Here is a 552448-nt window from a genome sequence, read left to right on the forward strand (position 1 = left end):
TTTGGTTAAACTGAAACCAGGAATCCAGTCAGGTTTATGTCCTAAATGCTGTTGCTACTTCACGTAAGAGCCTTTTCCTCTGAGGAAGTGTGCTACTGGTGCTCCTTCCCAAGCATCCCACCTGTAATACCCACAGTCCCTAATTCCCTGAAGCTGGAGAAGGAAAAGCACAGGGCTGGAGATGTGTCTCCAGGTCCAGGACACCACATGAAAGCCCCATCTGCAGTTGGGGAACCCTTTTTGGGTGTCATGAGAAGTCCCTGGGGCTGGGGTCCTCTGCCAAACACTCCCTTGGTGGACTCCATAATGCTGCTCTGGTGTTGGGGCCAGGTGGGAAGCTGAGGAGCTCAGCCTTGGCACTCCGGGTGCCTTGGGCAAGGCTTGTCCTTTGTGATTGCACCCTTCTCGTCCTGGGATTGTCATTTTTCCTCCTCTCCTCTCCTTTTTCCTAAGGAGCGCAAAGAAATGGTAAATCATAGCATCAATTGTTGAACGCTTTCTTTTTTTATTGATGTGCCTTTAAAGCTTTGCAGTCACCAAAGATGCCTGAGGCTGGGCTGTTACCTTGACCGGGTGGTGGTCTGGATGCAGTTTGGGCCCACACTTGCTGTATGGATGTTAGATCCCCCCAGCTGGTCCTGGTGATGGGGTGGGAGCAGTACTGAAGGGCTGGGATCACTTTGGCTGCTGGGGTGTGGAGCGGTGATGGGCTGGAGAGAGCAAATTCCCATTGACAGCTTTATGATGGGAGCACAGTAAAGCTTGAAGGCACATTTAGGACTGGGCTCTAACCTGTAGCCCTTGAAACTGGTGCAATGTCCACTCCAACAATGCAGTAGCGTCTTTGAGGCCAAGGTGCTTTTGGGCTGTATGGAAGCTCATCTCGGTGCCAAACCTTTCTGCTCTCCTCAAAATAGTAGGTGTCCCTCCTGTTAATACACGCTGCTAAGAGGAGGTTATATCTTCATCCAACCTGATGGTGCCAGAGACAGGGATGGGACATGCAGGTTTCTTTTCTTAGCACTGTTGCCTCGTTGGCACAAGAAGCAATGGGGCAGTGGACCAGGAACGGCAGCAGGCATTCACACCCCCTGCCTGCACTTGGCTTGGCTTCCTGATAATATCCTAAAACTCCCTGTTGTGGCTGTGTCCTGACCAGCCATACCAGCTCCACCATGTGGTTCCTAATAAGCTGTTTGGGTTTTTTTCCCCTGGGCTTATTTAATAGGGCACCTAAAGAGTTTTGGTGTGCAAGTGTGCATTGGCCTCCAACGCGTTTAGTTCAATTCCTGTGCCTTTCTCATGAGAAACTTTTAAAACGGAGGATTTGGCAAGGCTGGAAACCCTTTTTCAGACTCCACAGGTTTTATAGCAACAAAGTGGGTAACCCCAATAGGTAGTGCCAGACACAGCACCTATCCCATGGGCTAATCCCCCCCCCAAATCCTGGTAGGAGCCGATGTGCCGCAGACAGTCGGTGGCAGTGGGTGACCTGCCAACGGCTTGGGTGTGCTGGAGCCGGTACCCTGCCTGGCTCTCTAGGAACAGGGTTGCTCTTTGTCTGCACCGTCTCCTGCCTGCCCCTGTGTGCTGTCTCTGTGGGAATTTCATTGGAACCTCCCGCCACTGCTCAGGGATCCTTCTCGGCATCCCTGGGAGCTGTTGCCTGGAAGCTGCAATGGGAAACCCGGGGTGATTATCTGGGTTTTATTTTTCCCAGATTCTTCATTTTTGTCCTTCCAAGTTGAAGTGTAATAACCCCAGCCCAGTCTCCATCAAAACCAGCAGCCTTCCTAGCATGCTTCCGGGTTTCTAGCACCAGGTCTGGATTGGCAGTGTTGATGGTCACAAACACCAAGGTAGCCTCCCCCAGGTCTGTGGTGCTGAGGTGACTGAGTGCCATGGGGAGGAGCAGGGCTCCAGTGCCAGGTGATCCAGCAGGCAAAAACCTGGACCAGCAACTTCCACAGCGCAAGGTTCAGCCCAGGTGCCGCTGGGAACTGTGTGAGGAGCATCTTCTCCCTGAGCACTGGTTCATGTGCAGTTGAAAGAGCCACCATATCCCTGGAGGATCCAGTCTGTGGAAATGCCTTGCTCTGTCCTAGCACTGGGGACTGGGGAAAGGCAGCTCTGTCCTTGGAGGATGCTCAGCAGAGTTGATTCCTGCAAACCCATACAGAAGGCACATGCAGCTGATGGAGCAAGTGCAGAGGAGGCCACAAAGATGCTCTAAGGGCTGGAGCACCTCTGCTACGGAAACAGGCTGAGAGAGATGGGCTTGTTCAGTCTGGAGAAGAGAAGGCTCCGGGGACACCTTAGAGCAGCTTCCTGTGCCTAAAAGGGCCAGCAAGAAAGCTGGAAAGGGGCTTTTGATAAGGGCAGGAAGGGACAGGACAAGGGGGAATGGCTTTAAATTGGCAGAGGGGAGATTGAGATGAGATCTGAGGAAGAAGTTCTTCCCTGTGAGGGTGGTGAGGCCCTGGCAGAAGTTGCGCAGAGAAGCTGTGGCTGCCCCATCCCTGGCAGTGTTCAAGGCCAGGCTGGACAGGGCTTGGAGCAACCTGGTCTGGTGGAAGGTGTCCCTGCCCGTGGCAGGGGATTGGAACTGCAGGAACTTTAAGTTCATCCAAACCATCAGACCCAGCAGTCTTTCTGGTTTTCCATTCCACATTAAAGTTCTCCCACCTTCTCTCTCTGCAGCTGTAGAGGAACAAGGCTTGAAAATGGCCGTTGCAGGGAGAGAATGTGCTGGGGGCTCTGCCCTTCCAGCTGTGGCTGCTTGGCTGATGTGGCTCTGCCTCTGTGACACGGAATCCCTTGAATCAAACATGCCAGCTCCCTGTGCAGGTCAAGGAGTTTGTCTTTCGATACCAGCTGCAGCACCGCAGGGCACACAGAGGTGGTGGATCCATGTGTGTCTTTGCCTGATGCTGCCAGCATCCTTCCCCGAGCTGCTCGTGCAATCCTAAACATAGCTCCTCTTCTGAGGACTCTGAATTAGAGCAATTTTCAGATCATCGCGGTGTCGGGAGCAGTTTGGGGTGTGACTGATGTGTGGTGGGTGAGTTTGTTCCCTGCTTCAGGCTGAAGGCAGCGGGGGAGCTGGGCCTGCAGGAGCACAGGGGATGCTGAAGGTTCAGTTTAAGTCTCACAGCTGCAGCAGCCAGCGGCTTCCTCCAGCTCTCGGTGTCGCATCAGCGCTCGTCACCTTGGAGCCGTGTCCTGGGAGGTGCCAGCCCCAATCAAGGGCAAAGCTGTCCCACTACAGCCCCGCCTGCCTGGGCTGAGATTGACCTTGGGCTCAGGCTCACCATGGGGGATGCTTTGAGAGGAAAGAGCTCGTGTGTCCAGGGTGAGCAGTGCCTGAGCTGGGGCAGGAGCCACCAGCCTCAGTCCTGTCTGTTCAGTTCAACATTTCCTGAAGTTGTGATTTCTTTGTGACTTTCCAATACTTGTTACTTTAAGGAAAATCCGGAAAAGGATGGTTTGAATGTCTCCCATACCTGGATGAGGATGAAGGATTTCAGGCAGCAGCCTGGGGAGAGATAATGGGGGAAAGAAAAGCTGGTGAAGAAGTGCTGGCCAAAGCCTATCCTGCCCCCACCATCGACCCCTGTTATCCTGCCTGGGTTCTGGTCGATGGGGACAATGACATATGGGACAAAGCTGATTCCCCCTGTTCAGCCGATGCAAAGGAGCTCAGTCTGTGCCTCCTCCAGCCTGCCTGTGTGTCCCCGTGGGGTCCCTGACCATAATCAGACCTGTCATCTGCACCCAGCTGGGTGCTGGAGCAGATCCCTTGACTGGAGGAATGTGCTGGTGTGTGGCTGGCCCATGGCTGCCAGTGCACTCTGGGAGCTGCCCATCAGGATGAGCCGGGATGCAGGGCTGAGCCGAGTGCTCCCCACGGTGCAGGCAGCATGAAGCAGAGCAGGGCTGGGGGGGGGGCAAAGCCCCTCCATGGGTTTTTGGGGACCACAATGTAGTGCAAGACTCCATGAGCAGCGCTTTGCTGGGCAGAGAAGGGATTTGGAGTGAGATCAGCTCCCAGGACAGACAGAGGGACAGAGCTCACACTGATTTGCTCTGGAAATGCCCCAGTCAGACCGTCCGTGTGGCTGCGTTTCATAATCTCTTAATTCTCCTTCAATGTTTTCAGTAACTCCCCCAGGAAAACATGCACTTGGCGGCAGCAGCCTGTGAGGAGGGAGCTGCTGCTCGGTTTCTCGTGTAAAACTGAAACAAACACAGTCACTGCCTGTCTCTGTCCTGCAGCCCCTCACCCAAGCCTCTGTTGCTGTTCCTGCCTCTGCCAAAGACAAATCTGAGACAAGTCTGTAGGAAACGTGGTGGAATCAGAATCACGAGATGGCTCTGGATCCCGTGCTGTGCTCTGCTGCCTTGTCTGCTCCTGAATTTAAGCACAGTGATGGAGCCTGACACATTAAGGCTGTGCCACACTTCACCCACTGCATGTCCTGGGGGTGCAGGAGGCTCCAAAATTCACCCCCCAGCTGGATGATACTGGCTGGCTGGCTCGTATCATCCAGCACGTCCCTGCCTGGAGCACAGCATCCACCCTGGTCCTCCCCTCTCTGTTGCTGCAGCTGAGCTCTGCCCACAAGAGGGGGGCAAGACCCTTGGTTCCCCCTTGCCCACCTTGGTTTACTGATGGGGCCTAATACAGAGCCATGGATGGGTGCGGAGCCTGCACCAGGGGGAGGCTCTTCCCATGTGAACATGGTCTGCATGGAAATGTGATGGGCTCCATCCTCCAGAACTGGGGGGAAACAGCCTCTAACAGAGGCTGGGGGTGCCAACACCCCCTTATCACCCATGGGATCCAGGGCAAGGTCCCTCCTCCCTGCGGCACTCAGCACACTGGGGTGATGGGACACCAGCATGGGCCGCCCCAAGGGCTGGTGCAGCCTCCAGTTATGGGGATGTCCAAGACCCAAACAGACGTGGTCCTGGGCAACCTGCTCCAGGCTTGAGCTGGGCTTGGCCCATATGGTCTCAGGGCTTCCGCCAACCCCACAAGCTTCCTGCCCCCAGGAATTACCATGGGCACTGGAACCTTCCGTGGGCTTGAGAAGCTCTTGAACATAAACACCTTGAGCCATCGCTGCTGCGTGCTGGCACTCTTCACAGGGAAGAGTTGGGTGCAGGATGGGTGCTGCTGCCCTTCCCAGCCTCCACCTCCCTGCCCCATGTGGCTTCCTCAGCACCATCCCATCCCCAGGATCCCACCCTTGGTCTCTTGCTGTGATGGCACAGACACAGTGGGGGGACCCCCATCCCTGGGCAGCACATGGGACCCCGATGCCTCTTCCTGACCCTTTTCCCCGGCTGTCAAGGCTGTGTCCCCCCATCCATCCCAGCGGCCCCTCGGCTGGTCCCCTTGGAAACGCATCCAGGGGCGGAAGCACGGGGAATATTAAGCAGGTGCAGCCCCTTCAATCCCCCTTTGAGAGGGGACAGAGCAGCGCTTGTTCCCAGCGCAGGGAGCTTGGCCAGGCACGGCTGCTGATGCTGGGGGGAAAAGGGGACCCCAGCCCCCCACAGCCCAGCACCCCCAGCCCCTGCAGCACCCCCCCCCCCCCATGGCTGCCCCTCTGTGGGGGCTGGGGTGGGATGGGGTGCACCGTGGATGGGGGGGGCGTGTGTCACAGCTTAGCTGATGTAGGTCTCACACAGAGACTGGGAAGTACTGAAATGGGGTCGCCCGGGAGTACCCCCTGCTCCCCAAAGCCTGCCCCGAGCATCCTTCTGTGCCGCGGGATGCAGGAGCCGCCATGGCTGGCACATTCCTGTGCTGTGGGTGGAGTAGGACATGGGTGACCTTGGAAAGCCTCTTCCAGCCGGGAGCTCACCCCAGCCCCGTGAGGATGAGGTGGGGACGGGTGAACGGTGCAGAGGACAGCAGTGGCACAGCCACTCTCCAGTGCATGGGTCCAGGCTGACACACCCCCCCCCCCTCACCGTGCAGCTCAGGGTGCCCCCCATGCGTGGGGGGTCCGGGAGGTCCCATGGGCGTACCCCCAGCTGTGCACATGCCTGGCTCTCCACTGTGTGCTTGTCCACCCTCCTCTGCCCGCTGCCTGCCCGCAGCCCCCCCTGGGCTCGCCCTGGCCCATTTTTAGGCTGGTCACGTCTGCGTGGCTTCTTTTCTGCCTGCTCCATCCGGCCGCTGTGTCGGCTCAGCCCTCCTGCACCACACCGGGCCGCGGCCCGGAGCAGCGCCCTGCCACAGCGGGTACAGCCCCCTGCCTGCACCCCGTGCCCTCACCCCTCCCTGCACCTTCAGCCCGTCATGGTGCCCACATGGAGGGAGTCATGGGTGATGGATGCACCAGTAGCATCTGGACCAGTTTGGCACTGGGAAGTGGCACCGTGGCTGTGGGGTGCCCACTTGGGGACAAGGGGGGCTTGACTTGATTTTGGGGTCTTTGCCTGGGGAGGGGACCCTGCCCAGCACCCAAATCTCATGCAGTGAAGCCTCACCATGGATTTTGGTGCTGTGCCCTCACCCTGCTGCTGCTGGGAGTCCCCAGCCCAACCTGCCAGGGCTGTGCATGAGGATGGGGTAGGGGTTGCAGGGTAGGGGTTCCCTTGCACCACTTGGGGATGCCGGAGGGGATGTGCTGGTGCAGAGGTGCCCCCCCCCCCCCATGCAGAAGCAGTTTGGGGGGGTCGGGGGGAGGCCTGTGCTGGCTGGGAGCAAGGAGAAGCGTTTGGGAAGGGGAATGTGTGTGTGCTAATGAGGAGCCCTGTTGCTGAGGGGGAATTCGGGGGGGGGAGCAGATGGTACAGTGCAGGTGTACCCCCATGCACGAGCAGTGAGAAGTGCTGGCGCTGATAGAGGTGTCCCGGTGCTGGTACAGGACTTCCCCCCCATGCAGCAGCAAATCGGGGGGGGGGGGTGTCAACACGGGATCCTGGTGCAGGTGGGGTTTGGGGGGAGCAGCTTGGGGTGCTCAATGGGCTGGCTGGGAGTGCTGGGGAGGTGTCCCAGTGCTGGGGCAGGGATGCCCCCCATACATCACATTTGGGGCGGTGGGGGTGTCAGTGAGGAATCCTGGTTCTTGCGGGTTGTATCCTGATGCAGGGGCAGTTTCTGGGGGGTCAGCGAGGGATCCCGGTGCAGCGGGGTCCCGGTGCAGGGATGCCCCCTCCGTGCAGGAGCAGTTGGGGGGGGGGGGGGTGCTCAGGGAAGGGCTCCTGTTGCGGGGGGTGCAGGGATGTTTCCCCCGGGACGCCGGGAAGGTTCCGTTGCCTCGTCCCAGTGCTGCCGGCGGCATCCCCGGTCCCGCGGGCGGAGCCGGCGGCTCCCGCCCGCCCTCTCCCGCCTCCCCCGGCCCCCCCGGCTCGGCGCGGCGCGGAGCGGCGGGAGGCGCGGAGCGGGGCGCGGGGCGCGGGCGGAGCCGCTGCCGGTGCCGGCCCCGGTGGCGGAGCCGCGGGTCCCTCCATGCCGCCATGGCCCCCGCCCGGCCCCGCACCGCCCGGGCCCTGGCCCTGCTGCTGGCGATCGGCGCCCTCGGTACGTACCGAGCATGGGGATGGGGATGGGAGGGGGCACGGGGGGGCTGCGCCCCGGCATGGGGCCGGATCTTGCCCCGGGGACCGGGGGGGTCGGGTCCGACGCCCAGGGGCTTGTCACCTGTAGGAGGGCGGGGGGGGGGGCGGGTCCCAGGCGGCAGCGGGGGTTCCGCGGTCCCGGGCGGGGGCTGCATTCCTCTGCAGGGAAGGGGGGGGTCCCCTTGCCGGGGCTCTGTCCCCTTGCAGGGGCTGGATCCCCTTGTCAGGGGTTGGATCCCCTTGTGTGTGTGTGGGGGGCTTGATCCTGCTGGAGGGGCTGGATCCCCTTGGATGTATGGGGTGCATCTGCAGGAGCCAGGGAAGGGCTGCATCCTCTTGCCGGGGGCTGGATACCTTTCGGGAGGGCTGGATCTCCCCGTAATGGGGCCGGGTACTCTTGTAGCGGTGGGCTTGATTCTGTTGGAGGGGCTGGATCCCCTTGTATGTATGGGGTGCATCCGCAGGAGCCAGAGGAGGGACTGGCTCCCCTTGCAGGGGTTGGATCCCCTTGTGATTTATGGAGTGCACTTGCAGGAACCAGAGAGGGCTGGATCCCCTTCTCAGGGGACTAGATTCCATTGCGGGGATAGGGGGGAGCTGGATCCCTCTCTAGGGAGGCTGGATCCCCTTGCAGTTGGATTGATCCTGCTGCAGGGGCCGGATCCCGTTGAAGGGGCTGGATCCGGTTGTGGGTACTTGCAGGAACCAGAGGAGGCATGGTTCCCTTTGCAGGAGGGGCTGGATCCTTTTGCAGGGGTTTGATCCCGTTAGGGGAAGAGGGGGGAGTTGGATCTTGCTGTATATATGGGATGCATGTGCAGGAACCAGAGAGGGCTGGATCCCTTGTGAGGAGGCTGGATTTCATTGCCGGGGGGGCTAGATCCTGTTGCAGGGTCTGGATCCCGTTTAGAGGTGGATAGATCCCATTGTGTGTAGTGGGTGCCTATGCAGGAACCAGAGGAAGGGTGGACCTATTTGGGAGGATCGGGGGATGGAGGGGTGGATCCCGTTGCAGGGAGCTGGATTCCCTTTTATATGTATGGGGTGCACTTACAGGAACCAAAGGACGGCTGGATCCCTTGTAGGGGGCTGGATTGCATTGCAGGGGGAGCGAGATCCTGTTGCAGGGGGCAGGATCCCATTGTGGGGGGGCTGGATCCCGCGATGTGCACGGGGTGTGCATGTGCACATGCAGGAAGTAGAGGAGGGGCTGGATCCCCTTGCAGGGCAGCTGGGGGGTCTGGACCGGGGGCAGCTTGGCTTGGAGGTGGGGCTGTGTCATGGTGGGGGATGTCACAGAGTTTGGGGATGATGAATGGGACTGTCATGGGTACGGGGGGACCCACAGCGCTGGGGGCTTCTGCAGGGTTTGTCCCTTTGGTCCCCAGGAGAGGCTGTAAAAGACTTGGGTGCAAACCCCCTCCCCAAAAGATGCCTTGTCGTGGTGCGGGGGGGTTGAGGTCGAGCAGGCGGGGACACAACGCGCCCCGCCAGGGGTGTGGGGGGCTCCTCTGACACCTCTTCCTCTCCTTGTCCCCCTCCAGCATCTGAGTGGCCCCCCCAAAACGCCAGCGAGGCCGAGGGGCGAGGCTCGCGGTGGGACCCGGTGAGCGGAGACCCCCTGGGGGGGCCCAGCAACAGCTCCAGCGCCGGGGGGGCCGCGGCGGGGCCCCAGCTGGAGCCCCCCGGGGTGGGCGCAGCAGCCACCACGGACGCGGCGGCGGTGCCGGAGGGGTGCGCGGGGTGCGCAGGCGAGGGTGACGCCAGCGCCTTGCCCCCCAGGACCGGCCCGGCGGAGGACGGCCAGGCCGCGGTCACCTGGCCCGGGGACGGGGCCGCGGTGGCGCTCGGCAGCCCCGAGGAGGCGGGGAGCGGCGAGAGGCCCACGCAGGCCTCCCTGCGCAGCCCCGCGGGGCTCGGGGGTCTCACGGCCGCCCCGCCGAGCCCCCCCGGCCCGCAGCTCGCCACCGACTCGGCCGAGTCCGACCTGCTGCTGGTGGCCGCGGGCTCGGCCGCGCCGCGGATCCCGGTGCCCGGTGAGCCCAGCCCCGTGCCGGCAGCCACGGGGGACTCGGGGCGTCCCCCGGAGATCCGGGAGGCCGCATCCAGCCCGGCCCCGGCGCAGGGGGCTCGCGGCTGGACGGATCTGACCTGGCTGCAGGAGCCCGGCGCCACCACCCCGCGCCCGGCCGAGCCGCCCGCCGACCGGACGGCCTCGGAGATCATCGACGTCGACTACTACGACCTGTTTGAAGGGGGCGAGGGACTGGGGGGCTTCCCCGGGGGTGGCCGTGGGGCGGCCGGCTCGGCACGGCAGCGGGAGCAGGATGGGGCAGCCACGCCATGGGCCCTCCATGAGCTCTATGACGACTTCACACCCTTCGACGAAGCTGATTTCTACCCAACCACCTCCTTCTATGCCGACGGGGATGAGGAGGATGAGCTGGAGGAGGATGAGGAGGAAGAGGATGAGGAGGAAGACGGGGGGCTGGAGGACGAGAATGGATACCGGCCACCCGCCTCAGCTGTACCCGGTGCCCAGCCGGTGCCACGGGACCCCCGACCCAACGGCCGCCACGACATGGCCCCACCACAGCCCTCCGGTGTCGTGGGGGGTAGCCCCACGGCGTGGCCACGGCCTGGGGAGCGGGGCCAGGCAGAGAACGGCACCGAGTGTCGGAGCGGTTACGTGCGGCACAACAGCTCCTGCCGCTCCGTTTGCGACCTTGTCCCCAGCTACTGCCACAATGGCGGCCAGTGCTACCTGGTGGAGAGCCACGGGGCCTTCTGCCGGTAAGGGACGGGGACCCTGAGGGTCTGTGTGTGTTCTCCGTTCCCATACATCCCCCATTCCTGGGTTCTCCAACTCCATGCGCTCCATCCCTGAGTTTTCTGTCCCTCATGCACCCCATCCTCAGTCTCTCTATCCCCCAATGCAACCCATTCCCGGGATCCCCATTCCCTGTATCCTACCCTTGGCTTTCCAGCCCCCTGCACCCTATATTTGGTTCTCCAACCCTTTGCATCTCATCCTTGGCTCTCCATTCCTGTATATCCCATCCCTGGGCTCTCCAACTCCAAGCATTCCATTCCTGTGCTCTCTGTCCCCCATGCACCCAATTCTCAGTCTCTCCATTCACCACTGTAGCCCATCCCTGGGCTCCCCATCCCCTGTACCTCATCCTTTGCTCTCCATCCTCACACATCCCATCCCTGGGCTTTCCACCACCCATACCCCATCCCTGGGCCCTTCAACTCCATGCACCCCATCCCTGAGCTCTCAATCCCCCATGCAACCGATTTGTAGGCTCTCCTTCTCCCTGCACCCCATGCTTGGCCTCTCCATCCCCATATATCCCATCCCCAGAGTCTCTATTTCCATGCACCCATTCCCACTCTCTCCATCACCCTGCACCCTGTTCCCAGGCTCTGTCCCTGTACACCCCCATCCAGGTCCCTCTGCCCCTGCAGCCCCATTCCCCCGGGACACAGAGGGGCTTTCCCTGCCTCCCGAGTGGCGACTGGGCAGGAATTAGGTCAGGGCCATGCAGGCTCCGGGGCTGCCGCGCTAATCGTCCCTGGCAGATTGCACCCGGGGAGGGCCGATGCCGGCTGTGCTGCACGGCTCAGCACGTGTCGTGTGGCTGGCACCGAGCCCGCCTGCATGGGGGGACACGGGTGTCCCTAACTGCCCCCACTGGGCAGTTGCTGGGGCTGAGCAGGGCTGGGAAACACGGGTGTGGGAGACGAGCATCACCCTGCACAGACCCCAAGGGGTCACACTCCTCAGGGACCTGTTAATCTCACCCCCCCATCAGATGCCCATAATCTCCCCCATTACAGATGCTGGTGTCCCCCACCATTTGGGACCCACATTTTGGGATGGGGGTCCCCTAATCGCCTCCCCTTGCAGGTGCAACACACAGGACTACACATGGCACAAGGGTATGCGCTGCGAGGCCATCGTCACCGATTTCCAAGTGATGTGCGTGGCCGTGGGCTCGGCCGCCCTCGTGGTGCTGCTGCTCTTCATGCTCACCGTCTTCTTTGCCAAGAAGCTCTACCTGCTCAAGACGGAGAACAGCAAACTGCGCAAGACCAAGTGAGTGCCACAGGGACAGCCTGGCACCCCTAAAACTGTCCCAAACCACTGGGGGTGGCACCCTGATAGCTGCAACAGTTTCTGTGGGCTCAGCATCCTGGCTGGATGCGGTCCCATCCCCGTGTCTGTGCTGACGGGGACAAGGTGACAGTGGGTGGCAAAGCTGGAAGCTGCCCTGCGGGGACATGGCTTGTGGCTATTGCTCCGTGTTTAATCCTTTAAAGCTGCTCCCGACTGGCACCAGTTAATCTGGTTCACTGGGAGCTGGGGCCACCGGCTGGGCTCACCACACTGCCCGGGAGCCACTGGAGATGGTCCCCACTGTGTCCCTGGGGCCAGGGCTGGGGGGTGGGTGACAGGGCTGGCATGGGTGGAGGTTTGGGTCATTTCCCACCCACCTCCCTGGAGCCAGGGAGGAGAAGGCCCTGCCCGCCTGGGTCCCTAATGAGCTGTTAATTAGTGTTTGGAAGAGCCAAGTGTAATTAGCAGCAAAGCTCCCTGCCAGCCCATGGGTCTCCTTCTCAGGCCCTGGGACCGTGTGGCTCCTGCCTGCCCTGGGCTGCCCTCACTGCTTCCCTGCCTAGGCCTGCCTGCACCTTCCCAGAGCTGAGGGCATTTAGCCCCAAACCTCTATTCCTGGGGACATTTAGCCCGCAGACTTCCAGTGCTGGGAGCATTTATCTCCCCCAACACCATGTTCACCCTGGAACACTGGGGCATGGGGGGTGCTTGTTGGCATCCCCAGTCTCACCATTGTGCTCTCCTCTCCCCACGTTAGATACCGCACCCCGTCCGAGCTGCACAACGACAACTTCTCCCTCTCCACCATCGCCGAGGGCTCCCACCCAAATGTAAGGAGGCTTCTTGGCACTGTCCCCTCCTACCCTTGTCCATCTGTCCAGTAATGTCTTGTCTGCCCCCTCCATCCATGGTCTTGGCACTTCCTGGGTGATGGCATCACCACCGGATCCCTCTGCACCCTCCTGTCCCCGTCCTGCCATGGCCACCACTCCATCCCTTCCCTTTCAGGTCCTGCAGTGCCACATCCTGTCCCAAATACCCAAACCGGCCCCAAGCCAGGCTGGGGGTCGCTGTCATCCCACTGTCCCCCTGCCCCATCCCCTTCCCTCCAAGTTCCTGGTGGCTTTGGCTCTGTGTGTGGGGTGGCTTGTGCTGGCGTTTTCAGGGAGGAGACAGCCAGTGCGATATGGCTCTGTCAGACCATGCTCCCTGGCTGTGCCATCGCTGGGGCAGGGCTGGCAGATGACAGCCAGCAGTGGTGGGTGACGCCAGAGGATGGAACACTCTGGGATGCTGCTGGCTTGGTCAGGATGCAGCTGCCGGCATCCCCCAGGGCTGCCCTTCCAACCTCCTGTCTTTCGAATTGGAACAGAGAGAAGCGAAGGGCTTTGCCGAGCGGGAGCCGGAGGAGGAGCATAGGTCCCTCTAGCCTTTGTCTTAGCCCACCCACCGCCAGTTCTCCCTGTCTTTCGACTGCCTTTAGCAGCCATAGCGTCTGCCACTGGCCATCCTGGCAGGAGGCTCCCGGAGCTGGCTCACTCCCTGCTGCAGAGAGGATGAACCTTGGGATGAATTCAGTACCACTCCACAGCATCTCACTGGGCTCTGACCCATCCCTTGTCCCCTCCAGGATGTGGAGGGCTTGGTCCTGCAGTGGCACACGCACCTGGGATGCAGCACACTGAGGATGTGGAGGGGACAGCGGGGTCAACACCCTGGCAAAGAGGTTTTTGGGGACATGAAGTGCAACCCCTCTGCTGGGCAATAGAGCTTAGTGCTCATCCCATGGGATTTGTCCTGGCACCAATGGCATAAGCCTCGGACTGACTGAGCACCTCTCATAGCGTCACTGCATAGAAGGTGGTGGTTTCCATCCTCATATGACCATGGCTGCATGACACTGGCCCTTGGGTATCTCCATCCGTCCGCCACTTGCAGGGCAACACTGGGAGCACCGTAACCACTACAATGCCAGTAGGTGCCTCACCACGATGGCTCATCCTGTCCTCACAGCCCACCATGCCATAGCTCATTCCACCCCACCAGCACCAACGGTGACGCCAGGACTGTCCAGGAACAGACATTGTCAAACACCACTGGAGTTTGGCCCCGGCACCAGCAGTGTGGCTCTCCCCATGGATGTGGGACAAGCTCTGGGCACAGCCCAGCCGTGGGGGAAGATGCTTCCAGCAGCTGTGTGGGGACATCGGGAAGAGGTGTCCATTGGGAAGAGGTGGATCTGGCCAGTGGCATGGTGGGGACACCTGTACATTAACTGCAATAAATCCAACCCCTTGGGCCTCCTGCCAAGCGCCGCTTCCTCAGGGAGTTACTGATTCTGGGGATGATGAGATGAGCTAGGCTTGAAATGGGAAGAGAAACTGGGTGGTGGGGGTGGCTTGGAAAGGTGATGGGTAGGATGGCTCTTGTGGCCAGCATGGCTCTTGAGTGGCTTTGGGTGCTGGAGGCACCCCATGGTGGGGAATCTGTGGTGGGGATTGGCAGCGAGTCACCAGTGTTCAAGGCCAGGTTGGATGGGGCTTGGAACAACCTGGTCTAGTGGAAGGTGTCCCTGCCCGTGGCAGGAGGTCGGAACTGGATGAGCTTTAAGGTCCCTTCCAACCCAAACCAGTCTGATTCTATCATTCTATGACCCTCTCCCCCCATGCTGTGAGCTCTATGCTCCTCATGTACTGAGATATGCATTGCATGGGGGGGACATTTTGAGTCACCTTTGGGCAACCCTGCCTGCTGCCAGGGGCTGCCTGCAAGGAAACAAAGCCCCAGCTGGGATGCCAGTGGGGACACCAGTGCCTTCACCCAGTTCTCATTGCCAGACACCCTCCATTGCAGCAGTGTCCCCCATGTCATGATCATCTCTTGACCCCCCTATCTCTCCTGGCAGGATGACCCCAGTGCTCCCCACAAGCTGCAGGACTCCCTGAAGTCCTGCCTGAAGGATGAGGAGCCATTTAACATCCACAACTCGATGTCGCCCAAGCACGACGGCAGCAGCAGCAAAGGGGAGCAGGACAGCAGCGAGCTCAACTGCCTGCAGAACAACCTGACGTGAGCAGGGCAGGAGAAGGAGAAGGCGAGAGCGGGAGCCAGCCCTCCCGTCCCCTGCTGTACACGTCTCCTGCCTCCTCCCTGTCTGGTATCTCCCGTCTGGTATCATTTTCCCGCTCCGTGGCATGCTTTGATGTGTTTTGTACAGAGGAAAACAGAAATTAATTAATAATAATAATAATAACAAAGCCAAAGGCTGCACATGGCCTTTGGCCGCGTCGTGGGGGTGTTTGGTTCGTGCTCCGTGTATCTCGCTTGGGTTAGTTCAGCGCTGTGATTTCTAAACCTTTGCTGTCCTGCAACTGACTTTTTTTGTACTTTGCCCCACTTTTTTTGAAATACAAGTAAAAACAACAACAAAAAAAAAAAGGGAAGGAAGATCTTGAAATAAACCATTTTTTTTTTAAAGTTAAGCCTCTCGCCAGTGATCTCCTGACACAGAGACCGCATCTCCTCACTCCCTGCTTCCCAAGGGTCCCATCTGAGCATCACCCAGGGAGAATGGCGTGTGCCTGGTCCCCCCTCCTTGACCTTCCCAGCTTTGCTGGGCTAGGTGCGCAATGCATCCCACCAGAGCGGGATCCCTGTGGGTTGTTGCCATCCCAGACAGCTTGGGGACCCCCTGGGACGTTTGACGGATGTGCCTGGGCTGCTCCCTGCTCACAGGGGCTGCTCCATCCCCATCCCAATCATGGGATGGGTGCACAGGGGGTGAAGCTGTCACTGACACCATCCTCACAGCCGCCTCCTTGCAATGGAGCAGCTCAGGATGTCAGTGGGATTTTGAGCTCTGCAGCCAAAACACCCCAAGGTTGTCACCTCCCCAGCTCCTTGTTCCCATCTGCTCAGAGAAGAAACTGGCGCTGCTGTCCCAGCAGCTTTGGCAATGTTGGCCTTGCTTCTGCTGGTGTAAATGAGAAGCAGCCCCGTGCCCCCATTGCCTTCACCCTGCCCTGGGACTGAGTGTGGAGGGGGGTCTCTGCCCAGGGCACCCCACCCTCCCACTGCCCTCCCCTCCGGCTGCGGCTCCGTCTCACTTTCCACAAGAGCCCAATTTCTTCCGGAGACGGATTCAACCACAAGCCAAAACCCACAGCTCCTCGGGAGAGAGGAAATGAAGCAATTAATCAACATACAATATTAAGCGTGGCACACGTTAGGGATGCAGCCAACGATCTCCCTGGGGCAGGTAGGAGCTAAAGCTGCAGCTCAGCATGTTTTAGTTGCCTTCTGTGGGCTGCTAAATGATTAATTTTCAGCACATTCAGGGACATTAAAAACTGAGGGGTGGTGGTGGGAGCCAGCGAATGATCCTGGGGGTCACGCAAAGTGGAGCAAGTGGCTAACCAGCACCACTGGGGCTATGCTTTTTGCCATTCTCCTTCCAGCATGGAACTGTATGACAGGTAAATCCATGGATAAAGCACCTGGGCAAGCACAGACACAGCAGCAAAAGATGGCTGGAGCCAAGCCTGAGCGGAGAGTGATGCACTGGGGAGCAGGAGCTCTGCTGAGTGGAGGGGAGACACTGATGCCCAAGGAAGCTTCATGGAAAAGAAGGCAGTCCTGGCACGGGCAGAGGCTGAGCTTCCTATGGGCCTGAGCGGGATGGGAAGGGGGCTGGAGTGGGATGAGGGTTGCTGTGACAGGAGGGAGAGGACCCATGCTTGTGTATCAAGAATGAGAGGAGTAGAAATGTTTATGGCTATATGTAAGGAAGGGGATGTTGGAAGGAATTGGGAAAGACATGGGGTTGTGGGTGAGAAATACCTGTGGGAAAGAGGAGGGAAGGGGCACTGTGGAGATAGGGGAGGCCACTTTGCTTCTCCAGCTGCCCTTGGAGGGAGTCGGTGGAACCAAATACAGGGAAACAGCAGCCAAAGAGTGAGACCAACCGGCAAACGTGTGGCTGCATGGTGGGCTCTGGAAACCATCTCCTCCTGGCTGGGATCCTTCCTCATGGTGGCTGTGGGTCCAGCAGGATGCTGTCTGGGGAGAGAAGAAATTCTTTTCAGGGAAGAAGCAGTCAGCATAATGCTGCTCCCTTGATCAGACAGAGAAACCTCATCCCTGTTTTGCTGTCCAGAAGTAGGCAGGTCTCCTGCCTGGAGATGGGATCACCCCTTTGGATAACTTGGAGGGACTGCTCTTTCTTCTGCTTGGAGGTGAGGTACAGCCCATCCATCCCAGCACAGCCCATCCATCTGGGATCTGCCCTGGCTCAACACAGAGGTGCCCACCTTGGGAGTGTCCCAGATAAGCAAAGTGGCAACTGGGGGTTCCTGTCCTTGGACACTGATTTTTCATCCTTCCAGATGAGCCCAGCACATGGCTGATGTGTAGTGGGCAGTAGGGGACAGCATCTCCACAAAGCTGCAGTGGTAACTCCTCGGGGATAACCCCCTGTTTAAGAGCAGGAACAGGTGGAACCAAGGAATCAAGGAGAGGGGTATTACCCCTCAGTAGTCTCATCTGCAGCTACTCACCCATACAGGCTGCAGGGACTGATGCGGATTGAGGGCAAAATCAGGTCACAAGGATTTAAGCAGGTCTAAGGATGCTCCTGGTCAAAACACACATTAAAAGAGCAGAGGGTGTTTATTCCCCCTGTCCCCCTGCTACAGGGTAGCAGTCTGACCCCCATAATTCCCCTCCTTCCTGTTCCCCGTTTTGGACCCTACTCACCTACCCGGTGCGCTCCTGCTTCCTGCATGAAGACACAGCTTCTGTCCCCCATGTCACTCCAGCTGCCCATGAACCCTGGAGCCCCTTCCTGCCCTGGGGCCAGCATTCCTCGCTGTGCCTCTGTTTCCCCCCATGGGTGACAGCATGTTCTCAGCCCTCAGGCTCTCCTCCTGCTCCAGCTTTGCCAGAGCACTGAGGGAAGGAGGAGCATGGTTTGCACACGCGGGTGCATTGGGGTTACCAGAGGGGCCAGGCTCCCTGTCAGCACATCGTCTGACCCAGAGAGAGCAGAAGGGACAGCAAAGTGCATCCGCTCTGTGCCATGTGCCAGTCACCAGAGCTGATTTCATGGGCCCTGTGGTGGAATTTGCTTCCCAGCCAGCAAAGCAACACATGGTATTTTAATCAAAGGCCTAATCACTGTGAAACGGTGGGGCTGCAGACTGCTATTAAATTTAAATGCTTGGTTAGTTTGCAGGGAGGGGAGGCGGCCTTTTGTGGATGGGCAAGGGCTGGCACAGGATGCGGGGTGCAAAGGGATGGGAATTGGCGGCGGCACCGGGTCTGTCCTCCTCGCTCGGTCATCCTCTTTTCTCTTGCAGACACATAACAGGATTAGAGCCACAACCCCAAGACAAGGCGCCTTTCTTCCTCTTGATGAGCTCCGGCTGCCTGGAACAAAATAGCCAGAGTCCCAGTGCACCGGTCGAGCCCTGGCCGGCAGAGAGAAGGAGGGAGAAGGGGTCAGAACGGCAGCTCCGTGGTCCTGGCAGGCTGTGTGCACCCCAAGTGGTCTCAACACCCCTGCTGCAGGATGCTGCTTCTCTGGGACCCGTCCTTCCCATTCCCAAACCTGTGGGTTTGGCTGTCCTTCCCCGAGCTGCTGGGAGCTTTCCCTGGGAGCAGGAGCTGGAGGTTTGTCTCATACCTGGAGCTAGTGAGGTGGGATCGCTGTGCCCATGTCCCCTCCAGCACCATCTCTTTGCTGGCTTGGGTTTACACACACCAAGCAGCTGGGCTGCCTCCTGGCTTGTAGGACCTTTTACCTGGTGTTTGCATAGCCAGAAAGCATCATGAGTATTCTGTGGTGGGAAACAGCAATTACTCCATTATTCTCATTGTAACAGGGAGCGAATCCAGTACTAAACTGCCCCTGTGCTGGATTTAAAGAGAGGAGAAAAGCAAAATCCTCTTAGCTTCATAAACTGTGAAATGCTCAGTGTGGGAAAGAACAGCTGGGCATGCGTTTGCTGACACTGGGGAAGCTCTGGGGACGGCTTTAGCCATGGCAGCCCCTGTTTGTCACTGCTTTGTGCCACGCTGGCCAGCAGAGACATTGGGTTAACTGGTTCTGCTGAGAGAGGAAGAGAGTAGGGCACAGCCACCGACTGAAGACTGAATTGAAACTTAAAGGCAGGAGGCAAATTGGCCAAGACCGAGTGTGGGGTGACCGAGCTCACAAGCCTCATGAAGGGACGTGGAAGAAAAGGGAAATAAAGAGAAAGGACCCTGAGGCACTTGGAGAATGGGTAAGTAAGATCTCATGGGAGGCACATTTAAAGGTGAAAGGAGCTGAGGAAACCGGCGGTCCTTCAAAGCAATGGTGCAAACAACACACATACAAGCCAACCCAGTAGGAAATGTAGTAGGAACCAGCTTGGCTCTGTCACAAGCTCTTCACTGACCTCAGGCTCAAGAGAAAAAAAATAACATTTATAGAAAGTGGGAACTAGGTCAAATTACTAAGGACAGTTGTAAGAGAAGCATAAGCATGTGGGGAAACATCAGAGAGGCCAAAGCACAAATTGAGATGGAAATAGTGAGCATCATTCTTCAAGTGGAAGAAGAAAAGACTACAGGATGAGAATGAGCAAGGGAGTGTTGGTGCAGACCCTGAGAAGAAGGATGGCTGCTGACAGAGGCTGAGAACTCAAGGGTTTCACTGTTTATTTTTTTTCTGAAGCCAGTCTTTAAAAATATCAACTGCAAGCAGCTGCCTACCACAATGAGCAAGATTTTGTGCTCTCCACGGGGAGAGTGTTAACTGCAATAAATAGCGTTCCCAGACTGGGTAGGTGTTTTCTGAACTTCATCCTATGGTACTTAGAAAACCAGTTAAAGCCACCTCAGGCCTATCAGGTAGCACAAGGGATGGATAAGGTTTTACAAGCCCAGCTCCAGTTTGGGGCATGCCACTTCAGGGAAGATGCAGCCCACAGGAGAAGGTGCAGGGGGGGCAAGACGAGAGATCCAGAAAAGACAGCCTCTGTGGGGTAAACAGTGTAGAGAACTGATGACTAAGGGAGCCATGAGAACAGTCTCAAAGGGTGTAAAGGGCTTCTTCAAAAAGGCTGGGAAGAACCAAGGTCTGTGGTGGAATGCCAGGAGATGCGCCAAAATAGGGTGAATGTCAAATGATGAACTTCATTTGCCAGAAAAGATAGTTTGGAGAGACATGAGGAAGTATTTCCTACCTGTGATGAGAAAGAGCCACAGGACAGACTGCAGGGGAGGATGGGCAGCTCTCCTTGTAGAGGTCACCAAGAGCAGATCAGATCCATCTCAGGCTGACAAGAACTGCTGATTCTGACATGGTGAGGCGCTGGGAGTGCTGATCCCCTGCGTCCCACTCAGCTCTGGTTTCTGCCATTCTGTGTCTTCCAGTGTACCACTTCTTTGCACGGACAGGGGTGGGGCAGAAGGGTAAGCCAAGTCTGGCTTCTCTCTCTGCTACACGCTTTACACTCCACTTTTTGCTTCTGCCATGCCCCAATATTGTTGATTCAGGAATATTGCTTAGATCTACATATACAATTTGCATATATTAAATGGATTAGAAGTCATTCTGCACAAGCACCTGGGAATCTTGGTCTTGAATGAAGCTCGCCCTTTGCTGGGTGCTACAAAAAGGAAGCATAAAAATATGGTTCTTGCTTTAGAGTACTCAGGATTTAACTGCAAGGCAAGAGACAGCAGATGGAGACAATCTGTTGGGTAGATGAGTACAAAGAAACAGTGAGACAATACTGGCTGGCATGGCAGACAGTGGGGCTTAGCACAAGATGAGCCAAACTTGCTGGGGTTTTGTGCAGATGCTGGAAAAGAGGAGATCTCAGGAAGGATTTGGGAGAAGATACGGAAATTCTTGCATAGCTTTAGGGCTCTATCTTCTGCATGGTGACTCAGGCCAAGGATACAGATGTGGGGAGAAGTGGATCTTTGAAGCTGTCTGTATCATCCTCAGGCTGTTGAGAGGATGTTGTATGTGAGATATAGGAGAGGGTAGGAAAAAAGGAGCTGCTGGAGAGTGCTGAGTGAGAGTTGGGTGGATGAGAAGGAAGAATTGCAAAGGGCTTATCAGAGAGGCAAGAAGAAAAAGAGGATGGGGCAAAATGAGGCACAGATAAGAAGTGTGAAGGATGAGGAGGTCATGGTGGATTGAAAGGGCAGAGGATCTGGCGGATAGCAGTGTCTTTAGTGAGCCCAACGACTTGCATCTGGGAGAGGAGGACAGCATTTTCTCTGCCTGCCTTCATCCCATTTTGCTTGCAACCATCCTCAGGATCCCAACAGTTCCCCACTGAGATGACTTTGCCGCCACATCCCTGCCGCTTTCAGCATGTTTCCCAGGGATTTTTCAGTCTCTGCTGGAAAAGGCCTGGAGACCCCTCACGGAGAGCCAGCAGGCATTTTGCTTCAAAATGGTGAAAGGAATTTTAAAGGTGACCTGAGAATCGAATCAAAAATCCTCTTCTTCTTCTTTTTTTTAACTTGCTTTATGAATGCAGTAAATTACTCTTCACAGCCACAGACAATCAGCAAACAAAGCATGGTTAAATGCAGCAAAGTATGCTTACATTTGACAATAGCAGCAAGTGTATAAAGTGGGGGTAATGAGGTGCCGGAAAGAAATGCCGGGAGAGGATGCAGAGTCATTGTCGCTGAGGGTTTCTAAGAACAGGTTGGACAAACAGCTGTCAAGAAAGGTTTCAGTCAAGCTGATTCTGCCTGGCGGCAGGTGTTGCTCTATCTACATGACCTCTCCAGGTCCCTCCAGTCTTATGCTCAGTGATCCTGCGATGCTTCTGCTCCTTTTCTCATCAAAAATGTCAGGCCTGCTCTTCCATCCCTCAGCCAGAGCTGCTGCCTCTGCCTCTATAGAACAGGTTTATGAGCTTTGTCTTCTGTTCACTGGGGCTGACAGAATGGTAATTCGTAATAGTGTTCTATGTTTTTAACAGTTGCTACACATACAAGGGGATATATATGTATATACAGATACAAACAGGCAAAACATAGCATTTTAAAAGGGAAAGAATAAAAGTCATTGCCCTTTCTATCTATTTTCTCTATTTAGCTTATATTTCTTCCTTCCCAGTTGTATCAATACCCCATAAAACCTTGCAGGACAATGAATACTCAGATGTGAGACTAACTCCACCCCGAACAGTGTATCTGACTTCCTGCAACCAGGGTAAGGAGAAGGCAAAACGCACTGATGCTGTTCTGCGTTTTTCTTCTGTAGGTGTGTTTTAAAGGCAACTCAGGTGTCCCAACTGTTTTACCATGTCCTCAGGCATCAAAATTCATATTTATTTTCCCTGTCTCCTCCCTGGTGCTTTGTCCCTACAGCCCAAGCGAAACTATTCTATGACTCTATGATCTGTGGCCTCAGGGAATCACAGAGTAGAGGCTTTGTAAGTACCTGTGGGATTCTGTTTCACCAGCAGCACTTTTCCCAATCGCTGCCAAACTAAAGGAGATGAGAACATGGAAGCCAGCATTCTTCTCTCCATGGCTGCTACTGGGCTATTTTACCTTCTGCTTTTCTGAGCTGGTCCCCAAGGAAGATGGTGAGGTGTGCTGGCTGGTTTAATACCTGACCCCCACATCCGGTATAATACTTGACCCTCAAGTCCAGCAGGCACAGGGGAGATCTGCTGGCTTCCAAAGGTGTGAGGAGTAGGGCCAAACACAAACACAAGAAGTGATGGCTGAATTTAGGAGCTCACCATAACCCACTTTGGTGTTTGCTGCTCATCTGCAAAGCATAGGCAAACAAAAATAAGTCAGATGTCTGCATTGCTAGCGCAACCAAAATAAACCAGTTTCCCCCTAGTTTTCCTATAGAAAAGTGCACTGCTAATGGCAGAGGGGTGAGGAGTGACATTATGGCAGGGTGACATGTCCAAGTAACAGGGTGATACATCCAAGCAACAGTGACAATAGCAGGAGCCATCTCCAGAGAACAGCTCTGCCACGCTCTGGGTTCCCTTTCCCACTGACTGTCACAGGGAGGGACCCAGTGGCTTAGAAATTCTTTTCAAAGCCTGTCTCATGCATTTCTTTACAGAACTCCAGCACCTGGTTGAGCTCATCCATTATTCCTTCCAGCTGCTTTTTGCTGTGTCAAGGCCACAGCATTGAGTGGGCTGAATTTATCCCCCGAACACAAGCTGAGTTAAAGGGACAACTTGCCTGTTTCTTTTCTTACCCAGCCATTGACTCGGCCCAACATCTGCTCTCCTATTAACCTTCTCTGGCCTCAAAGCACTAATGATCTTTTATGACTCAAAGCATTACTAAAGCAGTTAGCATTCTATCAGCAACAACGGCGTTATGGGAAGACAAGAAAACCCTCCCGCTTTGGTCTACTCCTTTTGCTGTGGTGTAATTTGATTTGTGCATTAAAATCCAAAGGGACGGGAATATCCTGGAAAGCTCAGCAACAAGTAACGCAGGCATCTCTGTCACCAGGAAGGGATAATCAAAGGAGGTAAATCAAAGTGCCTTCTTCTTAAAAATCATTTTCCCTGCACCCCCATCGAGAAGCCAAGTGCTTTTAGTTAACTTTCCCTGTGGTGCTTTTGGGAATTACCTCAAATACTGCAAGATTAATTGTTTTGATTGGTTCAGTTGGGTTTTTTTTCCTACTCCTGGTCATGAATTGCTTTTTACCCACTGGTATGACATAGCATTGGAGCTTAATTGTAAGTAGCATTGTTACCTATGGATGCCATATGGCTGCACTACGCAATACTTACAAGGTTTGCTGCATTGTAAATACTGCAAATAAGCATGAAGCAGATGGAAGGGGCAACTGTTCTAGGGGCGAAATTCTCACTGCCTTCTCGCAGTAACAAGTCATGAAATGTGAGAAGGAATGTATTAAGAAGGACAAGAGGTGTTTTGAGAGATGCAGCTGTACTTTGCATGTGGTTTTGGTCCCCTTCCCACTGCAAAGAGAAAAAGAGAGGATTTCACTTTTCATTTACAAGGCATTTAGGGCTCTGCTGCTCCTGAAGGAACTAGAAGAAAAGTGCTATAGAGGGAGAAATGTGACAGAGCAGACAAAAGGTGGCCTTAAAATGGCATATTTGCTAGCACACAGATGCAGCCTGATGGGGAGCTCCCAGGTAGGAACATCTCCAGGCTCTTCTCTGACTGTGAACTCCCTTTGCTGGCATCTGTGCTGCAGAACGGGGCTCTGCAGACAAACCATGGGAACTAGAAGGCCAGGAGCCAGACTATTTCAAAGGGTGGCAAAGGAATTAAGGCTCTGGCTGCACCAACACAGAGCGGGGACTCAGCTGGTTACTGGACTCCCTGAGACCAGACCCAGGTTCCCAGCTCTGTGAAAGGGTAGGAAAACAAAAGCAAAGTGATTTGGACTTTTAAAGAAGCTTTCAGCTGAAGCTTTTACAGAAATGAAGCCATCAAAGGGTAAGAGAGGAAGTCCTTTCACAGCTAAATAACTGGTTAAAAGACAGGAAGCAAAGGGCTTCTTGAGGAAGAGAATTTACAGATGGGATATCCCAGGGACTGCACTGGGACCTGGCTGAGATAGCATATTCCCAAATCTTCTGAAGAAGGGATGGAGGACAGGATAGTAGATTGTACAGATTGGATACTGTATGATTGGAAATAAAGAGGGAAGAACAGCTGCAATGGCTCAACCAAATATTCATACAGCCCACTGCCTTTTGTACAACAGTTATCCTAACCAGAGTGTGAGGGAAGAACAAGGCTAAGGCAAGCAGTTCTGTCCCCACAGCTCTTCTCCAAGGCCCCAATACTTTGTAACCCAGGGACTTCCCAAGTCAGTGGTTACTGATAGGAGGTTATCTCCTCCTCCCCTCAGGAGATCTCTCTGCCACGGACTTGTCACCTTTCCCCATTGATTCGCCCTCTTAAACCCACCTAAACCTTCAGCAGTGATAATTTGTGGTTCTGAAGAGCCTCAAGCTAAACTACAGGCATCTCCTCTCTCTTGCTCCATGCTCGCCATTTATTAGCATCGTTTGATGCCCCCTAATGCTTGCAGCGGACAAGACAGTGGCAGGCTGGTGCATCCCCCCTCCAGGCCCCCAGGGACAGCCAGCACACCAGCACATTTCCCCTCTGCCTGGCAATACTTGTCTACATTATGAGAATCAAAGGTTACAAATGCTTAGGTGGGGCAATGAAACGGAAAGTGACAAAAAATGCAAATTTGGTTATGAGGGACAAAAAGCAATGCTAAGTAATGTGGATTTTTGTGGTTAAATTTGCTGCTACAACTCAGCTGCTAGCTGGGAACTGCTGTGGCTTGTTCTTTGAGAGAGACAAATTAATGTCCAGTAGCACTCAAATGTGCTAATAATGTAATAGGAAATGTTAAGAGAGTAATGGACCCCTCTGAAGTATCCCATTGCCCCGTGGCATATTATATCTGCCATATAATATGTCTGAACCTCTGCTACGGAGACAGGCTGAGAGAGCTGGGCTTGGTCAGCCTGGAGAGGAGAAGGCTCCAGGGACACCTTAGAGCAGCTTCCAGTGCCTAAAGGGCCAACAAGAAAGCTGGAGAGGGGCTTTTGACAAGGGCAGGTAGGGACAGGACAAGGGGGAATGGCTTTAAACTGACAGAGGGGAGATTGAGATGGGGTCTGAGTAAGAAGTTCTTCCCTGCCAGGGTGGTGAGGCCCTGGCACAGGTTGCCCAGAGAAGCTGTGGCTGCCCCATCCCTGGCAGTGTTCAAGGCCAGGTTGGACACAACTTGGATGCGGCTTGGAGCAACCTGGTCTGGTGGAAGGTGTCCCTGCCCGTGGCAGGGGTTTGGAACTGGGTGAGCTTTAAGGTCCCTTCCAACCCAAACCATTCTGGGACTCTATGATATAAACCCAGTGTGAAGCTGGCAAAAGGGTAAAGGGGGACACCTCTGGGCCAGGGATCGGGGGTAGCAAGTCCAGCTAGAGTCCAGACACTGGTGGTTAGTGCTGGGACCCAGCCCCATTTAGCACCTCCATTAGCGCTTGGGATGGTGGGTCCTGCTGCAGCGCAGGCACCTTGGCCAGGCTGACAGGGTGCTCACAGAGCGCAACCATGGGGGAGGCCAAGCCCTGCAGCGGGATGAACCCAAAGCACCGGGAGGCGCTGGCGCTGCCCAGCCGGAGCCCCTCAGCAGAAGGAAACGCTCCGCTGCGCTCCCCAGGGGATCAGAAGCTGCCTCCGCCCGTCCAGCAGGGGGCGCCGTTCGCCTCCTCTCAGCGCATGCGCGGAGCCGCAAGACCTCCCCTAGTCCCCGTTGCCGGAAGATTCCGTGTTCCCCCCGTGGCGGCCCTCCTGCCATGTTTGCGGAGCTGAACGATCTGCTGGACGCCTCCCCGCAGCGACTTGAGACGGTGAGAGGGAGTGATATGTGGAGGCAAGGGAGGAAGGAAAGAGCGGGGCTGCCGTGGCGGCCGTGCGGGCCCTCACGGGGGCTGCTGGGAGCTCCAGTCCGGGAGCCGCGCGGTGCATGCCGGGAGAGGCGGGGCACCGTGAGGCGGTGGCGGGAGCGCGGTGTGGTGGTCGTGGCCTAGGCCTCCACCGCGTCGTTAACGGGCGCTGGGTCCTCCTCTTCGCTCTGCCTGGTTTCCCCGTTGCTCCTCAGGGGTGAATGTCAGGTATCCGCCGCTGTATAGGGGCCGGGGCTTGTACCCGCAGCCCCTTGGTGTGTGTGTCTGTGCGTGGTCGCTGCCGTGTGGGGGATAACAGCAGAAGCGGGGATGAAAATTGGTACCCAGCGCTCCTCCGGGCCCTGTGGTGTGCTCTAGAGGTTCCTCTGTCTTCAGCCCCCTCAGTTAATTCAGTTCACCCATGTAGGTGTTGTGGTAATGGAATCTGCGCTGTAACTAAATGCCTTTGCCCTGCATAAGGTCTGTGAGGCACTTCAGGTAAAAAGTTAATAAAATACAAGTGTGTTTTACATCACTCTCTTTCCTGATAGGAATTAGCACAGTGAAAGCAGGTTTGGGATGATAATTTATTTTCTATGTCCGAGTTTACCCCTGTATTTCCCTATAAAGTTTATGGTGGGAGTAGGGCAAGTGCTCCCCTCAGCTGGAAAACACTGGTGGGGTGTTTTTGGTGCTCAGAGGGCTGGAGCACTTCTATGGAGACAGGCTGAGAGAGCTAGGCTTGTTCAGCCTGGAGAAGAGAAGGCTCTAGGGAGACCTTAGAGCAGCTTCCAGTGCCTAAAGGGGCCCCAAAAGAAAGGTGGAAACGGGCTTTTGATGAAGGGCTGTAGGGATAGGACAAGGGGGAATGGCTTTAAACTGACAGGGGAGATTGAGATGGGATGTGAAGAAGTTCTTCCCTGTGAGAGTGGTGAGGCCCTGGCACAGGTTGCCCAGAGAAGCTGTGGCTGCCCCATCCCTGGCAGTGTTCAAGGCCAAGTTGGATGGAGCTTGGAACAGCCTGGTCTGGTGGAAGGTGTCCCTGCACATGGTAGGGGTGATAGAACTGGATGGGCTTTAATGTCCCTTCCAACCCAAACCATTCTGGGAGTCTATAATTCTATGATCTGGCCATGGGTTGCTGGAAATCAACATCCTGTTGTGCTTAAAAAACATCAGCCCTTTGTGAATCTCTTCTTCCCATCTCCACCATCCTGATTTCTGCATCTCCACAGTTGGCTTATGACATCTTCAAAGTGCTGACAAACGCCTTCACTGCAGGGCTGGCAGGTGGATGCCGCCTGTGTGGGCGTATCTGACATGTCACTGCTGAATGCTGGTGACACCCGCTACTGCCCTGCCAAGGACTTTGGCAGTTTCCAACAAGTAGCTGCAGCTTCTGCCGTGTAGCCTGCAGGTGGAAAGAGCCTGACAGCAAGAGGGAACGGGCTGGGGCAGGTGGATGAAGGGACTACAAGAAGGCTTTGCCTTTGCAAGTGCTTCATCCCCAGCAGCATCTTTCTGGGCTTGAGAAGGACATGAGGAAGGGGGAAGAGAATTGCACTGAGCATCCATGGTGGAAAATCGGGGGCTGTGGGTCTTCTCCCTGCCAACAAACTAGGTCCTGATGGGGGGCCAGGGCTTACCAGCTCCTCAGCAGCATTCCTTTTCCCTGGCAGCCAGGGAAGGCTTCCCACCACCCAGACCCCCATGGATCTGTTTGCTTCCAGCCAGCTGCTAAACAATTTGATCAGCCTGGTCTGTGGGGATGTGTGCAAGAGCTGCATGGACTTTGGAAAGCCTCGCAGATTCCTGCTGGCTTTGCATGCCTTCCTCCGTGTGTCAGCATGGGTGGTAGGTCCCCCATTCCTGTATTTGTGGCCTGTGTCTGGAGTTGGTAAAGGCTTTGGAGCAGGTCTGTAGCCAAAGGCTGTGGAGAAGTTAGTGGGTTTGGGTTGCTCGAAGAATGACTGTCAAAACTATCAGCAAGAGCAAATTTAATAAGATATATAAAGGCATGACTTAACAGAATTTGATTGCGAGGTTCACTCTATTACTTACTACGTGGATGAAGTGTATAAAGAAAAAATCAAGGCAAAATCCAACTAAAAATCTCTGATACAGAGACCAAAGGTACAAGAGGTAGGGAAGACTCTCATGTTGAGTCATAAGTTTTAAAACAGACCCCTTTGCTTTCTAAACTCCTGAAAGAGCAGAAGTGTATCTGGATCCAGTCTTAGTCTTAGACTTGGTCAGCAGTTTACGTGTAAAGGTTTAGAAGTTTCCCCACAGAGGGAATTCGTACACAGTTTCCGTTTAGCAATATTTTCCAGTTTTGAGGTGGATCTTACAAAGTTTGAAAACAGAATTTACTGCCATTGCTATAACAATCTGTACACACATACCTAACAACATAAGGCTAGCTGTTAAAAATTTCTCTTGAGAGTCAGTGAAATATGTCCAATGTCTCAGCATATCTCAGTGGTTGAGTCTCAGGGTTGAGTCTCAAGGAGTGGAGGAATGTCAGCCCAGGTCCTGTCTTTCACTGACAGGCCTCTGATTATAGCAAACTTGAGCTTTTGTGACTTCTGAGAGGCATCCTCAGAGGGAGATGCTGGTTGCTGCCCACTGTGAGCTGAGAGAGCTCATAGGGTCTCATTTAGGACTACTCTTTATAGGTTCACAACATAATTGGCTTTAGTCGTTAATCAGGTTTCTATCCTGGATGCAACCAAGTCGGTAGTTACTAGAAATAAATAATACTCTGGCGACAGTGGTACCATTCCATTTGGGCTATGATCAAGGGAAGGAGTATTCTGAGGCTGTCAGGGGACTCTCGTGAGAACCACCCTGAAGTCCTGCATCCAGCTCTGGGGCTTCCAACATAAGAAGGACGTGGAGCTGTTGAAGTGAGTCCAGAGGAGGCCATGGAAATGCTCTAAAGGCTGGAGCACCTCTGCTGCGGGGACAGTCTGAGAGAGCTGGGCTTGTTCAGCCTGGAGAAGAGAAGGCTCTAGGAAGACCTTAGAGCATCTTCCAGTGCCTAAAGGGGCCAACAAGTAAGGGGCTGCCCCATCCCTGGCAGTGTTCAAGGCCAGGTTGAATGGGGCTTGGAGCAGCCTGGTCTAGTGGAAGGTGTCCCTGCCCATGGCAGAGGTTTGGAACAGGATAAGCTTTAAGCTCCCTTTCAACCCAAACTATTGTGGGATTCTATGATTATCCCTGCTGTCAGCTCCCACCTTGGCCAGAGAACAGAAGTCCCTGGTATGGTCTGTACCTCCCTCCTTAGCTGTGACAGAATACCTGGTATGGTCAAGTGACACTTCACTGCCCAACTGATTACACAAAGGCCAAGGCTTGTGGGAATTCCTGAAATCATAGATCAGCCAAGAGGATTGGGATGGGTGGGAGAGAGATGTGCCATCACACAAGCAGGATGCAGGAGTTTCCTGGATCTGTTGCCTCCCTTCCTCGCTTTTCTCCTTCCCTCTCTTCTTTCTTCCCTCTTTCCTTCTACCAGCTGTACTTTGGTGCAGCTGCTGCCTTTGGAGATACTTGGTTTTGACACTTCCACTCCTGTTTAACTGGCATCTGAAGTGTCAGAAAGGGAGAGGTTTTGAGTGCTACCTGAGCACCTGCAGTGTGACAGCAAAGTGAGGGTTGACAGGATTTAAGGGTTTGTAACTGGAAGATTTGTAAAGCAAAATAATGTGTGCTCTGAATGATAACATCCTGCTGTGTTCTGCAGAGGAGAGAGCCTTTGGAGAGTTAGCAGGTGGGGGAGGGGACTCAGTGTCTGCTCTTGAAGGGGGCCATTGTGCGGAAGAGGGATGTTGAAGAGGATGGAGTTGTGCAGAAGATAAACCTCTGAACACTTGAGCTTGTGCTGTTTGAACCCAGAGACTCCTCCAGGCTTGGCCATGGAAGGTACATCTCAGTTTGCTGCTCACTGGGGTGGTGCCTCTAGTTACTGTAATGGCCACAGAACCTAACCCCTTTTTCTGGGTGGGAAAGACCTTTCTGGCTAAGGCAGAGCGCCACTTCTCTACCCTGGCTTCTGCTTTGCATTCTCTGCAGCCGTGTTCAATATTTGCTGTTCCATTAACACTGCTTTTGGTTTTGGGCAGTGGGGAGTTAACTCTGATAGATGGCTTGTGAATTGCCTATGGGTATATTGCTTGTTGCTGTAAAAGACTTTTCCTTCTAATAGATTGGAAAAAAAAGTGCATTGATAAGTTCTTTGTGATTAAAAGCAGCCCTTCTATGATTTGTATTGATTAAAGAAATATCTTGACTAAGGTTTTAATGGAAACAAATGCCTTGATGAGGCTGGTACTGATAACAAGCATGCACTGATGAACTGAATTAATTTCCTGTGTGATCAAAACAAGGTATATACTTTGGGCAGAGAGCTCTGCTCCAGTACACATATTCTGAGGATACTGTTTTCTGCTCTGAACATGGCATGTTTGAGGTAACCCTGGAACAGGGGACAGGGAGAGTGGTCTGGGGACAGGAGAAGCTGCAGCTGTAGCAGGGCTGCCATTTTAAATGCTCAGGTGATACTGCCCGTGGCAGTAGGAGAATGGACAGGGAACAGTGGGTGGCTGTTGTCCGCCTGCCATCTATGCCACTTGAAGCAGAAGGAGGTGGAAATGGCTCCCAGCCATTCATGATGATGGTGTCCAGCACCACGTGCATGAATACTTGGTGTACTCTGCACCAGCTGCGTGTTTTCGTGTGAGGAGGTGGTTCTTGGTGGGCACAGAGCACGGTGGTCTCAGCATAGCTCAAGGGCTTTCAGCTGGTGGCACGTCTTTTGGAAAGCATTGAACTCAACAGCTTCTGATGCTTTCCTGTGGGCTGTGTCTGGAGGAATCGCTGGCATCCCTCTTTAAACGGCTGGGTAGCTGTAGTTCTGCTTGTCCTCTTCTTTCTCTGACTAGTAACCTGCAGAGTGTTCCCATGCCTGAGCAGAAATCTTGTCTACCAAGATGGAACCATGAGCAGTTTGTGCCTGGTGTTCCTGTTAAGTTATTTTGCTGTTTCTTTTTCAGGGTAAGTTCACACTTCTGCGAGACACCAGAACAGATGGCAGCTTCCTGGTGCACCATTTCCTCTCCTTCTACCTCAGAGGTATGTCAGCAGCAGGACTCTCCAAGGCAAAGGTTTGCCTTTGCCATCTCCTTGGAGGTTCCTTCAGTGTGAAGTGTTTCTATGTGAGCAGAGGGTGGTTCTGCAGAGCGTGAGACATCCTCAGATTAGTGCAAAGCTTTGGGATCAGGATTTATGGATCCCAGTCCTGACTTGTTCTTGAGAATTGTTCTGTGTCTTTTGTTACATCCCATAATGTCTGTGTACCGTGTTTCATCATTAGTGCAGTGAATGTTGTAAGTCGCAGGGGCATTTGACAGTAGGAGCTGACGGCAATTCCTTCACTAGCTAGGTGTTTTATAATGTAATTACAGCTATCAGGAACAGCTAACAAATAGATAAGCTGGTAGTGAGTAGAGAAACAAAGAGCCTGGCAAGTTGCCTAATTGCTTTTCTGCTAACAGTTTCACCTGTGAGTAACCTACCAGCCCCTGCAGAGTGGGTGCTGGACTCACAGACTTTTCCAGCTTTCTTCTGGCAAAGCAGCAAGCCCAGCAAATCTGGTACCTATAAGACTTGAAACTTAGCTCAGAGTGCTACGCAGAGAGCATCCTGCCCCCCATAACTGCCACATCCTCAGCTATAGCTTTATCCCATTTCAAAAAAATTGTTTTACTTAATGGAACAGTGTGAACTGCAGGAAGACCTGTGGAGAGCAGGTTATTGACAGTGTGAACAGTTCAAAATCATCAAATTCTAGATTGGTTTGGGTTGGAAAGGACCTTAAAGCTCCCTGAGTTCCACCCCCTGCCACAGGCAGGGACACCTTCCACTAGACCAGGTTGTTCCAAGCTCCATCCAACCTGGCCTTGAACACTGCCAGGGATGGGGCAGCCACAGCTTCTCTGGGCAGCCTGTGCCAGTGCCTCACCAGCTTCACAGGGAAGAACTTCTTCCTCACATCCCAACTCAGTCTCCCCTCTGTCAGGTTAAATCCATTCCTGCTTGTCCTATCCCTATAGCCCCTTGTCAAAAGCCCGTTTCCAGCTTTCTTTTTTGGGCCCGCGTAGGCACTGGAAACTGCTCTAGGGTGTCCCCAGAGCCTTCTCTTCTCCAGGCTGAACAAGCCCAGCTCTATCAGCCTGTTTCTATAGCAGAAGTGCTCCAGCCCTCAGCATTTCTGTGGCCTCCTCTGGACTCTCTCCAACAGCTCCATGTCCTTCTTACATTGGGGCCTCAGAGATGGACAGAGGGCTGTGGGGTGGATTTCAGCAGAGTGGAGCAGAGGTGGAGAATCCCCTCCCTTGACCTGCTGGTCACGCTGCTGGTGATGCAGCCCAGGACATGGTTGGTTTCTGGGCTGTAAGTGCACACTGCTGGGGCATGGTGAGCTTCTTATCACCCAACACCACCAAGTCCTTCTCAGGGCTGCTCTCCTCAATCCAGTCTCCCCCAGCCTGCATTTGTGCTTGGGATTGCCCTGACCCATGTGCACAACCTTGCACTTGGCCATGTTGAACTTCATGATGTTGTCACTGTCCCACCTCTTGCTGTCCAGGTCCCTCTGGATCCCATCCCTTCCCTCTAGTGTGTCGACTGCACCACACAGCTTGGTGTCATTGGAAACTTGGTGATGGTGCTCAATCCCTCTGTTTGTGATGCTGGCAAAGATGTTAAACAGCAACAGTCCCCTAAGCAATGCCCCTCATCACTTGCCTGCACTTGGGCATTGAGCTGTTGACTGCAGCTCTTTGACTGCGACCACCCAGCCAATTCCTTATTCTCTGAGTGGTTCATCCATCAAATCCATGCCTCAAAGGGACAGCCCTGCCAAGGCACTGCCTCAGAGTCTCCCCACATCCCTTTGCTGCTCTGCTGCTTGTTCCACTTGAAATCTATGTCCTGCTTTCTGGCAGGGGGAAACAACTAATGGTTTTGTTCATACACAAACCATAACATCAGGTTGTCACATTCTAGGTTTTCCAAAATCATGTTTAAGTGTCAAATTTGCTTGTTCTGTGTGTTTTTCCAGTCAAGGTCACTTGCTCTCTGAGAGCCAAAATGGGGATTTTTGGCACATCACTGGTTTCAGTAGTTCATGTCACGGTCAGCCATTGGCCTCTTTGCAGTAATACCAGCAAACAGTGCCAGGAGATCCCTGGGCAAGGTGGCATGAGACAGAAAAGGGGCCTCCTACTTTTCTATGTAATTTTTTCTTGTTCTTTCCTTTTCCTTTTAAACTTAACATTTTCCCTAATGTAGAAATCCTATAGAAAGGTGAAAATTGAAAGCCCAGCCATGAGCAAGCGACCTGTCTCACTTCAAGGACTTTCCAGACAGATCGGTAGCCTGGCTGCTGTGTATTATGTTCTTTGATAATGGCAGCTTGCAAATTTGAAATGATAACGTGTCTTTTTGTCTTCCCTCCCAGCTGGCTGTAAGGTTTGCTTTGTGGCACTGCTGCAGTCCTTCAGTCACTATAACATCATAGCACAGAAGCTGGTAAGTCTGTTTGTGTAGGCTAATAATTACAGGTGCAGGGAGTTTCTGTTGGATGGAAAGAAATGAGAACAGGAATGGGAATTGCATGTGAGCAAATGTTTCCAGATCTTGATGGGGACATCAGGAGTGGTGCTCCTGCTGTAGGAGAGCACTTCTCACTGGAGAAGGGATGTGGCATAGGGCGAAAACTTAGCTGTAAGATTCACTGCAAGGGCCCCACTGGGCTCTGCCCTAGAGAGGGCAGAAAGCTGAACGGCTGCTTGCTTTCTTTGTGCTTAGAAATGTTTTCTGGAGATCAGTATTCCCCAGGCAGGCCCAGACTAGTAGATGTAGTTTCATTAGTGCTCTGGGGAGAACAGTGCCATGGTGTCTGTGTCCTATGGGCCTCTCTCTGCACCTGCAGGATGCACCAGCTGTACGGCATGGGAGCTCCTGAGGTGACTTTATGCTCTGTCCTGTGGTTAAGTTGTGATGAAGTGCATTCAGCTGAATCCACTGTAGATTCAGAAGAACACCTGTATGCCTCTTTGTGCCTGTGGGCCAAGCCATCAGTTTGAGCCATCTGAGGAGCCACAAATGCTGAGTGTGTTCGAATGGATTTCCTTCCCTTGGTGAGTCAGGCAAGGATTATGTGTATCCTGAAATGAGGAAACAGGGAAACAAAGTAGGCAGGGTTATTCCCAGTATCAGCAAGTCAGCCTGAGCTCTGGCTTTAAACTGCAGTTCTCGGTTTTTTCTGCAATGCCCAGATGTGGAATACTCTGGTTGGGAAGTCCAGGTGATCTTCCAGGTCTGAAGGGGTAGGTCTTGAATTAGTCCTCCCTCTGGTTCTGCTGGAAATCCCAGCAATGCTGCTGCTTATAAAGACTTACAGGTGCTGAAGGACCAGGTGTTGCAATAACAGTTTATTTCCCACTGTAAATGGGGGTTGAGTTTTGGTGCTTGCTAAGCAATTGCATTTTATCTACTACTCAGCTTTTACTCTGTAAAAGGAGATCAATGGTCTGAGAGCTCAGACCTAAGTTAAATAAAAGAACAGAATCATATAGAATCCTAGAATGGTTTGGGTTGGAAGGCACATTCAAAGCTCACCTAGTTCCAGCCTCCTGCCATGGGCAGGGACACCTTCCACTAGACCAGGTTGCTCTAAGCCCCATTCAACCTGGCCTTGAACACTGCCAGGGATGGGGCAGCCACAGCTTCTTGGGGCAACCTGTGCCAGGGCCTCACCACCCTTACAGGGAAGAACTTCTTCCTCAGATCTCATCTAAATCTCCCCTCTGTCAGGTTAAATCCATTCCCCCTTGTCCTTTCCCTACCTGCCCTTATCAAAAGCCCCTCTCCAGCTTTCTTGTGGGCTCTTTAAGTATTGGAAGGCTGAGCAAACAAAGCATTTCCACGTGGAGCTTTAACTCACAGCAGATACTCAACATGTGATTGCCCAGTGGAGCAGATTCCCTACTGCTGAGCAAACTAGCCTCTTCAAGCACTGAATAGTTCTCCCCTTTGTGTTGCAGAGAGGAAAAAATCTTGGGGGGAACTTAAGAGGGACAGGAAATGGGACAAAGCCACCAGTGTAGGCAGGAGATTCAGCTGTTAGGTATGGGATCCTTGCCTGCTCTAAAAGCAGAATCATGTTTGTTGGTGTGTTTCCTAATGTGATGAAATTTCCTGGTGCACAGCTTGTGTGTGTGCTTTTAATAGGTGCTGTTGTCATCTCCCTTGTGGAAGAGTCTGAGAAGGGAGAGAACATGAGGATTAGCTGCAGCACATGTGCAATGCAAATCAAAATCATTTGCTGGCTGATGCTTCAACAGAAATGTTACTGACATGAAGGGAGGTGGTAAGAAGAACAATACAGATTGCCCAGGGGAGTGCAGAGAGGTGATTAAATTTGCCACTGTGGTGAGCTGTCCCTGTCCTGTTGGTTTCAAGTCTGAGTCAGTCTTACATTAGAACTTCACAGGTGCCCGTGTGGTCTATTGTGAATTCTTCCTGAGCTCTGAGGATTTGGAGGTCGTAACATCAGTTATTTATATCTGTCTGAGTTTTCATAAGGTCTTTGCTTTAATCCTTTTTTTTTGCCTAAATGAACACATCAGGCTCAGTAAAGGTGGTTTTTAGCAAGGTCATGTCACTCTTAAACTTGCTTAAGAATTTGCTGCTGTAGATCTCTAGTGAAGACCAGCAGGGATGTCATCTACATGGCTGCAGTAAACCCCAATTCTGGGCAGCATGCTGAGCTGAGTCATGCTGCAGTTAGGTGAGCTGCATGCCCTGCCAGATTACCATCCGCTGTCTTCCCACTTCTTCCTTCATGACAAGCTGCTTGGCTCTCTGTGTTGGCCTGGAGAGTTGCACTGGACCAGGCTGTAGTTCCTCCAAAGAACCTGTCCAAGGGGAGCTTTGCGGAGACTTTAGAGCAGCTTCCAGTGCCTAAAGGGGCCAGCAGCAAAGGTGGAGAGCGGCTTTTGACAAGAGCAGGGAGGGACAGGACAAGCAGGAATGGATTTAAACTGCCAGAGGGGAGACTGAGATGAGATCTGAGGAAGCAGTTCGTCCCTGTGAGGGTGATGAGGCACTGGCACAGGTTGCTCAGAGAAGCTGTGGCTGCCCCATCCCTGGCAGTGTTCAAGGCCAGGTTGGATGGGGCTTAGAGCAACGTGGTCTAGTGGAAAGTGTCCCTGCCCATGGCAGGGGGTTGGAGCTAGGTGAGCTTTGAATGTCCCTTACAACCAAACTATGCTGTGATTCTGTGATTCCTAGGTTAAATCTCCCATGCATAATCATTCTTGGCAGGAGATTATGCACTTCCGAAAGACTGCAGTTGGAAGAACTTCATACCTTAGCAATGCTCTTGTTTCTGCTCGGAAATGGATGGTCCCGCACCTGAGAAGAAGGGTCCTGGAACTAGGGTCATATTCTGTGATCCTTACAGTGATGTTTGGTAGATCTGGTCCTTGTAGTACCTGGTGTATATATAAATATACTAAGTACTTACACACCGTTGAAGTAATGCTTGCCTTACATGCTCTTCCACACAGTGTTGCTGGGTCTTACCAGGCTAGAACCACCTCCTTATGTGTTAGCTAAGTGCAGTGGTGTATTTTTACTTGCAGGAAAAAGCTTCTCTGGATTTTTGTGCCTGTACTGCCTCTGTAATACTGGCTTCACAGTTTTCCTTTTTTTGCAAATCCTGCTCTTTTCATGAACATCTGCACTTATTTTTGAGGTACAGTTAATGTTATTTGCTATGTCCTTGTAGAGAATATGCTGGGCCACAGTGGTAGGAAGACTAATGGCACAAGGGCTGCTTGCCAGGTTGGTGTTCCCACCCTCATTTGTACAGTGTTTTGTTTTGAAGGAAAAACATACTTATCCCCATTTGGTCTCCCTCTTGCCTGTTGCCCTCTCTCCTGCCCCAGCACTGAGCTCACACATCACCTGGTCACCTCTGCTTGCCCCTGCATGTAGTTGTACTAGAGAAGGGACCTTGGTCAGTTGCCTGGTCACAGGTGGTCACACTTTGTACCCTGGCTGTGTTTGCTGTTGGAGCTAATGACCGTTGCCTCACATGCTCCATTACTAGTTCTCTTTTCCAGATATTTTGCTTTCCCTAATGAATTGGCTCATGGTGAGCAGTGGTTCTGTTTTGAAGGGATGTCACTGCTGGCAGGCCGGAGGGCCACTACGCTGCCTGGCTGGCAGCATCCCAGATGGATGAGAACAGTTGTGCTCCGTCATGGTGCTCGCAGCTCCAGTCATGCTGAGCTGCTGTTTCAGAAGCATTTCTGGGCTTGATGGGTACATGACAGATTGCCAGAGATAATGTTTGTGTGCTCCCAGCCATAATGGAGCGTGGTGCTGTGGGATAATGAAAGCTTTCAGGGCTGCTTAATGCATGCTGTTTGGATGTTCTGCAGCACCGTGGCTCTGCAGCAGGAATGTGTGTAGTGTCTATGGCAGTCAGGAAGGTGGCCGTTGGCCATTTTGAGTGCTTTTTCCAGTGTCTTCAAGCTGTCCTGATGCTTCCTGTGCTGCTTCCAGAGGTTACTAGCTGTGAGACAAGCAGAAGTTTGCTGTAGAAGATGACTGCAGTGGGGCGCATCCAGGTCTCCATCCAATGCTGTCTCTCTGGGACCTGGTTCCCCACTTGGAAAATGAGACTGGACTTGCTGGGTCCACCCAGGAACATTGTGACATGACACTGAAGAGATCAAATTCCTGGTCTTATGTATGAGCACACTGCCCTTGGCTGCCTTCCTCTCATGCTGCAGCCCTTCTCTCTGTCATCAACAGTTTTCTTGCTGATCTGAGGTATAGAGAATTTTTGTGTGCCAGAAGAAATGGCTGAAGCAAAGTTAAAATCAGTTTCTGAGTTATTGACATTAATAGTGAGTTTAGTCACTGCTGTAGCAAAGTATTTCAAGGGTGCGGACTCCAAAAATTCACAAGGGGATGAGGTTTGTGAGGCTGTGGTGCTGCCCAGCCCCACTTTATGGCATGTCAGGTATTTGCCAGCCGTTCCTTGCTCCTGGCCTGCTGCATAAAGATTCTTCTGTCTTTGGCTGGAAAGTTTTCCATCGTGTGTGTTTGCAGTTGCCCACGAGGCTTCCCTTAGCTCTCCATTCCTGCCCTGCTTTCTGGCATGCTTTTAGTGAGCAAATATCACCTGCAAAAGCTAAATCCCTCTGCCTGCAGCCCACATCTGCCTCTGCTGGGCTTGGGGCTGGTGGGAGGTATGGCAGGGAGAGCGAAGGGTCCTGCACTCCCCAAGAGTCTCATTCCTGGGAATTACTGCTCCTGGCTTGCCTGGGAGAAAAGAGAGGAGACAATTTGGATTAGATGAGGCAAGGGTTTGCTGCAACGCTTGCTGGTTAATGCTGTTCATTGAGAAGATGCTTGAAAACAAAAGGGATATGTCCAGAAGTGCTGGCTGGTGCCATGCCTGAGGCTCTCCTTCCCTGATTTGCATGGCAGGTGGGATCACTTTCCTCCCAGAAGCATGTGTGGAAGACCAGGAAAAAGAAGGGCAAGCTCCGGGCTGATTAAAAAACTGTATCTCAGGTGGGCACATGTCAGACAGCCTTTGCTAGTTGAGGATGCTTGTCAGAGTATCCCCTGGCCACAGTGGAAGATGTTGCCTCTGATCCATTGTTTCCTGATTGCTGTAGACAGTGTTTTCTGGCACCAGCTCTGATGAAAGGATCTCTCCTCCTTGAGTTTCAGCTGGGAAGGAAAGCAATGGAAATCTTTTCTTTCATGAGTGCTGAATGTGTGGCAGCTGATAAGCCTTGCAGGAGCTGTGGGTTAATCTTGCTGTAAAGGCTCTCTTCCTTATCCAACCAGACCCCCTCTCTGGAGGTCCTCGTGTGGAAATGCCCTGACAAAGCAGCTGAGCGCAGCCTTTTGTAGGGATTGTCTCACTGATCAGATGTTTAAAGTGTGGCTTTACAATAATTTTATATATATGTGTATATATATATATATAAAGAGAAGAAAAGAGCTTTAAAATGTTGGCACTTACATATTCATATTGGAATAACAGGAAGATTGAGCAGCTGAAATATGGAAGTAGAAAGCAGTAGGCAGAAGTGGACACATCGCTTTCCTGCCTTTCCCTCTTGTGTGGGAGCAGAGAGCCCAGTGGCTCTCAGGAGTGTCATGAGGACTCGGAAATGCTTGGGAAACTTCCAAGGTCTTTTCAAAAGAAGGTGTTGGGACAGTGCCAAGCACAGCTCTCTCTGTTCAATGCTTTAACATCATGGGGGAGTTGCTGCTTCGAACCTTCCTCTTGCTGGACGACTCAGACTCTGGGCTTAAATGTCCTGCAGCTCCCAGCACAATTGCTTAGAAAATAGGCAAATATCTGCATTTTCTGTGATGCTTAAGAAGTTCCTGCTGGTGTGTGCTCCTTCAGCATTCAGGCAGAAGCCAGTCCTAGCTTAAGGCAAGGGCTCCTGCCCTGAGACTTCTGTTCCTGGCCAGTCCCGCTCAGCTACCCTCTTCAGAGGTTTCAGAACCTCACAGCATCCTGGAGGGACATCTTCTCTCAGGGGATATAGGAATTACTTTCTCAGGATCCTTGTTTCCCTGTTCACCAGTTCTGCCTGTCAAGCAATACTGCATCGAGCTAAACCTTCCTGAACTGTCTTTAAACCATCTATCTCACCATCTTGTCCACCTACCTGCTGCATTGCGCAACAGCCCTATTTACAGGCTGCTGAGACACTGTGAATCTTGGCATTAATGCTCCTTGGTTCCATTTTAAGAAACAACAGTCCTGTTGTGAAATGTGGGAAGCAACCCACACCAGAAAGCCAAGCACATTTGCACTTCTTCCTGCTGGGAAATGCACAGTTTGGCTGAGGTTCTAAGATAGCGCTCATGAGATAACTTTGTATGATCTTGTCACTAATAGGTACTAAATTTTCCCCTGAAAGGTGGACTGACACCTGGTAAGCTGAGGATCTATACAATAGTTGGCAAAAGTAGCCTTTACTGATGAAGGAAAGAAGGATGAGAGAGGAGTTCATGACCTAGGTCTCTAGTTGGGGTCTTCAGCGTCTCTGCTGCAGCTCTGCCAGGGCTTTCTCTATTGGAGCTGGATGTGCCCAGCACATGGCTCTCGAGGTCAGTCTCATGATCAAGCAGGGCTGAAAGGAGGAAATCTCAGCTTGAGTTTGAGTCATGACCTGCTGTGGATGGAGCAACAGACTTCACTCATAAGAAAGAACTATCAATATATTTATTGATATAAAACAGCGATTTGACAAAGTTTAATAATAAATACTAAGCTCACAGAAATGAGATTTAGATATTAGAAAGAAGTTCTGCCCTGTGAGGGTGCTGAGGGCCTGGCACAGGTTGCCCAGAGAAGCTGTGGCTGCCCCATCCCTGGCAGTGTTCAAGGCCAGGCTGGATGGGGCTTGGAGCAACCTGGCCTAGTGGAAGATGTCCCTGCCTGTGGCAGGGGGTTGGAACTAGATGAGCTTTAAGGTCCCTTCCAACCCAAACCACTCTGATTCTATGAAATACAACAGTGATTTAACAAGATTGAATGGCAAGGAACGTTTGAGTGTTTACTACATGGAGACCCTCCCATTGAGTCATGAGGTTCAGAAGTGACCCTCTTGCTTTCTAAACTCCTTCTGAGAAAGGAGTGTAGGTGTTCAGACTTCATCTCAGTCTTGGTCAGTGGTTTATGTCTAGAGGATTATATATGCACAAACTTTTACATCACGTAAGATTTCAATGTGTAGTATGTTGTTAGTCACTTACCGATAATCTGTTGTGGCAAAGAATCTTTCAGCCTCAAGGAGTAACCTTTTCCAGGGGAGACCATGGCATGCAGCCAGGTGCTATGTAGTAGAGCTCCATGGGCCCTGGGCTGCCTACTAGTTACAGGGCAAGATAATTGATTCATAGTCATGTTTGCATCCCAGCTGCAGAAGTTAGTTGTTTGTTTTGCAAACTTGGCTCCAGTCAGCCCTTGACCAGTGGTTAGGGGGCCAAGTTGCACAGCACGTTGGCTATCATGCTGTTACCTGTCTCCCTGAATCCACTTTGAGTCAGGTGCAGCCATCACAAGCAGACCAGCACTGGTGGTTATCGCTTGAGCAGAGCTACAGGAAATAAAGATTGGGTTGTAGGGGTGGAAGAAGCACACCACCACATGGCCCCAGGCAGTTTGTCACAGTCTCTCCTCCTTCTCCCAGGTAGGGTTAGGAACCCCAGCCTACCCAGTAGGGTAGGAACCCCAGCCGTGCTGCTTTCTCCTGGGTTTTGTGCAAGTGTTGGGGTGCCTGGCCCACAGCATTCTCTAGATCTGAGCTGTGCCTTGCTCAGGTGCTTGTGTTGTGCCAGGGAGTGTTATTGCCACAGTAATGGAGACACTGAAAACCAAAGGCTTTCACCCCCCCAAGAAGGGAGGGCAAAGAAATTGCTCATAGCAGGGTCCTTGGGGCAGCTTGTAGCAGTTCCAGGATGCTTGAACTCCAAATCTCAGTGGTGATGTTTTGTTAATCTCCTGGTGAAATGCAGGAGGACAAATGTGTACACCACTGTGTATGTAAGTAACAGACCTGCCTGTGTCATCCCCTGCACAAGACTCACTGAAGCATTGACTTTATTAGCGCATTTAGATAAGGCTTGATAAAAATTGGCTGTTGATCGCTTGGTTCTGTTTGCACCATTTCTTCAAAGCTGTTTGCTCTGCAACATGATGTTTTCCTCTCTCGAGGGAGTCAGTCTGACAGCTGCCAAAGAACGGGGACAGCTTGTCTTCTTGGAAGGCCTCAAGTCCTGCCTTGACCTCTGGTTTGGAGAGCAGGGGGAGCAGTCGGGACAGCCCAGTCCTCTTCAGTTTATAAGGTAAACCTGACCAATTGGACCAGGCTCTTTTTGGGCTTCCATCTGAGGCCCAAGGACCTGTTAGCTGCACGCTCAAGTAAAGGGAAATGCCATCACCATGCACATTGCTGTGCTTGCCTGGCCCTGCCTCTCTCTGCTGCTCGAAGAGGGATTCTGTCCCCTTTCTCCAGCATTTTAGAGCGATTTTGATCCCTATCCCCATTGCCAAGCATGTTTTAGGTCTAGAGAAAATCTGTTTCAGCACTAAACAGGTTTGTGTCAAATAAAAGTCCAAGAAGCTTTATTCCTTTTTTAATTGTGTTGAGTTATATTCTCATCCAGAAGAACAGTGCTGCTTTAATCATGCTGGCTTTAATTTTTATTTCCACTTCACTTTCTCCACCCGCTTCACTTTTTCCATGTCCTTGATGATTTGATAGAAAACTATCCACTGAGGGCTGTTAAATTGGCAAATACCAGCTTCAGGGCAAGGACTGCCATGTACTTGGGGTGTCCATGGATGCTTCTGGCCCTCTGCTGTTTCAAACTCATGCTGGGGTGGATGGGCTTTTAGTGAGAGTGAGGGCAGGCACGGAAACCCTGTAGACCCCTGTACTGTGGGACCATGTGTAGCCCTTTGGGTCTGGGAGAGTGAGTGTGGCAGGATCAAGCTCAGGACAAGCTTGAGAAGTGGGCCCATGAGAACCTCTTGGTGTTCAACAAGGCTAAGTGCAAGGTCCTGCACCTGGGTCAGGGCAACCCCCGCTATCAGTAGAGGCTGGGTGATGAAGGGATCGAGAGTAGTCCTGGTGAGGACTTGGGGGTGTTGGCTGATGAGAAGCTCCCCATGACCCGGCAGTGTGCACTTGCAGGCCAAAAACCAACCGTGTCCTGGGCTGCATCACCAGCAGCATGACCAGCAGGTCGAGGGAGGGGATCTTCCCTCTCTGCTCTGCTCTGGTGAGACCCTCCCTGCAGTGCTGCATCCAGCTCTGGGGCCCTGACATAAGGATGTGGAGCTGTTGGAGCAAGTCCAGAGGAAGCCACAAAGATGCTCTAAGGGCTGGAGCACCTCTGCTATGGAGACAGGCTGAGAGCTGGGCCTGTTCAATCTGGAGAAGGCTCCTCTCTCTAGGGGAGACCTTAGAGCAGCTTCCAGTTCCTAAAGGGACCAACAAGAAAGCTGGAGAGGGGCTTTTGACAAGGGCAGGTAGGGACAGGACAAGGGGGAATGGCTTTAAACTGACATAGGGGAGATTGAGATGAGGTTTTAGGAAGAAGTTCTTCCCTGTGAGAGAAGATGTTGGTTCCAGTGGCTGAGGGGGACATGCAGGGCATGTGTGGGCCACACCCTTTGAAACCTCCTTCTTCTCTTCCAGCAAGAGCACTTCTGACCTCAAAGCCTTGTTTGACTTCGTCCAGGTGTCCCTGACTCCTGCCAGCAGTGACTCCTGGAAGGGCCCTGTGCTGCTGGTGGACGACCTCAGTGTCCTGCTCAGCCTGGGTGCCACGCCGGTGGCCGTGCTGGACTTCATCCACTACTGCAGAGTTGTGGTGTGCTCCCAGCTGAAGGTACTGCTCCCTCTGCATGCAGTGTCCTGTATGCTATGCGTACGGAAGAGCCTCTGGAGCACAGCTTGGCTTTTTTTCTTTCTCCACCTGTGCATGATGAGGTTTTGAAAGGCTTTGGCCATCCAAGAAATTCCAATTATTGCTCTAGGGCCACTCACCGGGAGTTGTTAGCCCCTGAAGTACCTGTGTAGGGTCCTTTACAACTGGTTTCCCAGGAGTTGCTGCCTAGAGAAGAGCTGTGCCTGATGTGTGAGCAGGGATTTGAGGTGCAAAATAGTGTTTATTATAGCTCCTGACTCTCTAGAGATCTCTGCTCACACCTGTGTTTGTGCGCATGTGGGAGAGCAGGGAAGGAAATGGGTTACAAAGGTAGCGAGAGGCTGATGAGTCTCCCAAGGGACAGAAACGAAGGTCCACTCAGAAGGCACCTGAGTATTTGCTTCCACCAGTCTTCACTGTTGCTGAGTGTTGCACTGGCTGGTTTCTAAGGGCATATGAACAATGCAGCACTTCTACAAAGCTCTCCTGAGCTATGTGCTAACTTCAGAGAGCATTGCAGCCAAAAATCTTTACAGTCACATCCATCCGTTGCTATTTACGTTGCAGCATCCCCCACCCTGGCCACTTCTCTCTCTGCTTGAGTGAGAAATAAAGTATATGGTGTCAGGTTTTGTTCTTCTGCACTTCATATGGTGCCAGGGTGTTTGTGCTGTAAATGCTGACAAGGGATGTTCTGCTTGCTGAGAATATTTACCTCCAAAACAGCTAAAAACGATGATAAATCACACTAGCACATTTCTGTTTCTGTCTAAGAAAGTTCTGAAGCTTCAAAGTACATTTTAATTGACTGGGAATTTCATGTTATTTTAAGTCTTTGGTGACCTGCATGGGCTGAGGCAGAGACTCTTGGGATGTATTTTTAATGAGTTGGTGGTTCTTTGGGGGGGCATTTTGCTTCTTGTGAGAGCTGTGAAGCTTTGAGCATTACAGCTCTGGCTGCATCCATTTAGCCATGTCTCTATGTAGCTGTTCTGAATTCATTCAGTTGCCATTAGTGTGGCCTGATGGACTGGTTTAACTAGACAGCTATCTCGTAACAAAGGCTTGATGTATTTTTAGGCTGCATGTTATATATATATATATATATATATATATATATATATATACACACAGTATAGGGATAGCAACCTGTTTCAGAGTTTTATATATGTATCTGCTGTTTATATTCTCTGTGGACTTAGCTCAGAACCAGCTGCTGTGCTGGGGATGTCTAAGTAGCTTAGCACGGCATTTCACAAGCTCTCATTGCTGTCTCCTCTTCCTTACCCTGATTAGGGATTAGGAATCAGCCAGGGGCTCATCTCTGCCTGGTGCTCTCATTCCAGGGCAACGTTGTGGTGCTGGTTCACAGCAATGAGGATTCTGAAGATGAGGAAAATGAACTGGTTGTGAACTCCCTGTGTCATCACAGTGACCTGATCCTGTGGGTAGAGGGGCTGGCGACCGGCTTCTGCAAGGATGTTCACGGGCAGGTAATGCATTGGAGAGCATGGAGAGGTGGCACATGGTAATGTCACATAAAACACTGCCTGCAGGCCCAAGGGTGGGTGAGACATGTTCTTTCTGCCTCACGGGAGACAGTCCATGCTGCAGCATGGTTAAGGACTAACAAGCAGCCTTGTTGCAGTGACTAGGATGTGCTGGAGCAGCTGGGCTCTTTTGGCTGGGACTGCTCCCACAGGGGTAGTCAGGGACATCCTGCCACCTGGGGACTCCCCCATCTGTGGAGGCTGGAAGGAGTTTATATGGCAGCTGCAGTGCAGGCTGTATCGCACCCCATGGTGATGGCAAAGAAGAATACCCATTCCCTGGGAAGCTGCCTCAAACTGTCATAGAATCACAGAATGGGTTGGGTTGGAAGGGACCTTAAAGCTCATCCAGTTCCGACTAGACACAAGGCTATTGTGTCAGTGGATCTCAGCCTGGCCTGTAGTGATTGCTTCTGGGCTGGGAGGGCAGCTGGGTCACTGGGGCCTTGTTACTCTATTTCTCTAGTCAGGGGCTGCCAGCAAAGGGACTGGTTACAGGCAGGTGTGACAGGTTTTTAATCAGTAATCCTTCTGATTTCCCTTCCCTGCAGGCCAGCAAGAGGCATTGAGGGGCGAGGGTGCTGTGACTGGGATAGTCAAAGGGATGATATACCTATTCCTTTCCCTTTGCAGATTAAAATAACTAGGAGAGTGTCCTTGGAGCTGACGGGGGAGCAGGATGTTGTCCAGATCTACCAGTACAAGATCCAGGACAAGAACGTCACTTTTTTTGCTAGAGGGCTGTCAGCTGCAGTCCTGTGATGCTGCGATACAGCACAGTGCTGCAAAAGCAATGCGGAGCAAGGCTGGGGAGGCCAGTACATGCCACCAAACCAGCCCGGCTGCTCCACCAGCACCTTCCAGGAGCAGTGCAGCAAACTGACCCAGGAGGGAAGCTTAAACGTGTGTTGAACTGCATGCCAACGAGGGGATTAGCCTGCCCAGAGCTTGCTGCAATCCCTTTGTCCTCCCACCCTGTTCCCAACATATGTAGGCCAAGAAAAGTGCACATACTTGCCAGAATGGCCCTTACAGCGTGTAAATACAAGCAGGAGGGATGCCCCTTGGGCTGGGCGTGCCTCACCTTTTCCGGTGTGTTATGGCATGGCAGTGCCAGGCACCGCTGCTTGGAGGGATCACCCCACCCTCCAGCTGGCGTTTAATGAGATGACACAGAGAGGGTGGAGACAGGGATGGTCTGGGAATGTGTTGCAATTCTTACCTTTCTCCCAGCTCTGGCACAGGAGAAAGATTTGCTCAACTTGCATCTTCCACAGCATTGACTGAAAAAATCAATAGCTGTGTGTACAGCCCCTCACCTTGCTGCGGTGAGACCCAGACCTTGCTTAGTTGATCCCTTGCTTTGTTAAGTTACTTCCCTCTTTTCACGTGAAACTCCCATGCCATGTTGTCCCATCCCTGGCAGTGTTCAAGGCCAGGTTGGACAGAGCTTGGAGCAACCTGGTCTAGTGGAAGGTGACCCTGCCTGTGGCAGGGGGTTGGAACTGGATGAGCTTTAAGGTCCTTTCCATCCCAAACCGTTCTATGAGTCTATGTGTGTCAGCTTATCATGCAGCTTCCCAAGCTCATCTTTGGCTTTAGGTGATGGATGGACACTTGTACATGAGCCTCGGTCTCAGCCACTGCTTCCATGGTACAAATCATGACTAGCAGTTCTATGACCTGCCTGTAGTGAAGCATTACTGGGGGCTAATAAACACTTATCGTAGATAAAGGGTACAGTCATCATGTAATTATAAATCACTGCATGGGAAATGCTACCCACAGGCTCCTTGGCAGGGGAGAGGAATGGGCATCTGAACACAGGTGAGGAGATAGATTTGGATCCCTGGAGCAGAGCTCAGACCTGGAGGTCTCCTTGTAGATGCTCTGGTTGTAGTGGAAAATAATATCCTGCACGCTGGTGATATATGAGGGTGACCTACCAGGTCCTTTGCAGCTGCAGAGCCTGGGTAACAACTCTGCATATGGGACATGTTCCTGCTGTTTTCAACCACCTGCCAATGGTGCCTGGCCTGGCCATGATACTGCTGCCAGTGGGTTCAAAGCCCTGTACCCTGCCCTGGCAGAAGCAAGCTGGTGGCTTGGCCTCCTCCCGAGTCACACCAACCCTCAGGCTGATGCCTGCTGTGCCTTGCTGGAGTAAAACGTGTTTCTTGGCTGCCTGTTGTGGGAGCGGCAGAGCCCAGCATTGACGTTGCCAGCTCAACATGGTGGCAGAGCCAGGGGGACAATGCATGGTCACCATCTGCAAAGGAAGGATGGGACAACTTTGGGGATGGGAGCTGCAGGCACTACAGCTGCTTAAAATGCACCTGTAATGGGCATATAATGGTGTGTAATTGAAGCAATACCTGTATGATTAGCTTCCCCTTGGAGAGATCCCAAACCATCCCTGCTCCAAGCTTTGCTGAGCCACCCGGTGAGGCCATGACCCAACCAAGACCTTGCTCTGGAGCTGAAGCTGTGGGAAGAGATGTGATTGATGGCAGAACAGGGTGGCCTTGGCAGGGTCAGCCAACATCTGTGTGCTTGGGGCCACAGCTCTTTGTTTGCCGTCCAGAGGTTGTGTAATGCTCCATTCCAACCGATAGAGCAGGTGGGACTTGGACCAAGCTCTCTGGTCTTCTTTCTCTCAGCCTTGGTGGGAGCAGCTGGGGCCTTGTCCAGGCAGCAAAGCTGGGAAAGGCCTACCAAGGCTGGGACTGGTGGGATGTGATGCAGGCCCTTGGGAGGGGGCTTGATGCTATGGTATCAGGCAGGGCTGCCAGCAGCAGAGACTGTTGAAAAGCACTGGAGCCTGACAGCTGCAAGACAGGCCTTGTAAAAGCTGGGATTGTGGAGGATGCTCACTCAGCCCCTGGAGACAAATACGCAGGGGCTGCCTTTCCCCTGTCCCATTTCTGCTCCTTTCCTGCTTCACTCATTTCCAGCTATGACCTGTCCTCTCAGGGCCACTCTCTTCTCTGGGACCACCTCTTTCCTCGCAGGGATTCCCCCAGGATTTCAGAAGTGATGTTTGGCAGCCAGGAGCTGTGCTGAGGGGTGATGGTAGTCCTGGCAGCACTGGCATGCGCCTGGCTGGCTGTTGGGCAGTGGCAGCTTGGCTGCCATCCTCTGTCCCTCTCTGGCTCTACCAGCACTGGAGCTGCCAGGTCCTTTGCTGCAGATCTCATCCTGCCCATGACTTCCTCCTCACGTGGGGAAAAGAAGCCAGTGACTGCTCTGGTGCTATGGGGAGAGCCCTATCCCTGTGGGCACCTGGTGCTGCACTGTGTGGTATCCACACCATGCCAGGACTGAGCTGGTAGGACCAGTGTGGACATTCATAGGGCAAAAAGAAAAGATTGCCTAGGCCTTTGGGTACCACCTTTCCCTTATCCTGCTGCTTTTGCTCTCCTTCGAGGGCAGCAGCCCTCTGACCCACCCCAAGGCATGTGTTCCCAGCGTCTGGCCCATTCCAATTCCACACAGCTCCAGGTGCTGGAGTCCCCTCCGTCCCCTGCACTGAGCCACAGGGCTGCCTGTACAACGTCCTCCCTCCATGTCCACTCTACCCGCGATGCCCCGGGTCTCCTGGGGCGCCCCAGCCCCGCCATTGCCCGGTGTGCGCGTCCACTCTCCGCTCTTAACTCCTTGTCAGCCGGGTCGCGGTCAGCTCCTCTCCCTGTGCACCAGGACGCCGTGACCCCAGCTCCCGCTCTGTCCCCTCTTCCCTCCGTCCCCGCTCCACGTGCTCCCGCTGCCACCTCGCCGCTTCTGCCCCCACACGTGACCGCTGGTGCGCCCGCCCCGCTGGGGGGCGTGGCCAGGGGTCAGAAGGGGCGTGTCCAAAGCGGTAGAGGAGAGGGCTGCCTGTCGGGGGCGTGGCTAGGGGAGGAGGCGTGGCTAGAGGAGGCGGGGGGGTTTGGCCTACGTTCCGCCCGTACGTTCGCGCGTAGGGCCCGGCGGCGGCACTGGGGGGAGGGCGGGAGGGGGTGGGAGAACCGGACCGGGAGCGATCGGCCGAGCGGAAAGGTTTAGGGTTAGGAAGAAGGGGGCCGGGCCCGGGCGCGCGCCTTCCCCTGGGGCGGCGCGCGCGTGGGTGAGGGGAGAGCGCGCGCCGCCGCGTCTTTCCCCTTCCCCCCCAATTCCCCATCCTTTTCCCCTTTTTAACGTCCGTTAACGATCGCCGGCACCCCCCCCCCCCCCCCCCCCCCTTTCTCCTTAGGTAACCGCGGCCTTCAGGCCTCTCCCCGGCGGGAAGCCCGAGGGGAGGCCCCTCAGGCGGGAATGGGGGCTCCCCTCCCCTCGTGGGTGTTTTCTGTGTGGAATTCGGGGTGCGCAGAGGGGGCTGGTGGGTGCGGAGGGGGCCGCTGGGTCCCTGTTTCCCCCCCCTAACCTGTGGTGCTTCAGGTGCCGGTTGGGTTTGGCTGTGGAGGGTGATGAGTGTTTTGGCTGCGGGGGGTGGTGAGTTTCTTCTTTGCGGTTGCGTTTTGTTCTATAAATGTGTTTTCTAACAGCGATAATCGAGTGAGGGTGCTGGCAGAAAAAGCAAATACCGATTTTTGTCTTCAGCAAAGATGAAGGTGCTGTCCCGAGATAAGCAGATGAAGTGATTCCCTTCCCCGCTTGGCGCCTGAGGAGGAAGAAGCAAGTGGAGGTGGTGGGAAGGGAAGGAGGGTTGGGGTTGGGTGCTTGTGCATGGGAGCTTCTAAGGGTCACGGCTGCTCTGCCTGCCGGGTGGTTCCCGAGGAATCGGGATCAAGGTAGAGTGTTTACTACTTAGGAAAGTGGGAGTCATTAGGCTGAGGTATTGGTGAGCTGGAGGAGAGCAGGGAAGAGGGGGAAAGTGGGAGGCAGTGTGCTTGAAAGGGATGTAGAAAGTTTTGGTGGGGCTGGTGGGATGGGACTGAACCAGTGAAGGAGGTGAATGAAGGAAAGAATGAATCACCTGGTGCAGAATCAGGAGAAAACGCTTCGTAGAAAAGAAGGGAGAAAAATGACTTGGGTATGTGAAACGGGTGACCGAAACGTGGAGGAAAATACTGTGCCAGGTTTGTGTGGAGCGCTGGTAGATTGTGACCAACCTCTTTAGAACCAGGACTGTTCTGCTGCTTTGGTTTTGCAGTGACTTCTCTGTGCAGTGACAGTGAGGTGCTGCAAGTACCTGTCGCTCTGCTGATCACCCTGCTCTATGGAGTTGAGTTGATATTTAGGTGTCAGCTTCCTTGCATGAGACCAAATGAGCATCTCAGGATTATTTTCTGATACATTGAGCAAAGAGCTGTTTGAATCCCGAAGTGGTGCAGTTGTAGGTTTGTTTGGGAGAATCCTGAGGGAAGAGCTGCTGCCTAGTGCCAAAATTTCCTCACTGCAATGTCCGCTTATTTTCCTAGGGTTGTTGAAAGGCAAATTAAGCTTCCTTTCGTGAAAAGGGCAAAGATGAGGCATGATCTCACTCTTTGTGAAGCCCAGAACTGTTATGACAATGTGCTAGTGTGATAAATTTAGGATTACATGAGCTGTTGTGTAATGCAGAAGGGAGATTACCTGGCTCCAATTCAGGAGGAAGGAAACCACCCTGGGATTTTCATTGAATGTGTGACACACTGAGAGCTGTGCTGTTGGCCCCCGAGTCCTTCCACGAGAACAGTTCCTCTTGGCATTTCCAGTTACAAAGCTTAACTCGCTGCAGTGCCACTTATTGGTCTGAATATGATTCCAGAGCAAAGAGGAATCAGGTTTTGTCTCAGGAGCATTAAAATAGTTTTTTAAGTGTCAAAATCTCAGAGATGTGTGAAATATCAAGTGCTCTCTGCATTCAGCTGTTGAGGTCCTCAGTGTTACTTCCATTCAGGAGGTTGCTAGGTCTGGCAGTTGTCAGAGTTCATATTCCTATGCACAGAAAAGTTCTGTTTTGTTTTGTTTTCCTCTCTCTGATGAGCAGAACTTAAAAAATAGAAAAAGTACAGTTTGACACGCATATAGTTTTACCTGTGTATAGTGGAACACAATAGGTAACAAGTGGAAGGGGAAGCAGTACAGCAGTTTCAGCAGATCTTTTATAAGAGCATGTAGGGACAGGACAAGGGGGAATGGTTTTATACTGGCAGAGGGGAGATTTAGATGAGATGTAAGGAAGCTCTTCCCTGTGAGGGTGGTGAGGCCCTGGCGCAGGATGCCCAGAGAAGCTGTGGCTGCCCCATATCTGGCAGTGTTCAAGGCCAGGTTGGACGGGGCTTGGAGCAGCCTGGTCTAGTGGAAGGTGTTCTTGCCTATGGCAAGGGGCTGGAACTGGACGAGCTTTAAGGCCCCTTCCAACCCAAACCATTCAAGGATTCTATGATCTTTTGACCTGGGCATCCTTTCTGTTCTCACTGTAAGTGACATTGTATGCTGTGCTCGTGGAACTGACAGACCTGGCTTTGGCTTTCCAGGAAGCTGCAGCCAGCTGTCTCCCATTTTACAAAAGGCTTTCTCCAGCGTGCTGTGGCAGCATGGAGCCCTGGCGATGAGCAGCAAAATCCTCTGGTGGTGTGGTGCTGCATGAGCAAGGAGGAGCTGGTGGCCCATGGTGTGAGGAACTTAGTCCTGAGTATAAAACGAGATTGGAGATAGAAGTAGACTGAGCTTTACAAGCATTCCTTAGTTGTGATTTCTTGTGTTATGATTCATTCAAAGCTTATATGGTGCATTAAAGGGTGAGAAGGAAAGGTCTGAAGGAACTTCTGCTGGGCAGTTCTGTGACAGTGCAGCCTTCTGTTTCAACGTCTGTAAGCTATTGCTGTTCACAACCAAAGTATCAAAAAGAAGGTGGAGGAATGAGGGCTTAAAGGTGGTTGTCTTCAAGTGAATCTTTTAATTTGTGTCCTTAGGCGAGGACACAGCCCTGGTGTTTCAAAATAGCTGGGGTCTTTTCTGCAGAACTGGGTTTCCTTGGGGGGTGAATAAATTTCTAAGGCTCCTGCCAGTAAAAGAGCGAGTTTCAGCTCAGTGAGAGCGTGGTGGTGAACAAGGAGGGGAGGAGGGTTGTATTGCTTTGGTAAAAAACTGAATTAATCTTGTATGGGCCATTGTGATAAAGATGCCCTGGAAATAATAGTTGGTTTGTTTTCAAAAGACAATGTCCGAGTCAGACTTTCAGACTCGTTGTCTAACAGGGTAGTTTTGGAATTGTTTCATTGGGAAGAAAGAGCTTAGTGATTTGCTGATCCTGAGTTTTTAACTGGTGAGTATTAGAAAGAAAAATATTTAGCTCTGTGTGATGCTAGAGATGACAAAAGCTTCCTTCTGGGATATGGGGAGTCCTGTGAGTTTGCTAATTCAGCCTTGCCGAATATTGCTTCTGTAACCTAGAACCTGCTGAAAATCAATCCCGGGCAAGCGAGTCACCTTACAGGTGGTTGTGTTCCCTTGTGCCTTTACAAGCCTGAAAGATCTCAAAACGCAGACTCTTTTATGATGGAAACTTTTCTGATTAAAGGTTTGGTGCTTTTATTTTTGAGGGGGTAGTGCATGGAAATACATGCTGAAATGTATGTCTCTAATTTTTGCTTTCTATTTCATGGACTAGGTGGTCAGAGCTGTGTTCCTCATCTCCTTATCTCTTGTCACTGCGAGCATCCTGCCTGTGAGAGTATCCCTGTTAAGTAGGTGACTAACACAGCCAAAACTTCTCAGCATCAAGGTTTCAAAGTGAAATCAGCACTAAAGCTTTAACGTCTAGGAGTTGTAGAAGGGGGTCTTTGTGGAAAAGGAAGTGTATTTTCCCAGAAAGCCACAGGTAGATTTCTCTTTATCTGCCAAAACCCAAAAGTTTCAAAACTCTTTGCTTGACAGCGGTCAGACTGTACCCAACTGGTACCACACCAAGAAAGTCCTTCAGAAATGGAAGACTTTTGGTTTATATGTTTCCACAACGTATTTTTCAGGAAAACAATAGGGCTTAACGCATAAACTTGGTTTGCTCAAACTCTAGTTGGTTAGGAAAGTCCTACCTGTCTTTGTTGCAGCAGAGTGTTTTTAATGTGACAGAGCAGCTTACTTGAAAGTGATTTTTGAGGCATTTTAAGGGGAAATTTTCTTCAAGGAGGCAAATTGACCCAGTGTAGGCTGTGATCTTGGTAAACCAAAAATACTACTGTGTCACCAACAGCAATGGCCAAACCAATGAAAATGGTGGTGAATTAGTAGTGATGCAAAAGATGCAATGAACATAGATGGTTCAAGCCCCTTCTGGCAATGTAGATTTCAACAGAAGGAGGGTACCTGTAAAAGTTTTTCTGCCCTTCCTCTGCTGAAATCGGAGCCACAACCGGTATCTCCACAGCGGAAGGACTGTGCCTTTGCATGGGGAGGTGGAGCAGTACGTGGAAACTGCAGGAGCTTGCTAGAAATGTTTACGTAGATGTAGTTTACCTGGGAAGGGTTTTAGAAACCTGCTGCAATGGTAGCACCCAGGGTTGCAGTGGCTACCTGACCATCAGCAGTGGTGGTGTGGCTGATAAATGAGCCACGTGTCTTTTTGAGGAGTACGTTTGCCTGTTCTAAGCATGTCTGAAAATGTTATTGCCTGCTTTAACTTTCCTGTTGCATGAAGTGTGGATGTTAAGCGTTTATAGTGGCACAATCTCTTCAAAAACAGTTGCAGTAGAAGGTGTTATTCAGATGAGACCATCTATTTGAGAAATAAAAGTGAAAAGCATACAGTCAGGATGTATGGGCCTAAATTAAATAGGCTTTTGTTTTAAATACAGATTATTAACCACTAATTCCTATTTCTGGACCAAAGGAGAGTTTCGAATCATGAAATGTATCCTTTGCAGGGAAAGGAGCCTTTGCTATAGATAAAGAATCAGGAAAGAAGTCATGCTCAGTTCAGATACTTGGTTGATGAGGTAAATGAGTAATTTCAGCTGCAGAACTGTTGAGGAGAAAAAAAAGAGTGAGTCCCACTTGCAGTGCTGCATCCAGCTCTGGAGCACCCAATGGAAGGATGTGGAGCTGTTGGAGTGAGTCCAGAGGAGGCCATGAAGATGTTCTGAAAGCTGGATCATCTCTGCTATGGAGACAGGCTGAGAGAGCTGGGCTTGTTCAGCCTGGAGAGGAGAAGGCTCTGGGGAGACTTTAGAGCAGCCTCCAGTGCCTAAAGGGGCCAACAAGAAAGCTGGAGAGGGACTTTTGACAAGGGCAAGTATGGACAGGACAAAGGGGAATGGCTTTAAACTGACAGAGGGGAGATTGAGATGAGATGTGAGGAAGAAGTTCTTCCCTGTGAGGGTGGTGAGGCCCTGGCACAGGTTTCCCAGAGAAGCTGTGGCTGCCCCATCTCTGGCAGTGTCCAAAGCCAGGTTGTTTGGGGCTTGGAGCAACCTGGTCTAGTGGAAGGTGTCCCTGCCTGTGGCAGGAGGTTGGAACTGGATGGGCTTGAAGGTCCCTTCCAACTCATATCATTCTCTGATTCTGTGTGTCACTGAAACTGAAGCGTTCAATACCTTTTGACCCTCACCGAAGGCCACAGTCAGCTCGTGAGCAACTAAATGCTAATGACAGACTAGAATAAATGAAGAGCAGGTTTGCAGAAATCATTTAAGTGAGATATTTTTGTCTGTGTACTTAAAGTACAGCCTAAAAGGCCCTTAAAAGCTTTAGTAGGCGTCTCTTTAGAGATGGAAAATAGGTGATATTTTGAAAGACTGGAGAGGAGTGAGTGGTTTCTGTAGGTGAAAGGGTGGGAAGAAGAGAACGGGGAGTAGTAGACACCTCAAAATCCTGCAGCAAGTAACCAGCTGATTTGTAAGCATCTGCAAGATTATAGGTAACGTGTACCAGCCAGCACCGGCTTGCCGCAGGTACTTCCTTGGCAAAGTAAGTTTCTTTCTAGGATAAGATGTCAGCTCTGTTCCTGTCTGTGAAGCGAAAGCTTCCATGGGTCTTAAAGTCAGTGAGGTTTTGATTTTTGTCCTAATGAGATTCTCAAGAAGGTGAGATTTAAAAAACTCCAAAAGAGCTGAGGAGGTGTCATGGCATGATGGATGCAGACATGGTTCAATGAGCATGTTCCAAGGACCACTAGAGCTTTTGTTAAAACAGCAGGCTGGACTGAAAGGGTTATGGTGGGGGTTCCAGCTTTTTGTTCCTGACTGAAGTGGTAGAATAGACATAAAGTGGTAAATGGTCCAAAGCAGGAAATGACTACCATATATGCTATATGACAGCCAATTTCTTATCCCCAAGTGGTCCATCTGTCAAATCCATGGCTCTCCAGTTCATAGACAAGGATATTGTGTGTTACAGTATCAAGTGCTTTGCACAAGTCCATGTAGATCATCCGCAAGCATTGTACATATTTTGTATCACAGACGAGAGGCATGGGCTCAGATGTTAAACTTGATCTTGCAGCGAGGTGTGGAAAAGGACATTAGTATAAACAGTAGCCATGGTAGAAAGAGGAACATGTTGCAGCTTTGTGCCAGGTGGGCTGTTTGTGTGCTCCTCTGGTAGATCTTGCAGGAATTGCTGCAGTGAGATGTTGTCTGCAGTTATGGTTACAGAAGGAGCCAGACAGTTGACATTGTGTTCAGGAGGAAGTACAAGTGTAGGCACAGCTACTTCATGTTACAGTGATGATGCTTGAGACGTACAAGAAGGTAAATAACCTATAATTAACACTTGGAGTTCATATTACTGTTATGGACATGGATTTTCTCCATGCTTAGGAAATTTTACATCATGGGTTTAAGGTGTCTGATCAGTGCACCACAGAGACAAGGTATATCCTAGAAAGAGGTCAGCGATGCTCTTTGCTGGTTACTGTTTGTATGCTGGAGTCAGGAACTTCCTGAACAGCTAGAGAGTGAAAAGTTGATGGAATTCTTCAGTGCTCATGGAAGTAAAAGGTGGATTTGCAGTAGCTGGATGTGATGGAAAAGCCCCGATACGTAATTGCTTGTGGGTGTTGCATCAGTCTTTTGGTATTTTTAGGAGAAAGTGATTCCCTGGCCATTTGTCATAAAGCAGCTACATGGATAAACAAAAAGAAACACATTCTTCCAAGAGGAATCACGTGAGATGCATTGCATAAGGACAGCTGCGGGTCAGCCTAGTGGCCTCTTTAAGTCAATATCTGGTTTCTGAGTGTGGACAGTATTCAGTGCAGGGGAAGAGTGTACAAACAAGACAAGTACGTTGGATCCTGGCAGCCAGTTCAGGAGAAGTGGCTTGTGGCTGAGGGGCTTCTCAAGCCAAAAGTTTGTCTGTTGCTTCTTTAACCTCTGTGACATGGACAGTGACCTGGGGTAGAGCTTTCCTCAGGTTAACTGAGTGTTCATTTTGAGCTGCTGCTTTATTGGTTTGTCTGATGCTGAATTATTCTTGTCTGAAAGAGGCAGCCCTTCCTTGTTCAGCTTCCTCCGATCTCCTCTGTTAGAGACATCTGTTATATCCATTTGCTGCTGAAATCTTTTCCAGAGTGAAAAGTCTTCCCCTGTTTTTTTATTTTGTGGAAGCTTCTCCATATCTTTGATCATCCTTGTTGAACTTCTCTGTGCATTTTCTAATTCTTTTGCCTGTCCTTTTTGAATGAGGAGGAAGAATGACCAGAACTATGTACAGCACTTGGACTGTGCATAGCACAGATATATGTACCAAAGTAATGATCTCTATTTGTTCCCCATTCCATTCTGAACAATTCCTAATATATAGTTTGCTTTTTTTGACTGCACTGAGTTCACGTTTTCAGAGAATTAATGAGGACCCCAAGATCTTGTTCATTGAACCAGTTGAGAATGCATTCCTGCGTACCTAACATTATTTTTCCCATATGCATCTCGTACCATTCATAGGCATTGAACTTGATCTGGCATTTTTCCTACCTGGTCACATGGTGAAGAATTATTTCTGCTAACTCTTCAGTCCACCTGGTCTTTGCCATTATGAAAGAGGCAACTGAAAGTGTTACTTCTATCAACATTGCACCTTTTTTCCAGGGAAGTTGTGAATATGTCAAACTGCACTGTTCCCCGTGGGACTGTCTGATTAAAAGAATCACACTTGTTACAAAAGTCCCCTTAAGAAGTTTTCTGGAACACATTTCTAGTAGTCTAGGTCGACCTCTTGGCTCAGATCTGATCTACGTGCTTATTTATTCTCCTGGGGAAGTCAAGCTAAGAGATTTGTGAAGCTGACACCTTCCTTCTCTTCTTCAATGGTTTTATGTTCTCCCTCTATTCAGATCTGTCCTGGTCATCTGCTGGCCCTACAACCTCTCTGCAGGACTTGCTGCTCATGATGTCTGAGTTTCCGTTTATTCGTTCTTAATGCCCCTACCCAGCAGCTCCTCAGACTCCTTTTAGACCTGCTGTGCAATGGTCTCATACACAGTGTGCAAGAACCTCTTATTTTCTTCATTTGGGCAGGTCTTCAACTCTTTGCGATTTTTATTTTTGTTACGTGACAGGCATTTGTTCTGAGCTTCCTCTCAGTAGCTTCTGTCACCTCGGACTTCTCCCTTTTCTTATTCCCCTTCTGGTTTGTTTAAACATGCTTATTAATGCAGGTTTCCCCCCCACACACACACTCCTTTTTCTTTTTTACCTTTGCTGTTATACAAAGCAGTGGGTTTTTATTTGAGGCTCTGTTATCTGTGGAAAGATACAACTTTAGCTGTCAAATGAGATCTTCTTGTAAAAGCAGAGCCGCTGTCCAAACCTGCTTCTCTGTGCTTTGCTCATTGGGAGTTCTAAATACAGAGTTAATTCCAGTACTGCTTAGGTCTGATCCCATTGAGGTGGTGCCACGCATGAAGGAAATTGGACCTAATGCTGTCTGAATGGATGAGAGGTCAAATCTTCGCTCTTTTTTATTCCTGTTGAACCTTGTAAGGAATCACACCGCAGCCTGGCCCTGCTGTGGGGATGAAGAAATGTACTAAAGCCACCACCCCTGCTCTGAGCTTGAGTGAGTGGTACCAGCTGCAGAACTAACCATAGCACAAAAAGAAAAAAACCCTTTAGTTGACTGAATAATAATGAATTTGTGTTGATCTTACTGATGGAGAAGCTCAGTGTAAGATGTGATGGATGCCAAGTCCTGAACTTGATTTTCTATTTTAATAAAATGAAGGAATTGCCATTTTAGAGCTTGGCACAGTTTTTGCCAGTAAATGGGGGAGAAGGCTTATGAGGCATTTAAAAAAGTCTTTCGCAAAAGACATTCTAACTACTGTTGTTTAAAGTTTGTGTATTGCAGTATTGCATGGTACTGGAGAGGTTACAAACTTTCCAAAACTCGTGGTAGAATCATAGAATCATGCAGTGGTTTAAGTTGGAAAGGACCTTAAGATCATCCAGTTCCAACCCTTGACCATGGACAAGAACACTTTACAATAGACTGTGTCGCTAAGGCTCTGTCTAACCTGGCCTTGAGCACTGCCAGGAATGGAGCATTTACCTTTTCTTTGGGCAACCCATTCCAGTGGGCAACCAGCAACTGGGCAACCAGCCTCAGTAAAAAACTTTTTCCTTATATCTAACCTGAACTTCCCCTGTTAAAGTTTAAACCCATTACCCCTTCTTCTATCACTACAGTCCCTGATGAAGAGTCCCTCTCTGACATCCTTATAGCCCCCCTTCAGATATCGGAAGGCTCCTATGAGGTCTCCACGCAGCCTTCTCTTCTCCAGGATGAACATCCCTAACTTTCTCAACCTGTCTTCATATGGGAGGTGCTCCAGGCCCCGATCATCCTTAAAGTAGTTTTAATTAAAGCGTTAGAACTGTGGACTATTTCTCTAAATAAATGTCTATTTTATATAGTAAAAACTTCAAGAATTACATTAAAAGCCAAACCCTACAGTATGATTTGTCTCTTTACATGCCTTATCTCATGAGGTTAGTACTCTGTTGCCAAAGGCCTGCCAAAAATATGACATTGTGGTTGGGCTTTTAAAAGTAAGTTACAGCTGAAACTGATAGATTGTTATTGTGGAAAACCATCCACCTTAGCTAGAAGTTCTCTGACTAGTTCGCTGGCACATAAAGCAGCTGCTTTCTGGAGGGCTTCGAGACTTGGCCTGGCTGAGAACTGACATGCTGCTTGGCGTGCTGCTCATTAGAAAAACACCTTCCAGTGAAACTGTGATGAAAGTGTTTGACGTGTATCTACCTCATATTTACAATAGCAGTGTTTGAATTGTGATTCTTAATTTTATATTTCACAGGTTTTTTTTTAATGGAATCAGTATAATTTACTTTCCTTTCACAGACTGGGGAGAAATGAGTCTAGAGAGAAAAAGTCTTTTGTCCAGAATCTGCTTGGAAGCTTAGTGCCAGCGCTGTGAATTTAATTTGGGCATTCTCTCTGTAGTGCATATCCCACATCTATAGATTAACCCTCATCCTAACTGCTTTTGCAGACTTTCTATTGTGTGTCTCCATGCTAGCCCTGTGTGAGTTATATACTAATAATATTTCTGAAATTGTGGTGTATTATGCTAGACCAGCCTAAACTTGTATTTTAAGGGAGAAATTGCCTCATATGAGCCTGTTTCTTGCTGTGTAGTAAATTGTAAGTGGAGACCACATTGCTGTTAACAAGAACCAGGTTGGGCAAGAGCTTTGTGGTCAGGAAGAAGAGATAGGGAAGTGTGTTCTTGTCTTTGATAGGCTGTCAGTATACTTAATAAGTGAGTAAGCTTCCTGGGGCTGGAGGCAGAAAGAAGAGTGAACTTTGAAGTTGTGGGCTTTTTTTTCCTCTAAATTTAGATACTTTCTATTTTGGTTACATATCCCAAACTTCTGTATTTTATGGTTCTTCATGTGGAACATTCTGTCATTTCATTCACACCAGTAACTTGGTTCTAGCCCTGATGGAAGGTTGGGTGGAGACTGGATCGAGAGCAGCCCTGAGGGGAAGGACCTGGGGAGGTTGGTTGATGAGAAGCTTCCCCTGACCCAGCACTGTGCGCCTGCAGCCCAGAAACCAGCTGTGTCCTGGGCTGCATCACCAGCAGCATGACCAGCAGGTTGAGGGGGGGATTCTCCCCCTCTTCTCACTCTGGTGAGACCCCACGTGCAGTCCTCCAACATAAGAAGGATGTGGAGCTGTTGGAGTGAGTCCAGAGGAGGCCACAAAGATGGCCTGAGGTCTGGAGCACCTCTGCTATAGAGAGGCTGAGAGAGCTGGGCTTGTTCAGCCTGGAGAAGAGAAGGCTCTGGGGAAACCTTAGAGCAGCTTCCAGTGCCTAAAGGGGCCAACAATACCACTTGTAAAATGGGATCTATTTCAGATAACTTCTGGGTTTTTAAACTCTCAAAACATAAATGGACATTGTAGGGAGAGGAAAATTGGCAAAAAGATGAAAATGGAATGAATGGCTCCTGTTAATTTGTGTAGGTTTTTAACCAAGATGTGTGTAACTCCTCAATCTTTAAACCTCTCAAGTTCCTGGCTGCATGATTTTATCTGGGTTTGGTGGTTTGTTTGTTTTTTTTGGGTTGACTGAGGGGAACTGAGTTGCCAGGCAAGTTTAGAGCACACAGTCCAAATCTTAGACCAGTGCAGAGAGCTTTGAAAAGATAACTGAGAAGGGAAAGGGATGTTAGGGATCTTTGATCCTGGCAATGTGACACTGTACTATTAGATTATACTATTGACAACTTGGAGGTTTGGCTCTACCAAAACTAACTTGTTTCTGGCCAGAGAAAGGTGAGGCTTGAGCTGAGGATGTGTCTGTTTGGGTATCCCAGGCTAGATGTGCGTTTTGTGTATTGAAATCTGGTTAAAAAACTCAGTCCAGACTTTAAATACTGCTTTGGCCTTAGAGCTGGAATGGAGAGAATGCATCCTGAAATATAATTTATTGAAGAGCTTCTACCTTTTGTTATATACAAAAAGCAGCCTTTTATGAAGAATACTCAACTGAGAGCATTCAAGCTGTTCTGGAGCCTTGTTTCTGAAAGAACAGTGTTAGGATTAACCCATTCTGGACACCAGGCTGCAGGAGGTTGGTGTGCTGGTCATGACTTTCCCATAGGAAGTATTCTGTTCCCCTGTGACCCCTGTGTCCTTTCACAATACAAAGTACGTTATTCTTCCCACGGGAATGCAACTGGAGAATAGGAACTTGATGTTAGAGCTGATTGTGTAGCATTTTTATGAAGAGAGGTTAGTGTCTTGAGCATATTTCTTATTTTCCCACCTCTGAAGACTTCAGAACACCACTTCATCCCTGCTCCTCATTGGAGGAGAATCCGTGCTTGCTGAAGAGCGGGAGAATTGGGTTCCCAGGGTCTGTTCCTCTCTTCCTACTCCTTTTCCTTCCCTTTTCCTGATGCTGGGATGAGAGAGCTCCTCCAGCACCTGCCACCCATTGTTTTACCGAGGGGATTGCAGTGGTGATAGTTTCTAACATCTGGAGGCTGTGAACACTTCTACAGCCCAATAAAGGGCAAGAAAATATCTGCATTGTTTTTTTTTCCTGGCACAAGACTGATGCAGCATCTGTCTGTTTGCTACTTCTGCAGGGAAACTCTGGTTTTGCTTGGTTTTGGGGGGTGTTTGTGGTGCTGAATTTCTGGCACTGTCATGAAATCACGACTGGAGTGAGGACTGGAAAGAGGTCAGGGAGATGTTTGTAGGTCAAGTGGAGACTGTCAATGAGACAGTAGACTCCGTATTAGTGATCACTCTTGATTTTCTACTTTCTGTGTTCTGGGTGTAGCCCAGGAATGTGTAAAGTACCTGTAGCCACGTGTGTGTGTGTGAATATACCCCTGAAGGCTGTGGAAATGCTGCCATGTAGGAGAGACTGCACGTAGGCATGAAAGCTGAGGGCAGAAGGTTGCTACTCTGATTCTGCTGTCTCCAGGGAGCCTGTGTTGGTTTGATGGATATGTGGCAAATGACTGCAGTATTGGGAGGGTGAATTATTGCTGATATTCCCTATTGCCCGCCTTGCCCTCAGGTGCTGCGTGAACAGCAGTCAGATTGATCTGCTCTGTTGGCAACAGCAGGGTGGGATTTATCAATCCTAATTTTTAATAAGCTCTTTCTTTGCCTTCCATTCCTCCTCTGTCCTTTCCCCAAACACAGATTTGGCAGGAAGGCATCAGAAATTCTGTGTTGGATCCGAGGCTGTCACAGTGTTGTGATACACTGTTTCCCTCAAGAAGAACAGGTACATCACAGGCAGTTTGTGCCCCTGCGATGTCAGGTCCCAATGGGGTTGCTGCGGCTGGTGGCAGGGGCTTGGGGGGACAGAAGGACCATGCTGGGTCTGTTTTTGCTTAACCAAGATTGTTTTTTTAAATGGAAAATGCTGGGTTAAGATCCATGTTAAAAGTTTGGCTACAGGACTTTGCTGTAGGCAGCAAGATGGAGCAAATTATGTATGGAAGTGCAAGAAAAATTAGTACAAAACAGTGATTATTTTTTTTCCTCTAATAATCCCCCCTTCCCCCCTCCACTCTTCACAAGCTCAGTCATGTGTTTTTATGACACCTACTGCAAAGGCCTGGTTCAAGAATGTTTTATAGAAAACCAAGATGTTGAATGTACTTTAAAAAACAGGTTATTATTTATTATAAAGAGTAAAGTTGTCATACCTTTGGTATTTTTCCTCTAAGCTTACAGTGTGCTTGTGTTCTCTGAGCTGCTGCTGCTTTAGCTGCTTTTTCCTGCACTCGAGTGGTAAAGGGAGCCTTTCTGTGAAGGCTGTAAAACACTTTCAGGCAGAAATGTAAAGAATTTGGGACATGTAGCTATTGTTAAGCAAGATAAAAGCTATTATCTTGGAAAATCAGTATTGTCCAGCATCTGTAAATTTGAGTTTGTTTTTCCTGCAAGAAGAAATGCTGCTTTTCTTCCTTTGCTGGTCAGTCTTGTTTTGGGGGTATTTTTGTAGGAATTTGCAGTAGAGCCAGCAAACTCTACAGCAACAGGAGTTTTCCAAGAAAGTATAATCGTTACAGCATCCATAATCCTATGAAATAGCCTTCTCTTTCTTCTTGCATTTGAGGCATAGTTTAATACAACCTTGGTTTGGACTGTCTTGGTCATACACTCATTTAGTGAGTATAGGAAATGTAAGAGCCTGTTCTGGTTCTGTGTCCAGGTGCTGCAAATCTTGTGTGCTGCTGCAGGTGGGGATGAGAGAGTTGCTGAATGTACATAGAGATCTTGCGCTATCGTTCTTAAACCTTAGTGAGGCTTGTAAAACCAGAGACTGGGCTACCAAAAGCATCATGGTAAGACTGATGTGTGCTTAATGAATACTGCTGTGTGTGGGAAGTGGCAGCGCAAGTGTTCCTGTGTGGAAGCTTTATATGATGTGCCAGGGGACTGACCTGTGGGGGGACGCCTTGGCAGCTGCTCAAACGCTGTAGCCACTTGCAGAGAGGCTATGGTCTCCTATCAGTGGAGATACTTGAAACCTGACTGGGCATGGCCCTGGTCAGCCTGCCCTGGATCACCATCACGGTCTCCAGGGGTCCCTGCCAACCTCTGCTGTGCTGCAATAGCTGTGAGGTTCTCAGTGTTTCAGCTTCAGTGCAGCTGCGTTACCTGGTGCAGAGCTGGCTGCCACAAGCTCCACACTACAGAAAAGCTTTGGAAGTAGAAAGTGAATCATCTGCTCAGCCCTTGGACAGGTGGGATATGGGATGCCTGACTTACCTTCAGCTAGGTAGACATTACAGTGAGCCAGACTTGTTTTTTATAAGGGGTTTGGATGAAGAGCCGCTGTGCTGGTACATGCTGAGGTTGCGGCAGGGAGTAGGTGATGTGATGGGGTGCTGTTATATGCTGATGCTGGTGCATTAGTTCTCTTGAAAAGTGGCTTTGTCTTATGCCAGCAGTTAGCGTGGAGTATATGCAGTGGTGTATAGCAACCCACTTTCTGGTCAGGGTAATGGTCAGCTTGGCAAAAGGTAGCCTTGGGGTTGTATAAGTGTTGTGGTCATTTAATATTCTCTCTGCCTGTCTTGTGTTGTGAATGAATGGTAAATAAATGATTGTGCTTTCTCTTGATGAGGTGGTAGAAGCCCTTGTTCTGTAGCTGCAGGATTCTGTATGAGAGAAGTTTTGGGCTACTTGAGAAACTCACCTGCAAGTGTGTGTGGCAGAGGGTGCAATACACCCAAAAAAGTACAGAACTGTGGTGTGTAATGGGGTGTCAGGCAAAAATAATCAAGTTTTAGTCATAGGATCCTAGAATCTCAGGTTGGAAAGGACTTCAAGAATCACCTGGTCCAGCAATTCCAGGCAAAGCGTGACCCAGACTCGATGGCCTAGCACCCTGTCCAGCCCAATCTTAACAGTGTCCAACACTGGGGGAGTCACCACTATTGTGTAGGGATTATTCCAGTGGCTGATTGTTCTCAGTGTGAAAAATTTTCCTCTTATGTCCAACTGAAATCTCCCTGGGAATAACTTGTGCCCATCACTCCATGTCTTTTTTCATGTGACTCTCTGTAAAGAGGGAGTCTCTGTGTTCTTCGTGGCTACCCTTTAAATAATGGAACATGGTGATAAGGTCTCCCCAGAGCCTTCTTTTCTGTAAGCTGAACAAGCCCGGCTCTCTCAGCCTTTCCTCGCAGTTTCCAAGCCCTTGGGTCATCTTTGTGGCTCTTCTCTGTACCCACTTCAACTTGTCCGTATCTTTTTTTGTATAGCAGGGACCAAAACTGGAACACAGCATTCCAAGGGTGCCCTGACAAGTGCTGAGTGGGACAACAACATCTTTATCTCTGCTGGTGATACCCTTGTTGATGTTACCCAGCATCCTGTTGGCTTTCTTTGCTACAACTGCCCACTGTTGACTCCTATTGTGCTTGTGTCCCCTAGGATCCTTTTCTACAGAGCTGCTCCCCAGCTGGACGGATCCTAACTTGTGTTGCACACTTGGATTGTGTTTACCCAGGTGCAAGACCTTACCCCTTTCTTGTTGAACTTAGATTTCTTGTATTTGTTATAATTCAAATTACGTTTGCTGTCTGCAGCACTGGATTTCCACTTTGGGACAAGTTGGTGGCCTTAGCATTGTGTTGCATCTCACATGAAATGTGTTCAAGGCTGCGCTGAAATGTTTCTGGAGAACCGGGGGAGTAATTTCAGTGCAGGGTGCTCTTCCCAATCCAGAACTCGTGTGGAGCTGAATTAGTGTAATCCTGGCAATGATAATGTTTTATGCTTGTGTGAATGGAAGGAATGACTAGAGAACCTGAGCAATTGCTTAATATCTGACTTAGTTTGAAATTTAAGAGATTTTAAAAGCCAAACCTGTTTCTTTCAACCCTTGTGTTTGCTTTTGTTTCCTGTGATCTGTCTCTGAACTTCACTGAGTATCTGTCTTTTGTACCTGAAATGCAAGGTACTGTGTTGCAAGGTTAAGTCCTGATGTCCTCTTGTTTCCAGTCAAACTTTGTCTTGGATTTGCAGTCATGCAAAAGGAAAAGAATACTCTTGACTGGGTTCTTCTTTAACATTTCTCCTAAAATCAGAGGGTTTATTTTGCATTATCTAATCTTTGTGTGCAAAAACTATTTTGAATTGGAATGCTTCCTGCTTTTAACTTTCACGAGCGCTGTTGTAGCATAAAGCTAATAAAGATTTCGGAATTTAATATGCAACTCCTGAAAAACTAATAAGCAAATATTAGCTTTAGAATGCTTAATGTTTTCTTCTTAATGAATGCTGATGTTTCACAACAGGTGAAGCGAGAAAATGTGAAGTTTTCCTCATTGCAATTAGTAGAAACTGTTCCCAGTGCAGTGCTAATAACCAGAATTGCTATTAGAATGTAAAGCTTGTCAAAGAGCCAGGCACAACATGTTTATGTCATAGAAGATCTAGATGGGATCTGAGGAAGAAGTTCTTCCCTGTGAGGGTGGTGAGGCCCTGGCACAGGTTGCCCAGAGAAGCTGTGGCTGCCCCATCCCTGGCAGTGTCCAAGGCCAGGTTGGACGGGGCTTGGAGCAACCTGGTCTAGTGGAAGGTGTCCCTGTCCATGGCAGGGGGTTGGAACTGGATGGGCTTTAAGGTCCCTTCCAACCCAAACCATTCTAGGGTTCTACGGTTTTAGATTCTCTGTGTGACTATAAGAAAAACCCTTCCTATTCCATGTGAATGTGATGTACAGTGTTCTGTCCAGCTTGACAGCCTTACCCCCTGCATTGCAAGGTGTCCAGACAGCAGGGGCACATCTCACCCCTCCCCTCTCCCAAAATGCTGGAATGTTGATGCTGGTGCTGGACTGCAGGCAAACTGAAATTGCCTACCACTAAGAAAGTGATGTTGATTCTTGCGCAAAGATGTAGTGCCTTGCTAAAATGTATGAGCCAAAATATTTATCCAGGTTTTCCATTAGGTGGTCATTAGGATAAGAGACTGGTGCTTCTGTTGCTAATAACCTGATTACTTCTAGTTGTATTATGGGGGAGAGAAGGGGCGATAGGTATGCCATTGTGAAACAGTCTGTGGGCATTAAATATAATTGAATCTGGAATTTAAAGCATGGTGGCTGTACTCTAGAGTTTGTTGTCCATTGTATGCTCCCACATAGCTGAAAGTGGCTGCTTAAAAAAGAATATAAAACAAACCAGCACCTATGATGCCTCCTCCAGCTTCTAAACATTTCAGGCTTACAGAGTTCCTAAGCCGGATGTGTATAAAACCCCTTCATAGGTTTCTTGTCTGTGTGAACCTCTTGGACCTTCCTCTCTAATGTTGTGTGCATTCAAGATGGTGAAGGCGGGTTGTTAAATGTGAGATGCCCACCTGTTTTTCATAGGTCATCTCTGTTTAGGTCCTGTATTCAGTTTTTTGATGCAGTCATAAATGGTGATTTCCTGTGGACAAAATGACCTATTTGATATGCTTTGGGTCTCTTACTGTCCCAGTCTTTTTCTGGAGAAGCCAGGAAAAATGTGTTTATTCCCTTGCAGATAAAACTATAAAAACCATGGATAATCGTAGCTTTGAACTGCATGAAAAACTCAGTCTTGCATTGAACCCTTTCACTTCCCAACACTGTTGGGAACCAACTTTGCTTTTAGCCTGAGATTTAGAAAGGTAAAAAAAAGAAGGAAAAGGTTGGAGGTTAGGTTTCTTCTCCATCTTTCCTAGGAATTTGTGTGGTGGTTTATTGTAATGTATTATCTTAACCTTTTCTTAGGGCTCTTTCTATTGCATTTTTCTACTTTATAAATCAAATTGCAAGCTGAAGCTGACCACTTCTGACATCTGTGATTCTGTTTGCTCTCGGTGAATGGCTAGACATAAATCTTACAGTCAAGTCAAAGTCTGCCTTGACAGGAAGCATCTGCATTAGTTTATTTTACTGTTTAATGTTTTCTGGCTACTTACATTTCCCTCCCTCATTCCCCATGCAAAAATAGCTCTCTCTGTGTTGCCTTAGCTGTAAAGCCTGCTCTGGTCTCTTGTAACTGGTGTGTTGCTAATAGTTAAAGCTCTGAAAGCGCTTCAGCCTGTGTCCAAAAGCACTTCCCCTAAGACCACGTTGCTGACAGCTAGCCTCAATCCTTCTTTTCTAATTGGCATTTTGGCATCTCCTAGGAGTACTGCTTAATTCTTTTCCTGCTAAGCTCCTTTTCTTCCTTCCTCTCAGACGGTTTGGTTCCTAGCTCCGTTCCTGCGTGTCCTCTCTGACCAGCAGTTGCTCATGGCTGGTGCCTGATGTCTGTTCAGTTGCTGTTTGCTCTCCATTTGTGTTTTTGGCCCTTTCTTTCCTTAGGCAAAACCCAGTCATCTGATCAAATTGCCTGTAGGCTCATAACAAATTCTTGATGTGTGGTGTCTGTTTCTCCCTCCTCTTCTGAGCAGGTATAGTGCTGGAAATCTGCCTAAAGCCAGTTGCTAATGTTTATTTCCCTTCTATTTCTCTGTTTTTCTAATGAGCTTGCTTTCTTTTCAATTTCCAGCTGGACACAGTGCCTTGGCTGAAGCGTTGCACATGCTGGAATTGCCCAACCCCCTGATGTATCCCGGGATGGCAGCTAGGTGACGACAGTTGAGGATGACCCTGACTGAAAAACTGCGTGAGAGGATATCGCGGGCGTTCTACAACCACGGGCTGTTGTGTGCTTCCTACCCCATCCTCATCATCCTCTTTACTGGTCTCTGTATTCTGGCCTGCTGGTAAGTCGTGTAAAGGACTTGTTGCCACAGGGGGTTGCTGCTTTGTGGGGTTTTCATAGCAATGCCGTGAATGTGCTTGGGTTTCCCTGTCCAGTGAGCTATCCCAGGAGCTCTTTTATATTTTTTTACTATTGTTTTTTAAACATAATAGATTTTTGTCATCCCTTTCAGTGGAACTAAAGAAAAGACAGGGATGAAGTATCTTCATGTGGTTTAATAAATAAATAGTAGAAAGTGAAGTAAAGCAATAAATAAAGTAAAAGGAGTCCCCAAACATCTGGTGGTGGACTCCAAACCCATGAATTAAGAAGGGGAGAAGGAAAGTTGATCTTTCTCTCCATACTTGCCTATTCTGTTCTCCCTTCAGCTGGTACTCTTCTTTTTCAGCCTTTGTCTTGGCACATGTGTGTTGTGTGTTTCTTGTAAGCTCACTGCTCTCCTTATGGACTTGAAATTTGGATACGAGTTGCAACTGAATTATAATTTCATTCCCAGAAATGTTACATGGGTCTCCTGATTGTCTCCAATGAGGCGATATTGCTACTGGAGTTGAGAAAACTTTTGTGCTCAGATTTGTGGATAGGCACATGAATATACAGGTTCTGTTTTCAGGTTTTTAATTCTAAGTATCTTTGTTCAAAATAAACCCCATGTGGTGATCTACTTTGCTTTTATAAAAGCTCACCCTGTGTTTGTACAGATACAGGTGTAAATTTTTCTTTGAGCACTTCTGAGGATAGGACAGACTTCATCCACATCTACTGTTAAAAGGTTATCTATGTATTGAGGCATTTCCACTGAGTACCTGGGGCTTCAACCCAGGTCGTTTCTGGCAGATTACCTACTGGTAATTGTGTATTTGTGGAAGTATTTGAGCATTCTCCAGTAATTGGTTACCTTCAGGCTGCAGAAATTTGTCCAAAACACCATCAGGTGTAAAGTGATTACTCTTATGTTTTCTTTAATGAGTTTCAGTAACTCATTAGAAAAGCAAATAATGGCCTGAGGAGAGACCAGGTTTCAAAAATACTGTGACAGTTTCTTTCCTGAAAAGGTTGTCAAGCACTGGAACAGGCTGCCCAGGGAAGCGGTGGTGTCACTGTCCCTGGAGGGATTTAAAAGACCTGTGGTAGGAAGGAGCATTTAGTGGAGGCCTTGGCTGTGCTGGGTTAATGGTTGGACTCTTAAGGGAGCTTAAGGGTGTTTTCCAACCCACATGATTCTGTGATTCTCTGGCACCTTTTGAGAGCAGTGTACCTTGGGGAAAAAATCCTGAAGTGTGGTGAAAGTGCTCCCTCTTTAGAAGTGATTTTTGGGGCTGTTTCAGTTCCAGTTCTGAGATACTCTATAATGAGCTGGTGTTAATTCTGGTTTGAGAAGTGGCATTACCAACTGGGTCAAAACTTCCAGAGTGCAGTACCTTCTACACTGGAGCATTTCTGTGTGATAAAGCTGAACTCTGACAGGATAGTAGTATACAGGACGCTCCGAGATATTTATTGGAAGTTTAGTTTTGGTTTGAGGTCTTCAAGTCTCTTAGTTTGAGCTTGTGGTCTGACTTCTTCATGGTTGACCTGGATGATGGGGTGGACTGCACCCTCATCAAGTTTGCAGATGATACAGACTTCATATATCATGAACTAGGAAGTGGAAAACTGGGTACAGTGGCTGATACACCAGATGCCTGCCGGGGCAGAGAGGAACCTCATGAAACTTAACGCAAGGAAATGTAGAAGGAAGAATAACCTCTTATTTATATAAGAGGTCTATGCAGCCTGGAGGTCAGTGCTCTGGAAAGCAGCTTTGCAGGGCATGCCCAGAGGTCCTGGTGAACACCAAGTGGAATACAAGCCAGCTATGTGTCGGGGGGCAGGGGGGCAGCAAGAGGCGGTCCAGAGTGTCCTGGGCTGCATTTGGGAGGTTGCAGAAGGTCAAGAGAGGTGATCCTTCCCTTCCACACACCACCAGTAAGGCCTCACCTGGAGTGCTGGGTCCAGCGCTGGGCTTCCTGTTAAAAGGACATGGTATTAGGTGAGAAGTCCAGCAGAGGGCCATGAAGATGATGAAGGGGCTGGAGCATCTCTTGTGAGGAAAGGCTGAGAGAGCTCTGTTCAGCCTAAAGAAGAGAAGGCGCAGGGAAACTTATCACCATGTATAAATACATGAAGAGAGGGTGTAAAGAGAGTGGATACCCAGTGACAATAGGCACAAGCTGAAACGTGAGATTCTGCTTATGCTGGTAGAGACCAGTGATGAGAGGTGTTGCTCAGGGGTCGATGTTGGCACTGGAAGTGTTCAACATCTTTGTGGGTGACATGGACAGTGGGATCGAGCACCCTCAGCAAGTTTGTCAACAACACTGAGCTGTGTGGTGTGATTGACATGCTGAAGGGAAGGGATGGGATCCAGAGGGACCTGGACAGGAAGAGGTGGGACAGTGCGAACCTCATGGAGTTCTACAAAGCTAAGTGCTAGGTGCTGCACCTGCGTCAGGGCAATCCCAAGCACAAACATGGTCTGGGAGAGACTGGTTTGAGAACAGCCTTGAGGAGAAGGACTTAGGGGTGTTGGTCCATGAGAAGCAACCCATACCCCAGCAGTGTGCGCTTGCAGCCCAGAAACCAACCGTGTCCTGGGCTGCATCATCAGCAGTGTGATGGTCTTTAAGGTCCCTTCCAACCCAAACCATCCTGTGATACTATGAAATGCCCACCAGGTGACATAGCTTCAGGATTTCAACCTAGGGAGAGTTAATGTATTAGCAACAAATTAGTTTTCCCTAGTAACTGCTCACATGGTTTTGAAGTTTCCTGCCTCACCCCACAGATAACCAGCAGTCATCAAGATGACTGTTTGTTTCTTCTGTATTCCTGTTATTTCATACAATTTTTCCTGATTGAAAAAGAAATTATTGTCTTTTCATTGGCCTTGGCACCCTGCCCCCACAAAACCTGTACAATTTTACTGTATGTGATGAAAAGACTTGCTCAGAAGGAACTTGGGGAGATGTTGCATAGCCACCTCCTGGGGAAGCTTTCTCTTGGCTGGAGTGAGGAACTCACTGACGGCCACAAAGGGTCGCATCTGCATTTTTCCCTGCGGTAATATCGTGGGGAATCTGAGTAATGGTGTTTGGCACTGATTTACTTCTGGAATTTAATTTGTGCTCTTCAGAAGCATTCCAGTTTCTGAGGACAGATCTTACTGATTCATCTCAACCATTCACTGCAAAAATGAGTGACAAGCATGCTAAAATTTGGAGAAAGAAGAAGGAAAAAAATCTAGGCCCAGCTTCAATGTGGAAGCTCATTTAGGCAATGCTTCTGGCCAACAGGATTGGTTAGAGACCTTCAGCACTGTTTGCATAGTAGTGCTGATTAGTCTGAAACAAGAGTGGGGCAATTAAGTAGTAGGAACTACAGGTCTTTATAACAAGAAGATGCACAAGTGATCCAGTGAATCAACAGAGAAGGAGCTGATGACATCACGGTATTGCTTAGCTGCTTAGTCCCTGTCCTGGAAGAAGAGAATGGACAAAATGAGAAGGTAATAGAGCAAAAAGGAAGCATTCTGTATTTTTCATCCTTAAGCATGGCTAGTAAAGACATTGTATTGTTCAAGTGACCAGTAGATCTTGCATCCTAACCTCTTCAAAGGGAGAGGTAAAACAATCATCGCCTCCTGCACCTGCATGCACCCAGCATCAAGCAGAGCTTGTAAAATTCTGCTGCAGGAGACATTAACTCAGTTGTTTTCATTTTCCTCACCTCCACCTCAGTAAAAGTGTGAGGTGTCTGTCTCTGTGTTCAGATAACTTTTTTTAAGAGTTGAAATAAACCACATGGGCCATGATTTGTCCAACATCAGTCCTAGTTCTCAGTCGGTGTGACAACAATTAACTTGCAGGTGTTTCTCCTGTTCTGAAAGGCCAGGTGTCAAGGATGAGGTTGCACACTCACAACATGCTGTCTGCTACAGGTTATGTGAATGCATTCTCTCTTCAACCTTGGAAGTATTTTGTGTAGACTCTGTTCTTAATGTCACCTATAGAGAGGACATTGCATATCTGTTAATTAATATTCAAAGCAAAAATTCCTATGACTCATTCCTGCTCTGTAGTTTTATTCCAAGTCTGAAAATTCAAGTTAGGTTGTTCAGCAGAAAACCCTCCCTCTGAAGTGAGGACTATTATTGGGCATGTTACTTCTTGCTTTACTATATATCCTTTGGCAGGTGACATTCATTTTCATCACCCCACTTAAATGGGTCTGCATTAAGATCTGGATTTTTCTTCCCTAGTAGAATGAGAGTGCCACTTAAGATAATCTGACACAAGAGTAGTTCCTCTTCCCCAGCTCAGAGAAGAACAGATGACACCTATAAACCTGGTAATCAGGGTAAATTTGAAATTCCTCTGTAGTTCTGAAGAACAGTTTTTAGTTGAAGTTAGACTTCAAAATCGGTTGGCTCTGTGAAGAAGGTTTAGGAGAATGAAGCAGGGTGAGTCTTTGCAGGTGTTCATTAGTTGACTGAAGCACTAGGTTCTGCTCCTAAAGGATTATGGAACTGACTGGAGCCACAGCCCACACAGTCTGTACGTGCACACACATACTTCTTTCTAAAAGAACATTTCAGTGTCTTACAGGTTTGTACCATCTTGTGTGATAACCAGAGGAACCAGTTGCTGTCAGACTCTTCATGTTCCTGATCCACAGTCTCCTGTGGGACTGTGTGATGAAACTAGAAGCAAGTTCTATGTAACAAGACCTCTCTTCTGCTTCAAAGAAAAAGGGAAGCAGGCAGCACAGAGTGAGGGGAATCCTTACTTTTGCAGTGCAGATTTTTGAGGCTCCTGTTAGTTGGAAACCAGGCAAAGCAAACATTTATTCAGGAATGGGTTTTGTTTGTGCACTTATCAAGGCTAAAAGGGAACTGTTGCTGCCCGCCTTCCCTACCCTCTGGCAAGACCCTTTATCAAATTTCCTATCTCTCATTAGCAGTGGGTTTTCAGGTTGTTCTGTCGTTGCAGTAGTTTAGGCTGGAAACAGGCTAAAAGCTTGTTCTGCAGTGTGCAAAATGGAGGTGGTAGCTATTTTAAGGCAATGTATCACCACCTTCCCTGTTACTTAAGACCTGGCAGCTCTCTCCAACATATTCACCAGCTGAAGAGTATTCTGGCATGGTGGTGATCTCTGCTTTGATTCTGAGGGGGAGGAATATGCAATTGTGGGGTTTGCAGCTCTTGAGTTGCCAGCTGCCTCGGGCTGACCTGGCAGTTCTCCATCTTGGCCCTCTAAGCTGTCTTGAAAATATGTAAAGTAGTTGGATGAACATTTTTTGCTTGAACCTGCCCCATGCTTGGTAACTAAAACACGCTCTTGCTTGAATTCGGCAATACCAACCTGTAGATGGTCTGTTTTCCCATTATTGTGGATTTGCAGAAGGGTTTCAGGGTGCATGGTTACACGAGCATCTGAAAAGAACCTTTCTCAAAACCAAAACCTCTTTGGAGCTTCCCTGTCATCTGTTTTAGATCCTACTTTTCTTCCCTCCTTTCTCTGTACTTTCCATACTGGTGTTCATCTCTTTTCCTTGCAGTCAAAAAAAATCTCTTAACAAAGAGGGATGAGAGGAGAACCAAACCAGAGTGCTAGAAATGATAGGTTGGTTTGGGTTGGAGGGCACCTTGAAGAAGTCACTTCCCTGAAACTCATTTGGAGTTGGCTTTGGTGGGAAGCACACATAGAAGCGATCTAGGCTTGTTGCATCTCACAATCCTTGCAGTGTTTGGTGTCTGTGGGAAGCCAGGGTGCTTCTGACAGCTCACAGCAGCTCTGGTTTGGTGTTTTACAGTATCTCTTTACCTGAAAAATGCTCTAACAGTGATGGCTGAAGCAGTTGGTCTGGTGAATTTCGTTCTATCACTGGATGATTCCTTTCTCGCTCTGCCCTTTTTTTATCCCTGCTGTCAGTCTGTCTCGGGTATCGCTGACAAGATCAGGTGCTGTCACATGTCTGTATAAGATTAAAAAATTCAAGAACTAGTGTTTTAGCATCTTACTGAAATGACAGTTGTAATGCAGAGCACGTACTTTGGGTGTTCTTCCGTCAGGCATTCTCAAAACCTTTCATCAACATGAATATTCATATATCACCGTGATATAAGTAAATATATGTCCCTTCTTCCCTTGTGGGGACATAAATACATGTTGCTGTTGGCTAAAGGTGAGGGAGCTTTTGAAAAGAGTCCCAACAGTAGGTCTCATTCCTGAGCTTTGCTGCAAAACCACACCATGAGCAATCTGCAATACCTAGATCGTGTTGCAATAGGGACTATAGGAGCCAAACATTAAGTGTGTAAGGACAACAGGGTCTGTTTTAACCTTTTATTTAGATCTTTGAAACATGCATTTCATCTGGGGCCTTTTCTGTAATGGTAGTTGCTAGAAATAGGGATTATTAAAAAAGCTGTAACTTTTTTTCTGTGCTGGACAATCTGCTAGGCAGCCCTGTTCCTGATAGGTGTACATCAGTGTCTTCTAATGCCACACAGCTGCTCTAGTCTCAGTAAAATTTCATAGAATAGAACCCTAGAATGGTTTGGGTTGGAAGGGACCTTAAAGCCCATCCAGTTCCAATCCCATGCCACGGGCAGGGACATCTTCCACTAGACCAGGTTGCTCCAAGCCCCATCCAGCCTGGCTTTGAACAGTTCCAGGGATGGGGCAGCCACAGCTTCTCTGGGCAACCTGTGCCAGGGCCTCACCACCCTCACAGGGAAGAACTTCTTCCTCAGATCTCATCTCGATCTCCCCTCATTTGAAATTTGAAGACAATATCACCAAAGACAAAAGCTCTTGCTCTTGCTGAAGATAATAACCTGTGAGAGTAGAGCCATGACTGAAAATTCTTATCACTGTCTTTAGCAGTGCTGAGTATTAGAATTAGGACTTGTTAGCTTATGGGGAAATGGAAATAATTCCATATTCTTACTCAACGTAGCTTTTGTTGGCTAAGCAGACTGGAAGTGTAGAGGAAGCTGAAGGAGCCAATCAATGTGGCTTGCAGAAAACTTTAGACTGGGTAGAGAAAATCTAATGCTGGTTTATGTCGCCCTCTTCTTTGCCTGCTGTGGGGATGGACTAAAAAAGACGTAGGGAAAATACAGATCCTTTACTACAGCATAAATCCTGTTCCATACTCACAATTTAATCAAATTGCAGGTAAACACTGAAGTTCATTTAGCTGTCAAGAGATGTACCCTGACCACATGCCTGAAGAGAATGGTGGAATATGGGAGTCATGGTTGCTCCAGTCTGCCAGCGGCTGCAGCAGGATGTAGTCCTCAGCAATACACGGACAGCTCTTGATTTTATAGTTTTTCTTTCCATCAGAAATTTGCCTTTTGTTCTTCTCATTTTATTGCCCTTGAGTCTTCCAAGAAATGCCATTTTCTCCTTCCCCCATTCCATTTGCATGTACTTCCAGATTTGTTGGACAAGTTTGAAAATCCTAACGTAATAAAACCCAACAAAACAAGAATTAAAACCATTCAGAAAATTAAATTAAATTAAAATCATTCAGAAATAGCCATTCAGGAGCTATGAGTTGCTGTGTCCAGTATTTTGAGAGGTGGTTTGTGCTGCAGGATGGGAGTTAGCTTCTTCCTTTCTACAGAAAATGAAACAACGGAAAAAACAAATACTGAAGTCTTGGTAGCTGCCCCCCCTGCAGCCTGAAGGTGGTGATGCCCTGGCACAGGTAGCCCAGAGAAGCTGTGGCTGCCCCATCAGTGACATCAGAACAATGCCCCAGCAGTGTTCAAGGCCAGGTTGCACAGAGCTTGGAGCAACTTGATCTGATAGAAGGTGTACCTGCCTGTGGCAGGGTATGAGCTTTAAAGTCCCTCCCAGCCCAAACCATTCCAGAGTTCAGTGATTTTTCCCTTAGATTTATGGACACAGTCATGAGCATCAAAATCATTTAGTGGAAAAAAATCTTCTTCCTCAGTCACCTCTTCCATTCATTTTGGTTTGTTTATCACATACACTTGCTGTTACTACTTTAATTTATGTCTCAGTCTCAGTCAGATGCAGGCTGATTGCTGAACCTCCTCCAGGCTTTTGATTTCAGCAGGTCATTTTTGACAAGCAGATGCTCTGTGTTGTTTGCAGGACTAAAACTACTGCTGTGAGAGAAACCTCCAGGTTGTGGCTTCTGTTGGGCATTTTCTTCTCAGATGTGTTATGAACAGATTTTATTGTTCCTTTTTCTCTTCCCTACCACTGCACAATGAAATGATAATAATTAGGTGGTGTATTTTTGTCAGGCTAATAAAATAGCAAACCCAACAAGCTTTGCTTCCGATTTCATTTTTCTTTTCCAGCCATTTGTTATTTAGTCTGAAGGCTTGGCTTCAGCTGTAGCTTGTACCTTCCATGGCCTTTGGTGATCCAAGGTAATCCCTAACAAAATGCACAGAGTATTGCATGAAAACAGTTCCAAGGCCTTTATATTTATTCTGGCAATATTGCAAGAAAAGCTCATCTATAAACAGGAAAATATGTCAGAAATATAAGGCTGGATAGATTGCCATGCATCAGACAGCACAAAGAAGTTACATTCTCTACTTCATTCTGGTGCTGACAGTTCCAGCTTGTTGGTCTCTATCTCTGTAACAGCAGTCTTGCTTTTTCCACCAGTTCAATTCTATACAGTTTTAACCAGCTATAGTGTTGAGAGCCTCTGGAGCTGAAAATACTGTTCTAAACTCCCTGAAACCTCAGTTTCTCAACCTTCAAATAGTTTGTAGTCTTTGTTGTGGGTAGCTGCTACAATTGCCTGAAGATTGTAGTAGTAAAGGAGCGAGAAGATAAATACTTAGTTGTTTTGGTGTCTCATTGCTACTATTCAGAGTGCACAAATGAAGCCAGTGACAAATACTGGAAATAGTTTAAATGTTAAGGAGGAAAAATTGTTTATTAGTATAGTGTTTGAGTCAGAAAAGCAGCCATGTTTCCTGATGAAATGTGATGAAAGTCTCATTTTCGTGTGGGCTATGGAACAGTAAAGACATGGCTGTGCTGAATGTTCTTAGCACTGCTAACCTTCAGATAAGGCCCTGTAAGAACTTCAGTTCTTTTTCTCCAAGGACTTTTAGTTGTCTCTTTCCAGTGGAGAAAGACCAATTCTCTCTTGTGTTGAGGAAACACGTCAAAGAGTTCTGATGAGAACTAAAGCCCTCTTGTATTGCAGCTGTGTCTGCTGTCCTGCAGAGGTTGGCTTCTGCTGGAGTAGGCTCATTTTTTTGAGCTCTTCTGTCTAAAAGCCTCATTTAAAAAAAAACAAAACAAAACAAAACACCACAATGTTTCTTGCTTGCATCTTAACCGTAGTTACCCACTGCTGAAGCTGCCACTGCCTGGAACAGGACCTGTGGAGTACAGCACCCCCGTGAAGGATTACTCTGCACCCTCTCCAGACGCAGGTCTGCAGCAAGGGGACCTCAGTGAGCGTCCCGACTGGGTGAGTCCTGCACTGAGGGGCTGGGGGTGTGTGGAGTCAAGGAAACGATGGAAGATCCCTCCTGAGTTACCTGCACTTTAATGGATCGATGGAAAATACTTCTGGTGATGTGTTGCTTTGTGTAACTGCTCAGTTTAGGCTGTATTGTTTTGTATCAGTGGTGCTTTATCAGAAAAATGGAAAAATTGAAGAGTTAAAAGCTCTGAAATGCTCTTTAAGAGCCCATTTTTCAAGGATAACATTATCTGAGACAAGTAGCACACTTTTAAAAGCATTATTAGGTTTTAAATAAGCTTAATAAATGGGTTTGGGGATAACAGGTGCCAATTTCCTAACATCTTATAAAGGCACACAGTTTCCCTAGAGCAGCAGGACAAACCTCCTGCTGACCCCGCTTCCCATCGCCACCCATGGCTTCCTCCTCCAAAGGGCAAGAGTAAGATTTGGTTGGCATTTACTGCTGTGACTGTCTGTGGAGATGCTACCAGTAATTACAGTGGTGGGTTTTGTGTTGTCCGGCTTTCTCTGAAGGGATCTGGGTTTTGGCTGTCAACCAGCTTCTCCTTCAAAGATCTCTGACTACCTATCTGTCAGAGTGGGAATGTCTGTCTGGCCTGGAGATGGAAAACAGACTGTCCAGCTCCTCAGCTCTTGCAATTTCCTCTACTTTGGCTTTAAAAATACTGCATCCAGCACATTTTTTTTTCCTGATGGGGTAGGTAGCCTAGGCTTCACCTCCAGGACACAGGCTATTTTCTTAAGGTCAGTCAAGAGCTTTTCATTTGAATTGAATTTAGGCAGCCAAAGACTCTGTCTGTGGAGTGAACTGCTACGCTGTGGCCTAGGGAGCGTAGGAATGTTTTAAGAACCTGGTGAAGTGAGTGTAACCTGAAGGTGGGGTTTGGTTTTGTTTTTGATTGACCGACGCGTATCATTCAGGTGAGATTTACATGCTTGTGTTAAGGGTCAAGAGCTAACTTTTGTATGGGCAAACTGGAATCCTGATGCTTTCCAAGAAGGCTGGTAACCTGGTCCAGGAAACCAGGAAACAATTCAAAACTCATCCTTTGTAACCTGCATTTTTCTTTCTCATTCTGGTGTCTCTCTGAAGTAGAAGTTAGCTTTCGGTTTAATGCTTCTGATGCCTCCAGCTCTCGACTCTCTCCATGTGTGCTCTTCTCACTGTGATAGAAATAATTTGCTGCCTTTTGCACTTGCTGGTACCTCTGAGAGCTTTTTGCACTGTGCTGTTAACTCAGGCTGCTGCTAGCTGATTAAATCTTCCCTATGGTTCTATAATTCTGCTTTGTTGCCTAGTTCAGCTAATAGAACACAAAAGCTCTGTCTGCCACAGTATGTCAGCACTGCAGTCCCCAGAGCTGGGTCAGCAGCCTGGGCGCAGACACCAGGAGGATTTAAATGGCACATGGCCAAGTCACCACAGGTTGGGGGAACCACAGTGTTGTGAGAGGCATCTGTGAGAGGCAGTGAATCCCAGCTCCTGCCTTTCATTCCAGTACCAAATTCAGCAGGAGCTGGGAGCTTCTGCCTCACAAAGAAGTGCAATAGACCGATGCCAAAATGGCCAGTGGCATTTTGCCTTTTTGAGAAACAGACTCCTTTTGTTCTTGCTAGGTTCCTACTGTCATGTTTCACCTCTAATTTGGGAAAGGAAAATACAGTCTGGCAAACCCCTTCCTGAAAGGTTGCCAAGCTGCGGTCTAATTCTGCTAAGCAGCTTCCCACTCACCATATGTTTTCATTCTCCCTCTGGTTTTCCCCACAGTATGTTGGTGCTCCGGTGGCCTACATCCAGCAGATCTTTGTGAAAGCTACTGTGTCCCCATGGCAGAAGAACTTCCTTGCTGTGGATGTATTTCGTTCACCCCTCTCCCGCGTCTTCCAGCTAGTGGAGGAGATTAGAAACCATGCCCTGAGAGACAGGTAATTACTATTCATTACGGGTTGTGTAGAAGGCAGACTGACCCACTGGCTTACACACCCATCTTCTCAATTACTGCCTCGTAGTTCTGATTATTAGCTTTGAATTTGTAAGATTCTCAAAATTAAAAGAAAATGAGAGGTCACTGCAAATAAGTGACATTGTATTAATGCTGCATGTAGGGCAGGTTATCATAGTCATAGAATCCTAGAATGGTTTGGGTTGGAAGGGACCTTAAATCTCCACTCTTTCAGCTTAAAGACATTCTCCCTTGTCCTGTGTTCAGCTTTTGCACGGAGAGTGTGCCTGTCCTCTAGTCACTGGTAACTGTCAGGAACCTTCCAGTTGGAGTCTTGGCAGAGAGGTGTGAAGGGGGCTGCCAAGGCTATACATGTTACAAAAGATAGTAGCGTTGTGTTTTCCCTCTGTAAGCATGCAAACTTCCTATTAAGGGAAGTTCTTTTAACCCCACTGTGTCTATTGTGAAACTCTTACTCATTTTGTGAATTCTTCTTCATAGGCTGGAGCACCTCTGCTATAGAGACAGGCTGAGAGAGCTGGGCTTGTTCAGCCTGGAGAAGGCTCTGGGGACATCTTAGAGCAGCTTTCAGTGCCTAAAGGGGTCAATAAGAAAGCTGGAGATGGGCTTTTGACAAGGGCAGGTAGGGACAGGACAAGGAGGAATGGCTTTAAACTGACAGGGGGGAGATTGAGATGAGATGTGAGGAAGAAGTTCTTCCCTGTGAGGGTGGTGAGGCCCTGGCACAGGTTGCCCAGAGAAGCTGTGGCTGCCCCATCCCTGGCAGTGTTCAAGGCCAGGTTGGACGCAGCTTGGAGCAACCTGGTCTGGTGGAAGGTGTCCCTGCCTGTGGCATGGGGTTTGGAACTGGATGAGCTTTAAGGTCCCTTCCTAAAATGTCCAAACCATTCTAGGATTCTAGACTTCCACATGGTTGGGGATGTTCTCCTGACTTTTCACTTTGGCTCTGTTTAAGACCAGCTTAAACATGCTTTATTTTGTCCTGACACAGTCTTTGTACAACAATAGCTTTCCTCTGTTTCATATATTTACAGGGAGAACTCATACCCCTCACCCCAAATCCTCATTTGTTAAGCTAAACTTATAAGACTCTGTGCTTACTCCAGTAGGCTGTCTCTGTATTCCGGGTGTCACACTGGTTGCTCCTTTTGGGACTGTTTTTAACATATCATTCCTGATCGTGGGAGTTAGAATTGTACACACTATTCTCAGAGAAGTCTCATTTGTGTGTTATTTTCCATGGAAAAGCTTTTCCTGAAATACTAGACTGCAGGTCCTTTTTTCATGTCTGGTCACATCACTTTTACACATTATAAAGTGATTAACATCTCCATGTCCCTCTCGTCATTTCCAGCTAATGAGCTGGAAGGTTAGAGCAGAAGCTCTTTTTAGTCCCCAGGTGCACTTTGTATTGTTAATAGAAATGGGATCAAGTTTATTCCAGCCCTTACATGATCCAATTCAGATATTTTATTCTCTTTCTGTATCAACAGGGTTTCTTTATTTTGTGTTACTGGCAGACGTCTCTGTGTCTTCTTCCAAGATTATAAAGAAAAACATATAATAATCCTGGTTCTCTGAACTGCCTGTGTAAAATTCCATGTTGTTTTCCTCAGTACTGGTGGTTCCCCTTTCAGCAGCTCCATCACCAGTTTTCTGTTAACTTGGTTCTTTACCGCATCACCATTTTTGTGCTAATTTTTGTGTCTTCTTGTAAAATAAAGCATTTTCTGTGTGGTGCTGCAACAAAAGCTTTCTTTGGGCTGAGGTAGATGAGAGCTGCTGTGCTTTCCCCATGCAACAAGAGAGGCATTTCTAGAAGAGCTCAGATGAGTTTGGCATGTTCTCTCTTGATAAACCAAGAAGTATTTTCTACACATTAAATTGCCTCTGGTTTTTTTTTGTTTGTTTGTTTTAATAGTTTTCCTTCGAGTTCTAAGTCTTCATCTGTGGTGAAGTGTCTGGCTGGGCTTAATTCTAAGGGCAGAAGGGCTTTCCTACTTGTCAGTCTGTATTCAGGGAGAGTGATGGTGCTAAGAACAGGTGAAGTGTGGTGACAAATGGGGAGATTAGAGTCTGATCATCTCCCAGCTTTTCAGCTCCGAGCTTTCTTCATTCTTTGTCCTGCAGCTCACACAAGTAGGGAAGATTTACTGCTTCTTCCTACTTCCTTGGCAGCATCCTTCAGTGCTTATTTTTTAGAGTGGCCACTTCACTGCTCTGTGTGATGATTTGTCCTTTTTCCTTTAAACCTGCCCTTGCAAGCTAGGTACCTGCTCTCTGTGTGCTCATTTTTTATGAATGCCATTTACAATGTCAAACGTGGAGCTCTTCCCCACCAGCTCACACAGCCTTGGGGTTGACATTCTTCCCGTGTTTCTGCCTCATCTCCTCCTTTATCACGTGTCACTGTAGATAGTGATCTGTATATAGTTGCCAATTACTGATTGTCAAGGAAGAAACAGCTTGCTCCTGGGACACGTGTTGTCTTGTCGTTATCTCTCCTTGGTGGTGCCCTTGATAAATGCTGATGCATTATGGAGGCAAAATTAAACTTCCATGGCCACCAGAAGAAAGAGACTTGAGCACTTAGACCTAAACCTTGGGAAAAGGCTCCCATTTTGGTGACAGACTCAGATATTACAGGAAACATCTAACTTCAATATAAATTCTGAAATTATCTCAAGGTGTTATCAAGTGCCTTGTGGTCAGGTGCTTTTCTCAGTATCAAAGTTAAGTGCAGCTGATTTTCTTAATGTTAAAAAAGGCATTCTTTTGTACTAAAGTACAGAAGGAGCTGAAGGTTATTGACAAGAATAGGAAACACAAGGTAATTATATTGTCATCCACTGTAAGCTTGCTGAAACTTGGAGCACTCATCGTTTGAAGGAACGTAAAAAAGTGACATGAAATTTGTAGTTTGCTTCAAGGTCATGTTCTTTGGTATGACTCTGCATCAGCAGTATACTGGCAGGGACACTGGCTGTGTGCATTAGCTTCTTGCATGAGTGTAAACAGGCTTATCTGCAGTATAAACTGTTATCACCTGCTGTCCTGCATCCAGCTCTGGGGCACCCAACATGAAAAGAATGTGGAGCTGATGGAGTAAGTCCAAAGGAGGCCACAGAGATGCTCCAAGGGCTGAAGCACCTCTCCTATGGAGACAGGCTGAGAGAGCTGGACTCGTTCAGCCTGGAGAAGAGAAGGCTCCAGGGAGACCTTAAAGCAGCTCCAGTGCCTAAAAAGGCCAACAAGAAAGCTGGAGAGGGGCTTTTGACAAGGGCAGGAGGGACAGGACAAGGGGGAATGGCTTTAAACTGACAGAGGGGAGATTGAGATGGGATCTGAGGAAGAAGTTCTTCCCTGTGAGGGTGGTGAGGCCCTGGCACAGGTTGCCCAGAGAAGCTGTGGCTGCCCCATCCTTGGCAGTGTTCAAGGCCAGGTTGGAAGGGCCTTGGAGCAACCTGGTCTTGTGGAAGGTGTCCCTGCCCATGGCAGGGGGCTGGAACTGGATGAGCTTTAAGGTCCTTTCCAGCCCAAACCATTCTAGGATTCTGTGATCACTGTTAGCTTTCAGAGTTCGCTAAAGCTGAGATACAAAACAATAGATGTCTTACTCTTCCTGGAGCTATTATCAGAGGCATCACTGCATCAGTTCCTTGAAATTATTTTTCAGAAATCTTCTGTTCTTATAAACACAGTATTTTTGAGCATATATTCTAGTATTTTCTTTTGACAGCTGGGACTTTTTAAAGTATCTTGCCATATAGTGACAGCATATAGATTCTGAAGGGAGTTTTCACAAAGGAATAACAGAAATCATCACTGTCTGGTTTCTATGTTTGCTTTATGTAGTCATTACAGAAGAAAACCCTTCTCTAGAGAAGCCATTTTACAGTAGGACCATAAATTACTTCTCTTCAGGAGCCACCTTCTCTGTAATCTGCAGTACTGGAGCCAGGGAAGACTGGTCTCTTGTGTCTTTAATTCATCTCTGTTTAATACACACTTCCTGTGCAAATCCCACCAGCTGCCTGTGTCGTGTTGAGGGAAGGGTTCTCTTTTGGACTGGCAGCTTTCCTTGTCTAGTCAAATGGCTTGCTGACAGGTTTTATCACCAGACCTTCACAGTCAAATCCTATTGTAAGCCCAAATTGAGTCTTGTGTTAGTTACTAGTTGATAAGGGTTATGTAATTGTCTTAAATGAATCTTGGGAACAAACACAAGTTCCATTTCATACCAGTTACACGTCTATTAATTTCTGAACCTGTAAGGCATTTTCTTTTCCATACAATAGAGAGGAATTCTGAACACATTTTGCACAGTTGCAGATATTGAATCCTTTGTACATTTTAGAGGCCTCTGTACACCTTAACCCACCTGAGCAGGGTTAGTAAAGATTTCTGTAAAATATCCCTTTGAATATATGGAAAGAAGCATGCAGAGGAGTTAAGGGTCTTTGAAGAATTCCAGGGGGATAGTTTCTCTGTAGACTGGAGGTGTCATAAATGTGGAACCTATTATGGCTGAAGTGGGAAAGCTGTGTGGCCTGACAGTGCGCAGAGAACTGATAATACCAGAATCTTAGAATCCCAGAATAATTTAGGTTGGAAGGGACCTTAAAGCTCTTCCAGTTCCAACCCCTTGTTATAGAGAGGGACACCTTCCACTAGACCAGGTTGCTCCAAGTCCCATCCAACCTGGCCTTGGACACTGCCAGGGATGGGGCAGCCACAGCTTCTCTGGGCAACCTGTGCCAGGGCCTCACCACCCTCACAGGGAAGAACTTCTTCCTCAGATCTCATGTAAATTTAAATCTCTGTCAGTTTAAAGCCATTCCCCCTTGTCCTGTCCCTCCTGCCCTTGTCAAAAGCCCCTCTCCAGCTTTCTTGTCAGTCCCTATAGGCACTGGGAGCTGCTCTAATGTGTCCCCGGAGCCTTCTCCAGGCTGAACAAGCCCAGCTCCCTCAGCCTGTCTCCATAGGAGAGGTGCCCCAGCCCTTGGAGCATCTTCATGGCCTCCTCTGGACTCACTCCGACAGCTTCACATGTTGGGGGCCCCAGATAATGGGCCTTTGGAGTCTGTACACCTGTTACAGTGAGATCCTAGTCTGTAAACTGAGGCTCTTGATCCTTAGTTATGAAGAGCAAGAGCAGTAGCATGGTGGTGTGGGTCCTTGGAGCGGTGGGGTCCTAGAGTTCACTTTGGCAGATTTGCCTTTTGCTTGTGAGAGTTGCAACACACATGGCATTGTCTGACTTCTGTTTGTGTTTCAGTTCTGGTGTCAAAAGCTTGGAGGAAGTTTGCCTTCAGGTAACAGATCTTCTGCCTGGCCTCAAGAAGCTACGGAATCTGCTCCCCGAACATGGCTGTCTATTACTGTCTCCAGGGAACTTCTGGCAGAACGATCGTGAGCGATTCAATGCTGACCCAGATATCATCAAAACCATCCACCAGCATGAACCAAAGACATTACAAACATCAGCTACTCTCAAAGGTAAGATGCTGAAGTGCCAAAGAAGCTGTTGAGAAATGTTTACAGCTTGCATTGCTGTTTTGTCCTTGGTACTTCCAACATCTTGATTGCCAATATTACCAAATGCGGTGGCATTTTGTTACTCACAGCATCCAAAATGAGGCAACTAAATGTATGTCATCTCTCATTTTATATCTGTATTTGAACTCAGCTCTGTATTTGTGCAATACAGTCTCAGTCAGACTCCTTTCTGTAGGTGTAAAAATAGCAGGTAACTTGTCCAAGTCTTTTTGTTCCTCTTAACTCTGTGTGCTCCAGCCTATCTTTGTCCCTCATACTATTGTCTGTCAAGACTGCCTCATTGTTAGTGGTAAATGAACATTCATCCTGCTACCTCTTGTGTGCTCGCTCATATTTGCTCACATTTAGCCCAAGTATCATAAAAGTATATTTCTCTCTTAATTAAGAAAACCCTCTGACCATGGCTGCGATCATACACTTTAGTGGTACCATAAGGCCAGAGGAAACGCTGTTCGTTTGCTTCTAAAGGAGCTTTGTAAATGTCAGGAAGCCTTTAACATGATGTGTCTGAAAAAGGGGTTTGTAACTCTAAAGTAGGTTTGGTTTAAAGGTTACTTTTTGAGCATACAGAGCGTACGCACACTGGGGCTTGGAGGCACAGGGAGCCTCTCTGAGAGCTCATGCACAAATGAGATAGAGCTCCACAATATCCTGGGAATTCCTGAGAACAGTGTCAGTGTTATCATTATCCCTGGTTTTTAAGGTCTGCATTTTGGTGCACAAGATCAGCAGAAGAGACATTAAACAGCCTTTTGCAATGCAAGGTCTGCCCGGAACCTCTGTTTCACATCTGACATGCACAAAACCAAGTGTCCAAGGTTTTCTTTGGCTGCATCTTTAAAGGAAATGCCTGTCTCCACTGTCGAAAGACGAATTGGGTGGCCTCTTGACATGCCTTTACAGTAACACACAGAGTTGGAGGAGCAAACAGGAGGAATTGGAGGTGCATGTAGCTCATCCAGCTCAGAGATGGTGTGAAGTGGCTCACAATCATAAAATCACAGACTGGTTTGGGTTGGAAGGGATCTTGAAGCTCATCCAGTTTCAATCCCCTGCCACAGGCGAGGACACTTTTCACTAGATGAAGTTGCTCTAAGCCCTGTTCGACCTGGCCTTGCATACTTCCAAGGCAATACTGGAGCGCTCCTGTGTGTGGACACAGACTCTTCAGGAAGGAGAGGCTGCAAGGGTGAGGATTGTCCTTTCATGAGTGAGCAGGGGAACATGTGGAGCTTTGCTTAGGAATAAGTGATGATCTAGTTGAGAACTTATGGATCAGGATTAGAGGGCAGAACCTGTGTGCTACAGACTGCCCTGTCAGGAAGAAGCTGATGACAGACAACTTCGCCACAGGAAGATTTTTCTTGTGCTTGAAGGGAATGCCTGTGGTTTAATTTGCGCCTGTTGCCTCTTGTCTTGTCAGGGACATCTTCCACTCAGCCTGTCAATTTTGTTGTTATCCTAATGTTCCATTCATACTGTGTGTTTGCAGACCTGTTGTTTGGACTCCCTGGGAAGTACAGCGGGGTGAACCTCTACAATAGGAAGCGAGTGGTATCATACACTGTCACCCTGGGTCTCCAGCGATATGATTCCAGGTAAGGAGCTTTGGCTGTGCTATTTTTATGTTAGGGATCCCTTGTTCAATTCTTGGCTAATTTTCTGTTTGCTCTGCTCTGTTTATTGATATGTTTTTCTTTAATCTCTGTTTTTTTTGTGGATTAGGGTATTTTAGGATCTTCTGAACATTGCTGTAGAAAAACAGGGCACTGGTTTTGGCAGAAAGCTTGCTGTGTTTTAGGGCAATGAAATACTATCAATTCTCAGTTTCTCTTCTAAAAAAGAAGTCTATATAATGCCCAGAGGTGCCAGTGGGAGTTCCTCCCATGATGGCTTCATCTGCACACAGAGCTGCCACTGCTGCAGCCAAGGCCCAGTAGGTCTGTTTTGACCCAGTTCCTGCTACAAGTCGTTTGCTTTCCAGTAAGTGCTAACTGAACTGGTACCACCTGTGAAACCCCTTTGGCAACGTTGGCAAAGCTGGCTTGGATTGAGTGCATCTGAGGACGAAACACTCTGCTCAGTGCTGCACAGGATTCCCCAAGGGATGCCTAGAATAGAATTGACAGCACTGTAGTTGAAACTTTCTCTTCTGCTGCCCATGCAAGAACCCTGCAGCCTCAAGGACTGTCATGTAGCACCTTTCATCAGCTGTAATTACATAAAATTCAGGGGATGATAGAGTCTACAGTGTATTCTGTTCCCCAAGGCCAAGATTTTGGATGATGAGCCCTTGCTTTAGACAGTTTTCATTGAATCCTAGAATCCCAGGTTGGAAGGGACCTCAAGGATCACCTGGTCCAACCCTTCTAGGGAAAGCACAGCTCACCCTACATGGCCCAGCACCTTGTCCAGCCGAATTTTAGCAGTGTCCAGTGTTGGGGAGTCACCACTTCCCTGGGGAGATTATTCCAGTGGCTGATTGTTCTCAGTGTGAGAATTTTTCCTCTTGCATCCAATTGGAATCTCTCCAGGAGTAACTGGAGCCCATCTTTTGTATGTGACTCCCTCCCTGTGAAAAGGGAGTCTCCATGTTCTTTGTGGCCACTCTTTAAATAAGAACATGATGATGAGGTCTCCCCTGAGACCTGTCCGCATCTTTTTCATATAATGGGGACCAAAACTGAACACAGTATTCCAGGGGTGCCCTGACAAGTGCTGAATAGGACAATGACATCTTTACGTCTGCTGGTGATGCCCTTGTTGATGTTCCCAGCATCCAGCTGAGTTTTCGCAGCTACCTGTTTCATAGAAATCAAGGTCTGTGAGGTTGCCACAGTAGAGATATGGCACATGTAGTTTGTGCCTCAGAGGAACAGACTTTAGGAGTCAGGCCTAGAGAGAGCCATGCTTTGTTAGCCTATGAATCTGTGGAGCTTCTTCCTATTTGATCTATACCCAGTGAGTTTCTCCACGGAATGATGTGCTGGTTGTTGCGTACAGTGTAATTGACATCCTCCTGCTCACTTTCCGTCTCAGGTTCCTCAGCAGCCTCCGCTCTCGTCTCAAGCTGCTGCATCCCAGCCCTAACTGCACGCTGCGAGAGGAGAACATCGTTCACGTCCACTTCAAGGAAGAGATTGGCATTGCTGAGCTGATACCCCTCGTCACCACCTACATTATACTCTTCGCATACATCTACTTCTCCACACGTAGGTTTGTGGGGTGGAGAGACCTGAGGGGAGAGCGAGCTAATGAGCCACCTCCACACCTGCCAGCTGAATTTATGTGCAGCATCAGTGATGCGGTGCCCTTTCCCTGCCTACAGATAAGAGAGACTCCTGTCTGTGCCCTGCAGTTCCCTCCTGTTTCGGCAGGAAAGGTGGTGTTGAAATTGTACCCTGAACTGTCATGGAAAGAATTGATAGTCCTGTTTATCTGATTTCTGCTAGTCTGTCCCTCTTAGCAGTGTGGTGGTATTCCTTGTGATGTCTTCTGAGGAGCTTTCTGTTTTAGGCAACTTTAAATCCATTAGTAATGACATTTTTCCAGTTTAGAGAGACTAATTCATTGTCAGACAGATCAAATACGTGTTTTGAGGTGGTGGTTTTAGACTTTAACAAGCCACATTCAGTGGTTAGTGCCTTTTTTATGCCTCAGCAGTGCTGTACTGGAGCTAGTTTGAGCCGCAAGCTGTGCATGTCTCTGTCCTTCCCTTGTTACTGTACTTCTTACACACTGGGAGGGCCTGGGAGCTGCATTTCAGACATTGAGGCTGAACTACCATTATTTCTGGGTTCAGGGTATTAAGCTACCTGATGAAATAAGTCAGGATGAGGATCCCTTCTTGTGTTTATAAGTTATCTTCTTTTACTTGGTAACCAAGACTTTGCATTCTTTATTTCAGGGAAAATTGACATGGTGAAATCGAAGTGGGGTCTGGCACTGGCAGCGGTGGTGACAGTGCTCAGCTCTCTGCTCATGTCCGTTGGGCTCTGCACGCTGTTTGGTTTGACACCTACGCTTAATGGAGGGTATGTTTCCAGCAACAGACCTCTTCCTGAGGAAGGGCAGATGGAGGTGAAATAATTTGAAAACAGCTGTTAAGTGCTTAATCTTTAAGATCTGGTATTTTTAAAATAAGCTTATGTGATATTCTTTTACACACTCCTATGCAAAATTATTATCAGATGCTTCCCAGGGCTGAAGGACCATGTGTTTCTCTGCTGGCCAACAAATAGACCTGACTGGGTCCCAGTCTCCCTGGGGATGCTTTATTGCATAGCAGTTGGCTTTTTCTGCCTAAAGCAGAAGGAATTGTTTACTATATTTATAACTTGATTTCCTGGCAGCTAAATAGGCTCTCCCGTACCTTCCTCCTGCAGTGACTTGCTGTGCCATTCAGAAGGACTTGTTACCTTTCTTCTGGATGAGGGAGGTTTGTTACATTATACTCAGCAAATCTTTAAGGGTGGCAGAGCTGACCTGTGGTATTTGTGTCTGGGAGGCTGCCGGGGTGACTTCGCATCCAGCACTGATAGTTGTCTGCTCTTCTTTTAATGGGTTCCTGTGCATGTCAGAATTGGCATCTGGGACTTACGGGGTTACTACCACGTGTTATATTTGTGTCAAGCTGAAAACCCTTGAGAAGGCTCTTAACTGGCACCTCACCTACGCAAGTTCTACACTGTTCATTCCTCATTAATTAAAGTTCCTTTTGGAATCTTCCGGCTTTCAGATCCCTTTCATAAGTAGTTAAGGAAATATCCCTCATTTTTCTTGCCATCACTGTCCTTAAAGCTGTATGGTGCAGGAGCACTGAAAAGTCTGACCCCTGAGGGGTGAGTGTCTCCCCCAGAGAGAGTGCTGGGGAGAGTTTACCAGGAACCAGTCCTAGATGGAGGAATTCCTCTCCTAGAAGCCTAAAAAGTGTGATGAATAATTGACTTCAGAAAATGCAATAGTTGTTGTTTCTGGTTTCACCACTGTTGTGCCTTGGAACCTTAATTAGGGATCAAGACTCTGTTGTTCGGTGAGCTATACAAATAAAACAGAGGCGATCCACTGGGAGTTTGTAGTTTTAATACAAGAAAAAAGGCAATATTTGGATGTGGATACATGGGAACTGTTCCAAGGGAACGGGTAAAGCGATGATCAAGATCTGTGTTTACTGTCACCCTTACTGTTGTCATACAGAAGGGCTAAACTAAGTTATCCATCCTACAGGATAACAAGAGTTAATTCAGTCCTTATTTCTAAAAAAAAAGAAAAATAATCTAATTTTCCAGCAAAATTTCTTTGGTTAATTCTTGCAATACTTTATAAATCATCTTTATTTACACAGAAGACCCTTGGATTCCATGCTGATGGGGTCTGATGACAAGGTTTGGTTTTTTTTTCACTTGTGGTGAGTGACCTTTTCCTGATTCCCCAGTGCCTGCCAGAGCACTTTCTCTCTAGTTACCTGATTACTGATGGAAGGCGGAGTGTTCCTGGTGTGTCACACACCCGTGGCAGCACGCTGGGGTTTGGCTGGCATAGGGTGCAGAGAATGGTTCAACTTTGATCTGGCTTTCAGCCTTTTTGATCTGTTTTGTTTACAGCACAGCCTTCCAGATGTAGGTGTGTTTGTTTTTCATGGGACTTGTATTTATGATAAGCTCTTTTCCATTGCTGTTTTTTCTAAGGTATTAAAATAAAGCTTGTTTCTTAGATCCCATCTAAATCTCCCCTCTGGCATTGTAAATCAATTAAAATGTGCCTCCACCCTCTCTCCGCCCCTTCTCTTTCCAGGAAGGAGCATGCCAGGAGTTTCTTCTTCACAACTCATCTCAATCTCCCCTCTATCAGGTTAAAGCTGTTCCCCCTTGTCCTATACCTACAGGCCCTTGTCAAAAGCTCCTCTCCAGCTTTCTTTTCTTTGGATTTTGTTTTTTGGTTGTTTGGTTTTGGGGTTATTTTTCCTGTAATCTTGCTTTCAGTGGCAGTCTTGCTGTTTCAGCTTGCTGTTTGTTCAAGGAATCAACTGGCATGAAGTAGCTGAGTTAGCAGAAGTGGTTCCAGACAGATGTTTTTCCCCAGCTGAGCTTGTAGGGCACAGGCTGCTGGCAGCAGTATGTGTGCAAATGTTGTTGAAGCTCGTGTCAGATGGCCATAGGCGATCAAAACCAGCGTTTGGCAAGGTGGCCCTTGGGGTTACAGCAGGTGATGCCACGAAGCAGGAGGTGTTCTTCTGGAACCCTATCGTTTACCTGTCTTGGCTGTTAGTGATGCGCCAAGGGGTGTGAGTGCAGGCACGCAGTCTCCTTTTGGATCCATACATACCAGCACAGCACAAATCCAGTACCCTCCACAATGGAAGCTTTAGTTTTGCTTAAGTTTAGCTGGAGGGAAATGGAGAGATTTACTGTGTACCATGTTCTGGCACAGAACAGCTTCTTCTCGCTGATTTGGACTGCCAGTAGTTCAAAAGAGAGAAAAAAGTTTAGGGGTGAGAAGAAGAATTGAGTAAATTCATGGTGGTTACCTTGGGTAATCTTACTTTTGTATGTGCATATATTCATGAAGGGCAAATCCATTTCAGTGTGTTTTCTTGACTCTTGGGTAGAAACTATCCGTGTCAGGATTTATTTATATGCATAAGCGTATGCAGGTTTCGTGTTGTTATCAGTGTTGCGGCTTCCAAGGTACCTGGGGTACTGGAGAACAGAGCTCCATGTCCATTCTCCTCCCAACAGAGAAGTGTGTCATCATGTGTCTCCTTCATTGCCTGAGGCAATTACTTAGAGCAGCTTCAAGGGATGGAAGCTTTTGCCCACTGGGTACCTGCACCAGGCACTGCCCAAGCTCTTAACTTTTGAAGTTGCGTTTAATGTAATGCTTAGCTGTTGATTTAGCAGGATTTTCAGTGTCAGCAGTGGGCCATGCTCCCTACCCTCTTGTTGTCACGCTCTCCTGCTGGCTGACTGTCACTGAGTCTGTTGGTGGTGGTGTTCCAAGTCCCTGCTTTTTCATTTGCAGCTCTTTCTACTAGGTGCTGGAGAGACTTTCTGAGGGCACTGTCCCAACCCTGGGAAGCATTAAAGACTAATTTAGTGGTGGTCTGCAATGGCTATTTTTCAGCAAATGATGCAGCTTTGCAAAAACGTTAATGTCTGTCCAAAGCAGATGAAATACAGAACTCTTACCTCATCGTAGAGTAATATTTTATCTGAAGGGATTTGGCTAAGATAGTGTTTCCTGACCTTGGCTTTGGGATGTGTGTTTGCTGCTTAACTTGCATTCTTCCTGTCTTTTCAACCCAGGATCTCATTCTCAGTTCTGGTTCTGTTCCCTCTAGAGAGATATTTCCATACCTGGTTGTAGTGATTGGCCTAGAGAATGTGTTGGTGCTCACCAAGTCAGTTGTCTCTACACCTGTTGACCTGGAAGTGAAGCTACGCATTGCCCAAGGTATGCAGCCGGCTCTGCTCTGGAAAACTGCTAAAGAGAGAGAAAATTTGGATAACCAAGGACTGGGAGATGGGGAATGATCTTAATTCTGGTTTATGAAGGAAACTAGGACTGTGTGTGTGGAATGTCAATTGTATTTATTAATCTTTTGTACTGTTAATTCCAAGAACTAATAGAAACCTGTAATTGTGGGCACTAATTTTAAAGACTGAAGCACTGGCTGAACAAGTTTAAAAAGCATTGATAAGGGAGAACTGTATCTCCTGGTATAGATATTTGGCACCTTGACCTCTTGTGACATGAATATTGTTAAGGGCAGTCCACAGGTCATAAGAAGTTCTACTGAGTCTGTGACAAAACTATCTTCCTTAATATGTATACACTCTGTACCTGCGTAAGGATTTGAGTGTGCTCAAACCATGGCTGAATGGACTTTGCAAACTTAAAAGATGATTCTGAACATCAGGGAAGAGAGATTCTAGAGGGATGCCCAGAAAAATCTACCTAGTTTTAAAACCACAAACGGTTTGTATCCTAGATCAAAAACAGGGCTCAAAACCTCAGTCCTTTATACTTCTGAATCCCTGTACTGCCCTGTGCAGACCCCTCTAACTGCTTAAATCAGGAGATTTGTTTTGTGAGCTGAGGGTCATCCTCACCTCCCTTTAGTTAATGCTAATCACAGAATCCTAGAATCCCAGGTTGGAAGGGACCTCAGGGATCACCTTGGTCCAGCCTTTCTAGGCAAGGCGTGGCCCAGCACCCTGTCTAGCTGAATTTTGGCTGTGTCCAACACTGGGAAGTCACCACTTCCCTGGGAGATTATTCCAGCGGCTGATTGTTCTCTGTGTGAAAATTTTTCCTCTTGTGTCAGCTGGAATCTCCCCAGGTGTAACTTGTGCCCATCACCCCTTGTCTTTTCCATGGAACTCCCTCCCTGTAAAAAGGGAGTCTCCATATTCTTTGTGGCCACCCTTTAAATACTGGGACATGGTAATAAGGTCTTCCCTGAGCCTTCTTTTCTGTAGGCTGAACTCAGCTCTCTCAGCCTTTTTTTATGCTGAAAAAGCATAGTTTCTCAGTCCTTGGATCATTTTTGTAGCTCTTCTCTGGACCCTCTCCAGCCTGTTCACATCTGTTTTGTATAGCGGGGACAAAATAATACCACTAATAAAGATATTGGGAGCCTGCAATCCAACTCTTTGACTTCAATATTCAAAATAGGTCAGGAGAGTTTTAGTCTGAAAGTGCCTTTTTGCCTATTGTCTGTAGATACCTAATTCTGAAGAAAGGAAATTCGGTTCCTTTTTTGTTATGCTCATGTCTGTCCATTAGTGAACAGTCTCCTTTTACCTGCCTTTGGTATTCTTTCTCCAGGTTTGAGCAATGAGAGCTGGTCGATTATGAAGAACATGGCAACAGAGCTTGGGATCATCTTGATTGGGTATTTCACCCTTGTCCCTGCCATCCAGGTGAGTGTGATTGATTGGTCTCAGTTTGCACTGTTTTGTGGAGCTGTTAGAGTGTGTCCAGGGGAGGCCATGAAGATGCTCTGAGGGCTGGAGCACCTCTGCTGTGGAAACAGGCTGAGAGAGCTGGGCTTGTTCAGCCTGGAGAAGAGAAGGCTCTGGGGACACCTTAGAGAAGCTCCCAGCACCTAAAGGGGCCCACAAAAGACTGGAGAGGGGCTTTTGACAAGGGCAGGTAGGGACAGGACAAGGGGGAATGGCTTTAAACTGACAGAGGGGAGATTGAGATGAGATGTGAGGAAGAAGCTCTTCCCTGTGAGGGTGGTGAGGCCCTGGCGCAGGTTGCCCAGAGAAGCTGTGGCTGCCCCATCCCTGGCAGTGTTCAAGGCCAGGTTGGATGCTGCTTGGAGCAACCTGGTCTGGTGGAAGGGCATGGCAGGGGGTTGGAACTGGATGAGCTTTGAATGTCCCTTCTAACCGAAACCATTCTGTGATTCTGTGACTGAGGCATGAAGGTGCTGCAGGAACACACTGTGCCATATTCTGCTTCCCTCTGTGCCTGATTGAATCAAGAGGTTGTTAGTGGGAAATCCATACATCTATACAATGTGGCTCCCCTTGGCTCTTTCCGGGAGCCAGCCTTTTGTCCAGCAGCTGCCCTTGCGTCCTTCCAGTAGCTGGGCTTACACATGCAGTTCATCCAGTAGCTGGCCCTGGATCCTTCTCTCCATGGTTGCCTTACACACACACACGTGCGCACATACACATGTGCACAACTGAGTCTCTCAGTTGCCCACAGTCCCTCTGGCAGTTAGCCTGGAGCCCCTCGTCTATCTGTTTTCCAACTCCTCCATCTCTGTAGCTCAGGAACACACACATTCCTGTCTCCCAGGCCACTCACTCTGCTCAGCAGCTGCTTGGCTCAACAGTCACTAGTGATCACACGCCAACACTGATATGCTCCAGTTGCTGGTGACCCAGACACATGAGCTGCACCTTGTAAGTGGATGTAAGGAAAAAACAAAACCCTACTGCAAAATACCTGCTTTACAAATTAGGGTGGGCAGCCTGCCTGGAGCTCTTTTGCCAGACTGACAAATCTATGGGTTTTTGCAGTCACTGATACCACCGCCTGTTTTCATGGGTGGGTAAACCAAAACCTCAAGGTAGAATGATCTGTCAGGGGTCATGTCGTTAGGTCTGTGTTGCACTGAAAATAGCATCCAGGTCTACTGCCTCACAGTGTGTTGCTTTCTCTGCTGCACAGCTCCCTTTTTAGGACTGTGCTTGCTGAGTTGTATCAGGAGCCTGATGGCATTTGATTTCTGATCCTTGACCACACAGGGCTTGCTCCTGGTGGGCCACCTGACTGGCAGTGCTGCCTAGACAAATCCTCATCACTAATGCTATAGCACCTCTGCATCCAGACTTCAGGGAGCTGTCAGCCCATTCTTTCTGGAAATTCCTAGCAGGCGCAGTCAGCAAGCAAAGGCAGGAGCACCCAGTGTCTGCATAAGCTGGAGGCTACTCTGGGCCCTCACTAGGTTGTCGCTGGCCACCGTGTAGGTGGTCTTCATGAGTGGGGTGAGTTGTGTGTATCCTTGCTTTAACATCAGGGACTCCCCAGTAGGGCCTGCAGATTAAAGCCTAGGATAATCTAAGGGGATTAAACATTCAGGTTGGACTGAAGCATTCCAAGCTGAACTTGGCGGTTCCTGAGCTGCTCTCTCAGTATCCCAAGAGGACAGCAAAAGAGGAGCTTTAGTGGAAATCCCCAGGCTACAGCTGGCCATCTATCGTGGCCAGATCTTGTTTGTATTTGAAGCTGATTGCAGAGACTGCTCAGCTCAGACATTGACACGATCCATCCTTTGGGTCTAAACTGGGCTCATTCATGTGCTGTATCAGTATCTTTTGGCCTCTTGTTTCATGGCTATGTTGCTTGACCTCAGAAAGTGAAACCTGACGGTGTCTGTGGAGCGAGTGTAGTGCTAGCAACCCTGCCATGGGGACACTGCTGTGACAGGTCACATCTCGTGTTGCTCTCTGCTGGAGAGGAGCTTGCACAGTGCACTGGTGACAGGAGATAGAGGAGTTGTGATCAAAGGGACAAGGCAGAGTAAGGTGGTGGGGTCAGTAGAACTATGGGAAGCAGTGACACAATGCCCCCACCCCTGTGTTATCTCTATTAAAGTACTCCTGCCTATTAGTGTTTTGACACATGTGATGATATAGAATAGAGTCACAGGGTTTGGATTGAAGGGATCTTAAAGCTTACCTGGTTCCAACCCCCTGCTATGGGCAGGGACACCTTCCACTTACAGCCCCATCCAACCTGGCCTTGAACACTGCCAGGGATGGGGCAGCCACAGCTTCTCTGCGCAACCTGTGCCAGGGCCTCACCACCCTCACCGGGAAGAACTTCTTCCTAGTGTCTAATCTAAATCTACCCTTTGCTAATCCAGTCTCTGCTGTCCCCATGATCCTGTCTTTCCTTGGATACTTGCTTTCTCCAGAGGAGGAATCCGGCATGGATGCTCTCTGTTAAAAGACTGACAGCTGCTCTGCTGAAGGCTGGTACAAGCCCCTTATCTTGGTCCTTGAGAGTGAAGGACACTGTACAGATAATGTGCTGTAGTCACGTCGCAGAGTCCAAGGAAATCTGGCAGGAAGAGAGCCAGGCTGCGTAAATCTGGCAGGGACCTTTGCTCAGGCTATGAGGTGCTGGGGTCATGCAGGTGCTCTCTGGTATTGGGAATGACAAAAGAGGGAGGCATTTCTCTGCTGAAGGCTCTCGCCTGCCCCAAGGGCTGTAATGGGTCTTATTTTAATCAGTTACTCTAGTGCAACTCATGTAGCAGAAAGGAATTTTCTATGTTTGCCATGGCTGTCCTTGTCCTAAAATAGTTTGGCTTCAGGTGAGAACTGTGCATCCACTTAATCCATAGAATCATAGCATGATCTGGGTTGGAAGAAACCTTAAAGCTCATCCAGTTCCAACCCCCTGCCAGCGGAAGGGACACCTTCTCTCATAACTGTGAGCAGCAATGAAATGCTTTTGCCTTGCATTGCATGTGTGCAGAGACCCCTCTTCTCCTGGCACTGTGTTGCTGTTGAAGGCCCTCATCCTGTGCTTTCCATCTCTTATTTGCTACCTTCTTCTGAAGGTCACACACCAACAGCCCATTCTGCACCCGCTGAAGTAACTTTGGGGTTTGCCATAGGGTTTGCAGTATTCGAGTGTAAGAAGATTGTAGATTTCCAGGGTAGCAGCTTCAGGTGCCTGATTCTGTGTGGAGTAAGTGGAAGCATTAACAGAATTCATCTCTCTCCATGCAGAGCCTGCCACTGGGGGAGCCTGTGTTTGCCAAGGTCTGGGTGAAATCCAGATGGATGTTGCTTTCCTTCTGGTTTTCTCCCAGAGAGAAATCTGGGTTGAGTTTTCAGCCTTATGCTTTCAAAACCCTGTGTCAGATGTATCTGTTGATTGCTTATGTTTCAAGAACAGTTTGGACAGGATGGGGAGGCTTCAAGGTTTGTTTGAAGGTTTTAGGTAGCCTGTCATGCCACCCTTTTCATTTCACTGGACTGATGTTGGCTTCCAGGAAGGTGCTGGGATGGACATATGAAGGAGAAGAACAAAAATCAATCTCTGCGGCTTCTGTCCTTCCTCTTAGCTGGATGTGGCCTGGCTTGGTCTGCAGGCAGTGTGAATGCCACCCTTGGGGCACCAGCGCAGGCAGTGAACAGCAGTGGGTGTCTGCCAGCTCTGTCCTGCAAGTGGGGACCAGATTCTTTAGTCTTTTGTTTAGCCCAAGCATTTTTACTCCTGCTTATGTTCAGCTCTTGATCTCCCCGTTTTTACGAGGTCTTTTTTAGGTCCTGACAGGAATTTGTACCTTCAAGGGAAACAAGATGCTTCTCCAAATACTTTAATTCTAAGTTGCTGTGAAGTTTTGAGTGTAGGGGGGAGAGGGGATGGCCCTTGGCACTAACAGGGATTAGGGTAAGAGCGTGCATTTGTTTTACAGAGGGACTTGGGAGCTGACTGCATTTCTGGTGCTGAGCAGAATCTTTTAATCCTTATTTTGGGAAGTGGGACAGTGCAAACCTCACGAAGTTCTACAAAGCCAAGTGTGAGGTCCTGCACCTAGATCAGGGCAATTCCAAGCACAAAAACTGGCTGGGGGAGACTGGGTTGAGAGCAGCCCTGAGGAGAAGGACTTAGGGGTGTTGGTTCATGAGAAGCTCACCATGACCGCCACCAACATAAGAAGGATATGTAGCTATTGGAGTGAATGCAGAGGAAACCACAAAGATGCTCTGAAGGCTGGAGCACCTTTGCTATGGAAACAGGCTGAGAGAGCTGGGCTTGTTCAGCCTGGAGAAGAGAAGGCTCTGGGGAGACCTCAGAGCAGCTTCAAGTGCCTAAAGGGGTCAACAAGAAAGCTGGAGAGGGGCTTTTGACAAGGACCTGTAGGGACAGGACAAGAGGGAATGGCTTTAAACTGACAGAGGGGAGATTGAGATGAGATGTGAGGAAGAAGTTCTTCCCTGTGACGGTGGTGAGGCCCTGGCACAGGTTGCCCAGAGAAGCTGTGGCTGCCCCATCCCTGGCAGGGTTCAAGGCCAGGTTGGTTGGGGCTTGGAGCAGGAAGCTGTCCCTGCCCGTGGCAAGGGATTGGAACTGGATGGGCTTTGAATGTCCCTTCTAACCCAAACCATTGGAGGATTCTAGGATTCTGTCATTGTTTCTGCAGTGACACCTGCTGGGGAAAACAGAGCATTACAGGAAATTCATGAAGCACCGGCTTTTTCCCATCTGTTATTTAGAGAACTCTTGAGAACTTCTTTTCCGGGGCGAAATTTGCCCATCGAACAGACGTTAGCCAAAAGTGTGATTTAAGCAGAACTTTTTTAGTTGGAGCTCTGGAGGATGGCTACAAACAAGTACACAGGGGTACAGGACTTCTGTGGTCCATCTATGGTTGGAGAGAGATTGATCCGGTTCCTGGGCAATCTGTGTTCCCAGAGGAATTTTAAATCAGGGTGGAGGTTTATTGATAAAAGGCAGGAAACTCACTGCTGGAGGCTGAGAGCTCTGGCTGGAGCCCTGCCATGGGTTTGTGAACTGGGAAAACATCCTCTGCTGGTTTTTCTTATGGTGCTGTGATGTTTTATGGCTACGAAGAACAATGAGTGTGAGTCCAAGTAAATACACTCTTGAGTTTTCACACAGGCATTCCTAGCATGAAACTCTCAGCTATTACAAGTTATGGATTATAGAATTTGTCAGTCAGATACGCCCAGGCCTGCACTCTGGGCAAGAGTTTGCTGAGTTTTCCTTTTTCTGAAGTTGGAATACTTACTGTTGTCACCATAGCTAATTTGTGTGTCCCATATGCAGGAATTCTGCCTCTTTGCTGTGGTTGGCCTCGTGTCTGACTTCTTTCTGCAGATGTTTTTCTTCACTACTGTGCTGTCCATTGACATTCGCCGTATGGAGGTAAGGAAGGGCCAAGAACATGGGGGTTTGCCTTGGGTTTTCCTTCTCTGCCGTTGGAGTAGGATAAAGGAAGCACAGCCTGTGATTTTTCACACTAAACAGAGAAGACCAAGCCATAAAAGTTCTGGGGCAGTACTTGCTGGTTAGATATGTACAGGTACTAGGGGCAGGACACCTGAGGGAACAAGATACCTTCAGGTAAATAAACAACGCAGATTTGAGGTAAAAAACCCAAGCGTGCCCTGGGCTGCATCACCAGCAGCATGACCAGCAGGTTGAAGGAGGGGATTCTCCCCCTCTACTCTGCTCTTGTGAGACCCCCCTGTGCAGTCCTGCATCCAGCTCTGGGGCTCCAACATAAGAAGGAGCTGGAGCTATTGGAGCGAAGCCAGAGGAGGCCACAAATATGCCCAAAGGGCTGGAGCACCTCTGCTATGGGGACAGACTGAGAGAGCTGGGCTTGTTCAGCCTGGAGAAGAGAAGGCTCCAGGGAGACCTTAGAGGGCAGGGATAAGACAAATGGGAAGCTGTGCCTGCCCCATCCCTGGCAGTGCTCAAAGCCAGGTTGGATGGGGCTTGGAGCAACCTGGTCTAGTGGAAGGTGGGGCGGGGTGGAACTGGATGGGCTTTACGATCCCTTCCAACCCAAACCATTCTGTGATTCAGTGAAGTGGGCTGGAAGCAGACATGGTGGCAGATGACCATGGCTGCTTGAAGAAGACATTGTGTGCTGGAGAAAAGCTGGGACAGATTGTCCTGAGGGAGAAAGTGGGGACCCTGTGTCAGACATAGGCCTGTGCACACATTTCTCTCAAGGGATCTCCTTAGTGCAGCTCTCCCACGTTTGCTCTTCTCTCTGCAGCTCGCTGACCTGAACAAGCGGTTGCCAGCAGAAGCCTGCCTGCCCCCAGCGAAGCCTGTCAGCCGCTCTCAGCGCTACGAGCGGCAGCCAGCGATGCGGCCTGCCACCCCACACACCATCACCCTGCAGCCCTCCTCTTTCAGGAACCTCCGCTTGCCAAAGAGGCTGCGCGTCATTTACTTCTTCGCCAGGACCCGCCTGGCCCAGAGGCTCATCATGGTGAGCAGTGCGGGGTTTGTTAGCTGGTGTCCCTTCCTGCACACTAATCCAAACCAAATAGGCTTTTGGGGGGGGAAATAGACCAACATTGTCACGCATCCTTGTTCCACTGCAAGACTTACGCTGCCCTGTGGTAAACCCAGTTCAAGAGGTGCACATCACTGTGCATGCATCAGCGCCAGGGCTCTGCTGTTTTGTATGATGGTAGTGGATAATTTTCTGATATTTGCTTTGAGACAAAAATCTGCTTTTATATAAGTGGGTTTGTAAGGACCTTATGAGCAGAGAGGGAAGACTTCTACAGAGCAGAAATCATGGTTTTAGTTCCTGCAGGTAGTGTGGACTAAAGAGATGGAGGTATTTTGCTACGTGACAGGCTGAGGCTTTTCCTTGTGCAGGTGTAACTGCGGTGGTTACACCAGTTACTGCCTCTGCTTGCCCCCTCCATCCCTGTTCTGAATGTCTATAATGGAAGTGGAAGAATTTGGGTACTCCTCAGCTCCACAAGCTAGTCTAGTCTGTTACTGTCAGCTAACGCTGCTGGCAGTTTAAATTCAACTAACACATCAGTCTGTGAAGCAAGGCTGCTGCAGTAGGTCTGGTGGAGTTCAAGACCCAGAACCTGAATTAAGCCTTTCCAGCCCAATTTGAGGGTGGCAGAGGTGCTGGTCCCAGCACCAGTGAGGAGTCTCCTCCCCGCTGTTCATTTATGTGGGACAAGTGGGTTGCCATCAGGTTGAGTTGGATGGCTCACAGAAAAGTAATGCTCAGTTTTGTCTGTGCAACCTCTCCCAGTCATAGGATCATAGAGTGGTTTGGGTTGGAAAGGACTCAAAGCTCACCCAGTTCCAACCCAAAGTTGCCCAAAGTTCTGTTCAACCTGGCCTTGACCATTGCTAGGGATGGAGCATTTACTGCTTCTCTGGGCAACCCATTCCAGTGCCTCACCACCCTCACAGTAAAGAACTTCTTCCTTATATCTAACCTGAACATCCCCTGTTTAAGTTTAAACCCATTACCCCTTGTACAGTCACTAATCGTCTTAGAGGGTAAGTGTCTGCTGAGAGTAAGACTTAAGTGCAGGGTGTACCCTGGGCTGGAATCAGCTGTTGATCAGCTCAGAGAACTGGTGAGGTGCCTGGAGGCGGAGTGTGAAGGCCCTTAACTAATGGGCTTGTCTCTGCTCATCGTCTGCAGGCTGGGACGGTGATCTGGATTGGAATCCTGGTTTACACGGATCCTGCTGGTCTACGCACCTACCTCACGTCACAGGTCACTGAACAAAGTCCTTTGGGTGAGGCAGGTCTGCCTCCGATGCCTGTTCCTGGAGGGGTCCTACCTGCTGGGGACCCCAAGATTGATCTCTCAGTCTTCCCATCGGACCCAATACAGCTGTTGGAAAACCAGACACAGCAGCATGAGCAGAAGTCGGGGCTGGAGTCCCTGAGTAGGCTGGAGACAAACCAGCACACTTGGGCCCAAGGACCAGAGGGCAAAGGGAATGGACAGACGGAGCTTGGAGCTGAAGCAGAGGTTACCTGGGGAGCAGAGGATGAAGAGATTTGGAGGAAACTTTCCTTCAGACACTGGCCATCCCTCTTCAGCTACTACAACATCACTCTGGCCAAAAGGCAAGTGGGCTGACATCGAGCGCCGCAGCACTTTGAATTGTGGACTTGACCCCAAGCGTTTTTCTTTCATCTGTCCTTTATCCTTCTGAGTTAGATAATTTGTGTTCCATGTGACTTACTCCAGAAGTGTAAAGGCCCTCCTGTATGGTGCAGAGGGACCAAACTCTCCAGGGCTGTCTGTCTGAGAATAAGGGTTGTGTTTCTCTCTGTACCCTTGGGTGTAATGAAGGTAAGAAGAGGTGGTAGCGGTTCAACCTGCCTGTTGTCTTCCTTTATCCTGGAGGTGATGGTTAGAATTCTGTAAAACAATAGGTAGTCATCTGTGAATGATGGGGGTGATGCATGTGAGGAACAGAGACATCTGAGCTGATGAAACTTCTTGGTGAGATCTTCTGACCTACAGGAAACTGGACCAGATGGCTATATCCCTACTTCAGTCTGTGTGATACATTTGATCTCATCAGTAGTTCATTGTACTGGTGGCTCTTAACCTCTCCCATGGAGTTAAGGGTTAAGACCTAGGAAATATCTTCAGAGAAAAAGGTGTCAAAGGAGGTCTTCAGTTTAGAATACCTAAAACCACTGCTCTGAAAGTGCATGCTGAGACCTTGGCTGCTGGCGAGGGGATGATCTATGTTACCTGTTAGGACATTTGTGGGGTTTTGTGTTTGTTGTTCCTAAGCTGTTCTCATCTTTCTGTTCCCTCAGGTACATCAGCATCCTTCCAGCAATCCCTGTCACGCTGTATCTGAACCCACAAGAGGCCTTAGAGGTGCGGCATCCCCAGGAGGCAAACCGCTACCACCCATTCTTGTCCTCAAGCAGCGGAAAGCTGGATGCTCAAGCTCAGCCTGATCAAGCCTCATCCAAGCTGCAAGGGCACCAGGATGTCACTCTTTACAAGTAAGTCATAGAATTCTAGAACCCCAGGTTCGAAGGGACCTTAAAGCTCATCCAGTTCCACCCCCCTGCCATGGGCAGGAACACCTTCCGCTAGACCAGGATGCTCCAAGCCCCGTCCAACCTGGCCTTGAACACTGCCAGGGATGGGGCAGGCACGGCTTCTCTGGGCAGCCTGTGCCAGGGCCTCACCACCCTCGCAGGGAAGAACTTCTTCCTCACATCTCAATTTCCCCTCTGTCAGGTTAAAGCCATTCCCCCTTGTCCTGTCCCTACCTGCCCTTGTCAAAAGTCCCTCTTATGTTGTTACCCCAGAGCTTGATGCAGGGCTGGAAGGGAACACCAGAGCAGAGCAGAGGGGGAGAATCCCCTCCCTCAGCCTGCTGGTCACGCTGCTGGTGATGCAGCCCAGGACACGGTTGGTTTCTGGCCTGCAAGTGCACACTGACGGGTCATGGGGAGCTTCTTATGGACCAGCACCCCCAAGTCCTTCTCCTCAGGGCTGCTCTCAATCCAGTCTCCCCCAGCCTGTGTTTGTGCTTGGGATTGCCCTGACCCATGTGCAGGACCTTGCACTTGGCCTTGTAGAACTCCACGCCAGCCCAAGGACCTTCCTTTCCTACTGAGAGGACGGACTCACAGCTTGCTGTCCAAACTGGCGATCTGGCTGTGTGTTACCCTCATCCCCATCTTCTTAAAGTCTTATTGCTGTGTACTTCTTGAGAAAGCTGAAATCTTGTGGAAATGGTCGTTTTGCCATTAAAAAACCTCTTCATTTTCCGCAAATTACTATGGACCAGGAGCACGTGTGATACTTTCATGGTATTTTTCAAAGTCTCTCTGTGGAATAGTAATCAGATCTTTTCTCTCACCTTCTCTTTGTCTCTGTTTCCCTTTGTCTCCCCACCAGGGTGGCTGCTCTGGGTCTGGCCTCGGGCATTATCCTGGTGCTCCTGCTCTTCTGCCTGTACAAGGTGTTCTGCCCCAAGAACTATGGGCAGAACGGGATCTCGCACAGCCGGAGGAAGAGGGGGGACCTGCCCTGTGACGATTATGGCTACTCCCCACCCGAGACAGAGATTGTCCCCTTGGTGCTCAGGGGTCACCTCATGGTAGGTCCATGTAGGGGTCCTCACAAGAAAGGCATTTTACTGACTTGTGCCACGCATCTTCTCTTTTCTTGGGTTATTATTTAAACAACAGACCCCACAAAGGACACAGCCACTTTGCAGCCTTAGCGCAGCACAGCAGTGGAGGCCAGCACCCAGCCAGGTGCTACATATGTATTTCAGGATATTGTAGCATGAAGTTTCCTGCAGCACTTCTCCATTTCTTCCTGGGGCTTGGTCCCAGCCTTTTGCAATTGCTGTTACTACCTTTTCTTTTGGCTCTCGTCAGATGGGCTGATCCAGCCCTCTTTGCTGGGCTAGCTCTAGTTTCCTGATATTTAATGCACATTGGATCCTTTCTTCCTGCTTCCCAGAAGTTAGTGCGTAGGTTTGAGCTGTTAAATATTGTTTCCATTGCTAAAAGCATCCATCCATGGGCTTGCAGGGGAGTGTGCTGCTTGCTCAGTTCACTCTGTTTTCTTGAAGGGAAAGATGTTTCTTTCTACTCAGAGATGAAACAAAGAATTCAGACATCTGGTCAGAGTTTGAAATGCTGTATGGTGTTTTCCAGAGAAGCTGCACCTCTTTCCTGATTCTGCTCTCTCTTTGGGCTGTACTTGGTCAGGGAAAGGGGAGACAGGCAGAATCTGTTTGATTTGCAGCAGTCTAGAGCACATCTAGATGCAAGGCGAAGATCTACTCATGTTCTCGGCATATCCTTAGGTTTCTCAGCCAGCCACAGAGTTTAGACATAATTTATCATCTGTGTAATTCCTCAGCCACATGGAAGGTGGTTGTCAGGATCCGGAGGCCTCAGTGGTGCGATGGCCTCACCTGTGCTTGCTCTTCCTTCCCAGGACATCGAATGTCTGGCTAGTGATGGGATGCTGCTCGTCAGCTGCTGCCTGGTGGGCCAGATCCGTGTGTGGGATGCTCAGACTGGTGACTGCCTCACTGTTATTCCCAAACCAAGGTGAGTGGGGTCATGCTGCTCAGCAGCCGATGCAAAGCCCTGTGTGAGAAACCAGCCCTCTCCATCAGCAGAGGCAGGAGGGCTGGATGCTTAATACTGTGTTTTAGGTTGCGACGAGACAGCAGCGGCATCTTTGACTACCAGGAAAGCTGGGATCACAGTCCCGATGGCAAGAACGGTCTGGACGACTCTTTTGAGAACAGTCACCAGCTCAAAAGGATGCTCAGCCCTCCGCAGCCGCCGCTCTTCTGTGACCAGCCAGACCTCACATCTCTCATTGACACCAACTTCTCTGAGCAGGTGAAGGTGGCCGAGTCTGAGACGCGGCTCCGCTCGGTGGGCAGTCGCCAGAAGGAGGCCGGGTATGACTTCAGCAGCCTGGTGGGTAAAGCGTATGAAGAGCACGGCTCCTCCAATTCCATGAGCTTCACAGGCCTCTCAGGCCCGCATGGACAGGCTGGATTCTGCACGGGGAGCAGCAGAGCCCGCTCCCTGGGCTGCGGGAGCGAGGAGGGAGGCTGCAGTGCCCGCAGGAGGAGCCTGGGGGATGAATCTTTTACGGGATTTGACAAAGCCTCACCGCTTCCTTCCTGGGGAGGAGACTTGGAGAGCTCTGTCTGGAGCCTGGACCTGCAAGGGAATCTGATTGTGGCCGGCCGGAGTAACGGGAAGCTGGAGGTGAGGAGCAAGGCTTGCTGCAGCAGTGGTGCTCTAGAGAGCACTAAAGCTTGCCATGTCTGTAGGTGATGTGGCTGGTCAGTCATGATATAAGGTAAAATGAATAGGAATTCTGTAGGAATGATACAGGTTTTGAAGCAAAATTTGATCAGAAATTCAGATCTCCTCCAATGAGAAACTTCCAGAATTAGCTCGATCTTCATTTCATTTTTGGAAATCAGGTTAGAATTTTTCCTTCAGAATAAATGGTGAGTTTTGGGATGTTTTAAACAAATGTATTTTGACGTAAATCTGTCAGTGGTTTTTAACCTGGCTCTAATGCTTCCCACCAAAGACACAGGCCACTCTATTGTGTTTCTTTGTCCTTTTGAGCTCAGATACCTTCTCCCAAGCAGCTCCCTCAAGACTGACTGAATTTTGCTGCCGAATCTTGTCTCCAGCCCACGTCACAAGATTGCATCATGCTCAGAACAGGGCAGATGTGCGATTCAGCAGGAGCAGGGAGGGGTATTGTGGAGATGGGGATGAGGGGCCATGCAACCGGAGCCTGTGCTGCCACAGGGCATGTGTTTAGTAGCATCTTTGGTGACCCCGGTAAGAAAGGTGGGCGGGTTTTGAAGTATTAGTTACAATTTAGTGGAAGTAGCACCAGAAGGAAGAAGAGGATGGTGTGATCATACATCCCTCCTGTTGTGGGAGCCCCGTGTTGTAATTACTAGTGCCAAGAGGGAGCTGGGTGCAGGCTCCTTCATTAAAATCAGACAGTTAAGGGAGCTGTGGGGGAATGTGTGTGGCTGTTACGTGGATCACATCTCCTTGATGTATGATGCTCTCCTGACCGGGATCGCAGCAGTAACCCCTTCTCCTTCCAGGTCTGGGATGCTATCGAGGGCACACTCCGCAGCAGTAATGATGAAGGTCAATCTGGCATCACAGCGCTCGTCTTCCTGAACAACAGGTAATTGTGGTGTGCTCAGTCTTCTCCTGCAAGAGGAGAACGCATGGTGTAAGGCAGGACCCTGCCTCTGAGCCTCCTGGCACAAGAGGTCCAACAGCTCCAGCTGGCAGAGGCTCAGCTGGGAAGTCAGAATCGCAGAATGGTTTGGGTTGGAAGGGACCTTAAAGCTCATCCAATTCCAACCTCTTGCCATAGGCAGGGACACCTTCCACTAGACCAGGTTGCTTTAAGCCCTGTCCCACCTGGCCTTGAACACTGCCAGGGATGGGGCAGCCACAGCTCTTCTCTGGCTCTGGCTTCTCTTCCACCCTCATGGAAGAAGTCCCTTTGTTTCCATGCATCAGCCTCTCAAGCTGGGCCTGGTGGAGCACACTTTCCTGGGTCCAGCTCTGTTCCAGCAGCCGCTTCTCCATACAGATACTCAGTCTTTGTCATAGCTGAATATACAGAATAATTCAGGGCTGGGTGTTGAACCTTTGGGTCACTTGTTTCCGTGTGCTGTTAATCAAGAGACAGTGCCATCTGCCAGTTCATTCTGCAGTCTGAGCTTAATATCATTTCCAAGCCCTCTTCCTTGCAGTCAGGAAGGGAATGCTCACAGGGGAAGTCTGCATGGTTGGTGCTCTGCCTTGGTGTCTGGTGTCCAGGCTCCTTTCACTGTTGGAGCGGGGAAGGGTCTCTCCTCACGTGCCTGCGTTTCTCCCTCAGGATCGTTGCTGCCCGGTTGAATGGCTCTTTAGATTTCTTTTCGCTAGACACACACACATCCTTGAACCACCTGCAGTTCCGAGGTAAGAGAGTGCCTGAGCATGCTGTGCACGTGCAAGCTCTCCAAGCCTCTTCCTCTCCCCTTGCCTCCCAGTACCTGACTCTTCCTCACCTCACACCAACTTCAGCTTTCATAATAGCACCCTGCTCCAAAACTCCCTGTGCTGCCTCAGGATGCTGAGGCAGATGCTGTGGAGAGCACAGGGATACTTTGGGAGTTCCATATATAGGGAGGGTGCCTCAAGTGTGGGTTTTCTCCAGTGCACAGCTCTGGAGGCTGAGACATCCGTTCCAGGGTCAGCTCTGACCCATACCTCTTTCCTCTCCCATTCCTCACCTCTCCTTCAGCAAGGTGTATTTGCCCTATCACCTTCACCGCCCACATCTTCTACACCATGTAGCCCCCGCACACAAAAGCACCACACACAAAACTTGGTGTAACCAGTTTGCAGTGTAGTGACTGCTTTGGTTCTGGAGGCACCTGGAGGGAAGAGAAACCCTGGGAGAATGGCTGCATTCCTGGAGGGATGTCCTGGGCCCTGCAAGCTGTAGATGTGGAAGTAGAGCAGGCTCTGCAGGAAGGGACTGCCTGTGGAAATTACTTTTCCCTATGGAATGTGGAGAGCCTTGTGCCCAGCGCTATGTTCTGCCTATGACCAGGGAACTGCAGAGCTCTTGGGCTTCAGGGACCTCAGTCTTGCAGAGACTGATAGTGTAGGGGCCGCTGCTCTTCAGAGCCGAGTTCTGCTGCTGAGGATGCTGTTGGAGACCCCTACTTCAGGTTTTCCTGCGCACTGGGCAGCTGTAGCTTCTGTTGGTGCCAGCCAGAGTGCTGAGTGTGCGGCTCCTTGGAGGAGAACCAGGTTTAAATTCCAGTCATAAGATCATAGAATAGAATAGAATCCTGGAATAGTTTGGGTTGGAAGGGACCTCAAAGCTCATCCAGTTCCATGTCTGTGCCATGGGCATGGGCACCTTCCACTAGACCAGGTTGCTCAAAGCTGTGTCCAGCCTGGGTGCTCTTACTTCTGGAGCGTAAGGCTGCACCCGCTGCAGTGAGGATTTCCTGCGTGTCTCACCACAGGAGCCCCAAGCAGGAGCAGCATCCCGTCCTCACCGGTGTTCAGCAGCAGCGACATCATCCTGTGTCAGCTCACCCACACCGTGTCCTGTGCCCACCAGAAGCCGATCACGGCACTGAAGGCTGCAGCAGGGCGGCTGGTCACTGGGAGCCAGGACCACACTCTGAGGGTAAGGCTTTGCCCTGTAACCGAAGGGGTGTGTGTGCTTTTCCATCCCATTGCCACTGTGGGAAATGAGCTCTTCTCCTGTGTGGGCAGGGGCCGGAGCTGATGTGTGTGTGCGAGAGGTAGGTGAGCAGTTGGGGTGGGGTGGTTGGAGGCCAGTCTAGTGCATTCCTGAAGCTCCCATGTTGTATCTGTCTGCTGGATACCCTCAGAGGGGGTGGAAAGACAGAGCCCTGTGTGAGCTGCCTGCCCAAGCAGAGCAAGAGATTCTCTTGCTTTGGGGCTGGGTGACTTCAGGAGTAGCCAGGTCTGGGTTCTGGGGTACCCCCTGTCTTCTAATCCCTTCCAGCAGCAGCTGTCCCCTTCAGCCGCTCATGTCACTTCCCAACAGGCATTGCCCCATTGCTCCCTGCCCCTTCCTCACTGTCCTGAATTGCTGACAGGCTACAGTTCTGGGAGAGGGGGACAGCAGTAAGGAGGATAAAGTGGGATCAGATGCTTCATTAGCAGTGTGGCTCTAGGACGTGGCTGCCCTATGGACACTTACCTCTGCCTCCTCCACCCTGCAGGTGTTTCGGCTGGAGGACTCATGCTGTTTATTCACACTGCAGGGTCACTCGGGAGCCATCACAGCCGTGTACATTGACCAGGTAAGGTGCAGGACAGCCTTTACATCTGGCTGCTGAGCCACTGCTTCAGTCAGAGGAATCGTTCTCCTGGTTTGCATCTGGGGAAGCTGATGTGTGCTTCTCCAAGGATGCAGAGGTGCTGCTGAGCACCGCGACTGCGTACTCACCTTGTGACTTACAAGCCTGGAGAACAGAAGGCTCCAGGGAGACCTTGGAGTAGATTCCAGTGCCTAAAGGGCCACAAGCTGGAGAGGGCCTTTTGACAAGGGCAGGAAGGGACTGGACAAGTGGGAATGGATTTAACCTGACAGAGGGGAGACTGAGATGGGATCTGAGGAAGAAGTTCTTCCCTGTGAGGTTGGTGAGGCCCTGCACAGGTTGCCCAGAGAAGCTGTGGCTACCCCATCCCTGGCAGTGTTCAAGGCCAGGTTGGACGGGGCTTGGAGCAACCTGGTCTAGTGGAAGGTGTCCCTGCCCATGGCAGGGTGGTTGGAACTGGATGAACTTAAATGGCTCTCCAACCCAAACCGTTATGGGATTGATTCCCACACAGCTCACCTGTTGCCTGGACATGGTTTTGCTTCCCTGCCCTGTTTGGAGCAGGAAAGCCCTGTTTCTGCTGTACCCATGCTGGTGCTCAGCAAGTGCTTCTATACAGAACTGGCCTGTGTGCTCAGCCCCTTCTTGTGTCTGTGGCACACTGAAGCCCTGGGCTGTGCTGCAGAGGTCACTGCCCTCCTCTGAGCTTCCTGACCTGGCTCTGCTGTCTCCTTGCAGACAATGGTGCTGGCGAGCGGTGGCCAGGATGGTGCCATCTGCCTGTGGGACGTGTTGACAGGGAGCAAGGTCAGCCACATGTATGCCCACCGAGGGGACGTCACGTCCCTCACCTGCACGACGTCCTGCGTCATCAGCAGTGGCTTGGATGATGTCATCAGCATCTGGGACCGCAGCTCAGGAATCAAGCTCTATTCAATCCAGCAGGTTGGTAGCCAGGGAAAGGTTAAAGGTGCTCCTGCACTTGCATGGACCCCATGGAACCAGAAGCCCTGGTGGCTCCACAGCCTCTTCCCAGCGATGGCATAGGCTGGCCACAGACTGCTGTCTGCCCTCGCGGGGGAATTCCTGCCCTGTTGGATATCTGCAGTGGGCTCAGTGCACTGATGCGCTCTCATTCCATGCAGGAGATGGGCTGTGGTGCCAGCCTGGGCGTCATCTCCGACAACCTGCTGGTGACCGGTGGCCAGGGCTGCGTCTCCTTCTGGGACATCGGCTATGGTGACCTGCTTCAGACCGTCTACCTGGGGAAGAGCAATGAGTCGCAGCCGGCACGGCAGATCCTGGTGCTGGAGAACGCTGCCATCGTCTGCAACTTTGGGAGCGAGCTCAGCCTGGTCTATGTGCCCTCAGTACTGGAGAAACTGGACTGAGGAGGATGGGCCGGAGCCTGGCTGGAGGGGAGAGGTGGGCACCTGAGGGGACAGTGACACCAGCTCCATCACGCTGCCCCTGCCTCTGTTGCCATCTCACCTTGTAAACTGCTCTGTCTCCCACCGAATGGCCTGCAGGGCCTCTTTGCCCCGCTCCGGCATCTTCCATGTGGGCTCTGCAGATGCGCAACAGTCCTGGGGCCACAGAGGAGTTTGGGGATGCTCTGGCACCCTGCTCAGAATGGGTATGAGGAGCAGTGGAGTGGCTCTACTGTTTGGGGAGACTGAGCAACAGTGGCAGGTGCTGGGGAGCCTCAGTACCTGTTGCTTTGTGGTAGCTGTGCCATGTTGGGTCCAGCTTCATTGCAGCAGGGTCCAGCTGTTCCCAGCCCTTCATGCAGTGGGGCAGGAGCAGGGCAGTGTTCCCAGCCAGCCCCATACAGAGAACATCCTGGGCTAGTGGCGAGCCCCAGCACCAAGCCCAGCAGCAGCGGGTCCTGGGTCCAACCTCGCCTGGGCACTTGGCTTGGCCTCCACGTGCCTTAGAGGCCCCAGCCTGTCCCTGCCCTATTTATTTATACGCTGTATATATTTATTTATTACTGCAGGAGATTGCCGGCCCTCGCTCCACCCAGCCCCCTGGGGCACTTGGCCCTCCTCCTGGCTGCCCTTCCTGGCTTCTCCTTCACCCAGTTTGCAGCAATAGCACCTTCCTCCTCCTCCCGCTGCGGGGCCAGAGGAGGCTTTTCTCAGGTTGGGAGCAGGCAGGCAGCCCTTGCCCCCATCCTGCGTGCAGGCCTGGGGGAGTGGGGCAGGCTGGCAGAGCCATGGGGGACCCCTGCATTCCTCCATCACTGCAGGCCAGGAGTTCTGCTCCCCCCACAGCTGCACAACAGGGGCCTGGCTGCTGCCCCACCAGCAGAGCCAGGGCCGGACCCTTCCCCTCCGTTCTCAGCCCTTGTGTCAATCAATGCCGATGACGTCCGTTAACCGAACCCTGGTGATTGTAGAGGCAGCGCCACGGGCCCCGGGGGAGCAGGGCCGGGGGGGGGTCCCCGGGGAGCCCTTCGCCTCCGCCGCGGGTGGCCTTAGCCCGGCTGTACGCTTTGTTCTGTACAGGGGACGCTTTTTGTACCGGATCATGTTTTGTAACGTGTACAAGGACACCTCCAGTAAATGGAACTAACCTGAGCGTGGCTGCACCCCCTCCTCCGCGCGCCGTCAGCACGTGCCAATCAAACTCACTTTATTTTAGTAGCAAAGAGCTGAAAAAGTCAGTCTGAATTGAAGTCAAATAACGGGGCGAGCGCCAGTTACATCTGTACAGAGATAAGGGGCTGGGGGGGCACAGGGCAGGACCCCACACGCACACCCCTTGGAGCCTGTCCCAAAGTGGGGTCCCAACAGGGGGATATTGGGGTTTGGGACCCTGCCACCCCCTCAGGCCTTGTTGAGGGTCCAGAGAGGGTCAAGCATACTGAGGGGGTCATCACTTGGCCGGGGTGCCCGCAGGCCCTCACCCGGCTGTGCCTGCAGGAAGTTCTGCTTGTTCATCCGCTGCTTGCCCTTGAGGGAGGCATCCAGGGTGAAGGCCTCAGGCGTGAGTGAGGCCAGCAGCTCCAGTGAGGACGAGGAAGGGGGAGCAGCGGCAGGGGTGGCCACCACGGCCACTGCCACACCCCCAGGGGGCTCAGCCGTGCGGTTGCTGCTCTCGGGGGCACCGGGTGGCTCATGGGGGGGTGGCTGTGGCGGGCAGGGCTCAGGGGCACCAACACCATCCATTGCGCCATCGGGAAGCACCGTCAATGCCTCTGTGTCCACAGCATCGGCTGGAGGGGACACCTCTGCCCCCCAGCCCCCCCCAGGCTCAGCGCTGGCCCCCCCTGGCCGTACGCTGAGCTTGGCAATGGTGGCCTGGATGGAGCTGATGGGCACATCCCCCCCCAGCACCAGGTCCTGGGAGTCCTGGGGAAAGTAGAGCTGGGGCAGGGGGGATGCTCTGTGAGTGTGGGAGCAGCAGAGCTCCCTCCAACCCCCCCCCCCAGCACCCCATTCCCACTGCACCCACCTTGGGGGAGGTGTTGTTGGTGGCCTTGGGGACAGCAGGAGCACCCACCCCGTGGCGGAGCAGCACCTGCTCGGCGTGCAGCAGGACGCCCTCGTAGCAGAACTTGAGGTGCAGCTGCCAGGAAGGAGAAGAGCAGGTGAGGCAGTGGCCCACGGCCTCCACCCCACGGCCCCCACCCCACGGCCGCACTACCTTCTCCTGGAGCATGTGCTTACGCTGCTGCCGCATCCTCTTGATGATCTGGGCCAGGTCGGGGATGCCATTTCCCGCCTCCACCTCCTGCATGGCTGCGTAGAGCAGGCAGAAGGCCCCCGTGCGGCCCACGCCGGAGCTGCAGAGACACCCCCGGCTGTGACAGACCCACCAAGGGGGCACCCCCACAGCCCTCACAGGAGCACCCCAGGCTCTGCTCACCTGCAGTGCACGACGACAGGGGTGTGGAGCGGGCGCTGGTGCAGGTAGTGGCCATGCACCTCCTGGATGAAGCGCAGGAGGCTCCCCTTGCTGTCAGGCAGGCCCCTGGGGACACACACACACACTTACTGCTCTCACCCCCCACCCGCCCAGGGGGGCTAGATGCCACCCTGAGGAGCAAATCGAGGGTCCCATGGGACTCCCCCACCCACAGCAGGACCCTTCCCCTCCACTGCCATACAGCTCTGGCCAGGAGGTGAACTGGAGGTGGACCACGGTGCGCTTGAGGCTCTGGTCACGATACTGCAGCGTCATCATCCTCTCCACATGGGTGGGGGTGACCTTCAGGCTGGTGAGGACGAGGGTGATGGGTCCCTGCACCATGGGCTGGCCCCGCTCGGTGGGGAAGTACCGCAGCACCTTCTGCTATGGGGAGGGAATGGGGTGGCCTCAGGAGCGGGCAGTGGCAGCACCAGAATGCCCCAGCAGGTGCAGCCACTTCCCCAAGGGACCCTCTTGTTCTTTCCTGTCACCTGCCGGGGCCTGGAGCTGCCACATGGTGACAGGAGGTCAACAGCAGCCTTAGCCACCTCTAAGGGAAAGGTGTACCTTGTCCAGCTCCTGCTCTGACACCAACATGACGATGACGGAGACCTTCTGCTCGTAGATCATCAGCCAGAAGTCTGCGGCGGTGCCCAGCAGTGGGGCCTGGGTGGCGATGACTGTGGGGCAGTACGGTGAGAGGTCCTCCACCCGGCTGGCATTGATGTAGTCGTCCTTGCCTGAGCGCAGGACAACACGGTTCCTGTCGTAGGGCATGATGTCCTGGTGCCGGTTCTTCATGGAGTAGCAGCGGGCAATGGCAATGGAGAGCTGCCGGGCATCGCGTTCCTGCGCATCCTGCAGCTCCTTCCACACAGTGTCCAGCTCGGTGCCGCCGCCAGGCCCCGGCTGCTCCAGCCGCTCCACCAGCCCACAGAAGCGGTCCAGCTCCGCCAGCAGCCGCAGCACTCGCTCTGGTTTCTCGTAGGGATCGTTCTCAATCAGCTGCACTGCTTTGGGCTTCTGCCCCTCCTTGGCATCTGCCTTGGTGGGCTGCAGCAGGGGCTGCCCCACGGCTGCCTTGGAGCCACCGTGCTGACTCTCGGGGCTGGAGGACAGGAGGTCATCAGTGGAGGAGCTCTGCCGCTGGAATGGGGCCTCGCCAGGGCCCTGGGGGAGCGCAGGCCCCCCTGGCGTCAGTGCAGGTGGGGGTCTCTGTGGCACCAGTGCTGGGGGCTGCATGGCCAAGGCTGGCTGCGGAGAAGGGGCTGGGGAGGGGACCAGGGTGCCCTGGACCACCACAGCACCTGGGCCCTGGCTGAGGCCAGGGCTGGGAGAGGGAGTGACATGGTGGGGGGCAGCCTGGCCAGGGGGCGTGGGTGCAGGGGGGCCCAGGGCCATGGTCCCAGGGGGCATCTGGCCGCCGGGGGGGGCAGGGCTGGGGCAGAAGGGAAGCCCTGGGGCGCCAGGGGGCACTGGCTGCAGCCCCCCCATTGCAGTGGGCAGGGGCTGCCTCGGGGGGCAGCTCTGGCTGGGGCCCCTGGGGAAGGGCTGGGCCCCAGTCTGCAGTGTGTCCTGCCCCGGGAGTGGATAAAGCTGGGGAGGCAGCGGGGGCCCCCCAGGGCCAGTAAAGGGCTGCTGGGCAAACTGGGCCTGGGGGGGCAGCGTGGGCCTGGGGGGTGGCTGGAAGGACAGCGGTACCGTGGCTCTCCCAGGGGGCAGAAAGGGGGCTGGGGGAAACTGCTGTGGGCCCTGGGCCCGAGCCGGCATCTCCGCACTGGGCTGGAGCTGTGCAGTGGGGGCAAAGCTGTGAGGGTGCTGCACAGGGGGGAAGGGGTGCTGCACTGGCTGCCGGAAGGGCTGTGGGCCTCCCTGAGCATAGGGGTAGGGGGCAGGGGGGGCCCCCGGGGCGAGGAAGGGGCCTGGGGGTACAGCCGGGCCCTGGCTGGGAAGCCGTGGGACAGGGGGACAGCTGGAGATGGGTGCCTGGATGCTGTCCACCGTGGTGGTGGCTGGCCGCGGACCTGGGGTCAGCTCAGGGCCACCCACTGGTGGCTGGGCACCCATAGGGGCTGGCCCCACTGCAGGTGGCCCAGGCACGGGCACCCCAGGCTGGCCCAGGCTGTAGGATGCTGTGGGAGCAGGAGCAGACCCAGGCAGGGGTCCATGCTGTGGGGATGAGCGTGGGGGAAGCATGTGGGGCCCCACGTAGCCAGGCTGCACTGGGGCTCGCATCAGTGGCGCTGCTGGGAAGAGCTGGGGGGCTGTGGATGGGGCTGAGCTGGGGCCAGGGGGGAGCCTGGCTGCCTGAGAGGCAGTGGGCTGCAAGAGCTGCACCGGGGCCCCCGTGCCAGGGGGAAAGGGGCCTGGTGCAGAGGCAGGGGCTGCTGGCAAACGATAGTGTCCTGGAAGGGCTGGGGGCCCAGAGAAGCGGGCGAGGGGCTGCAGCGGGGCACTGGCAAGCCTGGCCCCTGGCAGGAAGGGCTCGGGTCCATGGGGCCGCAGCCCGGTGGTCAGGGCCGGGTTGAGTGCAGCCAGTGCAGGGGGTGGCAGGTGGGCCAGGTGCCCGGCTAGCACGTCAGGGGGCAGGCTGCGCAGCTCCTCGGGCAGGTCCGACAGCACCAATGAGCCCAGCGGTGGCAGGTCCATGGCATCCAGTCCACCTGCATCCAGCTCCGGAGGCTTCATCTGCAGGGCGGGTTTGGGGGCCGTGGGCCGGGGAGGCGGCTGCTTCTTCATCTCCCTGCCAGGAGGCAGCGGGGGGGCAATGCTCAGGGGGGTTCAGTGCAGCACCACAGGCCCCCAGCACACCCACTGCAGCAGAGTGAACCCCTCGAGCCCCAGCCCAGCTCACCCAGCAGCACCCAAAGGTGCTCCCCACCTCCCAGGGTGTTGCACCCCGACACCTGCTTTACAGCCCGCTTCAGCCCTACATGTGTCATGACAACGGCGGCGGCACCACTTACTTCTCCAAGATCTGCTGCCGGTTGGCCTCAGCGGCTTGGCAGGCAGCACGGGCCTTCTCCAGCAGCTTGGCAGCTTTCCCCTCCAGGTCGGTGTAGAAGTCCTTCCCCTCCTGTGATTTCTTCATCAGATCCTCATAGGCTTCATAGGAGGCCACTAGGGTCTGAACAGTGGTGTTCCACCTGTGGAGACAGGGCAGAAAGCATGAGCAAGGGTGCAGCACCAGGCCAATGCTGGGGGTCCCTGCACCTGGGGCACCCCCCAGCACGCCACTGGGATGGACACTGGGTGCAGGATAAACAGCCACCAGAGGCCCCCAGCTGTGAGGCAGGATGAGGGCAGAGCAGAGGAGCTGGCATTGACCCTGCAGCTCTCCCTCAGGGTGGGCAGAGGCTGTTCCCGCGCACCAAGACCCCACCATGGCACTGAGACCCCCCACCAGAGAAACACCCCCCACCAGGCCTGCACACCACTCACTTGTGCTCCACCTCAGCCAGGGCCTTGCGCACGGCCGCGTATTTGACATTGGCGTCCGTCAGGGCCTTCAGGACGTTCTCCTGGGCAGCCAGGTTCTGCTCCAGGTAGACCTTGATCTGGTCGTACTTCTTCAACTGCTCCTCAAAGAGTTTCTGCCAAGAGAGAGGGGGCTCTGAGAGGCTGCACGGATGGGGTGGGCCAGAGCAGAGCTACTGCTGCAGCCCCGACTGGGATGTGTGGCACAGCCTGCAGAAGAGAAAGCTCCAGAGAGACCTTAGAGCAGGTTCCAGTGCCTAAAGGGACTGACAAGAAAGCTGGAGAAGGGCTTTTGACAAGGGCAGGTAGGGACAGGACAAGGGGGAATGGCTTTAAACTGACAGAGAGGAGATTGAGATGAGATCTGAGGACGAAGTTCTTCTGTGTGAGGGTGGTGAGGCCCTGGCACAGGTTGCCCAGAGAAGCTGTGGCTGCCCCATCCCTAGCAATGTTCAAGGCCAGGTTGGATGGGGCTTGGAGCAACCTGGTCTAGTGGAAGGTGTCCCTGCCTGTGGCCAGGGGCTGGAATTGGATGAGGTTTAAGGTCCCTTCCAACCCAAACCAGTCTGTGATTCTAGGAAGATGGGACTTCCCCAAACACAGTGACTGGCACCAACCTTCATCTCAGAGCGGTCAGTGGTGACCAGTGAGGTGGTGATATCATCCTTCTGGATCATTTCCCGCAGCTGCTGCTCCAGGGACATCCGCTGGTCCCTCATCTCCTGCACCTTGGCCAGGATTCGCTTCAGGTTCTGCAGCACCTGCTTGTCATCTGGGGGACAGGGAGGGCTCAGTGACTGCGCTGGAGCCCTGCTGAAACACTCTGCAGGGGTACAGAGCCAACCTGCCCTTGGTCCAGCACCCAAGGGTAAAGCCAGGCATCTGCCAGGACAGGAACTGTGTCTCTGTCCCCACACCAGGACCCCATTTCATGTGTTTTTGAGAGGGAGAAATCCCCAGCACGCCTCACAAGGCACAGGGCAACAGGAGGGGAGCCCAGAGAGAGGCACACGTGGGACCTGCCTTCCCCCAGCTCTGTGTGCAGGTGAGAGGCTCTGCTCACCTTCAGTCAAGGTGGGTGAGGGCAGCGCGGCCCGGACCTGCTCCAGCGGCCCGCTGAGCAGGCGAAGGTTGCCGATGTGGAGGTTCATGGCTTTGTGGAGCTCGGTGTTGGTGAAGCTGGCCTTCTCATGCACCTCCAGGTACTTGGAGCACTCCTTGCTGACCTCAGCCAGCCCTGGGGATGGTGGTGGTGGGGACGACCCCTGGGGTGGTGGGACCTTCCCAAGCAGCTCCTGCAGCTTTCGCTCCTGCACCTCATCCTCCTCAAGGAGGTCTCGGATCTCCTTCAGGGAAGCCTCCACGTCGGTGAAGACCCCGGATAGCACTGAAGGGGAGAGATATGGAGGATGGGAAAGGGCTGAAGCACCGCCAGCTATGAATCTGCCTGCTCCGAGCCTAAAGCCAGGCATTGATGTGGCAGCCTGAGGAATAAACCTGGCTGTGGGAAACCACAGAAGACAAAGACACCCTGCCCAAGACATGCGGGTGCTGAGCTCAGGGCCTGCCTGCACTGGCTCCAGAGAGCATTGACCCCCTTGGCCACACAGCAGGGCTCAACAGGAAAAACATTTTAGGGTTCAGGAATTCATACCAGCAAAGAATCAGCCATCATGGTGGGGGTTCCCCAAACCAAGCCCAGGCATGGAGTGGGGTGCCTGCCCTCAGGCCAACCCAGATGTCCCTGGTCTCTCTGTGGGTCCCTGTGTCCTTACCCTGCATGGACTGGACAAGGTTCTTGACAGTGTCAGGGCGCACACTGAGAGCAGCGCATTTCTCCATCAGGATGGGGGGGATGTGGCTGTACATGTCCAGGTTGTCCACGGTCTCAGGGTCCAGCTGCATGGAGTCCATGAATTGGCTACAGGTAAGAGAACAAGCCCCTGAGTAGTGGCAGAGCCCCCCCCCCCCCGAAAATCCTCCCATCCCAAACCACAGCCAGCTCAGAGCACAGCACTGCTGCATCACCCCCAAATGCCTCAGCAAAGCTGCAAGGTGAATCTGGGAAGTGATCACTGGGACTGGAACTGGGAGGACAGGGTTTGCCCAGAGCTGGGCAAACTGGGATTTGACTGTGCTCAGTGTGAGGGTTACAGATTAGGGATGGTTGCACTCCCTTTGGCCCTGAGGTAGGAAACCCAACAATGGGATCACTGGGATACTCCCCAGCAGGGAGGGACTGGCCAGGGCCCTGTTTGGGTGCAGCTCACACTTACTCCAGCACTTCGTTCTTGGCTTCAATTTTGGCCATCACGTCTCGCAGGAGCTTGGCCTTCTCCTCACTGAGACAGGAGAAAATAACATCCTTTAGTGACACGACGGGACCAGGGAAACCTCCACCATAAACTGCAAGAGCCCCTTGGGACTTGGCCAGAGCCTCAACCACCTCTCAGCCTGCTGCATATGGGCCTCTGGGGCAGTTCCTGAGCCAGGCATGAGGACAACTCCTGGGATGCCAGTGCTTCCCCAGGGAACCCACTGTGGCTGGTTTGGTCACCTCCAGCTCCCTTCAGACAGCAGAGGCACAGAGCTGGACCACGGGCTCCTTGTTGGTCTTGGTGCTGGAGACCTACATGCCCAGCTCCACCGGCTGGTTCTCCTGCTCTGGCAGAGCCGTGCTGGTGACCCACCTATACAGCCTAGGACCCACCTGTACAGGGAAGAGGCCTCATGGGCAGCCATGGGCACCAGCTTGGCAAATATATCAGGGCCGGTGACAGCTGGATCCGTGGGGTTGACGGGGAGGGCCTTCACCAAGGGGGCACCTGGGGGGTGAACATACAACACAGCCCTGTCAGAAACCTTCACGGGCAGCCAGTTACTCCCAAGTCACACCCTCCTGCTCCACACCTTCATTCCCAGCACATCCACAGGGAGCATGGCACAAAGTCCCAATGGGTCCCAGAGCCCCATGGATTCAGACAGAAACAGACACTGCCCATCCTCACCTTTCACAGACTGCAGCGTGTCTAGCGCAGGCACAGCTTCATGGTAGATGAAATCATTGTCCTTTTTGGCTGAATTGTACCTGGAAACAAGCAGTGACACTGCATTGGTGAGGAGCAGATGGCATTCCCAGCTCCCTGAGCTCACTCCCTGTGGGGTCAGGCCACGGCTCTTTTGAGGTCGCTTCAGGGTGAGCAAAGAGCAGCTTCACATCCCAAGTCTCTGGCAGCACAAGATGCTTGGCTCTGCACATCAGGGGACACACTCCCCGGGCTGCTCTGGCCAACAGGCATTTCTGACCCACAGCTTACATCTGGGGGTGCCCCGTGCACGGACTCACTTGCCACCGATCACATCCATGGTGAATCTCAGGGCTTCCTGGACGGTTTCTGGCTGGCCCTGCAGGAATAAAAGCAACTTGGCACGGGCAGGGAGTGTTGAGTGCTTTCCCTGCAGCCGACCACAGTTCTGTGTGCCCAGGACTCAGCAGCAGCCTCACCAGCCATCTCTCCTTGTGCCCCATAGAGGAACAGAGATGCCTGGGGGCAGCCCCAAACCCTCTGTGCCCCAGTTTCACATGCATACCCTGCCATGGGTTTCCCTGGCACTGCAGCAGTGACACAAAGGGCTCTGTGAGGAACCCAATGAGGAAGCAGGGCTGATCCACAGCCCTTCTGGAGCTGCCCACATGCTCCTAAATGATTCAAACCAAACCAAACCCTGCTAAAGCCCTGTAGGCAGTGACTAGAGCCTTGGACTTGGCTGGATGTCCCAGAGGGAAGCAAAGTGAAACACTGGGAACAGCTTTGCCAACGAGAAGGAAAGCTTTTAAACTGACAGAGATTCTCATCTTTCCAGTCTGTCATCCCACTGCCCTGAGCCAGGGCCCAGCTCACTCCCTTTAAAAACCCAATTACTGCTCTTGGATGGAGCAGGAACGCACCTTTGCCAGCTTGATGGCTTCGTTCAGTTTATCCAGAGCGCTCTGGAAGTAGATGACCTGCACAGAGACCAAGAATCAGGGCTGGCACAGAAGTAGGTGCCCCTGCTTTCCAGTAGACCACCACCAGTACCCAAGAGCTGCAGCTTCCCATAGCTTACTGGGGCTTTCAAGAGCACCCACAAGTGCTTGCAGGAGGCAGAACATTGCTGGTGACACACTCCAGAACCCACACTGGATGGGTTGGCCTGACACGACTCTGCTTACCCTTTCCCCGAACTTCTGCTGCTCCTCAGCCTGTTTTCCCATGTGCAGCTGCAAGAAAACACAATCAGTGGCATCAGAACTCCAGAACTCGAGGGATATCTTTGAAACAAGCAAGAAAAGCCCACAGGGATGGGAGCACAGGGCAGGTACCTCTGCAGCCCAGCAGCCCCCCAGTTGGTCTCCCCACTTACATGGGCCACAGCAGCAAAATAATAGATTTTCATTTGAACCAGCTTCTTCCAGTCCTTCTGGATCTTTCCCAGCAGCGAGGCCGTCTCTGAGTTTTCCAGCGCCCGGCAGGCCTCCTTGTAGTAATCCACCACCTACAGAGAGAGGGATGGGTGTTCGGAAAAGTCCCAGAAAGACAGACCCCAGGTAGAATTCAGAGCAGGAAGGGAAAGGAGGATTCACTGCCACCATCATTTGTGTCCAAGGTCTCAGATCACTCAGTCAGTGCAGGAAAATGGTTGGTGGAGAACTTGTGGGTGCATTTCAGGTCAGAACCAGGGACTAAAGACATTGCCACAATAAACCTACCCCACACAGAGAGTCAGAACCGCAGACTGGTTTGGGTTGGAAGGGACCTTAAAACTCATCCAGTTCCAACCCCCTGCCACGGGCAGGGACACCTTTCACTAGACCAGGTTGCTGCAAGTCCTGTCCTGCCTGGCCTTGAACACTGCCAGGGATGGGGCTGCCGCAGCTTCGCTGGGCAACCTGAGCCAGTGTCTCACCACCCTCACAGGGAAGAACTTCTTCCTAATATCCCATCTAAATCTCAATTCTGTCAGTTTAAAGCCATTCCCCCTTGTCCTATTCCTACAGCCCCTTGTCAAAAGCCCCTCTCCAGATTTCTTGTTGGCCTCTTTAGGCACTGGAAGGGTCTCCCCGGAGCCTTCTCTTCTCCAGGGTGAACAAGCCCAGCTCTCTCAACCTGTCTCCATAGCAGAGGTGCTCCAGCCCTCGGAGCATCTTCACAGCCTCCTCTGGACTTGCCCGAGCAGGTCCACAACCTTCTTGCATTGCGAGCCCCAGAGCTGGATGCAAGACTGCAGGAGGGATCTCACCAGAGTGGAGACGAGGGGGAAACTCCCCTCCCTTGACCTGCTGGTCACGCTGCTGGTGATGCAGCCCAGGACATGGTTGGTTTCTGGGCTGCAAGTGCACACTGCTGGGTCATGGTGAGCTTCTTGTCGACCAACACCCCCAAGTCCTTCTCCTCAGGGCTGCTCTCAATCCCATCTCCCCCAGCCTGTGTTTGTGCTTGGGATTGCCCCAATGCATGTGCAGGACCTTGCGTTTGGCCTTGTAGAACTTCATGAGTTTTGCACTGGCCCCGTCTCCAGCTTCTCCAGGTCCCTCTGGATGGATCAGTTTCCTCTGGAGTATCTTACAGTCTCCTTTAAGGAGCTAGCAGCTTTGCTCAGAGCCTGAGGCAGTAGCAGCACCCCATACTGCTGTTTGACTGCACTGAAGCTGTGCAGGGTCTGGGACACTCTCTCTGAGCTACCAACCCCACATGCAGAGGGATTGGGACTGTGCTGGGAACAGCAAGTCCCAAGTAAGAAGTGGCCAGAGATTTCCCCAGAGCTCACCTGGGCACTGATCCGGGCCACGAGGAAACTCTTCCTGTTGTCCAGCATGGACTTCTCCAGGAGACACTCCTGCGCTTGGCCCTGTTGCAGACAAGAGGGGAATACTCACTCTCCCCTACACCTTGGACACCCCCTGTATCCAAGCAGTACCAGGCCGGAACCCTGGCAGGACCAGCAGCTACAACCCCTTTCTTGAGCTACAGGAGCTACAGCTCAAGGGATGCCCAACCAGCCCAGGGACAAGCAGAGCAGTCCAGAGCCCTCCCTCTCCCCTGCTACCTTGCAATATCTCTTTCCCTCCTGCAGGAGGGAGCCCCTCTTGCCTACAGCAGCCTGAATCCTGCAGATAAAATCCCTCCTGGGACACTTGGATCCCATCTCATCTGGCTCCAAACACTTTTGACTCCACAGGGAGCACCCAATGCTAGGAATACCCATCTCCGGGTCACAGGGCAGCAGCCCTCGATGTGTGCAAGGAGTTGTCCCAGTGTGACCAGTGCCCCAGTGGAGGCAGAACCCAGTTCCTACCAGCATGAGGTTGATGTTGAGGTTGAGGATCTGGTGGCTCATGTCTACGCTGTAGGAGTGAGGAAAGTGATCCCGCAGGTAGGTGAAGGCCCCGGCAGCACACTGGAAATGGGTGCAGGAAACCTTCATGCCCTGAGAGGATGGGAGAACATGTCAGGTTTGCATAGCCCTCTTGCTCACATGCCAAGCTAGCAAATGTACAGAGGCACAAGCTGCCAGATGTGAGGAATTTGTGGAGACTCAGCCAGCCAGGAAAATCACAGCATGATTTGGGTTGGAAGAGATCTTAAAGCTCATCCAGTTCCAACCCCCTGCCATAGGCAGGGACAACTTCCACTAGACCAGGTTGCTCCAAGCCCTGTCCAACCTGGCCTTGAACACTGCCAGGGATGGGGCAGCCACAGCTTCTCTGGGCAACCTGTGCCAGGGCCTCACCACCCTCACAGGGAAGAACTTCTTCCTCACATCACATCTCAATTTCCCCTCTGTCAGTTTAAAGTCATTCCCCATCGTCCTATCCCTACAGACCCTTGCCAAAAGCTCCTCCCCAGCTTTCTTGTCAGCCTGGAGCCTTCTCTTCTCCAGGCTGAACAAGGCCAACAAAGAACAACCTGCTTTCTCATGGCAGGGTTAGGGTGATAGACTCCAGCTCAACAGAGTTAGATGTTCCCCACGCTGCTCATGCCTCCTCTAAGAACCCCAAAAAGAAGCTGCCATAAACCTGAAGTGAATCCCTAGGCCTCACAGGGCTTTAAATCACTCAGCACTTTTCACTGGTCATGCATGCCCCAAAGTGCAACATATCTCTGCCCTCCCAGCCCCAGGTGCTCAGAAGGTCAGGCCAGCCAACAAGAACACAGAGCTTTGCTGGAACAGAGGCAGCAACAACATGCATGGAGGGACACAGCCAGGAGGGGATGTCCCCTTGTAACATTCTACAATAATACTAGGTCACAGCAGACATTCAGAGCTGGTGTCCAACAGCTTTGTAACCACCCAGATGACAGAGGAGAAGTACTGGGGATGCTGTTGGCTGGTGGCTGGTAACCACACGGGAGAGGAAAGTCATTTAGGGCAGACCCCAGGGACCGTTACCTCCTCCGACACTCTCTTGTCCATGGCGCCCAGCATGGAGTGCAGTGCACCTGTGGAAAGAGGATGGATGGTGGCTCAGAAGGGTGAGGAGACACCAACAGCAACCCTGTACTACTTCCAGGGATGGGGTGTCTGGTACCAGAGAAGCCTGGACCTGTGGCACATTGGCCAGAGACACCTGACAGAACCCAGCTAGCTCCCTGCACCAGCGGGACACAAGAGAAGCAGCACTTGGGATACTCCTCTCACAGGGCAGAAGTGTGGAAGGCTTCACACCCAAGTTATTCAGCACAGGAAAGTCTCAGGCTGGAAACATACCCTCAGTATGGAAAAGCAAATATTTAACACCCTCCTGGTTGAACAAAGGTTTATTCTAACTTGAGGGAACAGCTTTGGGCTGGGGTTTAAAATAAAGCTCTTTGCTCTGTGTGTGGTGAGCTGGGAGCACACAGTCAGCTCCTGAGCTGCAGTACAAGGGTGGGAGTGTTTCCAGTTACGTTAAGCAACCAGGGGCTGAGTGTTGCCTTTGGGGCTAACAAAACCCGCCTCTGAGCCGTGACTGTCCGTGAATGACAGCAAGGGTGAGGGAACAAGCGTTAGACTTGGTGCTTTTACACTCATTTACTGGCTTTTGAGGCAATGGTGTGCTGGATGAGCTGTACAAAGCCTGGTAGCTTTGTACATAACTGTTCCAGAAAGGGCATTTGCAATGCTGCAGCTCACTGCCAGCCTCCTTGCTGCAACCTCTGGCCAAGACACAAGGCAGTGCATGGGCAGGGCATGCTTAGAGTAGAAGGAAAGGAGAGGAGACCTTGGACAAAAGCCAGCATCAACCTCTAATGCAGCTCTGATGCTGCACACCCAGCGAGGGGAAGAAGCACAATCAGGCTGATCCCCAGCTGCTGGTGGAACCAGGCGGGCCATGCTGCTGCCTGGCCACTCTAAGGAATGCTGACATGGAGCATGGAGACATCCCTCATGCCCGGGGCTGACCAAGAGGGCCGCTGGTCTCCAGGCCCTTACCCAGGTTGTAGAGGATGCATGCCTGCTCATATTTGATGTCCTCATGAGTCACCGTCTTGCCTGAGAAGATCTCAGTCCTGTAAGAAAAGACACCTCGTTACCAGCCGTAGGTGGAGTTACTGGTGTTCCTGGGCACCAGCCAGGGAAAGGATTTGTCAGAAGTTGCTCTCCCTCAGAGAGCTGGGAGATGTGGCCCTCCTGTCTGGCATCACCCTGGGCATCAAATCTAGGTGGAAGCTGATAGGAGCAGTCTCCACTGTTTTGGCTTCAAAAGCACAGATACACCTTTTACACACAGCCAAGCAACTCTGCCACCCAGGGGGAGCTCAGCAGTGTCACCTTGCACAGTGACAATGTCTTGCCTCTGCCTTCATTCTCAGAGCCAGCTGTGCTGCCTTATGGCTTTGTTTCGATGTCTTGCCAGATCTCCAGGGAGGGATGCCATTTCTCAAGGGGTCCCCAGGGCCCCCTGGTACCACTGCTGGACTTCACGGAGGAGCATACCAGATGCACACGGGGGGAGCAGCTGCTCTGCTTTGGGTCAGCCTCTGCATTTCAGGAAGCTCCCACTGGGAGCCAATCCTCCCACCCACAACACCCAAGGCCTCATGCCAGATAGAGGGTCTGGGAAAAGCAGCTCCTCCTCACCATGCAATGGGAACCGCCGCCTCCTGCTCGGCACCCATGGGGATGCGGCTCTGCAGGTAGTGGAGTTGGCCGAAGTACTTGCGTAGTGTGCTGCAGCCCTCGAAGTCCCTGGGCACATTGACGGCACTCTGGAGGGGAGAAAGGAGGAGGAAAAGGCTACCATGGGGGCAGGAGCAGTTGGACAGGAACAGGAGCCTGCTGGATTTGTGGTGAGATGCACAGGCTGGGATAGGAGCCTTTGTGGTGGGGATGGCCAGAGCTGGGCGTTTGCTGGCTGTCCCGGGAGTAAGGAGCTTGGCCTTATAAAAAAAGGCCTGCAAAACACATCTAGAAGAACAGGTCTGTTCACCTAAAAGTGAGGCTGGACAAAGCTGCTTTATGGATCCAGAGTAACTGATCCATGAGGAAGCCTCTGCTCTGCCCAGCACAGGCTCCCGCAGGTGAAATAAATGAGGGGAACTTGGAAATTACTGAAAAGGGGGTGTCTTGTACAGGGCACAGGACCTGCTGCTATGGCAAAGCTGAGAGAAGGAAGGGAAGAGCAGGAGACACCAGAACATTTTTCCAACCTCCTGCTTCAGGGTTAATCCCACAGGCAGAGGCCAGAGCTCCCCAGATCTGGGCTATGGGTGTTTAAGCTGCCAGTCAGGGAGCTTAAACCCATCAAGTCCTACTGGAAGGCCACCACTGTGCTTTGGAAACACTGGTGAGATGACACCAGTGCCTGCACCATGAGTTCCCCCCACTCCACCCTACGTATCAGGTTTATGGCCCCTCTACAAAACCAGCACTGGTGCTGGCACAGGGCAGAGCTCTGGGCATCTCCAGCCAGTTTTACCACCCATGTCTCAGGTACCAGCTGGACAGGGCCAAGGCTGCCTCTAACCTGCTCAGAACCACCAAAAGTGATGACTCCAGTGACTAAAACAACTATTTGGGCTCCACAGTTGAGAGCAAAAAGCTGATTTATTCCCTGCAAAGACCTCAGGCACCAGCCCAACTGACAAAGCAATTCCTTCCACCCAACAGGGAACTATTCAATACAAATCCCCCCCATATTCAGGGAAGCGGACACAACAGAAGCTTAAGCATGCTCCTTGGAAACCTTGAATCTGGGGAGCCAGGATGCAGCCCAGTTTCCAAAAGCCTCATCTGTGGGCTGCTGGTGAGGAAAAGAAGCAGACATGGTAGCACTCTGGCACAGTTCCCAGTCCAGGGAGGTGGTGGAAGCCAGAATACGGATCCTTGAGCAAAGGGCAGGGTTAGGGTTCAGCTCCCTGGGTTCAGCTCTGGCAGGTCACCCCAGGGCCACAGTTTGGGAGGGAACCCAGCTTACCTGCCGGAGCAGCTCCAGCTTCCGCAGCTCCTCATTGTAATTCTCTGGGTTCTCCCCATAGTTCTTCAGGACAAACTGGAGGGACACGAGAGAGGTGAGAGCCTGGCCTGACACCTGAAGCCACCTTCCCAGCCCCACGCTGGAGCTACAACTGGCAGCTCTCCAGGGAGAAGCCCCCAAGGCAGGTCTGGCAAAGTGAAAGGGACTACTTGAGGCCTTCTGGGAGCTTGTTTCTCCCCTAAGGTTCCCCAAATCTTGCCCAGCTCCTACTGAACCTCAGCTTAATGCAAAGCCAGGGCGCAGGGTCCTGCACAAACACTCTGGGCAGAGGCACTGATCTGGCACACAACAGAGACTTTGGAGCTGGGGCATAAAAGCTGGAAGCAAGTGGCCATGAGGTCCTGAGGAGTTACTAGCAAACAGGACAGAGAGAACTAAAGTGACTCCAGCACCTGCTCTGTGCTGGAATGAAAGGAAAGTCTCTTGCAGAGCTTCAAAGGGTGATGCCGCGCTGGTGGCTGGCCAAGCAGCAGCTCATCCCAGTGAGGGCAGAAAGGGAAACGAAACAGGATAGCATGGAACAGTCTGGCCCTGCAGCCCGTACCAGAGAGGAGCTGGAGCCAGGGCTTGGCCAAAGATGCTCATTAAGAAATAAAATTACTGCTGCATCCCTGAGGAAGGCGCCTGGTGATGAGTTATGTCTCCCCAGCACCACAGAGGGAGCAGCCAGCACAGGGCTCCCCAAATGCACCTTTAGCAAGAGTTTTGGGAACCCTCAGATCATGATGCTGCCAGCAAGCATAGTGCTCCCCAACTGCAGGGAGCTGGGACCCTTCAATGGCCTGTCAGGAATTCATCCAACCTTCCTGACAGCTGCAGAAGAGAATCAGGGACCCACAGCCCCACTCTGCTCTGGCCTAGGTGGACACCAGGGTTTGATCCACCCCAGTGGCTACCAGGTTAAGGGTGGCTGGGGATGTCTGGAGGGCTGCCCACACCCTCTATCACTTGAGCTCAAGGTGAACACAGCTCAGTGCTGGAGAAAGGAGGAACGTTTCCCTTCCGTTTTGACCAGGGCACCAGGTTTCTATTTGCCAGTAAAGCAGCATGCGTTTCTATCAAACACCCACAGGGAAGGTCGGTTCACAAACCGGATTTCCACCTGCTGCCATACACAAATTCCCTAAACAGCCCACTTTTGGTTAAGACCCTATTTCTTGAGCCCAGCTCTGACCTGGAGGCCACCATCCATCCCTCTGCCTCAGCTCTGAGGCCCACAGCACAGCCAACTCCCCGCTGAGAGCTGCTGCACCTTGTCCCGACTGGCACAGCATGACTCAGCTCGGCGATCCCACAACACCTTCCTTCCGGCACAGGGATGTTCCCACCAGGCTAATGCCACTGTCAGGGTCTGACAGGATGCCAGCCCCACTCTGCCCCCCAAAAAACAGGAGGGTGGAAAGTAGGTGGTGACATAAACACAGGAGAACCCCCGCTCCTTCTTCCACATCCATAAATCCTGCTTTTCGTCTATGGGTGGCACTAGGAAACACCAGGCAGAGGTGGAGCTTGTTTACAGCTGATTAATTAAGTCCTTCATGTCCCTAAAGCAACCAGCAAGGACAGGTCTTGTCCCTCGTGACCATCTGTGGCACCCACCAAACTCTCAACCTTCCTCCTGCAAAGGAACTGGGGGTTTAACCGATGATCTGACAGCCTGGGGGCTGCTGCCGGTGGGAGATCCAGCACCCCCCTCCTCGGGTTCCCGTTTTACACGAGCCCGTGGGAGCAGAGTGAAAGGAGGTGCCAAAAGGAGACACAAGGGATTGGCCGCAAAAGAAGACATGAGGAATCAGCCATCACCAACCCCGATCTCCTAACGCCATGGCATTAGTAATGACCTGCTGCTGGAGGGGGGAGGCCGGAGCAGGCACTGGGGCTTGGGGAAGGGTGGCTGAGCATCGGAAGCCGGGAGTCAGCACAGTCACATGCAGCAGGGATGGACTTGCCAACTCATCGCTCTGCCCTGAGGTGACAGGGGAAGGCTCTGCCCGGGGTGGGGGGTGCTCCAGGGACTCCCCCTCCCCAAACTCTGTCCCTCTGCCAGCACTTGCTGACCCCAGCTGCTGAGGGAGCGAGTGGGGCCAAGCCGTAGGGCTGGTGGGGGCACACGGCCTCACTCCTTATCATCCAAGGCAAAGGGAGCCACCGCACCTCACCCTCTCCCCATACACTCAGGAGCTGCCCAGGTCCCTGCCTCAGAATGCCCCCAGCAGCCCTGACCCACAGCCCCCGCAAAACACCTTCAGCTTTAACTCCCTGCTCGACCAGGACCCCCCCAAATCCCTAACCTTCTACACTCCCTTTCCTTGTGCACCCCAAACACTCCCCACATCCCAAATACCCACCACAGAGTTCCTCTTCCTATCCCAAGCACTCCTCATCCTCACAGACCCCAAAAACCCCTCACAGAGCCCTCGATCCCTCCCGTGCCCCACACTCCAAGCACTCCCCTCCCTCACAGACCCTACCTATCTCCCCCCAAGCACTCCCTTCTCATAGACTCCAAACACTCCTCTACCCTCCAGACCCCCTTCTCTTCCTCCCAAGCACTCTCCCTCCTTACAGATCCCCCTCCCCACACCCTGAGCACTCCTTTCCCTCACACACATTCCCCCCCCCCGCACTCCCCTCCCTCACAGGCCCCTCCCGCCCCGCCCCTGTCAGGCCCCTCCCGCTCCCCCCCGCGCCCCTCGCCGGCCCCAGCAGCCCCTTTCCCGGCCCCACCTTCTTGACGGCGGCGTTGAAGGCGAACTCCCCGGCTTCCTTGAGGTCCAGCCAGATCATGGGCATGCGGGGCACGGCCTCCATCCCGGCCTGCGCCCGCCGGAACCACCCACCCGCCGGAACCCCGCGCGCCGCCTCACGGGAAACCGAGTCCTCGCGACGGCACGAAGCTCACCTCGCCTCGCCCCGCCCCTTCCGGCGGCCGGCGCCACGGCGACACCTCGCTCGCTGATAGGTGGAGAATGGCTGTTCCCGTGGCGACCCACCGCCCCTCACCCCGGAAGGCCGCGGGTCGTTGCTATGGCAACGGCCATCCCTGTCGGGCCTGGCCCAGTGCAGGCCCAAGTGAGGGCCTGGATGTTCCCAAGGGCCACTCCTTTAAGTTAATTAGCCCTTTACCCTCCATCTCCTGTGGCTTACCCCCACTATCACAACGTACGTTCAAATTCGTGCTTCATAGGTGATTCCCCCGGTGATTCCCTGATCTCCCACACGAGGCTATCACTGGATCCGCTCCAGAGACACCATTAATGTCAGAATGACAATGGTGGTTTCCTATAGCACCCCACTAATTGAACAGGTTGATGAGTTCTGGCTTGTTAGCTGTCCCCCAAACACCCAGCCCTCCTCATCCCAGAGACTCCATCCAACCCCATCTGATCCCATCCCACATATCCCAACCCATCTCATAGATCCTAGTTTACCCCATCCCAGAGATCTGATCCCTTCCATCTCACTCCATCCCACAGATCCCACCCCACCTGTCCATCCCACCTCCACCCATACCCTCCACTCCTTCCCCCCTGCTCTGCTGAGTGGTCCTGGCCGCTCTCAGAGGGCTATGTGGGTCTCAGCCAGCTCTTTATTCCCAGTGCACACAGAGGTTTTGGGATGGTCCCGGGGGAGATGCAGGGTTGGGGGTCACAGGGCAGCAGTGAGGCCGCAGCAGAGGCCGGTGGGGCAGAGTGTGGGCAGGGGGTGATGGACCAGCTGCCCTCCCTCATTTCCCGGGCCAGTAAAGCACGAAGCCATCGTGGCTCTTGCTGAAATCCGGGGTGGCCGCATCCGGCCGTGTCTCCACTGTCAGCAGCCGCCGGCGCCCGCGGAAGCTCAGCTGGATGCAGTCGGAGACCCGGACCTGCAGCTCCCGCTTGGTCCTGCAACAACGTCCCAGTGTCATCAGTGGGGGTTCACACATGGGGATCTGCCACAGCCCCAGCCTGAGCCCCCCGACTCACGTGCGGCAGTGCTCCAGCAGGACCCCCACCAGCTCTCCCACCCGGTTGTCCCCCGCTGGCTGCATCTTGTGCAGGCACACGGCCAGGTCCTCCTGGCTCTGGGTGTGGAACACCACCAGCTGCGCCCGGCAGCTTGTCACGCTCAGGCCTGTCACCTGCGGGAAGAGGGGGACATGTCCCTGTGTCACCACCAATGCCATGGGACAGCACGGTGGAGACAGCATGGCACAGCCAATGTGGTGTGGAGAACAGGCAGGGTGGTGGGGACAGCACTGTGTGGAGAGCATGGCATGGCCGGCATGGCACAGACAGTGCGGCATAGCCAGCATGGTAGGGACAGTGTGGTGGGGCCAGCAGCCCAACCCCATCCATCCCAGCGCACTTGACCATGCCAATGCAATGGTCCTGGTGCATGGCTGTGGGGACCATTGAGGGGTCTCCAGCCCTCTGGGTGGGGTCGGAACAACCAGGACACCAGGTGCCCCTGACCCCGTCTTGCCAGGACAGGGGTACACCTCGCGGTGCTCTTTTCCCCCTGCCATACCCTGGGGACACTGGGGGAAGGTGGCTGGGGACACTCACGGTGCTGAGGGGTATCGCCCGCATCATCAGGTAACGCTTCCGGGGATCCAGCTTGTAGACATGCTGGTCTGTCACCAAGATGGCCCGATCCTGGCTCTTCCCAAAGCGGTTTATCTGCAGGGACAGGGAGAAGTGAGGGGACATACTGGGGAGTGACACAGATGTGGTGGCCAGGCAGGAGCCCCCGTATCCCTTACCTTGCGGACATGGCAGGAGAAGAGAACGGAGCCAAAATGCACCTTGTCCTTGAGGCTCTGGAGGCGGCGGGCGAAGAGCAGCGCCAGCGCCGGGTTCTCGCTGGGCTGTGGGAGCCGTGGTGTGAGTAGGGGGTGACACCACGGGGGAGGAGCACCCCAAGGTGCTCTGTGGGGCATCCCAAACCCTCTGGCAGCCCTTACCGAGGAGAGGTAATCCCGTGCCCAGCTGCGCTGGCAGCCCCAGGCCTCCCGCAGCCCTCCCAGTGCCACCATGGCAGCCACCTTGGCCCGGATCTGCCCCATCTCTGATGGGGGGATGTTCTTGATGATCTGCCGCGCTCGCCACCTGCATTGGTGGGACACAGCACGGTCACGGCCCTGTTCTGTGTCAGCATCCGACATTTAAGTCCTGCATCCCCATTCCCATTTTCCCAGCCCACATTCCCAGCCCACATCCATCTTACATTCCAGTTCCACACCCCCATCCGTGTCCAAGTCCCTGTCTCACATCCCCATCCCACATCCCCATCTCATGTCCCCGTCCCATGCCCTCATCCCACATAAGCATCCCACCTCCTCATCCCTATTTGAGTCCCCATCCTGCCTCCCCATCCTATGGTCTCCATTCCCTTCCCACATCCCTATCCCATGTCGCCATCTTATGTCCTTGTCCCACATTCCAGTTTTAAGTCCCCATCCCATGTTCCTGTTCCATGCCCACATCCCACATCCCCACCCCTGTCTGAATGCCCATCCTGTACCCCGCCTCCCAGAGTCCCCATCACATGGCCCTATCCCATTACTCCATCCAACATCTCCATCCAAAATCTCCGTCACACAGTCCTCATCTTGTGTCCCAGTTCCACATTCCCAACCCACATTTCCATCCCGTATCCCCATTCCCACATCCCTGTTCCCATCACCACATCCCCATTCCAACACACAAATGGAGCAGGATTTAAGATGGTACCTGCGGAAGAGGTGCTGGCTGGCATCCTGGAAGTGCGCCAGCACTGCCGGTGGCTCCGGCCAAACCACGCTCTTCCCAAAATCAGGAAGGGTGCGGACAGCCTGGAAGCGCTGCAGCAGCTCGCGCAGGTACACCCTCACCTTGTGCCGTTTGTAGCAGGCCATGATGGTGTAGGCTGCCCGCAGGTACCGGCAGCGCCGGCGTGCCAGGGCTCCGCGCCAGGCCTGCCCAGTGCTGGCTGTCAGTGTGGGTGCTGCCATATGGGTCCCCCAGGAGCACGGCTCCAGGAGGTCCCCAAAATGCTGGTCCCCCCCAAAATCCCTGGTGCAGCCCTTGCCCTGCTCTGAGGAAACGCTCCATGCTGTGCCCTGTGCCGCCAGCCCCACATCCTGCCCCATAGCTGACCCTATAGAAGGTCCCACACCATGCTGAGCCCAATGCCATACTCTCTACTGTGCCCTTTACTATGCCCAATATCCCATGCCCCACTTCCTGCCCCATGCCATATCCCCCAGCACACCCCATTCCAGGTACCATATCCATTCCTGTGCCATGTCCCATGCCGCATGCCCTGCCCTATGTCATGACCTCCCAGCACACCCGATCCCCTGCCCATGTCCTGCTCCACATCTTGGCCCATGCCATGCCCCATTCCATGCTTTGCCCATGCTCTGAACAATCCCGTGCCCCACACCCTGTGCAGCCCTGGGCAACCCCCTCACCCCCATGTCACCCACCTTCTGCAGCAGCAGGACAATGATGGGGATGAGCTGCGCCCGCTCCTGCTCGAGGCAGACGAGGGTACGGGGTGTGCGGATGAAGACCTTGGTGTGGCCGTAAGCCACATCGTCCTGGAAGCCGTGCTGCTCCAGGAGGGCTTGCGTAGCCTCCCGGTCACTGGCCATCAGGTGGTTGGGCCACGTGTACTCACAGGTCATTTTGTACCTGTGGGGCAGAGTAGGGTGAGGGGACATGGAGGGGGTACTGGGAGTCTCAGGGATTGGGCCTGGCCATACCGCAGGAGGAAGCGGTGGTAGGGCTGGCGGTAGGCAAACCCGGCACGGCGCACACGGACGTTCTCCAGCAGCCCCAGGTAGGAGACCTGGTGCCGGCAGCGCTCCACGTCAAAAAGCGTTGGAGACTTCTGGTCATTGGGCTTGATGCAGCGCACGTAGTAGGGCTCCTGCGGGGACACCGAGGGGATGGTGCTGTGGTGGCACCCACCAGTGGCACTGAGCCCACGGGTGACCTGGGCTGAGGGTCTCAGGGTAACACACAGGGTGAGAATGCCTTGGACATGGGGACAGGAGAGCACAGCGGCCTGAGGACACGCCTGGATGGCACAGGGACACCTTGGCTGGCTCTGGGGACATGGCTGGCTGCCTCAAGGACATGCCTGGGTAGCTTGGGAACATGCCAAGCTGTCACAGGGACAAGCCAGGCTGGCTCAAGGACATCTTGGCTGTCCTGGGGACATGCCAGTTTGGTACAGGGACATGCCTGGCTGTCACAGGAATATCTTGGCTGGCTCTGGGGACATCTTGGCTGGGCTGGGGACAGTTTGGTTGGCTACGGACATGCCTGTCTGCATCAAGGACATCTTGGGTGGCCTGGGGACATGTCACAGTTGTACAGGTACATGGCAGGCTGGCTCAAGGAATATCTTGGCTGTCTGGGGACATGTCTGTGTGCTTTTGTGTCATACACAGCTGCCACAGGACATACCCAGATGGGTTAGGGATGTGTCAAGTGGTGCAGGGATGTGCCTGGCTGTCCGCAGTCCCCTACCTTGGAGGCGAGGTTTTCCACCAGGGCCACAATGGAGTTCTTGAAGAGTGTGCCAGTGGTCAGCGGGCGCTTGGTGACCTCGGTGATGCTCTGCTCGCCGTCAGGCCACATGGCATGCAGCACAGGGTCCGCACTGAGGGATGGCATTGGTGTGGGACTGGCAGCACCAGGCACCCCACTCCTGCCTCACAGCTGTGCCATCAGCCCCACAGCTGTGTCTTCTGTGTCCCCAACCTGTTGTAGAAGAGACGCTTGAAGTCCTGGAAGAGCGTATCCTTGTTCTTATCCAGGAACCCTTCCACTGAGTACCTGAGGGAGAGGGACACCATGCTGGGGCTGAGGGTGGGTCAGCTCCCAGCTCCAAACAGAGGTGACATGTAGCCCTAGGGGCACCCACGAAGACCAGGGGACTGTGGGGTTCAGTGCTCATGGACACAGAGCCCACTGACCCTGTCCCTGCTGCCCCCATGGCATGGCATGTCCTATACAGCCCATCCTGCTGCATGGGGCCTCTGTGCCTCCCAGGCCCCACGGACTTCAGCGGTCCCCCTAAATGGCCTCCCATGGCCCTAGGTGGCTCCCATGCCCTCCTGAGGTCCCACATGGCCACCCATGATAGTCACCCACTTTCCCATGGCCCCAACTAGCTCCCCCAGCCAGTCCTCCATGATCCTCACAGCCTGACGGTCTCCCATGACCCCAAATCACCACCCAGTCTCTCAAGACCCTCCTCCATGTTTCCCCATGGTTGTTCAAGATCCCATGGTCAATCTTAGATCCCCCAACACCCCTTATAGTCCCATGATCCCAAGTGGACCCCCATAGTTCCCCCACTCCCTCTCAATTCCCCCCATAGTTCCCTCAATTGCCACAACCTGAGGGTCCCTGTGACCCCAAACCACCTCCCATAGACCCTCATGTGCCACCTCCATTCTCCCCCATGGTTGTCCAAGGCCCCATGGTCAACCACAGGCCCCCAAGAACCTTACAGCCCCACGATCCCAAAAGGCCTCCCCATGCTCTCCCGAAGCCCTCCACTGTGCTCCACAGCCCCATGGCTACACGATGACACCCATAGCCCACTGTGACCCCCTCACATCCCGCCAGCTCCCCCTCACGTGACATCTCCTGCGTAGTGCTTGATGCGGAAGTCCTGGTTGAACTCCATGGTCTTGTCTGTGGGGCAGAGCTGGGGAGCAGGGGGGTGTCAGCTCCACACTCACAGACTCCCCACTGCTCCTGACCCCCCCCGAAGCACCTTGCGGCTTGTGTAGTGGGGATGGTGGCCCAGGCGGGTGTCCATGGAGGCAAGGAAGAGGGAGTCAGTGACAGTCCCTGCAGCCAGGCAGGCCTCGTCCAGCAGCGCCAGGATGCCACGGTGAGGCTGCTCCACCAGCTCCACGATGGGCTCATTGCTGAAGTACTCGATCTAGTGGTGGGGAAAGGGGTGGGCACCCCAAATTGGCTCCCCCCAGCACCCTGATTTGCCCCACTCACCCCAAATCTTGTCATGACAGCTGATGGCATCCATGTGTCCCCTATGCTCCCTGTGTTCCCACCATGCTCTGCCAGGTGCTGACCAGCAGGTTCCCTTCATGTCTCCCTCAAACCCCTCACCTTCTGCCAGGTCATGTCCCCAACATGTGTCTCCAGAGCTCCCCATGTTCTAACAAGTGATGCTACCCATGTCCCCCATGTCCCCTTCATGTCCCTCTGTCTCCCCAACAGCTCCTCATGCTCTGCCAAGCACTGCCCCCCCATCTCTCCCCCATGACACCTGTGTTCCCTCATGGCTCCCCAGTCCCCCTCCAACCCCTCATGCTCTGCCAGGCAATGCCCCCCTGTCCCCCTCCCATTCCCCCTATGTCCCCTATCCCCCAGGCTCTGGCAGGTGATGCCACCATGTCTCCCCCATGTCCCTCACACTCTGCCAGGTGATGCCCTCCCGCTGGTACTCGGCCTGCTCCTGCCGCAGGATCAGCTCAATGAAGAGTTGCTGCAGCTTCTCATTGCAGTAGTTGATGCAGAACTGCTCGAAGCTGTGGGCAGAGAGTCAAGGTCAGGACAGCCCCACCAGCTGCCCCCTGCTCCCAGTGTCCCCTGTGCAACCCCTGAGCTGCACGGCCCTCCTGGTCCTGTCCCCTTGTACCTGTACCTCGGACATCCTCCCTCCCCATGTGTTTCTCTCAAGCCCTGTTCCCCCTGTTTCCCCTGGGCCCTGCCAACTTCATGAGTCACTCCCAAATCCTGTCCCTTCCCTGGGTCCCACCCCCATCCTGTGCCCCCCCATGTTGTGTCCCCTTCCTGTGTCCCTCCCAAGCCCCATCCCTTCCATGAATCTTGGGGTCCCTTTCCAGTGTCTCTTTTGTGCCCTGTCACCTCCTGGTGTCCCCATGCATCTCCCCAATACCTGTCCCCTCCAGGTGTCCCTCCCAGGTGTCTCCCATCTCCTCCACACGTCTTTCCCATCTCTAATCCCACACCACATCCCTCACAGGTCCTGTCCCTCCCCATGTTCTCTCTGGACCACGTCACCTGTTGGTGTCGAAGATCTCAAAGCCGTAGATGTCGAGCACGCCAATGACTGTGCTCTTACCGTGCACACGCGCATCGTACCCGCGGGCAGCGATGCCAGCGTTGATGCGCCCCACGATCCAGCAGAAGAGCCGCTCATAGATGGCCTGAGGACAAGGACAGGGTGATGAGCACCCAAAGGTGCTGGTACGGGCTGGGCTGGCCCCCATCACCCTGAGTCCACCCCTACCTTGGCACAGGCATCGCGGGCATACGCGGCCTCCTTGGGGCTGTGGCCCTTCTCGATGAGTTCCCCAGCGCCAGCCGCCACGGTGCGGGTCAGGAGCGCCTGGTGCAGGCTGTCAGGGGCCGTGGCCGTCAGCTCGGCCAGCACCGAGACCCCTGATGTGTCCTCCACCAATGTCATCTCCTCCTCCTGTGTGAACCTGAGGTTGCCCTGGGGAGGGACACATCTTGTTAGGGGATGGACAGAGAGAGGAGACATCTGGCAGCACCCAGAAAGCGGTTGGGATGTCCTGGCACCAGCAACTCCCGCATCATGGACTGTACTGGTTTGTATGGGGCTGTGCTGGACTGCACAGGTTTGTACTGGGCTGTGCTGGTTTGCATCAAGCTATACTGGTTTGCGCTGTGCTGGGCTGCACTGCATAGAGCAACACTGGTTTCTGCAGGGGTTTACTTGTTTAAACCATACATACTTGTTTGCACTGGTCTGTACTGGGTAGCACTGGGCCACACTTATCTGCATGGGGCTCTACTGGTTTGCCTGGGGCCAAACTGGTGCAGAAGGGCCCAGTATGTACTGGTGGTGGCCTCACCAGGTGCAGGATGGCAGCCAGGATCCGGCGCACAGAGCCTATCTCCTCCGGGGAGAAGCCGATCACGGCCATCGCCTCCTCCACCGCCCGGTAGCCAGATGCGTCATCTGTGCAGGCCTGAGGCCAGAGGGATGGCGTGAGGGGCCAGGACCCCCTTGCCTACCCTCCCTGGTCCCCTCCTGCCCCTCTCCCAGCCCCACTCACGTCACCCTGGGCACCCTCCCGGGTGTAGCGGTAGGTGCTGGGGTCCCGACAGAGGTGCAGCGAGGTCAGGAGTGCTGCCGGGGCACCCAGCAGCAGCTATGGGGAAGGAGGGTGTCAGCACCAGTGCCATTTGTCTGTCCCCATCTCATCCTTCCCAACCTGTCCCATCCACCGCCATCCCACCTCACTTATCCCATTCTGCCCCATCCACCCCATTTCATCCATCTATCCATCCATCCATCCCATTCTATCCCATCTTATCCTTCCCAACCCCATCCCACCCATCCTGTTCCATCCCAACCCATCCCATCTGCCCCGTCTCATCAATCCCAACCCAATCCCAACCTTCTCGTGCCATCCATCCTGTCCCCATTCCATTCCACAAATCCCATTCCAACGTTCTCATCATATCCATCCTGCCCCCATCCTATAGATCCCACCCATCCCAACCTTATCCCATCCATTCCATCTCATAAATCCCATCCATTTCATCCATCCCCTGCCAACCTTCTCATCTGTCCTGTCCCCATCCCACAGATCCCATCTCATCCATCCCTTCCCTATCCCATAGATCCTATCTCACAGATCCTATCTGTCCCAATCCAACCTTCTCATCCCATCCATCCCACCCACCCCATCCCTGGCTCACCTGGTAAAAGGCATGGAAGTTCCTCTCTCCTGGTTGCTGCTGGAGGACTCGGGACTAGAAGAGGGAGCAGGGGGGTGGGTGCCATGCAGATCCCATGTGGCAGCAGTGTTCCCATGGGAGCAGTGCCCACCCAGCTGTACCCAGAGGCCCCACACCTTCTCCAGCAGGTAGTTGTGGACGTGGCCGCCAGTGGGGTCACCCTTGAAGTCGAAGTTGATGTCCATGTACTTGCCAAAGCGGCTGGAGTTGTCGTTGCGGTTGGTCTTGGCATTGCCGAAAGCCTCCAGGACGCAGTTGGACTTGAGCAGCACATTCTTCACCCTTGGTGGGGCAGCACAGCACAGCTGCAGCATTGCTGACGGATCGTGGGCCCCACATACCACCCACATGGCCTTGGGATGCCCCAAGCTCCCCACACCACCCCACAGGCACGAGGCATCCCTGGTCCCAACACACCTTCTCTATGGGCATGAGGCACCCCTGGTCACCTCATGCTGCCCCATGGCAACTCTTTGGTCCTCCCACACCATCCCTCTGGTCATGGGACACACCCAGAGCTCTCCAGGGCCACCCCACACACATGGCGCACCCCTGATCACCCCAGCCCACCACTATATCCATGGAGCACCTCAGTTCCCCCCCACCATCCCTGTGTGGATGGGGTCCCCCAAGCTCTCCACAGCTTCCCTGTGTTTTGGGCACCCTTGTCTTCCCCCATCCCTATGGACATGGGACACCTCAGTTGCCCCACAACATCCCTATGGGTATGGAACACCCCAGGTTCCCCCAGAATCACCCTACAAGAGTAGAGCACCCCTGGTCCCCTCACACCTTCCCTATGGGTAGGCAGCACCCCAGAACCGGAACCTATGAGCACAGAACACCCCAATCCCTCTACACCATCCCTATGGACATGGGGCACCATGGACCTCCCCACTCTGTGGGCCTCCTCCCAGCCCTGGGCTGGTGGGTCCCAGCACCCACCCCACCTCCTGCCAGCACCTTGGGGCTGGACCCACCTCTCCACCTCAGCGCGCTGGGTGGGGTTGGTGATGGCAGCTATGTACTGCATGATGTACTTGCTGGCCTCTGTCTTGCCTGCCCCGCTCTCACCTGGCAGGGAAGGAAGTAGCTGAGTGAGGGCACCCACCACCTAAAGGTGGCTCCCATCCAGGGGTGCCCCAGCCCCTACCCGAGATGACAATGCAGGTGTCCTTAGCACGGCGCTTCATGGCCTTGTAAGCAGCATCAGCTAGGGCAAAGAGATGAGGCGGGCGCTCGTAGAGTTCGCGGCCACGGTAGCGCTCCACCATCGGTGGCCCGTAAAGTGCCAGTGCCTGGTATGGATTCACCGCCACCACCACCTCCCCGATGTAGGTATAGATGCGGCCCTGCGAGAACCTGTACAGAGGAGTGGCCATGGGGCAGGCTGTGGGAGGCATCCTGTGGGGTGTTGTGCTGTGGGGCGGCACACTGAAAGATGTAGTGCTGCAGGGATGGCACCAAGTGCCATGGGGCAGGATGGTGCTGTGTCACAGGGTGGCACCCTGCAGGGTGCTGTGGGGCAGGATGATGCTGTGGGGTAGCACCATGCCAGGTGCTGTGCCATGGAACATGGTGGTACCCTGCAGGATGCTGAGCCATGGGGTGGGACGACATCTTGTGTGGTGCTGTGCAGCAAGGCAGCATCCTGTGGGGCACCATGATGTGGTGTGGGGTGCCATGTTGTGGGGCAGGATGCACAGCCTGCAGACCACCCTGCCATGAGGCAGGACACTTCCCCTTGGAGCTCAGGGGATGAGTGTTACGCTGTGAGGTAGAGCATGCCACTCTACCCACAACCATGGGGCTGGGCGGTGCCATGGGGCAGTGACTCTTCCTGTGGGCAGGAAGTGCATGGGGGCCCCTATAGATGTGCACCCACCACCCTCCCCCCCCCAACCCCCAGCCCCATAACCCCACACCAGCCCCCCAGCCAGCTCCAGGGCAGGGAGGACCATGCCTTGGTTTCCCCCTGCCACAGCACAGCCCCACCCAGATGCTTCCTGCGGAGTCAGAGATTGGGTTCCCCCCCTCCCCGGTGTCCCCCATACCGCAGGCGCAGGTTCTCCAGGAACTGCTCCATGGTCACCTCATCCAGGAGGACGAAATCAGCTTTCCCGAATTCGGGACCCTCCAGCTCCGCCATGCCGCAGCACCCACTTCCCTTCTCCCCCTCTCCCCAGAGCTGCGCCGGCTTCCTGTACCGCCAACTGCCGCGCAGGCGCGGTGAGGACCCCTCGTCACCCAGGGTGACATCCTTGTAGACACCCAAATTTGGGGGTTGTCAACTCCCGACCACACCCATCCCTTGGGACACGGTTTTGGGGGATACAGGGGGGATGGTCACTGGTCACGTCACCACAGGCAGGAAAACCCGTTTATTTATTAAGATGCTGCTGGTCAACATAGCTGTGTTCTCATCCCAGTGTTCCCAGTTAAACCCCCAGGATAACTGGGGAGCTCTGGGAATGATGTGCCCAAGGTGAAGGTCAGCAGAAAAGGGACCCCCATGCTGGCATCCAACTGGAAGAAAAGGGGGAAAATCATTAGGATGAGGATAAGGGTGCTAATGAGCTCTTCTGGTGACTCCAAGCCCCTGAAATCCAAATTTCATGGCTCCACTCAACGCTTATCATGGCAAACCTGTGCTTGCCACCATTCTCAGTTTCAACTTTTACTCAAAAAACCATTCCCAGCAAATCCCAGCAATAAAAATCTTCCTTACCGAGGCTGTCAGCCAGTTTTCCTGGTAGCTTTCACAAAAATCTCTCAGATTTTCCACCTGGAATGGAAGAAATAAGGAAGATTTGGACTTGCGATAAGGAAAAATTGAAAGTTCCGTGTTTAATCCACCACATCCGCATGGCTCCTGGGACCAGAGTGGGACTGGGCAGAGCTTTTGCCTAAACCTTTAATTAATGGGATTAAATCCCTGAGAGCATGTGTGTGGAACTTCACAGCTTCTTGGTATCATCTGAACCTGCTCCGGGCACAAATCCCAGAGGCACAGTTCCATGGTGCAGCTCTCGGGTGGGATTTCAGCCTCTTATTTGATGGCTAAAGGGTGTAATTGCATAACTGGATAATTGCACATAATCCAACTAAATACAGTAATGGGATGAGCCCAGGAGATGCTCCCCAGTCAGCACAGGGAGTGGTTGCCCATAAATCCCTGTGGGATAAAGGGTTCTCCATCACCCCATGCCAATGCTCCCTCATGGAATGCCATCCTGAGACTCATCTGGCACCTTATGATCAGGCCTCAGCAGACCCCAACTTACAGTTCAGTTAATTACAACGCATGGCCGTTGAACCCATCTTCTCACTCCCGGTGTCCTCCTCCGTCCATCCTGTTCATCATCCCAGTGGGAGCCTGGAACTGGAGAAGGCAAACCGGCCTCAGCGGCTGCACCCTACCCGGAGACTAGGGGCTGCCCTCGGGCACGGCGTGTCCGGGATATCTATAACCCCACCCCGGAGAGAGCGGGGAGAGGCCTCAAACCGTCCCGGGGTTGCTCTGGCAAGCGCTGTAGGAACGGCGGGGACCACTCCAGGCCCCCCCACGCTGGAAGGCTTGCGGAGGGGGAACCGGGCCCCACCAGGCCCCTGAGTCACGCAGCCCCCCTTACCCCGGCCCGGTGATCCCTGCTCACCCCGGGGACACGCAGCCCCCCGGGCCCGGTGATCCCCGCTCTCATCGGTCAGGCCTCACGGAGAGCTACCCTTCCCAGCATGCACCGCGCCCCACAGCACCTCACGGCAGCAGCCACTGAGCTCTGTAAGGGAGAAGCGCCCAGCCCTGAGCTGTCCCGGGGCGCCTCCGCTTCATCGCCGGTCCACGGGGGCGGTTCCGGTGGCGGATGGCAGCGGATGCCGCCGGATGGAGCAAGACCGCGCCCCCCTCACTACCCGCCGCTGCCGCCATAGCTCAAAACGGACCCTCGCCGGCGTATGACGTCACCGCGCTACGTCGAGGGACAGCGCCACCTGGCAGGGAGGGAGCGCCGGAGGGGTCAACGCTTGCGCAGAAGAGCCGCAACCGCCTACTGTGGTTCCAGCAGAGGGCAGGGCTGGCGCCGGTGGGCGTGACTTAGCCTCCTGCGGAGCGCATGCGCCGGTGACTTAGCCTCCTGCGGAGCGCATGCGCGGTGCGTCTCTGCCCCCCCCCTTCGCGGGCCCGGGGAGGACTGACGTCAGTCCTCCCCTCGGAGGGCGGGGCGCGGTGCACGCCGGGAAGCCGCCGCCCAAGATGGCGGCAGGATTGAAAAGTTGTTGGTGGCGCTGAGGCGATTCCGGGCGGGCCGCGGCTGGGAGTGGGAGCCGGGTCTCCGGTGGGCTCTATGGTCGCTGCCAGGCAGTGAGCCCGGTCACCTGGGCCCCGCTGCGCACCGAGGCCGAGCGAGCACGGCCGCTGCGGGGATGCCCCCTGGGGGGCCGGGGCCGCCGCCGCCGGAGACATGGAGGAGGAGGGCAAGAAAGGCAAAAAGGTGAGAGGGGGCTGCCACTGGGGCGCCTTAGGTTTGTGAGGCCCCTCTGGAGCCGGAGGCAGAAGGGCATCTCCTCACCCCTGGGACACTTCACTCCTCACCCCAGCCCCTTGGGTCCTCTGTGGCCCACGACTTGTGGCCAGCTGTTTCGGAAAGCCCACCTAGGTGTGGCTGGAGCCCCTCTTGGCCTTTTCCCATCCCTGTGGTGGCTTCAGGTGTGGCCCTGTCCGAGCTGACCATCTTCCAGTAGGTGTGACTCCCCTGAGGGCTGGAGCCTCGCTTCCCTCACTAAAATACCCCTCCCTGTGAATTTAGGGCTTAGGAGGCATGTTGCTATGGTCTCTCTGCATTGGTCAGGGGCTGATTCGGGTGCTTTTCAGGCTGCAAACGAGGTTGGAAGCTAAAGGCAAGCCTTAAACACTGTTCTGTAACAGCACTGGGATGTTTTGTCTACTGACTGGTGCTAAACCGGCTGGTCTGCATACACGAGCATCGTATTTGTATATCTAAATTGAGTCAACTACAGTCAAAGCTACTGTGCTGCAGGCGCCTCAGAGCTCATCAAGCTCCAGCTACGTTGGCTGTATCCGGGCTGCTCCAGTTTCTCTTCTTTAAACCTATTTTTATGTCGTGTGGGGGAGGTAAAGGAGCTGAGGATTGAGGCTGGGATGCTTGCCGAGAGCAGCGCTCCCTGGGGTGGGGGTGGCTTCTTTTTGAAAGCAACCTGTCCCATGGTTTGGTGACATAAAGGGAGGAGAAAAGAGCTCTCTTTAGTTGTTTTGGGGGTACCTGCAGTAACGGCGATCTCAGAAGGTGGCAGCAGAGTCTCCTGCTGGAACTCTAGTTCAAACTGATCAGGATACTCACAGAATGAGAAATATTAAATGTGGGTTTCTTGTCTGTTTTTGGTTTTTATTCTGGAGTTACCACACAAGTTTCTTAGAGCTGTGTCTGGGAAGTTAAACCACACCTGTGTGGGGGGTGGAAGGATCAGCAGTGCAGGTGGAAGAGAAATTATTTGGATGTGTCACAGTCCTGTTTTTAAGAAATCATGATATCATTGAATCACAGAATGGTTTGGATTGGAAGGGACCTTAAACCCCATCCAGTTCCAACCCCCTGCCATGGGCAGGGATCTTCCACTAGACCAGGTTGCTCCAAGCCCTGTCCAACCTGGCCTTGAATGCTGCCAGGGATGGGGCAGCCACAGCTTCTCTGGGCAACCTGTGCTAGGGCTTCACCACCCTCACAGGGAAGAGCTTCTTCAGATCTCATCTCAGTCTTCTCAGTCTCCCCTCTGTCAGTTTAAAGCCATTCCCCCCTATCCAAAGCCCCTCTCCAGCTTTCTTGTTGGCCCCTTTAGACACTGGAATCTGCTCTAAGGTGTCTCTGGAGCCTTCTCTTCTCCAGGCTGAACAAGCCCAGCTCTCTCAGCCTGTTTCCATTGCAGAGGTTTGCCAGCTTCAGAGCTGGATGCAGGACTACAGGAAGAATGCTCACTTCTGGGGCTGCAGTTAATTGTAGAGTAGGTGTAGATATAAGCAAATACCTGATACTTGTGGTGGGCAGTGTCTGCAGGGCTAGGAGCAGTGCTCACCTAGAATATGCAGGCAAGATGCGATAACCTTGTACAAGTGGAATCAACTTGTCTCTACTGAGAAATATTTTCTGCTGCTTGGGGAAAAAATTGTGTGTGTGGGAGGTTCCTTAGAAAATCATATTTTCCAGGAATATTGCTTGCTTTTGTCCCTGGAGATAGAGTGCTGTTGTGCCAGCTGGAGTAATCTGGGATCTTTGTGCTGCTGTCTGGTATCTCTTAGCATGAGAAGAGGTAGCCAGCTCCTGTGGTCACAGATCCTCAGGACAGCTGAGGTGGCAGGGACCTGTGAAGATGGCCTAACCCAGCCTCCTGCTGGGAGCAGACTGTGTCCTCTTGGGGTTTGATTATCTCTGAGGATGAAGACTCCATGAACTCTCTGGGTAACCTGTTCTACTAATATGTTCACCCCACCTTAATAAGGTCAGGGGTTAACCTGATGCCATTTTTCTGGGTCTGCTGCAGCATGTTGTGGTCTCTCATGTACTGGTGGCCCTAGATCCAGCCACTCCAGTCCCGCAGCGCTGTTTCCCTGCTGTGTGATGGGTGATCCCTATGGATGAGGAGCTCACTGTGACCCACAGGAATTGGCTGCAGCTGGGGAGCTCAGTGTCACACAGTGGTGGCATCTCTGGGCTTATGGAGCTTGTTTGGTGAAAGATTTTCATCATAGAGATGGTTGATTAATCCTTGGAGCAGGTGCTATGGAGATGGGCATATTCATCTGCTGTGCCACAGCTGTTCCCAGCTGCAGGGAGGAACTCTTCTTCCGTTTTTTTTTTTTACAGGCTCTGGACCATTCTAGATGGCAGGTACCCATCCCTCTTCCAGCAGCAGGCTGAAACAGGGGATCTGAGTTCCTTCAGTGATGCTCTGAAGGGGTAGGAGGCAGGTTTAGTCAGGACTAGGGAGAAAATCCCAGCCCTGTTTTGGGGTGACTCCAGCCTTAGGCAAAGCTTGTGCTCATTAAACTGGAGCCCTGGAAATCCTGCTAGGAGCTTGCTCTTGGTGGCTTCCACCAAGGACCTCATCCCAGTCAGAACACAGCAAGGGCAGAATGGAGCACATCCCAGCCTGCTTTTAGCTGTCCTTAAGAGATGTCCCTTAAACAGGTTAGGAATAGAACACCTGTTCCTCACTAATACTGGGAGGAAGGATGGGTTAATTCAGAGTGTGTTGGCTCTAGTTGGTCTGTGTGGCTTTCATGGTGCTTGCCAGTGAAGTCAGCTGGGCTGTGGAAACCTGCTTAAAGCTGGAGAGCAGTTGATCTGCCTTGAATGAGGATGGGTGTTCCTGGCATGCTCCTTCCTGGAAAGAGAAGGGGTGGAGGGAGGGTGGAGGCACATTTTAATTGCTTTAAGCTGCCAGAGAGGAGATTTAGATGAGATCTGAAGAAGTAGTTCTTCCCTGTGAGGATGGTGAGGCCCTGGCACAGCTTACCTAGAGAAGCTGTGGCTGCCCCCATCCCTGGCAGTGTTCAAGGCCAGGTTGGACGGGGCTTGGAGCAACCTGGTCTGGTGGAAGGTGTCCCTGCCTGTGGCCAGGGGCTGGAACTCGATGAACTGTAATGTCCCATTCAACCCAAACTGTTCTGTGATTCTATGACTTCTTGGTTACCCTGGTTATTTGCCTGTAGAGACGTTTTTCCTGCTGGCCTCCATTGTGCAGGCTCTTACAACATTTCCAATCCATACGATAGCTGCTAGGCTGCCGCAGGTGATCCACTGCAGAATGCTTTCCTGTCTTTCCTGAAGTAATTCTCTGGGCAGTGTTAGATGTTAGCCTAGAATTCCTTAGTTTTCCTGCACAGGTGTGCTCCAGATCTCTGCTGTCGGCTCAGTTTGCCTCTTCCAGCAGTTGCTGGCTCTTCCTTGTAAAGCTGATCTCGGTCTGCAGCACCAAATTCCTTGTGGTTTTTAAATGCTGGTTAATGTAGAGGATGTTGGCCAGTCCAGCAATTCCTTCTTGTGCAGATCATTGGGAAATGTCTGCCAAAACTGTGCTTGTAACTCCGAGTGTGCTTCACCCCATGCTGAAGGACTTGGGCCGCAGGGTCATGTTCTACACTGGGGTGTGTGGAGGGGTATAGAAAGCTGAGAAGCTTCTGGGGAGGGGGAAGTAAATAGCTGAAACTGTGAAACTGAGCTGTTTCTTGAAGCTGGATGGTGCAGGGCAGGTAATCAGCATTAATATAAAAGATACTGAGGGGTTCAGGGATTGACTTGAATCACAGCTTTGTGGGATTTTCTGCTTGCAGGAGAAGTCGCTTGAGCTTCCTTTATTATCCCAAATATCCGTTTTGTTCATGCCAGAATAACTGCTGGGTGTTGACAAACCCCCTTGCCTGTGTTCCTGTCTGAGACTCCATTGCCACAGGAATGATTCTTGTATGACTTCACTTATTTAGGTCACTTAAACCATAGAATCACAGCACGGTTTGGGTCGGAAGGAACCCTAAAGCTCATTCAGTTCCAGCCCCTCTGCAAGGGCAGGGGCACCTTCTACTGTGACCAGGTTGCTCCCAACCCCATCCAACCTGGCCTTGAACACTGTTGTGGATGGAGCAGCCACAGCTTCTCTGGGCAGCCTGTGCCAGGGCCTCACCACCCTCACAGGGAAGAACTTCCTCAGATCTCATCTCAGTTTCCCTTCTGTCAGCTAGAAGCCATTCCTCTTGTCCTGTCACTTCATGCCCTTGTAAAAGGGAGCTCCAAAGCTGGACACAGGACTGTGGGATGCTTTCACAAGATCACATGGGGGAGAATCCTCTCCCTCAGCCTGCTGGTCACGCATCTGGTGATGCAGCCCAGGACATGGTTGGTTTCTGGGCTGCAAGCGCACACTGCTGGGTTATGGTGAGCTTCTCATTGACCAACGCCCTCAAGTCCCCCTCCTCAGGGCTGCTCTCAGTCCAGTCTCCTCCAGCCTGTAGTTGTGCTGATATAACTAACACACTGTGTGTATTGTTTAGCTTGATTTTTAGGCTAGTAAAAGGACCTGCATGCACTTGCACCCTGCACTGAGTTGGTTGTGAGCTCATGGCTGTACTTCCAGGTGGACCAAGCCATGTGACACTCATTCCAGTATGCTGCCTGTCACCCCCTGCTCTCTTCTGTCTCACGCCTTGATGCAGCAGCCCTGACCTGATCCCCAGCCATTTCGGGATGAGTAGATTTATCAGTTGGGCTGTGATTCCCTGTGATAAAGCTCCAGGTACTGCCTCCTGGCATGGTGGCTGCTTGATCACTTCATGCCTTGCTCTGATGCCATGATGCAGAGGGTGTGATGAGAGACTTTTAGCCCGTTTCTCTGAGCTCTGTGCCTGTGCAGAAATTGCCGCTGTAACCTGAAAACCTGCTTCCAGGATAACTGCAGAATTTGGAGTCCTAGGAGGTGTGTCCAATGAGCACTGTCACCTGCTCTGCCCCTGGTGGTTCGCTTGTCCCTAGCCTCGTGTGACTTGTGGTGAAAATGCAGCAGAAGCTGTCCAGGTGTCTGCTTGGGAGTGAGCAGGGTTGGTGCCTTGTCCCAGTGGTTGGGAACCTGTGGAGGGAGGGGAAATGACTTCAGTCCTTGAAGGGCTTGGCAAGGGTAAGTCTGGCTGCCCTCATCCATTGCCCTGGTGCAGTTGGGCATGCAGGCATTGCCATTGGGGTGTCGGGGACGAGTTGGCATGCTGCAAACTGCTACCTCTTGCAGCATGGGCCTGGTGTGGTGGCTGCCTCTTGTTTGTAAAACAGGAGCCCAGCTTCTGAGCTCTCCTCACTGACAGACTTAGCTTTACGTGTTTGCTGATTCAAGTAAGGTGGTTTGAAGTACAGCTCAGATCCAGCTGTGACATTCTCTTACAAAGCCTCTAAGCACACAGGGCTCTTGTACTGGGGACAGATGGTTAGGAATTGCTGATTGAGGTGCTGCCCTTCCTGCTCTCTGCTTTCCCAAGTCCCCAGCCACTTTGGCTGCCGCGAAGCTGGCTGAGCTCAGCCAGAGCACCTCTTATGAGGCTATCCTTGGCTCTCTTGCTTGGAGAGTGTTCTCTGGTCCTTCTCTATAGCTGGAACATCACTTACTGTGCACCTGAGCTGATATTTTCAGACAGGAGACTCTTCTGAAATGGCTGGTATAAGATATCTCTGCTGCACTATGTTGTGTGAGCCCCGTGTGTAGGTGAGAACAGCCAAAGATCCGGATACAGTGCTCTGAAATCCCTTGGGATTTTGCTGCTTATCCCATTAAATTTTAGCAGTTCTGCTTACAAGCCCCAGTGCTCTTCCAGACAAAGCTTGGGAGAATTCCCAAGTGCAACTCAGCATTTCCCTAATCACACTTAAACATGTCTCTCTGTGCTGAGCAGCTTGATAAAGAGTAAATCTGATGTCCCTGCTCACTCTGAAGGGATGGCCTCTGGGTTGGGAAATGGGCTTTTAGCTTCAAGATCTGTCTCATCATCCAAGGCTTTGTGAAGAAGCCAGCCACCCGCTAGACTGAGTTTTAGCAGCTGCTCTCCTTTGAAGTGCCAGTTCTTGGCTTGCTTTGGGGCTTGGCGGGACAATCCTGTCCTTGCTGGCTTTGGCCCAGTTAACAGTGTGCAGGGAGGTGCTCTTTTTCTATTCTTCATGCTTCCGCCTGCCTCTGGAGGAAGCCAAAACTGCCTTATGGAGTAGGAGGAGCAGAGGCTGAATGGAGGTAGGATCACACTGGGGGTAGGCTTGAAGTCCAGAGAGGGGGAAATGTGGGCTAAAAGCTGGGGGAAAGGGGAAGGGCAGGAAAGATGCCCCTCTGGTGTGCTGGCCTCAAATAGTGCAGGTGGTGTGCCCCATGCTGCATGGTGGCATCTTGCTGCTGCTGAACCTTGGCTGCTTGGTGGGAAGGTTTGGATGGTTCTGGTGGACCTTGTGGTGACACACAGCTTGTGGCAAGGAACAATTTTTAAAGCTATTAAAAAAATTAAGTTTAATTATTCTCAAGTTATGGTTACAAAGAAGGTAGAGACTTCCTTTTTAAGAGGAATCACATGGAGAAGAAGAGTGATGGCATAGGTTACTCCTGGGGAGATTTTGGTTGGACACAAGAGGAAAATTTTTCACCATGGGAACAATCAGCTACTGGAATAATCTCATCAGGGAAGTGGTGACTCCCCAGTGCTGGACACATGAGTTGGCTGGACAGGGTGCTGGGCCATCTAGTCTAGGTCGTGCTTTGCCTAGAAAGTTGGACCAGATGATCTTTGAGTCCCTTCCAACCTGGGATTGTAGGAGTCTATGAACTGTGGCATGGGACATCCCCAGCAGCACCTCTCCTGGTCTGAGGTATACACCTCCTGGCTGAAGGACTGAGAGTGGCCATTGGTGGGCATGGAGATGTGGATATGGGTCAGTTTGGAGTGCACTTTGCATGGTGCTTACTCGGGAGGAGCTTACTCTGAGGGTCCAAGTGCTGCAGGAGGGCTTCATGGCAGTGCTGTCCTTAGGAAGTTGCTTGTATCTGGATAACTTTGGGACTCTGGTGGTACATGGGATCATCCCTTGTGTACGATAGTTGTGTGGCTGTGGTGGTGGTATACTGTGGTTCCAGGCCTCGGGGGTGGAGCAGGGAGGAAATGGGCATGAAATCATAGAATCCCAGAGTAGTTTGTGTTGGAAGGGACCTTAAAGTTCATCCAGTTCCAGCCCCATGCCACAGGCAGGGACACCTTCTACTAGACCAGGTTGCTCCAAGCCCCGTCCAACCTGGCCTTGAATGCTGCAGGGATGGGGCAGCCGCAGCTTCTCTGGGCAACCTGTGCCAGGGCCTCACCACCCTCACAGGGAAGAACTCCTTCCTCAGATCTCATCTAAATCTCCCCTCTGTCAGTTTAAAGCCATTCCCCCTTGTCCTGTCCCTTCCTGCCCTTGTCAAAAGCCCCTCTGCAGTTTTCTTGTCAGCCCCTTTAGGCACTGGAAGCTACTCTGATATGTCCCCGGAGCCTTCTCTTCTGCAGGCTTAAGCCCAGCTCTCTCAGCCTGTCTCCATAGCAGAGGTGCTTCAGTCTTCAGAGCATCTTTGTTGCTTCCTCTGGACTTGCTCTAACAGCTCCATGTCCTTCTGTTGGGGCCCCAGAGCTGGATGCAGTACTGCAGGGATTGGGTATATGTCTGAGTGGATTATGGGGGAGAATACCTTCCCTCAGGTCCCCAAAATAGGGATCCTGGAAATTTAAGAGGCCACTTGAGACCTGGCGCTTGACCCTGACTTCAGGATGCTTGGAGTTTTTGTGGCTGAGGGCAGTGACCTGCAGTGAGGAGGCTGCTGGGAGTGGTAGCCCTGCTCTCCTCCACCCTGACTCCTGCTCTGTCCTTGGCACTGGCTCTGGAGCTTGTCTTCTGCCCATCCAGCTTCCCACACTCCCTGGGCTGTGCTGTGGTAAGAGCAGGACAGCCCTTTCCTCTGGCAGGCAGCCACTAGATAAGAGGGTCTGCTGGCAGGGCTGTGGTCTGCCTTGAGATAGGGGAGGCTGTCCCTGAAACAAGTGAGGGCTGCCAGCAGGCATCAGTGTGATGCCTGGGAACAGGGGTATATTCCCAGTTTGCTTCTCTCCTTAGATGGTGGATGTACCAAACCAGTGCCATGTCTGTAGCTGACTTTTGAGGTTCACAGGCTGTTCCCCACACTAGGCTCCCACCCTGTCCAATGGCAGGTTCTCTGTGGCATGGTGCTTGCAGCTGTATGGCTCCTTCATCTGTGGACTGATCCCAGTCTGGATAGCATTACTTCCTGCATCTCAAACTTGGACAGGCAAAGAGCTGGTCACCTCTGTCAGCATTATAAATACATCCACCATGCTGACTTTGAGGGGGGCTGCTGCTTGTCCAGGCTGAGGGAGGCTCCTCCAGGCCTCTGGTTACCCCCATTTCAAGCACCTTCCTGGTTTTCCCAGTGTTCCTCTGTCCCTATGGCATTGGTGCATCAGAGCTTGATATCAGGAGGGTAATTCCAAGGAACTTGATGTCTTCCTGGGTGGAAGCAGGGAAGAGTTGGAAGGTAGGTGAGGTGGGAAGCATGCTGCCTGCCTCCTTCCAGGTACCACCTGGGTTCTGCTTCTTCCTGGCTGCTTGGCCACAGGCAAACCTGAAATGTTTTTTTGACAAGGGCAGGTAGGGACAAGACAAGGGGAATGGCTTTAAACTGACAGAGGGGAGAGAGGGAAGACTGAGATGAGATGTGAGGAAGAAGCTCTTCTCTGTGAGGGTGGTGAGGCCCTGGCACAGGTTGCTCAGAGAAGCTGTGGCTGCCCCATCCCTGGCAGTGTTCAAGGCCAGGTTGGACAGGACTTGGAGCAACCTGGACTAGTGGAAGGTGTTCCTGCCTATGGTGGTAGGGGTTTGGAACTGGATGAGCATTAAGGTCCCTTCCAACTCAAACCATTGTGGGATTCTATGATCCTGACTGTTTCTGCCTCAGCAGCAGCTCCCAGCTCATCCTCCCTCTTCCTCTGCATTTGTGCGTCCTCCCTTGTGTCAGCTGGCACCAGGATGTGAATAGCAACTGTGACTAGAAGCAAGTTCCCTGAGCTGGGAGGCACTGGGGAGGACAAAGCTCTGCTTCAGAGTCACAGTGTGTCCTGATTTCCAGCCATAGGGAATACCTTCCAGCTGGCTGAGACTGGTGTAATCAGATGCTCTGCCTTGGCTGCTCTCGCTTCCCACAGCTCCTGGGGGTGTGTTTGGTTTGTATTTGCTTTCACCTGCAAGGATGTGCAGAAATACTCACCCAAATAGAGTGCCAGGGTGATGGTGACGTGTCTTCCCTGAGGCTTGGGGATGCAGCTCTTCTGGAAGCCCTGCTTGATGCTCACATGGAGCTTGAACACGTTGTCTTCTTGTGGGTGCTTGTGGGAAGGAGAAGGAAAGCATCCTCACTGCTGCTGCTTGCTGTCAAGGTGTCCCCACCCCTATTACTTTCCACCTCCATGCATATCCTGGTTGTGTCTCCTATGGGTTTTGAGGCTGGAGCAGCATGAGTGAGTTGGGCTGGTGGCAAGGGCATTGCTGGGGTCATCTCTGGGGAGCTCATCAAGGCAAGAAATGGCCATGGCACCATGCAAGGGGGCACTTATTAGGGGTTGAGTCTTCACAACCATGGAAGTGAATGGTCCCATGTAGGACCTTCAGCTTTTGGTAACCTTCACTGTACCCCAGACTGCTGCTTTGCTGCAGGGGAAGGACAGATTCGGCAGCTTAATGAAACACAGATATTTTGCTGGGCTCATGTCCCTGTGTCCAAATAGTTTTGCTGTTGTGGGTTTTGCTCGGTACAGAATAACTCTACCATGTAATTGGGTAAATACTTGCTTTGCTGTTTGGTTAGAGAATGGCAGACAAAGCTAAAGCTTCCTCAGACTGCATTGCTCACACAGAATGTTGGCTGAAGTAATAATACCAGCTTGAAGAAATGTAACTTGCACTCTGTAAAGCTTTCCATGATGGAAGCTGTGACCCCACACAAGTCTGGTTCTAGCCCCAGATAAAAGCGTGAGGGGTCCCTGATCCTGCAGCCCTTGTTTAAGCCTCTGCCTCCCTCATTTGGGTGTAACATCCAGAAAGCAGAAAATGTTTTCTCTTTCAGAGGGGCAGCCTGTTTCTGTGCTGGGGAAAGGCTGAAGGCATGCAGGAGTAGCACTCTGAGACAAGACTGTGTCTGTTTAGCCCAGAGACTGTCTGAACTTGAGCAGTTTCCATGTTTCCCATCTGCTGCCTTGTTGCACAGGGGCTTACCAGCCCAGCTGTGCTGGTAGATATGAAGCTTTGCCCTGTGGGGTGTTTCAGTCAGAGGCTCATCTGTGTGGACCCATGGCCCACAGCAGAGCCCGGTTCTCCAGATATATTGTAGAATTGCATTGGGTTGGAAGGACCTTAAAGCTCATCCAGTTCCAACCCTGCTGCCACAGGCAGAGACACCTTCCACTAGACCAGGCTGCTCCAAGCCCTGTCCAACCTGGCCTTAAACACTGCCAGGGATGGGGCAGCCACAGCTTCTCTGGGCAACCTGTGCCAGGGCCTCACCACCCTCACAGGGAAAAACTTCTTCCTCACATCTCATCTCAATCTCCCCTCTGTCAGTTTAAAGCCATTCCCCCTTGTCCTGTCTCCACCTGCCCTTATCAAAAGCCCCTCTCCAGCTTTCTTGTCAGCCTGTTCAGGCACTGGAAGCTGCTCTAGGATCTCCTTGGAGCCTTCTCTTCAGGCTGAACACACCCAACTCTCTCAGCCTGTTTCCATAGCGGAAGTGCTTCAACCCTCAGTTCATTAGGTTTTGGATGACTTTGTTCTGTTTCTCTTCTTTCCAAAGAAGCTTCATGATTTTCACCCCCAAGTCTGAGAATGCTACCTGGTTGCTGTGTGTTTCCATGCTGTGGCATGCCTGTGTCTGGAGTGATACCTCCAGTGGGGCATGAGCTTCCAACTGAGGAGGTAGAGCTCAGTGAGCAGCTTGGCAGTGGAAGCTGTGAGGAGAGAGGTGATGACAGGCCAGTGGCATCACAAGATGCACTGCAGCCATGGTCCGTACAGCTTGGCAGATCCCCTCTGAGAGTCTGGCAGAGCTTTAGAACCATTTGGTGGGGTGAGCCAGGAATGGGGTTTAAAGCAGATTTGGATGAAGGAGAAGCTGGAGGGTGGTCTAGTTGCACAACTTGTGTTTCCATTTCTGATGTGAGATGGAGGGAGAGTCAGACTCTACACTTAGCTTTAGACACAGCTGATTTCTCCAGGCTGAAGTGTTGGGCTGGCCTTTCCTCTTTTCCTGCCCAGGAACTGGGAGACCTGGTGCCTGTGGGACCAGCCTGACCCAGGAGGGGGACTTCACAGGGACTGTGGGGAGCCTGACATACGGATTTCCAACTTATTTCACATTTCTGTTCTCATACTACAGCTGGTTCCTGCCTTGATTTTGATGCCATACTTTTAAAACACTCAAGATTTTCTCAGAGGCAAGGTAGGACAACCGAAACTCACTGCATCAGCTCTGCCGTTGTTTCCAAGGGGAAGGTAAAGCCACTGGAGAGCAGCACTGGCCATCGTGGTGTCACTGCCTTTTGGTGCCTTTTAAGGGCAGGTAAAAGCAGAACTAGGGCCTGAAATAAATGGGATTAATTACGCTCTGTAGCATAAGGGGAGCTCATGTGCTTTCCTCTTGTTCTGGGTGGCTGAAGTGGGCAAAAAGCAAAGTCCGGAAACCTTCCAGGTTGGACGTAGCTGTTGTCACGGGTGGCTCAGCCTCTCTGCTTACGGGGCAGAGAGCACTGTCAATAAATAAAAGTAACTCTGAAATAAATTACCTTTGTCAGGAAAGCAGTGAAAGGATTTATGGAAACCAAGAGAACTGCCAAGCTGAAACCGGAGCACAAAGGTCAGAGCCTGACTGACCCTCCAGTGTGTAATGAGAGCTCAGACTTCCTCCTCTGCGTTTGAATTCTTCTGGGCAGGAATACCAATGGTAAAAGGATTCCTAAATCACTGGTTTTATCCAAGTCTTGGCATAATGTTAAGTAAATAAATATTCTCAAGAAATTGGCTCTTAACAGAGGAAGTGTCAGGAGCCAGTCTGAGTGGTGGTGAAATTCCAGGCTTCGGACTCGGCCCATGGCAAGTGTCTTACATGTGTGCCTGAGGTCGGGAAGCCTGAACCATTGGCATCCTTTGAGGCAAGGCATTGCCTCACCTCGGCTGGAGACAGCCACTTGATCCTGCTTCTCCTGAGGGGAACTGCAGCGGATGCAGTTGAAGGGGGTTTTCAGGTCTCTGCCAGCTGCGGTTGAGTTGGGCCAAGGCTCTTGCTCTGGTTTCTCATCTGCTTCCCACCTGCCAGCCTGCGTTGGTCCTTCCTGAGCCTGCCAAGCTTAATTTCAGCATGGAAAAACTCCCCAAGTTTTGCTCCATGGTGGCTTGTTTTGCTTCCAAACTCCACTCTGGCAGCTATATGTGCTGCTGTATCACTCTGGAGCAGGGTGGGCTGGGGCACCCTTGCCTTGTCACCTATCCTTTGGAAATATACAGTTGCGTCCCTGAGAGCTGTTGTCTCGTTTCCGTTGTGTAGCTTCTGTCTGCTTCATTTCAAAACAGCTTTGGGAGTTGGTGCTGGCAGCACTTCCTGTGTCTGTACTTGGTGGATGGCTAAACCCCTGTGCTGGGACTGCATCAGATCCCAGCCAGCTGAGGATGTAAGGAATATATGATAAGCCCAGATCTTGAAAAGAGAGACCAGAGACTTCTTGAAGCATCTCTGCAAATTTAATTTGACTTGTATAAAATTCTGCTTGTCTTTTTCCTGTTCTAGTGGCTTTAATACCATTCAGAAGAGATACTTAGAAGCAGTGCTTCCATAAAGTCCTTCAAATTCTTTGCTTAGTCTTACTGAACTTGTGTGCATCTGCAGACTTGGTCACCAGCTTCTCCTTGTCTCCCAAAGTACCTTTTTGTGTTTACCTAGCTAGAAGTCAGCTATACCGCACCCTTCTTGTGTCTGTGCACTAGGAGTTTGCCAAGCAGACTTTTCTTAACCAGAGCAAGTATACTAAGCTCTAAAAATCAACTTCGACAGTGCACTTTGTGCTGCTGGATGTGGACATGGGATTGAGTGAATGTCTGGGCTTCCCTGCTTTTGTTTTGTAACCTTGTTAGGATAATAAAGTGATTTCTTGATTAAAAGCAGGAAATGGCCACCTTTCCTGGTTTAATTTGAGGTGTGAAGTCTCCTTTGAGACCAGCTTGCACATGAGGCAGGAAATACAGAAAATCTTCAGAGCTCAGCTGAGCTAGCATGAAGAGCTGGTGGTGGCGAGATGCTGCCATAGTGACCTACCATCCCATAAAGGTTTTTTTTTTTACTGCTGGAAATGAATGATGCTTCTCCCCAAGGCAGATGAGCTCCGTCTGCCTTGTGTAGGTCCAGCTGGGCTCTTTCTGGAAGACTTTATTCTGGAAGAATAAAGCTGGAGTCACCCTTGAAGCTGGAACAGTGCTGGCTTTAGGGGAGCAGTTGCCTCAGGGAGCTGGATGTCACCTTGGGAAGTGTTCCTTGCAGGGTTTGCCTGGGACTGGTTTTTGATGATAACATGGAAACCAGTGACATGACATCTTCAGCTGGCTTTGTTCATGGAAAACACTGGTGAAGAGGTCTTTGTGCACAGGGGGAGACTGAGTTTGGGAGGAGACACTTTTAGTGTGTCTTAAATAGCTTGGGCAGTCATACCTGAGCTGTGTGACACAAAGCCAAGTTACTCACATGGCTCCTCTGTTCTCTTGCATGTTGTAAATCACATGTGACCTTGAGCACCACAAGCTGCACAGTGAGACAGTATAAACCACCTCTCTTCTTAGGACTCCTGAAGGAGCTGGCACCACTTTACATCCCTCATTTTTATGGAAAGGGTCCCTCTCTGCTCCCAGTACAGTCTGTGTCCTGAGAAGGAAAGAAAAGCTTCAAGGTGCATAAGCTGCACACATGCATTCTCAGTGTAGGGATTTTGGCTCCTTCGACCAATGGAAATGAATAGCAGCACATCCCAAAGAACACACTAGAACAACCCAGACCTTGTTTCTTACTGCCAGAAACATCCCAGATCCCTTATTTGACAGTCTAGACAAAAACCTGCCAGGGAGTTTATGTCTACGCTGAGTCAATGCAAAGGGTGTTTTCTTGTGAAAGCATCCTCCCAGCAGACAGCCATAAACTATGTAATTGCATGTCTGGGTGTTTCACCTTTCCTCTTTCAGTATGCAAAGAATAGGAATAATCTCCTGAAAAATTAAGTTCAAGTGGCTGTGCTGGAGGACAAGCCTCCAGCTGGGGCCCAGCTGTGCTTAGACCTTCCTATGGCTGCTCCTTCTCCTCTCCTTTGCTGCCTATTCTCTTCCCTCTTCATGACATGCGTGATCTCATGTGAAGGACATCACCTTACCTGTGACTGCCTGAGGTAGTGTCTGTTTGCCAGTACCCTGCTGCCTGCTCTCCCTGTGATGCCCATCCACCTCCTGGACGCAGAGTATTGATCTTTTTCTGTGTGCGTGGCCTTCCACGTCTGCTTCCAAGGTCTGAAGAGGCAGCTGGACTGGGAAGTGTGGTCTTCCCCTCCTTAAAATCCTCTCTGCAGCTGGCAGGGTCCTGGGAACTCCACATAAACAACCTGCAGAGATCCATCAGCATCAGTCAGTGCTTTGGTACAACCACCCCTTTGAGACTATGCTTATCATGCCACTTCTTCCTGTTCCCAGGACCTGGACTGGCACAGCTGAGGGAGGCACCAAAATGGTGTGAGAGACCTCCTGGAACTGGTTCTGATGCTTGAAAACCTTTGGATGCTGTGGGGATGGACAAATGGCAGCTATCTCCTTAGGGGTTTGTTTGTGAGAAGCTCCATCTTCAGTGTGACTCTGGAAGCTGGGCTTAAGGAGAAAACACTGGAGGTTTAGTTTTGGATAGAAAAATACCTTAGGGATGTGAAATAAATGTTTGAACTTAAGGCGAGTGTTCAAGATCTTTTAGTGCTGATACCTTGGATAGAAATGTTTTGGGAAAATCAGGGATCACAAAATCATACAATCACAGGTTGGTTTGGTTTCAAAGGTACCTTAAAGCTCATCCAGTTCCAATTGCCTGCCACAGGCAGGGACACCTTTCACTAGACCAGGTTGCTCCAAGCCCCAGCCAGACTGGCCTTGAACACTGCCAGGGATGGGGCAGCCACAGCTTCTCTGGGCAACTTGTGCCAGGGCCTCACCACCCTCACAGGGAAGAACTTCTTCCTCACATCTCACCTAAACCTCACCTCTGTCAGCTGGGCTTAAATTCTGTCCAGTCCTGCAAAGGCAGATTCATGGAATTAGGGAGGGAGGCAGCAAGAGATCAGATCAAGCCCATGAGCTCCTGAGCTGCTCTTAGTACTGCTTTTAGAGGTGTGCTGCTCCTAGAGGAGGGTTTAGTTGATGGCTGTGTTGATGCCTTTCCATCTCATTCTCAGCCCAGAGGCTCCACTACAGCCCGCGAGGCTGCGTCAGGGCGAGCCTCCTGCGTGTCTCTGCCTCTGGCCTCTTCCAGATGCATCAGCTCAGCTGTGCATCCAGGGATGAAAGCTGTGGGTGGAGGCCCGAGCCAGGCCTTAGGAATCTCTCCGGCAGGAGGAACAAGGCTCTGCTAAAAATAGCCAGGGAAAATTCCTTTCCTCTTGCCTTAGAGGAAAATCCTGTCAGGGAGGCTGGAGCCCAGCTTAGCTGGCAGGGCGGTCCCAGATGTGAAAACACAGAGCTGAGCCTTGCTTTGTAAGTGGGCTTTGTGCAGCCGTTGCCTTTCATCTCGAGCTGCTGCCCTCTTTGTGTTTTTGAAGCTGCACTCGGGTGCCAGGCTCACTCTTTTTAGGAAAAGTCTGTTTCTACCTCACTTATATTTGATGATGTGTTTGGTTGAGGAGTGGCTTTGAATCAAATACGGTGATGTCAAATCTGGGTGAAATAGGGATTTTTTTTATTGTTTCACTCTGATGCCACTGGGGTCAGCTCCATGTCAGCCTGCAGGGAGATGGGGAGCAGCAAGAGGTACCAGGGCCAGCAGAACCAGCCCAGGGAGATGAAGCCAGGTCATGTGGAGCCATGTGAGGACCTGGAGATTGTCCCACCAGAAGGCTGCTGGGCAGGATGGTAGGATCTAGAGGCTCTCTGAGCAGCCAGACAGATCTCAGAGAAGATCTGTCTGCTGGATGGGTTGGAGGAAAGCTGTCAGGACTAGAAAGGGGACCCATGAGAAGCTCACCATGACCCAGCAGTGTGTGCTTGGGCCCAGAAGCCAACCATGTCCTGGGCTGCATCACCAGCAGCGTGACCAGCAGGTCAAGGGAGGGGATTCTCCCCCTCTGCTCTGCTCTGGTGAGACCCCACCTGCAGTCCTGTTCTGGGCAACAGCATAAGAAGGGCGTGGAGCTGTTGGAGTGAGTCCAGAGGAGGCCACAAAGATGCTCTGAGGGCTGGAGCACCTCTGCTGTGGAGACAAGCTGAAAGAGTTGGGCTTGTTCAGCCTGGAGAAGATGGTCTTCAGCATAGATCCCACATGGACCTTCGAGGGGGTTCTTCATGGCTCCTGTTGCTGAGCTCTTGATGTATTTTTCCCTTGCAGCAGTGGGGTCTGAATGGTGCATTTGTGGGACCTGGGGTAGTGGGGACCATCCCGTCTTACCAGAGGCTGTTTTCCTACCACACGTCAGCACCAAATGATGTTCCTCAATGAAACTACCTCTGAAGTTAAATGTGGAGAGGGTCCTGCTCCTTAGTGCTGAATCAGCAGCCCATCCCTGCTCAGAAACCTGGGCTGCCAGCATTGGGCTGGGTGCCACTGCTGGTCAGACAACTGCAAATCTGCTTGGCTTTGCTGTGTGCATTGCTGAGCTGCTTGTGGAACGTGAGTTTTGGCTTGTGCTCAGCTCCTTGGGCTGTAGACAGCAGTCAAAGGCAGCTCAGTCCTCTTCATAGCAAGGACAGGAGCTAACTCCTTGACCATCCCATTGCAAGTTCAGAGATCTAACTGGCTTCTTTGGGGATGAGCTTGAGTATTGGTCAGGTCAAAACAAACCTAATTACAGGGACAGGGTGATCTGGAAAAGGTCACATCTACCTGAATGCCCTAGCTCCCCTGGTACTTGTTTGAGTCCTCCTGCTTTGTTCTGGTCCAGGACCAGGGGAGGTCTTGGTGAGCATCAGTAAACAACACCTCATAGAATCACAGAGTGGTTTGGGTTGGAAGAGACCTTAAAGCTCATCCGGTTCCAACCCCCTGCTATGAGCAGGGACACCTTCCACTAGACCAGGCTCCTCCAAGCCCCATCCAACCTGGCCTTGAACACTGCCAGGGGTGGGGCAGCCACAGCTCCTCTGGGCAACCTGTGCCAGGGCCTCACCACCCTCACAGGGAAGAACTTCTTCCTCACATCTCATCTCAATCTCCCCTCTGTCAGTTTAAAGCCATTCTCCCTTGTCCTGTCCCTTCCTGCCCTTGTCAAAAGCCCCTCTCCAGCTTTCACGTTGGTCCCTTTAGTCACTGGAAGCTGCTCTGAGGTCTTTCTCTTAAAACAGCTTTCTTCTCCAGCCTGAACAACTCCGGGTCTCCCCCTTCAGGTATTACTGTTGCAGTGCTTCTCTGTGGCGCAACGAAAGATAAATGATAAGCTCTTCTTCTGGCAGGGCTGTGCACTTGCAGCGTTACTTTGAGTATACAGAGTACATACTCATTGCGTGTCTGGCTTTCCCAGGTCAGAATCCACCTGTGCTCTCATTGCCCTCAGCTTATGGAGCACGGTGGCTGATGCTGGGGAGCCTATTCTGCACCCACAAAGCCATGTTTCTGTGGCATCGCCATGCTGGAATCTGGTTGGAGTTTATTTCTGACCTGCCACATCTTCTCTAAACAAGCTGAATGCAATTTATTTCTTGCTTGGTTTTACATTTTGTTATGACAGGCACCTCCTGTGACTTCTTGTCCTTCTACACATGCCCTGTGGTCCTTTCTTCATTTGCTTGTGTCCGCCACTGACAATAAGCTCACACAGAGCCCCTTTGGGCTTACTATTTCACACAGTGCTGTATCACGTGCTGCCTTTGTGTAGATACTCCCTTCACTGAAGCCTTCACATCAACAGTATGCTTAAGATTGGCTTTGTGATCTGCTCCCAAACGTAGCCCAGTCCTGAAGCGCTGCTGGCAGCTCTCTAGGAGAGTTCTGCCTTCACCCAAAGCGAGTGTGCTGTGCATCCCTTTAGGAACAGGATAACTGGATTTGGGATGCAGGCTGTCTTGGGGATGCACTGCCAGCCAGCAGCAGCACTGAGTGGCTGTTTAGAGCTCTGGCTCCATTAATCTCCATGCAGACATGCTGGGGGAGAATTAGCCTTACAAATTTGAGATAATCCACTCAAGGGGATTAAGAAGCTGTTTCTGCGGCTAAGGGAGGGATGCACTTTCACTTTCCTGTTCAGCTCAAAGGCTTGAATGTATTTAAAGTGACCATGCAAGGCCTCAGCGGTTTCTTGATGGATACAAGAGGCTGGGCTCTGAATGAAAGCAGGAAATTGAAACTGTAGGTGCTCCAGCTGGAGCAATGGTGATCTCAATGAAGTTTAAATCCTCCCTTTTCCCAGAAACGGCTCTCTTGGGATGTCCAAAGCCCAGTGGGAGCTGGGGCCAGGATGCATGGCTGGGTGTGCAGGCCCAACAAGCCACCAGCTTGGTGGCAGTTGGTCCCTGGCACTCACCGGTACCATGTGCCCTGGGCCTAGGTGGGATGTGTTCCATTCTGGTTCCTCTCCAGTGTCTCTCATTCAAACCTGTGTGACTTTTGTCAAGGGCAGGTGGGGACAGGAGAAGGGGGAATGACTTTAAACTGACAGAAGGGAGACTGAGATGAGATGCGAGGAAGAAGTTTTTCCCTGTGAGGGTGGTGAGGCCCTGGCACAGGTTGCCCAGAGGAGCTGTGGCTGCCCCATCCCTGGCAGTGTTCAAGGCCAGGTTGGACAGGGCTTGGAGCAACCTGGTCTAGTGGAAGGTGTCTCTGCCCGTGGCAGGGGGTTGGAACTGGATGAGCTTTCAGGTCCCTTCCAACCGAAAGCATTCTGTGATTCTATGCATTAGCCAAGTCTTAAATGCCTCCTTAAATGGATGAAATGACCTTTTTCCTCCTGAATTTCGGAGGCATTGGTAGCGGGAGGTCCTGAGAACTGACCTAAGTTTCCCTAAAGAGTGACTATGTTTCTCATCCTCTGCTGGGAGCATGAAATGCTGAGTCGTGGCTGGCACAAGGTGTTCATGTAACAACCCCTTCCCTGCTGCTTCTCCTGACTTCAAGATGCTTTTATATGCTTTTGAGAAGCAAGCCATGTGGGAATGAGCTCCTGGCATCTCTTGCCTGTGCTGCCAGTGTGTGGCTGGTTCCCTGGCACAGAGATGAACCCATCCTTTCCAGATAAGCCCTTCTCCCCATCCTAGCGGCTTTTATGGGCTGCCCAAGCTGTTCTGCTGCAGATGCCTCTGGACCAGAGAGAAGTGCAGGAAGGTGGGCTGGGAAGTTGTGTTCAGAGGTTGATACTGTGGGCAAGGAGGAGTCGGAGGAGAAAACAAGCTTATTTTATGGGTTTTAAGGAGAAACGAGATCCTTCTTTCCCCAGCCCTACTAATTAGGCAGCGTGCTGGGGAGGTTCACTTGCACTCCAGGATGGGAAGAACCTGCAAGGTGCAAGCACCAACAGGCTGCAGCCTGTCAGGTCTTCAGGTGCCACTTCTCCAACTGACCTCCTTTTTGCCTCTGCTCAACACACAGATTTCATCAGGGAAATCACTGACTTCACCTGTTTAATTTGATTCTCTGCTTGTGAAATGAACAACTTGTTTTCATGAATCCTCTGGGCCTGATTCGGGCTCACGTTTGAGCCCTGCAAGGCTCTCTTGAACACTTTGCGCTCTCCTGAAGGGCCTCCTGGGAGGCCTTGGCTCAGGCAGGAAAGTCGTAACCTCATTTCCAAGCTTTACTTTTCAAATGTGCATCTTAAGGACTAGAAATACAGAACCTGAAAAGTCTTCACAGCCCTTGGTCTCAATAGATCATAGGATCACAGAATGGTTTGGGTTGGAAGGGACCTTGAAGCTCATCCAGTTCCAACCCCCTGCCAGGGGCAGGGACACCTTCCACTAGACCAGGTTGCTCCAAGCCCTGCCCAACCTGGCCTTGAACACTGCCAGGAATGGGGCAGCCACAGCTTCTCTTGGAGAACAAAACAGCTCCAAAACTCAGGGGAAGAACCAGGGTTAAAAACTCCTGTGGGCTGGGGATATTTCCATCCTGGGTGCAACTCCAGGCTGTAGTGGCAAAGGCTAAAGGATGCCAAGGAGTTCCAGGGGGTTTAGGGGTGTAGGAAGCGGGCCAGTGTGTCTGGGAGCCAGGAACATGATCGAGCTTTCTGAAATGGGCTTCGGCGCCTCACTTTGCCTTGCGCCTGGCCCTGCTGCTGCCAGACCTTGCTAGTTCTTAACCAGCAACTTGATTTTGTCACTGTTGCTGCGTGTAACAGAAGGAAGCTGTGGTTATTGCACTTCCTGGCCATGAGCTGGGTTTGCCTGCCCTTCAGCATGGGCTGCGAGCTTGGGAAGCCCCTGAGACGAGAATAGCAGCTTCTCTTGCCCCTTGGAGGTGCTTCCAGTGAAGCCACCAAAGGCCCTGCTCCAGCACTGTTTGGTTCTGATTCCCATTAGGTGGGTACTTCAATGGAGAACGAGGTAGGTGCTAGTTTTATGTTGGCTTCCAGAAATGCAGAAGCTGCTGTTTCACGTTGCGTCATGTGGGGTAACGCCTTGGGCTTTGATTTGGGCTTTGGTCTCAGGGGGCGTGGGATGGTCCTATCACTGCATCCTCCCAGCCTTACAGGGGCTGCCTGTGTCCTTGAGCGAAAAGCAAGTTTCTTTTGGTTTGCTCCATATGGACTGGGACAGATCCAGCAGCCTTGGCTTGGAGAGGTGAACTGAGCTGGAGCTGCCAGACCCTGGCTGGTGGAGGGGAAGGCATTTTGGGGCCATTGTGGCACAACCCTGACCTCAGCAGCAGATTTCTGCATCTCTGCTGTTGATTCCTACAGTATGCTGGTGGAATGAGACATTTATGTGCCAGCAGACAAGGTTTGGGGTTGGATACTCTTGTAGGTGGAGAGGCAGAGCCCCCCATGTACCAGTCTTGGCAAGAAAGAGTTGTTGTGTTCAGGATTTTCTTCTTTCTCAGGCTAGGAATGGTCCCAGCCCCTCAACAGGGTGCCTTCCCTAGAACCTGGAGTGCTTGGTGGTCTTGGTCCTGCTGCTGTGAAGGCAGAGCTGTTTCACAAGGCCAGCGTTGTGTAGATTTGTTTTCTGTCCCTTCTGTCCTACAAACTCTATTTTTATCTCCCTGGTCCAAGGGACATTTTTCAGGGCCGCGCTGTCCCTGATGTCCTTGTGGTGCCTGGCTCACTCTGGGAGCTGGTAAATACTATTCAGCCAGGAGCTTTTCCATCCCACTTTCCCATCCTAATACAACGGTTTCAAATTCTTTTGGTTTGGCTTTAACCTCTCTTGTTCCTGTAGATAGAATCATAGAATCACAGAGTGGTTTGGGTTGGAAAGGACCTTAAAGCTCATCCAGTTCCAGCTTAGCTTTCTGGGCTGCAAGCACACACTGTCGAGTCATGGGGAGCTTCTCATGGAGCAACACCCCCAAGTCCTTCTCCTCAGGGCTGCTCTCCTCAATCCAGTCTCCCCCAGCCTGTATTTGAGCTTGGGATTGCCGCGACCCATGTTCAGGACCTTGCACATGGCCTTGTTGAACCTCATGAGGTTGGCACTGTCCCACCTCTGCAGCCTGTCCAGGTTCCTCTGGATCCCATCCCTTCCCTCCAGTTTGTTGACTGCACCACACAGCTCAGTGCCGTCAGCAAATTTGCTGAGGGTGCTCAGTCCCAGTGTCCATGTCAGTGACAGAGCTGTTGAACAGCGCTGGTCCCAACACCGACCCATGCTCATCTGCACTGAGAAAAGCAACGGGAGAGGCTGAAGCTGCCTGATGGGAGCAGATCCCACACGTGCACCTGAGCATGGTCCTTAGCTGCTGTGCAGGGAGTAGGTGACGTGGTGATGGTGTTCCCCTGCCAATTATAACGTGCTGTGGCAAGGCTCGAGTGGTTTAGGTGAAAGGTTTGCAGCAGTTCTTGATGGTGGTTTCTAAGGCAAAGTCCTGCAGTGGATGGTGGCAAGAGATGAGTTGAATTTGCTGGAGGGTGCTGTTCTTTCAGGTTGCAGAGCACTCTGTGTTTGCCTGAGCAGAAGCACTTGGTTTATATTTAATTAATTTGCCTTGGAACCATCTTTTCTGCCTGTGCAGAATCAGGGAAGTCAAGATGTGGTTGCCCTGAGGAGTGGGATGCAGAAAGCATCACTGCCTTGGGATGGGGCAGCCAGAGCCGAGCATGCATGGGGCATCCACTGAGGAGCTTAGGAACTCTGCCTTTCCCCTCCAGTCCATGCAGTGGCCATTTCACACTGCTGAGAATCCCAAGCCCTGGATCTGCCCACTTCAAAACATCCACTGGAGCTGGTAAACTGAATTGGAGACATCCATGCACACTCCCAGTTGTTTAGCCATGGGGCAGGCTGGTGAGGATCTTGGTGGGGATCTAACATGGGTTGGTGATGGGCCCTGGGTGTGCAGCATTTCTGGGCTGTCTGCCCCATGCCGAGGTGGAAGGACAGTGGCAAGTCTCCCTCTATACCTGGGAGCCCATGTGTGTATGCTGCTGCCAGGTGGACTCATGCTGGCTCCCATGTTTTTCCAAATCCAGCACTCAGTGCTTCAGGAACAGCCAGTAGCTGGTTTTCCCAGGGAAGACCATCTCCTGTGTCATGTACTCACCTTTGTGGGTCTCCTCAGAAACCTCAGACAAGTTTTCAGCATCTCTGCCTTTTCCTTTCACAATCCTTCATAGAGTTGCTTGCTGCAAATGCTTGGGTGAAATATAAAATGGCTGTGGAGCAAGGAGGAGGCATGTGGCCATGACTTGCTGACTCTTAACACTCCTCATCTGAGTAGGTTGGGCATCCTGACTTTAGGGGTAAAACATCCCATTTTGGTAGCAGGCACTTGTGTTCTCATGACATGTCCCAGGAAAAGAGTTTTCAGTGGACGATCCTGCACTTGTGGTATCATAGCTCTAAATCCACACTGCTCAGTGGTTAAGGCTGGTCAAACCAGGCTGTGAGTGCAGATTTACAGGCTGGAGGAGCCCTGGGCGGTGAGTACTGATGGTTTTATAGAATCATAGAATCCCAGACTTCTTTGGGTTGGAAGGGACCTTAAAGCTCATCCAGCTCCAACCCCCTGCCACGGGCAGGGACACCTTCCACCAGACCAGGTTGCTCCAAGCCCCATCCAACCTGGCCTTGAACACTGAAGGGATGGGGCAGCCACAGCTTCTCCGGGCAACCTGTGCCAGGGCCTCTCCACCCTCACAGGGAAGAACTTCTTCCTCACATCTCATCTCAATCTCCCCTCTGTCAGTTTAAAGCCATTCCGCCTTGTCCCATCCCTACCTGCTCTTGTAGTTTCCTTACATTTCTCTGCAGAAACTCCCTTTCTTGCCCTTAATCCCAAGGCCCTGGTGTTTCTCTCTCTCTCCTCAGCCTGGAATAGTGTCTCCTTTCAAACGAGTCTTCCTGAAGGGCGAAAAAGGGAGAGATAAAAAAGCCCAGGAGAAAGTTACGGAGAGGCGGCCTCTGCATACAGTGGTGGTGTCCCTGCCTGATCGCGTCGAACCAGATGTGCTGCTGAATGACTACATCGAGAAAGAAGTGAAGGTAACATCTGCCTGGCTGGGACTTGAATATATATATATATTCATATATATATAGATATATTTATGTAGACTATATATGTAACTATATATAGTTGTAGAGATATATATATGGACTGTATATAACTATATAGAGCATTATGATGTCTTCAGGGCATGACAGATCCTCCATACATAGCATGTCCTAAATATGGCCTTTGGCTACCACCCCTTTGCTCTGTGCTGATAGTGTCTTGCAGTAGCTGGTGTGTTTGGGGCTGTTCTCTGTGTGTTTGTACTGTGGTAATGGATTGGTTCTTCTTTCCCAGTATTTAGGTCAACTCACATCCATCCCAGGGTACCTGAATCCCTCCAGCCGCACGGAAATCCTGCATCTGATCGATAATGCGAAGGTGAGCACTTAGCGTGTTGAGTGACCTACTCTGTGTCACCTCTCCGTGCAGCATAGAATAGACTTTGTAGCTGCCTTCAGGCTGGGTCTTGGTCTAATTGGTGTCCTTCATCCTGGCATTATGAACACGGGAGGGAAGCTCATTACCAGCCCATCACCACAGAGGAAACATTTGAGCAAATCAGTGTAAATTTTTTGTAGAGAGCGCACCAGCTCCCAGGGCAGCTGACCCAAGAACATGATGCTGTCATCAGCCTCTCTGCCTACAACATCAAGCTGGTGTGGAGGGATGGAGAAGATCTCATCCTCAGGGTCCCCATCCATGACATTGCGTCTGTTTCCTACATCCGAGATGACTCCTCTCACTTGGTTGTGCTGAAAACAGGTAGGTTGTAGCCAGCACAAGCTGTGGCGTCATATTTTGGGGTTGCTGTGTTTTGGGGTTGTAAGCCAGAGTCTCACAACACCCAGAGTTGTGCTCATGGAGGACGGCAGCCAGCCTTACAAGAAACAGGACAAAGGTTATGTTGGATGAGAACAGACCAAGGTGCCCTTCACAGAATCACAGAGTGGTTTGGGTTGGAAGGGACCTTAAAGCTCACACAGTTCCAAACCCCTGCCACGGGCTGGGATACCTTCCACTAGACCAGGTTTCTCCAAGTTCCATCCAACCTGGCCTTGAACACTGCCAGGGATGGGGCAGCCACAGCTTCTCTGGGCAACCTGTGCCAGGGCCTCACCACCCTCACAGGGAAGAACTTCTTCGTCAGATCTCATCTAAATCTCCCCTCTGTCAGCTTAAAGCCATTCCCTCTTGTCCTGTCCCTACAGGCTCCTTGTCAAAAGCCCCTCTCCAGCTTTCTTGTCAGCCCCTTTCATGCACTGGAAGCTGCTCTAAGGTCCCCCTGGACCCTTCTCTTGTCCAGGCTGAACAAACCCAGCTCTCTCAGCCTGTCTCCATAGCAGAGGTGCTCCAGCTCTCAGAGCATCTTCGTGGTCTCCTCTGGACTCACTCCAACAGCTCCACATTCCTCCTATGCTGGATACCCCCGAGCTGGGCACAGAACTGTGGGGGGGGCAAGGGGGGGAGGTCTCACCAGAGCAGAGGGGGAAGAATCCCCTCCCTCGACCTGCTGGTCACACTGCTAGTGATGCAACTCAGGGGACAGTTGGTTTCTCTGCTGCAAGTGCACACTGCTGGGTCATGGGGAGCTTCTCATCGACCAGCCTCCCCAGGACCTTCTCCTCAGGGCTGCTCTCCATCCAGTCTCCCCCAGCCTGAATTTGTGCCTGGAACTTGTCCTGCTCTGCACAACCCTTGGGCTGTTGCTGGGAAGATTTCATCACCACGTTGGATGTCTAAATGCCTGTGGTGAATAAGGGGGGTGGTACCACTTCTGACACACCTCACCTTTTGTAATACCTGGGGATTGCCTACAGTCTGTTCCTAGCAACTCTGTGCTTATCACATCTGCGTGGTTTTGGGCTTGAGCATCTGGAGAACGTGGAGCTACTTAAAAGATGTAATGACAGTGACTTAGTGGATTATAAACCCTGTGACAGCAAAGGACAGTCTATACAATAGATGAGTAAGTGACTTAGAAAGCTGTAATTCTGCTGCTGGATTTCTGAGGCCTGCTAAGCCATGGAATTGAGGCTGGTGGCTTACAGAGTTGTCAAGAACTGGCTTTAAATTAAAGATTTTGCATTAAAGACTTTGGCCCTGTGCAGTGTTCAGGTGCATATCCTGAGCTTCTGGGAGCTCTGTCCTCCACGGTGCTTTCTCCTGGCCATGGGATCCTCTGTGCTCCTGCTCTGGGGGCTTTGCTCTCCCCACAGGCATCCTGTTGAGAGTCCAGGTTGCCATGTGAGGACTCCTCCTTGTTTTTTCCCTGCCTCGAGGTTTCCATCACGACTTCTCTCTGTTTCAGCTCAGGACCCTGGGATCTCCCCAAGCCAGAGTCTCTGTGCCGAGAGCTCCAAAGCACTTACTTCAGGCTCGCTGTCTGAGAGCGGAGTGGTTCCTGTTGAAGCTTGTTGCTTGGTGGTCCTGGCTACGGAGAACAAAGTAAGACTCAAGACACTCCATTCAAACTTCCCCACGTTGGGGTTGCTTCCGGAGTCACACTCAGATTGTGACCACACTGGGACTGGGACTGGGGGAGGTTTTCTGGCTCTTAGACTGGGGTGGCCACAACTTCTCAGGTGGATGGTGGAAAGCCATCAGCCCCAGGGTGGCCTCATCCTGCTCTCACCAAGTATCCCCTCTGTTACATGACTGGGTACTTACCTGGCCATATATTGCGTGATACGCATAGGCCCAGTTGCAAGACTAGGGGTTGGGCTTTCCTGGCACACAGGGTGCTACCTGGAGGAGAAAACCTGGTCTCTGCCCCAGACCTGACTTGGACATAAGAGGATTGGAAGATGATTTTCCCTTAGTGGTGGTGCCTGCTGCCCCAGGCTTTCACCAGCAGCAGCAAATCTGTGAAGACAACTGAATCCTCCCACAATGGGATTTTGCTAACCAGGGCATTTTCCTGCTGCTGACCTGGAAATTTGTTTCATCTGGTATCTGAATCCAGAGATTCTGATCTCGATCTGTGTGTTCTTGCTTCAATAGCAAGAAACTTTTGCCTTCAGAGTGGAGTTTTGCTTACCTTGTTTTCAGCTCTAATGGTCTCTGAGGTGCCTGCATCTATTTGGGATGTAGGTTATGTAGCCAAAATTCCAGGGGGCTGTACTAAGTGGTTGGACAGAATGTCAGCATGAAATCTGGGTGTTACTAGCTGTGGGTTGACGACAGAGCATCCCATCTCCTATCACGTGGGTCTGGGTGGTTGAAGAGGGCTGGGATGCTTCTCTGGAGGGATGGTAGATCTCCAGGGTTTGTCTCCTCTAGCAGTGAAAAACTCTATGGGACAGCAGGAGGTAGCTAACAAGGGTGGAAGTTTGGTACCTCCAGCCCTGGAGACCCTGTGGGTCAGGTAGTGCCCAGACTCTTGGACAAGTGGGTTCCATGTCCTCACTGGGACAGCCCTACAAATAGAACACACCACTGTTCCACATGGCATACCCACCCTAAGAACCCAAAGAGAAAGGCCACCGCAGCATCTGCATTTTGCCTTGTGTCAGCACTTCTTTGCTCCCTTCCCCAGGTGACTGCTGAGGAGCTGTGCTCACTTCTCAGCCAGGTCTTCCAGATTGTTTACACTGAGTCCACGATAGACTTCTTGGACAGAGCAATATTTGATGGGGCCTCCACACCAACACGGCACATGTCCTTACACAGTGGTAAGACTGGGCTCTGCCCCTTGCCTTTTCCTTACCGGGCCCATCTGAGATTCTTTCCTCATTTTCACCAACGTCCACCACCTCTCTCCTGCCACCCTCTGAGGTCAGAGCTGATCTGATGGCTTCTCTCCTGCAAGGTACTGAAAACAACCCTCTCCTCTGCTTTAACTGAGTGTGAGTGAGTTGGACAGGCACAAAGACTCTCTGGTTCCTGCAGATGTTTCCCCAGCTGGGCTGTGGGACATGAACCATTATCCTTTCCCCCCAAACCTCTTGCTTTTCTATTCATGTTGGATGGAAGCAGTTCATAAAACAATCCTTTTGTGGTTCTGCATCTCTGCTGAGTCTGTGTCCCGTCCTGCAACAGCACCGCTGGCACCATCCTGGCCCCAGCCCTGGACTTCTCACCTTCCAGCTGGGAAAACCGAGTCAGAAATTGATTTGTGTAGGTCACAGGCTGGTGAAAAGCACAGAGTTTCTGCCTCTCAAACTCCTGTGTCTCGAATGCTTTCCTTGCAGATGACTCTTCTACAAAAGTGGATGTTAAGGAATCTTACGAAACAGAAGCAAGCACTTTGTAAGTTAAATATGGCATGCTGTGCTCACTCGGCACTCAGGCTTATTAGTGTGGCCTTGCTGCCAGGGTTAAAGCCCCCAGAGCAGGAACTGCTGCTGTCTGCACATTGAAAAGCTTCTGCTCAGTCTGGCTGAAACACTGGATGGTGTTTTTACTGTGTGCAGTGCCCTGCTCCCTCCCTCGATTGTTCCACCATTGTGGGTTTCCAGAGAAGGTCACGTACACAGCGTATGCCCAGTCCCCTGCATCGGCAAAGTGGGGATGGGTACGATGCTTGCCCAGCTGCTTTGCCTTGGTGAAGTCCAAGCTGGAGTGGGGAGAAAGGTTTTCCCAAAACTTCTGTATTGTGGAAACTTTTTTCCTCCTGAATCAGTGATTGCTGAAAACATTGATAGCGTTTGTGGGCTGAAAACCTGACACACAAACCAGTTGTTTAAAATTGACTGGTATTATTTGAAAATATAACATTTAGCACAAAATAAGGGGCTTTGACTTTTTCCCCCCCCATTCCAAACAGAGAAAAAGCAATTGGAGGGGAGATTTCCCCACATAAGCCTTCGTTTTCAGCAGGTCACCAAGCCGATGCAGTTAAAGTCCCACCCTGTGCTGTATGGGAGCCTTCAGATGCCCTTCAGGAGCTGTAGGCTGCCAGCATGACTGCAGAGAGCATGTCTCCATGTGCCTCCCCACTTTTCCAGGCCCTCCCATGCCACAAGCACCAGTGACACAGAAGGTGCCAAGTAGATCTGGAGGTCTCACATTCTGTTTGCATTTCAGTTCCTTTCCAGATACCTTGGATGCGGGTGACAACTCCCCCTCTTCCTTCTCCACGCAACAGTCTCCACACATTAAGACAGTCAGCGAGAGTGAGCTGAGCACCACAGCAACAGAGCTGCTCCAGGACTACATGATGACGGTAGGGCGTCCTTGGGTGGCAGGGCCTTGGCGTGAATGGGTTTTCTTCCCTTTAAGGCGTTCAAGTGCTCTTGGGATTTGGTTTCATTGCACTGATGTGTAAAGCATGAGCTCATGCTGATAGAGGAAGATCTCATTCTCCTTTTCATACAAGTTGTACTTGGAGGCCTCATGGACCTGAACACAGGCTTACACCCTTCTGCAGGAGCACCCCAGTCCCTTAGTCCCCTCTCACCACGTAAAGGCGTGCTATACCATCCACGGGGTGCCAGGTCCATCGTTTCGTGAGTCACAGGCCCTGTGTACACCCACAGCTTATCCCTGTTTGAAAGTTGCCAGTTCCAGAGTGGGTCACACCAGCCTGTCCTGCTTTTCCTTTGGGATGAGCTTGTTTGTTAGTGCAGCTCTTAGCAATAAACCCGATAAACACCATTCACAGGCTCCACATCATCTCTTCCTCCTAAAAAATCTCAGTGATGGTTGCACTGTGCTTCTGTTCTGCAGCTCCGCACTAAACTCTCTTCCCAAGAGATCCAGCAATTTGCAATGCTCCTGCACGAATATCGCAACGGGGCTTCAATCCATGAATTCTGCATCAACTTGAAGCAGCTCTATGGGGACAGCAGGAAGTTCCTGCTCTTAGGTGAGTGGCAGCTGCCAGAGATCAATTGTGGGTGACCAAGTGGAAGGTGAGAGCTGGCATCAGTGTGCTCCCAGTCCCTCGTGATGTGCCCGCTACCACTCACTGATGCATGGGCCTCCTGAGAGGGTAGAGAGGTAATTGTGGGTGGCACAGAGATTCCTTGGGATGTCACCAAGCAAGGAACAACATCTCAATTGGTCTCTCCCTTGATGGTACCTCTTTCTTGAAGGCAGCTGAATCCATCTTGCTCAGGCCCTGTCCTCATAGGCTTGAGTTGCTCCTCTCCTTCCTCTCTGCAGAGGGAGCCTCCAGACCAGGCACTAGGATTCTCTGGGCCCACTGGTGGAGAGAGAGAGAATGTTTGGGTCCTTGGCCAGCCATGCAGTGCCTGACATCAAGCGATTCTGGTGGTGGATGTGCTGCACATCCAGGCATATTCAATCTGTGTTCCCTGGAGGGGACTTCATGGTGCTGGAAGGAGGGTGTGCACTGTGACAGGGGAGCAGGACCCTTCTGTTCCTCTTCATTAGAAGGAAGCTGAGAGCCTCAGGGACTCTTCAAATCCCTCTTTCCTCAAACTCCCTGCTTTGATTTTGGGAAGATAAGGGAAGAGCAATTGACATCATCTACCTGGACTTGTGCAAGGCAACTGTCCCACAGAACATCCTTGTCTCTAAACTGGATGGACATGGATTTGACAGATAAACCACTCAGTGGATAAGGAGCTGGCTGGATAGTCACACTCAAAGAGTTTTGGTCAGCAGCTCAAATTCCAAGTGGAGGCTCGTGACGAGGGGTGTTCCTCAGGGGGTTATACTGGGACTGGCGCTGCTCAACATCCTTGTCAGCAACATGGACACCCGAGCTCTAATTACAAACAAAACCAAGTTGGTTACTTAGAATCCTCAAAGGGTAATCAGTGGTGTGTCTAGCCTGTATCCTGCTGCCCCTCTGCTTCCAGCAGGTGACAGCCACCCTCAAGGAAGACCCTGCCCCACTGTGGGAGGCACGAGGGAGACAGCACAGATGTTTCCTGAGTGCAGCCTGCAGCGTGGGCTGCTGCAGCGACAGCAATAAGCTCAGTAAAGCCAAGCCATATGTTTGGGTGAGGAATTGGAAGACGATCCTCTTGAAATCAGAAAATCCCACTTTAGCAGGATTTTTTAGGCTGCAATTCTCAGGGGTGTAAAATGGGAGCTGGAGTCCTCAGGAGACCTCATCCTTCCCTCCCCCCTAAACATGCTCCTCTGCTGAGCCCTGTGCTGTTCGGGGGAGCTGAGGCACAACAGTACAGCAGGACTCTGCTGGAACACTCAGAAACCCCGGGGTGTTTCAGACAGCCAAGCAAATCTATGTGCAAATCCATTCCAGGTGTCTGTGCCATACAAATGATGCTGACAGTTCCCTCCTCGTGTTTTCTTCCCGGCTCCAGGTCTTCGCCCCTTCATCCCTGAGAAGGACAGCCAACACTTTGAGAACTTCCTGGAGACCATCGGGGTGAAGGACGGCCGGGGCATCATCACAGACAGCTTTGGGAGGTACAGGCGGACTCTGAGCACCACCTCCAACTCCACCACCAATGGCAACGGCGCTGCCGGCAGTTCGGATGACCAGTCCGTCCCTTCCGAGGAGGATGAGTGGGACCGGATGATCTCGCACATCAGCAACGACATCGAAGCCCTGGGGTGCAGCATGGACCGCGATTCCTCCTGAGAGCGAGCGGGGGGAGGACGGAGACACCCCACAGCAGCACCGGGATCCTCACCCTCCTTCTGGAAGAGGCTTTGGAGCTCCATCAGGATGCAGTTACTCTCCCATCCTCGTTCACAGCTCCAAGGGGCAGCTGGTGCCCTCTTACCATGGAGGACGCCCGGGCAGGAGCCCAGCCTGCAGCCATCTCCAGTTTGGTTTTACCGCTGCAGCCGGGAGATAGGTCACCTACAGCCTCCTGCCTGGTTTACAGTTTTGCACATGGTATCCCTATTATAACTGCTCTCCTCCTCCTCTTCTTCCTCTCCCTGTTTTTGAATGAAGTTTACCACAATGTGAATTATTTAAACCTGGTGTTGATGTTGTCGAAACGTTTTGGCTCCAGCCCCACAGGAGAAGCTGCCAATGCCTGTGCTGCTGCTGCCCGGCCTGAAAACCCCACCATATACCCCCAGCTCTGCTCAGGGGTCCCCAGGAGCTGGAGAGGGGGACACACAGCTAAAGTTTTCCCCACCAGCGGATTCCTGTGTGCCCACAGACCCCTGTGTCTGCGACAGCCTTCCCTTCCTGCCAAGCACAAAGCTTTGCCCCATGAAACTCCCGTCAACTCAGTCTTCCCTGGCACCCACCCTAGGGTGCATGGTGGCTTCTAGGGCTCCCTGGGGACTTTGCTATCCCTGAGGGCCAGCACCAGGATGGGAGAGCTGACGATGGGCGCACCCTAGGAAGACTGGGGGTGTGCAGGGGATGTTCATGTTGTACATGTTTTATATACAGTTATAAATAACACACTTATTTTTTTAATCAGGATTCCCATGCAGAGGGAGAGATGCCATTTGCAGCGGGCACCAGAGGAGAGGGGGGTGGTCCCTAGTTATCCTGGAGGAAGGATGGGGCTGGAAGAGGGATGGGACATCCCAGGCAGCACCCAGGTCTCAGCCATAGGCTCTGGCACCCAGGGGTGTCTCTGGCAGAGCTGGGAGTGCTCTAAGAGCAGATGCTGGCTCAGTAGTTTGGGGGATCAGGCCTTACCCCCGAGTGCCTTTAACCCCTGCTCTGCCCTTGCAGCCCCCCCCCCAGCCCCCTTCCTGTCCATCCCAGGCAAAGACCAGCCTTCATCCATCTGTCCTCCCTCCCCACCTTGCTCTGGCCATTCCTTACCTGCCCTTCCCAGGATCGCAGGCACTGGCCCCCGGTACGATCTGGCACGGAGTCACCATTGCACCCCACATTAGGCTGGGGTCAGAGTGACCCCAATTCTGCTCCAGAGAGGGTCCTCACAGCCCAAATCCTTCTTTCTCCTTGACTCATGGGGTACACGAGGCTGCATCACTCCAGTGCCAGGCTGAGATACAGCTGGCCCTTTCTCTGCCAGTTTCAAGGCTGAAAAGAACAAGGCAAAGGATCCCAGCACACATCCTCCAGCAGGAGGAAAAAGGATTTAGCCAGGACATATCCATCACAGAGAGCATCTTCCTTGGAAACAAGCTGCGATGGAGAAGCTCATGGTTTCCTCCTGCCCTGTGTTTTTGCCATCCGCCGAGGAAAAGGGAGATGAAGGTGCCAGCTCCATCCATGGGGTCCCTAGGTGCTGGGGACTGAGATCTTCCTCCTCTCCTCTTCCTCAAGCCCAGGAGGCAGCAGTGTGGGGCTGGAGTTGTTTTAGTGCCTTTCTATGATTTACAGATTAAAACCCAAATTGCACATGTGGATGTTCAAGTGTTTAACAACTTCAGGAGATTTGGAAGCGAAAACACCCTATTTGTGGCATGACTGTGTATGATGGGGTTTAAAACAAGCTGTAACCATTTGCAGTGGGTTAATACTCCAATGGGACTTAAACCTGGGAATAACCTGGGATGTGGCCTTCTGGGAGCCAAGGGGGTTTTCCTGCCTTCGTCTCCCCATCGGTGGCACCGGGAGGCCGCATGCGTCTGTTTTCTGTATGGAGTGTTGCTACAGGTGAATACAGTTCTGCACCCAGCCATGGCTTGTCTCCTTGCAAAAGCCCTCACTCAGCCCTCCTGGGTTGCCTGGCTTCATTGAGCACCTCTAATTAGCAATAGGGGGGTAAAGCCCAGATGGCTTCAGGAGCATCTTGGGACTCCTGTCACCCCATCCCACCCCCAGAGGCACCTGTCCCAGCACAGCCACCCAAATTCCCCAGGTGCTCCCCCCAGCTCCACGAGCCACAGGACAGCCCAGAGCCCCCCCAAATCACCAGGAGGAGAGGCGGGGTGCAGTCCAAGTGATACATGAGGCCATTTATTGAGCGATACGGACGCAGAGGAGAAGTATGGGGGTGTATAGAGGAAGGATGGCAGAAAGGGGGTAGTAACTGTGCATCTATACAGGGGGGCCAGGACAGCGCCGGCCGCTACATGGTCAGCTCCTGTGGAAGAGAGCAGAGTGTGAGGGGACCACCCCACAGCACCCCAATTCGTGCTAGGGGTGCCAGGGGGTCCCCCCCTTCCCAGCCACTCACCATGATGGCGTTGACAATGTCATTGTTGTTGTGCCGAAGTGCCCGCACGGCTTTGGGGCGTGAGACATTGGCCTGGGCCATCACCAGCTCAATGTCCCTCACTTCCAGTCCCGTCTCATCCACCTGCAAGGTGGGAACACCACTGTCACCCCCCCAGCACTGACCTGTCCCCAGGACACCGGGGGTTCCCCTCTGCCCCAGCACCCACCTCCTCCTCCTCCTCGCTCTCCTCCTTGATGGTGAGGGTCGGGGCCGTCTCCGTGATCAGTGGCGAGTTCTCCATCGGCACCTTGAACTTCTCTGCCGCCGCCTTGTGCACTTGCTGCGACAGGTCCTCAATCTGCGGGGACACAGCATCACCCACCCGTCCCCAAAGGGATGTTCCTGCCAGCCCCAAGGGGGGCACCCCCCACCCCTCACCTTAGCTTCTCCAAAGACAATGTAGATGTCAGACGCAGGGCTCTTGAAGACATCGGGTTTGGTGATGACAAAGAGGATGTTCTTGGACTTGCGGATGGTGATGCGGGTGACGCCATGGATCTGCCGCAGCCCCAGCTTGGACATGGCCTGGGGACACACACACACACACACACACAGATGACCTCATGTCCCACCATCCCAGGGCAGCCAAGGTCCAGCCCCCCAGCAACATCCCAACCCCTGGGACAAGAGCAAACCCAGGGTTGTGGGACACCATTGTCCCCCCAGCTGCAGCCAGGCCAAGTCCCCTGCCAGGACAGAGGACCCCACATCACCCCAATACCCCCCATGACCTGGAGACCCCCAAAGTGGGGACTTGCCCCCAACACCCCAAGGCTTCCCCGCCTCCAATCCCTGGGATAGGATGAGGACCCCCGTGCCATGGGTGACCCCATCAATCCCATCCCACCTTCCTGGCCTTCTTCTCGCTCCGGCTCTGCTTTGCCTTGCTGACTGTCTCCTCCCCGGTGCCCAGTGAGTGGGTGAGCTGCGCCTGCCAGAGAGCAGTGGGTGAGAGCAGTCCCAGCACCATGGGGGGGCCCCAACATCCCACATCCTGCCCCCAAAATCACCCCAACCTGTGTCTGCGCTGGTGGCGGCTCCGAGCCCTCAGGCTCCTCCAGCTCCGGGATGGACTCATCGTTGCTCTCCGACTCATTACAGGACCCTGTGGCCAAGCAGAGGGGTGGGATGGAGACATGCTCTGACCCCAGAAAAACACGGTGGGGAGGGAGCCCCACGGGACCCTCCTCTCACCTTTGTGGTTGGCCTCACAGCGGCGGGATGCCAGGGGCTGCTTGTCCTGGTGCAGGGCGATGCCGGCGGCTTCCCGCAGGCGCTGGATCTCGGGGCAGGGGTACGGAGCCTCTGCCTCGCTGGAGGAGCTCGACTCCAACTGCAGCGACCCCCGGGGGGGAGCCCGGCTGCCCGGCCCTGTCTGCCGGCCTCGGGCCTCCTTCTCCTTGGGCGGGGAGGGCTGAGGGGCTGCAGGGGGGGGCAAGAGGGGACTGAGCCAGTTCTGACCCCCAAACTCCCTCCCCGTAGGGCTGAACCTGCTCACCCCATCACACAGCCTGTGACCACCCAAAGCAGACCCCCAGCACCACACCATGGGTGATGTCCACCCTGGTCCCCCACAGTACCCTATGGGAGTGGAAGGGTAGGGCCGAGCTGGTGGTATCCCCCAAATCCCTTCTGTGGGGCTGAACCCACCCTGGGATCCCACAAAGAGGACCCTGAGCACTCCACCATAGGTGGCACCAAGCAATGCCCACCCTGTGCCACGATACCTCATGGAAGCAGAGAGTGGCTGAGGGGCCTGAGCTGGTGATGCCCCAAAATCCCCTCTATGGGGTCAAACCCAGCCTCCTTATCCCCATCACACACCCTGGGACCTCCCAAAAGGGACCCCCAGCAGCCCACCAGTGGATGATGCCCACCCCACCCCACAGCAACGGGTAGGTGTGTGCTGGGGGTGCCTCTTACCCTCGAGGTGCTTCCTGGTGGGCAGCAGGACAGACAGACGCTCCTCGCCGGCAGGGAGCCCTGATGAGGTGTCCCGGGGGCCGCGGGCTGGGTCGGGACGTGGCGATGGTGGCGATGGGGCAGCGGCGAGAGGAGGCACTTGGCTGAGTTTGGGGAGCGGAGGGCAGGGGGCTGGCAGCACGCTGGGGGGCTCGGGGCAGGGTTGGGGGGCTGCATCCCTGGCTGGCTCCGGGGAGGGCTCTGGCTGAGCATCCCCCCCTTGGCTGGCACCCAGAGCGGGCTGGGGGCTGGATGGGGTCCCCACCATTGTCACCATCATCTCCTCTTCCTCCTGCTGCCTGGGGGGTGCCAGGGGCTCACTGGGGGGACTCGGGGGGCTGCTCTCCCCCAGGACTTTGGCATCGGTTTCCCCAGCAGTCTGGCCCGGGGGGGCATCACCAGGCAGAGGGGTCATGGGCTCCTCTGTTGCCCCATCACTTAGGGGACCCTCCAGGGGCTCTGCAGATGCCTCGGGGGGCTCTGTGGGCCTGGGGGGGAGGCGGGGGGCCGGCAGATCCCCAAAGGAGCCCTGCAGCATGGCAGTGACCCGCTGCCGGTCCTCCCGGCACTGCCAGCCCGCCCCGCTCTCTGAAAAGGCACCGGGTGTTTGGAGCAGTTCGAGGGGGGCCCCCACATACACCTCCCGCTCTGAAGCGGTGAAGAGCAACGGGGGGGCGGCAGGGGGCAAGGTGGGCAGGCAGAGGGCCAAGCAGCGGCGGGCAGCAGCATCCTCTGCATCCTCCTTGGGAGACGGGGGCCTGGGGGGGGAGGCTGCTTCTCCTGCGTGGTCCTCGGGAGCTGCGAAGGAGCTGGAGCCGGTGCAGGAGCAGGAGGTGTCCAGCAGCTCCGGGGGGGAATCCTCGGAGGAAGCAGTGGGAGCATCCCGTTCCTCGGGGGCTCTGCTGGTACTCCCAGGGGGATGCACCATTGTCTCCTGTGCCGTGGGACACGTGGTCACTGGTGGCTCCAGGGATGCGTTGGCTGAGGCTGCCACATCCACCGGATCCTCACTGGCATCGCAGGGGGACATGTCCTGTGGTGGGGAGGATGGTGCCAGAACGCTGGGCATCACTGGTGGCACCCAGTCAGGGTGAGTGGATGCAGTGTCCGGCTCGTCCGGTGGGAATGGTGTCACCAGTGATGCCAGACTGGTGGCCATGGTGTCCGGCTCATCCAGTGAGACTGGTGTCACCAATGGCACCACGTCAGTGGCCACAGTATCCAGCTCATCTGGTGGGATCGGTGTCACCAGTGGTACCATGTCAGTGGCTGCAGTGTCCGGCTCATCCGGCAGGCTGGGTGTCACCAACGACACCAGGTTGGTGGCCATGGTGTCCGGTTCATCCAGTGGGATCGGTGTCACCAATGGTGCCATGTCAGTGGCTGCAGTGTCTGGCTCATCTGGCAGGCTGGGTGTCACCAACGACACCAGGTTGGTGGCCATGGTGTCCGGTTCATCCAGTGGGATCGGTGTCACCGATGGTGCCATGTCAGTGGCTGCAGTGTCTGGCTCATCCGGCAGGCTGGGTGTCACCAATGACACCAGGTTGGTGGCCATGGTGTCCGGTTCATCCAGTGGGATTGGTGTCGCCGATGGTGCCATGTCAGTGGCTGCAGCGTCTGGCTCATCCAGCAGGCTGGGTGTCACCAGTGACACCAGGTTGGTGGCCATGGTGTCCGGCTCATCCAGTGGGATAGGCATCACCAGCGGCACCAGGTTGGTGGCTACGGTGTCTGGCTCATCTGGTAGGTTGGGTAACACCAATGGCACCAGGTCAGCGGCCATGGGCTCTGGCTCATCCAGTGGGCTGGGTGTCACTGGTGGCACCGGGCTGGGTGTCACTGATGGCACCAGATCAGTGGCCATGGTCTCTGGCTCATCCGGCAGGCTGGGTGTCACCGGTGGTACCAGGTTGGTGGCCACAGTGTCCTGCTCAGCCAATGGGCTGGCTGTCACCGGTGGTACCAGGTTGGTGGCCACAGTGTCCTGCTCAGCCAATGGGCTGGCTGTCACCAGTGGCACCAGGTTGGTGGCCATGGTTTCTGGTTCATCCAATGGGGTGGGTGTCACCAGTGGCACTAGGTTGGCGGCCATGGTGTCTGGCTCATCTGGCAGGCTGGGTGTCACCTGTGGCACCAGGTTGGTGGCCACAGTGTCCGGCTCACCCGGTGGGCTGGGTGTCACCAGTGGTACCAGGTTGGTGGCCACGGTGTCCGGCTCATCTAGAGGGCTGGGTGTCACCAGGTTGGTGGCCAGACTGTCCAGCTCATCATGGCCATCAGTGGCTGCCAGCTCGGTGCTGTCCACTCTCACAGTGCCAAGCTCATGGTCACTGTCACCAACATCATCACCATCATCATCATCACTCCCAGGGCCACCCTGGGGCTCCCCGTTAGCTGGTGCCACATCATCCTGCTGCACCCCATCAGTTTGGGGGTCCCTGGAGCAGAGGCTCGGGGGCTGCAGGACACTGCTGCTCTCCCCTGGCTCCATGCTGGGCCCCTCTCCCAGTGCTGCCATGACGGAATCATCCTTTGCCACTGGCTCCTCCTCAGCACCCAGCATTGCCGCTGGTTCCTCTGGGAGCTGAGAGGGTTCTGGTGGGGGACACTCCCTGGGAACAGGGTTTGGCTCCCATGGGACGTTGTGCTCCAGAGTTAATGCTTCCTCCAGCTCTGAGGAGGAAGAGGAAGACGTGAGGAAGGTCTCGCCATCTGGCTGCACGCTGCCTTCCCCAGAGGGTGCTGGGGGGGTCACGCTGCCATCCTGCTCCTGCATCCCTGGCTCCATGGTACTGATGTCCTCCCTGATGGCATCCTCCACACTGGGCATCACGCTCGCCGGCTCCTCACCTCTGCTGTGCTGCGGGGACCCCTCTGGTGACCCATTGCCATCAGGGGCCACCCCGGCGTGAAGGTGGAGCTCGATGCCGCCGTCCCCAGCAGCACTGGTGCCGGGGTGCGCAGTGACGGTGCCAGGGGGAGCCCCCTCGGCCCCCATGGCGTGGCGCTCGGTGCCATAGAGCCGCTCGTCCTCCTCGCCATCGTAAGCGGCCGAGTCAGAGGAGGCGGAGGTGTCATCACGGAAGGCGAAGGACTCATCCACCCCTTCGGTGATGGAGGTCTCTGACAGCGAGCGCAGGAAGGAGGCCGAGGTGCTGCCACCTTCCTCCTCCTCCTCCTCTTCTTCTTCCTCCTCATCATCCTCATCCTCCTCTTCCTCCTCGCCGGTCAGGGGCAGCAGCGCTGTGCCGGCGGGCAGCGGGGTGATCTCCACCGCCTCAGCCTGGAAGAGCAGGCTGCCGCGGAAGGGCAGCAGTGCCGCCGGGATCAAGCCCGCACCGGGCAGCCCCTCACCCCCCATGTCCCACTCCTCATCCTCCTGTTCGTCCTCCAGCGTCTGCCCATCACCACCATCAGCCCCGGGCAGGGCGAAAAGTCCATCTTCCTCCTCATCCTCCTCCTCGGGAGACGGCGGGGTGAAGGCAGGGGGGTGCTCCAGGCAGGGGGACAGAGCTTCCACCTCCACCATGCCTTCAGCCTCAGCTTCAGCCACTGCCAGTGCTTCGGCCTCGGCCACCAGGTTGGGGGAGCAGGACGGGGAGGTGCTGGCTGTGCCGGAGGACCCCCAGCTGCCCCCCTCGGCCGTCATGTAGGACCCGGAGGGGGATGTCGGGGGCGAGCAGAGCCCCTCGCTCTCCCCGTCCGTCTGCTCCTCGGAGGGAGGCGGCAGCAGCCGGGACCCCCCGACCCGGATGGGGGTGGAGGGGGCCGTGAAGAAGAGGTCGGGGTCCATGGCGGCAGCAGCTGGGGTTCTCCCGGAGGGGGGCTCAGCCACTTGGCGCTGGGGGGGATCTTTGGTGGGCGCAGGGAAGGGGCAAGGCACAGCAGGCAGGGGGCCCCCCCCCCGGAGCTCGGGGTCGGTGGGGGAGTGCGTCTCCTCCCCCATGACGATGCGGGTGTCCAAGGGGTCTGTGGGCAAGGGGGGCCGGCAGGACTCGCCGGGGGGGGCAGCAGCAGGGGGGCCGGGGTCGCAGCTGGCCCCCTCGGGCTGCGGGCGAGCCTCCTCCTTGGTGGGCATCGGTGGCGGGCCTGGGGCCGGCGGGGGGGCTGTGGAGAGAGGGGGGAACCCCCGTCAGTACCAGGGCACCCTGGGGTGGGGGGCACCCTTCCAGGACGGTGCCATCCCCCTCTATGGGGGGAAAACAGGGTGACCCCCACCCAGAGCTCTTGGGGGTCACCACAAGGTTGGGTAACACTGGGTGGGGGGGACACCAATAGCTCCCTCCAGCCCCTCTCTACATGTGAAGGATAGCACTGTATTAAGGAAAGGGGGACACTCAGGTGTCCCCAAAGCAAGGGGACCCTCTTCATGGTGGCGGGGGGGGGGGGATAATACACCCCATATCCCCCCACCTCACAGCATGACCCCTGCAGGGAGCTCTGTGCCCACCCATGCACCGAGTGTGCGGGTCCTCAGCCACTCATTACCCAGGTAGGGAATGCTGCGGGCATGGAGCATCACAGCATCCTCCCCCTGCCATGAACACCCCAAAGCCCTTCCCAGCAGTGCTCCCCACATTACCTGGGGTCCCCAAGGGCAAGCCCATAGGGAAAAGCAAGCAGGACCCACCTCCAGCTCCAAACACAGCAAAGCTCCATATGCCCCCCCAGGGGGCTTTATATAGGGGTGAGGGGGCGGGGCACGGCCGAGGGGGATGCTGGGAAGGGGGCGGGGCCTCACCTGGGTATTTAGCAGGTGCTTCCCCCCCCCCCCATAGACCTAGGGTGGTTCAGTCCTGCTGCGTTGCCCTTGGGAGCTGGGGGGGTGCTCAAAGGGTTAACGGGGGGTGGCTCTACCCTATGAGGGATACTGGGATCACCTTAAGCCTTCCCTGCTGCTGTTTGTCCAACCGCCGGCTCCCCCTATACCCATTGGGGGGTGTTCTGGGGTTCCCGTGATCCCATCCACACAAAGGACCTTGTGCCCCCTTGCAGGGGAAGCCCTGATTTCCCTCCTCCCCGTGCGCAAATCAGCCCCTCACCCCCTTTTCGGGGGGATCATTGTACCCCCCATATGTGGCTCATGGGGAAGGGGGGGGGGAACTGAGGCACAAGGGGAAGGCGGCACTGGGACAACCCCCCCCCTCCCCCGCTGTCCTCAGCCCCCCAGGGGATGCCGGAGCGGGGTGACCTTGGGCCGCGGCTCTGCATTGCCCGTGCCTCAGTTTCCCAACCCCGTTGTCCCTGGTGGGCTGGGATGGTGCGGGGGGGGGGGGGCTCAGCCTCCCCGGGGCACCGAGACCCCCTCCGCGTCCCGGCGGGGCTCCCGGTGTGGGGAATGGGGTGGGCACAGCCCGGGGCTGGGCACTGGGGGTGAAGAGGGAGGTGTCCCCAAAGGGGTGTCCCCAAAGTCACCTCCCGCCGTGCTCCGGGGGTGCCGGTACCGGAGCCCCTCAGCGGTGCTGGCTGCCGAGAGCAGCTGGTGCTGCCGGCCCTGTGTCTTCCATCCCTCCTGCTCCTGCCTCCATTGCATCCCTCCATCCTCCCGCTCCATCCCTCCATCCCGCATCCCTCCATCCCCGCGGCCTCCCCTCGGCCTCACCTGCCACCGATCCCTCCGGCATTCCGTTTTCCTTCTCCAATCCCCCCAGCCCTTGGGTTTTCACCGATTCTACGGGCATGGTGATGCCAGAGCCCGGGCGGCCGGCCCGGGCGGCCGCCTGCCCACCCAGCTCAGCCACCTTTGGCTCGGGCTGGACGAAGGCGGCTGCGCCGGCAGGAGCGGAGCATTAGTGGGGCTCGGGCGGGGGGGCCGGCGGCCGGATCAGCCCCGTCATCCCAGATGATGTCAGCAGGATTTTTTTTCCCTGTTTTTTTTTCCTCCCGTTCCCTTCCCTGCCTTTTCTCTCTCTCCAGTATCTTTTTCCCTTGTATTATATATCCCTCCGGCAGGGAGAAAGCGGGGTGTGTGCCAGGCACTGCGGCGGTGGGAGGGGAAGGCAGAGCCCACCCCGTCACCGCCTGCATCAGCTCGGGGAGGGGGGGGACACACACACAACACACACAGGGAGTGGGGTCCCCCCCGGCTCAGTTTCCCCACCCGGGGTGGGATTGATGAGCAGGGGGGTGAAGGATGGATTTTGACCCCCTAAAATATAGGGATGAGCATCCAGAGGTGTCCTAGGGATCGGATTGTTTGCATCACTCCCCCCCTAAAGTAGATGCGTGCGTTTGGTGGTGGCAGGAGGATGGGGGGACGCCGGTGTCCCCTCCCTGCGTGTCCCCAGGGCATCACCCCGCGCCCGGGTACCGCTGGGGAGGTAGGATGGGTGCCTGCGCGGTCGCCATGGGAACGGCCCTTCTCCTCCTCTCGTCTCCGTGGTGATGGCGAGGAGGATGAGGATGGCTCCCTGGCAACACGGCGGGGGGTGGCGGTGGGACCCCTCTCTCTCTGGAAACGGTAGGGAAGAGATCCTGACGGATGGATAAATGGCGGTGCTGGTAGGACAGGTGACGCCCCCAGACCCCCAGTGACCCTTGGGAAGAGGCAGCCTCTGCCGCAGGACGCTGTGGGGAAACTGAGGCACAGCCCCAGGGCGAGGGGGGGCCGCCTGGTGCCGGGCATGGAGCGATGCCGGTGACGCCGGTGCCAGGAGCAGCCCCGAGCCATGACTCAGCAGCTCCAGAACCGCCACGGCCTCTGCCACGGGAGGCAGAGCCAGCACAGGGCTGCAGCCCACAGTGCTGCAGGCGGGGACACACAAGCACACGAGGCTGTGCCCCACAACCAGAGGAGATGGAAGGGACGTGCCAAGGAAGAGCAGATGGTCACTAATCCAGCCCCAAAGCCACTCCTGGCACCCGGTGCATCACGGCACAGAGGGTTTTCGTGGCCCATCTTGTTCCCCTAACCCAGGTTCACGTGTACTGTGGGACGCTGTGTGTGTGCTGTGGTAGAAGGGGAAGCTACAGAGGCACCAGGCCACGTCTGGGCAGGATCTAACCCTTCCCAGTTACACTCTCCCATATTCCCAGGGCACCAGACCTCTCCCACACCTGTTCAATGTGTCCCACTGCTCTGGGTGGAAGCTTCACAGCACCTGAACCAGGTGTCACAGCCCATCCTCCCTCCCCTCTGGCACTGCACAGCCGCCTGGGGACAAAGCCCTGCTAATAAAATGGGACTAAGAGAAGACAGGATGGCTCTTAATCCTTAGCTCAGCTCAGGCTGGCTTCCTCTGGGCACTGAGCCACAGCTGTGTGACAGGCATCCTGCTGAGCATCAGCATGAAGCTGTCTCCCTCCCCAGGAAGAGGCCAAGCTGTGTGGCCACCAGAAGAGACACCAACCAGCCCTGACCCCCACCACCCACCCAGCCTGCAGCACTGTACAGCGATGGGTTTATTCAAACACGTTTCCAACACAGAGGTGCTGCTGGAGCCACGGGGCAGTGCTGGGGTTAGCTCGCCATCTCCGTGGCCAGGGCCTTGTTGAGCTTGTCTTTGAGGTAGGCTGTCCGCTGCCGCTCCGCCTTCAGGTCCAGGAACTCGTAGTGGGGCACCTGCAGCAGGATGGGGCGAAGTAGAGATGGAGTCAGAGCCCTGAGATGCATAACAGCATCCTCAAGGAGTCTCTCCCACTGGGACATGGGGCACAGGCAGCCCATAGGCTGGTCCCCATCACAGCAGAGGTAGGCACTGAACTTGAGGCAGCCATGTGGATGGGTGAGAGCACCCAATGGTCCCATCCGGCAGTGGCATTGGCACCCAGGGAACGAACCACAGACAATTCAGGACTGTCCCCAAATTAACCCGCGTGACCACCAATGAACAACGGGGCTTCTGTGAGCAGCCGGGATGGCACAAAGCACTGGGACGGCCCTACTGACCACCCTGCCCCTTGCAGAGGAGGATGTGGGGCAGCACCTTCACTGTGAGGAGGCTCAGGGACCACCTGAGCACCAAACCGTGTTTAGTTTTCCATGTGGATGCAGAGTACGTGCAGGGCTCCATGTCCCTGCTGCCAGCCCATCCCATCCTTCTCCCTGTGCCTGTCCCAGCCTGGTGAGCTGCAGATGAAGTGTTTATTTGGAGGGCACGCAGCTGGGGGAGAGGCTCACGTGCCCAGCACTTGCTCTCTGGCTGGAGGGTGATGGTTCAAGCTGTGTTAGAACACTGGCACCAGCACGTCGTTCCTCAGTGGTGCCTCTGCCAGCCTGTACGAGGGAGCAGCCGTGTCTGGGGGGATCCCACCACCCACCCCTGCCTCTATATTTAGCAGGGCTGAAGCTGCAGGAAGCAGCACTTCCCTTCTCCTCCTCCTGTCTCCCTGAGCCTTCCCAGCCAGCCAGAGTGGGGGATTATGCAAGAGGCTGGAGAGAAACAGCGGCGGTGAACCTCGAACCTCACTTCACATCAGCCTCAAAGTTTGGCAGTGAGCTCAGAGAGCTGGAAGGAACACGCTGGGGAAGGGCTGAAGCTCAGGGTTCTCACATGGAAGAGCATCGGACAGGCAGGGGAGATCACAATAATGCTCTGGGGTGACGCATGGCCCTCCAGCCTTGAAAGAGCCACACAGCTTGGGCAGTGCTGAGCCCAGGCTCTGCAGGGCAAGGGGCAGAGGGATGGCTCCCTGCCCATGCTGGCAGCACGCTGAGCCACCCTCCCTCCTCCCCCAGAGCAGCCAGTACCAGAGCAGTGCTTGCTGCCTGCCAGGAGAGCTATAATTACCTCCAGAAAGCTAAATAATGCATGACCCCATGGCTCCAGCGCAGGGGATCAGCACCCTAAGACCTTGTCTGCTGTCCTCCTTGATTACCAATACCCCCACACCACCTTCAGGCTGCCTGGCAGGTGGCCTGGAGGGGATCACAGCAGCTAATCCCAGTGACAGCAGGCAGGAGGGCAACCTGCTGAGCCATCCTCATGGAGCTGTGGGCACCAGGGAGCGCTTGGGGCTGGCCTTGGGGTTTTGCAGGACCCAGAGACACCAGGAAGGTGGGGGGGGGGGGGGGGTTACAGAAGCCAGACCCCCCTCCATGAAGGTGTCTGCTCCTCCATCTCCATGGAATCAGAGATCCCTCTCTACCCACGGCTACTCACATCCACCACGACGAAGCCGGCTGCCTGGATGTGGCGCCGGGCCATGACGAAGCGGCCCAGCAGGTCCTTGCTTCTGTTGCTGAAGTTGGGGAACTCCCACCGGAGGAAGGCAATCCTAGGAGATGCAAAGGGGAGCGGGAGGCTGTGAGATGAAAGGCTGGCCATGGGCACCATAAGCAGAGCTGGCAGCAGCACTCAGATCCCAAGGCAGCCATGGCAGAAGGGCCCGCTCCAGCTCTGCTGATTGCCCTGTGCCAGTGGGACACAGATTTATCCTGCTGGAGCCATTACCCTGCCTCTGAGCTATCCAAGAAGCACTAGGACAGCAGCTCAAGTGAAATTTATCCACCATCCGTGCCTGACAGCAAACTGAATGGGGTGATGCTGCCTTTTCCAGGCAGGAAGGAGGCAGCTCAGGGCCCTGCAGGCAGCCAGGCTCCATAGCAGACAGACCTGGCAAAGGCTTTCTTCAGAGGGAAAACCATCGGCACAACCTGTATGTGACCCCCTTCCCTTGCTGTGCTGCCACCAGGTTATCTGGCCAGAGCAGCCCCTCACTACAAAATGCTACCCTGGGTGGGGATGGCACAGCCTTACCCCAATTCTGTCCAGTGCCCACCCCTTCTGCTCCCAAACAAGGGGGCACACAGCTGGGCATCACATCCTTGGCACACATCACTGGCTGTGGTGACCGGGAGGCATGGAGCCCGCAGCTCCCCCCCACCACAATGGCAGAGCCCTCCTTCTCCCTCTTCCCCCTGCAAGCTCCTGCCCAGCTGGCAGCCACAGCTGAGCCCAGACCCACCTCCTGGCACCTGATGGCAACAGGTTTGTCCCTTCTGGGCAGGGCAGATGGGGAGCAGCAAAGTTCTTCACAGGGAGAGGTTTATTTTCGCTGTTCACCACCATCTCAGCATCTGCATGGAGAGGGGGGGAACACAAGGACTCCTGAAATCCCACCTGGATGCTGCTCACACACCATGTCTCTCAAGACTGGTGATGCAGAGCATGCAAGGTCACACTACTCCCTTCCCAGAAAACCCATCCTTGCTGAAGCTGTGGAGCACCTCTGCACATACAGCCAGGGATGGAGTCTGCTTCCCAAGCATCTCCTCAGGCAGAAGACATGTCCATAGCCTGATTTTAGCCCAGCATCCCATGGGGAAGGGGATGTGGGGCTCATGGACCACAGAAGTGGCTGTGGCAGCCATTTGGCCAATCCTTGCCATGGAGGAGGCATGGATCGAATTTGACAGGGCTGCAGGAGAGCAAGGAGCTGGGGGAGCCTGGGGTGGGCTGCAAGAGCCCAGGGTAAAGCAGAGGAAGGGTGAGTAGGGCCAGAAGGCTCTCACCAGCCTCGATGCTGGTTGGCTGCAGGAGGAAGGCATTCCTCCTCCATCTGCTCCCCACAACTGTGCCCTGGGCTGCGGTTTCTGCTCTGCCATGAGTTGGAGGAAAAGATGAAACAAGGCAGGGCAGCTGCAATGAGGAGGCATGAGGCTGGAGAATGAGGGGGGTTAAACCCTGGTAGCTGTATCTGAGCCCTCAAGTTCAACTCCCTCCACTGCTGGGGTCCCGCTGCTGCCTGTAGAGGGGGCAGAAGAGGCACTCACCGATCTGCCAGCCGTAGATGGTGCGTGCATCAAAGCGCCCGTTGTCCTGGCTCCCCAGCACCCCCACCAAGGCCTCCCGCAGGCTGCTCTGCAGCAGGGTCACCTTCTCCCCTGCTGGCTCTGCCACGTTCAGCATCTCCGGCGGCAGGAATGGCCCCCGATAGTCAGGGCTTTCCAGCTTGGCAGCAGCATTGATATGAACAAGCTTCAGCTGTAAGTTTCGGGCCTTGAGGGACTGATCACCTGGTGGAAGGAGAGAAACAGAGCTCGGACATGGCTGAAAGCCCTGGCTCTTCATCTGGTGGCCTGTGTAGCCCGTGTGACTGCAATTCCTGGTTCCAATCCCCCCATGACGGTTCCCTGCCTACTGGCATAGAGGTACAGTCCACCAATGGCCAAATGCTGGGGGGGCTTGCAGGAAGATGGCAAAGCCAGAAATCCCTTGTTTGGCAGGGACAGCCCCACAGAGGCCAGTGTCTGTGGTGTGATTTTGTTCCCAGTGTCCCATGGGAAGGCAACATGGGGCTCACAGACCACAGAAGTTGCTGTGGCAGCCGGCTGGCCGGTCCCCACCACGGAGGAGGCAGGGATCGAATTTGACAGGGCTGCACCTCCCCAGCAGTCACCATTTGGTGAGGCAATACAAAGCCCTCCAGTCTTGACAGGTTCCCTTGGCTATCACTGTCTTGTTCTCCTCCTCCCCCATCACACACAGGCACAAATGCACAGCCCAGGGGAGCTGCTGGAGGCCATGGCTCTCATTAGCTCAACTCTCCTGGTGCTGCTGCCCTGCACTCTTCATGCCTGGGTAACCCTGCATGGAGCTGTGGGGGACATGTTATAGCCACCCCTAATGAGATCTATTTCCTCATGGTTCACAGAATTATAAAATCACTTGGGCTGGAAAGGACCTTAAAGCCCATCCAGTTCCAACCCCCTGCCATGGGCAGGGACACCTTCCACTAGACCAGGTTGCTCTAAGCCCCACCCAACCTGGCCTTGTTAACAAGCTGTTAACTCAAATTTAGATGGACCAGGCTCAGCACCCCCACTTCTTGTGGTCTGAGGTTCCTGGGCCCTGTCCCACTGTCAGAGATGCCCATCTCACCTTGGATCTGAGCGTGGAAGTCAGGTGCCAGCACTTGCTGCAGGTAGGGAGCCTTGGCCTGCTGTAGCACGCAGAGTGACCACACCAGATCTGTCAGCAGGTGAGGCTCCAGGCTGTGCAGCTGGCCCTGGAGCGCCTCATGGACCTGCAGAGAGGGAAACCAAACAGCTCGGCTCAGCACAGTGCTGCTGACATCTCGGTCTTGTGGACAACACACAGGTCTGGCAGCTTGACAGATCCCTGAGGCCTTATGGTGCAACTGATGTGCACCATCTCCTCTACAGCAGTACTTCTTCCCTGGGTTATCTACAGAAGGGAAGACATTAAGATCACTCCAATGTGTCCGTGCAGCTCACGAGCTGTGGTTTGCAGGCCCGGGATGCTGCATCACTGCAGGGTAATGGATCACTGCAGCCAGCCCTGCCACAAGGCAGTGTTCAGGAAAAGGAGGGCTGGAGGCGACAACCTCATCAGGATCCGCAGCTACAACAGAGCTGGAAGGGTCTGAGGCTGTGTGGGTGGTGTCACGGTGTCTGCCCAGGAATCACAGCAAGAGCCTGGAGGTCTGCACCCTCCCGGGGCTCTTCCTTTTCTACGATGTCTCAAAAATAAGTAGTTTTGCACTTGCTACAAAATCCCCCTTCACAGGACCATGACTAATGCTGACAGTGGGAGCCCTGGATGCTACTTCTCCACCTTGTCCTTCTCACTGTCCCAGGGAGACCTCCTGCTACCCAGGCTGGCCTGGCCACAAGGGATGGGCTGCCCTGCGGTGGCACATAGGGGCCTGCCAATTAGGGACACCCATATCTGATATCCTGGGCTGCACCACCTGCAGCGTGACCAGCAGGTCGAGGGAGGGGATTCTCCCCCTCTGTTCCACTCTGGTGAGGTCCCACCTGCAGTCCTGCATGTGAACATCCCCATGCTGCTTGTGGCTGGCAGAAAAGCACCCCTGCAGGGCCAGTCATGGACTAACTGGTTCAGCTGTTGCCCACACGCAGCCAGGGGAGCACAGTGAAGGTTTTTCAGCCTAGCCAGAGTTCTGGGCTCCCTTTTCCCATTCCCCACACCATTTACAGCTGCCTCAAGCCACCCAACAGCCATTTTCACACAGGGATGTGCTAGAAGGAGATCTGCAGCCTCCCTACCAACAGAGTTGATGAAGAGGGGGAAAGGAGGAAGAAGGTTACCATGTTGAAGAAATCCTCACTTCCACTGGGCTGGAAGTTCAGGCGAGCAAAAGACAGGATGATACTGCACAGATGGGTGACTGACAGCTGCTTGGTGTTGTCCAGGGCATACTAGGGGCAAAAGCAGAGGTTTAGGTTTGTCCTGTATCAGTCTAAAATCAGGGAAACACTGAAACTGTCAGCCAAGGATGCACACAGCCCCGTGGCAAGATGGGAAAATGAGAGCAAAGATGTTTTAGGGCTTCCCTGGGATTTTATCCTGGCACAAGGGAAAGCTGTGAGTGGAAGCAGAGCTCTGGAATATTCCAGAATAGATGCAAAATGCAGGCACATAAACTGGGGCAGAGGAGCAGCGCTGGCGCTTGGGGCTGGAGGCTCAGACAGAGCTGAGACCAGCCCAGCTCCACACAGATCCCCAGTGCTGACTTTAGCAGAACATGATAATCAAGTCCTGTCACACTCAATTACAGCCACTGGCTGGGTAGGGAAAACAGTGATGACATCCCAGAGAGCATCCTGGGAGAGGTGATGGAAAACTGCTCCCACCTCCAGGAACTGGAGTGGGTCATGGTTGCCCTGGTGCCAGTGGGAGCTCCCCAGCCCTCCCCAAACCTCCTCCTCCTCCTCACCTGTGCAATGGCCTCAAACAGTGGCAGGCTGAGCCACTTGAGGAGGGCGAAGGATCTGATGCAGCGCGTCACCTCAACGGGCGTCATGGTGGGGATGTGGGGTTGCAGGTCGGTCGCTATCTTCTGGAAGACCTGGGGCTGGTGGAAATTCAGTTTTCCTTAAAGGAGCAAAGAGAAAGGGGCAGCCACTTACAAGGAGCTGGTATGGGAGCTGTGCCTGGACGGGAGGTGGCAGCACAAGGAAAAGCACGAAGCTGTTCACTTGGAGCAGAGTGGTACTGCCCCCCCCCCCCCGCAGTTGCCTTGGCCCTATCCTTTCTGGTCAGACCAAGTCTCTACCACATCCTGCTGCACTCATCACCTCCCAGTCCTGGTGCCAACTCATGGCTCCAGCCTCCACATACTGCTGGTAGCAGAGTCTGACTCCAGTGTCTCTATCTACAGATCCTGGTCTGGCCAGAAGGGCCCTGAACTCCCTAAGGCTGTCAGAAACCTCATGAGGTTCAACCCTGCAATGATCAGCAACCAGGAGCACCAAGACCTGGAGGGGCCTGGGTCAGTGTGGACCAGCCAGGAGGGGACAGTCCCCACAAGAGGAGCACAGGCAGGGTCCGAGACCGGCTGCAGCAGCAATGACAGGTACAAACCATCCCCTCACAACAGTGTGGCAGCTACAAGCATTGAAGAGAAAGGTCAGCACAGAGTCCTGTCCAAAAGCATCTCCCCTGCAGTGGCTACAGCACTGCCAGAACCTGTCCAAACCATGTCCAGCCATTGTAGTTGCCCACTTTGTACATTTTAAGGCTGGGGAACTGCTGGATTAGCTTTGTGTATGACCCAGACTTATATATACTGTCCAGCTGCCCTTCCTTAGCTGAAGGACCTACAGCCCTGCCTCTGAGAACGGCACCCGGCATGGGTTTGGAAGACGTAGCACATGGAGCATCCACCACTCTCCTTGAAACTTGTTCCAGATTAACCAATTTACCAAAGCTGGTTACATCAACGAGAGAAGTACAAGCTCCTTCCAAAACCAGGTCTACTGGGTTATTCCTTTATTTTAAGGGTATAGCTAACTTATGAAGGCTGTCCAGGCCACAGTGGCTGTCAGAAGAGCTGTTCCCACCACCAGAAGCTGGGCAATCAACTGAAGGAGGGCTCCTCCTTGACTCTCCTGGCTTCCTTTATCTGTCCTTGTTTGTGTTTTCCACTGGCTACCAACAGTAAGAGAACAGAACCACGTAATATTGCACGGAAAGAGGAGCCAGAGAACTAAGGATCTTAAGCTAAATTAACAATCAGTGCTACTATGCTGTTTATAGACCTGCTGTGTGCTGGGTCTGTGACCATCATGTATCTGGTGGCTCTGGTCTAGCCTGGGGCCAGGAACATCACCATGATGGCTGTAACCACCCCTGTGTCTTGCTAGTGTTTGTACACTGCAGGGTAGAGGGGCTCCCTGACACAAGGACCACTCTTCCAAAGTGCACTCTCATCTCAAATCCCCTCCTTTCAACATGTTGGACGGAAAATGGCATATTTGGGTTCATTCTACCTGTGCTTGGAGCTGGAACTACCTTATTGTGCTGGATGGTATGTTAGGTCCAGCCTAATGCACGCCCATGAGCCTTTATCTGACTGTGGCAGCAATATGCCCAAAATCAACTGGACTCTACCGCCTGTAACATCCAGCAGGTCCCAACACAACCATGTTCCTTACCATAGGCAAAAATTAGGTCCATCAGGACGTTGAGGCTGAGCTCAGAGTGTTTCTGAATCAGGTGGTAGGACATGGCTCGGAGCAGAGGCACGCAGCGCCGGTTCTGGTAGGCCAGAGCCAACGTTATTTTCCGGATGTCATCGGGGTTGAACTGTTCAGCGAGCTCCAGAGCCTGCCAAGAAATGTTTGGAACAGCCATGTAAAGGGAAACCACAAAACTTGAGTACCTGGAGTCCTGCATCTAGCTCAAGTGAGTCCAGAGGCCACAAAGATGCTATGAGGCCTCCAGCACCTCTGCTATGGAGACAGGCTGAGAGAGCTGGGCTTGTTCAGCCTGGAGAAGAGAAGGCTCCAGGGACACCTTAGAGCAGTGCCTAAAGGGGCCAACAAGAAAGCTGGAGAAGGGCTTTTGCCTAGGGCAGGTAGGGAAAGGACAACGGGGAATGGCTTTAAACTGACAGAGGGGAGATGGAGATAAGATCTGAGGAAGAAGCTCTTCCGTGTGAGGGTGGTGAGGCCCTGGCACAGGTTGCCCAGAGAAGCTGTGGCTGCCCCATCCCTGGCAGTGTTCAAGGCCAGGTTGGACAGGGCTTGGAGCAACCTGGTCTAGTGGAAGGTGTCCCTGCCCATGGCAGGGGGTTGGAACTGGGCTAGTTTTAAGATCCCTTCCGACCTAAACAATTATACATCTAGGAAAGCAAGGTGCAGATCCAGCCTTCACACAGAGCTGCTACCAGCTGAGCCCCTCCATGGCTGATGGGGACTGGAACCAGCAGCAAGTATTTAGCACATAGTGAGGCTAAGCAGCTGGGAGGGAGTGTGAGGGGAAGCAGACCCTTTTTCAGCAGAATCTCCCTGCTGCCGGTTCTGCCTCCTGCAGCAGGTGGGACCTCAGCATCCACTCCATCCATAACATGCTGTCGGGCAAAGACTGACAGGGCAAAGGCATCCGCTGGTGGATCAGCACCCACTTTCCACTGTAATTTCCATGTCATTTGCAGGACACAAACCCAACATCATTAATTTGGGTTCTGCATAAGCCAACAACCCCATCAGATCCAGCTACAGCACTCTGCCCCGCCACATGCTGGTGTCTGCAGCATTTATTTATCCCCAGGGTCCAGGCAGAGGGACAGTGGGGCTCAGGAGCTACAGATGTTGCTGTGGCAGCTGTTTGGCCAGTCCCCAGCACGGGCTGGATGAGGACTGAATTTGACGCAGCTGCATTCAGGCCTCCTGCAGCGGTTCTCACCCAAGAAAGGACATTTCCCTACTCCAGTGAGGAACAGGGATGCACTGAGCCTGTGTGGAATTAGGGTTCCCACATGCAATGGGCTGAAGGTGATGGGACTTTCCCGCTGTTGTCACCTGCAGGGAGGTCGTCTGTCTGAAGAGAATGGAGATGAAAGTGAGAGCCCAAGCCCGTACCTTGTCCTCCAGCCGGTCCATCAGAGCTGGGGAGATGTGCCCGACCCTGCCCATCAGCATCACCACGGTTCGGGTGCCCTCAAGCTCAGTCCAACGCAGCTCCAGCTTCTTGATGATCTCATTCAGCAGCTGGCTCTCCTTCTCCTGCCTGACCACCAAGAACTCTGCCAGGGAGGCAAGATGCTTGAAGGTGAAGCGCCGCAGCCGCCACAGCACCTCCTGCTCCACTGACTGCATCTCCCTGCTGTTTCTGTCCATCCTCAGGGAGTAGAGGCTCTTCAGAAGGCTCACCAAGGTGTTATTCCATACGTGAGAAATCTGGCAGCAAAAAGAAGTAAGGGAAAGGTGTTGATCAGAGACAGCATGAGAGTATTGAGTTGCCAGTCATGCCAAACACCAGGCAATGCTCTCTTTATAGGAAGAAGCAATGAGGGGGAGGCAAGACAGACCTCCTTAGGCTGAGGACATCTAAGCTGTCCCTCACCATGACAGGAAACCTCTGCTCCCCCTCGTAGGTGTAGCCTGCATGCTCAGAATCAAACCAAAGTGACCCAGGCCCTGATGAAGAAGAGAAATCTCAATGCCTATATCAGAAGCTGAAGCCACACAAGGGTCCCAGCATGGATGAGCTGAGGAGTAAGCACACATGTCACTTAGAGAGCTCTCTCTGCCTCAGAAAAGAAGCTATACAGATTTGCTACCAGCTGGGTGGAATACTTACTCAGACTTCACCCTTCTCTCGAAGCATTTATGCTTCCTTGTGGTGTGACTGGTGAAATGAAGAGTGGTGGGGAAGAGTTATAACTCAGGAGCAGAAACTTGAGGGCCTCGGGGAGGAAACACCATGGGACTCCAACTCACCTCCACCCCTCATGTCAGATTAAACTTACCCTGAAAGCTCTGTTTTCTCTCCAGTGTCCCCAGAAGCATCTTCCCTGTAAGGCCCTGGCATGAGGCACTGGCACAGGCTGCCCCAAGAAGCTGTGGCTGCCTCATCCCTGGCAGTGTTCAAGGCCAGGTTGGACGGGGCTTGGGGCAACCTGGTCTAGTGGAAGGTGTCTCTGCCTGTTGCAAGGGGTTGGAACTGGATGAGCTTTAAGGTCCGCTCTAACCCAAACCATTCTAGGATTCTATTACAGGATTCTATGAAAGGAGGTTGGGCACGAATCCCACCAGCTGTTTGGAGCACCAGGACCTGCCCAGTCCATACTCTGCCCACTGAACTCTGCCTGCCCACCACTGGCTCTCTCACCAGCAGTCCCAGCATGAGGCAAAGCTCATGATTTTCCACCAGCCATTGGGCTTCCAGCTTTCACCTCTTTCAGCATTCATCAGTGAATGCTGTTTCCAGCCTCAGCTTCCCCAGCTGTGCTCTACTGCTGCTAGGCAGCACTAAAAGGCAATTACAGTCTGAAAGCTCTCCTGATTGGTATAAAACCAAATCTGATCCTTAGCACAACATTGTTTCTTATGGGCCCTTCAGAAAGCATCACTGCACCAGGTACCCTGGTACAGCGCACTGCACCTGTGCTTGACACAACATCCCAATGTTACAACATGACTGCAGAAATGAGGAGTTGCTTCGCAGTGTGGCTGTGCAGGAAGGAAGTGAGGCAGTGCTGTGAGACATTGAATTTCAGGCAGGAGGGACCATGAGGGTTTGGGCAAAGGCTTTAACTCTCTGGCCTGTCCAAACTCCATCACTTCCACCAGCATGGCAAATTCCTGAAGTTCAGCACCTCGGGCACAAGAATGACCTGAGCCCTGCCTCAGCGCTCTGCTAAAATGTAGAACAAAACCACATCAGGATGCAGCTGGGAAAGGAGCAGAGCTCATGATGTAGCCCAGTGCACTCAGGTCACAACAAGAACCAGACTGCTCCTCCAGCTGATGCTTCACCTTTTTTCCCCATTCACATGTACAAAACTCACCTCACTATGAGCCTTCCTCCTCAACGCTGTCCTGCCCCATGCCTCAGCTACTGTTCAAAATCTCTGGCTTGTGGACATAAGGACGTTGCAAGCCGATTAATTTCAGTTTCTCTGCACCAGTGTTTTTGCATCTACACAATGTTCAACTTACATTCACTTATCTACATCTGTGGCTGCAGTAACAGCTCACTGGAAAAGAACAAGCACGTCTGCAGCAAGTTTGCTTGCTTTACATCTCAAAATTCCTAGCTACACCCCCCTTGGCAGTTTCCAACACTGCCTCGCTTGTCGTATCACTTGTGCAGTGTGACAGCTTGGCTTTGCCAGCGCTGGGGCATCCCCTCTCCACCAAGGGGTCTTAAGGACCCTTTGCAAGCCCCTTTGATCAAATGGGGTGACAATGACACAGGACCAGTAAATCAGAAGGAGCAAAAATTTCAATCCAAATACAGTGGCAGAGAACCATTGCGGCCCATTACAAAGCTAAATGGGCAGCCTTCAGACAAATCCCACCTCTCTGCTACCCTTAGATGGGGTTTCGGAAGCAGAGATTATGGATAAAGATGAATACAAGGTGTCTACAGAACACTTGTACACTCAGGGCCCTACCAGGAGCACTGCCTGCTTTTTACCTGGTATTCCTTCCCCAAACTGGTTCTGCCACATGGAGGGAACTCACCTGGGAATCCATGATGCTGACAAGCTGCTGGAATCGCTTATCTAGCACAATACTCTCTGTTTCCAGCTTTTTTTCTGCTGCGAGCCGTGAAAGTTGAGTAATTATTAGGGAGGCCTGGTTGCTAGTAAGGGGATGGAGTTCAGCCAGCTGCAGGAGCTCCTGAGGACTCGTGGCTGTTTCAACCAGATCCCCGATCAATTTGTACTCTTGACTTCTGTTGTCCTCGGCCAGTTCTTTGACTGAGAATCCATCTGCCCAGCTGGAAGGGCTTGAAGTATGAAATGAAGCGAGAGGCGCTGGAGGCAGAGCTCTTGCCACCGCCACCTTCCCAGCCGGCACCAGCAGGGATGCCGGGACTGCCGAGGAAGGAGAGATTAAGGAACCGAAGTGCCGCCAGCAGCAGCGTCGCACCAAGCGGGCGGCCATGGTGGAAGGCCGGGGCTGGTAACCGGCTGGGGGTCAACACCACATGTCAGGAAAGCTGTGAAAGGAAGAGAAACACTTCAGGTACAGGAAAAGTTAATAAACACATGGTGGCCAAATTCTGGTAACGGTTGTGTTACTGCCTGTGGCAGGGGGTTGGAACTGGATGATCTTCAAGGTTCCTTCCAACCCAAAGTACTCTATGATTCTATGATTAGCAATACTGGATGCAAGGGGGCAATAAAAGGTTTCTGATGAAAACAAAACACTGCTGTGGTAGAGGCACTTCCCCGCTGGGGCTAAACTCCTGTCAGATCCCCTTAGGGGCTGCTGAACTCATGTGGCTTCCCAAGGTGGCTCGCAGCCACTTCAGAACAGCTGGCTGCAGGTCTGGTGCACACCCAGCTCCGCACCAGCCCTGACTAGGCCTCACCCGTCCCCCGCAGTGTTCAAGGCCAGGCTGGACAGGGCTTGGAGCAACCTGGTCTGGTGGAAGGTGTCCCTGCCTGTGGCAGGGGGTTGGAACTGGGTGAGCTTTAAGGTCCCTTCCAGCCCAAACCATTCTGGGATTTGATGATTCCCCTCCCCGCTGCTCCCGGTGTCCCCACACCACTTCCCTGGGCTCCCACCTCCCCTGCTCTGCCCGCGCACCTCACAGGCCCGGGGCCTAGCCCCGCCGCCGGTCGATCCCCCTTAGAGGCCCCACACCCCGAGCCCAGCCTTCCGCCCCAGCCTCTTGCTCTCAGCGCCCCCGGGCCCGCCTCTCCCCACCCCGCCGCAGGCCCCACCCGACCCGACCCGACCAGACTCGACTCGACCCGACCCGACCCGACCCGGCCCGGCCCGGCCCGGCCCCGTCCAGCCCTCCGGCCGCCGCCGCGCCTGACCTCGCCCGCCCCAGCCGCACGGCGGGCCGGCACGGAGGCGCCGCACGCATGTACGCCGGCGCAGCCTGACTGCGTCATACACCGCAGCAAGCGCCCATTGGCTTAGGAGGAGGCACTTCCGCTGCGCAGCGGCGGTGGGCGGTGAAGGCGGCGTGGTAGCCATGAGGCACCGGGCGTGGCGGCGGGTCCGGTTCCGGTGTGTTGGGGGATGGTTTGGGTTGGAAGGGACTTAAAGCTCATCCAGTTCCAACCCCTGCCATGGGCAGGGACACCTTCCACTAGACCCTGTTGCTCCAAGCCCCGTCCAGCCTGGCCTTGAACACTGCCAGGGATGGGGCAGCCACAGCTTCTCTGGGCAACCTGTGCCAGGGCCTCGCCACCCTCACAGGGAAGAACTCCTTCCTCAGATCTCATCTCAATCTCCCCTCTGTCAGTTTAAAGCCATTCCCCCTTGTCCTGTCCTTTCCTGCCCTTATCAAAAGCCCCTCTCCATCTTTCTTGCTGGCCCCTTTAGGCACTGGAAGCTGCTCTAAGGTCTCCCTGAAGCCTTCTCCAGGCTGAACAAGCCCAGCTCTCTCACCCTGTCTCCACAGCAGAGGTGCTCCAGCCCTTGGGACATCTTTGTGGCCTTCTCTGGACTTGCTCCAACAGCTCCATGTCCTTCTTATGTTGGGGCCCCAAAGCTAGATAGAGGGCTGCAGCAGGGTCTCAAGAGAGCAAAATACGGGGATAGGGTGGGTGAGCTCAGGCTGCTGTGAGCAGGAGGTGTGCTTGGGGTTGCTTCTCTACAACTCCAGGGGCTGAGCCCCCATGCTGATTCCTTCATCACCCTCCTCCTTCCTCAGACCCCTTAAAGCCCTATCACGTGCAGCCCTTTTGGCTAGAGGGCTTCTTGTGGGTTGGATTTCCCTGCAGCCCTCTCCAGGCTGCAGGGCTGATGGAGCAGCCGTGTCCTCCCCTTTGCTGTTGAGGTTGTCACCAGCAGAAGTTACCCATGTTCTGCCTCACCCACCCCCTGTGTTTCCTTTCCTGCTCTGTCCGTGTCCAAACAGATCAGGGCCCGGCTGTGAGAACTAATAAAAGGCAAATAAATCTGTGGGTTGCCAGGAATGAGGAGGGGCAGCTCAGTCTTGAGGTGGTCAAATAAAGTGGGGACTGATTTATGAGCAGGGTGTTTTCCGCAGCTCTGGGCCTTCGTGTTTGCTTTTGGGGGTGTTGCTTACCCCTGCTTCCAGCACAGGGTGAGGAGTTGGCCTGAGAGCACAGCTGTAGCTGTGTGGGATGTGATTTCCCCAACTAAAACTCTCCAAGCTTTTCCCTTTCTTGTTCCCAAAATGGCCTCACGGGATTTCATGTCTGTTGTGAAAGAGTGGAGCCTGCTCAAGGTTTATACAGGACACTTGAAACCAATACTTAGAGGTCTTGACACTGGTTTTGGTTGCTGCTAAATCCTAAGTTTGACCTAGTGCACCCTCCTGTGGGACCCAGCCTCTTGCATTGGGCATTGTCCCAATTTCTGCTCTCTACAAGTGTCCAGCACAGTGATCCTGCTTTCTGACCAGCTCCCCCCCTCAGGATCTTGAGCTTCACCATCCCGTGGTCACCACAGCCGATGCTGCCCTGACCTTCTCATGTCCACCAGCTCCATCCTGGTTTGTAAGCGGGAGGTCCAGTGGAGCACTTCTGGCTCCTCAGTTGCCTGGTTCTGGAGCCATCTTCCAGGCCCCCCATGGACTGATGCATCCAGTTCTGGACCAGCAAGTCAAGAAGGGCACAGACAGAGTGGAGAGGGTCCTGAGGAGGGCCAGGATGATGGCCGTAGGGCTGGAGAACCTGCTCTAGGGGGAAGATTGAGGGAGGTGAGTCTCTTCTCCCTGGAGAAGGCTTATGGGGACCTCATCCCAGTGGTGGAGGCTTTCAAGGAGCCATGAGGAGAAGACAAGGGACAATGGGTACAGTGAGAGGTTTCATCTCAATTTAGGTTATACAGTGAGTCATTCCCTGGAAGAACCTCCCCAGGGGCATGGTGGGGTCCCCATCACTGGAGGTTTTCAAGATGAACATGGGGTGCAGGACAATTCTATATAGGGTCCCTTCTCCATGGAAGTTTGGACCTTGTTGCACCTGGATCTTTCCAGGGCCAAGCTGGGCTGTCCCATAGATCTGTGATCGAGTGTCCATCCCTGGGGACTTCCCATGAGCTGTGACCTGGGTGCGCTTGTCCCTGCTTGATCTACAAGCTGCTGGCAGAGCGCACTCAACGGCTTTCACCAGCCACGCAGCTCTGAGCCTGCTGGCTGGCTTTGGGCTTCCACTCGCTGTGCATGGCAGTGCAGATGGTTGAGCAGAGGGTCATCTTCCGGGCAGGGTCCCTTGAGGTGCTCCTGGAGATTCCTGCTTGGCTTCGGAGAGGGCGGCCGCTCCCAAGGCTGGTGCTTGGTCAAACCCACCGTGTTTGCAGAGAGCTACAGGTGTCTTCATTGGCGGATGTTTCAACCGCCCAGCCATAAAACATCACCGGGGGCTGGAAAGCCCCGGCCGTGGGGCAGGGAGGATTCTTCATCCGGCCCCATGGGAGAATGGGGTTGAGAACAGAGGGTGTCACCCTCTGTCCCCACCAAACCCGGGTCAGCTCTGTGGTGGTCACCTGTAAGAACATCGAGTCCAACTGTTAACATGCCACTGCCAAGGCCACCACTAAATCATGTCAATCAGTGCCACATCTACATGTCTTTTAAATCCCTTGAGGGACGGTGCCTCCACCACTCCCTGGGCAGCCTGTGCCAGTGCTTGACAGCACTTTGGGGAAGAAATTTCTCGTAATATCCAATCTGTCCCTCCCCTGGTGCAACTTGAGGCCGTGTCCTCTTGCTGCTTGTTGCTTGGGAAAGTAACTAGTTGAAGGATGGACTGAAGGATGGACTTCACCTGACTACAACCTCCTTTCTGGCAGTGGTAGTATTGTAGAGGGCAATAAGGTCCCCCCTGAGCCTCCTTTCTCTCCAGACTAAATCCCCCCAGGTCCCTCAGCTGTTCCCTATCACACTTGTGCTCCAGACCCTTCACCAGCTTCACTGCCCTTCTCTGGACCTGCTCCAGCACCTCAATGTCTCTCTTGTAGTGAGGGGCCCAGAACTGAACACAGGGTTTGAGGCACAGCGTCACCAGTGCCCAGCACAGGGGGATGATCATGACCAGCGGGGCCAGGCTACGCTACTGCTGATACAGGCCAGGATGACATTGGCCTTCTTGGCTGCCTGGGCACAAGCTGCTCATGTTCAACTGTCGACCAACACCCCAGGTCCATTTCCATGGAGCAGCTTTCCAGCCACTCTTCCCCAAGCCTGGAGCATTGCATGGGGTTGTTGTGACCAAGTACAGGACCTGGCACTTTGCCTTGTTGAACCTCACACCATTGTCCACAGCCCATTGATCTGGCCTGTCCAGATGCTTCCTACCCTCCAGCAGATCAACACTCACAGCCAACTTGCTGTCATCTGGGGGTGTACCTGATCCCCTCATCCAGGTCACTGATAAAGTCACTAAACAGACTGGGCCCCAACACTGAGCCCTGGGGAACACCACTTGTGACTGGCCACCAACTGGGTTTAGCTCCATTCACCACCACTCTTTAATCCCAGCCATCCACCAGTTCTTTACCCATCCAAGCTGTGAGCAGCCAGTTTCTCCAGGATAATACTGTGGAAAACAGTGTCAAAGGCTTCATTCAGCCCTATGGGAGACCGGGCCTGGGAAACCCAACCTGGTGTCACCCTATGTCCCCATCAGACCTGGCTCAGCTCCTCGGTGGTCACCTTGGCATGGTGGTACCCAGGACCAGCACCCTCCATGGAGACGTTGTGGTTCAGCATCACCCCTGTCCTCATTTCACCCTCCCTGGGTATGCAATGTGCTCCCATGGGGGACCCCCATTGTGGGGGGACCTCAACCCTGTGGCCTCTCTTCTGCTGAGCAGTGCTGGGCCAGCTGCTGTGGTGGCATGGGTGTCAGAGGGGGATGGACTCGGCTCCTGGCCGGATTTGTCCCCCTGGGAATTCCCCAGTGTTACAGGGGGAAGTGTCAGCCCATGGGAACGCCCGTGGTGGCTGTGCCAGCACATCCAGGGCAGATCCCATAAAAGGGCTGCCGGCACAGAGGGTGGCAGGAGGCAGGATGAGGCCGTGCCAAGTACTGCTGCTGCTGCTGGGGCTGGCCAGAGCCACCACACCGGGCCCAGATGGATCCACACTGGGATCAGCTGGATCCATCCCAGTGTCCCTGCCAGGGCTCTGGACCGTGAGCTATGAGGATGCTGTCTCGGCAGCTGTGGAGCTGCTCAACACAAGGGTCATCACTCCCTATGTCCTGCGGCTCCGGGAGGCACAGCCCCGGCCCGGCTGGGTGAGTGCTGAGCTCCTCCATCCCCACTGCACCCCGGTGGTGCAGGTTCCGTTCCTTTTCAGGGCTGTATCGTCCCGTTTTGGGGCTGGGTCTGACCTACTATGGGGATGCTGCCCACCCAAGCTGAGGATGGGGCTGGCCCATCTCCGGCCTGGATGTGGCTCCTCCTGGGGCTGGATCCCTGAACCAAGTGGGTCCCTGATGGGTCCTGTCCCCTCTCCCAGCCTGGGGACCTGCAGCACCCGCAGGAGCTGAGCTTCAGCGTGGAGGAGACCTCGTGCCGGGCATCGGGGATGGCCACCACTGCCTGCAAGAGCCACTGGTTTGGGGTGAGGCTGCATCCTGTGGGTCCCCAACAGGGAACCCGAGGCACAGGGAGCGGGGTTCAGGCTCCTCTCGGCCTCGTCTTCCCCGTGTCCCACTCTGCTTCCCCACAGGCAGTAAGCTGGTGCCACGGCTATGCCTTCCTGGAGCAGCAGCAGCCCATGGTGGAGCTGTCCTGCGAGAAGATGCCCATCACGGTAAGGAGATGTCCCCACTGCACCCCCTTGGCTTTGCTTCTCTCCCTGGCTGCTGTGGGACACGTCCCCCCTGGGGGTCACCCAGCCCCCCTCGCCATCCCCCCAAGGTCTGACACCGCTGCTTCTCCTCCCAGCTCGGCCCGATCCGGAAATCCGGCATCAAGAACCTTTTTGGCAGGATCAAGGAGCGTTTCAAGGGCTTCTTCCAGTGCAGCAAGGTCTGGATCCGTGACAAACTCAACCTGAAAAAGCCTAAATCCTGAGCGGGTGATGTCGCATCCCTCCTGCCCCGTGATCCTGCCCAGGCGCTCTGCTTCCAATAAACATCCCTGCAACGATCCCAGTGTCATTCCAGTCCTGTGGGTCCCCGCGCCGCACTGTCCCTCTCTGTGCCCCGATAGGGAGTGGGGGAGCTCCCTGGTCCCACCGTCTCCCCAGTGCCCAGACAAGGGGCTCCAAGGCAGTGGGGTTGTGTCCCCAGTGGGGACTGCCAGCACTTGGGACACGCTTAAGGCCCCCACCATGCCGTGTCCCCCCCCACAATAACTGCCACTCTGTGGGCTGGGGCCAGGCATTTCCGGAGGGGGGATGTTCCCCAGCCTCCCGGAGCAGGGATAAAAGGGGATGCAGGGGGTGGCCATGGGACAAGGATGCCGCGCTCTTGGGCACTGGTGCTGGTGGTGCTGGGGGGGGCCTGCGCCCTCCCTGCCCCGGCCCCCCTGGCCTACACCCAGGCGCTGGCTCAGGCTGTCGACTCCTACAACCAGCGCCCCGAGGTGCAGAACTCCTTCAGGCTGCTCAGCGCCGACCCAGAGCCTGCCGCGGTGAGTGGCACCACACAGGGACCCCCCCACCGTGATCCCTGACTCAGGCTGCCCAGTGCTGACCCCATCCCATGGGGACATCAGGGGGACACCAGGTTCTATGCATGGGGAGGGGTTTAGAGGTGCGGGGCGGGATGCAGGGGATGGTCCTCACTGGACTGGCTCTGAGTGCCTGGGGTTGGGTGTCGTTTCTCCCTGGTCACCCTGTCCCCATCCCAGAGCATCCAGCTCAGCTCCCTGCAGCACCTCAACTTCACCATCATGGAGACGCAGTGCCCGGCTCGCTCCAGAATCCGCCCCGATGCTTGCGAGTTCAAGGAGGACGGGGTGAGAGGCAAGGGGAGTTCTTGGGGGGGGGGGGGGTGACACCTCCTGTGGGGTCCCTAACCTAGGGCCATTCCCCCCTGCATGTTCCTGCATTCAGCCCCTGCTCTCCGCAGCTCGTCAAGGACTGCTCTGCACCCGTGCCCCAGCATGGCGGCTCCGTGCTCGGTGTCACCTGCATAGACTCCACCACAGACGTGAGTTGGGGGATCCCAGGATGCTGCAGGGCCTGGAGGGGGACGTGGGGGTCCCCTCACCCTGTGACACCCCCTCTCCTCACAGCCTGTCCGGGTCAAGCGCTTCTGGCCGCTGCTGGTAACAGCCATCAAGACAGTGGCTGCTGGTGTTGGCATTTTCAAGTCCTTCAAGGGATGAGCCCCCCTCGAGGGGCTGCCATCTCCTCCCCTTCCAGTTTGGTGTCCCCCTCTTCCCCAAATAAAGCTGCTTCCCAGCCCCACTGTGCCTTTTCCTGCTGCTATCACCCCACTGGGGACTGGGTACATGGGGACAGGATGGGGGTTGATGCTGATGGAGGAGGGTCCTGGGGTGGGAGCTGAGTCCCACACATGGGCCTGGCATCATCTAAGCCCCACGGCACTGCCAATTCCCCAGGCCTCATCCTGGCACTGGCCTTATGGGGGGTCTTGCCTCCTTGGGACTGAGGCAGCACCCCAAGAGCAAAGGGTCCCCCTGGAGCTTGTGCCAGCCATGGGGTCCCCATAGGGTATGTGTGGGGCACAAACCCAAGGGACTGTTGGCCCATGTGGGGTGGGGGGGAAAAAGGGGTTACATCCCCAGGGGCCACGGGAGCCAGGGCTGCAGCCATGACCATGGTCTGGGCAGTTTTGGGTTGCAGGGGTCTCCATGCCCCAATGTCCCCATCCAAAACCGCCTGTGACAGCACTGGTGGCACAGCTGAGGCCAGTCCGTGTGCCCCAGCAGGGCATGGGTCAGTCACCGGGGACCCCTGGGAGCTGAATGCCCCATGGCCCTTCTCTTGTTCTCCATCACCCATAGGAACGATGTGGGCAGTAGAGCCCTCTTGTATCTCCATGGGTAGCCCATGGCCCTGGTGCCTCCCCCACCACCATCACCATGGTTTTGGGGGTACAGACCGCTGTGAGGACAATGACGCCATGGGAGTGATGTGGGGAGGGATGGGAATGGTGCCTTTTTTGGGAGGCGGGTGCCCTGGGGGCTTCCTGGAGCAAAACTGGGCCCTGTCCCCACTGTCAACCCCATGTCCCTTCAGGTTCAAGCTCTTGATCCCCAAGGTGGGGATATTGGGAGGTATAGGGCCACCCATAGGGACGATGTGGGCACTGGAGCCCTCTTCCCATGTGCCTCAATTCCCCCCCCCCCTGCACCCCAGGAGGCAGCCAGGAGCCAGCTCACACACACGGACCATGAACAGCCCCTTTATTGGTTCAGCCCACGCGGATGGTCAAATCGGCTCTGCCGCTGATCCTGATCTTGGGCCTAAAGCGCCGGATCTTGCCCAGGAAGCGCCCAAACCGGCCACGCTGGACCAGGACCGGCTGCCGAAGGGATAACGAGGTCATCGGGATGCTCCAGACCCTGCATCCCACCTGGAGACCCCACACCTTGGACATTGCACCCAGGACCCCACATACAGGACCGCACAGTGAGGACCCCACAGCCCAGAGCCTGCACCCAGGATCCCTGTACCCGGTTCCCCACACCCAGTCCCTGCTCCCACCACCCCTGCAGGACCGCGCACCCAGCACCCTGCACCCATCAACCCATGGGTGCCCCAAGACTGCCCCATCGCACCCTCCACTGCGGGCTGGAGTTATCCTGGTGAGATGGAGACATCGGGTTATCCCTTCTGGGGATGGCAGGCCCCAACATGCGGGGAGGGAGGGAGGGAGGAAGGACCCTGACACCCATGGGTGCCCCCACCCACTGTCAGTGGGTGCTGACCCCCAAAACTCACGTTGGAGGAGGCATCATTGCAGCTCAGGTCGATCTCAGGGGAGCTCTGCAGGAACTGCACTGGCCCTGAGCACTCCCTGATGACCTGGGGGGTAAGACATGACACCCCAGGTCACCCCAGGGGCCCCGCTGAGGACACCCAGGACCACTGTGGGTGTCCTCCCCCCATCCCCATCCTCACCCCATTCTCCTTGAAGTCGCAGTCTTCGGGGTTCACGCGGGAGCTGGGGCTGCACTCCGTCTCCATCATGCTGAAGTTGAGCATCCGCAGCGTGGTCAGCTCAAGGCCCTGTGGGGACACAAGCGTGTGTGTGGGTCACTAAGGGGGGGAGGGGGGGGGGGGAATCATCGTGGGGGGGTCCCTGTGTGGTGCCACTCACCGGGGCGGGCTCGGGGTCGGCGCTGAGCAGCCTGAAGGAGTTCTGCACCTCGGGGCGCTGGTTGTAGGATTCAACGGCCTGAGCCAGTGCCTGGGTGTAGGCCAGGGGGGCCGGGGCAGGGAGGGCGCAGGCCCCCCCCAGCACCACCAGCACCAGTGCCCAAGAGCTCGGCATCCTTGTCCCATGGCCACCCCCTGCATCCCCTTTTATCCCTGCTCCGGGAGGCTGGGGAACATCCCCCCTCCGGAAATGCCTGGCCCCAGCCCACAGAGTGGCAGTTATTGTGGGGGGGACACGGCGTGGGGGGGTCCTGAGCATGTCCCAAGTGCTGGTGTTGTCACATCTGGTCCCTACTGGGGACATGGCCCCGCTCCCCCAGGGAGCCCCTTGGGGGGAGTTGTGGGACCCCATTGCTGGTGTTGGGGCAGCAACACCAAACCTCAGGGGTTGCCCCATCTCTGTGGGGTGTTTCCTTGCCCCCCAACCTGTGTCAGCCCCACACACGCACACATATGACCCCAAAACATCTTTATTCCAGCTGCACTGGGGATGGGGGGCGGCGGGGCGTCCCCAGGAGGGATGTGCCAGCGCGGGGCCTGAGACGCTCTGGTGGCTGTGAGGAGGAGGAGGATGATGATGATGATGGGTGACCTGGGTTGGTGCCGACTGCTCGTGGGGTGCCGGGGGAGTGGGGCTGGGTGCTGGCCCTGGGCTGTTGGAGGAGAAATAAGGGTGAGCTTCACTCTGCAGCCAAAACATGTCCCCAAAGTGGGGGGGACACATCCCCACCACTGCGCCCACCAAAGGCTTGGGGACACGGAGCCCTCACCGGCTCCTTGCTGCACTCCACCATTGACAGTGGCACGTCGGGCAGGAAGGCAAAGACAGAGACCTGGGCCGTGCACCGCTGCACCTGGGGACACAGACCCTGAGCACCTTGGGGACACCTTTCTGTCCCCCTCCATGTGTCGGGGTCCCTGTCCCACGCTTACCCTGCCCGGCCGGGCTTGGCAGGCGGCCCCGCGGCGGTCGGGGAGGTTTTTGGGGCAGGCGGGCTGCCGGGCGGTGAAGTTGATGCTGAAATGGGTGCCCCAGTCGAACGTCTGCCGGGAGAACAAGGACCTTGGTGGCTTCCCAGCGCCCATGGGGAAACGGGGCCCGCCGGGATGGGTGCCGGAGCTGCATCCCCCCCCCCCAACTGCCCACCCCGCTCCTACCGTCCTGGCGACTCCCAGCATCTTCAGCAGCCGCAGCTCCTGCCCGTGGGTCTCCAGCACCGAGCGTGCCAGGTCACGGGGAGCCGGCAGCGCCGGAGGCACGGCGGCACCCGCGGCCAGCAGCACGGCTCCCAGCACCAGCGCCATGCGGCCCGGAAAGCGGAGGGAACCAGGGAAGCGGCCGGGATCGGGGATCGGCTGTCAGCTCTGCGCGGGGCCCCAGCTCCTCCGGCTTCGCCTCCAGGATAAACACTGGGCCCCGCTGCCGTGGGGAGGGGATCGGGTTGCCGGTGTTTTCCTTGGCCGGGTGCCGTGGTGGGTGCCTGCCCGGACCTGGCGGAGATGCCGGGCTGATCCCCCACCGCGGCCCCTTCCCTCCGTACACTCCCCATTTCACAGCGTGACAGTACAAGCGATGACCCCGGGACGCATCCCGCTCCTCCCGAGCCGGGTGTGAGGGCATCCTCCCGGCTCCTATGGAAAGAAAACCCAGGAACTGCCTCCCCTCTCCCTGTTTCTTTACAGTTATGGGGATGTTTTTAAACCCCTCTCACTGTGCTCAGAGCTCAGACTTGTCTAAACAGCCTGGCCTCCGAGGGAGATCACGCCATCAACCTTCCCACCCCACTTGGAAATGCCACAGCAGCTGGCCAGGGGATGAATTTCTCCTGGATTTAATATAAAAAGGGTTAATGGATAGTAGAAGCGCCCGCCTGGGGTAGGGACACAGAGGGGAGAAGCAGCACAGAGAAAGCCTGGGGCTCGTTTCTCCAGAATTCAGTAACTTTCTGTGCCTTTATGGACACTTGGCTGAAGGGCCAGGAGCTCCCCTTTGCCTTTGGTTCATTCACAAATGGAAAGCAAAGAAATGCCTGGGAAGGAAACCCAGAAGCCTGGCTGGGGGACAGCTGAGTCCCCTAGGACCACCGTGCTTTGATGACCAGCTTGGGAGCCCGTGGGTCTTCAACAGCCCCGGCTTCAGCAGGTCTTAATGATACTGCTCCTGCAAGCATGCCTGATGCAATATTCATGTCTTTATGGACAGCAAGGCCCTCTGGGAGATCCTGGGAAGGAGAAGGGATGGAAGGTGGGACAGCGGCCTGCTGGGGGAGTTGATGCACGCACATCAAAGCCTCCTCTGCACAAGGTGACCATCAGGACACGTCCTGGAGAAGATGCTATGGGGGTGGAAGGAAGAGGCAGGTCCAAGGCCATAGGTCCACAACCCCATGGCTTCCCCCAGCAGCTCTCAAGCTCAGGGACTGCCAGCAGAGACAGAAAACACTGTGTGGTCCTTCCCCGCAAGAGGATGGAGGTGCCCCATCTGCAAAGACCCCATCACAGCTTCAGCTCTGGTACTCACAGCCTGAAAAGCAACTTCATTTTCATTCCAGTGTTCATGGGTGGTTTCTTTTTTGATTATTTTTTCCTTTTTAAAGAGTTTTAGCAGCATGGAACCCCCAAATGAATAACCCAGCAGCTGATGTACATGGAAGAAATAGATACATACTGACAAACCACATTTATAGCCAGATACGTTCATTATATATACCTAAAATATACATAGTACCTGAATATATAGACATCCACATATACACCCAAAGTTCAAATCCCGAGTGACACTGGGAGTCAAGTAGGAACAAGGTGGTGGGGGGGCTGGATTTGGGGACTGGGGTGAACATCCAGCTCCTCCCTGCTTGGAATTGGGCAGGGGACAGGCTCCGAGCCCCCCAACACACTGAGATTGGGCAGGACAAGGGGTGAAAGCCTCATCCCTTTGCTGCTGCCGGTGGGATTAGTGTCAAGTTCCTCCTGCCCAAGCAGGCAGGGGTGGCAGCTGCCTGTCCCTGCCTGCCCATGGCAGTGGAAGAGGTATGGCTTTGCTGAAGGGTGGCATGGGAGGGCATGGGCATGAAGGTAGCCCCGGAGGGATGGCGGTTCACAGTCATGCAAGAGACGTGCTGAAGAGCTGATGCAGGCAAGGACTTTGCAGGGAGGGAGCTGCTGTGCTGCCTGCATGCTGCTGCTTTGGCCCTGGCAGCACTCGGCCTCACATCTTGGTCCTGGCACAAAACCCACTGTGGGCTCAAAGAGCTTACACATTCAACACTTAATTTTCTTGCCCTTCCTGAAAGATACTGGCCATGCTCTGCTCCAACTGCCTCTGAAACATCGGCAATATCCAATAATTATAAAGACATCCTGTAAGTTAAATAATACCTTGGCCTGTTTCCTATTTTGAAACCCTATGACTGTTGCTTAGTGTCATTTACATTCAGCCTCCTTGTCCAAAGCTTGCTAAAACCATGTGATGGTTTAACCGACTGGTTTTCCTCATCCTAGTTTCTCCATCATGTGGCTCTTGTGGAGAAGTTTTCCCCATCGAGCTGAAGAAAGCACAGCTCTGCTCCGGGAAGCCAGCGATGTCTTGTGTAAGAAGCACCTTAGAAAAGGCAGAGCCTGGATGCCGTCTGGGAAGCGCTGCCGGTGGTTTTTTTCTGTCTCAATAAGCCAGATGTATTTTTAAGTCATTCAAGTGGCAGTTTTTATGTTGCAATTAAGCCTGCTCCTGCTCCCCCAGCCCTTCCCAAAGGTGCAGCTGAAAGCAGACCACAGGGTGATGTGGAAAACCAACGGCGAGAGGAAGGATTCGCTTGGCCACAGCTCCGAGTGCAGGCTAACAGGCATGGAGGGAGGCGGGCAGGTCCTTGCTCGCACCAGAATGCAGATGTATTCCAACATGTTTGATCTTTGGGGAGCCTCAGCCCAAAAAGCCAAGGGTGGGGATCGGTTTGTCAAGTGGTATTTATGTGCGTGTATGTTTGCGAGTGACACTTGAGCACCTGGAAACGCACCTCTGCGGGTATCACATCATGAAACGCTCTTTGAACCCCTCTCCGTATTGTCGCTAGGAAGACAGCCCCCATTAAAACCTTTCTTCTCAGATGGTGAGGAGGGGTATGCAGCCCACCCCAACCCCTCCCTCGTGGCACACCATTGGTGCCATGAACGTCCAGCGGTTTGTCTCCGGGTCATACATTTCTACCGAGCTGAGGTTGGACTGTCCGTCATAACCCCCCACCGCATAGAGACGGCCACAGTTTGCCACGAGGGAGACGCGGCTTCTCCGGGTGTTCATGGGGACGATCAGGTACCACTGGTCCGCCATGGAGCTGTAGACTTCGGCGATGCTGAGGAAGCCCGAGCCGTCGTAGCCCCCGCAGACGAACATCTTGCTGCCCAGCGAGGCTGCTCCGTGGCGGCAGCGCTTGTTCAGCATGCTGGCAACAGGGTGCCAGGTGCCCGTGTGGTGGTTGTAGTACTCCACCTGCAGTCACAGAGAGCACATGGCGTGAGGGGACCCTCGCTCCAGACCCACCGCACAGTGTGAGCACACAGCCTGTGCTTCATCACACAACTGGAAACTGATACAGAACGCAAGTTTACTCCTTGGTGCCATATACTCAGTTTCCATGTTGTTATTAAGCTTTTCCAGCATCCCGCTGCCCCTGCCCGCAGCCCAAGAACTCACTAGCGAGTTCTGGGGGCACAGATCATTCTCCCCATCTGATATATCACAGAAACCACAGCAAATGCAGCTTTGAAGGTTCTCCCTCTACCTCTCTCCCCTTTCATCAGCTTCTGTGTGCCGTTTTAAACAAGGATCTGAGCCCCAGCATGAAAAGGATTGGACATCCGTCAATTAAAAGTTCACCTGCCACAGGATTGTGTCTCAGTATCAATGTATTCAGTTTCCTCATGCACACATTGTGTTGCTGCCCAAGGCAGAACCAGCCAAAGCTCTGTCAGACCCTAAGAGGGGCAGGTCGAAGCTGTGCTTAACAACTACCTAAGTGTCCCCTAACCTAAAGGAGACCCTCTCTCTCCCCTGGCAGCAGATTTAAGCTGTAACAGTTCAAATTTTCCAGTTTCTCATGTTGGATGACCATCAGTCATTATGTGGTTCAAGCCTATGTCCTGCACCCTGTGGCAAAGGGTAGGGCCTCTTTCCTTTGGAAAGTGCAGTGAAATCTGCACGTTCAGAAAAGGTCAGCACCTCCTCTCTGTACATTTGTGGAATGGTTATCTAGGACCTCAGGGGAAAAAACACACCATTCTGCATCGCTTGCGTTTGTAGAGAGGCCGTTAGATGGATCCCTTCTGTAAGGGCTCCAGCACTGCCCTAAACTTATGTTAAGGGAATGTGCTCAGACAAGATTTGTAGTTCTTGGCTCTGGGGTACTTGAGGCTGCAGACGACAGCCTGCCCCAATGTGCTGAGCGAGGCAGAAATAATTATTGCTGCTCCCAGCAAACCCCTTATTACAAATGTTCAAGGGCAGTGCATTAGCAACAGACCCAGCTATATAGAGCTCCTGCATTCTCACTCCTCAACACATGAACGAGTCTTTTCTGATCTGCAGCAGGTTTGGGATTTTTGGTTTTGTTCCGTTTTCTTTAAGAAACAGAACCACAGAGCAGGTGAAGAGGACAAGCTAACCTCATACCACCAGCTCCCCTTGCTGTGAGGCTTGTTTCAGAGATAAAGAATCACAGAATGCTTTGGGTTGGAAGACACCTTAAAACTCGTCCAGTTCCAACCCCTGGCCACAGGCAGGGACACCTTCCACTAGACCAGGTTGCTCCAAGCCTCATCCAACCTGGCCTTGAACACTGCAGGGATGGGGCAGCCACAGCTTCTCTGGGCAACCTGTGCCAGGGCCTCACCACTCTCACAGAGAAGAACTTCTTCCTCACATCTCATCTCAGTCTCACCTCTGTCAGTTTAAAGCCATTCCCCCTTGTCCTGTCCCTTCCTGCCCTTGTCAAAAGTCCCTCTCCAGCTTTCTTGTAGCCCCTTTAGGCACTGGAAGCTGCTCTGAGGTGTCCCTGGAGCCTTCTCCTCTCCAGGCTGACCAAGCCCAGCTCTCTCAGCCTGTCTCCATAGCAGAGGTGCTCCAGCCCTCTCAATAATAATGCGTTTCTGAAACTGAAGCCATCAAACAGGCACAGAAAACAGAGGTAGAAGTCTGACATATGGGATACTTCAAAGCTCTAAGGTACAGAGATGCAATGATAAAATGATTTAAAACGTGGAGGAAGCAGGGAGACTAGGTCAAATGCACTAGGTCAATCCTTTTGATGCTTTGGGGAATAAAAGCAGCACTTCCAGTCCAGTTCCCAGTGGGTTCCTGAATATCTCACTTCCTCCTGAGCAAGAAGGGCCTGGGTGGTGCAAACACCCATGGCACTTAAGGTGCACAGGGAAAGGGCACAGAGGTGTCCCAGCTCCAGCCTGACCTCCAGCCTGCTGGAGATGAATCTCTGCCCAAGGCTCGTAGGAATCCGCAGCACCCCGCAGACTTACGCTGTTGAAGATCTGCAGGCCATCGTGCCCTCCCGACACATAGATCCGGCCCTCGAAGACAGTGACTCCAGCGGCACTGCGGTTGGAGCTCATGGGGGTCACTACTGTCCACCTTGCCAGGAGAGAGGAGAGGTTAGCAAGACTCCTGCAGGCACGGCACATGGATTATTTAAACTCCGCTGGATTTTCTAGGGCTGGGTTCTAGTAACTCTCCATTCACCACCTACGTAAACCATGGTTTTGTTCCCTTGCATCCAGGTAAACTCTTGCAAGGAGGGGTGCTGCTCTGCTGTCAAGGCTTTTCTGCATTGTTCACTGTATTCCTTTTCTAGCCCGGACCACCAGTAGTGCCACAGCACTATCTTAGCAGCAAACAGATGGATAAGCTGTAGGGCACAAAGAGCTCTTACTTGTTTGTTTCTGGAGAATAGGACTCCACGGAGTTGAGAGATGAGTTTCCATCGTATCCACCACATACGTAGATCTGACCATCCAGCACCACTGTTCCCATAGCACTGCAATGAAGAGCGGACACTGTGAGATGGCCCCATAGTCTATAACACACTAAATTGGCACAGCCTGCCTTGCCCACTGCCTGCCCTCACCTCCTTCACCCCACCAAACCTCCTCCACCTTCTCCCCTGCTTCACCTCCAAGCTGCTCAACTTGAATCCCACCTGAACTCCAAGCCTCACAGGTCATGAAAAATGCTTGTGGCGTATGAACACCCCATTATCCCACAAAAAGAACTAAACCAAAACACAGAGAGAAATTTTGATCCACATCCTGGGGCAGAATCTCAGCAATTACAGCTTCCCATGAAGAACCTCCCCACCGCTGCTGGCTGGAGGTGACACTAATGAGGGACATCACTGCACAGCTTCAGGAGATGTGCTCTCAAATGTGAAGCTCCTTAAATCAAGGTGCCCAACCTTGTCATTACACCTTGTAAATCACATATTTGGCTTTTAGAGGCAAATGGGACACTTCAAACTAGAATCCCACCTTGGAAATGTAGTCAAAACTTCCTGGAAAAGCTTGGCAACACAATCCTTTGTGATAAAACCACAGCACTACAGCTGGAGTCGAGCAGTTTGTACAATAACCAACATTTTCATCTGCACGAAGAGTGCCTGACACTTGTTATACTTCACTGCAAGGCAGAACAACCCAATCATGGAAGAGCAACTGCCTCTCACTGTGGGAAGAGCTCTTGGGAGCCTCCTTCCTATGGAAAAACTGAGCTGTTCTGCTACAAATCAGAGCCTTGTGCCCAGGATTTCATGTACTCAACCGCTTGCAGTGTGCTCTTCCCAAGCGATCAACATCTCGGACCACAAAACACCAAGACAGACAAACCCTTATGGTAAAGAAGTGCTGCAAAGCTTGCAGAAAAGTGAACAATTTAACAACTCTCAGTGACCAGGCACGAGTGCAAAGGAAACCGCAGCAGAAACCCTGAAAGATGTTTAAACATGAAAGTGGTGGGGACGACAGGATGACCACACAACTTAAACAGGGGGGGGTTCAAAATGAGGCAGGATAAGCTCCCAAACCACACAGCAGCTGGGAACCATGCAGCTCTGTCCAGCAAGCACAAACACCTTCTGCTTAGCAGTAAAGTCTTCTCCCTCCTCTTCTCCTTCCCAGCTGTAATTTTCTTATGATTTCTGGTAGGGAAAGAAAATGCCAGCACTGTCCAGAGATGGTAAACCAAGTTTATCTGACTCTGAGCAGCACAGGAGTTTTCTACACGGTGCTCGCCAGTGCTTCACCTACCATCTAGTATCACAATGTGAAGAAATGAGGCTCTGACCACGTCCTTTGGGACTTCAGTTCAAACCCTTACATGCTTCACCAGCAGAATCTCATCACTCTTGATTTCACTCCCTGATGCCACCAAGCCCAAGATCTCTGTAGCTTACAGCCCACAGTGCTCAGCTGCTTTTACTTACCGAGGTCTTAACAGCTTTCCTGGTAAATCAGTGCTGTGATGTACTGAAATAATTTTGTTGGGCTGCTGAAAGTTTCCCTCTCTTACCAGCAAGAAGTTCCCAGAATCAGCATGAGTGCCTCAAAGGTGGCCAAGCATCTCCCACATGCTTCCATGCTGCTCCACTCCTCTTTTTTCCTTTTGCTCCTTCCCCACACCACCCAACACCTCCAGCCTTCCTGCAACCTCATTTCAACTCCCCTCGACCTTCACAGGCTCCCAGCCCACCGAGCAAGCTGCACATACCTTCGTTTGCTGTTCATGCTTTCCACTTTGGACCAGGAATCCATCTCTGGGTTGTAAACCTCCACAGTGCTCAGCCTCAGCTGACCATCATAGCCGCCGATGGCATAAAGGAGTCCATTCACCACTGCTACCCCAACTCGGCTCCGGGCTGTTGTCATCGGCTGGCATTTCTCCCAGCGGTTGGCAATAGGATCAAAGACTTCCACCACGTTCAGCGAGTCACCTGCATAAAAATTTGCTACTCAAATTAAAAGGGGGAGATCTGCTAAAGCACTGTTCTAGCAAGCTTGCCTATAGCAGAGGTGAATGAAGGATAACCGATTGCTGCTCTGACCCAAAAGATGTGGCTGACACCAGGAATTTGCTCTTCTCTGGGGAAATGCCTGGGAAACATCATATGTCCTACTCTGAGCTATTAGGCATTATATTCCAGCCTCCCTGCTCCCACATCAAAGTCAAGTCAGGGGCATATTCCAGCAACATCTCTATTCACCTCTGAAAAATGTACATAAAGTGCACTCTGCAATGCAAAATGATCACAGAGTGGTTCAAAGCTCGCCCACGCTCTGTGCCGTAACACTTGACAAGATCTAGGCTGTGGAAGTGGGACCTACCTCAGAGTGGCAGCAGAGACCTGCAGTGGCACAAACATGCTCTGAGGGCTGGAGCACCTCTGCTATGGAGACAGGCTGAGAGAGCTGGGCTTGGTCAGCCTGGAGAGGAGAAGGCTCCAGGGAGACCTCAGAGCAGCTTCCACTGCCTAAAGGGGCCAACAAGAAAGCTGGAGAGGGGCTTTTTGACAAGGGCAGGAGGGACAGGACAATGGGGAATGGCTTTAAACTGACAGAGGGGAGATTTAGATGAGATGTGAGGAAGAAGTTCTTCCCTGTGAGGGTGGTGAGGCCCTGGCACAGGTTGCCCAGAGAAGCTGTGGCTGCCCCGAGAAGCTGTGGCTGCCCCATCCCTGGCAGTGTTCAAGGCCAGGTTGGACGGGGCTGGGAGCAACCTGGTCTGGTGGAAGGTGTCCCTGCCCATGGTAGGGGGGTGGAACTGGATGAGCTTTAAGGTCCCTTTCAAACCAAACCATTCTGTGATTCTATGATGATCCCACACCCCAACACCACCACACAGACACTCCAAGTTCTTGTTGCTATAGGCAAGGTCACCACCCTCAAAATACTGATTCTTTAAGAACACTGTCCTAAATAAAGTTCACTTAAACATAATTTTTAGCTGGAAGATGTTAAAATAGGGGCATAGCCACCCTCAGCTTTTCAGTGGAAGGGTCAAAGTGCTGCACAGGGGAGAAACTGCTCAAGGCTTCACAAGAGAAGTCTATGATCCTACTGTCCCAGCACCCCCCCACCCAGCAAACTAGCCTGCTCTCTCCACCGTGGGGAGCAGATATGCAAGGTACCTGCTGAATTCAGTCCTCCGACAGCATAAATCAGTCCTGCAATCGATGTACAGCACCGAGGACGGGTCTTGAATGCCGGGAGGTGTGGCCGGCGCTCTGGCATGAGGTGATAATCTTTCGCCTCGTCAACCAGATCCCTGAAATCAAAGCCAAATAATTAAAGAGCTCAGCTGACACGAAGAAATCTGTCTTAAGTCAGATGCAGATTTAAGCAACTGACTTGCCCCCACCATGGCCAAGTACTTCTAGAAGGCAACGTGGCCCTACTGCCAGGTTAAAATTGGGGAGGGTGCTTTGGATTTGTGCTGTTATCTGCGATCTGTCTGGTGAGGACCTCTGTCCACAGAAAGTGAGAATTTCAGTCTCCAAGACTTCTAAATCACATTCCTGCACCTCCATCACACTGACAGGCACCACCCCTGTGGTGGTTTTCTAACCCCACATCCAAGCCTCACCTGCATTTGTGGCAGCAGCGGACCAGGTCATCTTGTTGCACACGGTCAGTGAGAAACTGAGGTCGACAAAGGGGGAGGCGGATTTTGGACAGGAGCTCGGGTAAGAACGACTCTCTCTGGTCTCGGTCATATCGTATCCAAGCTAATGCAGCTTCAAACACCTGCCGGAAAAAGAGGCATGGGAAGTTGGAGTTTTGGAATTTATTTTTATTTCTGCAAGTTCCTACTGCTGCCAGTTGTCTGATAGAAAAGAAACCACATATTGACAATGATCGTCTCTTGATCGCAGGTGACGTGGTTTCAGTACAGAACAGTGATGCTCTATACAGTGCCAGAAGGATGTGAAGCTGTTGGAATGAGTGCAGAGGAGCCTATGAAGACGCTCTGAGGGCTGGGGCACCTCCACTATGGAGACAGGCTGAGAGAGCTGGGCTTGTTCAGCCTGGAGAAGAGAAGGCTCCAGGGACACCTTAGAGCAGCTTCCAGTGCCTGAAGGGGCCAATAAGAAAGATGGAGAGGGGCTTTTGACAAGGGCAGGTAGGGACAGGACAAGGGGGAATGGCTTTAAACTGACAGAGGGGAGATTGAGATGAGATGTGAGGAAGAAGTTCTTCCCTGTGAGGGTGGTGAGGCCCTGGCACAGGTTGCCCAGAGAAGCTGTGGCTGCCCCATCCCTGGCAATGTTCAAGGCCACGCTGGACGGGGCTTGGAGCAACCTGGTCTAGTGGAAGGTGTCCCTGTCCATGGCAGGGGGGTGGAACTGGATGAGTTTTAAGGTGTCTTCCAACCCAAACCTTTATGTGATTCTACAGTCACCAGAGGACTCTCCTGTTGCATGACACTTGGGTGGCTTGGCCTTGGCATTGCTTTCTCTGCCTCCAACTTAGCCTGCAATAATACTGATCTATTGTCCCATGGGTTGGGATGTTTAGTACAAATGTTTTCAGGGAGATGAGGAAGCTGGGAAGAGAATTTTAGTACAGGAGGTGGGGCAGAATGAAAACCTTATTTATTTAGTGTCAAAAAATAAACCAGGGAAGAAGAGAGAATGGTGCTGCTGGAGGCGCAGACCTCTTCCAAGCACCGCTCACTGCCCTGTTTTGGATGACTCGAGACTACAAAGGAGCCTGGTGACTACTTTAACTGGAGACACGTACTCCTTGGCTCACAGGACACTCACAGTTGAAGCCTGAGCTGGGTTGTCCTTCTACACTCCTGCTCTTACATCCAGGTGACCACATCCAACTCCTGTCACTGTCTTCTGAGGTGGAGTTCCCACTGAGCACAGTGTCCCCAGCAGATAAGCTGCACTGCAGTAAAATACTGCCATTTCTGGAGAGGGGGGCTGGCATATGGGGCACAAGGAAGCGTCACCAGGGATGATTCTTTGGACTCCTACCTGCTCCACAAAGGATCCACTTGGTCAAAACAGCAAGACCAATCTGAAGTACGATATAGCGAAGTGGCTGGAATGTGAAGCAGGTTCCCTTCCCTCCCTATTTCAGACAGCCTGATTAATGAAGCGCTCTCTTACCCTACATGGAGATAGCTGTAGGTCTGCTTTTCATTTGTCACCTCCTTAGTAACCTCCTTGGAAAAGGCAGGACAGATTTCCTGGCTTGATGACAGGCTGTTTCTCCTGCAAACTGTCAGCCCACCACTGATGGATTCTCAAGGCTGCTGTAACACCCTAAAGCTGTTCAGCCCTGCTTTCTGTTTGGGTTTTTATTTTTTCTAGGAACAAGCCAGTCTAGAGGAGGCTCCTGATGGCAAATCCAGTGCAACATTTGTTACGAAATGCTGCAGCACTCACAGCAAATTCCTTACACCTCAAAAGCATTCCTCTGGACTTGAACATGAGCTCTAAGGGCTTCCTGCTGTTGCCTACACTCTTGGGCTCTCTCCCCAGGTCCAGCAACTTACTGACAGTAAGGGACACAGCTGAAGGTCCTCAGAACCTGGCTCTGTCAAGCACCTGTTAGTGTCCCTGGTGTGCCAGGACATCTCAGCTTCATTCAGACCTGGAAAAGGGTCATGTCCCATTCCACTTCCAAGCAACCAGAAAGTCTCAGGTTAAAATCAGCCTCAGCTGAGACCCACACCAGGTACACACCTGCTCTTCAGACTTCACATTGAGCTCATCCCTAGAAACGAGCTCCAGGACATCTTCAAAAGGCAGTGCCAGGAACTCTTCAGACATGGATACCTCCACAAAGTGCTGATGAATGAAGCTGTTGGCAGCATCATAGAGCACCGCACACATCATCGTCTCTGCAAACTGCCGCACTCCCAGACAATTCTTAGGGTGAAGCCTGGGAAAGCAGGGAGGAGGTTAAACATCAGTTTAAGGGAAAGACAAAAGGAATTACAAACTGATTCATTGAAGCAATGCAAGCAGAGTGTACACAATGCAGTGAAAGCCACAGCTGTGTACTCTTCAGCAATGGCAAGCTCTAGCTCACTGATGAAGCAGAGGACCTTAAGGCTCATCCAGTTCCAACCTCCTGCGATGGGCAGGGACACCTTCCACTAGACCCTGTTGCTCCAAGCCCCATTCAACCTGGCCTTGAACACTGCCAGGGATGGGGCAGCCACAGCTTCTCTGGGCAACCTGTGCCAGGGCCTCACCACCCTCACAGTAAATTTTCTGTGAAAAAGAGTAATCTTTTCTCATCTTATATCTTTTCTAAGTACTACAGAACATCATCTGTTACAGCTTTGTAACGTCATTTCCTCTGGCTTTCAGCAACCTGGTCTAGTGGAAGCTGTCCCTGTTTGTGGCAAGGGGCTGGAACTAGATGAGTTTTAAGGTCCCTACTAACTCGAATCAGTCTAGCATTCTGTGACCCTCAGGGCTCACACAGGGGTTGGTTACAGCACTGTGGACTTTTAGGCACAGGTGCCTAAAAACATCCCATGTCTTAATTCCCTTCTAGAATGAGAGATGAGTGTGCACATTCCAGCTCTTCAGGACGGCCAGAGGCCACTAATTTTCTTGTTATTTACCAAAGTGACAGCTACACACACAAATTCAGGGTTTAACGTGGGACACTGAGTTTCTGCTGGTAGAGTTGGGAGAACTGTGGTGGCTAAATCTGAGAAACCAAAGTACCTTGTTTAATCTACATATAGATAGAACTACCTAGAGCTAGTCAGGACTCAAACTGTCATATCCAGTATCTCATATAAAATGCTTTTTGCAAGAAAAATGAATACGCTGTAGTCTTATGTAACTTAATTTTAAGCTAGCTGCAGAAGTTCAGGATGCACAGGGGGACTGAAAATTGAGACATCTTAAATACAGAAGAAAAATATGTTTTCAGCCTATCCTGTGGTTTTAGGATACCTCTATTTGGATGTGAAGAAAAATAAGTGACTGAGATGTTCCATTTAGTTGGTAGGTATGTTTAATATCACACCATGGAATACGCTGAACAGCTGTGGAGAAATCAGGCTGAGGAAACTAAACATGTAAGACTCCCTGGCACGATCTGAAAACACGTGTGGTACGTTTCCAAAGAGTAGTCCAGCTTTTCGTTTTCCAGATCCTGCTGCTGGAACAGTCTGGCAGCCAAAAGCCAGCAAGGGAACTGAAAAAAAACTGGGACCAATTTAAGGTTCTGCCACAGCTTCCTGGCCAGCTCCTTGGCTGGGTCCCTTTGTTCCTCCTCTCTTACACATGCAACTGCAGAGAGAGTAATTACTGCGAGGGTGGGTTCATTAGCAGTAGAGGCAGTCACGCAGCACTGTGATGGGTAACCAGCTAGTTAACTCTTACAGGGAAATGCTCACTCGCTTTTGCTTTAGGTATTATTTCCTGTGGCTGGCCAAGGCCCTATATTGTGTCCCAGCTGTAGCATCTCGTAAGCCAGATAAGTTACAAGGAATGAGAATGATGAGTCTTGGGAGATGCAGAGCTCCTTATCACACTGGCAGGAGACACTCCCAAGCCAGACACAGATGACTAAAACCTTGCTGCTGTTGGGGAGTAGCAAGCACAGCCAAAGGACAACCCCTTACCTCTCTCTTAGGAAAGTGCAACAAGCATCTTTGATGTTTTGCAGCTGAAGGAAACTCGCCCCCATCAGCAGAGACTGCACGTTCTGCTGATCTATGGCCAGGTGACCATTGTAGGCAAAATTGATCAGAGCCTCAAGTGCACTAAAAAAGGGGGAGAAAGGGCAGAAAATGCATTGAATTCAAGTCAGCTCAGGACCCTACTAACAGAAAAAACTTTTCTAGCGCCATTCACACAGCAGGTAGGCTTTCAAGCCTTGCACACAGAACACTGAGGCCCACAGATCCCTCCTGATGCCTCTGGAGATCCTGGCTCGTGTGCACTGGGACATTACCTGGGATCCATCCCCTGCATGACAATCTCATCCTGCTTGCACTCCATCATGTCATTGGTGAACATGGCGTGGAAGTATGGGATGGAAGCCGCTAGCACGATCCGATGAGCACTGAATTTATGGTCCCCTACCTAAAAAGAGAGAAAAGGGGAAGGAGGGAAGATCAGCACCATTGATTCCAACCACATGGTCCAGACTACTTAGTGTAGCACAGCTCCGCCAGCCCAGCAGTAACTGAGGGCTGAAAACCGGGCAATTTCCATTTGCAAACAGGACTGCAGACTGTCTTTTAAATTCAAACTTTTAAAACCAGTTTTCCAGCCATATAAGCAGCCACAAGTGGTCAGCTAGGCAAAGACAGAGTGGGTCATCTTCAGATTGCTAACAAAGCATGGCCAGGTCCCCAGAACCACGTTTACAGAAATCAACTCAGTATTCAACTGCACACACGGATTTCAAACCCAGATCTGTGCCAAGCACAACACAGGCTGGAGGAGACTGGATTGAGAGCAGCCCTGAGGAGAAGGACGTGGGGGTGTTGGTCCACGAGAAGCTCCCCATGACCCAGCAGTGTGCGCTTGCAGGCCAGAAACCAACCATGTCCTGGGCTGCATCACCAGCAGCGTGACCAGCAGGTCGAGGGAGGGGTTTTTCTCCCTCTGCTCTGCTCTGGTGAGACCCCACCTGCAGTCCCAGCACATGAAGGACATGGAGCTATGGAGCTCCACGAGTTGGAGCAAGTCCAGAGGATGCCACAAAGATGCTCCAAGGGCTGAAGCACCTCTGCTATGGAGACAGGCTGAGACAGCTGGGCTTGCTCAGCAGGGAGTTTGATCTAAATGATCTTCAAAGTCTCTTGCAAACCAAACCATTCTATGCTTCTATAAAATACTCCCCCCAGAGCACTGCTTCAGGTAACGCCCTCTCCTACCAGCTGGCAATCACAGATCCCACATCACCCATCTGATCCCAGGACAAGCTGAGCGCAGCCATGCAGGCTCACCGCAACGCATTGTGATTACTCTGCAGAACTAAAAGCTGGGTGATGCAGCTGCCCATTTCCTCTTCCTTAGCTCTTCCTCTGAGCTGATGATCGACTTACAGGTTAAATCCCATGCACTTTTCTTGTACCCTCAGCTTATGCTCACAGCCAGTCACCTTCACTATAACCCAGAAGCTCATACGAGCTCATCTTTCAATCTCCACAGGTTCACTTTCACCAGCTCTGCTATACCTGCATTCATTTACATCCTTCCTAATCCATACAGAGTGAGGCTTGGAAGGGCCTTCTTGCACCTCCAATTCCACTTCTCACTCCTCCCACCTCCTACACAAAGACAGGCTGAGAAAGTTGGGGCTGTTCAGCCTGGAGAAGAGAAGGCTGCGTGGAGACCTCATAGCAGCCTTCCAGTATCTGAAGGGGGGCTATAAGGATGCTGGGGAGGGAATATTCATCAGGGACTGTAGTGATAGGACAAGGGGTTCAAACTAAAACAGGGGAAGTTCAGGTTAGATATAAGAAGTTCTTTACTGTAAGGGTGGTGAGGCACTGGAATGGGTTGCTCAGGGAAGTTGTGAATGCTCCATCCTTGGTGGCGTTCAAGGCCAGGTTGGAAAGAGCCTTGCGCAACCTGGTCTAGTGTGAGGTGTCCCTGCCCATGGCAGGGGGCTGGGACTAGGGAGATGATCTTAAGGTCCTTTCCAACCCAAGCCATTCTATGATTCCTGCAGATACTTTCTCCTCTTCTGAACTACACAGCTCTTCAATTACTTCTCTCTGATGGTTCTGAGCTTTTTCCTCCCCTAATTTCCAGGCTAACCTGACTCATACCAGTCTCTACCCATCCCAGCTTGTGCAGAACTGCCCTTTCTCCCCACTTCAGCAAGATTTTCCCATTTGAGCTTGTTTTGCTGGGACAAGCTGGAAGAGCAAGTCCTTTACTCTTCAGGTCATCCAAGAAGCCCTTCTCTTCTCCTCCTTACTTCTCTACAAAAAGCTTCATCACCCTTTCATGTCGAGGCAGCTTATTAACAAAAATGTTGCCTGCATTCAGGTTTTCACTGTTCCCAACAGTGCCTTGCCTCTCCCTCTAGGCCCAGAGCTCTCACACCCTCTAAATACAACTTGCTAGGAGTTCAGAAAGTGGAATTCCTGACACATGGAGAAAAAAAAAAAAAAAAAAGAGGAATTGGGCACTACACAAGATGCATAAGCAAGCAAGATATTTTTTTTTCTTAAACAAAAGCATATTCAAGTGCCACAAATGCTGTTAGAAGATATTTCTTTAAAACCAGCCTGACCACCCAGCTGCTCGCTGTGCGTGCCTGCCTGCACGATGGCCAGGACTTGCAAACATTTGGAATGTGGTCAGCTTGTGGCACTGCATGCCTGGGGTGCAGGGGCAAGTCTGCTCTGCCAGAGCTTCCCAGTTTTAAATAATGCTCCAAACATCCAGTCAAACTGCTTCCAAGACCTGCTCCAGCCTGGTAGTGGCAGGTCCATTTTTGGAGAGCCTTGTGTCAGTCTTGATGAGCTCAGGTGTGCTTGAATCCATGCTCTCCACTGTGCCTGGATTACCCTGCACTAATCCCACTGTCCTGGATTTTGCAGAGTTCTCAATGCCCAGGGCAAAAGCAGCAAGTGAAATGGTATGGACTGTTGCAGCTCATGGGGAAGAACCCTCACATATATACTTGTATGGTGACTTGGACACTGGCACAGGTTGGCCAGAGAAGCTGTGGCTGCCCCATCCCTGGCAGTGTTCAAGGCCAGATTGGATGGGGCTTGGAGCAACCTGGTCTAGTGGAAGGTGTCCCTGCCTGTGGCAGGGGGTTGGGACTGGGTGAGCTTTAAGGTCCCTTCCAACCCAAACCAGTCTGTGATTGTCAGCTCAGGAAAGCAAGCTCAGGATGGGTAAAAAGCAGCATCAACCCCTTCTACTAACCCAAAACTACAAGTAAAAATCCCATCAGCTCAATGACTCAAGTGCTGCGCCACAAATACCAGCAAATACGCTGCTGCTCTGTTCTCTTCTCTGCTAACTCAGTCATTAGTTTATCTCATGCTTTACCTCCAGCCCCTGCCCTCCTGAGCCCAGCAGAAACCAGACTATGATAGGGACAGAGGCAGGAATAAGAGTGCTTGCTTGGCAGATGAAGGCTAAGATGATACTCCATGAGAGAGAATGAAGAAGCAGAAAAGAATAAGGTAATGAAAGCACGAGGATAGATATTTATAGCAGCGAGCTGGGAAGTACAAGCATGTGAATTAAGACAGCAGCTCTACCGCTGCTACAGCAGCAAGAGTTCTACCACAGTACAGGCACAGCCCATGCTCCCTCAACATACAAAATCATCGGTAGAATCCTTGTGTGCATGTAGCAGGACAGGGAATCTCTGGCACAAAGAGTCAGGACTGCTAATACTTGCAAAGGAGCCCATGGTCAAAGAGGGGATGGGGCTCAAGGCCACAAGCCCCAGCCCTGTTTACATAATGAATGTTTGCAGAGCAGGGCTCCCCACCCTGACTTTACACAGCCTCTTGTGAGTGCAAACTCTGGCCTGGCCTCTCTACCACGAGGTTCAAAACCACTTCTAAATACACTGAGTTTAATGAGAAAAGCCCACAAGAGGAAGGAAGCGATTCAAGAACCCGTGCACCCCTGAAAGCTGACAAAACCTCCCTGTGTTCACAGTGGTGGGGTTTTCATTTCCTTACTGCACACAGCTAACTGCCAAGTCGAGCACACATGCATGTGAACAACTTTGCTTCTGTTCGTCTCTCCATGCGAGCGCCTGACCAAGGTGCTGCTCATTGAGAGAAGCTTAAGAGGCACAGGATGCAGATAGGTAAATAAGGAGATCTGGGTGCTGAAGCTCTTTGTTTGGGACCTCTTGCTGGGGAAAGGTTTATGTGTGACCAGCCACAACCTGGTTGACCGCAATGAGTAACTTGTTGCTCAGCCTGTCCACATTCCAGCCCCGGGGCTCAGAAATGCCAGACCTGCTCGACAAGCTCCAGCACTTCTTGGCCTGTTCCTACCAGTGGATGAAGCTACTCCACCAGCCTCATCCACTCCAGCAGCCATGCCCACAGCGGCTTTCCTGGCCCAGCTTGTCAATGAAAGGTAAACACTAACAAAGCTAAAGACATGGGTCTCACGTTTTACTTGTCTCATTATGCAGTGTGTGCTTGCAGCCCAGAAAACCAACTGTGTCCTGGGCTGCATCAAAAAACAGATCTGTGTGTTGGATAGCCATCTATACCATGTGCTGGGATTTTCCCAGTCTGCTGTGCCCTGGAATTTCCCACTCTTTGAACATCTCACCAGCACTGCTCCTGCTTCCCTCTCCACCAAACACAAGGTCAATCAGTGCTTCCCATGGTGGGATATATTAAGCATAGAATCACAAAATGGCTTGGGCTGGAAGGGACCTTAAAGATCATCCAGTTCCACCAAATGGCCCCATTATCCTTCTTAATACACCTTGTTATTGCAAAACCAATAATTTATAGTCATTCAGCAAGATTCCCAACGAGTTAATGAGAGCTGTATCATCACAGGGATGAAATACTTTGTGTCTGGGCAGCAGCACCACCCTTCCAGTTCCAAGATGCTCAGCAGCTCAACAGGACAGGATTGTTTCCCCAGTGGGGTTCTCGCCCTTCATCAAGGAAAAGGTTTCACCTTGGGGAACACCCCATTTAACAGCTTAACTGCACTGGGGATGACCCTGCACAGGCAAGGCAGGGTTTGAACCAGTTCTGGCTACCTACAGGGCTCAGCTTCCTGCCCCAGCTTGGTCCCCATCAACATGTGGGATGCAGCTGGACAACACAGATGAAGCCATGTTGCTGGTGCTCGCACGACCCTGCTGTTCAGGGAAATAAAACTGAAATAAGCTGTGTGGAAAGGGGAATAACTTTCTGCCATCAGAGCAGGAGAAAGGGGGAGGACTGGGACTGGCCCCTGTCAGCATCGAGACCCACAGAGCTGCACCAGCAAAGAGCTAATCCACACTGTGATTGCTACCAACTGAATGGAAACTATCTCCTGGTACTGGGCAAGATAAAACCCGTGTTTCCTTTTGCTTTTTTAAACTTGCTTGTGTAATGATAGAGGGGCCTCAGGGAGATTTATAAATTGAGATTTCTGGTCTAGAAGCTATTATTATGTTCATACCAGCAGCACTTAATGGCAAGTCCTGAAGGAACAACTACATTTCTTGCTGCAGGTGAAGGACCATACCTGTTTTTCCTGCAGAAGATGGAAAATACTTCTGAGGATAAGCACACAGCCCATGTGACCTAAATTCATCATTGTGTCTTCTGTTTCAAGAAGTGTTCCCTATCTCCAGAGCCCTGTGTCATCATGGGATGCGTGTGTAAAACAGCGCCTTGGTTGCAGATTTCAGCTTTCAGCTGAAGGTGGAAGCTCTGGTTTGCAGGAATAGATTGTTTCAAAGCAGTACCTGCTATGTTACCGTATCAGTTGCTCCTGTCAAGTTAAACATAGATCAGTGTAGTTCATAAAATCCTAGACTGGCTTGAGCTGGGGGGGTCTTAAAGCTCATCCATTTCCAACCCCATGCCACAGGCAGGGACACCTTCCACTAGACCAGGTTTCTCCAAGCCCCATCCAACCTGGCCTTGAACACTGCCAGGGATGGGGCAGCCACAGCTTCTCTGGGCAACCTGTGCCAGGGACTCATCACCCTCACAGGGACTCCTCCTCACATCTCATCTCAATCTCCCCACTGTTGGTTTAAATCCATACCCCCTTGTCCTGTCCCTACCTGCCCTTGTCAAAAGCTCCTCTCCAGCTTTCTTGTTGGCCCCTTTAGGCACTGGAAGCTGCTCTAAGGTCTCCCTGAAGCCTTCTCTTCTCCAGGCTGAACAAGCCCATCTCTCTCAGCCTGTCTCCGTAGCAGAGGTGCTCCAGTCTTCTTTCACTGGAGAGATTCGTTTTTTGCTTTTTGAGCCTGAAGTTCAGGACTGTCTCAGGCACAAATGAAATCACCACAAACTTAATAATATTCACATCACTAAGCCAGAGTTAGCTACTTATATAAGCTCTAAAAAGAGAAATACCCCAGGAACTTCACATCAACAAGCTAACTGGAAAGAGTCTTGAGGGCAAGTCCTTTGGGCAGGACTGTCATCCCTTTCACAGTCTGAGCAAAACACTGCCTTTCAGAAGATTTCCACCTTTATGCAAGGATGACAGGTTGGACGGGGCTTGGAGCAACCTGGTCTAGTGGAAGATACCCTGCCTGGGGCAGGGGGATTGGAATTGAATGATTTTAAAGGTCCCTTCCAACTCAAACCATTCTAGGGTTCCAAGATAGAATCATAGAATCAACTAAATTGGAAAAGACCTCCAAGATCATCAAGTCCAACCATTATGGTTTTATGATGTGCTATTCTGCATCATAAAATGAAAGGCACCTATAATATGTAATTTTAGGTGCCTTCCAAGGCAAAAGATACTGTTTACCAGAAACAAGAACAAAACCACTGCTAGCAAAGCATCCTTGCTGACCACAAATACCACAGAATTCCCTTTTAACATGTTCCCTAACCAGTAACAAGAGGCACACTCTCCCTTACACTCCCACATCCACAAAATGCTAACAACTTCCAGGGTACAATGAAGCTTTCTCCAGAGAAAAATGGTGTAGGTGGAATAAAGGCATCTATTGTCTTCATGGCATCATTACCCTGCATAGCTGAGAAGTCTCTTGAGTTTTCTGCTGCAAAGATCTTCTCAAAACACCCCCATCATTCCTGACATGACATTGGCATTCAGTCAAAGAGAGGATACAGCAGAAATTACGGTAGTGCCCAAGTCATTGTAGCAAAGTGTTGTTAGGAAGAAGATAAAGGAACAGTAAAACTCAAGAGATCTTGTATCAAAATTCAGGCACTGAAATAAATACCCTCCCTCTGCACCCACCCAAAGAGCAGCTGGACAAAACGTGAAAGAGTTTAGATCAAACTCAGCTCATGCAGAGAGATTGATGCCATTAAGCCAGACATCCTCTGGTCTAGACTCTATTTCCCACAGGGACTGGGGAAAGGAAGCATCCTGAGGGGATCACCTTCAGCCCTTCCTGCCTTCCTGCTCCTGAGGGACTGGCAAAACCGAAGCTGAGGTTAAATCAACAGTGGAGGGCCCCTGCAGACACAGGCTCCCTGCCACGTTCCCCCAGCCTCTTCACAACAGTAACCCCAAACCTTTCCTATATTCTGACAACCCCTATGGCAACATGGAGAACGCCCAACCTCTGCTCTCAACTCATGCCACAGCCTCCAGCTCCTAACTGGGCAATAAGTACCTGCCAGACACCAGGTTAAATGCCCTGCAACAGCAGGACAACTCCTGTTTTGGGAAAGCAAACAAAACCTGTGCAAGTGGGTTTAGAAATCAGACACTAAAGCCTTTCTTCCATGCTCAGAGAAACAGGGTAAAAAGCTTAGTGCAGAAATGTGTGGTTTGTGCTAACGTGTCAGGTTTAACGTCTTTGCAAAGCACTAAAAATACTCATCTTTTACATAAGGGGAGAAACACTGATGCTAGCTGAGACCTCAGGTGAGAAAACAAGCCCAGACATAATCCAAAGTAGCTTGTTACTGCTGTACAACTTAAATTTAGTGTAAGATTTAAGTAAGTGTACATAACAGATTACCTGGATTTTTAAATCTACCGGCTCCTCAAATAAGCAAAATACTCTCTTTCCTCCTCAAAGATATTCTCTCTTACCAAGCTCATTTTCCTTGAGCATCTCTTACAAACAGGCTCAAACATCCGCAGAGCAGCCAGACACAGGGGTTTTAAGGACCCTGCTGAAATTACTCACTCAGCCTAAGCTGCCTGGAATTCCACTTATCTGCCACTGCGGGACAAAGGGAGGCTCCTCCACCTCTGCGTCTGCTTGGCAGCAGCAGCTCTCTTGAGTACATTTGCTGGAGTTTGGAGGGTTTCAAGTGAACAGTCTGCTTTGGGGAAAGCTGTGATTAGAAGGGGAGAAAAGCCAACAGGACTATGGCCTGTCAGTCCGATTTGGATTATATGTGAAATAAATACTATAACCTCTCCGTAGCCTGGGAATATTTTAACTTGCCAGGGTTGTATTATTTTTGAAGACACTTTTCTAATGACTCTTGGAGTTAGTAATGGAAATATGGCATTCAAGTGATCCAAACCAAAATGAAGAGCAGCAACAAGAAGAGGAGCTCACGTTAACTTCACTCTTTGAGGAGTCAGAAAGGCACAAACGTTCTCTTGCTGGACACAGGTTTAGCCAAGACTGAAGGTGCCAGCCTGGCACCCAGTTTTCTGGCTCGGATGGAAGCAAGCAGGAGCTATAAAGATATTTGCTCTCCAAATTTGTCAATGAAGAAACAGGATAAGTATCGCTTCCCTGTTTTATGGAGTGGTGCAGTCCACAGGCTTCCAGCAAGCTGCTGATATGTCCCTAGAGAGCACTTGTACCTTGGCCTAAAGCAGCCACGCAAGCTCCAGAAAACAAAGCTTCCCAAGCAGCTTTCATCTTGAGAGGATATTTGTCTTCAAAAAACAATGCTCAGGAAGACAAATACCAAGTAGCTGCTTTTCTGCAATTAAAAAGCAGACTAGGATCTCCAGGGAATAACACCCCCAAATACCTGCACTCATCATGGAACTGAAACTCTTTGCCCCTTTGCAGCATTTATTTGTTAGCTCTAAACTCCTTTGAGAACACACACACGGAAAAAATGACTGCAAATCCACTGTAAAATAAGCACGAAAGGTTCGGCTGTGCTACTGTGTATAGGAAAACAAAGCAATTAGGACCCAAACCTTTAGTGCAGAGCTTTTCCCATCCAGTGAGCTTAACAAGAAGCTAATTAATTTCTATCAATACAGTAAAATCAACAGCAGTGGGGATAGCAGAAATAAGTAAAGGCTCCTAGGTTTCGCCAGAAAGCAATGCTAAGGGTGAAATGCACTTGGGAAGAAAGAGCTCTGGGGAAGAGCGGAGTAGTAACTGGAGAGGAGCATGAGAGCCAAAAAACAACCCAAAAGACTCCTCACATGAAGACAGCCTGAAAGAAAATGCTTTATATCCAGCTTCTGGGGTAAACCAGGTGGATACAGAAATCAAACCTCACTAAGTTCTGCTGTCAAAAACTGCAGTAACATCCGGCCCATAGTAGGTGACACCCAGAGATCTCACTACAGCAGGTTAAATTTGAACCCATCCCTAGCATGTATATAGACTTTGCCCCTCACAGACTATTTCAAGCCCAAGAGATGTGGATAACTGAAACTTCAGTCCATCACTGGAAACCCCAGTTTGTCCCCAGATGTAGGGTATGGAAAGCTGCATGGAGAATGGCTGCTTCTGTGCTGGTTTCATGGGATGTCCTAATTTCATAGAATCATGGAATGATTTGGGTTGGAAGGGACCTAAAAGCTCATCCAGTTCCAATCCCTTGCCATGGATGCAGGGACACCTTCCACAAGACCAGGTTGCTCCAAACCCCGTCCAACCTGGCCTTGAACACTGCCAGGGATGGGGCAGCCACAGCTTCTTTGGGCAACCTGTGCAAGGGCCTCACCACCCTCACAGGGAAGAACTTCTTCCTCACATCTCATCTCAATCTCCCCTCTGTCAGTTTAAAGCCATTCCCCCTTGTCCTATCCCTTCCTACATGTCCTTCTTTTACCAGACAAGACGTCACCAACACACAATCTACCAATCCTTAAAGAAGAGAGCAGTAGCAGAAATTTGGCTTTAGTAAGCAAAAATCCTACTCTTACCAAGGAAAAATGAACTAACCACAGAATAAGGTGTGTCTCCTTGCTTCCCTCCTGCCTCCAGTTTATCCATATGTGTTTCTATCAAACCATCCTCAAATTAGTATTTAACTAAACATTTCAGAGGGCCAATGAAGGATGATTGAAAGGACAGATGCCTGCAATGGAATATCCTCAAAAGCTCTGACCCATAGATATTTAAGAGACAGGAACAGAAAAGGACTTTTAAAATCTCTAGGCTCAAATATCCATGCATGGAAGAGCTTTGGCTCTCAATGGACACATCCTAAGCCGCTGGAAAGATGAACACCTTGCTTACTGCCCTGTTAGATCTTCATTTTCACATGGGCAATCATGAGAAGCAGCAACAGATTTCCCTAAGCTGAGTTTGGATAATCGGACCTCCAAGGGAGCACTTCTTGCTTTTAATCGCATTTAAACCCAGCTGCCATACGCTGCTGAGGCAGCACCGTCTCCTGCAGAGCAGCATGAACTGCAGGAAGATGGTTTCTGAGGAAGGGGAGCAAATTTCAACCCTCCTATTTACTGAATGAATTCTTGCCTGGCCTCACGAGGGGAATAATTGAAACAAACAAGAGTGACAACACTTCATAGCAATTTGTGGCCTGTTTATGCATTTCTGTGGGCTGGGAGAATCATTTACAGCCACTGACCCCATGTGATATTGGTATAGAGGCTGCTAAAAACCTGAACTGTGCTGCAACAAAGCTGCTTGCTCCCATTTCAGCTGCTGATTACACCAGAGGGAATCCAGCTTCTGGCCCAAAGTGGTGCTTAGTAACTTTTTTCCTGATGTGACCTAAAGTCACACCAGAAGGCATTCTGCTGCGACCAGGAATCCTAGCACTTTTAGGCACACTAAGCCTTAAAAGTAATAGGATTAAAAAAAGAAAAGAGGACAACAAACTCACTTCAGCGGTGCGAGATGCACCAGGACCCACCACAGTTTCCTTCGGATGCGGTCTTTAAATGCTTCTCAGTGCTTTTCCTACCTTCATTTTGGGCAAGAAGCACTGGAAAGACATCCCGGCATGACAACTCATGTGGCAGGGTCCTTCTGCATCGTGCTGGGTTTACAGCCTCACCAATGTAAGTCAGGGATGAGTACGCTTTGCGTCAGCTGCATTTGAGGTGGTTCACCAGTTCAAAGCCAACTCCAAGGTCCAGCTAAGAAAATTTACTTCTTAGCCAGTCAGCAGCTAGAGGAGGCACCATGTACTGAACAAGAAGGGAAGGCCTGGCTCAGATTCATCAGGCTGCATTAATTCTATTGCCATGGGATGGAGAAACCTGATGTCAAGAGGCAGAAGTGGCAAAGAAGTGGGATATTTTGATAGGATGACTCGATACAACACAAGGAATCAAACCATCAATACTGAGGCTGCATGTGTACAATGGAAAGCAGGACTGTTGGAACCAACAGGGAAACATGCTGTCAGCCCTCTACCAAACGTGCCAGTCATTGCCAGGGTCTCTCTTCAGTATAATAAAGAATTAAGCAAGTAGTGGAGAAAGTTAAGACTCATTTCAAGAACAACAGAGACATCCTTCTTAATATATTTTAAGCCTTTGTAGGGATGAAATGCTCTGTGCCCTCCCCAGATAGCAAATAGACTCTGGAACATAAAGTAATAAAAGGAAAAAAAGAAAGCAGAGCCAACAGAGCACCCTCACCCATGAAGCAGCCCAGCACCATCAACACATTCAGTCCGACCGCTGCACTGGATAGCTCCTGGTGCCCTCAAGACTTCAAAACTTTTCCCACTCTGCCCCAGAAGATACACAAAGGGAGATGAGCAGGATTTAAAAAGCGCTTGGCTGTGGAAAATCTACAGAAATGGAAACCTTTTCAGAAGAGTTTTGTGAACAATGGTCAGGGAGATAGAGATGAGATGTGAGGAAGAAGTTCTTCCCTGTGAGGGTGGTGAGGCCCTGGCACAGGTTGCCCAGAGAAGCTGTGGCTGCCCCATTCCTGGCGGTGTTCAAGGCCAGGTTGGACGGGGCTTGGAGCAACCTGGTCTAGTGGAAGGTGTCCCTGCCTGCAGCAGGGGGTTGGAACTGGATGAGCTTTGAATGTCCCTTCCAATCCAAACCATTCCATGATTCTGTGAAATACCATGTCTTACATGGTATGACCCCTGCCAAGGAGGATCAGCATACAGGCATGCTTTTCACAACAAGCATTTCAGCCGGGAGGCTATTGTTGATCTACGGGGATGAAGCACCCTCATACAGCCCAGGGATTCACCCAAATTCCACATCCCCCACGACAGGCACAACCCTCGCCAACTCCTTCTTCAGCAGCAGGAGGTAGGTGAGATGTTTCAGCATGAGTAGGCTGGGAAACACCTTCACATTTAATTAAACTTCAGAGTTAATTCTGGAACAACTCTGGGATGACTCAAGCAATCCAAGGAGCTACAGGCACACCCACCGCACAACAAACTCCTCCTGGACTGAAGGACTCCAGCATCTCCTGCCCGGCACTGGCCACTCTCAAAGCCCTTTCAGCCCCCCCCCCCCGCAGTGCCAGAAACACAACCCTGAGGATTTACCTGTTATAGATAATTTCTTTGATGCAGGAAAGTGGGTGTTCTATAAAGATAAAGGTTTCCCGAGGAAAAAGGCTCTTCTCCCAAGGTTTGGAGGAGAGGCTTGTCCATGAATCCGCACCAACCCATCGTCTGACCTCCCTCGGCACCAGTACCCCCACCAAACTGTGGCAGAGGTGCTGGGGTGCTCTGTTTCCTCCCCAGACATGACCCTTCACTGAATCACTCTGCCTAGCTGCTAGAAAACCCCACGATGGTCCCAAGGGAGACAGAAGCTCCATCTCCCACCCTGTACCTAGGATGAGGAGCAGCGCCGGGGACCGGGTGTCACCAGCACACCCCTGCACCCACCCTGGGCTGGAGCTGCTCAGCACACCCCTCACCAAGGGGCCCTCAAAGAGCTCCCTCCTGGGGCTGGGGAGACCAGACACCCCCTGATATCCCCCCAGAGTGCCTGGGGGGGGCCTCAGCTCCCCTCTTACCTCCCCCATCAAAGCACCCGAGGGGACCCCAGCTCCCTCCTTCTCCCCAGCAAAGGGCCCCTCAAGCACCCCTCGGGGACCTGGGACCCCCCCCCAGCGCCCCCGGGCCGGGCCGCACCTTGAGGGTCACGTCGCAGAGCTTGCCCTGCCGGCGGATCTCGCCCATCACGCCATAACCGCGGCTGGGCAGATCGCCCACCGAGAAGTGCACCAGGTCCTCGGGATCCAGCTCCGGCTCAGCCGCCGCCGCTGCTGCCGCCGTCTCCAGCATCTTCCCAACCACTACCACCACTCCCCGCCTCGCTTCGCCTCCCCCGCGCCTTGTCCACGCCCGGCCGCCGTAGCGCGGCCACCACCCCGCCCACTTCCGTCATAACCCTCTTCCGGAAGTGGGCGGAAGAGGTGGCTGCCATGGCAACGGTGTACACAGCCCTGGCACCGCTGCGGCCGCCCTTCGCCCCGGCCCGGCCCGGCTGAGGCGGGACACAGGTAGGTATGGGCGGGGCTGCCCCGGGAGCAAGCCCCTCAGCAGGGCCTTGTTGCCACCCGCCTCCCCCGGCAGTGCCGGCCCTACAGTCCGCATCAACCCTCTCAGGACCTCGTCGTCGTCCCCCGCCCCGCAAGGCTGTGTTGCCCCCACCCCAGGTGGTGTCTCCACAGGCCTTGCTCTCTACAACATGGATGATTCTTTCCCCGCTTTACCCCAGGCCCTGACAGATCACCTGCCTTGGCCCCTGAGCCAGAAAGCAAGGCCGTGGGCATGGCTGGCCCTGGCAAACCTCTGTTCCCTGTTAGAGAGTCACGGAATCACAAGCTGTTTTGGGTTGGAAGAGATCTTAAAGCTCATCCAGTTCCAACCCCCTGCCATGGACAGGGACACCTTCCACTAGACCAGGTTGCTCCAAGGCCAGGCTGGACGGGGTTTGGAGCAACCTGGTCTAGTGGAAGGTGTCCCTGCCCATGGCAGAGGGTTGGAACTGGATGAGCTTTAAGGTCAATTCCAACCCAAACCAGTCTGGGATTCTGTTATTCTATTATTCTATGAAATAAGGCGCATACCACTGTAACATTCTATTTGTATAGCAGAGTTTTGTGACCTCTTACAATCCTGATAACCAGATGAGCAGCATTTCCATGCTGGCTCCCAGCTTTAAAGCTCCATTTCTCCTTCCATTCAGCTTGTACCTGTGCTGCTTCAGTGTTTATTCACACAGTACTGGCAAATGTCTTGGCAGCTTTATGTGTGTGTCATTTAGAGGAGATCCTTATGCGGATATCCGTGCACTTCTTTATCACTGTGCTTTTTCACAGATCGTTTATTTGAAGACTGTCTCCCAATCTGAAGAGATTGTGAGCATGGAAACTTAGCACCATTTTGGATTCCACAGCAGTCATGTGTTGCAATCACTGAGATCACCTGGGAAGAGTACAAGGAGCCCACATTACCTTTACCAGGTAGTCATGCAAATGCTCACCTCTGTTTTAAATATTGAGAAGTCTTGGTCCAACTCACAGTTCGACGTTTCTTTTTAGAGCAGTCACAGGAGATAAGGTGCTGGAGAGAGCACAGTGATTAATATACAACAATTAGAAAATATTTTGTTTGAAACTAGAAATTGTCCCTAGATTATCACACAACTGTTGATCACAGGCTGTCTGTAGGAAATCGTGGGGGTAAAACACAGGATCTGCATGTTCCAGGGGTTTAAAGCAGCTTTTTAAGCAGCTTGATGTATCCTCTGAGCCCACCTGCAGCTTTGGTCAGCAGATCCTTTAGTGTCACTGGGTATTGACAGCCACTCCCTGCATTCACACTGACCTTCAGAATAAGAATGTCATCAGTTGTCAGGCACATGATTTTTTCTTTTTCTTCTGGAAACTCTAAGATCAGGTCTTCATCAGGAACTTCAAAATATTCTTATGGCTTAGTATAAATAAGGGGTTCTAATTCCAAAATATGGGAAGTGCACAATCAATCCAGACTGTAAACAAGGTAACTGCTGTTCAGAGCACTGGAAGTGTTTGCATACCAACAACTGCACAGCCCTTTGCAGTGTTGTTGAGATCCTTTTGGCATGGTTTCACCTACAGCACATCTTACTCAAAACCTCAGAAGCCTGAAATCGAGTTCTGGATGATCAGACACTACAAACCAGGAGGCTGCAAGTGCCTTCACACACTGAAAACGCTGGACAAAAGAAAATGCTTCTCATATTCCTGCAATTATTTTCTTTGCAAGCCTGAGAGGAGGGAAAGCTTGTGCTGTCAAACACTAATGTGCCTGGTACACAAGAGGAAATCATGATCAGTAATTCTCTGTATTCACACTCAGCATTCTGAGCAGAACAATACTGGAAAGAATTTTCAGCAACTGGTTGCCCACAGTTGCTTTTCATAAACAATAGAGACTGCAATTGAACATTTGTCAACACTTTATTTTTAAACTCGACTACTCTGTATCTTGCCTTTTCATGCCAAATAACATTACATTTCTTTTTAGGGAATGCAACAGTGTTGATTTTTTCCTTTTTTCCCTCTTTAGTTAGTATGTATCTAGTAAGAAAGAGAGTCCACGCATTCGTGCGAGTCAAGCCAACAGCTGATTTTGCTCAAGATATGATCAAGTTTGGGCCAGATAACAAGGTAGACAAAAAGAGATTGCACGTGTGAAAGGTTTGGGATTTGGTTTCAGTTTTGCCCACTGAAATGCAGAATTCTTCCACTCCTTAAGGCCACACATTTTGGTGCACGTTGTTTGTTTTGTCCTGCTTGCTGTTCTCCTCTGCGCTGACAGAGGCTTGTGGTTTTGTATCAGCAAGTGTGACTACGGAAAGCACACTTCTGGTGATGCAGTGACTAGAGGAAATCCTCAAAATGACTGGGACTCTGACTGATCCTTGAGGAATTCCCAGTGGTAACTTCAGTTCCAACCTGTGGAACAGTCTGTTTCTATCCTCCCTTATGCAAGTTCCTCCCTTCATCTTCTCTTGCTTAGTTCATAATTTCTCTGGGACACAAGATCAGACACATCACTGGGGGGTAAATAGATGAGCTGAGCCACCTTTCTTTCTTTTTTTTTTTTTTTTTTTTTTAGAATATGCATTAGCAGAAAATACCATCAGGTTCAGTATGACAATAGTGCTCTTTGTGCTCCATTTCCTCCTGGTCTCCAGGTCTTCAGTGCATATTTTTTCTTTTTGGACAACAATTGCTGAAACTCTTCATGGTTATCAAAGTTAACTTCCTCTCTTTTTGGGTTTCAGAGCATAGAGATTTGCCTCAAAAAAGATGCCAAGAAAGAAGCTATGAATAGCAGGCAGACCAGCTGGAGCTTTAGGATGGATGGCGTCCTTCACAACACCTCCCAGGAACAGCTTTATGAGACAGTGGCAAAGAAATTGGTGTCCGAAGCTTTAATTGGCTATAATGGTAACTTGGTGCTATTTTTATTAACATAGAATGATAGAATCACAGACTGGTTTGGGTTGGAAGGGATCTTAAAGCTCATCCAGTTCCAACCCCCTGCCATAGGCAGGGACACCTTCCACTAGGCCAGGTTGCTCCAAGCCCCATCCAGCCTGGCCTTGAACACTGCCAGGGATGGGGCAGCCACAGCTTCTCTGAGCAACCTGAGCCAGGGCCTCACCACTCTCACAGGAAAGAACTTCCTCAGATCTCGTCTCAATCTCTCCTCTGTCAGTTTAAAGCCATTCCCTCTTTTCTTCTTGCCCTTGTCAAAAGCCCCTCTCCAGCTTTCTTATCAGCCCCTTTAGGCACTGGAAGCTGTTCTAAGGTGTCACTGGAGGCTTCTCTTCTCTAGGCTGAACAAGCTTAGCTCTTTCAGCCTATTTCCATAGCAGAGATGCTCCAGCCCTCTGGAGCATGTTCATGGCCTCCTCTGGGCTTGCTCCAAGAGCTCCACATCTCTCATGTGTTGGGGCCTCAGAGCTGGATGCAGGGCTGCAGGGGGGATCTCACTAGCATGGACTAGAAGGGGAAAATCCCCTCCCTCGACCTGCTGGTCATGCTTTTGGTGATGCAGTCCAGGGCACGGTTGGTTTCTGGGCTGCAAGTGCACACTGCCAGGTCATGGTGAGCTTCTCATGGACCAGCACCCCCAAGTCCTTCTCCTTAGGAGACAATCCAGTCTTCTGCAGCCTTTATTTGTGCTTGGGATTGCCCTGACCCGGGTGTAGGACCTTGCACTTGGCCTTATTTTGACAATAAGTGGAGATTTGATCTGAGGGAGAGATCCTGTTGATGTTCCATTTGTGAAATGCAGAGGTTACCTCCAGAGTTTATTCTTTTGCTTTTGAATCTTTTCTAGGCACAATAATGTGCTATGGGCAAACGGGGGCTGGTAAAACTTACACCATGATGGGAGCAACTGCTGATTACAAGCATCGAGGAATCATACCACGAGCTATACAGCAGGTATTGGATCTGACTGGGAAAAGAAGCTGGAAGAAATAGCAAGGACATCTCTTGTATCAGCTCTTGCTGATACTCATAGAAGTGTTTTAACATGGTGAATAAGTTATAAATTTATCTCCAGCAGTGGGTTTTTTTAATTCTTTTAATGTAAGATAAGATCATTAAAGATTTAAAGGAGTCTGTAAAACATAGTTACTTTCTGGATTTGTTTAACTACACCATGACCTTGTTCTTTGATAATGATGACGTTTAAGAGCATTGGGATGATGTTGGCTGGAAATATGCTGATTTGTCGGTCCCATTGCTACATAGATATGTCCCTGTTCAGAGGCACAAGCTTAGCAGTGCTTTGAGGGGACAGGTCTGTTTATCTTTAGGCAGTGACACAGAATGCTTTCCACTTCCACAAAGACAGATGACATGCAGCACGTGGGGCTGTTGGGGTGAGTCCAGAGGAGGACACGAAGATGCTCCAAGGGCTGGAGCACCTCTGCTATGGAGACAGGCTGAGAGGGCTGGGCTTGTCCACCCTGGAGAAGAGAAAGGTCTGGGGAGACCTTAGAGCAGCTTCCAGTGCCTAAAGGGGCCAACAAGAAAGCTGGAGAGGGGCTTTTGACAAGGGCATATAGGGACAGGACAAGGGGGAATGGCTTTAAACTGACAGAGGTGAGATTGAGATGAGATGTGAGGAAGAAGTTCTTCCCTGTGAGGGTGGTGAGGCCCTTGCACAGGTTGCCCAGAGAAGCGGTGGCTGCCCTACCCCTGGCAGTGTTCAAGGCCAGGTTGGATGGGTCTTTGAGCAACCTGGTCTAGTGGAAGGTATCCCTGCCCATGGCAGGGTTGGGTGGAAGTGGATGAGCTTTAAGCTCCCTTCCAACCCAAACTAGTCAGTGATTTGATGATTCTGTGAAACAAAGACAGAAAGAATTCTGTAGTTATGCTTTATTGTCATTTGCAGAGGTTGTTCCTGTTTACTTGCTGCTTCTCAAACGTAAGCAGGCATTCAAAAGTATTGTTTTCAGCACTTCCATTTTGCAAAATCATATTAAAATTGTTGACCTAGCCCTGTCAGCCCTCAGGAAACTCCTGTTCAGAATTAGCTACACACACGTGGATGCACTTATAGCTGTTCAGAAAGTTATGAATAGCTTTTCTGGAACACCATAAATAGCTAATTATTCTGTTTGTGAACTAGCAGTGCTGTTGACGAACTCCTTGTCTTTGTATAGGTCTTCAAAGCAACTGCACAATCCACTGATCCACTCATCACTGTTCGAATATCCTATCTGGAAATCTACAATGAGACCTTGTTTGACCTTCTGTCCAACGTGACAAGCGATGGGAGCAGTGACATGCAGATGGCTATCGTGGATTGCCCAGAAGGGGTTTATGTAAAGGGCTTATCTATACATAAAATTAGCCTCGAAGAAGATGCTCTAAGTCTCCTTTTTAAGGCAAGAGAAAACAAATATTACACTTCATCTAATTGTTTATTGGCTTAGCACAGGGAGGAGGCAGTAGAGCAGGAGTTGGGTGGCCAGGAGGGCTGGGGGGAGGTTCAGCCCTCTTTGTTCCCTTTGTCGTGTGCGTAGAAGAGTTGGTAACTCCTTGTAGCCCATGTTCTGGCACAGAGGTTCTGGAAGATCTCCTTGGGGAAATTCTGGTTTTAGTCTATGCCAGAGCAAGTCAAGTGATGGAAGAAACATGTTGGGGTGAGACCACAGAACGTAGTAGCATTGGAGGTTTCAGACAGCACCAAAATACAGAAGGCAGCCACAGAATGCCTTCATTTCAAAAGGTTTATCTCACTGGCCCCATCAGCAGGCTGAGATCCCAGACAGCCCAAAAGATTTGTTTTCATGACCCTGGTTATCACATAAGGGTGTTGGTGAGTGGCTTAGTAGAAAGCGTCCAATGTTTGGGATCCTTTTAGACCAACCAGATGATCTACAGTGGAATTTCTTCTTGAAAAAACACACCGCCTGACCTAGCTATGTCCATGTTCCAAGGAAAGAGTCTTCGCAGTAGCATCTTGGGCAGATAGTTTGGGATGATCATGGCATAGGTACCATTAGTCAGATTTTACAGCAGGATGTTCACACAAGTGGTTAGATTTGTGAAGGGAGTTTGCTTACTTATATCTGCATCTTTCTTTTACTGTGGATGCTTTAGTTCTTAAGGAAAACATGAATAAATAATTGGTTCTGTATGCAGGAAGTGTATTCATAGCAGGAACCACCTGGTGTCCTCAAAGTATTTCACTTACCTTTTTAATAATGTGACTGTGGTATCCTAAGCCAGCTTCTGTGACTGGCAGGAGCTCCCTTTCTTTTTAAAGAGTAGGATAATGATAATGTAACTTAGCTTGAGATCTGTTAATAAAAGAAGTGCAAGTGGGGCCTGGGGACCCATTCAGCATCCTTAGATGAGTTCTGCCTGTGGTTTGAGGTTCACAGAGAAAGCTCCAAACTTTGAGGAGCCTGGCCACATGCTGTGATTCTTCATGTGTGGACTGGGCTTGATAGTATTGATACCTGAAGCTCTTCACTTTCTTGCTCGTGGATTTATACTGCCTAGCGTGGAGCCAGTTACTGACCTTTCAGCTCTCAGAAGTCATCGTCCTTTTAGAGCCAGGCAGATTCTGGCTGTGAAACCTATTGACAGCAGCATTTCTGTGCCGTAGAGCCTTCCGTTTCCTTTTCTGTCTTGCCAGCCTGACAGCACTGCTCTGTGATAGCCTGGCACTTCTAACAAACAGTTACCACATAATTTTCAATGTCACTTTCTTTTCCTGTAAGCAGGCATTACAGATTTGTAGCTATTGTGTATGTTTGAGTTTTCTATGACATTTGAAGCCTGGGGAGTGCTTTGGGTTTCTAGTATTCAAGAAACTGAAACAGCCAGGGAGGTATTGCCTCTGAGCAAGGCTTGCCTGACTTGTTTCTCAAAAAGCCACAATTCTGTGAGCTGAGCATCGAAAGTGGAAATAGTTTCCAGTAAAAGGCATTATTATAGTAAACTGTGACCTTTCTCAACCCCCCCCATGAAGTGCTTTGAGAGGCCTTTGAGTAAGAAAACAAGGCAAACCTGGTGAGTTCCCACTCTGACTGCCCTAACCATTGTTCAGCCTGGAGAAGAGAAGGCTCAGAGGAGAACTTAGAGCAGCTTTCAGTGCCTAAAGGGGCTGACAAGAAAGTTGGAGAGGAGCTTTTTACAAGGGCAGGTAGGGACAGGACAAGGGGGAATGGCTTTAAACTGATTTAAGGGAGATTTAGTGAGATGTGAGGAAGAAGTTCTTCCCTGTGAGGGAGGTGAGGCCCTTGCACAGTTGCCCGAAGAAGCTGTGGCTGCCCCATTGCTGGCAGTGTTCAAGGCCAGGTTGGATGGGGCTTGGAGCAACCTGGTCTAGTGGAAGGTGTCCCTGCCTGTGGTAGGGGATTGGAACTGGATGAGCTGATTGGAAGGTCTCTTCCAACACTAACAATTCTGTGATTCTGTAAACCAACTGATTGGAGTTACAGTCTGTATGGAGCAAAGATCGAATTGCCGTTTATTTAAGTGTGTGGATTTATAATTTCTACCCATGCAGAATTTTAAAAACATTGTTTGAATTTTGACTTCATTTGCAGGGTGAGAACAAAAGAGTAATAGCAGAGCATGCACTGAATAAGCATTCGTCCAGGTCCCATTGCATCTTTACTATTTACATTGAGGTAAGTGCTTCAGCAGTTTTTCTGGGGACTCCAGTGGCTGAGGATCTTTACACATCTGTTTTTTACTGTATTTCAGTTTTGTCTACAGTTTATATTCTTTTCTCCCTCAGTCTCGTTTCAGATTTTTCTCAGACATCAAATGTGTTAACTCTAAGATCAACTTAATAGATCTGGCAGGCTCAGAGAGACAGAGCAAGTCTGGAGTAAGTGATGGAAGAAATATTTCAGTCTGTGGTGATGAGCCCAGTAATCAACAAGATAGAGGTGAAATTACAGGTTTTCCCCGCAACAGAATTCAGCCTGTGATAAATAGGTGACACTGTGACAAATTGTAAGTCATGATGACATGTCAGAAGGTGATCAGTTGTTTGCAGCTGCTGTGTATCATTTGTAAGTCCACATGTGACTCCTATCCTGCGTTTGCTTTCCAACCCAACCCAGACTCATTTAATTTGAGTCTGTAATTTCTCAAAGAGTTTCTGATTTTCCTCTTCATTCCAGCAGCAACAGTGCAAATTCTGGTTACAGCAGGCAAACTATCAAAAGTTTCTCAGGGTGTTAGGGCTCAACAACTGAAAGCTTCTCAGGTCCTGTGTGACATTCTACGTTGAGCAGAGTAGAAACTTCATCAGCCCCATGCCAAAACATGATTTACCCTGTTGGGGGAAAGGCAGTGGTCCTTGTAAACTTGTAATGAAAAATTGAGGTCTCTGAAAACTTGTTTTCAAACTGAAGAAAGCTCTAGCTCGTGAATTTATCAGGTCTGAATTAGCTCCTTACCCTCAGAGACAAACAGAGTTTTACTCTCAGTGAGGAGTATGCTCCGTCCTGCAGTTCGACCAGAAGTACGTGTTGTGGAAGTTTTGCTTTTTGATCTTGCATTACAGTCTGAAGGACAGCTTTTGAAGGAGGCCACATACATCAACAAGTCTCTGTCATTCCTGGAGCAAGTCATCACTGCCCTGGCTGATCCTAAGAGGGACCACATCCCCTTCCGGCAGAGCAAGCTCACTTACGTCCTCAAGGACTCCCTGGGTAAGAGCTGTGCATCATAGCAGGCCCCGACAGTTCCTAGTTGTAAGGTCATAACATAGAAACACACAGAACTCAACATTGTTCAAAGGATGTCTGGTTTTCTTCATCAAATAAAACAGCAGGTGCAGGAGAAAGTGCAAAGCCCACACTCTTCAAACTAGTAGAAATTCACAAAACCTTAGTTAGAATGCTGTAAAAAGCTGCCACAAAAAAACCCAAACAAACCCAAACAGCATGTTACAAGCCTTTTCAGGCGCTCCTGCATTAGCATCAGGCTGCAGGTGATAAACCCAAAGCTGAGGCACATCATGAATCCAGGCTTGTGCTTCTGGAATGCTGGAGACATGGGAGGAGAAAGCAGTTGAAAACAGGCTGTAGGGGTTTGTGTGGTGTAACCAAAGGCATCAGAAAGGAGAGTGATGTTCAAGGCATTTCTGAGCTGAGTCTTGTGTTTAGGAAAGGCAGGGACCACATCCTGCCAGGTTCCCCACTATTAGATTTAGGCCAAGGGATTTTAAAATCCTCTGCTCCAGTTTTCTCAATTTCAGGCTTTCACAGTTTGTGTTCTTGTCTTCCTACTGCATCGTCACCACGTGAGAAATGCCTGTTGCCTTTATTCTTCAGTCATTCTGTGCCACTGTGTCTCTGGACCCATGGGAACTTTAGAGGGACAAACTGGCTGTGTTCTTTGTTGCTCTTTTTTCTCTTATTTTAGTCAGCACAGAACATAATACATTAAAAAAAAAAAGAAACAATGAACCCCCTAATTATATTATTTGCCTTTTAGAAAATTATTCTTTTATTTATTTTTTTTTTATTTTTCCCAGGGAGAAACTGCAATACTGTCCTAGTGGCAAATGTCTGTGGGGAAGCTGCACATGTGGAACACACTGTAAGTTAAACTGATTTCTGCAGAATGCGACTCTTGTTCTTGATACTGTTACAACTGGCTGTAGCTTGGTTTAAAGACTGGTCTCTGGAGGGCTATGGCAGGAGTCCCAGAGCAACATCCTGCCTAATTCATCTTATCTCAAAGGCTCAGAGAAGAGATTGCTCTTACCAATCTGCTTTGTGATGCAAACAGATGAGTGGTAACTGGCCCAGGGGAAGAAATGAGAGCCCGAAATAGAGCAGGCACAAGCAGCTAAAATCTAAGCACACTAAGGAGTGGTAATTATTGATGGTTCAACTCTACGAATGCATTTGAATGATACATAGTATAACGAGGTCAGTGGGATTGCACTGGTTCAGAGCTAAGCTGGCTTTCTGCTGCTTTAGGAAGTGGGAGTATCTTCCTAACACTGGGGGGTTTTTAACCTGTGAAATAATGAAATTGAGAAAAGTCTCACTGTGTGAACTGAATCCACTTAACCACATCTGTAACACAGAGAATCACAGAATCCTGCAATCCCAGGTTGGAAGGGACCTCAAGGATCATCTGGTTCAACCTTTACAGGCAAAGCATGACTCATGCTACATGGCCCAGCACCAGGTCCAGCCCAGTCTTAACAGGGTCCAGCACTGGGGAGTCACCAGTTCCCTGGGGAGATTATTCCAATGGCTGATTGTTCTCATTGTGAAAAATTTTCCTCATCTGTGCAACTGGAATCTCCCCAGGAGTAACTTGTGCCCACTGCCCCTTGTCTTTTCCATGAAACTCCTTGTAAAAAGGGAGTCTCCATCTTTTTTGTAGCCACCCTTTAAATTCTGGAACATGATGATAGAGTCTCCTATGAGCCTTCTTTTCTGTAGGCTGAACAAGCGCAGCTCGCTCAGCCTTTCTTCACATGGCTTTCCAGTCCTTGGATGATCTTTGTGGCCCTTCTCTGGACCCTCTCTGGCCTGTCCACATCTTTTTTGTGTGGTAGGGGCCAAAACTGAACACAGTGTTTCAGGAGTCGCCTGACAAGCACTGAGTAGAGTGGGACAGTGACATCTTTATCTCTGCTGGCTCTGCTGGTGGTATCCTTGAAGGGAATCACTTTGCTTTTTGCCAAGAAAAATGTATGTATGTATGTTTGTATGTAGCAAAAAAAACCAACCCAAATTAATCTGTTGGGTAGTTTTTTTCAAGGCAAAGTTGTTTTATCATCTTCTTGTGTTCTGATAGCATCTAGGAACAGTATTGCTCAGGAGTCAGCAACTGTGCTTTGCATCAAGAGGAGGATTTTCAGGTGGTAGGGGTTTAGTCTCAGGATACCACAATTGCAGGAGTTAAACTCGAAGGCCATTGATGTGTGATTTGGAGGTTTTGGGATGTAAGTCTTGTTTTTATGAGAAGTGGGTGTGGGTATTTTGGAGATCACTGCTCTGATACACACAGAGCTGTCCACAAGCAGAACAGAAAGGACAAAGACATCATCTGAAGCTGGCTAATCACACAGAAGCCACTGAGCGTTAGAAGATATGATCCCAGAATAAGAAATCCTATATTGCTCCCTTCAGTTAAATAGCTTTTTTATTTCTGTGTTCTGGGATCTGATATGGTTAAGAAGTAACATATTATGAAAATTCTATCCTTGCTAATATCTTTTTCAGTTGTCTTCTCTTCGGTTTGCTAACAGAATGAAATGGGTCACGACAGAGCCAGTCCTCAATGAGACATATGACCAAGAGGTACGTAGAGAAGGGGAAGAGAGGAAGGCAGTTTTTGTCAGGTTCATTAATATTGAAGATAATGACCTTAAAAACCAGAGATTTGATAGTGTAATGAATTACCACTCATCAGCTGAGCTGACATTTGCTAAATTTAGGTAACTGATGAAATGGATTAGTATTAAACCTTTTTTCATTGGTATTTAATTACAGTTACCTTGAATATGCTACATGTTACAGTCATGCAGATGGTCATGTCTTCGCTGCCATGTGGTAATTCTTTCAAGTGCATGCATACAAGTCCCTCATTTTTCTGATAAGATTGACCTTTTAGCAGAGATACTATGTTCTGGGCTACTCCCGTGGTCTGTGGGGAAATTCCTAGGCACTTCTCCTACGGAGACAGGCCAAGAGAGCTGGGCTTGTTCAGCCTGGAGAAGGCTCCAGGGGGACCTTAGAGCAGCTTCCAGTGCCTAAAGGGGCTGATAAGAAAACTGGAGAGGGGCTTTTGACAAGGGCAGGTAAGAACAGGATGAGGGGGAATGGCTTTAAACTGACAGAAGGGAGACTGAGATGAGATGTGAGGAAGTTCTTCCCTGTGAGGGTGCTGAGTCCCTGGCACAGGTTGCCCAGAGAAGCTGTGGCTGCCCCATCCGTGGCAGGGTTCAAGGCCACGTTGGATGGGGCTTGGAGCAACCTGGTCTAGTGGAAGGGGCTGGAGCTACATGGATTTTAAGGTCCTTTCCAACCCAAACCATTCTATAGTTCTATGAAATGATCTACAGTCCTACCTGTAGCTTTACACAGCATTATCCCCATTGCTGCTGGTAAAAGAACTTTTTTGCCACAATTACAAAACTTGTTTAAACTAGGAAAAAACTTACAGAAAATGATGATACTATTTCAGATGTCCTGAGTGTACTTTCACAGCTGAAACAGAGCTGGCAGCAGTAAACGTTCTATGAATTACTGATGGCCCAAGGAACAAGTTTACAGCCATCTGATCCATAACACATGTGGTGCGTGAGAGCCCTGCCTTATTTCATGGTCTAATCTCACTGGCAAGCAGAAAAACAGCTGTGGAGTTTCCTCCAATGGCTTCCAGAAGAAGCTGTGCAACAAACTGTCTTTTCCTCTTCAGTGCCTTTCATCTGAGATGTGTGGAGTGGGAAAGAGTAGCTGAAAGAGTATCATAGAATCCTAGAATGGCTTGGGTTGGCTTCTCATTGACCAACACCACCAAGTCCTTCTCCTTAGGGGTGTTCCCAATCCAGCAGTGTTTAACTTTTCTTTAAGAAAGCTATTGTGCTCAACAAATCACTTAAAAAGCAGCTCAGTATCCAATTCTCCCTGAATCCCAAGGTGATTTGTGTGTCCACACCTTTCTGAAAACACATTCTAAATAGTGAATGCTTGAAGATATTCCATGTTACGGAGAAATTCAATCAAATACATCACAGGGGACTTTCTCCTCTATTAAAGTTAATGTCAGAACTCCTGCTGAGTTCGGTAAGAGTCAGGGTGGAAACCTCCACACTTCTTTGCTTTTGAGATAGTATCTCATAGTCCAGAATGTGATGGCCCCTACAGTACCAGCTCAGGAAAGCGTGAAATTAAAAGCCAGGTGGCCCTCCTTTGAAGGCTTGGTCTGACTCTGCAGGCAGTACACCCAGGACACAACAGAAGCTGTCCTGTTGGAAGCTAATGAAAGGCAAAATGATTTCCAGAGCTGCTACTTCACTGATGCAAACCTGACAGTAAACCCTGGGGGAGCTGGTGTATCGCTATGATATCTTTTAGCAGCCAGTTTAATGTTGCTTTTCTGTAGTTTTTTTTTCTCCAATAGCATTTAGTCATTTGCTCACCCTTTTGTTTTCCTGCTAGGGGACAGTGAAGGCTTTGGAGAAGGAGATTGCTTTTCTGAAGCAGGAACTGGCCGTACATGACAGCTTGGTAAGGAATAGGTTGCAGCGTCTTAGATGGGACCTAGTTAAAGCTTTGTCCTGATTTTTCTTCTGCAGTAGGATCAGCTAACTCAGCACTCAGCATGACTGTATTCTTCCTTCAGCTTTCAGCACTGTCTTTTGGGGTTTAGGCAAAGCTCTGAAGATCGTAGTGAGACTGTGTTGTAGCTTCAGTCCCTAGCCACCCCACCTATTTTTTTTCAGACTCTCGAAGCCCTCCTGTTGTGTGATTGAAATGTGCAGGGGATGCATTGCTTCCAGCATGTCCCCACGTCCCATGTCCTATCAACTTGGATGATGTGTGGAGTCGCAATCAGAAATTAAACACAAGGCTTTCCTGGGCACATTAGAGCCACGTCAGGTGTTCATCACACTTACTTAGCTTTTTGTGATTTGCTGATACTCAGTTGTTCACCTTTTTTCTCAGGCGAATCGTTCTCTGATGACTTATGACCCTCTGTCTCACGTCCAGATAGAAGAGATTAAGTCTCAAGTCCATAGATACCTAAAAGGAGCCATTGATGAAATTGATGTAAGTAGCTTTCTAGTGGAGAAGCACATAAATACTGATTCCATCTCATTTTACTCTGGGACAGAAGCAATGGAAATGTCTTCTGAAGAGGCTGTCTTTAACCCTGAAAGTGTTACAGAATAGTAATTTAATTTGTTTTTTATTTTGTGCGTTAAGGACTGTCTCTTTGTTTTCATTCAATTTTTGCTTTTTCAGAAGCTTGAGGAGACTTCTCCTCAGTCCTGAAACCTTTTGAGTTGGTTTATTTGGAACTTCTTTAAATAATTAATGACAAAAATTTGCTCTGCCAGTGTTAAACTAAATCTTTGCAAGGTGTGTTGCCAAAACCTGTCCAGTCTTTCAGAGACAGGTTCATTAAGGCTGGGTTTCTTGACTTGAAACTAGCTAGTGACTGTAAAATGATTGTGAAAAAAAGCAGCAGAAATCCTGTGGACACAAATATTCCTGCCTGGGCAAAGAGGAAAACAAGCAAAATGAAAGAAGATGGAAATGCAAATGCACACTCAGAGCTACTGTGAAATTTGGTTTGGTTGTGAGCAGAAGCCACTGTGACAAGAGCGCAGAAGTTGCTGGAAGAGTGTTTTCGAAACAGATAACCCTTTAGTTTGAACAGAAGACTTGAGACACTTTCTCTCATTTCATGTAATTATTGTCTTCTCTCAAAGTCCCTGTTTTCTCCCTCCAGCGGGCAGGAGTGGAGCAGAATAAGGGCATACATGAAGGTGTGTGTTACCTGACTTGCAAAATGTGATGTGGAGCAGGGAAAGCACGGAAGGACTAAGGAGTTTTACACAGGGAAGGGTGTCTTCAGTGACACTCAAGAATCTTTTAGAGAGAGTTGAGAGCAGAGATTGTGTGTTTCATAGTGTGGGCCAGTCTTTCGGACCTTGGGAGAGCTGGAGGCAGATTCTTGCTCATCTGCAGACTGCCCGTTATTTATTTGTCCATGCCTCTGATCATCATCTCCAAAACAGAGAGTAGTATGGCTTGACTGCACTGATTCGTTATTATGGGTAAGAGGACTAACAATAGTGCTCTGGCAGGTGTAAGTACTCAGGCAGTCTTGGCCAGCAGTGCAAAGAGAAGCAGCATCATAATTTGCAAGGTGAGTAGATGCCATCTATGTAATTTTAGAAATGATTATAATTAATTCATTACCTCAGTGGCTGTACAGTAAATGGAATTTACTGTAGTCTGTCAGATTGCTTTCTCTTTAAAAGTCTCCTAAGAGTGAGCAATGTATCCACCTCCAGCCTGACTCTCAGGATAAAGGTAATCCTGCATGAGCGTGGACACCCAGCAAATGGAAAGTGGAGTACTTGCAGTCTGAAATGTTTGAATCAGTACAGCTGACCACAGCCTAGAGATGCTTGCTTACATCTTCACTGTATACCTCTTTTCCTCAGATAGTGAACCTCAGGCAAATCCGGGAGGTATTCAGGCAGTTCAAACTGATTTTAAGGTAAGATATCCAAGGTTGATGCATATCACAGTAAGGTTCAAGAAATGCTACCAGGCTTTTGTCTGTGGTATCACAGTTACAGTGATATGGGTGAGTCATAGAATCCCAGACTGGTCTGGGTTGAAAGGGACCTTAAAGCTCATCCAGTTCCAACCCCCTGCCCTGGGCAGGGACACCTTCCACCAGACCGGGTTGCTCTAAGCCCCATCCAGCTTGGTCTTGAGCACTGCCAGGGATGGGGCAGCCACAGCTTCTCTGGGCAACCTGTGCCAGTGCCTCAGCACCCTCACAGGGAAGAGCTTCTTCCTAATATCTCATCTAAATCTCCCCTCTGTCAGTTTAAAGTCATTTCCTCCTTGTAATGGAAAACACAATTCTGGATAAATTCTGCTGGCGTCTGCACAAGACTATTTCCTCTAACTTCCAATGCTCATACATCATGTGCAAGGGCTCTCGAGGATGAACATCACTGGTTAAAAATTCTTGGGAAATATACCGTCACTGAGCATAAACTGTGTGGGATCCCTAATCATGGAGCATATCTCCATTGCATAAGGCATTCTGCAAACAGATCAAAAGAAAAAGCAGACCTTGTAGGATGAGGTGATATAAAGTGGTCTCACCACGGCAGCCTCAAGAAGTCATCAGGTTTACTTGTTTTTTTTTAGATTGTGGCACAGGTAGGTCGCAAAACAATTGCAGGAGCATGATAAGAAGGTTCTGTGGCTGTTTTCAGGGAGGTGCTCTCTGATGTGTGGTGTGGGATCGGAGAAAGCAAGAAAGTGCCTGTTTGAAAATGTCACCAGTGGATGGTGAAAGTTGTTGCGGAAGGAAGGAAGGTGAATGACAGGCTCCTAAAAATGAGGACAAGCAGCTTGCAGGTCATGAAATAGAAGAGAACAAAGAAGAATAAGGGTATTAGGGCAACCCCCGCGGTCCCTGCCCCATCAAGCTGTACGACCTTGCTGGGCAGTAGAGGTTGCAACTCACAAGTGTGACAGTGGGATATTGCTGTAGAGAAGCTGCATGCCCTTGAGAAACTTGAGTGAGCACAAGTGTCTATAGTACATCATCACACTGTGCAGTCAGGCTTTCCTTGGGACCTGAGAACAAAATGGGTTTCATGATAAAATTTTGCCTATTAGTTTTTTTTAACTTGGGGCTCATTTTATTGTTCTGAAACAGTGGAGTTCAGTAGTTCAGTAGTTTTTAACTATTCAATTTTAGTCTTGTATAGTGTATTTGAGCCTGCTGATAATGCTTTTCCATAAAAAAATCATTCAGTTTGAAAAATCACTAGGTTAAAGGAAGGGGATGGCACTGAATGGAGGTAACAGGGTTTGATCTGGACCACTAAAAGGTTATGTAGAGTATTAAAAGAGCCATCAGAAAGCTTCTATGTGTACGAGGCCTAAGGGAGTTTGTAGAAAATAGGAAGAGGAAAGTAAATAAAGGTTACAGTAGCTATGGAAAGAATGGAAGGAGCAAGGTGGGGTGTTTGGGAATGAGATCACAGGTAAAAAATTATTTTCTTTTGAAATCTGATATTGTCATTATCAAAGGTCTTGACATAAGAAATAATCCTCCTTGAACACAATGGTAAGAGGCTGTTTTCTCCCCTAGTCAACAGGAGTGTGAAGTGGAGGCGAGATTGCGAAGCAAGTACGCTCTGATAGACAAAAATGACTTTGTTACTATTGCTGCTCTTCATAAGGTAATGTCTGGTGCTCAAGCCTCGCCCAGAATCAATCTTAGAATTGGCTCCTTTGCTGTTGTAACATGAATTGCCTCAAGTTCTCAACTTTTCCCTGTTGAAATACGAAGCTCAGAAATCAAAGAATCACCATAGAATCACAGAATGGTCTGGCTTGGACGGGACCTTAAAGACCATCCAGTTCCAACCCACTGCCATGGGCAGGGACACCTTCCACTAGATCAGGTTGCTCCAAGCCCCATCCAACCTGGACTTGAACACTGCCAGGGATGGGGCAGCCACAACTTCTCTCGGCAGCCTGTGCCAGGGCCTCACCAGACTTCTGAGGGTGCTTTTATTTATTTTGGGACACTAGACCTAAGTTGTTCTCCCTCTAAGTGGCTGAAACATTCAGCATATGAATTTGAGGATGATTTTGGCCTTGTTTTAGTTCTCACTTCTTTCTTACAGATGTGTTTCCCTGGAATACTTGCTAATGTGTACAGATTTCCATATTAGATGATACAACAGGATGGAATAACTGTTGGGCAAGGGCTGTATAGCTTTTGTGGTATAGAAAGTTACAAATCTAATGCTTTCTGGTCCATGTTTTATTTCTTCCTGTTTCCAGGCAGGTGTAGTTGATGTGGATGGCCATTTGGTGCACGAAGAGGATGAGCAGGCTTTTGACACCAGCACTGCTCCTTCACCCAGACATGGTAGGAAGAAGAAATCCAGGAGGAATGGTGAGGCATTCAGGTGAGTTAAGTAGCCAGACTGCTCTCTCTTTTCTCTGATAACGTGTCATCGCAGTGACCAGGTTTGGTCAAGGTGTGATTGGCAGCAACCCATGGGGAAAGACAGAGAGGAAGCTGGCTTAAACAAGTATGTAAAACTTCTGTGGGTCCTCTAACGCTGTAAGGGTTTCTGGTGTCCTTATGGCCACCAGCCATACTCTTAGAAGGACATGGGCCTGTTGGAGTGAGTGCAGAGGAGGCTTTTGGCCATGGGAGCAGTGGTAGAAACAGCCAATGCAGGGGACCTTACTTTTATAAATCAAAGGATCTTTTTCTGCTCACAGAGAAGAACTTCTTCCTCAGATCTCATCTCAATCTCCCCTCTGTCAGTTTAAAGCCATTCCCCCTTGTCCTGTCCCTACCTGCCCTTGTCAAAAGCCCCTCTCCAGATTTCTTGTCAGCCCCTTTAGGCACTGGAAGCTGCTCTAAGGTCCCTCTGGAACCTTCTCTTCTCCAGGCTGAACAAGCCCAGCTCTCTCAGCCTGTCTTCACAACAGAGGTGCTCCAGCCCTCAGAGCATGTTTGTGGCCTCCTCTGCACTCACTCCAACAGCTCCATATCCTTCTTATGTTGGTCTAAGTCCTTGTATTACAGAGGAGAGGAATTGTCAAGGCATTAGTATCCACATGACACAGTGGGCTCCTCTGTGCAGTTCTGTTTTTTAGGGAGATGCAAGGAGATTTAGCAAACACTTTCCTGTATCCCTTTGAAGTCACACTGTCCCCTGCAGATAAGGCTGGTGGTGTTTGTGGAGGTGAGCTGAGGGAAAAGAACAGAGAGCTCGGGTTGATTTTGATGTGGGTTAGATCAGATCCTGGGGAATTTGGTTTGTAGGTTCCTCTGAAGGTAAAGAGGGTTATCCTGTCTGCAGGCATGCTTCACTCCAGACAGGGTGGGACTCTTGTCCTTGTGATCCTTCTCTAGAGATCTAGTCCAGCCTGTGCTATATTCTGTATTACTTGCTACACAAGGCAATTTCTCAGCTCTAGGAGGTAAGGACTTGTGAGGAGAACAAAGCTGATCTTACCGCTTGTCAGTAAGTATTTCACTGCAGGCTTTTGTAGGAGCCTCTTCAGACTGCTAGTGTTTTGAATCAGCAATGCTAGCATCCTCAGCAAGGTCTGGTTTCATGAAAAATTTAATTAATCTGGTTCACCACTTCCCCCCCCCCCCCCCCCAGGAAGGAAGGAATGAGGAGCAATCTTTCTTGGAAAGATGTGGAAGGGGATTTACCATCAAAAAGTCAGGTCATGTTTTCCACTAAGGATCTGGATGTGAAAGAGGTACCAAGGGACCAGGACACAGCAAATATTGATGCAGAGCTCTCAAAGCCATCTCCTGTGGAGGATTCCCAGCAGCCCAGGTAAGCTTTTCCTGTGAGGAAGAATATCCCCTTTGCCAGAGGTTTGTTTACACCGAAGTGATTGCATTGTGTTCCCCTAGTACAGCTATCTGCTTCAAAGTAAAGAGGAGGGATTCAGAGATCTTGCTTGCTTGGATTCATTAATACATTGTAGGACAGCAGTGGTTATAGGGACACCCTGCGTGCTGAATTATGTTGGTGATGGTTATCTTCTCCATCTGCTTTGAGTGCTGCCCTAGCTAGTTGCTCTATTACATTGCCTTGGCCAGCATGTCTAGGAAGGGGATTCTCTCCTTCTATTCTGCTCTTGAGAGGCCCCACAGATTCTGGAATACTATGTCCAGCTCTGGGGCCCCAGCATAAGAAGGACATAGAGCTGTTGGAGCAAGTCCAGAGAAGGCCACAAAGATGCCCCAAGGGCTGGAGCACCTCTGCTATGGAGACAGGCTGAAAGAAATGGGCTTGTTCAGCCTGGAGAAGAGAAGGCTCCAGGGACACCTTAGAGCAGTGCCTGAAGAGGCTGACAAGAAAGCTGGAGAGGAGCTTTTGACAGGGGCTTGTAGAGACAGGACAAGGGGGAATGTCTTTAAACTGACAGAGAGAAGATTTAGATGAGATCTGAGGAAGAAGTTCTTCCCTGTGAGGGTGGTGAGGCTCTGGCACAGGTTGCCCAGAGAAGCTGTGGCTGCCCCATCCCTGGCAGTGTTTAAGGCCAGGTTAGATGGGACTTGGAGCAGCCTGGTCTGGTGGAAGGTATCCCTGCTCTATGATTAATTGGGAAGTCTTTGAGAATTGCAGCACTCTTTACCCTTTAGCTAATAGTAAAATTGCAGAAGCACCACATGTGCAGCCACAAAACCCCACATAGTCATGAAAATGGGTCAATAGCTGCACAGATCATGTCAGGAGGTACCATATTAAAACAGAAGAGTGGAAAATGGCCAAAACTGGAGCAATGTGCCAACCAGCTGCTTGTAGCAAGGCAAGAATTTAGCATGGGAGGGCAGCACTGAATTGCATTTTGTTCTGGATGAGTGGATGGGGTGAAAAATGCTAAGGGTACCAAGACAAAGAACTCTTTCCAGGAGAATGGTCTCAACAGAATGAGGTTGTTTAGCTCACAGGAGTTCAGCCAAGGCCCTCTACAAACCAGTTCAGGACACTGGTTTTCTCATCATCAATCATCTTTTCTTGCTGAGAGCTCTCAAGCGATGCAGCTCTTAAGTATTGTGAGCACCTGCATTGCTTGTGCTGTAGACAACCAGTCCTTTCTTGCTCCTGCTGCCCAGGGAGAGCATCACAATGAAGGTGTCCCAGGAGAATTTACTCCTGAAGCACCTTAACATGTTATCATGTTCCTCCAAGACCTCTGCATGTGTTTTAGTATTAATCTGTAAGTCCTGTGGCTGGCAGCGAAGGCTGCTGCTGCAGCTGCGTAAGGCACCCAGAGCGCTTCAGGTAGCTTGGTAGGTGGCTGTCAAAGCTGTAGCTGTGGCAGTCTGCCCAGTGGTGGTTGTTTACATTGCCATGCCAGCAGTTTGACAGGGAAAGCTGTCTGATGCAGCCTTTGAGAAGTCTGAAAAATGCCCTGAAGAGGTCAATCAGGGAAAGGCAATAACCAGACTTTTGCTTTGACCAGTCTGGACGGAGGAATGAAGAGACTTCTGGCTACCTTCTGCTACCAGATCCAGCTTGCACACCAAGAACAACCTTATGCAGTACAGAGCAGCATCCACGGGAGTGTGATGTTCCCCTGAGGGCCTCTCCTTTTGCCTAGTGTGGTTTGTGTTGAACTAAGAGCTGGTGTTCATGGAAGCACATTTGCATCAGAGAATCAAAGAGTGGCTGCCTATTCTCCAAGCTGAACAAGGCCAGCTCTCTCATAGGAGAGGTGCTCCAGCCCTCAGAGCATCAAAGCCTTTGCATCACAGCCATTTCATAGAAAAGTCAGGATCGACATGTGTCACTTTGAATTCAGTCTTTCTAAATAGGCAAGACTTCAAAGCCATGGGTGGCGGCATTGTAGAGCCCATGCAGCTGTGGGGTTTGTTGGCAGAGGTGACTGATTGCTCTGTGCTGGGAATCCAGCAAGGAAAGAGCAAAGGCACTTCTGTTTAACAATCGGGAGGGATAGTAATTACCTTTTTTCTGAAAATTCAGACCTTGAAGGTCCACTTTCCAGGGGAGACTCAGTTCTGAGGCATCTCCTAAGGAATGTGGTTTCTATGTTAATAACTCATTCTTCTGGGAATAGTACTGGGGTACATGTATGAGGGTCGGTGCAGAGATGGTGCCAGGGTGCAGCTAGGACAGTGAGATCCTTTGAGGATCCTTTGAGGGCATCTTGGAATACCATCAGCTATGGCAGCTATGGACTCTGTTGTGCTGCAGGGCAGAACTGAGCTCCCCATGTCTATGTGTCTTTTGTTTGAATTCTGCTGCAGCTCCCCTCCACCCAAGCCAGCAGCATTTGAGATGTTTAAGGCGGAGTATGGAAGTGAGATCAGCCGGATCTTTAAAGAGAACAAATGCATCCTACTTGACAGGAAGAAGAGAAGAAGTACAGTAACACAGAAGATCAACTCCATCAAGCTTGAGATGGAGAGCATCGAAAAGGCTCTGGAGGATCAGCAGCAGGAGCGGTGGCAGCAGGGTAAGTGGACACTGGCCAGCAAGAATCTGACAGAAGAGGGGAGCTGCTGGTTTCAAAGCAGTTCTGGTAGTGAGACCACTGGACCATCACTGCTGCCTGCCAGGGCCAGGCTTTATGCCCCAGCTCTGGAGCTGAGCTTGTGTTTTGCTACCTGAATCCTTCACCCGAGTCCTCCACCCTTCATCCACACTGAATCATGCTACTCAGGCTTTACACTAGCGAGGTGAGCTGCAGTCAGCTTGATTCCTCACCCCATACTGTGATGGATTAGGCAACATTCTGCTGACAAAAGCAGGTCAGCACAGTGCAGAAATCCTGGGTAGCACGCTTGCCCTAACTGGTCGAAATGCGTCTCCTATAGCTTCATTTCATTAGGCCCTGGCACAGATTGCCCAGAGAAGCTGTGGCTGCCCCATCCCTGGCAGTGTTCAAGGCCAGGTTGGACGGGGCTTGGAGCAACCTGGCCTAGTGGAAGGTGTCCTTGCCCATGGCAGAGGATTGGAACTGGATGAGCTTTAAGGTCCCTTCCGACCCAAACCATTCCATGATTTATGAAAGTCAAAATCCCAAACTACAAGGTACTAGAGCAAAATATGGCATAAGTGCCTTCCTACTTTGCTGTGGCAAGATGTTTTTTAGGTGAAATACGCCTGGATGAGACTAGGAAGTGTGTCAAGTTACATGCTCCCTGCAGCAGGGCTCCCAAGAGTCAGTGCTGCTGCACTCTACAGAGGAGTGGAGAAGAAAAGCCTCTGGGCCGGGGGAGAAATCTGAAACAAATGGCTTTAGTAATAGAGCAGTCTAGAGTGCTCTGTGAGGAAGTAGCAATGGTGCTCCTTGCATGTGGGGAGTACAGCAAAATAATTCAGTTCTGTGAAACTACACCCTTAATGGATGGCAGGCAATTAGTGGGAAATAAGAGAGAATGAGGGCCCAGTTTCCTCTGCTGGTTTCCATTTCTCTTCCTCTAGAGAGAATTTTATCACCAAGGGGCCTTTTCCCATAGGGTCTGTCTGAAATATGCAAAGCTCTCCTGATAAATGACAAGAAAATCAGATCAAAGCGAGGGTCTGTCTTTTCATGGCTTTTCTTGAGCCTTTGCTCACCAACTGGTGGTATATTGTGGCTGCTGAAAACCACAGGAATAAACTGATTTGAGGGTAATAAAAACTGAGAGATGTTTATCAAAGGACAGTAGCACTGGCTTAAGTGTCCCTAAAGGGCTGACCAGCCCTTCATCACAAAAACCCTCACCATGGCTGCCCGTGGGCTTTCTCAGTAGGAGGCATAAAAGCTCTCTGTGATACCCTCCAGTGGGCTGTCTTCCTGTGCAGCCTGGTCCCTCCTCTTCATGAATCAGAGAATCCCAGAATGGTTTGGGTTGGAAGGGACCTTAAAGCTCATCCAGTTCCAACCCCCTGCCATGGGCAGGGACACCTTCCACTAGACCAGGCTGCTCCGAGCCCTGTCCAACCTGGCCTTGAACACTGCCAGGGATGGGGCAGCCACAGCTTCTCTGGGCAACCTGTGCCAAGGCTTCACCATTCTCGCAGGGAAGAACTCCTTCCTCAGATCCCATCTCAATCTCCCCTCTGTCAGTTTAAAGCCATTCCCCTTGGTCCTATCCCTACAGGCTCTTATAAAAAGTCCCTCTCCAGCTTTCTTGTTGGCCTCTTAAAGTTTAACTGCACATGCCTCAGTTGAGGGAGGACTGGTGTCTGAGAGGGTTCAGGAGTTCAGCAGAAATTTCAGCAGCATTGTATTTGTAGTAAGTGTGTCTAAGGAAATGTCAGTTGTGTGGTTAACCTCAGTATAACTGGGTAACTACTGTGTGGTTCAGAGTATAATGACTGCTCTTCATTCCTCTCCACCCTCATAAGAAACCTTAATTTCCTTTTCTTACCCTCCAGGAGAGTATGTTGATGAGAAAGGACACATCATAATTGATGAGAAGGAGTTTTTACTCATCATGAAGCTGAAGGAGCTGAAGGAAGAGTACAGGTCTAGTTATGCTGAACTGCAGGACCTGAAGGCAGAAATCGAGTACTGCCAGGATCTGGTGAACAAATGCCGGAAAAGACTAATCTCAGGTACTGCCTCACCAGGGCAGTTTCCAAACAGTATCCAGTTTAGAATCAGAATCACACAATGTTGTGGGTTAGAAGGGACCTTAAAGCTTGACTGCATTTGGACATTGAGCTGGATGATTTCATTTAGTCGAGGTGGTGGCTAAGGAACTGCACTGGGCCAGGGCTTTAGCTTGGACTACGGATGTGTCCTATTGTACCCCTGTGAGATTCAGGTTCTAGTGTTGCAGCATGGGTGCCTTGGCAGGAAGCAGAGAGTGATCATTTTAGCGTGTTCTTCATGAGCACCACCCTCATGGGGACAAGTTACACCTCTGCCAAGGGTGATGCATGCAGATTTCTGGTGCACTGCACTGCAGGCCACTCCATTTGAATCTGCTGTAACAGGACTGTAGTCCTGCTGTGTTTTGGATTTGTCCTGTCTGATGGAAGACAGTAGGTGTACAAGTGCCAGATTTGCAAACATTTGGATGCTGTGCACACAGCAACATTTGATTTTCTACAAACTTGCCAGAGCACAGCTTGTATCCATCAGTGCATCCCATGCTGAAAAAATGCCCGACTTGTTCCAGGAGATAGACAGGGACAAAATCATACATGTGCAGAAACTCTGCCACTGGTTTCCACTGGATCTGGGTTTGGTGTTTTTGCATGCTCCAGATATCTGCTGTTTGTTTAAGCACACAGGTAGGGACTCACTCAATATCTGGGTCATCCCTGAGTGAAGAGGTCATCTCGGAGCTAAAACCAGGGGACAAAGTCAGTGCTATTACATCATGTCCACCATGCTGCACAAGAGCAGGGCTCTGTGTTTAACCTTTATTTATCCTTCATGACTCCTGGCACAGAAAGCAGCTCAGCTCCCGGGGTCCCTGCTGTGGAGCAAAGCCCTCTTCAGGGTCTACAGGCTCTCCCACTCCATGGGGGAACATGCCAGAGTTGTGGAGCAAAGCACAGCTGTTTCACAGCAGGTGTCTGGGAAATGCCCAGTATTAATAAGGACACAATTCCTGCTGTGTGTTATCACTGGCTATTACAGGATGGGGAAAGCATTTGGAATTGAAATCTGAGCCCCAAATATGCTGAACCCCCAAAATGGCCAGCTCCGGGCAGGATGGCTCCAGGGTGCAGGAGCAGTGCCACCTTGCGGACAGCATCTTAGGCTGCACAAGCCCAGAGGACTGTCCCCAGGACCGGTTACCACGATCCGGCCACATCACAGGCAGCAAGGACAGACAGCAGTTGTCTAAGCACAGCCGATGCCAGCTAACAGTGCCCTGTCCTTTTAGACTAACTTTCCAAATAGTTAAAACTCAAGAATGCTCCATCCCTGGCGGTGTTCAAGGTCAGGTTGGACAGAGCCTTGGGTGAGATGGTTTAGTGGGAGGTGTCCCTGCCCACGGCAGGGGGATTGGAACTAGATGATCTTAAGGTCCTTTCCAACCCTAACTATTCTATGATTCAATGATTCTATAGGATGTTGGGGTTCTGAGGTCCCATCTGAATGTTTACGAGCACTGAGTCCTATCTGATTCATGGACAGAAGCAATCTACCCCTGTCTTTTCCATCATTAAAGCCCCTTGCTTTGCTTTGCAGAGTTTGAGATCTGGTACAACGAGTCTTTCCTTATCCCCAAGGATGTGCAGGAAGCTCTGAAGCCTGGTGGCAACATCAGACCTGGAATGATTCCCATAAACAGAGTCATGTGCCTGGTGAGCTTTCCTGGCAGCTCTGCTTATTCTCTTTGATAGCTGCACGTGGCATGGTAATGAGGGCACGACTAAGCCTGTGGGAGGAGGAGGAGGACATGGCGTCTCTGCCTCTTTCTCAAGCAGAGTGGCTGGTACTGAAATGCTATCTGCTATGATGCAGAGAGCAACTATCTGGAGATACATCTTGCTTTCACATTAGCTTTACCATGAAGAGGCTAAAATAGGAGAGAGTGACTGAAGTACCCAGTCATCTGCTGACTATCAGGAATCAGGCACGCTGCCCAGAGGTGCAAGGGGTAGTTGGGAGGCTTGTTTCCAGTTGGTACAGCTAAACTATTGTGTTTTGTGTTGTGGCAACTGGTACATAGGCAGCCTTCTGTTTAGAAACCACAACTTTGGGGTGCTCAGGGTCTTTTGTCAGTTCCGACAAAGCACATTTCTCTTAAGCTTCTCATTTACCACACTTCTTTGCATTATCCTCCTCCGAAGTAATTCCAGGTTTTGTCCTTCATCGTTAAATGTCAGGCTCAAACCCTTCATGCTGTTTGACAGGAATGTGGTGGCAGCGCCTCCACTCGGTCTAACATGACCTGTTGGAGTGAGTCCAGAGGAGGCCACAAAGGTGCTTTGAGGGCTGAAGCACCTCTGCTCTGGAGACAGACTGAGAGAGATGGGCTTGTTCAGCCTGGAGAAGAGAAGGCTCTGGGGGGACCTTGGAGCAACTTCCAGTGCCTAAAGGGGCCAACAAGAAAGCTGGAGAGGGGCTTTTGACAAGGGCAGGTAGGGACAGGACAAGGGGGAATGGCTTTAAACTGACAGAGAGGAGATTGAGATGAGATCTGAGGAAGAAGTTCTTCCCTGTGAGGGTGGCGAGGCCCTGGCACAGGTTGCCCAGAGGAGCTGTGGCTGCCGCATTGCTGGCAGTGTTCAAGGCCAGGCTGGATGGGGCTTGGAGCAACCTGGTCTAGTGGAAGGTGTCCCTGCCTGTGGCAGGGGGGTGGAACTGGATGAGCTTTAAAGTCCCTTCCAACCCAAACCATTCTGGGATTCTGTGGGTGTATAACAAAAGAGTGAAATCCCACCCTGGTTGTGAGGGAGAATCAGCCCTTTGTAGGTGTAACCCATCTCCATTATTGCTGCTTAACTTCTGCAAATTGCAGAGAACAGCTACAGGGGGACAGGTCATGTCTGTCTCTCCCAGAAGCCCATCCTCATCAGGTGCAGGGGGTACCTACAGGTGTTTGGGAAAGAGAATAATCAGGATGTGAGCTGTGTGACACCTTTACTAAATGCACAGCCCCATTTCTAGCCAATGGCTTTTAATTTTTTAGAAGGAAAACAGAAAAGGAACTCTTGTCTCCAGGTGTCTGATTATTTTGACTGTAAATCTCAGTTTTCTTCTTCCCTTCTAGAAAGGTATGTGGTGCATTTCAAAGATCAGAGATAGGTTCTTCCCATCCTACTGAATTAGTTTCCCTTGAGGGTATAAGTAACAAACATAACGTGATGAAAAAAAAATAGTGGAGTTATTTTGAGTTTACTTTTAAACAGAATGTTGTGATCTATTGACTGTGGAAGTTTTCAGATACAGATGCAGACCTGTATAGGAAACAGCATAAAACCAAACCCCAACCCTCCAGTGAGGTCAACAGGGAAACCCCAGCTGACTGCTTGGGTCCAGGATGTCCCTCTCTGGGGAAAAGAGGATCCATCACTAGTCACTTCTATTAACCCAAGTTACTCAATGTACTCAGAAATACTCCCTTAATGGCTTCCCGCCCTGGATTTCGTGTCATCACATCAATTATAACCCCAAAGATGAATGAAGCATGCGTTTTAGCAATGTTCTGCAGCTGTGTCAAGTTGCTGATGTTACAGGCAGAAATCTTCAGGGGAAGGATAAACAGTGTCCCTGCTAATGTGGCTCAGTGCTGGTTTCTCTTGCTCCTTTTACTGGGCAGTTCACTGCAGCTTCCCAGCATCACTGGCTCCACTGAGGCACTGGGAGGCAACCACTCAATTTTTCTCTGGAGGTTTATTTCCTACTTAGAACCATTTTCCCTTTCCCAGGCTGGTTCTTCATTTGCTGTCCTAGCCCGTTTCTCCAGGGTGTGCATCTTTTACTCTCAACTAGATTCTATTTGGCCACCTGCCTTTTATCATGACAGAATTCCACTGTCGCCTTCTTGAGGCTACTCATGAATCACCACAGAAAGTGGCCTAAGCATCTGCTAGAACTATCCTCAAATATGTAATGAAAACATTATATACATGCTGGTAACTCAAAATAAATGTACTTAATTCAACCCATGTTCCTATTCTGTGTGCTTACACCTTCCAGAAGATTCCCTGGAGAAATGTGGGCATGGACATCAGCTAGCTGGGATCAGTGAGGACCACACTGAAGCTCAGACTTCCTTCACACTGCAAGATTATTGTGCAGTGGAAGGGAGACTGTCCTGTGGGTAGTCACAGGCAGAGCATGGCTGTGTGAAGACAGCTGGAGGAACTCCATTTGGGGCTTTACACTTCCAGATGGATTTTGGCCAAAGTCCTGCCCAAATCTGCTCACCAAAGCTGTAGGAAGAGGGGACCTCTTACTTCCGAGGCTTCAGAGATACTGGTGTACTGGCATTCAACGAGGCACTTGGGATTGGTTGACCCCTATGCCTCCAGATGTGTGTTTTTCACATGGAGTGGGGTCTGTCTGTCTGGTGGCAGGAGGAAGATGTTCAGGAGAGGTTTAAGCAGATGCAGGAGACAATGCTGCCGGCCTGCCCAGCTTCAGTCCCCTTCTACAAGGCGAAAATGAGAACTGATCAAAAGGTAATCTCGGGGAGGGAAGGGGGGGGGCAGTTCCATGTACCCCTGCCAATGTGTGTTGGGAGAGAGATTCTGTGCCTCACTGCCAGGTGGGGTGTAGGACTCCTCCAGAATGGATGTCATTTTGGCTGTAGCCTGTTGAAAGATGCTAGTCTGGTTCTGTAACTAAGCTCCTTGAAATGTTTTTTGGCTGATGTAAAGGCCCCATCCCATGCTGCTCTTATGCTAAAAACCAGTCTCAGCACCTCTCACTTGGAGTTCTTTCAGGGCTCACTGTGAGATACCACCGAGGCCCTGAGCTTCAAAAAGATCAGGACAGTAACAGGGCTGCACATCACCATCAGTAAGGGTTTTTAAGGAACACATCTCGAAAACAACTCTTCAGTGCTCATGAGGAGCATTTCTCAGGGTTTCTTGTGCCCTCCTTTGAGCCTGCTGGGATCTGCCCCAGTAGGATGATGGTGGTGTGATGGGGCTTCTTTGGGCAGCTTTTTCCATCACTATTTGGGAAGACTGGGAAAGTGATTTGGGGTTTGTTTGTTTTTTTGGTTTTTTGGTTTTTTTTTTTCAGGAATAAGTCTTTTACAGGTGGGGATTCTGCCCTGAAAACTGAGCTCGCATTACTGATTCTTTTTTCTTTCCTGTTGCCAGCACGTGTACAGCAAAACCATGTCATCCCTAGAGCAAATGCGCAAGAAACCGGGGCTCATCCCAGCTGCTGGGAAGAATAAAACCATGTCGTTTCTGCACGTCACATAGCAGATTTGGGCTCAGCCTGGAACCCATAAGCAACACCAGCTCAAAAGATGCCTCATGTTCATATCCAAATAGATTTATCAACAATAAACAGTAGGAAAAAAAACCCACCACCTAACTTTTGTGCAGCTAGACTGACAGTTATTGGTAATCAAACCCACTGTTTAGACAGGCAGCAAGCCAGGGGTTCAAATAGCAACACTTGTTTATGACACCCTCCCCACCCCAATGCAGCAGGACTAGGGCATTTTTTGCCCACCACTTTCCGGGAAGGTGATTCAGATTCAGAGTGAGACCATGGTGCCTAGCAACTGAAAAGCTCCAGGGCATATTGTGCTGCTTAGCCAGGCTACTGTTATCTTTGCCCATGAAGCAGAGTGTGCTGAAGGCCTGCTGGAAGTCCTCCTCTTCTTCAGAAGAGGTGGGAGGCTGCTTCCAGCTCGGCACATGCCAGGGGAGTTTGTGTACCAAATATCCAGCCAAAAGAATCCCATCTTGTCCTACTGCTGCCAACAGTGTCAGCTCCCCTGTTGCTCCCCTCTATGGCCATACCACAGGCTCTGAGGAGCAACATATGGATGTGGGCCCATATATACATATATATATGCTGTGCCAGCTGCAGGCTTGGCCTAAAGGAGCTCCAGGGTCCGGCTTCTTCTTGGGTATTCCACTTCTTGTCTCTTCAAGGAATAAAAAGAGTCAGCCATGATTTTTGTGTCTACCGTGTGTTTTGGGTGGCCCTTCGCCACTGCAGCTGATGGGTGCAGGGTCCAGTCTGCATTCGGAACTGCTGCAGGCAGGATTCGCTTCTTTATCCCTCTGGGAGGTTGTGGAACCCCGAGAGCTTCAGAATTATTTGGGGAGCTTGAAGAATAACACTGAAGACCCCCAAATGCAGCACCTGTGATCTGTGGCTGTTAGCAATGTCCTGGCCAAAGCCTGGCAAATCACCAGGATTATTGGAAAAGCCACTGGCATGTGGCTTGGAGCAATTGGGCAATGCTGGCTGAGCCCCACTGAGTGATGGGACAGAGGACAAAGAGCCCCTGCTGCTAGAACTGGCACCAGCCACAGCAGGAGCATCCCTGGATTCACACATCCCAGGTCAAAGGTTTTCCACACGCTGCCTCCCCATTTACACGGAACTCTGGGAAATTAATTAGTCCAAGCTGTTTGATTTAATTTGTTGCAGCTCACTCCTGTTACAGCAACGGCACCTGCTCCCCAGGAGTGCTGTGGGTAACAGCCTAGAAATCCCCTTCTCGTGTAATTACCAATTTCCAAAGGCTTATCAAGCTTCTGGAAATTCAACCCAGCCTTAACTTCCCAAGAAAACTCTTCCACACAAACTGAGCTCCATCTACCCTTCCTCTGCTTCCCTGTTGTGCCTCCGCATGGATGCTGCTCCTGTCCCCGTGGGTCCCTGTGCCACTGCTGCCCACGCCATAGTCCCAAATCTGGGAAAAAAGAAGAGGAAGAAATGTCAATATTGGCTGCTGCAAATGTAGTTTGGAGGCTCCTGTGTGAGCGGGAAGGTCCTCACAGCCCAAAAGCAAGCAGGTATCCTGGGGTACTCTGGCACTGTCTCGTTGAAATCTCCCTGGGGTATGGGAAGTTGGTGAAATAAAGTGCTGGTGTTTTGGTGTGTTACTGGGTCTGTTCTAGGTGTGATCCCTGGGGTACCTGTGATGCTGGGAGAGATCCTGGGGTTGTCCTGGGGTGCCAGTGATCCATGGGTACCAGGAATCCCAGAGGTGTGGTGCCATTGTCTGGGGGTGTGGGTGATCAAGGGGTACTGGTGATCCTAGGTTGCTGGTATGGGACATTCCACCGGTGCTGGTGATCCCAGATTCCTGTGGTGCCTGTGTCCTGGGGCTGATCCTCATGTGCCGTGGATAATCCTGGATGCTGGTGATCCTACCCTGGTGATCCCAGTGGTATTCTGGTGTGGTCCTAGTGATCCTGGGGAGATCTCATTGATCCTGTGGCTGATCCCAGGGAGATTTCAGTGAACCCATAGCTGATGCCAGTGTGGTCCCAGTGGCCCCAGGGAGATCTTGGTGATGATGTGGCTAATCCCAGTGTAGTCATGGTGATCCCAGAGGTGATCCTGGTACGATCCCAAGGAGATCCCAGCGGTGCCACGGCTGGTGTAGTCCTGGTAATCCTGGGTTGATCTCATTGATCCCATGTCTGATCCCAGTGCAGTCACGGTGATCCTGGGGAGATCTCAATGATCCTGCAGCTGATCCCAGGGCAGTCCTGGTGGATCCTGGGGGAGATCCCGAAGAGATCTCGGTGGTGCCACGGCTGATGGTGATACTGGGAGATCTCGGCGATCCCGCGCTTATCCCGGTGTGTGGTGTGGCCCTGGTGATCCCGGGGGAAGATTCCGGAGATCCCGCGGCTGTCCCGGCCCGCGCCCGCGACGGGGGGAGCGGAGCGGCGGGCAGGGAGCGGCGGCGCGGCGGCGCGGCGGGGAGGAGCCGGGCGGCCGGGGCGGACTCGGCGGCGGGCGGCGGGCAGGGCAGGGCAGGGCACGGCGCGGATGGCGGGGCCCCGCCGGCGGCCGCTGCAGCGCGGGGCCCGGCGGAGGATGTGAGGCGACGGCGGCGGAGCCGAGCCCCCGCCGGGCTCGGAGGGCGGAGAGGGGCCTCCCCGCGGCGCGGCCCGGCCCGGCCCGCCCGAGGGGCCGCGCCTGCCCCCGACAGCGGTCGCCCGACCATGGGGGACTTCTACGACCCGGAGCACCCTACCCCGGAGTAAGCGCGGGCCGTGCTGGCGGCCGCCACAACCCCTCCTCGCGCCGCCGCGGCCTGAGGCCTGCGGGCCCGGACGGGCCGGGACGAGCAGCGTCGGGCCGGGACGAACAGCGTCGAGCCGCGCCGAGCCAGGCCGGCCGGCCTGCGGGAAGCCACCGGGGCCGGGGAGGGCCGCGGCACCGCCGCCGCTGCCCTTTCCCTCCCTCTGCAGTGTGCGGCGGGCGGGCGGGCCGCCGGGGTAGGCCGTGCATCCCCGGCCTTGCGTGAGCGCCGCGGCCGGGCGCCGGCGGGCGGAGGCCGGGCGGGTTGGTGGGGTGGGGGGAAGGAACGGAGCAGCGGGCACTGCTGGTGGCCGGGGGTTTGGGGGTGCGCTCTTGCCCTTCTCTCGCTCCCCTGGCCGGGAGAGCGGCGAGGTCCGGGCCCTCGGCTCGTCGGGGTGCGCGTTGCCTCCCGGCCCGCGGAGGGGGGCCGGGTGGTGAGTGCGGACGTGTCCCGGTCTCTGCGGGAGGGGTGGGGATTTTTCAGCACCTTTATTGTTATTACTGTTATTACTGTTGTTATTAATTTTCTTCCCGGCGTGCAGAGGAGTTACTGAGTCCTGTGTTTATTTTGCCCTTTGAATCCTCCGACAGCTCCCGCCCGGCCCCTGCTCTGACCCCATTTTCTGACAGGAGGAAGGAGCCGGGCACAAGGGGGGAGAGCAGCCTAATGGCCGGTGAACTCCGGTTCTCCTCTGTGCTGGGGATTTTCCCTCACCTCCCCCCGGCATCACGCCATGGCCACTAGTTTTATCGCTCCTTCTGAACAAGCCATTCAGCACCCGCTGGCAGTGGTGTGGTTTCTTTCCCCACCCCTCTTTTTCCTTGTTGTTTCTGAATGCTGTTTTTACGTTTGTAGACCTCCCTGTGAAGGATTAGGGTGATTCGTAAACTTTGTGCGAATGGCATCCCCGGCGCGTGGCCGGCTCCGGCATGGAAGGAGGCAGACGCCTGGCATGTTGCACACCTCTGTGCAGGGGCTGGACTGGAAGCAGAGCTAAAAGTAGTGTGTTTTGAGCAAGGACAAGAGAGCAAACCTTTGTGAGCAAATGCTGTGGGTTCTGGCTGTGCCCACCTGGAGCAGCTGTTCCAACTGAAAATGATACCTGCTGCTGAGCCTCATGAAATTAGTGAGAGGTGGAGGACTTAAGTGGTGGTGACCGGTGGTCTGTGGCATTCAGTGTCAAACCAGGCATCAGGCCAAACTGAGCAGTTAATGTGTGGGGTATATTGCGCCGCTGCTGAAAGTCTTCAGTGTTGCAACCCTGGGCTCTTGCAAGAAGCCAGAGTGGTTTCTCTAGTGACTTTATAATATAAATACTAATTTCTTGTTTTGTTTTTTTTTGGGGGGGGGGGGGGGGGCTGGTGCTCTGGAAGCCATCAGGAGGTGCTCACATGGTTGTAGGAGCCTTGTGTCCCAGTGTCCACCTGGAAGCGCAGCGTTTCGCTATGTCTTGAGTCACATTGGCCACTTCGTTAATGTGTGTCTTATTTAGGATGTGCTTTTCCCAGTGCGTGTGCTTTTAGCTTGAGAGAAGCATTACTTGCAGTAGTGATGGTTTTGTTCAGAGGTGGGGGTGCCTCAAGGTTCATTGTCTCCTTCCTCGCTCTCTGATGTTGCGATATGAGGCATGCGCCACACAGCATGTCCCAGGAAACAGCTGGGTATTTCCAAAGTGCAGTGGGGAGCACAATTGAAAACAAACCCATGATGGCTGCAAGACGTTTGCTGCTAGTGGTGCCATTCCCTGGTCCCGTACCTGCTGTGGGGGTGTGAGGAAAAGGGATGTGCACGATTTGGTTTTTGGAAGAGTTACTTTCTATAGCTCGTAGCTACTGCAAGATGTAGGGGCTTGGAGAGCGTTGGTCGGAGCCCCATGACGCAGGCAGAGCTCAGTAAATCTTGAGGCTTATCCTTATCTTTCATAGGAATCATTCATAGAGTGGTTTGGGTTTGACAGGACCTCTAAAGGTCATCCAGTCCATCCCCTGGACAGGGACATCTCCTGCTGGCTTGCTCCAAGCCCTGTTGAACCTGACCTTGAACACTGCCAGTGATGGGGCATCATTGTTACTGAGTTGGAGCTTCATGCTGGCTGCAGGAGGTGGGATACTGAGTCAGGAGCTGAAAGACAGGTGACTTGAATGTGTGCTGATGGCGTTTACTGGAGTTTTCCTATTAGCAAAAAGTCTCCAGCTTGGTTTTACCTGGTTGGTCTCCACATCCCACTCATCAGCCAGTGCTTGGGTTCTTGCGAATTTCAGTGTCCAGCTAAACCAGCTTTCTTCGCCTCTTGGCTGGTCAGATTTGGGCCAGCCTGAGCCAACAAGCTCAGAGCCGTGAAGTTCCACACGAGGTCTGTAGCTTCTCCATGGAGCTGCCCGGTGCTGACCTGGACCTACTTAATGGATGTTTGTATGGTATCGTGGGCTACGAGGAGAAAAAACTTCATCTCTTTGTGCTGTTACTGGAGCTGTGCTGGTGCAGTCGATACAGGCAAACCTGCAGCAAGTGAGTGCTTCCTTCAGGAAGACACCAACCTCATCCCTGGCCACACTGTTCAAGGGCAGAGGACCTTCTCGAACAACTGTGATATCAGTGGGGTTGTTGCACGGGGCGAAATGGATCGCTTGGAGAGTCCTGAGGATTTGTTTATGCTACGATGGAGACTAAAGGTGCTGCAGCAGGTTTCTTTGCGTTCACTATGGCTGAAATGTATTTAACTGCTGCTTCCTCATTGTGCTGCAGGAAGACGTCCCAGCTTGAATTTAGCTCCATTTTGGGGTAAGATGGCCATCCTGCATCCATGCAGGCTGGGGACAGCAGTGGGGCTTGGTGGTGCATGTGAATGTTTTGGTGGGGTTGGGATTTGTGGTCAGTGTGTTTGAGCACCCTGATGATTTTTGTTAATGTGACTTGATATGGATTCAGCAGTTTAAAACTTAAGGTTTTTGGTTGTGGCTGTTCCCACAGGGTTTATTTAAATGTGCATTTCAGCTGGAGAGACACACAGGCTGCTCCGAGTTCGTGTCACTTCAGGACTTGATTCTTTTTTGCTTCCTGTCAACACCTAGATTCTATTTTCTGCTTTTCTCTACGGAAGACGATGCGTAATGCTGGTGCCCTTGGCACAAGGTGGAAGCTCCTGGCAAGTGTGCTGTGATTAAATACCCAAATACAGGTCCTTGAGTATGTTCTAATCCACTGGGGAGATGCTAATGGAAGGGAAAGGCTCGAAGGCTCTGTTTTACACCTGCATTTCCCTTTGAACAGTCCTTCCCTTTACTAAGGAGACTAATGATGGTCCCATGAGGTGCGAAATCAAGAGTAGTAAGGGAGAGACTTGGCTCTCTCTGCCTGAGTGTACCTGAGGGTTTCTCAGCTCTGTGCTTAAGCCTTAATGGCTCTGAAAGGTCAGTTTATTTAAAGAAAATTCTCTTTGTACATCCAAATTTGTCTTAGTCGCAGGAGGAGACTTCACCTGCTCGCCTGGCCAGCCAGTAGGTTATCAAACAGGTTTCTCACTTGGGTTTATTATTTTTGATGCCGTCGTAAAAGTGTTCCCAACTGGACCTGAACTGTGGCTGATTGCTTGCAGTGGAACTGAATTCAGTGAGGTTATTGTTGCGTATCTCCAGGAAGATGTCGATGCCATGCAGAGCTGCCCCTTCCACTCTTCTGTTGCCTTTCTCCTGCTTCATCTACAGCATGTTTTCAGTACCAGTTCTCTTAAAAACAAAGCCTGAGGTCTGTAGATTTGCTCTTGGAGAAGTTGCCTTCTCCCTGGTTTTTGGTACCCAGCACTGTGTCTTACCACCACTGTTGGGTTTTGAAACTTGTCCTTCTGCCCTGGATTCTTTTGCAGCTTCCATCCACTGCTCTGTCATTCCACCTTTTCCTTCTGCTTGTGGTCCAGAAGGTCAGTGTGGAGCAAAGGCAGGGTAGATCTGCAGTGTTTAGCTTCAGAGGAAATTAGAAAAGTGAGGAAAATTAAACTCCACACTTCGGCTTCAAGAAGTTGAGGTCCCTGTGGTTTCTGCCAACCAAAATGCCTATAAATAGGAAAATGATATGTTTTTCCAGGAGCTGGCTGGGTGTGAGCCTGCTAGGAATACTTTTCTCCTCTGATTTTCAACTTCTTAGGTCTTCATATGGGCAGTACTTCTCTATAGTTTAGTAATTAAAGATGTAATGATGCGCTTGAACGGGACGGGGAAAGTTGTGGCCTCGGGATGCCTCAGTGGGAAGGCATGCTCGATTAGCTGGGTTTCTCAAAAATGAGGGAATTTAGCACCTGTAGGCTACCCAGGGAATATATTTTGAGCTCCGAGTCGTTCCATGTACCTTTAGTCACCAGACACATGCTCAGGTAATTACATACTCCAGCAAGAACAGCTAATATATGAACTCAGCTCTCTTAAATACTACGGTCCGGTGATCACAGGGAAAAGAGATGGAGAAATCTGTTTTTTAAAAGTTTTTCAATGGTTCTCTGGGCATAATTGTTTCTGTTTTTCCTTCTGTAATTTAATATTTTCCTTGCAATGCCTGAAAGTGGGCTTCAAGTGGGTAGGTGACAGCCTTCCTTCGACGTCCTGCAGTAGAGAGCTGTTGACGTAATTCTAAATATAATTTATTTGTGTGTATATTTAGACAGTGAGAGAGGACTTATAAACACCTATTTTTAATAGAAACAGAAACATGAAGAAAAGTTAATGTTTGACATATGTATGTGCCCTTAGTCACAATCAGTACACTGGCTGCGTTTGATTATTTAGGTGATTCAGATTTATTAATGAGCCGAGCCGTGCTGTGCAGGTGAAGCCATGCAGGCTGCTTTGGTGTGGCTTTCTTGGTGCTGTCGGAAGTGATTAGGAGCTGAAATGCTGCACTTCAGTTGCTGAAAAATATGGCTTTTTTTTTTTCCTTGACTTTTTTCCTGACTTTTCCCATCATTTTTTGCTTTGTAAACTTCCGTAATGCTCCATCCCTGCAACTCCCCCTCTCCAGCGAGCTTCTGCCCTTAGAATCCATCCCAGATGGGTGATATGACCTGCAATTCAAGACAAGTGCAGTCCAGGAGTCAAAATTTAACCTGAACAATCGATGTGGGAGGTTGAGGGGTCAGGCCAGGTGTGGGGAGGGAGCTGGAGCTGGAGTGATGTTCAGTGTGAAGCATCATTTTCAGTCTCAAAGGTGGCCTTACCCATCATCGCTCAAAGATTTTGGAGTTTCCTCAATATCACACTGAAGCTGCATTATTGCCTTCCTCTTTGAAATGCATCAGCGGAGGTTTGCAGCTACACATTAGAAGTGTGTCTTTGTGGGTTAGCAGAAAACAATTATTACTAACATTTTGTAGCCTTCTGCTACAAAGTTTGATGCTATAAAACATCAAACATGAATTTATTCTACATGGATATCCAACAGACAAAACTCTGGAGTCTGGTACTTGGATTTTTCTCGCATAGCCACTTCCCAGCTTGCACTTTTATTGCAAATTTCTGGTGTTAAGAGGTATGAAGAGGGTTGAATTTATCTGCTCCTACACTAGTTTCCCTGCCTGGCATCACCTTGTGTTCAGCATTGCCACAGCAACCAGCCGCGATGCTGCAGAGCGATAGCGGGGTGCAGGTTTTCACTCCTTAGCTCTCATTTCTTCTTGCTGCGTTAGGCTGGGTTTAATCTCACTAAAATAGTTTGATTTAAAGCAGTTCTCCAGGAGTTGGTGTTGCAGCAAGCTTGGGCTGATTTTCTTTTACTGAATTGAGAGTGGCTCCCAAGATGTCTCCCACTGCCAACTTAACCTGCCCAGCAGGTTTATAATAGACAATTTAACTTCATCTATAATTGCATAAGAAATAAATACCTTCAGGATTTTATATTAAAGCAGCAACCTTAAGCTTGGCTGGGGCATTGTGGCATTTCATTTATGGCAGTGAGCTTTTGTTGGGGTGCGTGGTGCTGTTTTGACCCTTTGAAGTCTGAATTTAGTGATGCCTGATTATTGGAAAGTACCTTCTTTTGAAGCATGGGGTGAGTTTGGGGTGAGGATGGGGTGTTTTGTTAGTGCTGACTTCAATATGGTGAATTATGAGAGTATTTGGTGCTGTATGTATGTCTGTGAATTTTAAGGTGACCTCACTACACTGGCTGAAGGTGAAAAAGTAATTAAAATTGAATGGTTTTGCCTCTGTGAAGCTTTTGTCACAGTGTTGACTATCATCTGCACACTGGGCACATCCAGCTGCAGGGGCAGCACAGATCTTTTCCCCTCACCCAGTGACGCCAGGCTCTTTGGGTCCGGGGAGACCTTCCCATCTCCCATCAGTGGGACCACTGCTGTGGTCAGCCTCCTCATGAAGCAGGTAGACTTCACTGACCCCAGCCTGCAGTCTGAAACAAAGATCCTTATTTGCAAGGCATTTTAAGAGACAAAAGATGACCCGCAGTGCCAGGGCGGGTATTTGTCATGCAGACTTGGGGATGCCCTGATAAGGTCAGGTTAGGAATTTGCGCACCCATAGAAGGAAAACCCAGCAGATGCATCAGGGTGGTGATTCCTGCAGAAGGTCTCTTCGTGCTGATAGCCCAGGGAGGTGAAAGAGAGATACAACTCCTTGTTTTACCCAGTCCGTAAATGCAGCAGAAGGTGCAGCGTAGCCTGGGGCTGCCCAGGGGGTCCTTTTCAGCCCTGATGAGTGGGAAGGACCCATCCTGCTTTGTGCCTGCCTTCCTGGGGAGGGCTTTGTGCTCAGTGGGGTCCGTCCTTCCTCTTTTTAGCACACAGACCTCATTACCCAGAGCCATTGCTCTGGTCAGATGAAGCCTCAAAGTCTCTGCTTGTCCAGCAGATACGCGGTGGCCTGAGCTGCTGATTTCTCTGCCAAGAGTGAAGTCCTGTGCTGGCTGCTGGTAGTAATGGTCGTAAGTCAGCTTAGATATTTCTGATTATTTTGTTCTTGCTTTTATTTTAAATGCTTTCAGGTTCTTCACCTCTTTCTGCTTCCCCTCTTGCTGCAGAGAGAAGAGTTGGTATATCTTGAGCTGATATTTCCTGGAAGCTGGGTGTAGCCACTTGCTTTTCCTCAGGATTTAACTGCTGAAATAATTTTCCTGATATCAAATATCTTTTAACTTAATTAGTTTTATTCAGCATGTGCTGAACTTTTTCTTTGCAGCCTGCTGACTGCATCGGATGGCAATTTGAGCAAAATTAAAAAGCATTGTTTTTTTTTCTCCCTAATTCTATTAATTCCTTTCCCTCCAAGACTAGAAATCTTCCTGGGGTATAGCCTGTGAATGCTGTGCTGTGACAGTCAAGTCAGATGTGACTGTCCATACTGCAGATGCCCTGTATGAGAGGGAGCTTTGCAGAAGGCTGGCACTTGCTTTCTATCCTTTTGTTAATGAACTTGGAGTGTGTTTGCTGTCTGCAGCAGAACATTAGAAGGTTTTTGCTGCTTCTTGTGCTGGTGAGCAATTCAGGTGTGCAGGGTTGGTGTCCCCGGAACTGTGCAATGGGAGTAGCTGGGATGTGTGACACAAGTTTAATCCTAAGAGTGGTTTTGTGCTGTTAGGAGAAATGCTTTGTTGTATGGTTGTGCCATGGTGAGGCCTGTGCTTAAACCAGTGTCACAGCCTTGGTGATGCAAACACTGTGCATAGGTGTGTGAAAGTGTCTGTGGCCTGAAGACCCTGGAAATAAATACGTGTGGGGTGGAGGGGACAGATAAAAAAGTATGGGAGGGGGGATAACCACCTCAGTGACTTGTTCAGGGTCACACACAGGCTGTTGCAGGGCTAGAAACCGACCCCAAGCTTTTAAGCCTGGCCTAACCCCTGCCGTAGGTATAAGGTTTTAGTTTGGATGCTGTGGGTGCCCTTCACCGGTTTAGAAACCTGCTGTGGACTGTTGGTTTTAATGTGATTTTGGAGTTTTCTTGTGCATCTCCTGTGTGTTCCTGGCAGTACCCTGTGCAGAGACTTTGATGTCAAACTACCCTGCAATGTCAAACCACCCTGTATCTTCCCCTGCTTGGCTGCTGAAAGTGATAAGCTGGAGGTGATAAAATGCCTTTGTGTTAGATACAGCCTCATCCATCCCCAGGGGCAACTGCAGCCCTGGACTGACAGACAACTCAGGGGTGTGTACATGTTTTAGACATTAACTGCATCAGGCAGGGGAAATGCAATTTAAGGTTAGCTTGTATGTGTGAAATGTTTGCTTTTGTTGCCTTTTCAAACAGGGGTTTTGAGTGTTTACCTGAAGAGTGGTCCCATTTAAATTTTGTTGATGGGAAGATGCTAACTTTAAAAGCTGCTGATGAAATTTCTCCTTCCCTGCTCCCAGAGGAGGAGGAAGCTTTCCAAGGACTGATGATCCCACAGTACTGAGCCAGAAACTGATTTTAAGTTAGCATGGATTTGTGCCCTCTTCTTTTGGCACCATTGCTCTTTCATTTCCTCCTCCAGTCTGTCCTTTCCCTTGCCGTGTCAGTGCTCTGGTGGGTAAACCACTTGCCTGGCTGCCGTGGGAACAGCATTGCTTATGAGGATTGCTGTAATCATTTCCAACTTGACTTCTTCTTTAGACATGCCCTGGCACTGAGCAGAAAGGGAAGAGCAGGAGCTGTGTGTGTGGTGGTGAGTTTGAAATTGCTGGGAAGGAGCAGGGTCCTGCCATACCTTTATTGGAGCAGAAGACTGGAGACACTGGATAGTTTTCTTCTTAACTGAGTCATTTTCCTAAAGTAGAAGATCTTAGCTTCTCTAAAACACTGATAGTATTAACACGCAAATAACTAAATAATTGGTAAATGAAGCTTTGGACAGTAGATACAAAAAGAAAAATGAACCCCAAAACCTGAGTTTGTGGCTGTTTGCATGTTCCTGCCAGTGTCTCTTCTCTGACCCACCTTCACAAAAGGAGGAGCAGCAAAGGCAAATGGCTTTCAAAAATCATCCTTTTCCCTCTTTAATTCTTTCCCTTCTCTTTAGGGTTTGGTTGCTGAGGGGTAAATCTTCCTGGGGAAGGGTCTGCATGGGCTCTACCAAACCCAAGGCTTAATCCACAGCTTGGGCACAAGTCCCTTCACTGGTGCTGCCAACTGGCAAAGAACAGACACATTAGCTCATGCCATTTCTTTTCTTTTTTTTTAGCTTATATTTTCCCCAGCTGTGGAGAGAGTAAATGCTTGTAGTAAAAGTTTATAGTGCTCTGGGTTTTCCATATTGTGTCGTAATGCCTCTTGAATTTGTTCTCAGTGGCTTTCCTCCAGACAGATGAGAGAAATGGGACCCCAGGCTAGCCTGGGGTGGAAGCTGCAGCACTTTAGTTTCTAAGTCGTCTTCATACCTGCTGTTGAAATGGCTTGTGTCTGGGGTTTTGTCTTGATTTATAAAGTTCATTTCAAGGGGTGTATTGGGAGGGAGTGTTCATTGGTGATTGCAGGTGACTCCACCAGTCACGTGCATTAAAAGAAAAATCCCTTTCTGGCATACCTGTGGCTATGCAGGATGTCACTCAGCCCTTTATGATGAAAGAAGAAATACTTGTTTTTGGTGTATACAGCTGCTTGTTTTCCTGGTACGTTCAATCCTCTCTGTTCTTTCTTATTTCAGTGCAGGAGAAATGGTTTCTCTTCCCCTGCTCCAAACTTAACAACTCCAAACCCAGAGAAAATGTATAAAGCAGGGAATGCTGATTTAGGAAAGCACAGAGAATGGGAGAGATGGATCTGCGGGGTGTGCCGCAGGGACAGGTATATGCTTACAGCTACCTTGACCTCATTTTCTGGTGAGCTTGGCTTTGTTTCACACTTCTGTTTAAATAAGATGTTTGATACCGTTAGTGTTTCTTTTCTCCCCTCCTGGATGTGCTTTAGCCTTTCCTCTGTCCATATTTTCTTTTGTGGGGAGGAGTAGGATTGTCTATTGATTCCCTGCTTTTTTTTCTGGTTCTATGTTATCCAGTTGTGATGTGGTATTTTTGGGAGGAGGGACCCATTTGGATATTAAAAGCTCAGAGTTCTGTACAAAAGAGTTCACAGCAATTAGCACTGTGTTTCAGTTAATCGAAGGGCCTGCAGAGTGTTTGTCCTTACTTTTTATCTCTAGCCAGCCACATTAGAGACTAATAAACCTAAGTGCGAGATAGTGCTTCAGCCCTGTGGGTATTTTTATCAAGTTGTTTTGGTTTTGAGGGTGGCAGGAACTGAAGGAGAGCAGCAGGGAGTGAACTTCATCTGCAGAATCCCAGAGGTGCAGCCAGCCGTTCATCACCAGCTGGGCAGCAGTGAAATCTGCCTGTATATTTAGGATCTTGTCGGAACCATGAATTTCCAGCTGAGGTGTTAATTTGTTGTGTTGCCTTCTGGTTTGCTTAGCCCTGGCGCTGTGGATGAAGGTGGTGATGGATCCATGAGCAGCTCTGGAAGTCCATCCTCATCCCCACACTGGTAGGATGTTTCTGGCCAAAGCGAAACAGTCTGGAGGTTGGGATTTTCTTCTGCTGAGTGCTGATGTGTCGCACTTTCTCTCCTTTCTTCAGAAAGAAAGGTAATTGCTGAGTCAGGTAGGCTTTCATATGGACCTGTGCTAATGCTGGCACGATACCCCATTGTGAGCTTAAAGCAAGGTGAGCTGAGTGCCTGCTGCGATAAGGCTTTTTAAGATGGCAGGGTTTAGGCTTGCAGATGTTTAGATCTGGTGGCTTTAGGCTTCCAGATTCTTCTCTCTTATGAAAAAGAAAATAAAAAAAATGGAAAGAGAACACATGGGAGATGAGGCTCTTCAAGTTTTGTCTGAATGCAGACCAGCATTTGTTATTTAGACTTCTGGGACCTGAGGGCTTTTTGGTTTTTGTTTGCTTCTTTAGCGTAAGCCAAAGCCCTGTGTGTAGTTCAGATTATGACATGAAGTCTCATTCATGTCAAGCTGTTCAAGCATCTACAAAATGCTGGAGCTGCTGAGGCTCAGAGTTAAAATACAACCTTATTTTTCTATTAACATGCCTGTGACAAAACTGGGATGTTTCCATAAGCATAGGAAAGCTGTTTAATTTTAAATATAATGAATTTTGGTAAAAATGTGGGTCTGTAGCCTTAAAAAAGCCTTCCCTGCAAATACAGACTCCTCTGTATGACATGGGGTTTACTTGCTGCCGTGGTTGCTGTCAGGTGCAGTTGTGCATTTGTGGGGTGTGTGCAAGGACATCTTCCTCTCACCTGATCAATATTCATCACTAGTTAATCAGATCTGACTGGCGGATGGGCAGGATTGTTCTTTAAGTTTATATTAGGGGCACATTAAGGAAGATGCCCCAACAGGAGGATGGTGCAGCTGCCTGCTTTGGGCATTTTCTTTAGTTTAATTTATTATCCACTTCTTCGTATGGTCTTCAGGTTTGTTTTGAGTTTTATTTTATGTTTTAACAATCCCTTTCTCCTGACATTTATGGAAATGAGCCACTGAGTGTATGAATCCAATGCTAATTTTAATAACAGTCTTCCTTTTGTGCACCTGCAGATAGCAAGGTGCAGCCAGAGGGAAACAAGTGGGATTGCTCTAAACCTCAGGGGCTGGAAACCTGCTGGAAAACCTCCCGGTTGTGTGTTTGGATGGATCCCCAGCTCACATACACTCTTGTTGTGCCGAGCCTCCTGCGTGCCAGCTCCTTCCTTAGGCTTCTAACGCTGGGATTTTATGTAACTTCAAACCCAGCGTGGGAGGAATTTGGCAAAAAGGTTTCAAGCGAACAGCAGCGCATTCACTAATTCTGGAAATCTATTTATATGGTTTTTTGATCTGGGGCGAAGGAAGAGGTTGTAAATGGAACTGGGATCCATAACCCAAGCCAGCTGCCTCCTTTAGTGAGTTTAACCTGTGCCAGGGCACCTGTGATAAGGTGGGGTGTATTTTGGTGAAAGGCAGAATGGTAATTCAGGAGAAAAAAGCACAACTGAAGTACCACTGCGGATAGGGAATACTGCTCTTCCTACTGTGAGAAGAATTACTTTTCTGTCCAGGAGACATTAAATTGTTCATGTAGGTGACCAAGACTGTAGAAGATAAGTTACCAGTAATGTCATCTCTGCTTCATTCTTACATACTTTATTTTAAGCCAGTTTAATTCATGCAATGTTTTCTGTTTTATAGCTTCTTAACTGTTTTCTATCTTCTAATAGTTTGATTTCTCGTTTGCCACCAATAAATTGCTAAAATTTGAGCAATTTTAGCAATTTCCCCCACACCAAGTGGCTTTAGAGCAGCAAGATCGTGGAATCATAGAATCATAGAATCGTTAGGGTTGGAAAGGACCTTAAGATCATCTAGTTCCAACCCCCCTGCCATGGGCAGGGATACCTCACGCTAAACCATCTCACCCAAGGCTTCATCCAACCTGGTCTTGAACACTGCCAGGGGTGGAGCATTCACAACCTCCCTGGACAACCCATTCCAGTGCCTCACCACCCTAACAGGAAAGAATTTCCTCCTTATATCTAATGTATACTTCCCCTGTTTAAGTTTTAACCCGTTACACCTTGTCCTGTCACTACAGTCCCTAATGAAGAGTCGCTCCCCAGCATCCCTATAGGCCCCCTTCAGATACTGGAAGGCTGCTATAAGGTCTCCACACAGCCTTCTCTTCTCCGGGCTGAACAGCCCCAAATTTCTCAGCCTGTCTTCATACGGGAGGTGCTCCAGCCCCCTGATCATGCTCATAGCCCTCCTCTGGACTTGTTCCAACAGTTCCATGTCCTTTTTATGTTGAGGACACCAGAACTGGACACAATACTCCAGGTGAGGACTTACAAGAGCAGAGTAGAGGGGCAGGATCACCTCCTTCGACCTGCTGGTCACGCTCCTTTTGATGCAGCGCAAGATATGGTTGGCTTTCTGGGCTGTGAGCGCACACTGAAGCTGGCTCATGTTCATTTTCTCATCGACCAGCACCCCCAAGTCCTTCTCCACAGGGCTGCTCTGAATCTCTTCTCTGCCCAACCTGTAGCTGTGCCTGGGATTGCTCTGACCCGGGTGTAGGACCTTGTACTTGTCATGGTTAAACTTCATAGGTTGGCATCAGCCCACCTCACAAGCGTGTCAAGGTCCCTCTGGATGGCATTCCTTCCCTCCAGGGTATCAACTGAACCACACAGCTTGGTGTCATCAGCAGACTTGCTGAGGGTGCACTCAATCCCACTGTCCATGTCAGGGACAAAGATGTTGAGCAAAAGATGCCCCATGGGAGTGTTGAAGGCAAGGTTGGATGGGGTTTTGAGCAACCTGGTCTAGTGGAAGGTGTCCCTGCCCGTGGCAGGGTGGTTGTAACTGCATGAGCTTTAAGGTCCATTCCAGCTCAAACCCATCTGTGATTCTATGATGCAATTCTATGAAGATCATCCATTTCTTAGTCCAGCTCACCTTCTCCTAGAAGTTTTTCTCTGGGATTTGAAGGATTTCAACTGTCTCTATTTCCCCTTGAGTGTGTTGCATTTTTCTTGCATGTTTTGACCCCCCATGCAGGAGCTGGTGCTTTACCAAGCTGCCTTCATGGAGTGACTGTCTCAAGGTGGAAGATGCTGAGGCTGACATCTTCTTTGGAAATCTGCTGTCGTGGCTTTGAGCAGGACATGAGCTTACAGCTGGCCTGGATCGTGCTATGATTCCTGCTGTTTTGTAAACTGCATTCTTGGAAGAGAAAGTTTTATTCTTAGCTTTCAGTTTTTGGAGATCTCTACTTTGTGTTCTTGCCAGTATTTTAACTTAACACTGGTTTTTAGCTTAATACTGATTTTATGCAATGTTTCAGCAACAAGGAAAAATGGGTTATTAAGAGAGATTAGTTACTCCTTTACTCTATTTTAGTATTAATTTTAAATACTAAAGTTCATTACATGTCTCCCAGTGCATAGCTACTTAAATCTGTGTTCATATGTATGAAGAGACAGTTATTTCCTTTTGATTTAGGACCACCAGCTTTCATCTGTTTTTATTCTGTGCTGTATCACAACATGTCTGGTTATGGATGTCTTGAAAATCATCATAGAATCATTTAGGTTGGAAAACACTCTTAAGGTCATTGAATTCAATGTTCATATCATAGAATCATGGAATCATAGAATGCTTTGGGTTGGAAGGGACCTTAAAACTTATCCAGTTCCAGCCCCTTGCCATGGGCAGGGACACCTTCCACTGGACCAGGTTGCTCCAAGCCCTGTCCAACCTGGCCTTGAACACTGCCAGGGATGGGGCAGCCACAGCTTCTCTGGGCGACCTGTGCCAGGGCCTCACCACTCTCACAGGGAAGAACTTCTTCCTCAGATCTCATCTCAATCTCCCCTCTGTCTGTTTAACATCCTTATCCTCTCCTTAAGGACCTTGTCAAAAGCCCCTCTCCAGCTTTCTTGTGGGCCCTTTAGGCACTGGAAGCTACTCTTAAGGTCTCCCAGAGCCTTCTCTTCTCCAGGCTGAAGAAGCCCAGCCCTCTCAGCCTGTCTCCATTGGAGAGGTGCCCCTTGGAGCATGTTTGTGGCCTCCTGGATTCATTTTATCAGGTCCATATCTTTTTTTATGCTGGGGGCTTTGTTGGGTGCTGGCTACACTAGATGTCAGTGCTGTTCTTACCCCTGTAAACACGTGTGTTTAACACTCAAAATATGTGACTGTCAGGAGTGAGTTTCCTGGAAGTCTGAAGCTCCACTTCATGTGATTCTAAAAATGAAACCTCCTTTTAGGCAGTAATTCATGTCAAAAGTGCCGTTCTTAGAGGGCATGTGACCCCCCTCTGCATTAGCAGCATTTTGAATTCATGGCTTGGTTAACCCCATTAAATCACATGCATGCCCTCTTGTACTCTAGAGCTTGCTTAAACTCATGGCTCACGTTTCCTCAGTGGAAACAAACTCTGTTCTTGCTCCTGTAAGTATAATTTATAGCCTCTTAATAAGCTTTATCAACAGGGTGTGAGCCTTTATAGAGGCAGGAGTATATTAGTGCTGGTGATACATCTTTGTAGCTACTTGCTTGGAGTTTTCTGTTGTTGATGATTTAAATGGGGAGATATGTGGTTATTTTTGCGCCGTCGCCACTTTGGTTTCCTGCCTGGGTTACACAGAAACCGAAGGCTTTGGCTTTCTTTTCCAGAAACTGATACTTGTCGCTTAGCTGATGCTTGAAGTGAAATCTGTGAACCTTTTCTGCAAGAAATCTTTCACTGTGTCACCACGACAGTGCCGAATTATGGCTCAAAAGATGATAAGGACTAGCAGAAGTCTGACTGAAGACTGCCCCTGTGTCTATAAGGTAGAAGGGGAAAAGGCTGTGTGTGTGAAAATGTAAATGTTAAAGCACTGGAGAGTGCTCTGGGACTTGTGTTAGAGGAGATAACAGATAAGGACAGGTAGGCTGTTGACGTCTTGGTGAAGGCGTATTGGTAACCGCTGAAACTTGTACATCTGCTTCTGTAGTTTCCCTCTGGGGGCCGAGAGACTCACTGAAACTCTCCCAGGTATTGAGCAAAGGAAGGAGCAAGTGAGTAGTTGTGTTCTCGTTCGTTCTTTTTCTGGAGGAGAAGCTACTTTGCTCATGGTTATCTGAGTGAAGAACTTGGGGAAGCGAAGTTTGCTGTTGGCCCAGCATCGGCAGTTTTGGTTGGGATCAGCGTAATGCTCCAAATTAATCAATTGTTGAGTGGGTGGCTGCCAAAGTACTGATTAATGTCTGTGTTACCTGTCTTCAGTTAAGGTTCTTGCTGGTTTGCAAGCCCTAAGATGACAACACTGAGCCAGCAGTTTGCTCAAAAAAGGTCTGCTCCGTTAAAGTCCCTGCAGAATTTTCAGTGTGGAAATTCCTGATCTTCAAAACCGTGCCAGAGGTGGTTGTTTTGTCTGCTTGACCATTGGGCGATGTTGGTAGGGACATGTGTTGCTGCAGGATTACTTGTGGGGTGGTTGTTACCCACACCCTGCGTCCCTGGGTCCATCACATTTGCAGTGCCAGACTTCTGATGTTAGGTTTCTTGTTTCTGCTTGACGTTTACACTCTCTTTTTATGTTTTCTTTTGCATGTTTCCTCCTCTGGATTGCAATAGAGAAGAAGAAAATGAGGTGAGTAAAACTGATTCCTTTCTTGATGTAGCTCCTGAGACATGCGTTAGCCCAACCTGGTTAGTCTGACCTAAAGATTTCTTGAGTGGAGAGTGACTGACTGTCTAAATAAAGCAACCTGATGTTTTTCTGGGGTGCCTCTACTCCAGTAGTTAAATCCAGTAAAGAAGTGAAACGCTTTCAGTACCACCTCTGCCATTTACACACGGATGCGATAGAGCGTGACAGTGTCCTTGAGTCATTCAGTGTAGGTAGGTGCTGCTTTCTGCACTGTGAGAAGATGATTATTTAAAGACTTCACCTGTAAAAAATGATTAGTTTTGCTGTGTGTGTCTCAATGAATTTAAGAGGCAAGGAGAAAACTTGGAGGGACTGGCACGGTTTACAATATCCTGGCACAGCAAGAAGTGCTGCTAATAATTTTTGATGCTGTAGGACAATAGTTTTACAAGGCACGTAGTGATAGGACAAGAGGGGATGGCTTTAAGCTGACAGAGGAGAGATTGAGATGAGATCTGAGGAAGAAGTTCTTCCCTGTGAAGGTGGTGAGGCCCTGGCACAGACTGCCCAGAGGAAGCTGTGGCTGCCGCATTGCTGGCAGTGTTCAAGGCCATGTTGGACAGGGCTTGGAGCAGCCTGGTCTAGTGGAAGGTGTCCCTGCCTCATCCAGCTGGAACTGGGTGCTCTTTAAGGTCTCTTCCAACCCAAACCATTCTAGGATTCTACGATCCTGTGATTCATATCTGCTCTGGTTGTGCTGGTGAGCATACTGTGTGTCCTCCCTATGTTCCTAGCAGATTGAGAACTGCAGGGTTGGTGCTGCTGCTTCAGTAATGGTGTAGCTCTGCTGAATATGCAAAGGAACTTCTGTCATCTTTTTCTTTCTGTGAAATACTCACAGCAGCATTTTGGGGAATGTGGCCTTTCTGTAAAACATGAAAGGAAGGAGAACTCCTGGTAGGGAGCTTTTACCAGTAATTGCTACCTGTTAAGTTTCCTAAGTCATGTTTTGTTAAACGTGGTGTTATTTAAGAAGAAAAATCCCTGGAAGGGTGAACACATGAGGGTGAAACATTTGTTCTGAAATGTATAATCTCTGCTGAATACACTATGGAAAGGGGAGGAGTGGAAGCTTAACAGCTCCTTTTTTTGCCTTCAGGTGCTGTGTTTTGTGTAAAGGTGGATGTATCCAAACCCCGTTATTCATGCGTGAGCTCAGATTTCAGATCTGTTGTGCTTTAAGTTAGAAACATTCTGATCAAAACATTGGCACGTTTCCATAACTGGGAATTCTGCACGCAAAATGATTTCACAGTAGTTCTCATCAGAAGACTCTTGAATGCTGATGCACTCTATTTACTATATTCTTAAATATAAATTTATGTTTTTATTTAAATAAGTAACTGGTATAATTGGTGAATCCAGTCTGATAAGCATTTGGATTCAGATTTGTGGAGACTTCTTCCATTAGACATCAAGGTATGGTTGAAGATAGGAACCTGCTCTCTTACTCTTCCATTGTCCCAAGACATACACGCAGTTTGGGATAAAAAGATGGGAATTTCTGGACGTGTAGGGATAATAATTGACTCCACAAACCCAGAAAGTAAACGCTGTTCCTTTGCTCTTCAGGAGGCTGAGACAAGTGTCCTATGGGAGGGTGATCTTGGTAGCATTCAGACATGTAGAAGCTCCTACCAGACAGGCTGGACACTTGATTTTGTCTTTTATTCTTCCATGAATTAGTTTATATACTTGTGTATTAGTCTCTGGATCACTTCTGGTGTGTGGATTCTTTTGAAAACAGGGATGGTATTTTCAGCATGACTTTCTGGAGCTGGTTGTGAGGCAGTTGTGGAGAGAGGAGCATGTTTCAGAGCTGGGCAAGTGTGTGGACGTACACTTTGTTTTCAGGGTCACTTTGTTTTGGTCCCCTTTTAGCCACGACCCTCATTTAAAGCAGCCATGAAAATGCACCCATATAAATAACAGCCATTTAAAAAGAGTACTTTTTATTTTTTGCACCCATTTTTTCTAGAATGCAGTTAATATCTGCTGCTGAAGATCAAATGCATGTACAGTGCTGTGTTGGTAGCCAAAAGTCTAGTCATGTGGAGGCCATGGTGTGGTTTTCACCATTAAAATAAATGCCCATGCGTTTCCTCAGAAACAAGGACATTTTTGTGTATGTGATGTCCAGGGGTGCGAACAGAATGGGTTGGGGTTTCCATTCCACCAGCGTCTTATTTAATAATTTACTATGGTGCCTCTTGCCTGAGCAACTATGCGTTGTTTTACAAAAGTTAAAGGTTAACAAAGTACGTAATAATTCACAGTGGCTTGCAGGAAAACTGCTGCTGCTGCCAAAGATGTGTTCATGCAACAGTTACGGGAGTAAAACCCAGCTCTGTACTGGTTTTTACATGGCTACAACTGTTTCCATTGGACTTAATGCTTCTCACACAAGATTTAATTACGCTAATGCAATTTGGATTTAAGGGGATAAAGATTATTTACAAGAACACCCTTTCACCATGGTGCCGTGATACTCGTCTTTAGGGTCTACACTCCTGTGACACAGCTTTTGCACAGACAAACCTTAAGCCTTAAAATAGTTGGAGAAATACTAAGGGTAAACATATGGTGTTTTGTGCTCTGAAAATTGCTAATCTCAGACTTGGATAGGGTAAGAGGTTCCCATGTTAAAGGAGCTTTGTTGCTCTGCACTTGCCCCATTTCCAAAGCCAGGATTCAGTTACAAGTGCTGTCACGGGAGCTTTCCTGATGGAGATCCTGAGCTCTTAATCACAGAATCACAGAATGGTTTGGGTTGGAAGGGACCTTAAAGCTCATCCAGTCCCAACCCCCTGCCATGGGCAGGAACACCTCACACTGGACCAGGTTGCTTAAAGCGCACTCTGCCAGGTCATGGTGAGCTTGTCTTCAGCCAACATCCCCAAGTCCTTCTCCTCAGGGCTGCTCTCAGTCCAGTCTCCCTCAGCCTATATTTGTGTGTAATGTCCTAGAGAAGATGACTTTTGGCTTATTAGCATAAAAAGCAAACAGACTTTCTGTAGCATGGTCCTCACTGCAGTGTTGTGAGCGAGATCCTGAGCAGAAGACTTCTGGTGAGATGCATGAGCAGTGTATTACAGTTGGTTGGCCTTGAGGTAACAGAGTCATCATGCATGACTGGGTCTTGATGGGAGTTCTTGAAGGTTGTTCTATTAATAGTATGCCTCAGCCTGGAAACTTATTAGGAATTACTAATGACTGAGATAATGCTGTCAGTGGGAGGCGGGAAAGGACAGGGCTTAAAATTGTTGCTGTAATTCTTGATAGTCTGATTTATGCTGAAATTAAATGCATCCAGCTGCAGCCTCCTGGAATGTGAAAACAAACACACTTAGATCTTAAAAATACAGGTTATTTTATAGCCCAAGACCATAGACACAGCGTAAATAAAGCAGTACTATCTCCTCATTTAACTTTATATGTTAAACTATTTTTCAAAGAAATAAGAATTATATCAGAAAAGGGCTTCTCATTTGGTTATTAATAAGTCAGTTAAGCCTCAGCCCAGGCCCCAAAGGATTTTTTGCTCCAAACTGGAATTGGCTGGGTAGTTGATTTTGTTCAAGAGAGAGTGAGGCACAGAAGGCATCATGTCTGTGCTGTCCCAGACTTCAGCTCAGGGTATCAGTTTCTGTTTTATTGTCATGAAAAATTCACCAGATAAAAGAAAACTATTTAGTATGCCTGTAGAACTGTTAAAACCCCCCAAACAGTTCTTCTAACTTCATCTTCTTTATCTTTTGTAGGGCAAGCCTGAAACCGTGCAGAAAGCTGGCTTTATCAAAGGCCCCGTGTTTAAAGGCGTTGCTTCCAGTCGTTTTTTGCCCAAAGGCACCAAAACAAAGGTTAATCTTGAGGAGCAGGGAAGACAAAAGGTGTCTTTCAGCTTTAGTTTAACCAAGAAAACCTTACCGAATAGATTTCTGACTGGTCTCGGAAACGAGAAACAAAATGAAACTCAGAACTCCCCAGCAGTACCCCTTCAGACTGACTTTAACCCCAAAACTAAAATGGACCTGGGGGATGCCGCTGGTTCAGCTGAGGAGTCATCACCTCCAAAACCGAAGGTAGAATTAGGGAAGATCCATTTTAAAAAACACTTAATTAATGTCACAGCAAAACCTCCACCAGCTACAGTGACAGCGCTACCGCCGCCGCCAGCAGCTGTGGCACCAGTAACAGAACTGGTGGCATTGGCAGCGGACTTTCCCTCAACAGCACCGCCTCCCCCACCTCCTCCTCCTCCTCCTCCTCCTCCACCACCAGCAGTGTTTCCAGCAGCATCGATGCCTGTTCCTGCAGCAGCAGTCTTGCCACAACTGCCAGTAACGCTGATGTCAACGCTGTTGCTGACACCGCCCGTGGAAGCTGAAGTTCCTGCTTTGAGGGAGCTGTGCCATGTGGTGCCTAAGGAAGGTCTGGAGCTGGATATCAAGCAGGATGTGGTATCGCATGGTTCGGAAGAACGTGTAGTTCAAAACATGCCTGAGCAGACGGAAATAACTCCACAGAAGGAAGATTCCCATATTGGGAAAGAGGATGAGGTTTCCGATGGCTCAAAGGGTGCTGCCCTCTGCTCCCGGAGGCAGGGGTCGAAGAGGAAGTTCTCCCAGTCTGATGGAACTGTGCAGGGCTCTGAGTCCGATGAAGATTCAGTGAGGACCTCCTCCAGCCAACGGTCACATGAGCTGAAGATATCCAGTACAGAGAAGGAGAGAGATCCCAGGCGAAGCTCCACATCCCTCAGAAGTGATGATGTGGGGAAGTCCTCCTCGCGCTCCAGGTCGGACAGGGATGAGAAGTACTCCAGCTATTCAAAATCAGACAGAGATTCACGGTATGTGTCCTCCCGCTCTCGATCAGACAGAGAGAGAAGGCAAAGCCGATCTCATTCCCGTTCCCGATCTGATCGAGGCTCCCGAACCAGCTCTTCCTACTCAAGGTCGGAGCGCTCACATTACTATGAATCAGACCGCAGATACTATCGGAGCTCCCCATACAGGGAAAGGTCGAGATATTCCCGTTCATATGCAGACAGCAGGGCACGAGAGAGTTCGGACTCAGAGGATGAATACAGGAGGACACATTCCAGATCGAGCGACTCAAGGCGTACATCATCCTACTCCTCCTCCTCCTACAGAGACTCGAGGTCTTCTTACTCTAAGTCGGACAGGGATAGCAAAGTAGAGTCATCTTATGCTGACATGGAGAGGAGAGGAAGGTCTTCTTTGAAAACAGATAGAGATTCAAAAAGGACTTCAGAAAGTGAAGTAACCAAAAGGTGCTCTCCCCTTGATGAGCTAGGCTATCGAAAGGGGACATCCCATTCTAAGCCTGACAGTAATGTGAATTCCTCCCGTTATAAGTCCACCCCTTCAAAGACCCCTGCACCAAAGCCTGATAAGTTTAAGAGTTCTTTCTGTTGTACAGAATCAATCGAAGAAATAAAACAGCAGTCTAATTCTCTAGATTTAGAGACTTCTTGTCTAAAAAGCAATGAGATCAGGGTGTCCATTGCGAAAAAAAATGAAAGGGAAAAGACACTTTCTCCATTAAACCAGTTAAATGATTCGCCTGCTTGTAAAAAGGCAGACGAATTGAAAGCGGGTTTTGCTAACTCAAAGTCTGAGGAACTTACAGGAAATGAATGCCATGGCAGTGTTCAGGAGCAAGAAACTCTATTGCAGATAAAACACGATCAGTTAAGAGCATGTTTCCCCACAGAGCTGAGTGTAAATGGGTCCCCGGAGGATAAGGCTGAAGGTTTGGCAACTTCCACTGCCTCCAAAACAGAGGATGTTGTCCCATCTTCTGATGATAGCCTGTGTCGGTCAGAAGTATTGTCTGTTGTGAAGGCAAGTCCATCGTATCCTTTGCCATCTAATGGGTTTGAGAACACATACGCATCTCAAGAGCAAGAGCTGGATAATTCTCAGGTCCAGTCCAGTGAGTGCAACAGTCTGTTTAGGGAAGCAGAGGCTCCAGTCCCGCAGCAGCAAGTGGAAGTCACCCCTTTGCCCGTTGTGAATGTAGATCATCCTGAAACTGTGCTTAAGAAGCTGGATGATCAGGCGACTCCATGCGATAAAACCAAAGAACCATTATTTTGCTACATTTCAGACGATGCTGCCCCTGCTTTGTATCATTCGGAAGTTGAAATTGAAGCAGAACCAGCAGATTTAAAAGTTACATCTGAGTCTTTTCTGGACGTGCAGGTAGAGCCACAGACTGTTACGTGCGACTATGAGAGCACGGAGGATCACCTCTCAAAGTCTGCCTGTGATGAAGAGCATAGTCATCCTTCCCATAAAATTAGCCTGGCAGTGGAGAGCTCAAGCAGAGATTTCTCCCAGGATGGCTGTTCCCTGAGGCTCGGGTCAGATCATCCTATCCCAGAGGAAAGCGTCTCTTCCAAATGGGATGTGCCACCGCCGGATGGACATCAGCAGATGCTCCAGCATTCGGAAACCGAAGATGTGCTTGAGTTGGAGACTCAGCATGTTGATCTTGGTTTGGCAAAAGGCAAGCCATCATTCAAAGATGAGCATTCGTACTATTCAGAAGTGCCGCTGGAGCACCGCAGCAGAGAGGTCGTGGAAGAAAGTGCTGTTTCCACTGAGGGTGTTGGGTTCGATGATTTAAGAGTTCGGTGTCCTGTTGTATTGGGTGAGAAGGATGAGGGAAATGAGCCTTTAGTGGCTTCGGCTTTTCCAGATGCCTTTTTTCCCTCCTGTGATGTTGTTGTCACCGCAGAAGAAACAGAGACAGTAAATCAAGCCCCAACATGTGACAGTAGTGGCAACGCCACTGAATTTGTTCCTGATGGTCATGATGATTACTCTGACACAGGGGATAGTGACACTGAGGGGGGCAGTGAAGACAGTGACACGGAGGACTCAGATTCTGATGATGGAACACCACGGAAACGGCTGCAGTCTGTTGTGGTTGTACCAAAGAATTCAACCGTTGCTATGGAGGAGAGCAGCCCTGGCTCCTCCCGGAGCAGCCAGGGCAACCGGCGCTATTCTGACCACTGGGACGATGAGCGACCAGAGCCGAGTAGACCCTACTATGAAGAGAGGTTAGAGACTATGGTGAGTAAAGGTGGTCCACAAGTAGAGAGCCGATATTCTCCTAGAGGGATGGAGAAGAGTCCAGCAACTTCTACCGAGCTCAGCAGGAAGGAGATGGAGGAGCTGCGGATGGATCCGTGCCAGTCTCAGAGTGATGGCGTTGACAGTACAAGTCAGGCAGACCTAACGACAGATTCCCACAGCAAACCCAACCCAGATGAGAGAATAATGTTGAAGGAGCTGATGTCCATCGGTAGGCCAATTGGCCAGCAGGATGAGCAGCCATTTTGCCTGTCAGAGAGTTTTGAGAGCACTGATAAGCACCAGATGAGCTCTTCCAAGCCAGACAGTAGGCAAGGGAGGTGTGGGCTTAACCAGACTGGTGTTGGAGACTTCACCAGGCTGGATGGTTTTCAAACAACAGAGGAGCTGGGTGGCTTGGGCTGGGACTTTTCCCAGCCAGAGAAGCCCAGTAGCACCTACCAGCAGCCAGATAGCAGCTTTGGGGGCTACTCGGGCTACATTTACCAGCCGGGTTCGGGGGCATATGGTGGCTCTCAGAGTTACTGGCAAGGCAATGGTTACTGGGATGTGAGGTCTGCTAGCAGACCTTCTGCAGCTAATTGTGAACGAATTCAAGGGCAAGTACCTGATTCTCTAACGGAGGATCATGAGGAGTACGAAGAAGATGACCATTGGGATGATGACTGCAAGCCTCGTTTTCCCAGTCCCTCAAGTAAAAGCCAGATGCCTGGACAGCAAGAAGAAGGCTCTGTGCAGGGGCATGAGATCAGCAGCAATTCGACCAAGGAGCCGGTACCTGTTGGGGAGAAGAAGGAGGAGGTGAAGGTTTTGGAAAAAAATGATGTGAAAGAACGAGGTCCGCCAAAAAAAAGGCGCCCAGAGTTGGAGAGTGACTCCGAGAGTGACGTGGACTCAAGGGAGAAGAAGAAGGCAAAACTGGAGGAGGAGCAAGTGGAGTTGGCACCACAGGACGCCTCCATGGTTGGTCGGTTGTGTATCATGGATGACTTCAGAGACCCCCAACGTTGGAAGGAGTTTGCCAAGCAAGGAAAGATGCCCTGTTACTTTGACCTTATTGAGGAGAATGTGTATTTGACGGAAAGGTAACTTGAGGGTTTTTTTACCCTTTTTTTGTCTTGCTTGTAGCAATTTCAGTTTCTAACATACATTTGGTTCTGTGAGAGTTTGGTGGGCTTTTTATGGGTAATATTTGGAGGGAGAGGGAGGCATGTTGTGTTCCCTGCATGAGCCAAAGCTGCTCATAGAGCAGATGACACTGGGCAAGCATTTAATCCACCTTGGGTCTCTTCTCCTAAACAGAAACCCCCAGTTGGGCCCAGGCAGGTCCTGGTGATGCAAAGAGGCAAAAGATGGAAGGATGTGGGGGAAGGATGATTTATTTATACCCTCTTCTCAGTTGTCTTGCAGCATGCCCTTTCTCTAGTGTTGATTTGAGTATCAGGCAGGACTTGCACACGTGGGATTACTGGCATCTGCACCAAGTAAACATGTTATTTTTGTGCCCATGGTAGTTTGTAAGAGTGATAAAATTATTTTCCAAGCTTTTTGCTTTATTGCCCACTGTTCAGCACCAACTTGGTGCAGCTGTGTTGGAGCCCAGAGGAGTGTATAGCAGCATCACATCTGGGCTTGCCAGATCTTGTCTGTTTAGTGTCTCCAGATGCCAGCTCTGAAGACACAGGGAAATCTGGGTGTGGGAAAGGTTTTGGACAAACTAAGCGTATTTCCAAAGGCCTTGGTTATTTGCATGTAATTATTTGTCATCTCAGATGAGTGATTTTAGATCTAAGAGACTGTCATTTGAAATATCAGAGGATAGCTGTTAGCTGCAGATTATCCTTTTCCCTTTTGCATGGGAACATTGAATGGGATATGATCCCTGGAAAATAAAATTATCTATTTCCTAGCTTTAGGGGTGATTAGTAGGTGTATTGCTTTAGGACTTAACTACCTTCATCCTTGCCAAAACCATGCTTCCATTGGCTTTAACGTGTATGTAGGAGCTCCTTATGAGCATGTAACCAATTCTTACTCCTGGCACAGACTACAACAAGGCCTGCTGATGATTTATGCCTATTTAATTTGCCATTTCAGTTAACCTCATAGTCCTTTTTCATCTCATGATTCCTCAGGGGTGGTTGAGTAACGGTGTTTCCCGCTGGACCATCAGACACCAAGCGCTCGCCAGCAGCGAGGGCACCCTCACGCAGCACGAGCACAAGGCGACACTTGAATTTATACCCCTCTTGGGCTTCATGTGTTGTGGTCTTAACACTCAAGGTTTTGCCACGTATTTTGTTCCTTAAAATAAGTGCTTTTTAAAATACGTTTTTGATTCAGAGACTGAATATGGACCACCTCTATGCTGATAAAACCTGCTCTTTATTTCAGTCCACGTTTTTTTCCTTATGATTTTTTTGTCTTGTTGGGATCCACACTCTGAACCATTTCCCTATCATCACATGGCAACTAAAATGTCAATAAGTAGGTGCCTTTGATGCCCTGCCTTTTCCGTAACTACAGTTTTCTTTCCTTTTTCATCATCTTGACATTAAAGCAGAGCTAACCTCTACAGTCTGCTTTATTAGAATGATGCTGCTGTAAAATGTGATGTGAGCTCAGTTTATGTGTTAATATTTTAGAATATAGTTTTTCTCCTGACCTTTGCGTCAGTGAAACCAAGTGGACTATCACGGAATAGCTGAGATTGGAAGGGATCTCTGGAGATTGTCTGTGTAGTATTATATATCATTACAGAATATAGCATTTCCTGGGAGGCTCATCAAAGTTTACCCTTTTAGTTTAAATCTTAGAACTTGCGTTATGTGGTGAGAAATCCTCTCACCACATAAAAAAGTCTAGAAAAATCAGGTCTGAATTTTCTGGAAATTGGCTTCTTGTGTGACAAAATGAAGGGGTTTTAGTTCTTCCTTTGGGTGTAGGTGCACGTGCAGATCCACATTGAAAATAGATTGGATTGTGGACATTGAGCAGAAGTGAAAAAAGTTAAATCTTTTATGATCAGAGATTCATCACCTCATCACTTCCTGCTCAAAACAAACCAAGTATCCTATCTTCCTGTGGTTCTCCAAAGGTAATCAATCCGTACGTGCAGTTTCTAGAGAATAAATTGTTTGCCTCTTACAGCAACTGATAAAGATTGAGGAGTGATTTTTCTACCCAGATGCTGTCTAACCTGTATTTCAATGACTTGTCTTCCATAGGAAGAAGAACAAATCTCACCGGGATATTAAACGAATGCTGTGTGAATGCCCTCCACTTTCCAAAGAAGAGCGAGCTCAGGGGGAGGTTGCTTGTGGAGAAGACTGTCTCAATCGCCTGCTCATGATAGAGTGGTAAACAGCATTTCAGGAGTTGTCAGAGTTGGGCAGTGTTGTCTGTGAGATGACTTGGGAGTCCCTGAAATCACAGAGGATTCCCTGGGCAGTGGCAGTGCACTGGCTGTGTGCTCTCATTTTCACTGGCTGGTGTGGAGTCATCTTCAGAGCCTACACACCAATATTTAAATCTGATTTCAGATGATCTGCAGGAGACTAGGCCATAGCAACCTCCTGTTTAACACTGCTACAAATGCTGTGAGTCTTCTGTTCCTCAGCGTTAGCTCTAGTCCTCTAAGCATGGTTGGAGGGAGTCAGGAATGCAAATGAAGCTCTCTACCTGAGATGTAGGGCCCCCAGCAGAAGGACGTGGAGCTGCAGGAGTGAGACCAGAGGAGGCCACAAAGATGCTCTGAGGGTTGGAGAACCTCTCCTATGGAGATAGGCTGAGAGAGCTGGGCTTGTTCAGCCTGGAGAAGAGAAGGCTCCAGGGGGCACCTTAGAGCAGCTTCCAGTGCATGAAAGGGAATGCAAGAAACCTGGAGAGGGGCTTTTGACAGAGGCAGGTAGGGACAGGACAAGGGGGAATGGCTTTAAACTGACAGAAGGGAGATTGAGATGAGATGTGAGGAAGAAGTTCTTCCCTGTGAGGGTGGTGAGTCCCTGGCACAGGTTGCCCAGGGAAGCTGTGGCTGCCACATTGCTGGCAGTGTTCAAGGCCAGGTTGGACACAGGGGCTTGGAGCAACCTGGTCTGGTGGAAGGTGTGCCTGCCCGTAGCAGGGGGTTGGAACTGGATGGGCTTTAAGGTTTCTCCTAATCCAAACCATTTCAGAATACAGTGATTCATTATTTCCTCTTTTTTTTTCTCCTTTTCCATCTCTCCTCTCCCCAGAGCCTCAACAGGTTACAGATGGTGTTTCCTTTTGTCTTCTGGGAGAGGCTAGGAGGAGAAAGAGCTGTTGCTCTGTGAGAGGGAGGCGGGGAAAGGGTGCTTAGTGGCATTCACCTACCTGGCAGAAAGATTGTCACAGCTGGGATGGAAAGAGAGAAATTATCTGGCATTATCTGTTTGTTTTCTATTTCCTTGCCCAGGCAGTAGACATAGGAGAAGGGGATATCCTGGGGAAAGAACCCATAAAACATGGAGAGGAGGCCAGTTCATCCCATTTTGGTTATAAGACATAGAAGTACAGCCACATTAGCATTCCAACTGTTTTTGTCCTCCTTCCAGAAATAAATTGTGTGCATTTGCATGTTGATAATCAGATGGTTATGCTTTTTATAGCGAAACCCATTTGAAAATTTTACACTGAATTTATTGTGGTTACTTGGTATCTATTTCCCATGTGAGCCGTTCCAGTTATCGTTGTTGTGCTGCTAGGAATTGATTTGTTCCATTTCTTTCTCTTAGTTCTTCCAGGTGCCCAAACGGTGACTACTGCTCCAACAGGCGCTTCCAGAAGAAACAGCATGCAGACGTTGAAGTGATCCTCACTGAGAAGAAAGGCTGGGGGCTGAGAGCTGCCAAAGATCTGCCATCGTAAGCATTTGCTCTTTGAATGGCATCCTCCTGCTATTTTACTCCCTTGTGAAGGGAAAATAAGTTCCTTGCATTTTCTTGGTTTCATTGACATTAGTAGCTTTACTGAGGTTCTTCTAGCTTTATATACTGTCCTTGTGCTCTGTCCCTCTTGGTTATTGGGACCTGCACGTCCACTAATTGCGTGTTAGATCTCCCACACCCGTTTTGCTCTTCTCATTAGGGTTTCTGACAGTCTTGCTGTGGCTTCATAGAATCACAGAATGATTTGTGTCTCTTCTGCTCTTCCCACCTCTGCAAGAATTACCCTCTTGTCAAATCCTCCTTCTTCTCCCCTTCAGATTACAGGAAGACCCTATGGGGATCTTTCCTCCCTCATTAGCCTGTTGTTACTTAATGGCTGTACTTGGAAGTGCATCAGCCATGTTTACGGATCCGAGTCTGTGTTTGACTCATCTCTCTTTCACTCAAGCAAGACAATATTTACCTGGATCAGTTCATTTACTGACACTATAAGGCACAAGGAAGCTGGTGGGACTTGAACGCAAGGGCTGTGTGGTGCTTCACCCCATTGGTCCCCTCCTAGGTCAGCAGCAGGATGGACATTGATATTTTTTGTGTTATGGTCCTGTTTGGGAGCTTGCACTCAAAAAGTGAGTGTGGCTGGGAAGAAGAGTAGTGTTAGGTACATTTTACTCTACAGGTGTGTGTGCAAGGAGCAGCTCTGAGATGGGAATGCCTTCTCACCGGGCAGAGTAACTCAAGGAGTTGTCTTGTGTGTTGCCAACCTGGTGTTTTCTTATATGCCCAGTAGTAAAAAGAGCTTTAGGTGAGGCCGTGAGAGAAGTGAGAAAAGCAGAGGCATTCATAGAGCTGTTGGAGCCTGAAGCACAAGGTGCAGCGGGAGGAGCAGCATGAGCAGGAGACAAAGATGGGGTTTGCTGGGAGAAGGGAGCAGGGTGAGAGATGTCCGAAGGTAAAAGCGACTGCAGTGAACTGCCATGCTCCTACAGCTAGGAGGTCGCAGGTGGCTTTTTCTACCTCAGGTTCTGACCTCACCACTTGAGTGTGCAGGTTGTGTGGGTGTGGATGTCCTCCCAGATCCATGCCAGGTGAGCAGAAGTTGGTTGTGCTGTTCCACAGATGAGTGACATACTTTGTAGATGAACCCACTGGAGTGTCCTGCCATGAGGGAGGAGGTGATGTGCACCAGAGTTGCACCAGGCTCTCATTTCCATCTCAAAAGGTTGTGGGATGGCCATGGTGAGTCTGTTCATCTTCAAGGGCACCAGGGACTGAGCTTAGAGACCAAGACAATCTGCCTAGAACTTAATTGTGCAAAGATTTTCTGTAGCTCTGTATGTTTATAGTAAGTTTCCGTGGAAACTCTGAATTAATTTTTTCTTGGCTTCTGTTGAAGACAGAGAGTTCTAAGGAATCCATCAGTGCTTGTGACACTTGAGAAAGCTCTAGGTCTTACAGCAGAGTTTTTTTACTGCCTTATCGACTATATGAGAGTAATTCACAGGAAGATACGTGGAAGAGTTTTGATTGCTTTGGAGACGTATGCCAACTTATCTAAAATGCAGTGAAAACAATTCTGCATTCTCAACCTGATATGTTTAAACCAAGAGTGCCTTCATACTATGTTTATGTAGAAGATGACAGTGTTGAGCGACTGTCAAAATGAGTGAGCGCTCCCCATCACTGTCCTGTTGCACAGCACAGCAACTGTGTCTAAGAAGAGGGTGAGATTCATAGCGTTTTCTGGCTCTTCCTTTTCCAGATTTGCCACATAATCTGGGGAGTCCCTGGTGCTGCTGGATGTAACCTTTGCAAGAGGAGGGTCCCATTGTTTATAAAGTAGTGCATGCACAGAGAAGTATTAGTGATGGGAACTGTTGCCCTGTGTGGAAATGCCAGATCCAGTTTTATTTAAAGGTTTAGGAATTTTTTTTGAAGACAAGGTTGTACTAAAAATGCAGCTGATAGTGAGCATTTTACCATAGCAAGCACTGTATCTGCTAGGTGGGGTAGGATCAGGAACATTGAGAAAGATGGGAAGGAGGTAATTGTGTGAAGACCATCTTGGGTAAGGGGGTAAATATGTCATAGAATCCTAGAATGGTTTGGGCTGGAAGGCACCTTAAAGACCATCCAGTTCCAGCCCGCCTGCTATAGGCAGGCACACCTTCCACCAGACGAGGTTGCTCCAAGCCCCATCCAGACTGGCCTTGAGCACTGCCAGGGATGGGGCAGCCACAGCTTCTCTGGGCAACCTGTGCCAGGGCCTCACCACCCTCACAGGGAAGAACTTCTTCCTCATGTCTCATTTAAATCTCCCTTCTGTCAGCTTGAAGCCATTCCCCTTTGGTCTGTAACTACGTGCCCTTGTAAAAATGTGGTCCTTCAGCACCATTTGGTGGGCACAGAGATGGGCGAAGGTGGGTATCATTTATTCACATGGGCTGGAAGGCCAGCACAGTGCTGCTGGAGGGATTAATGATGGGAAGGAAATGGGGTGAGCTCAAAACACCTAAGGCCTAGTCTAGGTGGAGCTGGGCAGGAGTTTTTTCTTTCCTGGTGCTCTCCCAGATAAGCACAAGGAAGAAATTAAAGGGGTCAGGGTGATATTTAGCAAGGGAAGACTTAGGACAGATAGCAAGGGAAGACTCAGGACAGGTAGCAAGGAAGATATATCACAGTGTGCCTTCCATAGACCAGAGGGTTTAGAGCCCGACTATGCTGCAGAATGCAACCTGTTAGGTTTGTGTCTGAGCATAGAGGTAACTCCTTGTTCTCTTCCATCTCTGCTTTTAAATTCACTTTTCCTGTGGCTATAAAGGATAATTTATTGACCCCTCATTTCACCCTCCAGACCAGGAAGGTGCAGACAGGTTTTCCATTTCAGTTGATGACAACCACCTGCCTGCACCTTCTCTTAATACTCTTTGTCCTCTTGACAGGGCCCACAAGGTCTTACTCTTTTATTAAATGAACCCCGCTTGAGAGGTGGCTTTATTCTTGTGTCTGGGCTTTTCACTGTGATATACCTGCCTCTGTGATAGCATAGAAAATAAATTAATCAGAATTGCCTGAGATTAAGGTATACAACAATCGTAGCTTCACCACCTGGATGACCAGACTGCAAGTTGTGTTCAGAGAGCCCATCTCCACAGTGGCTGTTTTCTTTTCCTTTGTGTTTCTTGCTTGTGGCAAAGCAGAGTGATGTTTGTTTTTTTTCCCTTGGGCTTTGCAGCAACACTTTTGTCTTGGAGTACTGTGGAGAAGTGCTGGATCACAAGGAGTTCAAGGCTCGTGTGAAGGAATATGCCCGGAACAAGAACATTCACTATTATTTCATGGCCCTGAAAAATGATGAGGTGAGTGGTGAGCCAAAGAAAACATTGGCTGGCTTTGTGTTGTCATGCCTTACATTCTTAAATCATTTTTTTAACCCTTTGCTCAGTTTCAACCTAGTTTAATGGAAATCTGGCAGTCTAACTGCCTCCCGGTCCTTGGAGAGAAGAAATTGTCCTCCCAAGGGAAGGAATGGGGTATGGCCCATCACTTTCACATGAGCAAACCTCTGTGGGAGAGAAACTGTATCTGTGTCCCATGACAGGAAGATGCTTCAAGCCAAATTCAGCCTTCTTGAATGACCAGCAAAACAAGTCTAGAAAACACACCAAGAAGCCCTGTTACCTTTCTTCCCTTGCTCACAGAGCTAGGTTAAGCTGGGACGATTTTAGCTGGAGTCCCTATGTGCAGGATTAGTGACATTGAAATATTTATATACCAGATGTGCTTAATTATTTATCTCTGCTTCAGTCCTATGGGATTGCAGAGCTGTGACGCAGAGAGCGCAGCCTTGCTTACCTTGGGCAATGGGCCCTCCCTTGCTGAGAACAAAGCTTATAAATAGAAATTTAATATCATATTCTGCTTGTCTCTTCTGTCAAGACTTTCTGGGTCTGGGTAGCTTTACAGTAAATGAGCTAAAAATACTTCTTTTTCCCCCAAAGTAGGCATTTTTTGTAGCTGCCATGGGATTGCTGTGTGATCACAAGGGGGCACAGAGGAGTGTTTCCAGTTATGAAAAAGAGGATGCAGTGATGCAGGAGACAACTTTCTTATTTGAGTCTGATGTGCATGGCAAAGGTGTTTGGCTTTCTTAGCCCTCATGGTCGCTGTACTGCATATCAGAGGGTCAGAAACAGATTAAAAATTGGGATACCAACGCAACTGAAGAACTCTGCATTAACGTGCTACTAAGAACCGTGTGCCAGCTGCTTAGAGCTCTTCTTTTTGGGGGGCACTTAGTATCACTATAAAACCCATTCTCCAAACCATATAAAGTCAATAGCTGGAGCAGGAGAGGGTGGTAATTTCTACGTGGGTTGTCTTCAACTGCGTGATGTTCATAGCTATACTGCTTCGTGTTTCTGGCGGTGCAGAGAGAGGGAGCCTGTTTCACTGTATTTGTTGCTTCTTTTCTTTTCAGATAATCGATGCTACCCAGAAAGGAAACTGCTCTCGTTTTATGAACCACAGCTGTGAACCAAACTGCGAGACACAAAAGGTAAACCGTGGGATCAAAGCTGCTGGCTTCTCACTTCCGCTGCCTTGCGACTTAGCAAGCTCAGAGTGAAAAGCATTTCTCCTTTATCTCTCTTTGTTGCTTTTTTGCTCTTTACATTTATCAGTGATGCTGTTTGAAGGTTTAATCTTGTTCATTCAAAGCAAAACCAGAGTCAACCCTGGCTTTTGTAATAACTGCTGTCATCTTGTTTTTCCCTTGCTTCAGTGGACTGTGAACGGGCAGCTCAGAGTTGGATTTTTCACCACCAAACTAGTCCCATCGGGCTCAGAGCTAACGTTTGATTACCAGTTCCAGAGATACGGGTACGTTTCATCTCTCACTGCTTAAGCTGCTGGAAGTGGGTTTTGTGAGCATTGGTGCAGTCTTGCTCCAAAACAAATCATTACAAAGCCTCGTCTAACAGAGCAGCTGGAAATGAACTGGAATTCAACTGTATAAAAAGCTACCTGAATAATTTTCTTCCATTTCTAACACAGGAGACTGGGAGAGGAATTTCCTGTTGATTTGTCTTTTCCAATTCACTTTATTGCTTTTTTGTTCCACTTCCTACCATCTCTCCCCAGTGGAAATTTCCCAGATAATTATCTTGACTGTTGCTTTCCCTTGTCTAATTATTTATTACCCAAGCTCCAGACTTTGCAGTGATCTTAAATAATGCCTCTTCTTCCCCGCCCACCCCTGTTTTATGACTTTGCAAATACTTGCAGAGCTGTAAAACCCCAATAGATAGGACATCCTCTCTTCCTGACTGACTCCAGAGGTGCAGGTGTGCAAGCTCCAGTGTGGGCTTTGGCTCCCTTCTCTAAACCTGAGCTGAGTATCTCCATATTACTGCTTGTCCAGGTGTATGGTGAAGTATTTCACTCTCTTTAGTGAGCACAAAACAGCATCTGATCAGCTTGAAGCAACCTGTAACTATGAGATTAATTGTAAATCCATTTTATAATCTCTAGGCTTCTACTGAATATAGTTGTTTAAGAAGCGTCTCTTCCTTTTCCTTCTGGATCCTGTCTCCTGCAACACTGTGGCCCTTTCTGTAAGGAGGAGAATCAGAAACTAATTTTTAGTTGTATTTTTAAATTACTTGTGCTAAAGCGTCAAATGCTGTCATGGACTTTTCCTAGTGCAAACTTTCAGGAAGGAAGGCAAACTTAGTCTTTCTGGTTGCTCTTGCAGCAAGGCCTCTTTAATTTTCAGGCACATTGGAATATCAAAGAATCATTGAATGTTTTGGGTTGGAAGAGACCTTAAAGCTTCTCCAGTTTCATCCGCCCTGGCCATGGGCATGGACACCTTGCACTAGACCAGGTTGCTCAAAGACAGGTTTAGTATTGTGGCCCTGTTAGGGTCTCTCTGATGGAGAATCATTTTGCTATATTGGCCCACTCTGATACCGTGTGTATTTGAGTTCAGTGAGCTTAGTCTTGTCTCAATGGAATTTTCCAGCGCTGATCTTCTGGGTGTCCTTCCTGAGGTCAGGTTCTGCTTTGTAGAAGGTCCTGCAGTTTTCTTCCCTGGTTCTTACTGCTGCAAAGCCATGTTCCTCCAGTGGATTATGCACATAAACCCCCGCCCCATAACCCACAACCCCCCTTACCAAAAAAACCTCCAAAACAACCATTCTCCCAAGCAACTGTGGTATGTAGTTTAAAATTTATGGTGTGTCAAGTAGAAAATACAGAGGCTTTGTAGAAATACTGCCTGAAGGTAATATAATTTATGTCTTCTGCTCTCATGGCTGTATATGGGGAGCGTATCTATTGCCTGAATCTCACTACTGAATCTTAACTACTTCTGAGAATCTTTATTCTGTGTTGAGTATAATTTGCAAGCCCTTTTCCTAATGGATGTATAATCCTGATTACATATTCTTAGGAAAAATAATGTATTGATTTCAGTGTGTGGTAAGAAGTTGGCAGACCCAAGAGCCCCAACTTTTTGTTTCTGATTCATGGTTCTTGACCTATAAAGAGCCTAGAAGTAAAGCAGACTTTGGTTTCCAGCTGAGACAATCCGGGGTCACCATAGCTATGTAAGAAATAAAGACTTAGTTTGAGTTTTCTGTGGCCTCAAAAGCCTTGCCATGCAGGGAAGTTGCTGTCACTTTCTTCTGAGGATGCACTGAAGAGTAAGGGAAAATAACTTGCTGTGGATGGGGTTGATGTGTTATTAAACTGCTCTGTTGCTTATGCCCACCTATAGCAAAGAAGCTCAGAAATGTTTCTGTGGCTCAGCCAACTGCCGGGGTTACCTGGGAGGAGAGAACAGGGTCAGCATCCGAGCTGCTGGAGGGAAGATGAAAAAGGAGCGCTCCCGCAAGAAGGACTCGGTGAGTCTGAGTCTCCCTCCTATGCATGTTCTTATTCATGTCTAAGAGCAGCAGCTACAAAGGGCTGACTCCGGGCTTCATTTTCTGTATGAGAGTCTTCAGCTCACCTCTGCAGTCATCTTCTGTGATTGGTGACTCATGATGGTGTTAAGGCTCTGTCTTTTCCATAGATGTGTTTGTATCACTGTATCACAGGTGCCCTCAGTACTTGTGTTTTCTTGGAGCTTTAGTTAAATCTGTTTCTTTCTCTGGGTTACTTAGCAGCAAGTCCCACTAGAGAGGGACTTTCCCGGGTACAGTATCTGGTCATCAGTACTGTGGGCTACTAAAAAGCATACAAAATTCTACCTGGTTTGAAAAATCTGGTTTGTATTGCATGATTTCTGAATGTTGGTGAAAGGCAGGCAATGCCAACTTCACTTTTCAGGATGTTACCTGAAATTTGACAGCTGAGAGGGCGCAGATGTTTGCCATCTCCAGGCTGGGATGTGAAATTTGAACCTCTTAACTGCTGTGGCCTAGGGGCAAGGCAGCTTCCAGGAGAAACTTGTATGAACATGTGTCGCATTTGTGCTGGCTTCAGTTATAGTTGTGTTTGCAGATGGATGTGAATGAAATATGTAACTTAAATCCAGACAGGTTTTCTAGTCTTTTTATAGCTTTTCATGTGTGTAATCCTTCCCAAGTGGTTCTATGAACTAGCTCCCCATACTGAATTGCAGGGATGGATTCACATGGTAGATGTAGGAAACTGTGCAGAGAAGTTTGAGCAATGCAATCTAATGGAGTTTGTCCTTTGTGGGCTCTTTTTGCCTCCTACAAGGTGTAGTAGTTCTGTCCTTGAAGATGCAAAACTGTTCCTACAGATAAGATTTGTTACCTGCTCTTTTGGGAGAAGCTGCCTATAAAAATGCTAGCTTCATTTTTATTTACTGTATTGGAGCGTCAGGAAGCCAAAAAGTTATTTATAAGCCCTTTATGAGGTATCTTAAAATGCTAATTAGTGGCACTGAGGAGTAAGGTAAATTATGAATGATCATATTTCAGTCTGCATGGAGAGGAATGTGCCTCTGGTTGTAAAGAGCATAAATACCCATTAGGTATTTAAAGAAGTAAATCTATTGGCAATTAAGGATAATCTCGTAGTACACATCTGTTTTCCTACATGAAAAGATAAACTTGCCACTGGAAGTATTTTGGTGTGTACCCCTGGAATTTCCTCTATGCAGCATTAGATGTATACATCTAAATCATGCTATTCTTTTGGGAAAATGGATGTTGGAGTCTAGGGATTCCTGCCTTTGGCATATGTGCTAGGCAGGACAAACCACCATAATAGGCCAGATAAAAGAAACCCAACCATGCTGAGTCAAATTAAAGCCAGGCTTCTTTTCCATATGGGCAAATTGCTCGGGAGAGGCTTCTCTTGGCTCTTGAAGATTGTGTCTACCATCACGTAGGGTAGCACAAGCCTGGTATGACCTGAGAGTTGTTTCTCTTTGGCCGTGGTAGGTGGACGGGGAGCTGGAAGCGCTGCTGGAGAATGGAGAGGGTCTCTCTGATAAGAACCAAGTTCTCAGTTTATCTCGGCTGATGGTTCGGATTGAAACGCTGGAGCAGAAGCTCACCTGCCTCAAACTCATCCAGGTGAGGAAGACCCAGCTGAAGCGGGGAGACCCACATCCTCTTTAAGCTATGTCCTTAGAGCTCTTGGTGGATGAAGAGAGGGAAAGTGGGGGAAAGGTGCCAGCAGCCCATGTGTGAGACAAGCAGTTCTGCTTGATAGATCACATGTGATTTCCACCTTTTGTTCATTTTATGTTTGGTGGAACTTGGCCTGGATGGTGATGCAAAATGCCCATTTCTAGAAGTAAATGAATTCTTTGTATGTAAGGGCTTAGAGAGTAAATGAATAGTTTGTCAGCTTAAAATCGTAGTTGTCTCCTCTCCAAGATCACCCTGCGTTTTAACCTCTATCTGACCGCAGATGAGCTGCAGCTGGGTTTCTGTGCCATCCCTTATCATTAAGTTTTACTCCCCAGTCTGAGCTGTCCATTAGGTAATTGTTGTAACAGTTCTGCTGTCTGCGTTACTGCTCCTAACCCAGTAGTTATGGCCACTTAAATGATGTTAGATGTGCGCTGGTCTTGGCTGGTGTGTAGTTCTGGCTTCTGTGATGAGTTTGACAGGTAACATAAGCCCAGTTGAGCAGTTAGCCATGTTAGTCTGGGGAAATCAAAGCGGGTTTTGCCTGTAAGTCTCTGGCCATTCCCATGGACTCTCTTACTGTGGCTCATCCAGAATACGCACTCGCAGTCCTGCCTGAAGTCCTTCCTGGAGTGTCATGGCTTATCTCTCCTCTGGATTTGGATGACGGAGCTGGGCGATGGAAGAGGAAGCAGTGCTAACAACCTGAAGTTGCAGCTGGAGGTCAGTAGTTCCCTTGGGTTTGAAGCTTTCCCTCACAGCTTTAATAATTACTCAGAAGCATGGTGATTTTATTATTTTTTTAAAATGTATGTATTATATGCCAGGTGTTCATGAAAACCAACTTTGGTATCCTCAGAACTACAGCCTTAAAACTTGTGCTTTAAGGGAGATCCTTGACATATATGGAAATAATTTGCTCCTGTGGTTTTTCTTACAGTTCTGAGTTAGCAACATGAGACAAACTTAAATAAAGATCATTGCCATTACTGTTTAATTCTGTACTGAACCACACAGGGAATTTGAGGTATTGACAGTCTGAAGTGGAGCTTGTGTATTTCTGTTTTCTATACACGCTTCGCTGTTGCATGCAAAAATACATCTGGAAGTTCCCTTAATAAAGACACTTCTGCAAGAAGGTTGCTATGCAGTTTGGAGAGGCACACACAGACACACATCACGAGCAAGGCAGCAGAAGCTGTGTGAGCTGTAGAGCTCAGGGTACCTCTTCTCCTGCTGCCTTCTTTGGTTTTCAGAAGCAGTCCTTCCCAACCCAGCTTCCTTAGGCCAGCATGATTTTTCTCTAAGCTGGTACTTTGCATTTCTGAATGAGTTGTCTCCTACTCATGCCTTTCTCCTCTTTAACACTGTGGCTTAATCCTTGAATGATCCTAGAGTGGTTTGGGTTGGAATGGACTTAAAAGATCACCCATTTCCGATGCCTTGACATGGGCAGGGACACCTTCCACTAGACCAGGTTGCTCCAAGCCCTGTCCAAGCTGGCCTTGGACACTGCCAGGGATGGGGCAGCCACAGCTTCTCTGGGCAACCTGTGCCAGGGCCTCACCACCCTCACAGGGAAGAACTTCTTCCTCAGATCTCGTCTCAATCTCCCCTCTGTCAGTTTAAAGCCATTCCCCCTTGTCCTGTCCCTACCTGCCCTTGTCAAAAGCCCCTCTCCAGCTTTCTTGTCAGCCCCTTTAGGCACTGGAAGCTCCTGTAAGGTGTCCCCAGAGCTTTCTCTTCTCCAGGCTGAACAAGCCCAGCTCTCTTCAGCCTGCCTCCATAGCAGAGGTGCTTCAGTCCTCGGAGCCACTTCGGTTCAGGTGATCCCTTAGTAAAATGGGCACTGTTGGTGTCACAAGATGGAGAGTTTCCTATGTGTGCTTTTCTGAGCCTTCAGCTCTTTGAATGGGATGAGGATACCTGAAGATTCTTGGAGCCCAGATCACTATCAGACCTAGTAAGATGGCTTCTGTACTTCTCTCTGTGCTGCTGATGGTTAGAAGGACAGCAGATCTGTTTGCTCTGCAGTATGTCCTAGTGGAATGCCACCAGTTCCACCTCCTAGTCTTTATCTGTCCTTACTAAGACAAAGTTTTGACTGTTAATACCTGGAAAACTTCAGTGCGTGGGGCTTGGGATCTCTGACAGTAAGTTAGAGCTTGTTGACTTACAGAGTTTGAGTAGACCTACCCTTACTTCATCTCCATTGTGCTGTGAAGAGCATGTTGTTGTCGATGGTCCATGCATGTTGTGTGCAAGGTGTGGATTTGGCAGGTGCCTCCAGTTTTCTCTCCCGCTCATGCGATGTGGCTTTTCAGTACTTCTAGCCAAAGCAGAAGTGCTTGACAGCCACTGAGTGAACGTCCCTCTTGCCGCAGTGCATCACTTCCATCTTGCTGTATGGAGAGGCACTGCTCCTGAGTCTGCAGAAAGATATTTTGAGACCAAGTCTACAGGGGCTGACTTAATCTGTTGCAGTAACTGCTTTTAGAAGGGAGCTGTTCCCCTGTGGGACTGCAGTATTTTCTTCTTTGGGGTAGATAGGATCCATCCTACTTCATACATGTTGGAACTGTTGCTCTGAGGGAGTCTCAAGTCTGGATTTTTGTACATACAGTGCCTATCCTCCTTGCTCCCTGACATACAGGTGCCATGGCATTGCAGAGCTGCAAGGTAGCTCATCTCCAACTCATCTTTGACTTCTGGCTTTGGAGAAGTCCATGGTCAGGTTAAGGTTAGACTCTGTTTTCCCCTGGAATAGATTCAAGCACTTTAACTTCATTGTTAAGGCTGCTAGTGGCAGCCTTATATTTTGGCGCAGTTTAATAATCTAGAAGTGCCATCAATATCGGAGATGCTCGTCTTGTCTTGTGGTTTGGAGGTCCCCAGTTGTTCATATCTCTTTGTGCTTAAGGTTTAGCTCCATGAGCAGCAGACTGTCTCCTTTCCACTAACACCGGTAACACTCCAGCTTCTTCTGCTGTACATGGCGCCACTGTCAAGTGAAGAAAAAGCTTTTCTCACTTGTTTGCAACCAGTTTGCAGGCTTTTTTTTGGTCAAGCTGTTCTGTTTTGAGTGCTGATCTATCCTGACATTTCTGATCAGGTTTTGTTCCATATAGCACATCTAAATGCTGCATTGTTGTATTGATTGTCCTAGGAATGTGTATGGCCACTGGTAAGTGCTTGAGCTCTTTGAAATAGGTTTAATTGCAACTGATTGCTAAATTAGTTTAATTGCTAAATGCTCACTCTTTTCCACATGCTTATGGTTTATTTGCTCTCAGCAGCAGTTCACTGCTGTAGTTTAGCCTTGAGGAGGGGCATCGTTATTTCTTACCCATGACTTGTCGCCATCATTTTGATATTTCAGTTACCTTTTTGTTAAGAAAAACAAATCATTCCAATTTGGAGATGGCTTTAAATTCTGGTGGCTCTAACAATGTGATTTTTTTCTTTGCAATTAGATTATGAAGACACTAGAGCTCCTGCCTATACCTACCAAGAACATGCTGGAGGAGAGCAAAGTGCTTCCCATTATTCAGCGCTGGGCTCAGACCAAGACTGCTGTCCCACAGCTCAGCGAAGGGGATGGCTACTCAAGTGAGAACACTTCACGGGCTCACACACCGCTCAACACGCCAGATCTTTCCACCAAGCAGAGTGGGGAAGGTGACACGGACACCCCCAAGAAGCTGGTATTTCGGAGGCTGAAAATTATAAGTGAAAACAGCATGGACAGTGCCATCTCAGATACAACCAGTGAGCTGGAAGGGAAGGAGGGCAAAGAGGACCTGGACCAGCTGGAGAGTGCCCCGATGGAGGTGTCAGAGGAGCATCAGCAGCAGGACATCAAAGCTGTCATTGATGTGCCAGTGGAGAGCAGCAAACCCCAAGCTGCAGAGCTGGAGATTGAGCCTGAAGCAGAGATCAAAGAGAGCAATGGTGCAAAGCTGGAAGAGCCCATCACGATGGAAACGCCGTCTCAAGACGAAGAGGAAGGCGTATCTGACGTTGAGAGTGAGAGGAGCCAAGAACAGACTGACAAAATTGTGGATGTGAGCGATTTGGCTACCAGGCTGCTTGACAGCTGGAAGGAGCTCAAGGTAAGAGGCACCTATCTGCAGCTACACCACCTCCGCTCTTGCTAAGGAAAATGCAGAGCTGTTTGCAGTTCAGTAAAAACGGGATTGAGTTGTCCTGTTGGTAAATGGTTGATAACTCAGATTGCCTTTCCTACACAGAAGGGCTTCTCTGAGTGCTTTCTGTATATCTCCTTTTGTTGCAAACTGCCCCGTACATGACTTTGGGTAGATTTCCAGGCATCAGTGTATTGCAAGCTGAAAACAGCAGATAATTCAGTTTAGGCATGCCACAAAGACACCTTAGTCATGAAGTTATTTTTTAGGCTGTTCAGGGGGAGGGCAGCTCTGAGGAATTGAGATTCTCTTCCAACCCAAACCATTCTGTGAAATGCCACAAGCATTTTTGGTTGAAGTGGCCCAGTATCTGTCAATGTTGAAACAAATTGATGGCCTATCTACTCCTTACTTCAGTTACCACAACATCATCAGCATTTCCTACCCTGTTAACATCTGCTGTTCATCTGCAGTGTATAGAGCCTCCAGATCCTGGTCTGCTGGCCATATCATGTTCTCTCAGTAGTAGTTGTATGGGTTAACCTCATGTTGTTTGTGGTTGGTCTTTAGACCAGGTAAATACTCAGATTTGTGGGTGTTATTTGGGCCTTTAAAGACTGCTAGAGTATGCAGATACTTATGGTTTCGATCCCATCAAGGTCTTCCTCAAGCACATATCCTCTTTAAGAGAAGAGCTCGGTGGCTGCCATCCACCATCTCTCCTCCAGAATCAGGTGTGTGGCCCTGTGCAGCATAGGTGGCCAACTTGGCCGCTCAGTCTTCAGCTGGCAGCTCTTTTGATGGGCCATAGGATGATGTTCCAGTAGCTCAACACTCAACAGTTCAGGCATTTCCTGGGGTGTCTTTATGTCTTTGGAAACCCCTTGCCCATCTGCTGCTTTTGTAGGATTATATTCCTTATATTTGAGAGCAGCAAGGGTGGGAACCTTGAAGTTGCTTTTACACTTTAATAAGTGTAAAAACTTACACTTATTTGTAATCCTCTTTTGCTGAGGATCCAGCAAAGGAATCAAAGACATTGCTGTGCTTCTGGCATGGTGTGGGTTTGATGAAAAAGGTCATGGAGGATCTTTTGCCCTTTTCTTAATCAAGTGTCTGTCCAATTTTAATCACTGGAAGTGGTTTTTAAGCAAATTTACTTTTCATGATGCAGCATGTAGCTAAAGAGTTGATTTATCCATCAAATTTGATAATAAGTAATTATTTAGAGGAGGCTAATAAAAATGGTGGGTGTTATGCATACTACGACGTCATACGCAGATGGAGACCGCAAGCTTTGTACTGTTCAGCAGCCATAGCTACAAACATCAGCATTTATAAAAACATATCTAGAGAGTTACGTAAGGCTTAAAAGAAACCTTACCTTCATCTCTGAATTTTTCAGAAAAATCAGATATTTGCTGATTGTTGGCTAGATTTCAATTTGTAGACTCTTAAAATTTGTGCGGGCCTCATGGTTTTCTTTACTGAAGTGACACTGTCAGATTGAATTTATGGTTAAATTGAAACAGCATCCTTTTCATCAGTTGCTAGTACCTGGGATTGTGTAAACTGAAAGCTAAGTCAAGTCTACACTGCTTTGCAGATAGTTTTGCTCTGGACTACCCAGCCTCAGTTTTATGTTGGTTCACTTCCAGGATGATGTGCTGTGGTGGCTAGACTTGAAACAGCACAGAAAATGTGTTGGAAACCAGTGTAAAGCTTCACCAAATGAGTGACTCCTCTGAAATGGTGGTCTGAGACCAAACTTGATCTTAGGGTGTCATTTTATCACCAGGCTTGTGTTTTCTTTTGAGCTTGGAGGAGCTCAGCCTTGGCTATCTACAGTTTGGTCGAGCTGTGGAGTCACAACTCGTCAGTGTTGCTATTTAAGGTGTGGATTCACATCTCTGTGTACTTGCTAATTAACTTCAGGTCTTTATAAAGGATGCTAATAACCTGATGCAGCACGCATATCTGGTTGTGGGGGTGGGGTTGTATCTCACAAGCTTTAGCTTTGTAGTAATCCCAGCAAATCCAACCCCAAAAAGCAGAATCATGCCATGGGTCTGTGAAAACTCATTTTTCTCACACAAAGCATTTTTGGGGAAACTGTGACCTGGGGCTTCATTCTGTCCTAGACGTTGTCATGGCACTAAGAGTTAACTGCTTCTGTCCGATTCTCACCTGTTAAGATGCCAGGTGCCACCATAGCCCAGCCTAGAGGTGGCTGATGTCTAAAAGAAAAGACTAAGCTGGCAGAGCATTGCTTTAGATGGAATGCTTTAGAACCCAGTCACCCCAGCGGCGTAAAAGCCAGGGGCCTTTTCCAGCACTTCCAAGCTTTTTAAAAGCTGTCTTTGTTTTGAGTGGTGGAACATCTGCAATAACTGGCATTGGATGGGAGGGGTGGGAGGGTCTGAAAACTCATAACTTAAGCTATGTCCTCTCCAGTCCTGCTGATGACCCCCTTGTAATTTCAACCATTTCCATCTAGCTTCTCAGGGCAGCAAGGAGCTGACCATGTGTCTCCTTTTCTCAACTCCATTTTCAACTCCGTGCTGAAGAAGGGAGAGGACATAGCGTGCATACGGTGAAGAAACGGGAAGATGGTTGGGAAGCTGGATGATGCATGAGCAATATAATAGGTGAAAAGAGGACAGAGGTGGTTAACTCATTGATGCCGACGTTATTTTGGTGTGTCCATTGCCGGCAATGGACGTCGCTCCGGGAAAATCCCAACTCCTGGCATGAAAGGATTAAGTGAGCTATCTTTTTCTATACCTCTATACACAGGACTTTTAAGTCCTCAGCTTACAGGGCTCATACACTCTGACTCCTTACCCATGAGGAGTGTTGGCCACTGCTACATACCCATCACAGCACACACTCACACTCCCCAGTGGGGTAAGTTTTCAGCCTGGGCTTGTGCATGCCGTTCCTGCCCTCCGAGGAAGCAGTGCATATCTTCTCCCATGCTGAAAACTCACTCTGAGTGGCAAGGGCTGGTTGGTGTACACAGGTGGTGGTTCAATGTGATTCTTCCAGGCACCTTAGCTCACTCCAGCCAGAGGATTGCGCTCAGGTAAGGCTCCGTGGGCTGATCTGTACAGCCAGACCCATGATGGAGGCAACACATGGTACTATGGCAAACAGACCTGGTGCTCTACCCTCCTGGCATCACAGGAACAAGTTTTAAGGTCAGCTTACAATGCGTAGTAAACTTTTCTCAACATCCTTTTGATGTCTGACATTTCAGTAGCTAAGGCTGATGGACAAGAGAGTAAGTTTGGCTTCAAGTGTAGCATGTGCTTTAATAGCATTGGTGTTTCAGGGTTGTCTGGCTGTTGGGGTTTCCTCACCATTTGTGTTGAAGCAGGGCCTTGGGGTCCTGCAGCTCTGTTACCCAAGTTGTAGGCTTCCTGTGATGACCCATTGCACATCTGAAATATGTCCCATAGAGAACCTGCGTGCTCTGCCAACTGACTAATGCTGTGTGAACACAACCAGCATGGCAGTGCTGGCTGCTGCAGAATGTTGCACTGTGCTAGTGTAGTTTGGGCACTGCTCTGCTGCAGATAGAACTGAGTTTTTGGCATCTTCCTCCACTCCTTGAGGGCAGAGGATGGGCAGACAATGCCCTCATCTTGTGGTGAGGCAGCAGGCAGGAGTTATAGTTGTGTAGTTGTGGGGATCCCCAGTCCTTGCCCTTGTGAGTTGGAGGAGAGCTTTTTAATTTCAGAAAAACTTTTTGAAAGAGCCAAGTATTTTGGGTTTAAAAGGTTTTGGTTGGACAGTTGTAGCCTCACAGGTATTTAGCAGTGACTTGGGAGTTCAAGCCTGAAGTGTTACCTCAACTTTGGCCAAGGTGGACCTTCTTTTTTTGCAGTGAAAACTCCCATTCTGTGAACTTAATCATCAACTTGAACAGAGATAGAGATACCAGAGCTTGGGTGACCCAGGCAAACTGAGCCTTTGTCTTCCTCTGAGATAGTCTTTACAAATCACGTCTGATACATCTTGATAGGATAGCCCTGTGAAGCTGCTCTTGCCCGTCCCTTTTCCTAGACAAGCCATCCTGGAGTGACTGGCTCCTGCTCCAGCACACACATAGAATCATAGAATAGTTAGGGTTGGAAAGGACCTTAAGATCATCTAGTTCCAACCCCCCTGCCATGGGCAGGGACACCTTACACTAAATCATATCACCCAAGGCCTCGTCCAACCTGGTCTTGAACACTGCTAGGGATGAAGCATTCACAGCCTCCCTGGGCAACCTATTCCAGTGCCTCACCACCCTAACAGGAAATAATTTTCTTCTTATATCCAACCTAAACTTCCCCTGTTTAAGTTTTAACCCATTACCCCTTGTCCTATCACTACAGTCTCTAATAAAGAGTCCCTCCCCTGCATCCCTATAGCTCCCCTTCAGATACTGGAAGGCTGCTATGAGGTCTCCACACAGCCTTCTCTTCTCCAGGCTGAACAGCCCCAACTTTCTCAGCCTGTCTTCATACGGGAGGTGCTCCAGTCCCCTGATCATCCTCGTGGCCCTTCTCTGGACTTGTTCCAGCAGTTCCATGTCCTTTTTATGTTGAGGACACCAGAACTGCACACAATACTCCAAGTGAGGTCTCACAAGAGCAGAGTAGAGGGGCAGGATCCCCTCCTTCGACCTGCTGATCACGCTGCTTTTGATGCAGCCCAGGATATGGTTGGCTTTCTGGGCTGCAGGCGCACGCTGCTGGCCCATGTACATCATGTGCTCTAATTAGGAGGCTTATAGTTTGTTATAACTTACAGCAAGAAATAGTTTGCAAAAACAATAGGCACTGGTGAGCAGCCAGGCTGTTGTTTGTGGTGGGTTTTTTTGGCCTTCAAGCAGGGATGTCATGGCATTAGTCCTTTCTTTTGCTCTCTTCCTTCCCTTGGCATCATGCTGGAGCTTTGTGCTCATGCAGAAGGTGTGGGGAGCTGCAGAGGGAAGGAGGGAGGGAAGCAAGGAAGAGGAGATCCAGCTCTGGCTGGTGGAGCATTGGGTATCCAGCCTGGTAGAGGACAGATTCGGTTGCATGGCATTTCTTCAGCAAATCAATGACGTAAGTTGAGAAAACTACAGAGCAGAGTTAGGTGAGACAACATGGTCTGCAGGCTGTCTTGGCTTAGAGCATTTAAGCCCTGCCAAATGTGGCAAGCTTTGGTGAGCTACAGGCGGCTTTCCAGAGTAATCCCCTTGGCCTTAGAAGAAGCATGCCTGCTCCCTGTTTGGGTGACAGAGGTTTTGAAGCACAGGTGTGTGGCTGGATTGCTGTAGAAGAGCGATCACCCCTTTGCCAGCTGTGCATCTGTTGGCACAAACACAGCCTCCATCCAGTTGCATCATTGTTTCCCTGTGCCCATTGTTGGTGTCCATTGGTCTTCTCCAGTTTTAGTCCCATTAAATCTAAAATAATAAGCAGCTAAGGGGCAGACATCTGGAGAGCATTTTCTTAGGCACAGTCTTCCGTTCCTACTGCTTTGAGTCTTGAGACTGTTCTGCAGCTCTTTTGCTTCTCCCAAGCCATGGATGGTTTTGTGTCTGCAGCTGGACAGCCTAAATCCTGGGGGATTTTTAGTTTTTAGTTCTTCTCTTTTTGTTCGTAACAGACTTACACTGCTTTTCTTTCTGTATTTAATTTTTTGTGCAACTCATTAAAAACTGTTCTGGAAGGTAGAGAGCCATTTGGACTCTGTTAGCGGCGGTTGCATTGATTTAGCAGTTATGCACGCTCAAAGCCAGCAGCTTCCGTTTCCAAAAATAAAATAGGCTTTTCTTCGGAGTTCCCCCTGGCTTGCGTCTGGTTTGACCACCATCTGGTTTTCATGGAGCGATTTTGACATACTCCTCCTTTTGTTCCTGCTTCAAAGGCTCTGCTGCCTCCCATCTTCACCAGACTGATGCTAGAGGCTCTGCAGCCCCTTGAGTAGGTCTGTAGCTGCACTCCAGCAAGACGTTGCTTTCTCTCTGCTTCATAATTGTCTTACATTTTGAGCCCCTTGGACCCTTGTTAGGGCAGTACAGTTTGATGGGGTGGATCCTGCCATTTTCTCCCTCAGTGCCTCCTGTTGCTGTTGGCGCAGCTGCATCTTTCAGAGGAAGATGCATTCTCCTACCTAAGGAGGACAGATGCTTTCTTTCTCCTTGCACATTCAACCATCATTGACCTCGAAGATTAGACTTAATTATCTCTGTTGAGCTGAAATTGCTGTATTTCTTAGTTGCACTTTGAATCTTCTGCTGCAGCTGAAGCAATGCATGGCTGGAGTGAGCAGTGCTGTGTTTATCAAATCCACTTACCGCAGAATGGCTCCTGTCCTTGTTCTATTCCCACTGACCCTTTTTTTCACTATTTTTCCATTGCACATCCTCTTGTTTAATGGGACAAATCTCTTAGGAGCTGAGAAACGTACTCCAGCTTAGCTCTTCCTTACAGTTGCCTGCTGCCTTGTCCTTTAGCTGTCCTGGCTGGTTCATCCATCGTAGAATCTCAGAATCATAGAATAGTTTGGGTTGGAAAGGACCTTAAAAGTTCATCCAGTTCCACCCCCCTGCCAAGGGCAGGGACAGCTTCCAGTTTGCACTGTCCCACCTCTCCAGCCTTTCTGGGCCCCTCTGGATGACATCCCTTCCTTCCAGCATGTCATCTGCACCACACAGCTCAGTGTTGTCTGCAAACTTGCTGAGGGTGCACTTGATCCCGCTGTCCATGCACCCACTTGTCCCGCTCCTCCTCACACCATCTTCCCTGCTGATGGGACCAGCCCTTGGGCCAGATATGGGGTGTTTTTTTGAGCATGCTGCTTTGTGGTGTGTCAGAAAACCTGTTGTTCGTGGGTGATTTGGGTCTGCAGAAGCTGCCCTCGTGGTCCGCTCCTTCCCACACAAGCCAGTAAGAGGCAAAACTATCCCTGCCACCGGACAGCGAGTAAATAGCATTATATTGGCTTTATTATCCCAACTGGGTCTTTGTGCATCCCTCCCCACCTCAAACAGTGAACTGCTGCCTTCTTTGCATCTAGTTAAAAAACACACTAGATTTGGGGTCTTTTGATCCATAGCAAACATGTAAATAAATAAGTAACAATTTAAAAAGGGCGTGTTTACAGGCTCTCATCACAGCGTATGTATCTGCAGCTGCTTCAGACTGCACGTGTTTGCTGTGTTGTGTTCATATGCCATGAAAAAGTAAAATGAGTATTTAAAAAACTAAAAATCTTGGCTAAACTAACTTCTTTTCTATAACCATCGTCAGCACTTTTGAAGTGGTTTTGTCTTGTGAGCAAAGACCACAGTGGGGTATCTTATACTTTCATTTATTTCACCAAAGGAAAGCATAGTTTCTTAGCCCACAGGGTGCATTTTTTCCTAACACATTAAGAGGGCCATTGTCAAACCTGGGATCTCTTGTTAAATCTTGTGGTGGAGGTGGATATGTAGCTAGTGAGGGATGCAGTCGGGCGCAGCTGGGCAGCCCACCAGAGACACCAATCAATTAATTTAATAAATCATTTAATTTCCATTTAGCTGTAAAAAATCAAAGGGGATTTTGTGTAGAAGATAAGCAATATATAAGGTTGAGAGTCAAGTCGAGGTAGAGCTTTGTATGTCTGACTGTAGGGAAGCTTTAAATATGCAGCTAGAAGCAGCCTTTATTCACTCCTCCACTAACATTTCAGTACATCTTTTTCTCCTCTCTGCCTTATCCATGACCCAAATTAAAGGGTATTTTAGTGCCTTAGGGAAGGTCCTCAGTGTTTTTCCCGTGAGGTGCAGTCGGTAAATGTGGCATCACATGGAGTATGAAGAATTAACGCTGTTCAGAGGGTCTGATGGTCATGGACTTGGGGAGGTAGCATTGCTGAGGTTTTGGCTTTGGGAGAGTCAGTTAATTTAGATGCTAGAAGATCACAAATGCTACAAGTCATGAGTATTAGCCTGAGTGTGTTTTAACAGTGCTGGGGGTAGGATATAGTGCAAATGGGGATCAAAAGTAGGCAGGGGCTTGGTGGCCCAGCAAAAGCTGGGTTTGGGGCTCTTGAAGGTGCAGAGGTGCGTTGGGTGTGCATCACAGAATCTTAGAACAGTTAGGGTTGGAAAGGACCGTAGGATCATCCAGTTCCAACCCCCCTGCCAGGGCCAGGGTCACACTAAACCTTGTCACCCAAGACTCTGTCCAGCCTGGCCTTGAGCACTGCCGGGGATGGAGCATTCACAACTTCTTTGGGCAGCCTGTTCCAGTGCCTCACCACCCTCACAGTAAAGAACTTCCTCCTTATATCCAATCTATACTTCCTCTGTTTAAGTTTTAACCCATTACCCCTTCTCCTATCACTACAGTCCCTAATGAAGAGTCCATCCCCAGCACCCTTATAGCCCCCCTTCAGATACTGGAAGGCTGCTATGAGGTCTCCATGCAGCCTTCTCTTCTCCAGGCTGAACAGCCCCAACTTTCTCAGCCTGTCTTCATGTGGGAGGTGCTTCAGCCCCCTGATCATCCTCATAGCCTTCCTCTGGACTTGTTCCAACAGTTCCATGTCCTTTTTATGTTGAGGACACCAGAACTGCACACAATACTCCAGGTGAGGTCTCACAAGAGCAGAGTAGAGGGAGAGGATCACCTCCTTCGACCTGCTGGTCACGCTGCTTTTGATGCAGCCCAAGATACGGTTGGCTTTCTGGGCTATGAGCGCACACTGAAGCCGGCTCATGTTCGTTTTCTCATCAAGCAACACCCTCAAGTCCTTCTCTGCAGGGCTGCTCTGAATCTCTTCTCTGCCCAACCTGTAGCTGTGCCTGGGATTGCTCCAACCCAGGTGCAGGACCTTGCACTTGTCATGGTTAAACTTCATGAGGTTGGCATCAGCCCACCTCACAAGCGTGTCAAGGTCCCTCTAGATGGCATTCCTTCCCTCCAGGGTATCAACCAAACCACACAGCTTGGTGTCATCGACAAACTTCCACTGTGTTGCTTCAGGCCCTCAGTGCTCATGAGCATGCAGGTGGTCTCAACAGCTCCCCATTCCTTCCCCTGTCTCTGTGGATCTGCTGCCCTGTAGCTGAAGGGGTCGTGGCTTGGATTGAGCTAGGTGGGCATGGCAGCACGCTGGTGGTGCAGAAAGGAGAGGATTTCCAGGGAAAAGAGAGCACTAGCAACGCCTCTGCGTCCCGCACCTCTGCTCCGGGCTCTCCTTATCCCATTTTCTTACTTCTGCCTCTTTTGATCTATGTCAAACATGTAAATAAATAAGAACAATTAAAAAAGGGCCTATTTATGGGCTCCTAGTGCCTCTTGGTACTGGAATAGCCCACAGTACATACGGTAGCATATTTGTAGATGCTTCAAATTGCAAGTGTTCACGGTGTTGTGTTCAGGCTCCATGGAATAAGTATTTTTTTAAAATTAGAATCTTGGCCGAAATTATTTTTAACTTTCAGCAGCACTTTTGAAGTGGTTTTGTCTTGTGAACAGACCACAGTGGGATTTATTGTACTTCCATTTTTTCACCAAAGGAAAATGTATTTTCTTAGGCCAAAACATGGGGCTTGATATCTTTTTCTTAGATGTATATATATATATGTGTATTTTTCTTAGCTAAAAGGTGGTATAAAAAGCATCCAGGCACCTGGGGGCTGCTTAAAGGATGGGAAAAGTGAGTTTCTTTGGTAGGTTATCTGGGACACGTTTCTTCCATGTGTTGTCCCCATGCCTGATGCTCAGGCATGATTTTCCTGCGTAGAAAAATGCTGCTTTTCCTGGATAGAAAAAAGAACCATAAAATCACGAATTTTTTGGGTTGGAAGGGACCTTAAAGCTCATCAGTTCCCACTCCCTGCCATGGGCAGGGACACATTCCACTAGACCAGGTTGCTCAAAAGCTGCATCCAACCTGGCCTTGAACACTGCCAGGGATGGGGCAGCCACAGCTTCCAGTCCAGCTGAAACCATTCCATTCTATGATTCTATGATTTATCAAACACAAAATGCTGATCAGAGGCAATATATAGAAAGCACTGTAATGATTTACCTAAAACCAGAACTTTGTGTCCAGAAACATGATTTTACTGTTTAAAATTATAATTGAATTATTAAATTATTAGTGCTGTGTTACAATTCTTGCAGCCCTGTAGATATTGGGATTGTTCTTGTGGGTAGGTGTAATGCTGACCCTGCTTGTTTGCTTTGCAGGAAGTGTACCGGATCCCGAAGAAGAGTCAAGCAGAAAAGGAGAGCAGTGGTATGTATTCACATTTTGCTGTGTATTGTTCTGCTCCTATGAAACTACTTAATTTTCCCAGTCTGGGATGTCAAGAGATGTTCTGCCTGTGTGTTCCTACTCCTTGAAAACAGTTCCTTTAAATAGGAAAGATAATCTTAGCAGTGGGTGTTGGGAAATGTAGCCCTGAGGCTGATATGGGGCGGTCTGTAACTTGTTTGAATGGAGACTCTGTTGACTACTGCTGTGTTGTTGGGGGAATTCCTGCTGGACACAAGAAGAAAAATTTTCACTATGAGAGCAATCAGCCATTGGAATAACCTCCCCAGGGAAGTGGTGACTCCTCAGCATTGGACTCTGTTAAGACTGGGCTGTACATGCTGCTGGGCCATCTAGTCTGAGTTATGCTTTGCCTAAAAAGGTTGGACCAGGTGATCCCTTGAGGTCCCTTCCATCCTCAGATTCTAGGATCCTGTGATTCTATGACTAACAGAAGCCACTGAAACTGCAGGAAGAAGGAGCTAGAAATACTCTGCATTACAGCAGTTCTCTCCCTTTTATCCATGCTCCTCAGCAGCTGACCGTGGGAGAGAGACAGCCGGCCCCAAGGACCAGACTCCTGCTCCGAAGAACCCCATCCTGAGCAGAGAGCGCGATCCTGAGAGGCAGAGCCAAAGTAAAGAGAAGAAGAGACGGAGGGACTCGATGTCCCCTCCGTCCTCAGCGTATGAGCGAGGAACAAAGAGGCCGGAGGACAGGCAAGTTGTCTGGCAGCAGTGGTGGCAGCGCTGACTGCCAGACTGGGAGTGTTGAATCTGTGATAGTCCTGGGTCAGAACACTGGGAAAAATGGTCCTGGTGATCTCTGGAAACACCCAGGATGGGTAAGGGAATTTTTTACCTCGAAGAATCCTGTTTGCATGGTGAGATGCATTCCCTGGCCTCTTGCTGTTAGGTGGCCTTTCCTCTTGGATAATCATTGTCTTCAGTCATGTTCTGGGAATTAAATGGATGTTGACAGGAATTATATCCAGCTCTCACACAGGAACAAGGGACCTCCTAATGCAAAGAGGTCTTCTGAATCCATCAAAATCTATTCCCTTCTACATCCCCTCTCCTGAGTATGTTTGGGGATTATTCTGGACTTGAACTTAGAAGAAGCCTAAGCATATAGAAAAGCTATCAGTGCATAAGTCAAACAGGATTTCTAAACCAAAACAACTTCCTTGACCAAATTAAGATCCCCCAAAATCAGTGAGTGCAAGGGAAGGCTCTGGGGACACCTTACAGGAGCTTCCAGTGCCTAAAGGGGCTGACAAGAAAGCTGGAGAGGGGCCTTTGACAAGGGCAGGTGGGGACAGGACAAGGGGGAATGGCTTTAAACTGACAGAGGGGAGACTGAGATGAAATGTGAGGAAGAAGTTCTTCCCTGTGAGGGTGGTGAGGCCCTGGCACAGGTTGCCCAGAGAAGCTGTGGCTGCCCCATCCCTGGCAGTGTCCAAGGCCAGCTTGGACAGGGCTTGGAGCAACCTGGTCTGGTGGAAGGTGTCCCTGCCCTTGGCAGGGGGTTGAAACTGAATATTGGTTCCCTTCAGACCCAAACCATTCGAGGATTCTGTGATTTTTACTTTGTGTTTCTTTTTTGTGGGTGCTCTGTTGCCCCATGGATTCCCACCTACCCTGCAAGTGATGGATACAAGGGAACGTGGGGACTTCAAATTTGCTTACATCTTATTACAAAAAGGCTTTTTAAACACGGGTTGTCTGGGGAAGGCAGGCACAGAGTCTGTAAGCTCCAGTGAAGGTGTAAAATATTTCAGGTTGCAGTGCGCACAGATGCTGAATATAAAGTAGAAAATAAAAGTAACCATTTTGTGTTGTGTTAGCATGAGTTGTGCCCTTCTACGTTAAATACTTCTGCTAACCAGGTCTGGTGGGATGCGTGTTTAGAAAAGCAAGGGCTAGATAACTGAAATACAGACACCTTTTGTCTTAGTGAGTTGGCCAGTTCAAGGAGCAAGCAATAAGAGAAAATATTTTTAGCTATTAGCTGTTCTCCCATATCTGAAGTGAGAATCAGATCGGTTCAGTGACCCTGGCAGCCACCCAAAGCTCCTTTTCCTGTAGGTTCAGACCATTGCTTTTAGAGTGCCTGAGCCTGTGCTGGCTCCCAGGGTTATTCCCTAGGGCCCTAGGAGCATTTGGCTGGGCAGAGCCAAACCCTCCTGAGGCCAGAGGAATGATAGAGGTGGCAGTTGTGGCAGGGCTGGCCCAAGGCAATGCATGAATTAGCAGCTGCTTGTTAGCAGATACCCATTTTCCTCCCTCAAAAGTTGCTTCTTAAGAGAAGGAAAGCATTTCATGTCTTGCATTACAGGGAGACCTCAAATCATGTTAAAGGCAGTAAGAATACCAAGGAATTTCCTTTAAAGAAGTCAGTTTTCTGCTGTCCCTCTTAAATAGGATCTAAAGCCACTTACTAATTAGGGAACAATTGGTGGTGAGTCAGCCAGGCGAGGAAACTTCTGTCCTCTTACTGAGCTGTGCTGGGAAAGTTTAAAACATCTGGGTTAAAAAAAAATTGGATGTAAATCTATACTACTGTAATTAGCCATTTGGAGGATGGAAACACCACTGAGGTCTGGGGATGGACATGGAGCTGAGTAGCAGCGGTGTGTTGAGAGATATGAAGAAGAATGTAATAAATAGTGTATTTTTTTGTGTTACTTTAAACAGAGCAACCTATTTGGTGGGCAAGGAGTTGCCCACTCTGGCTCTTCCCTCCTGTGGCCATGTCCTTGTCGGTGAGTGGTGCCCACAGGCGGAAGGACCGAGGTGCTGGCATCCTTCTCTTTACTCGACTGTCCCCTTTGTATTTGTTCCATGAAGGGTTTAATAAGACAAAATAATAGGTGAAGAGAGGAATAAATACCCAAGTATCGCTGGCATGCTCGACACTAAACCAGCCCAAACCGTTCTACAATTCTAAGCCCTCAGTTTTCTTCTGTCCATCCCTTCATGCTGGCTGCTTCTCGTGTAAACTCTCCAGGCAGTGCCAGGAAATGCTTTAATTATTGAAATTGAACCCTTCACGTCAATAAGGTTCACATTAACGGATCCTTGCAGCTACTCTGGGAACGCCAGGATACATCTTAAATGTATGTGTTGGTAGCAGTGTGCTTTTGATATGTAAATGGAACGCATGAACGTTGAGAGACTGTATAGACAATATGCTGGATGCTTTGTAGAATCCATTATATTAGGGCTGCAAAGCATTTTTGGTCATAATCCCTGTTTTACCACACTCATAACTTCTCAAAATACCCACCTTTGATCTGAAATTTTCCTTGGTTGAGGTCTGATCAAAGTCCTTAGGCTTTTTTTCTTTAACTCCTTGGAAAAATCCCTCCAGCTGCTCTGCGTCTTGGGATGAAAATCCTTATTTGTAAAAAAAGAATTTAAAAAAACCCATCCACACTTTCATTATTTTTTAAGCTGGATCTGCGGTCTAGTAAATAGCATACTCTAAACAGAAATGTGCTATTTGTTCTTCAGAAACATGCCTGTGTCTGCAGCTCCAGTGTGGTCCTTAAACAAGAAAGGTGGGGTGCTGCCCTAGTCTGGGAGGTGCAGGTGCTGTGGTGTAATCTGTACCTTCTGTTCGGAGAGCCTCTTCCAAAACCTTCTGTGTTGGTCCTGCCTTGGAAAACTGTGGCAGAGGGTCACAGACACTCAGCCCTTTTGGGAGACATCCTGCTTATTCTACCCTCTCCTCAGGTTCCCTCTTGGCCCTGGAGATGTTACCTCCCCTCTCTGGGTATCTCAGTGCTGCCTAGCCAGTCCCTCAGACAACTTCTGCTGCATTTTTGCGTCTCTGTTAGCTTCAGCACCAACCTAAGTTGATAAATCCAGTGCTACCTAGCTCATCTTCTGCCCTGGCTCCTTGCTTGAGGAGTTGCTATGTATGGTTGGTCAAGCAGCTGAAAACAAATGAATGTTTTTAGCAATTGATGTTTCTCTTGGGCATTTGGTCTCCCCCAGGTCTACCACTGTCAGTGGTGGCCTTTTTGCTGCTGGAGCCCTGGGCCTGCAGTTTTCTGGGGTCTCACAAAACCTTTTCTGTCCCTCCCAGGTATGACACGCCAGCATCTTCGAAGAAGAAAGTCCGGCTTAAGGATCGCAACAAGCTGTCCACGGAGGAGCGCAGGAAACTGTTCGAGCAGGAGGTTGCCCAGCGGGAAGCCCAGAAACAGCAACAGCAACTGCAAAACCTGGGAATGACATCACCCCTGCCCTACGACTCCATGGGCTACAGCACGCCCCACCACAGCTTTATTGGCTACCCACCTGGCTACCCCATGCAAGCCTATGTAGATCCCAGCAACCCCAATGCTGGCAAGGTGCTGCTGCCCACACCCACCATGGATTCCATGTGCTCGCCAGCGGCGTATGAGCACCCGCAGACTTTGGTTGGGCACACGGTGGAACCAGCCCTCACAACTTCTCAGCCGGTACCAGTAGTCCAACATGTAGCAACAACGATGGAGGTTACAACTCCGCAGTATGTAGCACAAAGCGATACCGTGGTCCATCAAGAACCCAATGTGGCCGTCCTGCCTGTGGCCACGTCAGGACCAGTTCAGAGCCAGAGCTATGGGGTCTGGGATTCCAGCCAGCAGACTGTAGCTGTCCAACAGCAGTACTCACCAGCCCAGTCCCAACCAGCCATATATTACCAAGGGCAGACTTGTCAGACAGTTTATGGTGTGACATCCCCCTACTCGCAGACGACCCCACCTATTGTGCAGGTAATTTCCATTTCAGGCAAGGCCTGCAAAACAAAGGGTACCATCCTGCAGCCAGGAAAAACACTGTTTTCTCACTCTTTGCTAGTGCTCTTAATATTAGAGCACCCTACTTTGTGCTGATACTAAGCTGCAGTAGCACTTCTCGCATAACTTCCCATCTCAGAATATGAGAAAAGCACATTTAGGTATTTTTTGTGTACAAACACTATAGATTCATAAAAACATAGGATCCCAGAATGGTTTGGGTTGGAAGGGATGTTAAAGCTCATCCAGTTCCAACCCCCTGCCATGGGCAGGGACACCTTCCACTAGACCCATTTGCTCAAAGCCCTGTCCAGTCTGGCCTTGAACAATTCGAGGGATGGGGCATCCATTATATCTATATTGGATATATGTATAATATATATTTTATATAATATATAGTTGTTAGGTTCAAGCAGGAGTTTATGTCTTGTTGAGATTTTTTTTAATCTGTTTATAAAAGTTTGTTTCTTTTTGATTGTTGATTCTGGTGAATGGATATTTCTGGGTAAGAGCTTCCACTGTCACTGACCAAGTAAGCAGTAGAACATGGAGGTGTGAGCTCGCCTTCTGTTGGCTTTTGGAAGTGGGGTCTGGAGCTGCCAGCTCTTGTATGACTTAAACCAAGCAAAATACCCAACAGATCAACCTTCTTTATCTGTTTTCTCTGAATTACATGTCCTCTTCCATCAGGCTCAGCCTGGAGCTCCAAATGGCCACGCTAAAGTGCTTTATCCTTCTGCTTTTTCTTTGCTAACAAGTGTCTTGCCAATGCCTAATCCTTCCTGAAATCAAGATGTAGGCAATTGTACGACTCTGGGATACTTGATTTGGCTTGGATATTATCTTCCAGTAGTCCTCGAGTACTGTTACCCTCTTCTTGCTTTCACTATCTGATTTCCAGCAAGGGAAGCTGTACTGTGTCCTCTAAAAAGGGGTTTTGTTTGGTAAAGCAACCTGATTGATGATTCCTCATGCTCCTTTTCAGAGTTACGCCCAGCCAGGTCTCCAGTACATTCAAGGCCAACAGATTTACACAGCTCATCCACAGGGAGTCATAGTGCAGCCACCAACAGCAGTAACAACCATTGTCGCAGCTGGGCAGCCTCAGCCCATCCAGCAGGTAGGGCTTGGAGGGTCAAAAGGGATGGGGAATGTTCCTCTACATCTGCTTTGGTCTGGCTTTGGGAGTCATGTAGAGCTATGATTCCCCGTAGCTTCTGGATGCTGTTAAGGTAGTGGTACTAGCCAGAGGAGTTTCCCATATGGCAGCATGCTGGTACTCTTTGGGATGCTGTCCTCCAGGCTGAATGTTGGCATCAGACACATTATTGGGTGCTTTGAGCCCAGATCTTCTTGTGTTCAGGCTTTCTTTCAGCGCATCAGGAGAAGGCTGTGTATGGGTGGCCATGTGGAAGTTCCATGACCTGCTTTTGGTGCTGAAACACTTCCATCAGAACTGGTGGTTTTGGCATCCACCACAGAGAATTTAAAAGCACAGGTAGCAAAGTGGCTGTTATTACAAGCTCAGGATGTGGTCAAGTGGATAATTGTGGTATTTGATGAAGAACTAGGGGGAGATAATGTCCTTGCTGCTTCTTGGGCAAACACTAGTGTTGTTCTTAAGGCTTACCTTCAATAGAGTCTTTGTTGTGTTGGAATGAGCTGTCAGGGCTGTTCTGACATGTTTTATTCTTTGTCCCTTTTGTGCTGTTCTTAGCCAGAGCTAGTGGTGACCAATAACCTCCTGGACTTGCCTCCACCGTCCCCTCCAAAACCCAAAACAATCGTCCTCCCACCCAACTGGAAAACAGCCCGAGATCCCGAGGGGAAGATCTACTACTACCATGTGGTAACGAGGTAAGCATGGTAATGAGGTGAGCATAATAACAAGGTGAGTGTGATGATGGCTTCAGGGCTAGAGTTTGAGATATTTCTGCAGAAATGGTGCTTCATGCGCACAGGGAGCCAAAGAGCTCTTGTATGTTTAGCCTCTTCTATTGTATGCCTGAGCTTCCTGGCATCCACTCATCCATCCTTTCAAACTCCTGCTCATTCCTGTGGCCTTTCTCTTGATCTTTGGTGTGTGTTCGTTCCACAGTGAAATACCTGTGGCTGTACATTTGGCTTCAGGTGCCGAGGGCTGACCCTTGCTCTGCAAGAAAACATTTCCCAGGGTCTCTGCTGTGATGTCTCCCATCTTTCATGCTAGAATTGCCAACCTTCTTTATTTCCTGCCCGTGATGAGCTTTCCTTGATTCCACATTGTCACCAGTAATAGAAAAATAGTGCAAATTCCCTTTTGAAGTTCTTGCTTGGCTTTAGCCTTCTCCAACTCAGAAGCCTACTCAGCTTATCATTAATAGCAAAATGGGGCCATGTGTTACACCCATGTAGAAGAGTTTTGATGACTGATGGAGATCAGATGTCCCAGTTGATGGGACAATTAATAAGCAGGTACCAGTTACTTTAAAGAGGGTGACAGTGGTCTGTCTGTCTGTCTGTCTTCCTCCAGGCAAACCCAGTGGGATCCTCCTACCTGGGACAGCCCAGGTGATGATGCCAGCCTTGAACATGAAGCTGAAATGGACCTTGGGACCCCAACTTATGATGAAAACCCCATGAAGGTAAGTGCAGGGTCAGGAAGGAGAAACAGACCATGGGGACAATCCTGTGCTGTGGAGCAGGAGCAGCAAATGCCAGGGCTGTTGCTGAGGTTGGGTCAGCATTACATGTACCCCACCAGCATTCGCTGCCCAGCAGGAAAAGGAGCCAATAGTCGCAGCACCTCGAGGATCCATAAAAATGCGAGTGTCCTGGGGGTGCTGCGGGTTCATAGATCCCTTTGGCAAGCTTCGGGCTTAGTAGTGTGCAACAACGCTGTGCTGCGCTGCTCTGGCTAATGCCTCCTTTCATTGTGCTCAGGAAGAGCATTAAAACCTGCCCTTGTGCAGCTTCATGAGCGCCCCAGATGACTCAAGCTGAAAGAACAACAAATATTCTTCATTAGCCTGTTTTCTGCAGCACGTTTTGCTTCTGTGGGAAGGGTTTACCCTGCGTTCGCCTTGAGTTGATCGTGGTTTATTTGCACTTGTTGCTTCTGGGTTTGGGTTACAGATTGCTGTTGAAGGATATCAGCATGCAAAGGAGCACATGAGATCCTGTTAATCAGAGACCTTCATTTTAGGCTTTAAGGCGAGGTTTTCTTAATAGCTATAAATTGCATCCCCATGTAAGGATGTGCTGCTCTAGCTGTACAAGCTAAAACGTAGTGGTATGGACCAGCCTGGAGATACTGGGAAACTTCCTTGGGATGCTGAGAAGAAGGTTGGGCTCTTCTGAGTGAGAAAAGAGAGTTGTGCTGCAGCTTTGCAGCTTGGGAGTCTTTTTACTATGGACTGTAGAGGATCTCAGCAGTGCCTGTAGCTGCAGAGGGAGCAAGGAAAGATGCTTCTGTAAGTGCAGGCAAGTGTTTATGTGCCAGATTCAAAACTTTAAGGGTAAAAAAGAGTGCTGAGGAGTGGAGCAGTGCTTGAAGGGCTTCACCTTAGGGCAAACATGAGCTGGCTGCATCTCCCAGGAGTCTTTTGCTGCTCACTCAAAACACCAAATCCCTGTTTTCCGGTGAAAAACTTCTCTGAAGCCATCAATATCTCATTCCTAGATTAAGATGGACCGCACAGCGTTGGCTGACCTTACGGTGATGTGGTTCTTACTCAGTGTAGAGCTTTAAATCTTGTTTCTTCTCAGCCAGGATGGCCTGAAGGTTGGGTTTTTCCCACTCATGGAAATAACATTGAATTCCCCTGTGGTCTTAGCTCGCTCACTGCCGCCTCCGTAACGATGCTTCCACCCTGAAATCACAGCCACATTCCCAGGATTTTTTTACACGCCTCCTCCTCACCCCGCACCTTTTCCATGAGGGATTAAACCCACCGGCATTGTGGCTCCGACCATCTGACAGCTGCTGCTGCTATTCCTGGTGTCCCCCGGCTGCGTGGCACCGGCAAAATCCTTGCAGTGGCGGTGCCTGGGGTATTTTATTTCCTCCAGAGCCCTCTTCCGAGCATCATCTGCTCCCTTCTTGATACCCTCCAAGCCCCAGCATCGCCACGCCTGGTGTCAGTGGTGGGTGAGCTTGCCTGGTGCTCACACGCTGATACAAGGATTTTGATGGAAAGGCACAAGAGGTGCGTGAAGCCACGCTCATTATTTCCCTGTTTTCTCCCTTGGAAAAGGGGTTTCATGAGAGGGGGCCCGAGGAGCACTCAGGGAGGCTGACACTAACACAGGGCTGGAAAAAAAAAAGATGGAAAAAGCCCAGATTTATTGCATGAATGTGTTAGTGTCTCCTTATTTGTTTCTTGCTCTTCTCCCACCATGGCTGTTTTTTCCCAGGTTTTCTCCCACCAATGCTGTTTTTTCAGGCTGGTTTTTCCCTTACATTTTTGCTGACTTCTCCATCCCCAGCTTTTAATCCCGAGCAGGGCTGATCAATGTGAATACCACAATTCTGGGGGCTTTCTCTGTGTTACAGTTTTCCTAGCGGGCAGCGTGGCCCTGGATTAGGGGAATGCTTTGGAGGAGCTATAGGGGAAGCACTGTGGTCATGTCCACAGAGGCTGAAGTCCTTTGATAATCTCAGTCTCACTATTACCAAACTAACCCCCGCATAGAAAATCACTCCTCCTTTGTGCTGTCTTAGGGGAATTAAGAGAAACTGAGGTGTGCTGGAGATGCTGGGGAGATGCAGAAGGGCCTGGTGATGGAGAAGGTCCCGGGGATGGTGAAGGTCTTGGTGATGGAAGGTGGCAGGGCTTGATGATGCCGCCACTGTGCTAGCACCGGAGCCGGTGCCATGCTGGGAGCCAGCAGGGAGCCATCTGCTCCCTATCACTGGCCTTTTGATGTTGCTGCCTGAGCCCGGGGCAGGGAGTGAGGAGCTTTGATGTGCAGCCAGCCCAGAGACACACCATGGCTTGCTCAGGACAGCCCTGGGCAGTAAAACCTCCCTGTCAAGGGTTGATTTAAACCCCACAGTGGTTTGCTCACGGGATTCTGCAGCTCTGCCCTCCAGCCTCAGCCAGGCACGTCTTTGGGATTTGAAAGGGGTGGGATGGCTGGATCCTGCTTTTTTCAGTGTTAAGTACTTTTAAAAAATGGTGGTTTTTAGTTAAAAGCCACCTCCAAAGAGCAAATCTCCCCCAGCTTTTCAAGCCTTTAACAAGCTGGTTTGCTGTCTCCATCTTTAAAATCCAAGTCAGGATAACCTGCCATACACAAACCTCTCCTGAAAAACAGCGCCAGAGGAGAGATCCTGCTTTCCAGTTTCTTAGAAGCTGAGAAGGTCGCAGGGCTGGAAGACAAAGCCCACAGGGCTGGCATGAGTGGATGCTCGCTGGGGTGCAGCTGCTGTAATTTCCACTCCGTTAACACAGGCAGCAAATTAAGTCAGCCATGTTTGTGCTCTGTGGGATTAGTACTTAGAGGAACAGTCAGAAATCCCTGTAAAATTCACCTTTATCCTTCCATGATCGTCTGTAGCTAAGGAGAGGTGGTAGATACACCATCCCTGGAGATGCTCAAAGCCAGACTGGATGTGGCTCTAGGTTACTGATCCAGTTGTCACTGCAGGAGGGTTGGACTAGATGACTTCTGAACATCCCTTCCAACACAAACCATTCCATGATTCTGAAATCCACTGTAAATCCTCGCTGGCAGAGTCCCAGCCATTGCAGTGCTTTCAGCACGAGGTTCCACTGGTGTGCTTGCGTGCCCGCTCCAGTTCTGCTGGAGCCATGGCCTTGGTTAACAGAATGAATACATGTTGCTCCATCAGCCCACAGAGGGGGGTTAAGGCAGTGTTCCCCTCACCTGGGTGTGCAGCTGGGCTGGATCCGTCCCTGCAAATGATTGTTGTGCTGGTAATTTGGAGATGAATGGGGAGGGGACAGCCTATGCTTCCCCCTTATCTCCAGGTAAAGATAATTCCCCCCACAGTAGGGCTGCCACTCCCGCCACCCCCTCCAGAACAGCCCTGCTCCCCAGGACCAGCTCACACCCTTTTTCAAGCTTTTTTTCCCCAAAGAAAACAAGGGCGAGGAGTGGGCCCTGCATCTCCCAGGGGGTTGTGCTCCCAGCCCAGCAGTGTGGCTGGAGCACGCTGGGAAGCACTCTGGGACTGGGCTGGGGAGCACTCTGGGTGTGCTGGCACTGGGCAGGAGAGCGTACCAGGATCAGGCTGGGAAGTGGGCTGGTACTGGGCTGGAGCACTGGGCTAGGGAGCATGCCAGGATCAGGGTGGGGAGTACACCCGCACTGGGCTGGGAAGCTCATGGGGAGCAGGCTGGGAACCATGCCTGGATTGAGGTAAGGAGCATGCCAGCATCCGGCCAGGAAGTACACTGGCACTGAGTTGGGAAGTGTGTCAGGACTGGGTAGGGAAGAACACTGGGACTTGGCTGGGAAGCTTACCAGGAGCAGGTTGGGAAGTGTGCCTGGATTGGGCTGGAGAGCATGTGAGCATTGGGCTGGGAAGCTCACTGGGACTGGGCTGGGAATTTTGTTGGGAATGGACTTGGAAGTGTGCTAGGACTGACTGGGGTGGAAAGCATGCCGGCAGTGGGAGGGGAAGCTCACCGGGACCAGGCTTGGAAGGGTGCCTGGATTGGGCTAAAGAGAGTGCTGCTGGATAGCATGCTGGGACCGGGCTGGGAAGTCTACCAGGACCAGGACCAGGACCGGTGCGTGTTGGCACTGGGCGGGAAGTTCACTGGGACAAGGCAGGGAAGTGTGCGCTGCCTGCCTGGCTGTGGGGCAGGGTTGGGCAGGAGGATTACTGTGCTCAAGGTGGGGACAGGGATGGATGATCCCGGCTCACTCCGGCCAGAATCGAACATCCTCTTCTTCCTTCCCTCCATTCTAGTCTTCCAAGAAGCCCAAGACAGCGGAAGCGGACACATCAAGCGAGCTGGCCAAGAAGAGCAAGGAGGTGTTCAGGAAAGAAGTGAGTGTCCCCAGTGCTGGGGGGGGGGGGGTGTCTGTCACCATCCAGGGGGTCACTGGGTCCTCAGGGCCACTTTGCCCTGGGGCTGGTGAGCGCGGGCAGGGCCAGATCCTGTTCTCCTCTGGTGCAGATGTCGCAGTTCATCGTGCAGTGCCTGAACCCGTACCGCAAACCCGACTGCAAGGTGGGGCGCATCACCACCACCGAGGACTTCAAACATCTGGCGCGCAAGGTGAGGACACGTGGGGACACGTGGGGATGGCCCCTTCATCCCTGGGGCGGCTGTGTCACCCCTTCTGCCATGCGTCTGGGAGGATAAGGGAAGGAACATAGTGGTGTTGGGGGAATCGGCTGATGTTTGGGGAATAATAGGGAATATTGGAGGGGGAAGTAGGTAACATTTGGGGAATTATAACAAAACAGTTTTGGGAATAATAGGAAATATTTGGGGAATATTTGTGGGGAAAATAAGCAAGTATTTGGGAATAATAGGAAATATTAGGGGACTATTTGGGGAATAATAGGAAATGCTTGGGGAATATTGGAGTATTTAGTGAAAACAGCAAGTATTTTGGCAATATTTAGGGAATATTGGGGGGGATATTTGGCGATTAATAGGAAATGCTTAAGGAATTGGAGTATTTGGTGAAAATAGCAGGTCTTTGCATAATATTTAGGGAATATTGGGGGAATATTTGGGAAAAAATATTAGGGGAACAGTAGGAAATATTTAGGCGATATTGGGGACATGTGGGGAATATTGGGAATATTTGGGGAAAAAAATGGGGACTAATGGGGAATATTTAGGGAATATTTGGGGGAAATAGATACTTACAATAATAGCAAATATTTGGGGAATATTGGGGAATACTTGGGAAAGTAGCAAATAGTTGGGAAATAATAGCAAAATAACTTGGGGAATAGCTGGGGACTAATAGCCAATATTTGAGGAATATCAGGAAATACGTGGGGAATATTGGGCAATAATAGGAAATGTTTAGGGAATAATAGCGAATATTAGGGAATAATGGTGAATAGTTGGGGAATAATAGCAGAATGTAGGGGGTGGTAACAGAATAGCTTAGGGAGTCCCCAGGACGTGCATTATTGGGAATAATGGTGAGTATTCCCTGCCTTCCTCTCCCCTGCAGCTGACTCACGGAGTCATGAACAAGGAGCTGAAATACTGCAAGAACCCGGAGGACCTGGAGTGCAACGAGAACGTGAAACACAAGACGAAGGAGTACATCAAGAAATACATGCAGAAGTTCGGGGCCATCTACAAACCCAAAGAGGACACGGACCTGGAGTAAGCTCCGCCTCGGCCGCGCCGAGCCCCAGGATACCCCAACTCCGCCAGGATTCACCCCATTAAACACCAACCTGTGCATTTCCTCCTTTGATTTCGCTTTGATTTTCATCAGAGAAAGGAAATAAACTCGGTTCCCTGCGGCGGGAGTGGTTCATGCTGCCGGGTCCGAGCCGGCTCCCTCACCCCGGCGCTGCCATCGGGCGCACCACCAACCTCTGTATTATATTTTAACCTGTATGTGAATATATGGATAATTTTTCCTTTGTTTTCCCTTCCCCCCCCCTGCTTCTAGCCCAAGATGTGCCGATCCCACGGGAACACTTTGTAAGGATAGTTTGGGGGTTTCTTACTTCTTGGCTTTTTATTTCATTTCTTGGTTGGTTCCTCGGTTTTACTTTTGGTTCCGCGAGGTTTAATCTCTTCTCCTTGTAAATAGTGCGGAGCGGGGCTGCCCCGGGGTTTGCGGCAGGCCTCGTGCTATGTTGATAAGATTGATTTTACTGCTTCAATCATTTTACTTTATCCAATTTTTACGAAACTTTTTATGTAAAAAAAAAAAGGAAAAAAAAAAGGAAAAAAAAATTAAATAAAAATTAAAAATGACAAAAAATCAACACCGGCCCCGGACCCAAAAGAGGTTTGGCATGGCCGGGGGTGGGGAGGAACCTACCAGTGGCACCGGTAGGTTAGACCCCCCCAGCAGCGTTAGCATCCCCAGGGGAGAAACAGGATGGGGTTTTGGGGTGACCCAGCTCAGGGCAGGGATGCCCATGTGTGTTTTGGGGCTGAAATGGCTCTTTTCTGTCAAACAGTGTCCCCCAGCGCCACTCCTGAGGTGTTTGGTGGTGGCATCCCCCCCACCAGTGCCACCCACCCCCCTGTTGTCCTTATGGGGACAGGTGTGAGACCTGTGTGGGGACACATAGATAGGTGGGGACACATAGCTTGGGGACACACGCTTGTGGGTACACAAAGGCACCAGAGGGGACACATCCCGGGGGCATGTGCTTCTGAGAGAGACACAGAAACCTGGGGACACATGGATGCTTGAAAACACACATGGACACCTGAAGGGAACACATCCTATGGAGATGCACTTGTGGACACACATGGACATCTCAGGACACATGTAATGGGAACAGGCGCTGATGGGGACACACAGACACCCAGGGACAATTGGAAGCTTGAGGACACATGGACACCAGGGGACATGTGAACACCTGAAGGGGCACATCCCATGGACACGCGCTTATGGGGACACACGGACACTGAGGACACCCATCCTGGTGACACACAAGTGACACATTTAATGTGCCCACGTAAGGACCAGCCGCGTCCCTCACCTCCCACCCTCCACCACCACCCACAGCCACCATCTTGGGGCCACCAAATCACGTCCCTGTCCCCATCCCACCCCCAACCCCCCTAGAAAAGTACAAAACCCACTCATAGAAAACCCCAAAGAGCTCTGGCAGGAGGAGTCGTCGGTGCCCCGGTGTCCTTGGTCACACAGCAGAGGTGGCATCCTCGGGTCCCGCCAGGCACCGCGCCGCGTCCTGCCGGCCGATGGCACCCAGTGCCTGGCACAGGGTCTCCAGCGTGGCGCCCTCAGTGCTGGCCCAGGCGCTGAGCAGGGTGCGGGTGGGCGCCCGGCCCCGGCCGAAGGTGCCGATGGCTTCGGGGCTGAAGCCCAGGCGTGTGGCCAGGCTGCGCCAGTCCCGGCCAGGACCCCCGCTCTCCAGCAGCCGCTCCAGCTCCTCCTGGCGCTGCGGTGGCACTGCGCTGAAAGGGTGCCCCTCGGGGTAGGGGGCTGCGAGGGAGCGAGGGGGGCAGAGCTGGCACCTCAAATCCCTGCCCAACACCCAAAGGCGTTTCCATGCTGGAGGTGCCGCCAGCTCTCGGGAGAGAGATGTACCAGGGTGTGGGTGCACCTCAACCCCATCTGGGTGCTCCCCATGCCATGGATGCTACACAACCCCATCTGGGTGCTCCCTGGGATAAGGGTGCTCCTCAGTTCCCATTTTGGTGCTCCCCAACCCCATTTGGGTGCTCCCCATGCCATGGGATGCTACACAACCCCATCTGGGTGTTTCTCAGGACATAGGTGCTCCCCAGCTTCGTTTGGATGCTCTCTGACCCCATCTGAGTGCTACTCAACCTCATCTTGGTCCTTCCCAGAGCATGGGTGCTCCTTGCCCCCATTTGGGTGCTCCCTGGTGCAAACATGCACCCTCACCCCATCAGGATGCTCCCTGGAGTGTGTGTGTATCCCAGCCCCACCTGGGTGCTCCTTGGGGTGTGAGTGCCCCCCAGAACCTGTGCAGATGCTCCCAAAGTATGGATGTTCCCTGGGGCATGGATGCTCCCCAACCCACTCAGGTGAACCCCAAGGTAGGGAGGCTTCCCAACCCCACATGGGTGCTCCCTGGGGTTTAGGTGCACCCCAACCCCATACGGGTGCTCCACAGGCCATGGTGGCACCTCAAACCCATACGGATGCTCCCTGGGCCAAGGTGGTGCTCCCAACAGCATCCCAACCCCATCCAGATGCTCCATGGGGACAGGTGCACCCTGACCCCCAACCCACCCGTGGTGCTCCTCAACCCCATCCTGATGGCACTGGGGACAGACGTGCTGTGGGTGGCGGGTGCTCACCCTTGCCGGGCTGGTGAGGTTCCTGCAGGCTGTGGGTGTCCAGGAAGACCCCGCTGTCGCTGTGGAGCTTCTCCCCCTCGGGGCACGGCCCCACGTCCCCTGCCCGCGCCTTGGCCAGCTGCTGCTTCTGCCTGCATGTGCGCCAGCTGCCCATGGCGGGGGGCGAGGTCACCCGGGGTGCCGGGGTCTTGCTCCCCCCATCTCTGTCCCGTGTGCCCCCCAAACCTACCACTTGAAGGCCACGTAGGCCAGGAGCCCCACCACGACGGCGGCCAGGAGGGAGCAGTACACGGGGATGATGTCCTCGCCACTGGCCTCCGGTGGTGGCAACGCAAGCTCAGGGGTGGCAGGCGAGGGCCCCCCTGTCACCAGCTCCTCATCTGTGGGGTTCGGATGGAGACCCCCAAAAGGTCAGGGGAGCTCCGTTTGCCCAGCCGCTGCCTCAGTGTCCCCTTCAGAGGGGAAACTGAGGCACAGCCACCCCATGCTGGCACACACACACAGCAGGGGGTACCCGGGTGCTACTCACGGGTGCAGAGGGTGTCGCGGGCAGGGGTGCAGGACCTCGCGGGGGGCAGCGGGCAGAGGGTGCAGGGCCGGCAGGGCTCCTCCGCGCTGCTCACCGCAGAGAAGGTCTGGTCTGGGGCGGGGGGGGGAGAGGATGCGGGTGGGTGCTGGGGTGGGTTTGGGTGCGGGGGGCCGCGGGGTACTCACTGTGTGCGCAGGGCTGGCAGCGGGTGTCAGCGTGGCCGCAGGGCTCCGAGACACCGAACCCGGGGGGGCAGGGGGTGCAGCACCCCCCCGCCGCCGTCCGCCTCCCGCACTCCTCGCCGCGACCCGGAACCTACGGGGGAGGGGGGGCGGCATCAGGATCTGCCCCCTTCCTGCCCCGGGTGGGGAGAACCAGGAGCCCTCCCAAACCTCCGCTGTGCTCCCCACCCCGGGTTGGGGTCTTGGGGCACCCCGTGGTCCCACTCGGGATGGGGGAGTAAAGGGGTGCTGGGGGGGGGGGGGTCACGGGTACCACTTTTTGGGAAGAGGGGGAGGATAAAATAGACTGGGTTGGGGTGAAGAACTGAGAAATAAGTAAAAAAATAAAGAGAAAAAAGAATAAATGGAAATAAATGGATTTGGAAAGTCACGTGAAAATAATAATGAAAAAAGAAAAGTAAATAGTCACGTAAAAAAATAAAAAGAATCATGAAATAAAATAGGTTGAGGTGAACTAAAAAGAAAGAAAACGAAATAAGATGAAATAAAGAGAAACGGGATGAATAAAAATAAAATTAAATCAGGTAAAATAGAATGAAATAAAGTAAAATAAAAGCAAATTAAATAAACTAAACCCAAATGAACAAAACTAAAATAACCCCAAATACAATAAAACAAGCCAAAAATAAACACAACGAAAGTGAAGTGAAGCTGGGCACCGGCGGGTCCCGGAGCGGTACCCGGGAGTCCCTTCCCGCACCGCTCCCATCCCGCCCGGTCCCGCCCGCACCGAGCAGAGCAGCAGCAGCAGCAGCAGCACCGGCCCCGGCCCCGGCCCCGGCAGCACCGCACGGCCCCGCCGCATCGCGGAGACCCGGGCCCGGCCCCGGGGGCTACGAGCCGAGCTGAGCCGATCTGCTCCGGACCGCTCCGATCCGCTCCGGCTCTGTTCGCTTCGATCCGCCTCGGTTCGGCTCCCCTCGGTCCCGTCCGGCTCCGCTCGGCTCCCTCCGGTGCGCTCGGCGGGGCTGGGCGCGGCTCTCCCCGGCCGGAGCCGGGCCGGGCGGGGCGCTCCGCCATTGGCTGCGAGCCGAGGGGCGGGGGGCTCCGTGCTGGGCTCCTCCCCTCCCGGCTCGGCTGGGTTCGGGTCGCTGCAGGTTCGGGTCCCGGCCCGGCCAGCCCGGCGGGTACCGGCCCCACGGGGACCGGCCCGGCCCAAACAGAGCCGGAGCGGGCCGCTTTGCACCGGTTACGCTGAGCGTCCCCCTCACCGCTCGCCCCCTTCTTGCCCAGGGACAAAAATGTCTGGAAGTGGGAAAAGCAGCTTTATTGATGTGGTATTGGGGTGCAGCACCCTGGGGTGGGTGCAGGGGCTCTGTGTGGGTGCAGCACCACACGTGGATGCCGGACCCCAGTGTGGGTGCAGGATATCGGTGTGGGAGTAGCAGGACCTTGGCCCGGGTGCAGGATGCTGGCGCGGGTGCAGCGCTGTGGTACGGATGCAGCATCCTGGCATAGGCGCAGGGTCTCGGTGCGGGTTCAGCTCCCCACTCTCCTCCCTACCAGCCGCGGACGGGGCGCCAGAGCTCCACCACCTTCCCCTCAGCATGGACGTAATAGACCGGGTGCATGGCGGCGGTGGCACAGGCCTGTGGTGGGTGGGAATGTTGAGCCGTGGCAGGGCATGGCGGGGCACGGTGGGATCGATACTCACATGGAATGGGATAAGAGCCAGGATGCTGCCCAGCGGGTAGCGCTCAAAATCCAACTGTCCATCGACGGCTCCCACCTGCCCGTGCTCCTGCGTCAGCCCCACCAGCCTGTGGGGACACGCCGTCATACCCCCACCCTTATCTGCTCCCCCCATGTCCCGCCATAGTGCTCACCGGAGCTCGGGGTGCCCCTCGATGGCGGCGCAGCCAGCAGGAGACTCGTCACGGCCATGGAGGCTGAGGGCGGCCCACCCGCAGTCCACCAGCAGCTGGTTGCGGTGCGGGTAGTGACCGACGACCCTGGTGAGGACGCGGATGGCCACCTCCTCCGGCAGACAGGAGCCCAGCAGTGTCTGCTGGAGGTCTGGGAGAGACGGCGCCCGGGTCAGGCTGGGGTGAATCCCACCTCAGGGGGGTCACACCAGGGCTGGGAAGGGCAGTCCTGACCCACCGTAGAGGAGGTAGTTGCCTGGGTGGACCTCGGTGAGCTGGGCCATCTCTGGCACCGGGTGGCTGCAGGATGGTGTGGAGCCAATGCTGGCCTGGGGACACGGCACCCCCGCCCGCCGCAGCCTGCGGGCACATGGGACCTGCTGAGTGCCCTGGGGGACAGCACCCTCAGGCACCATGGGGAGCAGGACCAGAGGGGGTGATGGTTCAAGGAGCCCCAGATGTGCCAGGGAGCCCCCCAGATGTTCAAGGGAGCCATCCAGATTTGGCAGAGCTGCCCCACTGTGTGCCAGGAAGATCCCAAGATGTACTGGGGGGCCAGCCAGATGTGCCAGAGAACCCCACTCGAGGCAGGTCTCCCCTCCGTCCCTGATATGCCAGGGCACCTGTCCTAATGTGTCTGGGCCCCCTTCCTGATGTTTCTGGACCCCTCTAGATGTGCTACAGCACCCACCAGATATGCTTGGGGCCAGCCCAAGATGTACCTGGGAGCCCCAGCTATGCCAGAGCAGCCCCCACAACTTTGGGGATGAGGAGGGATTGGGGGGCAGGAGGTTTCCTTGCATGCCTCAGTTTCCCCATCACAAACCAGTGCCACAACTGGCTGGGGTGGGACTGGGGAGCACATCCCTGTGTAGGGAGTGATGGGGGTCCCAGGGGACCCCACTGACCTCGCCCCACCTCCTCAGCAGGAACCATCCGGCAGCAATTCCCTCCAGGATGCAGAACCCCGCTGGGACAAAAGGGTGACAAGGAGGAGGGGGACAATGACACAGGTCACAACCCGCCACCAAAGCCACATCAAAGGTGACTGGAGCCGCCAACATCCTCCTCCAGCTCCCCGGGGGAGCTTTGTAGGGCACCTTTTATGGGGGAGATTTGCATTTACAACCAGGCATCCAGGCTTTATGGGGTTGGAGACACGTCTGTGGTGTGGATGGAGACATCCCCCCTGCAGAATACCCCTTAACTCTGCTGGTCCCTGGGTTTGGGCACTCACGCGGTGACGAAGTCGAGCACGGCGCTGGTGGTGGCTCTGGCGATGGCTTGGACAGCCTGGACGTCGCAGCAGCCGTACGTGTTCCCACAGTGAGCATAGACCCCAACCAGCGTCACCTCCTCCGGTGCCTCCTCGGCGATGGCCCGGGCCAGGGCCATGGCGCTGGGGTCTGTGGGGCGCACACCGACTGCAGGGTGCAAGGAGGGTCTCAATGTGGGTGCTGGGATGGGCGGCTTGGGAAGAGCCCTGTGTTGGGAGGGATGGCAGGGATGGGGTGGGGACATGGGGCATCCCCACCATGGGGCATCCTGGGTGTGGGGGAAAATGGGGGGTGTGGGGAGGAATTAAATCAGAAAAATACCAGTGTGGAATTGGGTTGGAGAGGACCTTAAAGCTCATCTACTTCCAGCCCCCTGCCATGGGCAGAGACACCTTCCACTAGACCAGGTTGCTCCAAGCCCCATCCAACCTGGCCTTGAACACTGCCAGGGATGGGGCAGCCACAGCTTCTCTGGACAACCTGTGCCAGGGCCTCAACACCCTCACAGGGAAGAACTTCTTCTTCATGGGGCTTTGGGCCACCTCTGCCCCATAGCACATCCTTGAGTACTATTCTGGGGGAAGAGTGTCTTAAATGCCCCATTCTGTTCCAGTTGTTGGGGAGCATCCCACCCCATCGAGCATCCCAGGGGCTGGTGCCCAGGTGAAAGCACACTTGTGGAGGAAGTGTCTCTCCTGGGTTATGTCAGCACGCCCTCACCCAGGGTATTGCTAGGGTACGCGGGGTGCCACCTACCCCGGCCATTCCCACAGTCAAGCTTGAGCCAGACGAGCCAGCGCTTGCCGGGGGGCAGCGGGCACTGGCGCAGCAGGGCCAAGGCCTGGGGGCTGTCAAGGAGGAGCTGGAAGGCCTCGAGGCGCTGGGCCAGGGCAGCACATTCCTCCAGCCGCCCCCCTGGCAGCGGGTAAGCGTACAGGATGTCGTCGAAGCCCCCCGCTGCGAAGAACTGGGCCTCGGCCAAGGTGGACACCACGATGCCGCGTCGCGTGCCGCCGGTGGCCAGCTCAGCACCCTCGCTGGGGGACGTGGTGGGGAGGTGAGAGGGGGATGCTAAGGCGGTACCAGGGGGGAAAGTGGGGAGAGGATGGGGTTGCTGCTGGGGTGACTGGGGGGTACTGGGAGGGATAGTGGGGGGAGAAGAGGGGAGATGCTGGGGGCAGGATGGGGGATGCTGGGGGTGACAATGGGGGATGCTGGGTGGGATACTGGGAGGATACTGGAGGATATATGGGGAAGATGCTAGGGAGATGCTAGGGGGGATATTAAGGGGGATGTTGGATGGGAAATCTTGGGGAAGGATGGAAGGTTGCTGAGGAGGATTCCTGGGGGATACTAGGAGGGAAGATGGGGGACGCTGGAGGGATGATGGGGAAATGCTAAGGGAGATCTTTCGGGGATGCTGAAGGGGGATTTTAGGGGAGGAAGATGTGGAGATGCTGGTGGGGAAGGTGGGGGAAATGCTGGGGTGAAGTTGGGGGATGCTGGTGGGGGATTTCCGGGAAGAGGATCAGGATGATGCAGGTGGCGAAGGTGAAGAGAATGGTGCAGAGATACTGGAGGGGGATTTTAGGGAGGAGGATGGGAAGATGCTGGTGGGGAAGGTGGACGGAATGTTGAGGGGCTCTGGGGGGATGCCAGGGGAGGATTTTGAAGGAAGGATGGGGAGATATTGGTGGGAAAGGTGGGGAATACCAGCGGGATGTTGGGGGTTAGAATGGGGAGATGCTGGGGGGCTGCTGGGGAAGAGGGTGGGCAGATGTTGGGGGCTGCTGGGGCAGATACTGGGGACACACTCACAGGGTCTTGTGGGTCTTGACGTGGGGGCGCAGGCGAAGGCCCAGGGCCTGGCAGCGCTCCCGCATGCGCTCGGCATTGCGCCGCATCGTCAACTGGTCCAGGGTCAGCGCCGGGGTGGGCAACTGCTGCAGGGGGACTCCCAGCCACGTGCTGGTGCTGCGGGGAGGGGGCACAGAGGGAGCCTGACCTGCACCCACCCCAAAGCCAGCCCCGCACCCAGCCAAGCACCCCCCACACCTGTACCCAGTGTACATCCCCTCCATTAAAAACCCTGCACCCACGCTAGGATCATCCTATATAGGTACTGGGTCACTGGGATGGGGACACTGGGAACAGGGACAGCTGGCCCAGGCCACTGGGAACCGGGCTACGTGGGGCACGTGAGCCTGTGCCACCTAGGCTGCCTGTGCCACTTGGGCCGGGACATGGGGACAGCAGTGGGACCTCGGTGTCCCCACCGACACCCAGGGCACCCAGCACAGGCTCTCCGAGGTGAAGGTGCCGCCGGCACCCTGAGCACCCATCCCTCCCCTGCCCTGTCTCACCTGTCTCTCCGTCCGTCCATCCCTCCACCCGGCGCTGCGGCTGCTCCCGGCTCGGCTCCGGTGGCTCGGTGGCCCCGCTGGTGCCCGCTCCACGTGATGCCACGGGCACCGCAGCCAGCCTCGGCCGGGGACAGAGGTCGCTGCCGGCCATGGGGCCCCCCCGGGGGGGGCGGAGCAGGGGAGGACACGGGCGCCGCGGCCGGGGACGCTCGGTCTCCCTGGGACAGCACGGGGACACGCTGCCAGCTCCGTGGGGACAGCGACCGGTTAGGGAGCCTCTGTGCGTGCGGGGGGTGATCGAGGAAGGGTGGCTGCGTATGCACAGGGCTGCTGAGAAACAACCGCCCTGTGCTTGTGACACGTGGGTGCGTGGCTGCGGAGAGCTCAGTCCTGTGAGATGGGGATGCACGGGGGTGCTGAGACACCCCTCGTGCTCAGGACTTGCTGGTACGCGGCTGCTGAGAGCACCCTGTGCGGTGCACAGCTCCCGAGACATCCCACCCTTGTGCCATGTGGGTACATGGCAGCTGAGACCCCCCGTGCTCATGACACGTGGTGCTTATGGCGGCTGGCGCAGGTGCTGAGACCTCCATGCTCACACCACATGGCTGTGTGGCTGCTGAGACCACCCCACACTTGTGACACATGGGTGCACAGCTGCTGAGGCCCCCTCCCCCTACACTCATCCACACGGGTGCCTGGCTGCTGGGACCCCCTGCACTCATGGGTACACGGCTGACGAGACAAAGCCCCCCTTTCCCCAGCTCTGCCATATGGATGCATGGCTGCTGAGACCCACCACCACTCCTGACACATGGGTACACAGCTGATGAGACCCCCTACACCCATGACATAGGTACAGGGTTACTGGGACCCCTTACACTTGTCACACATGGGTACACAGCTGCTGAGACCCATGGGCTCCTGCGCTCCCCTGCACTCATGACACGTGTGTCCCCATGTCCCAGCCTGCCTGGGTCCTGCTGCCATAGGGCCCTGCTGGTCTCCAGCCTGGAGTACAGGCTGTGCTGGGATGGCCTCAGTATGTGGTGAAGGCAGAAAGGGCTTCAAAACACCCCAGGGTGGGACACACACACCGGAGAGTGGGATACATGGAAGAGGGGGGCACATGGGAACGTGGGATACCACAGAGGGGGTGTCACTCCCCCATCCGGGTCAGGGCAGACAGGGGCCTTGCACGCATTTATTTCCCATAGATATATTATTATTAATTTCTTTTTCTGTAAAAGGTCTAAAAATGGATAGAAAAGAAACCAACAAAACAACAAAAAAGGGGGGGAAGAGAGAACACACTGGCCGGCTCCTGGCCAGCGGAATGGTGGGGGGAACGTGGTACCCCCCTTCCCAGCGAGGGGTCCCCACCGCCGACTTCCCTCCCCCATCCTTCTGTAGGATGGAGGGACACGTCCCCCTAAAACTGGGGGGGCAATCCTGCGCCCCCCACCCCACCGGGAGCTGGATAAGGCCACGGGCGATGGGCTGAGCAGGCAGCCTGCGGGCAGTGCGGGGCTCACCGGCCCCCCAGCTCTGCGGGTGCAGGGGCACCCCCGTCTGTGTGCCAGGCACCCTGGGCGGGTGCTGGGTGCCAGCCTAGGCCTTGCCCTCGGCAGGGTGGTACTCTGTCTCCCCGGCAGAGACCTGGGAGATGCGCCGTGTGGAGCGCCACAGCCGCCGGTGGAACTGGCCTGGTCGCACCTGGACGAGAGGGGATGAGCACCCACACCCTGTCCCCGTCCCCTTCCCCATCCCCATACCCTTTATCCATCCTCATTGCCTTCTCCATCCCCATCACCTCCCAAACCTCCATCCCGTTCTCCATCCTTATCCTTTTCTCCTTCCCCATCCTCTTCTCCATCACTGTCACCTCCCAAATGTCCAACCCCTTCTCCATCCCCATTTTTTCCATCCCTATCCTCATCCCCTTCTCCATCCTCTTCCAAATATCCATCGCTCCCACCCTTTCTCATCACACAGCCCCTTCAAATCCCCATCCTTTGCTCCACCCCCACTCATCCCCTTCCCCTTCCACATCCGCATTCTTATCCCCATCCCTTCTCCCATCACCCTTCCCATCTGCACCTGGGTCCCCTTCCCAACCCCATCGTCATCACCATCCACCACCGTCCCCTTCTCCACCTCCATCTCCATTCCCTTCCCTATAATCCACCTCTATCTCCATTCCCTCCCTTTCCCATATCTCCTCCTCCATATCTCCCCACCCCACCCCTGTCCACTTCTGCTCTGGAGACCAAGGAGGACAAAGAGAAATCTCCAGCCCAGCAGCACCCAGTGGACATGGAGGTACAACCCCCCCAAGTCCTATCACCACTGGGGGTCCACGCTCACCTCTGCGGGCTGCCCAGCCCCCACCACGATGAGCTTCCCATCCTCCAACCCCACCAAGATGTGACTCTTCTCCTTGGTGACGGACACGCTGTGGATGGGCACCCGCATGGGCACAGGGGCCACGGCTGCCCTCAGGCTGTGAGAAGACAAGTGATGGGATGGGACCCCTCGATCCCACCGGGCACCCTAAGGGGGTGGTTGGAGTGGGACAAGGCGGGCGGTAGCCTTCACCTCTGGAGGTCACGGATCTCCAGCCCGCACTGCATGGTCCCCAGCACCACAAAGTCCTCTGTCAGGCACATGGCTGTCACCTCCTCATCCAGCGGGACGGAGGAGAGGTGCTTCCCATTCACGGAGTAGAGGTGCAGCGCGAACCTGTCCTGAAAGACAGCGCAAAGTTGGGGGGAGCACACATGCTGATTGTGACGACAGGGAGGATGCAGTGACACTTGGCCATACCTTCAAACAGGCTCGCTGACCCACGGTGGTCTGGGCCACCACCTGCCCTTCCGGCCCCACAGCCAAGTGGGAGAGGATGGTGGGTGGCGAGCTCTCGCCGGGCGGCCGCAAGGACCGGATGAAGAGACCCCGGCGGATGGTGTGGATGATGATGGTGCCATCCTAAGGGGACGCAAGGTAATGATGATGGTGGCACTGCTCACCCTGCCACCCATGCTGCTGCCCACCCCAGCTCACCTTGGATCCTGACACTGCCATATCCAGCTCGGTGCTGATGGCCACGCATGTCACCTCGGCATCATGACCGTACAGGACCTGGACAGGTTTGGGAGCCAAGCCACTGGAAAACCCACCCTGGCATTGGGGACACGAGGGCCTCAGTGACCTGGTGGCAGTGCCACCACGAGCTCTGTGGCTGGAGCATGGGGTAGGGCTCCCTACCCCACCATGGCTGGAACATGAGGTAAGGATCAACACCCTACCTGCTGCAGGACCTGCCACACCATGCAGGTGGTGTCCCGGGACCCAGAAATGAGGTAGATGCCACAGAGGTCAAGTGCCAGGCAGGTAACAACATCTATGATACCCAGAGGGACACTGTGAGGTGCTCATCCCATCCCACCATGCTTGGCCCCCTGACCCCAGGGGATAGCATCAAGATGTATTTTGGGGGGTGGAGATGCTGCTAACCCTAATCCCATCCTGCGACTGAGACAGAGCCTGGACTGTCTGCAGAAGATGGGAGGCACTGGGAGATGTCCCCTACCCTCTCACATGTCCTTGCCTTCCCCCATGGCGCTACAAACCCATCAGGGCAACATCAGACCTTCACCACTGGAGGAGGACATACCTATGTGCCGCGTGATGTGCCCAACGACCTTCCCTTTGGCCAGCGAGGTGACACAGAGGCTGTTGTCCCAGTGTCCCCCACTGAAAAGCAGCTTCCCATCGGGGGACACAGCCAGTGTCCTGGAGCAGAGGTCTGCGCCAGGGGCGAAGGGGCCCTGCAGGAAGCGCTGGGTCCTGGTGGGGAAGGACATGGGACAGGGGCAGAGCAATGAGTGGGCTGGTGGCACCTCTGGGGACCCTCGCCGGGTACCAAGTGCCCAACTCACTTTGCATTGGAGACGGTGGGGTCTTTGGTGAAGCTGAAGTAGTTGGAGATGTTTTTGTCATAGGGTAACCAGTTATGGGTCCCCAGCAAGCCGTTGGCACTCACGGTGACCTAGGCAGAGATGGAGAGGGAGGTGACATAGCTCCCACCACTAGAGCCCTCCAGGGGTTTGGTCCCAGTCTCCCCCCAGGCTAGCAGCATGCACCCATGCCTCAGTTCCCCTGCACTCACCAGGACGTCAGGTGATCCCTGAGTGATGAAGGAGTGTGCCTGGTTCTTGGGGACCACAGCCTGCACCAGGGCCACCCCATCGCTGATGCCCTGCAGGGGGACAGCAACTGGTGGGTGCTGTCCTGGCCACCCCCCCCCCCCCCAGTCCTAGCCAGCCCCCCCCTAGGGCTGTCCTCACCTCCACAAAGAAGGACTTGAGCTGGTCCAGGTTCTCAAAGACATTGGGTGAGCGGGTGTCAAGACGGGCCAGGCTCCGGGCAGCACTCTCTGCTGAGAGCCGGGCAGGATGGGGCTCCTGGAGGGCCAAGGGAACCCATGAGAAGGGCGGTGGCCCCCCGAAAGGGGCTGGTGTTTTGGGGTGGGGGTATAAGCTACCTTGAGCAGCTGGCAGGGCGTCTGCCCAAAGTTGCTGATGATGCCCTCCAGAGCCTTCCTCTGTGTCTCGTCAGCGATGGCATCCAGGTCCACAGCCCCTGGGGATGGGGACAGTCATGCGGGGGACACCTTGCAGGTGCTCCCCCCATCTACTTGCCCCATGGCTCACCTTCATATGTGCAGTAGTAGAAGACGTTGAGGGCCTCCACTGCAGCCGGGCCTCGTTGCTTATACCCAAAAATGAGGTCGATCCATTCATGGAGATGGGCTGAGACATACTCCGACTCCTGTCCAAGGATGGGACATCAGGATGGGCCACAAATGCCCACCACCCCCTGCAGTGACTCCCCCAAGGATGGGAGCAGAGGACGGGCTGGGTGAGCTCCGCCACCTCACCAGGGCTTTGCGGTGCTGGTGGATGAAGTCCTCGCGGGAGCGCGCCCACCGGGGCAGCACCACATCGCCCACCTTCTCGTTGGAGAGCTGCAGGCAGCCCAGGTCGAAGCCTGCAGGCAGAGCAGGCAGGGGGTGAGGGATGCTTATCCCTGCAGCGTCCCCATGGGTGCTGTCCCCATGGTGGGGATGATGGGTGCCCCTCACCGTTCATGTTCTCCAGGAACTCAGGGAAGTAGAAGAACTCGGGGATGAGCTCCTTGACGTCCACAGGGTTCTCCATGCGGGCTTGCCATGCTGCTGGCACTGAGTGGAACTGACGGTCTGAGCAGTCAAACCTGGTAGCACAGGACAACTGGTTGGAGCCTGCTCATCCCCACTGATGTCCCCTCCCTGGGGGGCACCCGCTGGGCACCCACCTGCCACTCTGCAGCTGGATGTGGAGGGTGGTGAAAGGCTCGGTGCGGATCAGGTAGTGCATGACCCCTGCTGCGTTTGAGTAGTGCGTGCCGTAGTGGAACTTGTCCACCGTGCCTGTGGGGTCCTCAAAGCTCTCGTACCTGGGGGCGAGGTGGAGGGGGGTCCACCAGGAGCCAGCCAAACACTCCCTGCACCCCCATCCCTCATTTGTGGGGTACTCACTTTTCCTTCACCTCCTGGGCATGCCGCTCATTGGCCACTCCAATGGGCTTGGACAGGTCCCGGAACACTGCCGGGTTGGTGAGGTCAAGGGTCTCTGAGACGTAATCCCGCAGGATCCAGGGGAACTGCAGGGGGTGGGAGGTGGGTGAGGCTGGAGGGGGGCATGGGATCACTGGGGGACAGTGGGGGGAGATGGGGCTCACCACAGGGTATTGGGAGAGGTCATTGTAGGTGCGCCCTGCGATTGTGTTCAGCTGCATGAGGTACTCGAAGTTGGAGATCTCCCGCAGGACCCATTTCTAGGGTGAAGCAAGGGTGTCCAAAATGGGTTGGCAGAGGCAGAAGATGGGGCAGACACTCCCACCCCATGGCTGTGCTGGTCCCATGGCCATTCCTAGTCCCAGACTGTCCCTGGTACTGTGGTCATCCCCATGCCATGACCATCTCTGGTCCGCCATCACTGATCCCACAGCCACTCCTATTCCATGGCCATCCCTGGTTCCAAAGCCATTCCCACTCTGTGCCCATCTCTGGTCCTACAGCCACTCCCATTCTGTGGCAATGCCCAGTCCCATGACCATTCCCCATCCTATGGTCATCCCTAGCCTATGGCCATCTCTAGTCCCATGGTCATCCCTGGTCCATGGGCATCCCGCCCTTTGCCAAGAAGAAGGAGAGAGATGGGGTGGAGGTGGGCAAGGCAGGGCTGGTACCTGTGTGAGCCCTGAGGCTTTCAGCAGCTCCTGGGGTGACCGGCTGCCAAAGTAGATCTGGCTGGGGGGACGCAGGCCAAGGATGCAGGAGTACACCTTGTTCCTCACCTGTGCGGATGGAGGGGAGGACATGGAGTGGCTGGAGCCCGGGCAGTGCTGAGGCCCCAGGAGGGGTTTGGGGCAGCAGGAAGGTTGCCACCACCTTTTTTCTGAAGTTGAGGAAGTAGTTGGCCTGGTCAATGAAGAAGAGCTCCAGTGCGGAGCGGCGCAGGTTGTAGCGGCGCAGGTGGACCTCCCGGAGGTGGGACAAGGGGCGCTTGAAGTCATAGCCGATCCCTGCCGAGACGTGAACACAGAGCCCCGTGGGTGCCACCATCCACCCAGACCCCCACTCCCGAGGCAGTGACTGGGGTCAGCATTGCCCTGGGAATGGGAGGAGCCCACCCCCCAAACAACCAGCACCCAGTGTGATGGGCTTCTGGGGTGATCGGATGGGTAAGGGGGGTCCTCACCCCGCCTTGCTGCAGGAACCCCCCAGTTAGCACATGCTGTTACCTCCCTCCGTCTCCTCCTTCTCGCTGCTGCCGTCATAGAAGTAGATGTGCTGGGTTGTCACCTCCAGGCGCCCGGGTATGACAGCCACCGTCGTGATGAGCTCGCAGTCCTCTGAGACCACCAGCTTCTCCCGCTGGTTCTGCTCCTTGGGCTCAGCCCTGGGTGACACCCAGGGGGGTGAGGAGACCCCACTGGTGACACTCCCAGTCTGGTTGAGCCAACACCATTGCAGGGAATGGGAACACTCACTGGCTGTCCAGGACAGGGAGGTCCTCCTCGGCCAGTTGGTCATCCTCCAGCTCGCTCACCTTGGCCTCCTTGGCCATGGCAAGCGGGAGGGACTCAGCAGGGTTGTGGAGGTGGTCAGCTCCTGCAATGAGGAGGGGGTCAGGAGGCCTCCCTCACAGCTGGGGGACAAGTCCTGTGAAGGACCCCATCACACCCCCCAGTCCCAACAGGGTCCATGACAGCTTCCAGCTCAACCCCACCATGTACAGCCAACGCTGGCACCCCCTTGCCTGTGGCATATGGGGACCTCTGGGTGCCCCACTCCCATCAGCCTCACCCAAGTTGTCCCGTAGGGCACTGGCCTCCAAGTGTTGGTCAAAATTCAGGTTGGGCACCAGTTTCAGCCTCATCCTGGAGTAGGTCTCGGCACTTGACAGCTTCCAGCGGACCTCCGGTGGGTTCCTGGGGGCAGGTAAAGGTGAAGCACCCCGGGGACGCCCAGCCATGGCACCCCTCTATGGGGACTCAGGTTGGGGCTCACCGGTCAGCCCAGGCAGAGCGGGGAGAGGTGAGGAGGCGACACAGGGACCGCCACTGCTTCAGCACGGTGCTGTGGTGGTTGCTGGCCTGCTTGAGCACGTTGGCATGTCGGATGTTTTCCACCTTGGAGCGCTTTGCCACTGGCTCCAGCACCAGCTCCTGCCAAGGGAGCAGGAGAGTGAAGTGACAGCAGAGCTGGGGCTTGGGGACATCCCCAAGGTAAGGAGCATGTCCATGGGGTGTTGTCCCCAAGGCAAGGAGGATATCCCCAGGATGATATACTTCGGGTAAAGAGCACACCCCTAGGATGATAGGCACATCCCTAGGATGATGGGCACATCTCTGGGATGATGTTCCTCGGATGAGAAGCACATCCCTATAAAAATGTCCCCAGGATGAGGAGCACTTCCTGAGGGCAGTGTCCCCAGGGTAGGGAACATGTCCCCATGATGAAGAGCACATCCCCAGGATCAATGTTTCCAGGCTGACGAGCATGTCCCTGGGGCAAGAATGTCTCTAGGATGACATCCCCAGACTGAGGAACACATCCCCAGGATGATGCCCCTGGGGTGAGGAGCATGTCCCCAGAACAATGTCCCTGGAATGAGGAGCGCATCCTGAGGACAATGTCCCCAGAGTGAGGAAGATCTCCCCACGATGACATCCCCAGGATGAAAAGCACGTCCCCAAAATGAATGCCCCTAGGGTGAGGAGCACATCCCTATGACCCCTGGGTGATGACCCTGGAGTAAGAAGCACACACCCAGGGTGAGTAGCACATGAAACAATGTCCCTGGGTTCACAAGCACGTCCCTGGGATGATACTCTCAGGATGAGGAGCACGTTCCAAGGACCATGTCCCCAGGGTGAGGAGGATGTCCCCAGGATGACATTCCTTGAGATGAGGAGCACAATCCCCAGGATTATTTATTCAGGGAGAAGAGCATGTTGCTAGGATGACAACCCCAGAGCAAGGAGCACATCTCCTGAATGACATCTTTGGGGTAAGAAGCATGTCCCCAGGATGAGAAGCACATTCCCAGGGTGATATCCCAAGGGAGAGGAACAGGCAATACCTGGAACATCTTGCCACTGGCTGCCTTCTCCTGCTCCCGCCGCTGTGAGCTGCTCATCATAGCATCATAGCAGGCATTCCAGAAATTGGACATGTGGTCGTGGCTCTTGGCAAAGGTGTCCATCTCAAACTGGGCCATGGTGGGCTGCACCTACCAATAGAACCGGGACAAGAGGGGAGGTGTTTGCAGGGCTGGGCACCCACCAACCATCCTCCAGGCTACAAGCATCCCTGCCCTGGAGGGCACCCCTGCAGGCTATCCCACTCTGGTGGTGACATGGGAACCCTGCCACAGCACAGACCCATCTCTAAGCCTGCGAGAGTATTCCTGCAATAGTGATGCCACCCCATGCCCCACGGGACCCACGTGCTTCTCGATGAAGCCTCTCCACTCCGGCGTGGTGCAGAAGAGCTGGAAGTCCTCATAGAAAGTGGGGCTGCCATTGGTGGGAGGCAGCGAGGGCAGGAAGAGCTGCAGCTGCAGGGTCTCATAGCACTGGTCCATCAGCGTACGGACGATGGGCACCAACCAGGAGAAGGTCTCTGACTTGGCCTCTAGTGAGCGCCGCAGTGGGGTCTCCAGCTTGCCCAGGAGGTAGCAAGCCTCATCCTTTCTGGGAGCCGAGGAGGTCTGCAGGAGGCTGTGCAGCTTCACATACGCCAGTGAGTGCAACTGGGGAGGACACGGCCATCAGATGGGGCCAGCTGCCCTGCATCAAGGGCTGGGGTCTCACCCCAAGACAGGGTGACCCACCTGGGGGTCTTGCAGCATGATGTAGCCCACGAGGATGCGTAGACCCGTCTGGGCCATCTCCTTGAGGTCAGAGGTGCCGTTGGCCAGGTGGTACCAGACGCCCAGTTTGTCCAGCAGACTGCTCACCCCCTCGTAGATCTGGGGGGGCACAGTGAGACCCACACCCGGCCACGCACCCCCCACCTCTCTGGCTGGGTGGGTGCAAAGCCACCAGGTCTGTCCCCGTCATGGGGGGGGCTTTGCTTGACATGGGTTTGGGTTATGGGTAGGGGTTAGGATTAGAGCATAGGGGTAGGTTAGAATCCCGACTCAAGGGCCTAATGACAAATCAGTTCGGGTCTAGCATCAGGGTTACATATAGGGTTTTAGGGGTTTATGGTAAGGGTGGAGGGATAGGGTTAAAGGTTACGACTGGGGTTAGAGGTAGGGTGTAGGACTGGGATTAGGGTTGAAGTTTACAGCAAGGATGTAAGGTTAAGGTGTAGGTTAGGATTTAGGAGGTATGGTTAGATTTGTAAATTATAAATTCATCTTACAGTTTAGGGTATAGGATTAAGATTTTGGTTGCCTGTAAGAGTGTAGGGTTAGGGTTAAGGGTGGAGATTTGGGTTAGGGCTAGGGTATAGAATTGGGGTTAGGGCCGAGATTTACAGCAAGGATATAGTCTTAAGGTTTAGGATTTGGATTCAGGAGGTATAGTTATGAGTTAGGTTTAGGGTTATAGATTAGAACATAGGGCTAAGGTTTTGAGTTTACAGTAAGGATGTAGAGGTTAGGGTTTAAGATCAGGTTTAGGCTTTATAGCAATAGTGTAAGATGAGCATTTACAGCAAGGGCTAGGGTTAGATTTACAGGTTAAGAGTTAGGGATGGGGTTTAGGGTTAGATTTTAGCACATAGGATTAGAGTATTAGATCTGGGTTTATGGTAAGGTTGAAGGAGTGGGGTTAAAGGTTAGAATTAGGGGTTAGGGCTAGGATATAGCATTGGGCTTCACAGCAAAGTTGCAGGGTTAGGGTTAAGGTTTAGAGTTAGTGTCAGGTTTATGGCAAGGGTGTAGGGCTAGGGCTAAGCTTTAGGGTTAGGGCTTGATTTACTGGTTATGGGTTAGGCTTGCGGTTTAGGATTATTTTCTAAGGTTAGGTTCAAGTGCTGCAGGTAGGGGCAGGGTTTAGGGTTAGGGCTAACATCAGCACTTAGGGGTTAGCATTAGGGTTCAGAGCTCGGGTTTGGGATAAGGAACCCCTGCTCGTGCCCATGCACCTTCTCACTCCACAGGGCCTGGTTGTTGTGTCCCTCGGAGAACAAGAAGTCCTGGAGCAGCCTTAGCAGCTTGAGGGCATTGTGGGTGAGACCGGGCAGGGTGGCTGGCCCTGACTCCTTCAGATCTGTCAGTGCTGACTCCAGCATCATCTCCAGCAGGCTGCGGAAGAGCAGGCAGCTCTGTAGGGTGGTCCTCCCTCGGCACGCACCCATCCACACCTGCACAGGACTCACCTGCGCTTGATCTCATCGGGAGGCCGCACCAGCTCGCACGCCGTCCCCAGCTTGGTGAGGACGGAGAAGACCTGCCCGCGCTCCCTCCATGCCACGTCATCCCAGCCCTCCACACCACGCCATGTCACCGAGAAGATGATGTTGGTCAAGAGGTTGCACAGCTCCTCCTCAGGTGTTTGCTGCCAACAGAGGAAGGGTGAGAGCTTCTGTTTCCAGCATAGCCCAGGGAGGTGGGCACGATGGTCTGGGGCTCACCTGGGGGTTGCTGGTGTTGGAAATGTTGTCACTGGGCAGCATGTCCTGGTAGCTGCTCTCATCCAGGACATTTGAGAGGCTGGAACTCTTGCGCGCTCGCATCCCTGGGAAGGGCTTGAAGCTCTCCAGGGGTGACGGTGTGCCAGGGCCGCTGGCAGGGGTCTGAGTGCCACTCTCAGCTGTGGCGATGGAGCTGGTGCTGGCCAGGTCGAGCCCCAGGTCAAATGGTGAGGTGGAGAAAGGCGAGAGCGGGTGGTAGACACCATCAAAGGGAGGACCATCACCAGGATTGGAGGATGAGCGGCTAGCCCGGTCGGAGGAGTCAAAAGACCTGAAGTTGTAGGAGTGGAAGGACTTAGTGCGGCCACTTGGGGAGATGGAGTGGTCAGAGAAGCCCTCAGAGAGCTCCTGGTCTGAGGCCTCATAGCCCAGAGGCAGGAAAACATCCAGCTCCTGCAGCTCAGCTGGTGGTGGGCTTGCCCCATCCTTGCCAGAAGGGTCTGAGAGGCGGAGGAGCTCCAGGCAGCCCCCATTGCTCCCATTGCTCAGGCTGTGCTGGCGGGACTCGTAGGACTCCTTGACATAGAGCTTGGTGAGTGTGTCCTGCCAGCCAGCCAGCCTCGCCAGCTGCTTCACCATGTCCTGCTGCGCGTAGATCAAGTGGAAAAGCTGCAAGAGAAAGAAAAGGGGGAGACCTGATGTTGTTGCCCCAGCTCCTGCTTGCCTCTTGGGGGTTGGCTCCTCCAAGGGACAGGATGCTTGGTCATGAGCACCTCAGATCCTCCATAACTATCACGGGGTGCTGAGGCTGCACCATCTCCACGCTGATACGTCCAGGTGCTGGCAACTCTGTGCACGAGGCGCTACCACCATCCCCATGGCCCCTGAGTTTGGGCATGGCTGAGGGGCCAGGAAACCCAGCCCCAGGATGACAACTCAGCCACAGCCCCTTGCGCTCCCTGCCCGGCTCACCTTGCGGCAGATGTCGAGGCGGACGGTCAGCTCAGCCCGGTGGGACAGGTAAACCACAGCCACTAGGTCCTTGTAGTTGGGAGGGTCTATGGACAAGGAGAGAGAGCACAGTGGTGGGACACCTCCTTCTGTCCCCAGAAGCACCAAAGGTCCCCAGTCCCAACAGTAGCTGAGCCTCGTGGGAAGCCACCATGATGACCCCATGGCATGTGTTTGGGATGGGTAGTCAGGGCTAGCCTGGTTTTAGTAGGGCACATAGTACCTGCCCCGAGGACCTGCTCCGAGAGGCAGCGGAAGAGCAGCATGGAGCCAGGGATGTCACTGAGGCAGGCGATGAGGCCATGGTACCCGATGTCCTTCAGCTTCAGGCGGCTTTTGCTGCGCTCAGGGACCTTCTCGTACTTCAGCATCTTGTAGAGGACCTGGTGAGACAGAGAAATGTGGCCACTGTACCACTGGCCACTGAGCAAGAGGTTGGCACTGGGGACCTTCCTTACCTTGAAAACCCTCTCTCGCACTTCATCAGAGAATTTCTTCTGCACTAGCAGTGAGAAGAGGACCTCCACATGGCCTGGCTCAAAGAGGAAGGCAAAGAGCTGCTCCTGGGCAGGTGAGCCCTTCAACAGACTGTGGATCACCTCCAGTGCCCCGCAGACCTGCAGGACATGGGGCTGATTGTCCACCGCTCTCCATGCAGCCCACTGGGACCTCAGCAGCTTCTCCCCACCTGCTGCCAAGTGTTGGGCCAGCTCACAGCACACTGAGGTGTTTAGGGACCAGGGTGGCTTGGTGCTGTACCTGCTGCTCATCCTGAGCCCCGGCCACATAGCTCAGCAAGCTCTGCATCTCCTCCCCAGAGAAGCTTCTGCAGAAGAAATCTTTCACCAGGCTGAAGAGGGATGTTTGCACTGTCTTGATGTCATCGGTGGCTGTGGTCTTCTCCCTGGAGGTGCTGATGGATGGACATACATGGGCATCATCTCTGGGGACGTACGCAACTGCCCCTTGTCACCCACTGCCAGCATGATCCCAAATCCCATCATGAAGTCCAAGATGCTTTGGGACAGCCCACTGTGGACATCCCTTCTAACCAATCCTGCCCACTGGGAAGTGTCCACCCCACACATTTGGGTCTCTGTGGGATGTGAGCACCCTCACTACTACTGGTGCGCAGAAACACATCGGGCTAGATAAGAAAAGGGCGTCAGCCTGCTGCAGGAGCCACCATGCTGCTCTCCATTGCTGCTGGAGAGATGCTGGGGGTGGATTTTGGGACTGGCTGAGCCCTGAAATCTCTGAGTGGAGCCTTGAGCATGGGGCACGGCCATGGGGAGTGGAGGGTCCTGCACCCACCACCATGCTCCCACACTGAGAAAGGTGCTTGCAGGGGGAATATTACCCCCAAAATGGTGTCTACCCCCCGCTATAGCTCCAAGGGGTGAAGCCCACCACCACAACAGCATATGGAGGTCCTGACTACAAGCAGCAGCTCACCCATAGTATGTTCGGATGGAGTCAAGGATGTACTGCACCCCATACTTCTTGCGGATGCGCTGCTTGTAGTCCTTGACAACACTGGCCAGATACTGGATGTGACCTGCAGGGGGAAGCTGTGAGTAGCCATGGAGGCCAGTTGGGATGGAGAACACCCCAAGCACCCCCGGTTCCCACCTAAGCGGACGGCGAAGTCGCTGTTGCTCCAGATGCGGAAGTCGAAGAGGAGATGCTGGTAGAGGAGGTGCAGCAGGAGCCCGCTGCCCTCGGAGGCCACCTGCTCCATGAGGATCTGTGAGGCCATCAGTGTGCTCATGTCCAGCAGTGGGCTGGAGACCTGCCATGGGTGAGAGGTGAGGCTTGCAGCCCCGGCATCCCCTTTGGGGAATGGTACTGGGGACAACGGGATGGAGCCCTCAGTAGCCCACCACACCTTCTGCAGCAGTGCCCCAATGATGGCCGGCCCGTGGCACTGCACCAGGCTCTCCTGGTTCACGGGGTGGTTCTGGATGAAGTTTTTCACCAGCAGCAGGAACGCGGCCACAGTGTTCCTCTCCAGCCTGCTCTCTGCAAGGCACAGGGCAGAGCCCCACCAGTAGCTGTGAGCCCTGTGCCCACGCAAACACCATTCTACAGCGCTGCCTGTATCTGCCTGGGAAGAGCATCCTGGAGACCCCCACCATTAATGTTTCTCTGCAAACTTTTCAGCCTGTTCTCTCTTTTCCCCCACATTTATGCAAGTGGGAACCTCTATTGTTCTGAGCTTGGAAATAAGCTCGGGGTACTGGGAGAGAGCACATTTCACCTATGCAGAAGGCTCTGGCATGAACCCAGTTCTACAGACATCAGAGACTCTACGCAAAGGCAAACTGGAGGTAAGGAAGGTGAAGTCACCCTCATCTTCCCAGAACTGCTTGTTTATGACTAATTGGGGCATAGCAACATTAAAAGATGTCAACACTTTCTCCATTACCCATCATTCTTGGTTGCCTCTAGCAAGACCTAAGACACCAGCTTAGTCCAGGCAGCACTTACATAGCAGCAGGGTTACCCCCAGCCACCTGAGCAGGACAGTTCCTGTTCCACATCCCCCAAGGTCCTCACCTGAGGACTTGCCCAGTGGGATAAGCATGCCCTGGGCATTCCTGGAGGACGTCAGCTCTGGCCCCACCAGGTCACTGGTCTCCTGCTCATCCTCTGGCTCTTCCCTCTTGGACACCACTTGCTCGAGCAGGGGCAGCAGCACACCCATCCCACCGACACAGTTGACCACATCCTGCCAGAGGGAGGTGAGAGGCTTTGCTGGGTGCTGTGCGGTGATGGCAGCGTAGAACAGGAGGTTACATGTGCAGCTGGGGTCCATCCTGCCTGCTCACAGGCTCAGCCCAAGCCGAGGAGAGCCAGGCCCTGTGGCTAGCAAAGATCATGGTGTGCCCAGACCCATCCTACAGCACAAACCTGAAACAGGTCCCCAAAAAGCACCTGCTCCCTGGCACCACCAATGGTGCCCAGCCTGAGGGTCTATGGGGCAGGCAGATCCTTAGGGGACCTATGGTCATGCAGGTCCTTGGTGGACTCAATACCATGTGGCAGAGTCCCTGTAGAGTCCAGGGGAACCACTATGGCTAGCCAAGACCCTGCGGAGGTCCTGCCCTGGCCTTCTACCTGAGAAGGGACCCAATTGCCTCCATGCCATAGGGTTGATGAGCCAGGATGTGCCACCCTTACCCAACATACCTTGACGTCCCAGTTGACCACCTTGTGCCCTGTCAGCCTTCCATCCAGGACATGGCTTGGAGAGAGGTCCAGGCAGATGTTGTTCCTGCAGGCCTAGAAGAGAGCACCATAAGAGCATCCTCATGCTCCTGGAGATGTCACTTATGGCTAAGGGTGTGCCTACACTGTCCCCATCACCAAAGGGGTTGCTCTCCTCACCTGTGGGGTGTAGTACAGCAAGAGCTTGCTGCTGAGCTCCGCCAAGTCACCTTCCAGTGTAAATGGTGATGTGACGTTTGGTCCTGAGGGAAGAGGATTGGGATGAGCTGGGGCATGGTGGAGAAGACCCTGCTGGGCACCAGCACCACACTTCCCCCAGTCCCATCCTGACATACCTGTGCAGAAGAGTGTCTTGACCTGGGCTTGCTGCAGAGCCTCACAGAAGATAGCCACGGAGCCGAGGTGACCCTCCAGGGAGGTGGGGCTGCCCCACTCAGTGTCCTGGCTCCCGGCTGCTGTGGTGGCCACCACCCCCTCGGTGGGAGGCTGAGTAGGGGTCCAAGCATGTGGTCCCAGTGCGGCGGGGACAGACTGGGAGCGGCCGAGTGCAGGGTGCTGGGGGAAGACTAGCTCCGGCCCATGGGAAGCTGGTGGGTGGTTTGCGGTGGTGGCAGTGGTGGTGGTGGTCCGGTGTCCCGCAGAGCCAATGCAGCAGGAGGTGAAGGACTGGAAGGGAGATGAGCTGTGCTCAAACCCCAGCTCCATGCCATGGGGAGCCGTCTGTCTGGGTGTTGCGGGGTCTCCTACCTCATGGAGGGAAGGAAAGCGGAGCTGTGCTGTTTTCTGCAGGTGCCCATCGGCATAGATGCTGACAATGTTCTGGCCAAAGGGCCGGCGTCCAGCAACGTGGACAATGTCAACACAGTGCTGGGTGGACAAGGAGGGGCATCAGGCATCCTGGGGTCCTTGTTGCCCCATTAATGGGGATGGGGATGAAGACAGGGACAGGGATTGGGGTGATGCTCACCCAAGCCGAGTCATTGAAGGCGAACTCTGGCAATGCCACTGTCATGTAGTCTTTCTTGGTGCAGACAGCCACCACCAACACGCCGCCGGCGGTGAAGAATGCCTCAAAGCCTGTCCCGCCAGCTGTGAAGAAGCTGGTAGGGAAGGAGCATGATGAGGATAGTGGCACTGCCCCTCCTCGTCCTCACCTTAGTTGCCCTGGTCTCTCCATTGAGCATCACCTGTAGAGCTGCCTCCTCTTTGGCCTCATGGGTGGCTCGGGCTCCTCCTCACTCAGGCACAACCAGGCGTGGAAGGCGAAGGCACTGCCAGGCCACTTCTGGATGGTAGGCACCATGATCCCCGCCATGCCGGGTGTCAGGTCGAAGCACTGCAGTGCCCGGGGAGGTCCCTCGACCCGTGCCATCCCTGAGAGCGCCCGGATGACGGGCTCCACGTAGGGATGCGGTCCTTGACCTGGCTCACGCCGCAGCAGGCGCAGCAGCTGCCGCAGCTCTCCGGGGCGAATGGAGAGGCTGCCCAATGCCCGCAGCAGCTCCAGCAAGTTTTCAGAGCAGGCAGTGGGCAGCGCTGGCTCGGTGGCCAGGGCAGCCAGCAGGCAGCCCACCATGCCCGCCTTGACACAGGTGAGGCGACTGGGCAGGGAGGCTTCGCAGAGCCGCCGCAGCCAGCCCGACAGGAAGATCTGCAGCTCCCGGCACACCAGAGCCGGCAGCCAGGCCAGCAGGATGAGCAGGGGCTGCTCGTTGCGGATGGGGCGCACGGGGAAGGAGCTGTGGTCGCCCTCCACTGCCTGCCAAAACACAAGAGTCGGTTGGTACAGCCCTGACCTTGTGGAGAGGGATGGATCCTCCCCCCGGCTGCTCTGGGCTGGCAGCAGAGACCTGGTGCATCAAGCCCCTTGGGGACTCCTGTGCATCAAATGTATCAGAGACCCTCATGCATCAAAAGTCTTGGAGAACCCCTTTCATCAAGCATCTTGGAGAGACTCATGCGTCAGGAGTTTTGGAGACCCATGCACCAAGGGTCTTGGAGACTGTCATGCATCAGAGACCACTGTGCATCAAGCACTTTGGAACCCCCCATGCATCAAGCACTTTGGAGACCTTGCACATCCAGCAGTACCGGAGCAAGCAGTAGTACAACAGAAAGGGCTCAAAAGTACACTAAAGTGAGCATAACTTCAAGCTAAAGATGGCCCCAAGACCCTTCAGGAGGAAGCTCATTGGAAACTAGCAGGGTGGAGAGGACTGGAGGGCAAGGAATGGGGCTGTTGGGGGCCAAGATCTGCCACAAACCACAAGCGCCGAGGGCTTTGTTCAGCGTGAAGAAGTGGGATACTCACCATGTTGAGGAGCTCCTGAAGCAGGTGTTGGGTGGGCTGACCTTGGCTCCTCAGTACCTCGTAGAGGTGGGCATAGCCGATGCGCTCCTTGAACACTTCCTGCAAGCACACAGGCACGTAGGACCCCTTGCTGAACCCCACCACAGGCTGCTTTCACCCCAGCCCACCTAACAAAGTGAAAATGCCCAAACCCATCCGCTTTTGGGGTGTCCTCCCTGCCTCTGGTCCGCTGCCCACCTTGGCCGAGGGAGAGTTGCTCATGATGGCGGTGAGCACCCCAACAGCATGGACTGCGATGGCATCGGAGTTGCCGTTGGAGACCTACAGGGACACGGGGGTGGTAAGTCTGCTGAGCCATGGGATTGACGGGACACCATACCTGGAGGTTTGGTTATGGGGTGGCCTCACATGATACCTGCTGGAGCCCATTCCTGTCTGGTGGCTGTGTGGGGACCTTGTCCTGGGTTTCATTTGCCGCCCGTGAGCTGCCGAGGTAGAGCTGTGGGACACGAAGTGGGTGTCAGCTCCAGGGAACAGCACCCGGTAAGGGGTGGGGCAAAGAGGGAAGGGGGTTATGGAGGGTCCCCACCCCACGGTTGCCACTGCAGCACAGTCACCCTGTCCCAGCATCGTTTAGAAGCAAGAAGGGTGAGGATGGAGATGAGCATTCCCAATCCTAGTGTCACCAAGTGGGAACGCTGGTACCTTGCTGTTTTGGAGGAGCCGAATGATGTGCTCGAAGCAGTTGTTGCTGAGAAAGACAGCCTGGAGGACTGGTCGGTCCTCACAGTGCAGCATGGCTGGGATGGCATCTACAGTGAAGTTAGGATGGCTCAGCACCCATCCCATGTCCCCGTCCCCATCCCTATCCCCAGCCACCTACCCAGCATGAGCACGCGGAGAGCGATGAGGCCACCGGCTGCCTCCGGCGCCAATGAAGCGACAGGCAGGTCTGAATTGAGCACCCTGAAGTAACCATCCAGGAGGACACGCAAGGGCACAGGGCCGGCGCCAGGACTGCTGCCATGCAGCACGTGGACCACGGCCACCACGCTGCGCAACGCCAGCTCCAGCAACCCGGGGATGGGGGGGGGTCCCCCACCTGCCCGCTGCAGCACCCCCAGCAGTACCTCCACCGCCGACGGCGTGATGGCCCGCAGCGCGTTGGGCTGTCAGGATGATGGGGGGAGAGGGGCTTTTATGGTGCCTATTGCAATATAAACCCCCTTTTTAAAGCTATTAATGCTCATCTCAACATCTCCAGCGCTGCAGGCTTTACCCATCTCACTGCACCCTGCTCCTGGGTGTGTGCAAATGAATTTAAAGTGACTTTCGGAGCTATTAATTAAATCCTGATTTTTAAGTACTGGGTTAATTACAACCTATTTCTGCTCAAATTTATTCAGACAAGAAGTTCTCATCTGCCACCCCATCGGTGATGAACCAGCAGCTTCAACTCAAACCCCACTTTCATTTATTTGCTTTAAAGGTAAACCCACTGAATTTAGGGCTGGGATTTTGAATAACGGTTTTTAAAGGCTTTTGAAAATGAAGCGGTTTAATCCCAGTGTTTATCTTGCTTAGAATAAACAAAACTTTGGGGCTTATCACTTGGATGATTATCCCAAGTCCTCCCCATCTGCTTCCCAGTGCTACCTTGGATCCGGAGAGGATGGCCCCCAAAAGATGGATAAGCCGGAGCTGGAGTGTTTCAGGGAGCTGCTCTCCAACTTGGAAACTCTCTGTGAGGATGAGAAGGGAAATATTTACTTCAGAGAGTAAGCAGCCAAAAATCCCCCAAAATAGGGAAAAAAATCCCTTTTCTATCCAAATCCACCCCAAAAGTCAGCCCATGTGGGTGCTGGACGCTGTTGATGAGGATGCTCAAGTGTTCTGCAGCTCTGGTTGCACCAGGGAAGGTTATTTTGTCCTAATAAATATGAGGGGTTTTGTTCAAAAACAGGGTTCAGTTTGGGGATTTCCAGGCAGTTGGGTGTCTTGGGAGTTTTAGGTGTTTTTTTGCAATGCCTTTGCCCCAGGCGTTTTTTTTAGGGGGGGCTTCCCCAGGAAAAAGTCCCTTTTGCATTAATTTTTGCAGTCTCCTCAGGTTGTTGAGGACTTAATCCCTGCTTCAGGATCCTATATATGCCTCCTGGGATTCTGGGGTGCAGATATAGGCTCCTATGTTTGCCCTTCAATGGTGGAACCACAGAATGGTTAGAGTTGGAAAAGACCTTAAGATCACCCAGTTCTAACCCAATCATATAATAGTCCTGGGGTCAGATATAGGCTCCTGAATCACATCCTGATCCTGGGGCAAATATAGGATCCTATACTTGACCTTCCCTACAAGCACATACAGGGTCCCAGAGCAGGTATAGGATTCTATATTTGTCCTTGAATCAATACTGATCCAGGGGCATGTATAAAATGTTGGATCCTACATTTGCAGGGAGAGGTAGAGGATGCCCTGGGGCAAGTATAAGCTCCTACATTTGCACGGGCAGGTATAGAATAATCAGGGTCAGGTATAGAATCCTCTATTTGCCCTCGAATCACATACCTACCTCTGAATATTATATGCCCCCATGGACCCTATGTGTGCTCCTGGATCCCATTCCATGCACAGTATGCCCCTGGATGCTCTGTACACCCACGGATCCCAACACTGACCCTCTATGTGCCTCCAGATCCCATTGCTGGAGCATGCAAGCCCAGCTGCAGTGGGTGATAGTGGGGGTAGGACCCCCTTTTACCTTGGAAGAAGGTGCCAAACTCAGGGGGCAAAGGGGCCGGGGCAAACTTGTATTTACTCTTCTCCTTCGCACTGATGATTTCCCTGGAAAGAGAGGTGTGAGGTGTGGGGGAAAAATGAGGAGGGGGATTTTGGGGTGGACGGGGGGGGGCATCCCCACTCACCCTCTCAGTTGCCGCCTCCAAGTCTGGTAGGGGTCGAAGAAGCACTCGCAGAGATGCAGGGCATAGAGCATCCCGTTCTCCAGCTGCATCCTGCTCTGCTCATCCTCCTGGATAGTCTTCAGCTGTCAGAAAAACAGAGCAGAATTAAACCTTCCCCCCAGAAACCCCTCCTCTGGCTGAGTCCCCCCCAGAACTAGGGCAGGGGTTCTCCCTGTGTCGTTCTCCTGTCTCCCTGTGTCACCTTGATTGCACAGACCCGCAGCAGCTTCAGCACCTCCGGGATGAAACCAGGAGTTTTGTCCGCTTGGATGTTTTCCAGGTTCCTGCAAAAGGTCGGGGGGTAGGAGGTGGGATTTAACACATTGAGAGGTTCATGCATTGGGGTCACCTTATGTCAGCTGGACAGAGGCGGCAGAGCCAAGGAGAGCGGGATGCACTTTGGGAGGGGGATAAATACTACGTTTTGGGGTGATGGGAGGTACTTCAGATGGGGAGTGATGCACTTAGGTGTGGATGATGCTCTTTGTGTGGGTGGGAATGATGCTCTTTTTGGGGGGGATGCTACATTCTGGGGGGAGTATGCAGTTTGGAGCAGGATGCTACACTTCAGTGGGGGGGTGGTGTGTTTTGCAAGGATGCTGATGCATATCCAGGAAGGCACTGTAGTGGTCCATGGCAGTCTAGGACCAGAGTGACACCAGTTTGATCCCTTCAGGAAAGACTTGGGGCAGCCCAGACCCCAGAGATACGGGGCTCCCCTCCATGTCCCCCCAGCACCTGGGGCTCATCCTGCAGTGCTGGAGGACTGAAACCAGGAATATCTGTGTGTGTGGTGGGGACAGAGGCAAGCCGGTCCCCCACCAGGGGTGTCGATGGAGGGGTGTCACCCACCTGCAGATGATGATGAAGAACTTGAGGAGGAGCAGTGCCTGCCCCAGGCTGGCCCCGGCACCCTCCTCCCGTGGGACCTGGGCCACGCACTGCCCCAGCCGCTGGCTCAGCACCTGCAGCACCTCCCGCGGCAGCACTGGGATCTCCGACACTGACTCCTCTGGCCTGTGACAGGGACAACCCAGGGTGGCAGGATGTGACCCCACAGCCCCCTCCACCATCAACCCCCCCCAGAAGCCTCAGACCGGATGGCTGAAAACCACTGGGAGTGGACGAGCTGCCGCCACGGCAACCCCCAATTTAGCTGTGGATGTCACCTCCTCCCCCCCATCGCAGGGTGTCACCCAAGGGTGCTGGGGTGGTCTCACCTCCGCGGCTCCAGCGACGGCAGGGCAATGATCTTCTCGAAGTTCATGACAAACACTTCCAGCCACTGCTGCAGGTATGAGAGGTCCTTCTGCAAGGGTGGGGAGCCACTGGCCAATCAGATCCCACAGTGACCACTGCCACCGGAGGTATCAGCCAATCAGCAGCTAGAGTGGTCAAGCCCCAACTTGGTCATTTCAGCCAATGGGCAATCAGAAAAGTACAACCTGTAGAGCTGCTGACCAATCAGCACTCAAAGCAGTACAACCTGTGGACTTGCTGACCAATCAGCACAACCTGTTAAGCTCCTGATCAATCAACACAAAGACCACCTGCCCCATAGACAACGACCGGCCAATCAGCAGTATGAACCGCCGGCCTTTAAAGACCACTGCTAGCCAATGACCTGCACAGAACACCTCATCCCTGGGACCTGCTGACCAATCAGCACTCAGAACACCTGCCCCTACAGACAGCTGCCAGCCAATCAGGTGGCAGAGCCAGGCACAGGCAGCCAGCACTGCCTGACACAACAACAGCCAGCCCGGTGGTTGTGCAATGGCCTGATTCACCCCGGCTGTCACCGCACCCCGGGGCCGGGCACCTCCCACACAGTGCCCACGGGGGTCACCCATGGCCCTGAGCACCCCAGTGCAGCACCCTGGGATCAACCATAGCCCTGAGCACCCCAATGCAGCCCCTTGGGGGTCACCCAAAGCCCTCAGCACTGCAATGTAGACCCTTGGGGTCACCCATGTGCGCCAACACAGCACCTTAGAGTCACCCATTGCCCAGAGTACCGCAGTATAGCCTCTCGTGGTGACCCAGGTTCCAGAGAACCCCAACACAGCCCCTTGGGGCCACCCATGTCCCTGAGCACCTCAGTAAAGAACTTTGGGGTGACCCATGCAGCCCAGTGCAGCCCCTTGGGGTCACCCATGTCCCCAAGCACCCCCATGGAGCACCTTGGGGTGACCCACGTCCCCATGCACCCCCATGCAGCACCCTCAGCTGTCCTCAGCCCAGGCAGGGACTGTCCCTGCCTGGGGACATCCTGGTCCCCACAGAGACTCGCCTCCCCATCCCCAACTCCCCCATGACATGGGCAGCCCCATCACTCCTTCAGGTACTGTCGGCACCTCCGCAACGTGGGGGTCCCCAAGGAGACCTCATGATCCTCTCAGCAGCATCCCCCCACAACCCAGCCCCCCCATTGTCTCATTCGTTCAACCCTATGTCACCCATTTCCTCCCAGACTCCCCCATTTACCACTGGGTACCGCTGAGCTGCAAGCACCCAGTGGGGTGAGCTGGGTGTGGGGTGTCCCCCCACCTACCCCCCAACCAGACCCTGTTACCTGGCCACCATGGCCATCCATGATCCTGGGTGAGCTGCGTCGGTGCAGCCGCACCAGGACGGGGGATGCAGCTATTCTACACGTTCCCCCCTCCCTTTCTCAGCACCGCCTCGCTTTGCTCTTGTGCAAAGCACCCAAAAACACAACAAACCCCACAGGATCAGGAAATGCCAAGTCACCCGCCGCCCCAACGGCGCTTCCTCCCACCGCGGCTGGCTGCCTGGCACTTGTTTGGGGTACCAACAGTTGCCCCCAACCCCATGCACCCAACGGCAGCACTGGGATATGCCAGGGATGCAGCCAAGGACATGGTAGTGACCATAGTGCACACGAGATGATGGGTACCACTGCTGGAGCTGGCATATGGCATGGGCACGAAGCTCCATCCCGGTGGGTCGCAAACACCATGGATAACCAGATCGTGCAAAAACCACAAGCCAAATCCTGCCTGTGTCCCCCCCACTCCCATCAGTGCAACCAAAGCTGGGCTGTCCTGACTTTGCCAGTTCTCAGCATCCCTCCTCCCCAGTATCCCCCCCTTGCACCCATCTGGAGCCAGCATCCTATCCCATCTCGGCGCAGTGCTCACCAGGACCCTGCCAGTGGCTGCCTCCGCTGCCAGTGCCTGTCCCAGCCGGTTGCCGGCTGGCAGAGCCTGTTGGGTGGCTTCTAGGCTCGGCTGGCGCGGTGCTGCCTGGGAATGTCATGCCGGCACCTCCATCCCTTGCCAGCACTGCTGCCGGCAGCTCCGGACTCCTGCCCAGTAGTGACAGTGGCAAAGCCACCAGGTTGTCATCTCCCTGCCATCAAGTCCCATGGGGGGGCATCGGGGGTCCTGGTGGTGGGACCCCACTGGGGTTCCTGCCATCCCCTTTGGATGGTGTAGGACAACACAGCCAGCACCATCCTTGCTGTGGCACGGCCACCTCACACGACATCCCTGGGGATACCCCTGTCCCCTGCCAGCAGCAGTGGCGCCGTGACATGAGCTCTGCCCTATTTTAAAGCCATGAGAGATAACAGCCGCACTCCCAGTGTACAGCCCTTCTCTAATCCCACCAGCTGGGGAGGGCTGCGATGATGGGGAATGCTGCCCTCGAGGTGACACTCAGACCAGTGTCACCACCAGCTGCATTCAAACCTCAAAATAAACCCAGCAGTGAGACAGGGAGAGGTTGATGTGGGACAGGGACATGGCCCAGCAGCCTTGTCCTCACCTGGTGCTTGGGCACATCACCACGGGGAAGGCCAGGGCAGCTTTGCACAGGACCCGGCTGGGGAGGTGACACCGAGGTCTCACCTCAGCCTTGGTTCCTCTTGTGTGGCTCTGACTGTGCACACCCTGACAATGCGGCATGCTTGCTATGCAAGGGTGTCCCCATAAGGCCATGCACACCCCAACGGTGTGGCACATGTCCCTGTATGACCATGCGCCCCCAAGAGCATGCCACGTATGTTCATGCAAACCCTGACAGCATGACACATGTCCCCACAGGACCATGCACACCCAGCAGTGTGCCGTGTGTCCCCCGTACAACCATGCACACTCTGATGCTGTGGCATGTCTCCTCATGCGACCATGCACACCCAAACAGCATGGCACATGTCCCTGTATAACCACACACACTCTGACAGCATGATGTGTCCCCTGTACAACCATGCAGATTGTGATGGCATGGCAAGCATCCCCATATGACCATGCACACATGATGGCATGGCATGAGTCCCTGTATGACCACACAGCCCCCAACAGTGCAGCACCCATCCCTGTGCAATTGTGAACACCCAACAGTGTGGCATGTGTCCCTGTATGACCACAGGCACCGAAGGATATGTCACTCATCCCTGTACAAGCATGCACACCTGAAGGCACGTCCCTATACAACCATGCACACACCAACAGCGCAGCGTCTGTCCCTGGGCAAGTATGAACACCCCAAAAGCATGTCCCATACCCCCGTACCACCACACACACCTGAAGGCATAGCACATATCCCCCATGTACATCCATGTCCCTGTATGACCATGGTCAGACAAGGACATACCACCCACCCCTATACAACCCCTCACACCCGAACAGCACAACAACTGAACCTGGGTGAGCATGAACATGCCAATGGCATGGCATCTGCCCACATGTAACCACGTACACACACCCTGACAGTGTGGCATGGCACATGTCTGTCCCTGCACCACCACATGCACCTGAGAGTGTGGTTGGTGCCTGTCCCTTGGTGAGTGTGAACACTCCAAAGTGGCACGTGCCCCTTGTACAAGCCCCCCAGGGGTCCTGGGGGGACATGGTGGTGCCAGGGGAGGAGATGGACACAACCGCTGTCCCTGTCCCCAGGTGGGACCAGGGTCCCCATCCCTCTTGGAAGCCCCCTGCCATGTGCTGGGAACACGGCAGGGTTCTGGGGAAGAAATAATACCCTTCACCCCAATCTCCCTGAGATGGACACCCCAGCCCATGGCATAGGAGCTGGAGGAGACACAGGGGGGGTGTGTGATCCTTTCCTCCAGGTTCCCCCCCCAGTACCCTTCCCCAAACCTGGACGCATGGATACTTAAGGAGAAAACAAAGCATAAGGGGCTTTGGAGGTGGATACGGAGGGTCCCCCACGCTGCCGGTCAGAACCCCCCATTCTCCAGGACCCCTGCCTGTGGGACCTGCCCCAGCAGAGAGAAATAGGATGGGGAGGACAGGACAGAGCAGGCGGTGGTGCCGAGGGGCTCCCCCCGTACAGGGACCCCCCCTTTCCCCCCTGCTGCTGCTCCAATGTCACCGCGGCCGCACCTGCTGCTGGGCAAGGGTGCGGGGACCCGGAAGGGGAAAGGACCCCCCCAAACCCACCCGGCCGGGTGTAAGGGGATGTGTGGACCCCCCAAATCCCCCCGTGATTGATGGGATGCGGTGGCGGAGTCCCGGATCTCGGAACTCGGGGTACGGGTGTGCCACGGGGGGGTGTCACTCCGGGATATGGCAACGGCGATCCGGGGGGGGACGGGGGCCTGACGGACACGCGGTCGCGGCCCTAAGGATGCGGCAGTCGGGTGCAGGATGGAGGTTACAGTGACCCCCAAATGGGGAGAATGGGGTGGGGGGATCACGGGATGCCGCAATGGGGGGTACGGAGGGAACGTGGTGCCCCCCCAAGTCAGGGGTGATACAGGGAGGAGGTGCCGGCACGGGGGGTGCAGACAGGGTTTAGCTTTCCCCTTTCCCCTATGGAAGGGGGGATGCAGGCAGCGGGGTGATGGGGGTTAAAAGAGGTGCTGCCCCCCCAACCCCCCCCCCCCGAGGTGGGGAAAAGAACTGGGGTGTGCCTGGGGTCCTCCGGTGCCGACCTCACCTTGGCGAAGTAGAGCATCCAAAGCTCGTAGAGCCGCTCCCGGGAAGCCATGCCGGGCCGGCACGGCTCGGTACGGCACGGCACGGGCAGCTCCGCCCCCCCCACCATCGACGGGCCCTCCCCCAGGTACGGGGGGCGGTGACAAGGCCCCCCCCAGGTACCTGATGCTGGGAGGGTTACCCTTTCGCACCCCTCCTTTTACCTTCTCCCTCCCGAAGGTAAAAGGGGGGACGGGAAATGTAAAATACCCCTTTCCAATAATCATGCCCTCCAATCAACCCAATTGAGCCTTGCGCGCCCTAGGAGAGAGGGGGAATAAGCGTAGCAAGGTCACAAGAGGGTGATTTGGGACTATTTTGCCTTTTATTTGTTAAATCCCATTTATCTTTAATGCTTTTATGTGACACCCCCCCCCCGTTGCGCCCCACAGCCGAGGCTCGGCGATCGACGCGCTCGGCGCTCGGTAGGTGGGATGCGCTCGGCGCTCGATGGGCGCATGCGCGCTGCGGGTTGTACGGAGCATAAGGTGAAGGGGAAAGATGGCGGCGCCCGGCGGTGGTGTGGAGGCGGAGGAGGATGCGGCGGACCTGGTCTTCGGGAGGCTGGAGGAGGAAGCGCGGCGGCGGCAGGAGAGGCTGCGGGCTCTGAGGCAGCGCACGCTGCAGGTCGGCGAGGGGGTGGCGGTGAGAGGTTTGTGGGGTGGGAAGGTCTGAAGTGGGCCTCTGTGTGTGTGTGTGGTCTGAGGTGCGCTTGGTGGTTTGAGGGAGGGGGAGAAGGGATGTGGGGTTCAGAGGATCTCCAGTGGGTCTGTAGTTGTTTGTGATGTGGGGGGCGGAGGGTGTGGAGACTAAGTTTAGAGGTGTGAGGAAGATTGGGCAGGGACAGGAGCATCTGAGGGTAGGTGGGTGGTTCAGGGGTGCTGAGGGGTCTGGAGCCCCCAGGCTGGGCATAACGAGGGGTTCAGGTTATGGAGCACTGGGGGTTTATGGGGCCAAGGGGGAAGGATGGCTGGTGTCTGGTGGGATGTGTGAGGAAGCAATGGGGAGCAGGCTGTGGGGCAGAGAGAGGAGGAGGGGAGAGTAGTGAGCTAGAGGGGGTCCCCTGCTGTGGGGAAGGGGATGTGGGGTGAGAGGAGTGCCAGAAAAAGCAGGGTGTGAGTGCTGGAGGAGGGGGCTTGGGATTTATGTGATGATCCTGACGCTCCTTGGTCTTGTCTTGGGGGTTTGTGTGGGCTCTGTATGACCCTGTATGGCCTGTCCTCGGGCTTCCTCTGGCTTTGCCTGAGTTATGCCTTTGCCATCCCTGGCCTTTGCTAACCCCTTCTCCCATTGTGTGGTTAAGCCACTTGATTTTTCCACGCTATCTCCCCAGTTCACTATGTTTGCATCACATCTGGCATCCAGGCCACAACCTCGGTTTGGTAGTGAGGATGAAAAGAGCTTCACCCCAGGGTTAACTAGTAACATGTTACATTTCTCTGGTGTTTTCTGGGCCTTCAATTTCTCATCCATAAGATGCTGAGACCTCATTGCCTGTAGTGCAGGCCTGAGGATACTGAGGAACTGGCTGTGTTGCCAAAGCCAGGGTCCATAAATGGTGATTTTCTTCTTGGATGTGTGTGCTGTGAATGGTGCGGCAGGCTCCTTGCTCAGCCCTGGGGGAATTCGCTGTGGTTATTGTAAACCTTGTGTTGCGGAAGGTGCTGCTGACGGCAGAATATCTGGGATCGGTTGTTGAATTTATCTGAAAAGTTTTGCAATTGCTTGGATTCTCACCCAAAATACTGTGGTTGTTTTCCCTGGTGTCCTTGTTGCCTCTGCAGATGCTGAGCTCAGAACATTAAAATGGAATTTTTATTTTATTTTTTTCAATTGGGGATGGAGTAAACTTGACAAACTTGGACATTAATATCTTGGCAGTGTCTGCTGAGGAAGGTGGCCATGCTCCAGTGTGTCTCTGCACATCCTGGCATTGCTTGGTTCTCCTCTTGGGCTAGTAGGGCGGCGCTAGCTCTGCTCCTCTTCCACCATGATATCTGGAATTTGTTGATCGAGTTTAGTATGGTCTACTAGTGTGGGAAGGTGTTCATTCCCTCCACTGAGGGACCTTCTCCTGGGGCCACTAAAGGGAGCCGTTTGGTGAGCAGGCCAAGTGTGTTCTGCTGTGCTTCTTCTCTTGAGATGTACGTTATAATCAGGGAACTGAGCTTTATGAAGCGGGAGAGTGGGATACAGCCCCGTGATGACTCTTACTGGGAAGAAAAAAACATGGAAAAGAAAAGCTTCTCCTAAAAGAAAAGCTCTTCCCTTTATTTTCTGTCCCATCTAGCAAATTGAGAAGGGGTGAGATGTTGTGGAGGGACTCATGCATGGAGTGCTGTTCTCGTCTGCGTTATTGCTGCAGGGTTTTTTTTCTTAATTTGGGGTGAGATTTTCTGACATGGTCCCTGTGAAAGCTAATGCTTCTGTTGTTTAACACAAATAGCATCTCACACACAGTACCAGTGAGCTGCGCCTTTGAGGGTAAAGCTCCCGGTAGACCTGTCCTGGTAAGTTTGTTGAAGCCTCTCTAGATCCATTTTTACTCTTGGCTTTTGCAGCTTCCTGAGACAGAGTTCCACCATTTAATGACAAAACTACTTCCTTTGGTTTAAAACCCATTAAATGAAAGTTGCCTTGGGTGCTCTCTCACACAGCCCTTGTGAGAAATAAAATAATCACTCCATGTTCTTGTTTATGAGTTTATAGCATGCTTGGTCTCCCTTTCAGATCCAGGCTGTGGTCTGTGAAGTCTGTCTTTGTACACAAATCTCTCTGAATCATCTTGGTGACTTTTCCTGGTGCCTCTGTGAGTGCTGCGATGCCCTTTTGCTGAGAGCGGATCAGGATGTGGGCACTTGTGAGTCTACAGCACTGGCATTTATTTCGTGTTCCCCCCCCCCCTCATGTTCTCACTTTGGTTACACAAGCCTGTCTTCAACAGTCAAAAGCTTGTCTGCTTTTTCCAGTTCTATTGGTCTCACGTGAGACCTTTCCACAGGAGCCTTCTCCAGGCTGAACAAGCCCAGCTCTCTCAGCCTGTCTCCATAGCAGAGGTGCTCCAGCCCTCAGAGCATCATCATGGCCTCCTCTGGGCTCGCTCCAACAGCTCCACTTCCTTCTCATGTTGGAGGCCTCGGAGCTGGATGCAGGACTGCATGTGGGGTCTCACCAGAGCAGAGCAGAGAGGGAGAATCCCCTCACTCGACCTGCTGGTCATGCTGCTGGTGATTCTGCCCAGCACACATACTGTTGTCTCATTGCTCAGATGTCATTTTACAACCTGTCTGCCAGCTGTTGCTGGATTTCCTTCTGAGCGATTTCACCTGCAGCTGCTGTCAGCAGCTAGCCAGTCAGGTCTTTCCCAAGTCTTCTGTGACAGCCCAAACCCTGCCAGAGGGCATGATGGTTGAGAAGAAGAGAGGATCCTCTCCTGCTGCTGTGAAAAGCTGCTGCTGGGGTTTGCAGGAGGGAAGTTGCTGCACTTCCAGTTATGTTTCTGTTTGATGAGGAGGTACTGGAGAGGCAGCAAGGAGCCTCCTTCAGCTCAGGACTTCTCTACAAGTTGTGCTGTATGCTCGGTTTTCCTGGGAAGGTGATGCTTATCTTTTCACAAATCAGTGAGGAAACGTGGGGTAATTAATACCCAGACACATAAAAACGCAGAGGATGATCTTGTGCTTTCTGCTTTGCTTACCTGACCTGTCGTGCCACCTTTTATTGATTGACAGCAAATGGGCTTTTACTCAATAAAAAGTGTTTGACTTCTGGGTGTAATTTACATTTGAGAAACTTCAGTCACTGCTTGCTTGTACAAAGATTCTTAGAACAGTCTGTAGGCTCTCAACCTCAGTGTACAGCCTTGGCATCAGCACAGTTTGCAATGTCAGGGATCAGGTAAGTATGAGAGAGGCTGTTTCCTTCCTAAATTTAAATAACATTGCCATTCAGTAGCAAGACATTACATTGCAGACTGACTTGTTGGCATATTGAATATTACTTCCTGTTCCGGCAAAACAAATACAGTTTTGGATTGTGTAACTGTTATCTTGGTTTGCAAGCTTTCCTCTCTTCTTTTTTCCTCCCCCAAATATCTTGCAGTAGTTGCTTACTAAGCTTACAAGCCCTGAGGGCTGCTGCAGTGGCCGAAGAGCTAAAGGGCTGCTTGTCTTGGAGTTGCCAGTATGGAGCTGAAATGTCTGACCCCTAAGGCTTCATTCACATGATGCTTCTGAGCAACCAGGGTGTCAGGCTATTATCTGAATATGTTTTTACTTCTTTGGGATAAGCCTGATCCATGCAGGCTCAGCCAGGATATTGTTTTTCTTTTTCCTTTGGGCATTTTTACAGTTTCTGTGAGTACAGTTTCTTTTGAGTTTCTTCAAAAGAATCATGACCAGCAGGTCGAAGGAGGTCATCCTGCCCTTCTGTTCTGTTCTTATGAGACCCCACTTCCAGTACTGTGTCCAACTCTGGTGTCCCTGATATATGAATGACATGGAACTGTTGGAATGAGTCCAGAAGAGGCCACAAAGATAAATGGGCTGGAGCACCTCCCATATGAAGGCAGGCTGAGAAAGTTGGGGCTGTTCAGCCTGGAGAAGAGAAGGGTCCTGGGAGACCTCTGAGCAGCCTTCCAGTATCTCAAGGGTGACTAGAAGGATGCCAGAGAGGGATTCTTCATTAGGGCTGTAGTGATAGGACAAGGGGTAATGGGCTAAAACTGACAGAGGGGAGATTTAGATGAGATCTGGGGAAGAAGCTCTTCCCTGTGAGGGTGGTGAGTCCCTGGCACAGGTTGCCCAAAGAAACTGTGGCTGCCCCATCCCTGGCAGTGTTTGAGGCCAGGTTGGACAGGGCTTGGAGCAACCTGGTCTAGTGGAAGGTGTCCCTGCCTGTGGCAGGGGGTTGGAACTGGGTGATATTAAGGTCCTTTCCAAACCAAGCCATTCTATGATTCTGTGAAAGATCATATCTCCCTGTTTTGTATGCCCCCAAAAATCTGAAACCAAAAAAAGGAAATACAAAAATAAAAACCCCAATAAAACAACACAGGATCCTGTTATCTGGAAGCCATTGGAAAGTCATGTGGGAGCAACCTTGAAGGTAAGCTTTCTGCTGTGCCAGAGGAGAGGAGCCACATAGGGAAGTGCCATAGTCTCTTAATGTGGCTGTGCATATTTTCTGCCAGTTTCTAATATATAAAAAAGCGTTTCTGAAGCTGGTTGCTTATGAAACTGGTGCTTAGCTCATGTTTTCATTGCTGCCTTTTATTAACAGGAAAACCCCACCAAGTTTTTGCAGGGAGCCTTATGAAAGCTCCTGCGGTGACATAGATCTTTTCACGTTTAAGGTTGTTTTTCTGTGTGTGTTTTAGGAAGCAAATAGTTCTAGCTCCCTAGGTCCTGCTGTGGGGAGAAGTGGGACAGGCTGTGCAGACATCTCCAAAATGAAGGCATTGGGGTTAAGAGCTAAAAAATGGGATTCTTCATATGGCTTTTATTTTGCAAATGACTTGAGTATGGGCAGTAGAAGCTGTGTGAGGGCTGGACTGGTCCGTAGCTCACTCTGTGCCCAAGGGCTCTTGTGCTGATGCTCATGACGGTGTTGAGGCTCGTCCTCACAGTATCATGTGGTAAAGCCTTGCTTATCTTCTCTTTTTTTTTTTTTTTTTTCCCTTGCTTAATGCTGGAAATCAGATTAAAATGTTCTGTGTGTGTTTCTCAGGAAGACTTAATTTTTTTTTTTAGTTGAAGAAAACCTTTAACCCAATTTAAGCTTCAGCTTAGCACGATTGTCTTTAGTTTAACAGTTTCTGACTGTCACCTAACTATACACTTTGAAGTAGAAACATAGAATCCCAGAATGGTTTGGGTTGAAAAGGACATTAAAGCTCATCCAGTGCCAACCCGGCGCCACAGGCAGGGACACCTTCCATTAGATCAGGTTGCTCCAAGCCCCATTGCGCCTGGCCCTGAGCACTGCCAGGGATGGGGCAGCCACAGCTTCTCTGGGCAACCTGTGCCAGGGCCTCACCACCCTCACAGGGAAGAACTTCTTCCTAAGGTCTAATGTAAAATGGGAGAGCAAGGTCTCCTGAACCTTTTGAAGGTACCTGGCTGGAGGTGACTCTGTTTGCACACGCTGAGGTCTTGCCAGTGCTTGCTGGAGCAAGCTGGAGCAGTTTGACCAGCAGTGAGATATGCAAAGCCATGGGTATTTTCAGGATGGAGACGTGTGCAAGGTTTCAATGGCAATTTGCAGTTTTCTGGCTTAAAATAAGGTGCTCAGCAGCATGGTATTTCCTGTGAAAAGCTGACACCACTTGCACCACCTTGACTATAAAATCATTCTCCTACAGATTGGACTGAAGCTTTTGGGGAGATTTATCTGCTTAATGGAGGGTTGAGTCCAAAACAGTGTTTGGAGCAGTAAGGAAGTCCTTGTCTGAGATAAGAAGTCATGAGATAGCTCTGTTGATCCCCACTGGCTGGTGTAAGAGAAGCCATTGTCCCTTCCTATCTGGAAACAGGAATTTTGTTTCAAGTCCTCTTCTTAATCCACAGGAAGCTGTATTTCCGTAACTACAGCTTTCAGCTGAGCAAGTTGATAATTAACTGTTACTTGTATTTATGTATTTATGAAATGCTTGTCTGCAGGTTGCCCTTGAAACTGATGCATTCCCATCTGCCTGGTTTGGACTTGGATGAAGTCTTTGCTTGGCCGTGGTGTGTACTGAAGTTTACCTTGCTAAAAATCCTGTTAAAATCACCATGTAATGTCAATTCTTCCAGCAGGCACATCCTCTGATGCGGCTGTAAACACCTTGTAAATTGGAGCTTGCATCTTAAAAATATTGAGGTCTCTGCAAAAGCTCAACTGATTTGGGGATCCGTCTGTGATAAGGAAAACTGTTCTGATAAAAAAGGGTGGGAGATGGAAAGGTCACAGGCTCTTTAGTTGGTTCATGTATCCCCGTGCAGTGTGTGTGTGTGTCATCTACAAATGATTTAGGGACGAATTTTATTTTAGTTAAAAATAGGTGTATGTATATTTAGTATAGGATTTGATAGGTTTTCCTCTGGATAGCACCAGAGAAGTATAATAGTAGTGAAATAAAGTAGTACGTACATTATCTTTCTTTCAAGGAGCTAAGTACTTTTTCCACAGCTACTTATTTTTAGCAATAGATATCTGAGTAGAGGAGCTGTTGTCTCGGGTGCTGCTTGTAACCTGGGTCTGCTCCTTTGATGCAGCTATTGAAATAATCTTGTGTGTGGCTGCTATTGAAATGAGAGGAAATACTTCATGGCTGCCGATGGCGTGACAGGGCCATGGCACATTACTGCTGGGTTAATTTGGATGACAAGGGAGAGGATGGTTTTCAGAGGAAATTTCCCAAACTCACCTTTGCAAGACTGCAAGCAGAGAGGTTGAAGGCGTGCTGGCTAAGGCTGTGAGATGCTGAATGCAGTTAAAATGTTGAGAGGAGCTTTGCATCCACTTCTGACCTTTCCCCGCCAGTTTCTAGGGTTTCAGGGTAGTTTGTTTCTCCCTGTTTCAATAATACAGCTTGTGGCTGATGTAAAGACAAAAAGGCAGTGAAGTGCCAATGCGTGCAGGGAGGATTTGGATGGCAGCAGGCTGGAGATGGAAGGGTAGGCTGCAGAGCTGGACTCATCTGATGGAGCGACTTGGTGCTAGGAAGACATGTGGAGCAATCCTTTCTTGTTTTGGTTGGCTCTTTAATGGGCTGCTCTGTTCTGTCTGAGGCTCAGCAGTGCAGGAAGGATGGGCTAGCGTGCTTGACATGGCAAGGAAGCATTTCAGAGTGGGAAAGGGTGAACTGTGGGGAGATGTAAAGCAAATTGCACTGACTAAGTAGAAGGGAGGGAAGCTTGAGATGCAATATGTGACCCAGCAGTGTGCACCTGCAGCCCAGAAAGCCAACCATGTCCTGGGCTGCATCACCAGCAGTGTGACCAGCAGGTTGAGGGAGGGGAATCTCTCTGCTGTGCTCTTGTGAGACCTGCCCCCTGCAGTCCTTTGTCCAGCTCTAGGGCTTCCAATACAAGAAGGCTGTGGAGCTGTTGGAGTGAGCCCAGAGGAGGCCACGAAGATGTTCCAAATGCTGGAGCACCTCTGCTCCTCTGCTATAGAGATAGGCTGAGAGAGATATTTGAGATGCTGTTCCTTAGGCTAAGACTTGTACAGGCAGATGCTGTAGGCAGAACTAGCTTAACTCAGACCCTCTTTTTCATATTGCTTTTGCCATTGCCAGCAGGGACTGTTGCCACTTGTCGGACTGCCAATGGATCAGCCTAGCAGAAGTTGGCACTTGGAGGCAAAAACCTTTGAAAAGACCATGCCAGATGTTTTCCTCCTTTCAGTACAGAACCACTGCAATATAATAAACCCTGTCAGGAGTGTATCTTGTAAACAGAGGGCTAGCTTTCCTAGGAGAAACCAGCAGAAAGTTTGAGATCTGATTTTTTTTTTTTTTTTTTTTCCTGATGCTCATTAATTTTGAGTGACTTCTGCATCGCCATTATAATGGACAGAGGGTTTTTACATAATTTTTCTCTTTTCACCTGTACCTATAAAGATTAAGCACTCATTTTCAGCCCAAATTAGCCAGTGCTAAAACCTCAGTTCCTTTAATCTACCACTCGGTAGCCCCAGCTGTGCTGTCTGGGCTGCTTTTTTTCTGAGGCCTTAGGATGGGCTCTGTGGAAATAATAACTGACACGAAGCCTCTTTTCATCCGTTGCTGATAACGCGCTTGTGCCGAATGAGTAGTTGCTCCGAAGGGTAATGCAGAGCTGGAGGTATGACTTGCGGTAGCGATACAGATGGTGTGTAAGCTCTCCATTGGGGAAATCTCATTTAGCCTTCAAATGGATAAGCTTGCCTCTATCACTGCTTGTTCTTTACATTTTTTAAATTACCTGTTGTGAGTAGCTTTGTATTTTTTAATAGAAAACCTTGTTTTTCCAAGGATGCGGTGCTGGAGGGATTGTGTCTCTCCTTCCTAGCTGCTGGCCCCATTGACTGGCTTCATGCTGGGGCGATGGAGGGCTGATACTCTGTAGCTATGAGGCCTTTCCAAGCTTCAGGAAAAGTGTTTGAGTATCAAAGGTAGCTGATTTTCTTTTTTACACCCTACTGAAAGGTTTAGTGTGAGCACAGCTGTTATGAGCTATTAAGGAACCGATTTGGGAGATTTGCTGTGAAGTTGAACTGTGGAAACCGTTTTGATTGGGGTTCCTGTTTTATTAAACCTTGGAGAACATACCCAGGAGTCAAATCCACAGGAGAGCAGGCCTGAACCTACAACAGTTCCTGCGGGAATTTTGCTTGGCATCTCTTATTGAAGGAAACATACGATGGTTGTTACTGGGAAGGCAACATTAGTGTGGTCCGAGCTCTTCGGCTTTGTAAATTGTGATACCATTCAAGGTGCTGCTTGTTGAACAGTGTAGTTAAAGGTCAGTTTGAAGCTTTTCCTCCCATGTAAGCATTTGATTCCCTTTCAGATTCTATTTTTGAAGCTTTTAAAAGCTTTTCCTTTATTCAGATTTGGTTCTGTTTCCTTTGACAACTCCCGGCATCCTTTTGGTTTTTGTCTTTTTTTGTTTTTTTTTTAACTGGGGCTTGACATTTGTTTTCCTGTTGCCCTCAGTTCCATAAATACAGCAAATGCAAATCATCCCACTCCTCAGATCGTCTAGTGTAAAGCATGACCCTTTCAAGGGTAATGTATTTTCATCTGGAAGAAAGTAATTTGAAATACAAGTGCCAACAGGGAAAAGGAGCGTCTGTGTGAACTTTCAGGCACGCTCCTTAAGCTGCAAACGTGGTGCAGAAATGGGGATCCAAAGCTGATCTAAGCAGCAAACCCATTCCTGAGAGAATTTAGGACAGCTTCAAAGGATATTGTTAATAAGCAAAAATCAAGTGACCTTTAGTAGAATGATGAGAGGCAGTGAAGGGCAACACACCACCTTGAATGTGCGATCCAGGCTGGTAGTGAGGATGATGCGAAGCATCTAAAGCCAGAAGGTGTTTGCCAAAAGTTAGGGACAAGCTGAAATGAGAAAATCTATTCTGTAAGCACCCAAATTTCACCCATTTCTTGCAGCTAATGCAGCTTGTGTGAGCTTGTGCAGCCCTAATGACAAGACATGCTGCTCTTCCTTTAATTTTATTGTCTTCCCTGCATCTCTTGGGATGCAGCTAGCTTTGTGCTGATTATGTGGCAGCTTCCTGTTGTTCGTACTGCTTCGTGTGAAACAAGGCACAGAGGTGAACAACAGGAGTGCCTGTGAGTTTGCGGAGAAACTGATATTTGGCCCTGGCCCGTGCTGTAAAAATCTGGGTGCTTGGGACTGCTGGGGATTTTGTGCCAAGGTGATAGAGGTGCCTAAAAAGAAGCAAAAAGTGGATGCCTTGTTTCTGCTTGCTCAGGTTCTCTGTCAGAATAGCTTAAGGAGAGCTCTCAAAAAATGTTCAGTTGCATTTAGGTATAAAAAAAATAATACCAGAGAACAATAAATAATCCAAATAATGAGACCTCTGCTTTGAAATACCACGAAACCAGCACCGTGAAGTATAAAGTGGCTTAATAAGCATCCTTTGTCTGTAGCATTTGAATTTCCAAGGGAGATGAGCAGATGGTTGTGCTGTTGGCTTCTGTGGAAAGGCTTGTTGTAGGCATGTATTGCCCATATAATAAAGAGCATGTACATGTGTATCTATATCTGTTATGAGTTCCTGCATTAAGATTCCACCTTCTCTGTCCTTGCAGCCTTCCTTCCCTTTCTTCATTTGTGAAGTGGGTGGTGTAATACTTTTTCCTGTCACTTAGGAACAGTTGTATGGAAAAAGTCCTCGCTGAGGTAGTATTTAGCATTTACACTCATAGACAGACCTTATCGTGCAGCTGTGTTCTGTATGTACAGGCTTTCTTTGTCCTTTTGCACTTGGCTTTGCTGCTCTTAAATTCTGGGACAGCATTTGATTGCTGCAGCTGAATAACAGGATCCACTACTAGGTAATCTCCCAGTGGAAGACCTAGGTTCTCCTCTTCTTTTAAAACAGACTATCCAGAGGTTCAAGGGGATGCTGCTCATTTTCCAAAAGTGTCTGTCAGCAAAACCAAGATCATCAGGTGGGAGGCAGCTGCTGATGTGGGGACTCAGCTCAGCAGGGAAGATGCCTTTCTCTGCACTGAGCCTTCATAATGCAATAACCTAACAAGTGTAATAGCTGTATAGCTGTTTCTCATGCTTTGCTGGCCAAAAAGCCCTGAATGAGGCCAAAAAAGCAGGAACCTCTGAGGCTTGTACATCCGTTGAGCTGTGTTTGTGTGGCAAGGAAGGGTCTCCCACCTGCTCCTTCGCTCTGCATCCCTACACCGGCGCTAAAGCTTTTGTGGCTGTATCATGCATTGCATTGGGGGGGAAAAAATGGCTTTGGCTGCAGCCCAAGCTTTTGTTTAATGTTGCTTTCACTTTGCAGCCAGATCGCTTCCCTGCTCCTCCACGCCTGCCTGTGCTGGCAAGAGAGAGGTAGGTGGGGGAGGAAGGGCACAGAGCTGCTTGTTTCCTTTGCAGTGCAGCTTTGTGCTGTGTTTTCCTGCCACCGCTGTGGATAAGGAGCCTTTCTGTCAGGTTTTCCAGGCTGTCTCGAAGAATCAGTCAGTCTGCAAACACTGCTGGACTCTGACCGAAACGTCTTTCCTGTTGAAGACTGACCGGTGTGTGGCCTGGCAGTTTGGCTTGCTGCTGCCCTCAGTTTTGTTCTTTTCTGCTTGTTTTTTATCTTGGTGGAGCAAACCAGCCTTGCGTTCCTGAAAGCAGAGTACCAAGTGGCTGAGAAAACAGTTGCTGTGGAAACAGACCGCATTAAAGTTATTGCAGCGAGAATAAAACACACACTTTAGAGCTACAAAGGCTTCATTCCTATTCAGGCTTTATTAGGAAAGTAATAAACCATCACAGTGCTGCTCAAGTGGCTGGAGATGGAAGCCTGCAGACAAAATGATTGTGCTCCCATCAGTGACACATAAAGAGGCGCTCAGTGGGCAGCCAGGAGCAGTTGATCATCAAACCTTGTGAAAGGTTCCTTGAGACTCTTTTCTCTGGTACCACACCATTGTTGACTTTGAAACAAGAAGGTTCTCCAGAGCTGTGTTGGTGTATGGCAGGATCTGTGGTGGTGGGGAAGATGGGATCAAGGGGACTGGGATGTTAATTTGGATCCAGAGTTTGCTGGAGATGCGGGTGTTTCTTGATACCTGTAGTGAGGTCCCAGCTCTGGTGTGTTGCTTGATTGGTACCCATAGGGAAATGTTGACAATAAAGTGCGAAGAGCGGTATATTCTTAAGCACTCACTTTGTCTTGTGGGCTGCTTTGGCTTGGAAGCCAATTGTGTGAAATACGTGTTTTGTTTTCTGTTTTCTTTAAGCTCTGGAAACCTTTTGTGACTATGTGGTTAGGAAGGGGAAAGGCTGGAAAATACGGTGGTAGAGGAGTGCCAGAATATCATTACTTAACCCAGTGCTCTGCTCAACACAGAAGGTGGGAGCTAAAAGTGGAGGTTTCAGGTGAATCGCATTTCGGCTGTGCATTGCTGATGACAGTTCTGTGAAATGAGGAGCTGTTCATGCTTCTGTAGAAAGGTGGGTCTCTTTGTTTCTTCTAAGGATGTGCACATTTGGTGGTTATAGTCAAGGCTTGAATTAGTGTCTGCTCATTCACAGCTCCCTGCTGTAATCACTGGAAACAGTGACAGTCACAGCTGTCTCCTCCATGTGCGCTTTGACAGGTTTTATGCAAGGGAGCCAAATAAATACAAGTATTTTGCTTCAGCTGTAGTTCCCAAGATGCTGCCACACAGACATAAGCCTGCACTACCAGGGAAGACAGTGATCCTGCTTTTGCTGCTCTCTCCGCCCCTCCTCTGGTGAGCTGAGGTTAAAATAAACCCAGCCAGGTTACAATGAACCCAGCAGGAAAAAGGAAGCACTTGGTTTCTCTCTGCTTCAGTTCCTGGTTCACAGGGAGGCCTTGTGAACAGGAGGGGTGGGAGAAGGGTGGCCAGACTTTGGTTTAAGCACTGGCTTTTGTGTATGTGTGAGCCTGTGGCGATAGGCCGGAGTTGAACAACGTTTTGCACCCATCTGAGTGGATTCTACTGTGGCCGCATCCTGTCTGTAGCTGCCTGCACTGGCATGCATGTGACCCTGCCATGAACTGGTTCAGGAAGCTAACTGGCTTTTATTTTACTTCTTTCCCCTTTTGTTTGGTTGGTTTGGTTTAATTTTTGTGGGAGAGTGAGTCCTTGAAGTGGTTTCCTATGGGGCGAGGTGAGCGCTGGCAATGGGAAGGTGTGGCTGGTGGAGATGGACGGAGGATGAAGATGCAGCAGGGCTCTGACATGATCACCTTGGATGGGACAGGCAGCAGGATGGCAGTGCCAGCCAGGCCAGCCAAAAGCAGGCTGCTCATGGGGCCAGGCCTGGGGCTGACAGACTGGGAGGCTAGGTGAGAGGTATTTATTTTTAAGCTTGTGACAATCAGCACCCAGGTATAAATAATGGAGTGTGATGGGATTATTTTGAGTAATAGCACATTGAGCTAGCACAGAGGCATCCGGGATAATAATAGAATCAGGGAATGGTTTGGGCTGAAAAGGACCTTAAAGCTCATCTAGTTCCAACCCCCTGCCAGAGGCAGGGACACCTCCCACTAGATCAGGTTGCTCCAAGCCCCTGTGTCCAACCTGGCCTTGAACACTGCCAGGGATGGGGCAGCCACAGCTTCTCTGGGCAACCTGTGCCAGGGCCTCACCAGCCTCACAGGGAAGAACTTCTTCCTCACATCTCATCTCATCTCATCTAAATCTCCCCTCTGTCCTTTTAAAGCCATTCCCCCTTATCCTTTCCCAACATGCCCTTGTCAAAAGCCCCTCCAATTAAATCAGTTAAATGCTTGATTAAATGAATTTGAAAAGCACTTTAAACAGGTTTACCTGCAAGCACTCTCTGTGATGCAGTGCTCTGTTCACCCTTGGGAGATGCTGGCGTCCCCCAGACTTGCTTTACTTCAGTGCACCCATCTGTGTTACTCTGATGGATAAAGTGCAGCAGGAAGCTGCCAACCTCCTACGAGTCAGGTAGGGACCTGCAGAGCTGCTGGGAGCTGGGGGAATCCCTCCTGTCCTGTGACCAGCAGCAATTAGTAACCAGCGGCACAAAAGCTTTACAGTCTCTAACTCTCGCCTGTCCAAAAGACAGCAGTTGGAGAATGACATAATTAACCTCGTCAGCAAAATGCATCAAATGTTGTGAGGTCAGGGTTACTCAGCACAGGCGCTGAGCAGATGGACGGGTAAAACATTTTGTTCCGCACGATTTGAGTGTTAATCAGGCTGCGCTTGATTCTGGGAGTCCCTCTGTGCCCATTCCTCTTGCAGTCTCACACTTCGATGCAGGTGGAAGAGGAGACTTCCTTCTTTCCCATCTAATTTCTGCTTTGTTGTGGGTGTGTGAGGAATTTGGAGACAAGGCTGGCTGGCAAAAGCTGTGTTATGCCTTTTTTCTTTTTTTTTTTTTCCTGAGGGAGCGTGCAGGGCTCCTTTCCTCTACCCACAATGTTACTCTCCTTCGTGCCCTAGAGCTTTTCCAGAGAGGTGGAAATTAGACCTGACTATGGGACATCATGTCTGTTGGAGCTGTGGTGTGTATCCTGTGAGCGTGTACTGCTGTCCTGTGTCCAGTTCGGGGGCTCCGAACATAAGAAGGATGTAGAGCTGTTTGAGTGAGTCCAGAAGAGGCCACAAAGATGCTCTGAGGGCTGGAGCACCTCTGCTATGGAGACAGGCTGAGAGAACTGGGCTTGTTCAGCCTGGAGAAGAGAAGGCTCTGGGGAGACCTCTGAGCAGCTTCCAGTGCCTAAAGGGGCCAACAAGAAAGCTGGAGAGGGGCTTTTGATAAGGGCAGGTAGGGACAGGACAAGGGGGAATGGCTTTAAACTGACAGAGGGGAGATTGAGATGAGATGTGAGGAAGAAGTTCTTCCCTGTGAGGGTGGTGAGGCCCTGGCACAGGTTGCCCAGAGAAGCTGTGGCTGCCCCATCCCTGGCAGTGTTCAAGGCCAGGTTGGACACAGGGGCTTGGAGGAGCCTGGTCTAGTGGGAGGTGTCCCTGCCCATGGTAGGGGGTTGGAACTGGATGAGCTTTGAGTTTCCTTCCAACCCAAACCATCTTAGGATTCTATGTCTGAACTCATTCTGCTTCATACAGTGAGGCACTGCTACTTCCCTTTATGAAGGGAGACACCACTGTGTGAACATTCGGAGCATAATGCTCTTTCCTTGGAGGTACCTGCAGCAGTTCTGGCCATGGCACTATGGAATTTCTCAAGGAGACAAGTAGCTGAGCTTCTTGGTGACCTCTTATTGAAGAGCCCTTAATGGTGCCTCCTGTTAGCGGTTTCCTCTGTTCAGCCCATTTTCCATTTTGGGTACTTATACTAAATTTCCATGCTGTTTGTCAGTGCTGTGTTCGCTGTTGGGTCCATTGTCTGAGTTGCTGGTGTGCTGTTACCACGCTGCAGGTGTTTCAGCATCTCAGCTGATGTCTGAATGAACAACTAAACATTCATAAAGGTTGTCAGAGGCTTTAAAGAAAAAATTAAAATAGAGACTCATATTTAGTGTTTTTCAGAAAAAATAACGCAAAGCTCAGCTTTTGAGCACTTTGTCATCTTCTTCTGTATGATTCAGGCGCTTTGCAAAAGTGAAATAATGCTGTTCTGCCCTGAAATGAGTCTGAAGCAAGTCAGGACTTGGGGTTCCAGCACCAGGCAGAGATCTTTGTTATTGCTCAATTTGGGGAGCTAAAGTTACAAAGTTTGAAAATACTTGTCCTTAGCTGAAAAATGTTAGTCCCCGAGCTGAATTTTCAACCCAATGCTGAAATGTTAACTGAAGCTCTGTAGGTGCTTTGGGTGGATGTAGGTGGCTTGGTGCTGCCCCTCTCCTGCCATCAGAAGGAGAGAAATGGTTTTTAAATCCAAAATAAAGTGGCCAGCAGGACTAGGTTAGTGACTGCCCTGCTGTACTCAGCACTGGTGAGGCCACACTTTGAATACTGTGTTCAGTTTTGGGCCCCAAACTGTAAGAAAGACATTAAGGGGCTGGAGTGTACCCAAAGAAGAGGAAGAAGCTGGTGAAAGATCTGGAGCACAAGTCTTGGGAGGAGTGGCTGAGGGAACTGAGGTATTTTGGCCAGGAAGAAGAGAAGGCTCCGGGGGGACCTTATCACTCTCTGCAGTATCTAAAAGGAGATTGTAGCTAGGGGCAGTTGGTCTCTTCTCCCAAGTAAGAGGGGATAGTACAAGAGGAAATGGCCTCAAGTTGCAGCAGGGGAGGTTTAGATTGGATATTAGGAAAATAAGTCTTCACTAAAGGGTTGTCAAGCATTGGAACAGGCTGCCCAGGGAAGTGGTGGAGTCACCAGTCCTGGTGGTATTTAAAAGACGTGTAGATGTGGCACTTAGTGTCGTGGTTTAGTGGTGGCCTTGGCAGTGCTACTTAACGGTTAGACTCAGTGATCTCAATGGTCTTTTCCAACCTGAATGATTCTATGATCCACCACAGCCCAGTGGAGGATTGCAGCATATGGAGAAGGAAGGGTACAAAGGAGGATTTGTGTCTGTTTCTGAGAGAAACTATTTTGTTTTTCAATCAAGGCTTTTGTTCTTGGCTGGTTGGGTGCATGTCTTGAAGTCCCCTGTGGCCATAACCTTGGGTGAATCGCGGAAAAGAAACTGCAGTTGTTAATGCCACCTCTCCCAGTGACGCCCAGTCACTTTGGTGTGGACTGTAGTTGCACCATCTGTGAAACTGTTGAGCTATTTGCCAAGCCTGTGTGTTCAGTTAGCCTCGCAGCATCCCTCTCCGGTGGTTTCAAACCATCCCAGTTTCACGATGGGGAAATTAAAATCTCGTTGCTGAAATAATGTGTGTTGTAAAAAACCCGAATGAATGGCTGTGTGCTGCTGGGCCACTTGTTTGCTACATGAACATAAGGTTGCTGTTAGTTGTAGAGGAATTTATTTGTGAAGTTTTTTTCCCTTGTAACCTCCAAGCAAATAACTTAAAATACTCATGAAGACTGGATGGGCTTGGTGATCTCCATCAGTACACAGGTTTCCCCAGCATCTTTCTGCCTGGGAGAACAAAGTGGAATGCAAGAAAGCAACAGATGATCAGAGAATCCTAGAATAGTTTGGTTTGGAAGGGACACAGTTGGTTTCTGGGCTGGAAGCGCACAGTACTGGGTCATGTGGAGTTTCTCATGGACCAACATCCCCAAGTCCTCCTCAGGGCTGCTCTCCTCAATCCAGTCTCCCCCAGCCTGTATTTGTGCTTGGGATTACCCTGACCCATGTGCACAACCTTGCACTTGCCGTGTTGAACTTCAGAAGGTTTGCACTGTCCCACCTCTGCAGCCTGTCCAGGTCCCTCTGGATGGCATTCCTTCCCTCCAGGCTGTTGGCTGCACCACACAGCTCAGTGTTATCAATGGACTTGCTGAGGATGCTCAATCCCACTGTCCATGTTGCCCACAAAGATGCTGAAATCCACGGCCTGTAGCTGGAGAGCAGCAGCCGTGCTGTTACGGTTGGCTGGCATTGCTTTTCAGCGGGCTTGTTTGTTTAATTTATGAATAGGAAAAAGAGACCTCCAGAAAATAGGTTAATCATCAGCTCCAAAAATGCAGTTGAGTTGGGTTTGCCTGGTGTCCAAGCAGCGCTGCGTAATTGGTGCATGTGAAGCTGTGATTTACATTTGAGAATCTCTCAGTAGTTTATCTAACTTTATATATATATATATATACACACACACACACATATATATATATATATATATATATATATATGAATATGGTATGGGGAGGATTCAAGTGTGGAGCTTGTTGGCTGCAGTAAACCGTTAACCTTTCAGCAATGTCCTGGTGTGTAAGCGCCAACCTGGTTGTAATTTTTCTCTTTTTTTTTTTCCTCCCTCAGAGAAATGAAACTGGCCATGTGTAGCATTTGGGTTTTTTTCTGCTTTTATCTGAGAGCCACAGGAGTGACATATTAACTCGCTGAAAGGCTTCCGAAATCCAGCCAAGCCAGGCTGCCCTCTCTTCCCTCCCACCCCAGAGGAGAACAAGAACATAAGTGGAACATTGTCCCTGTCTGCAGTGGTGGCTGCTCAGCTTGAATATGACTAACAGGTGTTTTTTTTTATAAAGCTGTGTTTTATTTTTTCCTGGATAGTAGAAGAGAGTTATGTGACTTAGCGAAGATATGATGGGAGTTAAAACAGGCACGCTGTTTCTCTGGCACAAACAGAATTCATTCTTGAGTTAAACCCCCTTTTTTGGTAGAGAATCAGCCGATTCCCGAGTGTTGTGTCCACTAAATCAACAGCTTGTACTGGAGGATGGGATGACTCTTGCAAGCACATTAACCTGTCAAATTCAAATAAAGGAGTTTTGTTGTTGGGAGAACAAGCTGTAATGGTCTGCTCTGCCTGCTGCCAGAGCCACTTTTGCAGGAGGGCTGGCTGTACCTTCTCAGAAGTGTCAGTGCTCTGACCGCAGCCTGCAAACCCCCCAGAATTTTCCATTGCTGCTAACAGTAGTGGTTTTAGTGGGTGCTGAGGGGTGACACTTTACTGCCCATCTTCAAGCACATTTGTACTGCCATTTCAAGGATGGATAGTCATAGAATCCTGGAATGGTTTGTGTAAGAAGGGACCTCAAAGCTCATCCAGTTCCAGCCCCCTACCAGAGGCAGGGACACCTTCCACTAGATCAGGTTGCTCCAAGCCCCGTCCAACCTGGCCTTGAACACTGCCAGGGATGGGGCAGCCACAGCTTCTCTGGGCAACCTGTGCCAGGGCCTCACCACCCTCACAAGGAAGAATTTCTTCCTCAGATCTCATCTAAATCTCCCCTCTGTCAGTTTAAAGCCATTCCCCCTTGTCCTGTCCCTACCTGCCCTTGTCAAAAGCCCCTCTCCATCTTTCTTGCTGGCCCCTTTAGGCACTAGAAGCTGCTCTAAGGTGTCCCTGGAGCCTTCTCTTCTCCAGCCTGTCTCCATAGCAGAGATGCCCCAGCCCTCCAAGCCCCAGAACTGGACACAGGACTGCAGGGGGAGTCTCACCATCGTGTAGTAGAAGGGGAGAATCTCCTCCCTCGACCTGCTGCTGGTCATGCATCTTTGCAGATTAGGAGCTAGTCTCTTGTGTGCATTTGCTCCATTTAAGGCAGCAGCTTTGCTTGTGCATATTTCCTTTGGAGAAGCAACTTCAGACTCAGACTTCAGAAAAGCAGCACTTTACCTCCCAAATGTTAATTATTAGGTGCTTTTTCAAATCAGCAGCTCTGTCCATTCTCTCTCACCATGTCAGCGTTTCCCTGCCGGCACAGTCTCCCTGCTGCTTCCCAGTGAAGGGTTATGGTATTTCTTAGCAGCATGGAGTGTTTTGACAGCCACGGCTGCGGCTTCACTGCAGAGGGTGAGTTTGAAGGAAAGCCCTGAATTAACATTTTGGACTAATAAGGAGGATTTACGGGAGATGCTGGGCACAAGGGTTGGGACAAGACTCATTATTCACACTGGATTTGAGGTTAGTGGCAGGGCACCTCTAATAGCCACCTAAAGCAGGCAACACCAGCACATGCATATACCAGTTGTTAAAAGAATTGGTAACAGTGTTGGAGCAGCAGCATCCTGTGCCAGTATGAACTGCAGTGACCCAATTGAATCAGTGTCATGAGAAATACCAGGGTGAGGATGGAGGGTGAAATGTAATCTTAAACTTATTCAGGGCCTGGAAAAGAATGGTAAGAAATTGTCCAAAATGGGTGATGCCAAGGAAATTTGGTGTAAAGTGGTGTTCTTCTGTAGTGTGTTGGGCAAAGCTCTTAGAGGGAACCTATGGACTATGTGAGCTCAGGGGTTCTGTCCCCAGCCCCCAGTGTTTGTGTTCTGTGCAGCTTGGATTTTGCTTTGACAATGCCCTACATGTAAAGGGATTAGTGATGTTTCTACTATATTGGGATGGAGAAGCTTATTCATGGCTTTTCCAGCTCTTTGTTGCCTAAAGTATTCTGGCTTTGAGATGTCTTGTTTGTTCTGCTCAAAAGCTCCTATTTCCTCTCCCTCAAACTTTCTGTGTTTAGTAGAAACTCATGTATTTTCACATATACATTGTCTTCCCTGAAGAGTGAGGCGCTGACCTCAGGGAAGTATCTGTGTCACTAATTTCACTGGGGGACAGCAACTTGCTGCCAGTAACATTCTCATCTTTGCTGTGTAAGAGCAGTGCTTGCGACGTTTTCAGGTTCTGAAATCATGATAATAGGTATTTAAAACAGGAAACCGCAACCACTTGGCGTCATTTTGGGTTATTTGAAGGAAAGAAATAGTTGTGCTTGTTTATTATATAAAAACCCCAACTATTAAAAAAAAAAAAAAGATAGTGTTAAAAATACCTTTCCTTTTGGAAATGTGAGGTTATTTTTTGGTGGCATGGACATAAACCAAGGTGCTTGATTTTTCAGGGGCGGTTTTGTTCCTTGTGTTTGTTCCTCATGGGAAGTCACGCTGTTCAGGCTCTGATTTAACCATTTCCATAGTAACCAGCTATGAGTGAACCAGGATTAGGGCTTCAATAAGGAATAAGCAGCAGGGACGCAGAAGTTCCGGCTCTTAAAAAATCATGTTTTTATACAATTACCACAAGGGATGCTATGAGTAAATGGATTCCAAACAGCTTTTGAAAAATATCAGTGGATTTCGGGTACTGAGTATACTTTAATGATGTTTTTATGTTCAGAACTTTTTGCTGTGAAACCTGATTATGAGGTCCTTTTGTTGGCTATTTAGAGAATTTAAACTGTTGGTTTAAAAACATGCTTTATTGCTAATAGAAACCTTTAGCTACTTGGTGACATTTTGTGCTACAGCTTTTTGCATTCTGGCATTAAACATCTTGAAAGAGCAGTGAGGTGAGAGCAGGGCTGCACAGCAGTGCCTTGCCAGATGTCAAGGACATCTAAGCTTAAATCCTGGCCAAGTGGGAAGCAAAAAGTACTAGTACGTGCCATGCTCGGACCAAGGAACCGTGACTCTGGCCTCACCTCGTAGCTGATCTGATTGCCACGTATGCGTCAGAACAAAGGAATGCTGAGGGAAATGGTGAACGTAACCACCAAACAGGGTGAATGCTCGTTACCTGGATGAAGCTGCCTGCTTGTTGTGCAGAAAATCAGACTGTATGACCTGGGAGCTTCCCAGTTGTCAGATACATGAGGACAGGCTGTTGTATGGGCTGATCTTTTTGAACACTAATACTTCGCCTTGCATGGGCTCCCCGTGGCTGGCTCTCGGCAGCCAGTAAGTGGGGATAGGAGCAGCTACAGCTCAGCTGTCAGAGAGTAGCTGGAGAGATCAAACTTGTTTTGTTCCAGCACTGACCTCTCTTTAACTCCTCAGAAAGAGACAGTTATTTGTGCCAAAGAAGCACTTGACTGGTAATGTGACCATCCTCTAAGCTTTAAATGGAAGATAAGGAGATCTTTAGTATTCTGGTCAATCCCCAAGGAAAATAAGTTGGTATTAGTTCCTGGGAAGAGGAGAAGCTGTCAGGTCATTTTGTTGACTTTAGGGGTTGCCAGGGGATGGCTAGCTGTGGCTGGGTTGCATTTAATACAGTCATGCAGGGCCAGCTGAGTAGCCTGGGGGATTCAAAAGAGCAGCTCTGCTAAAGCTGGGGAGGAATGGAAAAGTGAGTTGGAAGATTTAGGCATATACTGAAACATGGCAATTTGGTTATTGTAATGTTGGGTAAAGGGCAACCTTGATTAAAGGGTGGCCTTCTTCAGACAAGAGTTTTAAAAGACAGTGGAGAGAAAAGAAGGAAACAAATACAACCTTCAGTTTACAAAGTGTATTTGGGAAGGAGTTAAGTGACACACTTGTGTCATATGGGAATGATGAGCTGCCTTCCAGACCAGCGGTGATGAGAAGATATTAGTCAGCTAGCGAAAACACTTAAAATCAGCAGTTGTAGGTAATTTGCACCTAGGAATCATAAAATAATCAGCCAAAGAGGTTGCTGGCCTGCTGCGTTTTGATGTAAATCTTTTCAGAATACTGGATAAATTCCAAAGAACTGGAAGAGTGGTAATAAAACACCACTTTTTAAAATAAATGCAAGAGTAGCTTGGGCGAAGCCAGTTCAACTGCTGTTGGCGTTGATCAGAATGATGAAAAGGCTGATTTGCATTTCTTTTAACTAAGAGCAAGGAAAAGGGAGTGTCATTTTTGTCATGTAAATTTGATTTAGTGAAGGGTTAGTATTGCACAACATGCTGGTTAAAAATTACAACTCTGAAATGGGTAACCGATAGCTTAATAGCTGTCAACGGGGAATCATCATGTGGCAGCAGAAGTGTTGCTTTCTGGGGCCTGTGCACCCAGTCTTTCCATTAGTCATTTGGAAATATGTGTAGATTTTCTGCTGGCTTAATGGCAGCTGACTCAAAGTCTGAAGGCTGGTGAGGTCTGAGTAGCGATTGTCTTCTGTTTGTAGTAAGTATGAGCCCTTCTGAGCAAAAAGGGGCTTCAGGGTGTGTGGATGTATGCTCTATACACCTGCATGGGGAAAAGATGGGGCTTATCCATAAAATGGGCTCATCTCCAGGAATCCAGCAGTGCTTAGAAGGATGCTGGTTCTTGGGCTCATGTATCAGGTAAGGGATGGTGTTCCCTCCGCATTGTCCTGGTTCATGTGTGTGCATTTGGAGACATCTTAAAAAATCAGTGATTGGGTGGGGGTAGGAAGAGAGAGCCACATTAATCTGGTGGCTTATCAAAAAGATTTGAGAAGTGTCCTTGACTGTAGTGCACAAATGTTTGTATACTTTAAATGTACGAGGTAAAGAATGTGGAAGTGAGTGGTTGCAGGAACCAACAACTGGAAATAGCATTGTATGGGCTTTAAGTGAAGCTGCTAAAGAAAGGAGGGACAGCTCTACCTGCTGTCTTCAGGAAAAGGTTCTGTCCTTTCCCTTTTCTTAGAAAAGCTGATTTTTTCAGATCTGGATTGCTACAGTGAAGGGATAACTGGCTGAGACTTAGAATGGTTTGAGTTGGAAGGGACATTAAAGCTTATCCATTTCCACCACATGCCATGGGCAGGGACACCTTCCACTAGACCAGGTTGCTCCAAGCCCCATCCAGCCTGGCCTTGAACGCTGCCAGGGATGGGGCAGCCACAGCTTCTCTGGGCGACGTGTGCCAGGGCCTCACCAGCCTCACAGGGAAGAACTTCTTCCTAATGTCTCATCTAAATCTCCCCTATGTCAGTTTAAAGCCATTCCCCCTTGTCCTGTCCCTACAGGTCCTTGTCAAAAGCCCCTCTCCAGCTTTCTTATTGGCCTCTTCAGGCACTGGAAGCTGCTCTAAGGTGTCCCTGGAGCCTTCTCTTCTCCAGGCTGAACAAGCCCATCTCTCTCAGCCTGTTTCCATAGTGCTCCAGCCCTCAGAGCATCTTTGTGGCCTCTTCTGGACTTGCTCCAACAGCTCCACATACTTTCTTATGTCAGGGGCTTCAGAGCTGGATGCAGGATTGCAGGGCGGGCGGAGTACTGTGAGGCCTTCTTCATGTCCTGGGTAACCAGGTCTTTCAATTGCTTTCAGAGAAGGCTCACATTTTCCCACATCTTCCTTTATCACCAGTGTACCTACAGAAGTTTATCCTGTTGCCCTTGATGTGCCTAGCCAGATTTAATTTTTCAAAGCTTTAGTTTTCCTAATCTGATCCCTGACTGCTTGGACAATTTCTCCATATTCCTCTCCTACTACCTGTCCTACTGCCTGTAGGTTTCCTTTTCATGCTGGAGTTTGTCCAGAAGCTACTTGTTCATCCATGCAGACCTCCTGGCATTCTTGCCTTTGTTGGGATGCATCCCTCCTGAGCTTGGAGTACTTCCCAGATCAGAGGCGCTGAAAGTCAGATGAGGTGACTTAAACGTATCTTTTGGCTTTTTAAATCTTTGAATGTGATGCAAAGTGAGCTGCATCACTTGTTATTACAATGGAAGGCACCAAGTAGCTGGGCAGGCTCCTACTAGCAAAGAAAAGAATCATGATAATGTGCTGATGCCCTGGGAAAGTTTCATATTCCTCAAAAAGTCATATTCCCCAGAGCAGATACTTCTCGCAGGTAGCCAAGACCTGCTCCACATGCAGGGAAGCACATGATGGGTAGGAGTTTGCTTTACTGCTGGTAAAATACGTCTCATGTTTTGTAATTTCATATGCAAAGTTTGGCTGCATGCCGAGAGACATGATAAAGATGGTTTCTGTGCCCACATTCCTCTCTGTTGATGATCAAGGCTTACCTCCTGCTATATGGTACGACCTGCCTGAAGACTGGGAAGTGGTAGAACACGAAATATGGTGCTTTCCCCAAAATGCTGGAGGAACCTGATATTTTGCAATGGGAACTTGATCAAATCCAGTTGTTCTTCAGCAGGCAAATGAAACTTCTGCCTGGCAGGACTGTGGGTTGTGGGTGGTGACAGGGTATGGACTCATCTCCCTAATAATGACCCATAAACCTTCCTCTTTGCTGCCTTCTGCTATGTATAAACGCTCAGCCATGCTTACAAAGTGTTTTTTGCTAAGTTGTCATTGTCCATCTCTGAATGCTGAGCTGTGGGATATATTCTCCTCTCTGCCTGCTGCTGGCTAAAATGGAAGCAAACTAATGCTGTTAATGCTGAGCAAATAATGTGGCTTGCAACCCAGGTTTGCAGGACCGAGGTTCTGAACCTTACAGGTATCATCCAATTCCTCGTATGTGTTCAACTAGGAGCACAAGGCTTTCACTGATCCCATATAAAGCCTGCTATGGGTCTTGTGGGTGTTGCAAAGAGGCAACAGACACCCTTCTTTGAACAATGTGATGCAAATCTTCTTGGATTTACGCCTTGAAGAGGCAACAAATTAGACTCTTTTCATCTCTGACTTTGTGAAGAGCGGGAGTCCATGGAGCAAAACTCTTCAGGTTGGTAGTTGTAAGCCAGGGGTTGCCAGCTGCAACGTCTGCAAATTAAAACAGGTAGGAGACTGCAGGCCAGCAAGCTTTTTAAGGCTGGGAGATTATCTTTGGAGTATCTCCTTCCAGAGACTGAAGGATGGGAATTTGTAGGCAGATTTGTAGACTTGTACATGTGTCTCTGATCTTCTGACTTACAGCTAATAATAAACACCGTGCCACAGGGTGCCTTGGAAAGAGGAATCACTAGAGCGAGAGTGGAATGGTAGAGGGGTTATTTTCAGTTCCCTTTGTGGCCTTAATGTTTGAAAGGTGATAAAATTAAGTTCAACTGAAAAGTAGCGAGAGTTGAATTGCTGCTGTGCAGCTGTGGGAAGTGACCACCAGCAAGCAAAAGGAAACACATTAAAACACTTGAAGGATGGATCGGTAATTAGGGCAAGTGCTGTTTTGGGGAGGAATCCGTCCTTTCCTGAGTTAAGAAATGAAAGTTGTGACACAACTGTTGAACAGGAATACTTGATGATGAAGGGACAAATCTTAAGGTGAAAAATCAAAGCAAAGTGGAGGACCACAGGACATTACTGCTGTGTCAAAATCATGAGGATAAATTCTGTATGGGCAGAGAGGGTCAAAGAGAGGGATGGGGCAGCAGTAAAACAAGGGGCTGTAAGATAAGTTGTGTGTTTCAGAGGCTGTCTCCATATCAGTAAATGATCAGGGTAATGGGATCTGCTTTTCTACAGTCCCTTGCTCCTGAGGAGGCACAGCGTCCTCCCCACAGGCGTATCTGGCATGTGGTTTCAGGTTCTGCCCCTACAGGAGTGGCTGGAGAGGGAAACTGTTCCTCGTTGGTTCAGCCGTTGCCTGCATGGCTGGTTGTGCACAGGAGGAAGGAGATGTTGGTTGCAAACCCCTGTTGCTTCTCTCTGCAAGGGCAGTTAATCATCCAACTCTGTGCTAAGCAGAATTATCAAGCAAACATGATTTCACTCTTTTCCCTGCAGTTATCAGTGGCTCTCTGAGTACCACCATCTCTCAGCTATGCTCGGGCAAGTTCCTCTAAACAAGGATGCTTCGTATTTTAGCCTGGTTAATTTACAGTGTTAATTTATAGTGGTATCAGCTGCTCTGGCTGCCTTTGCACTGAAGTGGGTGAGCACATACACAATCCTGCAATTGATGCTCTGTCTGCGCATGAGGATGGTAGCATTATAAGGTATTTCAGCTCTGCTCCAGCTCTTTGTTGATACCCCAGGGGTTTCTGGTAGGTATTTGCTTCAGAACTCAGCTGTATTTGTTCAGCCTAAGGTGTTAACTTTAAATATAATTTCAGAGTATGCTCTGAATGTACACGCCTTGAGAGTGCAGGGCATGGAGGTAAAGTTTGCAGCTCTAAAACTTTTCTATTGCTAGCCAAAGCTACTGTCATTGCTAGATGATGGTGTGCATGAATGATCTCTGTTGAAGGGGAAATACAGACCAACCTGCTGTGACCATTAAGTGAGTCCTTTCTATCTCCTGCTGTCCTTGTGCACAGTCTAAGGGTGCAGATGCTTTTAGTTTCCTGTCTTTGCTGGACTAATTGAAAGTTCAGCTTTCTTACACAGTGAGAAACCTCAGCATTTTGGGTGAGGAAGCGTGGAAAGCAAAGGAGAGGTCTTCTCCAAAGCCTGGATGGCTGGCTGCTGCTGGCTGTGCTCCCCACTTGCTGCCTGCACCAGCATAAACGCATCAAGAAGTATTTTGAATGAGCTATAATTTGTATTTATATTTAGAAACCTGTGACTGCTCCCTCCTGCAGTATCGCCAGTAAGCGACTGTCATCTTAAAACTTTGACTTCCTTCAGCTCACGTGAGTTAAAGTGCTTGAAGGCAGCACAGGAAACCCTCTTGGTAAGCTGTGGGCAGGGAGTGTGCGCAGGGGGAAGGCAGTGCAGCATGGCTGGAAATGCAAGCAAAAAGCTCAGCAATCAGAAGAGGAGCTGCACTCCTCCTCTGTTGCATCCATTAAATATTGCTTTAGAACCACATCTTTTGTAGATTTGATGATGAACTCTGCAGAGCTGCAAGCGTTCCCAATGCTGCTGGAGGTTTATGGTCTCTTCAGCATGTGTTGTCTCTGCCCAGTGGCTGGGGCTTTTTGTCACGCTGCTCACAAAACTGAACTCTTGTTTGCAGACCATTTTACAAACAGGGAACCAGCATTAATTTCACTTGCTGGGATGCCTGACTGCAGACATCCATTTCAAAACTCTTCTGGTGTTGTACTTGCACACTGATCTACCTGGTGGGTCCTGATTAGCAGCAGGTGATGGCAAGGTATATAATTTAAAGGCCATTTGTGTTGGTGATGAGCAGCCTGAGTTACACCATCTCTTTGAACTGTGCAGCATAGAATCATGGAATGGTTTGGGCTGGAGGGAGACTTAAAGCTGATGCAGTTCCAACCTGCTGCCATGTGCAGGTACACCTTCCACTACATTTGGTGGTCTTGTCTGGGCTCGCTCCAACATTTTCACATCCTTCTTATGTTGGGGGGCCACAGAGCTGGACACAGGACTGTGGGTACTGCAGTCCTCATTATCCTGTGCTCCTTGCTGCTGAAGTATAGGATGGACCATATCTTGTTCTTTCCAGCTCTGGACATCCCCAGGGAGACTCTCACCCATCCTCGCCTTGCCAAAGGGCAGTGTGCCTGCTGTGTACCATCTAAGGTGCTACAGGGAGAGCTGTAGCAGAGAAAAAGTCCATGGCTGAAGTCATTATGGGGCTTATTGCATGAAGTTGTGTTTGCTTGTGGTGTGCTCAATTTTTCTAGGAATATGGTCAAGACTTTAGAAAATATTTGAGTGGCAAAGGGGAATAAACTGGAATTAGGGATTTTAGGCAAGCTCTAGAAGAGTGGTAGGATTTCAGTATCAAATTATTTCAGCATACAGGGAAAAGAAGGATTTTCAGGCTTGCAGTGTGAAAAACAGCCATGGCTCAATGTGAGTATTTCTGCTAAATATCTCTTTAGGATTTCTGAACCTGCTTATCACCCTCCTGGGTAAAACTCTAGCAAGAATGAGGGGAATGCAAGCTGTACGTGCATGCATTAAAAGTAGGAAGATATGAAAGGAATGAGAAGGGACTTTGAGTGCAAGAAGGCACTTCCCACAGCTTTGAATAATGTGTGGACTGAAGGGTGTCTAAAAATTACCCAGAGCTAAGCTGACACCACAAAGTTACAGCAGGCTGTGTGTGCTCTTCCCCAGCCAAGCTCATGGTCTTTATTGAACAAAAATGTCTGTGCAAGTGTCACAAGGTTAATATGGAGTTAAAAATAAAACTAAAATTGCAAACAGGGAGTTAAAACTGTACTGAATCTTTGGTTTAGGAATGATGATTATCTTTTATTTTCTTTATGAAAGGACAGGACCATTTTTATTGCCCTTTGATCAGGAGCTGAACCTGAACAACTCCAGTCACTGATGAGCCTGAAACAGAGCTATTTCCGGGATAGCCTCCCTGTTTGCATGTAATCTAATTTTTAACCCAGGTTGCAGAATGGACTTTTAAAGTTCGTGTAGTCAAGATACACATGGTAAGCAAGCTGTTCACTAGAGAAACCATTCTGGTCCTTTCAGAGGTTAGGAATAAGTTTAGCTGGCAAATAAATTTGGTATCCTGAAATTGGTGTTAGTTATCTGAACTCCCCAGTGAAGCTTTTGAAACAAAAAGTAACTAATCAAAGTCATTTCAGATCTGAAAGTGATGTTGGTTGTGTTCTAGTCAAACCCAGTTTTTCAAAGCAAGATGTGAATGTATTTCAGGGTTGAAAAAAAGACTTTGAACAGGCTGACCTACAGGGCTTCATCTCTGAACTGGGTACAAAGCACCAGTAACCTTTGCAGTGTGATAGAAGGATGTTTCTTGAAAATAGTTTCTGTGGTGTCTGAGCTGTTCCTGTTGAAAGGTAGATGAATACTGGTGAAGCAGCCCCTGTGCATTTGCAATGATGTGAATCATAGCCAGACACTACAAATGCTGTGTATTTATTACCTGTTAAACTGGGTAATACTTCTCCTGGAACTGGTCATGTTCAAGGAAATAAAGACTTCATCTGCTGTCTGCTAGAGCTGCCACATTTTGCTTTTTATTTGTGGGTTGCCCCAAGAAGCTGTGGCTGCCCCATCCCTGGCAGTGTTCAAGGCCAGGTTGGACAGAGCTTGGAGCAACCTGGTCTAGTGGAAGGTGTCCCTGCCTGTGGCGGGGGGTTGGAAATGGATGAGCTTTAAGGTCCCTTCCAACCCAAGCCATTCTGTGATGCTATGATTCTATGACTGGCAAATCAGAAAAGCAACACTTTCCAAGGAAGTTGTTCATTCATTGCATTTGCTATAGTGATACACACTTCAAAATAAGGGCCGATGTGTTTGCTGTGGACTATACTTTGTTCAGTGCCTGGATGAAATTACTTAATCGGTGTGAAAACCAAAGAACCCCCTTTCCAGCGCATTATTATTAATGTTTGATATCTGTGCCTGTTTGGATAATGGATATAATTGGTAACTTAACTAGTAAGGCATTAGTACCAGTGTCTGGGTGATGCAAAATGAGCCTTTTTACAATACTGTAGCACTGTATTAAAGACAAATTTGATTTGTGTTACCACACAGTGTCTCTGGAGCTGAAATTAGACCCTTTGTTGTGCTGATCGCTGTTTAATTACTGCTGCCTTGTTTTGCAACCTGTTAAAACGTCCAAAATGATTACTTAGGAGAAAAAAAGGGACCTGTGCGAAGCCTCCTGATAATGTGTCTTTGTAGGTGATGGGCTGCATTGCCAGCCAGCCAGACATGGGCTTGCTCACTTCCTCAACTTGTATTACCTCTTCTGTCTTCCCTTTAACCAGTGCAATAATATCCATTCTTTCTTCTGGATCCAGAAATGCTGGGTTTAACTTCAGGTCCCTGCCACAGTGGCTCAGTAAGGTGTCTTAGCTGCCAGCAGTCCTCCATTTTGCTCAGTGCCCTGATCTCCTTTTCCTCTGCTGCTAATGTGAGGTGGTAATTCAGACATGCAATGAGGTTTCTGAACCTTGTTATTGATTGCAACTTGCTGTTTCTCTCTGAATTGATGCAGTTACCGGTAATAAGGGGGATATCAGCACTGAGTGGTGTGATTGCCTCTGAGAGGAAAATTAAATTTGCCATGCTGCCGGTTCTTATATTTGTTTATCGTGCTCTCTGTACAGGCAGAATACTAAAGGGAGAAAAAGGAAAACAGGCTTAATTTTAAAGGTGTTGTAATTGAAAAGTAATTTCAAAGCACAACTTGCTGTTTGCCTTGTGCCCTGCGGGAGGGTTTCGGGGCTGCCGTTTGCTTTCCATCATTTCCAGAGAGGCCAGGGCCTAACAGATCAACTTCTCCTTTCAGAATAAGGACAGCGGTGAATGTGAGAACAAGCGTCCTAGAGAAGATGAAGAAGAGGAGACTGTCAAGCACAAGTAATTATTTATTTATTCCCACTTGTCTCTCTTGTATGTGTAGTTCAGACACTGCTGTCGTTGGCTAATTAGGATCTTTCCTTGGCTTCTAACACGTGATTTAGTTTTGTTTTTAAGTGTCAGTTTGATCTCATGCTCATGAAAATGATCTGAAATGGGGGCATAAAGGGGAAAAGCCTGTGGCTGACCTACAATGTTCTTGGGGGTAGCAAGGGAAGGCGTTACCATCAGAGGTGTCTGGAGCATTTAGGCTGCCTTGGATTTGCCAGCCATTGCTGTACCTCTGACCCCTGCACATGTGTTGTTTGAAGTGTGGAGGTTATTATTTTCCATGAACAGCGGCCCACAGGGTACACGTGGCTGTTTAACTGTGGCCCACTGCTGTTCTGTCTTGTCACCGGAAAACGTGAACACAAAACTTAACGGAGCACAGTGTGGCTCCTGGCACGGCCAGCTGACTGTGCAGTTGGTTTCCTGCCGGTAAAAATGCCATCAGGTCTCCTTTGGAGACGATGAGGGGGTAGTTTGGTTTGAAGATGTGGGACATGACCTTTTCTCATTGTTTTACTGCTAGAAACCTCCTCTGTGGGATGTGTGCTGTAGAGATGATGCTGCGGATGAGCACATGTGAGAAAGCAGTGCAAAATTCTTGCTGCTTCTGGGGAATAACTGCGTGAAAAGGATTGTGGCCAACAGGCTGAGGGAGCAGGTTCCTCTGCTCCGCTCTCATGAGGCTCCCCTTGCAGGCCTGTGTCTGGCTGTGGGGCCACCAGCATAAGAAGGATGTGGAGGTGTTGCAGTGAGTCCAGAGGAGGCCACAAAAATGCTCCAAGGGCTGGAGCACTTCTCCTATGGAGATAGTCTGAGAGAGCTGGGCTTTTTCAGCCTGGAGAAGAGAAGGCTCTGGGTAGACCTTAGAGCAGCTTCCAGTGCCTAAAGGGGCTGACAAGAAAGCTGGAGAGGGGCTTTTGACAAGGGCAGGTATGGACTGTACAAGGGGGAATGGCTTTAAACTGACAGAGGGGAGATTGAGATGGGATCTGAGTAAGAAGTTCTTCCCTGTGAGGGTGGTGAGGCCTTGCCACAGGTTGGCCAAAGAAGCTGTGGCTGCCCCATCCCTGGCAGTGTTCAAGGCCAGGTTGGACACAGGGGCTTGAAGGAGCCTGGTCTAGTGGAAGGTGTCCCTGCCTATGGTAGGGGGTTGGAACTGGATGAGCTTTAAGGTTCCTTCCCACCCTGACCATTTTTGGGTTATATGATATCTCCTGGCAGAAAATACATCCTTTATAACAGTCCACATGGGTTTGGTGCTGGGAGTGCTTCTTGAGTGCCATCACTGAGACTGAACTTGGTTTGTAGGTTTGGGTTTTGTGTCAGAAGAGGCATGAGGTCTGGGCTGAAGCTGAAACAGGAGCTTCATCAAGGGAATGATGATGAATAATGAATAAACAGCTCTTGCTTTCCAGTCCTGCCACTTGATACACTGTGTGGTGAGGTGATGCAGCATGTGGTGGCCCACTGGCAAGATGCATCAGGCCTGGGCTGTCTTTACCACTGTGTAAGCTTAGCATCATTAGGCTAACAGCAGTGCATTGCTGCTCTGAAACTGAAATTATGAATTGGTCCTCTGAATCTATGAAAATAATTTGGTTTTCTATTGTGACTGACTTCCAGGCTGGGGATTGATACTTTTTATCTACTACTGGAGCATATCGGAGGTGATGTGGTTTCTTACTGAGTCTTCAGCGTCACTGCTGTCAAGTTGGTAAATCACTTTTTCCATGAGCACTTGTTCATGAACTCTCATCTTATGGCAGGTTCAGTAAAAAGCCTTCCCCTGCCTGAGGGTGATGCCCTTGAAATTTCACCAAGGTGGAATGTAAAGAACAGAGGTGTTGAGTAGGAGCTCCCATCTCCAGCCAGCTCTGTACTGGTGCATGAAACTCCCCACAGGTGTGGGCCAGGGCTTCTCTTGAAACATGTGGGAGTGGTGCCTTTGGGAGGCAGCTTTTGGGGCAAAAAGTCTGCTTTCCAGGTTGATTTTCCTGGAGGAGTCTGTATCTTTGTCCATCTATCCAACTACAGCATGTTCTGTTGGGATCCAAGCGTAACTTTGCAAGGCAAATTAGAGCAAGATCTGCTTTGCAGGAAATGTTTGAATCACAAATTCGGCTGAGATGATTCTTGGCTTTTGCCTTACTTGTTGCATGTCCTTTTTCTGTTGCCGGAATTGGATCTGTGTTAAGATCTAGAAAGCTGGTGAGCTGATAATATTTTTATTTCCCAATAGTGTATATGAACTTTCTGAGCCCTTTGAAAAAGGGAACTGCTTTGCACTAATGCCCTGTTTGCTGGTGGCAGGTGAGCAGGGATAATCTGCTGGCATTTACCCTGAATCTGGGAAAGGAGGGGACCCTGGTAAATGAAATCTGCCTTCCCTGTAAACCACTTGCACCTAAACAAGCACCTCAATAGCTGTGCTGCTTTCTCAAGCTAAAAACCACCACGAGCACCACGTGGGGAGGGGAAATCTAGTGGTTCAATAAATAATCCTGTGGCCTGTGTGCAGGATTTAGGTGCACTGCCTGCCCTGAGAGGCAAACAGCAGCCTGGGGCTTTTGCTGCAGGCTGGTTCCTCTTGCATCCCTGCAGCTGCACCTTCTGCACCAGCCTGAGACCATCCTTTATTCCCTATACAAAGGACAGAACTGCTGGGCGCTGCGTTAACTAATACTTTCCTCTGCCTATGGGGCGACACGCTTTTTGGCAGCTTCCTGTTTTGTTTTCTGATTGACTCAAATATCCCCATCCCCCTCACCCCCTTTTTTCTTTTCTCTTTTTTCTTCCTTGTTTTTATCTTTCACTGCAAGCCACCACCACAGGAACAAGTGCTGACGAAGCCCCTTGCGAAAACCTCGCAGCAGTTTCAGCTTGGGCTATCTCTGATCTGAGCTCTCAGGGGAGTTTGTATCTTTGTAATTGCGAAGAGCTGGGGTTATTTATGTTTTTGTAACCAGTTTTGCTTTAGCCCACTGACCAGGAAACACCTTCCGCTGCGGCGCAGCCTGCGATCTGCCTTTGTAAGGAACAGGGTGTGGGTGGACTTTGGCCCTTCCGCCCCATTCCCACAGGGAAAAGCAGTCTGGGACATGGGGATCGGCAAGGCGAGCTCTGCGTAAAGCCAAGGCTGGCATTGCTGCCCCATAGGGAGCAGAGAGGTGTTGGGCTGTAGTTATGCAAGCAGACTCATCAGGGATGTTAAAAGTGTAAATAAAAATCCAAGGTAGGGCTTGGAGAGGAAGGCCACACACACACACACACACACACACACACACACACGACAATCTTCAACTCTTCAATTTAACTAGAAATTAAGCTTCAGTGAGCTGCTGCTAATCAGCTGCCCGTGTTTCGACACTTAGTCATCCTGTGAAATTACAGCTCTGTACTGTGCCGCTTGCAGAGATGAATTTCTGGGAGGAGCTGGGGGAGGCAGGGTTGGGAAACGAGATCTCTCCCCTCTCATGGGAAGAATGTCACAGGGCAGGTCAAACCCACTTTATTTTCTCTGCACAAAAGAAAATACAGTGGTGAGTCTCCTCAGTGTTTGCTTTAGCTTGGCTGGGTGGCCAAGGCAGTGGCAGAGATAACTGCTGTGTGGACGTGCTTCCTCACATCCTGGAGCGTGGAGAGCTTAATGAAGAGTTTAACAATAATAAATAGAATGAAATCAAATACCGGAGACATCAGTGTTTGCAGGTAGGCTGGGTTTGGTACATGTGGCATATCTGATCAACATCTGCATGGACAGCTGAACCTGTTACCGCTAGTGGTGTGTCCTGATGGACACTGCAGTGTGTCAGGCTCCATCCCCACTGTGCATCTCCAGGGACCATCTGGACCGTGTTTGTTCCCTTTGCTGAGGAAGTGCTTGGCCCATAGAAGAGGAGGTGGGCATGGGCAAGACTGTGTAGCATTGTATCTTTTGCTCAGTGCTGGAGAAGGGAGGACAGGAGTTTAGATGGCTGAATTCACCTGGCTGCAGAGACACAGGAGCTGGCAGGATCTTAGCTCCGTCCTGAAGGTGCTTGTCCACGTTTTGATGCAGCACAGAGCCCTTCTCCAGAGTAGTAAGGATGCTGTGGACCTTCCCTCTCATTACAGCTGTATCTGTAACTCTGGGGGAGATATCCAGAACATGATTTGCTTTTGTAGGAAAAGCCCCATGGAGCTTCAGCTGGTCCAAAGCCCGGCTGCTCTCTCCTCACCGAGGCTGTTGCTGTGTTCCATGAGTGCCTGATGATTCTGCCTTTGCCTTGGACAGGTTGGGTGTCCCTCTACCTGTTCCCTAGCAACAGGGTGCAAGTGTGAGCACCCAAAGGTGAAACCTTGGCCCTTCCCACCCAACAACTGGCTCTGAGTTCCCAACATCTTCCCAGCAGTCCACTCTTCTTCAGTAGTAGAAACCCTGTAAAAGAGCATGGGCAAAGTATGCTCTTGTGCCAGCATGTGAAGGAGCATAGCTGGGTGCTGCAGGCACTTTGCATATAGAATCATAGAATTGTTTAGGTTGGAAAAGATCTTCAAGATCATTGAGTCCAACCATTAACCAGACACTGCAAAGTCCACCACTAAACCATGTTCCCAAGCGCCACATCTACAAGTCTTAAATTCCTCTGAGGGTGGTGATTCCACCACCTCCCTGGGCAGCCTCTTCCAATGCTTGACAACCCTTTCAGTGAAGAAATTTTCCTTACATCCAATCTAAACCTCCCCTGGCACAACTTGAAGCCATTTCCTCTCATCCTACAGCCAGATCCTGGTGCTGTGTCGCCAGCCTGGGTCCCACGCTGCAGATCAAGTATGGGTTTTGTCCTGATAGTGTTTACTGGTTGTAAAGCAGGCACAAGTTGTTTGTTTGCCTGGAAAAGCAGCATAGGAGGCCTGACAGCCTTGTGGCGCCTGCCTGCACCTGAAGAGCTTCCTTTGCAGCAGCACTCAGGGATATATCTCTCCCCATCCTTGCTCCCTCAAGAAGCGCATCCTGAGAAACCAGCTGCCTTGGCAAGTTTCTGGGACTCATGGTGTTAATACAGGACGGTTGTTTCTTTGGCATTCCTCGAGTGCCTTTTGGCAGCTTGGGGAGGAGGATGTGTTCTGACATGCTCAGCTATTTGAGCAGGAGCAGCCCTCTACCAGTGAGAAGAGATTGCTCCTTGGAGGGTGTGTCCTGATGGGTCTCTGCCGCTGCTTGTTGCTTACTCTTTTTCTGCCTTGGGTGAGGAATCTAGGAAGGAAAGCAGTAACTTTGTCCTCTTGATCAAACAACAGCTCTGGACCTTGGTGTTAGAGAGGACCCCATTTTACTGCAAGAGTGGGTGTTGCAAAGAGTTGAGCCTTGACTAACGTGGTAACGTGTGTGTTCGGATGTGAAAGTAATTACTTGGTTTCCAAGCTGTAGCAGATGCAGCTGTCTTGGTGTCTGTCTTGGTTGCTGAAAAGTCATTGTACACAAAAAGACACCCTGGAGATAGATGGACCTTGCTCTCAAGCCAGCCTGCCCGTATGGGAGCCTCCAAGAAGCTTGTGGCAGGAGGTGGTGCACCCAGATGTCAAAGCTGCCTGCAAGGGGACCAGCTGGTAGGAAAGCAGAGTGCAAAAAAAAAGGGGGGGGAAGGTTGTGAAATACCTGAAGGGGACTGACAAAAAGTCTGGGGAGGGACTTTCTACAGGGGCATGTAGGGACAGGACAATGGGGAATGGCTTTAAACTGACAGGGGGGAGGTTTAGATGAGATCTGGGGAGAAAGTTCTTCCCTGTGAGAGTGGTGAGGCTCTGGCACAGAGAGGACCTTTGCCCAGAGAAGCTGTGGCTGCCCCATCCCTAGCAGTGTTCAAGGCCAGGTTGGACGGGGCTTGGAGCAACCTGGTCTAGTGGAAGGTGCCCCTGCCTGTGGCAGGGGTTTGGAACTGGGTGAACTTTAAGGTCCCTTCCACCCCAAACCATTCTGTGGTTCTATTAAATTAAGTCTGTGCCAGGAATGATGGGTGTTGTATAGCAAGTCTTGCAGTAGCCTTAAAGGGTGATGGTGCTGCAGAGTTCCATCAGTACCCATTGGTGATCATGCAGCACCCACTATATACTAGGTGACTTTGCAGAGAATTGCAGCAGGTTGGGGAGGGAGTGGCTGAAGGGAGCAAAAAGAATATAAGAATCCAAGCCTGAAATCTGTGTCCAAATGCTCTTAATCTCATTCTTTCCATGGAATCTAAAGATGGTAAGAGAGAGTTTATATTTTTCAGTCAGTTAAACTCGCTATACAATGAATTTTCCCTGGAAAAAAAAAAAGTTAGGAACCTATAGAAAAAGCTTGAAAATGATGTCTGCTCTTTGGTTTGCAATTGGAAGCAGAAAAGGGAAGAGGCATTTTGAGGAGAAGTGTGCTGCTGCTGAAGAGCATCTGAGTGATGCCCCAGGGGACATCTTTGCTGCATGGTCTCCAGGTATCCCAGCATCCCTGCTCCTTTCAGGTTCTTCAGTAGCTTGGCCAGAGTCTAATATGGGCTCCCTCCAGCTTTAGTCCCAAACCTCCTGGGCTGCTGCAGAAGTCTCCTGCTTTGCTGTTCTTGGTTGTCGGGCTGCCTTGTCCCAGCTCCTTCGAACCTTCTTGCACTCACGGAGCACATGGTGGAGCAGAGAAGGGTCCACCAAACCACTGCGCCTTCAAGGATTTCAAACTTTGCCATATCTTCTGCAGCAGTAACTCGTTTACATGTTTGAGTGTGGCTTCCCAGGACCCTCAGGAGTCACTGAATTCTGGAGATGCAGAAAAATAAAATGAAATTGTTGTGCTGGCTCCTCTTTAAAGAACAATGTGGAAATGGTTGCTCAGGACATTTGGTTCCAAGCAAGTTGGAATAACGGTCAGAAAAATGGAAGGCTCTGAATATGGGGTCTCTGGAGCAGCTTGAGAAGGTCAAAGGGCAGGAAATTCTCATACCAGATGATATTTCTCCAGGGTTTTGGAAGAGAAGTTGCCTGAAGTTGCTAAGATAGGTTTGAGAACACCCAGTGTAGTCGTCCCTAAACTGCTTCCAAAGAATGGAAGGGCACTTCAGAAATAGTGATCTACGAGCCTTGGTGTTTGAAACCTCTTAATTTTGGTGATGCAGCAGGGGAAGCATCTTTTTCACCTAGCTTCATCAGGTGCCTAGGGCTGAGGAGCACAAGAGTGATGTGAAGGGCTTGAGGAAGATTGAAAGGTGAAGAGCTGTGGAGGGGCACCCACCTCTGATCCTGGGCAGAGTAGGCAGGGTCTGCAGATGCTGCTGAACACTAGCCTTCTGCTAGTACCTGTTCTGCTGAGGTCCACTTGCATCTTTCACCTCCGGAAGCACTAAGAAAACTGTACTGAGATGTCCTAGCCAGCTTTCCTCAGCCTCTAGCCTTACCCTTGGAGAGGTAAGACCAGGAAGGTGCCCTTTAAGCACTCTAGTCAGTGCAGCTCCTGGTGACTGTTTTCTGATAATAACTGTGGGAGTGAGGATGCTGTGACACCTAAGAAATTGTTGTTACAGGGTTTCTTGGCAAACCCGTTCCCTGTGCTCCTGATGCAAGGACATCAGTGTGTGGGCTCTTCACCAGAAGTCTTAAAAAGATCCATTCATCAATTGGGGAAACTCTTTGTTCCATAAAGCCCTTGGGGCTGGAGGAGTAAAGCAAAAAACAACCTGTCAGGAAGCTTTTAAGTGTCCTGTGTTTTGCATCGAGATAGCTGTTTGCATTCTGTGCATACCCTGCATGCCATGCTGTTTCCAACCTGCCTGCTTCAAAGAAAACTTAAGGTCTCCTCTTCTTCCCCAGCAAGGAGCTCCAGGCCTGAGTGGAAATTGGATTTGAGGCATTCCTGATGCAAAACAGGGAACATGTCACTCCTGACAGGCCTTTAGGAGATGCTGGAAGGCTGTGTCCATAGTGTCCCTCTGTAATTGCTGCAGCTGCCCAAATCCTCATGTGGTTCTAGGAGCTTCTAACGCAGACCTGCCCTCACCACCAGTTGTAATGGTATAACCACCTCCATTGCTAACTGTCCTGCCTTGTTTGGGCTGCAATGGTCTGGAAAACACTCCACAAGGTGCTCAAGGAGTAGGAGATCATCTAGGTTGGGCACATCCTCCATTACTTACAAGGAGATGGTGGTAAAATCTGGTATTTGACCATGCATGATTTCACCCTAAAGTCAAATGGGTCAAACCCAGCTCTTCTCTGGGTGCTCAGCCCCTTTCTATGAGCATGTTAGTGCTGGTGCTTCACCATGATGTGCCCTCCATCACCAGGAGCTGTGCTCCCTAACCTGGCTCCTATGTTCCCGTTCTGCTGCAGAGCCTGATGTTAATTTTGGTGTTATTTTCGTTTTCATGGGAACTCGGATAATTCATCAGTTGTGAAGTGCACCAGCTGTCTTCTTGGAACGCAGCACTGGAGGAACCGCTGGTACCTGAGCTTTATTTAACTCACCTCTGCAGAAGATCAGCAACTTCTAAATATAAATATAAGTATATATATATATATATATAGTTAACCCTTGCCTGCTTTCAAGTTACTCAGGATAGCACCTCCCTGCTCCTCATCTCTGTCTTTACAACCTCCTGTGCACAGAAGAGGGGGGAGATGATGTGAGCGTGACATTGCTGTTAAGTCCCTGAGCCCCCCAAGGAGGCTGCTGTGGGATCGCTGGGCACTGAGAAGTACCAGAGGCAGGTGCAGAAGCTGCTCTCACCTCACCCAGTTAATTAAAGGGATCAGTTTTTGTTTGTTTTCTCCCAGAGCTCGAGGTTTGAACTCAGCACATGGGTTTAATAAGGAGCTGAAAGCACTGGTGCCAGGCACAGAGGGAGCTGTGTGCAGCTTTGCAGCCCTTCTCTTCACCATTGCTCATCAGCTGCTTCCCCTTCTGCCGGGCCAATGCCACTGCTCGTCCCCATCTGTGGTACAGCCTGCCAAGTTGTGCATTGTGGTTTTATTTTCTTTAATCTTGTGGATGAACTTCCAGCAAGCACGAGCAGTGCTGGACTGCAAGGCTTTTGTTTGCAAGCCAAGGTAGGGCTTTCTGGGTGGGAAGAGTGTCGGGGAGCAGGCTTAAACTCCCAGTTCCTCTTCCTTGTGTGATCCTCAAGTGGTGCCAAAGCCCTGCAATAATATAATGAAGGGCTGGTCTCCCTTCTTTTACCAGGAACCAGACCTCCAGCATGTGTGCCCTTTGAAATGTGGGATCTGGGAGCTTCTGCTTCAAACAGGAGACCTCTTAGCGCTCTGCTGGCTTGGCTGTGGCCAAGCAGCCGCAGCTCCCACTGCATGTGCAGAATCATAGAATAACAGAATGGTTTGGGTTGAAAGGGACCTTAAAGATGACCTAGCTCCAACCCCCCGACATGAACAGGGACACCTAATGATTTTGAAACATTGCTTGTCACGATGTAATGGCAATGTTTTGCTGGACCAAAAGGAACAGCTTGTTTAGCTCATAAATCTCTTGTTTTGGGTTGTCTGACCCTAGGGAGTCTCTGGTTCCCTTTTAGCTGCAAATCCTTCTAAATGTAGTAAGCTGAGGAGATCAGGAAGTCTGGGAGATGTTGAAAGTTTGTGTTCTGCAGGGTCTACCACTTTGCCATATAAATCCCCTCCAACATGCATGAGCGAGCCTTTGGTCAGATGTGAGACATCACAGCCTGATGTCCTGTTGCCTCCTGAATGAAGGAACTGCTCCTCTTCCTCCCCCAACTTCCCAGGTTGGAAACAGAATCCTGCCAATTGGAGATTGTCTGTAAAATCACAGAATAACTGTGATTCCTGTGTGCCTGGGGTTGGCATCTCCTTCTGCAAGAAAGCAATTGCTTGATCCTCCAAGATCAACCTTCCTGAAAAGAGCTGCCTTTCTGGCTGGGGATTGGTGGTGGTCAGTACAGGTTAATTTGATAAATCCCTCCTTCCAGGGCATGTGTGTGTAAAAATACATGTGAAACTCTGCACAGCAGCTTGTCTTCATGAGGTAGTGGTGCTCTTGGCCTGGGGAAGGTATTGCAGCTACATGCTGATCTCTCCTGTGCCTCTTTTGAGCGTCCTTTCTCCCACTACTGGGGAAAGGTGTTCCTGTTTCATGGTGTTGCATTGATGCAAAGGCTCAGGGGACCTGGGCTTGAAGACATGAGAAGTGTCTGGAAGTCTTCTAATCTGCCTGGGCTCTGTTTTCCAGTCTGCTGGTTGCATTTATCTTGCTGAGCTCCATTCATGTCCTTCCACCATAACTGTGGCACCAGCCATGGTGTGGGTCGGACACTTTGCAAATAGATTCAGCTGCTGGAGAGGGGATGGCATGGCATGGGAAGGGTAGGACTTTCCTGTTGTGCTCCAGGAACTACCACAGTTGTTTGGTTTTTGTGGTTCCCACACATGCATGGCCATCTGGCTGCTGACCTTCCTCTTCCTGCCTCTCTTGCACTGTAAATTCTTCACCTTTAGTCATTCTTTGCTTTGACTATAAGCCCTTGGGTTGGCTAGTTCTCACTTGCTTCTCCATCAGTAAACTAGCAGGGAGATGGCCCCAGGTATTACCTGTCTGCTGGGAGAAAAATGGTAATACTGAACTGTTGATTTTCCTTCCTGATCAAAGCGCCTTCTGCTGTGTTTGCATCGGAGCTCTCTGCATCCTCCTTTGCAGCAACACAACTGCCCTCATTGCTGCTGAAGGCTTTGCTGACATCTGGAGCAGAAGCACTGCTGGGCAGCAAGTGCCTCAGTTTCTGTTTAAACTGATTAAGCTCATCAACAGTGTTAAATGAATTTAATCTACTTAATTTGCACTGTGGGCTAGTGTACTGTTATTAAGATCCATTGGTCTGCAGAGCGTGTTGTAGGCATGTGTAAGCAGTTGGAGGTGGGATGGGGTTCTGTGAGCTGGATCCTCAGGGCTCTAGTTGTGGAAATACCTCTGCTTGAAGCTTCTAGGTTTTGACCTCAGGGAGGAATCAACTTGAGAGCTCGCATGACTATCTAATGGTTGTCCATTTGAGGCCTAAATTATTTGGGAGAAGTATAGAAAGAACTTGAATAGGGGGAGAGTTAACATCTGGGTATCAGGGAGGTGTGTGCCCTGTGGAGGGGGCTGACTGCTGACTTTGAGCTCTTGTGGAAGGAGGTGTAAGGATGGGTGAACGTAGAATTATAAAATCCTAGAGTGGACCCTTAAAGCTCATCCAGTTCCAACCCTCTGCCATGGGCAGGGACACCTTCCACTAGACCAAGTTGCTCCAAGCCCCATCCAGCCTGATGTTGAACACTGCCAGGGATGCCTGGGAAGCCACAGCTTCTCTGGGCAGACTTCTGTGAGGTTCGGGTATCATCATTCCTGTCTCTGTCAGCTCCACCACCCATTTGCTCCCCTTATTTGCACCGTGTGTTTGTAGTATTGCAGAAGCCTCTCTGGTGACTGAGTAACCGCCTTGTACCCCAAATACTCTTTTCTCCCTGTCCTTCCTATGTACCCTCCTGGGATAATTTTTTCCCCTGGTTGTGGATCTCTGGTGTTCCCATACTGAGTCTGTCATTGGGTTGAGACCTAGAAGGGAGCTGGGCTGAAGTTCAGAGCTTTGCAAAACCACTTGTGTCCATTACTAGCCGCCTCTGCTTGGCTTGCCAAGACATCACCTTTATCCTGCTGAGCTCTGGCATGACCCTGTCTTTTCTGACAAGCATGGGTTGCTGCCAACTCCTGGCGACTGCCTGCAGCTGCTATTGCAGATATGCCCCTCACTATTGAGAGCCCATGGTCTAGCATGGCAAGGATGTGTCTCACTGCTCTGTGCTCTTCCCTTTCCTCCCCAGGGAGCTCAAACTACGAAATTATGATCCTGAAGATGAGGAGCTTAAGAAGAGGAAGATGCCGCCAGCCAAGCCAGCCTCAGGTGGGTGCAAGGGGGTGCATGGGAGGTGACACAAGGAAGGACAACAGCAGAAGCATTGCCAGAGGTGGTGCCGTGGTGAGGTTCCCTGTGCTTTACTCTCTTCTGGAGGCTTTCAGGCAAGGCAGATCATAGAATCACAGACTGGTTTGGGTTAGAAGGGACCTTAAAGACTTTCGAGTTCCAGCCCCCTGCCATGGGCAGGGACACCTTCCATTAGACCAGGTTGCTCCAAGTCCCGTCCAACCTGGCCTTGAACACTGCCAGGGATGGGGCAGCCACAGCTTCTCTGGGCAACCTGTGCCAGGGCCTCACCAGCCTCACAGGGAAGAACTTCTTCCTCAGGTCTCATATAAGTCTTCCCTCTGTCAATTTAAAGCCATTCCCACTTGTCCTGTCCCTACTTGCCCTTGTCAAAAGCCTGTCTCCAGCACTCTTATTAGCCCCTTTAGGCACTGGAAGCTGCTCTAAGTTGTCCCCAGAGCCTTCTCTTCTCCAGGCTGACCAAGCCCAGCTCTTTCAGCCTGTCTCCATAGCAGAGGTGCTCCAGTCCTTGGAGCATCTCCATGGCCACCTCTGGACTTGCTCCAACAGCTCCATGTCCTTATATTGGAGTCCCAGATCTGGACACAGGATTGCAGGGGGCTCTCGCAAGAGCAGAGGGGGAGAATCCCCTACCTCACGCAGAGCCCTTTGCAGGGATTCACTGACTGCACATCCCATCTCCTTCCCATTCACCAGTCTCCCACACCAGAGAGAATGAGGCAACACTTGTCATTGTGAGGACAAAATAAACCAGCATGGGACTTTGCATCCAGCCAGCATGCTGTAGAGTGGATGGGTTGTACCCTTCCTTTCCAAAAGTCAGGTGGCTTGAAAAACTCTCTGCTCCTGATCACTTCAGCTGAAGGTGCAAAAGCCACTGGATGTATTCTGTTGGTAGCTTGCTGATGAGGTGTTTAGGTCCTAGGAAATGACTGTCTGCAGCCCTGGAGGGTGATGGCATGTCTGAGCAGCCATGGTGGGAGTGCCAGGAGCTCTCCCACTGCTGCTGGGTGAGTGTGATGCTTGCGGCCCATGTTGCCTCATCATCCTCTCACCTGTGAGGACTGCACACCCTGTGTTGCACAAGTGGGGTGTGTGTCTGAGCACACCAGGTCCAGCCCCAAACCAAAGGGTTGACACTCAGGGGAGCTGAGCTCTCGCTGGAGGGTGCTAAAGGAGACTCTGGCTGTTTTTTGTTTATCTTCAAACAAATATTAGTCATGAGTCCAGGGTGTTCAGTCTGCTATTTCCTAGCACTGAACCTCAGCCCAGCTCTTGAGAGGGAAGCAAAGGGTAGATCTTCCCTTGATCTTGAAATATTAAGTCCTCCTGAAATAGATCTTTTTAAAAATGCCCTAAATCAAAAGGCTGCCTCTGGGAGCATGGCAGAGATCTGCTGACACTCTGCTTTCTTGGTACTTTTGTAAAAGTTTAAAACTTCCCCTGATTCTTCCCTGGAGTGTCATTTGGAATTGGGAACAGGAATTTTGGCTGTTTCCAGTAAAACTCGCCCTCTCAGCAAGCCCTTCTTTGGAGCTGCAGTCCCCATTGGCTGCCGTTCCTGTGTCTGGAGCATCCAGCCTCTCTGTCCTTGGGCACTTTGTGGGAGGGAGAAGGACAGAAGGGCTGGGGCTCACTGTGTTTCATATTAAATGTGCCTTGGGCATATCTGTTTGCTGGACCAAGATTCCTGCCACAGGGATGTGCTCTCCCTGGTCCCCACACCCCCTCCTTGCACAGGCACAGTGTTGAAGGATGGAGGGCTGTTTGCCATGCAAGCTTTGCCATTATCCTTGGTATCTTTTTGTATGGTTTGGGCTGGAGCTTGATTTCCCCAGGTTGTCTCAGGTGGTGGCCTTGTAAATGAGTCACAGTGAGTCAAATGCCACTTGCGGAGCAGCTGGTCCCTGCAGGTTTTATGGAAAGAAGGCTGGAACCCAGCAGGCGACCTCTTGCTTCTGTTGGTATTTGTGGCATTTAATGGTTGTTGAGTTTGCATCATTTCCAGGTGATTTTTGGGAGTCTCTGAAAGGGTTTGGGTGGTGGGAGTACACATCCTGCTTGTACTCACTTGTATGTGCCATGCTCTTAGGGCAAAGATGTTCAAATGGGCTTTTGTGAACCAAGTCCAGAGTTCTGGTGGGTTTTCCCTGTGCCTTGTCCTCTTGGTGTCCTGCTGCTGCACTCTGCGCTCATGCTGGTCTTGTTCCCCCATCTAGTGGAAGACAAGGTGAAGGACCAGCTGGAGGCTGCCAAGCCAGAGCCCATTATCGATGAGGTGGTACGTATATTGCAAGCCATTCTGTGCTGGGTGCATCTGTCTGTGTCCAGGCTTGAACCTTGCCTGCAGCTCTCACTGGGTGTCTCCTCTTCTTCCCTAGGATCTGGCAAACCTGGCCCCCAGGAAACCAGACTGGTGAGTGCCTGCCAGAGCCCTGCTATGGGTGAAAGGTTGTTGGCGTCAGTGGTGGGTTATTACCAGCTCGAGGTTGTCCAGGTTGGGTTAAAACTGCTAGAAGTGGGAAAGCCAGCCCTGCTTTGAGGAAGGTTCAAAGCATGGGACTGTCTTCACTTTTCCTGCTTCCACCAGGTGACTCTGCTGATCCCTGTGGGATGCTTGTCACCATGGTGGCCTCATCGACAAGGAATGCTAGGGCATTGAGTGGTTTGCCCATCAGAGTGTTCTCCTGATGGGGGAGACACTCTGCTCCATGGTGCTCACAGGAGAGAGAATGAGTTTCTCTTCCACTGGGAAGGGTGTAATGTAGCCCTTGATTTCACATCTCCCTGGGGTGAGGATTTGTTCTGACATTGTCTCTCTCCTCTCCAGGGATTTGAAGCGAGATGTAGCCAAGAAACTGGAGAAGCTGGAGAAGAGGACGCAGAGAGCCATCGCTGAGCTAATAAGTGCGTTACGGTCGTGGAGGGATAGTGTACATGGGGGTCACCATTTGTTCCAGAGGCATTACATGATGCTTGCTGGGAGCTTGGTGTCTTGCTGTTGGGCCAGGGAGGCACTGGCAGAGCTTGGTGGTCTTCCCAAAAGGGTCTGGGAAGCTGTTGGTCCCACTAGCTTCCCCAAGGCTGCATGCATGCTTGGCTTGCATGACTGGGGGGATGGTCTGTGGGCTCGGGGATTCATGTCCTCCACCATGTAGGATCCCCAGTACAGCCAGTTTATCACTAAGCCACTGATGTTTTTCACTTGCAGGAGAGCGGTTGAAAGGGCAGGAGGAGGAGCTGGCATCTGCTGTTGGGTCAGCAAAGCAGGAGGGAAGTGACTCTGACTGAGGAGGTCCATCAGGCAGCGTCGGGCTTGGGATCTGCCAGTGATGCTGATCCTGTTGCTCTTAGGTAGAGGCACCTTGTTGGGACATGCTGCTCACCAGCCCTTAGAGAGCCAGAGCCATGACCATTTCCCAGAGGACTGGTTCTCCTCTTCCTGAACAAAGATGCCTTTTTCAAGGTGCTTCTTTCTGTGGAAGAGCTGGTGTTAACTGCCAGCTGGGGAACAAAGAGGTGTCTTCTCTAGAGAGCTGGCTGTGTGTATTTGGGAGCATCCATGGTCAGACCCAACATGTGCAGGATATCTCTCCTGGAAGTGGCTGAGTGGCTTGGGACCCGATGGCTGCTTGATGTTAATTTACGATCTGTTCCTTGAAGTTTCCTGACCCTCCTGGGTGGTGCAGTGTGTCTGTGTATATACACCACTTCTGTATGTTTTGTAATTGACAAAATTTGTTGTTAACAAATCTTTTAATAATAAAACAGTCCCACAGTGGAAGAAGTTGTCACTTGTTCTGCAGAGGACTGGGTAGAGGCAGCTCATAGAATCCTTGAGCACTTCCAGGGATGAGGCAGCCTCAGCTTCTTTGGCCAACCTGTACCAGTGCCTCCTCACCCTCACAGGGAAGAACTTACTCATATTATCCCATTTCAGTCTCCCCTCTGTCAGTTTAAAGCCATTCCCCCTTGTCCTGTCCCTATCTGCCCTTGTTAAAAGCCCATCTCCAGCTTTCTTGTTGGCCCCTTTAGGCACTGGAAGCTGCTCAGAGGTCTCCCTGGAGCCTTCTCTTCTCCAGGCTGCACAAGCCCAGTTCTCTCAGCCTGTCTCCACAACAAAGGTGCTTCAGCCCTTGGAGCATCTTTGTGGCCTCCTCTGAACTCACCCCAACAGCTCCATGTCCTTGTGTTGTTGCCCCAGAGCTGGATGCAGGGCTGCAGGTGGGGTCTCACCGGAGCAGAGTAGAAAGGGAGAATCTCCTCCCTCGACCTGCTGGTCACGCTGCTGGTGATGCAGCCCAGGACACGGTTGGTTTCTGGGCTGCAAGTGAACACTGCTGGGTCATGGGGAGCTTCTTGTCAGCAAAGCTCACCTCATCTCTCTTATGTCTGTGGGGACTTCAGACCACTGTTTGATAGTCCCTGGCCACTTTGCTTCCCTGGGATGAGCAGCAGTGGGCTTTGAGGTGGCTGAGCTTGTAGCTACAGCAGTTCTAAGCACAACTCCTGGGCTATGATGTGGGGTAATGCCAACCCGATGTGGCTGGAAGAAGCAAGGGAGTGGGATGCTGCAAAGCTGACCCTGCACTTTTCCCAGGAACCTTTGCTGTGCCTCTGGGAGGTCTTAAAGGCTGGGTACCTTGGTCAGGCCTGATTGTACGGGCTCCTGAATCCTCTGTGCTTGGTTCAAAGTGTTCTTGAGGTAAGACATCTGGGGCATATGGCTTTGACAGCAGCATTGACAGAAGAGTTCACCTGTGATAAAAATAACTTCCTGTCAATGCACACATCCTGCTGCTTTTAAAAGCTTGTTGAAAAGAGCTGCTGGAGGGGGAGAGGTTCTTCATGTGGCAGCAGCCTGCCTTGGAGGGGAGTGACATTTCTGCCCCTGAGCCTGCTGGAGGCTTGGTGGCTGGAGTGGCCATCTCAGATTATCCCCAGCTGGACCAGGTCTCCACACAGAACACAATCAATCCCAGCCATGCTAAATACAGACTGATCAATGCTTGTCCCTCTGCCAGGTCTGCTGCTCCTGCAAAACTGCTGTGTGGTTGCATGTGATGAGTAAGTTTCAGGGGCTTTCCACCTGTAAGAGCCCCCTTCCTGATTCCAGATGAAGGGCAAGGAGCGAAGAGCTAGTGAAATTCTCTCTTGATCCTCCAATTTCCATGCACAAATGGCTGCTTAAAGCCTCCATCCCTAGCTGCCTCCCCTCTCCCTTTGTGTGCTGGTTCCTGGTGTTTGCAGCCATCCCTGCTGCAACCTCCCCTCAGCCTGTCACCCCTCAGAGGGGCCCTTCCGAGGTACATGAGGACAACAAAGAGATGGAAACCCATGGAGCAAGGGGAGATCAGTACCCACCTGACCAGTGAGTATCCACCACTATGCTTGAACTGTTGATGTGTGGCTGTGAATTCCCTCTGGGCTCTCTAGTGGGAAAACACTAGAAGTGAAAGCCCAGCCATCTTCCCGAGTGTCATTTTTGTCTTATTTTTACTTATTTTTGCTCTATTTTACCCTGGGCAGGAGGCAGCCAAGTGCCCTCTACCCCTGTTTGTGGGCAAGAAAGCCAAGATCATAGGTGTGAAGGTGCCACATAGACACAGGTGGGTGCTGCATGTTGTGGGTGCTCCTGTCCAGGTAACACTGCGTTGTGGGTTCATCATAGAAAATGGGGGTGCATCTGCTCCACAGGGATATCCTTGGCACTGGGCAGAGCATGTGGTGATGCTTCAAAGATGCTTAAAAAAGAAAAGGACCCAGCTTGTGATGGTCTCCAACATCGAAGTGAAACTGTGGGTCAAGATGAGTGTTTGGTGATCACGGGTGTTTGTAGTTAGTTAGTAATGACCTGGGGCTGTCACACACCTTAAAGTGCATTTTTCCACTGGGAAGGAAACTGGAGAGTGTGAATATGCATCCTCCAAGCAGCTACAGCCTCATCTCTGTGAAACGCCCTGTAGATGTCAGCAAATATCTATGCATAAAACCACTCTGCATCCAATCCCAGTACCTGGACCCTGCTCTTCTGTCCGTCTGGCTGTGTGGTAGCAATGCCACCTTTCCCTCTGAACCCAGGCTGATGACCTCTGCTTTGAAATACATGTCCAGTATGAATATGAACACAATGTGCAGGGAACACTTATCATAGAATCATAGAATCACAGAGTAGTTTGGGTTGGAAGGGACCTTAAAGCTTCCAACCCCCTGCCACAGGCAGAGACACCTTCCACTAGACCAGGTTGCTCCAAGCCCCTCTGTCCAACCTGGCCTTGAACACTGCCAGGGATGGGGCAGCCACAGCTTCTCTGGGCAACCTGTGCCAGGGCCTCACCACCCTCGCAGGGAAGAACTTCTTACTCAGACCCCATCTCAATCTCCCCTCTGTCAGTTTAAAGCCATTCCCCCTTGTCCTGTCCCTACCTGCCCTTGTCAAAAGCCCCTCTCCAACTTTCTTGCTAGCCCCTTTAGGCACTGGAAGCTGCTCTAAGGTCTCCCCAGAGCCTTCTCTTCTCCAGGATGAACCAGCCCAGCTCTCTCAGCCTGTCTCCATAGCAGAGGTGTTCCAGCCCTCGGAGCACCTCTGTAGCCCCTCTGGACTCACTCCAACAGCTCCACGTCCTTCTTAAGTTGGGGCTGCAGAGCTGGATGCAGGCCTGCAGGGGGGTCTCACCAGAGCAGGGTAAAGGGGGGGAATCCTTCATCTGCTCTGCAACAGTGAGAAGCAGATGGGTTTTCCCTCCATGCCTTTAATTCTCCTTAAACTGTTGCTGATTGCCAGCCCAGCTTCCAGGAGCAAACCTGTCCTCCACCCAGCAGCAAGCACCCTTCTCGGGCCTGCATGGGCTGACATTTCTTGAGCTCATTTGCAGCAGTGTTTCAACCCTGTAAAGCATTTAAACAATTAAAAGCTGCTTTTCTCATGCAAGGAAAAGAGTTTTGAAGGGCTCGTTTTTGCTGTCAGCTCTCCACGAAAATATCATTTGGAAATGAAAAATAAGCACGCATCTCCTTCTAGGATAAGCCAAAATAAAGTGTATTGACTTTTCCGTTTTCCGTGTGGAAGGTGTCCCTCCCAGCCCATGGCAGGGGGGTTGGAACTGAATGGTCTTTAAGGTCCCTTCCAACCCAAACCAGTCTGTGATTCCAGCCTTAAATTCAGCTGGGATGAGCCCTGGACCCCTGGGTTGGCAAACCCAGCTGGGAAGGAGGAGAGACCTGTTTTCAGATGGATAATGGGTTCCACAGACCCCAAGCCAGTGCATGGGAGCCTGACATCATCTCGCTTTTGGGAGCATCCCTGCAGCCATCAGAAGCACTGACCCAGCTGTGGTCTCTTCTGGCTGGAAAATACCTGCCCTGAGTCTTACTTGCTTTGCTGAGGAGGCAGATTCTTCTCCCTTGTTCTGATAAACACCTCATTTTCTGTAAACCTTTACATCAGCATTTCTCAGCCATGCAGGGCACCCAGCTGCTTTGGGTCCTGTGGGGAGCACGCCTGTAGATAGCTACCCATATCCAAAATGGAGCATGGACACCCCCTTCCTGGTGGGCCACATCACCCAAAGTGGGACACAAGGGGCTGCGCTTGTACTTGGAAGAGAGTAGTGGGGAGGAACAGCAGGATCAGGCTCTTTCTAGTGAAGCCTTGCAGTGAAACATCGCTTAGCCTGGCATGGGACTGGGACCCCATCATGGGATGCGGGTCCTGGCATGGGACTGGGATCTGGGCATGAGACAGGGATCCCAGCATAGGACTGGTGTCCTGACATGGGACCAAGATCTGGGTATAAGACAGGGGTTCTGGCATGGGACTGGGGTCCTGGAATGGGGTTGGGGACCCTGCATAGAGCAAGGGTCCAAGCATGGGACTGGCATCCATCCATGGGACATTAATTCCCACATGGTACAAGGATCCCAGCATGGGACTGAGGTTCATCTGTGTGACAGGGATCCCAGAATAGGACTGGGGTCCCTATGTGGGAACAGGGTCCCAGCATGGTCCAGCCCTGGGGCTGGTATGCAGATCCCAGAGGACTAATTCCTCCTTCCCTGGGGCACTCCCTTCCCCAGCCTGGGGTAAAATGGGAGTGTGTGTGGCAGGGCTGGGAGAACAGTGGCATTTGGGATGTAACACCAAACTCTGCAGCCCGTGGATTTAATTTATTCCCTGGGTGTGTGGCTGGATGGGGAGGGGTCTTCTGCCTTTCAAGGATAGTGTCCCAAACCTGTGTTTATGCCTTTTAAAATCCCAAACAATGCTTCTCATGCTCCAGAAACAATTTTTACTTAATTGGGGAGGGATTATGTATTGCAGGTGTTCCATGGACCCATCTGAAGCCTCTCGGACAGCGCAGTGCTCTGTGCTCATCCTGTGCCTGAATCCTTGGCATGCTGCCATAGTGGAAACACTTGGATAAAAGGCCCTGGTTTGCTTTGCCCTGGTTTCCCTTCATGACATTGAGGCCAGAATTATCTATTTCTCAAGCAAAACAGATCAGAAAGGGCAGGTGAGAACAGCAAGTAAATAACCCAATGGGATAATCCCTTCAAATCCAGGGAAACCAAAGGATTAACGTTTAATCTGTGCCTCTTGGGAGATTCCTCTGGATCACTGAGCTGCTGTTCCATGCACACCACCATAGATACCACATGAGGTGCCTCATCGTTGAGCTCCGCTGGAGAGGGATGTTTTTCCTGTGTTGCTTTTTGATAGGGAAGCAGTGGCCCGTGTGGGTCTGCAGGCGTGAGCTGGTCCTTCTGGAAACCTTGGGATAATTTGGGAGAATTAGCTTCATTATGTCTTCTCCTCCTGCTTCCCCAGAAGTAGTGAGAACAGGTCCCAGCTCATGGAAAAGCAATGTCTGTCAGGCATCTGCAAATAGCAGAGCTGATACTAGTCCTTAACCGGTAACTTACGCTGATAGTGGTGGCTGTTTGGGGAGATGCAAGGAAAATGAAGCTAGATGTCTGTAGCATCTTAGCTGGGTCTGATGGCATGGCCCGTTATCCCATGTGTTGTCTGGAGAGGTTGGAGGCACCTCTGAGATGCTTTAGTCCAACCGCTGCTCAAGCAGGATCAGCTGGAGCAAGTTGCCCAGGACTGTGTCCAATTGGGTTTTGAATATATTCATGTGTGTGATGAGGAAGCAAAGTGCTGGATAATGGAGCTGCTGCTCCCAGGGCCAGACAGAGGCATCTCAGCTGTAAGCTAACCCAGCATGAGACTACCGTGGCTTTGCCAGACAGAGCTGGAGCTGTGTGTTTGCCACAAGATGCCATGAAAATGCCATTAGGGACCAATGAAAGCCCAGGCTGGATCTGCACCTTGGACATAGTTTTGCCCTTTGCTGAGATCTCAGGACTCTGGAGGAGATCAAAGAGACATGGGTGAGGATGGAGCTGGCTGGGACAAGGCCAGGGGCTTTGCAATGCATGAAGCTGAACTCTGACAAATATGTCTTTTATTTTGAGAGTAGGGAGGCCTTGGAAAGACCTACCCATAGGTTTGGGGTGCTTTGCAGACTGAAGGGTTCAACTGGGGCTTGAGGAAGCGTCAACTGAAGCAACAGAGCTGGTGCAGAGCCCTGAGGCTAACAATGCAGAGCTACTTGAAGAAAGGTTTCCAAGGGATGACCATCTTGGGTTTCCAAGATGCTCTCACCTCTCCTTTCTATTGGTTATAGGGCTAAGCATTCACCCCTTCCTGCCTGCCTTCTCCAAGAGGAGAAGGCCTTGCATTTGCGACATCATTTAGTGGCATGGTTTAGTGGTCAGTCCTGGGGTAAAGGTTGGACTTGATAGTTTTCAAGGTCTTTTCCAACCTATTTGATTCTACAGAAAGTTTCAGCCTGGAGCTCTTGATAGCAGCTGGAATATCTCTTGGAGTCAGCAGGAGTCAATCAGGCACACAGACATCAATCTCAGCATCCGGCTGTGAATGGCCTGGAGGAAAATTGAATTTATGAGCTGGGGATGCTGAAAGAGAAAGCAAAACAGAGTTTCTACCGTCTCAGATCTGAAGATGAACACATCTATTAATGCAGTGTAATTCAGCCGCCCGGGCTCTTTCAGATAGCAGGCTATCTTGATTATGACTTAATATTTTATAGGATGCATGTATCTATGTATATATTAATGGAAAGCAAGTGAATGAGCTGTGAATACAAATGTAGCTGGGGAGAAGCATCGTGAGCTCCACTCTGGCAGCTCTGGGTCTGCTCAGAGGCCATTCCTCCCATCCTGATGCTGAGCTGAGCCCCAGCAACACAAAATGGTTGTATGCTGCTCCAGCACAAAGCCAAAGCAAAGATCCCCTCATAGGTATCTAACTTGGTGGTGTCCAAATTCTTCCCAGGTTTTACCTTTCCTTGCAGGGAACTGGGTTTTGTTCCCCAGCATGGATTTTTGGCCACCCAAGTTCATTACACTGAAACATTCCTCAACATACATGTTCTAGTTGTTAGTGGTCTCTGGTTTCTATGTGTTTGTGTGTTATGTATATAATACATAAGTAAGTTGTTTTGTTATTTACAAAGATTTTATTAATTATAGCAGCAGGCACAGCTCTCAGAGCAAGTTCAAGCTCTTGGCTCTGGAGGTTAGGGTTTGTCTTGGTTGTGCTCATCAATTCTTAATAACAGGTTGAATTTCCACCTGGAAATCTGGCCCTTCTCTGCCCAGTTTCACTCCATGTATCTGCTGTGGTCTTGGGTTGCATCTGTCCCTGTTTATCTTCTCCTTGCCCCTTCTCATGATCTTGGTTGACCCTGGAGGACTGTTTTCTGCCTGGAACCTTTGGTAGTGCCTGATGGAGTGTTTGGAGGCAGAGGGAGTCCAGCTCTGTGCACCTCAGCAAAGCCATTGCTTGCTTAGCTTCTTTGGTAACCCCTTTCCATGTGAACAATCCCATTGTATTGCTCTTGCCCACCTGTGAGAATCTTGGATGCAGACTCTGGCTAGAGGTTGAGCAAGATACGAGTGGAGCAGGGACAGAAGGGGAGTGCACATGGGGATAGATCGATGTGTGAAAGCTGTTAAATGCCCCAGATACATTTTGGAGTTAAATTTTAGCACAGGAGGGTAAAAGGGCCAATGTTAAGAAAGAGGAGGGGAGAATACTTCTTCCTGGTCAGCGGGACAGAGTTTCCAAGCTGCCCATGGACTCATCCTCTGGTACAGCCAAGGAGAAGGACTTGGGGTACTGGTGGATGAAAAAATGGACATGACCCAACAGTGTGCGCTTGCAGCCCAGAAACCAGCCATGTGCTGGGCTGCATCACCAGCAGTGTGACTAGCACAAAACTCCTCATGCAGTCCTGCATCCAGCTCTGGGGCCCCCAACACAAGAGGGATGTGGAGCTGTTGGAGCAAGCCCAGAAGAGGCCACAAAGATGCTCTGAGAGCTGGAGAAAGAAAAGAAGAAAAATCTGGAGGGGGACTTCTGACAAGGGCAGGAAGGGACAGGACAAGGGGGAATGGCTTTAAACTGACAGAGGGGAAATTGAGATGAGATCTGAGGAAGAAGTTCTTCCCTGTGAGGGTGGTGAGGTCCTGGCACAGGTTGCCCAGAGAAGCTGTGGCTGCCCCATCCCTGGCAGTGTTCAAGGCCAGGCTGGACACAGGGGCTTGGAGCAACCTGGTCTAGTGGAAGGTGTCCCTGCCTGTGGCAGAGTTGGGTGGAACTGGATGAGCTTTAAAGACTAGATGGTCTTTAAAGGTTCCTTCCAGTGCAAACCGTTCTATGATTGTATTCTATGATCCTATGAATAGGATCATTGCCCATGGAAAGCAGACTGGTGGCCTGGGTCTGGAGACTGGCACAGCCTGTGAGACCACATATCCTGCACCTCCTTTAACAGCAGATGACAAACTGCAAAACTCTTCAATATTGACATAATATTTTCACAGGGTGGCCTCACTGTGGCTTGAGCAGCCCTTGCAACGTGCTCTGCTGTGGAAACAGTCCTTTTCCGCAGAGGGTGACCTTTCTGGAGGACCTTGCTCTGGCTGTGGGACAGTGTTTGTCATCCCCCGTGCCCACAGCGCAGAACTGTGGGTGCAATGTGAATATTTACCCTCAAAGTGCTTGCGGTACGTTTCAGATGTCACATTTCTGCCCTATTCTTTCAGCAAGAGCCTGTTTTCAAATAAACTGTGAATATTTCATGGGCAAATTTTCAAGTGAGCCTGGGATCCTTCAAAAGCAGTCTTTCGTGGCTACATAATAGATGTGGGTAGGAAACATTATTTTTTTTTCTGTTTTGTGGGGAATTCATGGTTCCTTTTTTTTTTTTTTTATCCAAACCAAACTCACAGCAGTCTCCAGGATGAAATGAAATTAAAAAATCATGTTGGGCCAAACAAAATGCCATTTTGAAGCTGGGATGCGCACTCTCTGATTTGCTAATGCCCTAAGTCATCTCCACTAGAACACTTATTCCAATGTTGTTTTTTTCCAGAAGCCATTTGGGGTCTTCTGAGATAACCTTTTCCCTTAAGGACCCTAAGTTCATAATTAGCCCACCCATCTTCTTGTGCTCTGAGCTCCTTTTGATCTTCATCCCCTTGCATTGAAGGGCAAATCCAAGACTGCAGATCCTCTGCAGATGGTTCAAGCAAACCTGGCTTTGTTTGGGTTAGACAAAACCCCAAACAGAGGAAGCGGCTGAATCCCAGTGTCCCAGTCTCACCAGGACTGGATGTCTTGGTGCATGTATTTGAGCATGAGGCTGGGTGGTGGATGTGGATTTGGGAAAGTGGAATGTCATTTAAAAGGTAGTTCACATAATGCATCTTTCTCCCACCTGCCGTCAGAAGATGAAAGCTATTTCTTAGAGCAGCCTGTGTCCAGCACAGTGTTCATGAATATTTTAAGTGCCTGATTTGCTGTTTCTTTAGAGAGCCCTCAGTGACTGTCACTCCATGTGCTCTAGCAGCGCTCCAACAAGGAGGCCAGTGCCAACACAGACTCCCAGAATGGTTTGGGTTGGAAGGCACCTTAAAGCTCATCCAGTTCCAACCTCCTGCCATGGGCAGGGACACCTTCCACTAGATCAGGTTGCATCAAAAAACATTAAAGAAGAGAGAGGATTATGGGTTAGAAACTTCAGATAAGGACTGTTTCTTAGGGTGTAATGCAAATGTTATTTACCAGAATGTTATACCGTGTTATACAGCCAGTATTCAGTGACAGGAGAATTAAATATAATGCAAATGATATAAATTAAATACGGCCTGAGCCAAGGTGGCAAACTCATTTTAGAGGAGGGTGATAATGGACCAACAGCCACGTGCTTGTCCTAAGTGACCACCAGCTTCTGCTCTAAGTTGTGAGAGACTTTATTTCAGGTTGTGTATGTGGGGACTTGCAAATTTGGGGTCCAATGCTGCTTCTGACGGGTGTGTAGCTGTATGGCCTCCTGCCCTGATGGATGACCATGCCAGAGCTGTCTGAGGCACAGGGATGATGTCCAATGTTTTCCCACTGATGTCCAGGGAGGGTGATAGGGTCTTGGGTGCTCAGTGATGGGGAGATCACCTGACAACCTGGTACTTTTTTATGGAGTGTTGTTTTAGCATTGGCAGAAGCAGAAGAGCATCAACAGCTGGCTCATTGCCCTTGTCTCTTGCTTTCTGTTTTGCTTGCAGAAGGCGTTTCATTTTTACAATTCATGAAATAACAGAAACGAATGTGTTACTGTTTTGCAAAGTCGGCTTATTTTGGAGGTAATATTTCTGTTTCCTCCATCACTGGGGAGCTGCATCCACCTCTCATTAAGGGTGTTCTGTCTGTCAAGTGTTACTCTCCCAAATGAGGCTTTTTTTCTTAAATAATTAAGCAGTTCTTGACTTGAATTAAGCATTTCTTGACTTAAATAATTAAGCAGTTCTTAAATAATTAAGGAGTTCTTGACTGATTTACTGTGTCATGGCTTGTTAGGTACCATGTATTTTCTTTCCCCCACCAGGTTACATCTCTACCTGAAAAACATAATAGAAATAGCTGCAGATTCTTCCTATGACTGGGGAAACTCAGTTCTTACTCCTCTACATCCTAAGAGACACGTGATGGAGGGATGCTGCTGTCCCGTTCTTCATGTCTCATGCACAGAGGTATATTCAAGTCCCAGTCTTGGGCTATGTTGGAGGTAAAATGGGACTGGAGTTATGAATCAGAGAAGAGCTGCCATAATGATGAAGTCCAGTTGATCGCCAGTACCCTTCCCCTGTTTCTCCTTTTGTGGCAGGTGCTTGTGTTATTTGTTAGTTTTTTAATGCCTCTGTTTGCGTCTATGAGTTTTCCCCATTTAGTTTTTGCAAACCCCCGTTGCTCTGTGGTTTTATTTGGAGACTTGTCAGTCTTTGAAAGCCTTATCTGAACTTGAGTTGTGTTTGTGGTGCCCAGGGGCTGGGAGGAGTGAGGTGTTTCAAAGGCAATTCAGGGTGACTGGAGGAGGGACATGAAGGAAAAGAGAGGAATCCTGTGGCTCCTGGTTAACTGATGATAGCCCTACACACTTGTACTTTGTGATTGGAGGACAATAGAGAATGTCTTTCCTATGTACTGGGAGCTTCCTCACTTTACAAACTATTTTGGCCAAGGGCTGTGTTTGAGAAACAAAGGAGTTTTTCCAGGGTTGGCATTAGCCACCCTGACCAGCCCAGCATTGCACACAGGGTGCAAAGGGATGGATTCCCTAAGCCTCAGAAAAGCGATGATGAATCATAAAGAGAACTCCTGTCACTGTCCTTCCTATGGCATGAAGGATCTAGAGTACAATCTGTGGCCTTTTGGGGGGCAGTTGAACCCTGCCCACCTCAAGCATGGCACCCCAGCAGTGAGGTCTCCTTTGGGGAAGGAAGAGCTGCTACAGGGCTTCTGAGGGCAGAAAAGACCCGTTGAGCCCCTCTCCAGTGGTGATGGGCTGCTGCTCCTGGTGGGAGGAGAATGCTCCTGGCTGGCAGTGCAGCTGGCTTCTTGGCAGGGGACTGCTGTCTGATTTCCTGGGGTATTAAGTGCATTTGCTCTGCCTCCTCTCTGTGATTTGTTTGGAGACATCCTGTTTTGGTTAAGGCCCTTGAGCTACAGGCCATGAAGAGTTGATTGCAGAGCCCTCCAAGGGCATTGCAGCTTGCATGGGGTAAAAGCTGCTGGTTGGCAAGGCACCTGAGTTACCTGTAATTTTATCTCACACCTTGGCTGCCTGGAGGACCTGAGAAATGATCTCCTGTTGGACAATGGACCGCATCAGCTTACCTCCCTGTACACCTCAGGAGCATCACTAATGAGCTGCACCAGCCCTCTATGCATAATTAAGTGCATCTTGATTTACCACCCGTGCAATGGTTACAGGCTTTGGAAGTGAATTTCCCTAAATCAAATTAAGCCACTTTAGTTCTGAGTAAGAATGTCCTCGCAGGGTTTTAATACAGTCTAACTAATCCACTGTAGACCTTAACTCAGATTAATTTTCCCCAGTGTCTCTGGGTAGATGAGCCCTCAGAATCAAAGAAGTCTGAATTTGTTTTAGTTTAATTTATTTTAGACATGATATTTGTAAATAAAATTACAGCTCTTTGGACTTATGGATGGGAGTCAGGGATTAATGTGATTTCCACTGTATTGCCTTGATGCACACCTTGAGCTGACTTGCACCAATCTCTCATGAGCATAGGCATCCCTGAGGTGAAGTTTCTATCCAACTTGCTTTGTTGGACCAAGTGCTGGGACTGAGGAGCTGCTCCATTCCAGTGGGAAGAGCTGAAGGTCTCCATGCAAACTGGGATGGCGTCCAGGGGTGGGGAAAGCTCTCCTGGCTAGTGGCATAGTTGGTTGGAGCTGGGACATATGGAAATCTGCACCTGGAGAGCAGCTACAGAGGTAAAGAACAGAGAAGGAGCAAGGATGGGCTAGGCACTCAGGAGAAGGAAGCAGTGTAAAAAGACCCAGTCCTGAAGAAGGCGAAGGCTGGACAGAAAGTCCCAAAATGATACCTAGGGACTCTGCCCTTGCTGATGTGGTGTCTCGTAAGAGGGAACCAATTCGCCCATGGCCACACATGGGTTGGTGTCCTCACTCCTGGACTTTATCTTGCTCTTGCAGTTTCTTGAGACCATGGTTGTCCATTGATGGTACTGGGCCTTGATGGCAGCATTGGTTGTCCAGCCTCAGCCCCAAATACAGCCTGGAGCTGAGGGACCAGCAAAGGTGAGACACAGGAAACATCAGTGCAGCACTGGATAACCACTTCCCAAGGAGAATCCTTTTCTTCACTCTTTAACTCCTCCACACCACAGGTCTAGATCCTTTCTAGGTCCATCATCAGCTGGAAAATGGTTGAAGGCCTGGAGGCCACATTGCCCTACATGCTGGAGATGGTGGCAGCCTGGAGGTCCCAGTGAAGACTCCTGGGATAAGAGCAGGGCTTTGGAAAAACTGGGCAGATGGGGTAAAGAGCTGAATTGGTGCTGGGTCATTCATGTCCTTCCTTGCTCAGAGGGGAGATGGGGAGTAGATGAATGCCCATTTATTTGGTATGAACCAGTTTGTGCTTCAAGTTGTTGTTGGGTTTTTCGCAGACACATGGTGAGTTACTACATATTTACTGGTTAAAAAACTAAACAAAGCTCAACCAACTGATGTCTCATCCTATTCCTGCTGCCTCCATGTTCTCCATCTTTGCTTTGCCTTCTGTTGGGCAAGTCTAGCTCCTTCTCTGCAAATACCATCTGCTGTTTCTGCTGCTCCGCCAACCTTTCTTGTTTTAATAACTTGCATCTGTAGGAAAATCAGTTTTTATTTGGTTGATTTGGAGCATGATGGCTTCACTGCCTTTTATCGGCAAGGGTAAAACACAAGCACCAATGATAATAATGATAAAGGAAATGAATACATCATCTGCTGCAGACCAAGCTTGATACCTCCTCCAACCCTGCAGACTCCCAGCCCGTCCGGCTAACTCCCAGTTACATCCTGGGCATGACGTGCCGTGGTATGGAATACCTCTTTGGTCAGTTTGGGTCAGGTGTCCTGTCTCTGCTTCCTCCTGGCTCCCCCTCCTCCCTGGCAGAGCATGAGCCTCACAGAGTCCTTGGCCAAACCAAAACATCGCTTGTTATCAGCTCTGTTCCCGAGCTGAAAGTCAAAACACTGCACTACACCAGCTACCAAGAAGGAGAAAAATGACTGCTACTGCTGAACCCAGGACAATCGGCAAGGGTAAAAAGCACTGTTGTGCTGCAGAATTGAAGATGTCAAATACATCCCTGCAGGACTCTCCTGGTCACTTAAACTGGTTTATCCTGAGCCAATATAATGGCCTTTTTAAAATTATGATGTATCTTTCTTCTCTCGTTAGAAATGCCACCTCCTGCATCTTTTAATTGGATTCCCTTCTGTGCTCTTTGCGCTCCGGCGTTGGAGAGTGCCTTAGCAGACAGTTGTCTTGACACCCCTCTGTTTGTCTTATGAGAAACTGGGCATACCATGCACTTGATCAGAATAAAAGGCAGCAGGGAGGGACAGATTTTGAAGGAGCCATTGATGCCTGTGTGACACGAAGCAGGAGTGATCCAGAGCAATTGCGTTCGTGTGGGGCTCTTGAGTCAGCAGATTCCAGGGTCCTACCTGCTGGGATGATGGAGGGAAGGCTTCATCCCAAGTCCTCATCCCTTTAGGCTACGTTTCTGCAGTGCTCCACACCCATGGACAAGGTCATACTTTCAAGTGTCCAGCTGCTGCAGAAACATAAAAGGAAATGCCCATTTTTCCTGACAGCTGCTGAAAAATCCTTTTGTGATGTCCCTGGCTAGACTTTTCCCAAGTTGAGGGCTTCTGCTGCCTGTACCATGAGCTGAACTCACTGGAGAATTAGGACCATTGTTGCTTCTGGTAAAGAAAGGAAACAAACCCCTCTTCTGGGCTGCTGTCATGACTCAATGGTCTCCAAGCCTCCAAAGCAGGTTTCTGCAAACTTTTCTTCTGCAAAGTCATCTTAGAAAATTAAGCAGAAACTGTAGGACAGGATTTTGTTCCTTAAACACATAGGATGCTGAGGAAATGCTTGGTTGTCTGAGATGCTCTGGACATGGCTAATGAATGGAATTTGGTACCTCTGGGAGACCTGTGGCAATGGCAGGTGACCCTTTGCAATGGCAGGGGCAGGTGGTGGCACTTACATTTGAGATGACCTATAGGGGCTTCTGACAAGGGCTCAGGTAGGGACAGGACAAGGGGGAATGGCTTTAAACTGACAGAGGGGAGATTGAGGTGAGATCTGAGGAAGAAGTTCTTCCCTGTGAGGGTGGTGAGGCCCTGGCACAGGTTGCCCAGAGAAGCTGTGGCTGCCCCATCCCTGGCAGTGTTCAAGGCCAGGTTGGACGCGGCTTGGAACAACCTGGTCTGGTGGAAGGTGTCCCTGCCCTTGGCAGGGGGTTGAAACTGGATGAACTTTAAAGATTCCTTCCGACCCAAACCATGCTTTGATTCTATGATCTTACAATGGCTAAAGGCACACAAGCCCCACACTGACCATTAATTACACAGCATGAGCAGAGAAGAGGACACCTGCCTCTATTGCTCCAGCTCTAAGTAACGTCTTCCTCTTGGACTTTAATGCTGTGACCAGAGGTAGAAAAGCCGCTGGGGAGAAGACAGGTGGGAAGCAGCTCTGCATCCAGGACTTGTCTTGTGATGCTACGGCCTCTGATCTCAGCAGGACTATGTCCTCCCCTGCCTGGGGCTCGTTGCTGTGCCTGGGAATTTGAAGCAGGTGCTGGGGCAAATCCCATGGGCTGTGCACAGCAAAGACTGCAGTGTGATGTTCCACTGCCACAATTTTCCACTTCCTGCTGGCACAGGCATGCAAAAACTTCTCAAGGCAATTCCTGCAATGTTGGCTGGAAGAGGTGAACAATGAAAGAATGGGGCAGGAGAAAAAAAAGTACGTCAGAATCCCAATATAATTTTCCTGTCTGGAAGTTCATTAGCTTCTCTTGGCTGGCTGCAGCTGCTGGATTTATTTCCATTACACTCTGCCAAGGTGCCAGCCACGTGTTGAAGTTGTTTCAGGCACAACGGGACTGTGACTGGAGCCATGGGCTTTGCAGGAGAGCTCTGGCTGGGAGTTGTGCTGGGAGTCACTACGAGTGCAAGGCTGGGGCTGGATGGGGAGGGTCACAGCTCAGGACCAAGGTGCATTAGTTAAGACTGAGCTTTACTTTTACAGCTTGCATTAATTTTTCTCCTTCCTTCTCTGTCCCTCCATGGATAATGCAGCCTGGGGGAAGGAGGACAGAGAAAATTTCTAGGTGCTGGTTCTGTTCTCACCAACTCTCATGACTTTTTTTCAGGGGTCTTAGGGATAAGGAGAATTTGCTTCAAGCTGCCCTTTCTGCAGTCATACAAAAAGCTTGGCTGTCACTAAGAAAAAGGGAGGAAAAAAACTCTGCCCTTGGGGAGATTTCAGTAACTCACAAACACAAATCCAGAAGCCTTCAAAACCTTGTGTTTTCTTCCTGGTTTTTAAGCCTCTCACTCAAACCCTGCAAGCTGTTACTCTGCTGAAAGAAAACCAGATATTTTTTTGTGTAACCACATGATGATAAGAATGGACCTTTTAGAAAAAAGTGGAATTTGTTGAAACTTGGAACAGTGTAACACAAGGCGCTGCCACTTCAGGGGGTGCTTAGACTCCCCTGGATGGTGACTGACCCATCAGGTTTGAACTTGCCTGTTTGATCAAGAAATGACAAAGAGCTTATCGTCCATCCATTCTAACATTCATTCATGGGTTGTCCATCACTCCTGTTTTCTGGACCAAAGGAAAAAGAGTTTCTGGAAGGTGAAAATGACCTGGTATTCCCTCTTCTTCCCTCCTTGTCCTTTCCACATGTCAACATTTCCATTCCTTGGGTTGGGAGCAGATATGGACCCTTTCCAGCAGCAAAATCTGCAAGGGCCAAAGGGCTCCCTGAATCTTGGGTTTTCCCCCACCTTGGAGTGAAGTCAAAAGTACTGTGTCATGGAAGATTTTGCATGGGATCTGTGCTGCTAAGTATGTATATTTCTTTCTATATTATAGCTATGTGTGTAAATTTATTTGTGTGTCTGTTTACATTTCCTCCCACTAATTTGGAGGAAAGATGAAATTCAGGAGCAGCCCCAGGAAGCATCACCTGGTCAGAGATTTGCTCTGGTAAATGTGTGTCCTAGAGAGAAATTTTCCTTTAGCAAATGTTGCTGACTTTGGCAAAAAGAGCAATCCAGGGCCACCAAACAGTTAAATAAGTTTTCAGCTCTTTTATGAGGGAAAAATGAGGACCAACTGGAGGTTATCAGTTCGGAAGACTTTTATTTAGTATGCTCTCTGCCGCAAGAGTGGTACCAGTCAGCCTTAGTCTAGTGAAAGGGTGCCGTGTTGATTTGTGCCACCTGGGTGTCTATCTCTGACTGCTCCACTATTTGACATATATAATTTAAGATAGGACAGAAAAAAAATCCAAGTGACCAGAAGAGACTTGCTCTTGGTCACTCTTTCATACCTGTGGTGCCTAATGGTCAACTGATGAAAGGTGAAATGGGAGCTGGACATTGTCTCTGGTTCCATGGAAGTCAGAGGTGAAATGACCCTCTCCTCTGGGGTATTGCACACCAGTATAATTGTGAAATATGACTACATTATGCTCTTCAGCAGGGCCCTCATACAATCTCCTGCTGCACCATGAGCCATGCAGATGAGTTGAGACTTTTAAAGAGGATTAATTGATTGCAGTGCTTACTGGATGGTGATAGTTTTGTGATTTCGGAGTTTCTCAGCACTGTCTGATGCATCTGGGAGTGGTTCCTCAGAGCTTCCTGAGCATCTGGAGGACTTAACACAAAAATGTCCCCATTCAGTCAGAAAACCAGATCTTCCAGCCAAGTAGTCTGTTTTAACCAATAGCAAGTTGCTGAAATTCAATGGTAAATACAGCATGGGCAAATATAAGGGAATCCCATGCCCTTTATAACTGCTGGTGATCAATAAGTGAGGATGTACCTGGCTCTGAAGTTATATCTGGACAACTGTGCTTAGAGACATTGTGCGCATCTTATCCATGACCGTATCTCATCAGCATACTCCTGTGACTGCATTTCTTCAGTCTTCTGTGGCTTGATTAGCCGTGGACCAGGCAGACAACAGTGTTGCTTTGTTTAAAGTCTTGGTACAAAAATAACAGTAAATCCCACCAAGAGCTGCTGCAGCAATCTCCATGCTGAAGGGGGGAAGGAGAAGGAAGTCCCATTTCTTCTGTGAGCTTCCTAAGTCCATGAGGGTAGCATTTTCAGAGTGTGGACATTACAGCAATCAGTGTCCCATAACCATTTCTTGAGTGCTGTGCAGAGTCAACACGGCCTCCCCATTCAGCTTCTTTGGATCTCCAAGATCTCATTTTTGCCAAGCTTTATTTTCAGTTACTTAGATCCTTCCCTAGAAATGTGTCCCAGAAAGCCAGGCAGGACAGAGAAAAATCCTGGAGTTATAGGTGCAAAGGAAGTAATAGGATCATAGAATGGTTTGGGTTGGAAGACCCAACTGGCCTCCCATGGGCAGGGACATCCTCAACTAGATCAGGTTGCTAAAAGCCCCATCCAATCTGATCTTGAAGGTTTATAGGGATGGGGAATCTGCCACCTCTTTGGGCAAGCTGTGCCAGTATTTTACTATTCTCATTGTAAACAATTTCTTCCTTGTATCTAGTCTGAATCAACGCATTTTTAGTTTAAAACCATTCCCCCTTGTTCTTTCCATGCCTGCCCTTGTTAAAAGCCCCTCTCCAGCTTTCTTGTTGGCCCTTTTAGGCACTGGAAGCTGCTCTAAGTTGTCCCCAGAGCCTTCTCTTCTCCAGGCTGAACAAGCCCAGCTCTCTCAGTCTGTCTCCACAGCAGAGGTGCTCCAGCCCTTGGAGCATCTCTGTGGCCTCCTCTGGACTTGCTTCAACAGCCCCATGTCCTTCTTACGCTGGTGGCCCAGGAGCTGGATGGAGGACTGCAGGGGTGGGGTCTCATGAGAGCAGGGGGTAGAACCCCCTCCCTTGATTCTCCTCTCCAGCAGAAGATTGTATCTTTACTACAGAAAACTAAAGCCATTTCACTTGGCCTAGCAAGACCATTCTTGAAACAGTGCTTGTCATCTTGTCTCCCTGAACAGCCCTCTCTTTCAAAAACTATGTTAAAACAACTCAGCCAGGAACTGCTTCCAGCTTTGTATGACTTTTTTCCCCTTTGCATTATGGTATTTGAAAGAAAAATACCCCAAGAGTTTTAATAAAACTCTTGCTGAATTTATTACATAATTGTTAGAGAGCAGAAAATGTCCAGTAAAAGCAGTTTTCAACAACAGAATAACCTACCACAGCTCTTCGTAGAGTCTATCTGTGGTGGATGAGGCTGCATTAAATAAAACAACAACTTGCAGGCATTTGGATATTATGAATGTAACTAATAATAGTAAAGCCATGCTGTTATTAATGACTTTTTTCTCTGGGGTATCTGAAGGATGGAGAAAAACTAAAGGTGAGATGAGATCATTCTTCCTAGGTACCACCAGAAAAGGTTTGACATGTTTTTTCCCGGGAATGTCTCATTTACAACTGCCTGGCTGCAGGCTTTTGACCTAGTGTTCACTAAAATAATGATGAAGAAAAAGAACAGAGAAGTACTTACTGTTCATCTGTATTTAATGGAGAATTATGGCATGTTTGTAAAGCTGAGGGTGGTTCATGTCCTGGGAGTACTTGGCAGAAGTCATCACGGCTTGATGTTTTGCAAAATGGTTGCTTGAGGCATTGGGGCTATTGGGAGTTTGTCCTTCAGAAAACTGAAGAACAGCTAACGTGCAGAATTTCTTAAGGACCTGTTCGTCTCTGCACGAAGCATAACTCCAGAGTGCCAAAAAACTTCTGGCAAACATTTGGAGATGTAAGGATAAGGGTCTTCCCATGCCTGTCAGCACTTCGGTTTAAGCAAGAGAAAAGCTTTTCAGTTGGTCTCCATTGGAGTTGTGGTCAAATCATGCCAAATAAAAAGGCAGTCCAGAAAGTTTATTAATGGAAATTCATGGAAGTCTCTGGGAGGCCTGAAATAGTACTAAATGCTTTTCTTTCTACGTTAACCAGGGACTTCTGGGCGTGCATCTACTCACCAGTGGCAGAAGTGAGGCAGGTATTTGGGCATCAGGTTTGTGTTAAAGCAATCTGGATGGTTCCTCTGAATGCTATGGAAGTCATACTGGAAGGCAGTTTCATACTTAAACCCAGTGAAGATACAGCTCTCCTTGATTTGTATGCTGGCTAAGTCTTGCAGAAGTCAGTAGGAGTCTGGCTGACGAAGGACCTTGAAGTTTGGCAGGAGGCAGCGTTTGAACATTCATATGCCCCAGTGATCAAATGTGGATGGCTTTATTGCCTCCATTGAGGATAGAAATCTGTTTTCATTCTGTGGGAATAATAAAAGCAGAAGGAATATTAACCTTCTTGCTGCTTTTTTAATTGCTATTGGCATTTCGGAGATGGAGACTGTGGCCAGCCATCTTACTGCAAAGTGATAAAGAGGCCAGAGCCAGAGCCTTTTGAAATTCATGGAAAAAAAAATCCACTGACTTTAATGAGTTTGAATTAAACTCTGAAATGTTGTCCATCTGGATCCCATTTCCAAGTAAAGTGAGAACTGAGGTGGGAAGGTAAATTAGCCTAAAAGAAAACTGACTTTAAAGAACAGGTTAATCAATATGAAATGAGTAAAGGGAAAGCCCCATTTTTAATAAATTACTATTATCACTTTCTCACATGATTGAGCTTCAGAGAAGCTAAGCTGCCGGAGCTTTCATAAACTCCAGTTAGAAGTCTGATGCTTTTGGGCTGTGCAGGTATTTGGTTTATGACTGTTATCTTTGAGCATGATGAAGCCCATGGCTCTATTAAAATGGCCTTTTACAAGCACTTTCAAAAGTATTAAGAAGTGAGGTACCATAAGTTTGGTGCATCTAACCCTAACCTCTGCTTGATAAGAAAACACAAGTCCATCCCTTGTTCATGTTCTAGTCTCTATCTTAGAGTTATTTTGACATCTGTTACATGGGGATTTTGTTTCTGGGCCAATTCCTCAAAATTTTTGCTATCTGGCTAATTCCTCAAAATTAGCCCAGGTAAACGTCAATGAAAGCAGAGACTCTGGGGGCTCTGGTAATACTTTCATGCCATGATTGCTCAGGGAATAGAGATCCAACAAACCTCATAAAAGGGAACTGCTTTCAGAAACATGAGGCTTCCAATGCTCCAGAAATAGTGGACACTAAAGTCAGTGGATGTATATCCAATTTATGGGAGTGTATAAAGTAAAAGCATGATGAGAACATTTGGTTTTAATTTATAACGTTTTAAAATTAAGCAGTTTAACAGCTTAATTTTCATTAATTTCATTAATTTTCATTCACATCAGGAGAAGTCCTTTTTGGTGGATGGTGGCATTTATGCTGTGGGTAAAATAGGTGCAGATTTCCTGTACTTTAATTGAGAAGACAGCATAAGTGTTTTGAATCACATTAGGATTTGCAGAGGAGGAAAATAAAAAAAACTATACAATAAAACTGTAAAGTGTTGCTCATGAAGATAACAAAATAACATAGTGAAAAAGTTAAGATTCCCAAGCAAAAGCTAGTTCACTTCTGCAAACAGCATTTCAAAAACATTGATGCTTTTACAGTCCTGCTATTGAAATACTGAAATAAGAAATACCCTCATACAGCACAGCCATCAGCAGCATTGGAGATGGACCCCACATGTAGGTTGCATAACCTTCAATGCCACCAAAGCCAAAACACAGTGGCTATAAACCATTTTTAGTTTTGTCTGTCCACCATGGAGACAGACTTTTTAGTAGGGCCAGTGGCGACAGGGCAAGCAAGAATGGTTTTAAACTAAAAGAAGAGAGATTCGGACCAGATCTAAGGAAGAAGTTCTTCGTGTGAGGGTGGTGAGGCCCTGGCACAGGCTGCCCAGAGAAGCTGTGGCTGCCCCATCCCTGGTAGTGTCCAAGGCCAGGTTGGACGAGGTTTGGAACAACCTGGTCTAGTGGAAGGTGTCCCTGCCTGTGGTAGGGGGTTGGAACTGGATGAGCTTTAAGGTCCCTTTTAACCCAAACCAGCCTGGGATTCTATGATTCTATGATTTTGACTCCCATATGCTGTGTGATATAGGTATTATAGACAATCTCTCTGTGTTTTCCAGGATGAGAGTTTCATGTTGTTTGGCTAAATACTAATTCTAAAGATGAAATTAATTGTTCTCTCAAGCTCCACGGCTGTCATTTCAGATTGTTTCTCTTCCCCAGAAACCTCATCCCTTCTTCTAGAGAAGCCATTCTGTCCTGGGGAGTTACATTTCCCAACCCACCTCTCTCCAGAAGGTAGATTTCACTCCCTGGCAATAGAAAGAGGTTGGTGACTTGTCCTTGTCTCTCCCTCCATGCTCCTCCCCCATATTGTGCTAGGCAGAGCCCAAGAGTCCTGGCTTTTAAGTATTTGCATCAAGATTCTCCCCTTCTGTTACAACTTCTGTAAACAAGCTCTATACAATAAATAAAACAAATCCTAAGTCCTCCATGCAGGTGTGCACGCACGTACACGTATGCACAATCAGCAGCCAAAAAAAGCCAGCTCCACTAATGTCATAACTGCTAATTCATGCAAAGTGCCTTATTTTGCCATTGAAGGCTTTTCATTCTTGACTATAGTCCAAGCAAAATCCCATTAGGTCCTAAAAATTAACTTCAGGCACATTTCCCCAGTTGTTTACATTTACCCTCCACACTAATTCAAGCAGCATGCCAATCCCCTCATGCTGGCTTTAATGTATTTATTTCAGCTTAATTTCCCTCCTCCTCACAGTCACTTTGTGTATCCTGGAAATGCAGGGGATTCCAGAGCTAGCTGCCTTGCAATGGACAGTGACTTTATGCTTGGATTCCCCAAGATTCTCTGCAAGGCAGAGTGGAAAGTGGCTTGTGAGAGATGTGCTCAGCTCTTTGCTGTAGCTTAGCTTTTGCACAATGAGAAAATGAGAGTTGAGGAGGTCTTGGAGCAAGTCCTGTATCACTTTGGTCCTGGGTGCAATGCAGGCACAAGGCACAGAGTCCTCTTCCATCTTAAAATCTCCCTCCATGTTTCTGACACCATCAATCACCTTCAGAGCCGGGAGGTGTCAGGAGGAAGAAGCTGGTTTGCAGGACAAGGGGTGAGGGATTCTGCTGGGATTGGAGGCTTAGCTTGAAGGATCACTAAGGGTGAGGTGGGAAGGAGATGATATCTTCATTGTCATCCTTGTCTCAGGGGTGGTGCAGAATGAAAGGCTTCTGAGCAACCTGGTCGAGTTGAAGATGCCCCTGTCCATGGCAGGAGGGTTGGACTATATAACCTTTAAAGATCCCTTCCAACCATTCCTCCCAAACCATTCCATGATTCAGTGGATAAGGTCTTGGTGCGGTTGCCTGCCACTGACACCAGACCCCGGGGTACAGATGTACTGACACACAGAGATGTCTGAAGTGAGGACATGGCTGGGATATGCTTGATTTCCAGCTTTGCAATAAAAGCTCCAGCTCACTGGTAGTCTGCAGCACTGCCTGGGTCCTGCCAGACCTTTGATCTTCATTAATGACTTCTAATTAGGAATGGGACCCTCCCTGTGGCATTTCTCAGCCTGAGGAGCCTCATTCCCTTGCCATGGTCAGAGTTCCTAAAACACCTCCCTTGCTCTGCAGAGCCGACCTGCCATGTAAAAGCATTTTCATGTGAAATCACAGCAGAGAGACACAGGGGCTGTTTGTCAAGTGGTGCTGGGGATGGAGATTCAGTTCATGTCTCTACTGGAACTTCCTCCTTCCTTATGGAGCTAAATCACCAGCTTGTGGGCTACTGGGGGTGCTGGAAATGTTCTTGCACTTGGTGCTCAGTCTTGTCCTTGGTGTAACCTCCTCTGCATCACTCAAGGGAAGGCACTGCAAAAGGGGATGCTGTCACTCTGCCCTGCCTTGCTCCTGTTGGCACTTTGGCTGCAGGCATCCCTCCAGCTCTGGAGATGTGGGGCATGATTCAGATGCCCACACATAGACACTTGGAGCCATTTGAGATGCTTGGAGTATCTGAGACTTCCAGACCATGTGGTGACACAAGACCCGGGACCTCTGGAGACCCCCTTAGCTTGGGATGGTGCTTGGAAGGCAGGTGGGACAGTGAGAGGATAGTTTAGATTGAAAGGGACATCTCTAGGCCACCTAATCAGACCCCAGCTATCCTCAGACACCACATATGGTGCCAGGCTCTTTTAGAGGCTTCTCTCCCTGCTTCCAGAGTGGTGTCCCCCAGTACTTGTTAGTCTACCTGCTGTTCCACTCAGAGTCATGATCACTGCAAGCTCCTTACCAGCAGCTTGCCTTCATTGTCAGTGTGGAGCTCTGCAGCCTCGTGCAGAGGGTGCCCGGAGGGCCTGATGCCACTCCTGTGCTTACTGGGTTTTGTTCAGAGCAGGATTGGACCATGCTCTGCCAGGTGTGAGCCACAGCATCCCCTCACCTTCTTTGCTGCCCATGCTGATGGCTTATCCTCTCTCTGGTTTGCCTGCAGCACTCTTGGTCTGCAGCCTGAGCCATCAGCTTGGCTTGGGACTCCCGCTGGGCCTCTGGGATGCCGCTGAAGCCATTTCAATGGGACAATTTATCTTGCTCCAGCTCCCTTTTGTCTATGGTTGGCTGTGTAGCAAGGAAACATGGTTCCCTCTGGCTCTGCTGTGCGCCCACCAAGCCAACAGCAAAGCCACGGAGGGTGGGTTGGTGCTAACAGTGGGGAGCTGCCATTGAACGGGCTGTTCCCTGCCTGTCCTCACTGTGCTTTAGAAAATGTCCCTGTGAAGCTGCCCAGACAGGAGCCAACCCTTTGAAGTCTTTATAGCTGGCTTTTCAGTAGCAAGGCTTGAACTAATTTGTCTGTGAAGCCCTCCAGAGACATCATCTCACCCACTGAGATAAGCGGTAGCTATTTTAACACCTATAAGTTGTCCTTTTTGTTTGTTTGTTTGGTTTGGTTTGGTTTGGTTTTGGTTTTAATTTTCTCTTATTTTTTTCCCCTGAAAATCTTGGACTGTTTTCCTTAGGGGAAAGTTTCCATTTCCAGAAAGTTTTAATTAAAATGAAGGATACATAATCCTTTTCTCCTGTCTTAATTGAGTTTCCCCTGATGGAAGCCAACAGCATTTGTCAAAACAGGGCCTGGATCCTACGCATCTTCAAGTAAGATAGACAATATGGGGGAGTAAGCCCTTGCAAACCAGTAATTAATGGGAAGAGGAGGGGGAAAGGCTGTATTTCCCCTTGAGACATCTGTCCCTCTCCATCGAGAATCTCTCAGCCATTTTATGGCTCAAGGTTCGGTCTTATTTTAAGCATCTGTGCTATCTGGCTGAGATGACAGGATCCCTGTGAGATGCTCACAGCCCCCCCCCTCCTAGCCTCCGGGCTGAGGCTCATCCCAGGGGAGCTTTCTTGGAGCAGTGCCGCTGTTTCAGCACCCTGGACAGCACCGAGAGGTGGGGAGAGGGGCACGGTGGGGCTGGTTTTCCCAGGATGAAGTGCCGGGCTGGGTGTGATACTCTGAGCTGTGCACGATGCCCTGAGCTATGTGCAATGTGTTGTGCTGCGTGTACTGGATATGTACTGTGTCCATCACTGGGGACCCAACACAAGAAGGATGTGGAGTTGTTAGGGTAAGCCCAGAGGAGACTACTAAGGTGCTCCGAGGGCTGCAGCACCTCTGCTATGGAGACAGGCTGAGAGAGCTGGGCTTGTTCAGCCTGGAGAAGAAGCAGCTTCCAGTGCCTAAAGGGGCCAACAAGAAAGCTGGAGAGGGGCTTTTGACAACGGCAAGTAGGACAAGGGGTGTGGCTTTAAACTGACAGAGGGGAAATTTAGATGGGATCTGAGGAAGAAGCTCTTCCCTGTGAGGGTGTTGAGGCCCTGGCACAGGTTGCCCAGAGAAGCTGTGCCTGCCCCATCCCTGGCAGTGTTCAAGGCCAGGTTGGATGGGGCTTGGAGCAACCTGGTCTGGTGGAAGGTGTCCCTGCCTGTGGCAGGGGGTTGGAACTGGGTGAACTTTAAAGGTTCCTTCCAACCCAAACCATTCTATGATTCTGTGATAATGCACTGAGCTGTGTGTAATGTGCTGAGTAATGTGTGATGCACCAAGCTGGGTGTGAAGCACTGCACTTTACATTTTGCACAAACATGCACACATTGCACCTTGACAATGAGAATAAGAAGGAGCCTTTCAACACTGTCGAAATGTATCTGAAGCCACAGTTTGCTTGTGTGTCTTGCCCTGCCACAGGGATGTGGCCTGTCAAGTGACTGGGTAGAAACCATCCTACCACCAAACCAGTTGTGGGGCTGAGATGTTCAACCTTTCTTTCCCTCATCATGTGTGGTTTTTATGTTACATAAGAACCTATGCTGACATATTGGTCACAAAACAGGTAAACTTTTCCCTACCCAGTGGAAAGGTTGGCTTTACTTCCTGTCTCCTTTCTGAGTGTGGCTGGCCTCACCATGGGTAGGTGATCCACACTTGCCAAAGTAGTCAAGTTAACCTGGTAGAGTCCAGATTTTGTTGCCAGAATTCCAAAAAGAAGAGCAAGGTGGTGATTCTATTCCTTTCCCCTTGATGTCCTGTCTGTCCCAGGGCAGAAGGCCATGGGAGGAGGGAACAAAGCTGGGACATCTCTGGTTTTATCGTGTGAAATGAAAGCCAGCACCTTTGAGCTGTGTTTCACTCAACAAGCCTTTCTCCTTCTTTCCTCTTCTGTTGCTAAATTTGCCCCATGAATCTTCTTTTGTGCAATATGAAGCCTCCATGTGGCATGACACTTCTCTGGTGGAAGGCATGTGGGCTGCTGGTTTTATTTGTTTCCTGTTTTTTCTACCTGACTTTAATGATTCTAGTTCCAAGCATCCCCTGTGCTCTCCCCATCAACCTTTTGGATAACCCTTCTTAATTGGGGTGGCAACATGGAGATTCCTGTCAAATCAATATGAATGCATTAAAAATGACCTTCAGTGAGAACACATTAGCCAAGTGTAAAGTGCTCAGTGGGAATGTAATGTCGTGGTTGTTTTTTTTGTTTTTTTTTTTTTTTTTTTATGGTGGTATAAAGCACTATATAAAGAAAATTTCAAGTGCCCTTGAATTTTACTCGTAATCAGCTGAGAACTATATTTTCGTATTGTTAACTGAATTAGAACATAGTGAGCTGGCTACAGAAGCCTATGTAATGGTGCATTTTGAGGGGGGGGAAGCAGTATTTTGGGGTGAATGCCCTGCCTGTTCTTTCTTCTGGGTTTTATCTGGACTCAGGGTTTTCAGCATTCTTCACTCTCCTGAATGCTTTGGCAGGAAGAGGTGGATTAATATCTATTTATTATTAATACACTGCAGTGGCAGAATTCTACCAAAAAGGGTCAAACCATAGAGTTCTCCCTTTGAAATTAATTCCTTGTAAATCCCCACACAGCACTCATAGACGTATTAAACAATTAAGAGTCATGCCCTGTACTCAAGATCTTATCTGCCAAAGAGAGGCTGACCTAACAAAGTAGCTGAAGTTCTTGTTCCACATCAGTCAATTTAATTAACATCAGTGGAAATGATCTTAATGAACATGGCTATTAATCTTTTTTACCTGGCCCCAGAGTCTTTGCTATAAATCAGCTCTGTATTAATTGTTAGTTATTGTTCTCAATGTGCCAGACTAAGACAACTTGTTTCCCTTTTCTGTAGGAATAGAGGTCATTGGTGACAAGTACTGTGAACCCTTGAGAGCAAACAACTCAAATCCTACCTGCAAATCCATCCCCATTGGGAAGATGTTGCAGACCTTCACATGTTTGAAAGCTCAAACCCCTTTCTTCTCCAGTGTAAAGGTTTCCATTGCTGATTGGTGTCACCTTCTTCCCCCTTCCTGGGACAATCTTTTGGGATAACCATTTGGAGCAATCCTCCCATATGACTTTCCAGCATCCATATGGAGTCCCAGAGACCCAGGTGGGCACCCAACCTTGAGAGCTCCTCACAGGTGGCTGGGATGTGGCCAAAGGGGACAGGAACAGCAGCAGCCCCTGACCTTTTTGTTTCTGTATGGGAAGGAAGCTTGTGAAGAAGCCAAGACCAGGTGCACCGTGTTTAAGGCTCCAATACCTAAAAATTCCCTATTATTCATAAAAGTGACTGTACTTCAAACTGGAAATTTTTGTGGCACACTTGTTCCTTACAAGGGAGATTTTTTTTAAGCTGGATAATTTCCTTCCCCCCCCCATCCTCTCCCCACAGCTGGCTGGAACCAAACGAAATGAGCTGAAACTTGTATTTTTAATCTTCTTTTAAACCACCCAAAGAGAAAGAAAACGCCAGAGAGCAGTCAGTCTGATCCATCAGCTCACACATGGTTTTTACAATCAATTTCTTTGATAAAATTCAGAAGCAAGAAATTAAAATTAAATCACTGTCACTTTTTTTCCCTTAGTTTTTTTCACAGGAACTTAAGGACAGTAAGCCAGACTTTCTGCTTAACAAACCTTCCAGACGCAAAGCCTCCTCTCTAGTTATAGAGCATCTGATTGGAGCTGTAGGGACAGCTGAGAAGACAGTAGTGGAGGGAAAGCAATCTTTTTAAAAAGCCTGACATAAATAACAATCTTTTGGCTTTCCCGTGCTCAGTAGCAGTGGTGGCACTCACAGGCCTTGGCATGTCAGAAATTATGCTGGTACAGAGAAGAAATGAGGTTTGAAGAACTTCCTGCCTTTAATACGTTCCTACAGAGCTTCTGTCTTTAATCATTCCTGGGCTTGGGGTTTAATCTGAACCCTCAGTGCAATTAAATCTCCAGTGATCACACAAAATACAGAAAAGGAAAGAGTGCACCTACTGATATGCTTCTATCTTGGAAATTAGACCCACTCCATCTCCCTTCATGCCGTGTTTGAGCAATGAACACCAGTCTATGAGCTACTGAAGACTGGCTGCATCTAGAGATACATCGACAATGTCCCAGCAACAAAGAAAGAGCAAAATGACCCATGTCCCCATGCAGAAGTTCTCCAGTGCTCCGCTGCTTGTATTGTCTCCCTACTGAATGGGCACTCCTGGTCAGGGTCTCATCGCCAGTATGTAAAAGCCCTCGGTATTGGTGTGAAATAACTCTCCCTCCACAAGCTCTCAACAACTACAACAGTTCACCAGCACCAGGCAGTGGAAGGGCTGGAAGGCAGAACATGATGGGGACCTTAATGCTCTCCCCATTTTCCTTCTCCCTCTCCTTCTCCTTCCCTTCATTCCCTTCCCCATATGCATGATCTTTCATGCATTTTCTTACTGCCCCAATGGGACCTGCTGTGCCTCTGACCCAGGGGAGGAGCTCAGAGGCTGCCTTTGAAGCTCAGATTCCTGCATAAAGAAAGTGCTGAGAAAGCTGCATGCTCTTGAAAAATCCACACTGTAAAACATGAGCACAAGATGCCTCATTTAGCCCCAGGGCTGCACCTTCTCTCGGATGCGTCTCCAGTGGCAAGAAACATCTGCCAGCAAGTTCTGGTCCATATCTTACTCTCCTTCTGGCCCTCTTGGGTCCAATCTGAAGACAACATCTTCAGTTCCCCGGCCACTTTCTGTCTAGGATATAGCTTGTATTTTCTGACTGGCTTATGCTTTGATGAGCCTGAATTGCCCCTCTTCACTAAAACTGGCAGTGTGGAAAAGCTGAGTATCAGCCCTGTGTTTTAGTTAGATATGTGCCAAGTTATCAGAGATGGATCAGAAGCAGCAGTTCCAGTAATCACAGCCATTTATCCATACACAAGAGGAGGGAGCTGTGAACTGCAGAAGAAACTGCTTTCTGAGTAGCTTGCTGACCCCTGTGGTTGTTTCTCCACCAGCTTGTGTACCATATTCCCTTCCAAGGCTTAGTATTTTGATCTTCAGGTGCCTATTCCAAGTCAAGCTGTTGTGTGACGTCCTTTTGGAGATGGCGAGCTCGCAGAGGGAGCTCAGCCATCTCAGGCATGCTGGGGCCTAATTTCTGTGGGCTTTAGTGGGAGGTTGGCACCTCCTGATCTCCCAAGGATCTGTCTTGTCACATGAAAGGACTGGAGGCAAAGTGATGAATCCAAAAGAAGTTTCCAGAGTCCTCTCTTAATGTCCTGACCACCAGCCCATCCTGCTTCTGGGTCATACCTCCTCCCACAGCCTGGGCTGGCAGCAGCTGTATCTTCTCCCACTCATTCATGTGGCTTGTTTGAAGTCAATGGTTTGACCTCAGTCTGATGCAGGAGAAGCCACACTGCTGGATCACAGTCAGCTACATAAGCATCTCTCACCACTTCAAGACCTTCCCTAGAGTCAGTACAATGCAATTCAGCCACTCACTGGTAAGTGCTGCATTCCTCAGGGACCAGCAAGAGGACTGAAGGACCAGTCTGGAGGAAATCTGAGCTTGCTGCATGCAGCAGAATCGTAGAATCATGGGACGGTTTGGGCTGCAAGGGACCTTAAAGATCATCAAGTTCCAACTTTCCTGCCATGTGCAGGGACATCTTCCGCTAAACCAGGTTGTTCAGAATGGTTCTGCATTTAGGATTTACCTGGGCATCACCAGCCCAGGGGTCCTCTTTGGGTGGGGAGAGCAAAGAGCAATGGGGTGAAAGGATGAAGGGGGAGTTTCAATGTGTGGCCTGTTTAGGATCTCTGCAGCACATCAAAGACAGTGATAAGAGGGTGGGTTCACATCACCACCTTGCAATCCAGGACAAATCCAGACCCCTTTCTCTGTCCTCTCTGTCAGAGAGAGGGGCTCCAGAATGAAGTCTGAGTTATGATTTTCATGGAGCTGCCCAACCTCAAGGCAAAGGCTGGGAGCAGCGTGCAGGAAGATGTCTCCAGGAACATGGCAGGGGAGGTGACCGAGGAAGCAGGTGAGAAGAGGGACCATGCCATGCTTTTGTCTATCACCATCCCTCTGATGATAGCTGATGTCATGGGAAGGGCTGAGCTGTTAAGACTACATGTCCCTTGTGTCACCCTGAGAAGCTTTTGTCCATAGCACTGGGACCAAAGAGTCCACATCACTTTGTTCCAAAGCACTAGGAGATAGGGCAGATGGTGTGGGGTCATCCAGCATGCCAGTACAGGGTGTTCCCACCACATCTCCCTTCAGGCTCCAAAGACCACTCCTTTTATCTCACCTGGATTTCCCCCTTGGCCTCTACCACCTCTGTACTGATTGTCCCCAGATGTTCCCCACCATAAACCCCTCTTGCTACCAGCCTGCACTGCCCCATCCTAAAGGATGCAGCTCCAACTCAATAACAAACACTGTGTTTGTCATTTCTCCTTAGCTGCAGGACAACTCAATTTACAGTCAATTGAATTGTGTAATTAACTGATTAGCAGGTGCAGGAGTTTACACAGATCTGGATAAAGGGTCTGTTAAGAATTATCACTTTAATGGAGGGCAAAAGGCTGCATTTCTTTGCTTCCATGGTTGCAGCTGCTGTGAAATGCCAACCTTCCTGCTGGTCTGATTGCTGTTGGGAATTGAACCAGCAAATGCAGTGAACAGGCTCTTCCGGTTCTCCTGGTGCTGATCCCTCCACTACTCTGAAGTCAGGGATGTCCTCGGGGTGGAGCAGGGCTGTCTGTGGCAGAGGACAGGGACAGGTCACCTTGAAGGTGGGGGAGTAGCTGGGGGGCACGATATGTCTAATTAAAATGGCAGGGAGAGCAGAAGGGCAGGTTATAAGGGAAACGCCATCAAATGCTGGTGCATCCTAAGCCAGAATTTAGAGAAACCTCATGAAACCACAGAACTGGACTTGGTCCCTTCTCTTTCCCTCTTGCTCCTAAAGCACGGTCTTGAAAGTTCTCTCCTGCTCAGCAAGAACAGCAAAAAGATAAGAGAAAGGGGAAATCCTGTGCCCCAAATAAAACAAGTCTTGCAAAGCTGTACTTGAAGGCTGACCTGGCCATTAGTATGTCCAATCCCTGCATCCTGTTGTCTGACCATGCTGCCTTCCCTGAAGATTTTGGCTGCAGGAGGAAAACGGCTTGCTGGCAGCTGAGTGAAATATTTCATGTGAGTAAATGAATTTAGCCAACAATCTGTAGAGGGCTGTCTCCTCACGCTGAGTGAGTGACTAGCTATACTAAGCAACACTGGACTTAGTCCCAGGAATTCAGCAGGGTAAAATAACGAAGGCTGGGGCTGTGATCAGCAGCTGGGGTTTTATGATCATGGGGTAATAAAATTTGAGGCATTAATATGCAAGTGAAACACTAGCACTAAATATTGGAGTATGCTTTAAAAGCAGCCAGGAAGGATGTGTTCAGGTTCAGACATTAGTGATAAGCTGTTTGGGAAAAGGCAAGGTCAGTTCCCATGGCTTGTGTTAGTCCTGGGATGAGATGGTTGAAGTCCTTAGGGCTGGCCTTTGGGAAAAAAATAAAAATCCATGGCTATGGAAAGGTGAAATTTATTAAAAGAATTGATATGCCCAGAATGAAAATTAATTTCTTTATAGTGACAAAAGCTGCTTTACAAAAGCCCATGTGCTCTTGTTAGGTGACTCCGTACTTGTCAAGTCCACTGGTGGAACAAGGTATCAGTCATTGTCTCACATGTAATTGTGATGGGCTGAGAGGGAGAGAAACAGCTCTGGTTTGATTTCTCTTTTCTATGGAAAGATATTTTTATTGGAGTTGGGATAAATCCTAACACAAGGCAAGTCTTGCTGGTTTGTGAAGTTTCAAGACAAAGTAAATGGCATAAGTGAAGAAATGCAGATTGTATTTTTGGCATATATTTCAGCTGTGGTGTTGCCAAGCTTGAGACAAAAATTGTGAGCCTGGAACTCAAATATTAATATAGTAAATAAATAATTGCTATAGGGATTTTTTAAATTTGCATTTTAGCATTTGTGTCTTTTGCACAGGTCTTCTCATTTGTTCAGATACTGTGACAGCTGATAGTGTATGCTGTAGATCCACGCACAAGGTTTCCACCACCAGGGATAAAGTCTCTAGTGCTGACTGCATTGTCCCATCTTTGGTCTTTATGGTGTTTGGACTTCAGTCCCTAGTGCTGGGTGAGAAGATTCCCATGCCTTTGGAAGCAGCAAGAGTGATGGATAAGCAACTTCTTCCATGACAATCATTTTGATAAAGATCCAGAATATCGTCAGATGGAGGCAAAACTGGGTAAAACTGAAAGAAGATTTAGACTAGATGGAAGGAAGAATTTATTTATTGTGAGGGTGGTGAGGCCCTGGCACAGGTTGCCCAGAGAAGCTGTGGCTGCCCCATCCCTGGCAGTGTTCAAGGCCAGGTTGGACACAGGGGCTTGGAGCAACCAGGTCTAGTGGAAGGTGTCCCTGCCCATGGCAAGGGGTTGGAACTGGATGGGCTTTAAGGTCCTTCCCAACCCAAACCAGTCTGTGCTTCTGTAATTCTATGACAAATGCAATAAAAAGAGACAAACATTTGGGACCCATATTTCAATGCTGGGTGAATTAGTGGAAAATATGGTATCGGTCATTTGCATTTGCTGTGGCAAAGACAATATTAGGAAGCCTGTGCACCCTCTTATCCAGTGACCCAGGCACAGGCATGATTCAGCTGATCCAAATCTTGCAGAGCTTTAAACAACCTTCACATAAGCTGCTGGCTCTGACCAACTTTGGCATCAGGAGAAATAACGACTGCAAGATGAAAGCCAGCTGCTTTCAGATAATGATTGAACTTCACTCTGAGCAGGTTAGCAGCAGAAATCCTAGGAAGCATCAAATGCCCAGCTAAAGGGAAGAGTTTAGAATTTAATTGATTTTTTTTTCTTTTTTCTTTTTCTTTTATATTTTTTTTTAGTCTGGTGAAACTTTCTATATTTTTTTTTGTGTCCAAATTATTTTTTTTCCAGAAAGATGGGGAGAAAAAGGGGTTTCTCTTTCATGTTTTATGTCCTAGGACAGGACCTGTCCTTCACGGAGCTGCGTTTTTGCAGATGGAGCCATTCACACCAAAAAAACAAAAGAGGGTGAAATGGGCAGACTTTGGGTGCATCAGCTGTGCTGCCTTTGGCAACAGGGATGAATCTACCCCTAGATTTAATGCAGGGGCACACTGGGATATAGCGATTCCTTCATCCTCTCAGCTGATTCTTTAATAAATAAAAATAATCTATTTATTAAATCAGTTCTGGCTATTGGATCCCTGCAGATGGAGCTGTTTTGGTTGCAGAGGGGGAATGAAATGGAGCTAAACAGAAACAGGGAAAAAGGGAGAGCAAGAAAGGAGAGGAGAAGGGGAAGGCGGGAGGCAGGGAGCTTTCCTCCCCACGGCTGGAATGTGGAATATGTTTAGCTGAATTTACAGCACGTAGAAATTATTGAATTTTCCATCTTCACCATGGAATTAGCATCAGAGAGAATATTAAATGCTGCACTTTTCAATCTGTGGTTGGTGGAGGCTCTGAGGGGTGGGGGGAAATGCCCACATAAGTTTTATGGTTGAAATATAAATCCCTGTCAATCGGCTGTGAGCGCAGCGATGCTGCACGTCCCAAGAAGCAGCAAGCTGTGCTGGGGACGGCTGAGCTCACTGATACATTGCAATCCACCAGCCCTGCACTGGTCTGATAAAGAGACCCTTGAGAAGTCATGAGAGAGGCTGCCAAGTGCCCCTAATTATATTCCTGTGACATTCTGAAACCTGGAGGGAGAGTGAATGGCTGTTCTGCCCGATGATGTGCCTGCCAATGTGGGACACCGCACTGGGGACACACACTCTGTCCAGCCAGGGCTGGTAAGGCACAGGAAAGGGAGAATAAAACCATGCAGTAGGATCAGCTCCGGCTTTCATCCCACATGAAGGCATCCTAGAAATAAAACAACAATAAAATAGATCTGCTTCCAGACAATTTTCAGTGCACTGCAGTCCCACCAGCCTCTGCCATGCTCTACCACATGAGCATTCCCTGCATTAGGGCATGACTGGATCTGTGGTGATGAAGGATCCTGATAAACCACAGGGAGGTGAAAAGAATTAATCTTATTATTTTGATTCCAAGCTCATACCTCATTGTGAGCACTTTGCTGCTTGAGTCTTCCTTCAGGGTGTCTGCTGAGCTGGCTCTTTTCGGGGTCAGGCATCAGTTCCCTGAGTCTGGTTTAGAGGAAAAACCTCCAGTACCCAGCCCCTCCTCATTCATGCTCTATTTGTGTCCTGCATCAGAAATTAAGCCTGGCCCTGAGATTTGCAGAAGGTTTGGGAGAGAGATGGGTGCTTTCCCGAGTCCTTGTGGTGCTATTGCCCTGTTACGCCTATTCTGGAAAGGCTTGCATGGATAGAAAGCTGAGATTTTCTGCGAGATACATGAAAGCCATCTGAAGCCAAGAGAGGGCAGCAAGCAACATCTCCCTTGCCTAGCCCAGACGGGACAGAGAGGAGCCTCCTGCAGAGAAGGGAGGAGAGGAACAGGAGAATCCTTCCTCCCTTGGGAGAGGGATTTGCGTGCAGTGAGTGGTTTCATGTTTGGAGACAGTGACATTTCCTAGGGAGGGAGACTATTTGAGAAGTGCATCATGTTCATTTGTACTGCCAGGAGCTGGCACCCAGGAGATAACACTGTTTTGTTCCTGGCTTTTGGGGGATTTCCCCCTCAATATCTCCCCCGTCACATTAGGGAGCAGCTGATGGAGAGAAGGGTCCCAGCAAACAGAGCTGCTGGCTGAAGGAGCTGGTTTGTTGTGTTATTCCCAGTTTCAGGGCCAGGACGGGATGCTGGGTGGAAGTAGCCAGAACCCAGGACTACTCTCTGATGGTGTGAGCCATGCAGAGTGAGGCAGGTGGGGACAGTGCAGAAGAACCTAACACAAAGTGGGGAAAGCCTTTACTGGTTTTGCAGGTGGCTCTTGGTTGCATGTATGCAGCTGTTCCAGGCTGTGGGTGATCAGGTTTCCAGAAGTGATGGTAACTGGATCATAGAATCACAGAATGGTTTGGGTTGAAAGGGACCTTAAAGCCCGTCCAGTTCCAACCCCCTACCATGGGCAGGGACACCTTCCACTAGACCAGGTTGCTCCAAGCCCCATCCAGCCTGGCCTTGAGCACTTGCCAGGGATGGGGCAGCCACAGCTTCTCTGGGCAGCATGTTACAGTGCCTCACCACCCTCACAGGGAACAACTGCTTCCTCAGATCTTATCTCTATCTAATAATAGATAATGGCTTTAAACTGACCCCTTTTTAAAGTTTAAAGCCATTCCCCCTTGTCCTGTTCCTATCTGCCCTATCAAAAACCTGCCCTCCAGCTTTCTTGTTCACCCCTCTAGGCACTGGAAGCTGCTCTAGGGTGTCCCCGGAGCCTTCTCTTCTCCAGGCTGAACAAGCCCAGCTCTCTCAGCCTGTCTCCATAGCGGAGGTGCTCCAGCCCTCAGAGAGTCTTCTGGCCTCCTTTGAACTCACCCCGACAGCTCCATGTCCTTCTTATGTTGGGTGCCCCAGAGCTGGATGCAGGACTGCAGGTGGGGTCTCACCAGAGCAGAGTAGAGGAGGAGAATCCTCTCCCTCGACTTGCCGGTCACGCTGCTGGTGATGCAGCCCATGACATGGGTGGTTTCTGGGCTGCAAGTGCACACTGCCGGGTCTCACTCTCACAGGTGACTCTGCAGTTGGAGGCATTAAGCAGGCATTAGGAGTGGCACAATGAGAGACAGCCTAATAATGACTTTGCAGACATGGTCTCCTGTCACACGCTGCTTCACTGCACGGATCTGCCATCTCCAAGATTTGGATGAAAAACAGCATCAGCAAATGTCCGTCATTATTATATCAGCGTTCCTGAAAGGAGCAGCTCACGTATGGGGACATTGCTGCATGCAGGACGGGTAGGAAGTATCATCACTGCTCAGGCTGCGTCAAACAGAGGTGGAAAACAGTTCTTAAAGATGTATATTCCTGACTGCTGACCTTCTCAGTAGAGTTCAGGTTTCCAAAATGCCTCAGTTTTTTTTTTAATGCAGTCCTGCATTACAAGATTACCACAATCAAATGGAGTATTACCAAAGTCTGGATTTATTCTTTCTCTTTGCTCTGCTGCTCAAACTACTGCAGCATCTTGTTAAAGTGAAACGCTGTGGGTAATAGTTCAATGCTGAATTGTACCTTTGGGCATTTGGCAAATAAATCCTGTATTCCTCTTGGAGTAGAAATAGATTTTCCAGGAATACAGAAGAGCTTGATTAAAATGGAAACCTGAGAACCCTTCACGCAGAGTCTAGGGCTGTTCCTGCCTCTTAAAATTGTGAGATCTTGTGTCTGGAGACCTGTAAAGTTTCAGATACTGTTGTCCATGGCAAGTGGTCCCATGGACAGGGAAAACCAGAAGAAACCAGACTCTTTGCGTGAATAAATCAGCCACAGCACTGGGCATCATCAGGGTTTTTCCATTCCCCAGGTCAGCTCAGGCCTTTCAACATGAAGTTTGATTTACCTGGGATGAGAGAGGATCCGGACCTGTGTTTCTGTGTCTTTGACAGGACATGAGGCACTGGAAGAAAAACACTTTGCATCTTGGATTAAATCCCATCTTGGTTTCTGGAAGTCCAAGGCTGATGCAAGCCCTGAAGCACAAAGTATTATATCTCTTCCAGCATGCTCACCATTAACTGGTGTGCCTCTCAGTCTAGTACAGAAGTAATAATAATGAAAAAGTCTCTTCTGAAGGAAATGGCTTGCATAAATCTGGTGTGTCAGTCTGTGTAACCCACATCACCTCTCTGGAGATGTCCACAGGCTGGTATGTCCAGCTGAGCTGTCACCCTGTGCTCTGTTTATACTCCACAAAGAAAAATAAACAGTCCGAAGGTGTGATACATCTGGCCTATTTTAGACATCAGTTTAAAGAGGGATGAGTTATTTCAGGAACCCTGCTGGCTCTGCTCTCCATGTATCTGTTGGCTGTAGAGAAGGTCCAGAGTACTGACAGGTGTTGGAGATGTCTACTAACGCTAAACTCTGTTATGCATCAAAATGATCCCAGACTGGGCCAGCACAACAGCTAGCGTGAAGAAAAGTGAGGGTGCGTGACCTGTGTGGATGATCTCCCTCTCCTTTATCAGCAGAGGACTGGAAAGGAGGACACTGATATGAAACCCATGAAAGCCTTAAAGGCATCCTTCCACTCACAGGGCAAAGCTAATGCCAGAGTGGATTTGACTTGTCTGTACCTACATGTATCCAATCCTGCTGTTGCCTAAACATCACAGTCCAATGCTTGCAGCTGAGTCCAGACAGGCTTGTGCCTAGCTCGACACTGCAGTACTCAAGATCTTTCTTGATCAGTTTTCTGTCCCTCTGGCAGTGAGAAGTTTGCTGCAGAAAATGGGAGGAAGATCTTATTTTTGCCAGTGTGTTGCAATCATCCTGCTATGACACAACCCTGACAGCAAGTGACTCTAGGCAAAATTCGTGAAAAAACAAAGGATGAAGGTGTTAGCATAACCTATTTACTAAATGGAGTTCAAGACAGAGATTTTCTTTTTATGAGAAAGTCACTCAGTCCTCTGTGCAAAGACCCTGATCTACCTGCCCTGAACCTTCAGTGTTACTATAACAGTATTGCTTGGTATGGGACTATGGGAAACCATAGTTTGAATTGCAGTAAGATATTTTAAGCTAGTCTTCAGAGACAAGGTGCAATTGCCTCAGCATAAGTGTCCAGAAGCATTTGAGACATGCTGGGATATCTCCCCCAGCCTCCAACTACCTGTTCAGAAAGTAGTAGGTTTTCTCTGTAATATCAGCCAGCTTCATTAGGACGCTTGGGTAACAGAGGGTCTGTGGTGACACAAAAGCCCATGTTACTCCAACTGGTTTGCATCTTATTGACAATTAGCTGAAGAGCTCCTAAAATGCCAGAAAAGATGCGTCTTGAAGAAGTTCAGAGGAGTGAATGCTCTGGTCCAGCCAGGTGCAAGGACAAAATCATCACAGAATCACAGAATGGTTTGGGTTGGAAGGGACCTTAAAGCTCATCCAGTTCCAACCCCCTGCCACAGGCAGAGACACCTTCCACTAGACCAGGTTGCTCCAAGCCCCTGTGTCCAACCTGGCCTTGAACCCTGCCAGGGATGGGGCAGCCACAGCTTCTCTGGGCAACCTGTGCCAGGGCCTCATCACCCTCACAGGGAAGAACTTCTTCCTCAGATCTCATCTAAAATCTCCTCTCTTTCAGTTACATAAATTCATGTGTTTAAGTCCTCATCTCCAGAGTCAGAACTTCACTGTCATCCATGCTGAAGCTGGCAGGTTGACAGGATCTCCACTGGGCTACAACAGCACTTGAAACCAGTCCCCAGGCATCACTACAGCCAGCATGTCTCTGCATATATAACTGGCAGATCTGCAAAGCAAAGAACGCACGTGCTGGTATGTGACTACAGAGACAGAGATGGGACTGAAATAATCTGACCTTCCTTTGTGCTTGCAATGGACTGGTGACTCCAAGATAAAGCTGGCGGCTCCTCTTTCTATTTGGAGTGGGTCTTTACGACAGATGAGTCTGGAGTTGGAAAATGCAAGAAAATACTCACTCTCTCCTGCCATGTGGAGGTTAAAAATAGCTCCTGTAAGGTATTTCGCTCTCCCTAATCCTGTCAGTGTGAGTGAAAGACTGTGGCTACTCTTGGTGGATGGGAAGTTGCAGCAACGCCCAGAGAGGTTTTCCTTTACAATCCCCTGGCTTGCTCCAAGCTCGCTAAAGTTGTTCATAGGAGTTTTTCTGTGGCTTTTGCTGCTTTTTGGATCAGGTCCTAAATCATGTGCTGAGCTATACGTTGGAAACCACATCCACCAAATAATATCCTTTAAGTAGCAGAGAAGATTGCAGATTAAGTTTCACTTGGAAAAGCAGAAAAGGCAAAGCAAAGCTTGAGCACCAAACCTTTGCCAGGAATGGTTCCCTGTGCTAAAACGCAGCTATGCTTCAGGACAAAAGGCTGTTGGGCTCAGAGCATTGTGACAGTTCTACTTAGCAAGTGAGAAGAAGACAATGTGCACTAATAGCGCAATTTGCTTTAAATGAAACTCCAGTATGACTCAGAGTGTCATTAAAATACTGGGGGAAACCCAAAAGCCAACATTTTGGCACAGTGCTGCATGCTTGTGCAGTACATAATTATTTTTAGAATAATGGTATAATATATAATGATGTATTACCTCATACAATATTATTGTAAGGATATATACACCTTATTAGAATTACAACTAGCAGGATAGCAGGTGGGGTGTCCAAACAAGACAGGGGGGCTATTGTTACTGTAACTCAACAACCTTAGGGGACATACAAACTGAGCAGGGAAAAAGGGAACAAAGGCAGGGAACAAAGCTGAAATGCAGAGAAATATCCTGAGCATTTGTGAGGATGCAACAGAAAAGGGTGAGGAGCCCTGTGTCTCTCAGTTCATTACCTTGACTTCTGGACCAGGTTTCTTTCTTAATTTATATCATTAAATCCTCAAGTGGCCAAATTGTCTATGCTCTGGGGTCATTTCCCCCTCAATTCCTTCTTAAACCCAGGACCAAGGACCAGTAGGACATGCTGGTTTCAGCATAAAGGTGCTCACAACACCAAGCCTGCCCTGTCTGCTGCCTCAACAATATCCATTTTGAAGTTAGATGAGCTCAAACCCATAACTTTTTAACCATCTTTGGCAGCAACTCCTTCCTTCCCAGCAGTCACTCACCCAAATCCATGGGTTTCAGAGAAAAGCTGGCTCAGCATTGATGAGTAGGAAGGTAACTTGCTAGCGCTTAGACACGCTTAGGCACCTGGACACATCTGACAGTGCCGTCCTCCCATGTGCTGTCTCCTCATGGTCTTGCTTATTCTGGGGGCTAAGGCAGCTCAAAGCTATTGGGATTCACGGTAATACATGCAAATTCCTAAATTTTAGAGATCTAACTAACTCTGGAGGCCACTTCTTAGGCTTCCTGGGGACACCTGCATGTATCTTAGCTAGGGTCCTGCCCTGACCATCATCAGTACCAACTAGCCATAATCAATACTAGCTATTCAGAAGGCATAGCAGCATGGGCGGTGATTTTTTTTTTTATGCTGTTTACCTCACCAGGCTCAGCTTTGACAGGAAAAGGAGGCAAAATGTCTTATCAGCCTTATCTGCAGCTGTACTTTATGGCAGGGAGTTGGAACTAGATGATCTTTCAGGTCCCTTCCAACCCAAAGCACTCTGTGATTCTAAGATTCTATGATTCTGTGACTCTCATTAGATGCATGGTCTGTGATATTGGCACTCAGATAATTTACTTGTAGAGCAATGGCAGCAGCCCTGGATGGAGCTGCAGTGGACTGTTGCGATATATTAGATGGGGCCCTTCTTTTTGTTCATCGTCATGCCTTGCTGCATGGGCTGGGATCCTCTGCTGCTCACTGGCAGGTCTGGTCACCATGCAGAGGAGGGAGCTGGTGTGCTCTTCACAGCTGGTGGGGAAGGAGTTCCTTGCAGAGGATATACAGAGGACAAGTGGCGGTTTGGGTGAATGGGGTTCTTCTCCTTTCTGAGGCCCCTCTTTAACATGGCTCAGTTTATTGATTCTGAGAAGTTTGCATACAACTAGGGAGTTTCATCAAACACTCATTTTAGGTCAGGGTTTACCAACAGCTAAAAAATTTAACCTTTTAAATCAGTCCTACCTAAATCTCTGGCTATACGGTGTGTTTTGCAGGTGATCCAACCACTATCAAGAGATCTGGGAGAGGAGGCAATGGTACTTCACAACTCTGCTCTCCTTGCTACAAATGTCTGTGTGTAGGTGATGAGTGTAGCAGTCTTGTGCTCTGCAATTCGGGCTGGACTTATTTTGCAGGTCATCTGCTTTTCAAGCATGAATAGGATGTATTTTTTTCAGTTCTGTGACATTTGTTGCTCTCTATAACACACGGGGTCCCTTGTGAGTATTATCAGGATGGTTTTAATTGCTGGAGTCAAACCATCAAATTATTAGTGAATTAACTTCTCTGTTTGGTTCTTCTGAAATTTTGTTTGATCACTCAGTTTTGATGCCCCCATGTAAGTCTGTTTCAGGTATGAACTGATTTAGAAACTGTGGAGAGTTGCTTGTACAAGTATTCTTTACACCACATCTTCACAGGCAATGTGAAGGCAGTGTTGTTTCACACCAAGGCAGGTCTTTAAAATAAGTCTTGTGAAACATACCATAGCAGAATCTTTCTTTTTTTTTTCCCAGTGTATGTAAAGGGAGTCAGAAAACAGCGTAGACACAGAAGTCTGCCCTGTAGAAATCTAAATCTGGACAGGAATATCCTGTTTGATATGTGTTGAAGAATAGCTCTCTCATCGCAGATCACTACAGATGTTACATAGACTAAAGTGCATCCTGCAAACAATAAATTAAGACATTAAATATTTTCACCTTTCATATCTTCATTGGGTTGGGTCATCTTTTCAATCTGTGTATTGAGTAGATGGTGAGACATCTGTCTATAACTCTTTCTTCATCTTGCACCAGCAATTTTAAGTGGTAGCTGTAATAACAAGCAAGACCCCAGACCATTCCAGTCATGTAGGATATATGAATTTATTGCCACATTAATAAAACCAAGTAATGAAATAATATATCTCACACAGGGAATGAGCAGTTTCTTGTTCAGGACCTTGCTGGCCAGACTCCAGCTTCAAGACAAGGGGGACTATTGTAACTGACTTAAAGGTTATTCAGTCTCCAGTTCCCACCTTGCTTGTTCTCAGCTTCTCTTTTTATTGCATTTTTGCTTCCAGATCACAATGTTAACATCCAATTGACTCCATTTTAATGTCCTTGTTGATGAAGAATCCAATAGGAAATGGTTTTTTGTTCACTTCTTTCCTGAGAGATTCTGCGCAGGCAATGACTGTCCCTTGGTCAGTGTGGTATCACTCGTAGCTTTGTTTTACACTGATGTCAAATCACAGACTAACTAGGATTGGAAGGCACCTCTGGACATCATTAGCTCCATCTCCCTGCTTATTGTCTTGCACTTCTTTGCATACAGTGTTCCCTTTACTGTAACTGGGGGTCTGACTGAATTTACATCTCTGTGAGGTTATGTGAGGAGTAAGAAAGAGAGAGACTGCAGAATATGACTTGCCCATTGAAGAGAAGCAAAGTCTATATACACAGATATATACAAACTCTATATACACAAGACCTTGGCTGTATTCAGGCTGAAAGAAATAATGTCTTTATATTATCAACACAGTGTATGAAAGAAAAGGGAAATAGAAATACCAAGTAGCCAAATCTGGTCTATGTATTCTCTCTTCTACAACCTTTTAGCAAAACCAATGTGTCAAGGAGGTTTTCCTGAAATTTCTAGAGAGCAGGCTGCACCTGGGGGTTTGTGACATTAGCTAAGTCTCTGCTCTGTTCTACTTGTGACATGACTTTATATGCAGATTCACCACCAGCTGTGGGCATACAGCCTGGCTCATGATGGGAAGGGAGCTGCACTTGGGATCCCCTGGAGCACCAGGACTCAGCTCTTACTCCAAACTACATCCCTGCTACAAGAAGTAGTGTTACAGTTATTCACAAATACCTGTGTGATAAAAGCAACCCTGAACAGACAGCTGATGGATGACTTCTAGGAAAACTGGAGCTTGTATCTCGAAAAGAGGAAAATATCTAGTCTAGATATTCAACATAAATCAATGACTTTTGAGGCTGCAATCCCAGGCATTTTCATCCTGTCATAGCAGGACTTTTGGTTTCTCGTTTTAACTGCTATATTCTTGTGCATATATATATGCATGTTTATATGTGCATGCACACATATGCACACACACATAGGGGCTGATGGATGACATTTAGTGCATAAGCTTCCCAGAAGCAGAGGACCTGCTTTTAGTCTCATTTATATTGTTGTAAATCGGGAATAATTCCCCTGAAATCTGTGGTGCTGCACCACTCTAATTAAAAAATAAAATCAGGGCTGCTTGCCTGCCTTTGTGCGAGGGTTTCTGCAGCCAGCCTCCCTCAATGCTCCCTTGTCCACTTCCCTTTTCAATTTATCCCCCAGATTCTTATTTCTTATACCCTTTTCCCTTTGGGCAGCCTGTCATTCCCATGGACAGAGTCTGATATGAGCCCTGCAGCAAGAGCTGGAGAATTAACTTGCTCTCATTTGGACACAGGCAAAGAGTCCTCATAATCTCCAGGCCAGAGACAGAATATTAAAAGCATCCCCAGCTCCCTTTGACACCAGAAGGGTCTTCTCTGTTGAAGAGACTTTCCCTGTGGCTTGTAGCACACATATAATTTCTGATGAACGAGGCCCCAGGGCATTGCCTGCAGCGAAGGGCTGTTTTGATTGTAACAGGCTTTGATTCAGAGGAGCCAGAAATTATTTATTTTCATTCAGTTTCCCTCCTCCCTCCTCTTCATTCCAGGTTGGAACTGAAAAACACTGCAAGGCTCACAGGCTCCAGCCACCTTGCTACCTGTGTCCTGATGGCCTCAGAAAAGCCGTGAAGTCCTGGTGGAGCAGGGCACCAAAGGCTTGGACTGCAAATGCTCTGAAATTTGTCCCCTCTCTTATTCCCCTGCTATCTGTGAAGACACGCAGGAAAGGGCAACCTTGGTGAGCTGGTCCCTTTGCAAGAGGTCTCCTTGCCAGGAGTGATTCCCTTTTGATTCACTGCAAGAAGGATGTACAAAAGGGTTTGCACATGGTCCTTCTCTTCTTGCTATTGGTAGAAGCTGAGCAAAGCTGCCAGCATCCAGAATATTTTTTGCCAAATCAGGCAGGGGAGATTCACAGATTATTTCCTGGCTGGGGGGGGGGTGTCTGTCTGCAGCATCCCAGCTCTTGGGCTTAGATCATATTCATTTAAGTCACATTGCTGTGACCTCTCCCTTGCTGAAGACCAGGTGAAGTTGACTGCACAAGGGCCAATGCCCAATCTCTTCTTCAGTGAAGATGATATTCTTCATACAGAGGTCTTGGCACAGTTATTGAGGAAGTTACTTTGCAGTGCCCTTACTGCAGAATATCTAAATTTTCTTCTGCTCTGGAATATAAAAGCACAGGGACAAGCTTTCACGGTGGGGAACAAGGAAAGAAATCCTGGGTTTACACCAGATAATTCAGAGGAAAGTGCTGGAGTTACAATGAGGAAAAAGTGGGATGTGTCTCCTGAACAGGTCAACAGTCTGAGATGATGATCTCTAAATTCGAACCATAATGTGACGGATTTTTGTCAGTTTTGGTACTGATTTGGCCCTGGAAAATGCAGTGGTCTGGGGCCATGTAAAGTCCTGTTAGCTGAAAGTAGTGAGGGTTGGATGCGAACAACATCGCTGCTCCTGCATGTCACCTGCCTTCACCGCTGCCCAGGGCTTTGCACTCCTCCAGCACTGAGAGCCCACCACCTCCTTGACTTAAGTTCCAGGGTACGTGGAGCTCTGGAAAGCTTCTCAACATCAACCTAGATATTCAGATCACTTGAAAGGTTGGCCAGAAGAAGGAAGGGGGTGTCTGGGGATAGCAAGGTTTGTTTGCACAAGTCTGGTTTCCTGGATGAATTTTCTCATCCAAAAAAACCAAACACATGAGAAAAAAAGATGTTCCTGCTTGCTACTGAATTTCTGGCTACTTTTTATATGACCGCAGCATAATGAGGGTGACCAGGGCTGGTTTTGACAGTTGGCCCATATTTTTGGAACATCAGAACAGAAGCTGTTGACCTCCGTTTTAATTTGCCATCAACAGGCAGTGACAAGTATTTCATCCCAACACTGGGACAAGTGTCTGCATGGATTTTGCCGATTATACACAAACACTGGATATTTTCTATCAAAACATATTTTGAAGAAACACTGTTTTAACCGAAACCCCTTGCTCTTTCCAAATCACCTCCAGGAAGAAAAGTGATACATTTTTGGGTCAATGTGCATGGATACTTCTTGGAGCTGTTACTTCCATGGCTCATCCCTTGTTCTCTTGGATGGGCCTGACTAGACTTCGTCATCTGTGATGTATTGTGGTCTCTTCTCCGGCTAAGATGCCATAATTCATGAATGCAATGACAATGATAAAAAGCCAAGCCAACTCAACCTAAACAACCTTGTCCTTGGGGGAGAAGAAAGCCCCCAGGAATTGTGAAGTAAGAGACTTGTCCTTTGCACCGTGAGTTCAGGTTGAGCCAGATAATTATGGTTTCCCCCTTAAAACAAAACTACTCAGATGTCTCAGCAGAGATTTTTGACCTCTTCAGGAATGGAAAACTCCAGTATTTCAACTCTTCCTCCTGCTGAGACAGGAACAAACACTGTAAGAATTTGGCCATTCTGATTTCCACTGCCATCACTCAACAGCTTAGGGAAACTGAACTGGAAGGCACCATGCAACCGTCCATAGCCCCAGTTTGCCAGTTGTGTGAGGACTTGGAGTGGATCCTGGGAAGGCAGCTTTGGATCTGCATCCTTCAGGGTCTGTGCTGATAAAGCCCACAGCGAAACCTCTCTGCAACTCATCACCCCGTCACCCTCCTCCTTGGTATTAAGGGACTAAGAAGTGAGTGACAATCCACAGCATTACCGCCTCCCACACCTCCCATCATCTACACACTCATAAAAATGGTAAAACCTCATTGGTGAATGTTTTTTTTCACTTTGCAAAGTAGGATTCACTCCAGCACGTTGTAAATGCTTCTCGTTTTGTGATCTTTTTGAATTCAGTCAGTATTCAGGCTTTTCATGATGTTGTCATGATTGGCAGTGATTTTTAATGGTAAATTAACAAGGTTACAAAGAAAACAAAATCCCATCTGAATTTTGGTAACTGGAAAAGGAGGAATATATTTATTTAGCTGTCAGGACAGTGGTATTTTTGGCTACTTCTCATCTCACCGGATCTCAGAATTCATCGATCAAAAAAAATTGTGGATTCATTTCTCTTTCTATTGAGACCGTGGCTGGGGCTCTTGAATGATTTGTCTGCCCAGTTTTATAGATCATACATTGTGAGTTAATTTGGGATTGTGACAGCTACTTAAAAATCATCCATTTGGAAAAAATTACTTGCTGTCAAATGAATAAAAATAAGATGATCTCTGTTTCTTGTATACATTCAGGGTGACAAGGACTCTTGTAAGTTTCAAACGTTTTTCCTTATTCTGATCCAGATTTTGGGTTGTATTTTTTGTATTACATTGGTGGAGACTCAAATGCAGTAAAAAAGGCATGTTTATCTGATGGTTTTGAGTCAGATGCTTTGCATTTACATGACAGACCGACAGTACGAGGGTCCATGTATGGGGGCTTGGGTTGCTATTGCTGCTTCTCTGCAGGATCACTGCTAGCCCAGCCCAGCTCTGCAGGTGGCTCTTGGCCACACCAGGATTTTGGAGTGGTGTTGAGGAGATGGCCACTCATCGTACAAGCTCTGACCCCTTCCACCAAACTTCTGTGGAGTGAGCAGACCTACAGATAGCAAGGCAGGAATCAGCTTTGTAACAGCATGTTGTATTCTACTGCATACAAAATACCTGCATGAAAACCTTGGTCTGTGGACAGGAGAGCACTATGGTAATGCTTATGGGGCATGCCCAGCATTTAACCCTCTTCTCTGAAAACCAGGTGGGAGCTCTTACCTTTTGGTCTTGACCTGTTTAGATCCTTGTTAATACAACAGCTTCATGTTCTCAGCCTATGTCTGTGCTGTGGAAAGGAGAGTCCAGATGCAGGTTCCTGCCATCTTTCTGCTATCAGGACATGAGATTCCCCAGACACCTTGCTCTTCATAGGCCTGTTTGGTCAAGTTTGGAACCGTCTCTGTGGGGTTCAAGCTCTGAGCGATCCTGTCAGAATCTTTTCAGAACCTGCTGAGCAATCACTTTTGGTTCCCTGAGTTGTGAAACACTCTGGGAAGCAGAAATACCAGATGAGGTGATGTGTGATTTACTAGATTCAACACTACGATACCATGTAAACCATAAAATTCAGGGGAAATTTGTAGTTCATATACATATCAACACTGCAGAGCAAGGAGTCTCACCTGGCAGATCCATGGTAGGAAAAAAGGCATCTGGACATCTTGATACCAGCAAAGTGTCAGCAATTTGGAAGGAAATCAAGGAGAAAGCACTGGAGAAAGGAGTCCTTTGGCCATTAGGAAAAATGGAAATAACAAATCCTGTTCAGTTTACTAAAAAACACTGTGGATAATTTCTTGCAATTTTTCATAGCCATATGAAATATGTTAAGAGGGAAATATCTGTCAAGAAATCAGTATCAAGTAGCAGATGACATTTCAATTTCTAGCCTCACTTTCACGAGCATGCAATTAAAAAACTTACCCAGATGTCTGACATGGGACATGCCAACACATGCAAATTAGTTCTCAAGGGATGCTGGAAACACATCTGCTTGTCTGAAACAAATGAATCATTTAAGTCACACACAAACATTAAGCATGATGTGAGTGGTACCTGGATCTTGTGAGACATCTCCAGTCCAGTGTTGAAAGAAGAGACTTTAAATAACCAGACCTCATTCTAAATGTCATCATTTTATATGATATTATATTCTGGAAATGGGAAAATTTTCCATGGTTAGGCAATCTGTCTCCCTGTTCCAATGTGGGCTGAATCCTGAAAACAGTTTGGTTGGAAATTTGTCCAAAATACCGCAAGCAATCCAGCTTTTATCTCCTTAGCCTGCGTCGGTCTTTGGGCAAGAGAATTAACACCTGGGCTCTGTGTTGGGTCAAAATCCCAGCTGGTGCTGACTGCTGGGACTCCAGTAACTCTGATGGAGCTAAAAACTGCAGCACATGGCAATATGGTGCAGTGATTTTACTGAGTTTCCCCTTTGGTTTTATTTCTGGTTATTTCTGGACTTTTTCTGCATCCTGCTGTATAGATGGAGATCCAGTTTCTTTCTAGTTTTGTTCACACTTTCAGCAATCTGAAAGCAATCATGGCACTATTCATGAAAATAGGAAGTCATGGCCTTTCTTGCAAGGAGGGATTTCAGGTCCACCAGTGAGAACTCCTAAAGGGAGTTTCCTGTCCTGAAAACAATGAGGCACTGGGGTAGATGGCTTGTTCTGGAAGAGACAAAGAGCAGATACCCTTTCTGCATTACTGTGGTTTTGTAGACATCTTAATGTCTTTCTTAAGTCATCACTTTCATGGGCTGAAAAGTGCCAGCCTCTACAATTGTTCCCCATCTGGGAACTGCTTTGTACCACTGACCATTCTTGTGGCCCCACTCTGAACTTCAGAGCTTGGCTCTTCTGAAACCAGGATTTGGTACTTAAAGAGTAGGTAAAAGCATAACAAATTTTCTGTTCTCACAGCAGAAACTGAAGAATGTAATTTGATTTAGCTAGCAGCATGGTGATAATAGATGCTTGCAGCTAATGAGGCATGTCTCAGACCTATGGGCAGCTTCAGTGAGAAGAAATGGAAGGGAAAACACTACTGCTGACAGTGGGGTGTGAAATCTACTGCTTTGTGTTAAATGGGAGTATTTGCTGAAAACTTCCTTCTTGTTTTCTTTTTGCTGTTATTCCTCTAAACCCATGCCTGGACCTCAAACTAAGGGGACAGAAGATAGAAAAAAACGCCTTTTTTTTTATCACCAGTTTTGTTCCAACATTGCCAGAGTCTTTGAAGTTACCCCAGAAAAGACTGGGTGTAGGATGTTTTCATGCCTATGATTTAGCAATCTGAGTTCCACAGAATTTTTTCAGCAACAGCCGTTAAGGACATCACCTTATGGCAGATAATAGGATTTTTGTAGTGGGTGGCAGATGCTGCTGCTGCATTTAAAAGTGCAAATATTCTGTCTATGTGAGGAGATCCTCTTGAGAAGGGAAAACTGCTTTCAAACTTCATGCAAGTAATGAAAAAGTGGCTTGAGCATCTCTCAGAAGATGCCTTGTATCTGCAAATGTGCTGCACAGGCTTTTGAGTGAGGAAACGGAGGGATGAGGTGGTGATGAGGCAGGTCCACAAGCTGGGAGAGGTACTGGGAAGAGGAAACAGGTCTCTGAGGTCCCAGGCTTAGGCTTGCTGAGACAGTTTGTCTTTCTCAGCTTAAGGTTTTGCTGCCTCCTACAACTTCTGTAACTGCCAGCCTGAAGCACCAATGTTTTTCAGGATCAGTTTGCTCCTGTGAGCTGACTTTGAACCTTTGCTGATGATGGAAACCATCAGACACCCCAGCACTTAGACAGTGAATGGAGCAGAGCTGCAGAGTGGTTATTTCAACTTAGGTGGCTCTCAGAAACCTTCTGGAAATAGGGACCAGCACCCAAAACTCTTCTCAGCCAAGTGCTGTAACAAGGAGGTTCATGTCACAGTCTTTGCTCCCTTGCACTCTTTGTCGCATGAGGGCACCTGCTCATCGCTCAGGGATAGAAACTTCTAATTTTCTTCTCTGTAACATTTCACAAAGTGGGCTGGTCTAAGGATAAAATTTAGATTAATTAGATATGAACTTCAGGCAGCTTTAGATGGAGAGTAACAGATTTTACCTCTGCAAAGCCCTGCGTGTGTTGCCATGCCCTGGGTCTCCTGGGTGCCCTTGTTGCTATACTTGTAGTGGTAACTATTGCATGTCTGAAAATGTAACTGAGATATTTAGAGGGATGCCTCATGCATTTCTGCCCTCTGTCACAGAGACTCTTTCAGCTATGCAAGCAGAAACATAAGCCTCACTACTGTTGACTGTGGGGTGTGCTGTCGTTTTTGCTTAATTGTCTTATTTGCCATTAAATTCTCTGCTCCCTTTCTAAATCTGGCCACAGGACTCAGTTTTGCAGACTTTGGCAGGGGTGAATGCACAGGATGAGGGTCCATTTCCTCGAATTTCTCTTAAATATGTCCACTAGTTAACTTTTACTGACTGTTTTCCTGTTCTCATTTCAGGGAGGGGGGGTGAAGCATGGGGGAATGGCCCAGCTGACACTGTGGCACTGTTGGTCCCTCCTGTTGCAGCTAGATGTTCACCTCATCAGTGGTAGCCACCTAATGGAGATGCTCAAGTCAGAAACCTCCCTAAATCAGTGTCCATCTGATGTCATGATAGAGGATCCAGCTCCTCCAAAAATGGGATTCCCCTTATCCTATGATCTAATTCACCCCCAGGTATGTGTTTCTGCATAGACCATGGGATGTACTTAAGGGGGCTGAGGGTTTGGTGTCCTCTGTTCTCCTTTGACCCACTCCCTGCCCAGTACTGGGGTTTATGCATTCCCAGTTCATGACCATGTATTTTTCTGCAACCCTTCGATTTCATGCTCCAAGGTTGAGAACATGGGGAAAAGAGGCCATGGTAGGCAGAGATGGAGAACTGTCACTTCTTCCAGCCCCTTGTATGGTGTTAGGTGTGGGTCTGCCCTTCTCATGGGGCTGACCCCAATGTGATTAGGGAAGGGGAAGAGGAGAGGAATCCCCCTGGCACAAGGGCTCCTTTCCTATCCCTGCAGAGACCTGAAGCCAGCTACATCACAAACTTAATGCTCCAGACAGGTATTTTAGTGGGGGTGGAGGTCTTCCTGGGATCCTTAAATCTTGTAAGTAGAATGGGGCTCAAATCTTATTGACTGCAGCAGTTCCCAACTATTTTTTGTATTTCAGATATTAATGAGAATTGAGGCCATTATGACAGATTCCATTCTTTCTTTTCCCCCTTTGTCTACGCTACTGCAAATTGCCCTATACTCCCCCCAAATGTCATTAGTTTCTAACTAGCCCTAAGTGAGAGACTTTTGTGTTACTGGGTATTTAAACATTTTTTACCACTGGTTTGTATTCCAAAGAGGCTAATGTCTTACAGGAAAGATACTACAAAATGCTGACCTCCAAGAGCATCTAAGTATTTCATTTTGATAATGCTGACCTAGTCTGCTGAGATAATGTTGAATTGCTTCACTTTGGCAATACAGAATACTTTTGTTTTGAAAATACCATAACTATAGTTTGTGATAAAGAGAAATATAAGAAATATAGCATGATCTTGAAAGAAGCAGCTCTTCAAATACAAGTCAAAGCTGAGTAATCACAATGATAAATGGGATAGAGGGAGGATACTTCCTTATCAAAAGGAAGCATTTGAAGTATCATTGAAGCAAAATGGAAAAATAGAAGCAACCTGTTTCAGTATTTTCTCAGTGATATTTTCCAGCATTCCTTCAATATGTTGTGATTTCAATCAAAATGCTGCTCCAGCTGTAAAACTGTTATCTAGAACTTCCTTACTGCTCAAATCTAATGTTTTTCTCAGTGAGGATGGCAGACTGTAGGAAGGATCCTTTTAACCTGGGATTTTTTCTTCTTTTTGTCTTTTCCAAAGAAGAGGTCTGGGCACCTTCACTGATCATGGGAAAGAGGCAAGATCCTCCACTGGTTCATCTCATCCTAAGATGGTATTTGGGTACATAGCATGAATCACCCAATAAAAGGTCATTCTTTTCTCCAGCTATCTCAGTTTACTTGGGTGACCATGTCTTACTGACATTAGTGGATTAGGTCACCTGGAGATGATCATGTTTTATGGACTGGATCAGACTCCGTTGTCTGAACTTTGAAAAACAGCAGGACACAGTAAGGTTGCAGCAGGACCGAGACATCGGGACTGAACTACAACACAGCTGGGAAACACAGATCTGAACCCACCAACAGTCTCTTCGGGATGGTTTATACACAATGTCCCACTATGTACTGCCCTACAGATTGAGTACTTTCACTGGTAGGGTTTCGTGTTGAAGGAGTCACAGGATGGAAGCCAAAATCTTCCACAAGCTCAGACTGGAATATCTTCACCCTTTCCAGTAATCCATGAACTTCACTGAGACAACTGCTTCCATGAGCCTCATAATACCTGAGCAAACTGGCTGGAGTAAGAAATACTCAGGGTTCCTTCACCAAACACAGGACAGTCTTGGGATGTGACATAGGTATTGAGATGCTATCATAATAGAAGATCGCAACAGTGCCCCATAATGCCTTTGGAAGAATATCAACATGATATGCTCTGGTGTTGAAACTGTAAATGTCAGTTTTCACTCTGCAATTTTTTCTTTTTTATTTCTTCTTGCAAGAAAGAATCCCTTGAACACTGACGCTCCACCAGTGGAAGGAGTGACAGACCTTCAGCAACGGCAGTACTACGAATTAACAGCCTTCATAAAATTCATAGGTTAGAAAGGGACTGAAGGAAAAACACTCTGCAAAGGTTACCAGGCCAAAGCCCTGGGGCAACTGAAAGCTAAATTGAAAGGGGAAAAAAAAAGAATATCCCCTACTAAACCAAAAAACCAAAACCCTAATGAAAACACTAAAGGCAATGATTAATATGACAACTGGGCAGCTTTCCCTGAAGACATGAATTCCCACCAGGGTAATCAAATTTGTCTTAAAAATGATAAATAGTGCTACCACTAACCTAAAAATGTACCTTGATCCCATCAAGCTCAATGTCTTCAAACACTAGCTGCTTCATTTGAAAAGAAAAAAGTATTTAAATAAACAAATAATATAAAACAAAACCCACAGTCCCAACACAGATTTTTTCAAAGTTACCTCAGTCTTTCTTGGCTGTTCAGTCCACTCCCTAGTGTCCAGGTGTAAACAATTCCCAAAAAGAGACGTCTGTATCCCTGAATTCCAGAAAAGGTAGCACTTTGTCTTTCTTTCCTAAAAAAGCTGTCTTTATGCTGAGTTTCTCAACCAACCTGGGGATGTTTAGGCCTTTTGATTACTTTTCCCCTCCCCCCTTTTTTTAAACATTCCCCTCTACTTCCATTGGCGTCTCTTTATTTCTTAATGATATTCTTCTTCCACTTGCGTAAGGCTATCTCATCTTCTTTTCCACTGCCTGTTCCCCACAAATCCCACACTCCTTGGCAAACATTTGTGCTTCATACTGATGCTCGCTGCTTGCCCTGGCACCTTGGAGATGGACTGGGTCTACCACGGCTTTCCAGACCAGGATGAAAAGGGATGTTTATGAGCATGGTCATGCAAGACAGGTCAAACACCACGTACAACCTTGGTGAGAAAGCCATGCTCTGAGTTTTTGTTCATCAGTCCTTTCTCTTGCTCTTCATTTGGAATTTTTCCCCTTGCAGGTCCCTCCTTGTAGCATCTTGTGGCTTTTGGAGGAGCAAGTGGGGCTAGGTGAAGATCATAGAGAAAAGGAGGATTTGTTTGGACCTCTTGGCAATCCAGAAAACCAAGCGGAGGGCTTCATCTTTGCTATGTCTGTTAGTTAAACAGCTGAGGGCAAAGCTAGGCAACACTAGCTTTGCTGTCAAATCACTTGTATTTAGGTTGATTTTCAAGCTCTTTATTTCTGTTTCTCCCTTTCCCTCTTTGTTTCTCTGTCAGCCCAGAGTCCTGATCCTGACACTATTGAGCTTTGTATTTAGGTTGCAAAGTGCTGCAAAGGAGACAGCTGGGCAAACAGACTTTCAAGCATAGTTCTTACATGTCCTCTCTTTTATTTAGCTAGACAGCTACTTAAACCTTCCCTACACTTGAGGAACAGCTTTGTAAGAGAGATGACAATAATATACCCTTCCCAGGCAAGAGGTGGTGCCTTTGCCACTAAAGAAGATCAGTTCCAGTCAATTACCTGCAATTTGTCAATTCAAAATAGAAGTGGCTTTTGAACTTTTTTTACCTCTGCATTTCATCACTGGTTCTCAATGGCAGAACTAAATGCATTGTCCCTCATAATCCCCATAAACTCCCAATTGTTTAAGAATCGGTATGTGGAATGTTTTCCCTTTGCTAGCTAAAAATGAATAACAGTTTGTCTTTAAATAGTTTGATTTAAAATCTGTCATTTTAGCAGCAGGGAAAAAGTGAATAGGTGTCATCCTTCAGCCTTAGCCCCCAGGATCTTAATAATGGTCCTATGCCAACTAAAGAAATCTTTCTGCATTTTATGCAGAGTGCATTCTAGGATTCCATGATTCTGTGATTCAATGATATGGGCTTCTTGAAAGTAAGTGGGCATTGGCATAAAGTAAGCATAAACATTGGCACATGAGAGGCACATGAGATGCACTTAGGGAGCGCAGCTATAGTTTGGTAGGATGAACAGGATTTCTGCAGAGCTCCTGCCCCAGTGGAGACAAATGACCAACAATAATGATGAAAAAGCATCTGGCAGCAATGCTGCATCACCTACCTGAGAATGCATAAAGAGACAACAAAAACTCTTTTCTGACCTGAATGTGGTGGAATAGCAACCCCCGAAAATGAATGAACTGCCAATTACCTACTTGTTAAAACTCACTTCCACTCCACATTCCTTGCTATCTTTTTTCCTCTTGCTATCCAAGTGATTAAATAATTAGGTCGAACATGGAGCTATTGTTTATCACTTATTTTTCATTTAGACTCTGCCTTCTTTGGTTTATAAAGGGATTATGTTATTGAATGCTTTTTATATCATCAAGTATAAGAAAGAAATTACCTCTCCCGATAAGCTGCAGACCTCTAAATACATGTGACCTTGTTAACTATGGTGGGATCTATTGGGATCTTCAAGTATTTTCTGATGCCATATGTGGATTTAGTTTTAAGATCAGGGATGCATCGCAAAGGCAACAGATAGACGACCTGCTGCAAGCACACTAGGATTCATGAGGAGCAGAGACTGCACTCCTGCACCATCCAAACTTAGAAGACTTGTTTCATCAAAGGTGGGATTCAGGGAGGTGGAAGAAAAAACCTTTGAATTTCACCCTGCAGTTTTGTATGGACTAGAGACCTCTTCACCCTGCAGGAGATGGAGTAGAGACCTCTTGAAGTCCCTTCCAGCCTGAGTTGTTCTTGATGCTGTGATACCCAACTCTAACTTGGAGAGAGGCCACATCATACCTCTAAAAAAAAAAAAGCCCCCAAAAGCATCTGGTCCCAGTTTAGAGAATGCAAACAGGGTCATGTTTTAGATAGCACTTGAATCCACCCGTAACTAATCTCCCATCATATGGCGAGGAACATATGTCATGCCATGTGGTTGTAACCAAATGGGAGTGAGATTATTACACCCTCTTTCATCTCCAGGATATATCGTCTCGATAGAGAATCTGTATTTCTTTAGTGAAGCTGTTCTAATAATTGAATTAGGCTTGCCATTGAAAGAATAATTCTGTGCAAAATTACTACTTTGGACCTTTCTGGTTTTCACCACCATTAGGGGTTTGTTCTGTTGTTGAATTTCACATGAAAGCATCTCTGAAATATCAGATACCATCTGCTATTGTATATCTTTCTCAACTAGGACATGACCATCTTTTAACCTTCTCTACCACAGTTGAACTTCTCAATGTGCTCAGCTTGGGTCTTGGCAGGTATCCAAAACTTAACAGGACAAAGGAGCGCTTTCCCTTGTTGCAAAGCCCCCATAAGTCAAAGTGGTCTGTAATGATTCACAGATTATTCAAGAAAGCCAGTGCTAAGGGTTCCTCACTTGATTTATAGGTTTATCTTCAATGATTGCAGCTTCTAGCTATGATTTCAGAGCAAAAACAGCTGACACAAGACCAAGGTGAGCTTCTCCCTTAGTCAGAGGGCACATAACTCAGAGAAAACCTCATGGTGCTTTGGGAGTCATAGAGATGAATTACCATGATAAAGAGCTGAGGAATCAAAGGGTGGAAGAAGTTTAATGAAGAACATGTATTCGTGTGTGCTCCCCTGCGAGAATCTCTCCTTTTTCAGGTAGAACAGGCTGAAATTATATTATATGCTGAACCATTTCCAATCCCTCTGATCGATCTTTATGTAGTTGTATGAAGTCATGGTCTAGATCTACAGGTCCCTTTGCATCCCATGGCCTTGAGATCAGAATTCAGCAAAATTCACAGGCCCATTTAGGCACTGATAGATTTTTGACAGCTAACAGTGAGCCAGACGTCATTACTCCCTTACAGATTCTGGACAGAAATGGGTGCTTCCAGAAAGCAGTTCTCTCTATAGTTGCGTATGTATCTAAGATAGGTCAGACCAGTTTCCCTTTGGAGACATCAGTTGCTACAGAGTTCCCATCTTGCTCAGATGTCAATGCCAAACTTTTAGATATGTAGTGCTTGGAGAAGATGATGCTATCTCACACTTGCCTAAAATCAGTGGGAGGGATATGTCCCCAAGGCTTCAGTGACTCTAAGGTAGGTGACTAGTTGCTTATGTGAACCAACTCCCATCCTTTCTCCCACTTCACACTGCTTAATAACTGGTTAACCCTCTGTCACGATGTCAAGACATCTTCCTGAGGGTTGAATCTGCTCTTTCCCCAGAAAATCCCTTCTGAGAAGCTCACATATTCTACCCTGCCTTGGCTGTGCATTTGACAGAGCATTGCTTGACTCACACAGATACCTGGGGTATTGTTAGTTTTTGAGAAGACTGTTTCTAAATGTCTGCCTCTTTAAACTGCTTACTGGCTAGTATTTTTTAGCCTTTCCTGTGCCTTTCCCTTCAGTCCCTGCTCTGGGTATGCTTGGACAATGTAGTAAGGTGCCAGGAGCATGTTACCTGGTCTGGGAGACCATGAGACCGGGATGGCTCAGTGTATGATGGGGTATAATTGTGGTCACAGACTCTAGGGCCTCCATGAGCTGAGAGGGTGGCAAAGTCCAGCTCCTGTTTGCAGAAATGCAAGCAGCTTTACATGACAAAAGCATTGTAAACTGCAGCCTTTTTCACACCAGGATTCCTCCTTCCAACTTCGGAGACTTCTTTCCATGGGCTTGCTCTGACCATCCTCCATCCACAGTTCTGTGGCCTGGTAACAACCGGGAAAATTTGCCTTGCCTTCCTCACTGCCAAAATCATCAAAATGATTTTCCCACTCACTGACAATCTCCAAACTGGTGGGGGGCGGTCTCTCTTACTCACCCGTGCTCCACTGAAAGCTCAGGGAAGGTTTTCTGTCCACCCCACTCGGTGCAGGATTGGGCTTTTTTGGTCAAGTCTCATGTGATTTTTCCTGCTCCAGCACTCCCAAGACACATGAAGGGTTAAGACAGCAGGACTGGGTTGCCACTGGACTGGGAAGGGCAGATCATTTTTCCTGCCTGTTAAGTGCTGTGGCATGGCATGAACGTATTTGTAACATGAGCCAGAAAAACAGTCTGTGGATGCTATTAAGATAGCCCCGACAGTGAGTCCAGGGCCATGCTCAGCACTGAATATGATCCTCTGCTAAGCGCAAAATGCAAACACATGTCCTTGTTATTCCTTCTCAAGCAACACTCCCATCACCCCTCCGACACCCTCCAAGGGCCAAGGCGTGATGCTCTGAAAACCACAGTCAAAGGATGCTGCATGCCCCTAGAAATCTTAAAAATACAAAGATGGTTTGACGTATCTCCTGCCGGAATACCTGACTGCTATTTAGAGTGCATGGTTTGTAAATAGCTGCACTGGGAGAGGGGTTGTTACTGCAGCCTTGTCTCTGTGACTGAAATTGACTTCCACGTTAAGAAGCCAAGGAGATTTCAGCTTCCACCTGCTTCATATATTTGAGTATATTCTGGGACAGACTGCTTTGATGGCAGATGATGGTTGAGATATGACAGGGACTGTCAGATGGCTTTGCTCTTGTAGTAGGTTTTAGCTTTTGTTTTGATCAGTCACAAACATTATGCTGCTCTCACTTTACCCAGGGGAGTTGGACCAAATCAGAGCATAATGTGAGGGTTTGTTTGGTTTCTTGAAACACTCACCATGCACAAACCCCAGCTCTGCCCAGCGTGACTGACTGCAAAAAGTCACCCCCATCTCCCCACCCTGGCATCTTTCCTTGCCTATGAACACCTGCAAGAAGCAGTCAGATTTAAGGAGAAGGGGGCCAACCCTGGGGATAGCCACCCTTCATGAGCTGTCTTGGCTGTGACCAACCTGCCCAATGCTGAATTCTTAATTAAAGCGGGGTTTTTGGCTTTCTTACACCCTTTTCTCTAATATGCCTGCTAAACTGCTCAGAGCCCCTCTAGTGGTTCGTCTGAAATACTCTTATCTCTGGGGCTCCTTTCTATCCTTCACAGACCTAACTTTCCTCTCCAGCTACATGCAGCTATGACACTTTTATCTAATTAGGGATCTATACAGCAATTTCCTCCTTTTGCTGTTTACTTCTGCCTCTGAGTGACTTTTTTTGGTTTACATGTCAGGTTGCATGCATAAATGTCCTTTACCCCTGACTGGAGGATGGTGGGTCCAATGGCCGAGTTTGCAAGCTCTGGGCAGAAAGAGGAAGGATTAACCCAGTGTAAAGAGGGAGCAGCCATATATCGGGCAGCGAGCAGGCAGGCTGAGAGGGGACATGGGCTGCACTGGCTGAGCATCCTAGTCATGGTGGACTGGGGGTTGTGGTTGTCCTAGGAAAAGGGTGGCAATGCTGACTTCTCCCATGGTGTGGGGATCTACCTGCTGGAGGCAGATTTTTGTGGGTGTGCTGGGCATGCCACTGGCTGCAGGCATTCCCCTTCTCTCCATTCCTCCCATGACTGTGGATTTAGCCCTTCCACTGCTGTTGAGTGCACCATCTGGCTTATGTGCTGCTATGAGAAGAGTGTGGGACCAGAAATACAGGCATCTGCTAGAGCAGGATGGGGAAGGCATCCCCACGCAATCCTGCATGGACTGTCCCAGCCTTTTCTCCTCACTTACCCAACTGTGTTGGCATCCCTGGTCTAGTGGAAGATGTCCTTACCTATGGCAGAGGAGTCAGAACAGGATGGTCTTTAAGGTCTCTTACAACCCAAACACAACCAGCTACAATTATATGATTCCAGACAAAAAATGCTCCCTGATGGAGCTGGAAATCTCATTTTATCTTTGCAGATACTTCTCTACAACATCTCCCGTGTGGCTGTTTACTGCTGTCATTTTACTTTTCTTTTTAAAGAAAATAGCTCCACCAACAGCAAAACCCAGACTGCCCGGTTTGTTGTGGACTTGAAGTCCGTGTTTAAAATCCCCCTTTCCTGATGTTTGATCAGGGCTGAGCCCTCCTGCAGACTTCCCTCCCAGGGGGATGCAATTTTCTTTCCCCCTGAGCTGACCACCTGTTTTCAGAAGTGTTTCAAGAACCCAATAACTTTGAGAGCTTCAGCCCTGCTCTTCAAAGCAGCTGGAACTGGCCAGTGGGTAACACAGACAGAAATACACATGGCCGGTGATGAAATAAGGTTCTTTCCCTTAAAATCTAGCAAAAAACATAGCCCTCTGAAGTGCACTGTTACAGCCTATATTGTTCCATCAAGCCCCGTAACTTCAACATTTGGAGACAGGAAGCTAAATTTAGGCGTATTACTATTTCTATTTTAATATCCTGGAATTGGCTCAGAGTCTGATGCTGGATTTTGCATTTGTCTTTGCCAAGTTTCTCCCACTCAGGAGTCCTGCCTCAACAGAGGGTCCGATTATTATGTGCCTGCAAATCCCTCTTCAGTCTGATAGGATGGGGAGGTTTTATTATGGTGATAAAAAACAACAGTGAAACTGGTGCATGATGTTCAGCAGGGGATGATTTTAATGTGTCAAGGCCCAGATCTGTGGCTTCACATCTTCCAACTTAAGCTGTTAAGGTGGGGCTTGAAGGTCCACTCCATGGGCAATGGAGAAGGTGGTTCACCTTCTCCTTTTGCTTGTGGCTCTGCCCTGGCTTTTGCAGGCAGAAAGCTTGACTAATGCCTTTGGTGCCTCGGGAAGATTCTTGATGGAACATGGAATAATTTTACTCCCAGGTGGCAATAAGAATCTCTGGTCTGGCTCCTGTAATGGGGTTTGTCAGTGGGGGACTGAGTGGGGCTGTGCTTCTGTACTATGCCTTAGAAAACTGCTTGCTTGCTGGCTGAGCTGAGCACCTCAATGGCTTCAGCCATCAATTCTCTCCTAGAATGGTGCTCTTTCCTTGCATGGGATCAAATGGGCTGGTGGACAGCAGACATCAGCCCCTTGGAGCTGAGTCCCTTAGGGATAGGGACTGGAACCATAGGGCTGTGCAGCACACATGTACGCTGCAGCTGCAGCAGCATGGGCATGAAATAGATTTCCCTCTGCCAGGACATGCATAGACTTATTGCTCTGAGCTAATGCTTAGGTCCTCCAGGTCCTGCAAGACCTCAAACTGGGCAGATGAAAGACACACTTGGGAAACTTGTGGCCCTGCTGTTTTAGAAATAGCAATAATAACCATGGCTGCAGCATTTAAGGACTTTTTAGTGCTTAGCCAAACAAACTGGCTTTTTTCACAGGGTATCTTTATTTTAAAAAACAATCCTCTATCTATAATATCCTAAGGAGACTGACGAAACGTAGTGGCTCCTAGTAAAACAAGAGTTAGCACACTGTGGCGTGGAGGTATTATACTACAGACAACAACACCCTGCACTTAAAATAAGTAACGAATGGTGTTCCTTATTTTAAGAGTGTCATGGAAAGCAAGCACATTTATTTTTATTTCTCCTTTTTTTTATTTTATTTTAAATTTTTCTTTTCCTGGTTGGAATAATGCTCCTGTTGTACCTCTGTGCACACTGTTATCAGGAGCCAGGACAAAGCTACCTTTTTCCAAGCCATCCCTGACTTCCCCACTAGCTCCATCCTCCCCATAGTAGAAGGTCCCTGTTTGGCTTTGATCTGTACCTATGTCATCCTGGTCACCTACCCAGCCTCCTCCCACTCTCTTTCATTGATCTCCACCATTGCAGTCCTCCTGACCTTTGTTTAATGGTCCTGATTGTTTCTGCTTTGGTCCCAAGGTGCCAGGTCTGCAACAGAGCATATGTTCTTGGTGGGATTTTTCCACTGGAGAAAGGGAACTGGGTGCTGACGCAATCAGGACAGCTCAGAGCCCTGACTCATGCAGTTGCACTTAAAAAGTAATTGAAATGAACTGTTTTCTTGCTTTGTGGCCTATGAGATAAGTATTGATTCCCTTTTGTTCTTTGTCTCTTTCTTCCCACATCAAGGTTGAAATTAGTTTCTGGAAAGAAGGCTTGGCTTTACTGAAGATTAAAGATTTACTGATGTTTTAAGATGAAGGTATCTGTGTGTTAAGCCATAACAAGCCTGTTTCATGCTTTTTTATAAGCTTTCCTAAAAGGCACCTACAAGAAAGCTGGAGAGGGGCTTTTGACAAGGGCCAATCCTAGGGAAAGTACAAGGGGAAATGGCTTTAAAAAGGACAGAGGGGAGATTGAGATGAGATCTGAGGAAGAAGTTTTTCCCTGGGAGGGTAGTGAGGCCCTGGCACAGGTTGCCCAGAGAAGCTGTGGCTGCCCCATCCCTGGCAGTGTTCAAGGCCAGGTTGGACGGGGCTTGGAGCAACCTGGTCTAGTGAAAGGTGTCCCTGTCTATGGCAGGGGGTTGGAACTGGGTGAGCTTTAAGGACCATTCTAGACACAAATTTTGCTGAAGCTTTATACCTTCATCTTTCTTTCTAGTCCTTCCATCTCTGATGACCTTCTTCAATGTGGACTGCTTGTCCTCTTGGCTTAGTGATGGTTCAAGGCCTGACTCAATCTGTTTTCTTTCCCTGCATGCTCATCTTGTTTGGGTTTTCCTTTTTTGTAATTTTCTTTTTCTTATTTTTTTTTTGGAAAAGGCTGCAGTAGAAAGCTTGGGTCTTATGGCACATGGCAGGCATTTCACTCTACAATTACCTTCCAGCTCTGCTAATTGGCTTTGAGGGGAGCTGGCTGTGCTCACAGTGTGCTTGTGGCTTTCCTCATCTTTGGCTCTTTGCTGTGGTTTTCAGCCCTTTCTGAATACCCCAGTGTTCAGGAAGAGCCGGAGCAGTTCTCACACTCTGTTTTCTCTCTCTTCCTTCACATTTTCCCTGGCATTCTCCAGGTTGTCACTTGCAGCCCAAGATGCATGTTGAAAACATCATGTTCCATGGGTTTATTTTGCATTGGATGTGAAAAGAAGATTAGTCTCTATATTAAATCTGCTATCCCTTTTTTCTCTCCTTCCTGTGTCCTTTACTTCTGCCTGTAGGCATGTAGTTTTGAGGTTTCTCTGCTTCTGTCAATGTCCCAACAACTTTCAGCTATTCATGTGTGTCAGATATGCATCAGGACGTTTAAGTCTCACCATCACAAGGAACTTTTCAGTGAAGGCATAAACCCCTTTAGGAAACCAGCCTTTACAAAATACTGTATGTAAAGCACCGCCTAAGGGAGATAAGAGAGCATAGAGGCAGCACAGACTTTGCTGTTTGTAATAATTTGCATTTTTGCAAAGACAGCATCAAAGTACCACACTAGTGATAGAAACTGCACAGAGAGAAAACAGAAGTTAATAAAGACTGTGTATCTGTTGACTTTGATTAGCAAGATCATAAATAACCCATAGATGATTTGGACTGCTGCAGAATGTGGAGATGTCATCCAGTGAGTCCAACACCAGACTGTATAATGTGGTGACTCTTAGTTTCAAGGACTTAATTCTCATTTTTTCCCCAGTACCAGTATTTAACAAAGCACTCAGAGAAATTTAGAGATGGCACCCAAATCCCACATTTCAAGGGATAACCTACCTGTTTCCAGAGGATTACTTACCATCGCTATGAAAAAATTGCACTGAGCGTGTACTGTGAAAGTGTCTAAATTCACTTTCCACTTCTTCACACTGCTGGAGGTCGCTTCTGCATTTTTATTGTAAATCTAAATTGCAATAAATATAAATTAGATTTGTGTAAACTACAATTGAATTACTTCTGCAGGAGTCTTGCCTATGACAGGGGAAGTATGTGACCCGAGAGGGCTCTTTTATCTTAAGCATGGTGTGATACTCCGCAGTGTTTTGCACTTTTTGTCTCAACTCCCGTCATGCCATGCATGATTGATTTGCTTGCTTTCTACAGGGTTTTGCTCAATTATTTTGTTATCTGTATTTGTGCACCATTGCGATTAAATCAATAAAGTCATCTGCTCCGTGTTCAATGGCCATAAAAAATAAAGTGGGAGCTTGCAGATTGTTATTTTGAGATTCGACACATTTGTGCTTACTTGGAGGGCGGCCAGGAGACCATAAATGTAAAATGGGACAGTATAGTCTTCCCTTGGTTATTACACTCTGGTTTTATGTTCAAAACAACACGGCAGAAATAGAAAAGGTCTAGACTTGAAGCTAAAGAAATGCTATGACATTTCTGTAGCAAGGGACTTTAAAAATGATCCTGATCAGTCTCGAACAGCTTCCTATACTTGAGCCTCTGTTCAGTTTCCCTGGAATTATACTTGAATTACAGAAACAAGAGAGGATAATGAGGCCCAGTAACTGGAGGTGATACTGATGTATTAACCTACAGCCCCAGCCCAATGCAATTACAGGCTGAGTCTGCTCTGGGTTATGCCATTTTGCACACCTACACCCTTTGCTGGTTCATAACAAAAGCGAAGGCAAGACAGCTCATATATGTAGTGCTTGCAGAGTAGGATGTTCCCACATCCCCATCTTCCTTCCACAGGTCTAGCTCCTCATAGAATCATAGAATGATTTGGGTTGGAAGGGACCTTTAAAGTCATCTAGCCCAACTCCCCTTCCATGAGCAGGGACATATTCAACTAGACCAGGTTGCTCGAAATACCATCTAACTTGGCCTTGAATGTTTCCAGGGATGGGGCAGCCACAGCTTCTCTGGGCAACCTGCGCCAGTGTTTCACCTCCCTCATCATAAAAAATATTTCTTCCTCACATCTAGTTTGATATCTTCTATTATGTCCTGATTCATTAAGGGTTGCCACATCTTTGATATTGGACTGGTGAAGGAGATGGTAATCCTCCTGTACTCAACCTCAAAAACACAGCCAGCACTGGATATTTTCAGTGAAAAATTGGTGTCTTTGTGGATAACACTTTCCGAAACATGTTTGCTTTTCACTGTGGAAAGTCCAATTTGCAAGAAGAAACCCAAGAACTTTTTAATATGTCTCTCAGGTGATTTGCTGAATTGTTAGTGTGGCAGCCTGCTGTTGATACCTTTCCTTGTGGATAGGCTTCTCTGGTAAGGCTTTTCTGAGATCTCAGAGAGCAGAAAACAGGTATCTATCTCTGAAAAAATTTCTCTGGATATATTCTTCATATTCTCTAGACATATTCTCCAGACATATTCTCCGGAGCTGTCTTGTGCCAATGAGATGAAAAGTGTAATGTGACAAAATCTATGTGTGGAGTTATGTGTGTGTGCATTTGTAAATGCCTACATAAATGTGTACACGCCTGGCATGCTGCCTATACCATGGCACAGCTCTTGGCCATGCTGGCAGACTCTTCTCATAGATTTGCCTCTCAAAACACACACACAATAAGGTTGTCTTGTTCATACTGTCTACTGGGAGCAGTTTCTGCTCTGGAACAGTCTGAGGGCCCCTATTAGCATGACCATGGAGCTCGTTAGCGATGAAATGGCCTAGATGGCTATGCAATATAAATGCTTTGCAGATCCCAATGTGAAGGAGAATGCTGTGTTTAAACTCAATTAGGAAGGAAATGGGCTTGCTCCTATCAAGGGAGCAGTTTCTGAGAAGGGAACAGCAATTGCAGGGAGCAAAGCTTGTTGAAACTCTTTTAATTATCACTTCACATCCTGTTTGTGATTTCAGACACAGCAGGTTCTGCTGAACCGGACAAAGCAAATCCACTGTAGCCCTAGTGTGTAGTTATGTCTCACTCTAAAGAAAAGACAAAGTTAGTCCCAGTCTCACACCTTTAAAAAGATTATTTATTTTTTTTTTCCTTTAGAGGGAGATTTTTCTTGCATTCATCTTTTTCCTCTCTTAAAAGTCATAGGTGAGAAGGAAACAGGGTTTCTGAGAATGGCACTGAGCAGAGTTTCAGGTGATTTGGGTTAAATCTGTGGTCATTACCCACATGGGAAAGAATCCCTCTCTGGACTTTAATTCCCAAATTTATATAGGGAGGACAAAAATTCTTCCTTTGCTTTCCTTACATCAGACCTCAAATGTCTATTGGCTAATGCAGTGTGCTTTCCTTTTCCTTCCTCCTCTTCGATTTGCTGTGGGACTCTGGGTGCTGCCACCATATAAACTGCAATTTCAATAAAGCCAATCAGCTGTTCCTGAAGGGGGCGGCACTCTTAAAGCCTCCCAGAGCTCCCAGTCTTTATCAAATTTTATAGCTCCTTGGAACAGCTTCTTGGGCTCCTTCTCTCCCCTGTCCTCTGCTAATTGCACATTCATGCTCACCGGCTTTCCAAAGCTGTGGGATTCTAAAGTGTTGCAGAAATTTTTGCCAGAAAATTGAAGTTTTTCCCTATAGAAGGGCTTTGTCTGCCCCAAATGAACTGGCTCATTCTGTGGCTTGACGAGCCACACTTCTCCTTAAATTTGACTTTACCTTGGAAATGCTCATCCCTGAAGAAAGGGGAACAGAACTTGTTCCTGCTGCCAACAGTCGTCCCTCCGCTGCCAAGAGCAAAAGGTTGCAGGAATGGTTTGCAAAGAGCCTGTATAATTGTCTGAAGCCCTGGGTAAGATGAAACAGGCGCTGTTTCAAATGGGGCTTGTTGCTTCATTACAGGCTAACCTTTCCTCCTTCTTCAGCCCAGACTGGCATAAAGGCTCCTTGATGCAAACAAAAGCAGATTTACATATAGACTAAATGTCATAAACATGCTCCTTAGGGATACATCATCCCAGAGGTTACAGAGGTGCCTTGTCAAGATGCTGACAGCTCGAGAACAGCTACGGCCAAGATCAGCACTGGTTTAGTCTTAGGTGCAGGCAGGATCACGCTTTCATTTAGGTTCTTCCCTCTCCCTGCCTTTCAGGACTTACGAGAAGCAGCCCTCACCCAAAGAGTGCCACTCTGCCCTTGGAATCCCTTCCACTTCCTCCCATGGGGCTTGAGCTCCCCCTGGAGCTGTGAGGGGTGATGGACCAGCCACTGGGTTGTTCCACCTTTTCCCTCCTGTCTTCAGACTGTGCAGGCCCAGCAAAGGGAGCAATCTAAAATGCTTAATGCAGATTTTGGATGGTTCAGATCATCCAGAGCATGACCCCGTTTTGCCCTCTGGAGTGATTTCATGGCACTGCAGGCTTTGGCATCCTCATGCCAGCCCCCTGTGTTCTGCTGTTCTGTGGTTCCACAGCAAGGAGCAGCCTCCAGCTGAGATGTTGGGGTATGTCTGTGACTGAGATGCGACAGAGAGAGGACTCAACAGAAGTGCTGAGAGACCCCGGAGAAGGAAGCAGCTGGTTGGTCTCTCTGTGTGGGATTTACTTCCATTAAATACAGGTGCTTAAGTATGTGGCATCCAGTCAACATCAGCTTTTTAGGTTCCCTCTGAAGTCAATAAGCAGAAAGCAGGTCACAGCTTGTTCTGCTTTAAGATTAGTGCACAGCAAAGATGGCTTGGGTTGCCTTCTGAAGGCCATTTCTCATTCTGGGGGAGGCATTAGATAAGAAGCTTAGACAATATGTGACCTTTTGGTGGCTAAAACTGTCCAGGATGAATCCTGTTCTTTCTAAATCCAGCTTCTATTTGTAGATCCCAATGTTACTTTTCTTCCTACTACCAGATTTATGCTCATTAGTAGCCCTGATCTAATATTCATGACAGGACTGAAAATAGATCCCAAAATTTACCTCTTCAGTGGCAACACATCTTAACCTTTCTCTCCTTTCTGCTTTTTCAAAACATGGTAATATTTCAAACTTTTTTTTTCTTTTCTTTTTTTCCCTCAAACTGGAGGTTTCCCACTCCAAGAAGCCTGACAGAAAATCCAAATCACAGCACAATACATAATGAGCACAGTCTTTTTTTTTGGCATTTGTTCTCTTCTTTGGTTTTAGACTCTGTAAGAAGCCCTTGGGAATTCACTAGGACTATTCATATAATGAAGTGTAAAATATTTTGGTAGCAACCACTTCTAGCAAATACTTGTAAGCTAGACAAAACCATGGTTTAAGAACTGAAGCTTGCCCATTGATGGTGCTTAATAGTTAACATGCTTGGCAACACAGTTTTGATCCATGCCAACTTGTGATTGACTAGACATGTCGGAGAAGGGCATAGGATGTATGAAGAACAACCTCTCCTATGCTATGTACAGGAAGCCAACCTTTTTTTGAGGAAAAGAGAGTTTGGCTGTACCAATTTCAGCTGTACACATCACTTGTTCTCTCGGCCCCAGCTGCCATAAAATCCTAGAATCCAAGGTTGGAACAGACCTCAAGGATCATCTGGCCCAACCTTTCTAGGCAAGGCAAGACTAAATGGCACAGCACCCTGTCCAGCTGCATCTTAAAAGTGCCAAGTGTTGAGGAGTCCCATGTTTTCCTAGGGAGATTATTATTCTTCACTGTGAGGGTGGTGAGGCCCTGGCACAGGCTGCCCAGAGAAGTTATGGTTAGCCCGTCCCTTGCAGTGTTCAAGGCCAGGTTGGATGGGGCTTGGAGCAACCTGGTCTAGTGAAAGGTGTCCCTGCCCATGGCAGGGGGGTGGAACTGGATGAACTTTAAAGTCCCTTCCAACCCAAGCTATTCTATGATTATTCCAATGGTTGATTGTTCTCACTGTGAAAAATTTTCCTCTTGTATCCAACTGGATTCTCCCCAGGCGTAACTTGTGCCCGTCAGTCCTCCACTTTTCCATGTGACTGCTTGTAAAAAGGGAGTCTCTATCTTCTTTGTAGCCACCTTTTAGACATTGGAACTTGGTGATAAGGTCTCCCCTTAGCATTCTTTTCTCCAAGCTGAACAAAATCAGTTCTCTCAGTTTTTCCACATTTAAAGGAAATATCACTATATTTGCAATCTATATTGCTATATTGCTACAGCAGCATCAGGTTTTGTTTTGGCTTAGGTCAAGTACAGTTTTCATGGGCGTCTCCCAGACATGGCCTCGAGTTTCATGTGGGTGAAGTGAAACTTGCAGTGGGTAGTCAGCATCCAGACACCATGGTCTGCACATGAAAATAGAGTAATAATGGGGGTGTAGGATGTGTTGTACAAGCTGATGGCTGTGATGGATGGCATACAGGATCAAAGATTGCCCCAGTACATCTTACTTCCTAGTGCAGATGTGACCATGGGCAGCTTGATCTCCTGATTCCGCCAGAGGTTTCCAAACTGCTGGTGGTATGTGCAGCACTTCCAAGTGCACGAAGCAAAATTCAATGATGAGTGTAATTTTCACTTTCCAAGCACAAGGGTTCATTCCCAGTGCAGCGTGTCTGATGGGCCTTCACTTCAGAGCCCCTACATGACTCCTTTGGCTAATTGGGTGCATTGATACAGTTCAGGAGCATCCAAAAGAGCAGCAAGGCAGTGACAGTAAGCCTAGAAATAACTTTACGCTTCTGCTTTCCCAACCTCTTTGAATGAATATCCTTCACACTTGAGCAACTTTATAAGCTAAATATTCACACCTCATTGATTGCCGCCTGGATGTTTATGGAGTCTGGGCAGAGCTGCTGTAATGGAGGGAAGGATAAGAGAGCAAAGGAATAACAGCATACGCCTTCGAGAGGTTTCATGTGCAGACTTGGACTCGGGGATTTGTTTGCCTCTGTGTCAGCCAGAAAACTAGTTGTTCGAAATGACATCATGGGATACCCTCCTAATTTTGTCTCTGTGCGTACTTCTAGATAAGATTTCACTTTGCAAATCTCTCAGCTGCTTTTTTAAACCTGTCAAGAAACATGCACTCAGGGTGACACCAGCTTGTTCATGTCCCCTTGCCCTGTGTCACTGCACCTGCATCTCATGGGAAATTCCCTGGAAAGAGTCTAGTGTTGCTTCTTCACCATCTTCAAGCCATGAGTCGTGGTAGGATTACTATGTCCCCAATACCGTATCCATGCTCCGAGAGCAAGAGACTCCAGTGAAGAAAGGCCACCCATAGTCCAACTCTCTCTCATTAATCCTGGGTATACAGGGGGAGGAGAAAAGCAAGCCAAGAAAGGACAGGTTTTTTAGGGTGTAAACCTCCACCTAAGCATACTTTTTCCCATGGCTTGTCTTGGAGCAAACCATTGGGTAGATAATGGTTGCTCCTAGATAATTGCATTGTGCCCCTTTACCTCCCCACTGGCTACAGAGGGACCCCCTCAACTAACTGAGAAAGGGTGTGTCATAGAGAGGGCTCACACAGGGTAAGGTGAATCCCATCCTCATGATTTGCTTTCCTAGCTTGAGAAAGGGTTGAATGAGCACACAATGCTTCTTTAGGGAAAGATCCTGTAGAGATAAAGACCAATAAAAATAATAAACATAAATAACCTGTTAAATGCCCCAGACCCAGCTTTCTGTGGCTGCTCCTTAGAAGACAATGGACTTGTACAGAACATGAACTAGCTTCAGGTTTATGGGGATGTTCTTCAAAACATGTCCACAATTTGAAGAGGTCTCTTTTTGTGACAGGTAAATTAGGGTGCTGCTCCACAACCCCAAAAGAGCTTTACAAATATTAGATATATTTTGCTGAGTTCCCCCAGGAAATTTTCTAGTGCCAGTTTCAAATACCCTCTTTTTAGTGTTTGGACACACATAACAAAATTATCGCTGGTTGACAAATTAACACACATTTAGTGACCCATGATCATTGCTTGTATTAATTCTGCTGATTCATGGCTTGACTTTTATGAAAATTTGGTGCCAAGCAGCAGAGCTATTGGAATGGAACAAAAGTCGAATTACAAACATACGGCCTTCATGGATTGACTCGTATGTATTATATCATGGTTTGCTCTTCATGGCTTGCAAATATTTGCAGGCTTGCTGATACTTGCAAAAACGTTTGTCAATGCTATAAAGACTGTATTTTGTCACAGAAATCTGTGTGTCTGTTTGCACAGTTTTGCATTTATGTGGAGCTGTCTCTAGACACTTCACCAATCCTCCTCAGTGGATCATTAGTTGTCCACTCAGTAGTGTACTGAACCCAGCTTTAAATGGGGATTAAGCTCTTATTTGCGTGCATTGGAGAGGTGGTTCACAGTCAGAGTAAATGCATGTCCTCAATTCACATCCATCCTGGTTCTTTATCTTACTCCTATCATTTGTTCTTGTATTTTGGAAAGTTAAAATCAAATAAAGAAGTCTTAGCTGCATTTCTGACCATGGTTAAGTGGTTTGGGATGGGCTCTGCTGACAACAGTTTTGCACAAGGTCTGCCTGTTATTATAACTGATGAGCAACGGGAGCCTGTAATTGTTAGCCTTCAAATAAACTGTCACAGTGAGTTGAGATATGAAAGATTGCAACTTGCATTTTAGATTCCCTTAATAATGCTGTGCCATTTCAGGCTTTATTGATGATAACATTATTGTTCCCATTACCTTTCAAAATTATATTAGTTGAACCTGCGCTTGTTCTCTATTACCTCCAGTCCCATTAAATAGGAAAAATGCACTAAACACAGCAATTGATGTCTCCCTGCCATTAGCACAAATCCTGCTGATGGAATTGCTTCCATCTATTCCCCTCTTCCTCCCACTAGCATCACAACAATTCCATTCTTCTGACTACAATCACAAACAGGCTCATACTGAGGAACATATGAAAATGATTCTGGGTATTAGATGCAATTTAGGAGATGTTGAATAGCCTTGGTGACAACTCAAGGCAGAGTTACTTCTCTTCTGGGAACCTCCAGTATTTGTGAAGTAGTTTGCAGGACAGGCAGTGTAAATCTGCTTCACCCTTCACCATGTGTTTGCACGTTGATTTCCTAGTCCTGTGTAAAACCAAGGGGTAATTCTTGGATACACTTTTGTAGCCAAGGGTTTTTATCATTCTCCTTGGCTACAAAATGGAGGCTTCTGCTGCAGAAGGAAAGCTGCAATCACAAAAAATATTATTTTCTGCCCTTATATTGTCTCCTTTTTTGCCCACACCCTGCACAGGTCAGAAATAATTTAGAATCAAAATGTGTTTTCATCTGCAGTTTGAGCCGTTGGTGTTGTATCCTGTAAATGCTGCTTAACAGCCCAACCTCTAAGTGGAGAGACTCAAAAGCAAAGTCATCGTACACTCCTCTCATTACTGCTGCATTTTAATAATCCTAATTCATGCTCAGTAGTAATAAAGAAGGGCAATTGTAATTAGTTCATCACCTCATTCTCAGTTTTTCAGGAATCTCTCTCCAGGGCTCTCTCTCACATATTTGCCCCCATCGTTTCTAGTGGATTCCTATTTGTCTAAAATTTCTTATTCAATTCCATGTCAAAACTAATGTTAAAATTGAGATGCATATTATCCTATGCAGAGCTCGTATGTTTTATTCCTTGAATGTCTATGTTTCACAGTTAATCTCCTCTTCTTGGGTTCAGTAGAAGTATCAAATACTTCAATGTTATCTATTTCTGGAAACAAATATTTTTTTTTTATCATTCTCCTTGGCTACAAAATGGAGGCTTCTGCTCCAGCAGGAAAACTGCAGTCATGAACAGTGTTCACAAAGTAAAATTAAATTCATAATTTGACACAGACATTTTTCCTAAAATGGTTGCAGTGATGACAGAAATATTAGCCACTCAGCTGCTAACTAGCAAAATCTGCTTTAAGATAAGCTTATTTCCTGAAGCAGCTTGAAAGGAATGCCTTTTTTCATATAATTTAGCTTTTTTTTTTTCCCCATGACATCAGTTGGGCTTTCTTGAAGTGTGCTTATGAATTTTAGGAGAGAATTTAACTCCAAGTACCCCATTCTTCCAAATGGGCTTCAAGAAAAATGTTTTCATTCTTTTTACACTGGCGGAAGATAGGGAAAGTGTTAGTCCAGGAGAACAAAAATTGCTGCTTTTGCTTTACATTCTTCTTGAAGGATGTCCTCAAAGGGGACACATTTGTCAAAAAGTTCATTCTAATAGTAATACTGATCATTTAGAAAACCAGCAGAAACAACATTGCAGCTCTTGGGAAAAAACAAAACAAAATAGAAAAACCTGGCACCAGAGAGAACCTGTATTTAAAGTAAGTGACATGAAAGGTTGGATTGAGGGATCTCCATGAACCTATATTTTTCTCCCAGGCTTTCACTCCTGCTGTTCCTCATTCTGCTTTGCAGACATCAGTCCTTTGGCTGTTCTGATGTTCTGGTGGGACTACACAGTGCATCACCTCAGCGTGAAATGATGATCATAGTCCTTCGTACTGTGGTATGAAGAAGTCCCTTGTCTGACATTGATTCCCATGCTCTGTGAAAGGCCTGTGGAAGGGAGAAGTAGCCTAAAACCTCTTGGACAGCCTCCCTTTCCCAAGCCATGGTTTGATCAGAAGAGTGCAGGAACCTTTCTAATTTTTTTTTTTTTTTCTGCTGGAGCAGGCAAAATTTGGAATTGTAATATTTGAGCCCAGATCTTCAATGAACAGTCACACAAAAGAGGTTCAACTCCTTTGTAACTCCTCCCTATGCCATAAACATATCTGGTCTCAGATATCACTGGTGTAGACACCACCAAAGCTGCTGAGAGTAATTATCACTGACTTAGTCAGGGATAAGCTTCTTTGTAACACTGGTCAATGAATTTGCATCACATTGACTTTAAAGACTCAGGAAAAAAAAAAAAAAAACCCAGATAAATGAAATGTCATATCAGTTTGGGTATCAACAGTCCTCATTACATAAAGGGGACACTGAGGGTAGAGGACATCCACTCTTTGAACAAGCAGGGAGTTAAAAAAACAACCTAATGGTGAAGTCTTCAAGTGGTTATTTTCTGGGACAGTGAAAAGTGACTGTGTTACAGAAGCTGAAGGCATGTAGTGACACCACCATGATGTTTGATGCCATGTTGTTGTTATTAATGTCACTCTTTTTTCTGGAGCATCAAGTTAGCTTAGAAGAAAATAGCCAAAACGATAGCTTTCTCATATGCAGAAATGCTGCTGAAATGGAAATGATCATTGCCTCTCCTCCCCTGACAGAGGAGACCGACTTCAGTAGCCAGGAGGATAATTTCTTTATACAGTCGTTCAAGTTGTTGAACTCTTTACAGGCAGATGGGTTAATTATGGGTGAGAGTGGGATTTGCATATCAGGGATTGCTGGATCATCTTAGAGCAATCACTTTCTCACCCACAAAAATACACTCCGGTCATGATTCATGGGTTTGCGTAAAATGACCTGTTCCTAGGGAGGAAAATAATACAAAATAAAAGAACAAAAAGACAAGATAAATCAGGAAAGTCATTCCTAGCAGTCAGTGTAAAGGTCTGTCTGTGGTTACTCATGACTTAATTCCTTGTCCTGTAGAAAGGGCTCAGTCCTGCTAGGCGCTTTGCTGAGTAACTCCCTATTGCTTTTGTGGCAATGCCATAAAAATCCTTAATTTTCTGGTCTTTAAGTTGGTAGAGGAGAGTGGGAGTCAATGTGTGGTACGTCCATGTTCTTAAGGATGCCTTCCAGGGGGAAAATTAAGAGGCTTATCGTATTAAAATCAGTTCATAGAATCAAATTATCTATGACGTACCAAGTGCAGCAGGAATCCGGCTGGCGGGTTTGTAAAGCAGGGCTCATCTCCCCTCCCATTGCCATGATTTTTGAAGATGATACAGCTTCAAGAGTAGCAATCCTCAGAGACCCTGCTCCGGTACTGGGTTATTTTTTTAGCTATGGGAAATTATATAGTATTATGGTCTGGCAAAACCTGAAAGGTCTTGGTCTGTGTCTCAGTGGGAAGTGGGCTTGGACTGGTGTCCAGGTTATTTTGGACACTTGGTGGTTTTATACCGGCATTTGCAAAGATTATATCAGTGCTGGGCTTTGAGAGCAAGCAGCTTGAGGCAGATTTTGCCACTTTAAACTTGGAATAAACAATCCTTCAGGCTGATTCACAGGCCAGCCAATCTCCCTTTTTCCTTTGAGTGTGTTTTCTTTTCCTATCAATCACAGAGCCAATTAATCTGTCATGGAGAGATTTCCCTGACTACGTCAGACAAGCAATAATCTTTGTCACATCACTTTCATGGTTTGTCACGAACACCTGTGGAAAATGTGTGGTGCTGATGCTAACAATGACAAGGGCACAACTTGCATCTCCTGAAAGTCCAAATCTAGGAGGGAATTTTGGGGTTTTAAAAGCCTCTCATGCTTTCCAAATGGGTCTTGTTTTCACCGTCTTTCTCCCTGCTGCTACTCTTTGAATGGAAAGCTAAATCCAGTCTTGATTTTGCTTGTGGATCTAAAGAGATGGTGGAGATTTTTAAAATTTTTTAAAATTATTTTTATTTTTATATATAAACCTAACATTACACTCAGTGGGTACTTCTTTTACATTTAGCATGAGGAGAACTCTGAAAAGTGCTTCTGCTATGTACTGAGTAAAAGGTCAGCTGGCAGCATCTACATTTGTTAAATCTCTTCTTGACTACAATGGTTTTACCTTTCATATTTAGGTAATGAAGTTATCTAAACTCAGCCAAAGGGGAAAAAAAGAAAGGAACAAAACCACCTAAGCATGTGTTGACCCCAGTAGACATACATCTTTAGGCACCTATAATTTTAAAAATGAGTGCTCAGACTTGTCTGAAGTCTTGTGGGCAAGCTTTGGCAGAAAAGGGAACCAGACCAATAATTCATGTGTGAATCTTTTGACTGAACCAATTAAAGCCAGGGGGACATAAAAAGCACATGGAAGAAGAGGAACAGGGATTTGCCTTCATGAGAGACAGCCTGCCTAAGACACCCTATCAGCACTTATTCAAGAATTGCCAACCAGTGTCTGTAACTGTACTGAATTTGATGTAGCTCGTTTGGTTAATCCTTCCTGGTTGGGTTTAGGTAACTGCAAACAAGCAGGTGCAAGACCATATGTGACATAACTGGAAGGTCCATGCCAGTGCCTGCATCCCTGACACGACTGTGGTACCTTGTCATCCCTGTCCCTCTTCTTAAGTATTTTGCATAGGACAATTCTGATACCATCTCTGTGAGTGACGTTGCCAATTGCCTTTGTCAAACACAAAGAAATTGGAGGAACAGGAAAAAAACGTTTTTCTGGACCCTTTGTGTTTGATCTTGGATCCTGCTTGCACCCAAACCCAACAATAAAGGAGAGGAATTTGAATCTGATAATGGATGCAGGCTGCAAAAGAGGCGCAGAGTCTTCCAACCACAGCAGATTTTCATTTCTGAAAAGACATCTGCATTGGATGTAATGTACCCTGGTTCTAACACAAAAAATTTGGAGGCAAGATGTGTTCCCTACTTGGTTCTCTACAACTTGAAAAGAAGAGAAGTGATGAGAGTGTGCGCGAGTGATAACTGAGGCTGATGATTGCCTCCTGTGTGACAGACTCCACATATTGTTGGAATGGGACCTCTTGAGTGGTGCCCAGGGCTGTTCTGCTTTCCCCATCTTGACGCCCCCTCCTCCTTCTCTCAAGTGCCGGATGGAAGGAATGTCTACACCACAAAATACATAGCAGGCTGGAGTAGGGTACAGTCTAGTTGAGTCCTGCAGTCTATACGCTTTCTGCCTGCACTGCTGGCCCTATAGATCACAGGCAGTGGGTGGGATCCATCATCTCTAAAGCTGGATGTTGACAAGACAGACACCTCTTCCTGAGCTACGCCACCCTGGAATTCCCTTACTGAAATTTAATCATTATATCTAATGAAACCGAAGGTGTGATTTCTTTCAACCTAGCTCAAGTGCTTCAAGTAGGATGTATGAATTAGCCTCTAACATTTCCTGACTCTCTTCATGGGAGCTATGCAGTTAGCATCTACCCTGCAGAAATTTGGAGCTGAAACCATCTTGGGGTGTCTGTGATGTGCTCAGGTGGTGGACTAGGATGTGTCAGGGTGAGTTCCTCTTGTAACTGACTCCTGGCTGTGCTGAGTTTTTTCAGAGAAATTTTGGCAAGGTGATGAGCGAGTTCTTGCTCCCTTCCTGCCAGAGGGTTCAAACTAACCCTGTGCCTGACACTGACCACCTGTATAAACAACACTGATAATGGGTGAGCTCAAATCTGGACTCAATTCGGTACTTAGATTGCTCCTGGAAGGACATACATTTTACTGAGTGGGCTTCTGAGTAGGCTTATCTAAATCATAGAATCATAGAGTCACAGACTGGTTTGGCTTGGAAGGGACCTTAAAGCTCATCCAGTTCCAACTTCCGGCAAGGGCAGGGACACCTTTCACTAGACCAGGTTGCTCTAAGCCCTGTCCAACCTGGCCTTGAACACTGCCAGGGATGGGGCAGCCACAGCTTCTTTGGGCAACCTGTGCCAGGGCCTCACCACCCTCACAAAGAGTTTCTTCCTAATATCTAATCTAAATATAAATTACCTTGAAGAGTTAATTTGATAGCAAAAGAAAGCTGAAATGTGTATCCTAGTTGTAGTATCTTTCGAGAATATGGTATTAACAGAGAAGGAAAACGCTGGGAAGGCCGGAGCACCACCCCCAGCCAAATTAATCACCACAAGAGCACCAGTGACTCAATGACACTTCACCTGAGCTTTGCTCTCTTGATCTACTTTGACATTCAGAGGTTGTAATCAACTCTCATAATTCCTCAGAGAAAGATGATATGGAACATAAGACCTTCCTCCTCCCTGTCCTGTGTCTCTGCCACTGGTCCCTGCATCCCAGCTGGCATAAGTCACAGCCAGGAAAGGGCTCACTGCAGGAGGAGTTTCCAAAAAGACAAGCCTCACAGCTTCTTGACGCAGCCAGACCGTTGTGAACAGATGTTGTGAGAAGAGGAGCCCTGGCATGACTATTAGTTTTGTGGGGCAAACTGCAAGCTGTATATATTAAGAGCAGACCTGCTTGGAAGGCTTTTAAACAGAAATGAAACATTCCTTTTTGCAAGAGGCTCAGGGGAAAATTTCAACTTGTTGGTTAGACCTTCTCCTTTCCCTCCTCTCCTGGTGTCTTTTTTCCTTCAATTCTGGTTAAATTATTCTTTTTTCTTCTTTTTTTTTTTTTATATTTTCATTTTTTTTCCAGCTGCATAGATGGGATTTCACTTGTGTATTTTCAGTGAAAAAGAATTAAAAGCCAATTTTGATCTAAATGTATATGTTCCATGGGAATTTTCACTGAGGTGGAGAGAAACTCTCAGGCAGGAAAGCTTACCTGAGTTTTGTCTAATAAAAGAAATTATCTTGCTTCTAAGCTTTCCATGTGCTTTATTTCTGTTCCATGGCTGAACAACATAGCTAATTAAAATATCAACAGCAAATTTGTGCCTGTTTTTAATAAAAAATGGGATTTTTCATAAGCAATCACTAATGATTGAATTCTGCTTCAGCAAAGTCAACCATTTGCCCTCGAGGTCAGAGAAGTGGCTATTTCCAGACTGTGTGGTCTTGGGCAAACTGCTTTCCCACTCTATGGCTCAGTTGAATGGTCTCTCATGTTACATGTCTTCCTCCAGGCCACTCTGTGGACTGAACAAAGCTCTACAGAGTTAATGGTTATTATTAACATATGGTTGCTCTGCTCATTTGTGTGGTGGAACCCTCAGTGCTGCTCAACAGCCACTCTCCTAAAATAGATGTCATAGTTAAAAACAGAGCTGTATTTTTACCCACATATTTCTGAGTCATTTGGGGTCAGAGGATTGATTCCATTTGTCACCCAGCTTTATCTTGGCTAGAAAATGTGTTTGCAAATAAATAATCAGCAAGAAGGAATTCATGGGTTGTGATGTCATTACTCTGCTTTCCAGCAGAGCCAAAGCATCTTGTGAGTTGCAACAACACAGTTTCTTCTCTCTCTTTCATGTGGCTCCTTCACTGGTATTGCTCCTGTGTTAATATCTCAGTATTTCACAACGGGCATGCTGATCTCTCCCCATGTTTTCTCTTCACCTTCTTCCAGAAGAAAACAAAGCAGCGGGCAGTCTAAATGTTTGAACCTAGGGTGAGCAGAAGGGCTGTGGTGAGGGCAAGAAGCACATACCCTTGGGCTGCCCAGAGGGAAAACATCCAGCAGAGAACCCTGCGAGGTTTGCTGGAGACGAGGAGATGATGCCCAAAACGAGGATTGAGAACCAGATGTGGGTTCTTCCGTTAACTCCTGTGTCATTGTTTCCCCACTGGGGTTGACATTTATCTCTCCCAATGGGTGGGTTGAACTCGTTTAATGAATTCGTTGCGCTCCTCCTGAACCATGTGTTTAATGTTTGCTTTGCAAAAACCATTGACTTTACAAACCCAGGCTGGAACTGCATTGCTATATCCAGTTAGGGACCCATCTCCATTGCTCCTCTGGACATATTTTTCTTTTTGTTTTTCTGGTGGTGGTGCAACATGACTGGAAGGAGGCTGTCAAGGTCTTGATTGGATCCAGAAAAAGGTATTTCCCCAAGACTGCATATATGGGGAGGTTTATCCCCTGTAATGAAGGATGCTTTAGTGTATCTGGAGCTGATGCAACGTAGTAGTCAGTTGCCCTCTGAATATACTCTTAACCACTCTGTGAACCGACTGCTCTGACCTCGGCTTGTCTGGTGGGTGTGTAATGGGTGGGATGAATAGAGAGCCAGGAGATGTGAGGATGTCATGGCAGGGCAGAACCCCAGCACCAGATTCTTTCGTGTAACCTCTTCCAGAATTAGCAGATTGCTCTGTGTATATGGAGGAAAACAGAGATCAGCCAACAGTACAGACTTTATTCCTCTCCTTGCCTACACTCCTCTCCCTCATCACACACCTCTGGGGAGAGGATATTTCTGCTGCCCTCTCATAAGGAAGGGTGCCAAACTGTGGTGCTTAACACAATTTTTCTCATGAGCTCAGCTCCTGGGCTTCATTACATCACGTGGATGTACCGGATGAAGGCCAGCTTGGTGCGCTTGAATCCCAGCAGTGGAAAGAAAGGAGACGGCTGTAGCTCCTGAAATCTGGTTCAGCCAAGCTATATCCTCCTTGCTAGTAGAGTGGGGAGACATCAAAAGTGTCACTGCCATCATGGCAGCAGCTACTCTTGTGGGGACACTGGACATACCATTAGCTGCCTGTGCCCAAGGTAACACCAGGTTATAAGAGGGATCAGAAAGCTGATGCTTTCCCTGCTGAAGGAATTGCAAAAAGAAACAGGTAGGTGATTGAGGCATTTCACTGTCTACTGAAGTGTGAAGCATGTGGGAGGTGAGCAACCCAAGCCAGGGCCATCAGCAGGTTGATAAATACAGCATTCCAATCCCCACCCTTCCTAGTAATGAAAAAAATAAAAGATTAATAGTTAACAGACAATCAAGCTGTTCTCTGCTTTCTGGTTGCGAGGTGTCTCTTGTTCCAGATGGCTTATATGATTGCCAGGAAATGTTATTATTAAACTTGCTAAAAATGGGGGAATCATTGCAAGGTGTAGCATTTCCAAGACTCTTGAGGAGGGGAGAAATCTTGTGCTAACAGTTGGGGACCTAGAATTCCCAAGACTAGATGGGGTGAAGCAGGAGGGTTAAGATTTCCTAGACTAAGGGTTGTATCCCAGTTGCTGCTGGAGCATCCCTTTCAGGTGTTCAGCTGTGTATGAGTTGCAGGATGGTCTCACCAGAAAAGAAACAAGCAAAAAAAACCAACCCCAAAACAAGGGGTTGAACCCATGGAAGGTGAGAAAAATCCAATTCCCATGAACTGAAACAGATGCCTTCACACAGGACTGAGCTATTGTTTCCATGTGATAGAGAACATTGCCTTTGGTGTCAGAAAGGCTTGTTCCCTCCCAACGTGTGTGACATGTTAGTTTGCTGCCCTGATTCTTTCATGATGAAGGGTCTGTTTTTCCAGCCTAAGATCTCACATCATTGCCTTCCTTTGACCTTTTGTTCTCTAGAATGATGATTATTCGCTTGTTTGGGTCTGCTTAGAGAGCACATGGTCTCTTTCGATTGGAGTCATTCAGCGTACTGTAGCTGTAAAAATATTTTCAGCCCTCACAGTCCATGCCTAGAAGGAAATCTCCCTGCCAAGAGGCTGAATTGCTTTTAAGAAGTGATCTAAGCTTTCTGAAGGCCTTCATCAGGTCCTGATGGAGAAGAGGGAAGAACCTCCCTAAAGGTCAGCAGCAACCAGTGATGTCAAAAATGAGTGGAACTACCTCAGTCTTCCTACCTTGGCCGTCTATAGAAATGGTGAAGTGCCTGGGGCCAAATCCCAAATCTTTACGACTGTATACATGGCACATGGCCATGGTGAAGAGATGCTATTTCCAGACACTATGCTTTTGAATCTTGTGTGGTGACAGGCAGGAGAATGAGCCAACCCTATCTAAAGGGAACAGAAACAACCCATGACCTTTGAGGGAACATTTCTCATGCAAATATGCATGGACTCTGACCTCTGTCAGATGCAAAACATCTTCTCATGAAGAATCTGGACACAAACCTTTGCAGTTTGACATGTCATCTCCCTCCTCCTCCTACGTCAAATGAGCTTTGCTTCATGCACATGAATTTCTTGCGTCTTCCTTCCCCAAGGAGGATACCCAGCTGCCACCTCTCCCCATGATGCTCCCTGCCCTTCTTAGCATGTAGTATCTTTTCTGTCAGATGGTCTAAGGGATCCATAGCTTATTAAGCCAAGTTGTCAACTTGAATTAAGCTGTGACATTTGCTACTTTTACGGATCTGAAAAGAATTTTTTGTATCTGTAAATTCAACTTTTTTTTTTTTTCCCCCAGCTATATTATTAGGTCTAATAAAATACACGATTTTTACCTAATAAGCTGTCCTTGCCTGTGTAATGAAAGGCAGGCAGTCTGGCTGTATCTCCTGCACAACAAAAGGAGAATTTTACAACTAAGATGGTGCACTAGCATTACCCCTCCAAATGGGCAGTGGACCTGCAGGCAGGTCACAAAGTTCACCCATGTTTCTGCTCTGTTTATAGGGGAGGATACTCCCTTTCACTATTGTCTTCCCTACACAGACTCTCTGGAGCAAGAACTGCTGCCTGAAGTATCTTTGATAGCATGTCCAGCTCTGGGCAAGAGAGCAAGAGACTGGATTAGATGACCTCCATGGCTCCAAATTTAAACTATTCTGTGATTCTAGGCTACATATAACATCTCTTAATGCAACAAGGCTCTGGTCTTACTATGGACTGAGGCTATATGAAACAAGGATGTGATGAAACCATGCTGCAAACTAATATTTATGTGTACATATATATATAAATGTGTATATACTTGTTATACTTAACAGGCTTATGAATTCAAGTTCATTTTAAGGAAACATTTATAGGTGTCTCCTGGGGATCAGGACAGGGAGGTGGGACATGGAAGGACTTACTGTGTATACCTGAAGGCCAGAAGAGCCGTGGCTTCAAGTGTTGTTCACCCTTGTAGACACCTGGAAAATATTTATCACATGAGGCATTGAGGCAAGTAAAGGACCATCTCTGCCTCATTTGGTGAAAGAGATGGGAGGAGATGGATGGACAAGGATAAAGCCTGTTTAGAGAGGAGAGACAATCTTAGGTTATGTTGAATGCTCCCACGTTTGTGCCCCCTTAACAATAGACAGTTGTTAAGTGAACACTAAGCTCTGCCTGGTCCTTTCACCTGATTTTAAGCACCTAACCATGGCAACTAAGAAATCTCAGTGCCTTATCTGAAATAGCAGATTGGTTTGCAAAAGTGCTGAGGGCTCACAGGGGCAGCTGATGGCTGCTGTACCTTTGACATCAAAAAGCGCTACACAAAGCTAAGTGCTCTAAAATAAAAGATTCTGGAGGAGTATATTTGTCTTTCTTAAGATGAACATCTGAGTCTGAGCTGGGCCTACTTTGACTGTGTTACTGGAGAAAACAGTCATGTCCTGAGGTCATTCTTCTCATCATAAGATATATTTCTCATGGAAATGATATATTTGTTCTCTAGAATAGCAGACTGATTACTGAGGGAGCCTACAAGGACTGATTTGACAGGAAATTCTAAGGTATCTTAATTTCAGAGAGAGATCCCTCCTGAAGCACCTGCAGATTTCCCTTTCTCCTCTGCTGCAAGCTAGCTGGTAGTCTAAGCTTACTGTATTGGCATTGGTTTTGTAGGATGCTGCAGTGGTACTCTTTCTGCTCTTGAGTGTTGCTGTGATAGATTCCTGTTTTCAAAATGCCCAGGCATGAATGTAACAAGTGCTGCAGCGATGCCAGGGAAAAAAAAACAACTCTTCAATCTTCAGTGTGGATGGGTCAGTGGCAAAAATATGGGTCACAACGTCAAACAAAGATAAGAAGGCACACTTCTGTCAGTTTCTTCTCCAGCAAGCCCCTTCCACTCTAGACAAAAAATAGGTGATGAGCTGCAAAAGTTGGGCCAGAGGAGCATACAATCTTCTTGTTCAGTTAAGCTGTGATACATGCTCACATGAAAGATTGATGCTGGCAATTAAAACCACATGTCTTTAGGATGTAATTAGCAAATTGGCTGGAAGCTGTAGTCTGTGTGGGTGAATGAAAGAAAGGGCATGGGATAGCACTGGACAAGTAAAAATTCTGACGATTTTTCTGTCATTTCAAACAGAAAACCTCAGGAGGAAGCAACGCTGCTGTTTCAAAGCTGAATCAAGACATCATATTGAGAGGATTTGGTAACTCTGCAATATGTCAGCTTTTGTTCCAAGCTGATCTCAAATGAAGTCATGAAGACTTCTTTTTTTTTCTTTAATCTCATTAATCCATTTCATTTCAAGCGATTGATTCTAATCTCTTCCCCCAGGCAAACAATTAATCTTTTCATGTGAAGTTAATATATATTTTAGCTTTTGCAAGCAAACAAACAAACAAAAAATCCCTATTTGCTCAGAATTATTGCGTGGTGACCTTAGTTCTGGGATTTCCTAAATTTTAAGTGTCTGGTCCTGCATCTTGGATTTATTTTTGAAGGCAGGCGTTTTAATGCAATTAGAATGGCTTATGGGCTTCCACAACAATCCTTTGGACTATAAGACTGACCTGTGTCTCTGCCCAGCCCTGTTTCATAAAAAACCAGAAAGTCTTCCAAAATGGCGTTTATCCTAAGATTATCCTAAGGAACAAATTAATTTCCCTTTGAGCTCCAGTGAAAGATTTGTGAGCCTTAGAAAGTGTTTATGAAATCCTACCGGTTTAACTTCCCCTACTTGGAGCTGCTCAAGCTCTTGTGACAGAATTAATCAAGGAGCTATGGCAACTCAAAGAGAGAAGGGTAGAGTGCAGAGCTGTGCCAATGGAAAGCATGTGAGGCTTTGTGAAAATAATTAACTTCTTGTAAAGGAGTATGCCATAGTTTTGCCATGTGAGGACTGAAACCAACTCCCTTTCCTTTATCTCCCACTATACCTGCTCAAATGAAAATAGATCTGGATGGGCTCATTATTTGGGTTGCAGCAGGTGGATTTGCTCTCCCATCTGAAGTAACCTTCCTCACGTCCTCAGAGATTGGAGTTGTTTTCAAGTCGAACTTTGGCCAAAACCTAAGTAGTCCAAGGCAAATTTGTGCAGTTCCACAATAATCTGGCCAAATCCTGGGCAGGACTGGGTTGCATTTCAAACAAACCTGGGCTGGATCTGGAGTGAATCCAGGATATGAATTTCTGTGCAGGCATGACACAAAGGCAGGCCAAGTTTCAAATTAAGTTGGGCTTATTTTTATCACTCCAGTCAATCATGGTAATTTTCTCTCTCTCCCTTCTCTTTACTCCCCTCTTTTTAATGTTGTTTTTATTCTGAATTTTGTTATTCAGAGCAACACGCTGTCTGTCAATAGCAATGAGGGCCAGAGCTTTCTTCCCACTGTTTTCCCTTCAGTGAAGGAAGTAAAATGATAATTTCTAGCTTTGGCTACAGGCTTGTTTCTGATGCTAGAATAGACATGGGTTTACAGGGGGTGTGCAGATGGTGAACACAGGGAAATGCCACGGAGAAGGAAAACCCCACTGAACCCTGCAAAGACTGATGTTCACACCAGAACAACTAAAGAGCATTGGATACCACAATGCAATTTCAGCAAGGGTTTGTAAAGTCAATGGTGTTTGCAAAACAAACACTAAGCACATGGTTTGAGGAGAGTGTAATGAACTCATTCACGTAGTAAAACCACTCACTGGGACAGATAAATGTCAATCCCAGCTGGAGAAATGGCACAGGAGTTAACAGAAGAACCCACTTCTTGGACTCAGTCCTGGTTGTGGGCATCATCTCTGCATCTCCAGCAAAGCTAAAGAGCCAGGCTTTGAATCACCTATCGTCGTATCCTTATTCATGTTTTTTTCTGAAATGGTGTGGAGAGCAGGACCCAACAGATGTGGACAGAAGGTGACCAGAATTCTTCCTGGTTCCCCTCACCTTAAACATAGTCCATATTCTCAAAGTTGGGTTGCCATACATGGTCTCTGTAGTCTCCAGAGCTACTGCTGGCTGTGAGATACTCTATAAAGTGGTGCCCATGGACCATGAAAGGTCTCGCTGCTGGAGTATTCTGGTTTATCTGTGTTTCCTTTGTCCTCCTCATTCTTAGGGCTTTCAATATGGGGACGCTTCACAAGAAAGGAAAGGGGGTGCATTTTCTGGTGCTTGGGATTTACTACTCCAGTGTGATGGCGCGCATGCAGTGTTACCTGTGTGTGCCTAACAGCCCAAGCAGTAGAGGCAAGGCTTATTTTCAGCAGAAGCACTGGGTTATGTTTTTAAAGCTCCATATGTACTTATCATACCCCCAGTCTTATTTCTAGTAAAATGACTGACCTTTTTCTTCCATATGCCCAAATCACTGAACTGTATCACCTGGTGAGACTGCTTTGTGTTGATGCTATTAGTATATGCAGTGCTTTTTCCCTACTCTGAGACCTACAATTGCCCTCTTGGAGTCATAGAGGAATTCAGAATAAAGTGATTATTGCTGGAGTTTCAAATAACCCTTTTCAAGATGGTTGTTCCTTTCTGGGCTAATCAGTTCCACAAGTGCAATAAATTGGACAAGGGCTGCATAGAGGGAGCTGAAGGAAAGCCAAGGCTTGCAGCTAAAAGGCAGCCTCTAGCTCCAATTTCTACCACAGGGAAAGAGCAGTTGGGGCTCCCCAGGGAAATTTTAATTGATCATGTTTCACCTTTTTTCTCTGAGTCCCCCTTTCCTTCCTGTTTCAACTTTCTCTCCTTTCTTTTACTGTTATCAACATATTTCCACAAGTATTTTTCTTGCTTCCTGAGAAACTAAGTTCTTGACAATCTTTCTGCACCTAACTTCACACTTTATATGAATTAAGGTCCAGCATATGATGATCAGCATGATTTCCTCTGCAGTCTGGATATAATTTTTAATGCTGCAGTAGCTGAGAAAGCTGATAGGATAAGGGTGGGGGAATACTAACCCCTGTTGAAACACATGTTGAATTTGTCTTCTGATTTTAAATTGTTAAAACCCTAAATTCAGGCTTGAGTGCCAGTGAATTACAAAACTTCTCAGCTCCACTAAAGCCAGCCTAGAGAGGCAAATATTATTTGGGTCTAGCTGTAATGCATCAGGCAGAAGTTTTCCCGCAGATGTATGGTTTTGCCACTGCTATCAGCCCAGACGCCTACCTGCATAGCAACCCACAGCAGTTGGTCCATACGTTCCCCACGTAAAAATCACATCTGGTCATAACAGGCAAAGTAAACACAGATTTAATATCCCTTTTTTCTGTATTCTTAATGTATAAAATGGAGGGGTTCCTTTCTGCCTTTCCCTGCAGGGGGAAATTCTAAGCAGAATTCTATGACAGAAACTGCAAATGGATTGAAATATGTCTAAGGAAAGGGTCAGGATGTGGAGAAAAGGCTAAAGGACGTTGTTTCTTCATTGAAATATCTGTTTAATTTCTTAGCATCTCTTCTCTTTCCAGGAATGAAAAAATCTGGTTGGCCTAACTCAGGCTATGTTTTGGGGACTTTTGTTAAAGCTTTCATTTCATCTGACATGGGGAGCTCAGGACCCTACTGCTAGTCTTCCTGTCTGTACTGATGTACTGAATTGTATGCACATTTACTGTTAGCTGAGATTTCTTAAACATTCCTTCATTATGCTGTGCTGATGAATCAGCCTTGGGAGGATGCTGTCCATCTGTACATCCTCTCCAGCCTTTTCTTCTCCCCTTCACAGTCTTCTAGCGATGTGTCATTTTTGCATAAAACTTTGTGGTGTCAAAAGCACAACCATGACATTGCATCACTAACTCACAATGGGAGGGAATAGACACATCAATTTCTTCCAAAGCCACCACTTGCTTAGAGAGAAGGTTGTGAATAAACCCAACCTGTTAGTCTTGACATTTAAAGACTCTTGAATCAGTTCTTCTCTCTCATCTTGGTTTTTAAATAACATTTGTGAATGGTGTTCTTAACATGTCTGATGGGTACTACTCTTGTAGAATGCTTGTTTTTAAGCCCTTTAGCATGTGAATGAGGACAAAAAGTACCCTTTAAAGTGACAGGAAACTTGGAAATGAAATGTTCATGAAGTTATGTAGTCGGTGATGCAAGAAATTAGGTCTTTGGGAGAGCTATCAGTAGGCTCCTTCTGGGAATAATAATAATATGAGATGTAGGAACACCAGTCTAACAGCATAACTCTCATAGTCACTCCCCACAAGCTTGCTGGCCCTTTGAAAACCTGAGATGAGATGGGCAAGGACGGAAATGAACCATGACAGGAACCTGAATACTCCTGGTTTTAGTCTTGATCCTCAGACACAAGATCAGCTGAAATAAAACACTGTGATGGAGGACTTAGGGGAGATACTTGGCTGCAGCAGGAGATGCAAAACAGGCAAGATGACCCAGGTCATCTAAAAGAGCGCTACACCCTTCCTATGGGCAATGGGGACCCTTGCCTACAGTCGCCCAGGTTATCATGCTTTTGGCTTTGCTCCATATAGTAATTAATACTCACCCACACTGCCCAGTGTGAGCAGGATTCCCTGGGAGGTTGCACTGTGTGACTCAGGGAATATGGGAAAGAAATTGCCTAGAGAAGCTGAGCAGAGAAAAGAGGTATTGGGAGTGCAGGGATGTTTAATGACTGTGGAGGAGAAATGGGAAATGCCAGCAGGAACTAGGAGAGTGTAGGTTGAAATACCTTAATGAACTGGGAAAAAAGTGAATAAGAAAAAGCAAAGGAGGGGAGAGAAAGCAGAGAAACCTGAAAAAAACAATTAGAATAAGGAGAAATCATCTAGAATGAGCAGAAGGGATTGAAAGAACAGAAAGGAGGGAGAGAAGAGGCAAAACACACGACAGTAATATGTTTGTCCAATTGAGCAATACTGTCTCTCTGCGATTGCATTACCTTATCTGTAACAGGACAAGATCTTATTGCTTCAGGGAGGAAGGACAGATGGCTGATTAAAAATGTTGCTGCTCTGGATGTCATAGATAGCTGTTTAATTAATTGGAGGGGAAGAAAACAATTTTAGAGCTCATCAGAATGCCCCAAGGGTGTCTCCAGCAGCAGGAGTGCCAGGATCTCCTCTATCAGCTACCAGCAGACAGACAAGCTGATGGCAACCTTCTGAACATCTTCCTTGGCCACAGCAGTCTGGGTTTGCTGGACTTTCTGCTCATTCCCACCTCTTCAGCAACAGCACCAGATGGGAAGGAGACAAGAACTTCTTTTTTTTTGTCATTCTGGTGCATTAAATGAAGATTAAGGTCTGCTGATGACCCCCAAGTTGTATAAAAACAGGGCTTGGAGACAGTGGGAAGAACTATACTACCGTTGAATTCCTTGCTATGGATTTAATGCACTTGAAAGGATGCTCTGGGGTATTTTTCCATAGTATAAACCACTCATTTTGAGCTCTGGATGACCTCCTTTCCAGGAACCTGCTCAATAATTAAACTGAATCTTTCTAAGAGTTGCTGACTCAGCATCCCCACGCTCTAACAGAGCAGTGCTTCACTGTTTTGCTAAACTACTCTGGCATGAAGAGTTGTGGTGGTTGAATTCAATTTGATGTCAGGGAGGGGTAGATCACTTTGCCTCAGTGTTTGCATCTATAAATGAAGATGTAGGAAAGTCAGGTAAAGAGTTGATTGTGTTAGGAGCTAATGGTGCAAAATTCATTACTCTGAATTCTAATCTTTTGCTTGCACAGTAGATCATGCAGAAATTTGCCAAACCCCACAATTTGACTACTACTTGCAGAATATTGCGCCAGTTTACAACATTCTTTAATACATCACTATACTCAGAAGTAAGCAATTTTTACCTATCTGTTTTCTCTCTAGACAGTGATTCTTCCATGGAATATAAATTCACAATCCAAACAGCAATTCTTGGGGCATATCTTAAACGACAAATCCAATACAGGGTCGAGTTTTATTTTAATAGAGGAGGCAATAAAAGCCAAACCACCATAAATAAATGTGCGTTATTTATGATGGTCTCTTTAGAGAGTGGACAGCAGCTGTTTCCATTGATTATTTCTCTCCAATGACCTGTTGAACACTGGGTGATGGAGACACACAATGGGACAGTCAGGAGATTTCCATTACGTGCCTCCTTGTTCTGCTTCACCAACTGGGAAAGCTGCAAAATATGTCTTTGCTGCTGTGATTGCTGACCGTAGGCAGAGCTAGAGTGGGGTAGTTCAGGGTGGAAATTAGATTGAAATGGCTTTGCAGCTCCTTGCTTTGTTGCTTCTATTGCAAACACGGCTCTTTGTTTCCCATCTCCTGGGGCTTCTTCCCTGTGTTTTTTTTTAAAAGCTTTTTGAAGAGGGAAGCTCCAGCACAGCCAAACTTGCTCTTTGCCTCTCCAAAGCTGTGCCTATGGTAGAAAAAATCATGGGCTCCACTCCTGACCTATTGTGGTATATTGATCCTGGCTGGACGCCAGGTGCCCACCCAGCTGCTCTATGACTCCCCTTCTCAGCTAGACAGGGGAGAGGAAATATAATGAAAGACTTGTGGATAGAGATAAGGGTAGGGAGATAACTCAGCAGTTACCATCATGGGCAAACCAGACTTGACTTGGGGAAATTAGTTTAGTTTATTACCAATCAAATCAGAGTAGGATAATGAGAAATAAAAACTAAATCTTAAACCACCTTCCCCCTCATCCGTCCCTTCTTCCTGGGCTCAACTTCACTCCCAAATTCTTTACCTCCTCTCCACCCAGTGGTGTAGGGATAAGGAAATGGAGGTTGTTGTCAGTTCACCACACATTGCTTCTGCTGCTCCTTCCTCCTGAGGGGAGGACTCCTCACACTCTTACCCTCCTCCAGCTTGAGGTGCCTCCCATGTAAGACAGTCCTCCAGTCCTCCACGAACTGCTGCAAAGGGAGCCTTTGCCATACGCTGCAGTTCTGCATGAACTGCTCCACCGTGGATCCCTTCCACAGGCTGCAGTCCTTCAGGAACAGACTGCTCCAGTGTGGCTCCCCTGTGGGGTCACAGGTCCTGCCAGCAACCCTAGTCCATCATGGGCTCCTCTCTCTATGGGACCACAGGTCCTGCCAGGAGCCTGCTCCAGGGTGGGCTTCCCACAGGGTCACAGCCTTTTTCGGGCATCCCTCTGCTTCAGCGTGGGGTCCTCTCCATTTATTCGAACATGATGGATCTGTATTTTTCTTGACTGCTGTATTACTATAACTGCCTGTACAGAATGAAGTCAGTGTTTGGAACAGGAGAAGCTATTTCTCAGAGGGTCCCAAGCCTGAAAGAAATTTGTTCATTTTATGAATGAGTGAAAATGTTCAGTGGTTTCCCCATCAAGACCAATTTTGAAAGATTTTTGGCTTCTGTGTAGATGAATGCAGCAGCCTCAAGTCAGGCTCTGCTCAATGCATTTACTCTTTGCTCCGTCACTTTCTTTCAAGTAAAACATTCTTTTTAGAACAGCTGTTCTATATTACAGATATTGCCTGGCCAGGTCTTCATCTGTATTCATAGCCTAGGCTGTTCTCTGAGAACTCGTTCTCTGAAGTAATGTTACTTTCATCTGGGTTGAATATGGTTCAGTGTGAATATAACTGGTTGCATAATGATATTGCACCAGGTTCTGACATCCTTCCTCTAGAACCAGTTGTGTTAACTTCAGTGGGCCATGACAAGGAAGAAGATAATATTCACTATGAAGAAATGTTATAATGTCTTTTTTTTTCTGATTAAATGGAGGTAATGACATGGTAGAAGACACTCAAAATGCAGCAATTTGAACTTGGGGCAGCAAAAAGAGTTGAAATACAAATATATTTCTGTAGTTTCTTTATAAGACTGGCAGGGCAGAGCCTTAGCTAGTTGCTAAGGTTTAGTGGACAGCCATTACAATCTCACCATAGTCTAAGTATTAATACTTACTTATTGCAAGAGCAGGGTTGATGGGAAGGGGTCAATGATGCCACTCAAAACAGGTCAAATGCTGAATACTTCTCATGAAATGGCAATAAAAAAGCACTTTGTGGGTGAGAGTCCAGTTCTCATAAATTATTTTATGAATAACAGGTGAACTGGTAGACATTTTTATGTGTTATCTGACAGTTTGTAGATGCGGAAAGAGACTAAAGCTTCCAAATAAATACTCTCTTTTTTCATGGTTGGGAATATGTATCTATTTCATCTAAAAGATGATTTGTAATGGTTGATATTTATTACAGACACTATGTGACCAGACCGTTATTTACGCTCAAAGCCTAGCACTTGTGCTGTCTTTGATGAGCTCTGAGAAGATGATGGGAGCTGATGACAGCAGCTATAGATTGATTCAAGTATCCTACAAACTGTGATTAAACCAGTGATAAGTGTAACAAATCTGAGGTCATCTTGGACCTTGCAGCTGTCACTGAGCTGTTTGTCTTACATCAAAGCACCCATGAATATGAATGGAGAGCTGAACTCAGTGCTTAGAAAATTATATTTGACTATGGCTTGATATGGGGGATATTCTTTTCTATCCCCAAAGCCCAAAGCCATCAATGAGAAACTGAATCCTTCCCCAGCACCCCAGCAGGGGATCTGGCCCAAGATACCACCTGAAAGTTACTGCAAAATTTAAGCGCACCATCAAAACTCAGGAGGGCTCAATAGAACAGATTGGCTGCAAAAGCTGCTGCCTGTGACACTTCCAACCTGTTGAGACAATTAGCACTTCAATCTCCCACAGGCAGACACCTGGTCTTCAAAGGACTTTTTAGGTTGACTTCACTCTGCAATCAGTATAATGGCCCACACTGAAGGGTGGATTGCACTTGTCAGCTGTGTGTAGTTCAGAAGTGCTTTTGAGGCTGCCTTGGTGTGGAGCAGAAGTCTTCTGCCTTAACACTCCTCTCCAGGGATGAAACTGATGCAGGCTGAGTACTGGTATTGTCATGTGGAGCCCTGGTTTTATGAGCCACATGAACTGGCAGTGATACAGAAAGGTCTAAAATGTAAGATGTGCTGCTCTTGCTTTGTGTTGAAATGGGCTGCTGCAGATCTTTTCTTTCTGCCAAGTACCTTATTTACAAGATAAAAAATCAAATAAAGCTCCAAGCCTTAAAACAACTTGAAACAAAATAGATTATTACTGTTGTGGATTCCTCAGGAGAGAGGGGAGAGTCAACGGGAAGGCGATGGGAAAACACTCCCAAAGTCTGATGATGAAAAGGAAAAGTGGGTTATTTTCTCTCTGAATTCAGGAGATGCTAAATAGCAATAAATCATTAGCCTCTGCCATTTTTCTAGTCCTGTGGTCTAATCAGCAAATCTATTCTCTCTCAGCTGGGCTGATGTGTTTAGCTGTTTCTGTTCTTCAGGTGATGAGATGAGGTGATATGTTGTATTTTGCATGCAGAGTCTCTGAGGGGAAAGGGACCATAGTTTTTCAGTGGAGGTGTAGAACCTGCAGCAATGAAAATCTGTGTCCTAAGCATGGAATCAGAGGCTGAACTAGCTGGTTAATGGAGTTACTTTTCCTACTGACTGTTGGTCCTATGTCTCTGGTTTCCCCACTGTCCTATATCAATCACTACTCTTCTGGAAAATGTGGGGTAAGATTATTTAAGATTATTTATTTGAATTACTGTAATTTTAGTCTACTTTCATCTTGGGGCAAATGAACAATTAAAATGCAAAACTACACAGAATATATGAAATATATGGCAATACATGGAATCCAAAGTGCTGCACAGTTGTGAAGCATCCTGCTTCAGAAAAGATTCCAAAGAAGAGAAAACTTGAAGCAGGAGTAAAAACTGAAGGTCTGGTTTGTATAGAAAAGATGATATAAGAATGAGGCATAGAAATGGTCTTCAAACACCTAGGGGGCAGCTGCAGTGATGGAAAGAATGATTTGTTACTTGTACCTCCTGGTAAGTAGCTGTCCAAACCTGCAGTAAGGAAAGATGAGGTAGGAAAACACTAGGAAACACTACACAACAATAAATAGGTGAAACCTTAAACTGACTAGCTGGGGAAACCTCCATCACTGGAGGCTTTCATGACCATCTTAGACAAATAAGAGAAGAACATAAGGTAGAACATATGTCCTCAATTACTGCTATGAGATGTCTTGCCACCACTGCTACGCACAGTTTCGGTTTCTACAGGTGGACCAGAGTGTACACACATGCAGTGGAACAAGAAGAACAAACAAGAGAGCTACAGTGTTCAAGAGGATGGATATATTTCTCCATAAAGAGAGACTTAAATAGTCTGGGACTCCTCATCTGGAGAACAGAAGAAAGATGAGGATGTTCTCCAGGTTTCCAGCATCATGAAGACAGTGGCTAAGGTGAAAATAGAAGTATTCAGGAACACTTCAGTCATCTCAGTGTATTATCCCACTTCTTTTCTTCTCTTTTTCTCTTCTCTCATTTCTTACTTTTTTTCTCCTATGCAACAACTTCCCAGAATAAATCTGTTGCAGGCTGAGATTATTTTCTTTTAGCCGGAGAGAGTAAAATGTACTTCTGCTTTTAGTTGTTTTCCACCTCGTGAGAAGCCTGCTCTGTTTTATGGTGGCACAGCAGCTTCTACAGTGGAGCTGGCATTTGAGAAATTTCAAAGGGTTTGTTTTTTTTTTAATTTTATTTTATTACCAGGAATAAAAATCTCTCCATGTACATTCCTCACAAGAGGTTTTTCTGTCTTAGTACCAGATATGCCAGCCATTTGCTTCAGTTATGGTAAAATGCCAGATGGACCAGGCTACACAAGCTGCTCACTCTGCTTGAAAACTCCTCAGGTTGAAAATATGTTTTCAGCTGGAAAAGAGGAAGTGTTGACCTAAAATCAGAATTTCTGGTGACAGAAACAAAAAAACCCAAACCCCACCATTTTAACTCTCTCCTCCCACCCTTTCCCAGTCACAGTCCTGGGAAAAATCCAGCATTTACTTCATCCTAAAATGAATCATAACATTTGGGACCATTGTAAAGCAAAAATAGATTTCTGGGAAGTTTGCAAAGAATGTATCGAGCGGGGTGGAGCAAATCTGAATGCCACTCTGGTCACCATCTACCCATCACCTCTGGAAATCATAGAATAGAATCATAGAATAGTTAGGGTTGGAAAGGACCTTAAGGTCATCTAGTTCCATCCCCCTGTGCCATGGGCAGGGACACATCACACTAAAGCATGCCACCCAAGGCTCTGTCCAACCTGGCCTTGAACACCGCCACGGATGGAGCATTCACAGTGAAACCTGTCCTGAGCCAGTAGCTGTGTAGGATGACATAAAAATTAATGGCAGAAGGGTTTCTCCTTAAGGATGTGGTTTGGAGGTCAGGGTTGGTGTTTGTTGAGGTAAAGGAAGATGTGCAATAGAGACCTTTCCATCAGTGATGATGAACCCTGCTCCCTTTCTTGTTAGCAGAGTTTGAGTCAGTAGGATCATAGAGTGAGGAATAAGATTGGTCTCATTCTAATGTCAACATCTGAAAATAAGACTAATTAATAACACTCTAAAAGCACTTATTTCCCTCCCCTGATGTTAGGATGAGGCCAGCCTGATTGGCAAAGAGAAAGATTTTACCCCACAGATATGTGGGGCTTGATTCAGTCGCCAAAACAAGGCATCCAGAGACATTTGAGGTATCCATCTACAGTCCCATGAAGATGTTGCAAACATCCCAACATGCCATAATTGGCATAATGTGCCTATTTAGACAATTATATCCTTCTCTCAAAGGCAGATGAGACAAATGCCACTTTCTAAGTCTTTCAGGGTAAGGGATGATGTTTTGAGTGAATAACAGTGCCTGCATTTGGGATGGATAGCATCCTCTGGGTGAATGGACTCTTTTGTGCCCACCCAGGACATACAGCTGTGATGCTCCACCAATAGCAAGTATGGTCCTTACCAGATATTTTCTCAGCACTCTGGTCACAGAGGAAACTCTTTCCTGGATAATGGGTGCTTAGATTGCCTCAAGCAGGAAGACAAAGAAACAGGTTATGTCTATTGTGAGAGCTCCACAGAAGTCCACATCTGGTCAAGGAAGTACTTCCAAGTCAGGCATAGACTGTTGATCATTCAATAGGGAAAGCCAAAAATGGGGAGACAAAAGAGCAGACTGCTTTGGGGGAAAGGGACTTTTTACAAGGAAGCGAAGCTATAGAACAAGGTGTAATGGCTTTACACAGAAGAAAGGTAGTTTAAATTAGATAATTAGAAAGAAATTCTTATTTGTGAGGGTGGTGAGGCCCTGGCACAGGTTACCCAGAGAAGCTGTGGCTGCCCCATCCCTGGCAGTGTTCAAGTCCAGGTTGGACACAGGGGCTTGGAGCAACCTGGTCTAGTGGAAGGTGTCCCTGCCCATGGCAGGAGGGGTTTGGAACTGAGTGATCTTTAAGATCCTTTCCAAACCATTCTATGATTCTACGATATAGGATGACTTATCTCAGCATCATTGCTGTATCTGTAAGCTTGGAGAATGATGAAGCAAAAGAAGCTATTTTCCAGGTGCATAGCATGCTTCTACTGGCAGTGAGCATATGCTGATGATTTAGCAGAATATTTTAATGAACATCTGAGGTTGTGGATGTGCAGTCTTTGACAGAGACTCTTTGAGTCTCCTACACTAGACAACACAGTGCTTTCCAGTTCTCTTGCTTTCTCTGGCTTAAAATCTGGTTGTTTCCCCAGCACCCCTTGTCTTCCCCCTTCCTGAGCCTTGGGATGCAGCCTGGGATCTCAGAACAAAGCTCACCAGTCCAAGAGTCACAGCATTCCTCTTAGGGTGCTGCAAAACCCAGGCCACTGTCCTGTTGGGTGGTAGGCTTCCAGTCCCTGCTTTTGTATCTGGGACAGACTCCAAGCCCTGGAGGGGGATGCCTGTTTTCAAATTAATTCCTTTGAGACTGTGTAGCTCTCCTTTCAGTCTTTTTTTTTTCCTTTTTTTTTTTTTTCCCTCAGTTCTAATTATTTCCCTCTTTGAGAGAACAATATTCAGATGGGCATAGGCAATTGATAGCTTGCAGAGCTGAAGGGAAATTAGCAGAGTCTTAAAATCCACATGGGTGGCTTTCAGTCAGAGCAAAAAGAAAGAGGAGAGTATTGAGTGAGCTCCCCTCTTCCTCCAGTGACAGTCTATACATTGCTCATGGTGCTAAAGCAATAAGTAAAATAAATGTCAAAGCAGAAGGAAGCTGTGAGGGCAAAGCTGTGTTCGTCTTGCTTCACAGCCTTGTTTTGGAGGCAGTATGAGTGACAACTCATTGGAGAGAAGACATGAAGTAGAGGGTGCAGGATGAACAAGTGGCTCCAGATAGTAGCATGGTGAGCATCGCAGGGCAGAGGATGGATTCAGCTAATTGGGTTGAAAGGAGCTTTCGTGATTGCTGATGCAATTCCTGTTGCAAGTGTCTTGTGAGCTCTTTGGTATGGTTTTAGCTGGCCTTTGGGCACTGAGTACTGGCAGGTACATCAAAAGAGAGGTTTATCTTGCACCAGCATTTATCTGGCAGTGTGAAAAGGCAGATAATAGGTAAGATACAAAGTAGGATGTGTTGGTACTAGGGTGGAGGGTTCCCAAGGCCACCGTACTGCTGAATCCTATGAAGCTCTGAACATCAGGCAAGTTCAAATTCATCACTATTTCAGGCAAGAATGGAGAGGAACACACATCAAAAAACCCAGTGTGACAGTATGCTGTGAGTGGTCTGGCTTGTGGTTAGCTCTGATTTTGCTGCAGCTTCTCTGATATGTCTGCCACTTGCCCATTGCTTGTGCAGAAGCCAGGTAGCACAGCACAGGAATGGCAGGGTATTCCAGCACCCTGACTCTGCATGATCTGTTAACTTTGCCACTGGCAAGTCCCTGCAATAACCTATTCATCTCTTCAGAGAGATGGTTCATTACTCAGTGAGATGAGACGGTGATGTAGCTGGCTATGGAAACCTAACCTCAGGTGCAGACCTGTGGGACACTGCTGAGGTTTGAGATAGCTCTCAGGACAGGCTGTCAAGAGGAGCAATCCAAGGTGTGCTTCACACTTTTTCATTCACTTCATATTCCTTATCCCACTGCCCATGAGAAAAGTGTCAGCTTTCCCCAGGGTACTGGCCGCTGAGTGTGTGGCATGTTGGTCTTCCCCCCCTCTGTGAAGGAGGTATGTGAGTTGCACCACTGTCTTTTTCTGAACCTAGTCACTGCCACTGCTGTAATAAATCCCATTCACCCAGGACATAAATTCAGCTGGCATGTGTATGAACCACAGAGGCTTCAACAGCTTCCTGCAGGGTCTGTGCTTTCCCAAAGCTTGGCAGCTTTTCTTCCTATCAGTTAGAGTGTCTTATAGGAGGGACCACCCACAGACTTTTCTGCTATTGTTCCACTTGGGTACGGAGTGATGGTGTGTGAGATGCTGATTCTGCAGGTAGATGGTACCCTGGCTGATTGATCTGGCTATTAAAGACTTCACAGCCAGCCCCATAAATAGCTGATGACCTGACCCAGTGGCTTCTGAGCAATTTCAGGTTTTGGTCTCTTTGGAGTAAAAATGAGGCATTAAGAAAATGTTCTTGCTTTGAAGCTCCCTGTGTGCTTAAAATCAAGCCTGTGTTTGAGTGGAAGATAATCGGCAGGGCAGGAGGTCAAGGGATGTTGGGAGAGGTGTTGGATGGAGGTTGATGCAGGACAGCATTCACAAAGCAAGCACGTAGGGGTAATGGAATAATTCAGGCTTCAGAAAGGAAGTCTCTAGTCCAACATCCTGCACAGTGCAGGGTCAGTTCTAAGGTCAGACCAGGTTCCGCAGGGCTTTGTTCAGTTAGGTCTTGAGAACCTACATGGATGGGGACTGCACAACCCTTCTGGACAACCTTTTCCAATGCTTCACTTCCCTAATGGTCAAAACAGCACCAGTGGAACGAACTGGAATGTCACTAATGAGGAAGGTTAGACGAGCTGGAATTCAGAGTTTTTAATATTTTAACTGAAGGGGAGAAAAGTACTCACAATAGCCTAAGGAAGACTAGATCTCCATAGGGTAAAGTGGACTTACTCTGCTGAAGATGTGAGGCTGGTTGTACCATCTGACACTTTGCTACTATAAATACATTTTCATTACCCCTCACAGAAGGAAATTCCCAAATTGAAAGCAACTGCTGTTAGAACTAACTAATGCATTGTCTGCAGTGGATGATAAAGCAGCCAGCTCAAGCCTGGGAAGGAATAATCCTGGGATACTAAGGAGTGACAAATAATATTTGACATAACCAAAATGCAGCCGGTAGACCGGCTATCCCAAATTTGCAGCTCCAGCTGCATTTTAAAGATATCTAGTTTACCATCTGCAGCAAGCAGAGAGGTTTCCACCAGGCTTCCACGCTGCTGTCTCATGGAAGCATCAAAGAGGAGCCAGCAGGAGGGAAAAATGATTCCCAGTTCGCTCTGTTGCTGATGACAATGCTTGAAGATTTTGTCTCTGACTTGGAGCAGAACATGTGACTCTTCTTTCCCACGACTATGACAGCTTAATTGGAGCTGCATGCTGTTGCTTTCCTTTTGCAGTAAATAACATCAAATTTGACTATGCCCTCCCTAGTCCTGTGTCAAAACTCTCAGTGATTGGTTTTATTAGGGGTATGCATCTTTTGAGCCACAGTGGAAGCAGCAGACCTAGTCACAGCAGTAGAATAAGTAGAAGTAGAATAAATCTCTAATTGAGTGAATGTAGCCTACTCTAAAGCAATTAAAGTCAATGCAGTGGTGGGGGAGGACTCTAGGTGCAAATCAGTCAGAAGTCACCACGATTTATCTGACCTGTAAATGGAGGTAAACAGAGTATGAAGATTAGCAGTCATGCTCCTGCTTCAGACACCACATGGAAGCCAACCCCCCATCACTAGTAGACAGCAAGAGGTCTCTTGCTAGCAGATCTTCAGGACTCGTTTCTGTTGTCCACACAAGGGCAACGGGAGGCAACTTAAGATGCCCTGAGGTACCTTAAACATCTATAGGGCCCACCAAATATGACACAGGACTTATGGGAGATCCGTGCCCTTTTGTATAGGTGGATGGAATACAAAGAGGAACTACTAAGGTATGTTGGATGGCACTAAATGTACATCTGGTAAATGCAGTAGAGCAACCACAAGCCTGCTGTACATTTGATTTTTGAAAACAATCATATTCTACATCCTGCACACCAGGCCCAGAACCCAAAGAGCTAGGCACCCCAGCACATCTTTTGCAAGGGCATCTGAGATACAGGTTTCAAGGAGAAGAAAACAAGCACAAGTTCATTTAGAGGAGCACAAACAGTTTGACTTATGTGTGGTTTACAATAACCAATTGGGAAGGGGAAGAGACAGACAAAATCTCATCACTAAATCAAGAGTCGCACAGTAGTTTTCCTGGGAGACACACAGATGTGACTGGCAGTAAGCATGGCTTGTTTTGGGGTCTGGATCTCTGCATTCATCTTCTGGATCTGTAAGAGCCCACCACTGTGGTGCTGAGTCATTACACATGCGTGTATGAGAGTGCAAAGAAAGGAGAAGCAGGCCCACACTCACAGCAAAGCATTAATAGCTCATCCAGTAAGATTTGAGAATCCCAAACCCTGAGCCACATTTGCTGGAAAACAATGTTTTTTCTTTCTGATAGAAATACTTTTTCTGAAATGATGAATTGCTTGTGAGACGAGGAAAATTGCTCATGAAGTGCCCAAACCATTAGCTCAATTTTCTCATCTTTCTTGAGCAGTTGAGTTTTAGTGATCCCTTCAAGTTTAAAATGAGTCCTTTTCTCAATATTCAAGCTCTGTCAGATGTCTTCAGTCACAGTCACTTGCTTGTTTGGCTCTGGAAACCTCTCAACAGCTCCTTAGAGGCTGCTGAACATCTTTGTGAGTGGAGATGTACTAACATTTGCATGTGCATGAAAGCACAGTGAAAAACATATCTATCTCACTCCACACATCTGTATTAGGGCAACATAGAGTGAGAAGCAGAACAACGAGCATTGCAATTGGAAGTAATTAACTGAAGAAGCCTGTTCCCAGGTGGCAGCTGGTGTGTCGTGAGGTTGCAGGATAATGAATTTTGACTGCAAGGATGTTTCTTTCTTATGAAGGGTCTTGGATGGAAAGTTTGGGGATTGTGCCTAAAAGTTTGTCTCATCTGAGGTTCACTGTAGAAGCTCCGTCATGTCTCAAGCTGGTGTCTCGCTATGCTGCCCTGGGTTTGATGTGCTGCTAGCCTGCCCCTCTCTGCTTTCAGAGAAGTCTTTTCTGAGCACCTTGTTGTCCCATGCATTTCAATTGTGTCTGTGTACACATGTGCATGCCAGGCTTTTTCCCCACTGACAGGCAGACCTAGAATAAATTCAGGACTGACAATGTACTGCTCACTGGCAGCACGGGGACCTTTGCAATGCATGGACAAACAGAACGGTGCGACCCACTCCAGAAGCTTTCTGCTGAGTTGTGCATTTTGGTGACCAGAGCCATGGGAATTTCCAAAGCTGTGTGAATAACCAAGACGGGAATGAAGCAGTTGGACCTGAAAGGGATGGAAGGAGCTCTGCTCAAGGGAACATTGCCATGATGTAGCTCATATACCCCAAATCTCCTCAGCTGTGTTACTAATTACATACTGCATTGATAAATTATATCTCTACTCCAGAGAAGAAGGAAGGGGAAGAGAACATACAAAGAATTCAGTGAAGCCTTGGTACCTTAAATCTTGATACTTAAAGTGTCCCATCTGTCATGGAGACTGAGCGCTGCCTCTTTCAACCACAAGCATTTGGTGTAGCATTGGCTAAGAATAGCTCTGTAGTATGTGTTGCGTGAACATGTAGGGACAAATTCAGAAAGCAGGACACCTCATGAAGTAGAGGGACATGTGTCTCCCCCAAAGGAATACCACAAACATATTCACTTTTGTAGTTGCTAGTAGGGTTCTGTATGTTCTGCCATAATTAAGTGAAGATCTGAGAGACAACTGGTTCTGTATCCAGTGGTGCAGAAGAGAGGTTAATGGATGTGCTGAGAAGGGCGAAGTGCCCTTTTTGTGCAGTCTATCCTAAAAAAATATCGGCTGTGACCAGAAAGCAGTATTAACACCAGGGATAAGGGGGTGATGTCTCAGTGTAGATTAGAGAAGGAGCCAGTTTCAACACTCAAAAGCATGAGTGAATTTCAAATTGGCTACCTTTGCTTCATCCTTAAATATTTTAAGAGATAGTGGAATTGCAGAGCTTGTAATGACTGTTCTAGTGAGCACATGCAAGATGGATGAGGTACTTGAAGATAAGAAAAGGTGTGATGCAGTACTTATCTTTAAAAAGTGAGAGAGAAATGAATGAAGGAATTATTGATGAGTCAATTTCAGTAAAATTTCTGAGGAAAAAAACCTGACATGAGTAATTATACTATTTGTAACACCAAACAGTACAAACTGGCTGCCAGGTGAGCCGGAAAACAGGTTTATGGAAAAGAATGAGGTGGTGGTGGTATAAAAGGAGGTGAATGTGGGTCAGCATTGCCCTTGGGGCAAAGAAAGTTAACCCCACACTGTGCTGCACCAGCAAGACTGCATCCAGCAAATGCAGGCAAATGATCCTTCCCCTGTTTAGTACTTGTGGGACCACATCTGGAGCACTGCGCAGTTTGGGACTCCCCACAGATATACTAGAGAGTGTCCAGTGAAGGGCTACCATGATGATTGGAGAACTGGTGCACTGGAAAGGCTGAGGGATCTGGGTTTGTTCTGCCTGGAGAAGAGATGACAGGATAGAGATGCTTATGTCCTAACAATTACTTGATGGTGTAGAGATACAGCCAGGCTGTTCTGGGAAGGTTATAGTAGATGAAAAGGACAAGATGAACAAGATGAACTGCAAGAAGGAATATTCAGATTAGATAGTGGGAGAATGTTTTACACCGCAATAGTGGTCAAATACTGGACAAGGCACATAGAGAGTCTTTTGGGACCTCTGTCCTTGGAGATAATCAATACTCAACTTCAAAGTCCCAAGCAACCTACTCTGTTTTGGGCAGAGGCTGGACCAGAGGCATGCACAGTTTCCTTCAAGCCTATTTTACTCTACAAATCTAGGAAGTTCTGCATAGATATGATTTGTTAGGCAATGAAAGTGGCTGCATTGGAGAAACTGAGTTGACTCTGCTGAGAGCAGAGCAGTTGTCATAGAAAATCTCAAAGTATAATACAGATACAAGATAAGATGCAGCAGACGTTTCAGCTGACCTATTTCAAGCTTCTCAGCAACTGCTGGACTGCAAATGCCCTGGGAGATTTATAAATGCCACAGCCTGGGTTTTGTCAGTGGAAATAGCAGCTCAAGAGCAGAGACATACAGCAACCTAGGATTAGCCAAGAATATGTATTTTGGCTATGGACAGTTAATAGGGCTGTTGACCATAAGGCTCTGGGCTACCCATGCTGAAAAGAGGGAGTTGGGTTCCTCATGTTTCTATTTGCATCTACCTTAGTTTATTTTATTATTGAGCTTTTTGGGTGCCCGGTTCAGTGCCAGTTTTCTTACAAATAACATAGTCCTAACTGCAATCTCTTTTCCTGTGTAGCTCTGTTCTTCATTGCTGAGATTGAAGAACTCTCATGGATTGCACAGAGGAGGCTCAATTCCTATGAGATACTAATTGTAGGAGAATTCCATCATTTATAACATAATGAATTGAGTTAATAAAGTCCATTATAGGAGAATAAAGCCTATAACAGGCTGGCTGGAGGATGACGAACATCTCAAAGGGTATTTTCACCTAAGATGCATCAGTGGGTAGCAATTAGATAAGCTGTTTGTGACTACTTGATTGATGGAACACTGAGCTGACTAACCTGCTCTGATTACAGGGGACAGGCTGCTGATGAAAAAAGTCCACAGTAAAACCTCTGAATGTGGTTCAAGAGTGTCTTGAGAAATCATCTAGTCCAGGCTCTTAAGTGTATATACATGCATGCAAGCTACATTGGAAAGTACAAAGGACCTATTCATGGTCCAGGGGGTTCATAGTACAGTGTAACTGATATTCTAACAGCTAACAGCACTGCAGCCCTGGAGAGAAGGACTTTGGAGCACTGGTGGATAAGAAGCTCACAGCCAGTATTGTGCACTCACAGTCCAGAAACCAACCATGTCCTGAGCTGCATCACCAGCACTGTGACCAGCAAGCTGAGTGAGGGGATTCTTCCCTTTCTGCTCTGGTCTGGTGAGATCTCACCCAGAACACTATGTCCAGCTCTGGGGCTTCATCACAAGGAGGAGGTGGGGCTGTTGGAGTGAGTCCAGAGGAAGGCACGGAGGTGATCCAAGGGTTGGAGCAGCTCTACTATGGAGACAGACTGAAAGCTGAGCTTGTTCAGCCAAGAGAAGGCTCCAGAGAGATATCAGAGCAGCCTTCCAGTACCTAAAGGAGCCCAATAAGAAAGTCTGGGACAACGTTTTTAGCAGGCACTGTTGTGATAAGACAGGGGGTAATGGTTTTAAATTGAAAGAGGGTAGATTCAGACTACATATAAGGAAAAAATTTTTTATAATGGGGTGGTGAAACACTGTCACAGGTTGCACAGAGAGGTAGTAGATGCCCCATGCCTAGAAACATTTAAAGTCAGGTCGGACATGGCTTAGAGTAACCTGGTCTGGTGGAATGTGTCTCTGCCCATGGCAGGTGGGGTTGGAACTACATGACCTTTAAAGGTTCTTTCCAACCCAAAGCATACTGTGATTCTATGATAACATCTTCCCTCCCATGAAACAAGACAGCCTCATCCCCACTCACAACTGGGGACAGTCCTTGGCCTGTGTAACCCTGTGCTTGATAGCTTGGGCAAAAACTGTGCCAGGGTCTTTGATAAGACTTAACAGGATAGTTCTGGGACAGTCCTTGAACCAGTGCTCTGCCCAGTTTGGAGAACTGATGTCCTTGAGCCAGTTGTGTAATTGCAATATTGCTAGGTGGGAATTCCCAAGGCTCAGTTTCACATCTGGATTGGTAAATTTAGTAAACTGACAAGCCTCAGGAAAAACCTTAAGAAGAGGTAAAGTAGGGCTCAGGAATAATTTACAGCCAAATTTTGCTGCCTTTGCTGCCTGTAAATAATTTCCTGCAGGTTCTTCTCTTATTCAGCCAAGTTGGCTAGTAATTGCTTGAGGGTAGATCTTTTTCACTGAAGCATGAAGAGGATTCAGTAGCAGCCATTCATTTTCAGCTGTACTTGTTACAAAAGCTGGTCAGCAAAATTAGGGCAATACAGCTCTTCCTCCAGCTTTGCTGATACACCAGTTTTGACTGATTTTCCTCCAAAGTAAGTTTGCTTATGAATGGGCTCTCTTTGCTGTTTGTCACTGCAAACTTGCTATTAAGAGTCTGTAGGTCTGCTGACTGTATAAAGCAGATTTTCATTTTGCAGAAAATAATTCTAGATCTGGAGATTTTTATCCAAGAGAAAGCTTCAGCTTTCAAAGAAAAGGAGAAAATAAAAATTTTCACATGTGCCAGGGACCCTTGGGGGAGGTCATTTTCTTTCAAGATTTCACATATTCCTCTTTTCTTTTGCTATGAAAGAGTTGCACACAAACCTGACCGTGCCTGCTGACTGGAACAGGGAGACAGTGACCTTAAGCCTTGGTCCCGTCAAGCGTTAAGTGGAAAGCGGCTCTGAACTATGTATTGTGTCTCCAACCAACTGCCTGACACCAACATAACTGCCAGCCTGAACTACTTTAAAAAGTGATGCTGCCATCTGTTTTATTACCTTTTCTCTCCTTTCCTCACTCAAGTAGCCACAGCAGTTCAGGATGCATACCTGCAACTCAGCATCTTTGAATAATCCCAGCAAGAAGAATGACAGGCATTTTCTTTCACTGACAAACAGACTCAAACTGATTTTCTAAGAGGGTGGATACCAGGCTGTAAATTAAGCATTTACTGGGACACCAGCAAAAACAAAATGAGTAATAAAAAAGTTTCAGCATTTATTTTTCTTAATTTCAACAACCTGCTGTGATATTCTCTCTGGCAACAGTTTGGCTTCATCTCCTAGGGCCGATGCAGAGCTGGTATGGGGAGGGGAGGGGAAATGCCACGGTCATGAACCCCAAGGGGGTCATAAAGAAAGTCACAGTATTTGCTTGCGGAGCAGCCGCTGGTTTTCTTTTTCAGCCCTCACCTCACTGAAAGATGGAGCTGCCTCAGACAATAGGAAATCTGTTGGTGAGGTGTATATGTAGCCAGGTATGAATGAGTTATGAGGCCCATCACTGAAGGCTGGGTTTGCCACCACAAATGGGTTTCTTAGCTTGGGAAGGATGTGTTGGCAACACATGGAAAGTTTCCCTCCACTAAAGTTGAAAATCTTCTGTTTCCTCCTTATTTCGGGTGTTTTGTCCTGTAAAAGCTATATCCGCTTTAAAACAGCAGTTAAATATTTGCACATTAATGCAGTGGTAACAGAATACTCCCTTTTTCACCATGAATTGTTGACTTTTTCTTCTCTCTTTGAGCCAGCAATGAAAAAATAGAATATTGCAGTAGTTCCCCAGGATAAGGGAGAGGGATACCATGCAGCTCTTGTACTTCAGGACATGGTCAGATGTACTCTTGTCAGTCCAGCTAGTATAGCTCACTTTCTGGCTGCATCTTCACATGGATACTGTTCCAGAGCTGAGCAACATTTGTGGTCCAAGTGAGCACTCTTCAGATCTTCAGAGCAGTGAGCCAGCTTAGCTTAAATGCCCACAAAGGCGGTTTCAGCCAACATGTCTGACTTGGAAACTTAAATGGTGTGCAAAACACCTCCTCATAGTACATCCCCATCCGTGCTGACTCTGCAGAAAACTTAAAGGTCTGGCTTTGACCCAGGTGGGATTCATCTCCAGCTGCAGAGAGCTGATTTTGTATGTCAGCAGGACATCTCCTGGTGCATGGAATATAAGCGACAATTAGTGACAGTATCAGTGATATTAGAGGCAATGATTCAGTTTCTAAGCATTGATGGCTAATGTCATCTGAGACACTTTACAGCTTTACAGTACTCAGGAGGGAGGACCGAGGCTCAAGATATTTCTCCCTCAATAAATGACATTGACCTTTGCTTGCCATTGACTGGAAAAGGAATTTAGATTATTAGGATTTAATTCAGCTGTCAAAACAGAGTTCCCCAGTGCCATTTGAGACTCCCTGGGGTAACATAAGACCTGTGGGCACCTCCGTGTACCCTCTAAGCTGAGAGATATGAAATTGTGACCTAAATCTCAGCTCATGGGGCTCTCTTTTAGGAAGCATGAATTAGGCAAAATAAATCTGATGCCCAGTCTCTATCCCCAAGCTATGTAGGAGACCTGTGGCCAACTTCACAAAATTTAGGTAATGCAGAATCAATGGATTTCAAAGAATGACCACGTGTGAAGACAGCTCTCTAAGTGGTGAGTTATCCACAGCCCTGGGAGGACACCACATCCCTGTGCAACAGATGGGAGATTTTAAAAGGATGAAGTTGCTCAAACTGGAATTTAGCCAGGACAGTGGGATTAACACCTCTTCTCATACAGAAAAAAATGTCAGGGTATTTCCATTACAGTCAGGCCCTCTGTTTTTCACGTCATTTGAAAGATGTGGGAGAAGAAGAAAAATGGACATCTTCTGTAGAATCACAGAATAATTGAGTTTGGAATAGATCTGTAAGATCATTGAATCCAACTGTTAACCTAGCATTGCCAAGGCCATCACTAAACCATGTCCCTAAGTGACACATCAACATGCCTTTTATGGTGACTCCACCACTCCCTGGACAGCCTGCTCCAGTGATTGACAACCCTTTTGGGGAAGAAATTTTTCCTAATATCCAATGCAAACCTCCCCTGGTGCAGCTTGAGGCTATTTCCTCTTGTCCTATCCCTTGTCACTTGGGAGAAGAGAGCAACCCCCATCTTGCTACAACCTCCTTTCAGGTAGTTGTGGAGATCGATAAGGTCCCCCCCGAGCCTTCTCTTCTCCAGACTGAACAACCCCAGGTCCCTCAGCCGTTCCTCATCACACTTGTGCTCTAGGCTCTTCACCAGCTTCTTTATTATTCTCTGCACCTGCTCAAGCAACTCAATCTCTGTCTTGCAGTGAGGGGCCCAAAACTGAACACAGGATTCGAGGTGTGGCTTCACCAGGGGGATGATCGCTGCCCTGGTCCTACTGGCCACACACTATTGCTGATGCAGGCCAGGATGGTACTGGCCTTCCTGGCCACCTGGCCACACTGATGGCACATATTCACCAAACTTTCAGTCAACAGCTCCAGTCTTTTTCCTCCAGAAGCTTTCCAGTCACTCTTCCACAAACATGTGGCATTGTTTGAGTTGTTCTGACTTATGTGAAGGACCTGGCATTGAGCCTTGATGTACCTCATACAGTTGGCCTTGCCCCATCAATCCAGCCTATCCAGATCCCTCTGTAGAGTCTTTCTGCCCTCAAGTGCATCAACAGTCCTGCCCAACTGGGTGTTGTCTGCAAACTGACTGAGGGTGCATTCAATCCCCATGTACAGATCATTGATAAAGGTACTAAACAAGGCCTGGGGAACCAGGGTACCAAGTGGATTCAGCTCCATTCACTACCACTCTTTGGGCCAGGACATCCAGCCTTTTTTTTTACTCAGTGAAGTGTCCGCCCACCCAAGCCATGAGCAGTCATGAAGAAGTTTATTCAGGAGGGAGGTGATGACAAATGCTTTACTAAAGTCTAGGTAGACAAAATCCAAAGTCTTTCCCTCACCCTCTAAGCAGGTCACCTTGTCATAAAAGAAGATCTCGTTGGTCAAGCAGGAGCAACCTTTCATAAACCTGTGTTGACTGGCCTGACCACCTGGTTGTACACCAAAAAAAATGTATACAGGAAAGCATCTTGTTTGGGTTCACCTGTGAGCTAGAAAGTGCCCATCTTGGACAGCTGGTTTTCCAGTATATTTTTTCTCTCATGCTTCATTAGACTTAACTTGTTGATTCTTGGCTTTATACCATATTTTCATGATCTTCTGATTTTTGATGTGAGGATCTTCCACACAACATTAAGAATCAGAAGGGAATTCCCAGGAGACTGGATAGTGTCTATGAACGTTGATGGAAAACTGTGTAGGTAGTTCTTATTCCCTGCTATACTAAAAAGACGTGGACAAGCTGGAGAGAAGGGCAACAAAGATGATCCAAGGACTGGGAAGCCACGTGAGAAAAGGCTGAGAGAGCTGGGGTTATTCAGCCCTGACAAAAGAGGGCTCAGGGGAGACCTTATTACCGTGTTCCAATATTTAAAGGATGGCTACAGAGAAGATGAAGACTCTTTTTTTTACAAGGAATCACATGGAAAAGACAAGGGGTGATGGGTACAACCTGCTCCTGGGGAGATCCCAACTGAACACAAGAGAAAAATTTTTCACCATGAAAACAACCAGCCACTGGAATGATCTCCCCAGGAAAGTGGTGTATTCCCCAATGCTGGACACTTTCATTGTTCAGCTGGGTAGAGTGCTGGGCCATCTAGTCTAGATCATGCTTTGCCTAGAAAGGTTGGACCAGGTGACCCTTGAGGTCCTTTCCAACTTGGGATTCTATGATTCTATTATATGTGTATAGGCATTGCTCCAGGTACACTTTATCTTGAGCTTAATAAGTTATCACACATCTGCAGCTTTGGAATGACCTCCATCATGGACACCCATTTCTCCTGGCATGTATGGAGAAGATGGGCAATTTCTCACTCTTTCTGTGAGAGAGGACCTGCTTTGAGTTGCTTTGCATCTTCTAAAGGGGGAGATCATAGCTCAGACACTGTGCAGTAGCTCACATTTGGTAACCAAACTATTTGCAACTGTGGGTTTCTTTCATTCTCTCTGCATGCTTGCTCTGTGCCTGAATTCCTTGTCCTGCAAGTGTTTTGTACCTATTTCATGAAATTAATCCTCAAAAGTATCCTTTGCCTAGATCCAGTAGACAGACTGCAGCTGGGCTGCTGGATATGAGACTAAATACTGCCTTTGATGTTGACTGATACTTTCTTGTAGTTTCTTTGATGCATCTGCCTTTTGCAGAGCCAGTCCTAATCTGTGTTTGCACCCTGCCAAGTTCAGTAGAAGTTCAGTTCACTGAAAGTCAGTTAAAAGCCTCCTTGGCCTATGTCCTTCATGCTTTCACACAGCTATATTTTCATCCATTCATTGGGCATTTGATTTCCGTTAGTCCCTCCACAGAATTGGAGCTCCTTGTGTGCACACAAGCTCACCAGCCTTTGCATGGAAAGGTTTTCAGGATCCAAGCTGAAGTGTTAATGATGCTGCAGGAGAGGATCACCACTTTTCTGGATTGCACTGGAAAGGGTGAAACTGTTGCTTCCAGCAAGCAAACGTGCAGACTTCTTGCTAGACCTGGAAAGGGGAAAATTGGAGTTGCTGGGATTTCAGCTAGCATGCAGGACTTGCATTTACATCCCCAGCAGCAAGATGAGGTGTGAAGTTAGTTTCTATATGGATGATTTAGTGGTTGGCAAAGGCTGGAGATGGTAATTGGTACCATTTGTGCTAATTTTGTCAGCATTTTTCCCCCTGCTTGATTGGCTCATGTCAGCTTTTTAAAATTTTTTATTTGGTTGGTTTTGTTTTTGGTTTTTGTTTCTTTTTTCAGTTTAGGGGAGCAGAGTTGTGGTTTCACATTCTTGTTATAAAGACCAGGACTGTGATTTATTCTGGGTGGAGGCTGGAGGGGAGAGCACAAGGAAGGAGGTTATAATTGGACTTGGGTTTCATATTAGGTTTATGAAAATAAATAAACCGGCCGGAACAGCAGTGGAGCCAAGTAATTCTATTTCACTTCACACCAAATTTATTAAGATGGAATAAAAAAAAAAAAACAAAATGCCCAATTTCACAAGCCCGTGGCAATTCCTTCATTCTACCATAGGTTTTACTCTCCTTGGTTTGTGTCTACTGAGAAGAGGCACATGAAGCCTTCATCTCCCTGGCTTCCAGCTTTAAAAACTGTAAGCTTTATATAGCATTGTAGGGTTTGTGGGATTAGCAATGGGTCTATTTCTGTTAGGTCAGGGTTCAAATCCTCTCTTTCAACACCACTAGTAAAAATCCTCCAGCCTTCTAAAGGGTCTTGCTTGCAGGAACAACCTCCAGAGGTGATCATCTCACCAGGCTTATCTAATGTATCTCAGAACAATAAAGACAGGGTCCTTTTTATCTGCTGGATACCCTGGCATTTGATAGGAAAAGAATGTATACTGGCAGTTTGCTTTTCTTCAAAAGCTGCCCCAAGGGGATGAGTTTTGTTCAGCCTGAACTGATCTGCAAAGCTGGAGTGGAATGTGGATTATCCTTCAGCTGTCACAGCATTCAGGTTCTCAAAGGTGTGAGATTCGAAAGACAGACCTCAGCAGATCTTGGTCACTGGGGATCAGCTTGATCTCATCTCAGTCTAGATATTTCCAGCTGAGCTTGTCAACCTAGACTTCTTCTGTAGGCAATAAAGAAATGCGTAATTCTTAGGACACCACATATTTGATCTGTTTTCAATGTCTTCTTTGGGTGAGATGAATCACACCCATGGCTGAGTACACGTCCCTTCAGTGGAGAGGGAGCCCAAGGCAACCATGTCTCACAGAGATGCCTGTTTGACTGGGTAAGCCTTGTCTTCTGCAACAGGAAAGTGCTCTTCATGGCAAAAGGACATGAAGAAAAGCCCCCAGAAACAAGTGGTAGGACAGTTTTCTGCCTAGAAAACCGTTTGCACTCTTCTAATGGTGCCCCAAGCTGCAGAACAGGTAAAAGTACCCTGCATTTTTGTTTTCTTTGTTGTGTCCTCCTTTTCTCTTCACATATCTTCTCTTCTTGGAGAAGCAGTTGCTTAATCAAGCACATATTCACTGGGAGCTTGCTCAGAGCATGTAAAGAAAGTTCTGCTGGTCTTCAAAGTGATGCATTTACTGTGCGCACAGTTATTTCCATCTGAGGACCTTCAAAAGGGAATACAGCAGCCTTTAGGACTTTTCATTAGTATACATCCTACTTCAGACTGTCAATTCTTTGCTCCAACAGCTTCCTTGGTTATATTACTCTGTGTGTCATGGCTTGCGTGATTCCTTTGCCTAAAATGGTTTATTCATCTCTAGTTTCTATAGCTCCACCTCACAGATACACTTTAAAGACTAACTGCAGTTGTCATTTGGTCATTTTCCTCCTCTTTTCTCCTGCTTGCTTAAATCATGGGCTGCTACAGGTAAACACAATGAATAGTCCTAGGGAGGTGGTGCACCATGAGACTCCCAGGTCAGAAATGACTTGCAGAGGATCCACCTCAGATTTCATTCTGAAATAGGGCCTTAGATGCCAACCCTGAGTCTGCAGAGAAGCTGAAACAAAAGGTCCAAGAAAAGACAGCTGACCTGCTTGTACTCATGAATTTTTTCTGTGTTGAGAAATTCAGAGCATGTGCCCATAAACATCCATGTATGATGTCCTTGGTCTGGGGTGGGGGCATCCTCCCTCAGCTGTATCACAGTTGTCTCAAGAGTGGATGGAGCTCCAGGTTACCATGCCAAGGATAGGTGTGCTGACAGGCAGAAGCAGATCTGAAAGGCTCTGCCTTGATAGGCTCTATTCCACTGCAGGCTTGGCTGGCTGGTCAGAGCTATGGACTCAGCAAAGCCATTGCAATTAGAGCCTGGGCAGCACTGAAGGCCACTTCGTTTAAATTTATTTTTTTTTTTAATTTTTTTTTTTTTAGGAGAAAACCACCACACTTCTTTTGATAGATTTTAGGTAGATATAGTTACCAATCCACAAACATACCTATGAAATTGGGCCTTTTAGGTGAAACCACTACATAAACAGAAGTGTTTATATAGAAATTAACCCGGCTGAACTGCTGCCTGTCTAGGTCAGGAGCCCACATCTACCTCCCCCTGCACCACTGTGTGTCAGCTCGTGAGTACCAGCTGTTCTGGCTTTCTCCATCAGCTCACACACTCTGTATATGGCAGTTAACATGGACAAGGGGCCTTTTCAGAGAACATGGGTAGTGGAAGAGCAGTAGAGACACATCCATTTTCCTGGATACTGAGGATCCTGGGGCAGAAAGCAGTTAAAAAGGGAATGGATATAAAACTATAAAGAGTGGAGGCTACCCGGTCTAAGGGGAGATGTTTTAGGTGTTTCATTTCTTTCCCAGGGACTCATAGATATCTTGGATTCGAGGATCATAAGGAAATGTGAGCAAAGAGCTGTGAACTGACAGGATTTACACTGTTCACACTCATGAAGCATGAACATTAATTAATCATTATTTCCTGGCACTCCTCAGTGGGCAGGGAGTGCTACCAGGAAGGGAGCTTTCTGGGATGGTGGCTGAAAAAGTCAAGATCTCCAAGGATGGAAAGAAGCCATCTTCCCATCTTCCTTCCAGGGAAGAAGCAGACAGTGCTTCTCCTGTGTCCCTCCAGTAGGAGGGATCACGGTAGAAACAGGCTGTGCTCTTCGCCAAGCCATCTTCACAGAGCAGCTGGAGCTCTTCTCAAGCCCTGAGCTTTGGGTATCCTTCTCAGGCAGGCACACTTTGAACCTGAGCTGCAGCAGGGCTGGCACAATCACGGCTGGGTGGATATAGGAATCCCCAGATTTAACCAAATCTGGGATTAAGTTTTAACCAAGTCTGAGACTAAGTCTGGATCCAGCCACATCTAGACTCTTCTCTGAGAAGGAATTTAGAGCTCAAGGGTCCTTTCTGAACCTTACGACTCAGCAGGAGGGTCTCCCTGACAGTTTTGCCTGACACTGCACTCTATGCAGTAAATACTCAAGTGCACCTGGCCATTGAATCTTGTTAAACCACTATCCTATTTACTAACAATCTTTGTCAAATCCCTGTTTTACATCAACAAACATATTGCTATTTCTCTTTTATGAGTGAAGTGTGATGCTCCATCTGCAGCAGTGGAGGACCACCAAGGACAGACATGGATGAGCATCCAGGTAGGGAGGACATGGGTTGGGGGTTAAGACAGAGGGGAGAGGGTCTGTGTGCATGACATACAGGCATGTTTAGTGTGAGGGAAGGACTGAGCCAAGAAGATCAGTGGGATCTGTGGGAATTAAGGTATTACAGTTGAGTGAGGGTTAATGCTTCAAACAGATGATATTTTTTTTTTTTCTTATTTGTTTGATTGTTGGTTTGGTTTTGTTTTTTTTTTGTTTGTTTTGTGTTTTTTTTTATCCCCCCCCCCAATCATTTTTGGTTCCTGCAACCTGTTTCCCATTTTTCCTGGACTGTGGACCCATGTCCTGAGGGCTTGCTTTGGAGTTGACGAAAACCAAAGGGTGACTTTTGCTTTGACGCCAACAAGGACTGGATCAGACCTTTTGGGGTTTCTCTCTGCTGCCCACACCAAGCCCCTAAAATGGGATTTTCTGACTGCCTCAGCCTTTTTATTGTGCTGTGCCAGTGACAGAGATGAACATGGGTCATTTTTGTGTTCTCTTCTTCACCCGCAGGCGCATGCACACACCCCTTTGCCCCCTCATTATTAGTATGCATGCATCAAAGCCCACATACGACATCACAGTGATCTCAAGAGGAACACCCTGAGACTAGTGCATGCATAGCATTAGTCAGGCTGCTGCTTGCACTGTGCATGAAGAATTTAACATATTCCTGAAGAGTTTAAACCAGAATAACAAGTATGTTTGTTTAGATTTTCTACTAATTTGTATATTTATATTCTTCCACAGAGGGCGAGGGTGGGGAGCTGGGAGGGAACTAATGGTCTGGTTTTAAAGGGGGATCTGTTGAGGCCTTTTGAAATCCAAGCCCCCGTAAAAAAAAACGCCTTAAAATGCACTCGAAAGAGTAAAATAAACAAACAAACATAGTTCGCTGAAAACAGCTCAAAAGCAGGGGGAGATGAAATCACATCATCCCTGCTTCTGGTTTGTTATTGTAGGTTTTTTTTATAAGAAAGGGACACCCAGACTGGATAAGTGTTTAGAGGGGGACCTGGCAGGGGTTGTCTGTGTGTGACATATGTGTGGACCTATATATGTGTACACCATCTTACTGCCTTCTCCAATTTTTTTTTGATTTCCAATGAGATTTTGCACTTTCTTTCTCCTCCATGTGTCCCTTTTTGTAATCAGGAGCACAGGCCTCTACTTTGCCCATGTAGAACTTCTTGTTTCCATCCCATGCATGGACCAAACTCATTGAATCTGAACTGCACCTCCCTTTCACAGAGCTGTCATGCCCTCAGCACTACAGAAACAACTTTCTGGGGCTCCAGAAGCTCAGAAAAGTTTGGGAAGAGAGGTCTGTTTCACAGTCATCTGCAAGGATTGCCAAAGAGATTAGTCGTGTCAAATACTAGGAAAAAGAGAGGAGGTCTCCCAGGAAGCACTAAACAGTGCCTCTCTGATGAAAAACAGATAGGAGGGATTCAACTGATTGCTGAAGGAAAACCCTGTATTGTAACACTGTGTTATATGGGAAATTAATCTCGAATGATCTAATGGTCCCTTGTTGCCTTAGGAAAAAAAAGGTCTATGAATTTGTTCCATTTAGTTGTTCGTGCAAGAGGAATTGTGGAGGAAAATGAGCCAGGAGAAAGAAAGGATTGCTAAAGTATTTGTTTCCTGCAGAGTAAGCAGTTTTAAGAGAGTAGCTTGGAGGAAGTCCTAGCATGGACAAACCCCTTCACCCTCACAAACAGGAACTTCCAACAACTGCAAATTCTTGCTGGGTTTCACCTAAACAGTCATGCCCCCTCAAATCTAGAGGGAGTTCAAGGGAAGTTGCTGAGGCCCTTTAGATACCCATGGGCAGGTACTTCAGCGTAGCTGAGGGAAGATAAGCTGTACATTTGTACTCTGATCAGGACCTATGAGTAGTATCTGCCAGTGGATGTTGGGGCAAAAGCTTCAGGGTACACCCTTGGTTTTCATTTTAATGAAGATGGTCTTTTGGTACCAGCAGGTCTAGGCAGCACTTGAAAGAATGTGGAAATGCTCCCTGACTGCTATGGGTTTAATCAAGGACTCTCCCTGATGTTTGAGACCTCTCTAACCACAGCTCTGATTCAGTGGCAGCTCCACTTACAACCCAGACCTTTTTCTCCCAGTGTAAGGGCTTGGTTGATCCCATATCAAGCTGGCCAGATGCATTGAGGACTAAGAGAGGACATAGAGCTTGTCTTTATCTGAAGCAATGGTCTGTCTGTGAAATGGAAAAGATGCAAAGGACAGGTATTGAAGGAAATTTCAGAGAGGGCATGTCTGCAAAGTGCTTGCAGAAATCACAATATGCTGTTAAATGTCCCAAACTCCTCTGCTTTGCAGCAAAGCACGTGCTGAGCACAGCATGTGCTGAGCTGAACTGGGGCCAGTGCCTAAAACCACAAGACCTCTGTGGAAAGCTTATTAGCTCTTCCTGCCTCTGCTGATTTTTTAATTCCTCACAGCTGACTTCCAACTCCTGCTAGCATCTCCCCAGCCACAGTGCCCATCCCCAGTGAGTTTGAAGACAATGCTGCTCTTAAGGAGCAGGAGGCGTAATTACGGGATTAACAACTGACCTTGTCTCATGTGTTTTCATGTGCTTGTGTGTCTCCAAGGACAATATTTGTACTTTTTGTCCTGTTTAGAAAAACATGCTTGACCGTATTTTTGTGTGTGTGTGAAGTGGTACAGGTTTGGCCAAGAGAAAAACATGAAGCAGAGTGTCATTGAAGCTGTAAACAGGGGAGGAACAGATGTTTCTTCCCTTCTGCAGAGAACACGAGGCAAAAGAGAGGGAAAGAAAAGGGGAGAGAGCCAGGGCTGCCCAGGAGGGAAGAATGAAGTGTGATGTGATTCAGTTTGGAAGGAGCTGAAAAGATCTTGACTGCTTGAATTAGAATACAGCTTGATAGACCTTGAGTGTGCCTGTTTACTGTATGGAGCCCCTGGAAACACTCTGGGCAGGATAGAGACTTGGCAAATCTTGTTATGCAGAAAAAGGGAAAGAAAGCCAGGAAAGAATACTTTCCCAATAATGAAGATTCGTGGCCACTGGCTAACTTGACCTTTACAACCCAAGCAGTGTACCCACCGCCAATGGTCCATGCTTGGCTCTGTGTGAAGGCAGGTATGGGATGAAACGCCTGTGAACAGCCAGGCTGAAGGAGCAGCTGAGGCACCACTGGGAGGCCTTGTTTACATGTGCTTGTTGGCATTTTCCACTCTGCTGTAGACGATGAGCCATGAAGAAATATCACCATGGCTTCTGGACAGCCATGTAAGTGTGGTTGGAGTCCTTGTGCTGGGCCATAGCTCAGGCTTGGCGTGGTGAGATTGCCTGTGTGTTGTTTTTTTAATGATGGTGGGACATAAAAGACTGAGGTGGACCAGGTTCTGTCTGGTCCGAAGAAGTTTCGGGGCAATCTATGTAGTCTAGTCATTGCTGGACTGCATCTTTCTGTCAAACACAGGTCCCATAAGAAAGAAGTGTCTGGGGCTCCTGTGTCTCGTTCTCACTGTTTTGTGTGGTCAAGGAAGATGCCTTTGAAGTGGGAATGGTGCACAGAGTTGACAATATAAGATCTGGTAAAAAAAGAAGAGGGCTAAACTGAGGAAGACATCAGTTTTGATTAGCAAAACCAGTGCGGGGTGGTGATATAATTGCTGTGGTTTTTAATACAAAGATCAGTGAGAAAGAAAATTATTTAAGTCCAGGGACAATGACAAAACAAAGGCAAATGAAGATAAACAGATCAATTCAGGGGTGCAATTAGAAGGTCTCTAAAGTGTAGGAAATGGATGTTTTGGAACAGGTTCAGTGAAAAGCAACCAAGGACAGATTGCGGCCACTCATCGCATGGAGCTCAGTCAGTTTTGAAAAGGATGGTGGTACTTTTGCTTGTGACAGGAGGGATAGGACCTTGTTGGCTGGTTAGTCCTTCCTTACTGTTGGGAAACCAATATGTGGAGGAATGAAAAGTCCCCTTGACTAAGACAGGCAAAAAGCTAAAGAACTCAAGAACCCCAAGGCAAAAAGGCTCCAAAACCTGACTTAATTAAAAAAAGACATCCCTAAAACACAAGCAAAAATAGTTTGAATACCTCATTAGTATAAATAGAGAACAGAAAAGGCTAAATTTTCCCAGCTCATTCATCCCAGCTCATTCATCCCAGCAAGTCCAGCTGAAAGCAAGACTTATATTTCCCACTGAATGCAATTTCATCTTACCTTTTTGGTCAGTATTTCGCAGCTTGTCACTTCATTTTGCTCCTCCACCCAAAGCCCTGAGTGAAGTTGGTTGTGGATTATTGAACTAGTTGTATTTTTCTCCCTCCAGAGGTGGCTGCCTTTCAGTAGCAGGTCAGATGATAATGACATGACTGTAGAAATGCCAGTTTAATCCTCCAGGCCAGGATGGATGCCTTTCTCAGCAGGACACCTGGACAGACAGGTAGAACTCTCCAGGAGACAAACCAGAACATGAATGCTTTCCCTGTTTCCCATGCTTTCCATGTTTCCACCCTGAATTACTCTTTGGAGATATTTAGACAGCAGCCTCAGGGGAATTCATGAGACACCACTTTGTGTGGGTGCCACCACATCAAAACTGGGTTCCACCACAACCTGGGCTTTCTCCAGCAATGGATGGGTGAGGTTTAGTCATGGAAATGTGCTGTTTATACACCCATCACCTGGGCTTCTCTCCATGGGCCCAGGAAAGGCCTTTTTTGTCTTATGAGTGCCATGACTAAAGAACAACAAATTTTAGATCATTGGAAAGGTTAAAGGAGATATTGTAATGTCTCTCTAATGGTCTGGATGCTCAAATGTAGATATATGACTCAGCACGTTGATTTAATACTTACAAACAGATGGTTTAGCTATTACAGCTCATTGCAAGAGAGGACTTTATCTGGTAATCCAATAATGTTAATGATATAATTCTGATAATAAACAATGAGGCAAATTCAAGGAGGGCAAAGGCTAAACACAGCAGTCCAAACAGCCTCTGATTTTTTATGTACCATCTGATTTTTAATCATGCCATCGTACCCGTACTGGATTTTCAGCCCAATATAATTCTGTGCAACTTTACTAAAGTCAAGGTAACTTGGTCAATTTTTCCTGCTCTGAGTATCTAGTCTGAAGTGATTAATGTTGTTTAACTCATTTTAACCATGTGAATTATGAAAGCTGTGATACCAGTAAAAGGCTAGGTCTGCCTCACATCTAATCAAGTAATTGTATGTAATTGCAGAGAATCAGAACACTTGGATCTAGAAAACGTAGCAGCAAAACAACTTGCATTTAAAAAAAGGCTCCCAATTAAATGAGTGGTGAATGCAAGTGTGGTTTTCTTTTTTTAATTTTTGTGGGGCTAATTGCAAGAAAAGAGCTCGTTCTTAAATGAGGCTGTTTTGTATATTAAGGATCGCTTTTAATTACTCTGAAAGTCTCCATTCCCATCACAAAAGACATCTGCATGTGCTTTCTTTTCTAGAACAGATATGGCATGCTACATCTGTGAATTTTCTTAGTCCACATTCGCAGGCAAACATAAACAAACTGAATTAGAAAGAAGCACTCTCATTTCAAAACAATGCTATGAATACACAAAATACAGCTATCACAATGAGGGCAGTGCTGGAAACTAGAGATTACTGTGGAAACGGACACGTATTTTGAACACATTTTCCTCTCATACTCTGAAGCCCTCAAGGAGAGAAGACACTGGTTGCTTTTCACTTTACAGTATCTGAGATGCAGTTGCCTGAGGTTGGACACAACACCCTCAGGGAAAAGCTTCATCAACTTGCCTCCACTAGATTTTACATCAAATAGGTTCCCTTCAATTTACAAGGTACATTTTTATCCTGAAAATACAACTGGCATATCATAAAATTACATGGTGATTTTTTATTTTTTATTTTTTTTGGCAGTGGTGGGGTTTTTTCAGTGTTGTTTGTTTGTTTGGTTGGTTGGGGTTTTTTTCTGTTTTTTTTTAAGAACAGCATGTCCAGCATGTAGTTGTACTGTTACAGCTGAAAGCTTCTTGAATAGTGATGCTCCACCAAATCTGAAGTGACGTTACTGATGTAATTTATGGCAGAGACACAGAGCTTCTGGAGGAGGAAGCTCTGAAGTTTCAGGGGACTACTGACCCATAAAGCTCTCTCCTGGGTTACTACACCTGGAGGAGTTTAGCAAGGATGTCACTTGAACCTGCAGACAAAGCATCTCAGGTCACATTGGTATCTTTGTTTTAGTCATCAGATGAGCTTATATTAAGGTGTCAGGTTGAAAATAGATTGTTTCCTCTCTAACAAATTGATTTCTGCACCTGCCTTTCTTCCAAGCTCCCTTGCACATATTTACGAATGCAGACTTTCGCGTTTTTCTTTTTTTTCAAATTTCCATTCAGAGCCATATTTTATAGGCTAATTCTCATGTCCTCAGCTGGTTGTGTCTCACTTCACCCCAAAAGCTGATGCTTTCCTGCTCACTCCTGGCTGGATGAATAAACTCACTTAGTCTCAAGGATCAAGAGCATTTAATGGTCATCGTCACTCAGTCAATGGCTAGTCCCTTGTGGCTCCCTCCTTCTGATCATGGTGCTGTCATCCATGGTGCTTTACTGTTCTGAGAATGGTCTCCACAGCCCCATCGATCACCTTTGTTCCTTTGACAAAACCACACTTTCTTTCTTCAGCTATCCAAGAATCAATTCAGTCTGTTCCACTCAATTATTTCTGTTAGGGTTAAGGAACTGGTGGGACAGCAGTGTTTTTGCTAGCCAGGTAACCTGGGACTTTGGGATGCCCCTTCCTCTATCCTTGCTTCTTACCACTTCTCTTTCTACCACCCCAGCTAGCCTTCCATGTCCATGAGCTGGAGATCCTGAAAGGAGGGGCATTTACTCCCAGTTGTCCTGGATGCTGTCTGCATAGCACAAAACACGTCTTGACTTTTTCAGATGAGCCTGACTCTACTGGGCAAGACGGGACACACTGCTTGTTGACGCTAGCGGAAAGGCTCTCCCCAAGGGCAATTTATGGATTGTTGCCAGATGAGAGAGAAACCCACTAGATGAACACCCTGGAACTCAGCAGAGATTCCATCTCTAGCTCTGCAAGATGTCATTTTCTAGCCATTAATCGGGTAATGATGTGTCCTGGTACACACGGACACGCTCCAGCACCACAGCTTCCTCCTGAGATGAAGTCAGCTAGTTTATTTTCCACACCAGCAGAACACCTTGTCCTGAGTGAATTTCAGTGTGGCTGCAGAATTATTTTATTTTTTAGTGTTAAACTGATTTGAAATAAAGGCTGACATTTCTCTTGAATAACCTGAGATGTGGGATACCTGCTTAAAGGAAAAGGCTTGGTTGACTTGTGCTGGTAGGAAGCTCAGATAATAAGGGCTCTTTTAGAGACATGGCAGCTTTTTGAAAACTGGCAGGATTTTTTGGGTGAGATATGGTGTTTCACAGTGTATAGCAACATAAAACAATAGCGCCAAACAGGAAGTGAGAGCAACTAATATAACTTCCTCACCTTTGAGGTACTATTAGGATATTATTAACATAGTTAGAATAAAGACAGGACAGTGAAGTTTGCCACAGAATGAAAAAGATGTAATAGTAAATTTAATAGCTAGAAACTCTGTTTTAAAACTACACCAAAATAAAAAAAAAAAAAAATCCATTCACCTTCTTATCTTTTTTCCCCATGATTAATCCAGGGGCAATTTAAAGGGATTATAATCACTGGATTAGTAACACTATGCTTCCTAAAGTGGAACTCATAAATCCAAGTGGTTTCTTATAGCATTATCAAAGCAGAGGAAATTCCTGAGATTTGCAAGTGAAAATTGCAAATTCAGTGAGGAGATGAACCTGCAGGTGAAACTGCAAATGGTCGCCACATGCTTCCCTCTGTCTCTATGCTCTCACCCCTCTGTGGGTGGACACTGGGTTGCAGGAAGACTGCAGAATGCTACCAGCCAGCCCATATTTTGTGCATCTGAAAGGCTTCTAAAGGCTCTGGGGAAATGCAGGAAACTTGCCTCTATGTGGTTTCTTCTTACGCGGGGAGTTCTGGGCAGGTTATATGTCCTACATGCAAATGGAGCAGAATCGAAATCTGCAGCAAATAGGCTTGGAATCTCAGTATTCAGCTTTTCCTTCCACAGAAGCTCTTAGCTTGGTGCGTGCTTTTGTTGCTATAATTACTCAGTGAGTACATTAGACCCCTGCTTTTCATTTTTATTAATTTTCTTTTGTTTTGATGCTCTTTTTCACTGAGAAAGGCATTCATTTCTGTCTGCTGATCTTCCATCTAATGACTCATACTTGTCACTTGGGGTGCTTCTTGCTGGGGGTGTAACAAATGTTTTCAGGAGGCACTGCTGCTTTACCAGATTCCGGCAATGTGTCAAGAAGTGAGAGCTGACTGTTAGGAAAGCAGCACATCAACTGCTGACAGGCGTTATAATTTGAGTTCAGGCCAGGCATCTGAGTCCACTTAGCCTTCTGATTAAACAAGAGAACGTGCCTATGGGGCTTCATGCAATTTGTCACCATGGAAGGGGGCCAGGAAAACATAATTTACTAAGAGAGGAAATGCAGAGAGCCAAGAGTCCTTACTGTGTAGAGACTTATCAATAGGGTGGAAAATAGGGTGGTTATAATACCCACATTGCTATTTACAGTCATTGTATTGTCACAAGTGCATTAAGCTGTTGGAGCTCAGGAACCCTGGGGGTAGTGGTGTCTTTCTTCTCTGGATTCATACAGCATCTAGTACAGTATGTGCAGGAGAACATGAAGGATTCAGATTGTGCCTGGGGTTTCAGGACAATAAAAAATATCAGTTATTCAACTGAAAGTTAGCACTTTCATGCCTTGAAGAACTAACAACAGTCTGTGGGGAACATTTGGGCTCAGGCAGGAGGGTTGTTTTGGAGCTGATAGATATAAAAACATTGATATATATGATACACTAATGGAGATATGATGGAGAGGGAGGGAGGGAGACAACAGATGTGTCTGGGACCTGCCCCCTGACTGTAAGATAGGTAGGATGACTTCCTTGTGTCTGTCTCTTTATGCAGGGGAGAATTCAACCCCAAGATGAATCCCAGGATATCAGTGGGAGACTGACCTTACCTAACAAACAGACCTCTTTTCCATTGCCTCCTGACAGATGTATAAGATGAATTAGTTCTGTCAGGCAAGGTGAAGTTAGGGACATGAACCTGTGATCTCTCCTCCTGTGGAAGTAATACAAAATGCATGAGGTTTAGAAAAAGGAAAGCTAGTCTGCTTACATCTAGGAGAACTAGTCCCTGGCTTCCCTTGCAATAGCATCCCCCAGGTGCTCAACAGGACTTGCTAAATGATACAAACAAATTACCCATTAATTGGCTCTTCATTTGCTCTGAATATTTTTCTCTGTTCTTTATCTGAAAACTCCCCAGGATACACAAGATCATGCAATTAATCCTTATTCCTCTTCCATTTTTTTTTTTTTTTTTTTTGGCCACGATATATTTTACAATGAAAAAGCATTAGAATTCCCCCCCCCCCCTCCCATTGGGGAAAAAGAAGAGTGTTATTCCTGGCTGTGATAAGCTGAGATATTATGAAGCTGCCTGCATGAGTCCTTAAGCTATTCTGCTCTTCTGTTGCACTTTCCATTAGCTGTTTGAAGAGTGCTTTACTGTGGTACACTTGATCCCATTGTCCAGATCACTTATGAAGATATTAAATAGAAGATACTATGCAAATATTGGCATAATCTGCCATGGTTTTGGCCCAGGCCAACTAGCACTCTCCTGGACCATAGAGAGACACTGTTCTGGGCATAGGTCTCCCAGGGCAACGTGTCCAGGTCTGCATTAGGTTTGACTCCTTCCATAGTCCTTCAGCACTACTTCAGAGGTCTCTGGAGTCTTCAGTGCTTGTGCACCCAGGGCACAGGTCACTTCATATGCTGCTACGGTGTTCACCAAACTCTCCTTGAAGGACTTTGAATCTGAGCTTCTTTAGAAAATTAGCATTGTGCGCTTGTTTCCAGCTTTCCAGCTTGTTCCAAATCTGGAAGCTATGGGAGAATTTCCTACCTCCCCAGTTTGCACCTAAAAAGACAAGGCAGAAATGAGATGTCTGCAAGAAAAGGCCTTTTCCTCTGGTGATGGTTTCAGCCAAGAGAGAAGAAAGCATTTATAAATGAATGTGGAGCTATAATAGATGTACAGACGGGAGCTGGGTAGCCCCAGGGTGATAGTAAAGGCTTTGCAGGCAATGTATAAACCATGCTGGGACATTGCTAATGTATGGGCAATTCCTCACTGAAGTGCCACCAGAATGCTGGACTTGATGCAACCTTCAGGAGTGCTTCTCTGACCTTGGTGTGCTTTTTCCTACTCCAGGGGAAAACCAGAGCCATGCCTCTGGCCAGGCTGGTGACCTTCTTCAGAGAAAAATCCATCCACCTACATACCCTGCTGGAGTTCATCAGTCCTGGCAAATCCCCATCAACAGCACATACTTGGCTCCTGGGCTCCCAGCTTTGGTTCTTTACTTGGTGATGGCACCTAGGCAGCTTCTAGAGTTAGAAGGAGGTTGAGCTGGAACAAGACAGGGGAACAAAGACTCTTTAGCCTCTGTCATAAAGAGATTAGACCCAGGATATTTTCCAGGGTTCAGTTCCTGGCTGAGAAGAGATAATACAGTAAACTTAGATTGAGTTTGTTTCACCTGTTTCAGTTAACTTGGTGTGTCCTGATGGAAACGAGTATTTGGTGCTCATATAACAGCTTGGTAGGTTGATACATATGAGGAAAAAAGGGATGTGGGGCAATGTCATCATTAAAACCTTTTCTGGGGAAATCTCAGCAGTGCAAAATAAGCAACAAATTCTACAGGATTTCATATGGATTTAGGTCTTTTAACTGTTCCCATGTTTTTGGAAATCTCTATGGAATAGGCTTCATATAAACATGGTAAGGATAGAGAAATACACATTATCAAAAGCACAGAGAGGTATATAGAGGGAGCTGTTTAGAAAGATATACAAAGCATTGAGAATGACAGCAAAATCATTTCACTTTGCCCCAGAGAGCAATCTCCTGGCATCTGCTTAAAGCTGGATGGTGGACAAGTGTCTTCTGGCCTGTGCAAAGCTAATGAGACTGGAGATGTATGTAAATATATAGTGTTTACCAGGGAAGAGGACATTAGTTAAGGAAATGAATAATTTCAGAGGGTATAAACTAATCAGAGATGTTTGGAGAAGGAAGATGCTCATATAATTGGATTTGATCCAAAGGGTAATATAATCAAATGATAATGAAGGCTGGTTGTTTATCACCTGTTTTAAAAGAGTTGTCTGAGCAGAGAATATAGGAAGAAATAGTGTAATGGCTCTGTAAGAACCTCCAAACAGCCTCTTATAGATTTGTAGGTTTTAAAGCAGGATGGGCTAATGAGATCTTCAAATCTAACCTTTTATATGCCATTGTCCTTCCAGCTTCACAGTCATCTCTGCCCAGACTCTTGTTACATTGCTTTTGATGACAATAAATCTTCTGTAAGAGTACAAGTCATATTAAAATCTGTGAGTCAATTCTGTAGCTGAAGTTCCCAGAATTGCACTTATTTAGAGTCACAGAGGTTTACGCTGTACTTGAAGTAATAATATTGATAATAATAAAAATTGTTTCTCAGTTTTTTATAGTACTCTATGACATCATTGTAAATGAACCTCTGTTAGGAATCATCCTGGCTTTTAACTGAGTGCACTCTTTGTGGTCAGTTTAGAACTGGAAGAAACTCAAGCCTTATTTTCCAATCAAATTGTTTTTGCAAACCAGTCCTTCCAGTTACTCGCAGCTTTTTGCCTCTTGCAAAAAATGCCTCTGTCGTGACACTCACTAGGGTTTTGGTTGAGAAGCCGCCTCACAGCCAGCAGCACATCAAAGGGCTGGCATCTTCATCTGACTTTCATTAACCCCTGAACCCAAGCTGGATGCATTCAATAAAGCTGATTTATATATATTTTTTTTACCATCACACAGAGACCTATTGAATTCTCTCAGTTGCTTGGAGCTGGCATCTTTGGTAGGTGAGTGGTATAGTAAAATATGCAATTAGTCTGCAATGCCGCACACCTCTGTGGCATTCAGAGTCTTCACATAGACTTTGCTCATAGGCAGGCAGTGGAGGGAATTACCAAATTACCCATGCATGCAGTTGCCTTGGCAGTAATCCCTGTGGCAGTAGCTTTGAATCACATTAGAAACAGCTCATCCTTCTGAGGTAAATTAAGTTCATTACTCTGTAAAGGTCATTTTGAAGGAACTTCAATAACTGGAGGCTTGTTTTGTTGCTTTCTGTAAGAGATTCAGACTGCTTTCTCTTCCACTTCCCAGCATCTATCTGAGTTGTGATTCACTGGTGCTAAGTACTCAATAAACAACTTGGGGATGGCTCTTGCACCATTAGCCTCTGGCCTCTCCCACGCCTGGCTGCGCAGGAGCCTCATTCACCACTGAGGACCCAAGGTGCAAGAGATAGGGGTTACCCACAGAGGCTATGGCAGGACTAGGGAGGTTATAAGATCCTACAAACTTGCATCTAGGCCTCTTATCTTTCTTTTTTCTTGGCAATTTTGCACAAGTAACACACTGTCTATCACAGCCCACATGTCTGTGTGTCTGTGTTGAAAGAATACAGCTTGTAAAGTCCATTCAGATCATCCAGGCAAGCTTCTTCAGAAGTACTTTTCCTTCCAATGATATAAAAGTGCTGAGGACTGTCGGCTGGGAATCCCAGTTCCCTAGGATTCACCTTCTCACCGCAGGAGCATCATATGCTTCAAAGCTACGTAGTTCTCCTGAACTAATACAAGATATGCATGTCCTCATCTTGATACCAATTCTCTTTACAGAGACTGTAAAATAAAAACAGTTGATGGACGAAAAAGTTAAAAGCAATTTGTGGAATATTTTGGTTTATCCCAAGTAGTTTAACTATCAGTATTGAGAGGGACTTTTCTGGGGTGTCAAACTGTTTAATAAATGCTTTTGAGACCTCGTGAAAAACGAACAAGCAGGCCGTGCTGTCCCAAAGGGATGCTGAAATGTGTGAGGGCATAGAACTTAACTTTTCAGTGGCCAGAGATTTCTCTTCCTAGAAGGCAATAATCTTGGGTTAGATTTTTTTGGTGGGGGTCTGGGGTTTACCTAGAAGCTAAAGAAATGGGATATGAGTGTAGAAAAGGAGGAAGCCTGAGGGACAAACAGGGAGGGGAAGGAATTGACATAGGAAGTATGGAAGTATTCAGAAATACAGGGCACTGCAGTATGTGCCCATGCAATGTGTATGGCTGGGAGAAGAAACCCCTCACAAATCTCCCTGTCCTTTGCATGCAACATTTTGAAGGCTTCTTGGCATTTCCCACTTACTCTGGTCTAAGAACCAGCAAATCCATGTGAAATGCAGGATGGTATATGAACCAGCAAATTCATGACTCCCATCTCCAGACTCTATACTGCTCGCCAAACTTTGTGAACAGCATCCAGGCAAGTGGACTTTTATTAGTGTTCACCCAACCAGAAAAAGGTTCATGGACAAGGAAAAAGAATTGATTCACCTTTCCTTTCTCCTTTCCCCTTTCTCCTTTCTTTTCCTTTCTTCTCCTTTCTCCTTTCTCCTTCCTCCTTCCTTTCTCCTTTCTCCTTTCTGCTTTCTCCTTTCTCCTCTCCTCTCTTCTCTCTCCTCCTCTGTTCTCTCTTCTTTGGGGTTGTGCAATCAGGTTGTCACTCAGGGATATGAGACATAGGATAACTGGATTCATATGCATGAAGAGCAAAAGCTATGCTAGGAACAGTCACAGAGAAGAGCAGAATGTGGTTTTCTGCATCCCTGCTACCTCCTGGTCTGGGACTGTTAGAGGAATGGGGTAATTAATGGCTGCTTGAGCAGAACACAAAGCAGGACTGGAAGCCTGAGTCCCTGAGCTCCCCATAAAACCCATACGTTGTGTGGATCCTCTAGAGGCCAGTTTCAGCATTGGTCCAAGTAGGAATAGCCTTGATGGTGAGTCATGGGTTACCACCTACCTGTGCCCCACTGAATCTGGTCTCTACAGGTAATGAAGTGCACCATCTACATCTTAAGCTGTGGTGGACTGCTTTCTGGGAGATAATTTGCATCTGTAGGAGACATGGAACATGTTACTGTGTCTCAGTTCTGTGTGCCAAGCCCTGTGTGCTCAGCTGGCACTTTGCATGACACACGACGTACAGTCCTGCAGTGGTGTCTCAGCAGGAATTGTGTGCCCACACAAGCTCTTTCTGAATTTGCAAGTTTCAAAACATCCATGCACAAATTCAAGCTAAAAGCATATTGCTCTGGCAGCTGGTGAGGCAGCTTTCGTACTGCATCAGACACCCTGAGCAGAAAAAAAGCCCCATGCACACATGAATAAGAATGTAATTTTTTTGCCCTGGCAGGGAAAAATACGACCCACAGGGACACCCCATGGGGTTGAGGACAAACTGCTGTGTAGCTTTGACACTGAAAAATAAAACTTTTCAGCTTTTGCCTTATGGGAGCAGAATACTCCATTACAAAGTGGCTTTAAATTCAAAGCTGAGGCACCAGCAGCAGCAGGGCTAAATAACTCCAGTTATTGTGTCAAATAAAACTTCTCTGATTGACCCCAAATGGAAAGTTCAGAAGTAAGTAATTGTCAAAAATATATTTTTTATCTTGCCTGTTGAATTTCCTCTCTCCCCCTTCCCCTTTTCCCTTAGTTTTCAACTCAGCCACTGAACCAAAACTCCCACCATTCATCCAGCCCCATGCCAGGACTTTTGTGGCAACAGAAGTGTGGAGAGGGGTAGATCACCCCATTCATTTTAGCAATGCATGAATGTAAATCTGGGGTGATAATACATGTGTCAGCATGGGAAACTCTTTCTTCAGCCTCTCAAAAGCAATGTGGAGATGTGGGGATTATATTTTCAAGGTCTGCGCTGTATATCTGGAGTGACGATTCTCTTTGTTTCAATATCACAAGAGGCGTTTTTGGAAACCCATCCCACACAGAACTGTGGGCAAAAGTACAGAAAGTACGACGAGCAAAACAATAGCTTCAAGTCAAAGGGAGCTGAAAATCAGACTCAGCGGTAGCGAGGAAACCAATAACAAGCTTAGATAAGAGAGAGTAACTGCAGAGATAGTACAGATATGAGTACAAGCTATAACATCCTGTACAAGGGGATTTGGCTGGCTCAGAACAACCACAAGAGAAGGTTAGTGTGGTTTGAGTCTAAATGGATAACTGTCTGAAAAACTTGCCTATGAAGAGAAATGGCCTTACTCAAGTGAAAACATTCAGAAAAACTGGCTGATCTAAAATTGTTAACCCTGTAAGACTGGCTGGCTCTCATGCTGGGGTTTGCATGAGAGGAACCAGAGACAGTATGGCCCAGGTTGACTGAAGCTGGCTTCTGTAATCACACTGTGCTTCAAGTGCAAAAATAAGCAAACAACTTGAGTCTCCAGGTCTCTTTTCTGTTCCTGATATCTTCAATACATTGAGACACCAGTTGTCCTGAGATCTGACTCCCCCCATGATGAAAAATCTGTAGATGTCTAGCAAGATCCTTCAAGGCACCTGAGCTCACAGAGATGAAGCCCTGGAGCAGGTCTGGAAGGTCCCTGAAAGTCTCAGTTTGGGTGGCATCTCTTTCTGATGGCTCAAAGCAGGGAGCTTGATTGTAAAGCAGAGGTACCTTCTGTGTTCCATGGCTCCCATTTAAAGCTTTCCCTAAATAATTCCTCTGCTGAGCTTGCTTTTCTCTCTTTCTCTGTCAGACTGTTCCTCTTGCATCTTCACTGTGACACAGAGGAAGCAGATGGTTATACATTAATAATAATTCTACTGATCAGACTTAATAAGCCTTACAGTAAGATCATTTTAAGCACTCTATGTATGAGACCACTTCAATAATTTGAACTGAATATTGATGCCCTGCTGTGCTGAAAACCTCTTATGTGGTCTCCTCTCTACAATAGAATCCTATGGTAGGAAAGCGCCATAAAGACCATCTAGTTCCAGCCCCACTCCAAGGGCAGGGACACCTTCCACTAGACCAGGTTGCTCCAAGCCCCATCCAGCCTGGCCTTGGACACTGCCAGGGATGGGGCAGCCACAGCTTCTCTGGGCAATCTGTGCCAGGGCCTCACCACCCTCACAGGGAAGAACTTCTTCCTCAGATCTCATCTCAGTCTCCCCTCTGTCAGTTTAAAGCCATTCCCCCTTGTCCTGTCCCTACCTGCCCTTGTCAAAAGCCCTTCTCCAGCTTTCCTGTGGGCCCCATTTTGGGGAAGCACTCAAGATAAAGTAGACTTTCTGCCACTGAGGCTCAGAAGTACCTTTTTAGTGTGGAATTAATTTTGGGTCCATTTCTACTTTTAGGCTGAATGCAGAGAAGATCTCACATCACATGAAGATTTATGAAATGCCTTTACCCCAGACCCATAGCAACATCAGGGAAGATGTGGTGGGAGGGTGAATGAACAAGACAGGACTGAGCTGAATACAAGAGAAGGCAAAACCTCCGACCATTGCTGTAATTTGCTGGGGGACTGAGGGAAAGATATATTTTCAGCATGACTTTTGCCGCATTCCAGATGTTTAACTTTTGATTTCTTTGCAGAAACTTAAGAACCCATTCCGAAAAAAAAACCCCGATGCTTTTGTCTAGGGAAATGATTCAGAATGCAACAAAGATGTGTTTTCCTCATTGTGCAGATTAGGACTCAGTGGCATCACGCTGGCAGATAGGAGCTGACCAGAAAAATGTACACAATAATAAACAAGAATAATTGCATTGGATTGAATGGATCCCTCTGGATTAGACTTGTGTCTTCTTTTCCTTCATCTTTTTCTTGCCAGACACTCCCCCAAATGACTCTCAGACAGCATTGCTGGTTCTTGTGAATTTGCAGGTTTCCCAAGAGCTGGCATTTTCCTCTCAGGACTCCACTCCGAAAGTCCTGTGGTTACCAGAGAAGCCAGCTTTCTTTCAAAACCAAAATTAAATTTCCAGTCCTCACGGCTGCGGAGAAAAACTAAACATGGTTCAAGTCTAACCTGAAGTCAAATATAACATGATCTTTTTCTTCCCCAAAACAAAATAGGAGATCATGTTTTATAGACTTGACTCTGGATTGTTGATCCAAAGCAGTTATCGAGAGCACAGGCAAACTGGCTAATTTTTAAGCAGCATCCGATGAGTTTGTGAGTAATTTTACACACCAGGGGTCACCTGCAGCAATCCCCAATATCCCCTAAATTCTGTGGTCTGGTGTCCCCTTTTCCAGATGTCCCTTCTGCACTTCCAGGGCATAATTCATAGCAGGAACTATTGTTTCTCTGTAGGTAACTAGAAACAGCAGCACCCTCAATTTGGGAAAGCAAGTTTTTACAATGAAGATACAGATCAGGGAAGTACAGAGAGCATCAGAGTCTGGATATGGCACTACGTAATTTGGAATAAGAAGAAAAAAATCCATTTAGTAATGAAATACTGGCTGCTGGTTTATTATACAAACTGTAATGTGATGCTTATTTCTCCAAACGCTCTCCCCACTTAGAGCAGGCAGCTGTGCAACCCCCTTTGCCTTGGTTCCTTCAGGAAAGGGAGGGTAAGGTCTGGAATTTTATTAGGGAAGGGAACAAATTGAAGCATGTGGCAAAGACCACTGACATGGAGGAGCTCATGAGATACCTGCACCTGCCTCTCCTAGTACTAAAGCTGCAGGAGCTCAAGCATCAGCATGAAGATGCAGGTTAAAATAAAAGGTGGAGGAATTTCAGACTGTGCCTAATCCAACTACACCTCTAGGAAGTAGGTGTATTAAAATGAGGAGGGGCAAACATAAAGGAAAATCCTTATGAGAGCTATGAAAGTCACTGATACCCCTAAGCTCCATCTACTAGATGTACCACCTGGGAATGCCTCCAGGTGTATCTACCCCACTGCAACCTTCCTTCATGGGCAGCAGAAGAGCTTTGGGGTAGAGACACATCTTTTACATGTTGTGAAATGGGAGAAAAGTCCCCAGACTGCATTCAGGAGCTGTTCATGTGCTGACTGTAGCAAAAGCAGGTGGGAAGAGTTTCAGCAAGATTTCACTTTAACCTCTTTTACCATGATTACATTCACCAGCAAGGACCTTGCTTCATGCCACAGACCTTTTCCACTTTTTATCTTCTCCCTTTTTTCCTACACCATATCCTGGCTGGCAGCCTAAGTACCTCCCTACCAACTGAAGTTGTGATATGCCTGTGTAAATCAACATCATCTCTTGGAGCTCAGTGACATTACGCTGATTTACTTGCGTGCAGGGTCTGGCCATGCCGTTGTGTGTGATTTAAACAAGATGTTCCTCGGGTTTAGGCATAAGTGAATAAATAATGCTTGACATTCTGGAGAAGCTCATGTTTGCCAAAAACATTTCTTGTTCCAGCAGACTCACCCTGGTCGTTTATTCACTTATTTCTTTGCATGCTTTCTCCTGCTCCCTTCATCTCACCTCAGTATTACAAAGCTTCCAGGACTCTCATGTTAAGGGACTTTACTTGCAAACTGAATCTTTCTTGGTCCCATCTCAGGTTCCTTCAAAGCTTCCAGGACTCTCATGTTAAGGGACTTGCAAGCTGAATCTTTCTTGGTCCCGTCTCAGGTTCCTTTAGCTCTTTCTCTGCAGATACTGTCTTCTAATTGAACTCACAGTGTATCTGCAATTATCTACTGTTAGGTAGGAGCCACGTCATGAGGAAGAATTGGTTTTGCATCTGGTCGGTGATATCTCTCTCATGCAGACATGTTTCCCTCCTTTCTACTTGGAAGGCTGTCATCTTGCGTGTTTTCAGTATCAGGGTTTCGTCCCTGTCCTGCAACACCAGTGACTGATGGAAATTGTTGATATTCACTTCTGACCACTCAGATCTAGACTACAAGGTTGTGGTAAGGGAGAAAGACCAGAGGCTTGGTCTTGTCTTGTCTGGATCTGTAATGGGTGAAAAGTAATTCCTGCAGTTGAGTAGGAATGATTTGCCAGCTACAGCCTAACTCCTGGGCTCTCCCACAGGGGAGATCTCATGTGCTAGATGAGCCTTTCAGTTTGTGGCCCCCAGAAGTTCGAGATTTCATTGCTTGATAGACTGGCTTTGTATCCAGAATAACACCATGGTTTCTCTGAAAAAGTTAATGAGGGCTGCTTGGTTCAGCTTCTGGGGAGCTAAGATGTCCTCCAGGATTGCTTATTCCTTCAGGATAGAGGAAGGACTGCAGCAATATTGGGGGAGACATGGGCAGAAATCTTGCAAAATCAAGCTTAAAATTTAAGGTTGGAAGGGACTGTTCATTTAATTCCTTCTCAAACTAGTGGGAACTGTGCATAAGTAGGAATGAGCCACCTTTAAAAATCAGAATTACAGGTTTCTGCTTTATAATGGTGATTTCACTACTATGCTATCTCCCAAGCAGGCCATAAAGCACATTCAACAAGTATTACATGAGCTATTTTGTTGCTGGAACTGATAAATATACTCAAGATAGACTCATGGAATAGCCTAGTTGGCTCACATCCTACTGCATAGATGGCCACAATTTACCACTCGATGAAGCCCTCCTTCCTCACCATACACACACAAACCAGCTTGAAACACAGTTTGCAATACACCTGCCGCTTCAGATAAATCATTCAGCATTGCTGCATCCAGTATTCCTCCTACAGAAAATTTATATGGTACTGCGTATAAAAACCATCTGTTAGCACTTTGGCAGATACCAATCCTTCTCTTCTCCAAAGGGATATTGCTTCCAAACAGACATAGTTTGGATTTAATTTCTTGCTCAAAGTTTGGCTGCTTAGATGTCCTCTATTTTCCATGGGCAGATGAAGGTACTTCAGTGGAGCTAATATTACTTGTTAATCTTTGTGGCATTCAGTGGAGAAATGGAAAATTCTTTATAAAGTTTTTGTTCTTTGAGAGAGAACTGAAGAGATTTGGAACCGACAATTGGATTTTGGAATCGACAGCTAGTAGTGAGCTGAATTCTTTTTCTCATGGTGGGTGAAATGTATGTTTTTATGTCTAGCTAGATCTCACTTGTTTATCTGTCTTTCCTTGATTCAGCATCACTACTTCCCTGTCCAGGTTCACCTAGGTTGCGTTTAAGGGCATTTAGCTCTCATCTGCCCTTCTCTGGGTTGAACTGTTGGCTCAAAATGCAGAAAAGAGTTGAAGAGGAACCTTCTTATCAAAAAGACTCCTGGCAGCATGGGTGGGAGTAGAATGGCTAAGTATCTAGGGATATGCTTAGGTCGTCACTGGGATAAGGTTACCTTTGTGGCTCAGCCCAGCTCCAGGAAGAATGTACTCTGTCATCCTTTGTTCTGCCAGCTCCTTCACTACTGCAGGAAAACTTCATGCTGTGCTGATGTTCCCCTGCAGTGGTGCACCATCTTCCTTTCTGCTTCACAGGCAAAATGGTTCTGCCTAACTAGATATCCTGCATACGATCAACATAGGAGCTGCCAACATCCCGTGCTGCTCTTGTTTCACCTGTCCCCATAAGCAGCCCAGCCCAACCTGTTACCCGTGCTACCCCAGAATGGGATGGTTCATAAAGTCATATTTTCTCTGGCTCATGATGTCTGGGAAGAAAGCAGCTTGGTGCTGTGTAACCAGCAGTGCAGGGTGTGCACAGCTGGCATCAGCTGGTTTAATTCACCATTTGTTTGTACAGTGTAGAGGAGTCCCAGTCTCACACAGGACTACACGAAGCAACAGTCACCATGAATTTAGGCCTTTTGCATAACAAAATTTGACTGCTTAGTTGTGGACTCTGAGACCAATTAGCTTTGGAATGGCTAAATGAGAGGGGAAAGAAAGAGAAATGAATTCCAAAGAGTGTTTGAAGCTACTGAGCAGTCCAGTCAAGTGGGGATGACATTCTGTAAAGGTCTCCATCAGTCAGGTTTGACTATGATTGTGTTTCATACTCATGAGCAGCAGAATTTGCTCATGTCCAGTTACAGCCTTCTCTCTCTGTGAGGGCAGTGCTCCAGGAAACTACCCTGCGTTGTTTGTGCCAAGCTGGATAAAGGCATCGCATAGCTGAGAATGGAACAAGGCTCCTCTCATGATGCTGATACTGTGAGTGTACCAGGTGGCATGAGAGCATCCTTCAAAATAGTCACTGTGACCACATTAGACCAATAGATTTAGAAAGCACCATGCTTTGGGACTAGAGAGAGAGAAAAGGGTGATTTGTCCAACTGGCCTTTTGCCACTGTTTTATTTTTCTGCAATTTTCTTTTGCATTCTCCAGCTGACGTTTAGGGCCATTGCCAGAGGTGTCATGAACTCTTTTACTCCAGTGAAAGTTAATGCAAAGGATGTGGGAAACACTTAGTCTTAATAGGAGATGAAGGGAAGGCTCAGACTCACTGAACTGCATCACCCAAGCAACTGTTGTCCAAGTGGTTGGTCATTTACCAGCTTGTATTGGGTCTGAAGTCATCCATGCTGTGCTGGGGAAGAACTGAGGGCCAGGACACCTGGAGGTGGAGGGGCTGCAATGTGCTCTGTCCTGTCTTCTCCATTCAGGTGGAAGAAACCCTGGCTGAAACAAACAATTTGGACTATACCCAGCCTATTTCTAGCAAGATCCAGAGGTCAGGTTAGAACCTGTGAGCAAAGCTTGCTTGTGTGTAAACAAGGGGAATGAGATAGGAATCAGACCTTCTCCTGCATCACACTGAAGTGGCATTGTAGACAAGCCACCTGGGATAAGGGTGAGGAGATCTGTAAGGGTGAACACCTTCTGCAGTGTGGTTGCTCTCTCTCCTAGATGTTATCTGATGTTGACATTGAAGTCAGTGAAAGGGATCAAGACACTCAATCTGTACAGTAGCCCATCTCTTTCTCAGCCGAGACCCACAGAGCTCCATCTGGAGCAAGCATTTGTGAAACTGAAAATTTCTACACCCTGTTTCCATCTGTAGTCATTGGTTGGCTTTCCTGAAAATATTGCTGGAATGTGACTGCTACTGGAGTGGTGGTACACAACCCACAGAATGTGTACAATGTGTTCAATGTTGGGGTAGGGAGTGCTTTTGCCTTATGCTTCCTCCTGTGAAAAGTACACTCTTCCATCAAAAGAAATGTCATGACTAAACTGTGGGAGGAAAACCCTCAGATTTTAACTTCAGTATATCAGCTTCCTTATTTAACTGTTAGAGCTAAACCAGGAAGAAGAAGGTGCTGCCCAGCAGAAGCATGGATAGGAGCTGACCAGGCTTATTCCTAGAGCTCCTGAAAACCACAGGCTTAAGTGGGTATTTAAGCCACCCAGTGTGAGGTCTTCCCAAAGGATTTCTATAGACATAGAACACTCCCATGTTTCTGTATTCATAATGAACTGGAGGAGCTCATGGAGCTTCTTTCTCACGAACCCAGAGGTACACCTAACCCACCTCCATCCAAGGGTGCCTCTGAAGGATTTTTGAGGCTCTGAGTTCTATACGCAGGAAAAGACACAGAAGAAATACCACATGAGAATCCGTAAAGGTTTCTTTTTATTTTAATTCCCTTTTACATACACCTGTGGTTTGTCATTTTCCGCTTGTTACTTTGGTCCATACAGGAAGCAGAAGTGGAGGAATGTAAACCAAATGCCTGCCTGACGACACACACAAGGTAATTTCCCTGTAACACATGAAAGAAATCACAGTTTGTGTCCTTTATTTTTTTTTCAGTTTTCTCCCTCTTCTGAAGTGAAACAAGGTCTTAAAACCACTTCAGTGAAAGCACTCGTGTTGGAGGGGGAAGAACACACCCCAGCTCCTTTCCCTCCTGCTCAGACAAGAAGAAAAGGAGACAATATATTGAAAGCAGACTCCCTGGGCACAGCTTGGAAGACTGGTGGGAATGGCTGAGGCGTTTTTCTAATGTCCAGACCCCATCACCTCTGGTAACCACCATGACTGGGTGGGTCACCCTGAAGTTGTTGAGATGAAGCAATGAGTTTTAGCAGCAGGTCTGTCTTTTCATGCATACCTCAGCTTACGCAGATGGCAAGAGATCGACATAATGTTTCTGAACATGGGGATGGGCCAAGGGGATGGGTTTGGGTGACAGTACTTTCCTCTATGCCTGTCCTTCCTCTTCTGCAACCGACTGACTTTCCTCTCCAACCAGCTCAACCTCTTACATGTCCTTTAAAATATTTTACCTCTAACAACAAGTGGCTTCTTGTTCCTTCCTTCCAGTAGCTCTCAAGGAAGAATGATTAATTTAGACAGACAAAAAAAAAAAGTAAAAGCTTGGCCTGGTGAGAAGCACCCAGCTCTATATTTAGAAGGGCTCATGCCTCTCATAATGCTCTGGTTTAAATAGGTGCTGCTTCTCTGGTGAAGTCATTGCTTTGTCGTCTGTTTTAGGTACCCAAGGTCTGCCTGTTTGGCGAACACCCTTCATTTAAGCTTGTTTTAAACAGTCTTCTGAGGGGATATTGTATCTCTATTTCAGAGGATGCAGGCCCAGGCATTTTGGAAAACCAGTGCACACTGATCCCATCCATCTCAAACATTTTAATCCCATGCCTTTTTCTAGCCAAATATCTACCACATCCTAAATACCCATGTGTAGAAGCTGATACCAGTACAAAAGCCTAATGTCACTTGTGAAGCATTT

The 552448-nt window shown here is 49.5% G+C and overlaps 18 protein-coding genes, 2 long non-coding RNA genes and 4 other non-coding genes across 43 annotated transcripts; 10 read left to right on the top strand and 14 right to left on the bottom strand.

The window, feature by feature from the left end:
* Nucleotides 1-7246: 7246 nt before the first annotated feature.
* Nucleotides 7247-15178, top strand: CSPG5 (chondroitin sulfate proteoglycan 5). Of its 2 annotated transcripts, none has more exons than XM_062603952.1 (5): nt 7247-7540; nt 9123-10371; nt 11492-11680; nt 12459-12531; nt 14607-15178. In XM_062603952.1, the coding sequence occupies exons 1-5, from the start codon at nt 7477-7479 to the stop codon at nt 14772-14774; spliced, it is 1743 nt and encodes a 580-aa protein (XP_062459936.1). In that variant the 5' UTR covers nt 7247-7476; the 3' UTR covers nt 14775-15178. The 2 variants fall into 2 exon arrangements, with proteins under 2 accessions (XP_062459936.1, XP_062459937.1); XM_062603953.1 differs by lacking the exon at nt 14607-15178 and adding an exon at nt 13074-14013.
* Nucleotides 15153-19180, bottom strand: LOC134156127 (uncharacterized). The gene is made up of 3 exons (XR_009961827.1): nt 17456-19180; nt 16589-16759; nt 15153-15869 (listed from the first exon to the last, which is right to left on the bottom strand). It is a non-coding gene; the product is annotated as an uncharacterized LOC134156127 (long non-coding RNA).
* Nucleotides 19181-25987: 6807 nt separating this feature from the next.
* On the top strand, nt 25988-47009 carry ELP6 (elongator acetyltransferase complex subunit 6). 3 transcript variants are annotated; one of them, XM_062603954.1, is made up of 7 exons: nt 25988-26118; nt 31212-31290; nt 33680-33750; nt 41993-42123; nt 43482-43674; nt 45060-45206; nt 45897-47009. In XM_062603954.1, exons 1-7 carry the CDS (start codon nt 26065-26067, stop codon nt 46023-46025), a joined length of 804 nt encoding a protein of 267 aa, XP_062459938.1. In that variant the 5' UTR covers nt 25988-26064; the 3' UTR covers nt 46026-47009. The 3 variants fall into 3 exon arrangements, with proteins under 3 accessions (XP_062459938.1, XP_062459941.1, XP_062459939.1); XM_062603957.1 differs by lacking the exon at nt 41993-42123 and having other exon boundaries at nt 43525-43674; XM_062603955.1 differs by lacking the exon at nt 33680-33750 and having other exon boundaries at nt 25999-26118.
* Nucleotides 47010-68166: 21157 nt separating this feature from the next.
* Nucleotides 68167-112508, top strand: SCAP (SREBF chaperone). The gene is made up of 22 exons (XM_062603941.1): nt 68167-68420; nt 77816-77945; nt 79732-79889; nt 85206-85426; nt 86979-87084; nt 88526-88698; nt 89394-89520; nt 92826-92938; nt 94316-94410; nt 99815-99913; nt 100776-100994; nt 102192-102625; nt 103334-103528; nt 104436-104637; nt 105492-105607; nt 105715-106285; nt 107158-107243; nt 107952-108034; nt 109096-109262; nt 109828-109908; nt 110665-110871; nt 111072-112508. The coding sequence occupies exons 1-22, from the start codon at nt 68299-68301 to the stop codon at nt 111315-111317; spliced, it is 3951 nt and encodes a 1316-aa protein (XP_062459925.1). The 5' UTR covers nt 68167-68298; the 3' UTR covers nt 111318-112508.
* Nucleotides 112509-112546: 38 nt separating this feature from the next.
* Nucleotides 112547-130705, bottom strand: PTPN23 (protein tyrosine phosphatase non-receptor type 23). Of its 2 annotated transcripts, none has more exons than XM_062603935.1 (25): nt 130544-130705; nt 127757-127831; nt 126421-126548; nt 125773-125849; nt 124750-124799; nt 123655-123786; nt 123127-123207; nt 121723-121854; nt 121532-121579; nt 121268-121324; nt 120665-120723; nt 120327-120406; nt 120029-120143; nt 119595-119660; nt 119094-119239; nt 118382-118705; nt 117936-118090; nt 117283-117434; nt 116808-116987; nt 114409-116584; nt 114041-114222; nt 113800-113904; nt 113578-113716; nt 113386-113499; nt 112547-113297 (listed from the first exon to the last, which is right to left on the bottom strand). In XM_062603935.1, exons 1-25 carry the CDS (start codon nt 130625-130627, stop codon nt 112758-112760), a joined length of 5397 nt encoding a protein of 1798 aa, XP_062459919.1. In that variant the 5' UTR covers nt 130628-130705; the 3' UTR covers nt 112547-112757. The 2 variants fall into 2 exon arrangements, with proteins under 2 accessions (XP_062459919.1, XP_062459918.1); XM_062603934.1 differs by having other exon boundaries at nt 114041-114225; nt 130544-130704.
* A 676-nt stretch (nt 130706-131381) lies between these two features.
* On the bottom strand, nt 131382-143603 carry MYO1G (myosin IG). 7 transcript variants are annotated; one of them, XM_062603947.1, is made up of 25 exons: nt 143320-143603; nt 142848-142939; nt 142292-142348; nt 141618-142089; nt 140717-140925; nt 140544-140637; nt 139680-139845; nt 139525-139578; nt 138876-138971; nt 138672-138788; nt 138083-138289; nt 137854-137999; nt 137243-137357; nt 136577-136747; nt 136437-136507; nt 135553-135627; nt 135319-135451; nt 134547-134713; nt 134268-134475; nt 133671-133754; nt 132762-132906; nt 132561-132665; nt 132364-132477; nt 131782-131936; nt 131382-131700 (listed from the first exon to the last, which is right to left on the bottom strand). In XM_062603947.1, exons 4-25 carry the CDS (start codon nt 141710-141712, stop codon nt 131383-131385), a joined length of 3045 nt encoding a protein of 1014 aa, XP_062459931.1. In that variant the 5' UTR covers nt 141713-142089; nt 142292-142348; nt 142848-142939; nt 143320-143603; the 3' UTR covers nt 131382. The 7 variants fall into 7 exon arrangements, with proteins under 7 accessions (XP_062459931.1, XP_062459929.1, XP_062459928.1 ...); XM_062603945.1 differs by having other exon boundaries at nt 143220-143603; XM_062603944.1 differs by having other exon boundaries at nt 143196-143603.
* Nucleotides 143013-143146, bottom strand: LOC134156164 (small nucleolar RNA SNORA9). Its single transcript, XR_009961842.1, has one exon. It is a non-coding gene; the product is annotated as a small nucleolar RNA SNORA9 (small nucleolar RNA).
* Nucleotides 143604-143765: 162 nt separating the features above from the next.
* Nucleotides 143766-177540, top strand: CCM2 (CCM2 scaffold protein). Of its 2 annotated transcripts, none has more exons than XM_062603977.1 (10): nt 143766-144053; nt 167856-168029; nt 168334-168417; nt 168618-168801; nt 170348-170484; nt 171575-171710; nt 172230-172287; nt 173065-173203; nt 173707-173845; nt 175278-177540. In XM_062603977.1, the coding sequence occupies exons 1-10, from the start codon at nt 144024-144026 to the stop codon at nt 175556-175558; spliced, it is 1362 nt and encodes a 453-aa protein (XP_062459961.1). In that variant the 5' UTR covers nt 143766-144023; the 3' UTR covers nt 175559-177540. The 2 variants fall into 2 exon arrangements, with proteins under 2 accessions (XP_062459961.1, XP_062459962.1); XM_062603978.1 differs by lacking the exon at nt 143766-144053 and adding an exon at nt 164753-164933.
* Nucleotides 177541-177793: 253 nt separating this feature from the next.
* NACAD (NAC alpha domain containing) lies at nt 177794-186087 on the bottom strand. Of its 2 annotated transcripts, none has more exons than XM_062603884.1 (9): nt 185650-186087; nt 180006-184154; nt 179277-179504; nt 179099-179187; nt 178930-179013; nt 178461-178607; nt 178249-178380; nt 178041-178163; nt 177794-177947 (listed from the first exon to the last, which is right to left on the bottom strand). In XM_062603884.1, the coding sequence occupies exons 1-9, from the start codon at nt 185726-185728 to the stop codon at nt 177933-177935; spliced, it is 5046 nt and encodes a 1681-aa protein (XP_062459868.1). In that variant the 5' UTR covers nt 185729-186087; the 3' UTR covers nt 177794-177932. The 2 variants fall into 2 exon arrangements, with proteins under 2 accessions (XP_062459868.1, XP_062459869.1); XM_062603885.1 differs by lacking the exon at nt 185650-186087 and adding an exon at nt 184630-184710.
* A 1343-nt stretch (nt 186088-187430) lies between these two features.
* Nucleotides 187431-200837, bottom strand: TBRG4 (transforming growth factor beta regulator 4). The gene is made up of 11 exons (XM_062603999.1): nt 200760-200837; nt 199450-199930; nt 196840-197157; nt 195412-195583; nt 193692-193849; nt 193063-193173; nt 191870-192014; nt 190762-191004; nt 189954-190065; nt 189149-189263; nt 187431-187608 (listed from the first exon to the last, which is right to left on the bottom strand). Exons 2-11 carry the CDS (start codon nt 199873-199875, stop codon nt 187507-187509), a joined length of 1902 nt encoding a protein of 633 aa, XP_062459983.1. The 5' UTR covers nt 199876-199930; nt 200760-200837; the 3' UTR covers nt 187431-187506.
* On the bottom strand, nt 190273-190411 carry LOC134156162 (small nucleolar RNA SNORA5). The gene has a single exon (XR_009961840.1). It is a non-coding gene; the product is annotated as a small nucleolar RNA SNORA5 (small nucleolar RNA).
* On the bottom strand, nt 191233-191371 carry LOC134156163 (small nucleolar RNA SNORA5). The gene has a single exon (XR_009961841.1). It is a non-coding gene; the product is annotated as a small nucleolar RNA SNORA5 (small nucleolar RNA).
* LOC134156161 (small nucleolar RNA SNORA5) lies at nt 196500-196637 on the bottom strand. Its single transcript, XR_009961839.1, has one exon. It is a non-coding gene; the product is annotated as a small nucleolar RNA SNORA5 (small nucleolar RNA).
* Nucleotides 200838-203982: 3145 nt separating the features above from the next.
* On the top strand, nt 203983-206005 carry LOC134156130 (cathelicidin-B1-like). Its single transcript, XM_062603958.1, has 4 exons — nt 203983-205160; nt 205385-205489; nt 205598-205681; nt 205816-206005. Exons 1-4 carry the CDS (start codon nt 204777-204779, stop codon nt 205942-205944), a joined length of 702 nt encoding a protein of 233 aa, XP_062459942.1. The 5' UTR covers nt 203983-204776; the 3' UTR covers nt 205945-206005.
* A 302-nt stretch (nt 206006-206307) lies between these two features.
* Nucleotides 206308-207286, top strand: LOC134156117 (cathelicidin-3-like). The gene is made up of 4 exons (XM_062603931.1): nt 206308-206505; nt 206725-206832; nt 206946-207026; nt 207112-207286. Exons 1-4 carry the CDS (start codon nt 206332-206334, stop codon nt 207202-207204), a joined length of 456 nt encoding a protein of 151 aa, XP_062459915.1. The 5' UTR covers nt 206308-206331; the 3' UTR covers nt 207205-207286.
* A 934-nt stretch (nt 207287-208220) lies between these two features.
* LOC134156108 (cathelicidin-2-like) lies at nt 208221-209357 on the bottom strand. The gene is made up of 4 exons (XM_062603902.1): nt 209166-209357; nt 208967-209074; nt 208787-208870; nt 208221-208367 (listed from the first exon to the last, which is right to left on the bottom strand). The coding sequence occupies exons 1-4, from the start codon at nt 209337-209339 to the stop codon at nt 208257-208259; spliced, it is 477 nt and encodes a 158-aa protein (XP_062459886.1). The 5' UTR covers nt 209340-209357; the 3' UTR covers nt 208221-208256.
* Nucleotides 209358-211889: 2532 nt separating this feature from the next.
* On the bottom strand, nt 211890-237416 carry KLHL18 (kelch like family member 18). Of its 3 annotated transcripts, none has more exons than XM_062603899.1 (10): nt 237189-237415; nt 224213-224343; nt 223881-224021; nt 221974-222172; nt 219861-220021; nt 219406-219542; nt 217989-218226; nt 216160-216264; nt 215750-215861; nt 211890-213710 (listed from the first exon to the last, which is right to left on the bottom strand). In XM_062603899.1, exons 1-10 carry the CDS (start codon nt 237339-237341, stop codon nt 213324-213326), a joined length of 1764 nt encoding a protein of 587 aa, XP_062459883.1. In that variant the 5' UTR covers nt 237342-237415; the 3' UTR covers nt 211890-213323. The 3 variants fall into 3 exon arrangements, with proteins under 3 accessions (XP_062459883.1, XP_062459884.1, XP_062459885.1); XM_062603900.1 differs by having other exon boundaries at nt 217989-218211; nt 237189-237414; XM_062603901.1 differs by lacking the exon at nt 223881-224021 and having other exon boundaries at nt 237189-237416.
* Nucleotides 237417-237432: 16 nt separating this feature from the next.
* KIF9 (kinesin family member 9) lies at nt 237433-268337 on the top strand. Of its 5 annotated transcripts, XM_062603898.1 has the most exons (22): nt 237441-237559; nt 238382-238525; nt 239613-239713; nt 240334-240499; nt 241398-241504; nt 242734-242958; nt 245134-245217; nt 245328-245420; nt 246105-246252; nt 247080-247144; nt 248791-248868; nt 250732-250800; nt 251239-251343; nt 252750-252805; nt 254429-254519; nt 255130-255257; nt 256476-256658; nt 259103-259311; nt 261222-261401; nt 262996-263111; nt 265833-265937; nt 266586-268337. In XM_062603898.1, the coding sequence occupies exons 3-22, from the start codon at nt 239618-239620 to the stop codon at nt 266691-266693; spliced, it is 2412 nt and encodes an 803-aa protein (XP_062459882.1). In that variant the 5' UTR covers nt 237441-237559; nt 238382-238525; nt 239613-239617; the 3' UTR covers nt 266694-268337. The 5 variants fall into 5 exon arrangements, 4 of the variants coding, with proteins under 4 accessions (XP_062459881.1, XP_062459880.1, XP_062459882.1 ...); XM_062603895.1 differs by lacking the exon at nt 242734-242958 and having other exon boundaries at nt 237442-237559; XR_009961823.1 differs by lacking the exons at nt 242734-242958; nt 262996-263111 and having other exon boundaries at nt 237440-237559.
* An 828-nt stretch (nt 268338-269165) lies between these two features.
* SETD2 (SET domain containing 2, histone lysine methyltransferase) lies at nt 269166-334117 on the top strand. 2 transcript variants are annotated; one of them, XM_062603893.1, is made up of 21 exons: nt 269166-269452; nt 285585-285600; nt 289422-293875; nt 296018-296149; nt 297545-297673; nt 300933-301056; nt 302178-302255; nt 302481-302578; nt 304479-304605; nt 306118-306252; nt 306907-307035; nt 309786-310424; nt 320684-320732; nt 321286-321469; nt 324843-325518; nt 326528-326662; nt 327260-327399; nt 328055-328166; nt 332465-332545; nt 332676-332777; nt 333697-334117. In XM_062603893.1, the coding sequence occupies exons 1-21, from the start codon at nt 269415-269417 to the stop codon at nt 333856-333858; spliced, it is 7740 nt and encodes a 2579-aa protein (XP_062459877.1). In that variant the 5' UTR covers nt 269166-269414; the 3' UTR covers nt 333859-334117. The 2 variants fall into 2 exon arrangements, with proteins under 2 accessions (XP_062459877.1, XP_062459878.1); XM_062603894.1 differs by having other exon boundaries at nt 321289-321469.
* Nucleotides 334118-335144: 1027 nt separating this feature from the next.
* On the bottom strand, nt 335145-338473 carry LOC134156102 (death domain-containing membrane protein NRADD-like). Its single transcript, XM_062603888.1, is given in 7 exon segments — nt 335145-335667; nt 336513-336658; nt 336742-336892; nt 337042-337152; nt 337227-337356; nt 338014-338231; nt 338234-338473. Coding segments are annotated over 7 exon segments (1131 nt in total). The 5' UTR covers nt 338304-338473; the 3' UTR covers nt 335145-335362.
* Nucleotides 338474-338535: 62 nt separating this feature from the next.
* Nucleotides 338536-342937, bottom strand: LOC134156101 (D-serine dehydratase-like). Its single transcript, XM_062603887.1, has 8 exons — nt 342789-342937; nt 342244-342399; nt 341182-341462; nt 340386-340572; nt 339387-339508; nt 339110-339299; nt 338938-339043; nt 338536-338872 (listed from the first exon to the last, which is right to left on the bottom strand). Exons 1-8 carry the CDS (start codon nt 342806-342808, stop codon nt 338783-338785), a joined length of 1152 nt encoding a protein of 383 aa, XP_062459871.1. The 5' UTR covers nt 342809-342937; the 3' UTR covers nt 338536-338782.
* Nucleotides 342938-343991: 1054 nt separating this feature from the next.
* Nucleotides 343992-369564, bottom strand: NBEAL2 (neurobeachin like 2). The gene is made up of 55 exons (XM_062603976.1): nt 369425-369564; nt 364717-364805; nt 364349-364513; nt 363699-363780; nt 363458-363579; nt 363295-363377; nt 362195-362280; nt 361422-361707; nt 361244-361350; nt 360954-361037; nt 360776-360859; nt 360539-360637; nt 359415-359986; nt 359195-359327; nt 358975-359094; nt 358563-358893; nt 358387-358469; nt 358189-358281; nt 357556-357727; nt 356885-357018; nt 356629-356788; nt 356452-356554; nt 355756-355909; nt 355455-355613; nt 355220-355379; nt 354958-355043; nt 353986-354654; nt 353731-353909; nt 353497-353656; nt 352235-352372; nt 351848-352153; nt 351482-351631; nt 350407-350564; nt 350203-350327; nt 349887-350007; nt 349638-349795; nt 349285-349418; nt 349083-349190; nt 348573-348668; nt 348370-348494; nt 348147-348287; nt 347935-348065; nt 347731-347840; nt 347504-347621; nt 347335-347432; nt 347138-347254; nt 346960-347049; nt 346730-346839; nt 346465-346637; nt 346097-346191; nt 345852-345968; nt 345615-345776; nt 345387-345535; nt 345156-345291; nt 343992-344504 (listed from the first exon to the last, which is right to left on the bottom strand). Exons 1-55 carry the CDS (start codon nt 369530-369532, stop codon nt 344400-344402), a joined length of 8334 nt encoding a protein of 2777 aa, XP_062459960.1. The 5' UTR covers nt 369533-369564; the 3' UTR covers nt 343992-344399.
* Nucleotides 369565-369692: 128 nt separating this feature from the next.
* CCDC12 (coiled-coil domain containing 12) lies at nt 369693-415880 on the top strand. The gene is made up of 7 exons (XM_062603981.1): nt 369693-370089; nt 400021-400091; nt 411972-412051; nt 414313-414374; nt 414475-414509; nt 414924-415000; nt 415305-415880. Exons 1-7 carry the CDS (start codon nt 369964-369966, stop codon nt 415382-415384), a joined length of 531 nt encoding a protein of 176 aa, XP_062459965.1. The 5' UTR covers nt 369693-369963; the 3' UTR covers nt 415385-415880.
* A 112982-nt stretch (nt 415881-528862) lies between these two features.
* Nucleotides 528863-535232, top strand: LOC134156144 (uncharacterized). Its single transcript, XR_009961837.1, has 3 exons — nt 528863-529348; nt 532996-533109; nt 534671-535232. It is a non-coding gene; the product is annotated as an uncharacterized LOC134156144 (long non-coding RNA).
* The last annotated feature ends 17216 nt before the right edge of the window (nt 535233-552448 follow it).

The sequence above is a fragment of the Pezoporus occidentalis genome, unplaced genomic scaffold, assembly GCF_034315485.1.
Source record: "Pezoporus occidentalis ecotype Australia unplaced genomic scaffold, CSIRO_AGI_Poc_V1 ctg82, whole genome shotgun sequence".
In the NCBI taxonomy this organism is placed as follows: domain Eukaryota; kingdom Metazoa; phylum Chordata; class Aves; order Psittaciformes; family Psittacidae; genus Pezoporus; species Pezoporus occidentalis.

What these genes read in the sequence shown, in the direction of transcription:
- CSPG5 (XM_062603952.1), top strand. Translation starts at nt 7,477, where the DNA reads ATGGCCCCCGCCCGGCCCCGCACCGCCCGGGCCCTGGCCCTGCTGCTG. An exon ending in GCTGGCGATCGGCGCCCTCG is followed by an intron (nt 7,541 to 9,122) that starts GTACGTACCGAG and finishes GTCCCCCTCCAG; the next exon opens with CATCTGAGTGGCCCCCCCAA. An exon ending in CCGAGGGCTCCCACCCAAAT is followed by an intron (nt 12,532 to 14,606) that starts GTAAGGAGGCTT and finishes CTCTCCTGGCAG; the next exon opens with GATGACCCCAGTGCTCCCCA.
- ELP6 (XM_062603954.1), top strand. Translation starts at nt 26,065, where the DNA reads ATGTTTGCGGAGCTGAACGATCTGCTGGACGCCTCCCCGCAGCGACTT. An exon ending in ACATCATAGCACAGAAGCTG is followed by an intron (nt 33,751 to 41,992) that starts GTAAGTCTGTTT and finishes TCCTCTCTCGAG; the next exon opens with GGAGTCAGTCTGACAGCTGC. An exon ending in AGTCCTCTTCAGTTTATAAG is followed by an intron (nt 42,124 to 43,481) that starts GTAAACCTGACC and finishes CTTCTCTTCCAG; the next exon opens with CAAGAGCACTTCTGACCTCA.
- SCAP (XM_062603941.1), top strand. Translation starts at nt 68,299, where the DNA reads ATGACCCTGACTGAAAAACTGCGTGAGAGGATATCGCGGGCGTTCTAC. An exon ending in GAAGCTACGCATTGCCCAAG is followed by an intron (nt 92,939 to 94,315) that starts GTATGCAGCCGG and finishes TTCTTTCTCCAG; the next exon opens with GTTTGAGCAATGAGAGCTGG. An exon ending in TGGCCCAGAGGCTCATCATG is followed by an intron (nt 100,995 to 102,191) that starts GTGAGCAGTGCG and finishes CATCGTCTGCAG; the next exon opens with GCTGGGACGGTGATCTGGAT.
- PTPN23 (XM_062603934.1), bottom strand. Translation starts at nt 130,627, where the DNA reads ATGGAGGCCGTGCCCCGCATGCCCATGATCTGGCTGGACCTCAAGGAA. An exon ending in TGGCCCGGATCAGTGCCCAG is followed by an intron (nt 121,855 to 123,126) that starts GTGAGCTCTGGG and finishes CTCTCTCTGTAG; the next exon opens with GTGGTGGATTACTACAAGGA. An exon ending in AAGCCATCAAGCTGGCAAAG is followed by an intron (nt 120,724 to 121,267) that starts GTGCGTTCCTGC and finishes TTATTCCTGCAG; the next exon opens with GGCCAGCCAGAAACCGTCCA.
- MYO1G (XM_062603947.1), bottom strand. Translation starts at nt 141,712, where the DNA reads ATGGCGGAGCTGGAGGGTCCCGAATTCGGGAAAGCTGATTTCGTCCTC. An exon ending in GGGAGGGTGCCCAGGGTGAC is followed by an intron (nt 138,789 to 138,875) that starts GTGAGTGGGGCT and finishes CTCTGGCCTCAG; the next exon opens with GCCTGCACAGATGACGCATC. An exon ending in TGGCTGCCATCCTGCACCTG is followed by an intron (nt 138,290 to 138,671) that starts GTGAGGCCACCA and finishes GTCCCTCCCCAG; the next exon opens with GGCAACCTCAGGTTCACACA.
- CCM2 (XM_062603977.1), top strand. Translation starts at nt 144,024, where the DNA reads ATGGAGGAGGAGGGCAAGAAAGGCAAAAAG. An exon ending in GAAACAGAAGCAAGCACTTT is followed by an intron (nt 172,288 to 173,064) that starts GTAAGTTAAATA and finishes TTTGCATTTCAG; the next exon opens with TTCCTTTCCAGATACCTTGG. An exon ending in CAGGAAGTTCCTGCTCTTAG is followed by an intron (nt 173,846 to 175,277) that starts GTGAGTGGCAGC and finishes TCCCGGCTCCAG; the next exon opens with GTCTTCGCCCCTTCATCCCT.
- NACAD (XM_062603884.1), bottom strand. Translation starts at nt 185,728, where the DNA reads ATGCCCGTAGAATCGGTGAAAACCCAAGGGCTGGGGGGATTGGAGAAG. An exon ending in CTGTGAGGCCAACCACAAAG is followed by an intron (nt 179,188 to 179,276) that starts GTGAGAGGAGGG and finishes GCTTGGCCACAG; the next exon opens with GGTCCTGTAATGAGTCGGAG. An exon ending in GCGAGAAGAAGGCCAGGAAG is followed by an intron (nt 178,608 to 178,929) that starts GTGGGATGGGAT and finishes GTGTGTCCCCAG; the next exon opens with GCCATGTCCAAGCTGGGGCT.
- TBRG4 (XM_062603999.1), bottom strand. Translation starts at nt 199,875, where the DNA reads ATGGCCGCCCGCTTGGTGCGACGCTGCTGCTGGCGGCACTTCGGTTCC. An exon ending in TGTTTGAGGCCATTGCACAG is followed by an intron (nt 193,174 to 193,691) that starts GTGAGGAGGAGG and finishes TTTTGCCCCTAG; the next exon opens with TATGCCCTGGACAACACCAA. An exon ending in TTGCCATCAGGTGCCAGGAG is followed by an intron (nt 189,264 to 189,953) that starts GTGGGTCTGGGC and finishes TGCATCTCCTAG; the next exon opens with GATTGCCTTCCTCCGGTGGG.
- LOC134156130 (XM_062603958.1), top strand. Translation starts at nt 204,777, where the DNA reads ATGGACTCGGCTCCTGGCCGGATTTGTCCCCCTGGGAATTCCCCAGTG. An exon ending in CACAGCCCCGGCCCGGCTGG is followed by an intron (nt 205,161 to 205,384) that starts GTGAGTGCTGAG and finishes CCCCTCTCCCAG; the next exon opens with CCTGGGGACCTGCAGCACCC. An exon ending in GCAAGAGCCACTGGTTTGGG is followed by an intron (nt 205,490 to 205,597) that starts GTGAGGCTGCAT and finishes GCTTCCCCACAG; the next exon opens with GCAGTAAGCTGGTGCCACGG.
- LOC134156117 (XM_062603931.1), top strand. Translation starts at nt 206,332, where the DNA reads ATGCCGCGCTCTTGGGCACTGGTGCTGGTGGTGCTGGGGGGGGCCTGC. An exon ending in GCGAGTTCAAGGAGGACGGG is followed by an intron (nt 206,833 to 206,945) that starts GTGAGAGGCAAG and finishes TGCTCTCCGCAG; the next exon opens with CTCGTCAAGGACTGCTCTGC. An exon ending in GCATAGACTCCACCACAGAC is followed by an intron (nt 207,027 to 207,111) that starts GTGAGTTGGGGG and finishes CTCTCCTCACAG; the next exon opens with CCTGTCCGGGTCAAGCGCTT.
- LOC134156108 (XM_062603902.1), bottom strand. Translation starts at nt 209,339, where the DNA reads ATGCCGAGCTCTTGGGCACTGGTGCTGGTGGTGCTGGGGGGGGCCTGC. An exon ending in GCGACTTCAAGGAGAATGGG is followed by an intron (nt 208,871 to 208,966) that starts GTGAGGATGGGG and finishes CTTACCCCCCAG; the next exon opens with GTCATCAGGGAGTGCTCAGG. An exon ending in GCAATGATGCCTCCTCCAAC is followed by an intron (nt 208,368 to 208,786) that starts GTGAGTTTTGGG and finishes TCCCTTCGGCAG; the next exon opens with CCGGTCCTGGTCCAGCGTGG.
- KLHL18 (XM_062603899.1), bottom strand. Translation starts at nt 237,341, where the DNA reads ATGCTGGAGACGGCGGCAGCAGCGGCGGCGGCTGAGCCGGAGCTGGAT. An exon ending in ATGCAGGGGATGGATCCCAG is followed by an intron (nt 224,022 to 224,212) that starts GTAATGTCCCAG and finishes CCCCTTTTTTAG; the next exon opens with TGCACTTGAGGCTCTGATCA. An exon ending in CGGAGGACTGAATTCAGCAG is followed by an intron (nt 218,227 to 219,405) that starts GTACCTTGCATA and finishes TAATTTGAGTAG; the next exon opens with CAAATTTTTATGCAGGTGAC.
- KIF9 (XM_062603898.1), top strand. Translation starts at nt 239,618, where the DNA reads ATGTATCTAGTAAGAAAGAGAGTCCACGCATTCGTGCGAGTCAAGCCA. An exon ending in CGTCCTCAAGGACTCCCTGG is followed by an intron (nt 246,253 to 247,079) that starts GTAAGAGCTGTG and finishes TATTTTTCCCAG; the next exon opens with GGAGAAACTGCAATACTGTC. An exon ending in CAGTTCAAACTGATTTTAAG is followed by an intron (nt 252,806 to 254,428) that starts GTAAGATATCCA and finishes TTTCTCCCCTAG; the next exon opens with TCAACAGGAGTGTGAAGTGG.
- SETD2 (XM_062603893.1), top strand. Translation starts at nt 269,415, where the DNA reads ATGGGGGACTTCTACGACCCGGAGCACCCTACCCCGGA. An exon ending in GCTGCCAAAGATCTGCCATC is followed by an intron (nt 297,674 to 300,932) that starts GTAAGCATTTGC and finishes TGGGCTTTGCAG; the next exon opens with CAACACTTTTGTCTTGGAGT. An exon ending in AGCCTCAGCCCATCCAGCAG is followed by an intron (nt 326,663 to 327,259) that starts GTAGGGCTTGGA and finishes TGCTGTTCTTAG; the next exon opens with CCAGAGCTAGTGGTGACCAA.
- LOC134156101 (XM_062603887.1), bottom strand. Translation starts at nt 342,808, where the DNA reads ATGGACGGACGGAGAGACAG. An exon ending in AGGCAACTACCTCCTCTACG is followed by an intron (nt 339,300 to 339,386) that starts GTGGGTCAGGAC and finishes CGTCTCTCCCAG; the next exon opens with ACCTCCAGCAGACACTGCTG. An exon ending in TGGCTCTTATCCCATTCCAT is followed by an intron (nt 338,873 to 338,937) that starts GTGAGTATCGAT and finishes CACCCACCACAG; the next exon opens with GCCTGTGCCACCGCCGCCAT.
- NBEAL2 (XM_062603976.1), bottom strand. Translation starts at nt 369,532, where the DNA reads ATGGTGGGGGGGGCGGAGCTGCCCGTGCCGTGCCGTACCGAGCCGTGC. An exon ending in AAGCCTCAGGGCTCACACAG is followed by an intron (nt 348,669 to 349,082) that starts GTACCAGCCCTG and finishes GCTTCACCCTAG; the next exon opens with AAATGGGTCCTGCGGGAGAT. An exon ending in AGGGATCACCTGACGTCCTG is followed by an intron (nt 346,840 to 346,959) that starts GTGAGTGCAGGG and finishes ATCTCTGCCTAG; the next exon opens with GTCACCGTGAGTGCCAACGG.
- CCDC12 (XM_062603981.1), top strand. Translation starts at nt 369,964, where the DNA reads ATGGCGGCGCCCGGCGGTGGTGTGGAGGCGGAGGAGGATGCGGCGGAC. An exon ending in TGAGGCAGCGCACGCTGCAG is followed by an intron (nt 370,090 to 400,020) that starts GTCGGCGAGGGG and finishes TTCTCCTTTCAG; the next exon opens with AATAAGGACAGCGGTGAATG. An exon ending in GCCAGCCAAGCCAGCCTCAG is followed by an intron (nt 412,052 to 414,312) that starts GTGGGTGCAAGG and finishes TCCCCCATCTAG; the next exon opens with TGGAAGACAAGGTGAAGGAC.